Source organism: Mesoplodon densirostris, chromosome 1, assembly GCF_025265405.1.
Source record: "Mesoplodon densirostris isolate mMesDen1 chromosome 1, mMesDen1 primary haplotype, whole genome shotgun sequence".
NCBI classification, from domain to species: Eukaryota; Metazoa; Chordata; class Mammalia; order Artiodactyla; family Ziphiidae; genus Mesoplodon; species Mesoplodon densirostris.
This window is the reverse complement of record NC_082661.1, coordinates 123,541,560-124,118,275: the sequence shown is the minus strand read 5'-3', so window position 1 is coordinate 124,118,275 and position 576,716 is coordinate 123,541,560. Positions and strand designations below refer to the sequence as shown.

The 576,716-nt window shown below is 37.9% G+C and overlaps 4 protein-coding genes, 1 long non-coding RNA gene and 1 other non-coding gene across 16 annotated transcripts; 2 read left to right on the top strand and 4 right to left on the bottom strand.

Moving 5' to 3' along the window:
• Positions 1–94,264: 94,264 nt before the first annotated feature.
• On the bottom strand, positions 94,265–188,084 carry REEP3 (receptor accessory protein 3). 3 transcript variants are annotated; one of them, XM_060108965.1, is made up of 8 exons: positions 187,899–188,022; positions 143,388–143,460; positions 118,034–118,110; positions 116,134–116,254; positions 115,847–115,960; positions 106,339–106,486; positions 97,792–97,946; positions 94,265–97,094 (listed from the first exon to the last, which is right to left on the bottom strand). In XM_060108965.1, the coding sequence occupies exons 1-8, from the start codon at positions 187,928–187,930 to the stop codon at positions 97,038–97,040; spliced, it is 777 nt and encodes a 258-aa protein (XP_059964948.1). In that variant the 5' UTR covers positions 187,931–188,022; the 3' UTR covers positions 94,265–97,037. The 3 variants fall into 3 exon arrangements, with proteins under 3 accessions (XP_059964948.1, XP_059964957.1, XP_059964959.1); XM_060108974.1 differs by having other exon boundaries at positions 97,801–97,946; XM_060108976.1 differs by lacking the exon at positions 143,388–143,460 and having other exon boundaries at positions 187,899–188,084.
• On the top strand, positions 187,636–528,424 carry JMJD1C (jumonji domain containing 1C). 8 transcript variants are annotated; one of them, XM_060108942.1, is made up of 26 exons: positions 187,636–187,737; positions 330,526–330,690; positions 453,624–453,737; positions 479,633–479,738; positions 482,284–482,408; positions 483,713–483,856; positions 483,954–484,140; positions 484,256–485,940; positions 487,982–488,154; positions 488,419–490,628; positions 496,080–496,281; positions 499,428–499,642; positions 500,568–500,720; positions 503,260–503,349; positions 504,325–504,452; positions 504,642–504,855; positions 505,367–505,581; positions 506,300–506,578; positions 509,398–509,566; positions 510,286–510,376; positions 510,858–510,988; positions 511,382–511,504; positions 514,771–514,910; positions 516,464–516,640; positions 527,321–527,452; positions 527,710–528,421. In XM_060108942.1, the coding sequence occupies exons 4-26, from the start codon at positions 479,732–479,734 to the stop codon at positions 527,797–527,799; spliced, it is 7,080 nt and encodes a 2,359-aa protein (XP_059964925.1). In that variant the 5' UTR covers positions 187,636–187,737; positions 330,526–330,690; positions 453,624–453,737; positions 479,633–479,731; the 3' UTR covers positions 527,800–528,421. The 8 variants fall into 8 exon arrangements, with proteins under 8 accessions (XP_059964925.1, XP_059964935.1, XP_059964883.1 ...); XM_060108952.1 differs by lacking the exon at positions 187,636–187,737 and adding an exon at positions 247,111–247,168; XM_060108900.1 differs by lacking the exon at positions 187,636–187,737 and adding an exon at positions 251,487–251,654 and having other exon boundaries at positions 504,702–504,855; positions 527,710–528,424.
• On the top strand, positions 195,571–195,643 carry TRNAV-UAC (transfer RNA valine (anticodon UAC)). The gene has a single exon. It is a non-coding gene; the product is annotated as a tRNA-Val (tRNA).
• On the bottom strand, positions 339,319–340,041 carry LOC132496541 (carboxy-terminal domain RNA polymerase II polypeptide A small phosphatase 2-like). Its single transcript, XM_060108977.1, has one exon. It carries the CDS (start codon positions 340,018–340,020, stop codon positions 339,319–339,321), a length of 702 nt encoding a protein of 233 aa, XP_059964960.1. The 5' UTR covers positions 340,021–340,041.
• On the bottom strand, positions 525,588–535,083 carry LOC132496557 (uncharacterized). The gene is made up of 3 exons (XR_009533457.1): positions 535,001–535,083; positions 532,636–532,728; positions 525,588–525,953 (listed from the first exon to the last, which is right to left on the bottom strand). It is a non-coding gene; the product is annotated as an uncharacterized LOC132496557 (long non-coding RNA).
• A 3,953-nt stretch (positions 535,084–539,036) lies between these two features.
• Positions 539,037–572,575, bottom strand: NRBF2 (nuclear receptor binding factor 2). 2 transcript variants are annotated; one of them, XM_060090437.1, is made up of 4 exons: positions 572,363–572,575; positions 546,699–546,783; positions 541,846–541,886; positions 539,040–540,513 (listed from the first exon to the last, which is right to left on the bottom strand). In XM_060090437.1, the coding sequence occupies exons 1-4, from the start codon at positions 572,390–572,392 to the stop codon at positions 539,803–539,805; spliced, it is 867 nt and encodes a 288-aa protein (XP_059946420.1). In that variant the 5' UTR covers positions 572,393–572,575; the 3' UTR covers positions 539,040–539,802. The 2 variants fall into 2 exon arrangements, with proteins under 2 accessions (XP_059946430.1, XP_059946420.1); XM_060090447.1 differs by lacking the exon at positions 546,699–546,783 and having other exon boundaries at positions 539,037–540,513.
• Between the last annotated feature and the right edge of the window lie 4,141 nt (positions 572,576–576,716).

The following is a 576,716-nucleotide window of genomic DNA, read 5'->3' as shown; positions in this document are numbered from 1 at the left end:
AGGCACATGATACATATTGGATTTTCCTTTAAATAAGTCTGAAGGTCTTCCTTGGTGGCGAAGTAGTTAAGAATCCACCTGTCAATGCAGGGGACACAGGTTAAAGCCCTGGCCCAGGAAGATCCCACATGCCACAGAGCAACTAAGCCCATGCGCCACAACTACTGAGCCTGAGTGCTAGAGCCCATGAGCCACAACTATTGAGCCCACATGCCACAACTACTAAAGCCTGCATGCCTAGAGCCTGTGCTCCGCAACAAGAGAAGCCACCACAATGAGAAGCCCTCACACCACAATAAAGAATAGTCTGCTTGCCTCAACTGGAGAAAGCCCGCACGCAGCAAGGAAGACTCAACGCAGCCAAAAATAAATAAATAAATAAATACATTTGTTTAAAAATAAATTTATTTTAAAAATAAATAAATAAAAATAAGTCTGAAAAAATGAGATAGGAATTTTGTGTTGCTTCCATCCTCTGAAAGGAAAATTGTTACTGTCCTTAATGAAACAGAACTTGGATCCCCCAATATTGGCAATGGAGAGAGACTCTTAAAATGGGAAGAGACAGCTAGACTGTGTTCTCAGCCAGTCAGTGTCAAATAAGAAGCAGCAAAAATGTGTCAGAATCTCCACACTGGTAAGTGTAATTTGAAAGTTTGTGTCATATTATAGTGTAATATTATATTGGGTGGGAGAAGGCAGTGTGGGAGAACACATGATTTGTTTTCATAAATAATAGAAACTACAGAAAAAGACTGACCACATATTCTTATCTGATGAAATTTGAATTTTGAAAGGTTAAGAAAGTCGACACGATTTTCCCAAGATTTACCTTCCCCTTGGAGATCTCTCAGTAATTACTGCAGGTACTACCGTCATGTCCTGAGCCACTCCTTAAACACTGGAGCCCAAATATGGACACATATCACTTTCATGGGCATCAACAAGCTTGGACCACCAAAACAAAACTTCACTAATGACAAAAGGATAACAAAATGGAATTACTCATGGAGCTTAATTAAAGCTTTATTTTACATAAGCTTACATTACATTACATTACAGCTTACATTACATAAGCATTGCTGGGACTTCCCTGGTGGCGCAGTGGTTAAGAATCCACCTGCCAATGCAGGGGACACGGGTTTGAGCCCCGGCCTGGGAAGATCCCACATGCTGCAGACCAACTAAGCCTGTGCACCACAACTACTGAAGCCCAAGCACCTAGAGCCTGTGCTCCGCAACAAGAGAAGCCACCGCAGTGAGAGGCCTGCGCACCGCAACGAAGAGTAGCCCCTGCTCGCTGCAACTAGAGAAAGCCCACATGCAGCAACAAAGACCCAACACAGCCAAAAATAAATAAATAAAAATTTAAAAACAAAGCAAAACAAAATAAGCATTGCTTTCTATAAATCACAGATCCCATCTCATCCTGAGAGTAGGAGAGATGTTTTATTTAGAAGTATGCACATGCCTCAAAATGTGCCCACAGACCAAAGTTCCAGAGCCATGAAAAATATGCAAAGAAAGGTAGCCAAAAATTCTATAATCCAAATGTAAATGGGATCCAAAACAAATTAATATCTGAAAGAATCTGACAAAATTTGAAAATAAGTATATTTAGTAATTCACTGAGGAATACATTTCATCTTATGAGCAAGAATTTGTGAAGCAAAAACCAAAAAAAAAAAAAAAAGGAAAAGCAAAATGAAAGAAAAGTTATATAAGAATCCATTTAAAATCTTAAATGCAGAAAAAAAAATCTTAGAAGCAGAAATAGAGTCATTGAAATTAAAAATGCAGTAATCAGGAAAACTCTAGTCCAGACACACTAAACAAAAAAAATTAGTAAATTGGGGCTTCCCTGGTGGCGCAGTGGTTGAGAGTCCGCCTGCCGGTGCAGGGGACACAGGTTCGTGCCCCAGTCCAGGACAATCCCACGTGCCGCGGAGTAGCTGGGCCCATGAGCCATGGCCGCTGGGCCTGTGTGTCCGGAGCCTGTGCTCCCCAACGGGAGAGGCCACAACAGTGAGAGGCCCGCGTATCGCAAAAAAAAAAAAAAAAAAAAAAAATTAGTAAATTGGAAGATACAGTGAAAAACTTATCCAAAACACAGCACAGAGAGACAAAGACATTAAAGTTATGAATTTTGGGGCTTCCCTGGTGGCGCAGTGGTTGAGAGTCTGCCTGCTAATGCAGGGGACGCGGGTTTGAGCCCTGGTCTGGGAAGATCCCACATGCCACGGAGCAACTGGACCCGTGAGCCACAACTACTGAGCCTGTGCATCTGGAGCCTGTGCTCCGCAACAGGAGAGGCCACGACACTGAGAGGCCTACACACTGCGATGAAGAGTGGACCCCACTCGCCACAACTAGAGAAAGCCCTCACACAGAAACGAAGACCCAACACAGCCAAAGATAATAAATAAAATGTGACACCGAAAGTTATGAATTTTATGTAGTTAAGAAAAATGAGAGGTAAACTGAAGGACTTTGACATATGTAAGATAGGAGCTTCACTAGGAAAAACTGGAGGTTATTTAAGAGAAGCAATATTTAACCAGGTAATAGGTGAAATTTTTCCAAAATTGAAGAAAGATATCAGTCATCAAAGTAAAACTTTAATCCAAATACCAAGCAGGATAAACAAAGATAAACCTATACCAAGACATATTACAATTTAACTAGAAACATCAAGGATAAAGAGAAAAATATTAAAAGCCTCTAAAATTTTCCATAAGGGAATGACAACTAGCCTAATTTTTTATCAGCAATACATATTGCTCTAGAAATCTGTATCTGGGTAAAATATCATACAAGAGTAAGGGCAAGGGCTTCCCTGGTGGCGCAGTGGTTAAGAATCCGCCTGCCAGTGCAGGGGACACGGGTTTGAGCCCTGGTCGGGGAAGATCCCACATGCCGCGGAGCAACTAAGCCTGTGCACCACAACTACTGAGCCTGTGCTCTAGAGCCTGTGATCTGCAACAAACAGAAGCCACTGCCAAGAGAAGCCCGAGCACGGCAACGAAGAGTAGCCGCCGCTCACCGCAACTAAAAGAAAGCCTGCGCACAGCAACGAGGACCCAACACAGCCAAAAATAAAATAAGTAAATAAATTAATTTATATTAAAAAAAAAAGAGTAAGGGCAAAAAAAAACTTTCAGAAAAATGCTAAGAGTTTAATAGCCACAGGATCTCATGAAAACAATAATTAAAGAGTAAATTTTAGTAAGAATAAAACTGAAGAGGAATGAAAGTATAGAATTAAGAAAAAGCAATAAGCAGAAAAATTACAAAATGACACATGAATATGACAATAATATCTCATTTGTGTGTTAAAAAAAGGAACAAATAACACACTTGCAACAATAACAAGATGGGGTGGTATTGATTAATATGTGGCTAAAATGTGTTAAGATCCATGTTATATTCAGGAAGGGGACAGAAATAGTGAACAACTTTATACCTGGTTAGAGAAGGAGACAATTAAATATGTATGCTTTTAAATTAATTATTAGGGGCTCCCCTGGTGGTGCAGTGGTTGAGAGTCCGCCTGCCAATGCAGGGGACACGAGTTCATGCCCCGGTGCGGGAAGATCCCACATGCTGCGGAGCGGCTAGACCCATGAGCCATGGCCACTGAGCCTGCAAGTCCGGAGCCTGTGCTCCGCAACAGGAGAGGCCACAGCAGTGAGAGGCCCGAGTACCGCCAAAAAAAAAAAAATTAATTAATTAATTAATTATTAGTACTAAAATTAGAAAAAAGTCCATAGTTTATAAAACAACAAAGAGGGGAAAAAGGAATATAAAAAGCTTTATTAATTCAATGTAATAATGATAGTAGCAAACACATATAGTTCTTACTATGTGTCAGACATTGTAATTGAGTAAAGGAGGGGAAAAAAAGCAATAAAAGGGATACTATACAGAAAACACAAAATAATATGCTAGAAATGATTCTAAATTTATCCATAATCAAATTATAATAATAATTGTAATTATGAGTAATATATTATCCTATTTTTACAAATAGAAAAAATATATTCTTATATGCTACTTATAAGAGACACATTTTAAACAAAACCAGGGACTTCCCCAGTGGTCCAGTGGTAAAGAATCCACCTTCAGGGGAAGAGGGTTCCATCCCTGGTTGGGGAACTACAATCCCACGCGCCTCAACTAGAGAGCCCATGTGCCACAAACTACAAAGCCCACGCGCTCTGGAGCCTGCATGCCACAACTAGAGAGAGAAAACCTGCACGCCACAACTAGAGAGAGAAAACCTGCACGCCACAACTAGAGAGAAGCCCGAGCCCCGCAACTAGAAAGAAGTCCACGTGCGGCAACGAAGATACCTCAGGCCACAACTAAGACCCGACGCAGCCAAAAATAAAGTAAAATAAAAACAAAACCCCACTAAAACGTTGAAAATGAAAGCCTGGAAAAATGTATAATGTGCAAATACTAATCAAAAGAGAGCTAGTATAGGGACTTCCGTGGTGGTCCAGTGGTTAAGACTCCATGCTCCCAATACAGGGCGCCCGAGTTCGATACCCAATCAGGGAACTAGATCCCCACAAGACACAACTAAAAGGTCCCTGCATGTGGCAACGGAAATCCTGCATGCCGCAACTAAGACCCGGTGCAGCCAAGCAAATAAATAAATATTTTTTTAAAAAAACCAAACAAACGAAAAAAACAACTAATACTAAACTTTCTTTGGGTTATTTGTATGGAAATATGTTAATATAAATGTTTCCGACATTACATGAAATTTCTAAAAATCTTATATGTTCTGGTATAATATTATAAGTCATAATTCTAGTTATTACTTTAAAATGTGTATCTCAGAAATAACTAAATTTCCTTATCAATTGCTTTATTATGAACTTTCATCAAATCTTTAACCGTGGTCATTTTTAAGTCTTTTGTCATTTACAGATAGTTCTGGGTATACTCTGATGCTTTTGCAAAAATGTTCCTATAAAAGGGTTTCATCTTCAAGGAATTCATGGAAAAGACTGACAAGTACAGGTTTCTGGTAACTGACTATACTGCTGAACTGAATGAATAAGCATTTCAGAACTCTAATGGAAAACTGATGAATTCATAAAAGTGCTAACAAAAGATCAAGATGAAAAAAAAATTAATTACATGGGACTGAGTGAACTGATGAGGATGATTATAATTTTTGTGACTTTGTTTGAATAAAAAAAAATCCCACAAGGACTCAGAGGCAAAAAATATACAAATCAATTTTCACTGCAAAGTAAAGGAGCTGTTACAGTGGAGGATTCCTGGACTGAATGTCAATATTATGACATAGTGTGAGTGTGTTTCGTGTTTGGTAATTGCAATCACTGTTGCTTATGTTGCGGTCATCCATTTACAATGCTTGGTGTCAGTTTATTTATCTCTTGTAAAAATAAAATACAGTGTGTGGGTGTGAAAAAAAAAGGTTACTAGGCTTTTAGTCATTTTTAAATTGACTCATTTTACAAAAAGATGTCTGTCTCTCAGATACACCATCAGGGTTATAGGGACAGAGCTTTTTTTGGTCTTTTTCTTTTAACTGTATAGTTCATCAATTATCTGAAGTGTGTTAAATGGTGCCTGGAACACTGAAGGTGCTCAATAAATGATAAATGAATGTATGAATAAATGAATATACTTACAATATGTCTTACTGATTGGTGAAGCAAACAACAAAATGTGTTTATGATTCTAGACTGTATGCAGGTTGGATTGTACTGTGCACGGGAAGAGTCTCTACACTCATTTTCTTTTAATAGCAAGCATTCATCACCAATTCAATCTACACATAATAAAGTTCTGTAGTAGTCGGCAATACAGTAAAATATTTATTATAATACAAAAAAAGAAAACTTCTAGAGCAAAATTAATATCAAATGGATTTTAAGCAAATATATTAATAGGAATTACGAAGGAAATGCACAGACTTAGAGGGAAAATCCTTTAAGAAAGCACAATAATCATAAATGTGTATATAGCCTTTAAATATCTAAAAGGAGAAATTTACAGTTTCACAGTTGATTTGGGATTTTATCTCAAGCAGACAAATAAATGAGAAAAGATATAGACTATTTTAGCAACAAACACATATATATACTGAGACTGAGTGTTCCCTCAAGGACAAAGGGGGTACTAAATATCATGGTATTTTATCCCCTAACAGCCCTGGAGATTACATCATTAATGTAGCTCAACCCTTACAAAAAAGTGATGAGCTTGGAAATGCATATACAACCCTAATGTCTGAACTCTATGTTTATAATTTCCAGTTATGCCATAGATCCTGGGGGTTTCGAGTTAACATAAGGGCTTCCTCACATGGTATAGGGTTTTTCCAGCTTAAGGGCTTTCTGAGTGGCCTTGGGATGACCTATCCCAAACGACATAAAAGAAGACCAGAAAAAAGAACATAGGAAAAATGCTCAATCACACTAACAATCATGAAAGTGCATATATAATTTACAAGATAACTAACAAAAATTACTTAATCCATAAATACCAAATGTTGCTTAGGATTTGGATTCGCTGATGGTAGTAGAAAATGACATGAGTGAGAAATCTGGCAGCATCTAGTAAAGATCTAAATGATGCATATCCTTCAAGCTGGCAATACCTATATAGTTCTTTTAGGTATATATACTATAGTACATAAGGAAGCTAGTATAATGATGATGATTTCAGCAATAGCAAAAGAAATCACTTAAATGTCCAATAGAGGAAATTTTAAAATAAAGTATATTATATTCAAACATGAAATATTATAAAGTGGCTAAAAGGAAAATTAGAATTTCATGTATCAACATGGATAAATCTCAGAAAACACAATGAGCAATGTAAGTTGCAGAATGATATGTATGCTAAAATACCACTTCTATAAAGCTTGAAAAAATACTCTATATTCTTTATGGATACATACATATATGGCAATAGTATTGCTATGATTTGAAAGTCTATGTCCCTCTAAAATTCATATGTTGAAATCTTAATGCTCAATGCAATGATGTTAGGAGGTGGGGCCTTCGGGCGGTGATTAGGTCATGAGGGTGGAGCCCTCATGAATTAGCCTAATGCCTTTATAAGGGGACAAGAGAGCTCCTTTGTCCCCTTCCACTATGTGAGGATAACGAGAACTCTGCAACCCTGAAGAGGGCCCTCACTTGACCATGCTGGCACTTTGATCTCAGTCTACCAGCCTCCAGAACTGTGGGTAACAAATTTCTGTTGTTAAAAAGTCACCCAACACACCATTGTAAAGCAATTATACTCCAATAAAGATGTAAAAAAATAAAAAATAAAACGAAGAGGAATACCTAAAAAAAAAAAAAAGTCACCCAGGGCTTCCCTGGTGGCACAGTGGTTGAGAGTCCGCCTGCCGATGCAGGGAACGTGGGTTCATGCCCCAGTCCGGGAAGATCCCACATGCCGCGGAGCGGCTGGGCCCATGAGCCATGGCCGCTGAGCCTGCGTGTCCAGAGCCTGTGCTCCACAACAGGAGAGGCCACAACAGTGAGAGGCCCGCGTACCGCAAAAAAAAAAAAAAAAAAAAAAAATTCCATTTGAGCTGCACAGGACACTGGACTTAGCTTTTGCATGTCCAAAAACGGGACCCCTCTTACAGCTAAATGTTAGCGAAGGGCTATGGGATCTATCAGAAATGTCAGTCACGGCAAGAAAGGGAGATTTAGCAGAGTGTCATTGAAAGCCATTGTGAGAGAGAAAGTTTGTTTCTCATTTCTGTCTCCCAGAGTTTAGCCCTGGCCTGAACTCATTCCATGAGGCAGTTATACAAACAGGGCAAAATGTTACTGTTTATTAAAGCTTGATGATGGTTCGGTCTGTAGCAGCCTTCAAGATGGCCCCAGTCATCAACGGTGACTGCCTCCCACTATTCATACCCTTTCATAGTCCCCTGCCACAGGGTACCAAGGCTGGTTTGTGTGACCAATAACATCTGGTAGAAGTTAAGTTACTTCTGAGATTAGGTTCTAAAAAAAGACCGTGGCTTCCCTCCCTCTTCCTCCCTCCCACCCTCCCTCCCATCTCCCCCTCCCCCAGCCCTTGCTCTGGGAGAAGCAAGTCCTATGAAGAGTTCTACTTGTAGAAGAACTGAGCCTCTGGCCAACAGCCAGCCGGAAACTGAAACCTGCCAACAGCATGAGTGAGCTGGGAAGCAGATTTTCCAGCCCCAGCTGGGCTTGAGATTTCTGCAACCCCAGACTAGTTTGTCTACACTTCCTAAGAGACCCTGAACCACCCAGGTAAGCCACTCCCTGACTCCTGATCCGCATAAACTCTGTGAGATAACAGATGTTTGCTGTTTAAGCTACTACATTTTGAGGCAACTTGTTATACAGCAATAGATAATTAATACAGTGGGTTCATAAATTTTTATTACTTATGTTCTTCTGAATGTCTAAAACATTTCTTAACAATTTAAATATATACCATAAAGATTTTTCCCATGTTTAGCATCTTGAAGCTAAAGTAAAGGAATCTTTTAGGGCTGAGCACATTCAAAGTATTTAGACACTGTCTCTAACTTGGATGAAAATTCTTATGGTCCCCCAAGAGCATTCTCATAAAAGAAACCATGCTTTGGAAGTGAGAAATGTCATGAAATGAGTTACTCTGAAATAAAACTATTAAAAATAGTCTACAGAATCAATAGTCGATGGTAAAGGAACCAAACGTGCCACCTGGGAGTGCAGGTTAATATTTACACATATATAGAAGGAAGGTGCCAAAGGAAGAGGGACAAAAAAAGCAACATTACTGCAATGCTCCTTACTGACACTAGATGGCAATAAAGTTTTATCGTGCAATTATATTTCAATTACACTGTTTAACCAGGGTAAAAATACTTTTGATGTGTGTAACTCAAAAAAACAAGGAAATTATTTCTTAATTATTACTCAGTTAATACTATTTTTGAATTATTATTTCCAAATGGGAATTAAGAGTTACTTGTATTGATTTCTGACCTAAATCCATTTTTGAAAGCAGTTTAAATGTATTTATTATTCACTTCATAAAAATAATAGCTTAATAATATTAATAATGGTACTATTAGCATTCATTCAGCTCTTTCTCAGCATACCTGAAATTTGGGAGAATTTAGGCAGAATTTATGCAGAACTGAATCATAATTTACTTTTGAAAGATTGGTGCTTATAAATCAAACTAGGAAAGTTCTCCAATAATTAACACAATAACACATTTCTCATTCTTTTCCTTCAAATTATTACCTACTTTAAGAGACTGTGTAGCATAATAATTAAAAGCACAGACCCTGGAACCAGATTGTGTAGGTTTAAATTCTATCTCTACTTTGGATTGTATATCTCAGTATCTACCTCATAAATGAGTAACAAATGAATTAGTATACATAAAGCACTAGGAATAATACTTGACACTTAGAAATGCTATTTAAATATTAACTATTTTTATTATTCCACATAAGCTCCCTGTACCTGTGGTACAAAGTGCTATGGAAAGATAGTAAAAACTGAAGCATGAAATCTAGGTCAATTTCTCAATGCTACACAATTGACAGAATCAAAGTCCACAGATAAACTAGACCAACATTTGGAATTGCACTTTACTATTGACATAGAAGGTATGCTTCCAAAGAAAAGGAATAAACTAGGACTTAAAACATAAACCTTCTAAATCCTGAGCCAATGAACTTCCCACTGCACCATGACAAATAATTCTTATTTATGGACTGAAGAAATGATAGATGAAATTTTGAAATATTAACAGACACTTTCATCCACCTACATTATTATAGTTATAACCATCCTCCACCTCATGAGATGTTCTGCTTTAATTGCCTCAGAGAATGACACAGAAGAATCCAGAAAACAGAATATTTTAAAAACTTAGGCCAGGCATTAAGGCAAAAAGATTTAGAAGCGGACTTCCCTGGTGGCTCAGTGGTTAAGAATCCACCTGCCAATGCAGGGGACACGGGTTCAAGCCCTGGTCCGGGAAGATCCCACATGCCGCGGAGCAACTAAGCCCGTGCACCTCAACTACTGAGTCTGCACTCTAGAGCCCGCGTGCCACAACTACTGAAGCCTGCGTGCCACAACTACTGAAGCCCACACACCTAGAGCCCGTGCTGCGCAACAAGAGAAGCCACCGCAATGAGAAGCCCGCACACCGCAATGAAGAGTAGCCCCCACTCACTGCAACTAGAGAAAGCCCGCATGCAGCAACAACAAAAAAAAGACCCAATGCATCCAAAAATAAAAAATTAAAAGATTTAGAAGGAAACCTGACATGTTAAGACAAAGCTTCCTGCGCTGTCAATACTCAAAAAGATTTGTCTGATGAGGAAGAATAGGGAGATTTGAAAGAAAAGCCAAGACACTAGTGTGCCCCTGAGAAGGGACCCTGAGTCTGATCCTACTCCCATCCTAATCTGAGCCCTCTGTTTGAGGTCAGAGGGCGGAATAATAAAATGCCTAGCTTTGTTTAAGGATTCTAGAGCAGAAGATTCTGCCCCTTCTCCATATGAAACCTGAGGGCTGTAGGACTCTAAATTCCTGTGTTCAGCATGTATAGGAGTAATGGAAAATCTGTATGCCATGTCTTGGCAGATGGTCCCATAAAAGTCCCACATAGTTCCCAAAGCCACAGAGTGGTGTGGTGGCAGTAGAATGATGGCAGAAATATAAGACAAGCACAGAAGCAGAGTTTCTCATAGTGCAGCTGGTAAGGAAGCATTAGAATGTTAGCAACACACAGAGAGCTACAAGAGCCAGTCATAGAGAAGCAGTAGACTGAAAGAGGCTTGGCCATCAGAAACAAGGAGGACATAGCAGGAACTACCTTGGAAAATGGGTGTATATTCTGGAAAGTGGGTGTATTAAGATATTGGTTCAGCTGTTTTCACAGAGACTAAAATAACAGAGCCTTAAACAAGATGGAACACTCATTTCTGTCACATAGAAGTTCAAGGTAGTAGTAGTCTAGGGGGCTAGAGCTGGTCTGTGCTACCAGGTCATCAAAGAACCCAGGTTCCTTCTATCTTGTTGCTCTGCAACCCACCAGAATATTGCCCTTCTGCCATCACAGAAACAAAGCTGGCTCGCTATCATCATATCTTCATTCCATCCTGGGAGAAAGAGTAAAAGGGATGTGGAAAGCTGAGGGCCAGCAGATGCCATTTAAGGGCATGACCATACCTAGCTTTAGGAGAGCCTGGGAAATGCAGTCACTGCATGGGTAGCCATACCCAGATAAAAATAAGGTGGTTCTTTGACTAAAGAAACAGAAAATGTATATCTGTGAATAAGTGGTGATCTCTGTCATGCTTAGTAGCTCTTGAAAGTTGGTGGGGGGCTCGGGGGGGGCGGATATATTCAGAGGGCAAGATTATACACTTTCCAATGCCTTGATGCTACGTAATCCCCTTGAATCTTAGAAGCAACCCTGGGCAGGTAAGGGAGGCCTGAAATTTAACAAAATTAAGTTTCTCCCACTCACTGAAATGGAGACATAAAATAGAAATTAAATTCAGCTATTGAAAAAAAATGAAGAAAGTTACATTTTTATACACTTTAATTTGTGGACTGACATAACAGCTACTCTTAATTCATATTACTTGAATATGCCTGGGAAACATAAAGCTATAGTTCTTTATAAAACCTTTACAAGTTTTGATTTTGCAATTATTGTGATATAGTAACAATAACAATGAAAACATTGTTATATGTTTTTAAATCTTCACTGTTCAAAATAATTCTACCAAATTTATTTATTCATTTTATCTCCAAATTCCTACGCAGTTTATTCCTAAACTCCTTTCCACAGCTGGCTAAAACAGGTGTGGGCACGTAATCAAAAGCAGTCGTTTGTAGACTGGCCAGTGCATTTTAGATGGCTTTAAACAAAGGCTCTGCCCACATAGAGAATGATGATAAACAAGCCAGTCAGTTTGTCCCTTTTGGGCATCCAACCCAGAAATAGATTGGAGAGAGTATGATAGAGCTATTTAGAGAAGCAAAGAAGTCACAGAATCAGGCTATGAGCCATCAGCAAAGGTCTTAAGGCACCATCAGTTAAATAGATGTGTGATGTGAAATAGAAATCACCATCAGTACTTGGGCTGCAGACTCACAAAATAATTGATGTGCTCCCCTACATTTTCTACCCTTTCTTGCAGTTAGGTTGGAGCCATGTGTCTAGTTCTGGACAGTGAAAGTTGAGCAGAAGTGTCAGGAATCACCTCTAGGTCAAGAAGGAATTGTGAGACCCAGGAGGGGTCTCTCCAGCTTTTCCATCCCTTGTACAATGACTTTGGAAGCCACATGTTAATATGGCAGCACCACAGGATGATGGGCCTGGGGTCTCTGTGTGGAAGGAAATCCCTACTGACTACATCACTTTGTGTGTACAAGAAAGATATTTCTGTTGTGTAAAGCCCCTGAGACTTGAGAGTTGGTCTATTGTGGCAGCTAGTGGTTAGTTATCCAGACTAGCACAGCAACCAAATGTTACAGTGCTTCCCATACTATAATTATTGTAGTGACAATGATTACACAGTTGCAACTTGTTGTTAAAAAGAACCAGTAAGTCTGGAACAATTGTTTACAGCTGGTGTTTGTCCTGACCGTGGCAGAGTCCATTCTGATCATACCCATGCCATCTCATTTGGTAAATATTTCACATATTGCCCTGCTTATAGAGAAATCCTATTTACTTATGTCCTTCAATTTATACTAAAAGTGAAAGCTTAAAAGTGTAAAATGTATTTGTAAATTATGTCAGAAGTTATAAATTAATGGATCAAATCCAAAAGACCTATTATATACATTAGACAAAAAGATAAAAAAGCTTAAATACAAGGGAAGAAAATGAGACAAACTCTAAAAGAAATGAGAAATAATGAAGTCTTTAAGTTATAGGTTACTAAGACCAAGGGAAAAAAACTGAAAAGAGAATTATTATCTATCCATGAAAAAGGAAATATCTTTATATTTAGGTACCACTTCAGTTATTTTACTTGGTAAAGTTATGGCATTTCAAGAAAAGAAATAATTTTATCTTGTTTCCCAATAAATTACCTGTCTGAATGATACTTGCATATCAGTTGAATAAATTTAGAACAATTGAATGTATTTCATATACATTCCTGAAATTAAAATTTGCATTTCTTATACAGTTAAAATAGCAAAAGATGTAATCTAGCCACTTAAGTGAATGTTCTAAAGGATTAAATCCCATTTTCATTTGATTCTCTCTCTCTCTCTGAAGATAAAAAGACTATGCATAATAGTTTATTTAGTATTAAGAGAACTAAACTTCTCTCATTTATTTGTCTTTGCAGACTTATTACAATTATTATAGTTTTATAGATCACATATGTATCCAAATGACAGAAAAATTGACTAAAATGCATATTACCTTATATTATACCAACCTTAACATATTCAATTATATATTAAAATATGTTCATTTAATATGCTAATAATAACATAAAAGTCTGCCATTACAAAAAAAAAGTCTGCCATTATTACAGAATGCAAAATACAATTCTGAAGTTTAAACATATACTCCATCATAGCATGATTTCCCCAAAGTCTAATAACATGAAATCAATTTTTTTTTAACATCGAGGTAGATCGTAGAAATTATTTTTAACCACTAAAAAAACAGAATAATTAGCTCCCAGGCCAAGAACTGCTTGGGAGCCTGAATATGGATAAAGTTGTCTTCCTGAAACTTACCCTCCAGTGGAACTTTACTATATTGAAAAATATGATTGAACAACCTATTAAGGTTCTACCATTCAGATCTATAGTACTTTTCTGCAGCTTACAACACACTTTTAAACACAAAGCCTCTCTGGACAGTTCTGTGAGATATCACAGAAATTCTTACCTTAAGGTCCATGAACATGGCAAACTGACCCTCTTCAAGTTGAATTTACTCCACAGTCCTATTTGTCTATTTTGTGAGACCCACAAGATTTTTTTTTAATTAGTTACCAATATTTAAAAGTTTAGAACTTTCACATTAAAATAAAGAATTGGCTGCCCCAGTGGCTCACATTCCCAAGTGGCAATAATTGGTTTGAGGTGAGTCCCTTTTTTGAGGACTCTTTCTCTCCAATTCATGACAATCCCCACCACTCTCTATTACTCCCCCAAACTGAGAATACAGGGTCAGTTGCCATTTATCAAGTTCTGCTGGGTCTCCTTTTATAACATGGACTTTCTGGTCCATGGGTCTGAGGGAAAAGGAGCGTGGTCACCTCAGTCACCCAAGGACCAGTGAGGATGGATTACTTATAGTTAAGGCTTGGGACCTTTGTTGGAAATCCATGCAGCGGAATTTGGAAATAATTTAGAAGGTTAAATATGAAAAAGATCTTTCCATATCATCTCCAACTCTTCATTGTACAGAAGAGGAAACTGAGATTCCAGAAGGCTAAGTGACTTCTACCGTGTCATACAGTGAGCTTGCAGAAAAGCCCAGCCCAGAGCCCAGATCTCTTAACTCCAGGCTCCTTCCACTGGGAAAGGAAAGGAGAGGAGAGGGGAGGAGAGGAGAGGAGAGGAGAGGAGAGGAGAGGGGAGGAGAGGGGAGGGGAGGGGAGGGGAGGGGAGAAAAAGAAGCAGGAAAAAGAAACAACTACTGTACAGAGGAAGGAGAGTAGGGACAAGATCTCCCTTCCCCCTCCCCCAGGCTGTGGCAATCAGCCAACTGCAGCTTGCTGCATATTTAATTTAAACCTTAGTCTGCCCTGGCAAGGACAAAGTACAATCTGTTTTATGTAAAAAGTCTTCCCTGAGGAAAGCCTGGGCCTCCAGCTGCGAAACTGATTGATGTTCTTCAAGCCCCCAGGAACCTCTGCTGGGGTGCAAGGCTGTGGTTTCCAAAAGAAGAGTTTGTAAAAGGGAAGCACTGAAAACAAATTTTTTTTCGCTTTATTGTGTTTCTCGCAATCTGGGAGAATTAGACTGAAACAGGGTGGGGAACATAAAAATAAAGACTCTGTTTTAAAAGCAGATTTCAGAGTTCCACACGGGAGGGAAGGAGCTAGGGATGACAGTGGGCTGAGGGGGAGAGAGCAGCTTATTTGCATAGCAAGCACTCTGCTTTTACCTAGACTGCCCATTCTAATCACTAAAGATACCAAAATGTTGTAGAGACAATTTAGACACACTTGGCAGAAGACTGAAAGCATGGATGTTTTTATTTGGAGTGTTTGTGAAACGTTCTAACAGAGATTAAAATCCATCTTATTTTGAAAATGTTGTGGTATTCCCGATTCTCCCTTTAGGAGACCCTGATCTGAAGTGACACTTCTTGTGAAACCAAGGTCAGTTATGAAATACAGTTTTTAAGTTGCCTTCTGAGTGTTGCTGGATTGGTCACATCATGTGAATCTCCTGCCGGGTTTTTGTTCCATCCCTTGTGATGTCTACACTCACTTGGGGCCCAATGCACAGGCGGCAACACTGAAGTGTACCCCCGAGTCCCAGAGCTGACCAAGGTTAACCCCGGAGGCCTGCCCTTCCGTCTGGCCCCTAGGACCAACCGGGGCCGACTATGTGTCAGGCTGGGAGAAGGGCACGGATCGGGGTACACAGGTCTGCCTTCACCTTCTGGCTCAGGGGGCGGAACTTCAGCTTAGAGCCAGAACAAAGCCACAGCCAGGTCAGAGCTAAGGAGCTTGGGCCCGTCTTGGGATGGAGCCAGGACCCAGAAACCATTGCCATGAGCCACCAGCTGGCTCTGGTCCCAGGAACATGTGCAGCTGCCGCGCAGGCCAGATTGGGCCTGTAGACTGTCGCTGTGCCAACAGCTTCATTAGGCCTCCCAGTCTCTGCTCCCGGCAGGCTCACACCCAATGGCCTGTGTACTTTGGCATCAGCCTACCTTTAGGTGTGTCCTGAGGTGACTGAATAAACATTTAGAAAAGCCACATCACCTGCTAGTTCTTATCGCTCTGGACATTACATTGTTGTTCTAAAAATCTATAGAGGTCAAGGTGTATAGGTTCAAACCTCTGAAGTTTGTTGGCCTGAAGAAAATGAAAGTGCCAACGATTTTCCTTAACTCTGTGTGGTCTAATTTAAGTGCCTGTCATTAGTACTCTAACTAGAGCAACCCAGGCTCCATGACTGTGGAAATAGAAATCCCGCCCCCTATGTCCAAATGTTGGGGGCAAATCAATGAATGGCCACATTCACAGCTTACTGATACCTTGGGCATAAAGCTTCAGTAATAAAGTTAACATCAATACAATCATATCAAGAAAAGGTAAAAAAAAAAAGGAAATCTTTATTTTAAAAAATATTACACTGTTCCTTTTCTATACTAGATCATCTTCTGTATCAATGGCTATTCTCCAAGTCAACGGGTCCCACTGACCATCTGGGAACTTTTTCTGAAAGATAAGCTTCATCTCTTCCTAATTTTGTTCCCTCCCAAACTTACTTAGCCCTCTCCAGCTTGGTTACAAATTCCAGCATTTTAACCAGCTGCACCTAGTCCATCTTTAGATTCTCTTATCACCAGGGAAAAGCCTGTACAGCTTCTCAGTAAATTTTGGCCTTCAGGCAGCTTCCTAATGAGAATAAAGGGCAGCATCCCATAGTGGGGCCAGCAGGATCAGTCCCGTGGAGAGCGGCCCAATAGGGCTTAAGCTATAAAGACAAATAAGACAAGCTCTCAGTGCTCGGGAAACTCATAATCTAAGGGCGGCCACTGCTATGTTGCTTAACAAGGTGATAAGCTACAGTGTGAACTGAGCGCTATGGGAACACAAAGGCAGCGATGATTAATTATACTGCGTATGGGGATTAAAGATCTGGGAATGTTTCCCAGAGAGAGTAGCAGTTGAGCTGAAACTTAAAGGATGAACAAGCTTTGATGAGGAGGAAATTTAGTGGGCAGAGTGCACAGCAAGATGCATTCCAGGAAAAGGCATGGTGCAGAAGTCTTCCCAGCACTGAGAAGTGTTGATATAGGAAATGTTTGGAGCGAAGAAGGTCGTCTGGTACGGTTGGAGTTTATGATATAATGTAGGGGTGACACAAAGACTGACGAGTTAGGTTAGGCCAGATGGTGATTGTCTTGAAAAACAAACTCCTTGGACTTTATCCTGAAGGGACCAGTGAAGCACGTGAAGGATTTTGAATGACTGGCTAGGTCAGGAGTTAAGGTTAGTGTGTGTCACAAGCAAAATGGTCTAGAACTGACTCTGGGAGGTCACTTTAGGTAGCCTGGCCAGACCAACTAGAGCAGGGGCCTCCCCCTTCTCCCCATGGTATGGGCTGCCCCAAACCCATTGGACTGGTGGTTTCTTCCCCACCCCCAGTCAGGTAAGCCACAGGCCTCCCTGCAGGCCTCCAGTCTCCAGAGCTGCAAAACTGGCTTTCCTGGACAGCTGAAAATATCTAACACCTAACTCAGATTGCTTGGTGCCCCAGAATCTGTTTGTATCCCCACAGTGAGATAAGTTGTTCTCTTACTTTCTCTGTCTGGAAAGCAACAAGGAAGTAGGTCCTTTGCCTGGAACATAAACCTTAATAGATGGAGGAGAGGCTGAGATCGCAGACTTCTGCTCTTCCTGTGGACACTTGCTCAGTAAATTTCTCCAAGAAAGCCTGTTTCTAAATCCACACCATAGGGTGTTACAAAATGCTTTCTGACCTTGGTGTTTTTGACCATGGTGAGCCATAAAGGCACCCACGTTGCACCGAAATGGGACCCCCTAGGAATGGAATAAGACATTTCCCCATTGTCAGTTAAGATTCTTCAAGTTGTAATAGAAAATTCAACTGAAATTGGCTTTAAAATTGAAGGGGTTATTTTTTTTTTCTTGGTACGCGGGCCTCTCACTGTTGTGGCCTCTTCCGTTGTGGAGCACAGGCTCTGGACGTGCAGGCTCAGCGGCCATGGCTCACGGGCCCAGCCGCTCCGCGGCATGTGGGATCTTCCCAGACCGGGGCATGAACCCGTGTCCCCTGCATCGGCAGGCAGACTCTCAACCACTGCGCCACCAGGGAAGCCCTGAAGGGGATTTTTGATTCACATAACTGTTGGGGGTGGATATAGAGAAGCTAATCCAGGGTCTCAATGTGTTATCAGTGGCCTATTTCTTTCTGTCTCTGCTCTGCCTTCTCTAGTGTCAGCCTCATTCTAAGACTGACTCCCTAACAGTTGTAGGAAGGCTGCCAGTCACAATCAAGTCTTGAACATTCACATCCCATGTTGAGAGGGGCTTGCAGATCAGCATTCCAAGCCAGTGTCCTGAAATTCATCTTAATTAGATACACTCATGTCACATATTTATGCTCACATCAATTCAGGTTTTCATTTACAAATATTTGTTGAATATCTACTACTTGCTAGCCACTCTTCTAGATTCCAGGACATGGAAATAACACTGAATGACTGATTGACTTAAGCCAGTTGGTACCTACCACCAGAGCTAAGAGTATGTTCTGTTTCCCCCAAAGCACACGGACAGTATAGGGGTGGAAGTGAATGCTTGGATAAAGACCTCTGTGCTATTAGGAAAGGGGTAGGAGAGAATGGATATTACTTAGGCAGCCAAAAACCTCTTGCTACTGAAAGTGTGGTCCATGGACTGGCATTACTGGTATCACCTGGGAGCTTACTGTAAATGCAGAATCTCAGATATTACCCCAGTTCTGCTGGCTCAGAATCTGCACTTTTACAAGGTCCCCAGGTGATCATATGAACATAAAACTCTGAGAATCACTCATCTACAGGACAGATAAAAACATTGTTATAATTGGAGCTGTAGGGGAAAGAAGTTGGAGAACAAACGAAATGGTCTCTGTAGCAGACACAAGTTGGGATCACTGCCAGCTCATAACAATTCTCCCTGTGAGAATTATACAGCTAGCTCCTCTGTTAGAGATGATTCATCCAAGGGGAGATACACCTGCCAAGGTGGGCCAATTAATGGATCATTCTTCTGGACATTTCAAACGTGAACGGTGAGAACAGGATATAGAAAGCTGTTGGAGCAGAGTTGCAGGTTGACAGAGCCCTAGCACGTCCAGAAGTAACTCATCGGGGGACCCACAAAGTGCTCTGAGGCTTGGTTATTTGGCAACTCCTTTGATTCATCCATTGCCTAAAATATCCTCTTTTTAGCTTAAGTTAGCTAAAAGGGGTATCTCTTGCTTCTCATTGAAACAATTTTTTTGAAACAATTTTAACTCATATTGCTTTGACTTTATCAGTATAGTTATGTACCAAGGATGAGAGTTTTTGTTCTGCCTTGAGGGAAAGGCCAAAGTCAATTCATTTCACCATATAGCGTCTGAGATGCATAAATTGCTTTTCTCTTAGCTTCCAAACTTGACTCCTAACACAAGCTATGAACACTGAATTTCATTCACAATTGACATAAGCATAAAAAGCCATTTTTACAGTTTTTTTTAAAATTCTACATATTCTGAAAATGCTCATGGGTTCCATAACAAATGTCCAGTTTTTGGTTTACTTTCTGTATATAAATGAGTGTATCTTTCCAGAAGGATCAATCCATTGTCCTCTTTCATCTGACCATCTATTGTTAACTTTTTCAGTTGCAGCTGCCTTTTATAAATATATCTACCAAATGATTGAATTGTTGTTATACCAATTTTTCTTCTTTTACATGCAAAATGTTTTTAATCAAATGTCGGCTAATAGCTAGGCTGTTTGGAAATTAACAATCCTAATAGATGAGAACAACAATATAGACATTTAAAGCTTAATTACTCCTTCAGGCTCATTGTGAGAAAATCAAGGCTTTTTTTTATTTGTCTGATTCTGTATTCCTTGGAATATTTCATCTTATTCTACAATATTCTCTTTTTCTTCTTCTTCTTTTTTTTTTTTTTTTAAAGCTAACCCTAATACAACAAAACAACGAGGAGGTCAAATCTTACAAGGAACAAACATGACATCACATAGGGAAGTGAGTCACTGTGCATCAGACTGGGAACTGAGTCAGGACTAAACTGACTCACATCTTTCTGGGCCAAGAACCAATTCTAGTTATATCATGTTGGAAAATGACTCATATATTACCTTTATTAGCTCCCCTCAACATCAAATCAACTGCAAATTGGAGTTGATCTTATGAAACTCAAGTGGCCCTGTTTGAGCCATTGCTCTCTGCTGGTACACAGAGGGGTTTTGTGTATGAAACTAACTTCCTCTTTGGCTGCAGGAACTCATAAGCCTAGCTTCATCAACAGGGTGCTGCACTTATCTGAGCTGACCACATCTAAACATAATCTTTGTGGTTTCTATATAGTAAGGACATTTTTTGGATAATCTATTGGTGGATTGAAAATCTGTTATCATGCATGTGTTTTTTTTTTAATGTTGTAGAAAATAATCTGAAAAAGCAACTATTTTGTCAGTAGAAAGTCAAAGTCCAGCTCTAGCTAACAGCACTCTTTTCTGCCTTGTACTTACCTCTGCAACTAAACTGAATACAATAGAAAGTTGCATTGATAAAGTATTCCAGTTAAAATTGGAAAGGAAGGTAGGGAAAATTAGAGCTCCTAAATCACGAGACAGTTCCCAAAGCATCTTAAATAAGTACCTTATGAACACCTGGAAGTCTACAACAAATTCTTTTTTGATGTATGCATTGTTTTTAGCAGAATCCTCTAACTGGCTAATATAGCCACAAACATACAGAAATTTCACATACACATTCAGAAGTTCTGACAACACTGCTGCCACTCTTCCATTTGACAATTGGCTAGGACAGAACATCAGCTGCCCCCTTTAGAGAGGACACAAAGTTCTCTCCAATAATCACCACTTCTCCACAGTCCCCACTATTCCCTTTTGTCTTAAACAGGTTCATTTTTCATTACTTCCTTAATCCCTGGTAGGCATTTGAGTTTGGAGCCCCTGATAACTAGATTTCTAACTTTTTTTTCTTACCACTAAATATAATACAAAGAAATAGAACATTTTAAAAGAGTGTAAACATTAAAAACTTATTCACATTGCAGATTGGCCAATCTTAGTTTTGATTTTTCAATCAGATCTTTCTTATTATTAAACATGTATTGAGCATCTTATTTCTGCAAGACAATGTGCTAGATACTACACATAAAAGTATAAGATGCTGGCCTTGCCTTCAAATTGCTTGTGATGTAATTGGACAAGTCATAGAAGCATGTTCTTTATTTAAACTTCTATCTTTAAAAGCCTTAAAATGAGGCTCAGAGACTATATAACAACCAAAACTGCAGACACTAGAGCTTATCTTTCTGCATCTAGGGACCTTCACCTTTCAATCAAAAACATTGCAATACCTAATATTTGAGTAGCACTATATTATGAGATATAAAATTCTATAGGGCAAAGTCTTTATCCTCAAGAAATCTAGGGACTTCCATGGTGGTTCAGTGGTTAGGACTCTGTGCTCTCACTTCCAGGGCCCGGGTCTGATCCCTGGTTGGGGAACTAAGATCCTGCAAGCCACGTGGCATGCCCCCCCCCCGCAAAAAAAAAAGGTAAAAAAAAAAGAAAGAAATCTACATTCTATTAGGATTGTAAAGACATTAACCAAATAATTCAAATATTTGGCAACATGTGGTGACACATGGAGCAAAAACCCACCATAGCAGTCAGAGATCACTTCCTGTGCAGATGTTCGCAGAAGGCCTGATCCCACATCTGAAACTTGAGCAACTCTCCTGCAGACAGTATCCTTGACTTAATTGTTCTAACCCTAACCCAAGGCTGTGGGCCAGCTGAAGACAAGTTGAGGTTTTCCCCAGAAAACCTGCTTAATTCTGATTAGTGACCACAGGGAAAGTTTAAGCAAGGAAGTAGTGGCAGGTGTGGGAGGGAAGAGAAAGATAAATAGAAAGTCCCAAAGAGAAGGGAGCTTAAGCAGGTACTCTAAGAACCAGGCTCTAGATAATTTCCAGATTCCGTAGTCCCTGCCCCCTTGGATTCATAAACCTACACGAAGATTTTTGCCACTATTGGGGTTCGAGAGAGCTCAGCTAGGGTCAGATGGTGACCTTCAGGAGGGCATCCTGAGCTTATTCACTATATGATCTTTTCTCCTCTCCCTTCCCTTTGTGTTAACCCAGCCCCTATCCTACTCTGATCTGTATTGCAGGCAAAGAGGGGTTGTTCTCCACAGTTTGCTATCACAGAGCTCCCGTGTCACTGGCTGCCCTTAGTGACTGGCCAGTGGGAGACACTGGCATGAGACCATGGAGGAGATGGGGAATGGGGGAAACCTGAGGCCGCAGCTCCCTCCACCTTGGACAGCTTCTCAGGTGACTGATGGGTCTCCTCTCTGGCTTTAGCTCCTGCGGGACAGGGCTGTCATGGTTCCAGCCACTGCTAGGTGACCCTGGCACCCGGGGCTTTACCTGTAACTCTGCCTCCTTCACTTCTGTCTCTGTTGATAAACCTGTTTTGCTCCCAGCTTCTCCTGTGTAAACAATTTCTGTATTGAATTTCTTCTCTTATAAATACTTAAAGTGGTATCTGATTTCCTTGCCAGATCCTGACTGATACATATATATGTAAAGGATTGATACAGTAAGGTGGTAACTTGCCAAGTAGTGCAGTTACAATATTCAAGAGTAGAACACAATTCCTAAGACTTCCCTGCCCACTCCCAATAGGCAGGAATTGCATAAGTGACTGTTCAAAGAGAAGATGTATCTCACTGAGCTTCAGGAAAAACTGGGCCACCAGCTGAGTAGGAGCAATTGTAATATGAATCCATCACCCTTACAGTGTATTATGAGCACCAAGTACTCCACAGTTCTCCTATCATTGGCTCATCATCCATGAGAAACCAAGGGTATGTAATGGGTGTGCAGTTTAGCCCACAAACTTGGGTGTGCCAAGAGCTCTTGCAATTCTTGAGTTTATTTAAATTAACAGAAGATTTAAAGAGGTAGTGAGAGAAGATAAAAGCAGAAATGTTTCTGTTTTTTTTAAAAAAAGAGGAAGACATAGATGAAAGTCAGAAAGAGAAGGGGTGAAAGGAGCTAGCCTGTGGGGTCTTGTGGCCTGAACATCAATGCACTCAATCCCCTTCATGGAACAAGGGACATAAAGGGAATGAACAAGTGGCCAAATGAGGAAACTGGAAAAGTGATTGTTCCTCCTTAATTAGGTCACCCTCCTGCCTTCACAGTGTAGTCAAAATGCCCACATTTTGGAAAAACAGATATTCTCAGACGAATAAAAATTCAAAACTGCATTTCACAGTAAAGAATGATTCACAGATTGATGATGTCCTCTTTATAAATCAAAATATAAAAAGTTTCTCTCCTTTAACATACAAAGTAAAGGACGGTTTACATACTAAATTTCTTCTATCTCTTAGATATAATTATAATATCTCTTAGATTATAATTTATGAAAAATTATACAAATTATGCATACACACTCTTTTGCATGTATTAAATGTATCTATATATACAAAAATTATATAAATTATACAACTATACAATTTCTAAGTCATCAAACCAAATCTTCTATGTCTCATCTTCTAGAGCCTGTTGTTTTTTAGAACACACACATAAACCCTCCAAACACTTCACGATATTTTTAAATAAATTCAATTTATTAATAGAAATCAGGCTGAGATTCTTTATATTCCATATTCACCTGCATTGTTCCATTAAAAATGTAATAAAAATGCAGGCACATGCTGCACATACTAAATTAGAAAAAACAGCTGTGCTTTTTACATTGTCCTGCCCTAGATGAAAGGCACCCAAGACAATCTGAGCAGCTGGCATCCCCTACATGGTGTGCTCATCACCACAAGTAAATAAAGTCAGTAAATTACTGGCAGAGCACAGGGGGCCACAATGAGTCTAGGAAATAACCCTTTCATCCAACTCTCTGCACACTGCCTATTGCCTGGGCAAAAAGCAAATAATGAGGATCAACGGAGAATTAATATTTTAGTCAAAGAGGAATGGAGATGAATGCATAGTATAAATTATTAACCAGCACTTGTACTCTATCCCCTTGGCACAATGCGAATGAGGCTTCTAAAGAAACAGGATACACATCTTGTGCTTCCCTAGCAATACTTTCTTCAACCAATGAATAGTATTCATAAAGATGCACACTTCAGAGACATTCAGGAGGGAAATTTATACTTGAATTTCTCTACCTTTCTGTAACAGAATGTAAGCAAAACATAAATATTTCTGTTTATATAAACATATATGTGTGTTACATTATTCATCTATAAATATTACTCCGCTGTAGCAGGGAAACAAGCCTCGGGTTGGGAAGCAAGACCCATCAGTTCTAGCTCTCTCTTGGCTTTGACAAGCAGTGACACCTTAACCTCTCTGGGCCTCAGTTTTCACAACTGTACAATAAGGGGTTGGATCACAGATGACCTTAAAGGACCTTTTTAACTTTACTGTTCTGATAAGGGCTTTGTAATAAGCAAATAGTAGTAAGAACTAGGAGATAGTTGCAACCAGAGCTCCAGCATAAAAATTTGAAATAAATATAAAAATTGTTCACTTCTTTAATCCAATAAAACATATACTGGCACAGGAGAAAATATATATGTATATATAAAATGATATACACATGTATATGTAGCTGTTCCTTAATGAAAAAAAAACAGAATATGGAATAGTTAACCAATAATTGTACACTTAAGTGGAGTTCTGTACTTGCTTACCAGTAGCTTATCATGAAAGTTACACAAGAAATTATTACATAATTAGCCTTCAAATTTTGAGAAATAATAATACTTGAAATATTGAGCAATCATAGACTTGAATTTTCCTGGATATGTAATTCTACTAAACAAAAGACAAGGCAGCATTCACTATATGCTATAGGACACCCTAAAATGAATGACTTGGAACGTGTTTGCCAACAGCCCACCACAGGAGACAGAAGAACATATATCACTTTCAATAACACAAATCAGGGGCTTCCCTGGTGGCACAGTGGTTGAGAGTCCGCCTGCCGATGCAGGGGACACGGGTTCGTCCCCCGGTCCGGGAAGATCCCACATGCCGCGGAGTGGCTGGGCCCGTGAGCCATGACCGCTGAGCCTGTGCGTCCAGAGCCTGTACTCCGCAAAGGGAGAGGCCACAACAGTGAGAGGCCCGCGTACCGCACCCCCCCAAAAAATAATAATACAAATCAGGCCTGGATTAGGTTACTTATAGGAAGATGTTCATAAGCTAAAGAGAACACAGAACCAGGGGAGAGGGAAACCATGGGGAGAGAGATCATTCTGATCATTTAGGATTTTTTTCAACAATTAAGGAGAAGCCTCCCAATCACTGCTGTGACACAGGAGGAGTAGATGTCAGAGCTTAGAGAAATTTGGAGACCATCTATTCCTATCCTCCCGTTTTATAGACATAGAAGTTAAGGGCAGAAAGGGTATATCCCTTGCCCCATATTAAGTATTCAGCAGAGTTAGACTAGACATGAAGTCTTTTAACTTACAGTCTGGTCTGCCTTCCCTCACTGCTTCCCTTTTCTCTGTGTGGGTCCAAAACAAATTCTTCCCTGACTGACTTATGGCAAATGGTCCTCCTGGGATGAATAGAATATACTGTTGTTACCTCTCTGTCCCTGATAAGTTCCTCCCAAGTCAAAGTTTTTCCCAAGCTAACTAATGCTTTGGTTGGTCAGAATTCTTTTTAAGCCATCATTCTAAATATCATCTCCCAGCTGAGAGATCTGGGAACCAAGCTATTCATACCCACTGACTTCACTGTGTTACTCCCAGAGTGGAAGAGCCAGCATGGCCTGTGTGATGTAGGTCAGTGACTCACTGACAAAGCATCACACAAGGGAACAGGATCTCTCTGAAGATCCTGTTTGATGTTAGGTGGGCTATAAATCTCTCTGAATCTTAGTTTTCTTATCTGTGACATAGGGGCAAATATTCATTTAAATTTCCGAGACTGTGAAGATAAAAAATTGTTAATATTTTTTAAAAATTTGTTTTTCATAGATCTATATTTGATTGTTCAAGCAGGAATCAGATCTTAAAATTTTATTTTAGCTTATTTCCCCATTTCAAAAGAGAAAAAAGGGACCAGAAGGATTTTGATTTGTTCTTACATCACTCAGCTAGATGGTTCTAGAGTTTAGGCTAAAAACTCAGCCTTTTGATATGCAATTCAGTGCTTTGGGCTCTATGCCATATAGTTCACCCTATTCAAAGTGCTTTATAAATATGAAGATATAGAACATGTGAAATAATATACTCATATTGAGGCTTGGTAGGACACAAGATGGCAATCTCCTACACAGTCAAAACAGGCTTTCTCTCCCTCCCCCAAGTTATTTGTTTATCTTATAAATTATGTGGTAGGCCTTACCATATAATTTCATATACGAAGACAGATTGGGAGTCATCTCCTACAACCTAACAATTTCGAGATGATAAAGCTGAGTCATGATGAGAGAGGCAGCGAGCAGAGGAGGGTCTGACTGTATGAAAATAGTGCTTTACGAGGCTGGAGTTTCACAGACCACAGGGAAAGCTCTAGTCCTTCCTCTCCCATTCCACCTTCAACAAGGGCAGTTAGTAGACCTCTCTCTTGCCCACTTCCACATATATCACTCAAACTTCAGGTTACTTTTTGGTGATTTAATTCAGGCTCCTAATCATGTGACAATACCTAGATCAAAATGACAGGGTTGGAGAAATAGATCCAAACCTTCAAGGTTCGAACTCTCCACTGGGACTGGTCATCATTTGGAACTTACCTGCAGGATGCTCCTCCCTAAATCACTCAGCTATAATATTCTCCCGAGGAATAAATGCTACTCTACTAGTCCCCATTATGCTCTGCAGAAAAATGGTTTAAAACAGTGTAACTCGAATGGATTCTGGAGAAAACATCACCCAGAGCCCTGCTACTGGAAGAAGGTGGGAAGAGGGCAGGACAGTGGCTAGCTGTCCATGGAGTATCTAGAAATACTAGGCTTTTATCGGATAGAAGCACCTTGGAGGAATTAAACTATTTCCGCGTGTTAGGTTGGGGTCAGAGGCCAGAGCTGCCTTTTACACCACTCTTCTCTGGAGAAAACAACAGCAACATTTCAAAATAAGAAAAGAAGGATTCTTCTCAAAGACAGGAGTCATTTCACAGACTTGAAATCAGACCGCACTGAAGCTTCATCTAAAGAAATAATGGTTTTTCCTGACATTTTAAACAGCACAATTTAATGGCTCAGTGTTTCATTTGACATTTAAGAAGTCATCCATCTCCAAGAAGCTTATTGGCAAATCTTCTCAGTTCCCAGAATTAGCAAATGGAGTGTGCATGTGAACACATTCTACAATAGCCCAAAAGACTCTTGAAAAAGGAAGCCCAGGACACTGAGAACTAGCTATTACCTACACTGGGCTGGATCTGCCCCTAACCTCAGGGCCTGCCAGCCCACCTTCTGTAAACCACTGATTTCTGTTAGTCAGCCTCCTCATGACAAGAAGGAAGAAAAATCATAGTCTTAGCTTAGTAAACTATTGTAGTTAAGAAGATGGCTGAACTAGATAAAGAGAAAGAATTATTCAGTGCACACAACAGAGAAGCAGGTATTCAGGAGTGAGACTGCTTTGGCTGGAGATGGGGCTACTCTATAGGTTACAAGCCGTGTGACCTTGGACACATGACTTAACCTCTCTGTGACTTCGTGTTCTCATTTCTAAAATTAGGATAGTAATTAACTATCTCACTGGGTTGTTAAGATGAGTAAATGGGTTAATGTTTGTAATGTTCTTGGAACAACCTGGAAGAGCAAAAGCTGTGTAATTGTTAGAAAATAATAAATGGCATGTAGGTAACAACTTTTTTCAGATCTTTTTTTTTTTTTTTTGTGGTACGCAGGCCCCCCACCGCTGTGGCCTCTCCCGTTGCTCCAGACGCGCAGGCTCAGCGGCCATGGCTCACGGGCCCAGCCACTCCACGGCACACGGGATCCTCCCGGACCGGGGCACGAACCCATGTCCCCTGCATTAGCAGGCAGACTCTCAACCACTGAGCCACCAGGGAAGTCCCTCAGATCATTTTTTTACTGATTCTCACTGTATGTGACCCAAGCGTAAGCCAATCAAAGCATCACATTCCTCCTGGCCTCTGTGATTGCTACATGGCATATCGTCCGCATAGGGTATGAAGACCAGTAGGTTATGAGTCTACTTCTGGGATTCCTGGTTCTTTCCTACTGAGCTTGAATCTGAGAGGATATAGAGTCTGGAACTGCTGCCACCATCGTTCAAATTTTTTTTTTTTTTTTTTTTGCGGTACGTGGGCCTCTCACTGTTGTGGCCTCTCCTGTTGTGGAGCACAGGCTCCGGATGCACAGGCTCAGCAGCCATGGCTCACGGGCCCAGCCGCTCCGCGGCATGTGGGATCTTCCCGGACCAGGGCACGAACCTGTGTCCCCTGCATCGGCAGGCGGACTCTCAACCACTGCGCACCAGGGAAGCCCCATCGTTCAAATTTGAAGCAAGAATCTATCTGAGAATAACAGTGAAGCAGATCCATGATAGAGAAAATGGGTTCCATTGACATTATTTGACCTGCTAGATCATGGGATGCCTGAATTCAAACCTCCCCCATATTTCTTATTTACATGAGCCAATAATTTCCCCCATTTTCTTAAATTAGTTTAGGCTTGTTTTTTGTTGTTGTTAATCGCTTGCAACAGAGGTTAAACCAAATTGATACAACTTACAATATATCTCAGGGTCCAAAGTAGGTATCATGAAAAAAAAAATTATAGCCTCATCAGCATTTAAAATGTCAAGTTCCGGCTTTGTGATTTTTACCAGGTCACAACTTTTCCTGGTCTGTTTTCTCATCTGAAAATCCAGAAATTAAACCAAATAATCTTTAACCATCCAACTCTAAAATTTTATGACCATGCCTTAAATTAAGGTCTTCTTGGCTACCTTCAAGACTGCTTTTAAGTTCAGTTTTTCCATTCACTACAAAGCCAAGAAGAATAATTCCCCAAAAATGGTTTATTTGTTTTTTGGCTATTGGGCATTTTTAAGGCAGAGAGTGGAAGGGAATGGAACAGAGTCAATCTAGTGATGACTTACATGATTTTTCAACAGCTTTGCCTCATTTCATACATCATAATTGGAATTATGTACCTACTTTCATGTAGGAAAGACACAGGTTAGATTAAAAACACTTTTAAGGAAACTTGTTAGTTCAGAAGCTAGTAGAAAGTTATGGAAGTTCTCTGTAGTTAGCAATAGATAGGGAAGCATCTAGCCATCATCTGCCACTATATCCATTCCTCGTCTCCCTTGCAGAACAAATTCTATGCTATCCCTGAATGATTGCTACTTCATATAAGCATTTGTATAAATGGGGAGGAAAAAGTAAAGAAATGCAAAATATATTTACAGAATGAAAGATAGTATGATAAATCCTGTTAACTAGAGAACACTTGGCAACTGCTCAGAACATAATCAATTGGAACAGGAGGGGAAAGGATCATTTCTGAGCAAGTTAGACAGATGTTTCTTCATCCAAGAACTAAAGATCACATGCATGATTCATAAGAAAGATCTTCAAACTATTCAACTTAATTTTAGATGTAATTCTAATGAGTTGATATCCTCATTTCTCAGGCCACCACAAAGTAGAGACAGTCACTTAGTAAGGGAGTAAGGGAGTTGAAATGGACTCACCTCGCAGCCAACAGAAAGAGAGGAGGCAGAAAACCATAAAACGCCAACATAACTTAAAATGAGAACCACAGCAGGCCAAGGCGATTTACATACACCTCAGTAACACTCGCTGGAGCGTATTTATTTTTACTTAACAAACACAGAAGTACTGCTTACTATGTGACAGGCACTGTTCTACGTCTTCTACCAATATTACCCCATGTAATCATTATAATAAACCTGTAAAGTACTGAGAGGTTAAATAACTTGCCCAAGGCCACACAATTCATTACTGGCAGAACCAGGCTTCAACCCAGGCAATTTCGCTCCAGGCCCATTCACTTCACCAGCACACCACACTGCCACAGCTGCAACCACCGTACAGCAAGCTTCATCACTCTTCAGTATTCACGACGACTGCCATCAATAAATGTAGAATAGATAACCAACATATTCTGTGAAATAAAGCCAAAAAGTGAAAAATTCAGTGTAAAATATTTTATTCCAAAGTAACATACCAATATGATTAATCATACGATTGTAATAATAATATTTGGCCTTTAAAAATAAAAACTTGAGGTATCTAGGAAGTCCATTACCCTGACCCTCCTCATTCCCTGTTAATGACAGATGAGTAAAATTGCAACATTATAGTCCAAATTCTTTACATTTAAGCAACAAACATTATCTTGAACCTCTATAATGAAATTTGCTTACCCTACAAAGCCTCTAAACACAAAGGCAAAAACCTACAGCCAAAAGAAAGAAATTAAGTTGCAGTCACAGAAAAAGCTGCTGGGGGTTTAAAATTCAGTCCCTACCTGGTAATGGGATTTAGGAACATCAGAAGTTTTTTCCCAGATAAAATATTAAACCTATCATATACAGTAATTAATTTCAATACTTAGAGTTAGGCTATGAGAATGGAGATATGATACAGAATAAGAAAAAGTTTGGGTCCTAGTCATCTCTTTCTTTATGGAACAAATAACTTCTTGGAATTCTCTGGAACATTTTTGTTCACCTTGTCATATTTACCACCTCTTTTACCCTTGTATTAAATTTCACTCCTAAGCCACTAATTGTAGGGTTGGCTTTATTCAATATTTTAGGAGTAGCACTGTGTGTGTGTGTATGTGTGTGTGTGTGTGTGTGTGTGTGAGAGAGAGAGAGAGAGAGACAGAGACAGACAGACAGACAGAGATAGAGAGAGGGAGTTTACAATGTGTGTGGTCAAAGCAAGAACTATTTACTTCTTTAAAAGAAGTATCAATAATGTGCATGCCAAGACGGCAGCCAAAGGAAGAGGAAGCCCAGTACTGTCTATAGAAACAAGCCAGAGAAAGTAGAGCCAAAAATAATCTGGCTGAAAGAAGGAAAGACAACAGAAACAATGAAGCTGATGAGTGTCCAATGCTGAGAACATTTAACCTTTCATAATTATCACATGTGGATTTCCTGTAAATTCTTCAAGACTCAAATTCGACCTACATTCACACACACGCGTAAATTGAGGACCTGATTATAATATAAAAGTTCTGATTGTTTCCTTAAATTCACCTCTCCTTACTTTAGCAGTTATTTTTAATTTACCTGAGAAGGTTTATACTTTCTCTATTTGTTATGTTAAATTTATATTTCCTACTATTCTCAGTCAATATTTTTGGTGTTGACTTTCATAAGCCCATAGTTTTTCTTGAGCAAGTGACTACTGCAGAACTTTGAAATTTTAACCTCAGGTGCACAGGACTGAGTTAATTATATCTTTTATTTCATGGCACCTTAGAACGGTCCATGCAAGACCCTTCTTTACACCACCACACCTTTTCTTCCGTGATCTCCATGCCCAATACCTGCCCCAGCTGTGACACCTGATGTATTTAATATATGTATATTTATGTATATATATATATATATATTATGTATATATATATATGTATTTAAAAGCTTACTGATATTCTGTGTTAAAAATATATGTTTTTAATTTACGTAAAATTTTAATTACGTAAATGGTATTATTCTACAGAACTGATCATTCCTATATTTTTTCACTATATACTGTATATTCAGTTCTATCTGCATTGCAGTATATACATCTAGTCTGGTGCTTATAATAGTAACATCCCATGGTAATCATGCAACACAAATTACTTATTCATTCTCCTGTTATGGTTCCCTAGGTTACTTCCAGCTCCCCCCACTACTATGAATAATGTTGGAATCAACGTTCTCATACATCAGTCCTCAGTTTAAAAAAAAAACACAGACTGTTTCAGAGTTCCAACACTTTGATTTCATAGCCAAGGACACTACACTGAAAGAGGTTAAGAATGTTGTAGCCTGCATCCAAAGAAGAGAATTCAAGTTACAGAAAAGCAGTTGGTCGCAAGGGCAGGATGGAGACTTCAGCTCTCAGACAGCCTGCTCTGGTACGCTTAACATACAGCAATCCGCCAAATCCTAGGAGGGTGCATTCCAAGACCCCCAGTAAATGCCTGAAACTGCAGAGAGTTTGGAACCCTAGATATACCATGCTTTCTTCCTATACATACATACCTACAACAAAGTTTAATTTAAAAATTAAGCACAGTAAGATATTAACAATAACGAATAATAAAATAGAACAATTATAACAACATACTACAATAAAAGTTCCGTGAACATGGCCTCTCTCATAAAGTATCTTATTGTACTGTACTCACCCTTCTTGTGATCATGTGAGAAGATAAAGTGTCTCTGTGATGAGATGAAGTGAAGTGAATGACGTAGGCATTGTGACATAGCATTAAGCTACTACTGACCTTCTGATGCTACATCAGGAGTATCATCTGCTTCTGGTGATCCTGGATCATCGAGCCATGATGATGTCGACAGCTGGATGTCAGGAGCAAACAATGAAGATCCCAGGCTGGACAAAGCAAGACAACAGATTTCATCATGCTACTCAAAACAGCACACAAGGGACTTCCCTGGTGGTGCAGTGGTTAAGAATCCACCTGTCAATGCAGGGGACACGGGTTCGAGCCCTGGTCCAGGAAGATCCCACATTCCGAGGAGCAACAAAGCCAGAGCGCCACAACTACTGAAGCCCACAAGACTAGAGTCTGTGCTCCGCAACAAGAGAAGCCAGCGCAATGAGAAGCCTGCGCACCGCAGCAAAGGGTAGCCCCCGCTGTCTGCAACTAGAGAAAGCCTGCGTGCAGCAACAAAGACGCAATGAAGCCAAAAATAAATAAATGAATAACAATAATAAAAAAAAAAACAGCACATAACTTAAAACTTATGCATTGTTTATTTTTGGAATTTTCCATTTAATATTTTCTGACTATGGTTGATAGAGCTGATTGAAACCATGGAAAGCAAAGCTGCAAATAGAGGAGGACTACTATATTTACCAGGTGTATAAGATACACTCTTTAAAAATTAAATATCTTTCATCACACAGGTATTGAAAATGGGTGTTGATGTGGTTTGTTGTTAAACATATAATGCTGTATCCTAAAAATCATTAAGTTGAGAATATGTTACTATATTCTACTAACTGATAAAAAGAATAAAATCACAAGCTAAGAAGAAATATATAGGCATTGGTGCACAATGGTACATCGCAGGCTACAGTCATGTAATTTATTTCGAACTATAATTTTGAGAAATAACCCAAACTCTACCTCTGACCAGCTGTGTGGTTTGTCATTTTCGTTAAGAAAACTTCCAAAGGGATGTGAGTCTGGTATCTTTGGGGGAAATGTTCTGTGCTTCTGAGCTCCACCACCTGGGAATGGTCTCATTTGTCATTTTGCATCTTATACACTAGCCCCCCTACAGAACATGTGAACAGTCATTTTTGGAATCATTGGTGGGAGGCCGGGGTGATAGAATGCAAATAGCTACATCTCCCTATAAGCCTCTGTTTCCTCATCTAAAAACAAGGGAGAGTCTGGTATGTAACAGACAATGAATAAAAGGTATCATTTTTCTTTATCCTATTTTTAGCGAAATTCCATGCATTCCACTACACATGATAACAAATGTGCTTTCAGTCTTCTGTTATGACATAAAAGTGAAATATAGAAGCCTTTATTTTCTGGGTTATACTGCTTCTTACCTTGCTGATCACTCTTAAAATTCGTGTAGTAATGTGCATGATATGTGCAGAAGAGGCTTTACCATGAAGGTGGAAAAAGCCACGAATGATGGAGGTTGTGGAGTGTCCAGGTGGGGAAGGGAAGGCAGACTCTGCTTGGAAACACTACTACATGTGTTTCCGGTAAATTGCCTGAAGAGATCTTAGGAGAAAGGGACTGGAATCTCTAAATCTTCACTAACTTATTGTGTTATTTTTTTCTACTCTGAATACTTAATTTTATATTTATCATTAATTTTATACTTTATTTTTTAACTTTTTATTTTATATTGGTGTATAGTTGATTAACAATGTTGTGATAGTTTCAGTTGTACAGCTGAGTGATTCAGTTATACATATACATGTATATATTCTTTTTCAAATTCATTTCCCATTTAGCTTGTTACATATTGAACAGAGTTCCTTGTGTTATACAGTAGGCCCTTGTTGATTATCCATTTTAAATATAGCAGTGTGTACATGTCAATCCCAAACTCCCTAACTATCCCTGCCCCCCACCCTTTCCCCCATATACTTAATTTTATATTTATAATTCTGTGTCCTTTTCTAAAAGTGTTCATTCACAAATGAATTACTTTAGACTCCACAAAACCTGGATTTGCCCTTGAATGTATGTGTAACATTGTAATTTAAGAATATGAGGGCTTCCCTGGTGGCGCAGTGGTTGGGAGTCTGCCTGCCGATGCAGGGGACACGGGTTCGTGCCCCAGTCTGGGAGGATCCCACATGCCGCGGAGCGGCTGGGCCCGTGAGCCATGGCCGCTGAGCCTGCGCGTCCGGAGCCTGTGCTCCGCAATGGGAGAGGCCATGGCAGTGAGAGGCCCACGTACCGCAAAAAAATATGTATATATATGAGAAAAGCAGGCAGATAAATCTCAATTCACGTAAAAGAGTTTTCTGGAGCAGAAGGGATCCCCTGAGTTGAATCTTTGGGCAAGTTACTGTTCTTCTGTCTAGACTTGGCTTTCTTGTCTTAAAACATGCAGATTTAACGGGCTCCAAAACCCCTTCCAACCTAGAAAATCCTGACTTCATGCCTGTCTTACTATACTTTCAATAATATTTTCCAATAAATAATATTTTAAAGGAAGTCCAAAGTGAATCCTCATTTTTAAGATTGTAAGTCTTCAGTACTGTGAATAATCACATCCACCCTCCCACTAGGTATTTATTTTGTAAATGTAAATGAATGAATGAAGTTCTTAAAATAAAGCACACTAGTTACAGCATGTCACTATAGAACTAGTTTGCTTTATAAGGGCAGGAACATTTCTTCTGTTGGCTCTAGTTCAAACTGACCAAGATAAACCTACATGCCGATCTTCATTTATATCACTACTCGAAATAACCCATTCTGAAAGAGGAAGAGGCATTTTTACAGCCTCAGTGAGACCAACTAAAATCTCCATGTAAACCAAGTTGTTTTAGAAAGTATGAACAAAATAGATCTGACATTTATGAGAAATCAATGATAGTTGTTTCTCTTCTGAGCTTAGTTAGCTGACAAGCTCTGAAAGACTTTAAAGGGGAAAAAATGATAACCTAGCTTAGTCCTCAAATGCAAGGACACAAAAAATAAGGGGTTGGAAACATTCCTTTCCAGTGGTAAATTCCAAAACACACTGCTGTTTATGGGGCACAAGAGGCAGGTTGTTGGAAATATGGCAAAACAGGTATGATGAAGTCAGGATTTTCTAAATTGGAAGGGACCTTATGGAGCCACTCAAATTTACATGTTTTAAGATTAAAAACTTGAGGCCCAGACAGAGTGTGACCTGCCCAAAGCCACATACCCAGATAAGGCAAAACTGAGGCCAGTCCCTGTGACCACAAAGCTTATACAGTTTCACCCCCACTAACCTGAGACTGCAGAATCCCTTGAGTGCTTTAATACTTCAGTGCCCAACTAGGAGCTTATGGTACAAAGCATGAAGCAATGTTTGCTCTAACCAGTGTTAAATTTTATGATAAAGTTACAATAATTAAGAGAGTGGGTATTGGTGCAAAGATAGACAGAGACCTGTGGGACACATTGGGGTGCCTAGGAATTAGACCCACACATATATGGAATCTTGATGCATGAAAGTGGTGGATTTGTAAATTAGAGGGTAACAATGGCCAATTAATAGTGCTTGAACAAATGGTTATCCATATGAAAAAAAAAAACTGGATCACTGCTTCTTTTTAAAAAATACTTTTTTATTTATTTAGAAATGAGCAATTTTTGAAAATTGAAGTATAGTCGATTTACAAACTGCTTCAAACTATGCACACAGACACATACACAAAACAATTCCAGGTCCATGAAATGTAAACAAAAATAAAACTTTAAAATGTTTAGAAGAAAAATAAGAGAATGGGTTTGTGACATTGGGATAGGGAAGGATTTCTTAAACAAATCACGAAGTCACAAACAATAAAGGAAAAGATTTATTAGTTCAACCACATTTTAAAATGTATCAAAATACATAATATTTATATATATATTTGTGAAAATTTATTGGACTATTCTTTAAGATTTGTGCACTCTGTGTCTATTATACTTTAGTTTTTTTTTTTACGTTTACCAAAAATAGGACACTATAATAAAAGTGAAGAGGCAGGCCACACTCTGGGTAGATATTTACAACATCTATAGTCAACAAAAGATTATTATTCAGAATATATAAATCTAGGGGAAAAGATGAATACTTAAATAGAAAAATGTGAAAAAGGTATGAACAGTCAAGTCATAGAATAGGAATCCTGAATGGACAGTAAACATGAAAAGATGTTCAGTCTCACTGGTTACAAGCAAATGAAAATGAAGATCATAATGAGAAAACATTTTGCTTACTTTTTTTTTTTTTTTTTTTTTTTGCGGTACGGTGGCCTCTCACTGTTGTGGCCTCTCCCGTTGCATAGCACAGGCTCTGGACGTGCAGGCTCAGTGGCCATGGCTCACGGGCCCAGCCGCTCCATGGCATGTGGGATCTTCCCGGAACCGGGGCACGAACCCACGTCCCCTGCATCGGCAGGTGGACTCTCAACCACTGCGCCACCAGGGAAGCCCTTGCTTACATTTAATTAACAAACTTTAATAAGTCTACTAGGACCAAGTATTGGTGAGGATGTAGAGCACCAGAAACTTTTATATGTTGCTGGTGGGAGTAAAAATTAGTGAAAATTACTTAGGACATTTTTGAAATATCCATTAAATTATGCACAAACACCATAATCCAGCAATCCCTCTCTAAGTAAATACCAAAGAGAAACTCTTTTATACATTCACAGGGAGACATGTACCAAAGACACTCACAGAAGCATGGTTTATAACAACAAAAAAGTAAACAACTGAAAAGTCTAAACAACAAAAGACCAGATAAATAAGTGATAGTATACTCAAGCAATAGAATACTGTGTGGCTGTGAAAATAAATGAACTAGAGCTAAATGTATCAACATGAATAAATTTCACAAAAATAATGTTAAATGGAGAAGGGGAATTTGCAGAAGGATGCTTACAGTATGATTTCCTCCCCTTATTTTCACTGAGATGTTACCAAAGCCTTTTGGGGAGATCACATCTTGAATCCTGAGAAACAGTGGGCTCACCACAATTGGGACATTTGGCAGGGTGTAGTATGGGCCAGGTACTGGACCTCAGGCAGGAATATGGTCTGTATTTGCTGCTTCTAATCTCACTTTGGCTAAACTCCAGCTCACAGGAACAGGTCCAAGCAGAACCTATATATGGGGTAAACGAGTATCCTCAACTGACCCAAGAAGGAAGAGAAGAGATGGAATTTCATCTGTATGTGGCCCAAGAAAGCCAAGTACAGATAAGCACAGGGCCATGCTCACCCAGCAGTTTTTAGGTCAAAAAGACAGTGACAGATATGCCTCTGAGTCACACTGATCCAGTCTGGACTTTAAGCTTGATGTACAGTTGTCATCCTGGAAACTCCCTTCACCACCAACCTGGGGAGTCCCTTCACTGGTCGCCTGAGTAGCATATCCTGTTTCTTGTATCCTGTATCTTCCTCTTCTTCATTCACTTACTTCTTTTTGTGCTACATATCATCCCACAACTTCCTAAGAAATTATTTTTGGGAGATAAACATTTTGAGTCTGAAAATATCTTGCCCTGATACTTGATTAATACATAGTTTGGTTGGGTATAAAATTCGAGTTTAGAAATCATTTCTTTCAGAATTTTGAAGGCATTTCTCCACTGTCTCCTAGTTTCCAGTGGTGTTGCTTAGTGTAAATCTCTTTCAGTTCATTGTGCTGAGGCTTCTTTATGCCTTTTTAATTTGGAAAACTCTTTATGTTTCAGTTCTGAGAAACGTGCTTCAATCACCTTGTTGATAATTTCCTCCCCTCCATTTCCTCTCTTACTTCTACTTCTTTTATTCAGATTTTGGAACTTGACTCCTGGTTATTTTTCTCATGTATTCATTCTCTCTCTCGGTTTTTGTTTGTTTGTTTGTTTGTTTTTAGTCTACTTTCTGGGATAATTCCTAACTTTATTTTACACTTCTGAAGTTTTTATTTCTATTATCATGTTTTAAATTCCCATGAGCTTTTTTTTTCTCTTAATGTTGCCTTTTTATATAGTTCTATTTTTATTTCATAGACACAATATGTTCTCCTAACTCTCACAGGATAATGCTAGTTTTCTTGAAATTATCTTTACTCTGCATAGCTGTCATTTCTTCCAAGATGCTTTTTCTCCCATGTGTTTTAGTTTCTAGTTTTTATGTTAGACACTTTTTTTGGATGTCTGGTAATCCTTGGTTGTCTGTTCATGTTTAAAGGTGAGAGGTAAAAGCGGATTGGAAGTTCTGAGCATTTGGGTGTAGCTTCCTTATAAGTAGGGACTGAGCTTCCATGTAGGGTGATATGGTTGGACCTTCTGTGGGGAGACTTCTGATGCAGTATCTTTAGGTTTTTCCTCCTTCACTCATCAGATTTCTCAGAGACAATGGTTTCATTCTTTTGTCTGCAGGGGAAGGCATGGCTGCCAGTATTTGGGTAGCTTAGTGGGAGAAGAGAGCTAGTGGGGTTCAGCAATCAAAACATACATTTCTTTTAATATCTTTATTGGAATATAATTACTTTACAACGTTGTATTAGTTTCTGCTGTACAACAAAGTGAATCAGCTATACATATACATATATCCCCATATCCCCTCCCTCTTGAGCCTCCCTCCCACCCTCCCTATCCCACCCCTCTAGGTCATCACAAATATCTGAGCTGACCTCCCTGTGCTACGCAGCAGCTTCCCACTAGCCATCCATTTTACCTTTGGTAGTGTATATACGTCAGTGCTACTCTCTCACTTTGTCCCAGCTTCCACTTCCCCCTCTGTGTCCTCAAGTCCATTCTCTACATCTGCATCTTTATTCCTGCCCTGCCACTAGGTTCATCAGTACTGTTTTTTTTAGATTCCATATATGTGCATTAGCATCCGGTATTTGTTTTTCTCTTTCTGACTTACTTCACTCTGTATGACAGACTCTAGGTCCATCCACCTCATTACAAATAACTCAATTTTGTTTCTTTTTATGGCTGAGTAATATTCCATTGGAAACATACATTTATTTAATCAATCCTCTTCTTTCAGGTATGGTATCTGTACTGTTAACCAACTATATCTGGTTTTCTCCAGTTCAGAAACTGTTATCTCCAGAGAATAAGAATTCACACTGCTGTTGTGGTGGTAACGGGAAACCTCAGGATCTGAATGCTTCTTAACAATCCTCTTTAGCTTTTTTTTTTTTTTTTTTTTTTTTGTGGTACACAGGACTCTCACTGTTGTGGCCTCTCTCGTTGTGGAGCACAGGCTCCGGACGCGCAGGCTCAGCGGCCATGACTCACGGGCCCAGCTGCTCCACAGCATGTGGGATCTTCCCAGACCGGGGCACGAACTCATGACCCCTGCATCGGCAGGCGGACTCTCAACCACTGCGCCACCAGGGAAGCCCCCTCTTTAGCTTTTAATCAGTCCTCTTTAGTTTAGCCCCTGCTTCCCCTCACCCTACCCTACCCCCACTCCACACCACTTCACACATCCCTAATGCCACCAGTTTTGAGGTTTTTCAGAATTATGTGGTGTAAATCCAATTGGTCCTCATCTTTTCCAGTATCAGTTTAAGATTTGGCTTTTCCAGGTTTACTAAGTCAATTCCCACTCATGCATCTGCTTTTCAGCTTCTTAAAAATAATAATAATAATAATAATGATGCCACTGCAGGGGATTCCCCTTGGCATGCGAAACAAAATACTAACCAAACCTGGACCTAAAAAGAAGAGCTCAACTAGGAATTGTCTGTTATGTTTGATTTGTAGGTAGGTTCTCACTGTTCACTTGGGAGAGACAATCATATTCTCCTTGTCATTGTAGGTTTATGCCCTTAATTAGAAATTCCTTTATGTGTAGTTCAGGAGGGATTGAAATTTTATGTGTATATTCAAGCCACCATTTTTACCCAGGAGTTTATATCATAATATAATGACTGTTTAATTCCTTATGTCTTTTATCTATCTCAAGTATCACATAATTAATTAATGAAAAGTTTGAGAAACTACATTAAAGGCATGAAGTTTAGAGAATAGGCATCATTCTGCCTCTCTGTACATAGATATCTTTAAAATTTCATCTAAGTTAAGAGAAGGCAGAATTATAGAGCTTGAAACCATAAAATCCAGCCCTTTCCCCCTTATTTTCAAGAAGGGCAGACTATCCAGGGAGTTGATGTGATTTGTTCCTAAATGTTAGTAACAGACCTAGAATTATCTGTAAAATCTCCTGATGATGGGTCAAAGTTCTTTTGCTAAGCATCCAGAGAACTCAGTCTAGTGGGTTTTTTTTTTTTATAGTAGATTAAACTATTTCCCCCAATATTCAGTTTTTCTGTTTACTGTTTTTCCTGCTGGTAACATTCAAATCATTCCAATTTCTTACAGCTTCCACCAATTACATCATAATCAAAAGGATCTAAATTTACACACATTGCTTAAAACAATCAATCAACCAGATATTTTTATGTTAAAAAAAAATCTTTTCTTAAGCAAGGGACAAAATGGGAAAATCTTAATCAGTTTCTCATGGTTGGTTAATCCAGACTAACTCAGGCCTTCTCTTTCACGCAGTCACTTAACTAATAACATACATCTATCAGATACAGTTTGCCAAGAAAGACCTGAGTATTTCACCTGGTTTGGGGTATTGGTGTTAAGTCACACAATTTCATTGTTCCTACAGATGTCTTCAATTTTATACTCAGACTTCCATTCTCATGGGTGATGTTTTACAACATCTCCTCTGCTTTTCCACATCACCTTGGGAACACACCATCTTAGGGATTCAGGAAGCATACACCCAAAAATGGATTCAATTGTGAAAGTTCATTCCATTTAAGCAATGTTGCTTCCCTGTCTTTTCTCCTTTGCAAACTAATGTGCACAATAGCTTATAAGGTAACAACACATTCATTTTAACACTTCAAGAACTGAGGACTCATCGGGTTTTTCAAATCAAAGAAAATAATCAGTTTTCATGTCCCAAAGTTTTAAAGTTCTGCCAGTTAACTCTATGAGAATGCCTCATACACATTCTAAAAAACTGAGCTACTGGGAAAGTATTTCCGAATAAATGAATCTTCCAGATTATTTTCTCTTATTATCCTTTTTTTCCACAGAAAGTTTTAAAAATCCACTTACTCACTTTCACTTCAAGAATTTAAGCAGAATTTGTACATGCTTAAGTAAAAAGGAAATAGGACAAGCATTTTAAAACTTAGCAGCAGCAACACTGTCTGCAAACACACACCATTCTCTATTGATTGTGTTAATGGATCTTAAATATTAGGTAATTTGAAGTTAAATATAACACGAGAACCTGAAACCGGAATGCAAAATGATTCACAGATCCTTGATTTGTGATTTTAAATATAAGCATGAGAGAATATTTGGTGGGGTTTTATTTTTACCTGTGCCCGGTCCAGAATGGTCCTGCGGCCGTGAAGACAGGAGGGTAAATGGTTGGAGAGCAGTTGCCTGCCATTAAATTTATCTGCTTCTCAAAATCATTAGGAACAGCTGAGAGTGCTGCAAAACAGCCTTGTGCTTTCTCTTAGTTCAAAGTCTCTCAGGTTCAGCCTAACCTCCCCAATCTCCATCTTTCTCCTGGGAATGGAGAACAATATTCCTTTCATGAGAGCTTTATGTACATTTTGAAGAAAAACAAAAACCAGGGGACAAACAGATGTGTACCTACACAGACTTGCTCCTGCCTGTGTTTTTACTCTTCTGGACCTCCATATTCCTGTAAGGGGTTAAACCAGAAATAATAGCTAATCATTATGATGCATTTTCTATATCCTAGGCTCTTTATATATGCTGTCTCATTTAATCTTTGCAAACACTACAACATGGAGACCATTGTTATCCCTATTTTATCCATGAAAAAAAATCGATGCTTTGAGAAATTAAGTAACTCTTCCCAAGGTCATTCAGTCAGCAGATGGTGAGCTAGAGTCAAATCCTGACAGCTTAACTCCTGAGTCATCACACTTATCCCACGCTTGACAGAGAAACAATCACCTCATAGCAATTGCTAGAACAGCTTCCCCCAGTATCAGTGGCCTACTTTTCATTAAACTATAAAGGTGTTTACTATTTTACTGCTGGGCACCATGTCAAGACTAATTTGGATCTTCTATGAAAAAATTATCTTGTGAAAAGTAACTTTAGTGTATAAATCATAAAGATATGAGTATTTTCCTTTATTTTGAGTAATTTTCTTTTTAAATCAACTTGATTGAGGTATAGTTTTTATGCAACAATATGTACCATGTTCTGTGTATTGGCTGGTGATTTTTGATGAATGTATGTACCGTGTATACTCAACCCAGACAAGCTGTACAATATTTCCATCATCTCAAGAAATTCCCTTGTACTCTTTTGCAGTCAATCCCCCTGTAACCCCCAGTCAGCCTCAGGAAACCACTGATCTGCTTTTTACCATTATAGATTAGTTTTGAGGGAAGTTGTTATTTCAGATAAATGGAATCACACAGTATGTACTCTTTTGTGTCTATTAGTTTGGCATGTTTTTGAGATCCACCCTTTTTTTTAAATATGTATTTATCAGTAGTTAATTCCTTTTTATTGATGAATAGTATTCCATTGAATGAAGATATACAAAATTTTTCCATCCATTTACTTGCTGATAAACATCTGGATGTTCATATTTGGGCCATCATGAATAAAGTTGGTAGGGACATTCATGTGTAAGACTTGGACTGGGATTTCCTGGATCATATGATAAATGTATGAGTGTTCCAGTTGCTCCACATCCTTACCAACACTTGGTATTATATCTTTATAATTTTAGCCATTCTACTGGGTGAGTAGTGATATCTTGTTTAAATTTACATTTTCTTGATGACTAATAATAATAATAGCACTGAGCATCTTTTCTTGTTCTTATTGGCCAAACACATAACTGTTCTTTGTTTGTTTGTTTCTTCTTCTTCTTTTTAAAGTATTCTGCAAAGGTAGCAAACACCAGTAATATTTTCTTTACAAATTAAAGAAAACCAAAGGAATGTTACCCCTATACTTTGTATCTCTCTCTGAGGTTGCAAATGATTTTTCCAGTTGTGATCTGCTTTATGACACACAGGGCTTTTCTTCTAGGTTTGGGCAGCTTCGTGTCTCTGAAGCCCTGGTGCTCCAGCAATGCTCAAAATGTTTGAATTGAAATGAACTGTATTAAAGTAACTGTGCTCAAACTTTAGATGGAGCAGAAGAAACTGCATTGGTTGTGGGAAGGAGGGGGTTCTATTTTACCAAGTTTTGTTTACAATTATCCATTCTGATAAAAATATCATCTTGTATGCATTACATTGTCCTCCATTTCATCATTAACTATTTAATATCCTTACACACAATGACAACACAGACTAATAGATTATATTTGCTTCAAAATAAAGTCAGTTACAATCAATCAGCTTATGTTTTGTTTTGTTTTGTTTTTTATTAAGGTAACACTGGTTTATCACATTATATAAGTTTCACGTGTACCACATTATAATTAGACTTCTGTATACACTATGGCTTGCTCATCACCAAAAGTTTAGTTCCCATCCATCGCCATGCAGTTGACCCCTTTTACCCATTTTGCCCTCCCTCCACCCCCCTTCCCCTCTGGTAACCACTAATCTCTTCTCTGTATCTATGTGTTTGTTTCACTTTCCTTTGCTTGTTTCTTAAAATATTTCACATATAAGTGACATCATACAGTATTTGTCTTTCTCCATTTGACTTATTTCACTTAGCATAATACCCTCAAGGTCCATCCATGTTGTCACAGTATACCACATCTTTATCTATTCATCCATCAATGGACAGTTATGTTGGTTTCATATCTTGGCTATTGTGAATAATGCTGTGATGAACATAGGGGCGCATGTATCTTTTTGAATTCAGTGTTTTCATATTCTTTGGATAAGCTTCTGTTAGGTAAAAATATTCTACTTTAACTTTTCATGCCAGCTTCTATTGGACTCATTTCTCATTTCACAAATTGTTTGACCTTCTGTGAATAATGCAGGATGGCCTAAAGTAGAGTATTTGTCTGTGGCTTACTAGTTTTCCTTAGCCTTCTCAACTCCCAGATGCTCAGTGAGTTCAGGCTGCTTCTAGCCTCTTGACTATAGACCTCATTTTTATCCAACCCCCTTAACCACAAAGCCCACCCAGAAGATAAAATTTAATGTGATAGATTAATTCAAAAATCTTATGGTCTATTATTTTTATCTGTCATCCTTACTGGATAACATTTGGTTTTGTTCTGTTTTGTTTTGTTTTTAATGATAGTAATAGATCTCTTATCTCAAAGGAGTAGATTGAAATTTAACAGGCCCTGTGGTAGAACAAGATGATGGATAGGAAAGTTATTGATTTGAGACACCTTTTTTCCATGTTTCAAATAAAACGTGGTTGCCCCATGATATGCCAGGTTCAAACTTTCCACATAACCTCTTGTTTTTAAAAAACAATAATCAACCCCAGGGAAGATACATACTTTGGTTTACTCCATGTGAAATTTTAGTAACCTAAAAAGAAGTGTGAAGGACAAACCTACAGAGGTACTTTATACATCTACCAAGGTGGGCCAGTCATGATGCCATAACCTAACAATGCATAGGATTTCATGTCATCTACAATTTTCTAAAAAAAAACCAAAATTCATGTGAAATTGTTAGAGAAAACCTATATAAACTTTTGCCAAGAAGGAAACATAATCTATAACCAATGTTATAACCAATGCTTCTTTTAACTATCCATTTTTATGTTATAAACGCATGTTCTTACAGTAAGAGCAACAACATCCATTACAAAGGGTACTAGGATGAGAACCAAGAAAACCCAGAGCCTTTGTCTCACTTCTGTCACTCACTAACTTTGCAACTCTGGACAAATTATTCACTCTCCACGTACAAAACTGGAATTGTAATAAGTGTTTCTCCCTCCTAAGAATAACAGGAAGATAAATGTCTGCAACAGTGCCTTGAGTTGCAACATAAACATGAGGCATTAATATTTTAGGAAAGAAAGCCTAGAAATAAATACCATATTGTCCTAACATTTTTATTATTTTAATTGGTCCAAATGTTATGGTCTCTGTGGGACTTTTACTTGGCTCTGTGCAAGAGATAGGCAAAAAAGAAAAAAGCCATGTGAAAACAGAGAAATAAGAAGAGGAAACAAATGAGACAACTTTGATTAATGTATTATGCTAAAAATTACTGTGAGAAATGAAAGGGCGATTCTAAATCAGTTAGCTACAAGACATGAAATCCCCTTCCTGAGCTATTTCAAGCCAAAGCCCTATGAGAGAGGATGAAGCTAAACAAAGAACACATGTCATTAGAAAAATGAAGTAACAGAAAGCTCAAGTAGCTAAATGATCTCCATGATTACAAATAAAAAAGGCATATTAGCTAATAAGAGGAACCCATCATCAAGAAAGAGTATACAAATCTCCCCAAGGGTCAGGATGTTCTCCCCTTATTCTTTTTCAGCGTTAAAGGCTAAGCATCAGAAGTTTCTGGCCCTTGATCTGAATCTGAAATCCCGTGGGGCCTGGTCCTGCAGCTATTTAGCCTGAAGCTTAGCCACAGACTCTCAACAGCAGCTTCACCTTCTATCACTGAGGAAGCCCACCTCCAAAGGCACCAACATCAATCTTCAGCTTTCATACCTAGTTGGTGAAAACACACTTAGCACATTTTAGGGTTATCAACAGTAGCTATTGTTTATTTTCATATTTAAAAATATTAGAAGATTCAGTACCTTTAGTCTGAAAGAGGTAAATGCTAAAATGATACAAAAGTTAATGAGTGGTATGGATAAAAAATGACTTTGTCTTTAACTTGATAGGATAAGAGAGGCTGTGTTGAAACTGGAGCAAGGTGTACTTAGGACAAACAGAAGGAAGTTCTACTTTGAACAATGGGATTCATAGGCAGAAGATATACCGCATATCACACAAATAGAATTTTCTGACTGTCTAAATTATCAGTTTCTTGAGGGCTCGGTCTTAATCACTGTTGTTTCCCTAGCAACGTGGCACAGTGCCAGGCACGTGGAAGGTGCTTAATAAATCTTAAATAGCCCTTACTAAGCCCACTTCTGTCTTGAAGAGTCTGTAGTCTGGGACCCAGATACTAAGATTTCTTCTAGCATTGAAAGACTGCGCAATTACTTTCAAGTTCCAAGGGTAGCTGGAGGAAAGGAGAGGAACAAATAAGCAGCACCTACTTTAGTGACTTCTGCTGTATTTCTTTTCTATTTCCATAACACTAATACTTCACCTCTCACTCTTTTTTTTTTTTTTTTTTGCGGTATGCAGGCCTCTCACTGTTGTGGCCTCTCCCGTTGCGGAGCACAGGCTCTGGACGCGCAGGCTTAGTGGCCATGGTTCACGGGCCCAGCCGCTCCGCGGCATGTGGGATCTTCCCAGACCGGGACACGAACCCGTGTCTCCTGCATCGGCAGGTGGACTCTCAACCACTGCGCCACAAGGGAAGCCCTCTCTCTCACTCTTTATGATATAGAGAATCTAGTAAATAGCAGTCCTTAGAGGAGGCAATGTACAATTTTGAGTGGGCATCTCAGACATTATTTTCTTAATTTCTGAAGACAATGAAAGTTGGTCTTTAGCTTATGTTATTTAACCAACAATGCTAACTATAAACACCACTCTTACCCAAAATAATTACCTAAAATAATTTTCATATTAGAGATATTATTCATGATTCCAACCCAAGGATACAACATAGCAAAGACTTAAATAATTTGGGGATAACCTGAGACAGTTTAAAATAACAAAACAGACCTACATGTTCAGAAAATAGCTCAAATATATATTATGTATACACACAGAGAAATACATATATATATTTACATACACATATATAAACAAATAACAAGGTCATAATTTAAATTGTGATGAGAATGCCATAGACAGGTAAATAAAACCAACTCTAGTAGTAGCAATAGCTAATAGAACCTAAGCCAGTGGTTCTCAAAGAGTGGTCACTGGACCAGCAGCAGCACCATTACCTGAGACCCTGTTACAAATGCAGATTCTCAGACCCCACCCCAGACCTACTGATTCAGAAATTTGTGGGCTAGAGCCCAACAATCTGTGCTTTAACAAGCCCTTCAATTATCAAACCAACACATTGTACACCTTAAATTTACACAATGTTATGTTTCAGTTATATCTCAATTAAACAAAAAAAAAAGTGAGTCCTCCAAATGATTCTGATGCACTACAGTTTGGGAACAACTGCCCAAATCTATACATATTACTATGTTTATTTAATCAATGAGGGAATGTGGACTCCTACATAACCCAGCTAATGGAGCCTGGGACAACAGTCTTGTGACTCTGAATGCTGTGGGCAGTGTTAGAAGAAAAAAATCAGTTTAAGAACCCGAAAATCTCTGATTCCTAAAACGGATGCTTTTTTAGCTGAGGTAGAAAAAAAATCAGTTAAAACTTCTTAGGCTTCAGGGACTTCATCTGTGACACAGGGGTAATACTAATAATGTACTAACCTCAAAGAGGTTTTGGTGAGAAATAAATTAGATAATGTATGTAACCCTAATTTTAGGCAGTAAGTAGTCATGACATTTGCTCATCATTATTTTCTATAGCCTTTTGATCTATGAAGAAATGTATTCTCTGTTGCTATTCCACATTTCTAGCTACAGGATATATATGAACTTTTAAACATGATCTACTTCTAATTTTGGTTTCATGATATGTTTTTCCTCCAAGTTATAAAATTACATGAGCTACCACTCTACTCAAGACAGAAATTACTATGACCCACATTTTTGTATAGAGAAAAGAGATAGTACTGTGGAAATTTTCTAGAAAAGAATCAAGTGATTTCAATTTTACAAAAAAAAAAACTTCTCTAAAATTAAATTGATGCATATCTTTTATTTATTTATTTTTTTGGCGGTATGCGGGTCTCTCACTGTTGTGGCCTCTCACTGTTGTGGCCTCTCCCGTTGCAGAGCACAGGCTCCGGACGCACAGGCTCAGCGGCCATGGCTCACAGGCCCAGCCACTCCACGGCATGTGGGATGTGGGATCTTCCCGGACCGGGGCACGAACCCGTGTCCCCTGCATCGGCAGGCGGACTCTCAACCACTGCGTCACCAGGGAAGCCCTAAAACTGGCATTTTTGATGTATTACTTATTGCATCCCAAGGGCCCTTTATATAATAATCTCATAAACTATGTATGTGTTCACTTTTTAAAAATAATTTCAGTTTTGTTATATGGTATTATAATGCCATTATAAGTAACTCTGAAATTACAAACATATATATTGATTAAAAAAAGGAAACAATTTAGGGCTTCCCTGGTGGCGCAGTGGTTGAGAGTCCGCCTGCCGATGCAGGGGATACGGGTTCGTGCCCCGGTCTGGGAGGATCCCATATGCCGCGGAGCGGCTGGGCCCGTGAGCCATGGCCGCTGAGCCTGCGCATCCGGAGCCTGTGCTCCGCAACGGGAGAGGCCACAACAGTGAGAGGCCCGCATACCGCAAAAAAAAAAAAAAAAAAAAGGAAACAATTTAAAAACCTATATTCCTACCAAACAGCTTTTAACATTTTTGTTTTCTTCTTTCCAGAATTTTTTATATGCACACAACACACTCATACATATTTTAACAAACAGGAGCATTTGATTTGAACACTTATAAGTATATTGTGAAAATATTTCCAGGTAATCATTTCTACTTCATCAGTTCAAATGACTCAATTGTATTCCATTGGATGGAAGGATTGGATGGATGAATAAGGTATTAACCAATCACTTATCATTAGACATTCAGATTTTTCTGGTTATTTCATTTTTATAAACAATGATTCAGTGAACACTGAATACTTATGTAATTATCCTCTCAGAATATATTTTTAGAAGCAGAGTTCCTGGATTAAGGAGAAGCACATTTTTAAGGCTTTTGATCCATATCCCAAATGGCCCTTATAGAAAGATTATACTAACTTTTACCCTCACCAGTAGCATATGAGTGCCAGTTTTTCAACATCCTCCCCTTTGAAAAAAAATTTTTGTTCTAATATATCAAAAGTATGTCAAAATATGTCAAAATAGTGCTTCCCTGGTGGTGCAGTGGTTAAGAGTCTGCCTGCCAATGCAGGGGACACGGATTCGAGCCCTAGCCTGGGAAGATCCCACATGCCATGGAGCAACTATGCCCATGCGCCACAACTACTGAGCCTGCACTCTAGAGCCCGTGAGCCACAACTACTGACCCACGTGCCATAGTTACTGAAGGCTGCGAGCCTAGAGCCCATGCTCTGCACCAAGAGAAGCCACCACAATGAGAAGCCCGCACACGGCAAAGAAGAGCAGCCCCTGCTCGCCGCAACTAGCAGAAAGCCCGCATGCAGCAACAAAGACCCAGTGCAGCCAAAGATAAAATAAAATAAAAAGTCAAAATAATGTTTCATTGTTATTTTAATTTGCACTTATTTGATTCTTAGTGAAATTGATCAACTTTTCATATGAGTAGCAAACACTGTGAAGCCGTCCCATATCTCTCTGTATCCACTTCTACAGCCTCTGGTTGCTTATTCCACTGCTAAGAGTGTTTCTTTGGTTACCTAGCAGTGGAAAGCTGGGCCAGGCAAGTGGGAGGTGTCAGAGAATTAATACTCCCAGGAGCAGCCTCAACCAAGTTGAGGGATAAATACTTCAGTTGCACCCCTTAGGTGGGATAACTCTGGAGAATCTTCCACACTCTCTCCCAGAGTTCCCCAACAGGACTGAGCCCCAGTTGCCCAAAGAGGAAATGGCTTGATAACTCACCCTTTGTTGGCTTCCTTCCCTTCCCTGTCTCATTTCTCCACTTCCTATCAGTGTTTTCTAGGATCATCTCTTGAATTAACTACTTGAATTCGTATCTCGGGGTCTTCTTCTGGGCTGGGAACCCAACCTAGACAATATGAGCCTTTTCTCCTCTGATTTAGTCAATGATCTGATCATTCATGCATTTTCCCCATTTTGATATTGGAGCCAGAATTATCTACTTTAAATATTAAGAAGGAAGGGATATTTACAACAGGCAACCATGGTTTGAGAGATCACAAACCAGGAGCTTAATAAATAATTTCAGTTACCACCAAATTGTCTTAATAAACACGTTAAGATTTAAAGTATTGCAAGTTATTAATAATAACTATTATATTCAAAGTAATTATCCTCTCTTTATATGGAGCTAAAGATTTTCTTAGTGATATAAGTGAACTTAAATGAAGGTAAAAGGAAAAAACTAGCAAACTATGGTAAGGAGAATATTTTAGGCAAGGTGTACTAAATGTGTTGATTGAGTGCTATAAGAAAAACTACATTCAACAATGTAAATATGCTCAAAATATATTGGCATCATTTTTAGGGAGAGACTAGGATTCAGTGAGAAGTCTGCTGAGAACTTTTAGAATGGAGAAACATTTTGGGTCAAATGACATTTTGTAGTATCTGAAATCAATATGTTGTTAATTAAAATACCAATCTCCCAAGAAGACTCTGACAGTAAACAAGGTTAAACTAAACTGGATCAGAGCCCAGAAGTCAGCCAGACTAGGAGTGCATACAAGTAGGCCAAAAAAAAAAAAAAAAAAAAAACCCCACAAAAACCCAAACCAAATAAAAAGCAAACTAATCATTTGGAATGGGGAGGAAAGGGCTGGGATGGGGTACAGAAAACAAAATAAAATGGCCAGTTTTGCATCCTGCTCTGGGGACAGGAATCAGACAAAATCTCTCCAGCAGAATCTATGTAGAGGCCATTCTTCCAGCTGCACAATTTAAGCATTTGCAAAGGTAAAACAAGGACAGTCCAGACAACCTAAATTGCCTTGTATGGACAATGAAAGTTTTTAAAGAGGATACATAGAATACAAATCCACAACAGTCAAATTTAAATGCCTCTTCAGAACTGTGACTGCCCGGATATTTCATGCTACCCTCAGCAGAGTTAAATTTTAAAAATGTGTGACTCAGTCATTTTAATGTGTTTTATTGGGACAGATTGTAACGTTTTTCTGAATTTACAAGATACATTAAGGCTATACATCTACATAATAGCAAAGACCCAGAAGAAATATAGAAAATTCGGTTCAGATTGAAGTCAGTGCAAACGATGGCAGTGCAAATGAGCTCAAATCTGAATGCTTGAAATATATCAAAAGATAAATGCTCGGGAATTCCCTGGCGGTCCAGGAGTTAGCACTCAGCACTTTCACTGCTGTGGGCCCAGGTTTGATCCCTGGTCAGGGAACTGAGATTCTGCCAGCTGCACAGCGCAGCCAAAAAAAAAAAAAAAAAGATACACGCTCAACAATCCATCAGCTCTGTACCAGTCAGATTCAAAGAGCTGAGGAGATTCCCCTGAACACTCTATCTTAAACTAAAGATTTATCTACTTAAATATGTTTATTAGGTGCTCATCCAACCATTATCACAAAATAAAGACAACTTATTACATTGCCAGCCTCAATATGTACTTAATTCTCTAAGGCAGTCAGCAGCCATCAACTAAGGGTGGCCTTGGGCAAACTCTGTTCCAGCGCAATGCAACTTCGGATTAGTCAGAACAGACTTGTTTTTTCTGTGATTACAAACCACCCCCAAATCTCAGTGGATGAACCCAACACAAGTTTATTTCAACACACTCTCCATGTGAATCAAAGACTGTGCTCCACCTAGCCACTGAAGGGCTTGTGGAGATGAAGACTCCGCCAGCTTATAGCTGCACCATCTGGACCACATGGCCAGAAAGAAGTGGTGGAAGGAGAGGGAGACCCTGGAGAATCCCATGTATGTTACTTCTGCTCATATTCATTAGCCAGAGTTAATCCCATGGCTCCGTCCAACCACAAGGAACTTGAGAAATGCTATGTCAGTTGTGCCTGGAAGGGAAAGAGAGCTGGATATTGGAGTAGTTTCTACCCCACCCCTCAACGATCTGGAACTTAGGGTGATTACCTTGTGCAATATAAGGATAGAAACAGACATTGAAAGGCAAAGCTAAGGACACGTAGCAAAAAGCATGAGTCATGGCTCAGAGGTCTTAAGCCAAGTTCAAGGGTCAGAGAGGAAGGAGATTCAGAGCTCTAAGCAAAGGAGGGAGCAAACATCAAAATCCTGAGAATGTATTCAAGTGGCAAAAGCCAACCTGTCATAAATCTATTTTAGTTGATTTTGTTTTGACACAAAGTAACATTTTTCTCAGGGCATCTTAAACATGTCACTTGATATCTGACATCACCCCATCTACATTTCTCAAAGTATGGTCCTTGCATCATCAGGAAGAGATAAATCTGAGGGGCTTCACAGAAATACAGATTCCTAGGACCTACCCAAAACCTTATACATTAAAATTCCTGAAGATTTTAGGTCCAGCAATCTGCTTTTAAACAAGTATCCACTAGGTAATTCGAATGCATTCTAAACTTTGGGAATCGCTGTTTTAGACTTCTGCCAGGATCCAGAGCAGGTCTGAGATCTGGGTTGGGTTTGAGCCCTGGGAGAAAGCCTCCACTTGTCGTAGTTTCTCTAGTTACTCCACTAGGGTGGAGTCTGCCCTAGTACCAGAAAGCTTTTGGTAAGGTCAAGACTGTGCCTTTAAGCTACACGGAAACTTTCCTGGGTGAGGAAAATTCAGGAGCATGGAAAATAAGTTGATTCTGAGTTGCTGCTGAATTTGGTTTGAGAAAGACTGGTTCAACGCAGAGCAGTTTCAAGGAGAAAAGAATTTGTAGGTAGGTTTGCCAATGGATTGACAATGGTGAGGATGGTGAAGAACCCAGAGATTCTGTTGTTGAGGTTTTGGAGTGTCAGGCGGAACAGATGAGGGCCTTGGGATTTCCAAGCACATGCTACAAGTGTTGTTCCTTAAACAGGCTGTGCTGGGCAGGCAGGGGAGAGGAGGTGAATCCTGAACCCTCTTTGCTGAGAATGTGGGAGTGGGTGCAAAATGCTGTCATAGTTATTAGAAACTGTGAGATACTAGAAAAAAAAATGTGTGTGTGTGTGTATATATATATATATATTGGTCTCTGCTCCTGGTTACTGACACAGGAACCTAAAACCCTTGTAATTTCCTAAGTCATAAAAGCACTAGGAGTATCTTTTGTTCAAATATTTGGTCTGTGACCCTGGTTCCTGACACAAAGTTCCTATATCCCTTGAAATTTCCTGATTGACAACCTTGTCTTTTGTTCTAAGAAGGCGACTCTTGGTAGGCTCCTGGATAGGGACTAGTCACCCGACAGACCAAGCCATGATTAGCTTTGAATTTTTGACCCAACCCCCATTCACAAGAAAGGGGAGAGGGGCTGGAAATGGAGTTAATGATCTATCATGCCTACACAGTGAAGCCTCCATAAAAATCCCCAAAGTACAGGGTTTGGATAGCTTATAGGTTGGTGAACACGGGGAGGTGCCGGGAGAGTGGTATGCCTGGAGAGAGCATGGAAGCTCCCAGACCCTTCCCATACACCTTGCCCTATGCATTTCTTACTTCCGGGTGTCATCTGTATCCTTAGTCAAACCCTTTTATAATAAACTGGTAAACAAACTGTTTTCCTGAATTCTATGAGCCACTGCAGCAAATCTGTTGAACCCAAGGAGGAGGTCGTGGTAATCTCCAACTTACAGCCAATTGGTCAGAAGCACAGGTGACAACCAAAACAAACTGGCATCTGCAGTGTGCAGGTGGGGTGGAGGGGTAGGAGGTGAGGCAGTTAAGGACTGAGCCCTCAACCAGTAGGATCTGACCCTATCAACGGGTAGATGGTGTTAGAATTGAGTTAAATCGTGGGACACGCAGCTGATTCGGTGTTTCGTAGAACTGTTTGGTGTGGGGGAAAAACCCCATACAGCTGGTGTCAGAAGTGGTGTGAATATGGTTAGTAGCGTGAGAGTAAAGGAGAAGCACATAAGGACTGGGTTTTGCCTAACACAGAAACTTTCCCTAAAATCAAGAGAAAAATACACACTGGGTAATTATAAAATAGAGCTACTTACACGCGTTATGGGAGGGATGAGTGCAAGCAAAATGAACACACCAGAAAGCTTTGAAACTTCCACAACCTAAAATTAATGGTAAATCATGGGTTAAAATTCCCTGCTCTGAGATTTTGAGAGGAAATTCTAGTATCCAAACAAAATGGAACTATGGATCTTGGAATGAAAAATAAGGATATTAGAATAAAGAAAGGTGATGTAGAATGTGTATGGAGGGAGTATCTCCAAAATGCCATGCGTCTTATAACAAATTTGTTTTACTGTCTCAGAAGAAATCGTTTTGCTTAAATGGAGGTATTTGTTCCTGCAGAATGGACAAGCTCTCTGCCAGCTCTTCAAACCTATGATCAGGGAGTGAGCTGTCTCTGGAAGTATAACATCATGGTCTACATGGTATGGGGCCTAGGGTCTAGGAGTGGGTAAGAAGTTCAGACCATGATGTAACAAGCAGAAACAAGGACTTTCCTGGTGGTCCAGTGGTTAAGACTCCACCCTTCCACTGTAGGGTGCACGGGTTCAATCCCTGGTCGGGGAACTAGGATCCTGCATGCCCCGCAGTGTGGCCAAAAGAAGGAAGAAGCAGAGACGAGATACTGAGCACAGTGGCTTTTGGTAAATAAAATGAAAGAATGGTGTACCAAATGCCAACAAACAATGATATTCCTCAAGGTGATCAATATCGGAAGCTATTAATATGCACCCCTCCCAAGTCTCAGTTGCTTAACAATAAAAATTTATTTTTTTCCAGTTTGATTGAGGTATAATTGACAAATAAAATTGTAAGATATTTGAAGTGTACATCATGGTGATTTGATATGCATACACATTGTGAAAGGATTCCCACAATCTGGTTAAAATTTTTCTTTCTTGGGCCTCCCTGGTGGCGCAGTGGTTGAGAGTCCACCTGCCGATGCAGGGGATACGGGTTCGTGCCCCGATCTGGGAGGATCCCATATGCCGCGGAGCGGCTGGGCCCGTGAGCCATGGCCGCTGGGCCTGCGCATCCGGAGCCTGTGCTCCGCAACGGGAGAGGCCACGACAGTGAGAGGCCCGCATACCGCAAAAAAAAAAAAAAAAAAAAAATTTTTCTTTCTTTCTTTCTTACATCCCTGCCCAATACAGATTGGGCAGCTCTCCTTAGGCTCTCCTCCAGACAGAGACTCAGGAATGTAGGGTACATCTATATTACAGCTCTGCTATTTCTTAGTGCCTCCATGGACTCCTCTGCTTGATCATTACTCAACCATTAAGTAAAGAGAGGGAGCAAGGAGGGTCAACCAGGATGTTTTAAAGATAAATCTGGAAGTACTGTTTATTACTTCCTTTCACATTCCATTGGCCAGAACACCAACTGAACTGCAAGCAAAACTGGGAGGTGAGTCTTCTTATTTACCCAGGAAGAAGAAAGGAGGTCGGTGAGTATCTAGCCAATTTCTGCCACTCAATGACTACTAATCCATAATCTGCCTCTATCTTAATTAAAATCATACAACTTCCTAAACTTTTTAAAGCATGTTTTACAGGGTAGCTCCTAAGATATTTTATTTAAAACTGCAGGGGGACTTCCCTGGTGGTCCAGTGGGTAAGACTCCACTCTCAGAATGCAGGGGGCCTGGGTTCAGTCCCTGGTTGGGAAGCTAGATCCCACATGCTGCAATTAAAAGCTAGCTCAGCCTAAATAAATAAATATTTAATAAATAAATAAATAAATAAAACTGCAGTAAATATTTGAATGTCTTTATTGGAATAGCTAAGATTCTCAATAAAATTTTAGAAATGCAGGGCTCTCTGGTAGTGTGTGAATTAAAAAACAAGTATTCAAAGTTCAGGTTGGCTAAGTTTAGCCATTTGGCCCTGGAGCTTGGAGGAGAGCTAAGCCCTCATTCTTATGATATGACTTGGTGTGAGTCCATTTTTGAAAAAGGTATATGATAGAGAAAAATATGAAGAATGTTTGGGCTTTAAATTACAAATCTTATTTATGAACTTCTAACACTACATTTATAATCCCAGATCCATTCTAATACTGTATCTCCCTGCACATTTATAGTGGACCCAGTAGAAAATTCGTTTACAGCTGGTTTTGAACATTTCTGAAGTATCCCCTCCACATACATATATATCATCATTGTGCTTTTTCTTCACATTCTTATTTTTCAACCCAAGATTCATCTGCATTTTGTTTAGCTATCAGCATTTCCTCTAAATATTCTAGAGCAAGAAATTTTGACCCATGATTCACCATTAATTTTTGTGAGTTGTGAACATTTCAAAACTTTCTGGTAAATCCATTTTGCTTTCAACTCTCTCCCTCCCTCTTTCTCCTCCCTCCTGTAGACTATGTAATAACTATTTTATAATTACCCGGCATGCACTTTTTTCTTTATTTAAAAAGATTTGCAATAGTTATGACAGCATTTAAAGATTATACTAAGGGAGGCTATCTAAATATGAAAGATGAATAAGTATATCTTGGGCAAAATAACTTACAGATATGAAAAAGAAAATTAGAGGATGTATATGTTTGTGGTTGAGAAAGCATGTCTGTCCAAATGTATGGGAGAGGATTGGTATGGAGAAAGGATGACTGTACAGAAGGGTATTGTCTAGTTTTTACATAAGCAACTGAGAATTCTGGGGTGACCCTCAACCTCTTTGGCTGACAAATTATCCCTGACTAGATGCCTGGAGCTGGAAACAATTGATGCCAGGTGGGTACAAGAAAAAGTTGATTTCATTTAGTTTACCACCTCATTTATTTGGGGCATGAGGCAAGAGCGACAAAAAAACATATGTATCAGCCTCAAATGATCATTGTTTTTCATTTCTTTGCAAAGCTGTCTGTGGATATTGGCATTGAAAACATCAAAATCTAAGTAAGACCAGGCTTTACACAAAAAAAATTAATGTAAACCATAGATTAGAACCATCACAGAATGCATTCATTTTGCATTTCTTCCAGGTTATCCATTTTATTGGCATAGAGTTGCTTGTAGTAGTCTCTTAGGATGCCTTGTATTTCTGCGGTGTCCACTGCAACTTCTCCTTTTTCATTTCTGATTTTATTGATTTGAGTCCTCTCCCTCTTCTTCTTGATGAGTCTGGCTAAAGGTTTATCAATTTTATCTTCTCAAAGAACCAGCTTTTAGTCTTATTGATCTTTGCTATTGTTTTCTTTGTTTCTATTTCAGTTATTTCTTCTCTGATTTTATGATTTCTTTCCTTCTACTAACTTTGGGTTTTGTTTGTTCTTCTTTCTCTAGTTCCTTTAGGTGTAAGATTAGATTGTTTATTTGAGATTTTTCCTGTTTCTTGAGGTAGGATTGTATTGCTATAAACTTCCCTCATAGAACTGCTTTTGCTGCATCCTATAGATTTTTGGTCACTGTGTTTTCATTGTCATTTGTTTCTAGGTATTTTTTGATTTCCTGTTTGATTTCTTCAGTGATCTCTTGGTTATTAGGTAGTATATTATTTAGCCTTCATGTGTTTGTATTTTTTACAGATTTTTTTCCTGTAATTGATATCTAGTCTCATAGCGTTTTGGTAGGAAAAGATACTTCACAGGATTTCAATTTTCTTAAATTTACCAAGGCTTGATTTGTGACCCAAGATATGATCTATTCTGAAGAATGTTCCATGAGCACTTGAGAAGAAAGTGTATTCTGCTGTTTTGGGATGGAATGTCCTATAAATATCAATTAAGTCCATCTTGTTTAATGTATCATTTAAAGCTTGTGTTTCCTTATTTATTTTCATTTTGGATGATCTGTCCATTGGTGAAAGTGGGGTGTTAAAGTCCCCTACTATGATTGTGTTACTGTCGATTTCCCCTTTTATGGCTGTTAGCATTTGCCTTATGTATTGAGGTGTTCCTATGTTGGGTGTATAAATATTTACAATTGTTATATCTTCTTCTTGGATTGATCCCTTGATCATTATGTAGTGTCCTTCCTTGTCTCTTGTAACATTCTTTATTTTAAAGTCTACTTTATCTGATATGAGTGTTGCTACTCCAGCTTTCTTTTGATTTCCATTTGCATGGAATATCTTTTTCCATCCCCTCACTTTCAGTCTGTATGTGCCCCTAGGTCTGAAGTGGGTCTCTTGTAGACAGCATATAGATGGGTCTTGTTTTTGTATCCATTCAGCAAGCCTGTGTCTTTTGGTTGGAGCATCTAATCCATTCACGTTTAAGGTAATTATCGATATGTATGTTCCTATTACCATTTTCCTCATTGTTTTGGGTTGTTTTTGTAGATCCTTTTCTTCTCTTGTGTTTCCCACTTAGAGAAGTTCCTTTAGCATTTGTTGTAGAGCTGGTTTGGTGGTGCTGAATTCTCTTAGCTTTTGCTTGTCTGTAAAGCTTTTGATTTCTCTGTTGAATCTGAATGAGATCCTTGCCGGGTTGAGTAATCTTGGTTGTAGGTTCTTCCATTTCATCACTTTAAATATATCATGCCACTCCCTTCTGGTTTGTAGAGTTTCTGCTGAGAAATCAGCTGTTAACCTTATGGGAGTTCCCTTGTATGTTATTTGTTGTTTTACCCTTGTTGCTTTTGATAATTTTTCTTTGTCTTTAATTTTTGTCAATTTGATTACTGTATGTCTCGGCATGTCTCTCCTTGGGTTTATCCTGCCTGGGATTCTCTGCATTTCCTGGACTTGGGTGGCTATTTCCTTTCCCATGTTAGGGAAGTTTTTGACTATAATCTCTTCAAATATTTTCTCAGGTCCTTTCTGTCTCTCTTGTCCTTCTGGGACCCCTATAATGCGAATGTTGTTGCGTTTAATGTTGTCCCAGAGGTCTCTTAGGCTGTCTTCATTTTTTTTCAAGGCTGTCTTCATTTATTTTCATTCTTTTTTCTTTATTCTGTTCTGTGGCAGTGATTTCCACCATTCTGTCTTCCAGGTCACTTATCTGTTCTTCTGCCTCAGTTATTCTGCTATTGATTCCTTCTAGTGTAGTTTTCATTTCAATTATTGTATTGTTCATCTGTGTTTGTTTTTGTTTGTTCTTTAATTCTTCTAGGTCTTTGTTAAACATTTCTTGCATCTTCTCGAACTTTGCCTCCATTCTTTTTCCAAGGTCCTGGATTATCTTCACTATCACTATTCTGAATTCTTTTTCTGGAAGGCTGCCTATCTCCACTTCATTTAGTTGTTTTTCTGGGGTTTTATCTTGTGCCTTCATATCTGATACATAGTCCTCTACCTTTTCATTTTGTCTATCTTTCTGTGAATGTGGTTTTTGTTCCACAGGCTGCAGGATTGTAGTTGCTTCTTCTGTCTGGCCTCTGGTGGATGAGGCTATCTAAGCAGCTTGTGCAAGCTTCCTGATGGGAGAGACTGGAGGTGGTTAGAGCTGGCTGTTGCTCTGGTGAGCAGAGCTCAGTAAAACTTTAATCCACTTGTCTGTTGATGGGTGGGGCTGAGTTCCCTCCCTGTTGGTTGTTTGGCCTGAGGTGACCCAGCACTCAAGCCTACAGGCTCTTTGGTGGGGTTAATGATGGACTCTGGAAGGGCACACACAAAGGAGTACCTCCCAGAACTTCTGCTGCCAGTGTCCTTGTCCCCGTGGTGAGCCACAGCCGCCCCCTGCCTCTGCAGGAGACCCTCCAACACTAGCAGGTCGGTCTGGTTCAATCTCCTATGGGGTCACTGCTCCTTCCCTCTGGGTCCTCATGGGCACACTACTTTGTTTGTGCCCTCCAAGGGTGGAGTCTCTGTTTCCCCCAGTCCTATGGAAGTCCTGCAATCAAATCGCGCTAGCCTTCAAAGTCTGATCCTCTGGGAATTCTTCCTCCCGTTGCTGGACCCCCAGGTTGGGAAGCCTGACATGGGGCTCAGAACCTTCACTGCAGTGGGTGGACTTCTGTGGTATAATTGTTCTCCAATTTGTGAGTCACCCACCCAGTGGTTATGGGATTTGATTTTATTGTGATTGCGCCCCTCTTACTGTCTCACTGCAGCTTTTCCTTTGTCTTTGGATGTGGGGTATCTTTTTTGGTGAGTTCCAGTGTCTTCCTGTTGATGATTGTTCAGCAGTTAGTTGTGATTCCAGTGCTCTCGCAAGAGGGAGTGAGTGCACATCCTTCTACTCTGCCATCTTGAACCAATCTCTGTCGGCTGCATGTTTTTCCTCCTCAAAGTCTATTGCTGTAGGGGGCTGTGTGCAGAGGACTTCCACCTAACACGTCAGATTAGAGTTTCCAGGGCAGAACCACTGTGTGGACACCTCAGCTCAGCGCACCAGACACTGTGATTCAAGATGGTGACGGCAGTCCATAACATCTTATAGTAAAGTGAAAAACAGTCCTACCATCTGTAGTTAATAGTTTTGTTAATTATGAAGCTTTGGTCAATAACAATCTTTCATATAAAGCATCTATTTTTCCCTCTGTAATGGTTTTTCATTTTACGTTTTCATCAAACCTATTGTATTAATAGTAATTTAAAAGCAGATTTTTCTCCTAAAATCGGCTCACTTTATGCATCATCTTTATGCAGTAATGGAACCCTCCTAGGCTGGAAGTGCTGCCGACAAGTCATAATGTGGACCTTGACCTCTGGCCAACTTTTGGAGGGTGACCAAATCAAGACAGAAAAATCTAATATTGCCAAAGACCAGATAGGAATTTCTTGGCAAAGTCAGATGAGAAAACAGAGTTCATGAACTCCAAGGGCTGACATTTTTAACCACTGTCTTTATTCCTTGTTTTGGGAACCTCTTTTGAATTAAAAAAAAAATGTAGAAAATTCTGGAATTTTGCTTCATTTTTCCATGACCAATGTAATGGAATTGTGGAAAGAGCTATGTACTAGAGTTAGAGTCTTAAGACTCTTTACAAAAAAAAAAAAAAAAAAACTTTATATAATGGAACATTTCAATGAATCCTTTGACCCATCACTCAGTTTCAAGAATCTTAAACTCATAACCTATCTTATTTCAAATACATCCCACTGAATTCCTTCCTTCCATATAATTTTGAAGCAAATCCCAGACATCATACCATTTCATCCATAAATACTTCAGTATGTATCTCTAAAAGATGTCTTTAAAAAAATGATAACCACAATACCATTATCATGCCTAAAACATTTGATAATAATTATTTAATACTATCAAATATACAGTGTTCAACATGACAACTGCCTCATAAATAGAATAATTTTTAATAGTTTGAATCAAGATCTAAATAGATTTCACTCATTACGATCCCCTACATGTTTCTTAGGTCTTTTAAATTTTTTTCTAGGCTTTCCTTCTATCCCTCTTTTTTTTTCTCTTTGGTTTATAATTCATTTGTTGAAGAAATCAGGTCATTTGTCCTGTAGACACAGATTGGATTTTGCTGATTGTAACCTTATGGTATTGTTTAACATGTTCTTCAATTCTCTGTTTATAAATTGGTAGTTGAATCTAACAGGTTCTCCCATGACTAACGGAAACTTAGCAGAGGCCTCCTGCTAAGTTTCTAAGATAGTTCCAAGCTTTTAATCTGGTACAACTGATAGAGTGGTAGGAAATCGATGAAATTCACTAAGGGGATAAGAGGATAAGGAGTCATGTGATGGAATAGAAACTGTAGGGATGGGATGAAGAATTTAGTTTTTGTATGTTGAGTTTGTGATGCCTTTGGGATAGCCAGATAGAAATGTTTGGCAGACACCTGGAAATATGGTCTAAAGCTCAGAAAAACCTTGCCTGTCTGGACAGGTAAATTTAAGATTCACCAGCATATAACACTGAAGTCCTGCAGGTGGGATGAAGTCCCTGAAAGAGGGTAGAATAAGAAGAGAAAGGGCACTAAGATGACTCTGTCACCATATTTAAAGGGTCTGCAAAGGAAGAGGAATCTACACGGGATACTGAGAAGGAACAGAGAAGTATGAAATAGCATGGAAGCCAAAGGAGGAGAGAGCTTCTGAATACACAGAGACGTCCAGGAAAATAACAACTGAAAAGTAGCCAGTGGGATTTTCAACTAGGCAGTCACTAGGGATCTCATCAAAGGCGTTTCATTGGATTGGTGAGGGTAGGAGCTATCTTTCAGTGGATGCAGAGTGAATGAGAGGTGGGAAAATAGAGACAAACAAAATTACTCTTTTCAAAATGTTTGGTAGGGTCTGGCAGCATGAAAACTCATTATTATAAATTGTGTCTCATATGTAACATAGAATCAACCAACCAATAAATATTAACTGTGAGCTTATTATGTGTATGCCATTGTGCCAAAGTACTACTAGTGTAAAAAAGATATTCATGACATACTTCATGCTATAAAGGCTACAACTGTGAAGGAGAAAGTATGCAAATTTATAAATGCATGTTTAAAAAGAAAGCTCTTCAGAAACCCTAAGAAATCAGATTAAATAAGGCATTTAAAAAACATGTTGGGCTTTATTGTCCCTTTAAAATTGTGCAAAGAATCCACTTGCATGTTTCTAAAAAACAAGAAAAATATATGTTGTTAAAAAAAGAAATATAAAATAAATGTGATGCATGAAACAAAAACAGTTCTGTGAGTCAATATAGATTTCTTTTGAATAAGAATACAGCACAAGATTCTTGTATCTAGTCATTAAAAGGTCAGGTTCAGTTCCTCTGAATAAAGAAAAGATAATCACATTATCTCACCTGCCACAGGCAGGCTAATGCATGTATATGGATTCAGTACAGTGTCTGTGAAGTATTATAATAAGCAAATTCCTTATTAGCAGTTCAACAAAGTCAGCAGTGGCTGTCATCATTACGACTTTCAGTGAGGAGGCCACCTCCTCAGTCCTTTTTCCCCTTGCACTGACTTTCAATGAAGACTTTTCACGTTTAACAAAAGTACCCTCATGGTTCTAGAAGTGATTTTTCACCATCCTGCTTTTGATCAGCTTTCTAATCAGAGTTTACTTCAGATTCAAGTGGAGAATAAAACTGACCATGAAAAAGACCATTGGCTTACATGAGTGTTCCCGCTCATTGGCATCCTGAACTGTGGAAGAAGCCTTCTTTTGCTGCCTCTCATGGGAGCACTTTGAAATCCAGGAACCATGTCTCAATACGGGTAAATAAGAATGAAATGATGGGCAGCACAGAGCTAAAAACAAACAAAAAAAACTGCATCAACATAAGAGGAGTCAGAATTTGATGGCATCACCTCCTTCTCTAAGGAGGGAATGTTTCAATTTACATTTAATCCTATTATCTACAGTAAGGTTACAAATAAGAGGTCAAGGATGACAAAGAAGCAGAAAGACTTACGCAACACTGGTTACACCTGTCTTTTCCTTTCCTTCCTAAGACTCAGTCCTGGCCTTGAATTATATAGCGTGGATATAATGGATACTGTCCCATGCTTGAGTGCTATGGCTCCCACTGAGAGGGTTCCCTATGTGTTTTGGCACACTTGGAGGAGTGTTAGGGGAGCCTTTTCCTTGTTTCCCATTCCTTAAGGAAAAGAGACCTCACTGGACGGTTCTAAGATTGGCCTCTACCAGTGGCCCAGGGCCAGTGGCTCTACACACAGAGAGTGGGTCAACTTGGGCAGCAAGGTGGGCCCTAAATAAGACTTTCAAATATATTCGTGCAAAGAACTGCAGATTCATCTGTGCATTATATAATAACCTTCTTTCCTCTAGTGCCTGAGACCAGATGGCTATGTAAATAAATAAATTACAACCAAGTCTGTTCCAATGTTATGACTGTAGAATTTGAGATAATTTCTTTAATCAGCCATCCAAAGAGTTGAGTCTCTTTTGTGTCCTGACATAGAAGTAGTTATCTTTCATCATGACTTTCAGAGTCCTTTGGTGATAAGAGATTTTCAGTATCAGTGAGTATAAATTTAAGTTTTATTACTGAATTTTCTGGAGAGAAGTTAATGAAAATCTCTGAGTCCCATTTATTTCACTGTGGAAATAAATGCTGACATTTAAGAATTGTTGCAGAATTTGGGAGAAAAAATATAAAGCTATATCATTGTTTTAATTTTAATATAGAGATTTCAAAATAAGCCAGCTTATTAGAATTCAAAAGGGAACTTCAAAACTCAAATCCCCAGCCCACAACTTTTTCTCCAGACAGCCAGATGCTCATCTTCCTTTCACATTAAAAAATATCAAGTACTTAGATAGGAAACTGTTCTACTTCTATAATTATTAAGGAGTCAAAGATGAATATAGCCATGAAACAAACTATAATGGCTCTCTTAAGATTGCTGATGAAAAAAAATTCTGTGAGCCCAAATGATACTATTAGAATAAGGAAATATTATTTTTGAATTAACAATTGATGGTCCATTAAACCTTTGTATTATTGAATTAGTTGGCTCTTGAGAAAGCAGTTGAGCAATGATCAGAAACTGTAGTGCACTAAACAATGATCTATTCTAGATCAGCAGTTGTAAACTCCGGCTATACATTAAAATCATGGAGAGGGGAACATTTAAAAAATATTGACACCCAGGCCCCACCCCAGAGATTCTGATATATTTGGTCTACTGGGGTTCCTAATATCATATATTTTCAAAACTACTCCCACCCCTCATTCCCTATTCAGGTATTTCTATGTGCAATCAGGTTAAAAACTCCTGATCTAGATTACTTGTCTAGCTGTTTATGATACTGAACTATTGTTTATAATTGATATAAGCAATAAAGAATGACAGGTACATTTGTAAAATATTTCCTTTATGATAATTTTTTCTAAATCACCATTCTCTGAACTTATTGGTTTAGAAAATTACAATTACTTAGCAAACATAAAATATCATCTACATAGTGTTTACAACAAGTAAGAAATATAGGTATATGTATGGATGAGATATAGATGAGCCACAAGATGACCTTTTCATTTTTCATTGAAGTTGTTTGTAAGTGCCTTGGAATGAAATCATAGAATTTTCTATCCAAATACCACATTAAGGATCAAAGTTAGGTGGCTTCTCAAGGTTCATCTCACTTATGATAGATGCTGGTTAGAACACATGTCCCTAGATTCTCATCCTAATGTTCTTTCAGATATTTCCTTGATTTTATTTTTTAGAAAGTAAACATTACTTTTGGGGAATAATAAAAGAAACCAAAATCAATTATCAGAAATTTAAATAAACATTAGAGGCAGTTTAGGTAAACCACAGCCTAAGCCTTATTTTAACATTTACCACCTGAGAGACCTAAACACTTCTGAACCTCAACTTCCTCATCAGGAAAGTAAGGACATGATAATATAATAGCATGAGGTAGAAAACAGATAAAGGCAAGTTTCTCTCCTGCTCACATAGCATTAGTTGTTTTCCAACCCTAAGACTTAAGTAAAGGAGGGTGAAACCAGACATCTCTGTTAAATGTATTAATAAACAATAAAGTCAGGTACTGAGCCTGCACGTCTGGAGCCTGTGCTCCGCAACAAGAGAGGCCGCGATAGTGAGAGGCCTGCGCACCACGATGAAGAGTGGCCCCTGCTTGCCACAACTAGAGAAAGCCCTCGCACAGAAACGAAGACCCAACACAGCCAAAAATTAATCAATCAATTAATTAATTAATTAATTTTAAAAAAAGAAAGGAAAACACCTATAACAATCCACATGGCTCAACTGTGAAGGGCATTTGCATAATCATAACATGTAAACACGAAACACAGATCCATCCAGAGTTATGATACAATATTGGAAGGATGGGAGGATGGGAAGTAGGGATGGGGTGAAAGAGGGGTTGGAAAAGAGGGTTAGCAATGGGAGGTCAATACTAGTGCTCAAAACAGAAACATCAAGAAGTAGCAATATCTGGACTTCCCTGGTGGCATAGTGGTTAAGAATCCGCCTGCCAATGCTAGGGGACACGGGTTCGAACACTGGTCCAGGAAGATCCCACATCCTCGGAGCAACTAAGCCCGTGTGCCACAACTACTGAAGCCTCTGTGCACCGCAACAGAGTAGCTTCCACTCGCCGCAACTAGAGAAAGCCCGTGTGCAGCAACAAAGACCCAATGCGGCCAAAAAATAAATAAATAAAAATAATGTCAGGGACTTCCCTGGTGGCGCAGTGGTTGAGAATCTGTCTGCCAATGGAGGGGACACGGGTTCGATCCCTGGTCCAGGAAGATCCCACATGCCATGGAGCAACTAGGCCCATGAGCCACGACTACTGAAGCCACATACCTAGAGCCTGCACACCACAACGAAGACTAGCCCCTGCTCACTGCAAACAGAGAAAGCCCACGCATAGCGAGGAAGACCCAACACAGCCAAAAATAAATAAAAAACAAACAACAAACAAACAAAAAATACAATAAAGTCAAACCATATACATATCTGATGAGAGGTTAGTATCCAAAATATATAAGGAAATTATACAACTCAATTGCCAAAAAATATTCGGTTAAAAAATGGGCAGAGGACCTGAATGGACATTTTTCCAAATAAGACATGCAAATGGCCAACAGGTACATGAAACAAGTGCTCAGCATCACTAATCAGCAGGAAAATGCAAATCAAAGCCATAATGAAATATCACCTCACATCTGTCAGAATGGCTATTATCAAAAAGACGAAAAGATAACAAATGCTGAGGAGAATGTGGAGAAAAGTAAGCCCTGGTGCATCGTTGGTGGGAATGTAAATTGGTGCAGCCACTATGGAAGACAGCATGGAGGTTCCTCAAAATATTAAAAATAGAACTGCCAGGACTTCCCTGGTGGTCCAGTGGTTAAGAATCTGAGCTCCCAGTGTAGGGGGCCCGGGTCCCATCCCTCGTCAAGGAACTAGATCCTGCATGCTGCAACTAAAAGCCCACATGCTGCAACTAAAGATCCCACATGCTGCAACTAAAGATCCCGCATGCTGCAGTGAAGATCCTGCCTGCCGCAACTAAGAACTGGTGCAGCCAAATTAAAAAAAAGAAAAAGAAAAATAGAACTACCTTGTGATTCAACAATCCCTCTTCTGGGTATATATCAAAATAAGAGAAAATCATTATCTCAAAGAGGTATCTGCACTCCTGTGATCATTGCAGCATTATTTACAACAGCCAAGACATGAAAACAACTTACCTGATGGATGAATGGATAAAGAAAATGTGGTCTATATAGACAGTGGAATATTATTCAACCATTAAAAAAGAAGACAATCCTGCCATTTGCAACAACGTGGATGGACCTTGAGGGCACTATGCAAACAGAAACAAGTCAGAGAAAGACTAGTACTGTATGATCTCACTTATATGTGGATTCTAAAAGCATCGAACTCAGAAACAGAGTAGAATGGTGGTTGCCAGAGGCTGAGGGATGGGAAAAATATGGAGATGTTGGTCAAAGGGTACAAACTTTCAGTTTGAATAATTGCCAGGGATCTAATGTATAGAATGATGACTATAGGCTTTCCTGGTGGCGCAGTGGTTGAGAGTCCGCCTGCAGATGCAGGAGACACAGGTTCGTGCCCCGGTCCGGGAAGATCCCACATGCCGCGGAGCGGCTGGGCCCGTGAGCCATGGCCGCTGAGCCTGCACGTCCGGATCCTGTGCTCCGCAACGGGAGAGACCACAAAAGTGAGAGGCCCGCGTACTGCAAAAAAAAAAAAGAAAGAAAAAAAAAAGAAAAAAAAGAATGATGACTATAATTAATGATATGTATCATATATTTGAAAATTGCTTTGAGAGTGAAGATTTAATGTTCTCACCATAACAACAAAAAAATGTTAAGTATGTGAGGTAAAGCATGTGTTAAATAACCTTATTGTGGTAAACACTTCTCAATATATATGTGTATCAACTCATCACATTGTACACTTTAAACTTATGCAATGTTATAATGTCAATTATATCTCAATAAAGCTGAGGGAAAAAACAAACAATAAAGTTCTTTACAATGGCCCATTCTCTACATCTGATCTTTCACATACATTTCAATGGCTGGCATGCTGTAATAGGGTATTAAATAAGATAATATATGCGAATCATATAGAGCAATGCTTAGCATATGGCATGCACTCAACAACAGCACATTAGTTGCAATGATTATGCATTACTTAGTGTTGCTCAATGAAGCAGACAGAATTTTTTTTTTTGAGGGGAATGTAAATTGTGTTTGCATCCTAAATAGTTTGTATTTTGTGAAACATGCTTCCATGGAGTCCAAACCACATCATGTGCATAATTAGTAATATTATAAATCAATCAGGCAGTCGGCATATATGTGTGCAAAATTGCCAAGGAAGAGGACAACAACTTTATCCTCAAAAAATGTATAACTTAGTGAAGAGGAAGGGAAAGAAGATGAGCCCTGCCAGCCAAGTGAAGTACCAGGCTGATCAACTCATTGAGCTGGTATTTGATGCTAGTCTCCTCCATGCTACCCACTCTATCGCTCAGACATGAACTAGGCAGCATTTGGAGAATCCGGAGAAATAGCATCTATAGGTTTATTTGACACATCAGGTCCATTTACGCTGTATCTCTGAGGAAGGGGAATTAATTTAACCAAGAAAATAAATATTTTGATGCCCTTACCCATCAAATAAACTGATTTTCTGCCAAATGAGTGTGCTCATGGGCCAAGAGTGGACATTACAATCAGGAAACCAGCAAAGGACAAGATGACACTGGGCTCATTTTATAGGCTTTGTGTTTGATTAATAACACTGTCAGAGATTTAAAAAGAAAATAATTGTACTAAAATGATGTCATCTACTTACAGAAAAAAAACTACACTATAACATACCTGGAGTAATATCAAGGTTACAGATGACAAAACAGATACAGTATTCCTGCTTAAAAAAGAAAATTCATCATCTTATTCTTTCCTTAATTACCTTACTTTTGTGATCAAAGTTTGAAGCTATTCTATTTCATGTTTGTGAAAATTTTCTGCAAATGGTTGTAATTGCTTACAACTTCATTTGAGGTGGATGAAACTTTCAAATAAAAAAGTGGGGTAAAGGGACAATAAACAAGTCAGAGAATTCCCTGGTGGTCCAGTAGTTAGGACTCTGTGCTTTCACTGCTGAAGGAGCAGGTTCATCCCTGGTTGGGGAACTAGGATCCCACAAACCACACAGCATGGCCAAAAAAAGAAAAAAGGTCAAAAACCCTATAAAAAACAGAGATTATTAATGAAATACAATGAAGAAAGTAAACATGGACTTTGAGAGAGAATAATGGCGGGACCTGCTCTAGATGGGTGCATCAGGGAAGTACGTTTTGAAAATGTGACACCTTAGCCGAAACCTAAGTGATGAGGAGCAAGTCTCATTGAAAACCAAGGAAAGAGTTATTTATGCAGAAAGAACTATACATGCCAAGATCCTAATGCAGAAAATAGCTTTAGTAACTGACAGATGACTAGCATGAAGGAGCAAGGGAGACAGTGGCAAGAAAACTGAGGAATAGCAGAGGTATGTCACATTTAGAGCCCTTGGCCGTGGTAAGGCGTTTGAATTTTTTTCCTAATGACAGACATCAGAGGTGTTTAAGCAGAAGATGATACTTTCTCATGTGTTTAGTGTGTGTGTGTGTATATACTTGATTTCATCTTTAACTAAGAAAAATCCAGGTTTCCTACAATAAGTGTCAAATATCAGAGGGTTATCAACATTGGTGTGACTCAAATGTAAATAAGATTTCTTTCTTGGACTTCCCTGGTGGTGCAGTGGTTAAGAATCCGCCTGCCAGTGCAGGGGACACGGGTTCGAGCCCTGGTCCGGGAAGATCCCACATGCTGCGGAGCAGCTAAGCCTGTGCACCACAACTGCTGAGCCTGCGCTCTAGAGCCCTCGCGCTACAACTACTTAAGCCCACAACAAGGGAAGCAGCCACTGCAATGAGAAGCCCGTGCACCACAATGAAGAGTAGCCCCTGCTCCCCGCAACTTGAGAAAGCCCGCGTGCAGCAACGAAGACCCAACACAGCCAAAATTAAATAAATAAATTAATATTTTAAAGAAAAAGATTTCTTTCTTGCCTGATTTAATCCTTAACTATTTGTGGAATCCCAAAGTCAGGCAGATGCTACACTATCAAAGGAGAATAGAGATGTAGCACAGAGGCTGCCACTAGAACAATCTAGGAAAAAGGCATTTGGACCTAGGTCTTTTCCAGACTGGCCTGGAAACATACATCTAGACTGAGGTGACACCATTAAAGCTTGGTGCCACATTGGAAAGCCACTCCATGGCTCCAAACCTTATGAAGTCACTCTTCCAAGGATCTTTCATTATTGGCACAGAAGGCTGTAGAGTCACAGAAACATATTACCTCAGGATTAGAAAGAAACTTAGAGCAGGGTTTTTCAAACAAAGATCACCTGGAGCTCTTGTTAAAATGGAGATTGTGATTAAAGTGGGACATGAAATTTTGTACTTCTAACAAGCTCCCAAGTGGACATTTACACTGTGAGTACAAAATCAAGCTATTATGTTCCGCCCCTCTTTGTCACATCCCCTCCACTGTCCAACCCTGAGTCCTTTAGGTTAAGCTCCATGAGCTTGTATCTCCTTGTGGATCTCACTAGGGATCCTCCATTGTATCAAATAGATATTGAGGGCGTAGTGGGCGCCCAATACATTTTTTGGTCAATGAACCGGTGAGTGGATGATGAACACCCCTAAGAAATATTTATCAGCCTCTGATGAAAACCTTCCAATCTTAGGATTATCAACAAAGGAAGCATTTTTAGAGGACAGTTTTGACCGTTGGAAATTCCTTATGTATAGTAGCCAGCATCTGTTTCTCTATGATTGAGATCATTGGTCCTAGATCTGTCCTTTGGAGAAACACACAGCAGCCTTCTCTTTAGACACAATTGGGACTGGTAGTGGCTAAGTTAACAATAAAAAATCATTTGAAGCAAAGGGTCATGTTTTCAAAAGATACATCCATTAAACATTTTATTTTAACTTAAAACATAAGCATGTGCATTCATTTACCAATCTTCTAAGTAAATGCAAGGCTGGGAACACAGATCCTTTGATGATCTTTATCAGTTTATATTGTCTGTCAGCATAAACCACACCTATAATAACACATCAAACACATGTGAAACATTGCTGGAATGAGAGGAAAGTGCATTGAGGGGGAGAAATAAAAACCCGGCTTGGACCAGTGTGCAAAATATGGCTCACTTCTAGCAAAATCATTGTATTGGATGAGATAGAGCGAAAGCTGCAGAGAGCAAAAAACACCTGGAAGCAGTGGCCACCCAGGCCTGTAGTGGAGCTCTCTCTTTACATATATTAAGTCAAGGTGATCTGTTGCCTGTATTAGTGAGGAAAGCACTCACGATATTTTCAGACGGTCCTACCCATATCATAAGTACTAATCAAAATATAAAGATAATCCCAAAGCTCCTAAAAATCAGGTCAATATAAAGTACTGGTCAGTTTTCCTTTCATTTAATAAGACATTTCAAGATGTACCAATTCATGGAATGCTCAGACACTTCTTAGATTTCCATTTTGAAACTCAAGTTTCATTATATTCGCTAATAAATTAACCTGTCCTAAAATGGCTCTTTTCCTTGAATTTTTAGATTATGTTTTCCTTTTATAATTCTTCAAAAGGAGTTCATCTACCCAAACACTCAGCTTAAAACTTAAAGTCTGAAAAGGTATTTTTGAGTATGTATCTGTTCTTAAAAATATAGTGATATATTTTATTTAACAGGTAGCACCAACCCCAAAATACCTCACATGAAGAGTTTAACGATGGCTTATATTTGTACAGTACAGTGTGCTTTCACATTCATTAGCTTGCTTAAGTCTTAAAGCAACTGTAGGAGGTCGGTGGTATCGTTTCCGTTTTGAAAAGACAAAATGAAACTCAGAGGTGGTCAGTGTATTGTAATATATATAGGGCACCCGGTGGGAAAGTGGAAAAACTAGGGCTGGCAGGAACCTGGTCTTTTCAGTCTTTTGGCCTTTTTAAAATCTCCCAGTTGTATCAACCAAGGCCAAAGAGCAATAAATGGGGTTTCTGCCCTTTTCACCACATGGCTCTGTGATGCCCAAATGTTTTGACAAGTTCAAATAATGTTATTATTTATTTGAGTAAAGACTCTTCCTCCTTCCAAAAGCGTGTTAAAGCGCTCCGAGATTAAACTAAAATCAAATTACTTGAGAAGTCTTTTTTTTTTAATATTTTGTTTTAGAATTTTATAATATATTGGGAAGTAGTTCGAGATAATATTCACAATGTTTTGGGTTTTTTTGTTTTGTTTTGTTTTGTTTTTTGCGGTACGTGGGCTTCTCACTGCTGTGGCCTCTCCCGTTGCGGAGCACAGGCTCCGGACTTGCAGGCTCAGCGGCCATGGCTCACGGGCCCAGCCGCTCCATGGCATGTGGGATCTTCCCCGACCGGGGCATGAACCCGTGTCCCCTGCATCTGCAGTCGGACTCTCAACCACTGCGCCACCAGGGAAGCCCCTATTCACAGTGTTTTGAAACTAGGATGGAAAAACCCCTGATGCTGATTTAGCTTTGGGGATTGGCATCACTGAAGCATGTCATTGTTACTGGCTTATGGTAAATAATCATCTCTTCATTTTGTTATAGCGGAATATACATTAAATTTAAAAGGCAATTTAGCTGAAGAAGTAGGAGAGGGGTAAGAATAACCATAGGATGGAAGTCTCAGAGCAGGGAGGATGAATAGGTAGGAAATTAGGGGGGAAAAATTGTACCATCTCAGATTTCAGAGAAATGGAATTTAGAAAGATGTAATATAAGCAAAGGGCAACAGAATTGTGTGGCTATTTTGAATGATAACTAGAAAAATTCCTACTGGGACTAACTCTGCACAGAATCCATTCCCACCTGCATAATCCAAGAAAGACTAATTACTCAGAGTGACTTCAATCAAAAGGGTAAGAGTAAATAAATGAGGAGCCACTGTGTCTTTAGCATTATATGGAGCCTGGTTATGGTACCGGCATCATCAAATTGTGAACACTGGATGCTTCTTACTCCAAGATCCAAGTCTTGATGTTTTCTATTCTAAGCTGAAGGAGAGACTGATTTCTGTCGAAGACTGAAAAAGATGACCACAAATTCTTTGAGATCCTCTCATCAAGACGTGGTGTCCGTTTCTCCACCCCTTAACTCTGGGCTGCCTTTGCTGGTGCTTTGGCCAACAGAATGTGGCCGAAGTGCTACTTCCAAGGCTAGGCCTGAACGGAGGTGCCCCAGCAGCCAGCCAGCACCAGCCGCCAAGGGAGTGAATAAGGCCACCCTGGACCTCCCTGCCCAGCCAGCCTGTGCTGAATGAAGCCACGTGAGCAAGGCTTGCCCATATAAATGTTATAAATAATAAATCGTTGTTAAGCCAAAAAAAAATTTTTTTTAAAGGGCAATTAAAAAGTAAACTAGGGGCTTCCCTGGTGGCCCAGTGGTTGAGAGTCTGCCTGCCGATGCAGGGGACACGGGTTCGTGCCCCGGTCTGGGAAGATCCCACATGCCGCGGAGCAACTAGGCCCGTGAGCCAAAATTACTGAGCCTGCGCGTCTGGAGCCTGTGCTCCGCAACAAGAGAGGTCGCGATAGTGAGAGGCCCGCGCACCACGATGAAGAGTGGCCCCCGCTCGCCACAACTAGAGAAAGCCCTTGCACAGAAACGAAGACCCAACACAGCCATAAATAAATAAATAAATAAAGCAAACTGTCAACAAGTAAAAATAAACACTATTAAAAAAAAAGTAAACTATACTACACGTTTTACTTAGGTCAGTGGATAAATAAGGACCACAAACGGGGGAAAAAAAGTAATTTCAGCAACACTGAATCGTATTCTGATTTGGATCGGTCTTCGGTAACAACTTTAATGACATTTCTTAACACTCAAATTGGGAAATTCAAAAATCAGAAGGAAAAATGTAAGAGCAAACCTATGACTCATTTAGTGTAAATTTGGTTTACATTTATTCCACCTAAGGGAAGTTCCATTATTAATATGGTCAAAAGAGCTGGTCCTAGCTTCAGACCTTTTCTGTTTATAAAGCATATTCCTCATATTTTTAGTTATAAGAAAACTATAACCCCTAATTGTATATATAATCCTTGGAGAGAGAATTCAACCATCAATTCAACCATCTTATCTCACTCAAAATAAAGAGTGAGATAAGAAAGGCCTGAGAAATTCATATTTTACCAGAAGCTCTTAGGTTCCTCTCTCAGTTACTATACATGTCATTTTCTCTGTAATGTGGACATACTTGTTGAGCTTTTCATGACTCATATAACTTTCTTTTTGGTCAAGATGACCTTCTGGCCCTGCAGCCCCCAAAACAATAAGCATAAAGTCATATGCCCTTAAATCTTTTTTAAAAAGAACACACGGTTCATGTTTGACGAAAGATCTACATCTACCATCATTTTCATGTTGTTTCTTTGTTTATCGTACACACTCAGAGCTTGTCTTTCTTTTTTTACTCATAATGCTACATATTGATTCCTACCCCGACTCACACCCATCATTCTACCAGTGGTTTCTATCTCCTGGGGGATTAAGGTTTGGCTTGTTTAAAAGGTTAATGCCCTGCAAAACATATCCATACATATCTTCTCACCAAACACCATTGACTGTAGGGCAACAAAAAACTAAGATGAATATTGTAATACGTAAACTGTAATTAAACCTACTTCAATGTTCTAAGATCACAGGTTTTCCTTATAGCGATCTGAACTAAACAGAATGAGTCTACGCCCATTTCCAAATCTAAATGAGAGTGCAAGGAAAAAGATGATGTAGATATTGGTGGCACATTATTCAGGGCCCTTTGGTTAAAACTGGGAAGGAGGTGGGCTCTCTCTGGTACTCACACCTCAGATGCTCAGTGACATGGTGCTGTCTGCTGGCTTCCTGGGATACTGCACTGCTTGTTGAATAGAAAATGGAAAGGAGAGAACTCCAAGAGTGAGAATGAGGTCCCCAGTTAGAAGACTCTTGGTTTGTTCAAGTAGAGATGACTTTGTTGAGAGTTGTGGTGGTCATGGTGGTCATGGTGGAGATGGAAAAAAGTGGAAGAACTTGAGATAGATTTTTGGAGGAGAATTGATAAAATGTACTGATGAATTAGATTTAGGGGCTGAGGAAAAGGAGAATTCAAGGACATTCTTTAGGTTATTTGCCTGAGCTGCTGGGTGGATGGTGGTGGTGGGTAGCATTTATTAAGATGGGAGAAACAGGCTTTGAGTATTAGAGGGGTGGAAATTAAGAGTTCTGTTTTAGACATGACATATTTAAGATACCTATTAGCTTTCCAACTGGAGATTAGAGTTGGAACTTGGGTCTGGGGAGTCACATATTTTGAGCATGTGGCCCTCTTAGCACCCAAAGCCTTTGACACAAGATGTACCCATGGTAAGATGGATCTGGCAGAGTTGAAATATCAGGAGAGAACCCTTTCTCACACATGAGTGCTTGAAGTATAGACACCACAGTTGATATATCCCATTGCTGGCTGAGCCTACTTGCCCTTAAATCACACAACACTTGACTTGGAATTCTGAGGGTGGGTCAGCCCGGTTTCAGAGGGAGGAGGAGGCAACTAGGTGGATCGTTCAGGTTTCTCTGATTGAGGCTCTGAGTTTAAATGACCTTGGAGGATTTGGATTTTCCATATTGAACCTCTTTCAGCTATCATGGCATTTCTCTTCCTCTGGAGGAAGGTGAGGAGAGCTGTCAGGCCTCTCTCACTGCACGTGTTGGATTCATGACAATTTAAATGACTGGAATTCACACATAAGACAACAACTTCTCCAAGATCATCCCCAGTGAGCCTCACCTCCTTGTATCTATGTCTTTGGGTAGTCTCCTCCTACACTGGATCAGGGCTGAGGAACGCTCAGAGTTACCGATAGGTGAAGATGAGTGACTTCTAAAGCTAGGTCATAATGGCATTGAAGTTTCCACCGTGTTCTCTTGGGTTGTTCACTCTGGGGGAAGCCAGTTGCCAAACTCTGAGAACACTCAAGTGGCCCTGGAGAGCTCACAGGGAAAGGAGCTGAGGTCTCCCTCCAACAGCAAGCACCACCTTACCAGTCACTTGGAACTGGATCCTCCATCCTCAGTCAAGCCTTCATAAGGCTTCAGCATCTCACTACAACCTCTTGAGAGTTACCCCAAGGCAGAACCACCTATCTAAACTGTTCCAGAATCCCTGACCTATAGAGAAACTGTGAAAGATAATACACAATTATTATGTTAAGTTTTGGGGTGGTTTGTTATGCAGCAATAGGTAACATCCATTTCGTCCTTTAAAAAGATAGCACTGTCGTTATGAGCAACATTATGACTAGAACTTGCTATTTTGTGATGTTAAAAACATGGAAAATAGGGCTTCCCTGGTGGCGCAGTGGTTGAGAGTCTGCCTGCCGATGCAGGGGACACGGGTTCGTGACCCGGTCCGCAAAGATCCCACATGCCGCGGAGCAGCTGGGCCCATGAGCCATGGCCGCTGAGCCTGCGCGTCCGGAGCCTGTGCTCCGCAACGGGAGAGGCCGCCACAGTGAGAGGCCCGCGTACCGCAAAAACACAAGCAAACAAACAAAAAAAAAACCATGGAAAATAAATTCACCCGTAAATTTTCCAGAAGAGAAAAAGCCAAACAATCAACACACAGACTCTCCTAAATTCCAAGCTCCATGCTAAGAACCAACACAGCAGAAGTTGTGATTATTCGTGGATAAAGAATAACCTAAATTTGTTAAATTGTGGTGTTTTAGGAACTCAGCCTGCATGACAAAAAAGGCACAAAAATATTTTGGATCTTTTGTTTTTATGTCACAAACAGTTCCAAAGTTCAGAGGAAGGAACTCTGGTGTTTCCTTTACACCAAAGCAAACTAAGCTGTGCTATTTTATTTATCTGAGAATAGGAAGTTAGGCGATTTTGAATTCTGAATATTGGTCAGAATTATTCACAACAAATACTTCCTAGGATGTCCCTTCTAATTAAAACCTGCCAGAAAGTAAATGTTTTTGTTTTTCTGGAAACTTGTCCACCTTTAACAGGAATCTGAGCCAATAGAATTTATTACATCTTAAACTCATTTTCTGTGCAAACATCCCCCAAACTTAAAATGTTACACTGTTCTGTACTGTCCTGGCTCTGCTGTTAACAGCTAGGTGTCCTTTCTTACTCACAACATAGTGTTTCAATGGCTAAATGCTGACACTCCCCTACCATTTTAATCAGTTTCTAGTTTCTTTTGCATCCATTATCTTATTTGAATCTTAAAACTACTCTGTAGGTGGGCAGCTCATTCCATTTAACAGATAAGAAAACAGGCCCAGAGAGGTTACCCATCAGCCTCATTTCGTTGAACAATTTACCAAATTACTTTACCTCTCTGAGAAATGAGTGGGTTGGACTGCTTTCTGAAGTCTCTTCCAGTCCTAAAATTCTTTTATTCCAAGCAATTTTGGTGTGACCAAGTCCGTATGTGAGATACAGAAAGCACAGACATGGAGTTAGATGATCTGGATCATTGTTCTAAGATTTGCTGCCCTTGAATACTTGAAGGAATCATTTAAACTTCCCGAATCTCAGTGGCCTTGTACATAAAAGGAGGGTTAACAAGATACACCTGATAGAATGGCCAAATGAAATAAAATATGTAAGTCACTCATTGGCTCTGGGAACTTGATCTAGTTACTCTCCCCCTGTCCCAGGTTCCCATGCATAAAATATGGAGAAGGGGCAGGAAGCAGGCTCACTTTTGGTAAAATACAGTGGGTGCTGTGATACGTCCCCAAGCCCCGCTTCGTGACTGCAGCACTCATTCCCCAGCCACCTGGGGCTTGTTGGCTAACAGTTCACATCTTAGTCCCTCTAGAAAATTGCTTGCAGCTGAAAGCAACTGCCCTACCCAAGGACATGTCCTCTTTGCAGGAAGCAGCTCATATCCAATGACTATCATTTCAGGGCTGTAAAGGACAGGTCCTCTTCCCTCAGTTTGGTAAAAATATGAAGTGCTATCCCAACTCCAGAGCTCCTTATGAGATTGGCTGAGCCCGTTGCTCTCTACATATCGCAGTCCAGCCTCTCTATCTGCCCAGTCTTGTTTCCTTCAATCCCTTGCAGATGCTGTTCCTGAGAGCACTCGCCCCCCAGAAACTTCTTGCATGCAAATTTCTATCTTAGAGCCTGTTTTCCGGGAATCCAACCATCCTGTTGTAACATGATGATAATGAGATAACAGATAAGAAAGTGCTTTGAAAACTGTAAAGTTATCAGCAGCCTTGGATACAATTTACCATAGCATAATGAGGATTAGCTAGAAAATACTGAACTGATGTGTATTTTTTTTTATTCCTCCCACAAATTGTGTTCCTCTGCAGCCTTTCTACCATTATGGCCCCAGGGAAGGGAAAGGGCAAAGGTCACCTTGCCCAGAAGTAGGATATGATGTAAGAACAGAGCCTTCCAGCCAAGAAGGGAAATTCAGGGATAGTTTCAGTTTAGGGAGGGGAGAGATGAAAGGAGAGATTAGGAAAAGGAAGTTGGATGCTGGTGCCCACACTTTACCCCTTGTGTGGTGGAATCTGTGTGGGGAGGTGATAGAAACATCCAGATAGAGTCAGGCTAGACTGAGAACCGTAGGGCTAGTGGCTGCCTCCTCTGGGAATAGGCAGCGGGAAGCTGTAAGACAGAGGGAACTCCATTAGCTTTGTGTGGCTTAGAAGCAGTGGTCTAGCATCCGCAGAAAGAGCCCCATCATGCCCTGCCCATGGCTGGTAGAAAACCGGCAATGCAGAAAGTCAGGCATGACCTCCCTCTGCTTCATCCATAGGAGGACAAGACCCTGAGGATAGGGATAAGCTAGCAGAAGCCTGAGTTGGGAAGAAGAGGAAAGAACTCTGTAAGACCATCAAAACACAAAAACCTGCTGAAAATATGACAAGCTGACTTCAGGGAGAAATCTTGATGAGATAATGCCAGCCAGGAAAAGGATTAAAAGATTGCATGGTAGTCATGGGGGCAGAAGAAAAATCATTGCCTGCCACAGCGTAGAAATAAATGTTTTCTTTATAAAAATCATTATTAAAAACATAAATTTATAAATAAATGTAAAGTGACATATGTTTTGGTTTGTGGTCTGCTTATGTTTTATATTTTAGAGACGTTTACTTCACATCCTATTCCCTTTTTAACAGCATTAATGCTTTGGCCTTGCTATGTTCCAGTATGTAATGCATTCCTTATTTCTAGCTCTGATAGCTTTAGTTTTCTGGAAACTCTGTCTGTCATATTTTGCCATCTGTTGTATCTGATGGGAAGCTTAGTAGAACCCAGCATTAGTGATATCTAAGTTATAACTTGTTGACATTTCCATTGTAAGCTCTAATTTTTAATTGTTTATGCATAATTATGGTTTTATCTTACATTGGGCTGAAAGATGATAGAATTTCAGATAGCCTTTGTGAATGCTGACTTAGATTCTTATGTACATCACAAATTTTTTCTAAGAGCAGGGGAAAAATTGTAATCTGCTTTTGTAACTAAAAAATCTTGTTTCTTAAGTAAGCTGGTAGTTAATGTGAATCAGATTGTGTTTTGTTTTAAAAATATATACTTTTGATAACTTAGATTTTAAAAATAATTACTTACGGGCTTCCCTGGTGGCGCAGTGGTTGAGAGTCCGCCTGCCGGTGCAGGGGACACGGGTTCGTGCCCCGGTCTGGGAGGATCCCACATGCCACGGAGCGGCTGGGCCCGTGAGCCATGGCCGCTGAGCCTGCGCGTCCGGAGCCTGTGCTCCGCAGCGGGAGAGGCCACAGCAGTAAGAGGCCCGCGTACCGCAAAAAAAAAAAAAAAAAAAAAAAAATTACTTACGTACAGTTTGAATCATTTAAATAAATTTGGAATACTAGTTGAGAATGTTATGCTTTGCTTTCTATAATTTATACCCTTTAATTGAAGGTTTAAGAGAATAGTGTAATGTGTGCAATGAAACATGACCAACATGCAGATTTTTTCTAATTGAATGAAGTAAAATAATTAGAGTGCTTATCTAATGAACCATAAGTGGTTCTCTAATACATCTTTAGACAAGAGATGTCTTTCATTTATAAATGTGTTAATATTTTCTCAAGGAACAAGGACTTCCAGTCATTAAATAAAGACTAAATAGTTAAATGTCCCAATATCCAGAATTATACCTTTCTAAGATCATTTCTGTGCGATGTTATTTGCACCCTAAAAGCTTTATCTAGTTCAAATTAAGCTTTATCTAGGTTCAAATTAAGTTTCAGAAAAGTTAGGATAGTATTGATTCTGTTTCTCTAATAGACCTGATGCAAGGGTTTTCATAATACTAATATGGATTCAATTTGGTTTCATTGTTTCTTGAATTTTAGACTTTTAAAACTTAATTACACGGGCTTCCCTGGTGGCACAGTGGTTGAGAGTCTGCCTGCCGATGCAGGGGACACGGGTTCGTGCCCCGGACTGGGAAGATCCCACATGCCGCGGAGTGGCTGGGCCCGTGAGCCATGGCCGCTGAGCCTGCGCGTCCGCAGCCTGTGCTCCGCAATGGGAGAGGCCACAACAGTGAGAGGCCCGTGTACCGTAAAATTAAAACAACAACAACAACAAAAAAGTAATTACACAAGCTTTCACTATTTAGTAGCTTTTTTGTGTGTGTAGATATATTGGTGCAGCTTTAATAAGGCTTAATGATTTTTAAAGATCAGTTTTCTCTGCTATTGCTTTCAAAGTCTAGTCTTGACCAAGTGATTTTTTTTTTTAAACACACAGCAATTTCATCAACTACTATGGACAGTCCATACTTGACAGGTTGGGAAAAAATATTAATTTGTGATGCTAATATGTCAATTTATTGATAATAAAAAAGTAAAAATGTTATACTGATATCTATAGATTCATAAAATATTTTTTTTGTCAAGTCCTTAATATAGGGCAAATTTTGTATCTAGTTTTAGGCCATGATGTGGAAAGCAGCATATTATAATTGCCTTAAATTATCTCTCCCAATGTAATAGAACAAATGTTAATAGTTGCATTATGATTTTTAGACTAAGTTATTTATTGTTTATTTATTATTAAGCTATTTTATTCAAAACAAAGCAGGAAAATATATTGAACAGGGGTTATGTTTACAGAGGGCTTTTATAACGTGTTATATTTCTGAAATGTAAACGTACATTTTCAATGCATACTTAAGTAACAGTACAATAAAACAAAGATATAAAAAATTGCAGTAAAGTTTATGTTTTCAAATTGAACAATTTGAGTGGTCTTAACATGTATTTTTGGTTGAATATAAATTTCTATGTAGTAATTCTTGAAGTATAATTTTTATTTAATATATGCCTCTGAGAATTAAAAAAAATGCATAGATAAAATGTGGTCAGAATGTACTCCAAAATGTTCACAGAAGTTTTCTCAAGGTAATTATTTTTATTTCCTTTTTTATACTTTTATATTTTCCAAATTTTCTATAATGAGTGTATTAATTTTTGAGTCAGAAAAAAGAAAAAACAATAAATGCTAACAAAGAGATTGAGAGGAATGACCATCTGATTCTATTGGTAAAATAATCTTTAATAAGAAGACTGAAAAGCAGGCCAGGGGAGACAGTGGAACCTGACATGCCATGGTATAAGGTTGGGAGAGCTCGTGAAAGATTTGGATCTGAAAGATCAGTCTAGGTACAGTGTGAAGAATGAATTAGAAGGGAATAAGTGACAGGTGCAAAGTCCATTTAGTAGGCAGTTACAAGAACTTGAAGTAAAAATTATGGAGTCTTTGCTTATACTGAGACACAAATCTTGTGTTCCTTCTCAAATCCTCTCTTTTTTCTCTCTATCTAGATCAGAGCCTCATCTGTGCCAAGCTGCTGCTCTACTTTTGAAGTTGATTGAAGTATCATACCTTGGGCATGGGATCTGCCCTCCTGAGAGCCAGCACATGACAGAGGACAAACCCAGAAGCTGGGGGGCATTTAGTTCTCTGCTGAGTAAACCTTCACCAATGGCAAATGGAGCCAGGAGTGATGGCGGCAGGTACACTCCCCTCCCCTCTGTCATGGGCTAGTCCGAGATGTAGTTCCTCCATAAGCCTTCCAGAGAAGTCCCGTGCCTGCTGAGTGATTTTTGGTGGTATCATTACACAACAGTAACCAGGGTGGTAATATAGTGCATCTCACCAAGTCACATCTTCCCTTGCCTCATTCCCTCTTTCCCCTCACTCTACCATTCTGGGCAGGTCCCTCCTAGCTAGAATACTTCATGCTCTGCTTTCTACAGTAGCTGGGCTTAGCCAGGCTTAGCAGGGCTTTACCAACATCATGACAGGGGGAGTGAGTGGAGAGGTGAACAAAAATTCAAGGGTGCAAGGGTCAGGAGTGTATTTAAGCTGACTCCTAGGTTTCTAACTTGGACAATCAAGTGGCCAGCACTAGCACAATTCCTAACATATATTAAGACTTCAGTCAATATTTATTGAAGGAATGGATGTATGAATGATGGTACTATTACTAAGGTAAAGACTACAGGAGGTATGTTTATTAACGTATCATATGCAGAATAAGCTCAAGGAGATTTTAACAAAATATTAGCAGGGAATGTTTTCAGTCCTTTCTTAAGAGGGCCTGATGCAGATATGTATGAATGAGTGATCAAGGTCTTGGAAAGAGTGATGACATGTTGAGCCTAGAAAGGTATTGACAGACTGTCTGCACTTCAAATAGCTCTTGTTCTTGTTGAATCTGAATGTGAACCTAGTCTGTTTTGTCCATGATTCACAGAGCAACCAGGCACAGTTAACACAGTGCTAAGTCCTGAACCTCTATTTCTGAGCTATTTTCATGAAAACCGTAGAAAAACAGAGCAAAAGAGCCTTCCAGAGATTATCCGGCCCAGTTCCCGTGGTTCGGGGATGATCTGGCAAACAGGTTTAGGAAAAGCACTGATATTTGTTTTTCTATAGAACTGACTGACACTCAACTCCCAAATAACAATATTATGTTATAGAAAAGCTGGCCAAGAAAAGCTTACAAAACTAAAAAGTAAGGGACATCTTTTATTCAACTATAATAGAGTGGGTGACCCCCTGAAGGTACAATTTCTTTTTTGCAAAGTTTGGGATATTTTTGGCCTAAATGGAATTTATGGCTAAGCATAAATGCTAGAGTAGAAATGGCTGTAAAATAATTATTGTTTTTGGTGCTGAAACTAAAAGTACTGGCCTAAAACCATAATGAAAACTCCAGTGCCAGTCAGAGTGGAGCAGTATCTTATGTTATAAAGTCATTGAGAAATGGGAAAATCAAGTACAGTCAAACATTTGACATATGTTCTCTTAAAAAATACTCATACATAGCTAACGATATTTCAGGCACTGTTCTAAGAATTTACAAATATTATTTATTTAATCCTTATAACAATCCTATTCAGGAGGCACGATTATTGGCCCTTTTCACAGATGAGGAAACTGAGGCGCTGAAAGGGTAAGTAATTTGCCCAAGGTCACACACTAGTGTGGTGGATTCAGGATTCAAACTCATTTCCCGACTGCCTTGCATTTGAGCTCCATGCTGTTCAGACAAATCAGCTTGTCTTTAAACACCCAGCACAGCACATTGATCATATGATTAAGAGCATAGAGGAACTGAGAGGAACTGAGGAGAGTACAGATTCATGTCTCCCATTTCATGTTTATTTCGGTACATACACTTGCTGTGTAAAATGGTAAACAGAATTAACCACACTATTTACATTGTATTTTTCCTCTCTCTCTCTCCATCCCTCCCCCTACTGGGTGAGTGTAGTTTGATTCACATATTTATATGCATGTTGGATTAAACTCCATTTGAAGGGTTAGGTTGCATCATGGAGGAGGAAGCATTGAGGAATAAGCTCATGAGGTTGGAGAAGCATGAAATGTTTTTACGCTTATACTAATTGAGGGACACCTTATTTCCCCACTGCTGTTTCAGGTGTGAAACTTTTTATTCATCCATTTAACAAGCATTTTATTTGGTGCCTTTTACAAGAGAAGCACTGTTTTAGATTGGAGATTATCTGACTGTCTCGATACTATGAATAGGATCGATAAAGTCCCTATCCGCACAGATCATACATTCTTAGAGGTAACACAAACAATAATCAAGTAAACAGGCAAACATTTAAGAGATTTGGTAAGACATATGAAGGAAAATAAGCTAGGTTAATTGGTTAGAGAATATCTATGGCTATGTTGCATCTATACTAGATGAGATGATCAGGGGGTCCTCTCTTAGGTGACATTTGAGCTGAGACCTGAATGAGATAAGGGGAAGTCATACAAAGATTTGGGGTTGAAGGCAGGGGGAACCAGCAAATGCAAAGATCTTGAAGCAGGAATCTGCTTGACATTTTTTGAGGAACAGTGAGAAGGCTGGGCTGGTGTGACTGGAGAGGGAATGAGCAAGGAGAAAGTGACAGAGGATGAGGTGAGAGAGCTAGACAGGAGCCAAGTCATACGGGCCATTGTTAGGACTGTGGGTTTTATCCTAAGTGTGAGGGGAGACAATTAGAGGATTTTGAGCGGGAAGAGTGAGCACATTTCATTTATATTTTATTTTTATTTTATTTATTTATTTTTTTTTATTTTTTTTGTGGTACGCGGGCCTCTCACTGTTGTGGCCTCTCCCGTTGCGGAGCACAGGCTCCGGACGCGCAGGCTCAGCGGCCATGGCTCACGGGCCCAGCCGCTCCGCGGCATGTGGGATCTTCCCGGACCGGGGGACGAACCCGTGTCCCCTGCATCGGCAGGCAGACTCTCAACCACTGTGCCACCAGGGAAGCCCCTTCATTTATATTTTAAAAGGACTGGCTGCTGTGTGGAGAATGAAGTGTAGGGTGGAGGAGTGGAAGCAGGGAGAATAATTAGGAGCTGCCTGCAGTAGATTTGCTAAGAAATGATATTTGGGCAAAGCTGCTAGTGTAGGGGGTAGTGAGAATGGATGCGGTTTGTGATATATCTATATCCATATTCACATCTGTAAATTAGGGCTGACAGGAGTGGCTGATAGATTGGATGTGGAATGGGAGGGAGAGGAATCTAGGGTGATGGGATGGGGCGAGAGCTGTATTATTATTTGGAAAATATTTCTCAGGGAAGATGATGACAGAAGACTACATGGGAGACATTTTGAGGTACAGTGGGATTAGAGCCCTGACCACAAGGGCCACCATTCTCCTCCTGTCTTGAAGGACTTTCTTGGTAACATGACATGAGGCCCACAAGAGGGCACACTTCTCTCATCCAGTCAGCATCATGGATGCCTTCTGTTCCAGTCTCTTCCTCTGCTTAAAAGTCAGATCAGTCACGGCCAGAGGAAGAAAATTCTACCTTTTTTGCAGGTAGTGGAAAAACTAACTTAAAGGAGGGCTCCAACTGCCATTGCCCACAAGTCTAATTTCAGTGATAAACAGAGCCTATTCTCATTAACAGTAATAATAACAATTATGGAGTTCTTCCTATGCATTGCACTTTGTGTTAAGCAGTTGATTTGCACTATCTCATTAACCCTAAATCCTTACACCACCTGTATACTATAGGTACAAGTTACATTTTAGGGATGGTGAAACCGAGGCGCCAGGCACCCTGTGGTAGAGTAACTTGCCACAAAGCAATGGAAGAGCTATTATTTGAACATTGTACCCTGAGCACTTAACATCCTGTATGCTTCTGATTATTCTCAGTGAAGCCCAGAAATCTTTGGGAAAGGAAACGCTGAAACTTACTCAGTTTCAGCTGGTGACTAAGGTTGGACCAAAGGGCCTATTTAAGTACTTCGCTCCAAATGGGGGAGATTCGCTGTAGGTTGAAGGCTGTGAATAGATATTTTATTTTGGTGGAGACTATGTGATGACTAAGGCTGTCAGATGGAAAAGGGCCAACATCTTTTAACATCATTTTCCTGTTGGTTGTGATTTTTTTTTCCTTTAGGATATTTCCTCCTCTGGTTTTGTAAACTGACAAAACATTTGTGCAATGACCTGGGGTATTATGACAGCCTTAGATCAAAATCTAAGGACAATTTGGATGAAGGACAACTTTTAAAAAAGAACACGGTCTGCCCTCGCCTTGGTTAAACAAATCGAATGGAAACGATTTGTTCAGACTGGAGCATCCAACAGACGCAAGCTCTCTGAAACAGCCCTGACGCTTTGGCAAACACCGTTGCTTAGCGAGACGTCAAAACCCCCGCGCGCAAACAAATGCAGGAGGGGCTCATCCGCCAGCACTAAGCGAAGCTCAGGTTTTGGAGAAAATCTACAGGGCACGTGGAGCTCCTCCCTCTCCTGGTTAGGGGTGGCGTGAGGTCGCGGTGGGGGGAAGAGGAGAATGGGCTCCCCGGCTAGCCTCATCTGGGATGACGCCGCTCGCCGTTCAGGGAAGGTGCAAGGCGGGCAGGGGCTAGTCGCCCCGCAGGAGAAAACCTCTGCGTCTCAGTGCAGGGCCAGGGGCAAGAAGGAGGGGGAACCCCGCCCTCAGTCCCCAGCAGGATCAGCGCGCCCCTCCCCCCAGGAAACGTGCCCGCCGGTCCCTCCCTCCTTCACCACCTCCTGGGGACTTGGGTTGTAAAAGCCCACGCAGCGGGTCGAACTTGGTGACCGGGCGGGGCGAGGCACTGGCAGGGCCCCAGCACCCCTAACACCCGCCGCCCCTCTCCGTGTCCCGGCTCCAGCCTCCCTCCATCAGACCAACACCCCTCCCCCAAACCCCCAGTACAACAACCCCAAACCGCGGCCTTAGCTACCCTCCCCAAACTCCAACCCCCCCACCCCGCCCCGCCCGCCGGCCGGCCCTGCTTGCGCCCCCGGGGCCATCTCCCTAGTCTGGACCCCTGTGTCTGGGCTACAGGGAGGAGCTGCAGCCGCGGTAGCCCCGCCCTTCGGGTGCTTGGACTACCCCAGCCCCTTGAACAGCTGGGTGCGGGAGTTAGCGTTCCAGATGTGGCTCCTGGGCGGCCAGATGTGCGCGCTCCCCTTCCCCGCGCCTGGCGGCCGGCGAGTCTGGGCGGACGCCTGGGAGGGGCTGGGAGTTTTCCCTCAGAGCTGACTTAAAACCTCAGGCCCCGCGGCTCCCCGCCTTAGCCTCCAAACGCTCCCGGAAGCACTGCCAAAAGAAAAAGTTTCCAACCCAGCCCCTGCCCTGTTGCCGTGCAGCCCTCGGAGCTTCTCAAACCACCAGGGAGAGTAGAGTATCTCTACGGGATTCCCCAAAGAAAAACCCTTATGTTTTGGCCGCGCAATCCTGGTCCGGGCCGTGGGACTCCAGGTGCACAGCGAGCAAACCCCAGCTGCGGAGGAAGAAGATGCAGTTGGCTTGAATTGGGGGCTTGCCCTAAAGCGCTCTTTGACCGGTTATGGATTCCATTTTTGATGTTGGAGGTCGTATTCCACCTGGTACGAGCAGTTCAGAGCGGGAGAAAAGCCAAGTGAACCTGGTGACTCAACCCCTTGGAATGTGCCTGGAATAATAAGGGGGACTTGAAAGGTTTTTATGGCCGAGGGGGTAGCTGGTGGAGACTAGACTCCTGCGCCTGCAGTTGGCCGGCGGCCGAGGGGGGCAGTATTGCCTTTTGCAGTGCTGCAACGCCTGCACACAGGACAAAAATAGTCGGAGCATCTGGTTTAAATCAACCAAAAAGCATTTCTATCCGCTTAACCCACTGTCCTACGGAACCGACAGAACAGGACAAGCCAGATATAATCCTGGTACTCTTTTAACACTCCAGTAATAGTTAAACCCAATCACATTTTACCCCTGGGATTTCTAAGTGTCCTAATGTACAACTGTCGATATTTTATAGATGTTGCAAATTAAACTTCCTTTTCTGAGGTTGTGTGTGGGCATGTGCTCAAGCATTCACATTTGCAAGCAACACTCTGAATATGTTGCCTTTTTTTCTTTTTGGGTAATTGCCGTTGTTGAACCGTGCAGCCCTAGAATAGTAAAAAGAAAAAAGTATCTGAGGTCAACAAACGGGTTGCTTACGCTACTAAATATATAGCCGCATTTTCCTCCCTTAACTCCCTACTCAGAATTCCAAAGGCGAGTTGGAACAAAAGGAAAACGTGTCTGAGTGTAAAGAGAGGACTAGTGCCAAGAATTACAGTCACAGGGTAAATAACCTTGTTTTCTCTTTCATCAGTGGCCGCTACCAAACCCCGTTCTTGGAATGTGGCCAACAGTCTGTCTGGAGCAGGGTGCTGCTAATTAGAGAGAGACCATAAACCTCTCTGTCAAAGAGGGCATATGACCTTCCCTTCAAGTCTAAACAATAAAGCTGGAGAACTGCAGACTGCACTCTCCACGCTGGCTGCCCTGCGGATTCCCTAAATAGGAACAGGATGAAGGCCAGGCTTAAGAGGTTACCATAGCTCTGCTCTCACACTTTGAGGAATCGGTCACTCCACTTCCCAGTATAACTTGTTTCAATTACACTCTACGATCTATTTAGAGGAGAGCAGCTTGCAGAGAGAACTCATTGTCTAATCTAAATGAGGAAGCAATTATTACTTGCTGCAGTCTAATGTGCTTTGAGGCTGTCAGGTCAAATATCAACCAGATCTCATGTAACTTTACTTCGCACCTTGGAAAATATACCATTTTGATGACAATTATTTATCCCTGCTTTTCTGAAACGCTTTTTTCCCCCCTTTCTATTAAGGGTTTTTTTTTTCCCCCTCCTCAGATTTCAACAGTCTTTTCTAATTTTAGAATTTGTTATTCCAAGGTAAAGACCACAACCTCTTCTGTACACTGCTTAATGTTAAATACTTCAAACACTATTTTTGGCTTTTTTAATGGACATCTTCTCAGAATATAGCAAAATAGAATTCCCCAAGTCTTCCTTTCATGTCTAATTTACCTCCCTGGGAGCGCCCTGCAGGCTTTAATTTTATACAACATGTTGTAAACTATAAATAATACAGTTCCACTTTCCTAGAACATATGGAAACTGTTGCCTGCTATATATCCCAACTGTAGTTGCTTTCAGCTTAAAGATTGAATGCAGTTCATCTCCTGTGTAAAAAGGCATTTGGCTCTTTTCTGTGTTTTGTTAGTTAAAACCCAGTATGGAACAACACACGAAAATTCTTCTTGTTGTGAACAGAGCACATAAAAGGCTTTACAAGGTGTGGTTTGAAGAGAGAAGCCATGGAGCGAATGCTGGTGGGAAGGTGAGGAAGGAAGGAAGGAAGGCACTTCCTGAGTGGGTACTCCTCCCGGTTGAGCGACATCCTCTCTTCAAATCTCTCCCTGTTTTTCTTAGCCAATAATTGATAGTAAATTTGGTCTTTATTTTTCCTATTCATTTAAAAAGCATCCTTTCTCTCCTTACTGAAGTGACCCTAAGAAGCAAATCTATTACCTACAGATCACTCAAAAACTTCACTCCATTTTAATCTTCTAATAATCTGAAATTTTTGTGTAATGAATAAACAGTAAGAATCATTTCTATGTTAGCTGTTTAAGTATTCTGTGATTGCAAAGATAACCAAGTGTAATGGAATTAACAACACAAGAATTGGAAACTACAATTATTGTGGTTGGGGGTTTGATCACTGTTGAGTGTCAGTGTCTCTACCTGTAAAATAGTGATACTTCCCAAAGTGTGGTAACAAACCAATATACAAATCTTAGTTATCACAACCTAACCCAAGGGGCATCACAAGCCTTATAAGGTATAATTCTCCCTCTCCCAAATAAAGTGTGTGCTGCAACATTCCTTTTCATTGTAAGATAAACTAATAAAATTCAAGATTTGGAATTTTTACATATTGAATTAGTCAAACAACTTTATATTTTAGGGTAAATAGAGTTTCCTTTGGAACTCAATTTTAAGGATATTATGATGGTTAATATAGATATACATATATATATATATCAGCCAGATACTCTAACCTGGCTTCATCGACTCTTCTCACTCACCTTTTCTAAATTCCAGCATTAAACAATGCTTAGGGGACTTCCCTGGTGGTGCAGTGGTTAAGAATCCGCCTGCCAGTGCAGGGGACACAGGTTCAAGCCTGGGTCTGGGAAGAGCCCACATACCACAGAGCAACTAAGCCCATGTGCCACAACTACTGAGCCTGCGCTCTAGAGCCCACGAGCCACAACTACTGAAGCCCGGGCTCCTACAGCCCGTGCTCTGCAACGAGAAGCCACTGCAATGAGAAGCCCGTGCACCGCAACCAAGAGTAGCCCCTGCTCGCCGCAACTAGAGAAAGCCCATGCACAGCAACGAAGACCCAAACAGCCGAATAAAAAAACAAAAAAACAAAAAACCAAATGCTTAGAAGAGAAAAACTTCTCTTCCAAGGCTGATGTGCAAAACCATCTGCTCTTTTTCTTTTTTTTAATAAATTGACTTATTTATTCATTTATTTAATCTTTGGCTGCATTGGGTCTTCACTGCTCTTCACAACCTTCTCTTTTTGTATTTCCCGAAAATACAGTTGAAAAGATAAGAAACCGTGACAGTTCTATGGAACTCAAGGTTAAAAGTCACCTTGAAAAATTTGTAAGGCTACAAAAAATGTAGTAAAGTTTCAAGAAACTCTGCCTTAAATAACATTTATGCCCTGAGTACTCCAGGTGAAAGATGATGATGGCTTAAAATAGGGAAAATGAAGGGGAGGTGAGTTTAATGGTCAAATTCGGTATGTATTTTGGAGAGAGCCGAAAGGACTTACTAATATATCAGATGTAACAGGTAAGGGAAAGAAGAGAACCAAGAATTAAAAAAAAAAAAAAAAAAAAAAAACCCAAACCAAAACCTGCTTTGAGAGAAACCAAATAAATTATTCAATAACCTAGGAGAAATCAAAGCATAAATAATACTCAATCTGAACATTTGGTAACAATGAATTTGTTATTTTTATTTTTTTATTTTTTGCTGTACGCGGGCCTCTCACTGTTGTGGCCTCTCTCGTTGCGGAACACAGGCTTCGGACACGCAGGCTCAGCGGCCATGGCTCACGGGCCCAGCCGCTCCGCGGCATGTGGGATCTTCCCGGACCGGGGCATGAACCCGTGTATCCTGCATCGGCAGGCGGACTCTCAACCACTGCGCCACCAGGGAAGCCCCCAGAATTGTTATTTTTAAAGCAAGAATTATTTTCCTTAAATTAATTATGTTATCCTACTACTTGGACATAGGTATTGTGCAGAGCTACCATACACAGTAGACACTCAAGGAATATTTTCGAATGAAAAAATTATTTGATTTGCACATAGTGCCAAAATACCATATTTTCCTTTTTTTCCCTCTTTCTCCCTGTCCTTAATCTGGGACTGCCAGGTAAACTAAGAGTAAATGGGGTGATTTTCCTGCTTTTTTGAGCACAGTCTCTTAGTATCCTATACTTATGGACAGTTATCAATCTTGTGTGTTAAAATTTCAGTTCAAAGCATCGTCTTATAAAAATCAATTTTAAAAATGTTACTAAAACCAGACGATAAGGAGAGAGTTTCAAGAATAGAATACTGATGGGTAGGTAAAAGGCAGAATGTTTTCCAGGGAACAATGAATCAGTCTCTGACATGATTTTTGTTCCATGAATTTCTTTCTGAAGAACAGTGAACCACTAAAAGGGAGAATAAAACACTGAATAAAATGCTGCAGTTCATATATTCATTGTATTCTTTTGAATATTTATTTAAATTTCTAACTTCTTTGGATCAACACAAGGATATGTATCCTAATAAAAGCAAAAATATAACTCCATTTGGAAATACTTTAAAACATTATATATCATAATGAAGTCACACGAAGAAACTTTTTTAAACACAGGCTTTCTCTTTAAAGTTTAAATGCGAGGCAGACAGACATCTGACTTTAAAACAGATGGAACCCCAGAACATTTCCAGGATACATAAAATTGAATTTTGTGTTATATTTTATGTCTGAGACAGCTAACAATATAAATTGATGGCTAGGGTTTCTGTACTGGTTGTTTTTTCCTATCTTCTTTTTCTAACATTCAATTTAACAGTTGTTTCTTTTGTAATCCTATGGATGAGCATTCCAGAATGTATGATTTTTTTCAGTTATACATGTATATATTTTTTCAGATTATTTTCCACTATAGGTTATTACTAGATATTGAATATAGTTCCCTGTGCTATACAGTAAATTCTTGTTATTTATTTATTTATTTAAATTTATTTTATTATTTATTTATTTTTGGCTGTGTTGTTGCTGTGCACGGGCTTTCTCTAGTTGTGGTGAGCGGGGGCTACTCTTCATTGTGGTGCACGGGCTTCTCATCATGGTGGCTTCACTTGTTACAGAGCACGGGTTCTAGGCACAGGCTTCAGTAGTTGTGGCACATGGGCTCAGTAGTTGTGGCGAACGGGCTTAGTTGCTCCGTGGCACGTGGGATCTTCCCAGACCAGGGCTTGAACCTGTGTCCCCTGCATTGGGAGGTGGATTCTTAACCACTGTGCCACCAGGGAAGGCCCTCTGTTTTATGTATAGTAGTTTGTATCTGTTAATCCCATACTCCTAATGTATACCCCACCCCTTTCCCCTTTGGTAACCATAAGTTTGTTTTCTATGTCTCTGAGTCTGTTTCTGTTTTGTATATAGATTCATTTGTATTATTTTTTAGATCTCATATATGAGTGATATCATATAGTATTTGTCTTTCTTGGACTTAACTTCACTTAGTGTGATATTCTCTAGGTCCACCCATGTTGTTGCAAATGGCGATATTTCAAAGAATGTATATGATTTTTTTTTTTTTTTTTGCCGTACGCGGGCCTCTCACTGCTGTGGCCTCTCCCGTTGCGGAGCACAGGCCCCGGACGCGCAGGCTCAGCGGCCATGGCTCACGGGCCCAGCCGCTCCGCGGCATATGGGATCCTCCCAGACCGGGGCACGAACCCGTATCCCCTGCATCGGCAGGCGGACTCTCAACCACTGCGCCACCAGGGAGGCCCGTATATGATTTTTATAATTTGCTCTATGATTTGTATCTTAAGTGTGTACCTATGGTGTCTACTATTTAATCCAGAGACACTCAGTAATAAATAATATCATTTCATGGAACCTAACATATATATTCTGACACAGGAAAAAAATACAAGTTACCACTAATAAAATGAGTTTATTTTATATTAAAGTTTTCAAAAACCACATTTGTAAAATTACTGGCATACTAGGCCTAAAGATAGCCTTTACAAAGGGATTAAAAATTGCAAAACTGCTGTCTCTTAACTACTAAAGTACATAGATTTAAAAGGTGTTAGAAGAGAAAATGTTAATTCATGGTCAATGTTTAAAGAGTTAAAATACATTATATCTGTAGAAAACTACTAGAAGATTAAATCTTAAAAACATTAAGAGAATAAACACTGTACTTTCCTTTCAGAAAGCTTTACTCTTAAGTGATGTTTACTGAGAAACATACACTGCATACCACAATTATGATCTTTTCAAAATTTACCTAACTGCTTTGCAAATGGATCAACTTAAAAAGAAAAAAACCATAGGAAATTGCTTCTCAATACATATTAACTTCTTATTTTTCCTGATAAAAGAAAATAAAAATAAAAATTTAGTTCATTCCAATTAAAAATACAAATTACTAATATTTAACAGTTGTATTATTTCTAATAACACAAAAGTTCAAGCATTCCAGAGTACAAACTGTGTTACTTAAAAAGAAAGAAAGAAAAACATTTATCTAACCAATGTTTTACAGAAATTTGGAATATTTACATATCATATAACACTGTAGAAATCTTTGGTGGTGACATATGGATTAAGTTCCCTGAAAACACTTTAATAATTTTGTTCCATCAATCTGTGTAGTCAAGTATTTATAATTGGTAATGCTGGAACCATCATTTTCTACCCAATTCCACATACATATAGGGAAGTGTGTGGAGGGAATCTTATGCAGGATCTATGGGGGTTTACATAATGAATTCCTTAGCAATAAGGCTTATTTCTGGCCCATTTTTATACCAGAAAAAATATGGTGAACTAAAGAATAGATCAATTGGTACTTCCAAATAAACTCTGAAAATAGTTAATATTATGAACAAGTTGAATGATTATATAATAAAATAAAACACCAGCTACAATTTCTGGATAAACTTTAACAGCTACCCAAACAGTGCCCTAAAGGCTTGTGCAGCATCCAATGACCATCAGCCAAGTGGTAAGCAATGGGGGAAGGAAGGCACTGTGCTCTAGGGATTAACATACCTCTTTTAAAAGCATTAGACTTAAAAGCAGAAAAACAAAAAATGACCTGTTCCACCTTAAAAGAAACAAAAATTTACGATTATACAAAATTCAAAAGAAAGCATGCTAAAACACACATAAAAGAAGCAAATTTAAGAAATGTAAGAAAAGGAAAGAAAGGAAATGATAGACCAGCAAAATGACACTGACTGTATATAAGGATATAACAAACACATCAGAGGAAGCATTGTCAAGTGTAAAGAGATACAATTAAACAGAAGGACTTGCATTATCTCTTTGAAACTAGTGTTGTCCTCCATTAAACGTTTTGATTCTAGAAGTGTAGAGGGATAAATAATTCCTCCAACTTAGGACAGTATTCATGAGTTTACTATAATTAAAGAATAGGTTTAATACTGAAATTAGACTTGAAAACAAATACTGTGGTGCAAATCAGCCCCCAAAGGTAATGTTTTTGATACAAAGTCACTTACTTACATGACCTTGTCAGGCAATTTGAGATGACACTGCCTTTGTGTAGGAAAGATAAGCATGGCACAGGTAGCATTTATACTGGGAAGTCTAGTACTAGGCAAAATAAATAAAACTCTCTTCCAAGAGTTTATAACCAGAATTCATAGAAATTTTGAACACAAAGAGTCTTTCCAGAAACGAAGAGGCTAAAAATTAGTCAAGGTAAAATAGATGAAGATATTCATGGAATTAAACTTTGGGGGAAAATGAGTTGAATGAAGTTTTAGTTGGTGGTACTTCTCAAGAATGTGAGATAATCTAGAAGACATTTTAAGACTTGTATCAGGAGAAATGTATGAATTATATTAAGGTACTCCTGAGTAAACATTCTGCTCTCCACCAACACTCTGAGTAGGTCCTGAATATACATTACTAGCTGGCTTCATTTCTTAGAAGGTAGAAAGGTCAAAGGTCTTACAAATCTCTCCACTGCTTTTTCTTTTGGACAAACAGAAAAATCAAGTAAATTATCTGAACAAGTATAATCATACAAATTTGATTACTGATCACTAAAACCATCATCAGATATATATTTACTTAGAGTTCATAATGCATAGTTACCTATGCCACCTAAAAAACCTCAAAGTTCAGTAACTCAAATTCTCTTGGATTAAAAAAAATGATATTTTTCTAAAATCTATTCTAATAACTTCTAATATGTAAGATGAACAACATTTGTAATTTGCATCGGCAGGTATCCTCAGGAAATTATCTCCGCTAGAAGTGAAGTGATTCAAATGGTTCTAGTCAATGCCAGATTTATAAATCAGCAGCTCGTATCAGTGCCAAGCTTTTGAATGGATTGGCTGTTGGTTAATTTCATGAATTAGAAGATACCTCAGTGCTATACTGGGCTCTGACTCCATTTCACAAAAGCTACCACTTTTAAAAGCTGAAAACATAACCAGTGTTAACAAAAACATGCTAAGTTCAACTACACTATAGAGCTAAATATGGGAAGCTGGTGAATTTTAAAATAACTTCTTATCTGTAAAGAAGGTAAGTAAAAATAGTTAAAATTAAAAAATAAGCTCTGGTTTTTATTATTAAAATTAAATGAATATAACTAATGAAACCCACAGGAAAAGAGATGATGTAATTCAAGGCATAAGTTTGACATGCCAGAATATGACAAATAACAATAAACACAGTGTTAATAAAACTTAAAATAAATGTACAGTTGTAAAATAAGTAAACAATTTTCAAGTGTGCAAAACTAGTCAGGAATGAAAGTGCTATGTAGTTACCTGGTTTTCAAACATTTGCCTTGAAAACTTTCAGTTGATGGTGGAAAAACTAGAAAGTATTAACAAAGTAAAAATTTGAAGAATATAAAGTGTACTTTATCTTACATTATACCCTTGTTCTATCACTGCTGGATCAGAGGCCTATTTAATTACTATCCTCATGTGATAGAGAGGATAGTAACAGAAATACAGGTAAACACAATACAATATCACAAAGTCTGGTGTATCATGAACCATAAAAAGACTCTTTTCAAGTATACTGTGGGTTTGTGTTTCACTTTACATCACAGGCACTCAGTGTTCTGAAGAATGTGACAATAGATAACACAGTATTCTATTATTTCTGATATATCTATCAATTTTTGCATAACTACCTTTAGTAGTCAAGATTTGGAAGTAATTGTTAAAGAAATAAAAACTATTTAAATAGATGAAATTTAATAGATGAAACCCTATCACCACCACAATTTAAAGAATTATTTTAATGTATAAATCCTGAATATATGATGTTAGAAAATAAGTTGATGTACTAGCATAATTTGTCTTGGGATACTTGACATGTACATGACTAAAAATAAACTTGTGGTCTCTTCTTCACTTTGTATTTCAGTGACCCATACCGCACCTGAAGAGAGAAATGTGTTATTATTATGACTTAGGTTTTGAAATAAGACAGGACTTAATAGCTCATAATCACAGTAATAATTTTTTTAACTTTTCTGATATAAAGAATCAATTATTCGCTAAGTGTGTACTCAAAAGACAGCACTACCTATATACTCCAAAATGTAGTTGGCATTATGTTGCATATATGCACAGATTATTATCACTAATAAAAAATGAAAACTGTTATTAAAACTGTTATTAACTGTTATTATTTATGCTTTGCTGTGTACATGTCAATGAACATTGCTCACAATAATCTGAGGTCATTCGCTGAAATCCTCCACTGCTTTCTGGGCACAAAGACAATATATTATTATGGATAGACTTTTACTATTTAATCCTTATTTAGAGTTGGTTCAAAACAAAACTACATACTTCTGTTAGCTGCTTTCTTTTTGCATATACGTAGGGCTGGCACTGGGTACTCACATCAACCGTATGATTTTGCTATGTGAGAATACCATTTTCTACTTATAGTGGAAGACTAGGAATTTGCCATTTTCTAAATTTCCAGAGATCCTAATCCATCTGATCTGAATAAAGAATTTTAAATATAGCCAGTGCTCTATTATTCCAATCCTTCATTTATGGATACCCTAAATGCTAATGCAGCAGGAAATCCCTTAATAGTAATCACTGGGAAAACAACTCTATACCTGACTAACCTCTTTTCGGCCTTTCACGGTTTTCACAGATTTCATGCTTTGTGATCTTCGTAGCCCTTTGTGTGTTAACATCTCATCATCTGAATATGGCCCATCCGCTTCTTCATCTGTTTTCTCATCTCCATCTCTCAGTGGAATTCCATCACCTAGATGAGTTGTCAAAACCAATATGTTTTGGTAAAAGGATGCCAGTCAGCACCGCCTCTTCACCCTGTCTATTGGCGGTTCTCTGCATGGTCTGCATTTGCCAGCTTGCTCTTCTCCCTGTCTCATCTGGAAGGCGTTCCCTGCCCTTTACCATCAGTCTTTGCCCCTTGCACTATTCTAGAGGAGGCTCATAACTCATTTCTTCCAGGAAGTTTTCCCTGGCCATTCCTATTTTTACTATGCATTTTTCAGAATAATTAAAAATACTTTTTTAGTAGGTTAACACGGCTGTCTTGTTCAAAAATCAAAGAATATAAATAGATACACAGTGAAAAGTCTCTTCCTGCCCTTTCTCCTTTTTGTGAACTCTTTTTAAAAAAAAATTTTATTTATTTATTTGGCTGCACCAGGTCTTAGTTGCAGCATGCAGGATCTTTAGTTGTGGCATGTGGGATCTAGTTCCCTGACCAGGGATCGAAACCGGGCCCCCTGCATTGGTAGAAAAGTCTTAACCACTGGACCACCTGGGAAGTCCCCTTTTTGTGAATTCTAAGGAACCTAACCAACAGTGTTTTGGTCTGTTATTTGTACCTTTGACTTTAATTAGGAACTCAGGGTCCTTCTCACCCCCTAACGTGTCAAACCTTTTGTCAAGACCAGAAATGGTAGAGTGAACTTAAGGAGTCATATAAGACCCAAAGGGGATAGAACATTGGGCAAGATAATTCACTGGGGGCAGGTGATGGAGAAGTTAAACCAACACTGTTGCAGCTGCTAAGATAAAACCCAGCCAGCCAGGCTACAGTAATTAGAAACACCACAGGCTATGATGACTGACGTTAGTCAAAGAAAATAGCCAGCATCAGGAGGGTCAGTAAGAGATGGATCATGTGGGTGTGCAAACAGGCTGCTATGTGTAGCAACGAAGACTTAACGTTGGCCAATATGCAAACATCCAGGCAGTTAGGCTGGTTACTGTCAGGAAATCCGAGAGCACCCTGAGAGGCTGGGATTCAGGGACAAGAACACTCCCATTCCTGAAGCAGTGGCTCTCAAACTTTATTAGAGTTTATTAGCACAAACTTATTAGCACATATTAGAGTCACCTGGAGAATTTACTGATACACACATTGCTGGGCCTGGTGTGGGGCTGAGAATCTACATTCCTAGCAAGTTCCCAGGTGATGCTTATGCTACTGGTCCCAGGCCCACACTTTGAGAACTACTGCCTGGATGGCGCAAGAGAGGGTCTCAAGTCTACGGCAACTGGAGTACTAGGTAGGTTATAAAGACAGGGGTGAGGGACTTCCCTGGTGGTCCAGTGGTTAAGACTCTGTGTTTTCACTGCCGAGGGCCCGGGTTCCATCCCTGGCTTGGGAACTAAGATCCCATAAGCCGCAGGGAGTGGCCAAAAAAAAAGACAGGGGTGAGGTTACAAGGTCCCATTATATTTCAAATTCTCCTTCAATAAAGGTAAGGAGCATAGGTACCTTCTTCAGATGAGAAAAAAGTAGCAGGTTTTCCAGGCTCAGGAGGGGGCAAGAGATGGACTTCTTGCATGTGAAGAAAAGTATACTGAATAATTGTTTATTAATCTGCTCTCATAGGACATGAATAACTTGAGCATCACTAAGCAAACTATGAAGGGTTATAATTAAGCTTCTTCGTCTCTGATGGGAACATACTGTATAGCACAGGGAACTCTACCTAATGCACTGTGGTAACCTAAATGGGAGGGAAGTCCAAAAGGGAGGGGATATCTATATGTGTATAGCTGATTCATTTTGATTTTGTTGTGCAGTGGAGGCTAACATAACATTGTAAAGCAACCATACTCCAATAAAAATTAATTAAAAAAAAGCTTCCTGGTCTCATAATAAGATAAACATCTTTAATTATATATTAAGGAAGTACAATTTTATGCTGCCAGACTAGAAATCAGGAAGGATTTGGAAGTAGAATCCGTCATTACATAGGTCAAGATCCTTTGCTTTCCTGCAGCAGTCGGAGGAAGTTTGTTCTAGGTAGACATGACAGCATGTGCAAAGGCCCTGGGGCAATGGGAAGCATAACTGTGTGGAAGAGCTGTGAGGAGGTCAGTGTGGCCAGGGGAGGGAATGGGGTCAGTAGTCCTGGAAAAACCCTCTTGGTGCAATATTAAGTGGAAAAAAATGTATGTATAGAAACAAAGCGTTGAAAAACATAAAAATGAAACCATTGTATCTGTTGGAAGTGGGCTTTTAAGTGATTTAAAATTTCTTAATTTTTCCTTTTTTAAAAAAAGTTGCGGGCCTCCCTGGTGGCGCAGTGGTTGAGAGTCCGCCTGCCGATGCAGGGGATACGGGTTCGTGCCCCGGTCCGGGAGGATCCCATATGCCGCGGAGCGGCTGGGCCCGTGAGCCATGGCCGCTGAGCCTGCGCGTCCGGAGCCTGTGCTCCGCAACGGGAGAGGCCACAACAGTGAGAGGCCCGCGTACCACAAAAAAAAAAAAAAAAAAAAGTTGCCACATTTTTATTTAAAAAATTGTATTACTTCTATAAATGGGGAATATAAACCAGAAAAAATATTTTTAGATTGCCATTTGTAGATTTTTCCCTATTGCTGTTGCTTATGTAATACCCCTAATCCCAATATAATAAAACTAAGGTAAAACATAGAATAAGGAATCAAGGAAAGAATCCGAAAGGAAGCAACTGTGATCAAAAAGTTCTCTAAGGCCACACATAAAGCATAAGGCTACACTTCAATAAACACGGCCCTTGCTATTTCAACTGCCTCTCACTTTATGTGATTAGGAATTGGAATTGCATTCAAGATGATAATTATATATACATCTTATTCTTTGTTTCCTAATTTCAACTAAAAAAAATCTTAGGTTTCTAAATATTGTTTCAGGAAAAGTGATGGATTGATTTGTTATTCCACAAGTATTGATATTTTTAAAATATTACTATGTGTGAGGCAGTGTACTAAATTATGGGGGATACTATGTTGAAAAACACACAACTGTCTTCTTCTATCCTAAGAAATATATAGTCATAGTCCAGTAGAGGAGACAGAGTCTAGTGCGCATGACAATACTGTAATAAATGCTGTAAATAGAAGACAAGGACAAGGTGTTACAGGAGTACACAGTAGGGGAAGTGGGAGGTAAGAGAGGACTTCTTGTAGGAGGTAGTGGCCAAGCCGAATCCTGAAAGACTCATGATTCTATACACCGAGCACATGAAGGAGTGGGATGCCAAGTCTGGGGAGCTAATATACCACACGCTATTGAGCTTGGGCTTCCGAGAACAAGGGGGAGGGGGCATTGAAGCATTTTAATCAGAGGGTGACATGATTAGATTTTGTTTCTCTAAAAGAGTCTTCTTGTACTTTGGAGAATGAATCAGAAGTGGATGAGACTGGAAGCAGGGAGGTTACTGCAGTACAACAGGCCAGAAATGATAAAGAGTCCAGGGACTGAGGAGACAGTAGCCAAATTTGGGATCTGTTAGGAGATGAAGTCGACAAGCTTAATTTAGCAAGTTATTAAACTAAACTGCATCAAAAAGAGAGGAGTCAAGTCAAATATGTTCAATAAAATATTCATTTTCTATTCCACTTAAAAACCTGAAAATGAGTACGTATGAAAATTCTGCTGTGAGTGGTGGAAATAGTATTAATCAAAGTTGTCGGAGGATTTTAAAGACTTCAGAGGAAGGGGAGACCCGAGATTAACGAGAAAAGCCTGAATCTGGATTCCCTATCTGAACAGGAGCCTGGCAAGTTGGCTGAATGGTTTGCAGGTCTTCCAAGCCCAGGCAAGGGGAAGCTGGTGGGGTGCTGCTAGCGCCGACAAAGGTGATGCCAAGGTCGGCTGCTTTCCGCCATCAGTCTAGACTGGGCAAAATCCTCAGAATGGGGCTGTCCATGCACATTCCTGAGGAGGAGTGACTGAGGACCTAAGAATGAGGAGTCTGTGTTGCCGGGGGCCCTGAGGCCTAAGGCTGCAGCTGTTTGACCACCTTTGGCCCAGAGCTCTGTTACCATTTTAGGAAAAGTAGCAGATGCTTTTGCAAACTGACCTGGTTTTATTCATAGCTCGTACGTCTTAGAATTGGTATATTTTAAGTCCCCCCCTCCCCCCTTTATAATAATAATAGCCAATACTGATCCAGTACTTAGCATGGACCAGGCACTGTTCTAAGCAGTTTCCATGTATTAATGTATTAATGTAAGTGCAGAATCATGGAAAGTTGACTTGGAAGGGGCCTTAGTTATCATGGTGGAAGGGGCCCTGGATCCATGTGAGGAGAAATGAGTACTTGGTCACTTAACAGCTGTTAAGACCTTGAGTGAGTCTTGCCTCTCTGGGTCTCAGTTTTCCTATCTGGTAAGGTGTTGAGGCAGATGGGAGATGAATACGTTTCTATGTGAACGCCAACTCTGAGCCAGTTGAGCTGTCTGGGGCACTGTGTTGAGAGGGATTCTGAGCCAGTGTGGGAAGTGCCACAATCCATTAGCAATGGCTGCCATGGGCACAGGAGCAGAGAGGAGGCATGTCACTTATTTGCCATCTTTGACTAAAGCATCTCTAAGGTCACCCTTGCCAAATTGTTTGAATTCATTGTTCTAGCCCAAGTGTCTCACTAAGTGCAGTCTCTTTATAAAGTAAAAAAAGAGTAAGAATTAGGTTAGGAACCTTGGATACTTCATTTCTGTCACTGAGTAGGTGGTCTTTGACAAGTAATTTAATCTCCTTAAGTCTCAGTTTATTCATCTACAAAATAAGGATAAAAATATTTAACCTGCATAGTCATCTTAAGGATTAAATAAATATGTAAAGCATCAAAAACAAGACAAAACAGAAATCTCTTTATGTGCTGGTATATTGAAACTGAATATTGAACCACTTTTAACTAATATGGGAGCAGCAGGTTCTTTGCAGAAAAAATATTTCCACTTATCAGAATGTGGTGTTCTTTCTAAGGAAGTGAACGTCATGTTCAAGGTGTCTATTTTCATACAAAAAAGCATTTGGAGGAAGCTCTTTTTCCCATAGTGACAACATGCGGACTTGAGTAACTTCATCAAAGCAAGACTTCTCTCAATCAGCTAACCTCAAACCACTCAGAGCAAGCCATTAGTAGTTTTCAAAAGGGAACCACTTTTCCAAATATTTGAATTTGCTTGTGTTCTGAGCTAACTGTACTGATTACATGAACTATTAGTAAACAGACTTTGCAATATAAATATACTTCCCACACTAAAAAACGTACCAACTTGCTTTTCTTGACGAAGTTTGGAAGTAAATAAAATAGAAAAAAATTCATGATATAAAAAAATGAATACCTTAATTGTTTTCAAAACAAGAAGTAGGTTTGTTTTATTTCTGATTTTAAGGGTAACAGGTTGATTAAAAAAAAATCACTAAAACCCCACAACTCAGAGGTAAATGCTGTTAACATTTTAGTTAGCAGCATTTAGAATCTCTTCCAGACTCTCCTCTGTGTACATATATCTAAAAAATAACTTGACGTATATTAATCCATTTCATCATCTATCTATTGTGCCTCTATGGTATAGGATCATAACACACACATTGTTTCACTGTTACTGTTCCCCCTGCCCCCAATCTGGATATGTTTTCATGTCAGTAAGTAGAAACTGACATTATTATTTTTCATGGCTAATAGCTACCTTTTTGCTTAACCATTTCTCTTAGGAATTTGGTTTGTTCCAATATTTTGTTACTATAAACAACAACAAGATGAACATTCATACATCTTTGTACCTATATCTTTGAACACTTGTCTGATTATTTCCTTACGACATGTTCTTAGAAGTTTCTTGCTGAGTTAAAAATAATACATTTTGATAATTCTTGCCAGACTGTCATCCAAAATGATTATTCTACTTTAAACTCTCATAAAAAGTGTATGAGGGCTTCCCTGGTGGCGCAGTGGTTGAGAGTCCGCCTGCCGATGCAGGGGACACGGGTTCGTGCCCCGGTCCGGGAAGATCCCACATGCCGCGGAGCAGCTAGGCCCGTGAGCCACGGCCGCTGAGCCTGCGCGTCCGGAGCCTGTGCTCCGCAACAGGAGAGGCCGCAACAGTGAGAGGCCCGCGTACCGCAAAATAAATAAATAAATAAATAAATAAATAGTGTATGAGAGTGTTTGTTTCCCAACTTTCTTGATCTTTTAATTTCATGGTTTAAAATTTAACAGAACTAATTAACACCTCACTATCCTAAAATATTTTAGTCACACCATTTTAAAGTTAATAGATGGATACCATAAAAATAGTGTCATGGATTTTCAAATTTATAATCCTGGTTTTATTTAAATAATTGGAATACAATTCTTAACCAATTCTAAGGTATAATTATGAATAAACTGCTGATAAAGGGCTCAGATTACTGGTCCAAATCAGCAAAATATATAGCAGTCCCCATAAACAAAATCAGTATACCTAATTTTTAAAATGCTTATTAAGAAAATGCCTATTAGGGACTACTTTTACATTACTAAAGTATTAAGGATGATGGTTCAAGGTTCAAAGTTTCCTCACTCTTAAAGGCATTAGTACTTTAATCAATGGCCAATACTTATTACTACCTCTTAGATAATAGCCACCAGCTTTTTAAAGTTATTCATTCTGGGGAGAACTTAGAAGAAAGTTCACTATTTTTCCTTTATAAGAAGGGACTGTTCTTTTCTTTCTTTCTTTTCTTAAATTAATTAATTCATTTATTTTTGGCTGCGTTGGGTCTTCATTGATGCATGCAGGCTTTCCCTAGTTGTGGTGAGCGGGGGCTACTCTTCATTGTGGTGCGCGGGCTTCTCATTGCAGTGGCTGCTCTTGTTGCGAAGCACGGGCTCTAGGAGCACGGGCTTCAGTAGTTGTGGCACACGGGCTCAGTAGTTGTGGCTCACAGGCTCTAGAGCGCAGGCCCTGTAGTTGTGGCACATGGGCTTAGTTGCTCTGTGGCATGTGGGATCTTCCCGGACCAGGGATCGAACACGTGTCCCCTGCATTGGCAGGCAGATTCTCAACCACTGTGCCACCAGGGAAGTCCCTCTTTTTTTTTTTTTTAACATTTTTATTGGAGTATAATTGCTTTACAACGGTGTGTTAGTTGCTGCTGTGTAACAAAGTGAATCAGCTATACGTATATACATATCCCCATATCCCCTCCCTCTTGCGTCTCCCTCCTGCCCTCCCAGGTGGTCACAAAGCACCAAGCTGATCTCCCTGTGCTATGCAGCTGCTTCCCACTAGCTATCTATTTTACATTTGGTAGTGTATATATGTCAATGCTACTCTCTCACTGCGGGACTGCTCTTTTCAAATTGGTTTTAATTATAAAGGATGATTTTCAGTCTCCCTCAGAAGAAAACTTCTACTTAAAAAAAAAAAAAAAAGATCAAGTAGTCCTGTACCTTATGGACCTCCTAATACTTTAATAAGAAATATCCTGGGGCCTCCCTGGTGGCGCAAGTGGTTGAGAGTCCGCCTGCCGATGCAGGGGATACGGGTTCGTGCCCCGGTCTGGGAGGATCCCATATGCCGCGGAGTGGCTGGGCCCGTGAGCCATGGCCGCTGAGCCTGCGCGTCCGGAGCCTGCGCGTCCGGAGCCTGTGCTCCGCAACGGGGGAGGCCACAACAGTGAGAGGCCCGCATACCGCAAAAAAAAAAAAAAGAAATATCCTGAAGATCTTAGTTCTCAGTTGGGCCTTGAACTACAACTTTCTTATATGCAAAAAAAAAATGACTAAGGGACTATGTCTTTTTGTTTATGTGTATGTTTCTAAGATCACAAAAATTTACTAAAATTTTAGAACGTATCAACTATGACATGCTTATAATTTACATTAGAACAAGTTAGTTCTTAGTCTACAGGTCATGATTTCAACACATTTTTCCATTGGAGTAATCCTATTTTCAAACCTGTCATCTTTTGTCACCTGCTTAAAGCTTTTTATCTTATAAGTCAATATCCTTCTTTGTTCACAGCACTTATATTAAGGAGGGTTTAATTATAAAACTCAGATGCCACTACATAGTTTGAGTAGCAAGTTAGAGATCACAGGTCAGAACTAGCACTGGTGGTAGAGGGTAACCACATCCACTGCTTCTAAAAATTCATGGCAGCACAAGCCGCTACTGCTACTTTTCTTACCTGGATTATCTCCAGAGTCAACAAAAAGCAAGCACTAACCTTATTTAGAGAAAATTTAGAGGAGGAGACCTACATACAGTTAAGTGTGAAGCTCAAGAATATAAGCTTAAAAATAAATGTTGTTTACCCAAATTCAGGTAGCGACCAAGTATTATTTTAGTACCCATCTTGACTCAAGATCCCAATTATGAAAGAACAATACATTAAAACAAAACAAGCACACCTGGTGATTCACCGGAGGCTGATTTACTTTTCTTTTTTGTTTCTGGGAGAGGTTGGTATGGTCTCTGTCCCACAGGCTCATCACCTTGGATAGCTGTTAGATCATGCATACTGAAACTTCGGAAACGTTCAGTTATTGCTCCTTGGCTCTATTTAACAGAGAAGTGATAGATCCAAGAAAAGAAATGCACTTTAAAATACTTAATATGTTTCCATTTAACTTTCCTCCAACATTTTATCATGAAGCTTATTCATTTTAAAATGAAACATTCAGAAAAGTTGAAAGAATTCTACAGTGGATACCCGTATATCATTTATATTTTGCTCTAACTGCTTTACCATATATTTACCATCTCTCCATCCATCAATCAATTTTTAATGCATTTCAAAGCAAGTTGTAGACATCAGTACATTCCACTCCCAAACATTTCAGCTTTATATTTAATTCAAGAATGTAAAAAAATGTTTAATGAGCTTATCCTCTCTGTAAACATCATCCATAATATTTCTCTCTCCTAAAAGTAGCACTTTGAGGGCTTCCCTGGTGGCGCAGTGGTTGAGAGTCCGCCTGCCGATGCAGGGGACACGGGTTTGTGCCCCGGTCCGGGAAGATCCCACATGCCGCGGAGCGGCTGGGCCCGTGAGCCATGGCCGCTGGGCCTGTGCGTCCGGAGCCTGTGCTCCGCAACGGGAGAGGCCACAGCATTGAGAAGCCCGCGTACCACAAAAAAAAAAAAAAAAAAAAAAGTAGCACTTTGAGGCTTACGTTTATGATTCAGAAGAACTTTTTAAAGTAAAAGAGATGCTGTCTTAAAGCTAAGTCAGGAATGGTAATGGCTCTACCTAGAACACAGTAAAAAAAATTTAAGAGCCAAAGAATCTTGAGTATGAAACGATATTCAGTTAATGAATTCACCATCTGGCAAAGCATATCTACTAATACACACAATTTGACTTTAAGTCATTTTAAAGCCTTAACAATATGGTAGACATTAGGTACAAGTGGGTATTTAAATTTAACTAAAATTAAATAAGTTTAAAAATTCAGCTCCTTAATTGCACTAGCTACATTTCAAATGCTCAATAGCCACATGTGGCTAGTGGCTATTGTATTGGACAGTGCAGCTACAGGACATTCCCATTACTGCAGAAAGTTCAATGCTTTTCATCATTGCACAGCTTTGAAAGGGACATTTCTGAACTTCTCAGACATAACTACATTTCCCCCCAAAGTATAAAGTTTTGTAAAGAGAAAAAAATAATTTCTAAATTTACCCACTTGAAAATTTGCATAGCATACAGATGACTCATTTCTTATTTATAGCTGGATTAAAAATATTCTAAATGTTTTTTTTACACTTATTATTTCTTCTTCTCACACATGTGAATTTATGATTGCCTCTAGTTATAATGTAACTGTAGAAACTCATCCATAATGGTTCATCTCTAAATTTCAAAGCCTAGGGCACCACAAACATTCGAACATTACTGCTAACATGTATTTTACACTGAAGAAAAAGGTCTTGTTTCATGAGTCTTGATTTAGCTACTCCGAGTGAGTGATATCCTATTATGTCAAACCCAAACACCATTTTCATTCCCCACTTAAGCTTTGTAATTTCTACCATATTTTTTGAATTATAAAGAAGAATTATTAAAGGGTCTATATCCTCAATAAAAATAATTGGATTCCACACATCTTTAAACATTCTTGACAAGGTTTAATTCATTATACTCTCTTTTTATCAGATACCATTTGCTTCTTAAATAGAGGATAACAGGGCTTCCCTGGTGGCGTAGTGGTTGAGAGTCCGCCTGCCGATGCAGCGGGACACGGGTTCGTGCCCCGGTCCAGGAAGATCCCACATGCCACGGAGCGGCTGGGTCCACGAGCCATGACCGCTGAGCCTGTGCGTCCGGAGCCTGTGCTCCGCAACGGGAGAGGCCACAACAGTGAGAGGCCGCGTACAGCCAAAAAAAAAAGAAGATGACAGAAGACTTCAGACACACACTAAAAGGAAGTGACCAGTGCTCATCTGAAACAGATGCCTTGTTTTCTCAGAACTGTCATTTTCTCTATTCCTATCTTTGTACTTCTGTGCCCTCTCTCAGCAATTCTTGACTTTTTTTCCTATTGCCAAATGAATGATAATATACGTCCATGATACCCTCTACTGTAACTCCCAAACCCTCACACTCAAGAAAGTACATCTCAGCATGCAAATGAGTCAAAGTGCCATTGAATCAGTCTAGCTTTATAGCACCCACAAACTTTGGTATCTTTAATGATTATAATCAACTAATTACTTCGGGCATATCTCACAAATGAACTCACAAATTAATGTTAGTTCTATTGTTGTATTTTATATATTTTGCCTCCAGAGCAAGATTTAAAGAAACTAGAGAGGGACAAATCTTCGGCTTCTTCTGTTCTCTGAGTGCACGTGGTATGGGACTGATATTGAGTATGTAATAAGTAAACTAAATACTCTTTTTATGCCTCTTCTTTTTCATTACTCTTGACTGCTGGTAAGTTCTCCATAGGTTGCAGCATGTTTTAATGTAAACGCTGGAGTTTATATAGAGAGTTTCAGCACCAAACTATAGGTACAGTAATGGGTATCTATCTACATGGGTAGATTACACCATCCACTAGGCGTTTGCTTCAGGTTTACATTAAAGGTGAGCAAGGACCAACCCTGAGGTATCTGGGTGATCTCTATACAGTATGGATTTTAATGTAGCTCTTGAGTAACCAACCCTCTAGCCCCAAGTATTATCAATCCCCCAAAAAGGCCAGGTGCTGTAGACAAAAGCAAAAAGGGGCTGTACCCTCCTTGAAGACCCACGGCACTTCAACAGCCATTATCACTTTGAAAAATCATTTTTTTCCACTGTATATTTTCTAATGGGTCCAGAATAGAAATAATATGGGGAGAGAACTATTGCACTATTATGAACTTCAAAAATATTACATAAATTATAAGTATCCAACGTGACCACTTTAAAGGAGAGGTGTCATTATAAAATAATTGCAGCTAAAGGCAGACCTATTCCCTCTAATTTTTATATATTCAGCACAAAAAGTCCATTAATAAGGGAATTATGTTTGCAATAAAATGTTAAGTGGAAATATCTACCCTCCACCTCAGAATTCTAAATCATGCAAAATATGGGCACAAGTATGCAGTATGGTTATAGTTAGGGAAAAATATTAAAAAATGAAAACAGTGTGATGTTTAGGCAGATGAGCGATTTTTTTCAAAAATTTCTTCATATTATAAAATTAGTCATAGATGGTATAGTAAAATTTTAATTGTAACATAGTATACTATAAGAATTTCTGATCCATTTCTTGATCATTTCTCCAATATCTAAATTCCTTACTCCCATAATTAAAATAAAAATTGTTTCTACATTTTGAGGGCATAAACAGGGAATTATAGTCACTTGTCAATAACAATACAAAAGATATTGAGATTTTCTTTAAATTAATAATGCCTTTTCAGAAACCATGGAGGACAGAAAGCACTGGGATGACATATTCAAAGTTTTGAGAGAAAAAAAGTTTCAAATGTGTATTCACTATCCAGCAAAACTGTCCTTTAAAGAACAAATTCAGCCAAAGATATTTAAAAACTAAGAATTTGTCACTAGCAGCCCTCCCCTATAACAAATACTAAAGGAAGTCATTCCAGCTGAAAGGAAAGGACGCTGGACAGTAAATATAATAGAACCCATGTGAACAAATAAAGAGCACTGTAAGGGCGTCCCTGGTGGCGCAGTGGTTGAGAGTCTGCCTGCTGATGTAGGTGACACGGGTTTGTGCCCCGGTCCAGGAAGATCCCACATGCCGTGGAGCGGCTGGGCCCGTGAGCCATGGCCGCTGAGCCTGCGCGTCCGGAGCCTGTGCTCCACAACGGGAGAGGCCACAACAGTGAGAGGCCCGTGTACCGCAAAAAAACAAAAATAAAAAAAAAAAAAAAAAAAAAATGAAGACAGGTTCTAGTCTGAGGAGGAAAATACGTGTGGAAAGAGCAGTTTTAGTCAGTAAGTTGGAAGGGCGTTACCATGCACAAGGTAATTCTATATCCCAGTATTTTAGATCCTATTCTCTACAGAATTGTATGTACACTGTCTTTTAAAATTGGTCCTAAAAATCAAAGAGAAGGTAACAGAAAGATTATGATGAGAAAGCAAAAGTCAAAGTAATTAAAAAGCATTCTGAAGAATATTTCACATCATTAGCAGAAGTGTTCCTGTGTTCAGGTAACTCTGAGTTCTCGGGGTTTGAATTTGTATGAGCCCAGAACATCCATTTAAGAAACTAAGAACACTGTAAGGGCTGACTGGGTGGGAGGGCTGGGACCAAATCTAACACATTCAAGCTCTGGAAAGAATCTTTCAGCTGAGAAGCAGCTTCCCGAGCTGGCCTCATACAGAGCTCACTTACATCCAAGGGCACTAGAGAATCTGAATGTCTGCTCAAGTATCCAAGTCTATAGTTGGCATCTGTGAAAAGGGACCCTGCATGTATGACTAATTCTAACTTCTTTATACCCAAACGATTCTGCCTTTGTTTAAATACTTCATATTCTGGTTATATATTACATTAAAGTTACTATATTTTGTGTTAAATAAGGGGAATTTACCGTGCTTATCAGCATCTTTGTATAAAACCTCAACCTATCCTCTTCACATTTTTAAATTAAGAATTCAAAAACATAATCAGCAATGCTTTATAATCTTACAAGCATACAAACAATCTTTTTTTTTAATTTTTTTATTTTTGCGGTACGCGGGCCTTTCACTGTTGTGGCCTCTCCCGTTGCAGAGCACAGGCTCCGGACGCGCAAGCTCAGCGGCCATGGCTCACGGTCCCAGCCACTCCGCGGCATGTGGGATCTTCCCGGACCGGGGCACGAACCCATGTCTCCTAGCATCGCCAGGCAGACTCTCAACCACTGCGCCACCAGGGAAGCCCCAAACAATCTTTTATGGAACAATTTTTATGATACTGTTCAATAATGAATAGCCATGAAGCTCTATTTCTTGTTGATCTTTGACATACTACAGTATAACTGCAGATAGGATCAGTCCCCAGTTTTTAGGGAAATGGCTTTACCCTATGGACATTTAACACAATCTGATCAAGCCTAGAATGGAATTGATTGCATTTGCATTAAGTGAAAAATATATTTTAGTGGTTTTAAGATTAAAGCAATATATATTTATTGAAGAATGTTTGTAACAGAGAAAATATAAAAAAGAAAGATTATTTGTAACCCATCACCCAAACTACCTATACATATTTATGTATTCTTTTAGCCTTTTCTGACTCATCATACTTTTAGAGCAGGGTTTCTCGACTTCAGCACCAATGCTATTTTGGGCTAGATAATTTTGTGTGTGTGTGTGGGGATGCCGTCCTGTGCTTTGTAGGATATTAAGCAGCATCCTTGTCCTCTACCTGAGATGCCACTGGCAGCACACCCCTCTAACTTGTGACATCCCACAACATCTCCAGACATGGCCAAATGTCCCTTGGAGGGCAAAACTACCCCCAGTTGAGAACCACTGTTTTAGAGCATAAGGGGTTTTAGAAGTCAGTTTTTACCCCTGCATTTTACGGGTAAGAAAATAAATACTTAGATCAGTGCAGATGACTGCCCAAATCTCACTGCTAATTAGTGGCAGAATCAGGGCTAAAAAATGCTGACAACTCAACTGCTATAGAATTCAACTTTCATTATAATACTGTGCTTTCCTAGATTGCAGAGAAAAAAATATGATCTTTCTTCTCCATTGTCTAAAGAAGGGCTCCCTTTTTAAATGGATGATACTAAGCAGCTGAATCTCCTTAAATCCTTTCACAAACAGAAAGCCATTAAAACAGACAGCAAGGGCTTCCCTGGTGGCGCAGTGGTTGAGTCCGCCTGCTGATGCAGGGGACACGGGTTCGTACCCCAGTCTGGGAAGATCCCACACGCCACGGAGCGGCTAGGCCCGTGAACCATGGCCGTTGAGCCTGCGCGTCCGGAGCCTGTGCTCCGCAACGGGAGAGGCCACAACAGTGAGAGGCCCGCGTACCGCAAAAAAGAAAACAAACAAAAAAACCAAACAGACAGCAAGATGTCAGGATTTCTGACCTAATCATCATCATTTACAGTCAATAAGATTTCAGAAATTTTAACTTTAATATTCTCATTTCTGTGATAATTGATTTTTTTAATAATATCTGCCAAAGAATTCACCAAGAAGAGGCTGCCAAAGAAAATCCCAAGAGATGGTTAATACGACTAAACGTACTTTTCTTTATCTGTCCTTCGTCCGGCAGGAGTATTGCTCATCTGTACAAAGGCCACCGGCATTTATCGTGTGAAAGCTATGGGATGTTGAACATCCTCAGTAAAATCCCTGAAGCTCCTTCATATGCTTGTGCTTTGCTCAGCCAAAATAAACTTGTACACTGACCTTGGTAACAGATGCCTGGTAATGAGGTCACAGAACTGAGTAACATTTTCAGAAAATTGCTTTACGGTGTAATAAATGTTCTGATTAGATTCCTATTTTCATCTTTAACATGCTCAGGCGGTTCAACCTGGGAAAACTAGTCAGGGGTACTGCTGATCTTTAAAGGTCACACTGAGAGTCCAATATTTTTAGCCTGAAAGGTATTTTTAACAAACCATATATTGCAAAAAAAAATGTTTAATAATTCTCAAGTCTTTCTATTAGCTTTCTTGCAGTTTCTCCTTAAACTTGACCTATTTCCTATTTCAGTTTCAATTTACTCTTCGGTATGAAGCGTCTGGTTCAGTGATTCTTCCATCACACTGCCTTTCTTTGACATCTCCAGAGATGAAACTAATTTCCCCTGCTTTAAAATAGGCACAGTAAAACTTGAGGCAAATAGTGTTAACATTATGCTATGTTCAGCATATTTAACGACTATTTCTAATGAATAAAATCCAGTATGGTTGATGCCAGCATTCCTGTGCTCATGAGGTGAATGGTGAGGGTTGCCTCATACAGTGAGCTTGATAACAAAAGGATCACGAGATCACAAACAAAAGAGAGCATTCCAAAGTGAATTCAAATTACAGGATGTGTGCTTGTTTGTTCTGCAGTGGTAACTTAGATGACTTTTATGATCTGTTTCCTGCCTTTGAAGTGGGGAGGTAGTTTTGATTTGTTAAATGTATAAATAAAAACAAACATCGAACAACAAAGAAGCCAGAGAAACATAGGTATAGAATTACTTTTATAGCCTTTCTACAGCAAAGTGTTTCTGTGAGACAATGCTTATTTTTATTTTATTTTTTATTTATTTTTTTTGTCTGCACCGTGAGGCTTGTGGGATCGTAGTTCCCCAACCAGGGATTGAACCCTGGCTCTCGGCAGTGAAAGCGTGGAGTCCTAACCACTGCACCGCCAGGGAATTACCAGATAATGCTTATTTTCATAGTGGAGGGCAAGGGGTAGGCTCTAAGCAACCAAAGATGAGGTAAAATTTTCAGTTAGTGAGTACAGACATTCAGCTTGACAGTAGTAGCCTGTGAGGATAAGGACTGTATCTATTTTGTTCATTGCTGCATTCCAAGCACCTACCGTATGGTAGGCATTAAATACATACATAGAGACTTCCCTGGAAGTCCAATGGATAAGACTCTGGCTCCCAATGCAGGGGGCCTGGGTTCGATCCTTGGTCAGGGAACTAGATCCCACATGCTGCAACTAAGACCAGGCGTAGCCAAAACAAACAAACAAACAAACAAATAATAAAAACATATATACATATAGATGTTAAATACATTAAATACATACATGTTGAATAAATATATTAGATGTTAAATACTGATGGCAGCAAAGTATGTATAAAATAAAAATAAATGAGAAGGGAACCAGGATAAGATAATCTAGTTGGGGTTTCTGATTCCTCACACAGAGTTTGGAAGTAGTAAGTCAAAATAAAATAAATATCCTACAAAATAGTGACAATATGTAGGGAGGTGTCTCACAGAGTATGTAGGATTATAAACTATATTTAAGTGTTAAAGTGAAGAGAGCAGGGACTTCCCTAGTGGTTCAGTGGTTAAGAATCCACCTGCCAAAGCAGCGGACGTGGGTTCGCACCCTGGTCCAGGAAGATCCCACATGCCTGGGGGCAACTAGGCCCGTGCACCACAGCTACTGAGCCTGCGCACTATAGCCTGCGAGCCACAACTACTGAAGCTGGTGCGCCTAGAGCCCGTGCTCCACGACAAGAGAAGCCACCGCGATGAGAAGTCCACGTACCGCAAAGAAGAGCAGCCCCCGCTCTCCCACCACAACTAGAGAAAGCCCGCGCACAGCAACGAAGACCCAAATGAAGCCAAATAAAGAAAAAAAAAAAAAAAGTAAAGAGGGCAAATAGGATTTGTGTGCTTCTATGTTTCCTAAAACAATGTTCTAAAATGTCTATATTTTCTAAGCAATTTTTGACATCAAAAGTTAATTTTTAGTTTTTTGCCATAGAATCACGTTGAATGTTGCTTTTAAGTATGGAAAACTCAGAAAGCATCTTCTTTGGGGTGTAAATAAATACATGTACTTCATTTGTAAAGTTAAATAATGCTAAATTTTGTAACAAAAGAAAGCAAGAAGCCCTTAGTCCCCTTCTCTCCATCCCCCTGCAGGCAACCACTTTAAAACCTCTACTTTCATATACAGAAGACGACGACTTTAGTTCTCTTCCACCTCATTTTCTCCTCCTCGCCATCCTCCCAATTGAGAAGTTAAGTAAATCACCGATGGTTACTTAGAATGTCACACTCAGCACTTTCTGGATCTGAAACCTATTTTCCTTCCATATACTACACACCAAAACCAATTATGCTATGGTATTTAAAATAAACCACACTAATTACTACATGCAAAGAAATCCAAAAGCCATAATGCGAATTTTCACAGAAGGCATTCCTTTGATAATTTGGCTTGCAAAACACAACACATGACATTAGTAATTGGCTAAGTAAAATCTTAAGTTTTAAGAACAGAAAATTTTCATGCCTTATTTTGAATAATCAGTTACCTCAAACTGGTTGAAGTATGGGTGCAGAAGTAAGCCAGAAATCCTACCAAGATATTGCCATGGAGAGAGAGAGGGAAAAAACACCAAAGACAGAGAAAGAAAGAATGGTCATCTTCACTAAAGGTGATTTACTCAAAACTACTTTAAGGTTATAAAGTAGGAAAATTATGACAAAATGACATTTTCCAGTATGCTTTACTTACTAACTAGCTCTCATTTTGTCATCAATTAAGAGTTTCAAAATATCCAACAATTATAGAAAACACATGTTAAAATGCCTTTAAAATAATCTACTTTTTTTTTCTAGTATTACAGAAATAAACAAGGTAAATTTGTGCCAAAATTTTATAATGATCTGAAGTAAAAAGCCACCCTACATTATTCATTGACAATGTGACACTGGATTAAAAAAAAAAAAAGGTAAATAAAGAATTACCTTCACTGCTGCAGTGACAGCAGCAGTAGCTGCTAAATTTAAACCTTGCCGCCCAAAGTTTACCATAGTCTCATAGCCTCGTTCCTTTGCTTGTACAATATAATCATCAATCTCCTAGAAAAAAAATCAAAACCATAAATATTAATTTTATTTAAAAAGAGTGTCAAGAAGCTGAAAACTGGGACTTCTCCCCCTTAACATAATAGTTTCACTCATTTTATAGCATACAGCATGTGATGATATACATTTCTAACAAGTGATTTGTGGAAATAATCTGTATATCTTACCCTTTCCTTTGAAGAAAGTAGTGGATGAAGGAATTTTCTATATATTAAACTTGCTCCTTTGGTATAGGGAGAGAGCAGCCATATGACAAAAGCAATCTTAAGCTCATAGTACAGGGGGAACCTAACGAGAAAAAATTAGAAAAAAACGCCAGTGAAAATAAAGTGCACACCATGAGGAAATTGCAAAAAAAACTTTTTACAAAGTTCAGTCACTGGGTTAAGTTTTCACATGTAAAAAGTTGTGATCAGGAAAACAACCATGTTTGAATTGACAAAATCTCATTAACTATACAGATCAGAGCAACCTGACCCCCAGAGTGATTCACACATTCTAGTACAAGATTGCTCTGTTTAGACAAGCACAGCCAAGCTGCCCAACTGACTGTGGCAGTTCAGAGAGGGCCTTAATAGCATTTATAACCACGATAGTAAGGTACACCCACCCTGTCTGCAGAGCGTAGCTGTCATGGCATTACCTGGACACACCTCCAAGCATCAGGAGTCACCTTTATAAGCACCAAGTGTACAGTGTTACCCCATATACACATCTCCTTCCCTTAGAGCTCCCAGAAAACGTCCCCTCCAATTTCATTTGGCCAGAACTGCAGCACTTGACAGACCTAAACTGTTCACTTGAAAGGAGAATGGAATTGCCATTGTGGTAACCTGGGAATTAGGGTAATATACCCATGCCCCTTCCCACTTGATTTTTCAGTGCCTTCTCGGTAGGCTGAATACACTTCCTCAAGCAATGACCATGGCTTTAGCCATGTGACCTGCTTTGGGCAACAGAATGTGAGTGTGACATATGTCACATGCAAGGAGACGCTTTAAATGCCCTTTGACTCCCTCACCTCAACACCCCCAACCTCCTGCTTTCAACCTTTGCTTTTTGCCACAAGAACAGCTGCTTCTTCATCCTTGGTCCTTGAACAAGAAGACACTTAAAACTGAGCTGAGGCCAGCAAAGTTGCAGTCAACCATTTGTCCTCATATAGCTTGAGCAAGAAATGAATGTTTGTTTTTCTAACCCATTGTGCTTTTAGGGAAAGCAAAAGTTAACAGCAAAAGTTAACTAATACATCACGAGGGGACCAGCACCTTGTGGTACATGAAGTACTAAGATACATGATAAAAAAAAAAATCTGGGCTCTTCTGATGAGACAGGTGGGCAGGGGGCAGTGAGGAATGACTCTTGTGTAGTCTACAAAGGGTCTCTGCACAGTGCAGTTACAGAGGAGTTTCTGGACTATCATTGCTCGTGGTAAGCTTTTTCTATGTTGTTTACTTTTTTTTTATTTTTATTTTTTGCGGTACGCGGGCCTCTCACTGTTGTGGCCTCTCCCGTTGCAGAGCACAGGCTCTGGACGCGCAGGCTCAGCGGCCATGACTCACGGGCCCAGCCGCTCCGCGGCATGTGGGATCTTCCCGGACCGGGGCACGAACCCGTGTCCCCTGCATCAGCAGGCGGACTCACAACCACTGGGCCACCAGGGAAGCCCTGTATATGAGACTTTTAAGGATGGGGAGGGAGTGCTAAAACCAGATGCTGTGGGATTCAAAAGAGGAGTCGTTTAGGAAGTAATCAAGAAAAAATAGTCTGAAGTCATCAGTGTGGAAAAAAGATAATGACAACCAAGTTTTCTCTATTCCAAGGTAGTGGGAGGTGTGTGGGAGATGGGCAGGGAGTGGCATGTGGGGAGAAGGATGAGCTGCCTTCACCTGGGGGATTTCCAAAGGAAAGTAATGTTCTTGTGGGGAACCCAGATGAAGAAAATGATACAATGGATAATTAGGTAGACTGATCAAATTCACTCAGTTAACAGCCAGAGCAGGATAAGAACTCAGGACACCTGAATAAGAGTCTATAGTCTGGCCTTTTGTCATCACTAGAACTTACCAAGCAACTGTCTGATCTGCTACTGTTTCAGTCACAGTATAGAGAGCAAAGACAATCCAGTACATCATCCATCGAACCTGGAAACAATAAAAATACATATGAAATAATAGACCAAAGTTATCTGCAACTCTGAAAAACTGTATATATCATATATAGTATGTAGGATTAAATGCAGAAGGTGATGGTTTAATTCTCAACAGGTTTTATGCCTGAGTTCCTCACATCACTACATCAGTAGTCTTGGGATAGAAGAATCAAAGAATAACAAATCTCTAGGCTTGATACAATATAATGTAGGAACCGAAATGAGAGAATTGAAAAAATAGGACATGTTTTTCTTAACTGGAGGAAAATTCTTTAAAAGATCTTATCTACATGCTCCCTTATGAAGATTACTAGCTATTTAATTATTATACAAATCATATAGTATATGATATGACCACATTTAATCTTTATTAGGCTTTTAAATTTTGCATTCCTTATTTCTCAATATATAGAAACAATTCAGAAACCAAAGAACAATCCTGGGTTTGTTACATCCATGATGCTAGTCACCCACTTTGAAAGTCTAAGGTTGGTGTCTTCTTCCTCTTGCTCTAAATATAAGCCTGTAATCTTTTTTTTTTTTTTTTTTTTTTTTGCGGTACGCGGGCCTCTCACCGCTGCGGTCTCTCCCGCTGCGGAGCAGAGGCTGCAGATGCGCAGGCTCAGCGGCCACGGCCCACGGGCCCAGCCGCTCCGCGGCATGCGGGATCCTCCCGGACTGGGGCACGAACCCGTGTCCCCTGCATCGGCAGGCAGACTCCCAACCACCGCACCACCAGGGAAGCCCAGCCTGTAATCTTTCACATATCCTTTTCCTTCTACTCCAATACCACAAGAGTAGTTGCAATAGACCAAATGTTTGTGTCCCTTCAAAATTCATAGGCTGAAATCCTAACCCTGAATGTGTACTAGAAGGTGGGGCCTTTGGGAGGTTTTCAGGTCATGAAGGTAGTGTCCTCATGAATGTGAATAGTATCCTTATAAAAGAGACTCCAGAGAGCTCTCTCTGCTCTTCTACCATGTGAGGACACAGCAAGAAGATGGCCATCATAAACTGGGAAGTGGGCCCTCACCAGACATGGGGTCTGCTGGCACTTTGATCTTGGACTTCTCAGCCTCCTAAACTGTGAGAATACATTTCTGTTGTTTATAAACCACCTAGACTATGGTATTTTTGTTATAGCAGCCTAAAAGAACTAAGACAGTAGTTCAGGATATATTTTTTTTTTTTTTTTTTTGCGGTATGCGGGCCTCTCACTGTTGTGGCCTCCCCCGTTGCGGAGCACAGGCTCCGGACGCGCAGGCTCCGGACGCGCAGGCTCAGCGGCCATGGCTCACGGGCCCAGCCGCTCCGCGGCATATGGGATCCTCCCAGACCGGGGCACGAACCCGTATCCCCTGCATCGGCAGGCGGACTCTCAACCACTTGCGCCACCAGGGAGGCCCCAGGATATTTTTATCTCTTGCCTGGAATAGAGCATCTTAAAAGGTCCTCAAGACTCTGGTATCTCTGTACCAATCCTTTTCATGGAATGCTGCCATATTAATTTTATCTTGAACTCATTCTCACAAATGAGTGAGAATATACCTTTCCACCTTCCTAAGCACAGAGACTCTTATCTCTCATGTAGGTTGGATTTTCTTTCAGGGTTAAAATCTCTGCTTTTCAACCTAGGTGTCCATCGATAGATGAATGGATAAAGAAGATGTGGTACATATATACAAAGGAATATTACTCAGCCATAAAAAGAAACAAAATTGAGTTATTTGTAGTGAGGTGGATGGACTTAGAGTCTGTCGTACAGAGTGAAGTAAGTCAGAAAGAGAAAAATACCATATGCTAACACATATATATGGAATCTAAAAAAAAAAAAAGGTTCTGAAGAACCTAGGGGCAGGACAGGAATAAAGATGCAAACGTAGAGAATGGACTTGAGGACACGGGGAGGGGGAAGGGTAAGCTGGGACAAAGTTAGAGAGTGGCACTGACATATATACACTACCAAATGTACAGTAGATAGCTAGTGGGAAGAGCCGCATAGCACAGGGAGATCAGCTTGGTGCTTTGTGACCACCTAGAGGGGTGGGATAGGGAGGGAGGGAGGGAGGGAGACGCAAGAGGGAGGGGATATGCGTATATATGTATACGTATAGCTGATTCACTGTGTTATACAGCAGAAACTAACATAACATTGTAAAGCAATTATACTACAATAAAGATGTAAAAAACAACCCTCCACTTTCTCAATAATATAATAATGGCTAACAATAATACACAAAACCATGACAAGTATAGGCCAGGGACTGTACTAAGTGCATCACATATATTAATTCACTTATCCCCACAACAACATTATGAAGTAGAAAACATAATTATATGATTATAAGAAAACGGTGGCAGAGAGAGGTAAAATGACTTATTCAAGCTGCCTGACTCTGGAATTGGTGCTATTAACCAATTTTGCCATGTACAGAAAGAAATGTGAGGAATTGCTGAATGCGAGGTCCAAGAATAACCACTACTTCCCTTGTTCTCATCCCAATAAGATGACAAAAAAACAAAAATTAGGTCTCTATAATTAGCTAGAAAATTGACCTATTTAGTTTTAATACAGATGCTTGTTTGGGTATTCCATAAACAATAAGGAACTATAACTCAGGTAGCTTAAACAGTTTTCTATGTACATGGAGAAATCAGTAATAGCCATGAATAACTTTTGAAGCAATGTGTTGTGACACATGCATAATAATTTACCCAAGAGCTCAGAAAATTGCCTGAAGAAAATAGTACGGCACGTTATCTCTATTTAAAATACAACGAAATTGATTTATAAGATTATCATCTCAAATTAAAAAAGAAAGTTAGACCAAATATTCTCTTTAGTTTTTCACTTTTCATGAGTTATCTTAAATCCCTCACTGCTGCCAGTTCCAAGCTTTTGTCCCAATATGGGGATTTTCTTCCAGGGCTAAAATCCTATGTGTTTTTTCTCCCCGCCCCTTTCTATTTAAAGGAAAGTGAGGCTCTCACATGAGTTTGTTCATTTAGCTTTTCCAAAGCAAACAGTAATTTAGTACTTTTACTGTTCAACTGTATTCACAAGGTTATCCCCTCAAAAAGAAATGAAGAAAAAAAGCCCCTGCAAACAAAACAATGCACTTTCATTGAGCTAGAAGGGACCTTGGTGGCGATCAAGTTTTTTGAACTAAATAAGCCTTTATTGAAAAAAATTGTAAAACAATTACAAAAAAAAAAAAACAGCTCTGGTTGGTCCTCCCATTCTACCCACCGTCGGACTCTTGAGGAAACTCCAAGAAACCCTACTGCTCCATGGGGCAGAGTTTGAAAATAAGTAACCTGGCAAACTACTCTCATTTTACTGAGGGCCAAAGTAAGCACGTTGTGCAAGGTCACCAAGCTGGGAAATGGGCGCAGGAGGGCACAGTCTACTTTGAAGCCTGAACCAGGCAGATTTTCAAACAAGCAGCTGCCATCAGACCAATCTTTTCAACTCTCTCTTCCGTCTCCGGTACTCAGCTTGGGGATTTCAGTGTAAACTTTACCACCTTCTTTCCTGGGAAAGTAGTGGCTTGAGTGAAATGGTCTCCCTCATAGGAACTTTAGGAAACCTTCAGAAAAATAAATGATTTAAGTCAACGCTTGTTATTTTTCATTATTTTATATTTTCATTATTTTACTATTTTACAACCGTCATTATGGATGTGATCTTCCAAATGGATAACAATGATAAAAAATACCCTACAAATAGTCATAATTTACCTGTTAATAGGGTTGAGTAGAGGTGAAAGGAACTGCACAGATAGCTAATGTTTGGTGATACTCCCTGAAAGACTACTTCTCAAATAGACTAGAGCTGCTACAGTCCCACAGGTTTCAAAAGCACCCTGGCTTCGGTAAAATCAAGTGTTAATTCAGTTTTCAAATTCATTTTAAACCCCACCAAATAAATAAGTACTTTCACGTATATAATGTTTATCTCCAAAAGGAAAAAAATTTATTTAGGTTGTGAGAATACGCAATAATGCCAAAAATAAAAAAAGGGAGAAAAGAAGAAAAAGAAGGCTCTATCTTTTTAGTTAAAAAACAACAACAAACTATATACTCAATAGGGTATTCCTAGACATTTTCCTGAGGTATAGGCTACAATTTTATATAAGCAAAACTCCATGGTTCTAATTTATCTTTATTGAATATATTCTTTGACAATCTGCTCTCATAAACTTATGGATTTTTTTGTTGTCCTCATCAGAAAGATGGACCTTAAATATAGTTGAGTTGTGGTAATAATTAAATGAATTCAATGAGTGTGTGTTATTCATGGGAACAAGCACAAAGAAAGTTAACCTTGAAAAGATACTGCTTTCTTTTTTCTGTTAATGGTTGGGATTTTATACCAAATGATTACTCAGCAAAGGTTTCATTAAAACTATACCTCGGGCTTCCCTGGTGGCGCAGTGGTTGGGAGTCCGCCTGCCGATGCAGGGGACACGGGTTCGTGCCCAGGTCCGGGAGGACCCCGCACGCCGCGGAGCGGCTGGGCCCGTGAGCCATGGCCGCTGAGCCTGCGCGTCCGGAGCCTGTGCTCCGCAGCGGGAGAGGCCACAACAGTGAGAGGCCCGCGTACCGCAAAAACAAAAAAACAAAAAAACAAAAAAACAACTATACCTCAAGGCTGCTCAGTCTACTGTTTAAGGTTTAGCCCAAAGGAAATAACAGAAAGAAGTCAAGGAGAGAAAGAAAAGAAGGAAGGAAGAAAGGAAGGAAGGAGGGAAGGAGGGAGGGAAGGAAGGAAGGAAGAAAGAAAAAAAAGCAAGTCACAAATTTAGAATTATAAATATGTGGAGATAAAATATTCTTTAGATCGACAGAAAACATCAGTAACAAAATGCAATACTAAAACAAAAAACTAGTAGGAAAACAATCACACTGATAATCTTATGATTGTATGTAACCAAATATAATAGAAATGTGTCATTAAAATCCTACGCAAATAAAAGAGTGTAACTTAACAGGTAACTGTAATAAACCACAGTCTACCTTTAAAATTACTGGGAAAAAAATTGATGTTCTTAAGATAGTGGGAACAAATGCTATTTCTTTCCAGTTCAGAAACAATTGGTAAAATCAACAAAACTGTTGTTTAGATATCTTCATGAGAACAATGAATAATAAGCAAGCTACTCAATTTTTGCTTAAAATTCTCTTTGATTCCAGGGAATTGAATTATCCAGCAAGGTGGAGCTTATATCTATAAACACTAAGATGGACACACACACACATCCTACTTTTGATTAATCTTTCATATCAAACATAATTTAGACTATTCCTAAGGACTCAGGTGGGCTCATTATATATAACACTCATTGACACAACTGTAGCAAACCCTGCCTACTTCACATCATGGGAATAGAAACAGGGATATAACAGCTTCTGTCCTCAAGGAGTTAACATTTTACTGGGGAGAAAAACAGGTAAATAACAGTGATTTTAAAAATGTTCTTCTGTTTTTACTACATTAGATGCCCTAGTTCCCAGTATGAGTCAAGAGCACAAGAGTTTGAGGAAAGCTTATTAAAGGGACTATTTATAAAGTTGTGGGTGAGGTTCAGGAAAACCAACAAAGGATAGCAGTTCACCCTTGAGCTAGAGACAGCAGGAACTGACGTTATCCCCTTGGTGTGAAGAAGGGAGGACAGGGAAATGTTTCATGGGATCCAGACAGGGTAACCGTAGGGGACAGCTGTAGCCTCAGGTAGACAGTCACAGCCAACCTGTGGTGGCAGGGAGGAAGCAGGGAGACCAGTACTCTGACTTCACCCTCACCCTGCCTTCTGATCTTCGGCAGGAGCCTCTCATGAGCCAAACCCAAAGGGAAGTCACACATAATGCAGCCTGTAAGGATCGGCCTCCTGGGCCCTAAGTGAGGCAGAGCAAGGTGGAGTGTGGGGAAGAAACTCCCCTGCAGGGGCAGGTGGTGGGTGCCAGCGCTATTCAGCCTGTCAGCTCTTGGAAACATATCAGGAATCAAAGTCATTTCTCACCCCTTCCACAGACACCTCCCCAGTGCAGATGACCCTCATCTCCTGTCTGGATTATCCTTATAGTGTCCTAACTGATCACTCTGCTTTTTGGGGTCTTTTGCACACTTCACCGAGTGTCTCCTTAATGAGCAGGTCATTCCTTGGCTCAAACCCCTCCGATGGCCCCCCTCAGAATTCTTACCTCAGCCTACAAGGCCCTGTGGACCTGGCACCTCAGCTGCCTCTCTGGCCTCATCTTCTCCTCTTCCTCCTTCCCCTGTTCTGCTCCAGTCACATTGACCCTTTACTGTCCTTCCTGTGTACGGTAATATTCCTGCCTCAGGGCCTTAGTACATGCTATTTCCTTGTTGAAATGCTCTTCCCTCAGTTATCCACGTGGACAGCTTTCTCACTTGCTTCAGGTCTCTGCTCAAATATTTATCCGAGAGGCCTTTCCTGACCACTTGTTTAAAATAACAGTGTTGTTCTAACTCCCTTATCATGACTTATTTTTCTCTTTAGCACATATCACATATCATAGACACATCTAACAAATATTCAATTTTTTTTCTGCCTTTCCTTACTAGAATGTAAACTCCAAGAGGACAAAGACTTTCATTTTTTTTACTACTAAATCCTCTGTGCCTGCAGAGAAGGTGCTCAATAAACATATGAATTGTTGCATGAATATGGGGCTGCACAGAGCTTAGTGTGCTCCTTTACGTCAGGACTGCAAAAGGCTGGACAGTAGACAAGAGGCAAAGACATGACAATTAAATATAGAGGAGTCTTTTAAGAGACCTGGTTTAAAAAGAAAAAAAGGGGAAATAAAAAATAGCATGAGGCAAAAGGAAAGCATGTGTACAGTCTCAAGGACTGAACATTTTACTGGAGAGATAATGAGATTCAAATTATGAGAAAGCAGGAATACTTAATGGAACAAGATCTTGAATGAGATAGACAAGAATAATATTAGAAAGAAGAGTGGGATCAAGAAAGAAGCAGGGGGACTTCCCTGGTGTCACCGTGGGTAAGACTCCACACTCCCAATGCAGGGGACCCAGGTTTGATCCCTGGTCAGGGAACTAGATCCCACATGCATGCTGCAACTAAGCGTTCGCATGCCACAACTAAGAAGCCCACGTGCCACAACTAAGACCCAGCGCAACCAACCAACCAACCAACCAAATAAATAAATAAATGTTTAAAAAAATAAAAAGAAAGAAAGAATCAGGGATGCATCTTTCTCTGGGATAGAAGGAAAAGAAAAGAAGAGTGGCCATGTTGGGAAGAAGGCTGAAGTGGTTCATAGTTGAGGCCCTCTATCTTTACTCTGCAGTAGGAGGGTAGGTCATCTTTTAAGGCTGGGGATGGGTGGGAAGGAGAGTGGACTTGAAAAGAGTAGTAAAGGTTTTTACAAGTTGTCTATATGGATGGAAAAAGACCTGCCTAGTGTAGAGATGGAAGAGGTTATGTGACCAAGAATGCTCTCCACTGCTCTGGGTATCAGAGCTAGGGGGCTGCAAAGAAAGGTCTAGAATGGTGAAACAAGACAGGTGTGGAGGTGACAGCTTGCTGTCCATAAAAAGACAGAATAACGGAGTGGCGGCTGGGGAGTGGCCCAGCCAGGGCCGGTGCTTCTCAGCCTAACCTCTGAGGGAGGAAGGGCCATGTGTCCTGGTCTCGCCGACAGAATCTTAGCTGAGGCTTTTGAGAAGGGCTGGGTCTCCCCCACAGGCTCTCTCCCTTCCTGCGGCTGGGAGGGCAGAGGGCAGAGCAACCTTGGAATCTATTTGTTCAAGATGGGCAGGGCCCTAGTTCTTCTTACACGGTTGCTTGAGAAGCATTTCTTGCTGAAGTCAACACTAACCTGGACCGTCACGTGAGAGAGAAAAACATTACTGTATTCCCTCAGCCGTTGTTTTTTTTTTTTGCATTTTGTAATTATAGCAGCTTAGCCTACCCTAATATAAAAGGCTATCCTCTAATCTCTATGGAGAGTGAGAGAGCAAGGCCATAGTAGCCATGGTTCCAGAACTAGGTGGACATTGGTCACAGTGCCATTGGCTGTCATCTGGGACATAGCTAATGCCCTGGTTGGCAGTGATGGGTGCTACTTCCACAGTGATCTTGGAAATGGAGAAGAGGACTATCCTTTTAAGAAACTCTGGCTGAGATATCCCCAGGGGACTCTCAGAAGTACTGGGGAAGAAATTGGAGGATACGCAAGATTGATATTCTCATGCAGCAGATTGGGGCAGAGTCAGAGAAATACTATTTCAAATTACTATTGTGATCCTTTGGCAAGTGTGGCTTCTATCTGGGTGAATTTGTTGTCATCTGTATTGTCAGTATATGTGACTTAAGGCAATCCCCTGCTACATTCAGTAGGCCAAGGAATCAGATAAATAAGCTTGTTAGAAATATGCATAAAGTTTAAAGTCATTATATTCTGAGTGGTAGGCCAAGATATCCAAAAAATAAAATGCATAGAAGTCGGTGGGAAGACTACATGAAAAAAGTTGTTCAATGGTCTATTTTGCCTACTTTGCTTTGTTTTCTTTCCCAGTACACCTAATGCCTACTACAGTACCTGGTACAAAATAAACGCTCAAAAATACTTATTTAAAGAATTAGTGACCTGGGCTAACTTATAAGCAAGAATATAATTTCCATTTTCCCTAAGTATTTGGTAATAAAGTTCTTTTCAAGTGGTCACAATGAAATGGCAATCACTTATCAATTTTGGGACACTTTACCACTATATGTTTCATGACTAGAGAAATGTGATGAATGTTTTAATTAAAAATAAAATATTTATAAATAAAAGATTACTCAAATAGAATGTTAAAATCATTTAAATATCAAAATGAATTTATTTTCTAAGAAAATATACTCCTGTAATTAGGCAAGTTCTTCTGAAAATTATGGAGTCAACTGTGATATAAGACCATAGTATCTAAAATTACTTTCTGGTTTACATAGTGCACGGATCAGATTATCCTACTTAACAAGCCAGCACTTGCTTTATTACTCAAAATCCATAAGGCTTTTATAAAGACTTAGCATTTCGGAAACCCAGACAGTCATGTGATAGTGTTCTTGCTTTACTCTCTGAAAGGAATTAGGATAGTTTAAGCCTGAGTGAATACTGTAAAATGAATGTACTCATAGGCTAAATTTACTATCAAAAGACCATGCTCCATTTAATAGGTATGCATTTACCTACCCCTGATGCCAAAAGAAAAGTAGGCCTCATTTCATGGGTTTTAATCATTTTTCAACATAACAAGTTTTTATGATTTAACATTCTTAGACAAAATTTTTAATGAAATTGATTTAGATCCCAGGACAAACAAATAAAGCAAACAAAAAGTGAACTGTGACTGTAAAATAATCCTCATGATTTCCATCACAGAAGTTGAGACCAATGCACAGGCATATTTATAAATGGGAATATCATGTTCTGGTGGGAAGCTCGTTGCTATAGATTTGCAAGAGTTATGGAATAGTGGTTAGGCCACATATTAATTAAAAAGTATTTTTCTTAAATTGTATCTTTATATAAGTTATTCTTGCTATGCTATGAGCATTGTGATATTACGACAGCAATGATATTAACAATGATGTACGTTAAATCAGCAGTCACCAACCTTTTTGGCACCAGAGACCGGTTTTGTGGAAGGCAATTTTTCCACAGACGGGGGTGGGGGATGGTTCAGGCAGTAAAGCGAGCGATGGGGAGCAATGGGGAGCGTTGGGGAGCGATGGGGAGCGGCAGATGAAGCTTCGCTCGCTCACCGGCCGCTCACCTCCTGCTGTGCGGCCGGGTTCCTAACAGGCCGTGGACCAGTACCGGTCTGCTGCCCGGGGGTTGGGGACCCTTGTTATATGTTAAAAGATATAACTGTACTAAATGATACTTGCACAATGAAAGAAAAAGGTGATATATTAATTTGACAAATAATACTCAGGGCCTATTACAAACAAAACCCATTGACATAAAATAGTCATAAACCTAGATGTCAAGGCATTCCTACCCCCAAGAAGTTTTCATGGGAGGGATGAGTAAAAGAAGACATATAAAAGGATAATGATAAGGGATCACCAGCACTTGTGTGTTGGATCGAGCATATAACTACTAATATTTTTTATATATTATATATTCATTTGCCTTGAATGAATGAAATTTCTTCATTTCCAAAGGAAAGCCTTCCCTAACTGCCTCTACCCCCCTCCAAAGGTCATACATAATTTTTGTGCATGCTACTTTCTCTTTGTGGCGTATTTGTGAAACGGTCTGTATAACATCTGCCTCTGCTTTTTGCCCCTAACAACCAATAGGGACTGAAATTGTCTTGTTCATCATCATGTTCCCAGGACCTAGCACCCCTGTGCCTAGTAAAGCAAACACAGGGGGAGTCTTTTACTTAACATTTTCTTAATTTTAAGATCTGAATTGATGTAAGATTCAAACAAGTAACTCTGGACTGCAAACAGCAATTTATATAACATACAGCATAGTCTATTTTGTCAAAGTTGTTTTCAAAGTTTTCAGAGATTAAACAACTTTCCAATGTCTCTTAATTTCAGATTCTTTGAATCATAAAGCAATTAATGCTGGTTTTTCAGAAAAAATGAAAAATTACACATGCCTAATGATTTCAATTATAACCACACTAAGTAAATCCAGGGCATAAAATGCTAAAATATGCTTCACTGGAAAAAAATATCCTTACTGAGTCTGAAAAGAAATAAACACTGCTGAATTTCAGACCACCCAAAGAGAACTTTATTTTCTGACCATTATTAGTTATTCCCTCAAGTCAGTTCACCCAAAACACTCATTCTATACCACATTTCAGAGACCACAGACAGATCTTCTAATAGAGATTTCTTTAGAAACAGTATCGAGTTGAAAAGATTTCTCCTGTTTCACTAACATTATGCAATAATTTGGTTACTTCATAATGATTTTTCCCCATTAAAAACAAAGGAACAAAATGTGAGAAATCAAATAGAAAAACTCCCTCTTTTATCCAACCCAGATGGCTCAATTATGGGATTTTTCCCAGAGCTGTGCTAAGTTAGAAGCATGCTTGAAAATAAGCTAGTTGAATTTCAATCCACAGTGAGTAGAGACCTTGGTTGAAACAGTTTTTTTTTTTTTTTTCCCTTTAAAAAGAGGGAGCATGTGTTGGAGGTGAATATGTTAGACTAGGATTGATTTGGACTTCCTTGACTTTGGGGTACTTCTTCCCCCACTGCCCCACTGTCTTCACTTTATAGCTTTCCAGGACTTGGATGTTTGGGAGTCGGTTATACTTTCAGATGCTGAACTTGCAGCAACATGGTTTATGCAGTTTCCAGACGTCACTGCCAAAGACCTCACAGAATATCCTGTTATTCTGAGGAAGAAAGCCTCACATTATACAGATGTATCTGGTGTTAAAATCAATTAAAATGGGGCAGATTGTAACTAGAAATGGATACTCTTTCACAAGATTGCCTTGGTCTTCCTCAATGTTCTTGAATCACAGAAGCCCCATGTATCTCATCCCTGACCTCAGTAGTTTGAGAAACTTGAGAGAAGGAAAAAGTGCAAAAATGTTTAAAAACTAGATGATAATTAATTTAAAAGGGGTGTTGAAAAGAAAATGTAAAAAGCAGGAATTGCTTACAGGAACTGTTCCCGAGAGCAGAATTTAGGAAGGAATGACCTCTTAGTTCAAAGTAACTCTCTGCAATTTCCCTGGTGGTGCAGTAGTTGAGAGTCCGCCTGCCAATGCAGGGGACACGGGTTCGTGCCCCGGTTCGGGAGGATCCCGCGTGCCACGGAGCGGCTGGACCCGTGAGCCATGGCCGCTGAGCCTGCGTGTCCGGAGCCTGTGCTCCGCAACGGGAGAGGCCACGGCAGTGAGAGGCCCGCGTACCGCAAAAAAATAAAAAAATAAATAAAATAAAATTACTCAACTCAATCTACTTCTGTGACTTTTCAAGACCTTTTGATGAATTTTTCCATTTTACCTGCAGAGTTTGGATCTGTGGTTTAAAAAAAAAAAGGAATCAGTCTATATTTATCCTGACAGAGAAGAGATAGACAAAATTTCATATATTTGTATAATTCAATATATTTTAAATTTTTACAGTTTTTCAAAAGAACTTCATCTTTTTACAATCTATTACATTTCTGAAGTAACATCTCTCTCATGAGCTTTTAAAATTACATGAGGTTTTCAGAAAGATTTTATTTTTCTTACTTAGCTAAAATCTTCAGGAACAGCTCTAGCTTTCATATTTTTAGGAGGACCTTTCACAGTGTGATGGCAATCTGGCTGACAATCTGATTATTACAGCTGTAGTTGGTGAAGCACTATATTACTAAAATTACGTAATGGGAAGATGATGTACATATCTGAACATTCCAAAGGTAGATCCTAGTGTTGTGTAAAAGAGGAAACTTCTCTGCTTAAATAATGTAAACTTTAGCTGAAAAGGAAAAATAAAGAATAGGTATATCTTACATTATTAGAAAACATTCCATTTTTATTTTATTTACTTATTTTTTAAAATTAATTTTTATTGGGGTATAGTTGCTTTACAATGTTGTGTTAGCTTCTACTGCACAGCAAAATGAATAGCCATACATATACACATATCCCCTCCACTTAGGACACTACAGTGCATTAAATAGAGTTCCCTGTGCTATATAGTATGTTCCCGTCAGTTGTCTATTTTATACATAGTATCAATAGTGTATATGTGTCAATCCCAATCTCCCAATTCCTCTCACCCCACCCCTTTCCCCCTTCATATCCATACATTTGTTTTTTACATCTGTGTCTCTATTTCTGCTTGGCAGTTAAGGTCATCTATACCATTTTTCTAGATTCTACATATATGTGTTAATACACGATATTTGTTTTTCTCTTTCTGACTTACTTCACTCTGTATGACACTCTCTAGGTCCAAAAAAAATTTATTCTAAAATTTTAGAAAGAACTATGTTATGCATTCATTTAAAGCCCTCCGTTATACAGTCTTAATTTTCTGTCACTTAAGTTTAGCATTGCTCGCTTAAACCCTTTCTTGTTTATTTTGTCAATCCTTTTTCTACTCTTCTCCATACCTTAAGCTATTTCAAGTGTTTATCTGACTAGACTCATTGAAGGGAACAACTCTTAGATATTGTAATTCTCTTGGTTTTGTTTTTATTTTTATTTCTGCTTTTTTTATTGCTTTATTCATCCTACTTTCTTTACAGATTCCTTTAATTCTGATATTCTTCTTGCTTTGTGAGTTGAATGTTTCATTATTCTTCCCTCCTGTTCAAAATAAAGGTGTTTAAAGCTATTACATTGAAGAACATAAATTGTAATATGTATTACTGTCATTTTTATTTTTGAATTCGTCTAGTACTGCACTTTTGAACTTCTCTTGTACTCATTATTTCTCCCCTTTGGAACTTATTGGGGGTTTTCTTCAATGTAGTGAGGTAATGGTTTCTGAACAGATATGGGGGAGGCAGAACACTGGCTGCCTCTGAACACAGTTCTCCTGCAGAGAAGGTGGTGGCAGTTGAGTTTTTTGGTTGCTGTAGCTTTTATGATTTTAAGCTGTTCCATCACTAGGGATTAGGGTGGAGGTGGCTAGGTCTCGCTCCAATTTACTGCTTAACAACATTTCCTTTAATGGAAACAACGGTTTCTGTCCCTGTTTTTAAAAATCTATTGCCATTGGCACTACAGTTAGTAAAATTCTTCCTAGATATTAGCAAAAGCCTGACTTAGCCTGTTAGATTTAAATGTTACCATGAGGATTTTTTTCTTTCCGTAGGTTTTGCAAAGCATTTGCATTGGAAGCTAGAAAAGGACAAGACAGCTGTGGTTGGCTAGCTCCATCTTAGTGTGAAAATTGTTGGAATGCTTTCAATTTACTTCCTAAAGGTCAAGGGGTACTCTAAATCATATTTTTAAATTTTAGCTGCTTTTTTTTTTTTGGCCAACCAGGGATTGAACCCAGGCCCCCAGCAGTGGAAGCACAGTCCTAACCACTGGCCTGCCAGGGAATTCCCCACATTTAAAAATTTTAGAAGGAACTGTGTTAGGCTTTCATTTAACACCCCCAATTATATAACCTTAATTCAAATTTAACACTTGTTTCCTAAAGTGGATCCACTGTAATGATCCTAAGATGATCATGAAGAAATTGTTTTTAGAAGACATGAGGAAGAGTATAAGTTACTTGATAATTATAACAGCATCAATTACTGCAAGCAGTGAAGTTACATACTAACATGGACTATGTATAAAATAAGTAAACCCAACAGAAAAAAATTAAGTTTACAAAGCATACTCATCACCCACTTTAAGTAAATGTAAGTTGATTTAATGGTAGTTCATTAAAGAATAATGAAGTATCCCAAGTGAATTTTTTAACTGTCTCAAGTAGAAACTGTGATTTTATCACAACTTGATTTGTGAACAACTATAACTCAAAACAAGATATACACATATTCATTGCATGTCAGCTAAAATTGAATTTTAAAATTGTCAAGGATTGAAAAAATGATAATATGTATTACTACTTTAAACCTATCTCCTATGTGAACACTTTTTAAAAACCAATGTTAATGGTAAAACAAGTCTTATTTGATATTACAGTATAAATCAACCACAAGTATACCACTCACAAAGTCAATTTGGAAATATGGGTAAAGATAGTACAATGAATACACACATTTAATTGCATTCCCCACCACAAATCTCTTTAAAGCAACAGTAAAGTGATTTTTCACTTAAAACACTTAAGTCCAGAAAAATATAGAAGAGAAGAGAGCATCAACATTTTTGGACACAAGAAGGAAATGGCTGAGTAGTAACTGACTCAGGAGACCTGAGAAAACTGAACAATAAGTGGACAGTGGGAAAAGCTGAGAAGCAGCCCAACTTTACACTGCAGAGCTTCCAAAAGGCTCAAAAATTGGTAACACAATTCTTGGAAAAAAAGGCAAAAGAAGGATGGCTGTAAGGATACCTGTAAGGAGCAGGTAGGCCCCTAGATGTCCTCCCACTTCAGCTGTATGGTGATGCCCCTCCCTCCCCTAGCAGGACCCTGAGGCTTATTCTCTGGAAAGGGTGAATCAGAGGATCGCTGGATTTGCAAATCTCTGGCACAGTTGAGAGTAGGGCTAATAGGGATTAAGTAAAAGTTTATAAAATATTGAGGGTCCCCAACCCTTATTTTCCCACCAGAATGCCAGCAACCAAGTACCTTTCAGAATGGAAGAGTCTTCTCTGAAGAATCTGCCTGGCACAAAAGAAAACACCTAGAGATATAGACATCGATAATTTTTTAAGGAAATGATTGTTATGGGTTGAGATGTGTCCCCCAGAAAGATATGTTGAAGTCTGTTATAGACTGAATTCTGTCCCCCTAAAATTCACATGTTGAAGCCCTAACCCTCAGAGTAACTGTATTTGGAGACAGGAACTTTAAGGAGGTAATTAAGATCACATGAGGTCATAAGAATGCAGCCCTAATTCAATAGAACTAGTGTCCTTATAAGAAAAGTAAGAGACACCAGAGATCTCTCTCTCCATACATGCACAGAGGAAAGGTCATATGAGGACACAGAGAGAAGGTCTATAAGCTTCCTTGAGGCGTCACCAAAAACCAACCCTGATGGCACCTTAATCTTGGATTTGCAGCCTACAGAACTGTGAGAAAACAAATTCATGTTGTTGAAGTTATTCGGTGTGTAGCATTTAGTTATGGTAGCCTGAGAAGACTAATACAAAGTTCTAACCCTCAGAATGTGACCTCATTTGGAAATAGGGTCACTGAAGATACAGTTAGTTAGGATGAGGTCATAGTGGGGTATGGTAGTCCCTTAACCCAATATGACTGGTGTCCTTAAAAGAGGAAGAAGAGAGACTCAGAGACAAAGACACAGGAGGGGAGAACATCATATGATAATAGAGGCAGAGACTGAAGTGGAGCAGCTGAAAGATAAGGAACACAAAGGATTGTTGGCAACCACCAGAAGCTAGAAACAGGCAAGAAAGGATTCTCAACAGGTTTCAGAGGGAATGTGGCCCTGTCCACATCTAGTCACCAGAACGGTGAGACAATACATTTCTATTGTTTTAAGACACTCAGTTTGTGGCACTTCCTTATGGCAGTCCTAGGAACAAATTTAATTGCCTAGTCAGATCACCCTGTAGTGAAGATCACATACAGCAAGCCTCTTCATGGGTATAGGACTTCGAATCAGCTTTTCATTATAATACTCAAATATGAGCAGAGAACCAAGGGTCATCCAACATCTGAGAAAATCATATGTGAAAAACAGAGATTGAAACAAAAAAAAAAAAACAGAATTCAAAGGAGAGAGACTGTAGAAAGAACATGTCTAAAAAGAAATCATTCATATCCTCAGACAAAAAGGAAGTTATTTTAAACAAAATAAGAATAGGGCGCTATTGAAAAAGGGAACATTCAGAGAATAAAAGGAGCTCTTAGAAATTAAACACAGAAGATAAAATTGAGAAACTCTACCATAAAATAGAGCAAAAAAGAAAAAGATAGGAAAGAGAAGAAAAAAAGATCAAAAAATTAGAGAATTAGTCCAAATGGCTTTCTAACTGAATAAAAGGAATCCCAGATAGAACAAACAGTGAAAATGAAGTGGAGAAAATCATAAAGAAATAATTTTAACCAAATTTCCCAAAGCCGAAAAACAAAGGATTCCCAGATTAAAAGAGACTACTGAGGGTTTAACAAAATTGATTATAATTGGCTCACACTGAGCCATGTCATCACGAAATTTTAAAACAATGGGGACATAGAAAAGATCCCACAAGCAGGTAAGAATCAGAATGCCTTCAGACGTCTGCACAGCAACACAAGAAGCTAAAAGACAAAATTCTGAAGGAAATTATGAAGGAAAATTATTTCCAGCTTATCATCTCAAAAAAAATTTACCTCTCAAAAAGCCTTCTCGGGAAGAAGGCATTGCATCAAAATGAGGAAGTAAAATAAGAAAGAGGAAAACAGGAGATCAAGAAATCTAAGGATCAAAGACAAGAGCCAGTCCAGAGGGCTTCCCTGGTGGCTCAGTGGTTGAGAATCTGCCTGCCAATGCAGGGGACATGGGTTCGAGCCCTGGTCTGGGAAGATCCCACATGCCGCGGAGCAACTAGGCCCGTGAGCCACAACTACTGAGCCTGAGCGTCTGGAGCTTGTGCTCCAAACAAGAGAGGCCACGACAGTGAGAGGCCCACGCACCGTGATGAAGAGTGGCCTCCACTCGCCGCAACTAGAGAAAGCCCGCGCACAGAAATGTAGACCCAACACAGCCAAAAACAAACAAACAAACAAATAAACAAAAATAAAATTAAAAAAGAGCCAGTCCAGAATATCTAACGGATGAGAATGCACTGAGAAGAAATTCACACAACTGTCACAGAGTTTGGGTCTAAATTTGCATTGAGAACAGAGGATACCAAAGAAGTGAACAAAACGAAACAAAAAAAACAAGACAATACCAGGCAGAAAAAGAATGGTCACGGTAGGATACTATAGGGACCAGATGCAAACAGTGTTTACATCGTGAAAAAAAATCTTATGTAACAGGTACCGATTCAAATGCTTTGTGTTCATTAACTCATATAATCTTCACAACCACCTGAGGAGGTAAGTACTACTACTGTTCTCATCTTCCAGATAAGAAAATTGAGGCAAAAAATTAACTTGTTCAGGGACTTCCCTGGTGGTCTAGTGGTTAAGAATCTGCCTTCCAATGCAGGGGATGTGGGTTCAATCCCTGGTCAGGGAACTGAGATCCTACATGACGCCGATCAACTAAGCCTGCACGCTCTAGAGCCCGCGTGCCACAACTATTGAGCCTGTGTGCTCTGGAGCCTGCTCGCCACAACTAGAGAGAAGCCCGTGTGCTGCAATGAAGATCCTGCATACCGCAACTAAGACCCGATACAGCCAAATAAATAAATAAATAAATAAATAAATAAATAAAAACTTGTTTAAAGATACAGCTAGTAAGGGATAGGGCCAAGATGATAAGACAAGCAGCCTGGTTCTAGATGGTTCTTTATATTCTATTGCTTCTTTCTAACTTAGCCTCAGTAATGTAAAGACTGAATACTGATCCAACCCAAATTACAAACTAATGACACTGGGAGGCTACAGGGAAATTATGCAAGTATAGTGACATTGGGTAACTACTAAATCATCTTTAATAGAAGGAAGTCAACTGATGAGATCCCTCTGAAAAATTAAGAAGCAGCAATATGAGCATGTATTTAGATGTGGAAATAAATACTAAAGGATCCGGATAAACGAACTGAAAGTAGTTGCCTCTAGAGTTAGAAATAGGGATGAGGAGGGTGGGGAACTGTTGTTTTTCATAATAAGCCTTGGACAACTGTTTGATTTAAAAATTATAAATAAGTACAGCTTTGATAAAAGCAAAAACTAAATTAAAAGTAGATCAGAAAAGAATATAAACAGATAGGAATGTGGCCTGACAAAACTAATTTTCAAACAATTAAAAAAAAATCCCCCTTTAATCAGTGAGTTAATCTTTACACTTCCCAAATTATTAAAACCTTTCAATCAAATGAGTATTTTTAATCCAAAATATGAAAAGATGCCTGGGGAGCACTTTTGACAATAAAGAAAAGTTCTTTACTATGTTTTTTCACTATGTTTTTTTCCCTTATAACTAGTAGACAAACTTCTATCTAGTAGACAGAATTAGTAGACAACTTCAGATTTTACCAACTGACAAGAACTGCAGAACTAGCATGTAGCGTATTTGTTCACTTTCATATCACCTAAATATTCAGTCACAAATTAGGTCACTTTCAAAAGCCAAGTCAACAGTGTTTGAGAGGGCCTTTAAAAAAGTAATCTCCCAGAGTTTTCCCTGTTCTTTGTTCTGGCTCATAGTAAATCTCAGGACCAAATGTCTGATTTTGATTTGTAAGTGCTTTTAGCTAGTCTTTTTCATTGCCACTTTCTCCAACATTCTTAGAGTAAGAACACTGTTTTCCTAGAAAAGTGACAGCAATTATACACAACTTGGAAGTAAACACTCTATTTTCAAGTCATGAGATGGTATAAGCTTGAAAAAATTTGCAAAACCATTCTAATTCTTCAGTGAGTTTACATTTCAATTACTGCAAGACTGAAAGACTTTAAGTAGGCCATATCAGCCACACTATACAGGAAATTATATGCTAGGAAAGCTCCGTTTTAAAAATAGGCAAAGGAAGAAAGGAAGGTTGCCAAAATACACAGCACTTTCCATTTGTTTTGATTTGAATACAGCATCTGTTTTATCAGGTGCAATCAACTATTTGCAGGCTTAAGGGGAATGGTAGTAGTTAGGGTCTGAGGAAGTAAATTAATAAAAAATGTTTGCTTTCAGAAAATAATTTTGAAGTAGATATCAGTAGAATTTAGGTAACAACCAAACATGACAAAGTAACTGGGTTTAGGGATAAGTCAGATTGGACTGTGTTCTCCTTAACCCAGTAGAATCAAAGCTGAGAAACTAGACTAATCCACTTAAACGTACATGCTCTTGAAACACTATTTAATATTTCTTATATACTTAGAAGTCAATTCTTCTTTCTTTTTTTATTCACTCATTAAAAAAATATTGAGTAGCTACTATGTAACATGGACTGTTCTAGGTACAGGAATATAGCAATTAACAAAGCAACAGAACTCTCTATGGAGCTTATCTGGTGGGGAAGACAAACAAACACATATAAAAAATACAATACAGATAGTATAAAAGACTATTAAAAATATAACGGGAATTTTAAGAAGGTTAATTTTACTAAGAAACTACCATATGCAAAGCAAATTTGGATGGGATTACCATACAAGAGAACTTTGTGAGAACAGAGTTTTTATAAAACTTCTATAAGTCAGAGGTAAAATTGGATGACTAAGTTTAGGTGAGACTCAGCAAGAAAATGATATTCAAAATTTTTGACGGCCAAAAAAAAAAAAAAAAAATACACCAGACCACCCAGAAAAATATTTGCTACCTTTAGTAAAACACTTAAAAAAAATTTTTTTTTGTCAGAAGTAAATTTAAGTTCGAAATATTTAAAGAACTGCCAAGACTATAGAGAACCTTCAAAAACTTCTCATTTCGTCTTTAACTATTTTGATCACGGTTGATTTAGATGCTTATGGGTCCTGCCCTAGTACTGGTTAAGCTGCCTCATTGCTCTTCTTAGAAAATATCCATATAATTGTGGCCCCTGAAGACCTACCTTACAATTAATCAGGGGCATATTCACTGGCTGGTTGTGAAAGCTCTTTCAACTTTTTCGTGAAGATAGAATCCTCATTTATTTTTCTAATCTGGTACCATTCCTGCCTTAATGATCCATGTGACTCTGGGCAAGTTAATTCATTTCACTGAGCCTATAATATTCTAATATTCCTTACTACTTTATAGAGTAAGGGCCAGTGAGATATTGCAGTACACAGAATAATGTCCCCCACCCCAAAGATGCCCATGTCTTAAGCCCTGGAACCTATGAATATGTCAGGTTGTGTGTTAAAGTAGAAATCAGGCTGCAGCTGGAATTCAGGTTTGCTAATCAGCTGACCCTCAGACTGGGAGAGGAGCCTGGATTACTCAGGTGAATCCAGTGTAGTCACGAGAGTCTGTATAAGTGGAAGAGGAAGGCAGAAGGGAGAACCAGAGAGTTGGCAGCTTGAGAAGGTCTCAGTCAATTGTTCCTGGCTTTGAAGATGGAGGAATACAGTCGTAAGCCAAGGAGTGTGCGCAGCCCGTAGAAGCTAGCAAAGATAAGGAAACTAATTTTCCCCTGTAGCCTCACCAAGGAATGTAGCTGTGGATCCATTTCAGATTTTTGACCTCAGAGACTGTAAGAGAATACACTTGTGTTGGTTTAAGCCAGTAAGTGTGTGGTAATTGTTATAGTAGCAATTGGAAACAATAATATACAAAAGTATTTTGAAATTGGTAGGAAATTATATAAATGTAAGATGTTATCTTTCTAGTATTATATCTGCTTAGTCTCTTCAGCAAACTTGATGGCAGACAACTCAGTCACCAGGAGGTCTCTAGAGCTGTATCAAATTTCCTTGTCAAAAGCAGATTCCTGCCTTTCCTGTTTCGGTGCCTATTTTTGCGTTTGCTCTAGCTCTCCTTTAATTTGTGAAGCAGAGTTGATTACCATGTAATAATCAAACCAATGCCAGCCACCTGCCTTTCTAGTTGCCTAGTTTCTCTTCAATTACTCATGATTCTGATATTCCCAAAGGGATGGTTAAGAAAACTTTTTCCAATAATAGCATTTAAGTCTCAGCAGTTACATCTTGGGGTTGAATCCCTTACTGAGGATAGCTTTGAATAGGGGAACACCTGGACATCCTTAGAAGCTTTAGCTCCTTGATGTTCTTTCCAAGATAATTAAGACTTTCAGATACCCTGGTTAATAGTGTTCAAAAATGCTAAAAACTTCCTTAAAAAATGGAAAAGAACAGGCTATAGACAAAAAAGGCTTTTAAATGACCCTAAAAGTGATATAATAATGCTCCAGGGCTGGAATAGGAAAGAGATCCTAGAAAACTTAATGATATAAGGTTAGAAAAAAAAATTCCCTTGTTGATTTTGCTCCATAGCAGTGTCAACAACAAATTGGCCCTTGCCATTGGTACTTGCCAACAACAACAACAAAAACTTTTTCCGGAGTTGTAATACTGTAGCAAAATTATGTATAGATAATTCTTAACTTTGTTTATGAGTTATTCTGTAAAAGCTGTGTAAGGCAATAGGTGAAGTATATCTCCAAATAAGCATATATGCAGATATGTATGTATATCAGTACATGTCAAGTCTATAGTTTTTCCATCAGTTTGAATAAGAATGTTAACAGATTCTCTTCCATAGGTCACATTATCTTTAACTTATGAAGCAGAATTAAAATTTCAGGGTTAGGGGGCTTCCCTGGTGGCGCAGCGGTTAAGAATCTGCCTGCCAATGCAGGGAACACAAGTTCAAGCCCTGGTCCAGGAAGATCCCACATGCCGCGGAGCAACTAAGCCTGTGTGCCACAACTACTGAGCCTGCGCTCTAGAGCCTGAGAGCCACAACTACTGAAGCCCGTGTGCCACAACTACTGAAGCCCGCGCGCCTAGAGCCCGTGCTCCGCAACAAGAGAAGCCACCGCAATGAGAAGCCCTCACACCACAACGAAGAGTAGCCCCTGCTCTCAGCAACTAGAGAAAACCTGTGTGCAGCAGCGAAGACCCAATGCAGCCAAAAATTAAATAAATGAATAAATAAATTTAAAAAAAATTTCAGGGTTAGACCATTCTTATTAATCCCAAATTTATAAAATAATCTAGTAATAAAAATTTATAGACCAATCTAGTAATAAAAATTGAGTGTTGCATTAAGGGATAAAACTCACCAATCCATGTTTTTATGTCCTTAAAAGTTAACATTAATAAAGTTAAATTGACACATAGTAAGAAATAGACTAATATTTTTATAATGGTTCTTAGACCAATACCTAAATAACACCATATTTTCTGCCGTTTTAGCATTAACACATAACGGGTCTGTTTCTTTTTATTATAATTTGTTATGAATACCTTTACATTTCTTCTTGCTAACTTACCTTTTATTTTAGGGGATGGTATTTGTGTACCTGCTGATAATACCCTTATATTATTAGAGCTTCATTTTCAACTTGTACCTAACTTTTTTTCCCCAAAAAAACATTGCACATTGGGAAGGAAGATAGGAGAATACCTCAAGCAGAAACAGGTACACAAAGACACACAGAGGCTTACCAGTTATTGTTTACCTTGGGTGTATAATACTTTATAGGTAAGATGGACCCAGAGTTGAGAAACATATCACCATGTACTTCAACTATATAATTAATTAGGTTCAGAAAAAGGACCTCATTTAATAACAGTATCATAAACATTTCAAATAAGGAGCATTGTATTGGCCAGTACAATTATTAAGTACTAGCCAGTTGTATACTCCCAGCTCATATTTTCATGGTGTTTGGAAATGAAGAGCAACTCTTATTTTTATCTTTCAAAAGAGAATTCCAATTAAATTCAAATATGACACTGTAAGGCAAAGTGTTGTCTATGGACTAGTGCAAGGCTGTGAATTGTTACTGTTTTGCTTTAAATACAAAATTGTCAGTAATTTCAGGTCTACTGAATCTAATAATAAAAGAAAGTTGGGGTTGTATTTCGTATGTTCTTGGGGTTTCGTTTCATTTTTCTAGTAATTACTTTTTATTTTATTTTAAAAAGTATTTGTCTATGACTTAATGGAAATTATTTAAAAAGAAAACAAAAAATCCCAAACTGGTCCTATACCACAGGTAGCTTGAGAAGCACTCTTAACTGAAGAAACTTGCTTGTTTCTAAAAACTAAAGTATGCCAGTACCATAAAACAAAATTTGAAGAATTTATTTTTGATATATATTAATACATGGCCTTTCAGGCCGTTAACAATTACTTTAAATTACTAGGACTTAATGTGGTTCCATCTCTTAAGACTGCACCAATCTTAGATCCAAGAGATAAATATATATATTAAAAGGACAGAAAAATTTCAGAGCTCAACTGAATAACCTCTCTACCTCTGCTAGGTATATTCCACCATTCTAATTAATTTGTATATACTTTACTTCAAAATTGGTTTTATACAGAAGATAAAAAGTGAATATAAATGTTCAATAGGATGGGTTAGCTATAAAGGTTTCAGAGCCTCCCCCTACTCAAAAAACAAGAACAAACTACCCTGAACAAATAGAATAAAGAATATGTTCTCTGGTCATTTGATAAGCTGGATGACAAGGCTACCATCCAAGATCCCTTGTAAAGAACCATGGCTATATATCCAAGAGAACTGAAATTACGTACTCAAACAAAGCCTTGTACACAAATGTTTATAGCAGCATTATTCGTAATACTAAAAAGCTGGAAACAATGCAGATGTATGTCAGTGGATAAATGGAGAAACAAAATGTTCTATATGCATACAGTTTTACTCAGCCATAAAAAGGAATGAAATAATGATACATGATATAATGTGGATGTATCTTGAAAACATTATCCTAGGTAGAAAGAAGCCAGACACAAAAGGTCACATATTATATGATTCAGTTTATATGAAATACCTAGAATCCATACAAACAAAGCAGATAGGTGGTTGCTAGGGGCTGGGGGGCAGGGGCAGTGTGACAAGTAACTGCTTAACGGGTATGTTGTTTTATTTTGGAGTGATGAAAAATCTTTCGGAAGTAGATAGAAGTAGTGTTTGCACAAGATTGTGAATGTAGTGAATGCCACCAATTGTTCACTATGAAATGGTTAGTTTTATGTTACCTGAATGTCACCTCAATTAAAAAAAGAACCACAGCGACTGATGTGTAGTTCTCAGTGTTGACTGCTTACCCCTGTTGATTAACCACTCATAAGCTATGCTTTTGCTATTCTCTGAAAATTCCCTTCATCACAAATAGTAAACTTATGCCAGGATTTATAGGTGGGGAAGCTCATTTACCATTGAACATTATGGCGAAAATTGGGAGGGAGAACTTACAAAAATGTGTAAATAAATGAATGAGTAATAAAGAAAGGAAGAAAATTTTTTAAATTACTGAAATTAAAAAAAAACACTTAAGGAATGGGGAAGAGGAAAGTAAAAGAGGAAAGAAACATTGATGACTGAAGAGGAAATCATTACAAATATAGTATGATTCAAGAAGAAAAAAGGTTGTAATTGTCAGTAGTCATGAGGTATCTATGTAATTAAATCAATTAGAAAGGGACAAAACAACTATGAAGGAAGAAAAAAGGTTTTGGGACCAGAGAGATATTCTTGGTGTACCTATCAATTTACAAGACTAAAAAACAGACAATTTCCCAACCTCTTATTTTACTGGGACTTAAAGTCTAAATGAATAAGAGATCCAATTACTCATTTGGGGATCATATTTATTTAAATGCCAAGTGACAGCAAACTATTTTTGAAACTCCACTTTGCAATTGTATTCAAAATTAGTTTAAAAAAAGACTAACTTTATTACATTTATATCACATTTTTAACCCAAAACATTATTCCAGCTGTTTCTAAAATAATGGCAGTTTTTCTAGTACTGTATATGATGGATACATTCAACTAGAATTGATCACTCACGAAACTATACTTACATATTCCTTCACATTTTTTGTTTTCACAGCTTTGTATGAATAATATGCAGGATAAAGCATTCCAAACACCAACCTAAAAGTAAAAAGTACAAGAGGACTAATCAAACATAATAATGCTTTTAACAGCTCATGAAAATTTCACCTAATAGAAAAGTAGAAAGTACATGGAGAACACATGACAGTGTAAATGTGTATGAAAACTCTGTGTATAAATCCACTCAGAAAAGCAAACTAAAAATACAATTTTTGTTAAACAAAAAGATGGTTTCAATATTCTAGGTAGTTTCATGGGAAGAAAAGATTTATTTTTAAAAACTGCCATTTAAAATCTTTTTTACTAATTACAAAAAATATTCTGTAGATCCTTGAACATTTGGAAAATGTACAAAATTGCCAAAAGAATAAAATTTGCCCCAATGCTACCAGTCAGAAATAACCACAGGCAACACTTTACTGTATGCAAATCCTACTTTTTATCCATGTGTAGTATACCTAAAACATAACATGCATGCACACACACACATAATTTGGGATAATGGAAAAAGTGGCCCTTCACTGCATTGGTTTGAGACGCACTGATTTCTAATTATGACAGTGCTGTGAAATAATACTTGATACATTTATTACAATATATCTTAAGTTAAAAAATTTTTAATTGGAGTACAGTTGATTTACAATGTTGTGTTAACTTCAGGTGTACAGAGAAGTGAATCAGTTATACATATATCCACTCTTTTTTAGATTCTTTTCCCATAGAGGTCATTTCAGAGTATTGAGTAGAATTCCCTGTGCTATACACTAGGTCCTTATTAGTTATCCATTTTATATATAGTAGTGTGTATATGTCATTCCCAATCTCTCATTTTATTCCTCCCCCCTTACCCCCTGGTAACCATAAGTTTGTTTTCTACATTTGTAACTCTCTTTCTGTTTTGTAGATAAGTTCATTTGTACTTTGTTTTTAGATTCCACATGTACGTGATATCACATATTTGGCTTTCTCTGTCTGACTTACTTTACTCAGTACGACAATCTCTAGGTCCATCCATGTTGCTGCAAATGGCATTATTTCTTTCTTTTTTATGGCTCAGTAATATTCCATTGTGTTTATATATCTATATATCTATATATATATATACACACACACCACATCTCTATCCATTCTAAAGTAACTCTTAAAGCATTTATAAAATGACAATCACTAATAGGACTTAATTTAATGCTCTCTGTTACAATTATTTCACCAAATTCCAGATCCAAGAGGGTGTGTGTGTGTGTGTCAGATACAGAAATGGCATGACACAGTATATATGGTTTACAATTGGCATTTTCACATAACATCATGGAATTTTTTGTCTTCAAATATTAGTCTACAGTATTAATACCTTCATTACATTCCACATTGAGATTCACATAATTTACTTAAACAGTCCCATATTTATAGGCTTTTGGTTAATTTCCAGATTTTTGCTATTGCACATAATACTGTGAAAAACATTTCTATGCACACTGATATACACTTCCTGGTTGTGATATTGCTGCTTCAAAGAGTACACAAATTTCTACTTATTACCAAAAATGCCCTCGAGAGAAGTTGTTCCACTTTGCATTCCTATACATTGCCAATCGTGTGTATCATCATTTAAAAAAAGTTTGCCAGCTAAACAGGAGAAAAATAATTGCCTTATGTGTTCTAATGTGCATTTCTGAGCACTATAAGTATGAGTTTTTCTCAAGTGTTCACTGGTTTTTTGATACATGAGTGTATGATATTCTGTTGTCTACTTTTCTTTCTTTAATCTATTTTTAAAAAGAGTATTTTAGCATAGTTTTATTTTTACAGAAAAGTTGGGAAGATGGTATAGATAATTCCCAATACCCTACACTGAGTAACTCCAATCAATAACATCTTGCATCAGTATGGTACATTTATCATAATTAATAAATCATTAACTAAAGTCCAAACTTTATTCAGATGTCTTTAGTTTTTACCTAGCATCCTTTTTCTGTCCCAGGATCCCAATCCAGGGTAGCATATTATATTTAGTTGTCTTGCCTCCTTAGGTCCTCTTGGCTGTAAGTTTCTCAGACTTTGCTTGGGAAATGATCTTGATGGTTTTTTTATACCATGTGTTTTTTGTTTTGTTTTAATTAATTAATTAGGTTGCTCTGGGCTTTAGTTGCAGCTTACAGGCTCCTTAGTTGCAGCAGATGGGCTCCTTTTAGTTGGGGCTCGCTGGCTCCTTAGTTGTGGCATGCAAACTTTTAGTTGAGGTGTGAGTGTGGGATCTAGTTTCCCAACCAGGGATCGAACCCGGGCCCGCTGCATTGGGAGTGCAGAGTCTTAACCGCTGTGTCATCAGGGAAGTCCCTGATGTTGAGTTTTGAGGAATATGGGACAACTATGCTGTAGGAGGCCACTCGACCGGCATTTGTCTGATGTTTTTCTCATGATTAGACTGAGGTGTGGGTTTGGGGGAGGAAGATCATGGAGGCTAAGTTCCATCTCATCATATTAAGGGCACATACTATTAGTATGGCTTATCACTGTTGATGTTAACCTTGACCACCAGGCTGAGGTAGTGTGTGTTAGATTTGGTAACTTTAAGGTTACTCCCACCACCTCCATGCTGTAGTCTTTGGAAGGAAGTCACTATGCACAGGCCATGCTTGAGTGGGGAGTTGCCCTCTACCTCCTTGAGAGTGGAGTAGCTATATAAATTATTTGGAATTCTTCTGCACGGGAGATTTGTCTATTCTTCCCCAGTTATTTATTTATTCAATAATGTATTTATGTCAATATGGACTCGTAGGTTTATTTTACACTTTGGATTTTAATCCAATAATACTTTATTTTGTTGCTCAAAAGCTTTGAACATTGGGACATCTTTCGGTTAGTTCTTGTGACCCTCTGACATACCTCCATAATTGTGAGGGATTTTTTCTTTTTTTTTTTAGCAATTTGTTACTTTCTGGCACTACACATAATGCGCCAGGCTCATACTGTGTACTTCCGGTCGCATTCCTAGAATCAGCCACTCCTCCAAGCAGCCTCGGTTCCTTTTATTGGATGATGGTATTTAAGACCCAGATCTGGGTGCTAGGTGTGCTCACTGTTACTACAGTGTTGTTGATTTGAGGCCGTTCTTTGTCTGTTTTGTATGTTAGCCAATATTTTTCTAGGTTATTGTTATCTTTCAATTTTGTTTATGAAGTTTGCTGAAATACATACTGTATTATGTTTGCTAGGGCTGTCATAATGAAATATCACAATCTGGATGCTTTAAACAACAGATACTTATTTTCTCATAGTTCTGGAGGCTGGAAGTCCAAGATCAAGGTGTTGGCAAATTTGGTTTCTTCCTGAGGCCTTCCTCCTTGGATTGCAGATGGTCACATTCTCACTGTGTCCTCACGTGGTCATACCTTGGTCCATGTGTGTGTCCTAATCTCTTCTTCTTGTAAGAACACCAATCACATTGGATTCAGGCCCACCCTAAATACCTCATTTTAATTTAATTGCCTCTTTAAAGATCTTATCTCCAAATACAGTCACATTCTGAGATACTGCGGGTTAGGACTTCAACACACAAGTTTTGCGAGGGGGACATAATTCAGCCCTTAACACATACTGTATATTTAAGAACTTTTACATTAAATAAATGTTTCCATTTATTAAATAAGCATTCTTACACTGAGAGCAAGTAAATATTTATATCTCTATATAAGAGATAAAGAGAGATTTTTTAGTTTACTTACAGATTATTTGGGGGAGGGGGAGGGGCTATAAATCCCTCGTGACTTTCTTATCCTTCACAAAGCTGAACCCTGGGTTTGGGGCTCGTGTAACCAGGTTAGAGGAACACCAAGTCTTCTCTTGTTGGGGGTTTTATCCTCACCACCTGGAAGTCACTTGATTAACATTCTCTGCCTTACCTAACGATACTACCCTGTGAATGCTCTTTCACCAGAAGCCAATACCCAGACTCTGGATATGAGATTTTTAGCTGTGCCACAGAGCCTAGGGCTTTTCAGTTTAACACAGGTACCCCACAAGGCACAGAGGCTTTCCACCTTAGTGACTTTTAAGAAAGTGATTTACCTTAGGACCTGAGGTGTAAACAAGAATACAACTCTCAGGTCTGCTATGTGTTCATCCTCACTGCAGACCTAAGGTATAATCCCAAAGTTAGCCACCACAGTTATAGTTTACATATTCAAGTTACCCATTTCCACCCACTTCGTATTTCCCTTGAGAATTTGGACACAATCAACATATTATCTTCCATATTCCCATGCAATCAAGTACCGCTGGATTTAAATTCAACATGAGATTCTCCATCACTCTCAGTGTATGGATCTTTGATGCCTCCTTCCCCTGCTACATCGTCCATCCAATCTGTAACTCAGTCCTGTTGGTTCTTCCTTGGTGAGCATCCACACATCCATCCTCTTTTATTTTCAAATCAGTGGCCAATGATACATTTAGGCTCTTGCCATCTCATCTGACTTACTGAATGGTTTCCCAACTCAGCCTCTGGTTCCAATGTCAGATCAATCTTCCTAATATTGATCTACTCTACTACCTAATATCTACTCTACCTTCCTAATATTGAGCTGCTCTACTACCTTGCTTAAAGACTTCAGTAGCTGGCCTCTTCACCCCTTTGCCAACAAGCCCATGGAGGGGTTCATCAGGATGTATTTTGAAAACCACTGCCTTATATAAACCGTCTGTTTCAACATGGTTTCCTCAATATGCCTCCTGTATGATATTTCTACTTCAGTCCTGCAGTGTGTGCTTTTGCCTGCAATGCCTCCTTCCCTCTTTATCCTCCCTCCTCTTCTTCCGTTTTTTCTTACTTAATTAATTCACTTTTTTCCTTCAAGATCCCACCCTCCTCCATAGACTTCTAAATTACTTTTATTGTGAATTGTAGAATTTGTCAGGATTAGTCATTTTGTCTTTAGCATATTCTGTTTTATTTTTTTAATATTTATTTATTTTTGGCTGCATTGGGTCTTCGTTGCTGCACACGGGCTTTCTCTAGTTGCAGCAAGCAGGGGCTACTCTTCGTTGTGGTGCATGGACCTCTCATTGCAGTGGCTTCTCTTGTTGCAGAGCACGGGCTCTAGGCACGTGGGCTTCAGTAGTTGTGGCACGCGGGTTCAGTAGTTGTGGCTTGCTGGCTCTAAAGCGCAGGCTCAGAGGTTGTGGCACACGGGCTTAGCTGCTCCATGGCATGAGGGATCTTCCTGGACCAGGGCTCAAACCCATGTCCCCTGCATTGGCAGGCGGACTCTTAACCACTGTGCTACCGGGGAAGTCCCTAGCATACCCTATTTTAGATCATTTGAATTTTTAATGTATATATAACTGACTTCCAAAATAGATAATTTTCTCACATATAGTAAGGTTTGGTGCTAGTTGATGCTATACATACAGGTGTTTTGCTTTTATTTTTTAACCTCTGTATTGAATAGAAACAGTCAAATGAACAAACACAACGTCCCTAACACCTAACTTTTGTTAAGAGTAGAAAACAATAATGTATTTCATTTGGAACGTTGGAAAGATTAAATGTCTTCGTGAATAGTGGGACAATTTTTAAGGACCACCACTGTTAATATTATAATTTATTATGGCTCCAACGTGAATATTACTGGATAATTTATTACTAACATCTGTAATATTTTCTAGGTTATTTTGGGGTTCATTTTCTTTAATATTGGCTTCTACTGGAGATGTTTGCAACCTGGGAGGTCAGGCATAAAGCCAAAGCATGAGCACACACTGTATAAAATCAAATAAAGTTTATTTTAGAAGGCCACCTACAAGATAAACTTACGGTTTATAAAGGGAGTATTTTCTACAAATAAAATTGACCTATAAATTTGAATATCATTTCAGTTATAGAGGTAGGAAGAAATAGCTACTCATTTACTCTTAGTCTTATTTCTGCCTACAGATGGGAGAACTTTGCCAAAATACTCATAATACCCTTCCCTCTCACTAAGGTAAAGTTGCCTATACAAACACTGGCTGTATTGAAAAACACTATTTAAAAAAGGAAATAAAATTTATGGGAATGCAGTAGTGAAGACGGTTCTTATATCATTTTTCATATATGGAAAATACTTGAAATACCTATTTTCTGGACAGACGGTACGACACAACCCATCCTTCACCAAAATTGTTTTAGAGAATTATATCATGTTCAAAGGCAAGTCTAAGAAGCAACGAGTAAAAGTGCTTTCAATACTAGAATTAATGTCATTAAAGCATAAAAGTTAAACATCATTTCATAAAAAATTGATTAACGCTTCTTCTGATTAAGATCTTAAAAAGAACTTATTGTAGAATTTTTGTAAGAGATAGAAAAGTATAAAAAAGACAATAAAAATCACAAGTAATTCCATTATTGAATAAACCATCTTTCTTTTTGGTAAAGATTATTCCAAATATATATTTATGTATATTTGGTATAATTTTTATCAAACCTTTCACAAGTCTGATATCACTCAAATTCTTTGAAAACCTTAAAAATGCATCAATAATAGTTAAATAACAACACTGATCAAGAAGTAATTTACATTTAAACAAATTACAAAGCACTAATTCCAAGGATTTAAACTTCCTTTTTTATCTATTATTCTTGTCATTCTTTTATTAAAAAACATTATGAAAAATGAAGTTATACACAAATAGTATAGTATTAATAAAATAAATCCCCCTATCCCTATCACGTAGTTTTAAGAATCTTTAACAGTGATCCAGTCTTAGCATTTTGGTATTATCTTTTCAAGTTTTTTCTATAATCTTTTAAAAACATTATTTTAAGACATAACATTTTAAAGACTATTTTAAAAACATGTTCTAATAAATATGTTATAAAATACTAAAAACAATCAATTGACATCTGAGAGCATATAGATTTTTGTCCTGCCCTTCTACTAAATGTTATTATGAACATTTTCTTATATCTTTAAATATTCTTTAAGAACATCATTTAACAACTATATAGTATAATATTCCTTCATATGAATGAAAATCATACGTTCCTGTATGTGTACTATTTTAATTAATGCTATGATGAACAATCTTCCTCTGATTACTAATAACAGAAATTATTTATCAACATTTTATACTAAGCAGGATGTTAAGCACTTTCTGTATATGACTTCATTTAATTCTCACAATAACACCTAGAGATATGTGCTATTTTCATACCTATTTTACCAATGAAAAGACTGAGCCTTGGGGCTTCTCTGGTGGCGCAGTGGTTAAGAATCCGCCTGCCAACACTGGGGACACTGGTTCGGGCCCTGGTCCGGGAGGATCCCACATGCCGCGGAGCAACTGGGCCCATGCACCACAACTGCTGAGCCTGCGCTCTGGAGCCCACGAACCACAACTACTGAAGCCTGCGCGCCTGGAGCCCGGGCTCCACAGCGGGAGGGGCCACCGCGATAAGAGGCCCGCGCACCGCAGTGAAGAGTGGCCTCCGCTCGCCGCAACTAGAGAGGGCCCGCGCGCAGCAGTGAAGACCCAACGCAGCCAAAAATAAATAAATAAAAAATAAATAAATACATTAAAAAAAAAAAAGACTGAGCCTTACAGAAGTTAAGCAATTAATCCGGTGTCCATACAGCTTATAACTTTATTGGCTAGATTCAAAGCCGGGCACTCTCACTCCAAAATCCACACTTAAAAATCACTATTTTCCAATGACATTATTCTAGAAGGGGAATAGCTAAGTCAAACGGGCTGAGATTTTGAAGATCTTTGATATATATTGCCAAACTGCTCTTCAGAAAAGTAATATCACCTTATATTCTTACAAGGAAGGTATAAAATACCCATTTAAGGACTATTTTCTTTAATAAGATAAAAAAAAGTCAAACAGGTGAAATAGAGTAGGAGAGTCAGTAGGCATTTTTTCCAACAGATGAACTGTGTTTTTAAGGTAATATGTGGATTAGAACAATCATGCAGTGTATAAATTGCTATGAAGAGAGAAAAACATCCCAAAATATTATAGTTAATGATATTAACATTTAATTTCAGAACTATTTTAATTCCCCCTAAATTATCTTTAGATTACAAGTTCCTGTTCTAATAATAGAAAAGAATTTACATTGTAGTTTGTTAAAAGGAAGCATTACAAACAGCTTATTGCTGATAATAAACTATATAATGCTAATACGTAACGTGACCATGCTCATTGGCGCCTGGTGTTACTCATTCAGCAAATTCTCCTCATTCCACTGCATTCAGAATCATGCTCCAAAACAAAACAAAAAAAGATAATTATGGTGTTCTATTACATTAAAGGACAAACTCAATGAGATGAGAGATTAACTAAAATGGGATAACTAATATTAAAGAAACAAAGCATAGGATGAAAAGTCAGAATGATGAAAGACAGACGTACCAGACTCGTTAGGATTAGTCACAATGAACATAGATACCATGTACACTCTCAAAGAGCAACGTAAAATACAATACTCTCCAGGCCCTCATCAAAGAGTATAAACAAACAACCTGTCTGTAATCCAGTTTACACTAAAGACCGAGACCAGTGAAATGTACATAAAATAGCCTGGCGTAAGGATGGCAAACATGCAGAGGTTTCTCTGCTACTCATTCCTGTGACCAAGAGAGAAATTGCTAGTCATTCACTGCAATCTTTTCTGCTGACCCTGGTCTCCGAATCCTTGTCAACACAGCACCAACATAAGCTCACAACAAAGGATGGAAGCTAAGTGGACTTATTTGCCTTTTTTTTTTTTTTTGCCATCCTTGTTCTAAACCTTTATTTCTGTAGGCAGTGTCACTCTAAATTTGGATCAAGCTCGACTACCAGATTATATTCCTAAACATGATACCTATCTTCTTTGGGGGAAAATTCACTTTAACTGAGTTGTTTTTTAATATTACATTCTTGTTTTTTCTTGAAGTATATTATAAGAAACTGCCACGTGAAACCCATGGCTATAAATACTAGGGGAATAGTATTAAGGGCATTGTCTATTATATTGGTATCCCTATATATGAAATTACATGTGTGAGACTTACTTTGGAATTCAGTACAATGCAATGCTTAGCTTTCTTTGAGAAAATGATGCCCTTCCTTCTGATAAGAATTATATTATTCCTTCCCCCTGCCCGCCCCCACTAATTGCCAGGAAGCTCATAGGCAAAATCTGTTGTTCAATATGATGGGCCTTAAGTTTGGCATATTTATATAGTACTTGTATTCACCAGATTTTTATTTTATATTTTGATTGCTGTTTTTTCCTAGTCTTAATTCTCTTATTTTTCTTTACATTCTAACATACACATTTGGCAAATGATTTCTCAAATAATTTGAAAGAACGTAACAGAGCGTAAACAAATAGTTAAAATGCACTGGGCACTGCAATTAAGCACAGAATTCAGCTCTACGGTGCCAGAGAACCAAGAAACGCATTTTTTTAGTGTAGGTAGCTGTGACTGAGAACCACTGTTGGTTCCCCAGGTTAGCCACACATGAAAATATTTTGGAGAGCTTCTTTTTAAATACTGTTTTTGTTGTTGTTGCTTAAAACTTTTAACATAGGTAATCTAAAAAATAGAATAAAGTAGAAAATGCAAAGTAAAAGTCTTCTCCCATTTTGAAACAATCTATTTCCCCACAGAAGCACAGAAACAATTTCTTGTATATCTTACAATCAACTAATTTAAATATATAAAACACATTAATAGCAAAACAGTAAATACTCAAACTCCTCATTTCCTAATTATTTTATTCCTAACTACTTTGACTACATTTTGCTATGCTCTTGAAGTTATTTACACTTATTCTATCTGTATGGTGGAAATACTAAGTATTCTGTGTGTGTCTCCTCCCAGCTCCACATTTGGTGACATCACACTGGTAGCTTGAAATAGGCTATTATTGTAGGGAGTATTTACATCATGGAAATTAGCAAATGATATGAATCAGTCCCTTTGCCCCAGTTATTAAGCATTCCCAGCACACCACTGCCTATATGTGTTTTAGCCAAGGGAAACTATAGTATGTTTCTATTAGGAGAACAACGAAATACTATATGTAGAAAGAATTCACAGAATTTAGTGAAATCAAAAAGGCCGGCTATTCTAGCAATCAAGTTTATAAAAGGCTTCATGCAAGATGAAGAGAAAGAGGGCAAACTTTTTTGCCCTTTATCATAATTCAATTCTGTTTGAAGATTAGGTCTCTAATATTAACACAGACTCTGGTGAATTTTTAAAATAAAAGCAGAATCTTAAATATTAGGGAATCGGACTTCCCTGGTGGTGCAGTTGTTAAGAGTCCATCTGCCAATGCAAGGGACACGGGTTCGAGCCCTGGTCCGGGAAGATCCTACATCCCGGGGAGCAACTAACTCCATGCCCCACAACTACTGAGCCTGTGCTCTAGAGCCTGCGAGCCACAACTACTGAGCCCACATGCCACAACTACTGAAGACTGCACGTCTAGAGCCCGTGCTCCACAACAGGAGAAGCCACCACAATGAGAAGCCCACACACCTCAAAGAACAGTAGCCCCTGCTCTCCGCAACTAGAGAAAGCCTGCGCGCAGCAACGAAGACCCAGCGCAGCCAATAAATAAATAAATAAATAAAATATTAGGGAATCCTAGAAATCCTATTGTATAACAGTAGTTTTCTGAATTTTTTCAAAGCAGTATTTTCCCCCCAGAGGAAATCTTTCTTTTATATATATATATATATATATATATATATATATATTTAAATTTTGAATACCTTAGGATTAGGGTAAGGTGGAAATTAAGTATCAATATCTGATAATTATTTTCCAGATGCTATAAAATCATTTATCAACAGTCTGTCTTTTCCCTTGTGATTGAAATATGACATCTTTATCGTATACAGAATTCCTCTAACTATATATAGGTCTATAGCTGGACTTACTATTCTATTCCTTTGTTTCAGCTCTCTTTTTTTTTTTGAGAAATATTTATTTATTTATTTATTTATTTTTGTGCTGAAATTTTTTTTTTTTTTTTACAAATTTAATCCGTTATACATATACATATGTTTCCATATCCCCTCCCTTTTGCGTCTCCCTCCCACCCTCCCTATCCCACCCCTCCAGGCGGTCACAAAGCACCGAGCTGATCTCCCTGTGCTATGCGGCTGCTTCCCACTAGCTATCTACCTTACATTTGGTAGTGTATATATGTCCATGCCGCTGTTTCACTTTGTCACAGCTTACCCTTCCCCCTCCCCATATCCTCAAGTCCATTCTCTAGTAGGTCTGTGTCTTTATTCCAGAGGAAATCTTTCTTAGGGTCATCAAAAAATAAGAGATGAATGCAAATAAATAATAGACAAATGCAATTAAGTTGTCCTTAGAGAATTTACCTTCGATGATTGTAGAATCCTCTGAGGAATCCTAAACCCTTGAGAACTACTTGAAAAGCATCCTCTATAAATGGTTTAGAAGCTTGCAAATCTGTCTGTATATAGGAATCAACTGGGAATGAGAATCTTTGGAAGTGGGGCCCAAGAATTTGAATTTCTGAATTCTGCATCTTCAACAAACTAAGGTGTGACAACATTAGGTTACTTTAGTCTTGGATTAAAACTGATTAAGCAAATGTTGTCCCTATGCTAAGCTCTAACTGTATTTTTAGAAGTAATGTGACTATAGGTTACCTTGACTTTTGTCAAACTCTGTCTTAAATTCTAAAATAAATGTAAGAGATCATAAGGGAAAAGAGTTGTACAGAGTAAAGTGGCAAAAATTAATAAATCTTTGAAAATAACAAATTTTTGTCTGTTTAAGGCTAAATGATTACAATTTGTACAAGGTCTGGTGATAACCCATGTATCTGTGTATATTCTTTCTAAATGAATCATTATGCCACTGTTTAAGCAGCCATCATGTAGCAAAAGTTCATACATGATTACTGAAAATAATATGTAACTTTTGTCTTATACAGATTTCAAGAAAAGATTTGTTGTTAAGAATTCTCTAGTAGAGAATTCCCATTTAGTAAAACAAGTTAAGTGGCTTTAAAGAAAAGTATGAAAATTACAATCACGAGGAAAAAGTCAAACCCATGAGGAAAAACCCAAATCCTGAATTCTTTAACCAGTGATACAGGTTTAAAACTGCCAAGGAGACAAAAACACAGTAAAAAATTCCTTTGAAAGATTTTATACATGTTTTAATTATAGTCATCAAGAGCTATAAAGCTTGGAATTTTCATGTTGTCAGAGCTAAACTTCTAATTTTACTTCAGAGCTTCTAATTTCTACTCTAAAAGTAAAGCTAAAGATAAAACTAAGGGGAAAGAAATCAATTCACAGTAAATCAGACTAGTATTTCATCATCCTCTTACTCTTTCCCCTAGCCACCACCTCACCCCCCAACCACCAAGGCCTACTATGTGGTAGGCCCAGACCAAAGAAAAATGTTTAAAAATAATGGTCAACTCGGGGCTTCCCTGGTGGCTCAGTGGTTGAGAATCTGCCTGCTAATGCAGGGGACACGGGTTCGAGCCCTGGACTGGGGGGATCCCACATGCCACGGAGCAACTAGGCCTGTGAGCCACAACTACTGAGCCTGCACGTCTGGAGCCTGTGCTCCGCAACAAGAGAGGCTGCGATAGTGAGAGGCCCACGCATCGCGATGAAGAGTGGCCCCCGCTTGCCACAACTAGAGAAAGCCCTCGCACAGAAACGAAGACCCAACACAGCAAAAATAAATAAATAAATTAATTAATAAACTCCTATCCCCAACATCTAAAAAATAATAATAATAATGCTCAACTCAATGCAGAATATGCTATAGAACCACCAACTTTTGAGGCCTTCAAGGAACTAGGCATCCTGTGGACAGGGTTCTATAGAATGTCATACATGACTAAAAGAAGACAAAGGTTGCCAAAATCTACAGCATTCCCCAGTTTACCAGGTGTAATTTTTCCATTCTGATTGTCACTACAAATAAGAAATTCATACATGGGGTAGATATTATTGCTCTATCTCTACAGATAAGGCTCAGAGACTAACAATTTTATGAATTAGGCACCCACTAAGTGTCGAAGGCAAAACAAAATAAACATAGAACTTCTAATTTCAAAACCTGTGCTCTTTGCTCTGTACCAAAAGAACTTTGTAATTTATACAATGTGTAACTCATAGCAAACATCTCCAATATTAGTAGTTGAATGAAGTCAACATTCAGAAGTTATCTAAGTAACTGTGACCCATCATATATAAAAAAAAGATATCTGAGACCCATTTTCTAAAATTTTTTTTATTGAAGTATAGTTGATTTATGGTGTGTTAGTTTCTGGTGTACAGCAAAGTAATTCAATTTTTTAATATACATATATTATATACATATTTTTCCATATTCTTTTCAATTATGGTTTATTACAGGATACTGAATATAGTTCCCTGTGTTATATAGTAGGACCTTGTTTATCTACTTTATATACAGTAGTTTGTATTTGTTAATCCCAAACTCCTAATTTATCTCCCTGCCCCAATTCCTTTGGTAACCATAGATTTGTTTTCTATGTCTGTGAGTCTGTTTCTGTTTTGTAAATAAGTTCATTTGTGTCATATTTTAGATTCCACATATGTGATAACATATTTGTCTTTCTCTGACTTACTACACTCAGTATGATAATCTGTAGGTTCATCCACGCTGCTGCAAATGGCATTATGTCATTCTTTTTTATGGCTGAGTAGTATTCCATTGCATATACGTACCACATCTTCTTTACCCATTCCTCTGTCCATGGACATGTAAGTTGCTTCCATGTCTTGACTATTGAAAATACTGCTGCCATGAACAAAGGGGTGCATGTATCTTTCTGAATTATAGTTTTGTCTGGATATATGCCCAGGAGTAAGATTGCTGGATCATATGGTAATTCTATTTTTAGTTTTCTAAGGAACCTCCACACTGTTCTCCATAGTGACTGCACCAGTTTACACTCCCACCCACAGTGTAGGAGGGCTCCCTTTTCTCCACACTCTCTCCAGCATTTATTATTTGTAGACATTTTAATGATGGCCATTCTGACCAGTGTGAGGTAATACCTCATTGTAGTTTTCTTTTTTCCCCCCAGTACGCGGGCCTCTCACTGTTGTGGCCTCTCCCGTTACGAAGCACAGGCTCCGGACGCGCAGGCTCAGCGGCCATGGCTCACAGGCCCAGCCACTCCGCGGCATGTGGGATCCTCCCGGACCGGGGCACGAACCCGTGTCCCCTGCATCGGCAGGCAGACTCTCAAACACTGCGCCACCAGGGAAGCCCCTCATTGTAGTTTTGATTTGCACTTCTCTAATAGTGATGTTGAGCATCTTTTCATGTGCTGTTGGGCATCTGTATGCCTTCTTTGGAGAAATATGAGACCCATTTTTTGATTGTGTACAAAGTCTACATAGAGGAGTATTGACATGTTTAATCAACATTCACATGCTCTCTGTTCCTATCAAACTGGTTAGGTGGCTATACTTGGTGGGATTAAGAATTACTCATATCATCTGACCAACCCCTGACTCCTCAACAACTCTTAACTCAGAGGAACTGTTTTCTTTATTTAGCCCCTTAAGCACAGGATCTGTTAAAACCCAAACTCAGCTTTAGCCCCATCGACATTAAAGATAAGGAGAGTTCAGTTGTAATCTAAAGTTTAAAAAAGCTGCTGGTGAAGAAAAATCACATACAAACCACTTCTAAATATGTTGAGAAAACTTCCTCTCTTAAAGTACATGCCTCTACACAAACAAATAGATGAGTAAGAAAAGCCATAAATACGGGTTCTAGCCTGATCTCGAAGTGAAATTCCCTGAATTGAACTCAGATCTAAAATTGCTGCCAAGTCCTCCCGCTGCGCATTCATATCTACTGTGCAGTCCATACTACGATCCTCTGTAGTCCGCTCACAAATGAGCATAACAACTCTTTATTGGGCTCCAACCAATCTAAAGTGAATTTAATATTTTGCTTTCAAATAATCTGTTAATTCCTCTCCATTATACAGAAACAGATATCACTGATGGCATACTTTGCGCCAGGCACTGTATGTTCTAGCTCTAAGGATACAACACTGAACTCCCCATTGCTTTATTTGTTTATTTATTTATTTATTTGGTTGCACTGGGTGTTGGTTGCACTGGGTGTTAGTTCCAGCAGGTAGGCTCCTTAGTTGCAGCTTGCGGGCTCCTTAGTTGCTACTTAGTTGTGGCATGCGAACTCTTAGTTGCGGCATCCGTGTGGGATCTAGTTCCCTGACCATGGATCAAACCTGGGCCCCCGCATTGGGAGTGCAGAGACTTATCCACTTCGCCACCAGGGAAGTCCCCCCCACCCCATTGCTTTTTTCTTTTTTTTTGCGGTATGCGGGCCTCTCACTGTTGTGGCCTCTTCCGTTGCGGAGCACAGGCTCCAGACGCGCAGGCTCAGCGGCCATGGCTCACGGGCCCAGCCGCTCCGCGGCATGTGGGATCTTCCCGAACCGGGGCATGAACCCGTGTCCCCTGCATCGGCAGGCGGACTCTCAACCACTGCGCCACCAGGGAAGCCCTGTGATAACTTTTAAGACCTACTTTTAAGACCTACTCTCTTAACAATTTTCAAATATGCAGCACAGTGTTATATAACTATATCACTATGCTGTGTATTACATCCTATGACTTACTTATCTTATAACTGTAAGTTCTATACCTTCCAACCCCCTTTACCCATCACTATCACTGTATGGATCTTTGACGCCTCCTCCCCCTGCTACAACATGCATCCATCTGTAACCCAGTTCTGCTGGTTTTTCCTTGGTGAGCATCCGCACGTTCATCCTCCTCTTTTATTTTCAAACCAGTGGCTGATGATTTAGGTTCATGCCATCTCAATCGATTTACTGAGTAGTTTCCCAGCAGAGCCTCTGGCTCCACTGTCAGATCAATCTTCCTAATACACCTGCTGTACTACCTTGCTTAAAGACTTCAAGGTCTCTTCGCCCTCTTGCCAATCAGCCTGTGCAGGGGCTCATCAGAGCGTAATTTGAAAACCACTGCCTTATATAAACCATCTGTTCCAACATGGTTTCCCCAGTATGCCTCCTGTACTTCTACTTGTCTTGGAGTGTGTGCTTCTTGCAATGCCTCCCTCCCTCGTCTTTCTTCTTTTCCACATGGATCATTTAGCTTCCTCCCCTTGCTTATGGGTAACTGCCATTCCAACAGTGAGAAACATTTACTTAGTTGTTCGATTCTAGTATACATGCATAGTGATTTCAGAACTGTTAACCCATACCTTCATGGGATACAACTTTATCAAGTAGAGTACAGAGCTATATACAGTTCTTTTTTACTTCAGTCATACAGCTCCCAGTCATTCCCAAAGTTACTTAAATAGGCCCCCTTTTTCCTATACTCCCTTCATCAAGGTTGTTTAATATGTCTGTAATATAGTTAGATTGTGCTGTCACGTTCTGCACTCCATCCTGTATCCCTCAACCTCATAAATGCTTTTTTAAAATTTGCGTATATTAAGGTTCACTCTTGGGCTTCCCTGGTGGGGCAGTGGTTAAGAATCCGCCTGCCAATGCAGGGGACAGGGGTTCAAGCCCTGGTCCAGGAAGATCCCACATGCCATGGAGCAACGAAGCCTGTGTGCCACAACTACTGAGCCCATGTGCCACAACTACTGAATCCCACGCACCTAAAGCCCGTGCTCTGCAACAAGAGAAGCCACCACAATGAGAAGCCTGCACACCACAATGAAGACCCAATGCAGCTAAAAATAAATAAATAAAAAAGTTTCACTCTTGGTGCTGTAAAATTGTATGGGTTTTGACAAGTGCATAATGTCATATATCCACCATTATAGAATCATACAGATACTGCCCTATAAAAACCCTTGCGATTTACCTAACACCTCCAACCCCTTGCAACCACTGCTGTTTAAAAATCTCTATAGTTTTGCCTTTTCCAGAATGTCATACAAATGGAATTATGTAGTGTTTAGTTTTTCAGACTTGCCTCTTTCATTTAGTAATATGCATTTAAGTTTCATCCATGTCTTTGTGTGGCCTGATAGCTCATTCCTTTTAATCACTGTACAGTGTTTGTACGGATGTACCAGTTTGTTTACCCTAGTAAAGGACATCTTGGTTGCTTCCAGCACTTGGTCTGATATGAACGTTCTATGAACATTTGCATGCAGGTTTTTGTGCGGACTTCAGTTTTCAATTCAGTTGCATAAATATATAGAAGCACGATTGCTAGATCTTATGGTAAGACTATGTTCAGGTTTGTAACAGTCAAACTGCCTTCCAAAGTGGCTGTACCATTTTGCATTCCCATCAGCAGTTCTTACTGTTTTGTATCCTCTCCAGCAAATGATATTGTCAGGTTTTGATTTTAGATATTTAAAGGTACCAATAGGTGTGTAGTGGTATCTCACTGTTTTAATTTGCATTTCCTAATAATGACATGTGGGATGTAGTGCATCTTTCCATATGTGCATTTGCCATCTATATATTCTCCTGGGGTGGTATCTATTCAGTTCTTCTGCCTATTTATTGGGGTTGTTATTGTTGAGTTTTAAGAGTTCCTTGCATATATTTTTCTCTTAGTCTGTGGGTTGTCTTTTCATTCTTTTAACAGCATCCTTCACAGAGTAGAAGATTTTTGTCCGATTTATGCATTTTTTTTCTTTCATGGACCATGCTTTTGGCATTGTACCTAAAAATTCATCACCAAATCCAAGGTCATCTAAAGTTTCTCATATATATATATATATATATATATATTTTTTTTTTTTTTTAGGAGTTTTCATTTTGGTCTTTGATCCATTTTAAGGTCATTTTGGTGAAAGATGTAGTCTTTGTTTAGCTTCATTTTTTTTTTTTTTTGCACAAGGACATCTAATTGTTCAGTACCATTTGTTGAAGCAACTTACTTTTAAAAGGTTTAGGAAAGTCAAGGGTAAAAAAAAGCTGTTGTTATTGTAGTATGTGTGTATGTGTATACAGAGAGAGAGAGAGAAATCAACTGTGACAAATTGTTAACAATAGTTGCTTCTAGGTGAGGGGTAAATAGTGTTCATTATACTCTTAAATTTTCTGTAATGTTAACATTGTTCAATAAAAAGCAGTGAAGTACTTCTACAAAGAAGGTAGGAAAGAATGAAACCCATTTTAGAAGTATTTTCATTAAATTCTTTGTTTCTCAAAAGGTTAAGTTTCATTTATATAAAAGACTGCAATTATGTAGAAAACTGGAACATCTAACAACTGGATTAGCTACCATACTCCTAGTGAAAAGAGTAAAAGATAAACAGTAGGAACTAAAGACAAAAATACTGAAAATATTTTATGCTAAATTCCTACCATAACTATGGATTCACCCATTTCTTCTTGTAGTTCAGTACGCTTTTGCTTAAATACATCCTCTTGAAAATATGTAATGAGATTTGTTTTGTTATGCTGTCTAAAATCTGTCTTTAACAAGAATTGTCAGTCCATTTATGTTTACTGCTATTCTGATACATTTAGGTTTAAATGTAACATCTTATTCTGTACTTTGTATTTGTCCTTCCTGTTCCATTTCTCTCTTTCTCTCTCTCTGTTTTTCCTTCTACAGAATGAATGAGACCTAGTTCTTTGGTCCTCTGGTTTCTAGCTTTATGCTACTAGACTGCCTATATTGGATAGACCCTTGGTGTTGTTTCCTGTCTCATCATGCCCCATGAAAACAGGAAAACCAAAAACTTAAGGTCATTAGGTTTCAGGAAATGCCTGTAAGTGAAAGCTAATTTTAGTGCTCGCTTTACCTTGCTAGGCTTTTGGCCTCTGAGCAAACTGTACTTCCTAGTCAGTTCAGTGATATATTTAAAAAAAATAACCTAGAAGGCATTTATTTTGATTCTTTGAGGAGATCACCTTCGAACATTTCCAATCCCCAGCCATTACATATAATGGTAGTATTTTCTTTACATAATCTTGAATGGTTATAAAGTTTTTGATTGATCATGTTGTCAACCCGTATTTTATTTTCATTTTATTTATAAGAATACGCATGGTCTAAATAGCTTTCATCAATGGTATATTTTAAAATGTTATTAAATAAATATTTTATCTAGCGTTTTTCTTGTTCTCAATGGGAGGGCCCATCACAATTACATTTTTGTCCACCAGACCACTGAAAATGACACTCTAAATTGCTCTCTAAATTTTCAGAGGCTTTGTTCTAAAAAGGACAATCAGAACAGCCTATAAGAAGAAAGGAAATCAGTCTCTTACGAGGCACTTCTGGGGCCAGATGACATAAGTTGAGATATGGGAGTTGCCTATATCTGATGTGAATTATGTAAATCAGTCACCTAAACTACTGCTTATACATGAGAGTTCCTAACATTATTTGATGCTTATGGTAAAAGATCTTTTCTTAAAATTGTAATCTTAAGTTCAGAAGTAGATTTTTTTTTCCTTAAAGTGTAGAGCCATTCAAGTTTCAGGCCAAATTTGAACAATGTCAATTTCTATTCAATCCTAAAAATTTAATAGTATAAAATAAAACACTAGGAAGCTCTAATTCTTCCCCCTAAGATATATAAAGAGGATGGAAATGTGGTTCAGCATTACATAATGTTGCCACCCACTCTAGAAACAGAAAATGAGTGCCTAGCAACAGGAAAGGGTCATCTCAGGAGACTGCTGATTGCTCATTGGAGCATTCTAAACACAGATGCTTTTCTATCCTTATCACTTCCAGTCCCTGTTAAACACATGCTGGTTACCTTGGATCCCAGTGCCATCTGATGAGAACCTTCCTCTTATGACAACCAATACCTGCCACTCAGGATAGCTTCTACCTTTAGGTTACATCTTTAAAAATAATACTAATAAAATTTGAAACATTAATAGAAAATAAGCATTTTGTGTGCATTTTCTTCCCCAGTAATCATATTTCTTTCAAGATATGTTAGTGTCCCTGTTGGCATTTTTCTGACTGCACCCTCTATACCCACAAGTTTTTTTTTTAAATTGTTAATTAATTTATTTATTTTCGGCGGCATCGGGTTTTCATTGCTGTGCGCGGGCTTTCTCTAGTTGCGGCAAGCGAGGGCTACTCTTCGTTGCAGTGCACGGGCTTCTCATTGCAGTGGCTTCTCTTGCTGCGGAGCACAGGCTCTATCTAGGGCATGCAGGCTTTAGTAGTTGTGGCTCACGGGCTTAGTTGCTCTGTGGCACATGGTATCTTCCCGGACCAGGGCTCGAACTCGTGTCCCCTGCATTGGCAGGCAGATTCTCAACCCCTGCGCCACCAGGGAAGTCCTATACCCACAAGTTTTAGCAGCAAGGCAGAATCATCTATTTCTTAATAAAAAGGTTATGCATGTGTGTGCTTAATATTACTTATGCTTATGGTAGGAGAGCTTTTCTCAAAGCAGTAATCTCATGTTCAGGAATTTGTTTAGATTTTTCTTAAACATATAGCCATTCAAATTTTAGATTAAATTTGAATAATCTCAATTCCTATTCAATCCTAAAGATTTACTAGTGCACAACTAGTACAAATAAAGATCCAGGAAGCTCTAGTTCTTTTCACAAAGATAAACAAAGGAGACAGAAATGTGGTTCAGCATCACATAATGTTGCCACCACTCCAGAAAGAGAAGTGAAAGCACCTTTTCCTAGGTTTCTTGGCTATTTGCATGTGTCTCCCTCCCTCTCTTTGGTATAAGTTCCCTTGTCCATTTTTCTTTGTACATTCTGACTATAAGCCAATTTTCACTTTCATATGTTATAAATGTTTTCCTCCCACTCTGCCTTTTTTCACTCTCTTAATGATGTCTTTTGATGAAGAGAAGTATTTTAGTCTGTTTCAATTTATCATTATTAGACATCTCCTTTATGATGAATGCTTTTTGTGCCCTGTTTAAGATTGGTTTTCCTTATTTCAAAGTCATAAAGATATTTTTCTATATTACCTTCTAGAAACCTGCATTAACTTTTTATCTGTAATCAGACTGGAAATGATATTTTCGAGTTAGGGGCCGAGTTGGGGGCCATGATTGTATGGATATATGGATATCCAGTTGACATGGAACCACTACTGTAGATAACAACCTTTCCTCACTGCTCTGCAGTACTACCTTTGTCATAAAACAAATATCCGTAATAGATGTATGGGACTCTTTCGAGACCCTAAGCTCGTTCACTGGCCTATTTGTCTATCCTTTCTCCAATAACACATTGTCTTAATTGCTGTACCTTTATAATAAATCTTTATCTGATTAACTCATCCTACTATTAATATCTGATCAAATGTGTCATCCCACTTGGTTCTTCTATTCTTTGCTCTTCTGTTTGAAGATTGTCTTGGCTATTCTTAGTACCTTGCATTTTCATATACATTTTAGAAATAACCTGTCGACTTTCTTCTTTCCTCTAGATATACTTACTCCCTAGGTAAACTCATCCAGTTTCATCACTTTGGATATCCACAATCCTCTGCATTTAACAATCATTAAAATAAAGCCAGAATCTGATGACTATTACCAATCTGGTCCAAGTCACCACCCATCCCTCACTGGTTTATTAAAATAGCCGACTATTTTAATAAGCTTCCATCCTTGCCCCTTTAGTTGATTCTCCAAGGTAGAGAGATCTTTCAAAATAAAATCTAGATCTTCCCGGTAACGCAGTGGTTAAGAATCCGCCTGCCAATGTAGGGGACACGGGTTCGAGCCCTGGTTTGGGAAGATCCCACATGCCGCAGAGCAATTAAGCCCGTGTGCCACAACTACTGAGCCTGTGCTTTAGAGCCTGTGAGCCACAACTACTGAGTCCGCGAGCTGCAACTACTGAAGCCTGCGCGCCTAGAGCCCATGCTCCGCAACAAGAGAAGCCACTGCAATGAGAAGCCTGCACACCGCAACCAAGAGTAGCCCCTGCTCACTGCAACTAGAGAAAGCTCACACGCAGCAACAAAGACCCAACGCAGTCAAAAATAAATAAACAAACAAATAAAATAAAATAAAATAAAATCTGATAATGTTGCTCCTCTGATCAAAACTCATCTCATTCAAGAGTAAATTCTGGGCTTCCCTGGTGGCGCAGTGGTTGAGAATCTGCCTGCTAATGCAGGGGACACGGGTTCGAGCCCTGGTCTGGGAAGATCCCACATGCCGCAAAGCAACTGGGTCTGTGAGCCACAATTACTGAGCCTGCGCGTCTGGAGCCTGTGCTCTGCAACAAGAGAGGCCGTGATAGTGAGAGGCCCGCGCACCGCGATGAGGAGTGGCCCCCGCTCGCCACAACTAGAGAAAGCCCTCGCACAGAAACGAAGACCCGACACAGCCATAAATAAATAAATAAATAAATTAAAAAAAAAAAAAAAAGAGTAAATTCCAATGTTGTTAACAATGGCCTACACAGCTGGCCACACTATTGCTCTGTCCCAGCCATCCTGACCTCCCGGTGCTGGGCAGGGCCCCGCCTTTGGGCTTGTACTTGGTCAATTCCCTTCCTGGGAAGCTCTTCCCCAGTCTCTGCATGGCTAATGCCTTCACCTCCTTCAAGTCTTTGCTCAAATGTCAACTTCTCCCTGAGGCCTTCCCTGACCACCATATTTAAAACTGCAAGTCACCCCTGAGACTAGATGAACACTCTAAACAAAATGCTATCCTAAACAAAATGCTTTACCTTTTAACAGGAACACAATAAGTATGACCCATAATAATTGATCAATTTAAAATGCAACGTTTTGTTATTTTCACATGGCCAACTCTGTCTTCCTTGTGTTTGTTAAATATAAGACAGCCCTTAAGATTAATCTCACATGATAACGGCCGCAGAGTAGCAGACGCCAGCCTCTTCTGCTGGCCATCCATCTCATAGTTCTTTTCTTTCTAATTTGTAATTTTTTTTTTTTTTTTGCGGTACGCGGGCCTCTCACTGTTGTGGCCTCTCCCGTTGCGGAGCACAAGCTCCGGCCCAGCCACTCCGCGGCATGTGGGATCTTCCCGGACCGGGGCACGAACCCGTGTCCCCTGCATCGGCAGGCGGACTCTCAACCACTGCGCCACCAGGGAAGCCCCCCTAATTTGTAATTTTTAACGTGTGGAGAAAGGACTAGGTAAATCAAATGGTCTTTGCTTTAATGGCATTTAACTAAACCCCAGTGCATACATGTGCAAGAAGAATTGGGAAGTTTCCTCCGAATCTTAAGAAAGTAGAGGGGAATTCCCTGGGTCCCGTGGTTAGGCGTTGCTGCTGGGGGGCGCGGTCGGGGAACTAGGATCCTGCAAGCCTCGCAGGGCACCGCCCGCCCCCCGCCAAAAAAGGTACTGTTTCCCTTATAGCAGTTTCACCAAATGTTACTTTTGAAATTTACTCTGATAGTATGAAATTTCTTCCTCCTCCTCACATCCAGTCACCAAGTTTCGTCCTAGACCTCTCTCATGCCGACATGTCTGTCCCCACAGCCCTGACACTTACCACGGCCTTAATTCCGACCCTTCTTATTTTTCATGGGGACTATCTGTCCTCCTCACTGTCTTCGGGCCCCCTAGTCATATCGTTGATCCCTGAACAATGCAGGGAGGGGTTGGGGTGTGGACTCTCCGTGCGATCAAAAAGTCCCTCCGAGGGGCTCCCCTGGTGGCACAGCGGTTGAGAGTCCGCCTGCCGATGCAGGGGACACGGGTTCATGCCCTGGTCTGGGAAGATCCCACATGCCGCGGAGCGGCTGGTCCCGTGAGCCATGGCCGCTGAGCCTTTGCGTCCGGAGCCTGTGCTCCACAACGGGAGAGGCCACAACAGTGAGAGGCCCGCGTACCGGAAAAAAAAAAAAAAAAGTCCCTCCTATAACTTGGTCGCCCACCGACCGTATACCCGGTTCCTCCATACCAGCTGTTCCCATATCCCCAGATTCAACCAACCCTGCATCACATAGTGCTGTATTATTTACTGTTGAAAAAAATCCATTTGTAAGTGGACCCACGCAACTCAAACCCACCTTGTTCAAGGGTAAACTGTACTTAAAAGCTTTCAGCTGTTTCTCCTTGCTTTCTCAATAAGGAAACAACTCATCAGGCTGTGCAAGACCTCATTGATCTAACTCTTCTGACCTCTCTAGTCTAAGCTTTTGCATCTCTGCTCCAGTGATATTGAACTCCTTGCTTTTTTCTAAGAGAGTCAAGTTATTTTGTTTCTGTGTGGTGGCATATTTTTCCTCTCTGATTGAGGCCTCTTCTCAAGGAGGATAACTTCAAAGAGGGAGTTGAAGGCCATTTTTCTCTTAGATTTCCTTGCCTCCTCTGTAGGTGAGGAATCCCTCCCCTCTGTTCTCACAGCATCTTAAACATACTTCATGTGACGCTACTAGCAGTGTGACATTGGGCAAGTCATTAACCTTCCTGCGCCTGTGTGCTTTTCTGTAATGCAACGGTAATAGGGACTACCTTGTTCTGAGCATTAAATGAGTTCAGCCATATAACAATGCTAGGCACATGGTACACAGTCCATAAATATTAGCTACTACGATTGTCCAACAATATTATGTTCACTGACTTTCCATCTGCTGTCTGTATGTTGGCTGTTCAGTTAGGACAAAAACGGTACCAAGTTTAGCTCCGCCTCCCCAAGGTCTAGAACACTCTCTGAAACATAGCAGGTGCTCAATATATATTGACAGAAAGAACAAAATAAAAAATAAACTCCTTTAGTGTACATAGCAAGGCAGGACTGAATCATTTATAGGCACAATCTAATATATGAATATAGCCTAAGCTGAGGCCAGAAAATGAAAAAGTGATGAAGTACTAAAGAAATTGAAATTGATAAAGTACTAAATATTCAACCTGACAGTTCTATAATTTTCTTTCATGGCCTTAAAAAATTGCAATGGCCATTTAGGATTAGAAAGTTATGACAGCCGTAGCATTTTCTTTCAGTGGGTTAAATGTTATCATCACTTAGTTAAACATATGTGTCAGCAATTTAAAATTCTCCATTTGACGCACAAAGGTATCTTTTAATCATAATCTATTAAATCATAAAGTCAAAAAAGCAGTAACAGAAGTCTAAGTTCCTTCAGTAGCAGAAGTCTCAATGTCAACATACATACAAAAATGACCATATTTCCCAATGTTATATTAACTTGGATTTGTGGTTGTTTTCCTCATGTCTGACTCATTCCAATTTTGTGGAGAGCATCTGCTCTCAACTTACTTAAAATGTATTTGCTTCATTAAATTTTCTTTTCATGGAATGTTTTTGTTATTGGTTGGTGGTCAAAGATTTACCTTTTACATTTTTTTCCATATTTTTTTAGTTTCCAGAGCAACACACTGAACTATACTTTAAATACCATAAAGCTTTCCTCAGGGAAGAGGCACAAAAGAAAAGTTGGAGAAATTTCAGCATGTTTTAAAAACACATATACACATATCAGTTACAAGACTCACAAGATGAAACTCCTCCAAATATTGTTTGCTAGAAATAGTATCATAACAAATTGTGTGCCCATATTTGTCACTCAGAAAAAGTCCCTTCTAGAAAATATATTCTCTTCTTCACCCAAATGTTTAAACCTGATAAGTAAGATTGCTTCCTGAGAGATTTATTCTTTAACAATCAAGACAAGCTTTTCAGTAAGCTGAAAGTTAGCTACTTTTACTAGTAGGAATAATGATCACCTAAAAACTGACAAATGACCTACTCTCCTTTTAACTTAGAGTAAGTTTTACTTTCTTATTGACCAAATAAAGGCAACTTAACCAAATCATCCTAGAACTTGAGTCAGTTTATGAGAAAAAGAGAGAGAGGAAAAAAAAGGTAGGATTTGCATACAAGGAAAAAATTGTCAGTTAAATACTTAAAGATGACACCTGCAAATTTGTTTTTCCATCATTACATTTAAGACTTTAGGTCTACTAGTACTGGGAAAAAAAACTGCAATGCACCAGAAACCTTCTAATGCATGAAACAGCTTTAAAAATTATTCCAAACAAAAGAAGCTTGCTATATGATCGTAACATTAGAAAGATTAAGGAAAGCTGATGTTCTTTTTCATGTAGAACAGAATTGAGAGATATAACAAAATGTTTTTTTTTAAAGCCACTAAGTTTTGGGGGTGGTTTGTTATGCAGCAACAGATAACTGAAAGCAGCAAGGAACTCCAGGTGGCCTTAGTGGCAGTGAGCACAGACTTGGAAGTCAGAGGAGAATCAGTACTGCCTGATGCATGTCTGGGGGGACACTGGTGGGCATAATGAAGCACAGAGGAAGGCGGCATCAACAGCACAAGGAACAGTCACAGCAAGAGGACTGCAGGGCTGCAGGCAGTGACTCTGCCTGTATATGTAGCATCCTGTACCCTTGAATGCGCCCAGAGAGATGGAAGTGAGGAGCTGAGGTCTTAACCTAAGTTAGATGAGTTAGGGTTAGTAATCTATTAGACTCGGGGGTCAAACTGTTAAAGTGACCTTACTTAAGGTCCACGAGTTGGTGGACAGCGTTATTTACAATAGCCAAGATACAGAATAAATGTTCATGAGCCATAAAAAAAAGATCAGATCTTGCCATATGTGACAACATGGATGGACCTTGAAGGTATTATTATGCTAAGGGAAATATGACAAATACTGTATGATTTCACTCATGTCGAATATGAAAAACAAAAAACCAAAATAAATGAACAAATGAAATAAAAAACAGACATGTAGATATAGAGCACAGTGTAGTGGTTACCGGCAGGGAAGGGAGGGGAGGGCGAAATGGGTAAAGGGTATCAACTGTATGGTGACTAATGGAAACTAAATTTTTGGTGGTGAGCATGCTGTAGTGTAGACAGAAGTAGAAATATAATGTTGTACACATGAAACAGAAAATGTTATAAATCAACGTTATTTCAATTAAAAAAGTAATGAATTTTTAGTAGAAATGATTTATATTTATTATAGAAACATTATCAAAAAGAACAAAGTAGAAATCTAAGACTCACCCCCAGTTCTACTGACCAGAAATAATCAGTGATAACGTCTGATAATCCTAACATCTTTCTGTACTATTAGTAGAGAAAGAAGAGTGACAGAAAAAGTATATACAAGTAGAATCTTAAAATATATGGGATTTAAAATAAAAATTTTAAATTACATTTCGCTTAAATTTAACAGACAATAGGTAAAACTGAAGGAATAAAATCTTAAACGTTACAAATGTCAGGGTCTACACTAATCCTTTAAGGATTATGAAAGGCTAGTGCTTCAACCCTAAATAGCACCCGTCTTTCTGCTACGAAGAATTAAATCTGCCCTGATGTTTCCTCCCATCTCCCCCCCCACCAGATTCTCATTACCTATTTTTTTTAACCAAGACATATAACACATTCTCATATACGATATTAACGCTGTGGAAACTTTTAAAAGGCATGGAATGATTTTGATGAGTCTATGTTTAAAAATAAACATAAAGCCTCATACTGACAAATTTTACAAATGATCTTTTTAAGGCAGCATAGATGTGTACTGGTGCAAATGTGCTACTCGGCCAACCTGACAAATGTGATATTTTGCTGTTTGCTAGACTTTGTTCACATACTAGCTGGAAATATGAAATGCATTTCCAAGTGAATTTCATGAAGCACAATAGAGAATGCTGTAATAAAATCCAGATATTCCTTCCACTACATTCCTTTCCTCTAATACTTCTGTAATTCAATCTGAAAAGACCAAGTTTGTCTAGAAAGATTACTTCTTTATAGGCCACTAATGTTGCTTATTGCTTAGCTTCAGACATTTTCTAGGTACTCAAACTGCCTTAAGAATCATCAAATCACTGAAAACCAAATTAAGGATATTGTACAATTTTTGTTTCCTTGTTTTAAAATGGTAACAATATTTAGCAGCTCAATTCTGTGATAGTTTCCTGACACTATTTCTCAAGAAAATCACCACCAGGTTTTCTATCTCATAACCTCTACTGTAATGGTTTTCAAACCTGGTTGCACATTGCAATCACTCAGGTAGCTTTAAAAAATAAGGATGTCCAGCCCCAGGCCAGATCCATTAAGTTAGAATCTTTGGGAATGGGCTCCGGGAAAGGTGTTTTAAAAGCTTTTAAACATAGTATAGGGCTTGGTAAGCTCTTATTTTAAATGAAGAATCTAAATCATCTCTATGAAAATAGATACTCAATTTATCATGTGTTCAGTTATAGTGAAAATAATTTTTAGATCTTTAAGAGGTGAAAGTTATCACTATCAATCATATTTCTCAAATTAAATGATGGCATCAGTTTTCAACATCCATAAAGCTATAGAACTGCTTTTCTGGTTCAAAACTGTAATTTTAAAGTACCCCATGATACAAAACTCCTTTTTAAAGGGTGAATGTTAGGAAATTTTGTCCCTTTATTGACAAGTTTTATGATTAGTTTGAGGGATTAAATGCTAGCAAAACGTAAGACTCTGACAAAACAATAATGAAACAAGAATCTGGCTAGGAGTAAAAGGAATAACTGGTCACTAATTTCAGAGCCCATTTGTAGGCTAAGATGCTTTTGTTTTTAAAAAATTTTTTGTTGTTTATCTCAGCTTCTAAACCTTTTCTTGTTTATATTAGAAGTTCCATTTTATCTGATGAGTTTCCAAACATCTTTTTTAAAAAAATTATTTTATTCAAGTTTAGTTGATATACAATGTTGTGTTGATTTCTACTATACAGCAAAGTGATTCAATATACACATATATAATTCTTTTTCATATTCTCTTCCATTATGGTTTATCACAGGATACTGAATAGTTTCCTGTGCTGTACAGTCGGACCTTGTTGTTTTCCAGTCATCTTTAATAAGAAATGTTCCATAATAACCCAATTCCTTTATCCCACGAGTATATGCTTGGGCTTTGGGCAGTACTCCTCTTGTAGAAGCTGACTGATGATTCATTTTCTAATTTCCTCTTCTTAAGCCATTCTTAGGAAATCCTCCAAGATTCCTCAATCAAATAGGCTAACATTCTTCACGTTTAAAAAAAAAAAAGTGTTAGACTAGCTGGCAATCTTATTGATGTTTCTGGGTGACTGCTGGGGTAGTACAGGAATATGGATAACTTTTAAAGTTAAATATAGTAAAGTTATTTACTTTGCATTCTCAAGCTAGAAATCTCCACAGACATAATCTGCACATCTACTAGCTAATGTCTCATAACCATGTTCCTGAGGTGCTGCAAGGCTTTGAATGTCCTCCTGTAATGACCAAGTGAGCACAGCATGTGGAATGACCAGGGAGCAAGGGGACAGCCTAGCAGGCCAAATAAATCCTGGCCATCAGTGGGTGACAGATGTCTCAGCCAGATCACCCCCATAGCAACACTGACCACACAGAAAGCACACAACTAAATTTAATATTTTCTGTTTCCCTCCCCTTCTATAAGTGATGCTCAGGGTGCATAAGGATTCAGAGCTACACATTAGTATAAAATGTTAATATTAGGTGTTATCTTCCATTGATAGGTTCAAACCCACCCCAGATTCTAGAACTAATGTCATCTCCTTTGTAATAGTGGGGAATTGCTCTAAAACACATAACCTAAAAGCTAAATTATTCTTGTGTAGGTATTAGGGAATTTCAAGCAATGTAACATTTTTTGACAGCAACATTTTTTTGTAAACGATCAAAATGGACAAGCAACATCATTAAGAACACAAAGCAGTGGTTGTTAAGAAATTATTCTACATTTCAACAACAACACTATCTCTTAGGTCTTAATCTAGAAGTAGCTATGTGAAGGCACATTGATTTATACAGTTTTTTTGACACTGAATTACTTTTTATAGCAATATCCCATATACCAAATGGACAGACAAGGAAAATACTGTTATCTTAAAGTAAGTGGGAATAAAAGAGAAAGCTCCTAAGTGGCCATCTATGTACTTACTTCTAGAACCTTGAAAATCCTTTGGATAAATAAGAAACTTGACATCTTCACTGGACTCATACCAGCTTTGAAGGGAAAAAAAAAAAGGGACTAGAAACAGCCTGCCTGGCTGTTTCACAGAGGTTCTGGCCTTCTGTTCACATATTCTTCATGACAGGTGCAGTTCCTTCCCTCCCTCCATCTGGGGCCTGGCTTAGCACTTAAACTGGCCTCTACACCAGCAAGAAGCATATGGGCTGGGACTGGGGCGATATCTCCTTTCTGTTGGTATCTGCTCTGTGTTGTCTTAAGCTTGTCCCTTCAGTTACTGTAGATACCTTGGTCCTGACTCACTATATGTGTTAAGTTTTTTTTTTTTTTTTTTTTGGCTGTGCCACACGTCTTGCCCTGACCAGGGATTGAACCCGCGTCCTCGGCAGTGAAATTGTGGAGTCCTAACCACTGGACCACCAGGGAATTCCCTTAAGCATTTTTAAAATGTAATAGTTGCTATAAAGAAAATATCTGACATACACTTCTAAGTCGGGGAGCATAATGAAGTGAATCAGTCATCCAACTTCAAAGTAGAACACCACCAACACCATTGTCCCAGCACCCCTTCCTCTGTCAGGGTACTCTCTGAGTTAACCACTATTCTAAAATTCATGTTTATTGTTCTCTCTTTTTTGAAAAATATGTTCCATATATGTATATATCTCTAAATTATGTATTGTTTAGTTTTACCTATGCTGGAGCCTTTAAAATGGTATCACACTAAATGCAATCATATCAGGCTGTTTTTTTTTTTTTTTCAAAAAACACACTTTAATTGTCCTAACAGTCATCCATACTGATGCTTGTAAGTGGTATCTCATTCAGTTTTACTGCTGTGTAATATTCCATTATGTAAACAGACCAGCATTTATTCACCCATTCTCTTGTCCACGTAAATTAGTATTCTTGGTAGATTTTTGCTTTAAGACTTTCCTATAAATATCCTTGCAAATGTCTCCTGGTGCACGTGCCAAATTCTGCCTAGTTGTGGAATTGCTGGGTTATAGGTTACGAGAATGATTAACACTATGAGTTAGGGCCAAATTGTTTTCCAAAGCAGCTACAGCATCTTACTCTCTGAGTGGCATTGCAAAAAAGGATCCTGTTGTTCTACCCATCCTTGCCAACACTTGGTATTTTCAGACTTCTTAATTTTTGCAAGCTAGAAGGTGTGAAATGGAATTTCAATGTGGTCTTAATTTACATTTTCCTGAAAACTAATGAGTTTTGTGCATCTTTTTCCATGTCTAGTTGCCACTGGTTCATTTGTACATTCTTCTTTTAGATGGTCTATTTTCTTATTGATTTTAAAGAATTCTTACACCTTCTGACTATCATACTTTGTTAGTTACATATGTTACGAAACTGTGCAGTTTTTGCCCTCATTGGGCCACAATTCTAGTACTGGCTTCTTCCATCATAACTTCCTTCCCTGCCCTCGAGCTATTGAGGAATTGAGAAAATAGCAGTATGAGTTTCTAAATGGAGTTTTAAAAATTCTATATCCTGAGAAGGATATTTAATATAATTAGATATTTCTTTTTCACATAGATTGCCAGACAAATTTATTGCCAATGTAGTGAAAATCAATTACCATTGTTGAGAATGTAAAGTGAAACTTGATAGGGGTGGTGATACATGAGTGTACTATTTGACAAAACTCACTGAAATTATTATATGTAAATTCTATCCCCAAAATGCTGATTTAAAATTAATTTAAAATTAATAAAATAACAGGTGTAAATTATAACACAGGGAGGTGGTATAGCACATTGGTTAAGGTCTGGTTCTAGAACCAACGTGCCACTTAGCTCTGCCACTTAGTATGTTACCACCTTGGGCAAGTTATTTCATATCTTTAACCCTTGCATTTCTCATTGGCAAAGTGGGGATAACAGCAGTACCTATATTGTTATATTATAAATGTTACAGTTTTCACATTTGGACAGGTAATCCACTGATAATTTATTTTTGAGCTTGCTGTGAAGTAAGGCTGTAGTCTCATTCTTTTTTCTGAGAGATAACCAAGTTGTCACAACACTATTTAATTATCCGTCCTTGCCCACTCATTTTGAATACTACTTCTGTCATATCAGATTTCCTTATATGCCTCATTTAGTTTCTGGATTCTTGATTGTTTCCTTAAGTCTGCACCAATGCAGTCCTACACTGTCTCAATCACTACAACATTATAATTAATCTTGATATATAACAGGACAAGTTTCCCTTCCCTGTTCTTTGCTGCTATCTTATTGATTCCTGAGCTTTTGTTCTTTCCTATGAACTACAGACAGTCTATCAAGTTTCATGAAACAAAAACAAAAAATCCTGTTGGAATTCCAGAGAATTCATAGATCTATTTGGGAAGAATTGATAATCATCAACTAATATTGATCCATTAATATGAGCTATCCATTTATTTAGAACTTCTTTTATCTTTCAATCACATTTTATAACTTTATAGGTTTTTTCCCAGTGTTATTACAGTCTTTTAACAGAAAAGTGTAATCTGTTTACATTTATTGTACTGATATTTTTGAACCCATTTCTGTTTTTTTTTTTTGCGGTACGCGGGCCTCTCACTGTTGTGGCCTCTTTCGTTGTGAAGCACAGGCTCCGGACGCGCAGGCTCAGTGGCCATGGCTCATGGGCCCAGCCACTCCGCGGCATGTGGGATCTTCCCGGACCGGGGCACGAACCCGCGTCCCCTGCATCGGCAGGTGGACTCTCAACCACTGCGCCACCAGGGAAGCCCCCTCTACTATCTTTTTTTGTCCATATGTCTCCCACACTTTATCCCCTTTATTTTGGTCTTTTATATCCCTTTAGCCTCTTTTTTTCTCTGTTGGTGTGGAGACTATAGATTATATTTATACCCTTTTAAATTACTGTATCTCTGCACATGACAGAGACCATTCCATTCTCTCCTCACCTTTACTGAGAGTGAAGGGAAAAAGAGTAAAACTAGACAAAAAGGTGAGGAAAGCATAAAAGAGAGGACAAGAGCCAGTGATGACATACTTTGAAGTGGGGGACCAAAACTGAATTCTTCAAAGGAAGAAACTGAATGCTTTCCTTCCTCGTGCAGTTCCTCCTCTCATCACATATTTAGATAGGCAGTGCCATTTTTAGGTTACAGGTTATATGATTTTCAGCATTTCCTTTATACTTCTCAGTCATTCAAGGTAACCCAGGTCTCTTTTTATTATAACTATTACTCTTAAAATGGTTTACCAGCTATGTTGAACTCATCTTACTTTTAGGTGAGTTATTTTAGTTAAAGCACTATAAGAATTTGTCACCAGCAAACATTTAAGGTAATTGGGTACAGAGTTACTGGAAGACAGTACATTTAATTTCTTTAAAAAAAACTATTTATTGGGCCTCCCTGGTGGCGCAGTGGTTGAGAGTCCGCCTGCCGATGCAGGGGATACGGGTTCGTGCCCCGGTCTGGGAGGATCCCATATGCCGCGGAGCGGCTGGGCCCGTGAGCCATGGCCGCTGGGCCTGCGCATCCGGAGCCTGTGCTCCGCAACGGGAGAGGCCACAACAGTGAGAGGCCCACATACCGCAAAAAGAAAAAAAAAAAAAAAAACTATTTATTTTTGAGGTATAGTTGATGGATAATATTATATAAGATTCAGGTGTACGACACAGTGATTTACAGTTTTCAAAGGTTATACCACATTCACAATTATAAAATATTGGCTATATTCTCTGTTGTACAATATTCCTTGCAGTTTACTTATTTTATACATAGTTTGTATCTCTTAATCCCCTACCCATGGACAATACAGTTTATTTCTTAAACTTAGAGAAGACCGATTGAAATAAAGTAGTATGTGCATCACGTTTATTTACCATATAAAACAAGATGTAGAGTTCAGAAGTTCCTAAAAAATATTTAATCATAATAACAATGCATAAACTTTGTTGGGGGGGGGGGAAGGGTTTATTTCTAACTTGCATATTTGAAACTTTTACTTCGCAAGGAGAAGACCAGATATCCTTTCACAATATCTTTACACAAAGCTTTCAGACCACGTTTCTCATATAGTTTTATTTAACACTTTAATATTTTTAGATTGTTTAAGATTTATACACTAGCAAGTCTCTTTTATATGGACCGAGAGGTATACCTTTAGAGAACACTTTGTCCTATACATTCATGATCCATTAAACACCTTAAAACCATTATCATTTATATTGGCAAAATTAGCCTAGGTTTACAAAGTGAAAACTGAAAGGCCCCATATTTCAGAAAATCAGAAATAGAAACTAAGGTTGATGAAAATTAATGATTAAGAACTATAATGCAAATAAACAAACATCAAATGAACAACTGGGAAGTTTGTTCAGCAACAGTGAGATTGGTCAGTGTTCCCACAGAAAACACAGGCACAAAGCAGTGAAGCACTGATCATGGCCCTAATGACACCCATCAGGCAAATATCACTAAGTTTGTTCTCTTCCCATATTCTTTAAGTCACCACTCGTGGGTATCTACTGCTCATTGTTCTTGAGGGGCTCTGAAATGTTAAAGAAAAAGAATCAGTTGATCCACTTTTAATGTTTTATAGTTCTAGCGTGTAAGTCTTTCACCTCCTTGGTCAGGTTTATTCCTAGGTATTTTATTATTTTTTTGGTGCGATTTTAAAAGGTACTGTTTTTTTACATTCCCTTTCTGACGTTTCATTGTTAGTACAACAAAATGCAACCGATTTCTGAATGTTAATCTTGTATCCTACTACTTTGCTGAATTCATTTATTACATTTAGTAGTTTTTGTGTGGAGTCCTTAGGGTTTTCTATATATAGTATCATGTCATCTGCATATAGTGACAATTTTACCCCTTCCCTTCCAATTAAAAAAAAAAATTTATTTGGCTGCACCGGGTCTTAGTTGCGGCATGCAGGATCTAGTTCCCTGACCGGGGACGGAACCTGGGCCCCCTGCATTGGGAGCATGGAGTCTTATCCACTGGACCACCAGGGAAATCCCTTTTATTTGTTTTTCTAGTCTGACTGCTGTGGCTAGGACTTCCAACACTATGTTGAATAGAAGTGGCGAGAGCAGGCATCCTTATCTTGTTCCAGATATTAGTGGGAAGGCTTTCAGCTTCTCACCATTGAGTATTATACTGGCTGTGGGTTTGTCATAAATGGCTTTTATTATGTTGAGATATGTTCTCTCTTATACCCACTTTGGTAAAAGTTTTTATCATGAATGGATGCTGAATTTTGTCAAGTGCTTTTTCTGCATCTATTGAGATGACCATGTGGTTTTTGACTTTTCTTTTGTTAATGTGGTGTTATTACTTTGATTGATTTGCGTATGTTGAACCATCCTTGTGAACTTGGGATGGTGAATCCCACTTGGTCATGGTATATATTCTTTTTTATGTGTTATCGGATTCAGTTTGCTAATATTTTCTTGAGGATTTCTGAATCTATATTCATCAAGGATATTGGCCTGTAATTTTCTTTTTTGGTGGTATTTTTGGTTTTGGTATCAGTGTGATGGTGTCTTCATAGAATAAAGTCAGTTTATCCACTTCACAGTTTTGGTGAAAGCGCATTCCAAATTTTGGGAGCCATTAAAATTGATCACACTTTGACAATGAAAAAGTGTCACATTAGTAGAAGCTTTAGCATATAATTTATTCAGTGCTGTACATAATCACGCTGTTTTTTTAATGCCAAACAATGCTGTTTATTAATTATTCTTGATATTGTTGTAATACAAGGTTAATGTATTCATTTAAATATCTAAGTAGTTTTATTAAATACAAAATGCTTCACAGTACTTCATCTACGATTCTCCATAGGAAGCATACAAGTAATATAATCAAGATCTTTAACTAGCTTTCTACTCTCCCTTTCATGCCTCCAGTGATGGAGAACACACTGCTCTCATGAGACTGTCGGTCTCAATGTTGAACAACTCCAGGTGTTAGAAAGTTTCCCCTAACACTGAATAAAATTATCTTCCCTATAACATCTACCTATTGCTCTAGCCTTGCATTTCACAGTTAAGATAGAAAAATCAGTATTCCTTCTCCTATGAGACAACTCAAATTATATTAAGACAGCTATTTTGTTAGTTTTTTCCCCTACTTTTCTAATCCAATCCCTCAAATTATTCCTTGCCATATACTAGTTTTCCTCAAGATATATAAGAGATTGTTGTGTCCCCCTAAAAAAAATATGGTGACCTTATTTGGAGATTGGGTCTTTACAGAGGTAATCTAGTTAAAATGAGGTAATTAGGGTGAGCTCTAATCCAGTATGACTTGTATCCTTATAAAAATGGGAAATTTGGACACAGAGACAGGCACAAAGGGAGAATGCCAGGTGAAGATGAAAGCAGAGATCAGGGTGATGATTTACAAGCCAAGGAACGCAAAGAAGGCCAAAAAAAACACCAGACTAGGAGAGAGACATGCAACAGATTCTCCCTCACAGACTGCAGAAGGAAGAACCCTGTTGACACAATAATTTTCTTTTGTTTAAGCTATCCAGTTGGTGGTACTTTGTTGTAGCAGCCCTAGAAAACTAATACATTACTCAGAAATGTGACATGACAAAAGGTTAAGGAAATTTTCCACAGCCAAATTGCTTGGTTTTCTTTATGGGTGAGAATAATTCTTCCCTAAAATGGACATATCATTATTGAAAATATTAATGCTCTCAGCAATGATATATTTGAATACATTCTGAAATTATACTCTGAATTTCTGGCCAGTACAAGTCTATTATGTTTAGATTTTTCCTATGACTTTCGTTTTCACGATTTTTCTTTGGTAGCTCTGCTTTTGCAGAGTTGATGACCCTATTAATAGTAAAGAAAGCAACATACTTGTAACCTTTGGCTCTGTATTCAAATCCTAATCTAGGACCAGGAAAACTGTAACTTGTAAACCACATTTCATTCATAAATTTAGAAAAGAAGGACTATAAGAGTGATATGCAGAATATGTGATTTTAAAAATTATTTTCAAAGTGTACTGTAACAGCGATTTTCATCAATGTGGGGAAATTCTCTGTAAATACTGAAATAGAAATTAATTTTGAAATAAGTAATAAAAAATTATGACAGATTGATCAGCAACAGTACTTTATATAGAAAATTCTTAAGCCATATCCTAAGATGCTTATGAATTTCCATATATTATTATGGCCTATAATTTCTCCCATAGAAGCAGCAAAGAGTAAACAACAAAGCCATTTTCAGATGGGGATGCTGAGCAGACTGTATCTGGTAGAGGACCACTCCAAGAGAGCCAGGCAACACCTGGAGACACTTTTGGCTCTTAAACCTGTGCGGGTGCTACTGGCATCTTGTGAAGAGAGGCTGGGGATGCTGCTACACTGTCTACAATGCACAGGACAGCCCCCACAAGAAAGAATTATCCAGTCTGAAATGTTGATAGTGCTAGGTTAAGACATATTTAAAGGATCTTCAAATGAAATAAAAAATACTTTGAATATTGATATGAATAGCTGTATAATATTCTACCATTAGCCAGTCTGCTCTTCCAATAATCTCTAGCCATGGGTAAATAATTTCATGCCAACTGCTACTGCTGTCTCCGTCCACAGTATCTTAGTGAGCACGCCAGCTCACCAGATCTTTAGTCATGGGGTCTCTGTAATGCCAACATGACTGAAGCTAGTAAATTTACTTTAGTAATAGAGGTAAATACGCTTAAATCCTTAACAGACAGTTTTGTAAAAATAAAGACACATAACAATAATTTTTATCTTTAACCTTTCATTTAACTTCAAAAAATGCTATGAAAGGGGTAGTTTAGGGCAAATGCATAATCAATGACATGGAAATAAGCTCATGTTCTGCTAACAGAGACTCAGCAGTAATCTTTTTCCAGGGGATGACCAAAACAGTAATATCGTATTTATTTAAGACATTTAAGTTACCCACTTATGCTATTATTATGGTAATGTACTGTTTAAACATTTAAATCTATACGGAAAGAAGAGAATATAAAAATCTCTACCCTAAGAGGGTTAAAAAGTCTAGTGGAAAAAGAAATAGCTAATATAGCAGCAGTGACAAAAAATGGACAAAAGCAAATTGTTTCTGAAATGAAGGCTAATAAAGGAATCTTGTTGGAAGTTCTGGCCTATACAATGAAAACAAGACCCAATAGTTTAGGATGTGTTTCCTGTCTTAATGAAGCAAAAATAACCTCTTTCAGGACATTCACAACAAATTACATGTTTAAGATTTTTAACTTGTCCAATTTCCTTGAAAAAAATCATTGCTCCTATTTTCCTTATTTCCCATGCTCTAATAGCAGTAAGTATCCTATTCTTAGACAAAACTCATGAACATCTACGTGATGGAGCTCATCAAAACTGGTAAATAAAGTTAAAATCTATCTTAACCTAATTGAAAGAAACTCTTTTAGCCATCATTGAGATTTTACAACCATTTAAAAATACTTACAGCACATATGAAGGAAGAAAAATATCACTAGTAAATTGTGACTGCACTCAAAGTTCCCAAGGATTTGAAAATTACTCAAGATCTTTTTCATTAATCCTGTCATAATCTTAACCAACACATACACGAAGGGTAGAAACAGGTTGCTTTTGTAACAATACACTTCAGAGATGATGCTGGCTTGGACTAAGGTAATGTAAGTAAAGGTGGTGAGAACTGGGTGGATGCTGGGTATATTTTGAAGGTAGAGTCAACAAGATTTACTGTAGTATTTAATGCAGGGAACAAGAGAAAAAGAAGAATCAAGGATGATGCCAAGGTTTTTGGCTTGAACTACCGAAGGACTGAGTTGTCATTAATTGAGCTGGGGCAGGCTGCCAAAGTCAGATCAAAAAGGAAATTCAGGAGTTCAGTTTTGGATATCTTAAGTTCAAGATTACTTCTAGATGTTTCCAAGTAGAGTTAAGTAAGCATTTAAAAATGTATATGATCATGAGTTCAGCAGAGGTCTGGGTTGCAGATATAAATTAGCAAGAGTCCTCATAGGCGTGTAGATAGAAGAGAAAAACGGTTTAAGAACTGAGCCCCTGGACACGTCAACTTTAGTAATTCAGGGCATGTGGAGGAGTGTGGCAAGGGAGACTGGGCAGGGAGTGGCCAGTGAGTTATGAAGAAAACAAGAAAAGCAAGGTTTCTGGGAATCCAAGTGACGAAAGTACTACAAGGAGAGAATGAGCAATTGTATCAAAAGCTGCTAAGTCAGATGAGGACCAGTTTGGCCATGTGGAGGTCACTGCTGACTTACAGAAGGGTAATTTTAGTGGAGTGGTTGGTGGCAAAGCCTAAACGGTAGGGGTTCGAGAGTGACCCAAAGGAGAGGAAGTGGAGAAAGTGTATATAGACTATTCTTTTGAGGAGTTTTTTGCTTTAAAGAGAGGGAGAGAAATGGGTAAATGAGATGAAAAGTATAGTAGCCTGAAAGAGTTTTTTTTTTTTTTTTTAAGATGGGAGCAATAATAGCATGTTTGCATGCTGACAAGAAAGATCTAGCAGAGAGGGAAAACAGACGAAGTTGGAAAGAAAGGGGAAAACTGATGGAGTTTGGTTTTTTAGGTATGTTAATTTAGACTCTAAAGATACCCATTAACTATAATGGAAGAGGATCAATTAAAGAAAGAAGACTGAGGTTTTACTAGTACTGCCAGATAATAAAATTATGGTAAAAGGAAAATTAAAATGTGTTTAAGATGTAAACAGGGAAATGCAGATTTATGGAATTTAAAAGGAATTCTCCAAATTTATCTAATTCTATATGAGAAAGTAGTGCTAATCAAATATCTGGAGTAAATACTTTAGAAGTGAAAAAGAAATCACAAAGTAAAAAATGAACAAGTTGAACTGTGAACTGCATTTAAACTATAAACTCTCTATATAAGTAAAAGTAAAATATCTAAAGAGAAGTACAGTTAGATTGAGAAACATACTTGCATCAAATAGGATTTAAGGTTTATTTCTTTATTATGTAAGGAGCTCAGACAAACAAGTAAATTATCAGCTAACCAAGAGATAAATGGATAAAGTGCATCAAGATTATTTGCACAATATGTGATATAATTAATAAATATTAGAACAAATATTAAACCTTGCAAATAAGAAACAAAATGCAAAAGAAAACAGTGAGATCTGTTATATTCATTAGGAAAGTATAAAAAAAATTAAAGCCTCCTAGTCTGGCTCCACTGTCATAAAGACAGTACTCATACATTGTTGGTGGCAGTGAAAAATACTAATATCCTTCTGGACAGCAATTTGGAAACTGGTATCAATGGTCACAAAAATATTTATAGCCTTTGACTCAGAAATACTCCTTGGATATTATCCTAAGGAAATACTAAAAAGTATATATAAATAATGTCCATTGCAGCACTATAATTACATTGTAGCATTACCTATGATAATGAGATATTATAAATGATCTAAAAGGAAAATTAAAAAATAGAAGAATGGCTATGAAAATTATGAATACTGGCCTGATCAAATAGAGGGTATAAGATTTCAGAGCAACATAGAAAATGCTTACCATATAACAATTAATGGCAGTGTAAAAAATATTTTACTATACTCTTAATTACAAGTATGTCACCTACACAAAGAGACAGAAAGAAAAATGTAAATTGAAAATAGTTTAAACATTCAGTATGCCAGGACTATAGCAAAATACGTTCCTCCTTGTTCTAGTAACAACTACTAACAGTTACTGAATACTTACCATCTACCTGATGATGGAGAATGGACATTATTGTATGCGAGCACATTTAATCTTATGGGGTAGGCTATAGCCAATACTAAATGGCAGAGCTGATATTTGAATTCAGTCAATCAGTCTTTAGTCCTGATCTTTACCACGATCTATGCTGTATACACAAATTAAGAAAAGGTAGAAAAATGGGGTTTCCCTCAACCTCTAAGAATCATGTTTTAAAATGTAAGGTTATGGGTATCACATATTGTATCACATATAATATCATTTGGTAGTCTCAGATTACTATCCCCTAATAATTGCTAACTAACCTTTCCATTTTGCCTGTAAAATTAAGGTAAGTTGATTTTAAAGAGACTGGAAAAAAAAAGAAAATCCTCTAATAGCATCACAGAATGCTACAGTTGTACAAAAGAGTTTGGAGGGTCTTCACTGGCAGTCCAGTGGTTAAGACTTGGCCTTCTGATGCAGAGATGTGGGTTCGATCGCAGCCAAAAAACCAAAACATAAAACATAAGCAATACTGTAACAAATTCAATAAAAACTTTAAAAATTGTCCACGTCAAAAAAATATTAAAAAGAAAAAGATTTTGGAGATTACCAGATCCCTCTACCTCTACAGAGTAAGAAACGGAGGTCTACTATCAGTGACAGGTTGACTCAAGGTCATTCAGCTGGTTAATACAACCAAAGCTACTTCTAAATTCCAGGTTCCCAATGATAACAATAATGAGAATCATAGTCCAATGATACTTCTTGCTATACCATCTTACTCCTCTCCCTTGTTAAAAAAAAAAATCTATGTACATATTACGTTTTAAGTGCACAACAAATGCCAAGCACCACATTTGGTGTGTTTTAGTTAAACTAATTTAATCTTCACAACAGTTTTAAGGAGGTAAATATTATAACCATTTTAAGACAAGAACAATGAAGCTCAGGTTTAGTATGTTGCCCAGGACCATGCAGCTATTAACTGCCATCCAGGTCTGATAACCAAGTCACTGCTCTTCCCAGAAATGGTCTGCCACAGGGCTTGGGGAGAAAGTGCTCACGCACACAGGGAGCTCTGGTTAAAGAGGGTCCTTATGTTCCTTGCACATGCCACCAGAGGTTCATGTTGAGAGAACTGTCTGATCTTTCTTCAGGCTCAGGACTAGCTGGCTGTTCCAGTAGATGAGAAAGAATGTAGTAAATCTATCTGCTGGTGTGAAAAGGGTTTCCAAGTTTGTGTAAACCCTGGGGGTCGATCCTTTGTGCTGTTATGTGCGATCAAGGGAGCAGAAAACATTCAGTGCTTAGAGAGTAGGGGCAAAATATCATGATGCTTATATTCCCTGACAAGTGTGCTTTTTTTTTTTTTTTGCGGTACGGGGGCCTCTCACTGTTGTGGCCTCTCCCGTTGCAGAGCACAGGCTCCGGACGCGCAGGCTCAGCGGCCATGGCTCACGGGCCCAGCCGCTCCGCAGCATGTGGGATCTTCCCGGACCGGGGCATGAACCCGTGTCCCCTGCATCGGCAGGCAGACCCTCAACCACTGCACCACCAGGGAAGCCCCAAGTGTACTTTTTTAATATGCTAATTGTTCAAGGGCTCATGAAATACATTTCCAGACACCTGATAAATACATTCCCATGACCTTTTCTCCCTATTCGGCTCCCTTTCCTTTGCCTCACACTTTCAATTCTGTAGGTTCTAGTACTGCGGGCTTTAATCCTCTCTCTCCAGTTAGGGAACCCCTTAAGTGGTCTCCCCATTTTCAGAGTCTCTCCATTCACAACCATCTCACACAAGGAGAGAATCTTCTAAAGCAAGGCCATTACTGCCTAATAATGGCTATCAGTTCTTCATGAAATTCCTTGAAAACAGGCCCCAGCCTACCTTTCCAGCTTGCTCTCTCCTCAGTCTCTTAAGTCCTAGGTAACTAATCTGGGCTTTCCCTCCTCTGTTCTTTGGCTCACAGTGATCCCTTTATCTGGAATCCTCTCCATTTTCATCTCTGGCTGTCGAATTTCGGTCTGTCCTTTAAGGCCCATCTCAAATGTAATCTCCCTTGCCTTTTCTGATTCTCCAACCAGATATATTCCCTTCCTTGTCTGAACTCTACAGCTCTGGGTGTAACTCTGAGAAGACTTGACCTGTACTGCAGGTATCGGTGTATTCCAACTGGCAGTTCCATTAAGATCAGTTATGTGTTAATAACCTTTGTGTTCTAGATAGCACCTAGAAAAGACACTCATACTCATAGTTAATGATCAAAAACAAAAATCTGATTTTCAGTAATGAAAACTAAAAGTGCTTCACAATTTTCTGTCAGCTAAAGAACTGGTTAAAGGAACCCAGAGAATTAAAAAAAAAAAAAGTCTTAATGGGATACTTGATTTCCTAGGTGCTGACACAACAATTGATAGACATCTTCTAGGTCGGGAAAGGTATGTCTGTGTGATGAAAATGTAGACTCAAAGAAGGCCGCAAAAGGCTAAAAAAAAAAATATCTTAAGACATCTTTGCTATGCTTTCATTTCTTGAGTTTTAGTTTTGTACAGATGAACACGGGACACTCTGAAGCTTTAAAGCTAAAAACTATACCGAGGAAGAAAAAACTGATTAAGACAATCAAATAACACATTTTGAATACTACTGTAAATCACGTTAAACAGGGCTACCAAGCGATTAATTCACTCTCCAAAAAACACAAACAAACAAAAAAACCTAACAAAAATTAGCTCCTTTTCCCCATTGAGAAATAAATTAAAAATCTGGTAATGTTACTTTTCCCACATTATAAAGCTAATCAGAGAAGCCTACCACCTCATAAAAACATTTCATAAAGGTACAGAGATAATACTACTCCTACAGAGATCATGATTAATGAATCCACGGGCCCCTGGCTGTAACTACGTCATTGTTTACTTCGTGACTTTTGTTTTCGAGGAGGGGGTTAAGTCAGGGAGGATGGGAGGAAATTAAACTGAAGCCCAACAAATACCTTTACAGAGTAAACACCACAACTCAACTAATTTTTTTCTTATGGGCCTGTAGCATTTGTTGGTAAAAACACAATGAACCGATAATTTGAACAAAGGCAACAGGCACCTGCAGCCTCTCAATCCCTTTGCAAATATTTCCACTAAGATAGGGCCAAATTCTGGGATCTGGACGAACAGGCGAGTGTCACCATTCAATAATGAGCTCCTTTCTCGATAAGCTGTAAACCTCGAGGCACCTGAGACCCTTCCCAAGGATCTGAGCTGGGAGCGGTCTCGGATTTTTAGACAAATCTCTCCTCCTACCACACGTGATCAGCCACCCTGGGAGACCCGCAACGCACGATACAAAGGCTCGGCGCTGCCACGGCATCCTCAGGAGGATCGCGGAACCTCCCGCGCTCAGTTTCTGAGGAGCTTGCGCAGGGCGCCGCCGCCAGGCGCGCCGCTCCCGGGCCCGCAGGGCGGTGCCGCGCAGCGCGGGGAGCGGGAGCGGGGAGCGCGCGCCGCCTGCCCTGCGCGCCTGCCCACCCAGCGCTGGGGAGCAGGGCAGACGAGCCGCACGCAGCCCGGCCGCGCCGCAGCCGCAGCCGCCGGGCCCTCGGCCGACGCAGGGAGCCCCGCAGCGACGTGGACTAGGGTGAGGAGGCCGAGGGCTCCCAGACCCCGGGCAGGCCCGAGGCCGGGCCAGCCCACCCCGCCCAGGCCCCGGCCTTGCCTTCTCCTCCTGGCTCCTAGCCCCCCCGACCCTTCCCCCGGGTCTCGCGTGGGGGGTTTGGGGGCGCCGTGAGCGGCACTTACACCACGGCTCTGGAGATGATCCAGGACACCATCTTCCCGGGGGCTTGCACCCCACCTCGGGGGCGGGTGGGCGCTGAGCGTGGCGGACCAGGCCGCCAACCGCAGGCCGCGCGCTCGCCGGCTCCTCGCGCTCCCCGGGGCCGCGCTGGCGCCCTCGGGAGCTGGGCCCCGTGTCTGCGCGCGGCTGCCCGAGCTGCGCTGCGGTCGGTCCCCCGCCCGTCCCCGCCCGTCCCCGCCCGCCGGCGGAGCCGCCGCCGAGCCAGCCAGCCCCGCCCCTGCGCTCCGCTGATAGGCGGCGGCGGCGGCGGCGCGTTGGCCGAGGCCAGGTCTGGGTTGCCGGGCTCCGGGGGCTGGGCTAGCGGGACCCCGGCCCGCGCCGGATGGCGTGGTGGCTCGGATATCTGGGCTCTCACTTCCCTCTTCCTGCCCCTTCTGTCCCTGGGAAGTCCACCTGGCGTGGGGGGGGGGAGCGTGGGGGGAGGGAGGCGGAGGCTGAGGCTGAGGAAGGGGACGTGTGGATAGGGGTTGTCAGTGCCTGTGTGAAAAGCAAAATAGTAGCAGGAACTCTGTGTCCGATAGAATCCTCTAGACCAGGCCCTAGATTCTGGAGAGGAGAGATTTTGAGATGTGTTTAGCCACATCCGGTGTTCTCACTGAGGCCCTGGACGTCCTCAAAGTACCGCATTTTAAGGCAAACGTCGGGAGGATCTTTGCACAGGCCTGTGTGTACCAGGAGTCTTCTGGTGCGTGGTGCAGTGCAGGGAGGGGCAGAAGGAGGAAAGCATTGGATTTCAAGTTTGCAGTAGTGGGTGTATAGATACCACTGTTCTGGGCCTCTTAAGGCAACTTTCCATCACAACATCGGCAAAGCCTATTTTACAAAGACACCTCTGACCTGCTAGATATTCAAAGTAAAAGTTGGGCCTAGGATTCCTGACCTGTCATGCTATTTACAGCTGTCTATTTTTGGGGATGTTGGATTACTGCTTACACCTTACAGCTCTTTCAGGTATCATAATTTCAGGAGACAGAATTTAAACTCTAATTTTTTTGGTGGCAGTACCTAGTCGAGAAAGTGATCTTAAATTTAATTCTCATCTTTTTTTTTTCTGTTAAGACAATAATAAAAGATAATTCTAGTATTCAGATGGTACGAAGAATAAAGGATGAAATGGGCGCTTCAAGCCTTTAATTGAAAGTTGAAAGCCCCAGGAAATATAACAGCTTATTTTGTGACCATACTGTAATTTATTCTTTTTGTTCCTCAGTTTCCCCATAGTAAAAAGAGGCTGATAATACTACAGCTTACCTCCTGCCTTCCAGGGGTGATATAAAGCATGCTAAATACATGTTTAGAAAATACATGTTTCTACCACTTGCTTGGGAGAAACTCAAAAGCAAATATAAGATTGTCTTGAATTCTTTTAAGGTCCCAGATTCAATACATTTAATAATATTTTCATTATTTAAGGAATGAAATCAGAAACTGCTTTCTACTCTTGGGTTAAGTTCTTTTTGCTTATTTACCCATATTTAAAAAGTATATTTTAATTTCAGGGATCTCACTAATGAAAATTTGCATTTGTTCGGAATCTTATTTTTGGCCATTATTCAACATTATTTGGGGATCACGTGTGCCACATAGGCACCAGTTTTCTGGAAAATTCTCTTGCTCAGTAAAACTCAAAGTTACTTGAATGGCACTCAGATTTCTCCATGAACAGGTCCTGAAATGTTTTTTACAGCCTTAATTTTTACCGCCCTCCCAGCCTCTAAAGTACCCTTTCCCTACCATTTTTCTCTGAACCAAGCTGTATTTTCACCCTCAGTGCCTATGCCTGGACTTCATTTTTTCTTTAATGATTTGCGTCCCATTCTCTTACCTGTCAGAGTCTTTTGCAGTGTGCTCTGCCATGAAGATGTCCTTGATTTTCATAGTTATTCATAATTTTCTCTAGGCCCCCATAATTTATTACTTGAATATCTATTTAATACCTGTGTCATTCTGCTTTATATAATGGTTATGTTTTACCTATGCCTAATCTACTGGATGGTAAAATGTTTAAGGATAGGTATGGTATATTAGTTATTTGTGTTTTCCTAGTGTCTAGAATAGGGAAATTGCCCAGTAAAAGTTCAAATAATGTTTTTTAGTACAGTCACTCTCTTAAGTATGAAAACTATGAAATTTCAGCCTTGAACAGTGGAAGTCTCTTAAAGATGTTTTTCTTGCCTTCTTATTTTGGAGGGGTCATCATTCTGAATATTATTTCACTGCATCGTAATACACTAGTGCTTTCAGCGGTTGTTGAGATATATAGGACTGCTGACTGCTCTCTGAAATGTCTGTAGGCTGCTGTGTGTTAAATTTCATCCTGTATGCTTGTTATATCTTCAACCTCCTCCACATTCATGTCACTTTTTGCTGCTCTCAATCTGCAACAGCCCACTTCTTAACATCTCAATATGCCGTGTGTTGGAAACCACCTACCCTGTGCTACAGACAATTTGTGGAGTCAACCTTTTACAACTCAGAGCCTAGGTAGTGTTTATTCCCGTTTTGTACACTGGAAACTGAGGTTTAGAGAGCTCACTGAATGGCCAAATAAATAGGTGATAGTATTGGAACTCTAATCCACGCTTCCCAAGTGCTCTTTACATTATACTGTGATAGTTGAATTGTGTTTAAGGCAGTGGGTCCAGATGGGGGTTCCCTCTAGGGGGAAGTTGGGAGGCATTTTTGGGGGGTTGTTGGAGTGTTTGGGGCTAACCACTAGCATTTGATGGGTGGGGGCCAGGGATGCTATATATATATATGTATATATATATATATATATATATATATATATACACACATATATATATATATATATATATATACACATATATATATATATATACTCTTTGTAAATGCATGGGCTGTCCTGGACAAAGAATGTTCCCATGTCCTGCAAGGTTTAGGAATATCCTGCCTGACATTTGTGTAATACGTGTAATTATATGAACCTGGAACCTCCATTTTACATATAAACCATGGTTTTAACTGAGACTGAATTTTCCAGTGTCTGTTTCCATGCAACTGTTGTGCGAAAGAAAGATTTGATTCGTTCACAACAAGAGTTGTTTACAGTTTGGAAAATTGAATCACAAACTACTTTGCGTTCATAGCTGTCATGGTTAGCTACTAATTACTCTTGTATGTCTTCTAGTTCAGTTTTGTTTCAAGATTAATATATTGAAATACATATTATCTTATTTTAAATGATTTTCATTTCGCTTTTCCATTCATATTTTATTTAGGATTCGTGCGTTTGTTTGAAGTCTGTAGGGAGATTGTTTTTAATTTCATTTCAGGGTGATAAAGCAGAAGATGGAAAATATTTTATGAAAGGGGGACATCAAGCCTGATACAGTTGAGAACTCTTAGCCTAAACAAAGAGTAATTTCATTTGAGGAGAAGTCTCACATGGGAAGTACCCAGATTTTAGTAGTGGGTGTATAGTTGAGATTTAGTAGTAGGTGGCCATTAGGTAAGTGCTTCATGGTGTAAGACAAGGCTCTGGAGACAGTGGGAGAAAAGGAAATACATTACCTGCTGCCTTTTAAAGTGTGGTCTCTTTTGGCATACTTGAGATCATTTCTTGTTTACAAGATGGAAAATTGTTTATTTAAATACTAAACTTAATTGATTTTTAAAAAACATATATTACTAGTATTCATTTGAGCACTTCCGTCATTGTATTCTACAAAGAGTTTTCTTTGGGTATTGAGTTTAATCATGGCGGGATGCAGCACATTTAGGGCAAAGGACATCAGGAGACCTATTTTAATTGCCAGTAATGTGATGTGCGGCAGGTCGATCTGTTTCCTGTTAAATGGGGATGATAATGTTATGATGATCAAATGCAAGGGGTTTTAAAAACTAAGGCTAATTAGACTATTAAAAAGAATTGGTTTCTCTTCTGCATTTTCACTTAAAATTCCTGGGAGATATGTGGATTATGTGTCTTCTACATGTTAAAGGAGTTTATTTATTAGGAAAAAAAAGAGAGTGGGAAAGTATCTAGGAGAGCAGATAGAGAATTACAGGGTACAGAGATAGTATCTAATCTATATAATTAATGAGTATGCTATTGAAACTAAATACTAGGTCACCTTCACGTTTCTGTTGGAGGAGTATTTTCAAGTGCTTGAAAATATTTTTATTTACAGTAAGGCTAAAATGACTAAATGAGTCTACCTTTCATAGTTGTTTAGAAAATAGTGTGAGGGAGAGGATCTTAAAGAGAATGACTTAAAAGACAAAACCTGTTGTTTTTCCATCTGCTGCCAGATGAATGTTTTTTGTCTTAGCCAGTTTGCTTTATGGTATTATGGTTACAACAGAGGTCAAATTTGGCAGATGACATTGAAATCAAATTATAAAGAAATAATATTGAAAATAAAGTAATTGGATTGCATTAGAATAGAAAGATTAGATTCTTTTTTTTAACATCTTTATTGGAGTATAATTGCTTTACAATGGTGTGTCAGTTTCTGCTTTATAGCAAAGTGAATCAGCTATACATATACATATACATATATCCCCATATCTCCTCCCTCTTGTGTCTTCCCCCCACCTCCCTATCCCACCCCTCTAGGTGGTCACAGAGCACTGAGCTGATCTCCCTGTGCTATATGGCTGCTTCCCACTAGCTATCCATTTTACATTTAGTAGTATATGTAAGTCCATGCCACTCTCTCACTTTGTCCCAGCCTACCCTTCCCCCTCCCCGTGTCCTCAAGTCCATTCTCTACGTCTGGGTCTTTATTCCTGTCCTGCCCCTAGGTGAAAGATTAGATTGTGAATTAAGTATTTGATAGTTACTAGCTAACATTCCATGAAGAAAGCAAAATATGTCTGTGATGGCTGGATCTAGGGAACACATATCTGAGGTTCTTATACATTTGAGGTAGCAGCTTTGCTTACAATGATTAAGGATTTAGACATATTTGAGGCACTTTTACTACTCATTTAAATCATAGTTCCCAGTTTTGAAATCAAGGTAGATCTATGATTTCGGGTATTGTTCAGGTGCATATGGGGGTTGTTATGATGTCATTTACAGAGAGCTGAAATATTTGATAATTCTGTTATGTCTAGTAAGCAGAACTTTAAACAATTTTTGTTGATGTTTTTGAGTGGTAGTTGAAAGCACCCGGAATAAGATTCAAAAGGGTGAACAATGAAAAGTTAGTCTGTTAGTCTTTTATCACCTGTCTCCAGCTATCCAGTTCCTTTAGAGGCGTATCTCTGTTGCCAGGTTTTGTTTTGTTTTTTGGCCAAGAGTAAGGTCTAGAAAGAGACTCAATTGTATATAGGTATTTAGTCTAAGATAAAGGTAGAATATTACATCAGTTGGGACATGATGGATTTATTTAGTAAATGATTTTATGACAGCCAGCTAGCCATATAATAAAATCTGAAGAAAAAGTAGTTCTGCATGGATAAGAACTGTAAATGTAAAAACTAAAAGTACCATGAAAGTATAAAAAGAAAACATGTGAAGGTAATAAAATCATGATAATAATGGAAAGGCCTCTCAAAGCATGCCATAAATCAGAAACCAAAAAGGCAAATTTCATAGACTTGATTGCATAAGAATTTAAAACCCCTATGCCTTCAAAAAACAATATAGGGCTTCCCTGGTGGCGCAGTGGTTGGGAGTCCGCCTGCCGATGCAGGGGATGGGGGTTCACGCACCGGTCCGGGAGGATCCCGCTTGCTGTGGAGCGGGTGGCTCCGTGAGCCATGGCCGATGGGCCTGCGCGTCCGGAGCCTGTGCTCCGCGACGGGAGAGGCCGCGGCGGTGAGAGGCCCGCGTACCGCAAAAAAAAATAAAAAATAAAAATAAATAAAAAATAAGAAAACAATATAAATAAGATTTCAAGACAAATGACAAATTGGGGAAAAACATTCATAAAACCCAACAAAGGTTAATATTTTTAATATACAAAGCACTCATAAAAAAAAGCATTAATTCGGGCTTCCCTGGTGGCGCAGTGGTTGAGAGTCCGCCTGCCGATGCAGGGCACACGGGTTCGTGCCCCAGTCCGGGAAGATCCCACATGCCGCGGAGCAGCTGGGCCCATGAGCCATGGCCACTGAGCCTGCGCGTCCGGAGCCTGTGCTCCGCAACGGGAGAGGCCACAACAGTGAGAGGCCCGCGTACCGCAAAAAAAAAAAAAAAAGAAAAGAAAAGAAAAAGCATTAATTAAAAATGTGTCTCAAAACTCAGAATCTCTGATTTCCAGTCTGGCATGTAAGAAGCAGCTTAGGAGTTGCCACTCTAACAAGTAAAAAGCTGAACAAACTAAAAAATCAACACTTCTTAGATGCTTCAGAGAAGTAAGGTCATAGGTCATAGGCTAAACTGCTGTCTCCCAAATTAGAGAAACAGGCAGATATGGAGAATCACAACTCACTGGAGTGGAAACCTCTGCAAGAACCAGTGCCAGGGTAGGAAAACCTAAACTGTAATTGAATCTGGAGGCTCAGTGTGGACAACTCCGAGAGTTAAAAACTGCAAGAGAATCCAGCCATAGGAGCTCTACCCGATCTTCACAGTTAGTATTGAAGAAAAATTCCCGCTGCTGGAAGCAGGGGAACGAAAAAGAAACCATTTTGAAATATACCAGTGCATTCTGCTCTTCTCAACAAAGTATGCCTTCGGGAGAAACTATTTCACCAGAGCCTAACCTAACTGGCAGAAGGGAAATAACCCACACCAGCCAGCTCTAGCCTTCCACTGGGGGAAGGGAAAAACCCAATTTGAGCCCCTCTAGCCATACACGTAGGGGAAGGGAAATACATAACTCCTGCCCCCTCCAGCCATCCTGTCCCATCTAAGGGAGGTGGGGACTGAGAAGCATTGGTGAAGTTTACAGTCCAGAGGTTTAGGGTCACTGGAAGACTGAGACCTAATCATAGGACTATAGAATGCTATAGAATGCTCCCCCTTCCCCACCATACCACTACTTAACCACAGTTCATTTTACCCAGTGCTTCATGTCTGCCTTTCAACAAAAAATTACAAGGCATCTAAAAGGCAAAAAATCCGTTTGAAGCGACTGAGCAGTCATCAGAACCAGAGTCAGATGTGGAAGGAATGTTGGAATTATCAGACCAGGAATTTAAAGAAGAACTATGATTAATATACTAAGGGTTTTAATGGGGAAACTAGGCAACATGCAAGCATAGATGGACAGCGTAAGCAGAGAGGTAGAAATTCTAAGAAAGGATAAAAAAGGAATGTCCCTTCTCACCATTGCTTTTCAGCATCATACTGGAAGTCCAACTTAATGCAATAAGATAAGAAAAGGGAAAAAAATATACTGAATGGGAAGAAATAAAACTGTCTTTGCAGTGTTATTTCTACATTATTGTCTGTGTAAAACATCAGAAGTAATTGACAGAAATATTCTTGGATTATAAGTGATTATAGCAAAGTTGCAGGATACAAGGTTAATATACAAAAGTTAATTGCTTTCCTATATGCTATCTGTGAACAAGTAGAATTTGAAATTGAAAGCACAATATCATTTACTTTAGTGTCCCCCGAGATGAAAAACTTAGGTATAAACCGAACAAAATTAAGATGTATTTGAGGAAAACGATACAACTCTGATTAATTCCCTGGCAGTCCAGTGGTTAGGACTCTGCACTTACACTGCTGGGGGCCCGGGTTCGATCCCTGGTCAGGGAACTAAGATCCTGCAAGCCACACAGGGTGGCAAAAAAACAAAAACAAAAACAAAACTCTGAACGAAATCAAAGACTAAGTGGAGAGATATTCCACGTTTATGGTTAGGAAGACTCAATACTGTCAAGATGTCAGTTCTTCCCAACTTGATCTGTAGGTTCAGTGCAATCCAAATCAAAATTCCAGCAGGTAATTTTGTAGATATTGACAAACTGATTCTAAAGTTTGTATGCTGAGGCGAAAGACTCAGTAGTCAACTCAGTATTGAAGAAAAATAAAGTCAGAACTGACACTACCCGACTTCAAGACTTGCTATAAAGCTACATTAATCAAGACAGTATGGTATTGGTGAAAGAATAGACAAGTACATTAGTGGAATAGAATAGAGCCCAGAAATAAAAGCATATAAATATAGTCAACTGAACTTTGACACAAAGAAGCAAAGGGAATACATTGGAGCAGAGATATTCTTGTCAACGAATAGTGCTGGTACAACTGGACATCCACATGCAAAGATGAATCTAGACATAGACCTTATGGCCTTCCATAAAAATTAACTAAAAGTGTATCATAGACCTAAATGTAAAATGCAAAACTCTGAAACTTCTAGAAGATAACATAGGGGAAAACTTAAGTGGCCTTGACTATGGCAATGATTTTTTTAGGTATAACACCAAAGGCATTATCCATGAAATAAATAATTGATAAGCTGGACTTCATTAAAATTAAAAGCTTTGAAGATGAATAGGCAGAGGACAGAGGATTTTTAGGGCAGTGAAACTATGCTGTATGTTGTTACAGTGGTATAAATATGTCGTTGTACTTTTGTCCAAATCTATTCAATATACAGTAGAGTGGATTCTAATGTAATCTGTGGACTTTGGGTGATAATGATACGTCAGTGTAGGTTCATCAGTTCTAACAAATGTAACGCTCCGGTGGGGATGTTAAATAGTGGGAAGGTTGTTATGTATGTGGGGACAGAAGGTATATGGGAACTCTTTGTCCTTTCCCCTCAATTTTTGTGAACCGAAAACTGCTCTAGAAAATGAAGCTTATTAATGAAAAAAAAATCTTGGTAGAAAAAAATGCACAAATATCAACACATAATTTATAAAAGTGGTGCAAATGGCCAGGACAAACTGTAATCCTAACTGATTTACGAATATACTTGGTCCAAGTTCAGAACTGGGTCTTGTTCAAGAAGCATAGTTCAACCCCAAAAGTTATTAAAAAGGAGTTCCATTTTTTCTTCAAAGGGCATTAAAGGGAATTTAATTCATAAACCAGATTATTCTTGCAAGGTCTTTTCTCCTCCCCATTTCTCTTACTGCCCTGGGGCTTCTTACAGGTCACACACACTCTAAAGCTTTTTCCTCAGATCCCAGCTAACAAGATCACTTCCCCCCAACATTTCTTACTTGTTGCCTTTATTATGTTGGTCAACTTAGTATCAGCAAGTCATTCCTTTTTAAGAAAGAAGGAAGTGGAAGGAGGAGGGCTGTGGACATTCAGATGTTAATCAAATTTTCCATGTCATACTAAGAAAATGTTTTCAGTTTCCCTGATTATTAGGAAAATCCAGATAAAAATTTTCTTTCTTATTGCCAAAGTGTCAGATAAGAGTATTATTGCTTAACTGTTGATGAGAGTGTGTGGTACTCCTAAGTCCCTACTGAAATTATTTTGGGAGAAATAGTACATGTTTATATGTATGTTATATTTACATATTTGTAGGTGACAGGCCTTTGATTAAGTCCCTCTTCTAAGAATTTATCCCAGACCTTTTAGTTCAGTCTGTGTGAGTATGGGCCCATCAAGTATGTGTTTAAAAGGTTTATTTTCATCCTCTTTCTGTTACGTTTTCAAAAGTGACTCCAATCTATATATCTCAGAATTGTTTGTGCAACCTGTGTTCAAAACCTATGATGGTTCTTAAAAGAATAGATTCCAGTTTCTATTCCAGACCAACTAAATCAGAATTTCTGGGTATGGCCTAGGGATCTTTTTAAACAAGCTCAACATAATTAGGTATAAAATTAACTATATGGTTAAATAATTAGAGCCATGCTTTCGGGCTCTCAAGTTTGTGAACTTCTGCTCTGATCAAGCTCCAATCCCATCCACCCTAACCCTGGAAGGACTTCAGTGGAATACTTGTCAATCTTAATTCTTAATTCTTTCTCCTTACCACTCCTTACCTTACCTTGAAATTCCTTTATATAATTTACCACCCTCCTTTTTTTTTTTTTTTTTTTTGTGATATGCGGGCCTCTCACTGCTGTGGCCTCTCCCGTTGCGGAGCACAGGCTCCGGACGCGCAGGCCCAGCGGCCATGGCTCACGGGCCCAGCCACTCCGCGGCATGTGGGATCCTCCCAGACCGGGGCACGAACCCGTGTTCCCCACACCGGCAGGCGGACTCCCAACCACTGTGCCACCAGGGAAGCCCCCACCCTCCTTTTTTTTAAAAAAAAATTTTTTTTCCTTGTTCTAAGAAATCATGTACCCCTTGCTAAAAATCACTCGAAGAAGCTCTTCATCTTTCTTTCACAACTCCTTCCAGATACTCTGTGGTCTTTCTTCCTTCTCTCTTTCCCTAACACCTTCCCTTCTTTTACTGCATCCTATTTTTGAGACTTATCCTGTTGTTACTTGTGACTGTAGTTCATAGATTTCCACCACTATGTAATATTCATCATATGTAGTATATACAATATATTTTTCATTCCAAATAAGGATATTTTGGATGTTTGAAAAACTTTTTTTGCTCCAGCTGCTTATGTTAAGGTTTATCTAAGGCGTGTGATATGTAAAACATAACATTTAAAACATCATAAATATCATATTTTAAAAATTATAGATATGTTTATGCTTGTTATCCTTCCTACTAGGTTTTAAGCTTCTTGAAAGCAGGAATTGTGTCTAACACATCTCATCGTGTGTTACCAACCTTACATATAATAATAAATATTTGCTTAATTGAGTTGAATTTTGTTCTTTACTGTTCATGCAGCACCCTCTTAAAAACCCAGTTTTCTATAAGTCTCAAATTTCACAAGAGAGAACTATTGATAAGCAAAATACTTAGCCATGTTGTAATACGTGAAAATTGCATTAAAAATTTCATCAACTTGATCAAAATAAATATGAATTAGCAGGATAATAAATGTCAAGAATTCTTAGTTCTTATTTGACAATATTAAACTGGTACATTCTTGAAGTCTTTTAAAATATTAAGCTATCACTTTAGTTTCTCTTTCTAGAGATGGAATAATAACCTCTAGTTAATTGTATAATATTTAACTAGTGTTTACAAGCAACTTTCATTTCTCCAGTCTAGAATAATAGGAATAATGTAGTTAAAAATTCTAACAGAAAAAGAGAAAACTGGTTATATTTTTAAACATTAAGGACTGTTTAGCTTTATGATTAATTTTATTATAGGACTTGTACTATTCTTTTAATTTTTATTTTATATTGGAGCATAGTTGATTAAGAATGTTGTGTTAGTTTCAGGTGTACAGCAGTGGCCTTGTACTATTATATTAAAAAAAAAAAACTGTTGCTAATAGGGTCATATTGGTACTATGATGAAAAGTTTCTTGAAGGCAGCACTCTCATGCTTTTTATTCACCTGTCCTGGGCCTGGCACATTGGCTTCAGTTCCCGATAAGCACTGTACCAAGGAGCCTGGTTTTATGATCCCAGCTCTAGCTCGTTAAATGATTAGACCTGAGCAAGTCAGTTTACCTCACTGGACTTCTGTTTCCTCATCTGCAAAATAAAGGTAAAACTTCAGACTGCTTGTTGTTGTTGTTTTTCTTAACATCTTTATTGGAGTATAATTGCTTTACAATGGTGTGTTAGTTTCTGCTTTATAACAAAGTGAATCAGCTATGCGTATACTTACATCCCCATATCCCCTCCCTCTTGCATCTCCCTCCCACCCTCCCTATCCCACCCCTCTAGGTGGTCACAAAGCACCAAGCTGATCTCCCTGTGCTATGCAGCTGCTTCCCACTAGCTATCTGTTTTACATTTGGTAGGGTATATATGTCAATTCCACTCTCTCACTTCATCCCAGCTTACCTTTCCCCCTCCCTGTGTCCTCAGTTACATTCTCTACATCTGTGTCTTTATTCCTGTCCTGCCCCTAGGTTCTTCAGAACCTTTTTTTTTTTTTTTTTAGATTCCATATATATGTGTTAGCATATGGTATTTGTTTTTATTTTTCTGACCTACTTCACTCTGTGTGACAGACTCTAGGTCCATCCACCTCACTACAAATAACTCAATTTTGTTTCTTTTTATGGCTGAGTAATATTCCACTGTATATATGTGCCACATCTTCTTTATCCATTCATCTGTCGATGGACACTTAGGTTGCTTCCATGTCCTGGCTAGTGTTGTGGTCAGAAAAGATACTTGATACAATTTCAATTTTCTTAAATTTACCAAGGCTTGATTTGTGACCCAAGATATGGTCTGTCATGGAGAATGTTCCATGAGCACTTGAGAAGAAAGTGTATTCTGTTGTTTTTGGATGGAATGTCCTATAAACATCAATTAAGTCCATCTTGTTTAATGTATCATTTAAAGCTTGTGTTTCCTTATTTATTTTCATTTTGGGTGATCTGTCCATTGGTGAAAGTGGAGTGTTAAAAGTCTCCTACTATGATTGTGTTACTGTTGAATTCCCTTTTTATGGCTGTTAGCATTTGCCTTATGTCTTGAGGTGCTCCTATGTTGGGTGCATAAATATTTACAATTGCTATATCTTCTTGCATTGATCCCTTGATCATTATGTAGTGTCCTTTGTCTCTTGTGATAGTCTTTATTTTAAAGTCTATTTTTTCTGATAAGAGAATTGCTACTCCAGCTTTCTTTTGATTTCCATTTGCATGCAATATCTTTTTCCATCCCCTCACTCTCAGTCTGTATGATTCCATTGCTGTCTGAAGAAGGGGGCAGGAGGTCTTTGTTCCTGCTAGTGTTGGAGGGTCTCCTGCAGAGGCGGGGGGTGGCTGTGGCTCACTGCAGGGACAAGGACCCTGGCAGCAGAAGTTCTGGGAAGTACTCACTGGCGTGAGCCCTCCTGGAGTCCGCCATTAGCCCCACCAAAGAGCTAGACTACTTGTTTTTATAGGGTTATTAAGGTAATCCTTTAGACTGCTTGTCTTCATAGGATTATTAAGAGAATTAAACAAGATGTATGAAATCCCTTTATAAGCTGAACACTGTAATGGGGATATGAGATATTATTTTTAGGTTAGTAAAAATCCAGCACAAATATTCAAGACCACCTTTTTTTTTTTTTTTTTTTTTTGCGGTATGCGGGCCTCTCACTGTTGTGGCCTCTCCCGTTGCGGAGCACAGGCTCCGGACGCGCAGGCCCAGCGGCCATGGCTCACGGGCCCAGCCACTCCGCGGCATGTGGGATCTTCCCGGACTGAGGCACGAACCTGTGTCCCCTGCATCGGCAGGCGGACTCTCAACCACTGCGCCACCCGGGAAGCCCCAAGACCACCTTTTAACACTGAATTTGGGAGAAGCATACTGTCATGTATGGGAAAAAGAATATTTGCAGATAACCACAGCCCAGGATAATGTGCCAGGCAAAAACGTTTATTGATTTTGAAGAAGTTCATAGGAAAGGGAGAGATTGCTCTGTTTGGGGGAAAGGACTCAGATGCTTCGAAAGATGATACTTTGGTAGGGTCTTATACTAGTAGAAAAGAGAGAAGAGAACACAGGCAGGGAGTCTTGAAAGTTCAGTGCAATGCTGGAAATCAAGTAGAAATACTGTATTAGAGAAGCAGAGCCTGGAGTGTATGTCTGTCAGTGCCATACTATCTATAGGCTATGAGGAACCCTTCTAAGGACTTTAAACAGGGGAGTATTGTTCGATGGGCCTTTGTGATCCTTCATAAGGATGAGGGATGGATTTGAGGAAATACTGGAGGCAGGGTGATCAGTCCCAAGGCTATTATGTTAATCTGGGGGGAAAATGATCAGGGATTTAACCAAAGGCTCTTAATTTGGGGTCTACAAATTAGGTGTTCCTGGATAGAATTCAGGAGGCCATGAACTTAGAAGGTGAAAAATTGCACTTTTCCCCACTACACCTTTCCTGAAAGTTAGCATATCCTTCAGCTATGAATGTAGGAAACAAACGACAGGAATATTTGTAGTACTTTTAATTTTTGTCAATAGAAATCACAAATATTTTCATATCCCATTAAAATTATTGCAGGTGTCCTGAAATATTACTTACACCACACGTCGTTACTCTGAAACTATGGTAGTTATTAGGTCTGCTATGAGGTCTTATTATTGAATGAGTTGATAAAGAAGCACATATAATGTTACCAAATCACATTTTCTTTTACTGTTTTGATAACTGTATTTCAATACAGTTGTTTTTTTGGTAATCCCATACTTAAGAAATTTTTTAAAGAACGAAAACATTATTTTGATTCCAAGTTTGATTAGACTACTAAAGGGGCTTATGACACAAACAGATTAAGAACTCTTGGTAGACTGAGGCAGTGGCTCTTCCAGAATGTACTGGTACTTTACCATTTTTGGCAAGTCACATTAACAAGTTTGAGTCACTTTACTTCTCTAGAATAAAGTGGTTGAACTAAATGATCCATGAGATCTCTTCCAGCTCTAAAATTCTGCTCTTGACTTGCTCCCCTCCAAACCAACATTTCCATAGCCTGTCCCATCTCACTAAACTACATTACTCTCCAATCAGTACATCAAGTGAAAAATGTAGGAGTTATCCTTGATTTCTTTTTTTCTCACCTGTTCTGTCTTCTCCAAGTTCTCTCAGTTCTACTTCCTAACCTTCTGAATCTCTGTACCTTTCTCTCTCTACCACCTCTCTCAGCTGGACTACTGCAAGCCCTCTAATGGATCTTCCTATTTCTGTTCTTCACCTGCCATAGTCTGTAACCTGCATAGCAACCAGAGGGGCCATTTTAGTACACAAATGATAGGACTTTGTAAAGCTTAAAACCCCCTCCAATGGCTTTCCTTGCACTTGGATTAAAAACCCTGGGTGAGCTGGCCCCTGCTTGTCTTTCCAACTTCATCTGCTGTCACTCTCCTCCTGGCCCCCTAAGCTTCAGCCACACTGGCCTTTTTTCTATTCCTATAAACACGTCATCCTACTTTCTGTCTTAAGGTCTTTGTATTTATTGTTCGCTACTCCAAAATGAGCAACTTTCCCCTCCATATTGGATTCTTAATGCCATTCAGATTTCAGGGAGCCCCCTTCATTGATCACCCAATCTAACATAGTCACCTAATCACTCCTAGATCATCCTGTTCCGGTCCTCTGCAGTAGTACTCACCACTGCTGCTGTTCTTGTTTTCTGTGTCTCCTCTACTTAGAACGTAAAGTCTGTTAGAGCAGGAACATTGTCCTATTTCGCACTTGTTATATTCCCAGTACCTAAAAATAGATGTTTATTGAAATATTTTGTATTATTTCAAATACATTAAGTCTTAGTCCATGAATATTTGGGACTACACTAATTACTAAGAGAATATTCAAACTAGTTGCATTTTAAAACTCACAGGGGCTAGTGTTAGCTTGAAGAGTGAAAAAAGAGTGAAAAAAGAGCAAGTAAAATGGGGAATGAGAAAGAGTTCATAGTTATTGACGATTTGATAATGTCATTATATAGGAAATAAAAATAACTTCTAAAGATTCCAAGGAAGTGAATCATAAGTAGTTTCATTCAGAGAGTTGGGGATGGGGCGGTTGTGAGTCAGCTGTATAACATCCTTTAGGACTTTCATTGGTTAACTCTAGCCAAAAAAGTACAAAAGTAAATAATGACTTTATACCTTGGGTATGATTTTTTTTAATTAAATTAAATTTATTTATTTTTTATACAGCAGGTTCTTATTAGTTATCTGTTTTATACATATTAGTGTATATATTGTCAATCCCAATCTTCCAATTCATATTACAGTTTTTTTTTTTTGCCGCACCACGTGGCTTGCGGGATCTTAGTTCCCCAAACAGGGATATAACCCAGGCCCTAGGCAGTGAAAGCACAGAGTCCTAACCACTGGACCACCAGGAAATTACAGATATTAAAATTTTTGTTCACAAGCTGCCCATAGCATTTTATGGAGTGTGTGCCAACCAAAATCAGCTATAATATTACGGTCATTTTAGAATGTCATGGTAGAATATGGCCTGTAGCAGCTCAAGTGGAACTAGCAAGGAAGCAGAAAAGGGAAAAGAGAGCACTTATGAGACACAAGCATGTGAACTCTGGTGGAGTTAGGTACTATTAGTCCATCAGTATGATCCAGATCCCAGAGATGGGGGCCAGGATAGAGACCCAGTGATCATACCCTAAGCAGCTGCCAGGAGGTGGTCAGTAGTTGAAGAAGCAGAGCTAGGCAATTGGACAGAGGGTAAGTCAGTCAGCAAGTGATGAGGAGAATCAGAAAACAATTGGAGGAAATCAGGTAAATTAAAGAATTTTCCAGGGCTTCCCTGGTGGCGCAGTGGTTGAGAGTCCGCCTGCCGATGCAGGGGACACGGGTTCGTGCCCCGGTCCGGGAAGATCCCACATGCCGCGGAGCGGCTGGGCCCATGAGCCATGGCCGCTGAGCCTGCGCGTCCGGAGCCTGTGCTCCGCAACGGGAGAGGCCCGCGTACCGCAAAAAAAAAAAAAAAAAAAGAATTGTCCAGGATTCATAGCAAAGAATAAAAGTTGAGTCAACTTCAGCTGCCTTTATTCAGCTCATCCTAGTGATTGAGAGCTAATCTCAAAGTTTCCTAGGCCTGCCAATGGTAATAAAAAGCAACTGGTGGGTTATGAGTGTGAGATTTGGAGGGAGGAAGAGACTGGAGTAAGGGTGGAGCAGACATATTTCTGGGGTAGAAGCGTTGTTAGGCAAAGAATCAGACGTTGTTAGATACATCTTAGATCGTTGAGGTCATTTAGTCCATTGTTTCCCCAGATTTTCACACAACATATCTCTTAAATTGTTTTCTCATTTTGAATCCCATATTACAAAAATATTTTTCCTCAAAACCTTTGATTATTAATGATTTGCCTCCCCATTTTTTTTTTACCAAAGACTGTAATTAGAGCAGCATATGGTATCCATACTGAATTGATGTTAAGTTCAACTAAAGGAAAAAAAAACAAACTACAATTTTAGCTACCTTGTATGGCATTTACAGTTAAATGGTTTAATTGGTTGTTTCATGTAGATTTTTCAAATATTAAAAATGACCTATGGCTTTTAGAGGTTGAGAGCTTTGGAGCTTGGCCATTGAAGCCCTAAATTTATTTCTCAGGCCCTTTGACTTCAATTCTTTGTCACCTAAGAGCTATGTCATTTTGCATAGGGTACTTAGCTCTAAGACTTAGTTTCCCCATTTGCAAAATGAGTATAATAATAGTATCTACTTCAGGAAGTTATTTTGAGGATCACGTGAGATAATGCTTTTAAGCACTGGCATATTGCCTGATACATAGTACAGCTTCAATAATTATTAGCCGTTATTCTATTTTTATAATTGTTATTGCTATTTGGAGCTATGCAGCTCATATTCCTGGGATTGTAGATTTTGGTTTCAAAGTTTGATCTTTTTATCCCCAGGAATTGATTCCCTCTCCTTTAACCCCAGGAAAGATGGAATTGAGAAAAGAATTTATTATATTGGCAGCTGTGACTGGAGGGGGAATGAAGAGCTGGCAGGTTTGTAAAACCTCTAGCCTTTGCAAAACAACAGCTGTGCTCCATTCACTGAGCACAGAACGAGGGGAAACAAGCCTCAGCTTCAAAAGTAGGTGGATTATGGAGGTGCCGTAATGAGCTGCTGCTGATGTTTTAGAGGTCATCTTATGTTGAAGTAAGGAGACAGAAGGGGTGAGATTTGCATATTGGCGAAATTTGTAAAAATGATGCTCACCTTAAGTGTTTTTCATGCACTCCATTTTATTGCAACACATTTCATAATTGGAATCTATGAAAATGAATGTACATAAAGTAAAGTATATTTCCTTGGTAACTGTTGGCATGTTATTTTAACATGGGAAGAGAAATGTTTCCCTTAGAAGTTGTATTTCAGTCTTACTCATTTTAGAAAAGATTATTAAATGGTGAATTAGGCTAGATTTTAAATACTGAAATGAAGTCTTTCCCCTCTCTTTACCTCCTTCCCTCTCTCCCTCTCTTTTCCTCCCCATAGCACCATGAGTTTGTTCTCAGGTGGTGATTTTGCTGGAGAATTAATAAAATAATCACCTGGCAGAAATAGTGGTACTATTCTTAATAAAACGATTTTTTTTATTGTGAAAAGAATCTTATATTTAACACCTTTTAAGAGTAAGTACAGGGAGAAAGAACTGAAAAATCTAACATGGTAATATGTTTTTTTAACTTTAAAATCAAAGCGCAATTAACATCAGTACCTTTGGTTTAGTCCTGCAATGAATCAATTTTTGTCTTCTGTAATACCTGTGTAGCTGGTGTAAAACTTACTGATGCAGATTGTACGATTAAATTGCATGCCTTTCTGATTTTTAAAACTAAAATATTATAAACTCTCCTCATAGTATCCAATAAGGTGGCATTGAAGGGAGCTGATAATATGAGCATTCGTGTAACCTGATTAAGGTACAAGGTCCAGCAGGTCCAGGAACTCAGACCTGCATTCAGGCTCTGGCCCTACCTCTTACTGACTGGGATTCTTGGGCAAGTTACTCAGTTTTTGAATCTTCTGGTCTTCATCAGTAAAATGGGAATTATGAAATCTATCTCATAGGGATGTAATAGTTCATATGTGCTATAATTCTAAACTGCTGTTCAGAGGGGGAAAACGTTATTTATTTTAAAAATGCAGTATGTTGATTAGGTTTGGTGGTTCTCTACCAAGTCACCTTTGACAGTTAAATATTCATTTGTTATGGACAGTTCTAACACGTGAATTATATGACTGTCCTCTTACTGGGTTACTCATACTTACCCCTAGTTAAACCATAAAATGTGCCTAATTAAAGGCTGATCTACTTAATGGGAATATGTTTAAATAGACTAGGTACAAAGTAAATTACTAAATATTAAGTAGTAGAGTTTATTGGGGTGATAGCATTATCCCAATCTTTTTTCTTTTTAATCAGAGCAAATTTTAAAAAACTTAGATACAAGGGACGTATAGTGTTATATCAGTTTCAGTTGTACAGCATGATTCCATATTTGTATATCTTGTGAAATGGCCACCACAATAAGTTAACATCCACCATGACACATTTTTACAGTTTTTTTTCTTATGACGAGAACTTTTCAAACTTACTTTCTTAGCAGCTTTCAAATGTACATACATTACAGTATTAAGTATAGTCACCATGCTGTACATTACATACCCATGACATTTATTTATCTTTTTTAAGTTGAGGTATAATTGACATACAAAATTGTGCTAGTTTCAGGTGTACAATATAATGGTTTGATATTTGTATATATTGTAAAATTATCACAATAAATCTAGTTAACATTCATCAGCATACATGGTTACAGAACTTTTCTTTCGTGATGAGAACTTTTAAGATTTTTTTCTCTTAGGAACTTTAAAATATACAATACAGTATTAACTAGCGTTGTCATGCTGTGCATTACATCCCTGTGACATTTATTTTATAACTGGAAGTTTGTACCTTTTGACTTCCTTCTTCCATTTCACCCACCCTCCACTCCCACACCCTCCTGCCTCTGTTCTCTTTATCTGTGAGCTTGTTTTTTTAAAAAAAATAGATTTCACATATAAATGAGATCATATGGTATTTGTCTTTTTCTGTCATGTTTATTTCACTTGGTGTATGCCCTTAAGGTCCATCCATGTTGTTGCAAATGGAAAGATTTCTTTTCTTGTCTTTTTTTTTATTTTATTATTATTTTTTTAATTATTATTATTTTTTTGTGGTATGCGGGCTTCTCACTTTCGCGGCCTCTCTCCCATTGCGGAGCACAGGCTCCGGACGCACAGGCCCAGCGGCCATGGCTCACGGGCCCAGCTGCTCCGCAGCATGTGGGATCCTCCCGGACCGGGGCACGAACCCGTGTCCCCTGCATCGGCAGGCGGACTCTCAACCACTGCGCCACCAGGGAAGCCCTTGTCTTTTTTTTTTAAACGGCTGAGTGATATTCCATTTTACATACACACACGCACACACACACACACCTCACAATTTCTTTATCCACTTACCCATCGATGGACACTTGGGTGATTTCTGTATTTTGGCTATTGTATGTCATGCCGCAGCAAATGCGAGGATGTGCACATTATTTTTAGTGAGTTTTTTCATTTTCTTCAGATAAATAACCAGAAGTGGAATTGCTGGATCATATGGTAGTTCTGTTTTCAATTTTGTAGGGACCCTCCATGTTGTTTTCCATAGTGACTGCACCAGTTTACATTCCTATCAACAGTGCACAAGGGTTCCCTTTTCTCCACATCATTGCCATCACTTGGTATTTCTTGTCCTTCTGATAATAGCTATGTTAATAGGTGTGAGATGGTATCTCATTGTGGCTTTGATTTGCATTTCCCTGATGACTAGTGAAGTTGAGCATCTTTTCATGTTGGCCTTCTGTATATCTTTTGAAAAAATGTTGATTTAGATCCTTTGCCCATTTTTTAATGGTATTATTTTTTGCAAATGGTATTTGTTGGCATGAGTTCTTTATATATTTTGGATATTTACCCCTTATCAGATATGTGATTTTCATTTTGTTGATGGTTTCCTTTGCTGTGCAGAAGCTTTCTAGTTTGATGTAGTCCCACTTGCAGGTTTTTGCTTTTGTTGCCTTTGCTTTTGAGGTCATATTACTTTATTGTCTGTGTTTTCTACTAGGAGTTTTATGGTTTCAGATCTTTCGAGTCTTTAATCTATTTCAAGTTATTTTTGTATATGGTGTAAGACAGTGGTCCAATTTCATTCTTTTGCATGTGGCTATCCAGTTTTCCCAACACCGTTTATTGAAGAGAGTGTCCTTTCCCCATTGTATATTTTTGGCATAATTAATTGTCATAAATTAATTTGTGATAAATTAATTGACCATATATGCTTGGTTTTATTTCTAGGCTCTCTATTCTGTTCCATTGATCTCTGTGTCTGTTTTTATGACAATACCATACTGTTTCGATTACTTTGAAATTAGGGAGTGTGATGCCTCCAGCTTTGCTCTTCTTTCTTAAGATTGCTTTGGCTATATGGGGTCTTATTTGGTTCCATACGAATTTTAGGACTTTATTTTATTTCTGTGAAAAATGCCATTGGAATTTTGATAGGGATTCCATTGAATCTGTAGATTGCTTTGGGTAATATGGACATTTAACAATATTAATTCTTCCACTCTCTGAGCACAAAGTATCTTTCCATTTATTTGTATCTTACTCAGTTTCTTTCATTAATGTTTTATAGTTTTCAGTGTACAGGTCTTTCACCTCCTTGATTAAATTTGTTCCTGGGTATTTTATTCTTTTTGGTGCAGTTGTAAATGAGATTGTTTTCTTAATTTCTCTTTCTGATAATTTGTTGTCATTGTTTAGAAATGCAACAGATTTCTGTATGTCGATTTTGTCCTGCAACTGTACTGGATTTGTTTGTTAGTTCTAACAGTCTTCTAGTGGAGTCTTTTTCTGTTTATAATATCATGTCATCTGCAAATAGTGACAGTTTAACTTTTCCTTTCCAATTTGGATGTCTTCTATTTCTTTTTCTTGCCTAATTGCTCTTGCTAAGACTCCCAATACTACATTGAATAAAAGTCCCCTTCAATCTTGTATCTATTTATCAATTTCCTTTTTAAGTACTTTAATGAAATATAGTTGAGAAGTTTGAATTTATTTTTAATTGATTTTACTCTGAATTTGTTTTTAATTGATTCAGTTTTTTCCTTAGTATTTTAATGTGCAACCTGCCTTTCAGCCATGGCTGAAAAGATATTCTTCAGTATTTTCTGAGTTGTTTTTCCATGATATCTTTGCTATAGAGACTATTATAAATTTGTCTTTTTCAATTGACAAGAAGTCCATAATCTACATTAGTGCATCGAGCTTCAATCAGTCTTGCCTATAAATTTTACCCAAGTTTAGAAGTTCTGTTGTCTGATTTTTGTAGATTAAAACTAAAAAATTAATAGCTTAAGACTTTTAAAGAATTTGAATAATACTGTGTCTCTTTTTTTATCTGTTTTATTCAGGTATTGTATGATAGCTTGGCAACTGCTTTTTCCAGGAGTGTGTTGTTGTGTGGGTTTTTTTTTTTTAATCACTTTATTGTTCATAGTTATCTGCGCTTAATACTTTAAAATAATATGACTCCTATTAAGAAAGCATATTGTGCTAGTGCTTCATTATTGAACAGATAGCTAAAACAAACACAGGTTTTGAATTAATGTCAATGTATGATAAATTTCCAGTTTCTTAAGATCTCTAACAAATGACTTGAAGTTATTTAGTTCTACACTGTTAACTAGGGATGTTCTTTGATATACTTAATCTTTATTTTAATAAGAGTCAGTGTCTCACTCTTTTCCATACAGAATGTCTGTTTTCTTTTGGTTTTTTTTATCGAAGTATAGTTGATTTACAGTGTTGTGCCTGTCTCTGCTGTACAGCAAAGTGACTCTTTTATACACATATATACATTCTTTTTTAAAAATTCTTTTCCATCATGGTTTATCCCAGGAGATTGGATATAGTTCCCTGTGCTATACAGTAGGACCTTGTTGTTTACCATTTTAAATGTAATAGTTTGCATCTACCAACCCCAAATTCCCAGTCCATCCCTCTCCCTCCCACTCGTCCACCTTGGCAACCACAAGTCTGATGTGTCTGTAAGTCTGTTTCTGTTTTGTAGATGGATTCATTTGTGCCATACTTGAGATTCCACATATAAGTGATATCATATCTTTCTGACTTACTTCACTTAGTATGATAATCTCTAGTTGCATCCACGTTGCTGCAGATGGCATATTTCACTCTTTTCTATGGCTGAGTAATATTCCTTTGTATATATGTACCACATCTTCTTTATCCATTCCTCTTTTGATGGACATTTAGGTTATTTCCATGTCTTGGCTGTTGTGAATAGTGCTACTATGAACACAGGGGTAAATGCATCTTTTTGAATTATAGTTTTGTCCTGGTATATGCCTGGGAGTGGGATTGCTGGATCATATGGTAATTCTATTTTTAGTTTTCTGAGGAACCTCTGAACTATTTTCCATAGTGGCTGCACCAACTTACATTCCCACCAACAGTGTAGGAGGGTTCCCTTTTCTCCACACCCTCTCCAGCATTCCTTATTTGTAGACTTTTTTAATGATGGCCTAGCATGTCTATTTTGTTATAAGGCATTATTAATTAATCAAACAAAGAATTGAAGCTTACTTATTTATAATAATTTAGAATTTTTAGCCTGGGAGGATGTGAAAATTGTGAGGAGCAGACAAAGGGTCCAAACAAGTGTATCAATTTGTTTGTTGAGCCAGGCAGTCCCACACTTTAAACTTCACTGACTCCCCAGGACATCACCCTGATGTTTATGGTGATGACCTTAGCTAATTAAGGAAAGGCAAAATTAAACAAAATTTACATTCTTTAGGAAGGCTAAAAAATGTTACATATTTTGGAAGTGGAAGATTTGGAAGTAAAAGATTTCTTTTGCTAGTGGTTAGAATAAAACTAATTTTAATGCTAATCAGATAAGGGAACTTTTTCAAATATTTGAAGCTCTCTGAAGCCCCCTGCTTCTTGTGGATGAGAGATTAAAGACAGTGGAGTGGTCATTATTGTGATGATACAGCTTGTTGATGAGCCATCTCTTATACAGACTACATGGTTGGCCCCATCCTCAAACTACTGCTCTTGGTCTCCTTTCTCTCTCTTTTTTTTTATTAGATGAGTGACTTGCTATATTTTCAGAGTCATTTTATTTACTTACTTGAGGTATAACTGCCAGTATCTGACTCTTCTGAATTCCACTACCTCTATAGTGTGTGCTTGTGATGTTTTTATCGTGAAGACCATATCACTCACTCTTTTTTTTTTTTTTTTTTTTTTTACAGCACAGAAATTGGCGAACACTGTAAAGCACCACCTCCCCACTTCCACCCCAGAAGCTAGTTCTTTTTCTTTTTTTTAAATTTATTAAGTTATTTATTTTTTATTTTTTGCTTTATAACAAATTAAATCAGTTATACATATACATATGTTCCCATATCCCCTCCATATCACTCACTCTTTCGTACCTATCTCTCTCTCTTCACAATGTGCCCCTTCTAATCCCAGTATTTACAATGTACTTTTTTTTTTTTTTTTTTGCTGTACAAGGGCCTCTCACTGTTGTGGCCTCTCCCGCTGCGGAGCACAGGCCCCGGACGCGCAGGCCCAGCGGCCATGGCTCACGGGCCCAGCCGCTCCGCGGCATGCGGGATCCTCCCGAACCGGGGCACAAACCCGCGTCCCCTGCATCGGCAGGCGGACTCTCAACCACTGCGCCACCAGGGAAGCCCCTACAATGTACTTTTAAAGGTCATTAGGCAATATAGCTTAATGATTAAAAGTGAGGATTTTAAGATGAGTGACACAGTTTAGATTCTGTCCTCATCACTTGCTGACTCTGTGTGACCTTTGGTCAGATACTTTGCACTCTAGGGGTGATAAGGCCTCTGCTATGGGTTTGTCAGTAATTAAATCAGCTACTGTTTGTGTAATATGCTTAGTATAGGGCCTGGCAAACAATAGTTACTATTTTTTTTTATTATTGTCAAACTCAGTGACAACTTAACACCATTACTTGACTGTCCAGTTTCCTCAACTAGTTTGTAAACTTGTTGAGCAAAGGAAGACGGTGTCGTTTTTTATGTGTATCTGTCACTCTTCCTATCCTGATACTTCGTATACAAAGATATCATTCTTGTATTATTTGTTTCAGGTTTTTGAGACGTTGATGGCCCAGGAGTTAGTAATTTTTATAATTTTGTTTAGGCACAAAATTAGAATTTCACATGCTAGGGAGCCTTGTGTGTAGGAGTGAGTCACTCACCTAGTGGAGAAGAGCACTTTACCTAGGATATGTGACGACTTTCTGCTCTTCTTCCCAACAAGTATATACAACACTGCTATGTTTACTTTATTTCATTATATAGGCAAAGTTAGGTGCCATTATTTTACTTCCAAATTTGGGGAATTGCAAATGGCTGGGAGATAACCTTTACACATCTTAAGGCCCACTGTGCTCAGTAAATATTTACTAACTGATATTTCTCCAAGGTGAAGAACAACTTGACTGTACCTTCATAGAGAACAACTCATAGTGATTGGTTGCTTTGACATTTAACAAAGGTTTCTGGATTACTTTCTCTTTGTTTTCTGAAGGCTTCAGTTTTTTGAATCCATATCATGTGAAAGTTACATTTAGAATCAATTAAAAAAATTTTTTTTCTCTGAGCTTTTATCCTGAGCTTTTTCTAAAGTATGCTGCTTACTTACTCTTTTCTAGGTACTTAGGGCTTTTTACTTAGGTTGTTAACTCCAGTAATGTTCTCCTAGTTTACAAAGAAAACTTGTACAGCTTTAGAGCAGAAAATTGACTTATTTCATTTATAGCGATTTAACTTTTTAAAACCATCCATTTATAGACTTTAAAAATGACAGCTTTGTTAAGATAAAATTCACATTTCATGTAATTTACCCTTATATTAAAGTATCCAGTTCCGTGGTTTTTAGCATATGTACAGACCTGTTCAGCTTTCATCACAATTAGTTTTAAATCATCCTAATCATACCCCAAAGAAAATCCATATATTTTAGCAGTCACTTCTTATTCATATAAATGGAATCATACAATATGTGGTCTTTTTTTTTTTTGGAATATGGATATGTAGTCTTTTTTGACTGACTGCTTTCATTTAGCAAAATATTTTCAAAGTTCAATCATTTGTACCACGTATCAGTACTTAATTCATTTTTATTGTTGAATAAAATTCTATTGTATGGCTAGACAACATTTTATTTAATCCATTCATCAATTGATGGACATTTGGATTGTTTCTACTTTTTAGCCATTATCAATAATGCTCCTATAAAAATACATGTACAGCTTTTTGCATGGAAATATGTTTGCATTTCTCTTGAGATTTTTTTTAATGAAATAAATTCTAAAGGAAAAAAATTATGTACTATTTTTAGAAAAACCTTTTGTAGATATTTAAAAATTCTATCTCTTTTATTCCCATATATTAGTTAGCTTTTGCTAGATTTGCTGTGCTAACAAATAACTTCAAAATCTCAGTAGTTTACAACAATATGGGTTTGTTTTCTGCTCATGTTACATGTTAGTTGCAGTTGGCTGGGGCTCTTCTTTGCCCATCTTCTCATTCCAGGATTCAAGCTGAAGGAACAAACTCTATTTAGGACATACCATTTTTATAACTGAAGGAAAAAGAAACAAAACTGGTAAAACATGCATGTAAAGCATTTGCTCAGAACTGGCATACATCACATTTCTGCTCACATTATATTGGCTTAGTTAGGCAAGTCATATAGCAAACCTAATAATCAGTCAGGGAAGTATAATCTGACTGTAGTAGGCAATGCAAGTCACATGGCATTAGGTGGGGATAAATAGCCTTCATACGTGTAAGGAGGCACAGATGATTTGAAACAGAAATTCAGGTTATCACACCTCAGAAGGAAATAATAAAACTTAGGGAGGAAAGATGAGAAAGATGGAGGTGAAGCTGGTGTAGCTCCATGTCTTTTGAATTCAAGGGAATATCCCAGAACTTCACAAGTAAAGGGAATTTCTAGCACTAAGGTCATGGGATAACCAACTTCAACCAGTAGTATCTAAAAGTGAGCCAGAGACCCATGCAAGAGCATGAGAGTGGAGGTGAGGCAGAGATCCCATTACGAGTGTTACAAGATAACTTACCAGAGGATAATAGAAGACTCACTCCTGGGTGCAGTCTTTTGACCAGTCCCATTCCCCTCATGACATATAGAGGTCCTCCTCTCCAGGCACCTCTTCATTACCATATTACTTGGGAAATTGAGCCAGGAAGAAAATTGAACCAAGCTTGTTTTCATTCTATCAACCCACTTTTTTTTTTTGATATCCCTTTCTCTCTACAGGAGGTATCAGAAGAACTTTTATTGTCTGTTGGATGTCATGTACTTCAGATAGGGATTTCTCAGCCTTGAAAATTCTGAGATGTGGCTTACTGGGGTGAGAGTGGAGAGGAGTCTCAAGTCAGGCCAGTCCTTACATAAATACATTCTTTGCCTCCCAGCCCCACTCTCTGTTTCTATAGGAGTTCTCAAGGTGTGGTCCTGGGACCAACAGCTTTACTAACATCTTGTGGGAATTTGCTAGAAATTCTCAGGCCCCATGCTAGACCTGCTCTGCTGGGGCCTGGCAGTCTGTATGTTAACAAGTGATTCTGATGCTCACTGACTTGACAACCACTGTATTTTATGCTGCTTGCCTTCCCCCGCCCCCCTCTTCTTTAAAAAATCTATTTGTCCCTCTCAACCCGTTCCCTCCTCACCTATATACTTCTCATGTTCCAGGCCTTAGAACATTTTTTCAAAGTTTTTTTCATTTTGGAAAATTTGGGTATATACAAATATACAAAAGTAGAGAATTGTAAGGAATCCTGATGTACTAAACAACTAATTTCAACAATTGTGAATGCATGGCCAAGGTTGATTGATCATTATCCTCACTGATGCCCACCCTGCCTAAGATTATTCTGAAGCAAATCATCAGTTAATCTGTGACTGTATTAGTAAATTTCTCTAGAAAACAGGGCCAGCTGGTTCCCCTTCCTTCCTTCCTTCCTTCCTTTCTCCCTCCCTCCCATCCTTTTCTTCCAAAAGAACCAAAACAAAATCTCTTAATATCAACTAGACAGTCTTTATATTTCCCCAGTTATCTTATATAATTTTCTCTCTTCAAAAAATAGTTTGTTTGCTTGAATTGAGACCAAAATAAGGACTGTATAGTGTTCTGTCTCTTAAATTTTTTAATCTGTAAGTCTCTCCCCCCCATCCCTTTGTCCATTTTTGTTGAAGAAATTAAGTTTTTTATTCTGTAGAGTTTCCGTCAGTCTTGATTTTGCTAATTGCATACCTGTTGTGTCATTTAACTTGTTCCTCTGCCCCTGCATTTCCTACAGATTTACAGTTAGATTTAAAGATTTGAGCAAGTTCAGGTTTGAGGTTTTTGGCACAGCTATATCATAAATTTTATCGTGTATGTCCATTAAGGGGCACATAATGTCTGTTGGTAGCCATTGATGGTCACTGTATAGATCCATTAATTCACTAGGAATTGCTAAGTGGTGATATTACTTTTTTTAAAATCCATTCTTTCTCATATTTAACAATATTTTTTAAGTAGAGAAATTTTCCTTGTCAACTATTTGTTACCCCAAAATAAAGTTTAAAAAGGAAAGGAAGTATAAATGCTCAATTATTTCCCTTTATTTATCAGTTTTCAGACTAATGTGTTGGTTCCTTAGGATCCTCCAAAGATGTTGAGTGAATTAATTTTAGTGTCCTTTGATGAATTCGAATTTGATGATTTAAAAATATTTAATGTTTTAGTCCATTACTCTACTTGTAGATATTCAAATTGGTGAAAGGCTCTTCAAGTTGGCTCTTACGTCCTCTTGACATGACCTTAGTCATCCTTGATTGCTTCCTTGCTTTTTGGTGTGATAAGACATTCCAGGATCATCTTGTAAATGTCCTGACCCAGACCTGGAATCAGCCATTTGCTCTAAGAACGTTGGTATTTAGAGGCTACAATCTGAGTGCTTGGGGTACTCATTGCTACTTGGTTTTTCAGTGAACAGATCCAGGAAGTAAGTTTTTGTTTTTGTTTTTGAATACCTAGGTACTGTGTTTGGCACTTGGAGAAATAGATATAAAACACGGTCCCTGCTTTGTAGATAATTAAAGCATGGTGTTATAAATACTAGAATATGTTGGGCTTTTGGTATAGAAGCTCATAGGAGGCCACCTTACATAGAAGGAAGATGGGCATCAAGGAAGGCTTCCTCGAGGCGATGGCACTTGATCTCAGCTTTGAGGAATAAAGTGAAGTGAAGGTACTCTTGGGAATTGTCTCTTTAGGTCATGTATGTGGTATGCCTTTGTCTTTGTACCAGGATGAGCCTCAGTTTCCTCATCTTTAAATTTATGACACTTATCAACATATATTTTGCTTCTCTTCAGGCTTGCTCTGTCAGTAATAATACCACAGGAAACATCATTGTGTGTATACTCTTGTGCATTTGACCATGTACTTTGATAGGGCAAGATTCCTAGAAAGGAAATTGCTGTGTTCAAGAGTAGGTACATTTTAAACTTTGTTATAGATACTGCCAAATTGTCATCAGAAAAGGTTGTAACAATTTACAACTTTTACCAATGGGAGGCTAGTGACTGTTCTTCACATCCACGATAGTGTGTCTTTTAAAACTAAATTATTTTCTTTATTTAGTATCATATTTTTTAAAACTAAATTATTTTCATTTATTTATTATCATATTGTGTTGATTCCTTCCCAGAATATCAGGAAGTTAATTTAAATATGTTTACCTCTTGCAAGTATGGTGTTAAGATTACGTTTAAAATTTAAGATATTTTCAGCACTAGAAACTTATTTTATAATGGAGCTTTGTAGTTCTTTACTGTGGATTAATCATTGTCTGTATTTTGAAAAGTATCAGTAATTCAAAGTCAGCATACCAAGAAATCATATACCCTGCTTCTGACCAGCTGCAGGAAGAAAAGACCTTCTGATGTCACACTTCTCTCTCTCTCTCTTTTTTTTTTTTTTTGAAATGTGATCTGGAGATGTGGATTAGAAAGAAAACATTCCTAAGGTAGTTTGTGAGCCTTCTAATTTTATCAGACTTTTTCTACTTTTCTGACTTTATTACCTCCATTTATAGTAGCCACTTGTGTGGTCTGTGAAAATGGATAAACCATAAATTAATTTACGTGTGAAAGCAGAACATTTATGCTCTCTCCTTTATGTGCTGTTGAACTTATTATTTTAATAATTTGTACTTGCTGAAATTATGTTTTGTTCCTGTCTACTTAAAAATAGCCTGTGATTCTTACGTAGGTGTCAATCTACATTTTAATATTATCTACTTAAATTTTCCTGCTATAAATGTATAATTTTATCAGGTTAGCATACCCAGAGAATTTTCTTAAATTATGAACGGTGTTGAAAAAAGAAGATAAGGGAAAGAATAAATAAAGAAAAGCAGGGAGAGAAATTGAAAGAGAAATCCAGACAATTTTAAATCATGTTCCTTTTTCCTCCCTTTAAACAGAAAGCTAACCACTTATCTGACACTTCTCTTGAAGATGCAGCTGTTATCTAGACTCATATCTTAGTCAGAACCTCACAGTTAAAACAAAGGGAAGACCTTAAGTTAATATTGGGGTGATTCAGGCAATACTGTGGTGAGTTATTTTCAGTTGTTTAGATCTCCCCTACCTCAGCATTTTGGACTTACCACTTTGAGCTTGGTGTATAAAAGTGTAATTTGTTTTGCTTTTTCTTACACTTTTAATGATTACTTTTGTTTACTAATTACCTTTAAAAATGGTCTTTTAAATCGGTATTGTAGATTAAAACTTCCTTTCTTGTGATTAACTTCTTCATCAGACTTTGTTCATATTAGAAGGAACCTTTTTATTTGGAACTAAAGCTTGCCTTTCAAAGAAAAAGTAATGATTACTCTGTTATTTAAAAAGAAAATCTCTATAAGGTCAAGGAATTTCTGCTAAGTTGGATTTTTGTTTTTTCTTTTTTAGTTTAGAATGAATTCTTCTTTGTGGTGACACATAGCTGTTTCTGAAGCTGGCAAGAAAACTTCCTTTTGGGACTCTCTTGGAAGTGTTGTGGCAGCTCTCTGATTTGGCTGCTTAGAAAGCTCTCTGCAAGTTGCCTTATTTGTCTGGAAAGATTCTGGAGCCCAAGGTTTCTCCACTGAGGAGGGTTGTAGCTCTAAGCTGCTGTCAGAACAGCCATGAAAGATTCTGTGATGACAGTGCAAAATAGAGCAATACCAAGGCATAAATTTAAATTTTGTGCTCCAAACCAAATTTTCAGACCCAGTAAAAAAAGGGGCTCTTTCTAGTACAGATAGGCTTTGGCAGTATTTATATTCCTATCTATCTTCCTAGGATAACAAGAGAAAGAAGAGGAAAGAAAGGAAGCCTCTCCTTTTCTTACTAGACAGTCCACAACCAAGTTGAGTACCGTAAGAGAATCACAATGCAAGAAGAAGGAGGGTCAAGAGTGTTGGTGCAGATTCCTTATTGAAAAATGAAGTTGTAGGTCTTTGTATAATGTCTTAGTGAATACTAATTACCTCATATTAAAAGATTACATATAAATGTTAAAGTGTATATCATGAAATTATTTTGAATCAGATTAAGTGGAATGGAGAAAAGAGTCGGTAATTAAAAATAGTTGTGGGGGGGGGAAGAAGAGCAGTAGTAGTAAAACAAGATGAGAAAGGTAAGAGAAAAAGATGGAAGTGGAGGAATTAAGGCAAAGAACGATTCTAATTTTAATCCTCTAATGACTCAGTTCCCTGCCAACACGTCCACCCTCAGCTCTCACCACTCCATTTCTCCTGTCCCCAAATCCCCCCTGCTCCATTAAGTGTTCCAAGCTTCAGTCATACTGTACTGAATTTCTCTCAGTTCGTTAAGTATGGCACGTTCTCTCAAGATTTCCGTTTTTTATATTTGCCAGAAACCCTTTACCTTCCCCCATTCTTTGTCTGTCTGTCATTCATTCTTCAGGCTTCATCAGATCTATTATTGCTTCCTGATCTCTGCTTCAACCCCAAACCTGGATTAGTTAGTTGCCCCTTCTGTGTGCTGCCATCTCTCTAGTCATCCATCTATTTAATATCTTCTCATAGATTTCTCACTTAATATCAAAGGTCTGTTTGTCTACTATGCTGTAAACTTCGGGAGAGCTGAGACCATGTCTTTCCCGTTCACTTTTGGATCCTCGTAGTAGACAATAGTGCCTGGCATGTGGTAGGGCCTTGACAAGTATTTGTTGAATAAATTAATAGATTTAGTTTTTTTGTTAAATTGAGAAAAACATTAATTCATTCATATTACACTTTTGCTTAACAGTTACTCTGTGCTAGGCATCATGTCAATTGCTGTGCGAGATTCAAAGGTCTCCAGTCCCTGCTTTCAAAGTGCTCTGGTCCACTTGTGGAAATAAAACATGGATAGTGATGTTTTCCTGAATATGAGTTCTCCTAATTTGAAATATGAGGAAATTTGGATATGTTTGTAATACTTTTTTGTCAATTGTGAGAATTTTATTTCTAGGATAAGATGTCACTCCTCTTCTCACTGTTCTACATTGAGCTGTCACAGGTTCAGAAGAAGAAAGAAGATGTTGGCCTTGAGAAGGGGTGATGGGATATCTTTTCTCTGATTTTCTCTTCTTTTTTTTCTGCTACTATTTTTTTCTGTTTGAATAAAGATTTATGAGGCAAAATGGAGGTTGGAAGAAAAATTTGCATTCTCTGATGACAGCCTCAATCAAGGGGACTTTGAAAGAACAGGTATAGAAAAGGGAGAGCACAGAAAGTATTTCAGGAAGAACCACAGGTACTTTCCTCTGTGTTTTAAGAGTCTTCATGCTAACATTTTCCTTTTAACAACAACAAAAACAATAAATACCTAAAATTTACTGAGCCCTGACTCTGTGCTTGTCACTGTGCTAGTTGTTTTATGTGAATTATTTCATTTAATCCTCATGAAGCTAGTGATTTTATTATCCCTTTTGTGGTTGTACCTCTATTCCTGGATTTCAGTTTTTAAAATTTGTGCAGCAAAGAAGAGATAATTCTGAGAAGTTCTTTTTGAAAGAACCCATTATGTCAAATGCTAACTCATCCCTCCAGTGGATGAGGGGAGAGGAGAACAGAGCAGCATGAACCCTCACTTGCCCTAGTGTCATGAGGATTCTCTGTCATGAGGATTCTCTGGGCCTTACAGTAAGGGAACCAGGAAAACTGAGGAAACGCTTTTCCTTCCTTTTTTTCTCAAATTTCCCCTGTGAGACTGGCTACTGTAGGAAATATGTCCTTATTATCTCTGAATCAAAGGTCAATGGAAACTAAATATACAGTATTCACTATAGTCAATTTTAGATGATAGTTGGAATGGATATTTTCCTTATCTACTTTTGTGATTTTTTAAGAGAGTATAAAAATGTTTGTCATAGCTTTTATTGGTTTGATCAAGATCTTATATTTTTAACCCTCTTTATTTTTTTTGAAAAATCCTAAGTTCTTCAACTACAGATTCTCCTATCACAAAGGCCATAATTGAAGTTCAAATAAACTCTGTGTTTGTCCTGAGGAGAGAGGGACTAAATGCTAGGAGAAAGGTATTGTTCATCTGGGAAAGTTACATACACTAAAAGTTATATATTCAAAAATCGTTCAATGAGGATAGCAGTATTATCTCAAAAGATAAGAGTTCCATCGCTTCGGTGTTTTGAAACAATGTTTCTTAGAGTCCTTTGTAGGGAAGCACATTGCGGGTAGTGAGTGTGAATTGTTGGCTTTGGAGACTTGAGATCCAATCCTGATTCTGTTACTTACTAGCAGTGTGATTTAGTCATATTGTTCTTTCTTAGCCTCAGTTTCTTCCCCTTAAAAATTGGAGATTATAGTACCTCATAAATATATTGTTAGGACTAAAGGAGGTAGTTTGTGCTTATCACAGGCTTCATAGATCTCAAGTGTTGCCAGGTGTGAGGTATTCTTTTGTTGAAGCGCTGTGCTGGTAATTGGCAACATAACAGTGTGTCTGGTTTAAAGGGAGATATGATTAAAAATTTCAGTCCTTATGCCTAAGGGGCAAATTTAAAATGAGACATTGTTTAAAAAAATGTATTAATGAATGACATCCTTTTGTTTTGTGCAGAGAATCAAGTGAGTGTAAAATAAGACACCCGTGGCAGTCTTATTTGCAAGTATTATCAAGATACTAAAATGTATTGTGGGCAGGCAGTTAATTCACCTTTATTTGTGAAGTTTTCAAGGAAAGAGCCAAAAAAAAGGCGGGGAAGTGGAAACCTGGTTGTTATTATAACCCCTTGTTTGTTAGAAGTAAAAGAACTTTTCTCACAATCTAGAGCAATTGGGGGCGATTTTGTTCCCGCAAAGAATTAATGTGTTTCAAAATGTCAGTAGTGCTCAAGCTACCCCTGATTTAGACTTAGGGATCAGCTTATTTGGGAGCTAACATTACGTTATGTTTTGTGGTGAATACTTTGTAGAAATGACTGGATTGTTTTAATATTTTATGCTTCATCTGTACCTGAAAATAGTATTTTATCCTCTTTAAATTGATATTTTCATGGGGGAATTAAACTAATAGATTTCTTAAATGATTACTTCATTGTCTTTGTGATGAATAATAAAGAATCTAGTTGACCCTTTTTTTTTTTCTTCGGTACGCGGGCCTCTCACTGTTGCGGCCTCTCCTGTTGTGGAGCACAGGCTCCGGACGCGCAGGCTCATCGGCCATGGCTCACGGGCCTAGCCGCTCCGCAGCATATGAGATCTTCCCGGACCGGGGCACGAACCCGTGTCCCCTGCATCGGCAGGCAGACTCTCAACCACTGCGCCACCAGGGAAGCCCTAGTTGACCCATTTTTAAAGACTATTTGGATTGATTTATAGTTCTTTTACATAAGATTTTATGGTTATTACAGTTTAAGATGAGTTCCTTTATAAAGATAGTTATTTAGACTAGAGATGTTGAGATTTTACAAAATGATCATACCTGGATTAGATCAACACTATATGGTAATTAGGAATTTGATTTTTAAAAAATTAGGAAACATTTTACTGGTTTTAAAGAATAAATGAATGGGCCATTACTGGCCTTTCTTGGAAATAGCTAATATTTATTGAGTGATTCCTTTGTGAAACTCTGTTCTAAACATGCAACATTATATTCACTCATATGATCCTCACAGCAATTTCTTTACATAGGAACTATTATTATTTCTATTGTACAGATGAGGAAACTGAGGCACAGAGAGATCATGTTACTTGCCCAGGGTCGCACAGCTAGTAAATGTTGGAGCTGGGATTAGAATTCAGTTTACTTGGAGTTTGCTCTCTTAACCACTATGTTACTTTATACTGACTCTCAATAAAGAAGTTAAACTATTTTCTGATTAATTACATCTCTCTAGACTAGATGAATATATATAGCTAAAAGTAAATTGAAAGATACATAATTTTAAAATATTCTTGTGGCATTGGCATGTACTGTGTAACATAAGTTCATATGCTTAGATTAGGATGTGAAAGAATGGAAATCTGAGTTTATCTCCATCTCCATGCAGCTTCTGGTGTGCAGTCTTTCGTCCCAAGGAAACCTACTATTCTCTCTCTGATTTAGATTTTTCTTCTACACATAACTTCCTTCCAACTTCTGTTTGTCTCTTCCTCCTCTCATGTGTTTTACTACTTTGGTTGGGGGGTTTTGTTTGTCCCCTGATTTTTACCTTCTTTCCATCCCCCAAATGATCTTAATAAACTAGAGATTAATTTATTTCTAAAAGTAATATTTCTGTTACTAAGTGAGGTCATGGAAGAGGTCCAAAAGCATGCTGGGTGGCAGGAGAAGACATCAAAAATATACAGTTAACAAACCATAAATGGATGATCTGTAATTGACTGTGGTTTATTTCAGAAATATCTTTTGTTAAATGAAGCTTCTAAGTGAACTCTCAAAGCCACAGAATTAAGAAGTCTATTTGTTTAGTTTGAGTACTGCTCATATTTTTATAAATAAGTAAGTAAATAAATAAATAAATTCAGTTAATTTAAAAAGGAAATAAGTGTCTGCTATTTTAAAACATAAATATCCAGTAGATGTGTTAGTTGTAATTAATACGATCCTGGTCATATTCTAGCAGTATAATGCCCAAGTGAAAGTTTCTCAAATCCAACTTTAAAATTAAGGTATCTTTAGTTTTTTTGAAATCTGAAAACATGAATTATCTGAAATAACATTAAAACAATTCTATAGTATTTACCAACTATTAGTTTAGGAAAAGACTTCACATTATTTCTGACTATACCTGTAATCAAGGAAATCCTATCTAGTTCCCGAGGAAAAACACTTAGTTAATTTCTCAGTGAGTATATTGAATCTTCATAAAATATATGAAGATTCAGTGTACAGTAATGTTTAAAATAATTCTATCAGCATATAAATAGCATTTGGAAAATTTGTAAATACGAGCCTTAGTTGTTCTGGTGAGTCTACAGTGTATTTATATCAGTTTCTCTAGCATACACATGAGTTATAGACTAGATGATGAAAATGCTTACAGCCCCCCTTCCCTTCTGATAATTAATTTCCTGTATTACAGGATGAGAGTAGGGAAAGAACTGCTGTTGAGACTCACAAAAAACATTTTCTGGTATACTGGTAGCTAGGGTCCTGGGCTTTCTTATTTGCCATCCATCAATTTTTTATTAAGTGATGTATCACGAAGGTAGCCAAAAAAGCTTTGAACTGGAGTCCTCTCTAACAGAAAGGGTACCTCTATCTATAGGCATACAGACTAGCTGTGATGAATCATTATTAGTCTATAATAATATTTTAAAATTGTTAATAGCAATAAAACTTGTTAATAACAATTGTTAATTGTTAATAATAAGCAGTGAGTGGAGCTTGAGTGCATCCACCTGTAATCATTGTGTTCACAGTTTTCAGTGTTCCCAGTCTAGAGTGCCAGGCCTTAGAATGGTCCTGGCTGTAAGACTACATTTTAGGCTGTTTCTGAAGGATTCATTACTACCCCTGTGGAATATATCTTGCAGACCCCCAAAGGTCTGAAATTGCTTCAGAAGATGGGCTGTATATGTCTTCTGCTTCTCGATTAAATCTGGATTGTTCTTAACTGGATCAGAACCTTTTATACTAGCCATAGAACAATGCTGTTTGATTGGACAGCCTCTAGAATAAAACTCACTGTGCTTTAAAAAATACTGTTTTTTAAGGTGATTTTTTAAATTGCCAAAGTAACAGATATTCATTCTTTTATAGTAGTTTTCCAAAATCCTGTATTTGGAAAATCCAGAGAAGTAGGAAGCACTTCAAACCAACCAACCAAGCAACCAACCAACCAACTTCTGGTAATTCTACTACCCAAAGGAAGCCACTGATACTATTTAGTCCTCTCAAAAATCTCTTCCCACTTTTTGGTTACTGAGATCCTCATAGTCTTATTCTCCCAAAGTAGAAACCTGGGGCTCATCTTTGATTAGTTACATTTAGTAAATAAATCCTGCTAGTTCTGTGTCTACTGTGGCTCTTGATTTTGTCCAGTCCCTCAACTCCTGACTTACTCCTTTTCACAGTGCTTGTCTTAGATGTTAAACTAGTCTTCTCTACCTGGTTTTTCTGTTTCTATTGTCTTTCCTCTTTTATTCTTTACAATATTAGTAGATTTATTTCTCTAAGAACCAAGTCTGATCCTGTCACTTAGCTTAAAAACATTTTGTGACTCTGAATACTTTAAAGTGTGGACAACATATTATAGCATATATAAAGTGTTAGAAGATTATGAAACATTTCACAGTGGCCTCATCCATAGCAGTCCCTCAGTAGGCACTTTATATGTGACTTATATCACGTAACTTGCTTATGCCTTAAACACAACGCGTATTTCCAAACACCAGTGTCATGTTTTATGCTATTTTTTTCTGCCTTGAAATACCTTTTTCTTTTTACCTTACGTCCCACAAAAATGCTTCTTAACTTTAAAAATATAACTTAGACATCATCTTCCCTGGGAAGCATTTCTATTTATTTTTATTCATTTTTTAAAATTAAATTTAATTTAAAAAAATTTGTTTTATTGCAGTATAGTTGATTTACAGTGTTGTGTTAGTTTCTGGTGTACAGCAAAAGTGATTCAGTTATACATATATATAATAGTTTGCATTTGCTTATCCCAAACTCCCAATTCATCCCTCCCCCAGCCCCCAAGCCACGGCAACCACAAGTCTGTTCTCTATGTCTGTGAGTCTGTTTCTGTTTCGTAGATAAGTTCATTTGTCTCATATTTTTAGATTCCACAGGTAAGTGATATCATGTGGTATTTATCTTTCTGTTTCTGATTTCACTTAGTATGATAATCTCTAGGTCCATCCATGTTGCTGCAAATGGCATTATTTCATTCTTTTTTATGGCTGAGCAGTATTCCATTATATATTCCATTTTATACACACACGCACACACACACACACACACTCCACATCTTCTTTATTCATTCATCTTTTGATGGACATTTAGGTTGTTTCCATCTCTTGGCTGTTGTAAATAGTGCTGCTATGAACATAGGGGTACATGTATCCTTTCAAATTATAATTTTGTCCAGATACATGCCCTGGAGTGGGATTGCTGGATCATATGGTAGTTCTATTTTTAGTTTTCTGAGGAACTGAGATACTGTTTTCCATAGTGGCTGCACCAACTTATATTCCCACCAACAGTGCAGGAGGGTTCGCTTTTCTCCACCCCCTCTCCAGCATTTGTTGTTTGTAGACTTCTTAATGATGGCCATTCTGACTGCTGTGAGGTGGTACTTTATAGTAGTTTTGATTTGGTCCCATATGTTTATTTTTGTTTTTATTTCTATTGCCTTGGGAGACTGACCTAAGAAAACATTGGTATAATTTATGTCAGAGAGTGTTCTGCCTGTGTTCTCTTCTAGGAGTTTTATCGTGTCATGTCTTATATTTAAGTCTTTAAGCCATTTTGAGTTTGTTTTGCCTGTGGTGTGAGGGTGTGTTCTAACTTCATTGACTGACATGTGGCTGTCTAGCTTTCCCAACACCACTGGCTGAAGAGACGCTCTTTTTCTCCACTGTATATTCCTCCCTCCTTTGTCGAAGATTGACCATATGGGTGTGTGTTTATTTCTGGGCTCTCTATTCTGTTCCACTGATCCATATGGCTGTTTTTGTATGAGTATGGAACTGTTTTGATTACTGTAGCTTTGTAGTATTGCCTGAAGTCTGGAAGGGTTATGCCTCCTGCTTTGTTCTTTTTCCTCAGGATTGCTTTGGCAGTTCTGGGTCTTTTGCTGTTCCATATAAAAGTTCTGTGAAAAATGTCATGGGTAATTTGATAGGGATCACATGAAATCTGCAGATGGCTTTGGATAGTATGGCCATTTTAACACTATTAATTATTTCAATCCTGGAGCATGATAACTTTCCATTTCTTTGAATCATCTTCAGTTTCCTTTATTAATATTTTATAGTTCTCAGCATATATATCTTTCATCTCCTTCGTCAGGTTTATTCCTAAGTATTTGTGTTTTTTGATGCGATTTTAAAACGGTTTGGTTTTTTACTTTTCTGATATTTCATTGTTAGTGTAAAGAAATGCAACTGATTTCTGTATGTTAATCTTGTATCCTGCTACCTTGCTAAATTCATTTATCTGTTCTAGTAGTTTTTTTGCAGTCTTTAGGGTTTCCTATATATACTATCATGTCATCTGCACGTAACAACAATTTTCCCTCTTCTTTTCCAGTTTGGATACCTTTTATTTCTTGTCTGATTGCTGTGGCTATGACTTTTAAAACTGTGTTGAATAGAAGTGGTGAGAGTGGACATCCTTGTCTTATTCCAGATTTTAGTGGGAAGGCTTTCAGCTTCTCACCGTTGAGTATTATATTGGCCATACATTTGTCATGAATAGCTTTTATTATGTTGAGATATGTTCCCTCTATACCCACTTTGGTAAGATTTTTTCTCATGAATGGATGTTGAATTTATCAAATGCTTTTTCTGCATCTGTTGAGATGATAATGTGATTTTTATCCTTTCTTTTGTTGATGTGCTGTATCACACTGATAGATTTGTGTTGAATCATCATTATGACCCTGGGATGAATCCAACTTGGTTGTGGTGTATAATCTTTTTTATATGTTGTTGGATTTGGTTTGCTAATATTTTGTTGAGGATTTTTGCATCTATATTCATCAAAGATATTGGCCTGTAAGTTTCTTTTGTGGTAGTGCCTTTGGTTTTGGTATCAGGGTGATGGTGGCTTCATAGAATGTCTTTGGGAGTGTTCCCTCCTCTTCAATCTTTTGGAAAAGTTTTGGAAGTATCAGTATAAGTTCATCTTTGTATGTTTGGTAGAATTCCTCTGGGAAGCATTTTTAAACTGTTCCAGATATAATTACTTACTCTGGTGTTCCAGAGGGAACTAATTATACTGCTTTAAAACACTTCCCATGTTGTATTATACTTAGTTATATATATCATGTACATTTCTGCTTCTCTAGTTAGTTAAGGGAGGTATAGATACCCTGTAATTTGGAATCACAAGATGATTTTTAACTGTCAGAAGGTAATCATAGGGAAGCAGATTTTATTTCTCACCTGTGACTTTCTCTATTGCTTATTTTATTATGTTGCCTTTACAGTTCTTCTACCTGCAGTACACCTAGAGTATTCACGTTGATTCTCTATGTGCAGTCAGCCCTCTGTAGCTACAGGTTCCACGTCCATGGATTCAACCAACTGCGGATCGAAAATATTCAGAAAAAAAATACCAGAGTGTTCCAAAAAGCAAAATTTGAATATGCTGCACTGCAACTATTTACATAGAATTTACATTGTATTAGGTATTATAAGTAATCCAGAGATGACTTAAAATATGTGGGAGGACATGTATAGGTTATATGCAAATACGATGACATTTTCTATGAGGGATTTGACTTGAGTATCTATGGATTTTGGTACCTGTGGGGTTCTGGAATCAGTCCCCCATGGATACAAAGGGATGACTGTTCATCCATGCTCTGTGCCGAAGATATCCAAAAGATTTTGAAGAAGATTTTAGGGGAGTGAGGAGGAATGTTGTTTTGGAATAAAAAAAGTCTAAGACACCCTCCCCCTAAAATTTTGCTTTGGGTTTCTTGGTGCTACCTTCACTGCTATCATTGTTCAGAATTGTCAGTTTGTGAAAGTGGCCCTGTTAAAATTACACAGTACATCTTTTCAGTGTTAATAGTTCACAGTACTTCACAGTGAACTATTAGCATTTAGGAATCAGTCCAAAGAATTCTGAATATATTATCACTATGTTTATTACTATAGAATTGAGAAAGATAACACAATTTAGAAGTTAGTGAGAAAGACAAAAAGAAGTTGATATGAGTAAATAGGTATCATAGCTTTTGAAGGTGCTAGATCGCCAGTTCATTTTCTGAGAAACTGTAAATGGAACGAGTCAAGAATTTACACTGTTTTTCATGTGTAAACTGCATGTCAGGGTATCTAAATAGTTATTTAGGGAAAGTCCTTTTTAGGAGAATTCCAGATAATAAATGCAGATGGAATGATAGGATTAGCATATCACTTTTGGGCAGCCCTTAAGTAAATAATGGAGAATGATCATTGGGTGAATCAGGCTGGCAACACTTGAATACAATCGGAACATTACTTTAAGTGGGATAACCAGATATTACGTGTGTTCTAATGTGATGGATTAGGAAAGTACATGTATCACCTCTGGAGTATGCTTGTCAAAAATTTGAAAATGAATCACGTCTCTAGATCTTACTACAGTTTACTGGAAATATGGGGAATGGAGGAATAAGTTAACACTGTAAGGAAATAGTCAACTAAATCTAGGATGTGAGAAATTCTACAGGACAAATGACTTGTTACAGATTAAATGAGATTTGAAGAGATATACCCATCAGATAAAGTGTGTGGTTCTTGTTTCATTCCTGGTTTAGACAAATCAGTAGTAAAAGTTTCATTTTTGAGATGATTGAAATTTGAACATGTACTATGTATTAGAGGATATTAAGGAATTATTGCTAATTTTGTCAGATGAGATAATAGAATTATAGTGTCAATTTAAAGAAAAGTCTTTAACTGATAGTGATACATTCTTGACTAGTACAGGTGAAAAGATATGATGTCTGTGATTTGCTCTAACCCCAAGCCCCAAGCCCCTCTTCCCCCAAAGAAAAAGAGAGAGAGTAATGGTAGGATAGGAGAAATGAGATTGTTAACTTGCATGGCCATTCATTCTACAATTATCTCCTTACTTACATATATGTTTGAAAAATTTCAGAACCAAAGGTTTTAAAAAATTAACCTAAAATACGTGTATCATAAAGATTTCTAGCAGCCAACATAGAAAGAAAACTACGTCAGTAACATAATTCATAGTGTCTGTACAATAAAAACAAAGCAACTTTGGGAAAAAGCACAATTCTTCCAAACATTTATTAAGACCAAAAAGAAGTTTTGCTTGACAGTGTTCTTGAGGACACTATGTAAGGTAGTGTGAAAAGCATTTTAAACCACATCCCTCCAGTAAATAGAATCAATTTTTTGTAGCATTCCTCAAAATGGCCAGTGAAATCCCATCCATGATTAATTCCAGTGAAACCAGCTTTATGGGGAGCCAATATGATACATTCTAGGAACCTCACTCCCCAGTAGAATTCATTAGAGGTCTCATTCCCATCTCTACCACTCCTCCCCTCCATTTCTGTAATGACTTCTTCCCCTAACCCTGTTTCAGATTAGTTAATATAACAGATAAATTTCCTTATGGCTGTTACTGTTGGCCAAAGAAATGTAATTGAATTTTATTTTCTATGGTTTGTTTCCAAAACAAGTATTTTTTAAAATGTAAATGTAATTGAATTTTATTTTCTATGGTTTGTTTCCAAAACAAGTATTTTTTAAAATGTAAAAATGTTGTCTTAAAATAAACATTTAAAATACCATAGTCGGTGCTCACTCCCTCTTGCAAGAGTACCGGAATCACGACTAACTGCTGAACAGACATCAACAGGAAGATGCTGAAACTCACCTAAAAAGATACCCCACATCCAAAGACAAAGGAGAAGCCACAATGAGATGGTAGGATGGGCGCAATCACAATAAAATCAAATCCCATAACTGCTGGGTGGGTGACTCACAAACTGGAGAACACTTATACCACAGAAGTCCACCCACTGGAGTGAAGGTTCTGAGCCCCACGTCAGGCTTCCCAACCTGGGGGTCCGGCAACTGGAGGAGGAATTCCTAGAGAATCAGACTTTGAAGGCTAGTGGGATTTGACTGCAGGACTTTGACAGGACTGGGGGAAACAGACTCCACTCTTGGAGGGCACACAAAGTAGTGTGTGCATTGGGACCCAGGGGAAGGAGCAGTGACCCCAGAGGAGACTGAACCAGACCTACCTGTTAGTGTTGGAGGGTCTCCTGCAGAGGTGGGGGGTGGCTGTGGCTCACCGTGAGGACAAGGACACTTGCAGCAGAAGTTCTGGGAAGTACTCCTTGGTGTGAACCCTCCTAGAGTCCAACATTAGCCCCACCAAAGAGCCTGAGTAGGCTCCAGTGTTGGGTCACCTCAGGCCAAACAGCCAACAGGGAGGGAACCCAGCCCAACCCATCATCAGACAAGTGGATTAAAGTGTTACTGAGCTCTGCTCACCAGAGCAACAGCCAGCTCTACCCACCACCAGTCCCTCCCATCAGGAAACTTCTGCAACCTCTTAGATAGTCTCATCCACCAGATGGCAGACAGCAGAAGCAAGAAGAACTACAATCCTGCAGCCTGCGGAACGAAAACCACATTCACAGAAAGATAGACAAGATGAAAAGGCAGAGGGCTATGTACCAGATGAAGGAACAAGATAAAACCCCAGAAAAACAACTAAATGAAGTGGAGATAGGAAACCTTCCAGAAAAAGAATTCTGAATAATGATAGTGAAGATGATCCAGGACCTTGGAAAAAGAATGGAGGCAAAGATTGAGAAGATGCAAGAAATGTTTAACAAAGACGTAGAAGAATTAAAGAACACAAGAAGTGTTTAACAAAGACGTAGAAGAATTAAAGAACAAACACCTCAAAGAATTAAAGAACAAACAAACAGGGATGAACAATACAATAACTGAAATGAAAAATACACTAGAAGGAATCAACAGCAGAATAACTGTGGCAGAAGAATGGATAAGTGACCTGGAAGACAGACGGGTGGAATTCACTGCCACAGAACAGAATAAAGAAAAGAGAATGAAAAGAAAAGAAGACAGCCTGAGAGACCTCTGGGACAACATTAAATGCAACAACATTCACATTATAGGGGTCCCAGAAGGAGAAGAGAGAGAGAAAGGACCTGAGAAAATATTTGAAGAGATTATAGTCGAAAACTTCCCTAACATGGGAAAGGAAATAGCCACCGAAGTCCAGGAAGTGCGGAGAGTCCCAGGAAGGATAAAATCAAGGAGAGACACGCCGAGACACATGGTAATCAAATTGACAAAAATTAAAGACAAAGAAAAATTATTGAAAGCAACAAGGGAAAAACATCAAGTAACATATAAGGGAAGTCCCATAAGGTTAACAGCTGATTTCTCAGCAGAAACTCTACAAACCAGAAGGGAGTGGCATGATATATTTAAAGTGATGAAAGGGAAGAACCTACAACCAAGATTACTCTACCCAACAAGGATCTCATTCAGATTTGACGGAGAAATCAAAGGCTTTACAGACAAGCAAAAGCTAAGAGAATTCAGCACCACCAAAGCAGCTCTACGGCAAATGCTAAAGGAACTTCTCTAAGTGGCAAATACAAGAAGAGAAAAGGACCAACAAAAACAAACCCATAACAACTAAGAACATGGTAATAGGTACATACATATCAATAATTACCTTAAATGTGAATGGATTAAATGCTCCAACCAAAAGACACAGGCTCGCTGAATGGATGCAAAAACAAGACCCATATATATGCTGTCCACAAGAGACCCACTTCAGACCTAGAGACACATACAGAGTGAAAGTGAGGGGATGGAAAAAGATACTCCATTCAATTGGAAATCAAAAGAAAGCTGGAGTAGCAATACTCATATCAGGTAAAATAGACTTTAAAATAAAGAATATTATAAGAGACAAGGAAGGACACTACATAATGATCAAGGGATCAATCCAAGAAGAAGATATAACAATTATAAATATATATACGCCCAATATAGGAGCACGTCAATACATAAGGCAACTGCTAACAGCTATAAAAGAGGAAATCGACAGTAACACAATAATAGTGGGGGACTTTAACACCTCACTTACACCAATGGACAGATCATCCAATCAGAAAATTAATAAGGAAACATAAGCTTTAAATGACACAATAGACCAGATAGATTTAATTGATATTTATAGGACATTCCATTCAAAAACAGCAGATTACACTTTCTTCTCAAGTGCACACGGAACTTCTCTGGGATAGATCACATCTTGGGGCACAAATCAAGCCTCAGGAAATTTAAGAAAATTGAAATCATATCAAGTGTCTTTTCTGACCACAATGCTATGAGATTAGAAATAAATTACGGGGGAAAAAATGTAAAAAACACAAACACATGGAGGCTAAACAGTACATTAGTAAATAACCAAGAGATCACTGAAGAAATCAAAGAGGAAATCAAAACATACCTAGAGACAAATGCCAATGAAAACACGATGATCCAAAACCTGTGGGATGCAGCAATAGCAGTGCTAAGAGGGGAGTTTATAGCAATACAAGCCTACCTCAAGAAACAGGAAAAATCTCAAATAAACAATCTAATGTTACACCTAAAGGAAGTAGAGAAAGAAGAACAAACAAAACCCAACATTAGTAGAAGGAAAGAAGTCATAAAGATCAGAGCAGAAATAAATGAAATAGAAACAAAGAAAAGAATAGCAAAGATCAATAAAACTAAAAGCTGGTTCTTTGAGAAGATAAACAAAATTCGTAAACCTTTAGCCAGACTCATCAAGAAAAATAGGGAGAGGACTGAAATCACTAAAATCAGAAATGAAAAAGGAGACGTTATAACAGACACCGCAGAAATACAAAGCATCCTAAGAGGCTACTACAAGCAGCTCTATGCCAGTAAAATGGACAACCTGGAAGAAATGGACAAATTCTTAGAAAGGTATAACCTTCCAAGACTGAACCAGGAAGAAATATAAAATATGAACAGACCAATCACAAGTAGTGAAATCAAAACTGATTAAAAATCTTCCAATAAACAAAAGTCCAGGACCAGATAGCTTCACAGGTGAATTCTATCAAACATTTAGAGAAGAACTAAGCCTCCTTGTCAAACTCTTCTAAAGAATTGCAGAGGAAGGAACACTCCCAAACTCATTCTATGAGGCCACCATCACCCTGATACCAAAAGCAGACAAAGATACTACAAAAAAAGAAAATTTCAGACCAACATCACTGATGAATATAGATGCAAAAATCCTCAACAAAATACTAGCAAACAGAATCCAACAACATATTAAAAGGATCATACACCATGATCAAGTGGGATTTATCCCAGGGATGCAAGGATTCTTCAATATATGCAAATCAATCAATGTTATACGACATATTAACGAATTGAAGAATAAAAACCATATGATCATCTCAATCAATGCAGCAAAAGCTTTTGACAAAATTCAACACCCATTTATGATAAAAACTCTCCAGAAAGTGGGCATAGAAGGAACCTACCTCAACATAATAAAGGCCATATACGACAAATCCACAGCAAACATCACTCTCAATGGTGAAAAACTGAAAGCATTTCCTGTAAGATCAGGAACAACACAAGGATGTCCACTCTCACCAACATAGTTTTGGGAGTCCTAGCCACAGCAATCAGAGAAGAAAAAGAAATAAAAGGAATACAAATTGGAAAAGAAGAAGTAAAGCTGTCACTGTTTGCAGATGACATGATATACTATACATAGAGAATCCTCAAGATGCCACCAGAAAACTACTAGAGCTAATCAATGAATTTGGTAAAGTTGCAGGATACAAAATTAATGCACAGAAATCTCTTGTATTCCTATACACTAATGATGAAAAATCTGAAAGAGAAGTTAAGGAAACACTCCCATTTACCATTGCAACAAAAAAAGAATAAAATACCTGGGAATAAACCTACCTAGGGAGACAAAAGACCTGTATGCAGGAAACTATAAGGCACTGATGAAAGAAATTAAAGATGATAGAAACGGAGAGATATACCATGTTGTTGGATTGGAAGAATCAGTATTGTGAAAATGACTATACTACCCAAAGCAATCTACAGATTCAGTGCAATCCTTATCAAATTACCAATGGCATTTTTTAGAGAACTAGAACAAAAAATCTTAAAATTTGTATGGAGACACAAAAGACCCCGAATAGCCAAAGCAGTCTTGAGGGAAAAAAGTGGAGCAGAGGAATCAGACTCCCTAACTTCAGACTATACTACAAAGCTACAGTAATCAAGACAATATGGTACTGGCACAAAAGCAGAAATATAGATCAATGGAACAGGATAGAAAGCCCAGAGAGAAACCCACGCACCTACGGTCAACTAATCTATGACCAAGGAGGTAAGAGTATACAATGGAGAAAAGACAGTCTCTTCAATAAGTTGTGCTGGGAAAACTGGACAGCTACATGTAAAAGAATGAAATTAGAACACTCCCTAACACCATACACAAAAATAAACTCAAAATGGATTAGAGACCTAAATATAAGACCGGACACTACAAAACTCTTAGAGGAAAACATACGAAGAACTCTCTTTGACATAAAGCATAGCAAGATCTTTTTTGATCCACCTCCTAGAGTAATGGAAATAAAAACAAAAATAAACAAATGGGACCTAATGAATCTTGAAAGCTTTTGCCAAGCAAAGGAAACTACAAACAAGACAAAAGACAACTCTCAGAATGGGAGAAAATATTTGCAAATGAATCAGTGGACAAAGGATTAATCTCCAAAATATATGAACAGCTCATGCAGCTCAATATTAAAGAAACAAACAACCCAATCCCAAAGTGGGCTGAAGACCTAAATAGACATTTCTCCAAAGAAGACATACAGATGGCCAAGAAGCACATGAAAAACTGCTCAACATGACTAATTATTAGAGAAATGCAAGTCAAGACTACAATGAGGAATCACCTCACACCAGTTAAATTGGGCATCATCAGAAAATCTACGAACAAAAAGTGCTGGAGAGGGTGTGGAGAAAAGGGAGCCCTGTTGCACTGTTGGTGGGAATGTAAATTGATACAGTCACTGTGGAGAACAGTATGGCGGTTCCTTAAAAAACTAAAAATAGAATTACTATATGACCCAGCAATCCCACTACTGGGCATGTACCCAGAGAAAACCATAATTCAAAAAGACACATGCACCCCAATGTTCATTGCTGCACTATTTACAATATCCAGGTCATGGAAGCAACCTAAATATGCCCATTGACAGATGAATGGATAAAGAAGATGTGGTACATATATACAATGGAATATTACTGAGCCATAAAAAGGAACAAAATCGGGTCATTTGTAGAGATGTTGATGGATCTAGAGACTGTCACACAGAGTGAAGTAAGTCAGAAAGAGAAAAACAAATATCACATATTAACGCATATATGTGGAACCTAGAGAAATGGTACAGATGAACCATTTTGCAGGGCAGAAATTGAGACACAGATGTAGAGCACAAACGTATGGACACCAAGTGGGGAAAGTGGCAGTGGGAGTGGTGGTGGTGGTGGGATGAATTGGGCGATTGGGATTGTCATGTATACACTGATGTGTATAAAGTGGATAACTAAATACGGACATGCTGTATAAAAAAACAAATACAATTCTAAAAAAATATTGTTTATGACATAGAGCTAGAAAACATCTTAAGTCACCTAATATTTTTCCTTGACTTTAAAGAAGACCATAAATTATTTTATTTTTGAAAATTCTGAAGGGTATTTCACAATTTCCTTCAGTAACCCATTTTAGTATCTAAACATACCATTTTAAACTTAAAAAAAATCAAACTCTTCTATTTTAGCAACTTGAGACTTAGGTCAATTACCCCTAGGCTAATAAAAATGCTAATCTTTAAAAATTTTTAAAACAAAGGGTGATAAAGAATAACTGTCTCAAAGCTGGTCTGAGATATAATTTTTATATAACAAAATTTACAATATTTTAGGAAGAAATCAGCATTTCTGATAAAATGTATTATAATCAAATTATGTTCAATCTAATGGAATTAAACATTTTGAGAAACTAGCTTCTCTATTGATTATCAGGCAAAAGTTCGATAGTTTAACAAAATATTCTTTTTTTGTATTAGTGTAAGTAGTCTGTTTTTGTTGTTGCTGTTGTTTTTACTGGATGTCTCTAATTGGAATGAATATTTGAGTTGACTTGTTTTAGGTCTCTTGTGGTAATTTTGAAATAAAACTTCATTCGTGCTCATAATTTAAAAAAAATACCATAGTCATCTACTTCCTTAGAGCTTTTTTTTTCCTTAGAGCTTTTGCTATTAACTCCTCTCCCTCTCCCCAACGACTCTAAGTTTCAGAGTAACTAGATGGACTGTATGAAGCTTCCTGTAGACAGTTCTCCATAAACATTGTTTTTTGTGGAGCTTTTCCCAGGTATTGGGCAGGAGTGAATTGAGATTTTATTTGCTGGCAACTTGCTGAAATACAGGTCCTCTGTGTTACTGATTAAATCTGAACCATTATTCAGTGAAGCTTGTGTTAAGGTTCACATTCTTTGGTGAAAGTTGAAGTGCCTAACAAGAATAGGAGATTTCCTGTAATTTGAGATGAGCCATTATTAAAGCCAAGATTCTCCATAAAATAATTTTAATTACTGGATTACTTTTCTATTGCTGTGTAATTTGCCACAGTTAGCATCTTAAAACAACACAGACTTACCATCTCACAGTTTCCATGGATCAGGAGTCTGGGCATAGTTTAAGCTGAGTCCTCTGCTCAGGGACTCACAGGCTGCAAATCAAAAGTGTTGGCTAGGGCTGAGATGTCATTGAGACTGGATCTTCTTCCAAGTTCACATGGTTGTTGCCTGGATTCATTTCCTTCCAACTGTAAAACACAGGTTGACTTGGCATTTTCAAGGCTGGTAAGAAAGTCTCTGACGTCTAGACCCTTGTTTAAAGGGCTCACCTTATCAGGTAGGCCCACCTGGGCAAAATCTCCTTTTTGATTAATTTAAAGCCACCAATTAGGGACCTAAATTGCATCTGCAAAGTATTTTCACCTTTGCCATTTAAAACAACATAATTATGGGAGTAATATCCCATCACCTTTGCCATATTTCATTGGTCAGGAACAAGTTGCGAGTCCTACCCACACTCAGGGAGGGATGATTGTACAAGAGCATGAAGCTTATTTTGTTTGTTATTATGCAGACAATATTAATGGAACTTGAAGTAGAAGAGAAAAATAGTCACCCATAATCCTGCCAGCCGATGACTAAAAATGTTTTCCTTTGGCTGTGTGCATGCATAAATTTTATAAAGAACCTATAGAGCAAAGATCCAATTTTCTGTTGCTCTCTACTTAGGAAAGGCATTTGTTTTGTTATTTACCTAATATTTATACTTGCCACTTTTAAAGAATGAAATTGTTTTAGGTGACTGTATCTATATTACTGGTTGTCTTAGGTTAATCAAGGTATAATTCACAAACAGTAAAAATCATTGTTCTATGTGTATAGTTTTGTGTTTTGATAAGCACATGTATTTATGTAACCACCATCACAGTAAAGACATAAAATATAATCTTGTGCCCATTGGTAGACAAGCCCTCCCCCCCTGCATCCCAGACCTTGACAATTACTGGTGTATTTTCTGTCCCTGTAGTTTTGCATTTTCAAGAATGTTGTATAAATGGTATCATATACTTCAGAGCCTTTTGGGCTTTTCCTTTCACTTAGTACAATGCATTTGAGGTTGTGTAGTAAAGGAATAGCATTCCTTTTACATAGTAAAAAATATATATTTTGTCTTTTGTCCCTGGTTCCTGGTCTAGAACCCCTAAAAACCCTTGAAAGGAACATTTTCTGTTATTCATAATAAGCCTTTTCCAACCATGTCTGACTTGATGAACTCTTGGTGGGTCCCTAGATAGCTTCAGAATGGTGGCTGGTTGCCAGAGGAACCAACAATGTGATTAGAGGTTGGAACTTTCAGCTCCATCCTTGGACCTCCAAGGAGGGAGAGGGTTTGGAGATTGAGTTCAGTCACCAGTGGCCTATGATTTAAGTAATTATGCCTATTTAGTAGAACCTACATAAAGACCCTGAAACAGTGGGGTTCGGAGGGCATCAGATTTGGGGAACACATCCACTCGCTAAGAGGGTGGCACACTCCAAACTCTGTGGAGACAGAAACTCCTGTGCTCAAGAACCATCTGGACCTTGCCCTATGTGCCTTTTTATATGACTGTTCACTTGTATCCTTTATAATAAACTGGTAATAGTAAAATTTTCTCTGGAGTTTTGTGAGCCATTCTAGCAAATTAATGTACCTGAAAGGGGGTGGGGTTTATGGGAGCCCCCCCCGCCTCGACCTTGTAGCCAAGTTGAACAGAAGGATGGGTAACCTGGGGACCCAGTACTTGCAACTGGCATCTGGAGTGGATGTCTTGTGAGACTGAGCCCAAAAGCCTGAGGAGTCTAATACTGACTGAGTAGTTAATGTCAGAATTGAAGTGAATTGTAGGACACCTAATTGGTGTCTGGAGAGCTGGAGAATTAGTTGGTGTGAGGAAAAAATGCACACATGTGGTGTCAGAAGTGTTTTGAGTAAAAGTGGCTCAGTTGTACCCAAAGCTGACTAAGGTTTGGCCTTGCCCAGCTCCTGGGAGGTAACCTTTAAGCCCTTGGAATGTCCTGCTTAATAAGGGTGTCTTTGTTTACTTGGGGGCATTTGGCCACCCCGGATTGCCTATCCTGACAGTGTGGCTGATAATTCCGTGGAGGCCTTGGGCTGTGTGGTATCAGTTTGACCTATAGAGGAGCTGAGACTAAAGTCAGCCATGCAGATGGTTAGCCCTACCTGTGTTTCAGACCTCGGATAAAAATGCTGGACACTGAGCCTCCAGTGAACTTACTTGATTGCTTATACTCCACGCACGTTATCACAAGTTCTTGTTGGGGGAAATAAGCGCTGTGTACACAACTCCACTGGGAGGGGACAGCTGGAAGCTTGGTGTCTCCTGGACCCTGCCCTATGTCCCTCTTCCCCTTATTGATTTTACTTTGTATCCTTTTGCTATATTAAACTGCAACCCTGAGTAAAATGGCTCTTCTGAGTTTTATAAGTCTAGTGAATCATTGAACATGAGCATGGACTTGGGGACTCCTGAACTGCGGAAGTTCATTCATATTATTTCATGTATATGAAATATTGAATTATTTCAGTGTTGAGTAGCATTCCAAAGTTTGTTCATTCCCCAGCTGAGCCGATTGCATCTCGCTTTTGGCAATTACAAATAAAACTTCTATAAACATCTGAGAACAGGTTTTTGTGTGAACATACGTTTTGATTTTACTTGGGTATAAATACCTAAAAGTGGGATTGCTGGGTTATATGAAAAGTTTAACTTTATGAGAAACTACCAAGCTGTTTCGCGAAGTGGCTCTACCATTCTGTACTCCTCCTAGCTACTACTGTATGAGAGTTCTAATTGCTCCTCATCCTCCTCAGTATTTGATAGTGCCAGTTTTCTTTTTCTTTTAATTTTAGCCATCTTAATAGGTATGTAATGGTATCGCATTATCGTTTTTCTTTCCATTTCACTAATAACTAGTGATGTTGAGTATCTTCATGTACTTATTTGCCATTTGTATATCTTACTTGTTAAAGTATCTGTTCAAATTTTTTGCCCATTGAAAAATTTTAAAAATTATTGAGTTTTGAGAGTTCTCTAAATTTTCTGGATACCAATCCTTTATCACATATGTGTTTTGCAAATATTTTCTCCTAGTCTGTGACCTTTGGAGAGGAATTTTTAATTCCAACAGTGTTTAATTTTTAATTTTATGGGTTTTATGAATTTTAAGAAATCTTTGTCTAACTCAATGTCATGAGAATTTTCTGTGTTTTCTTCTAAAAGTTTTTTAGCTTTTCAAATATTTTACATTTAAGTTTTTGATTTATTTTGAATTAATTTTAGTGTATGGTATGAGAGCTGGATCAAGGTTCTTTTTTTGGTGTATGAATGTCTAATCGTTCTAGCACTGTTTGTTGAAGGGATTATCCTTTCTCCATTGAATTACTTTTTTACGTTTGTCTATCAATTGACTATATATGTATGAGTCAGTTTCTGGACTCTCCATTTTGTTCTGTTCATCTATCTGTTTACTCTTTTGCTTATGTCATGCTGAGTTGATTAATGAAGCTTTACAGTATAGTCCTGAGGTAAGATACTATGAGTCTTTTAGTTTTTTATTTTCAAAATTGTTGCTAAAAAAAATGTTTTGGTTGTTCGGGTTTCTTTTTTTCTTTTTTTAAAATTTATTTTTATTTGTTTACTTTTGGTTGCATTGGGTCTTCGTTGCTGTGCGCGGGCTTTCTCTCTAGTTGCAGCGAGCGGGGGTTACGTTGTGGTGCGCGGGCTTCTCTTGCGGTGGCTTCTCTTGTTGTGGAGCACGGGCTCTAGGCACGCAGGCTTCAGTAGTTGTGGCTCGCAGGCTCTAGAGTGCGGGCTCAGTAGTTGTGGCACACGGGCTTAGTTGCTCCGCGGCATGTGGGATCTTCCTGGACCAGGGCTTGAACTTGTGTCCCCTGCATTGGCAGGTGGATTCTTAACCACTGCACCACCAGGGAAGCCCCTGTTCCAGTTTCTTTACTTTAACTTACTGATTTTAGAATCAACTCGTTGATTGCCAGCATCAAAAAATTTGCTGGTATTTTATTTGAGATTACTTTGAATTTGTAGATCAACTTGGGGCTAATTGAGTCTTCTAATACATGTTTATGGTATATCTCTTCACTTATTTAGGTCTTCTTTCATTTATCAGTACTTTGTAGTTTTCAGCATGGAGAGCTTATACATATTTTATTACATTTATACATATTTTTATTTGTTTGGGTGCTATTGTAAATGGTGCTGGTTTTAAATTTAGATTTCTAACTTTTTGTTTCTAGTGTATGGAGACATAATTGATGTTTGCATATTGATCTTGTATCCTGCAACCTTGCTAAACTCATTTATTAAAGTTCTAGAAGCTTTTTTGAAGGTTCTTTATGATTTTTTATATAGACAATCATGCCATTTGCAAATAGAGGCAGGCTTATTTCTTCTCTTTCCAATCTGTATGCCTTTTATTTCTTTTCTCTTATTGCACTTTCTAGGACTTTGAGTTTGTTGTTATTGAATAGGAATGGTGACAGCTGATGTCCTTTCCTTGTTCTGAGTCTTTGGGGGAAAACATTTAGTCTTTTACTGTTAAATATGATGTTGGCAGTAATTTTTTAGTAGATGCATTTTATCAGGTTGTTTAAGTGCCCTTCTCTTCCTGATTGGCTGAGAATTTTGTCAGGAATGAGGGTTGGATTTTCTCAAATGTGTATTTTTTGCATTTGTTGATGCGATCATATTTTTCTTCTTTAGTCTGTTGATCTGTTAGATTATACTGATTGATCTTTTAATGTTGAATCAACCTGATTTCCTGGAATAAACCTGCATTGGTTGTGGTGTGTTATCCTTTTTATAAATTACTGAATTTGATTTGCTAATATTTTGTTGAGGATTTTTGAGTGTATGAGGGATAATGAGTTTTCTTTTCTCCTAATTTCTTTGTCTGATTTTGGTATCCAGGGTAATGCTTACCTCATAAAATGAATTTGAGACTTTCCCTCCTGTTCTATTTGTGTAGATTTTTTTCCCACTTTTTTTTTTTTCCTGTTTAGTTTCAGCTTTGGTAATTTCTTTTGACCTGTCTTCAAGGTTATTGATTCTTTCCTCAGCTGTGTTAAGCCTGATGAGCCAGCCAAAGGCTTTTAAAATTTGTTACTGCAGTTCTCGTTTTCAGCATTTCAATTTCAAAAATAGATGTTTTTGTATAATTTATAGAACAGGTAATGGTAACCCAACATGCAGGCACTGCCTTGGTGATCAGGGAAGTCACCCCCATGGCTAGGCTTATAAATTTTGATTGAATGCCAGCTATCATTGGCAAGGTAATAGAGATTTAAGTATACAGTATTTATGCCAGGAACTAGGCATGACTCATTCCATTAAGCTGTTAACATGGGGGGTTGAATCAGTCTTGCTTGAAGTTGATGAGGTTTTATGTTTTTTTGTTGTTGTTGCTCTGGTTACCTTCAGTGTATCGTTGACTGTAAATACTTCTATCATCACCTCATGCTTAAGGTGAGAGTTGATTTGCTGGAAAGTTTAACTCAATATTCTTACTCCGCCTCTATGTTTAAGCCTTACTTGTATATCTGAGAGTCAGAGAGGCTCTCTCTGTACTCTTTTGTTCCTTCTCTACTAGTAGAGTGCTGTTTCTTATTACTGGGAGCTCATTTGCCTTGTGGTAGGCTAGGGCCCTGGGAACTCTAGCTTCGTGGCGGTGGGCATCGGGCCTTATTTTTTTGTCCCAGATCAGCGTTAGTTTTAGACAGGCTCTGTTTCCTTCTCTTCTCAGTAATCCTGCTTTTCCCCTGATAATAGTAGACCTTTATTGTTTGGGGCCAGGATGATTTCCTGTCCCTCTCTCAGGGGTAGATATTAGCCTCTAATTTGAGGGACTTATAAAAATTTGAATCATAAAACTACCAGAAGAAAATACAGAAGAATACCTATGTATTTCCTAAGCATGGCTTAAGGTCAAAACAAAGATTTAGCATATTTGTGTAAAAACTTAAAACTAGTGAATATCAAAAACAAAGTGCAAGTGGGGAAAGAAACATCCATGAAAATTTAGCCGTGAAAAGCAAATGAAACAATTGATTTTAAGATAATTTTTGTAATTAGAATAGTTGAAAAATGGATTTTTAGCCATTATAAACAAAGAAGAATATAAAGGCATGCAAGGCAGAGGTTTCTAATATAAAGGTTACTTGCAATGCAGAGTATCTCAAAAATTCCTCCATTTGGAGTTAGTTCTGCTAGGTTATTTTAATATGATAGTTTTAAGAGCAAATTTGGAGAGAAGAGGAAAGAAACGATTCTACAAGGGTGTTTAAAAACTGTTGTTTAATTGGGAAGTCTTTTGGTCTGTATTATTAAGTTTGTATGTGTTAAATGATTGATATGTATATCTTCTGTGAGAGCTTTGAGATAGAAACTTTCTGGCTAAAAACATTTGTTTTCCTAAGCAAAATTACTTTTGTCAATCCTTTAACATTTTTCAGGTTTGAACCTAGCATGTATCAGGAGAGTGTACTTTGCTGCTTGCTGGATTATTCAGAAGCTTTAGAAGCAAATTTTTAGGAACTTTATTGATTATATTAGCCTCTACTTTTTATGTATGATTCCTAGAGAAGCAGAGGGGTTTGCCCAAAGTATACAGTAGTTAGCAGTAGAAGTAACTTAGACTTTGGTGGCTCTTGCTCTTTCATTAAATTACATTATGTGATTGATAATTTTAAGTTTGCTGTATTTGAGATATACATCTTAAAATACCCGTTTGTAAATGGCTCTATGGCATGGAGATTGACCAGTTTTAACCTAAGTGTTTTTGCATACTTTGTGCAAAGAGAAGTTGGCTAGTTTTCTGAATATTTCTCTTGGTCATTTAATCTTAGATAATATCAAAATGTGCCCTGAAGTAGCAGAATGTTTTGGGGATGTTGATTTGAATTCTAAGTTTGTAGTTAAAGTTTTTTCCAGGTCTCTTTTTTATGTGTGTCAATTTTGATTTTTGAAGAAAAAATCTAGGGGCCTCCAAATACTGAGCTTCTGTGAACATAGGCCTTGGAATTGGAACACTATTTTATACACGCTTTAATTGAATAAATAAATTATATATAATAGTGAAGCACACGTGGAGCCAGAAGACAATGCTTTCCTTTATATAGAGTAATTTATTTTTATTGGATATTTATGTTTTGTAGTATGTTATAAATCTCATTATATGTAATCATGTGGCTTTTTCTAGAATATGCCAAAGAAAAGAATGACTAAAGATTTCCCATATTTCACTGCTAGGTCTTGTTTTGTTTTGGTTTTGTTTCTTTGAAGCCAGATGTCATTAATTTAAGAAATGTGCCTCAGAGCTGTGTGTACTTGACTGTGACGTTTCATCTGTGGGGAGGAACTTCAGTGAAGTAAGCATGCTGAGATTTTGAGTCAGTATTACTTTATTTATTTATTTATTTGGCTGCGTTGGGTCTTCGTTGCTGTGCGCGGGCTTTCTCTAGTTGCGGTGGGCGGGGGCTTCTCTTGTTGCGGAGCACGGGCTCTAGGCCTGCCGGCTTCAGTAGTTGTGGTGCAAGGGCTTAGCTGCTCCGCGGCATGTGGGATATTCCCGGGCCACTTTTTAGTTTAGGTTTTACTTTGACTTTCCCTCATTTGTAGCTTTAAATACAAGTATAGGCGCTCTTTTTTTTTTTCTTCTGTACGCGGGCCTCTCACTGTTGTGGCCTCTCCCGTTGCGGAGCACAGGCTCCGGATGCGCAGGCTCAGCGGCCATAGCTCACCGGCCCAGCCGCTCCGCGGCATGTGGGATCTTCGCGGACCGGGTCACGAACCCGTGTCCCCTGAATCGGCAGGCGGACCCTCAACCACTGCGCCACCAGGGAAGCCCTAGACGCTCTTTTACTTAATTAACTTTCATGGATATAAACAGAGCCATTCTTTGGGATTTTTAGCTTTGCCACTACTGACACGTGGTAATAGTGAAGGCTTGTGAGAATAATACATAATCCTTTAGGAACCTGACCTGTTGATAAATGAAGGAGCTAATGTAACAATTGAAGATGCAAAATGCAACTGCCATCTAACATATGAATATTTTAATGGTAGTTAATAGTGGAAGCATTTGTGTGAGGGGTGACAAACAAGAAGTCCTATGGGACACCCCGGGAAGACTCTTGCTGTATGCTCAATGGCAACTTTTCATTTATTCTTTTTCTTATAGTTGCTCATTCTATAATGAGGAATTTTCAGTGCTATTATGTTCATTCTTTCTAAATTAAAAAAAATTATCATTGAAAATCAGATTTGAAGTCTCATTTTTAATAGAAAAATGTTGAAAAGAAGTGGTAGGTTCCTGCACATCCAGAATTTAAATTGGAAACTAGGTAACAAATATGGAGGCCCAGTAGAGATTTCTTTATTTCTCCTTCCTTCCTTTCTTTTCACCTTCTTTTCATCTTTCTCCCTCTTGCTCCTTCCACGTGGCATCAAGAAGACAGTCAGAAAGTTATGTTTGTATGTTACCTCCATCAAAGACATTATTTGAGACTGTTCTCTTTGGAATACTAAGAATAGACTGGTGTTTTGCATATATACTTATAGGATCATTTTGGGGTTTGCATTAAATTGGTAATTTGGTAACAGTGAAAGTTTTTCTTGTGAAAAATCTTTCTCTGTATCTCTTCTTTAGAAATTATCCTCAGGAACCACCTGGCTTTTCTGGTGAAGCTCAAGTTTTATGAAGGCTTTACATTGTACTTCCATGATGAAATGAGATAATGTATGTAAGACATTGTTTTAAAGGCGATGAATAACCCTATAGAAAGAACGTGAACTCTTGTTTATGACCCTCAGTTAAGAGATTCTAAGTTCCTCTTAGTTGGGTTGGATTTAGAAAAAGGTACATTTTTTTGCGATGTTCATTCGTTAATTCAGTAACATGTACTGAGTATCTATTCTGCTCAGGTCTTAGTGGATGCTAGGAGTATCGTTATGAACAAGATAAATTGTCCTTGCTTTTATGGAGCTTACAGTCTGCCAAGGGAGACAAATATAAAACAGTCTTTTACACAATAAATGTTATAAATACAATTGTGATAAGTACTAAGACAAATGGGAAAAGTTTTGAAAATCCATAATTGGGGATTTGATAGTCTTGGAATCAGATGGCTTCCTTAAGGAAGTGACATTTGAGTTACTTTATCATTAGCCTAAGTGTGGTTGAGGAATTCAGTTTAAATAAGTGCTTAGGGAAATACTTAGATAAGTATTAGTTAAGATTTAATAATAAGCATGATAAACTTATATTCCATTCTATTCTTGGTCTTCCATTTGCAGAATTCAGTTGAAACTCTTGGCTTTCTTCATTTTAACATTGGCTTCCACAGTTCCTAGATTTACTCATATAGTCTGAACTCATAACCCAATCCAGTCTTTACATTTGGCAGTAAATAAAAGCCTCCAAGTTATAATAGGTTTGAAAATTATTTGTTAAAATTCACTAAACTTACCTTGTATTACATTCCAGGAATACTTTCTTAAATATTAAACAAACCAAGGCATTTCTATTGTCTATCTTTCCAGATAGACTGAACTTCTTAAGGACAGAGGCCCTATCTCCAGAACCTTGCAGGATGTGAGACACATAGTAAGTGTGAAATAAACAAATCAATTATGAATAATCTGTGTTAAATAAGGAGGAAACAACTTGGCAACTGACCTTCCTGTTTCTTTTAAGTTACTTTTTACCATAATACAGAGGCTTTGAATCATAAGGTCTGGTCTTGAATTCCAGTTCCTTAATGTGTATTCCTAGGCAAATAACTAATTAAACTTCTGTAAACCTCATCTTCTTCATCTTTAAAATAAAGATTTATTTACCTGCGATTACATGTGTAAAGTACTTCGCATAGTGTCTGGCACATAGTAAGTGTTTCACAAATGGTGGCTAATATTATTACAAGATACAGATCTTCCTTGGCTTACGATGGGGTTACCTCTAGATAAACCCATCAGAAGTTGAAAATATCCTAAGTTGAAAATGCATTTAATACATCTAATCTTCAGAACATCATAGCTTAGCCTTGCCTACCTTCAGCATGCTTAGTATACTTACATTAGCCTACAGTTGGGCAAAATCATGTAACACATAGCATATTTTATAATAAAGTGCTGCATATCTCATGTAATTGATTGAATCATTTACTGAAGTGGAAAACAGAATGGTTGTAAGTGTATATCAGCTGTTAACCATTGTGATTGCATGGCTTGACTAGGAGCTGCAGCTTGCTGCCATTGCCCAGCATCAAGAGGGAGTATCGTACTACCCTTACTAGCCTGGGAAAAGATTAAAATTCAGAATTCAAAGTAAGGTTTCTACTGAATGCATATTGTTTTCACATTGTCCTAAAGTTGAAAAATTTTATGTCGATCCATCCTTAAGTTGGGGACTGTCTGTACATGCACTAAACTTTTTTACCTATTTGTTTTATCTGTGATGTTTAAAATATATACCTATAGTGATGCAGGATACTGTTATGTGTTAGAGCAGATAATTGGCCCTTTCTATAGTTAAACCAAGTGAAAAAGTAAAAAATTAATAACTAGTTGGTTGTTTATGAAACTAAATTTGATGAACTACTAATTATTGATAATTGGGTAATGGTGGCACTTATCATTGTAATGAATACATTATCTTCCTTTATAAGTCAGGTTTTTTAATAAACCAAGTAGGTTTTATAAATAAATTTTTGTAGACTTTTAAAAAACAAAACAATCCCCCATTTTATCTTGTATATAGATTAAGATAATTGGATGTACGAAATTTGCCTGAATTGATGTGTGTGTGTGTGTGTGGATATATTTAATGTACGTATTTGGATTTGGGGATGGAAAGAGTAGAAGATCTAGTCTATATATCTAAATTTTCAGCTTCTGTAAACTTAGTTATTTTAAGTACTTCTGTGTCACTGTCTTCATCTATATAGTGAAGTACTATAACTTACAACTATAGTATTATAACTTCTTTTCTTTACAGTTACTAATTCTGGCATTTTCTGAGGATCTTTATGAAAGTAAGGGATGTAAGGGAACTAACTGAACAAACAAATATTTTAAGGTTTCAAGTCTGACTTTAAATTTATTTTTATTCCATGTTATTTACAGTTATGAGTTGCTGGCAAAAATAATGTAACTGCAGTTGACTATTGAACAACTCGGGGGTTAGGGGCGCTGATCCCCAGTGCAGTAGAAGATCTGAGTATGACTTTACAGTCGCTCTCAGTGTCAGAGGTTCTGCATCTGTGGATTCAACCAGCTGGATGGGGTAGTACTACAGTAGTACTTAAAGGGATAAAAACCTGCATGTAAGTGGACCCACGGTTCAATCCCATGTTGTTCAAGGGTCAACTGTACTCCCTGAAACAAAGCAAAAAAATGCCAGCAAACAAACAAAAATCCTTTAAGGCCGTTTTATTTTACATTTTAAAAAATGCACTTCAAGTTTCTCCAAAAGCAAAACATCCACACATTAGTGATTTGTTGTTGTTGTCATTGAACCCTAGGTACTGGTTGTAGTCAAGGGATTCCTAGACTGCTATCTGGAATATAGTTCTAAGAATATAAGATGTTTGAAAATGTTATGAAGATATATGGCCTTCTGAAAAATTTTTGTTTTTGGATTTGAAATGTTTTGATTGATTTGGTTGATAAACATGCTTTTCAGAGCACTTGAAAAGACAGCATTCTACATATAGAGAGGGTTCCTAGGGTCCATTTAGAGGAGCTTGCCTACAAAATTAAAATCAGCTGGCAGTTTTATGTAAGGCAACAGGACAACCTATACTCTAAAAATATAATTTAGTGAATGGTATTTATGTGATAATATGTGCATATTATATGTGCATCTCTTTTCTCAAACGACTATATTTTCTCACTTGCTCCCAGACTATCACTGAGATTAGGAAGCAGGCAATTTCATTTGTAGCAATTGTGTCATGCCAGAGATCACAAAGCAAGTCATTGATAAATTGGTATCTGAATTTAGATCTTCTTACTTTGTTTTTTTCTTGCCACATGTTAGATTATTTTCACCAGGTTATTTTACTGGCTCCTTAATCCACGTTGAGACTTTAGAAATCTTAGTCTGTAGTTCTCAAGGTGATTTGCTAAGTATTATACAGTATGTACTAAAAGAGTGGACTTGGAAATAAGATGGCACAAGTAAAATTAAATTTTTCTCTCAACTTGCAAGTATGCATTTCTAGATATGGTTTTCCTTTGTTATCTATTACAGTTCTACATTTGGTCTTTAGAGTAGCAAAATTAGACAATGATGATTAAAATCTGTCTTGCAATTTTGGTTTTTAACCTGTTAGCTGCGGCCATGTATTTTCCATTTCAAACAGCTCAGCTTGGGTGTTGTAAGAAAGCAGATAAAAGCCTTATGTCTATTTTAAATATTCAAATTTCTAGTGTAAATTCCTTTAAAAAGGTAACTTTTTTTTTTGTGGAGGCTTAGAAAAATCTTTAAGAAACCGAAATTTAGAAAAAGTTTTTATTGGACTAGAAGAATTTTGGGAATTTATGTAATCACTAGTGGCCATGAAAAAAACCCACAACTGGGATTTTGAAAACTACTTTTTAAAAAACACTATACTGTATGTCTGAAATCGAACTTCTTATCGACATCTATAGAGGTTTGATTTAGAAGAATTGAAGGGTTAGGTCAAAGAAGGAGTAATTGTTCAAAGTTGGAGATCTGTACGTGTATGGGGTACAAAGTCCTGTTGTGATTGGATGGGAAGAAAATATAATTTATTTTCCTGAACTATGATTGGCTAAAATCCTTTTCTTTCCACGGTATTTTCTAACAACTGAATCCGGAGCCTTTCCCTGTTTTTATTATCTCATCAGTGAGCTTGGCGTATGTACTAGTACTAAAAGTACTCAAATTGGTGCAGAGACTGTGAATTTTAAGAATGTTAACAAAAAGCCCTCAACCGGATGTTTGGCTTTCTTACAATAAAGCAGTAGCGAGGTGTAAATCTCTCAATAGCTCAAACCTGTAATGAGTATCTCCCCAAAACAGGAAGAATGAAAGGATGACAGTGTTATCTTCATTTTCATTTAAAGTCGTGGACTGTGTTTCTGTCGTGACCGAGTTCTGTGGTCTTAGTTTTCAGTTGAAAGTGTTGCTCTGCTTTGCTGCTGGGACTACGGGACTGTTAATTCAGGCAAAATTCAGCCAAACTCAGACTGCAGGAGCCATGTGTTCTGAAAAACATCACTCTGGAGATGCGGCTTTTAACCTTGAGTTTGTTTTGTGACCCAGAGTGGAACCAGCACACTTCACTTTCACCTCACCCCCAGCTCCCCCACTTCTCAGGGAGCGACGAGTAGAGAGGTGGACGTCAAACACTACGTTTCTGAAGGACTGCACTCCCTTCTCCCGCCCCACTCTCTATTTTTTTATCCTGGCTGGTCCCGCAGACGCTGCTGCAGCGTCGGGCACTACTTTCCGTCTGCGGTGGTTCCTCCGACCCTCTCCCGCGGCTCCCTCCCCCAGCCCGCGCCGGCGGAAGGAGACGCGCGGCGCTCTTTCAATCACGCTAGTGGATGGGGAGGCGGAGTAGTACTGGCCGCGGCGCGGTGGCAGTAGCGGCCGGCGCTGCCTCGGGGCCTGAGACGGCCGTGTGGAAATTTCTGTCCGTTTGTTTCTTTTATTTGAGGAACTGCAGCCAGAGGCTGCAAGTCGGGGAGTCCAGGGGAGTGCTGAGGACTGTGAGAGACCGAGGTCGCTGTGCCCTTCTGGGCAGAGCGTCCGGTGCGTCCCCGAGCCTGCGCTCGCTCGCGGGGCTGCCGCCTTCCCTAGGTCAGCTGTCCTCGGCATGGGCGGCCGGTAGGAGCGGGGTTTCGGTGATTTCCTGGCAGCTGAGGAGGCAGCGGCCACTTCGGCAGCGACGGCTATGGCGGTGGAGATGCGGCCGGAGCTGGTGGGGAAGCGGTTCCTGTGCCTGGCGGTCGGTGAAGAGGCGCAGCCGGAGCGCGGGGAGAGCGGACGCTGCTGGCGGGGCTGGCGAGCGGGAGTTATCCGAGCGGTGTCACATAGGGACAGCCGCAATCCCGACCTGGCGGTAAGAGAGCGAACTCCCCTCAGTCTCTCGCCCGCGGCCGCAGCCCCACCCCTGGTCTCGGCAGCCGCACCTTGTGGGGTTACCTCTGGCACCTGGCTCAGCCCGGCCAACTGGCGGTCACGCCCCTCTCCTGCGCTGTGGGCGGGTTTGCCCACGTGCCCTGCCAGGATAGCCTCCTCCCCGCGAGGAGCTTCCCCAGCGGGGGCGGTGACCCCCTCGGGACTCCGCGGCGCCCGCCCGAGCCCTTTGGCCGCTATCCGGGAGGGATGCGGCCGCGGAGACCTTACGGAAAGGCGGGGTTGCCAGCCGGCTGCTGCGCGGGCGGGTGGGGGTGGGGGCGGACCCCTCGCTTGTGGCGGTAGGGGGCCAGCTTCACCTGCCACTCTGTGCGAAAGTCTTAACAGTGCAGGCGCTGGAGACTGAAAACTTATCCCGTAAGGTTGCTGAAGGGGAGGGAGAAAAGGAAAGAGACAGCTCTGGTTTTCCAGTCTGTCCTGGGATTCTTGTGTGTTTTCGAGGCAAAGGCCCTGGCAGTGGCGGGGGCCCTGATTCAACCTTTTCCTACAGTAGATGCTTGGATTTCTAACAGAAAACGATGAAAATGAAAACTTTTGGTTTGGAGGGCCATGGAAATTAATATCTCCCTCCCTCTCTCCCTTCTTTCCTTCCGTTTGTTTTTTCCATAGTGTTGTGTTTTTTTGGTTAGAAGGGAATAGTGCTTTAACGTCATCCATTCCTGGGTTTTATATGATTTTAAATGAAGCAAGAAATATTGTAAGTCAAAACGTTTAAGACTCTGCAGAACCTTAAAGTGTCTTTTTCTTTGCTTGCTTTTCCTTACTTGTGACACTGCCAGTGTTTTCTTTCACTAGTGTAGGAGTGTGCAAGATTCTGAGACGGGATATGCTGTTAGTGTTCCAATAACGTTTTCACTGGGGGACATGTTGGAGTTAAGGAGCCAAGGAGAGGCAAGACACTGACTAGGCTTTGAAAGGTTGATTTATGAATACATAATCCATGAAATTTATTGGTAATACTGTGGGGTATTTAATTTTTCAGTGGATATTTAAAATTTGGGAACCTTCTTTTTGTTTATATGCAGGTTTACAATTCCGAATTTACGTGTACATATGTATCTTAATACTTTCGTTGGAGTTTTTGCCTGTTTTTGTTAACCCCGGTTTCATGAACGTAGTCAGTGATATGGTTTCTTGCGGAGTGTATTAATGTCAACTTGATACTGCAAAATATGTTTGCAGAATAGAGGTAATTTTGGAGATTCTGGTTGGTTATTCTCGTTGAAAAGAAGAAAAAGAGAATCTTCCTTTAAAAAAAAAAAAACCCAAACATTTTTTAATGGTTCTACAAATTGTGGCAATTCAATAAGTTTGTGTAAAAAGCATGTTCTGATTTTATTTTTCCTCCTTTTACTCTGATATGTAATTGTCTTGGCTTTATGTGGAAGATAGATTATGGGTCAGGGTTTTTAAATTGTTTCAAAACAAACATAGAATGATATTTTGTGTTTTCCTAAAAATTTTGTGTTTTGTTTTAATAGATACATGAAAATTGGGAAGTATAGTGTTAAATTACGAATGTCATTGGCGACAGTCAAGTTATCGAAGTTAAATATATTAAAAATTTTTTTTGTATGGGAATTTAAATGATATAAGGAGGGGGGTTTACACATACCATGTTTGAAAAGGCAAGATAATAAATTGGGTATTTAAAAATGAAAAGTACACGTGGATGGAGGGAATCAACTGGAAAGAACAGGAAGGAGTTTCCTCAGATGATGCAAACGTTTTGCATCTTGATTGTTGATTACACGGGTGCGTACATATGTCAAAACTCACTGAATTGTGCACTTAATATCTGTGCATTTCCTATATGCAAATTTTACCTCAGAAATGTGTTTTGAACTATAATTATGTGAACCTTCGACAGTTTTCCTTTAACAGTCTTTACTTAAAAAATTTATGTTGTTACAGTGTAATCTGAGTTTTTTCGCCTGGAACCTACAGATGTGGCGTTACTCTCAAACTTTCTTATATTTCTTTTTTCTTTTTCTTTTTTTTTTTCGCTGTACGCGGGCCTCTGACTGCTGCGGCCTCTCCTGTTGCAGAGCACAGGCTCCGGACGCGCAGGCTCAGCGGCCATGGCTCACAGGCCCAGCCGCTCCGCGGCATGTGGGATCTTCCCGGACCGGGTCACGAACCCGTGTCCCCTGCATCGGCAGGCGGACTCTCAACCACTGCGCCACCAGGGAAGCCCCCATATTTCTTTTTTTGCATTCATATTTTCTAAGTTAAACTTGGGACAGTTTAGCATCACCAAAATGCAATTCGCGTTGTAGACTTTTGTTACTGCAGAATAAATGAAGCCCAAAGGAGCTTTTTAAAAATTATTTATTTATTTATTTATTTATTTTACTGTGTTGGGTCTTTGTTGCTGCTCGTGGGCTTTCTGTAGTTGTGGTGAGCGGGGGCTACTCTTTGTTGCGGTGCGTGGGCTCCTCATTGTCGTAGCTTCTCTTGTTGCGGAGCTTGGGCTCTAGGAACGCAGGCTTCAGTAGTTGTGGCATGTGAGCTCAGTAGTTGTGGCTCGCAGGCTCTAGAGCTCAGGCTCAGTAGTTGTGGCGCACAGGCTTAGTTGCTCCGCGGCATGTGGGATCTTCCCGGGCCAGGGCTCGAACCCGTGTCCCCTCCATTGGCAGGCAGATTCTTTTTTATTTATTTGTTTGTTTGTTTGTTTGTGGCTGTGTTGGGTCTTCATTTCTGTGCGAGGGCTTTCTCTAGTTGTGGCAAGCGGGGGCCACTCCTCATCGCGGTGCGCGGGCCTCTCACTATCGCGGCCTCTCCCGCTGCGGAGCACAGGCTCCAGACGCGCAGGCTCAGTAGTTGTGGCTCACGGGCCCAGTTGCTTTGCGGCATGTGGGATCTTCCCAGACCAGGGCTCGAACCCGTGTCCCCAGCATTAGCAGGCAGATTCCCAACCACTGCACCACCAGGGAAGCCCGGCAGGCAGATTCTTAACCACTGTGCCACCAGGGAAGCCCCCCAAAGGAGCTTGATCAATTACTTTTGTGTATTTTTTTGTTGTTGTTGTTACAAATATATGTAATTTAAAAACTGCAAGTTCGGGCTTCCCTGGTGGTGCAGTGGTTGAGGGTCCGCCTGCCGATGCAGGGGACACGGGTTCGTGCCCCGGTCTGGGAGGGTCCCACATGCCACGGAGCGGCTGGGCCCGTGAGCCATGGCCGCTGGGCCTGCGTGTCCGGAGCCTGTGCTCCACAACGGGAGAGGCCACAACAGTGAGAGGCCCGCGTACCACAAAAAAACAAAAACAAAAAAACTGCAAGTTCATTAGGAATCTCAGATATGTATGTATTTATGGCACATGATTTGGAAGGATAATTATCAGAACTTGAAAGTAGTTTAGGGGATGCTTGGTCTCAAAAGTTAGTCAGTTATTCTTATTTTTGGTCTTATGTATGAGGAATTTCCACATGCATTAATTTCCTATACTACTGTTAACTAATTATCACAACCTTGGTGATTTAAACAATACGAATTGATTATTATAATGGTCTGGAGATGATAAGTCTAACTTCTGGGTCTCCATGGGCTAAAATCAAGGTATGATTAGAATTGTGTTCTTTTCTGGAGGCTCTAGGTCTCATTTTTAGAAGCAGCCCACCTTGATTGGCTCGTGGTCCTCTTCTTCCTTAAAAACCGGCAGATTGTGTCTGTTTTTCTGTAGTCACATCTCCCTCTTGCCTCTCCTGCTTCCCCTTACACTTTTAAGTGCCCTTGTGATCATACTGGGCCCACACAGATAATCCAGGATAATCTCCCCATCTGTTAATTAACAACCTTAATATCATCTGAACCCTAATTCTCCTTTGGCGTGGAGTTTAACATAGTTACAGGTTTCATGTATTAGGCCATGAGCATCTTTGAGGTGGCATTATTCTGCCCACCACACCATGGTAGCAAAAATATTCTTTTACAGTATGACCATGATTTGATACAAATAAATTAAGGCTAAAATTATTGTACTTTTTCCTGCTGCGAGTTTTAGCGATATCACTATGTGATCTCTTAAGTAAATGAGCTTAACTTGTAGAAGTTTTACTCATCTGTGCTTGTATAATTTCACCTATTTTGTTGGTGACTTTTAAAAAATGGCTTGAAAAATCTTCTCGGGTATCTTGGAATTACATTAACCAACAAAAGACTTTATCTGAACCCTTTTAATTCAGGAGGACCAAGTTGTTGATTAAATGGAAATACTTAAAATACATTGTGAGCCCTCAGCATGTTTTCTTTTTTGTAGCTCCATTGTTTAGAAAGGTTCTTGATTTGTTATACATGTTGAATGTTTATTACTGCCCTAATTTTTGAGGAACTTTCTAGAAGATTGATAGTATTATGGAAGGAAAGCTGACAGTTGAGACAAGTACTGTTGCATAATATTCAACCTTGAATAATATTGTCATGCTAATTATATAGTAAAAATTGATTTACTCTTTGCTCATTTTACTTCCCTTGCACAACTTAACAGCCCTTTATTTATTTACTTATTTATTTATCCATCCATTCAGTCACTTACCCACCTACCTTCCCTTGAAGCTTAATGTGATTGCATCATTGTTTCAAGCTAATCCTATCCAAAGTGTGAGTATTTTTTAAAAATTTTGCAGGTTTTCATAAAACATTCCAGGTTACCGTGACATTTTGCAATGTCATTGAAAACATTTTTAATCTGGTTAGAGACCTCCCCACTGGGATTCCTCATTTTGAATGCAATCATCTATTTTCCTTTCCCACAAAAGTTTCCACTTTTCCAAACTCCTCTTTTTTTCTTTTATCTTGGACTTTAGTCTTCCAGATTAAAATCTAAGAGTGTGATGTTTGTGTTTGAGTCTGCTTCTTGAGAATAAAATTCCCAGAATTTTGCACTCGACTTTGCGCTGTGTTGCATAAGAGGTTAGGTATTTGCTGAGTGAATGAGAAGTTGAAGTACATTATACCTGATAGATCTTCATACCAAGGACCCAGTCCTGTTTCAAGTGAAATAGAAACTGCTCTGGATCTCCTGAGAATGGACACATAACAGATTCACACTTGGGATCTCTGGATCTTGGGTCAGTTATTCTTTTTCCCTGTAGAATAATATTTCCATCATTTCTGTTTTTACACAAGAATCCTTTTGAGTCAATCTCCTTTATATTAATATATTGCTTGAAACAATTACAGAGTCAGGGAAGAAGTAAAGTCATAATAAAGGAAGGAAAATATTAACTGAAGTATTAAAAAATTCAGGAAGAGATGCTAAGAACTGAATTACATCTTGATTGCAACATAAAAGAAGAACACAGATACAACAACAAAGGCAACACACACAAATAAAAACTTCTGTTTCTTGGTGAAAGAAGCTAACTCTTTTTTAATGTCAGTAGAGAAATGTGAAGATATTTTGTGTACATTGAAAAAAAGTGGTTTACTTATAATCATGGAACATTTTTCTGTAGCGCTTATAAAACTTACTCCTGGCTACCATTAATACTAAATTTGATAACTTGAAGAGTTCTTTGGGGACTCATTATTGGATAGAAAGGAGCAAATGCACACAGTTTCTGAATGCTCATACCAAGTTGCTTTATGAGTGATGTAATATAATTTTAAATCTTTTTCACAAGAACAGTGTTCTCAGCAAATGTTTTATTTGAAGTACAATGAATCAATGTGAAGTTACTTGAAAAGTAGTTGTTATCTAATAGTCTCTTGTCAAAAACTCAGATTGAAAGTTTCTTGCAGAGAAATGAAAAGTATGGCAATTATTGTTATCTATTTTTTAACTTGAAAATTACTCTTGTCTAATAAAAAGCATTCTACAATTAAAAAAAAAAAGTACCAGGTTTTAGGACTTCCCTGGTGGCCCAGTGGTTGGGACTTTGCCTTGCAATGCAGGGGGTGCAGATTCGATCCCTGGTTGGGGAGCTGGGATCCCATATGCCTCATGGCCAAAGGACCAAGAACCTGGAATGGAGGCAATGTTGTAACAAATTCAATAAAGACTTAAAAATGGCCCACATCAAAAAAAAAAAAAAAAACTTAAAAAAAATGTTATCAGGTTTTTTCAGTACCCAAAAGGAACAAAAAATCATAGTATTGTGTTTCATAGACCAAACATGTAAATTTGTTTGTATTTGGGGGAATTTTCTAATGCTCACTTAGTGAGGAGTAGCTAACCTTGTAATACAGATTTTAAGCTGTTCTAAACTGTGTACTACCTGTAGATTAAAGTTACTTTGCAGATCTTATATGTCCTAAATGTAAGTATCTTAAATATGAAAACTATGTTTTTCTGCTAAGCTGTCTCTTCATTTAAGTTTCATATTGAGTTGGTAGTATTTGATTCTTTAAGTTTTGTTAGGATAATTCTTTAGGTAAATCTAAAATGTATATCGTGGTGTTGTAATATTGCTAATAGTAATTTCTGGTCTAGGCACACAGTGTTGAATGAATGAACGAATGATTTTTACTTCATTGCTCAGTAAGTTAACCATAGGGAAAATTGGTTTAGCTGGTAGGTAGAAAAACTTTTATGTCTGATTTGAGTACATACAGGTCCCCCCCCCCTTGAATTTATATTGTGATTGGTCCTAGAGACTTATGTACAGGAAAATAAGTATGCACAGTAAACTAGCTGTGGTGGCACGTAACTTGTGCGTTTGTAACCACTAGCTGGTTTTAAAAGTAGATAGCCACCCAGTAAATGGTGTGAAGTGTATGTTTCTGTGTAAAATTAAATAAAGGAGGTGTTTTGTTTTTTCCCTTTTGACCTGTCATAGATATATTCTGGCATGTATTTTGATGCCATTAATTTAAAAAAGAGAATGTGGGCTTCCCTGGTGGTGCAGTGGTTGAGAGTCCACCTGCCGATGCAGGGGACATGGGTTCATGCCCCGGTCCGGGAAGATCCCACATGCCGCGGAGCGGCTGGGCCCGTGAGCCATGGCCTCTGAGCCTGCGTGTCTGGAGCCTGTGCTCTGCAACGGGAGAGGCCACAACAGTGAGAGGCCCACATACCGAAAAAAAAAAAAAATAGGGAATGTTTTCATTCATTAAGGTAATTGGACTAAAGACATTTTAGTGTGAGAATTCTTCATATAGGGAAGACGTTGCATTTGAAAGTAAAAATGTCTGGATATTTCCACGTAATCAAAAGTATGTAGGCTATTTTCCTGTGTTTATAGGTTTAATGTGTTACTTTTGACAATTGTAAGTTATGAGTAAAGAATGTTTTCAACTCTCAAACTCATATTTTGTTTCTCCTTTACATATTTAGTATAGTACCTAGCATTAGGTGTTTAGTAAATGTTCATTGAATGGCAAATAAATGAATGAATATCATCAATTTCTTGTATACTTTAATGCATACCAACCATCTCAATTATCAGTGACTATTTACTCTTAATTTTAACCTCTTTTTTTGTTGTGTGGAATTGTATACCTTAGTGGTTACTTCCCCATATTCATTGTCTGTTGTGTGGTTTGACTAAAGGGTGGGCCTGGGTATTCCTAAGCCAATCAGGGAATTGAACTCCTCTGGTTACACTGATGGGTATAGGCCCTAAATAAGTCCAGTCAGCATGAAGGCAAGGGGTATTGTGTGGGTGTGAGTCTGGAATTGCCACAGCCATTTTCCTACTTTAAGGTAAACCAGTTTGAGGACAAAGTTGATGTATAGAGGCTAACAGAATTGAAAAGGCAACAGAAAAAATATGGCTGATCAAGTTGTTTTCTGAAGCCTAAATACAACTACTGGATTTTTCACTTGCAAGATTTTTCATATGGAAGAATAAATTGACTTTATATCTATTTTTCTTGGTGTTTCTTTTCTTTGGAACCAAAAGCATGTTAACTGATATACATGGTAATATTTCTTTGCCTTTTTTTTTTTTTTGAAGGCATATGAAAGATAGGCATTTTCTTGACACTCTTGTTTGTTATTTAAGGTTAAAGCAGATTTTTGCTTTATAATTTTGAATAATTTCAGTAGTGATTTTCAAGAATGGTGATATGTTCTGCTTTATTGTGTCCAGATATATCCCAGAGCTTTGAAAAATTAATGTATATGAAACATAAATACCTTATTTTCTAAATAATTAAAAATAAGAAATACCATTTGAATTTTTATGTCAGGAAGTATGCCATAAACCCCTTATTGTTAAAGAGAAATTTCAGCAAATAGATATCATTAATATTTCAGAAATTAAAAAAGAAATGGCAACCTTTTCTTTTTTTAGGCTGTAAACCATAAATACTGTATTTTTCTACTCTTGTCACTGTTGGCCTGATTTTTTTTTTTTTTTTTTTTTTTTTTTTTTTTTTTTTTTTGCGGTACGCGGGCCTGTCACTGCTGCAGCCTCTCCCGTTGCGGAGCACAGGCTCAGCGGCCATGGCCCACGGTCCCAGCCGCTCCGCGGCATGTGGGATCCTCCCAGACCGGGACACGAACCCGTGTCCCCTGAAGCGGCAGGCGGACTCTCAACCACTGCGCCACCGGGGAAGCCCTGGCCTGATTTTTAATGGTGGCAGTTTGGTAGTAACAAATACTGCTGATTTCATTTGTTTCAAAGTTTGACAGTGATTACATTTCTGCCTAATGCCCCGATAAACATTTTTTTCTATGTGCATTTTTAATAAACTTGTGTTTTATTTGATATAAAATTCTTAATCTGACAAATCTGTAAGGGTTATATAATTTATCCTTTAAGATTATTGCTTACTAAATATTGAAATGTTCTAAGATGTTGAAACAGTCTCTGAAATTATCTAATTGGGTGGAATCTTTTCATGTAGAATTTATGGTTTGTTTTATATTTTGGCTATTTTATGGAATTATATTAGTAAACCCTTTGAAAATATTACTTTATTTTCTTCTTATAATATAGAACCTATTGATTTGATTATAGAATACATGGTTAATGAGTAGAAAACAGCTTTATTATTCATTTACTGTTTGGTTGGACTTGGTGCTAAAATTCTAAGGTTACAACATGGTCTAGTCCAGTTTCCTGGATGCAACCAGTAGGAACTGTGAGTCATACAGGATTTGAGCAGGGTAGATAAATGCTTAGACCTTTGAATTAAAAAGTGTGAATATAGTGATACCTGCCTATTGGGGTTTATTGGCTAGTACACTCCTTTGGAATGAATAAAAATTTTGGATTACATATTTCTTAATAGATTGCAGATTTCAGGTACAGTATTTCATCTATATTTGTTCAAACCAGTGCAACAAAATAGATCTTAGTAAACATATTTTGAAATTAGTTTGAATAAATAGGAATTAAGTATAAGTATATATAATAATACATAACTGATCACTTAAAAGAAACATTTCTTAAAAGTACACTTAACATTGTACTTGATTTATAGTTTGGGCCTCAGTTTTCTCATTTATCCCATTCAGTGAATGGAATTGGTCTAGAGTTCAGAGTTTTTACTATTCTGTAGTTGTAGAATTGTGATGTTAATAGTTTTTTTGTTTTTTGTTTTTAACCTGTAATGTCTTAGAATAGTGTGTTTTAAGCAAAAATAAATTTTAGGTCTGTCCCAAAAGCTCTTAATTATGAGTTAATGAAACATTTCATTATGACATGTCTGTTGTGTTTTGTTATTACAAAGACCACAATTCTATGTAAAGAATGTGATTTCTGTTCAGTGTTTATTTTGGATGATCAAAATGAGATCATAGGATTTGGATTTTTATGATTGAATAAATTGAGGTAGAATAAAAAAAATATCTGAAGCCTTCAATATTGGATCTTAAAATAGTTTAGCATATATATTTATGCACTTGGAAGTTTTGATCAGTTACATTTAATTCTTGGTGAAAATACCCTATGGTTCAAATCGATTAAAAGGAGTCAAAAATTGCTTCTCCAAAGGGATATAGTAATTCACACATTCAAAGTTAAAAAAAGAAAAAGAAAAAGAAAAAAAGCCTCATCCATTGCTATGATATATATTCTCCCTGAACCTTTCTTTCTTGATTTTTTGCAGCCCCATGATTCAAGTCCTCTTGGAGCTTCTTTTTTTAGTGACTACAGTTCCTCCCATCTTCTTAATTTAGTATTAGAAAGTCAGTCCTTTGCTCACTGTTTCTTTTTGTTTTATTTTTCAAATCTTGTTATTCCCTTTGGAGAATTTACTTGTACTTCTTTGCCTCATGACTCACTAATCTGCAACTTAAGCACTGACCTTCATTTGGAATCCACCATCTCTTCATTCTTCTTTGGTGTCTGTATATGAATGTCCCACATTTGAGTCTGATAAATGTTATTAAAATGTAGTTTATTATCTTCATGTGAAAAAGCTCACCTTTTGAGATTTATCTTGAAGTCTCATACGGGCTTGAAGATGCCTCATCCTTCACCTTTTCACCACCTACAATGTATGTATTTAGTGAGTTAACACAATTTCTTTCTTCAAATTACAATCTCTTCTACTCCTCACTCCCACCTCCCCTTTTATTCCAATTTGTGCTACCACTGAGTCCACACCTTCTTTGCCCTAGGCATGTTTTAAGTGATCTTTTTACTTTAAAGTTTATTCCTTTTTCAGTCCATTCTATTCGTTGTGGACAAATTACTTATCCTGTGTTTCCCTTTAGCTCACTTTAGTGGTTTTTCCTTCACTTATTCGCTAAGTCCAAACTTTATTCTCTAATGCTTAGATGTGCTCAGTGTCTCTATCCTTTGAAATTTAAAATTAACTAATCCCCTATATAAACTGTTGTGGTGTTTAGCGAAAGTCTTTCATTGAAGTTTTTAAAATATTATAACCCACTGTTAATGAAATCATAAAACGCATTTCATGCTTCTTTTCGAATTTCATTTGCGGATAAAAAGTTTCTGATGTCGAACATTTCTCTTGTTAAAAATGGTATTACTTGGTATTGCATGGACTGAGTCCAATGAGAAAACAGATTCTTAATGAGTCAAATGATGTATAAAGTGTTAGTTATTCCATTTCTGTTCATGAAAGACAAAATCCAATTTAACAACATTTTAGACACTATTAAGGAATCTGGAAATATGACTTTTCTTTGATTTTAAGGTAGACATTTTCCACATTTTAATGTTTCTGAAATTAAGGCATAGTTTACATACAGTCCATGTCAAAAGCAACTTGTTTACCAATGTCTGTTAAATGTCTGTTAGTATTTGCTATGTTGCTATATATTGCTATATATAAAAGAGTGTATTTTAAACATAGATTTCTTGTCTCATGCCAGAGAATGTAGAAACAGTAGAACATGAAGTAGAAACTAAGTCAGCATTCCTGGAATAGATTTTAGAATTTTTCAAAGATAGGAGAGGTCTGTGTGAGTAATTCATGTCTTGTGAAAGACTGTCACTTAGGAGCCGAAAAATCTGATTCATCTGTCAAAATTACTGAGTTTAAGTAAGACTCAGAAAACATCTTTAGAATCAGAGGAATATTGAAGAAGGAATGCATGTTTATGTTAATGTATGGATAAAGTTATGCATTGCCATTTAATGCAGAATGGCTTTATGTATATTTAATATAAGATTTATTTCTTCACTAAATTGTTTTTCCTTAGATTGAATCTTAGCATCAAGGCAATACGGTACTAGGGAAGGTATTGAAACTGTGAAACAACTTAAAATTGGTAAACTGTTCCAATGTGTTGAATAGCACGATACTATTATTTTGGTCTGTCTTTATCTTCAAAACCACATTGATGAAATTATATAGATTAGGTTTCAGAGTGTTTCACCTATTCCCTAAAATGTTCTATTGCCTTAACTTTCAAAATCTCTTATTATATTTTAATACCAAAGTGAATCATTTTAAGGGAAACCATTTAACTTTACATTGTTCATCTTAATAAAGGGAATTAATAATGAATATGAATATAGACTATTTGTGTCCTGTCACTTCATAATGGCTTTGAAATATATAAACATATGTACATGTTTATGGAAATAGTGATTAGTTCCCCTTGAACTAAAAGTTATAGCAGTAAAAAAAAATATAGGTTAAAAGTGCAAAAAGGAAAAAGGTAAATAAGCTTGTAAAGAGAGCTAACATAATATTGTGTTAAATTTGCTTCAGAATTTCTTAGTGTCCAGAGCAAGATGAGAATTGTGATGAATTACAATGTCATTGCTCTTCAGAGTGATTTTCACTAAGCCTTACTGGGTTTTTGGAGCTTTCTGAGGTCTGTTAGAAAAGTGAATGAATGGCCAGAGAGTATAGGAGAAAAGGAAGAAATCCTAGGGTACTGAATTCTGGTCCTTGACCCATTCATTTGGAACAGCTTTGATCGTATCAGTTTTATTTGATAATGATTTCTCAGGTCAAAAAAATTGGTTATGTATCAATAATTCTTTTTTCAGGGAGAAGGAAGTGTGCCATTTTTAAAGAGAAACTTTTCCTGACAAAAAATTATTTAATTGGGCTTCCCTGGTGGTGCAGTGGTTGAGAGACCGCCTGCCGATGCAGGGGACACGGGTTCGTGCCCCGGTCCAGGAAGATCCCACATGCCGCAGAACGGCTGGGCCCGTGAGCCATGGCCGCTGAGCCTGCGCGTCCAGAGCCTGTGCTCCGCAACGGGAGAGGCCACAACAGTGAGAGGCCCGCGTACCGCAAAACAAACAAACAAACAAAACTTTAATTGATGACTTGTACATGGAAAATTAAGTAGTGTACATTGTTAAACACAATGATTATTATTAAAACAAACAACTTTCTTAGTAATTAAAGATTAAAGATGTAATTATAAAGTGACTCCTGATGAGGATATTCCTGCAAAAGATTAATTTGGTCCAGGTATGTAATTTTTAGTGATCAGTGGAACATGTAGGAGAAGAAGCAGATATGAATGTCTAAAGGCAGTGATTCTCAACCTTTTTTATATTCGTTGCAGTCTCACAGTGGAAAGGGTTAAGCTTTAATGTGTGTGAAAATCTTGGAGGGAGCTCCATATTTTAAATGCTAGTTTCTAAACCTCATACCTAGATATTTTGATCTGCATTTTACTGAAATCTGCATTTTATTAAAATTACTTTTATTAGGTACCAAAGCCACGTAAAAAGATACATCTAGAGTAATTTCACTCCCACCCCTGTCCCCCTCAGCTCAGTTTACTCTGCAACTCTTTTATTTTTATTTATTTATTTATTTTTCTGTCACTCTTTTAAAATAACCATTTTTATTAATTCAAGTGTCTTTGCAGGGTTAACTTACAAAGATAGGAGCAAGTGTACATGGTTTCATTCCTCCCACTTATATGTGATCAACCTGAGCATCACTAAAAGAAAAACACACATTATGAATCTACTGGCAAGATATGGTAGGAAGTACACCAATGAAGTATTTGTACTAAAAATAAAACCAATGAAATATTTGTACTAAAAATTATTGAACTTGAGTATAATCAAGCTTCTACATTCAACCACTAATTTGCAGGACATATGAGGGTAGAGGAACATGTTAAACACCACCATGAAGATGCAGTCAACTAGACCCAGGATGTGGGAAATTCTAGAACTAGAGCTGTGCTGTTGAATATTGTGGCAAGTTAAATTGATTAAAATTGAATATCAGTTCCTCATTCACTGTAGCCAATTTCAGGTTCTCAGTTGCTACATCTAGCTAGTGACTATGGTTTTAGACAGCACAAATAAGAAAATTTCCATCATTGCAGAAAGATCTATTGGATGCCACTATTCTAGAATAAGCTTTAAAAGAATAGTCAACTTATCATACAGACTAGTAGAAGGGGAAAAAATGGAATGATAAAAATAAAAGAAGGCAGGAAGAGAGACAAACATAACAAAGGTGAGACAAACAGAAAACACAAAATAAGAGATTTAATTTAAACCCAGATATATCAGTAATTACATTAAATGTAATTGACTAAACGTTTCTATTAAAAGGAAGGTTATAAAACTGGGAGGAGAGAACCCACAAAACACACTTACTGGGACTTCCCTGGTAGCACAGTGGTTAGGAATCTACCTGCCAGTGCAGAGGACACGGGTTCGATCCCTGGTCCGGGAGGGTCCCACATGCTGCGGAGCACCTGAGCCCATGCACCACAACTACTGAGCCTGCACTCTAGAGCCCACGAGCCACAACTACTGAGCCCATGTGCCGCAACTCCTGAAGCTTGTGTGCAAATGGCCCGTGCTCCGCAACAAGAGAAGCCACCGCAAAGAGAAGCCTGCACACCGCAATGAAGAGTAGCCCCTGTTCGCTGCAACTAGAGAAAGCCCACGCGAAGCAATGAAGACCCAACGCAGCGGGAAAAAAAAACAAAAACCCACACTTATTTGCTGTTTATAACAAATCTATCTAAAACATAAGAATACTTACAGGTGGCTGTAAAAAGATGGGGAAAAAACTTCCATGCAAATACTAATTAAAGATAGTTGACATGGCTATGCTAAAGACAGTGTTTAAGAAAAGAAGCGTTATTTGGGATAAAGAGGCTTTGTTTACCATGGTAAGAGTTTATTCAGCAAGAAGGTCTAATTTCAGTTTTCTAAGTACCTGTGACATGACTTAAAATACATAAAGCTGGAATTGATAGAATTACTAGAGAAAATAGACAAATTTATAACCATAGTGCGAAGTTAAATAGCTGATAGAACTAGCAATAAAATAACAGTAATAAATAGAATATTTAGAATAATAAGTACTTGGCTTTGGCCATCTCACAAGGTAGTTGTGTGAATGAGATAATATATTTAATAAATACACGGTCATTCAATATGAGTAGGTATTTAACATGAATAAATACTGAAATACTTTTATTCAAAAAATATTTGAGCACCTTCTCATGACTGGTACTGTTTAAGACGTGTTTTGTAAGGTGTGCAGCCTTAATCAAATGTAAGATGTTGTCAGGTACAGTTACCAATTTTAAGTACTTAATGAATGATAAGCAGTAATATCTGTATGGATTCATAGAAGTGAGTGATACAGATTTGAAGGATGCATTTGTTGAGGAAACAGGATATTTTGGGCCCTGAAGAGTGACTGGCATAATATATTGGGTTGGCCAATAAGTTCCTTCGGTTTTAAAGTAAAAATAGAAGACACATTTTTCATTTTCAGCAAGAACTTTATTGAACAACGTATTCACCATTTTGTTCCACTACTTTCTGCCATTTTTCAGACAACTTCATAATTTCATCTACTCAAAACTTTTTTATCTTTTTGAGCAAAGAACTGGTCCAGGTGCCTTTTACAGTCTTCCAGGGAATTGAAATTTTTTCCATTAAGAGAATTTTGTAAAGACGGAAATAAATGGAAATCCGGGGCTTCCCTGGTGGTGCAGTGGTTGAGAGTCCGCCTGCCGATGCAGGGGACGCGGGTTCGTGCCCCAGTCCGGGAGGATCCCACGTGCCGTGGAGCGGCTGGGCCCATGAGCCATGCCCGTGAGCCATGGCTGTTGAGCCTGTGCGTCTGGAGCCTGTGCTCTGCAACGAGAGAGGCCACAGCAGTGGGAGGCCCGCGTACCGCAAATAAATAAATAAATAAATTAATTAATTAATTTAAAAAAAATGGAAATCCGAAGGTACAATGTCCGGTGAATGAAGAGGATGACTCAGAACTTCCTAGCCAAGCTGTAACAGTTTTTGCCTGGTCATCAAAGAAACATATGGTCTTGTGTTACCCTGATGAAAGATTATGTATTTTCTGTTGACTAATTCTGTACGCTTTTCGTTGAGTGCTACTTTCAGTTGGTCTAATTGGGAGCAGTACTTGTTGGAAATAATCGTTTGGTTTTCCGGAAGGAGCTCATAATAGAGAACTCCCTTCCAATCCCACCATATACATAACATAACCTTCTTTGGATGAAGACTGGCCTTTGGTTTGGTTGCTGGTGGTTCATTTTGCTTGCCCCACAATCTCTTCCACTCCCCATTATTGTACAGTATCCACTTTTCATCGCTGGTCACAATTTGTTTTAAAAACAGTACGTTTTTGTTATGTTTCAGTAGAGAATTGCATGCAGATACACAGTCAAGAAGGTTTTTTTCACTTAACTTATGTGGAACCCAAACATCAAAGCAATTAACATAGTCAAGCTGGTGCAAATGATTTTCAGTGCTTGATTTGGATATTTTGAGTATGTTGGCTGTCTCCCACATGGTATAACGTTGATTGTTCTCAGTTAATGTCTCGATTTGATCGCTATCAACTTCAACTTGTCTACCCACCCGTGGAGCATTGTCCAGAGAGAAATCTCCAGCATGAAACTTCGCAAACCGCTTTTGACACGTTCGATCAGTCACAGCACCTTCTCCATACACTGCACAAATCTTTTTTTGCGTTTCAGTTGCATTTTTACCTTTCTTGAAATAATAAAGCATAATATGCCAAAAATGCTTTTTTCTTCCATCTTCAATATTAAAATGGCTATACAAAAATTCACCAATGTACAAAGTGAGAGAGTGGCATGGACATATATACACTACCAAACGTAAGGTAGATAGCTAGTGGGAAGCAGCCGCATAGCACAGGGAGATCAGCTCGTGCTTTGTGACCACCTAGAGGGGTGGGATAGGGAGGGTGGGAGGGAGGGAGACGCAAGAGGGAAGAGATATGGGGGTATATGTATATGTATAGCTGATTCACTTTGTTATAAAGCAGAAACTAACATACTGTTATAAAGCAGTTATACTCCAAGAAAGATGTTAAAAAAAATTCACCAATTTTGATTTTTTAAAATTCATGCTGATACGACAGCTGTCATGGTACAGTCTACAAAATTGTTTTGAATGAAGTTAAAGACACCTAAGCACTACTAGAGCCATCTTAACGAGGAAACTGAACAAACATTATGGCCAACCCAATAATAATATTAGAAGAGGTATAAAATGGTTTTGGTAGAAAGAATGGCATGAGGAAAAGCAAACCACTTGGTTTCAGAGAGGGTTCATATTGGAATAACAATAAGAAAAATAATGTGAAAATTAGGGCCAAATTGTAATATCAGATTGAGAAATTTGTGGTATGTCTAGAGTGGTTGGCTGAAATGAATATCCTAGTACTTGTGTCATTTCCCAATTTTATGAATACAGTTGTCTCTAGGTATCCATGGGGGCTTGGTTTCAGGGCCCACTCAGATACCAAAATCCAAGGGTGCTCAAGTCCCTTTCTTAAAATGGCATAGTACAGTTGGCCCTTCGAATCTGAATATGTAGAGCTATAACTATATTTTTGAAGGTAGAATGAAGGGCCTTTAATTTTGGTCGCTGAAACAGCAGACTAATTTCCATACAGATTGTACCGTTTACAGCTGCAGTTTATAGAAGCACCAGTTTTCCCACACGAGTCTCAACACTATTGGATATTGTCAGTCATAATTTTTGCCTAGTTCGCCCAAAAAAAAGGTACCTCGCTTTAATTCCTGTTTATGTGTTTTTGAGTCTCATGTATTTATTGGCCTTATTAAAAAATATATAAATAGCTTGCTCATATTTTGACCTCTTTTTAAAATTATTTATGTATTTTACATTTGGCTGCATTGGGTTTTCATTGTTGCATGTGGGCTTTCTCTAGTTGCAGCGAGCGGGGGCTACTCTTCATTGCGGTGTGCAGGCTTCTCATTGAGGTGGCTTCATGATGTGGCTTCTCTTGTTGCGGAGCATGGGCTCTAGGTGCACGGGCTTCAGTAGCTGTGGCTCAAAGGCTCTAGAGCACAGGCTCAGTAGTTGTGGCGCACAACTACTTGCTCCGCGGCATGTGAGATCTTTCTGGACCAGAGCTCGAACCCGTGTCTCCTGCATTGGCAGGCGGATTCTTAACCACTGCGCCACCAGGGAAGCCCTGGCATTGGGATTTTGATAGAGGTTATATTGAATCTGTAGCTCTCTTTGAGTAGAATTAATATTATAACAATATTAAGTTTTCTAATCTATGAATACAATATTTCTTTCCATTTGTGTTTTTAATTTTTTTCAGCAACATTTTGTTGTTCTCAGTGTAGAAGTATTTTGCCTCCCTGGTTATGTTAATTCCTAAGTAATAACTATTTTTAATGCTATTGTAAATGGAATTTTCTTAATTTCCTTTTCAGGTTGCTTATTGTTAGTGTGTAGAAATGCAGCTGATTTTCATGTGTTGATTTTTTTTTTTTTTTTTTTTTTTTTTTTTTTTTTTTTTTGCGGTATGCGGGCCTCTCACTGCTGTGGCCTCTCCCGTTGCAGAGCACAGGCTCCGGACGCGCAGGCCCAGCGGCCATGGCTCACGGGCCCAGCCGCTCCGCGGCACATGGGATCCTCCCAGACCGGGGCACGAACCCGTGTCCCCTGCATCGGCAGGCGGACTCTTAACCACTGCGCCACCAGGGAGGCCCTATGTGTTGATTTTGTATACTGCAACTGCTCAATTTTTTTCTAACAGTTATTTTCCCCTGTGTCTGTGAAATTTGTAGAATTTTCTGCATATAAGATCATGTCATCTGCAAATAGATATTCTTTCCCATGTGGATGTCTTTTTAGTTTCTTGTCTAATTTTCTGTTTAGAACTTCCAACACCATATTTAATAGGAATGGCAAGAGCAAGCATCTTTGTCTTGTTCTTAATCTTAAAACGTTTGTAGTTTTTTACTGTTGAATATGATGTTAACTGTGGAATTTTCATATATGGCCTTTATTATATTGAGGTAGTTCTTTCTATTCCTAGCTTGTTGTGCACTTTGTATCATGAAATGGTGTAGAATTTTGTCAAATGCTTTTTCTGTATCAATTGAGATGATCATTTTTCCCCCCTTTCATTCTTTTAATGTGGTATATTACATTGATTGATTTTTGTATGTTGAACCATCTTTGCATTCCAGGAGTAATTCCCACTTGGTTATGTATATTACTATTTTTAGTGTATTTAATTAAAAAAATTTGTGTAACTCCTTTCATTTTCTCCCCTTCTCACACATATATTCTAGTATAATTTTGCTTGGAATTGTATACGTTTTTATAGACAAATTCAGGAAGAAAGAATACCTTTCCACTGAGTCTGAATTTCAAATAGCATGGAATATCCCTCCAGCTATTAAAGTTTTTTTTTTTTTAAGTTCTACAGTTATTTTCCAAATTTAGGTCATGTGGTTTTTTTTAGGTTTATTCTTAGACACTTTATATTTTGATTTTTAAATGCGTGTGGACATACCCTGAATCATTAATACATACCTTTATAAGTCACTGATTTCTTTGCCCAGACATGATTTTTGGACTAAAAATAATGTTCCTATTCTTTTCCCTGTGTATATTTTTAGCTCATGTAATTGCTTTCTAGTTCTTTTCACTAATGGGCTTAACAAAGTTACAGTAAAGGCTAGTGTCATAAAGAAAAAGTGAAATGATAATGTTACTAGAGTCTTAAATCTTTTGCTTAAATTCTCAGTAGGCTGTTGAAGATGTTATTTCTTTAACCTGTCTTTCATTTTATAATTGTAATTGGTGGAAATATAAAGTTTATTTTATAGAGCTTTACTTTTAGGTTAAGTATGTAGCAGTTTATCTTCAGATAAAATTGTAACAGATTACTGTATTCACAAATACAGATAAAAATAAAGATATTTTGGTGGCAATTACTATACAAAAGAGTACATATCAGAATTCTTAATTTTAAAGTGTATTTAAATTACTTCCTAAGGTATCAATTCTTTTTAAACACTACTGTTTCAAAATGCTATATTTATGACATAAAATTAAAATCTACTAAAAACGGTGTGTGTGTGTGTGTGTATGTATGTGTATACACACACACACACACACCCGGTCTAAAGTGTTCTTTTTTATCTCTTCTGCAATAGACTCCATTCTCAATTGATTTCTCACCTGTGTTAACCTTTTAGAGAACTGTCCTATTTTTACTTCTCAAGAACAGTACTGTAGTGAAGGTTAAAATTTGGAGAATAGGAAACTGACCTTATGTATGCTGTCATTTTTTTAATGTGCTTTCTTCAGCTTTTGATATTTTGAACCTTGGTAGAGCTCAGGAAATAGTAGATCAAAATTATCCATTTTAAACAACAAATGGCTGTACTTTCTGGATTCTTGACTGAGTCAGTTACCTGTGAAATTTTAAAACGTATGAGGAAAATGTTCAGTTTTACTAAATTCCAAAAATGCAAAAAGGGTTGAAGGGATAACAGGTGCATTAGGTACTAATTTTTTGTCTAGTCTTTCTTTTTTGTTATTTTTGTTTGTTTGTTTGTTTGTTTTGTTCGGTACACGGGCCTCTCACTGTTGTGGCCTCTCCTGTTGCAGAGCACAGGCTCCGGACGCTCAGGCTCAGCAGCCATGGCTCACGGGCCCAGCCGCTCTGCGGCATGTGGGATCTTCCCGGACCGGGGCATGAACCCGTGTCCCCTGCATCGGCAGGCGGACTCTCAACCACTGCGCCACCAGGGAAGCCCTCTTTTTTGTTATTTTTTACATAGGAGAGAAAAAATAATCCAGGTTTTGGCAAAACTTTTACTTAAACTTTGTTCTGAGGAAGGTTTTTTTTTTTTAAATTAATTTATTTTTGGCTGCATTCGTTTTTCGTTGCTGCGCATGGACTTTCTCTGGTTGTGGCGAGCGGGAGCTAGTCTTTTTTGTAGTACATGGGCTTATTGCGGTGGCTTCTCTTGTTGCGGAGCACAGGCTCTAGGCGCGCGGGCTTCAGTAGTTGTGGCATGTGGGCTCAGTAGTTGTGGCTTGTGAGCTCTAGAGTGCGGGCTCAGTAGTTGTGGTGCACGGTCTTAGTTGCTCTGTGGCATTGTGGGATTTTCCCAGACTAGGGATGGAACCCGTGTCCCCTGCACTGGCAGGCAGATTCTTAACCACTGCGCCACCAGGGAAAGCCCTGTTTTGTTTTTTAAAGCAGTTATGACTCTGGCAAAATTAACAATCAATGGACATATTTAAAAATCTTGAACTCTTTGATCTTAGTATCTTATCTTCTAAATGAAAATGATCTTTTTTTCTATTGTAATAAAACAGTAAGTTTTTTTAAGATTAGTTTTTTTTTCCCTTCCACCTTCTCCCATACTTCAGAGTTATGGATAGTGTACTTATACTGCTGAATCTTTTTAGTTATAATATTAATGGCACAGAGCCATAGAAAGTAAGATTTAATCTCTTCAGAGCATAAGCTATTACCTTTATTATTTCTGTCCTTTTAAGTAATGTGGAATATTATGATTCATGTTAGAGTTAGAAGGAAAATGTACAAGCTCAATGAAATTCGACTGCTCACCTAGTAGTACAAAGGAAATGAAAGAGGTCGGAAATACGTTGATTTTGATTACAGGAAAAAAAGGGGGGGTGTAATCTAAATCCAGTACTATTTTGTACCCTTTAAAATTATATTTATTTATTTTTTCTTCCTCTGTTCTACAGTCTTCTAGATACTGTAGGCTGTTTTCTGGTGAAAAAGAGGAGGTTTCTAAGAAGCTTTTTTTTTTTTTTTTTTGAGAAGCTTTTTAGAAGTAATGTGGGAACATGAGGAAGAACTGAGTTGAGGTCAGGGAAGCTATAAACCTTTGAGTGCTTTTGTGATGTGCTGTGCTCTGTGGGAGGCACTCAAAAAGGTCAAGCTTGAGAAACTTGCTTCTTAAGAATGTGACCATTAACACTTAGCGTACCCTATTTTTGTTGAGTCTATTGGGAAGATTTTTATTTAAAAGTTGATTGTATCTTGTGTTTATTTATAAAATGCTTATATTTTGTTCCTAGAGTTATACCAATTCCTTACAAATAACCAAAACACAAATATAGCAATAACAGAAAAACTTCGTTGCAAATGAAGAAATTTCACAGTAATTAGAAGGAAATTGGAATCTCTACTTTGTAAAGAAAGTAGTCTCTGTTGTATCTTTGACATATAAGTTGTTTGGTATTATTCTCACTCTCTTGACTTCTGTTACCTCTTTTTTTTTTTTTTTTTTTTTTTTTGTGGTACGCGGGCCTCTCACCGCTGTAGCCTCTCCCGTTGCGGAGCACAGGCTCCAGACGTGCAGGCTCAGTGACCATGGCTCACAGGCCTAGCCGCCCCATGGCATGTGGGATCCTTCCGGACCGGGGCACGAACCCATGTCCCCTGCATCGGCAGGCGGAATCTCAACCGCTGCGCCACCAGGGAAGCCCTTCTGTTACCTCTTGAATCCACTCTACCAGCTTTTTGCCCCGTTACTCTAGGGAAACTGCTGTGGTCAAAGTCACAAATGACCTGCTCCTTTCTAAATCAAATGTCATTTCTCACTTCTCACTCCTCATCTTACTTTGACCTATCGGCAGTATTCAATATGGCTAATTACCCTCTCTTCCATTAACTATTTTGTTCACTTTGCTTCTAGGATATTATGCTCACCTGATTTTTCTCCTACCTCTCTTGCCTCTCCTTTGAAGTTTCCTGTGCTAATTTTCCTTGTTTCTACCGCCTGTTAAGTGGTCAGTTCTTGAACCTCTTTTCTATCTAAACTTTTGTCCTTGGAAGATATACCAGCTATATGCTGATGATTTCCACATTTATATCCTTAGTTTGGACCTTTCCCCCAAACCCCACACTCATAGACTCATATTGAGGCACTCCCTTCATGTCTCCATTTGGGTGCCTAATGGGCATCTCAAATGTAACATGTCCACAACTGAGCTCCTGTTACTATCCCCCTAAGCCTGCATTGCTCTGTGTTTTCACCATCCAGTGAATGGCAACTCCATCTTTCCAGTTCAGTTCCTTTGAAGTCATCCTTGACAACTTACTCTCGCATCCCATATCCAGAGTATCTGCAGAATATTTTTGGTGCTGCCTTCAGAATACATCCGGAATTCCAGTACGTCTCACCTCTTCCATTATTATCACTCTAGTACAGGCCATCATGATCTTTTGCCTAGATTTGCCAGTAGTTTCTAACTAGTTATGAGTAATAAGTAGGTGCCTAACTAGCTTTCTATTTCTTCTTACCCATAAAAGTACCTACAGCAGGTAGTCAGATTATGTCACTCCCATAATCGAATGCTTCCAAAGTCAACCACACCAATTTAGAGTTAAGAGCCGAAGGCCTTAAGTGGCCTGAGAGGCTCTACATTATGTTGTTCCTCATCAGGCCACTTTGACCTCATCATCTATTACTCTCTGATTTATGTATTCTTTTCCAGCCACATCATTGGCCTCTTTGCTGTTCCTTGAATATTCCAGGTGTTATCCTCCTTTGTGGCCTTTGTACTTGTTTCTCTGCCCAGAATGCTCTTCCCCAAGATATCCACATGACTCGCTCCCCCAGGTAGGTCTCTTCCAGTGTCAGTATGCTTGCTCATTGTGGTCTTCTCTGGCCACCTTATCTAAAATTGACTCCCTCCCTCCCTTCCTCCCTCCCACCCTCCCTCCCTCCCTCCCTCTCTTCCTTCCTTCCTTTCTTCTTCCTTTAACATTTTCTGTTTGCTATCCTGCTCTACTTACCTTGTCTGTAATTTCATTTGACTAAACATTTTACTTATTTTTCTGCATTAGAATTAAGCTTCATGAAATGGGTTTTTGCCTATTTTGGTAACTGCTGTTTTCCCATCACCTAGAACATCGCTTAGCAGCTAATGGGGATTCAAAAAATATTTGTTTAGTTAAAATACAATGAAATGTCTTAGAATATTCTGAAATTTAGCTCTGATTCTTGGAGTTATATTACTTTATAATGAAAAACCTAATAAAGTCAGTAAAAGAGATCTTTCTAATATGCAAATATGAAATCAGAACAGTCTCTGTGTCAATTTTTGTTAGGTGTTGCCTCAGTAAATTTATTGAATGAATACACACCAAGTATTATGTGGTTAGCGTTGTAGGCAAATTGAAAATTTAAGAAATAAACCCACTCTCAAGGAATTTATATTTCTAGTGGAGGGGGATGACTAACATTCAACTGTTGATTTATACTATAGTATACAGTTGTGGTATAATAACAAATATATATGTGGTTTATGTCACTGGTTCCTGGCACTGAGCTTCTAAATTCCTTGGAATTTCCTGAGTGATAAAGGTGATGGGAGCGTCTTTTGTTCTAGTGAGGTGACTCCTCATAAGTCCCTAGATAGCTTTAGGTTGGAAGCTGGTCACTGAAAATACTAAGCTTTGATTAGAAGCTTGGAACTTTCAGCCCCAACCCCCAGCTTTTGGGGAGGTGAGAGGGGTTGAAGTTTGAGGTAATCACCAATGGCCACAATCATGCTTTTATAATGAAACCTCCATTAAAAACTCCTAAGCTGGAATTTGGAGATCTTCTGGGTTGGCCAATACATCAAGGTGCTGGGAAGGTGATACACCCAGGGCAAGTATGAAAAACTCCGTCTCCCACTCACCTTGCCCTATTAATCTCTTCCATCTGGCTGTTCATCAATTGTATCCATAAACCAGATGTAAGTAGGCTTTCCAGAGTTCTGTGAGTAGTTCTAGGAAATTATTGAACCTGATAAAGGGGGTCATGGGAATCCCTGATTTATAGTTGGTCAGACAGAAGTACCGGTATGTCATATATTTGACTGGTGACTGAAGTGATGGCAGTCTTGTGTGACGGAAACATTCAACCTGTGGAGTTTGATGCTAACTCCCTATAGTTAGTGTCAGAATCTAGTTGAATTGTAGGATACCCACTTGGTATTGGATTGTTGAAGAAGTCATTTTGGAAAATATACCACCTAATTGATGTCAGGAGGGAAAAAGCCAGTCAACAATTAAGGATTAATTATGTGGTGATGTTAAGTGCTATAGAAATTAAGAGATGGAGCATTATGAGAGTGTGCTACTATTATACTTTTTATGATAGAAAGGCTTCATGGAGGAGCTGGATTATAGAAAGGGTAGTCACTGAGTGAAGAGACTACATTCCAGAGAGGGGAATAATATGAATATTGCCTTGGGGACAAGAAAAAGTTTGGCATGGAAATAGAAATACTTCACAAATTTTTATGCCATTTTTTTCTTTTAAGCCTACCCTTCATTTTCTAGTTGGTTATATTTTAAACTACAGAGCGTCTAATATTTCATGCACACTAACATATACCTAACATTCTAATGAGTCGTTAGAAGTTACAGGGAATATAATGAACCAAGTCTTTTTTTTTTTTTAAGAAATTTTAAATTTAATGGCCCCTTGGAGTCAAGTAAAAATCCAAAAGAACAAATATGTATGGAGAATACACACACACATACCCAAAACTGTCTGTATTTTGCATGTGCATGTAATGTAATTAACTGTGACGTAAGTTAATTGGTATCCTAGGTTTATTAAGAATGGCATATCCAATTGTTATATGCCCAATTTGAGGATAGAATTAGGAGGAACTTTTATGGCCAGTCCAAACATTATTTACTTTTTTCTCCCTGGCAATCTAGGACTCTTTGTTTCTGAACTCGTTGATTCAGATTTTTAACTGATAATGGGAAAACCTAGCTTTGTACTAGATCAGCCTCCGTGAATCTTTGGGCAGTAGTTTTGGTTGCTTGTCCGCATCATTTTGCCAAGTATGACTGTTTCTTGTTGATCTCACCAGTTATCATTGTGTATGAGTATCATCTTAGTTATATATATATATAGCCCCAGAATAGTGCTTAGCAAATAATAGGTGCTACATACATATTCTTAAATGTATAAAATATTGGGTAAAATTTATTTGCTTACCTCTCCCATGCTTCAAGAACACCAACAGTGTAACGTGAGAAGAGGAATGAGAGAAAGAGAACAACAGAGGTATTCATTGAAGGTGACTAAATCCATAAAATAACTGAGGCCAAAGAACTGGAAGAGATTCAGTAATGAGAATAAAGTTGAGTGTAGTGATTCAAAAGGGGCAAAAGTCAGAGTTTTCTCCACTATCACCGTACATTGGAGTTAACTTTTTGAGTCACCAGCTGGCTGCTGTGTGATTTTATTGAAAATAGGGTGATGCTTGGAACAGGAAAACTGAAAAGAGAGCTTTTAAGTGAAACTTAAGAATAGAGATAAGAGAGAATGCAAAATGAGAAGACTGAGGGTAGAACTTAAAATTAAGCCAATAGGAAGGGAAGAATGATTGGTTCATAGTGGTAATATTTCTACTTACATAGCCTTTGCTCTGTACCAGCCATTATCTTAATGTTAAACAGTTTACATGTATTGACATTTTATCCTCATAGAAACTTTTTGAGTTAATCACTGCTGTTAGTACCATTTTACAAATGTGGCAACTGGGGAGTATATAGGCTTAGGAAATTGCACATACATATTGTAAGTGATGACTAGTGTTTGAACCCAGGTCCTGTGACTGCAGAATCCACATTTTTCGTGTTATGCTGCCTCTCAGGCACAGCTCTTCCAACGAGGTACTTCCTAACTGTAGGCACTTTTCCTTCTATCTGGACGAGTTAGGTGACTTGGGGAAGGTCTTATTCATAATTACTACCTGTGTGTGTCTGTGTGTGTCTCTGTGAAAAATTATTTGACTTTTCTTGGTTTTCTCATGTATATAAGAGGGAATATATTACCTAAAAGGGTTATTACAGGGATTAAACTACGTAAAGCACTTATCATAGTGCCTTTTATGTTCCCTTTACTAAACCTGATTGTTCAGGTAACTGTTTGGGGGACTGCTGTAGACAGTGTAGTAAAGGACTGTAATTAAAGGCTCAGTCTTCAAGGAAGATATCTGGAATCAAAAGATCTAGGAAAAGAGTGGTAAAAATCTGGTGGTTCTTTTCTTTCTGAGAGTTAGTTGGTCACTGGGTTACTAAATGGTAGTCTGTACAAACTGTGTGAAAGCTGCATCTACTGTTGTTTGGTGGATACTCAGAAAATGCATTTTAATTTTAATAATAAAGTAGAAACTTTTACAGAAAAAATGTAAGTTGAATCATATGAGGTATTACAAAGGCAAATGTGATTGCTTGGATGATTATTTGTCTGCTTATACTTTGTTACTGGTTTAAATAACTGCTTTAATTAGTAGTAGACATCTTTAAGATCTTATCGATAAATTCTGATACTTTATCTGTAATGTGCCCACATTTCCGTTTGTCTGTACTGTGTAGATTAATATTGCTTTCTTATTTCACTGTCACCTTAAGTGAAATCATTGCATTTCATTCCCTTCCTTTACTTATGTCTAGCTGGAAGTAGTACCATCCTTCTTGTGATTTGTGAAAAAATAACAAACTTGTTATTTATGTTTAATTTGGCTACTCCTTAAGTATTTTTAATGCTCTTTAACACCCCCATCTCCCCCATTGTTTCTCTAAAAGCCTGAAATTTCAGTAGTATATTGAGGTTGCTTCTTTTTCCTATTTCTTTTTTTTTTCTTATTGAAGTATAGTTGATTTACAATATAGTGTTAGTTTCAGAATTATATTTCATTGTAGGTTATTACAAGCTGTTGGGTATAATTGCCTGTGCTATACAGTAAATCCTTCTTGCTTATCTATTTTATGTATAGCAGTTTGTATCTGTTTATCCCATACTCCTAATTTAGTCCTCCCCCCTCCCTCTCCCTCTCCCCCTCCCTCTCCCTCTTCCCCTCCCCTTTGGTAATCATAAGTTTGTTTTCCCTGTCTGTGAGTCTGTTTCTGTTTTGTATATATGTTTTAGAGTCCACATATAAGTGATATCATACAGTATTTGTTTTTCTTTGGGTGACATTGCACTAAGCATAATGTTCTTTAGGTTCACCATGTTGCTACACATGGCAATATTTCATTCCTTTTTATGGCTGATTAATATTCTATTGTTTATATATACCAAATTTTCTTAATTCTGTCATCTGTTGATGGGCAGATGTGTTATTGCCATGTTTTGGCTATTGTACATAGTGCTGCTGTGAACATTGGGGTGCATATATCTTTTCAAATTACAGTTTTCATTTTTCCCATATTTATACCTAGGAGTGGAAGTGCTGGATTACATAGTAATTTTATTTTTAGTTTTTTTAAGGGACTTCCATACTATTTGCCATAGTGACTGCACCAATTTACATTCCCACCAACAATGTAGTAGTTCCCTTTTCTGCACATCCTCTCCTGCATTTATTATTGGTAGACTTTTTGATGATAGTCATTCTGACCAGTGTGAGGTGATACTTCATTGTGGTTTTGATCTGCATTTCTCTAATAATTAGCAGTGTTTAACATCTTTTCACGTACCCGTTAGCCATCTGTATGTCTTCTTTCGAAAAATGTCTATTTAGGTCTTCTGCCCATTTTCTGATTAAGTTGTTTGATTTTTTTTGATACTGAGTTGTATGAGCTTTCTTGTATATTTTGGATAGTAACATCTTGTCAGTCACATCATTTGCAAATATTTTCTCCCATTCTGTAGGTTGTTTTTTTTTGTTTTGTTGATGGTTTCCTTTGCTGTGCAAACACTTTTAAGTTTGATTAAGTCCCATTTGTTTATTTTTGCTTTTATTTTTTTTTGCCTTGGGAGACTGATGTAAGAAGATACTGCCATGATTTATGTCACAGAATGTTTCACGTGTGTTTTTTTTTTTTTTTTTGCGGTACGCAGGCCTCTCACTGTTGTGGCCTCTCCCGTTGTGGAGCACAGGCTCTGGACGTGCAGGCTCAGCGGCCATGGCTCGCAGGCCCAGCCGCTCTGTGGCATGCGGGATCTTCCTGGACCGGGGCACAAACCCGTGTCCCCTGCTTCGGCAGGCGGGCTCTCAACCACTGCGCCACCAGGGAAGCCCCACGTGTGTTCTTTTATATGAGTTTTATGGTGTTGTGTCTTAGATTTAGATCTTTAAACCATTTTGAGTTTATTTTTGTATGGTGTGAGGGAATACACTAATTTCATTGTTTTACATGTAGCTGTACAGATTTCCCAACACCCTTTGTTGAAGAGACTGTCTTTTCTCCATTGTATATTCTTGCCTCCTTTGTTGAAGATTAATTGACCGTAGGTATGTGGGTTTATTTCTGGGCTCTCTGTTCTGTTCCATTGATATGTGTGTCTGTTTTTTGTGTGGATACCATGCTGTTTTGATTACTATAGCTTTTTAGTGTAGTCCAAAGTCTGAGAGGGTTATCCCTCCAGCTTTGTTCTTTTTTCTCAGAATTGCTCTGGCAATTCTGGGTCTTCTGTGGTTCCACATAAAACTTAAGAAGATTTGTTCTAGTTCTGTGAGAAATGTCATGGGTAGTTTGATTGGGATTGCATTAAATCTTTAGATGCTTTGGGTAGTATGACCATTTTAACAGTATTAATTCTTCCAATCCAAGAGCAAAGGATATCTTTATGTTTCTTTGAATCATCTTTAATTTCCTTTATCAGTGTTTTATAGTTTTTAGAGTATACGTCTTTCACCTCCTTGGTTAAGTTTATTCCTAGTTTTTTTTTTTTCTTTGACAATTTTATTATTTATTTATTTTTTGTTTGTTTGTTTGGCCATATCTTGCAGCTTGCAGGATCTTAGTTCCCTGACCAGGGATTGAACCCATGCCCCCTGCAGTAGAAGCACGGAGTCCTAACCACTGGATGCCAGGGAATTCCCTGATGTGATTTTAAATGGAGTTGCTTTTTTTTTTTACTTTCTATTTCTGATATTTCATTACTAGTGTGTAGAAATACAATAGATTTCTGTATATTAATCTTGTATTTTGCTACCTTGCTAAAATCATTTATGCTAATAGTTTTTGTGTGGAAACTTTAGGGTTCTCAGTATAGAAGATCATGTCATCTGCAAATCGTGACAGTTTTACCTCTTCCCTTCCAGTTTGGATACCTTTTATTTCTTTTTCTTGTCTGACTGCTGTGGCTGGGACTACCAAAAGTATGTTGAATAGAAGTGGTGAGAGTGGGCATCCTTGTCTTGTTCCTAAATTTAGCAGGAAGGCTTTCAGCTTTTCACTGTTGAGTGTTGTGCTGGCTTGTCATAAATGGCTTTTATTGGGACTTCTCTGGTGGTGCAGTGGTTAAGAATCCGCCTGCCAATGCAAGGGACATGGGTTCAATCCCTGTTCTGGGAAGATCCCACATGCCATGGAGCAGCTAAGCCCTGCACCGCAAGTACTGAGCCTGCTCTCTGGAGCCCGCTAGCCACAACTACTGAAGTCCACATGCCTAGAGCCCATGCTCCGCAACAAGAGAAGCCACTGCAACAAGAAGCCCGCACGCTGCAACGAAGAGTAGCCTCCTCTCACCACAACTAGAGAAAGCCTGCGTGCAGCAATGAAGACCCAAAGCAGCCAAAGAAATAATAAATAAATGGTTTTTATTATGTTGAGATGTGTTCCCTATATACCACTTAGAGTTTTTATCACGAATGAATGTTGAATTTAGTCAAATGCTTTTTTTTGCGTCTTTTGAGATGATCATTTGGTTTTTGTCTTTCCTTTGGTTAATGTGCTGTATTAGATTGATCGATTTGCCTATGTTGAACCATCCTTGTGACGTGTCCATCGACATTTAAAATAATTATTGACAGATATGTACTTATCACCATTCTAATCCTTGTTTTACAGGTTTTTGTGATAGTTCTTTGTTCATTTCTTTTTTTGTTTTTCGTTTTGTGGTTTGATGATTTTCTTTTGTAGTGTGCTTAAGTTCCTTTCTTTTTGGTTTCTGTGAATCTGTTGTATGTTATTGATTTGTGGTTACTTGGAGTTCACGTATATTGACCCATAACTGTATCTGCTTTAAACTGATAGTCATTCAGATTCAAACACATTAAAAAAAAAAATCTACATTTTTTTACTCCCCTCCCCCACATTTTGTGATTTTGAAGTCCTCTTTTACATCTTCATGTTTATCCTTTTACTGTTCATTGTAGGTATGATTGTTTTTACAATTTTTTACTTGTTTTTTAATCAGTGTACTGCCTTTTTTTTTTCCTGGCTGCATTGGGTCTTCATTGCTACGCATGGGCTTTCTCTAGTTGTGGCGAGTGGGGGCTACTCTTTGTTGCGGTGCACGGGCTTCTCATTGCTGTGACTTCTCTTGCTGTGGAGCACGGGCTCAGCAGCTGCAAGGCATGTGGGATCTTCCTGGACCAGGGGATCAAACCCACGTCCCCTGCATTGGCGGGTGGGTTCTTAACCACTGCGGCACCAGGGAAGTCCCTGTACTGCCTTATTTAACTGATGGTCAAACCTTAGTGTACATTTGCCTTTCCTATTGTGATTTTTTTCTCTCCTATAGATTCTTTGCCTCTTTTCCATTTAGAGAAGACCCTTTAACATTTCTTTTAGGGTAGGTTGCTGAATTCTTTTAGTTTTTGCTTGTCTGAAAAATTCTTTCTCTTTCTATTCTAGATGATAATCTTGCCAGGTAGAATATCCTAGGTTGCATGTTTTTCCCTTTCAGGACTTTGAATACATCATGCTGTTCCCTTCTGGCCTGCAGAGTTTCTGCAGAAAAATCAGCTGATAGCCTTGTAGTGGTTTCCTTGTAAAAGACTCTTGGTTTTTTCTCTTGCTGGCTTTAGAATCCTTTCTTTTGCCATTTTAAGTACAGTATGTCTTGGTGTGAGTCTGTTTGGGTTCATTGGGACCCTCTTTGTTTTCTGTACCTGTATATCTGTTTTCTTCTTTAGATTTAGGATGTTTTCAGCAGTATTTTTTTTTTTTTATTTCAGTTTTTCCTAATTTTTTAAAAATTCTTTTCTTTTTTTTTTTTTAAACCCCACATTTGTTTATTTATTTATTTTTTTGGCTGTCTTGGGTCTTCGTTTCTGTGTGAGGGCTTTCTCCAGTTGTGGCAAGCGGGGGCCACTCTTCATCGCGGTGCGCGGGCCTCTCACCATCGCGGCCTCTCTTGTTGCGGAGCACAGGCTCCAGACGCGCAGGCTCAGCAGTTGTGGCTCATGGGCCTAGTTGCTCCGCGGCATGTGGGATCTTCCCAGACCAGGGCTCGAACCCGTGTCCCCTTCATTAGCAGGCAGATTCTCAACCACTGCGCCACCAGGGAAGCCCTCAGCCGTAATTTATTAAAATACTTTTTTTTTTTTTTTTTTTTTTTTTTTTGTGGTACGCGGACCTCTCACTGTTGTGGCCTCTTCCGTTGCGGAGCACAGGCTCCGGATGCACAGGCTCAGCAGCCATGGCTCACGGGCCCAGCGGCTCTGTGGCATGTGGGATCCTCCCAGACCGGGGCATGAACCCGTGTCCCCTGCATCGGCAGGCAGACTCCCAACCACTGTGCCACCAGGGAAGCCCTAAAATACATTTTTGATCCTCTTCTCTCACTTTTCTCTTTCTGTATCCCCTATTATGTGTTGGTTTGCACATTTTATATTATCCCATAGATGTCATATGTTGCTTTCACTTTTTCCCCTTCTCTTTCTGTCTGCTGTTCTGATTGGATGTTTCCATTATTCTGTTTCCCAGATCACGTATTCATTCTTTGCTTCGATTTTGTCAGCATTTCATTGCTCTTGGATTGCTTTTTATCTCAGATATTGAATCACCTGTTTTTGATTGGTTCATCTTTATAGTTTTTAGTTCCTTGTTACATTGATTTGCATTCGTATCAATAATCTTTAATTATCAGTTTTATTACCACCGTTTGAAGTAGGAGTCTGATAGACTGGTGAGTTCTGTTTCATTATTTGTTCTTTCAGGGGATTTCTCTTGCTTTTTAAATCAGGAGTAGTTCCTCTGCCTTTTCATCTTACTTAACTTTCTCTGTCTCTATAAATCTAGGAGAAGCAGTTATCTATTGTGGTCTTGAGGGGGTGTTTTTATGTGGGAGTGTCCCTGTGTAGACTGTGTCCAGTATTTTTGGTGTACATGTTTCCTCAGGATGTGTTGGCCATTATTACTTTGATAGGGTGTTTGGTTGGTGTCAGAGGATCTAAAGCCTGTTCAGGGTATGAGGTGGGACTTCTCTGTTCCCTGGCTGTTGTGGCCCCTGTCCAGGTGGTTTATTTTCCCAAGTTGTCAGAGTAGAAGCCCTGAGGTTTGGGCTTGATAAGTTTCTGTTCCCCTTCATTGCATGCCCTGTCCCACAGGAGGGGATTGCTGAAGCAGGTGCATCCCATGCACTCACAGAGGACTAGTGTGCCACCTGTGTAGGAGTCTCCAGCTTGACACAGGCACAGCCCCAAATCACATCTCTTCTCCTGTCATATTCGTCCCAGATCTGCTGCAGGGTTGTGGCATGGAGTGTGTGGAGCTGGAGGTGGAGCATTTACTATGCTGGGGCTGGGGCTTGAGGTGTTGTGGCTGCAAGAATGGAGGTGGCCACACTAATGCCAGAGATCTGGGCTGCCTCTGTGACAGTCTTTTCCCAGGACCTGTCTGCCCTAGGTCCAGTACCAAGCTGTGGGCTGGAGTGGGAGGGGCCATAGTATCTGCAGAGCTGGGATAGGAACCATAGCATGTTCCTGGGGTGCTGACTGAGTGCTGACAATGGCTGCTGCTGTTGTCCTACCCAGACCACACCCAAGCGGGGCACCCCCCTCCATCTGTCTCTGTACTATAGCTAAATAGACATTTTGCCCAGGACCCAGGCAGCCCAGATCTCGTGCCAAGCTGTTGTGTGGAGTGAGCAGGGCTGGGACATTTGCCCCATGGGGAACAGGGAGTGTGGTGAGACAGCAGACAACTGTGAAGAGCTCTCTTCGCCCTGATTGTTAGCAAGCCAGCACATACACACTTCTCGAAAGTAGAGTCTGTGCTTCTCCAGCCCTTCTGTCTGTCACAGGGGTTCTCCCAGCACCCACGGGGGCCTGTCTCCTCATTGCAGGACCCTGAGGCTGGGACGCCCGTCTGTGGCTTCACCCTCTTGCTCCCCAGGATGAGGGTCTGCCTTGCAGACCTTCTCTTCCTTTCAGATCCCTTTCAAGGGTGGGAGTCCCGACACTATCCTTTTTTTCTGTCCTACCCAGTTACGTGGAAATCTTTCTTCCAGCTTTGTTTGTGTAGGAGTTCTGCCAGTTTCTGGTCAGTTTTTTGTGAGAATTGTTCCACATATAGATGTATTTTTGATGTGTTTCTCCGGGGAGGTGAGCTTCATGTCCTCCTACTCCGCCATTTTCATCCCTCTCTATTTCCTCTTTCATAAATAATAGTATCTCACAAAGCTGTGTTTTCATAGAGGAACATAAAAGTATTCAGGAGTTACAGATAAAAATATCTAAAAGTTTTGGCTTTGAATCTAGAACTTAAGATTTTTACCAGATTGGGTGTCTGTTTAGAGAGTACTTAAGCATTTTGACACCACTCTTCAAGTCATTCTCACTCTGTATTAGAGAGTCACTAAGAAGGGCTTTGTGAGTCAGTAAAATATTCCAAAACTTAGAACTCCATATGAATCCTCAGGAATTAGAAATTTCTCCTCCTCCAGGTTTTTTTGTTCTCCATTTTTTTGGACATTTACGGTTTATTTTTTATCCTGTAAACTCTCCATATTAAAGTTTGATTTTGTCTCTCTTCTATTTATTTGATTTAGTCAGTTATTCCCTCCCAGTATTCATGTTTTCAATCTATTAAAAATGTTTCTTTTCTCAAAAAAATTTAATAATAAATCAAAGGTAGCAGCTATTAAGTAGGGATTTTGTCCATTTTAGTGAATGAAAGTGAACCTGACCAAAATAGCAATGTGTTATATATTGGCGCTTATAAAGAAACAACAAATATATTAATATATGAAAGGCACTGTGGTAGATAATAAGTGTAAACTATAAATGTTGAATGATTAAAGATACTGGTCAGGAAATGATTTATACCCCTTGCAAATACTTGAATCAAATGTTCGGAAGTAAATTTTTTTTATTTTTTTAATAAATTTTATTTATTTATTTTTGGCTGCGTTGGTTCTTCGTTGCTGCGTGAGGCCTTCTCGTTGCAGTAGCTTCTCTTGTTGCAGAGCATGGGCTCTAGGCGCGTGGGCTTCAGTAGTTGTGGCTCGTGGGCTCTAGAGCGCAGGCTCAGTAGTTGTGGCACACGGGCTTAGCTGCTCTGTGGCATGAGGGATCTTCCCGGACCAGGGCTCAAACCTGTGTCCCCTGCATTGGCAGGCAGATTCTTAACCACTGTGCCACCAGGGAAGCCCGGAAGTAAATATTTTTGTCCAGGCTGAGTGTGTCACAGAGGATATGAGATTTTAATTGATATTTCAAAGATTATGGTATTGGTATAGGGAGCAGTGTGAGCAGAATGTTTTAGGCAAAAGGGATTATGAGAGCCAGAGGCAAAGGTAAGAGAGAGGAAGGACTTTTTAATACTAGAAGTAGATTAGTTGGTCTCTGTGAAGAGGTAGTATAGCTTTGAAGATTTGAACGATGAATTTATGGAGTTTCTTGAATGCTAGCCTAAGGAATTTAGACTGTTAGAAAAAGGGAACTCTCAAGGGATTGCACAGATGTCTACAGTTATTATAGTGTGTGTTTTAGGGAAAGGAATCTGGAGATGTTGAGTTTTAAAAGGGGATCAGAAAAGAAAATAGAAAGCCTTAGTTGTTACACTGCAGTTCAGATTGCTTAAGCAGAAATAATCAACAGTCTTTTTGACAGCATTCAGTTTGCAGTCTCTGGGCATGGTTTACATGGACTTAAATGGGCATGTATGACTAGGTTACAGTATTTTCCCTCTCTTATATTGTTCATTTCTTAGAAATGCAAATGCTTCATATGCTGCTTTTCCCAGTCTTTTCTCAGTGTGAACACAAATATGTGTACACACATTTCTATTTTGTATTGTCTTGTATTGCATTTGAATTGGGTGAACATTTGTTTTTCAGTCCTTCGGGTTTACCTTTCTCATCCCTTTTCCTACTATTCTTAAATAATCCTCTTTAAGATACAGTTAAGAAAATTTTCAGTGAAAAAAGATGAAAATTTTTTGGTTTGTGCTTTTTTTTGATCTAAGAATGTTTAGCAGCTTTGTTGAGCTATACCTGAGATACAATAAACTGTACATATTTAAATGACATATATAAAGATACACGATTCCAAGATAAAACTAATGTAATCAAGAAAATAAACACATCTTGTTTCATATACATCTGTATGTACTCATACACACACAGAGTGGAATATTATTATTCAGCCTTAAAAACAAATGAAATTTTGCCATTTGCAGCAATGTGGATGGACCTAGAGAATATTATGCTTAGTGAAATAAGTCAGACAAAGATTAATACTGTATATCATTTATATGTGAAATCTTAAAAATAAAAGGAATGTATATAGCACAACAGAAATAGACTCACAGATTTAGAAAACAAACTATTGATTAACAGTGAGGAGAGAGATAGGGAGAGGGACAAGATAAGGTTATGGAATTAAAAGATACAAACTTCTGGGCTTCCCTGGTGGCGTACTGGTTGAGAGTCCGCCTGCCGATGCAGGGGACACGGGTTCGTGCCCCGGTCCGGGAAGATCCCACATGCCGCAGAACGGCTGGGCCCGTGAGCCATGGCCGCTGAGCCTGTGAGTCCGGAGCCTGTGCCCCACAACGGGAGAGGCCACAACGGTGAGAGGCCCGTGTACCGCAAAAAAAAAATAAATAAAAAAATAAAAAATAAAAAAATAAAAGATACAAACTTCTATGTATAAAATAGATAAGTAACAGGGGTATAGTACAATACGGAATTATAGCCATTATCTTGTAATAACTTTTAATGGGAGTGTAATCTGTAAAAATACTGAATCACTGTGCTGTACACCCGAAACTAATATAATATTGTTATGTTAACTATACTTCAATTAAAAAAAAAGAAAAAAAAACACCTCATAATCCCCAAAATTTCTCTGGAATCTCTTTGTAAATCTCCACTCCCACTCTGCAATCTCAGGAAACTACTTACTGCTTTTTGTCACTATAGACAAGTTTGCATTTTCCAGAATTTTGCTCAAATATAATCATATAGTATATGTTCTGTTTTGTCTGGCTTCTTTTCTTAGCATAATTATTTTGAGATACATCCATATTGTTATGTGGATCATTAGTTCATTTAAAGTTGCTATGGAAATATGCTTTCATTTTTCTTGGAAAAAACTCCCTAGCATTAGAATGTCTGGGTCGTATGGTAGTTATATGTTTAACTCTTTAAGACAGTGCCAGACTTTTCTATGTACCAACACCATTAACTATCTTATTCTAAGTGTGATTTGAGATTTTCTGAGCCATCTTGATTACTCAAAGCTGGGCTTCCTACCGTGAAAGAGGTGATTTCATTCCGGGTTACTCTTCTGGGATACAGCCTTTTAGAGTTCTAACTCACTTAAGGGGTAACCATGGTCCTTACTTTTCATGGGCCCTAGATTTGGACTTCATTAGATACAGCCGGGGGAGGGCATCAAGTAAGTATATTGCTTGGCTTTTCAACCTTAGGACAAAAGTAACTGACAGTGCTTTATTTATCTCTGTGTTTTTCACCTCTTCAAGTTCTTGGCTTAATTTTTCCTTTTTATCTTGTGACCCTTGGCTTTTAAAAACCTAAACTTGAAATATATTTTATCTAGATTTTTAATTGTCACAGCAATGGTAATGATGGTGGTATGAATTATATAGGAAGCAGAAACTCCTACATGGTGTTGATATTTTGATTATTTGTTTGCATATGTGTCCTTCAGGTAGAGGTAGCTTGTATTGTTTGTAACACAGCTCCTGGTAGTGTCTGATACATTAGTACATAGAAAATATTGAGTGGCTTTAGCAAGGCTTTAAAACATATTATGTAGACAGACGTTCCCTTGAGCCATCAAAGAAAAATGAGAGTAAAAGACAAATGATTTTCTTTCTTGTAAAACCTTCAGTACAGATCTTAATAAATTTGTATGTTATGCTCTTGGCAGTGGAAGATCATGGAGAGATTTGTGAACAACGTTTAGAGCTTTTTAAGTGTTGTTAATGGGAGATTAATTGGAAAACAGTGTGCAGTATAGATTAGATATTTTGTCAGGATGCATGTTACAGGTATCCTTTAGTATGGTAATTTTGTGTGGTCGGCAAACCAGTAACATCAGCATTACCTGGAAACTTGTTACCTTTCTGTGATGATATTCTTGTAAAATATTTAATGTAGTCTCAATCTTAGGCTTTCTTTGGAGTTAAATTGTAAATCTGTATAAAGCAATGAAGGTTATTAGAGCAAAATAACAATCATAATAGTTGAGTTCATTGAAAAATAAAAACTTGTCTGTATTACACAGGAAAGTGATGTGGTTCTTATTTGACAATAACCTGGCTTATTTCAGTTGACTAACTGAAGTATTGGATTGTTTAAGACCCACCTTTTTTTAGTGATAGTCTGGGTAGAAGTAAGTTCTCTATTTTTCATTGTTTGGAAGGAAGTAATTTACGTCTATAGTATGATGGAAGTTCCTTAGTATATGGTGTAATCACAGGTAAAGTTTTATGATCCATCTATTTTCTAGTAGCTTTAGCATATTTTTATATGAGAGAAGATCCTATACCACATAAAAATGTTGACATTAAGTTTTTTTAAAAAAGCTTCCAATAGTCACTTGATCATTTAAACATCGGTCACTAATTTTCTGAGAGCCTTTTGACAAAGTGTTTCAATCTGAGATTTAAAACTGTCCATTCATTATTGGGCAGGCTTATATAAAAAGGCACGTTCTTTATATTTATCATCATTTGTAGATTTAGTATGTTTATCAAAATTTTGGCAGCAGTTTGAGTAATTAATACTAGTGTGGTACTTTGAAAGGAAAAGTAACTTTTAAATTTGGCTTTAATATTTCTGCTCTTAAAAAACTGAAGACCCGGGCTTCCCTGGTGGCGCAGTGGTTGAGAGTCCGCCTGCCGATGCAGGGGACACGGGTTCGTGCCCTGGTCCGGGAAGATCCCACATGCCGTGGAGCGGCTGGGCTCGTGAGCCATGGCCGCTGAGCCTGCACGTCCGGAGCCTTTGCTCCGCAACGGGAGAGGCCACAACAGTGAGAGGCCCCCGTACCGCAAAACAAAAACAAAAACAAAAACTGAAGACCCAGTAAAGGAGTACCTCATCTATATATGTGCACTGAGCATGCTTCTTATGACATTTAACTCTTATTCTTTGGTGATCTGTTGTGTTTCATTACTCGTTTAAATGATCAAATTCCCAAAGTTGTAGCATATAGAATGTGTTTAAGATGACTTGGGTCAAAAGTTTTTCAGAGTAGGTGACATCAGTCTCTATGATCATAGAAAAATCTGAATGTTTCTGTGACAAATTTAGTTTCAACATTATATCTTTTTATAAACTCAGTCATCTACTAATGTGAATTTGTTGCAAAATGAATCACTCAATTAAGTGACCTATTACAATTTTCATATTTATAAAAAAATCATAGCTATAAATATTTATTGTTATGTTACAATTATCCCTAAAATTTCATTTGGACATATAGCACCTCTGTGGAGTGTGAAATTAAAAAATCAATTATGTATTTTTTACCAAATTGAATGTAGAGTGTTTTGTTTTTTTTTTTTTTGCGGTACGCGGGCCTCTCACTGTTGTGGCCGCTCCCGTTGCGGAGCACAGGCCCCGGACGCGCAGGCCCAGCGGCCACGGCTCACGGGCCCAGCCACTCCGCGGCATGTGGAATCCTCCCGGACCGGGGCACGAACCCGTGTCCCCTGCATCAGCAGGCGGACTCTCAACCACTGTGCCACAGGGAAGCCCCGAATGTAGAGTTTTATATACATATTTCATGAATATAATAAACATTTTAGAATAAAATGCAAATAGAGTTTTACAATAATTTTAAATGTATGAAATCTGTGATAAGAAAGGGGTAGACTTTGCTACAAGTTATTATTACAAAGCTAAGGTTATGTTTCATTACTTATGTAAAATAGTGTTCTGTGTTTAGCTTCTTATAGGGCTAGGAGAATTGTGTAGTTCTATTGATTGGTTTCATGCATTGGAAATCTGACCTTTAACAGATGTTTGAGAAATTGCCAGCACAGCATGATCAGCCAAGTAGACAGTTTTCCCCCTGTTACTTGACAGGCCTTTAGTGGTTTAGTAACAGGCCAAGGAAATTTTAAACTTTTTTTCATAATATCAAAAGCTTTCTAAAATATTAAGAACACATTGGAAAATATTGACAGAATGAGGTATGTTATTTTTCTCCAATCATGGATTACAGTTCAGGTAATTTAAAAATGTGTTCATTTATTTCAGGAAAAAAACAAAACAAGAAAATCCTATCTGTTGAGTGAATAAAATTTTACTTTTTTTATTTAAAAATTTGCCTATGAAATTAATTGTCATTAAGGATTAAAGCATGTTTCTTTTGCCTTGGTCATATTATTCCTTGTGCAGTTTAAACATTGCACATTTCTCTTATTTTAGTGTTCTTATTTGATTGTTAGTATCTTTCAAAAAATATAGAATTTTTAAATAGAGATTAAATGTGTCACTGAATAGTTATCATATCTGGAACTCCTAACTAGGAGCAGGATGCTGCATAAATGTGTGTTAAGCCTGTTGTCTGAAGGACAGCCTTTTTTAGAGTGTGTAAGAGATCCAGCTGTGTAGTGTGGGGGTTTGGCATGAACACTCTAAGCTCTGTTTTCTTCAGTTACATCCTTTGAGTGTGTAGGAAGGGGGAAAAGGAATACTATAATGTTTGGGAATCAAGTGTTGAATTGATAGTACCAGCAGTTGCCAGAGTGGATCTTTTCCTTGCAGGTGCTGCTGTTCCATAGGGCATTATAGTTGTTTTTTGTTGTGTCAGATTTGGAAAAAAGATTTTATTTTAAGGAAAGTTGAAGAAATATAATCTTACATGTAGTTCTATTTTTTGGTTTTGTAACAATTGTGTATGCCTTAAGATTATATACTGAACTAGTTCTTTAAAATAAAGGATTACAATTTGTGATGAGTTGGTATACACTTACATTTCACCTTAAAAAAATAAAAAGGCTTGGGCTTCCCTGGTGGCGCAGTGGTTGAGAGTCCGCCTGCCGATGCAGGGGACACGGGTTCGTGCCCCGGTCTGGGAGGATCCCGCGTGCCGCGGAGCGGCTGGGCCCGTGAGCCGTGGCCGCTGGGCCTGCGCGTCCGGAGCCTGCGCTCCGCAGCGGGAGAGGCCACAGCAGTGAGAGGCCCGCGTACCGCAAAAAAAATAAATAAATAAATAAATAAAATAAAATAAAAAATAAATAAAAAATAAAAAGGCTTTTTAAAAAGTCATCAGGTATTCTAAGAATAACTATGCTAAACCAAAACTTTAAAAAACAAAACATCTGTGCTATAGTTTTTCTGAATCCACATGAACCAAACTTAATGGCCAATACCAATTGAACTGCAAGTGAAAGCCAATTTTTTATGTTTGTATATAAAAGCTTTAAAGAAAACAAAATAGATAATTATTTCTCCAGTAATGTTATCAAATTACAGTAACTTTTCATATTGGTGCTTTCTGATAAAAGTCACATGAAATTTTATTAGGTGGGGAAAGTTATTAGTAAGCTGGTAGCTTTAAAAAATATGTATATGGATAGGACACTAAAACTTATAAGTAAAATTCTAATGAAGCTTATCTTCATTATGCCTGTGATATTATACATACTGGTACTAAAGTTTTGGTGAAGTCACTTTATATGTAGAAAAATTACGTTTTTAAGTGAGATATGGTAAGTAACCATGTTCTTATTCATATCCATACTGCTACATTTACTCATTTTCAAAACCATTGAAATGGAGTTGTGTCTTAAAAAGAGGGGATTAGGTTGCAGTGTGGGCAGCAGCAGGAGAAAATGCATCTAATCAAATTCACTCCTAAAGCCTTTTGGGGAAAACTAAGCTGTTGTTTTTCAATTCATCCAACACAGCTGGCTTTTTTTCTTTCAATGTCGGAATAATTTTTTTTTTTTGTATATTTGATAAAGTGTTTTTTCTTTTCATTTGTATCCTTCTTGTATCTCTAAATACTAGAATCACACTCATCTTTTGGGGAGGGTGGTCATATTATAAGAGCCATGCAGAAGCTGTGAGGAAGGTTTGAGCACCTAACCTTAGGTGATCTGGTTAGCCTTGAGATCTTTAAACTGAAAATTCTAAATCAGAAAATACAACACACAGTCATGTGCTTTTTAAAATAATTAATTAATTAATTAATTAATTAATTATGGCTGCATTGGGTCTTTGTTGCCGTGCGCAGGCTTTCTTCTTAGTTGCAGCGAGTGGGGGCTCCTCTTTGTTGTGGTGCGCAGGCCTCTCATTTAAGGTGGCTTCTCTTGTTGCGGATCATGGGCTTTAGGTGCACAGGCTTCAGTAGTTGTGGCATGCGGGCTCTAGAGTGCAGGCTCAGTAGTTGTGGTGCACGGGCTTAGCTGCTCCGCAGCATGTGGGATCTTCGCGGACCAGGGCTCGAACCTGTGTCCCCTGCATTGGCAGGCGGATTTTTAACCACTGCACCACCAGGGAAGCCCCCATGTGCTTCTTAAAATTAAAACAAAGAACTCTTCAATAAGAAAGTTCAGTAGATAAGGTTTTCTTAATTACTAATAATTTTAGAACATACAGTATTCAGCGTACATTTTAAGAAGTCTAAATATCTTTGTAAAAGTGTGAACTTTTCAGTCTTTCAGTATTTATTGATCACTCTTTACTCAGGTTCTCTCTCAGATTTGGATAGAATCAGTCAATCTTTTATTTTTCTTCATTGATCTGGGATTTATCGGTTTTAATTTTGAAATTCTCTAATTTTCATCACAGATATTTGTGACTGTCTTCTAATTCACCTTTTAATCTGACTTGAGGGACAAAAGTTAAATGCTTGCAAAAGTTAAAAGAATTGCTTTATTTAGATTTCTTTATTTAGATTATCTCTCTGTCTCATATGCGTACACACAGACACATACACACACACAGCACATATACAGAGCCTCTGCCATTATCTTACCTCCTGATTTCTTTCTTTGTCTCCTAGCAAAACAACAAAAAAAATAGTTCAACCTAAGGCAGCTGTGAAGGGCCTTTTTCCCACCAGAAAGGAGTTTAACCAACTATTTTACTCAATTAGTCTAAGTATTTGCTTCTTCCCAATAGTTGCCACTGTTTACATAAAAATTTCCTGTAATATGAGGTTGTATCTATTCTGTTACTCTCTCCTCAGGAAAACCATTCTTAAAAATCTATACATATTAAGCTAGAATATGTCATATTTTTAAGATGTTATTAAACAGAGGTAAGTTTACTTCATCGCTAAATTATATATTTAAGATGTCAAAACACAAATAAAATAATCTACTTCGGTATTTAGCACCAGACCTGTTACAGTCCAAATAATTCTGTGACATCAGAATATTGAAGAGTGCTTGTCTTTGACCTATTTTCGCATTATCTCTTTAAGATAAATACATAAACACATGTATTGAAAGATGAGAGTAAGTATTTGGAAATGATATGTCTTTTAGTCTGTCTGATTAAAATGGTTTAAGTCTTAAGATAGCTCTGAACTAGTCAGTCTTTCAATAATTATTTAGCAACTATTTTGTGATTATTTTGATGTTTCTGCTCTGTGTTGTGGTCTTATCCTTATTTCTTTTAATTAAACCATGTTGTACAGAATATATTCTGTTCTTCTTACTGAACCCAGCTTGGGTCTGCTCACCTGCTGTTCAGCAAGCCAATCCACTGACACTGGGTCATGGTAAAGGAAAGTTCAGTGTTTATTCCAGGGCAGCAAGCAAGCAGAAACAAGCAGCTCATGCTCAAAAGACCTGAACTCCCCAATGGCTTTCAGGGAAGGGTCTTTTAAGGCAACATTTAGAATGAGGGTTGCAGCCTGTGGACTTTCTTCCGATTGGTTTATGGTGAGATAGCAGGGTGTTGTTTTGGGAATCTTAACCATCAACCTTCTGGTTCTAACCAGTCTGGGTCAAATTGTTTTGTATATCCCTTGAGGAGGAACTAAGATTCTGTTTTACCTCTGAACTGTTGTTTCAGCTATCATCATTTTTCTTGCTTGACAGCTTTTCCTTTGTTTCTTCATTTGTCTCTTTCCTAATTAGTAACTGCTTGAGACTGCTCTTTGGAACTCCGGGAACGCCTAGAAGACTAAGACCTTTTTTTTTTTTTTTTTTTTTTTTTTTTTTACAAACAAGAAACAGGGATCACGGAGGGGCTTTTGTACCTGGGGGGGGACCCTGAAGGGTCCTGCTTGGTTTCATTTCCCCTTTTTCTTTGATACTCCTCAATCCTGAGGGGAGCAGGGGCAGGAGAAGAAAGGGGATAAAGTTTTGGATAGAGAGGTTAATCATAATCTCGGCAGGGAAACTCAGGTTTTGGAAGACTCAGTTTCATTCTTTGATCTTTAAAAAAATACATTTTTATCTATTCATATGACTACCACCAAGATCAAAATACAGAATAGAATGTCTCCAAGACATTATACTTACCTTAGTACCCCTTCCTGATGCTGAAACTCAGCCTTTGCCAGGCAAAGGGGGGACACAGTGGGCTATTGCCCTCAAAACTTTGTGTCCCAACCTGGGGGATTTGGTGATGAGTTTTATAGCAATGGTTCAAGGGGTGGGGTGGCTGATAAGGATCAGGGTATGTGCAGGGCCTGCATTCATTCCTTTAATCTGGCCTCAGGTGGTCTCCTGGTGAGCTTCTGTCATTCTCACGGTTATCAAAAGTAGTTAACATCTTCCATTTGTTGGGCGTTTTAGTTTTACAGAAGAGCTCAAAGATACTGTTATGTGTATCCCTTGAGGTGGAACCAGGACCCTGCCCCAAGGCTGCACTATTGTTTCTTGACTGCTTCTCCCTTGTTTTTGCATCTTTAGCAACTGTTTGAACCTGCCCTTTGGAACTCAGGGAAGGTCATGGAGGCTGAAGCCTATTCCCTACAAACAAGAAATGGGGGCCACAGAAAGGCTTCCATGCCTCGGAGCCCCACAGGGTCCTGCTTGGTTTCACTCCCAGTTTATACTGCTTCTCTATTCCGCTTATCCGATTTCTATCCCAATAGATAGTGTTTTGGTGATATATTAATGCAGCCCTGGGAAACTAATTCATTCATTAATGTTATTGCATCTACCAGAAATTATTCTTTTTATTGCCATGAAATATTTCATTGCGCGAATACATCACTATTGAGCTCTACTCCAAATACAGGTATTTGGGTTGTTCCCAGGTTTTTTGGCTTTTGTATAAAGTTGTATTCACTTGGAAGTTTTGGCTATTCTCATGGGTGTGTAATAGTATCTAACTGTAATTTTAATTTGAATTTCATTGGTGAGTAATTTGTTGAGTACCTTTTCATATGCTTATTGGCTGTTTGGATATATATCCTCTTTTTTGAAGTCCCTGATCAAGTCTTATGCAACTGGATTGTCTTTTTCTTTTTGATTAGTAGGAGGTCTTTATGGATGTATATGAGTCATTGACAGCAGGATTTGGGACTAGAGTGAGACAAGTGAGGTACTTAGGGTACAAATGTAAAGAGGCATTCACTCTTGGGGTTGAGTTCCCTCTGCTGCTGGATTGCTTTTCCCCTAAAGCATTCCTGTGGTTCAAAGCATTCCTGTGGTTCACTTTCTAATTCAAGACTCTATTCAAATGTTGCCTCATTAGAAAGGCTGTGATATCTAAAATAGCACCCCAATCCTCTGTCATTCTATCATCCTAGATACCTCTGTTTTTCTTCATAGCACTTATCACCAACTGACATATACTTACGTGTATACTTTTTATTTTTGGTTTATTGCCCTCCAAAAGAAAATATGCTCTGTAAGAGTTGGGGCTTTCTATTTTTCCCCTGCTGTTTTACCAACTTACTAGAGCAGTGTTTGGCCTCAATAAATATTTATTAAATATTAATAAAATAATGAAGTTGAGAGGAGCAAGTATCTGAATAAAAGGTGAGTTCCATTTTAGACATGTTAAATATGTATATGGGATTGATACAGATAAGAGATTGAACTAGGTCAGGGATCAGCAAACATTTCCTTTAAAGGACCAAATAGTAAACATTTTATGCTTTGTGGACCTTATGGACTGTGTCACAGCCAGTCAACTCTGATATCAAAGTGAGAAAGCATCCGTGGACAATGCATACATTAATGAGGGTGGCTGCGTTTCAATAAAAACTTACAAACAAAAACAGGTGATTGGGGACGTCCCTGGTGGTGCAGTGGTTAGGAATCTGCCTGATAATACAGGGGAAAACGGGTTCGAGCCCTGGTTTGGGAAGATCCCACATGCCGCAGAGCAACCAAGCCAGTGCGCCACAACGACTGAGCCTGCGTGCCACAACTGCTGAAGCCTGCACGCCTAAAGCCCGTGCTCCACAATAAGAGAAACCACCACAGTGAGAAGCTTGCACACCACAACGAAGAGTAGCTCCTGCTCACTGCAACTAGAGAAAGCCCTTGTGCAGCAATGAAGACCCAATGCAGCCAAAAATATAAAACAAACAAACAAATAAATAAATAAAACAGGTGATTGGCTTATGGGCTGTATTTGCTGACCCTTGGAATACGTAATAGAGACCTATGAATGTGAGATGTAGGAGCTTCATCTTGATTCACAAGGTAGTCATGCATATTTTACGTTATTAAAGTGAGATGATGAAAGGAACTGTTCTAAGAAAATTAGTCTGGTGGTATTAGGTAAGCTGGAGAAAAAATGTGATGGGAGGTGTTACTGACCTCAGGTTCAGCTGCTCGCAAGCCAGTACTTGAGCGAAAAGCATTGGTTGGAAAGGAAAGGTTGCTTTATTCAGGAGGCTCACAGCCTGGGGAGATGGCAAACTCACGTCCAAAAACCAACTCTGAAGATTCAGCTCAACAATGAAAGTTTTTAAAGGAAGAATCACGGGTTGGGGTGGGGGCGTGCAGGGAGGTGGGGATCAGAGTCTTAGTTGTCTTCCACTGTGTGCAGACTTTTTTCTGATTAGTTGGTGGTGAGGTAACAGGGTGGTGTTCCAGGAATCTTGTACTCAGTCTGAAGTTACTATCCTCCACCTGGGTGGGGGCCTTAGTTCCTGCAGAAGAGCTCAAAGGTATCATTATGTATATTCCTTGAGGAGGAATCAAGACTCTGCTTTATTGCTGCACTAGTTTCTTTACTGCTCCTCCTTTGTTTCTGCATTGCCTCTCTTCCCTGATTAGCAATTGTTTGAATCTGCCCTCACGGAAGGTCAAGGAGGCTGAATGAAGACTATTTCCTACTGACAGGAAATTGGGACAAGGAAAGGATTTGTACCCAGGAGGGCCCTACAGGGTCTTGCTCTGTTTCAGAGGCAGGGAAAACAGTTACGAAACAGGCTTATATAAAGCTTACTTTATGTGAGGCACTGTACTTCCTTTGCCTCTCTCTCTTTTTTTTTTTTTTTTATCAGATTATGTTCCTGAATTCCATGTCTTGGTTTATTCTCTTGTATTGGTGGAATATATCCTACAGTAATTTCTTTAAAAAGACTGCCTATTTGGACATTTTTTAATGGCTTGTTCATCTCAAAGTATTTGTATTCCACCCTCAAACTTGACTCACATCTGACTGGATATAAAATTCTGGATTAGAGAGTTCTGAAAGCATTGATATAATATCTTCCACATTCTGATGTTGCTTTTGACAAGTCATATCATTCTGCTTTTTTTTTTTTTATTTGTGGTGTGTGGGCCTCTCACTGTTGTGGCCTCTCCCGTTGCGGAGCACAGGCTTCGGACGCGCAGGCTCAGCGGCCATGGCTCACGGGCCCAGCCGCTCCGCGGCATGTGGGATCTTCCCGGACCAGGGCACGAACCCGTGTCCCCTGCATCGGCAGGCGGACCCTCAACCACTGCGCCACCAGGGAAGCCCCATTCTGCTTTTTTATTCTTTTACAAGAAAGAAGTGTGTAGAATCTTCTCTTTTGTTTGTGCTTGGGAATTTCACAGTAACATTTCTAGATGTACATGCCTTTTCATCTGTGTGCGTAGCTCTTCAAGAGTTGCTTTTCAATATGGGAATTTGGGAGTTTCAGTTCTGAGAAATTTTCTTGAATTGTTTCCTTAATTCCCTCTTTTCTGAATTATTTTTTTCTTTTATGGAACTTTTGTGTTGGGATATGGGACCATACTGGTCCTCTTTCTACCATATCTTTTCCTTGCCTATGTTCTTTTTGTTCTATGAGTAGGAAAAATTTTCAACTTTATAGTCTAAACTTTTTGTTGTGTTTTTCATTTCTGCTCTCTTCATTTATTTTCCTTAAACTTTTTTGTTCTCTGAGTGGTTATTTTTTTTTTTTTTTTTTTTTTTTTGCTGTACGCGGGCCTCTCACTGCTGTGGCCTCTCCCGTTGCGGAGCACAGGCTCCGGACACACAGGCTCCGCGGCCATGGCTCGCGGGCCCAGCCGCTCCGCGGCATGTGGGATCTTCCGGGATCGGGGCACGAACCCGTGTCCCCTGCATCGGCAGGCGGACTCTCAACCACTGCGCCACCAGGGAAGCCCCCGAGTGGTTATTTTTAAATAACCATTTAAAATTGTTATTTCTCTCTGTGTTTTAATTATGTTATGTTGTTTCTATTATATTATTGAGACTATTAATATTAGTTTTTGTGTGATTTTTTCCTTCTTTGTTTTCTTCTCCCTTCAGAGTCTTGTTTTCTTCTAGTCACTTTTTTCTCTGTGTAATTTAGTCTCTAGGTTTTATATTCGATGTTTTCCCCGCATGAAATACTTGATGATTCTTTTTGACTACTCATACTTAATAGCATAACAATTAAAAAGCACTTTGGGAACTCTGAGCATGTGGGCAGGGTTTGTTGACCGTAGTCCTGCCTGTTTGGATATCAGGCCACGTCCTTGGGGAATACCTAATGTCTGTGTATTTGGGTGTCTTTTATCTTAAACTGGTCAGGTTTCCCATAGAAGTAAACCAGTCTTTTCCCTGGCTCTCAAAAGTTAAACACTTTGAGGTAAAAAAAGAGTGGGAGTGGGAGGGATGGGGTTGGTTTTCAACATATTTCATTATGTATACTGTAACTTCATCGTCCTATTTCAGTAATAATCTCATATTATTTTATAAATAATACAAAGTAATATGGTCCTTGATCCAGAGACCCCCTGATAACCTTTTTCTAAAAACTCTTTTTCTGCCAAAGTGGGAGAGGAGACGGTTGCTAAGCTAGAGCCAGGGAGAGATCTGTGGGTCTGACTGTTGCTTAAATAGACTAATGTAATTCTTCCTATTAGCCCTACTTTACCCTCAACCAATTTTTGACCCTTTGGGGGCTTCTCTGCTGTAAATTGGAGTGTTTATCAGCTTTCCCAAATTCTGGCTTTAGCTTAAGCTAAGCCTCTTTTATTTCATGAAGTCAGCTATCACTTCTATTGCTGTTGTTTTAATATTAGTTGATTCTACCCATTTTCCAATCTTGAAATTGTCTTGAAACTTCATGTTATCATCCAGCATGTTAATTATTATTCTTAAATTTGAATCCTATTGAGTCATCTGTCTTGATTAAAGTATGAGGATAGAGCACTGTGGATTACTTTTGAAGACATTCAATTTTACTCTAGTTCTTGGTAAATAATGTAAATTATGGTGATTAATCCAGCTATGAGTACCTGGTTGTGCTGTATTATTTATTAATGATCTTATATTTTTTAATTTTATTCCTAAAAATATTTTCAGTATCTTTCTATGCAATATTTTAATAAACATCTAGTGTTACACTGGCCTACCTAAAAAGAAGAAGTTTACTGATAAAAAGTTGAGGATCACTTATAGCGAAAAAAAAATATGCTCCAGGAGTAACCTTTTTATTTTTTTAGTGCGTACAAGCCATCTTCAAACAATAGTTTTTGTACTTTGGATACAGATTGACATTAATGGATTGTCAAAAATGTTTTAAACTCAAAGGGTACATGCTTTTTTGATACATAATTCTCTTAAATTTTTTTCTTTTCAGTATCAGTACATTTTAGAAATTGCTTTCTTACGATGTTTTACAGATTATACACATTAGGGGTGCATGCCTAATACAGGCTCTGTAGACAAAAACTAATTTAAAAAGTGGCTAGGTATTCTCTTACTGTCTTCTTTACTCATTTCAACTTCATTTACTTTTTAACTATGTTTCTTCTACCTTTTCCAGTTTTCTACTCAATTCTCCTTGGTGGAGAAGATGGATGCAAAAGAGAAGGTGTGAGTAGTTCTTTATTCTCTCTGCATCTGTTAACATTACATCATCTTTTCCATGCAATATTCTTGTTTCTTCCTAGTTCATCCTCTTACTTTTATGCAGCCAATGGACCTGTTTGGTTTTCCTTTGTTTTTTTAATAAAATTTAGCCTATTCTAACTTATATTATTATTATAAAGTTTATGATATTAATTTATAAACACTCTTAGTTACATTTCCCTCCTTCCATTATTTATATATGTCCTTCTAAAATCTGGCATCTGAAAACCATATGTAGTCATACTGTTTCACTCACTCATCACCTTCATTAATTCAATCCACTGAAATTATTTAAGTTCCTAAAATGTATCAGGCCCTGAGAAATAAAATATTGGTAAGTTACTACTTTTACTAGTAGAGTTCGTATTTTCCTAGGGAATATCTTCTACCATTTCTCATTAGAATTATCCACATCTGTATAATTAAAAACTAACTTTTGCTCTTTGGTCTCATCCACATTGTTGAATAATACTTACTTTTGGAGCTGTATGGTACTATAATAGTAGACTCAAGTTTGAGTTCTGGCTCTGCCAAATGCTGACTGTGTAATGTTGGATAACTCACTTAATCTTTCTGGGTCTTAGTTTTTTTTTTTTTTTTTTTTTGTGGTATGTGGGCTTCTCACTGTTGTGGCCTCTCCCATTGCAGAGCACAGGCTCTGGATGCACAGGCTCAGTGGCCATGGCTCACGGGCCCAGCCGCTCCGCGGCATGTGGGATCCTCCCGGACCAGGGCATGAATCCGTGTCCCCTGCATCGGCAGGTGGACTCTCAACCACTGCGCCACCAGGGAAGCCCCATCTTTCTGGGTCTTAGAGTTCTCACTTGTAAAATGTACCTAATATCTACTTGATAGGGTTGAACTGAGAGAATTTAGATGTTAAAAGTTAATTGAGGGCCTCCCTGGTGGCGCAGTGGTTAAGAGTCCGCCTGCCGATGCAGGGGATACGGGTTCGTGACCCGGTCTGGGAGGATCCCATATGCCGCGGAGCGGCTGGGCCCGTGAGCCATGGCCGCTGGGCCTGCACATCCGGAGCCTGTGCTCCGCAACGGGAGAGGCCACAACAGTGAGAGGCCCGCATACCGCAAAAAGAAAAAAAAAAAAAAAAAAAAGTTAATTGAGAAAATGTACATACATATATAAACTTCTTAAGTTTAAAAAGCTTTATGATGGTATTATTTTTATAAGGATTGCTATCTAGATATTTATTGCAATCCTTTTGAAATATGATTGTAAATCTCCTTGGGAGCAAGAATTATGTTGTACCGATCCTTATCCATTGCAACTGGTAAATAGCAATGACTTACAGTTTCAAATTGGATTGCCTAAATTTGTTGGTTATTTCTTTTCACCCATTTCATTGTTGATATTTCTTTTTATCTGTATGTACTGCCTCTGTGTCACTTTAAAATTTAATGTTAAGAAAAAATTCTCCATATGGCCAATTTCTGTTATATACTTATAAGTATTATTACTTCTGTTTATTCTCCTTCCCAAATTGCCATATTATCACGCTTACGTTTGTGGATTTCTGGATATCTGGCATCTGTGCTGCTCAGTAATCCTTCTTCTTTACCTGTTTTTGAAAGATAAATAGACATGTTGCTGTGTTCCAATAACAAATTCCTTTCTTTTCATATGGAGAGATCATTTTTAAATTTTATGTTAAAATATTAAATAAACGTTAAAAGTTAATGTGTTTAACCACTGGATTATAAAAAAGCCAAGGTTAAAAATATTAGTGTGTCTGTGTCCTCCCCTCCCCCTTCTCACTCTCTTGTTTTTGAATGAGATTGGCCAATTTCTCTGATGGTTCTTTTTAAAATTAAATTCACTGTTTTTCTCAATAACTTCATTTTACATATCCTTTCTCTTTCTGATATTTCAGTGCAGTGCAATCGTGATCATGGTGACAAATCTCTAGCCAAACATTTTCTTTTTAGTCTTTATGAAGTACATCATACTTTAAGGTCAAGGACAAAAAGAAGAAGCCAACATGTGTCAGTTACTTTGTTGAATTCTTTTCTTACATTATCACGTTTAGTCCTTAAAACAGCCATCTAAAGTATTCATTATTACCTCTGTTTTGCTAATTTGAAAACTGAAGCTCAAAGAAATTTTACCATTCAAGGTCTCAGTGTTCTTGCTGCCAAAGAATATACTCTCTGTGCTATAATATGTGACCTGAAAAGTAATGATGCAGAACATTGAACATCATTCCGTATCTTCCATGGAATCACTTACATAAATTCATCATCCAAATTAAAGTTCTTCGGTATCTTTCTTAGATTATAAATAATAATTCTCAGTACTCTTTATTCATTGTTGGTCTTGCTACATTATACTTACCTAGAATGTACGTTGGATGCATATTTCTGAACTTTTAAAAAGTTCATACAGCTTGGATAGGTAATGTACATTTGGAAGTAGTAGGACAACTTGTATTACCCTGGGCCAATCTGTTGGGTTTCCTCGTGACACTTGTATTTCCAGCTCTTTGACATTTGACTTGTTTTCTTAAAGAGTGAAAGCATGGCTCCAGAGATTAGTCTGTCCATCTCCCTTTCTCTTGACATTTCTTTAGGTTTCAGACATTGTATTTCACTCCTGTTTTTATTTTATTTTATTTTTTTAAATTTTATTTTATTTTATTTTATTTTTGCTGTATGCAGGCCTCTCACTGTTGTGGCCTCTCCCGTTGTGGAGCACAGGCTCCAGATGCGCAGGCTCAGCGGCCATGGCTCACAGGCCCAGCCACTCCGTGGCATGTGGGATCTTCCCAGACTGGGGCACGAACCCGCGTCCCCTGCATTGGCAGGCAGACTCCCAACCACTGCACCACCAGGGAAGCCCCATTCCTGTTTTTAATCATTGCAATAAAACTTTATCTTCTGCTTCTTTTCTACCATGAGATCAGAATGGGCCTGGTATGTTTTAGGAACAGGAAGAAAATCATAGTACCAATCTGTAGAGTAAGGTACTAGTAGTTGTAGCAGGTTGAGAAGAGTGCAGAAACTAGATCTTTAGGGTTTTTGTCAACTAGCATAAGTTTAGACTTTATTCTTGTCTCACGAGAAGCTAATAGAGGGCTTTAAAGTAAGGGGAATATTTGCTATCTTTTTTGAGGTTTTAATATCTTATTCTAGAACAAATGAAAAACCCTAAAGTATACCCATTAAGCTGCTAAAATGTAAATTGAGTGATGAGATGACTACAGAAGTCTAATTTATAGTGTGGTCACTGTGTGATTATAGGTACAGAGATTCTTCCCAGCTTACAACTGGGGCTCTTGGAAGCTATTTCATACTTTGGAGCAACATGATGGGGAATTAAGCCCTGAAATCTTGGAGTTATCATGTCTACTTTTTCCATCCTGATGGGAATAGGTAATTAAGGTATTCCTAAAAACATTATTTTCAGATGAGTTTTATTTTTATTTTTTATTTTTTTTATTTATTTTTTTTTTTTGCGGTATGCGGGCCTCTCACTGTTGTGGCCTCCCCCGTTGCGGAGCACAGGCTCCGGACGCGCAGGCTCCGGACGCACAGGCTCAGCGGCCATGGCTCACGGGCCCAGCCGCTCCGCGACATATGGGATCCTCCCAGACCGGGGCACGAACCCGTATCCCCTGCATTGGCAGGCGGACTCTCAACCACTTGCGCCACCAGGGAGGCCCCAGATGAGTTTTATACATTAAGTCATAATGTTATTCATTTGCTCAATACAAAGGAATAAACTATTTTTTAAAGACAGGAGGGAAGGAAAATATATTTTAAAAAGAATGTAAAAAGTGTTTTTTGTAAATCTATCCAATTATTTTGTTCTCATTGTTTATTTTAGATGCTTCCTGGTGGTCTAGTGGTTAGGATTTGATGCTCTTATTGTTTATTTTAGTGGTAATCCATTACTAGGTTTTTAATTAAGGATTCTAGTTTTTAGTAGTATATTAAAATCAATTGGTTTTATTTTCATTTGTTTCTTGAGAGACTGTCCATCTATTTGTAGATGTTATTGTTAGGAGGACGATAGCCTTTTCTCTGTTGGGGAGGGGGGAAGAAGCTAATTTTAGAGGATAGTACTTTTTTTTTCCTAGTATTTATGTATGTATTTATTTATTTTGCCTGCTCCGGGTCTTAGCTGCGGCACTCCGGTCTTCGTTGTGGCATGTAAGCTCTTTTAGTTGTGGCATACAAACTTCTTAGTTGCATCCTGCACGTGGGATCTAGTTCCCGGACCTGGGATTGAACCCCGGCCCCCTGCATTGGGAGCGCAAAGTCCTACCCACTGTACCATCAGGGAAGTCACAGAGGATAGTACTTTTATATTGTCTTCTGTTTTTGTTGTTGTGATGGTAGTTTTACCTGAGTAAGTAAATTATTTGAATTTACTACTTAAAAAAAAAGATACGATTATGTAAATATGTGAATATATAGAGTATGTCATGATAGATTTTCTCATTAGTAACTTCGAATATTATTTCTTCTTCCAGAAATTTGCAGATCGTAAGCAACCTATAAACCTTAGAGATTTAATACATTTACTCTATTCTCACTTCCGTAGAAGTGAGTTCTACAGATTGAATTTCTAAACGCTACTATACTAGAGAGGTTTAGCCTTTTTTTTTTTTTCTTTTTTTTTCTTTTTGCGGTATGTGGGCCTCTCACTGTTGTGGCCTCTCCCGTTGCGGAGCACAGGCTCCGGATGCGCAGGCCCAGCGGCCATGGCTCACGGGCCCAGCCGCTCCGCGGCATATGGGATCCTCCCAGACCGGGGCACGAACCCGCATCCCCTGCATCGGCAGGCGGACTCCCAACCACTTGCGCCACCAGGGAGGCCCGAGGTTTAGCCTTTTTTACTTGGAATCTTCCTCAGCCACTATAAGTCTGTGTTTTAGAATTTAAAAGTTTCATCTAATAAAAAATAATCCTTAGTCTCCTGTAATAATTCTTATTTTAATCATCAGAGTATTCAGTGATGTGAACTCTGCTTGTTAGGCGCAGCATATTTGTTTTGTTTTCTAAAAGGTGCATTAAATTTAGAAGATTGACTTATAACTTAAATTCCATTTGTTGATGAATTGTTTTCATAACTAATATATCTATGTTAAAAAGCATATTAAATGAAAAGTTTTAGTATCAATTATCAGAGTTTTCACTGTGTACCTAAATGTATTTATGATTTATGGCCCTATGATCATGTAGCATCATTCTCTATTTTAAGAATGAAGCTTGCTTCTGATGTTTTTACATTTAATATAATGGATTTAGAAATATCCTGCAAATATGTAGAAAGTTGTTTTCTGTAAGAAATTTCCCAATTTAACTTTTAGATAAGTTCATTTATTGAAATCTTGAAGCTAAGGAAAAACAGGAAAATTTGATAACAAAAGGATATATTTTTCCAAGATAAAGAAGTATGTTTACATAATGTTGAGTATTATAAAAATATTTTATTCATTATTACTACCAATTTTCCAAACTTGAAAATACTCTACATCTTGACTTAATAAAATTTACATCATCGCTGCTTTTTTTTTTTTTTGCAGTACGCGGGCCTCTCACTGTTGTGGCCTCTCCCGCTGCGGAGCACAGGCTTTGGACGCACAGGCTCAGTGGCCATGGCCCACGGGCCTAGCCGCTCCACAGCATGTGGGATCTTCCCAGATCGGGGCACGAACCCGTGTCCCCTGCATCAGCAGGCGGACTCTCAACCACTGCGCCACCAGGGAAGCCCCATCGATGCATTTTTTTAAAAATAAGTGAATGATATTTATTTATGGCTGAGTTGGGCCTTCATTGCTGCGCAGGGGCTTTCTCTAGTTGCGGTGAGCAGGGGCTACTCTTGGTTGCAGTTCATGGGCTTCATGGTGCTGTGGCTTCTCTTGTTGCAGAGCATGGGCTCTAGGCGTGCGGGCTTAAGTAGTTGTGGTGCACAGACTTGGTTGCGCTGCGGCATGTGGAATCTTCCCAGACCAGAGATCGAACCCATGTGCCCTGCATTGGCAGGCAGATTCTTAACCACTGTGCCACCAGGGAAGTCCCCATCAGTGCATTTTTAATGGTTACTTTACAAAATGTTCTTGTGTTACATACACAGTATTGTTACATAAGGGAGACAGATTACATAGAAATCCTTGTTTTGATCACTTGTATTTATATTTCATTGGGCAAGTTACTTAATTCTCTAACACTGCTTCCTCAATTAGAATAAGTTTAACAGTATTTACATAACTTATAGTGATGTGCTAATGATGAAATGAGAGAATTCATGAAACAGTCAGCACTGATTTTGGGAAATAGTAGGTACTCCACACTGGTTTTGTTTTGTTTTGTTTTGTTTAAGACAATATGACATTTGTTTTAATGCCTCCGTTCTGATAAATGTTGACTAGGCTGATTTTTTAAAAAATCTTTTCATTTTGGCAGACTTTCATAACATCCCTTTCACATCCCTCCCACTCATACCACTATATAGTAATTTAAGCCATTCTTAGCTATGCTGTCTCAATGTGCATTTAGCCAGTAAGAGTAGGAAATGGTTTAAAGGAAGGATAACTTAGATGAAGGGTAAGATAAGAACAATTACTTAAAGGTAATTTTCTTCCATTAACTTTTTTTAAATTAATTTTTATTGAAGTATAGTTGCTTTATAGTGTTGTATTAGTTTCTTGCTGTACAGCAAAGTGAATCAGTCATACGTATACATATATCTACTCTTTTTAAAATTTCCTTCCCATTTAGGTCATACCTGTTTTATACGTAGTAGTGTATATATGTCAGCCCCAATCTCCCAATTCATCCCACCCCGCCTTTCCTCTTCCATTAACTTTTTTATTTTTAAAAAACCTTCAGTGTTATTTTAAAAGTGGTATTTATGTTCATTCTTGGAAAATTTAGGAAACATACATCAGTGCACCACTGTTGGATAATTTTCATTAGCATTTTTGCAAATTGCTTTTCTAGCTTTACATATTTTATAGTGCAATTGTAGTATAATAGAACAACAATGAAAAGTTGTAGGCCCTGGGTTGGGGGTTGATCGATTGGTCCAGCTTGAGTATGTCAGAGTGAGCTGGAAATGTAGGAGGTAGTGTTCCAGGAGTGAAGTGTTTGAAATCGAGGATATGGAGAAAGTATATAACCAGGGAGAGGGGAGGGGCGTGGTTGAGGTAGGATGGATGATCAAGGAGGGAGTATGGTCTGTGCAGTGGGGAATAGAGAGAGACCTAGTCCAACTCTAAGCCCAGTAGTACAAGGAATCTGGGAAGGAAAACAGTCATAATTTGAGAGGTTACCAGCAAAAAACAGTGTTTTTGAAGAAGAGCCATACTTCATTTAGAGGAACAGGGCAAAGGATACAAAATTCAGAGAAGAGGTTGAGGATATGCTGGATTTTTTCTGGTATTATTCCAGAGATCATTGTGGTAGGTTTTCAGGAGTTATGTTTTAGAATGCTGTAGGGCAGAATTAATGTTCAAGAGTAACCAAGGAGGGCTCCCCTGGTGGCGCATTGGTTAAGAATCCTCCTGCCAGGAATAAAGACACAGACCTACTAGAGCATGGACTTGAGGATATGGGGAGGGGGAAGGGTAAGCTGTGACAAAGTGAAAGAGCGGCATGGACATATATACACTACCAAACGTAAGGTAGATAGCTAGTGGGAAGCAGCTGCATCGCACAGGGAGATCAGCTCGGTTCTTTTTTTTTTTTTTCTTTTTTTTTTTTTTTCTTTTTGCGGTATGTGGGCCTCTCACCGTTGTGGCCTCTCCCGCTGCGGGGCACAGGCTCCGGACGCGCAGGCCCGGCGGCCATGGCTCACGGGCCCAGCCGCTCCGCGGCGCGTGGGATCCTCCCAGACCGGGGCACGAACCCGCACCCCCTGCATCGGCAGGCGGACTCCCAACCACTGCGCCACCAGGGAGGCCCTCAGCTCGGTTCTTTGTGACCGCCTGGAGGGGTGGGATAGGGAGGGTGGGAGGGAGACGCAAAAGGGAGGGGATATGGGAACATATGTATATGTACAACTGATTAAATTTGTAAAATAAAAAAAAAAAATTATACTTGAAAAAAAAAAAAAAAGAATCCTCCTGCCAATGCAAGGGACACGGGGTTCGAGCCCTGGTCTGGGAAGATCCCACATGCTGCAGAGCAACTAAGCCCGTGCACCACAACTGCTGAGCCTGCGTTCTAGAACCCACGAGCCACAACTACTGAGCCCACGTGCTGCAGCTACTAAAGCCGTGTGCCTAGAGCCCATGCTCTGCAAGAAGAGAAGCCACAGCAATGAGAAGCCTGCTCATCACAACAAAGAGTAGCCCCCGCTGGCCACAACTAGAGAAAGCCTGCGTGCGACAATGAAGACCCAATGCAGCCAAAAATAAAAATAAACAATTAAATAATTAAAAAAAAATAACCAAGTGAAGTATTTTGTGTTCATATTTTCCTTTGCTAGAATTGGAGCTCTCTTTTTATATTGGCATTATTTCAGAGATACTTGTAATTGGTGGTGCTACATTTCAGTCTCAGCAATAGGAGATGATGCAACAAAGGATTTTATGTTTTGACAAAAGAAGGAGTGGCAAGAAAGTTTTTGGTTGGGGATTGGGAGCTGGGGAGAGACCCTGTGTATTGAATAGCTAAAACAGTTCAGTGGATAGGCAGTTTTTTGTTGTTGTTTTTTTGTGTGTGTGGTACGCGGGCCTCTCACTATTGTGGCCTCTCCCGTTGCGGAGCACAGGCTCCGGACGCGCAGGCTCAGCGGCCATCGCTCATGGGCCCAGCTGCTCCGCGGCATGTGGGATCTTCCCGGACCCGGGCACGAACCCGTGTCCCCTGCATCGGCAGGCGGACTCTCAACCACTGTGCCACCAGGGAAGCCCTGGATAGGCAGTTTTAATTAAAAAGTTAACAAGGCTGGTTCATACAAATCTCCCTGCTAAGAATGGTATCAGTATGAAGTATAATAGAAGGCATCCTAGACGCTTCATCAGTGTTTCTATTTTCAGTTTTAGTCACAACCCTTAGTATGTGAAGAACCTTTGGATACCTCTGTGATAATAGTTTTGTCATATGTTAAAATAATATTCATCTTTTTTTCTTCATGGGATTATAGTGAAAGTAGAATGACACGATGTATTTGAAGACTTCTGTTGTATCGCAGTTACATGTAATAGGCACTTATAGAGTTTTCACTGAGTGTAAAACACAATGAATCAGTAAATAATGATTCAGCCACTATCTATAATCAAAAGATCAATAATAAAATTTCTAATTTTGTCTAAAAGGTTTACCTTGAAGCTTCATTACTTTGATGACTAAAGTAAATGTTGGGTTAACTTTTGAAAACAGTCTGGCCTAAATTTTTTTTCTTACTGTATATTAATTTTTTAGTAGGATTATTGAAATACTTTAATGCGGTAATATTTATCTATTTTAAGTATACATTTTAACATAACTGTTCCCTCATGTCCCTTTGCCTTAAGTCCCCACTCCTGACTCCTGATCTCTCTTCTGTCAAAATAGTTTTGACTTCCCTAGAATTTAACATAAACAGATTCACACAATATATAGACTTTTGCGTCTGCCTTCTTTTTTTAGCTTTTTTCCCCCCTTTATTTTGTTCATCCATTGACCATGTTATAGACACATATTTAAGTTGATTCTGCTTTTTGACATTTATGGATAATGCTTTTCTGGACATGTGGATACAAATCTTTGTGTTGAGTATCTTTAGTAGATGCCTTGGAGTAGAATTGCTGGTGTGTATGGCAATTATGTAACATAATTATATAATTATTTTAATAGCCAAATTTTGGGGCATAGCACCTGGGGAATTAGATTGCTTACTTACGTTTGTGTTTGAGCAGACAAAATCTTCTATTGAAGATTTTGGTTGTGCCCCTTAATCTACTTCCTTGATAGTCATTCATTCAAACACATGCTGTGGTTAAAGAGGAGCTCAACCCTACCTTCTTCTTGATAGATTTTTAAATTTTAGCTATGCTGTCACATAAAGTATCTCCTCTCCAGGTTGCAGCAAAGCTCCCCAGTCTTTATCAAAAGACAACTGCAGTAAAAATTAGGGTAGATTGCTTAGTATACTCCATCTTCCAGATAGTCTAAACCTGCACTGTTCAGTAAGATAGCCCTAGCCGCATGTGACTATACAATGTAGCTTGTGTGAACTGAGATCTGATGTAAGTGTAAAATACACACAAACATTGAGGACTTAGTATAAATAAGCCTAAAATATTGCATGAATTGTTTTTGTTGATTGCACATTAAATGATATTTTCATATATATATATTTGAAAATATATTTGTAGAATTCACCTGTTTTTCTTCACTTTGTAAATGTGTCTAACAAAATTTAAAATTATATAGTTGGATCACATTTGTAGTTCGTGTTGATTCTCTAGAATAGCACAGCTCTAAACTTACCTTCAGATGAATCTACAGATTAATTATTTATACTCCGTTGTTTTAGCCTGTCATAGAAAGTGATACTAAAGTGTACATAGGCCACTTGTAGGACTCCAAATTAAATGACTGCATTTATTGTATCAGTGGTAACAATGCAATTATGGACATGTTTTGTTTGTTTGTTTTTTTTGTTTTTTTCTGTACGCGGGCCTCTCACTGTTGCGGCCTCTCCCATTGTGGAGCACAGGCTCTGGACGCGCAGGCTCAGTGGCCATGGCCCACAGGCCTAGCCGCTCCGCGGCATGTGAGATCTTCCCGGACCGGGGCACGAACCCGTGTCCCCTGCATTGGCAGGCGGACTCTCAACCACTGCGCCACCAGGGAAGCCCTATGGACATGTTTTTATATCACATAGTGAATACTGGCTTATTTAACTCATTATGTTTTGCTTGGCTCCTAGAAAGCTTTAGCTCCTCTGACAACCATAAATGCCATTAGGTAACCAACATTTGTGTACTCAGTCATACCTCTGGATTTATTGTGAAACACGTACAATCTAGAATATGTACAGATATCCTCATATCTTACAGTCTAAGAAAATATATAATTTCTCTTTCATTTTGAATGCAGTTCAGTTTGATGTATCTTTTGGGGAACATATTTTTTTTTCTATGTAGCACATGTTTGGGAACCTTTCCCTATAGAGAAAATAAGTAATTGTGGGAAAAGTTTATAGGATAGCCTGCCATATTCTCACATAATATGGGAATTACTTATTTTTTTAACAGAATAGACTTGGTTGATCGTGTCACATATGAAATCCATAATTACAGAAACCATTATATTTATTAATTTATTTTTTGATTGTATATTACATATCCTTTCATTTATAACTCCTCACATGATAGCTTACTATCATTTTGAAAATATATTAGTAAAATTCATGTTTCTCTTCAGTTTTAAAATTCAGCTAACAGACATTTTTAAATTATTAAGGATTTTGTAGTTTTTAAGAAAAAGATTTAAAAAGAAAACTGCATCAATTGAAATTAATTAAAATCTTTAGATTTATTTATAAATAAGTTTCATTAAAATGCTAAGTGAAGTGAACACATATAAATGTTTGAGTCATAATTTAGTGTTTTAGTGTGCAACCAAATAATTCTGGATACAAAGACTGTTAAAGGTAACCCTGTCACCCTGAAAATGAAGGAAAAGATACATTGTACTACAGAATGAGGTAGAGCTGGTCTGTCTAATATGGTTTCCACCAACTACATGTGGCTGTTGAGCCCTTGAAATGTGGCTACTCCCAGTTGAAATGTGCTATAAATATAATATACAAACTAGATTTTAAAGATTTAGTATGAGTAAAAGAATGTAAAAATCGCAACTTAAAATATTGCTTACTTGTTGAAATTATAACCTTTAGATATATTAGCTTAAAATGTGTTTTAAAATTTCACCTGTCTTGTTTTTCCTTTTTTTATGTGGCTACTAGAAAGTTTAAATTTTCATTAGTTAAAATACAATTCTAAAAAATATTCAAGCAATGCAAAAGAAGGCAGAGAAAGAGGAACAGAACAAAAAACAGAGGTGACAAACAGAAAACTAGTAGTGAATTGATAGATTCAACCATATTAATAAGTACAATAAATACTAATGACTTAAGCAGTCCAATTAAAAGACAGAGAATGTCAGAATGGATAAAACAGAAGTAAGATCCAAGCATATACGGTCCACCAGAAATTGACTTTAGATACAAAGACACAGATAGGTTGAAAGTAATGAACAGAAAAAGATAAACCATGTGTAGAGTAGCCATATGAGAGTTGATGTGGCTAAGGTACTCCTCAAGAAAGTATTAATAATCAGAAAAAAAGTGGGACAGTTCTGACATAACAGTGACAAATATATGTGTACCTAATAACATAGCTTGAAAATACATAAGCAGAATTTTACAGAATGACAGAGATTTTGTCTAGAAAATTTCACATAGTTGGAGATTTTAACACCCTTCCATCAGCAGTTGGTAGAACAACTACATAAAAAGCTAGCAAAGACATGAAAGATCCGAAAAGCTATCAATCACCTTGATTTAATTAATACATATGGAACACCTAAATAAATTTTAAAGTATGGATATAATACAAGAGTATATTCTTGGAACGTAGTGGAATTAAATTAGAAATCAATAACAGTATGATGTCTGGGGAAAACACCTCAAATGTTTAATATTAAACAATACACTTCTGGAAAATTGGTAGGTCAGAGAAGAAATCACAAGGGAAATTAGAAGTCATTTTGAACCGAATGATAATGAAAATATAGCACATCAGAATGTTAGTGCCTGAGAATGAATGTTGGTTTAGAGAGAAATTTATAAGTTTAAATACTTACATAAGAAAAGAAGGAAAGTAAAATCAGTGACCTAAGATTCCAACTTAAGAGAGAAAAAGAAGAGCAAATAAAACCCAAACTAAGAACAAGACAGGAAATAAAGATAAGGGTAGATTATTAAAATAGAAAATAAAAGGGAAAAAGTGAATAAACTGAGAATTTCTACCCTATCAGATTGTCCTTCATTCCCTTGTCTTCCCATATTGACAACATATCCATTTGGTGAACTTGTGGAGGAATATGCACTCTCAGACATTGTCTATTGGAATACAAAATGATGCAACCTCCTATACTAGGGAATTTAGAAATTTCTAGCTGAATTCATATTCATTTACTCTTTTTTTTTTTTAGAAGATGTTGGGGGTAGGAGTTTATTTATTAATTTATTTTTGCTGTGTTGGGTCTTCGCTTCTGTGCGAGGGCTTTCTCTACTTGTGGCAAGTGGGGCCACTCTTCATCGTGGTGCGTGGGCCTCTCACTGTCGCGGCCTCTCTTGTTGCGGAGCATGGGCTGCAGACGCACAGGCTCAGTAGTTGTGGCTCATGGGCCCAGTTGCTCTGCAGCGTGTGGGATCCTCCCAGACCAGGGCTCGAACCCGTGTCCCCTGCATTAGCAGGCAGATTCTCAACCACTGCGCCACCAGGGAAGCCCCTCATTTACTCTTTGATCCAGTAAATCTTATTTCTAGGAATATATCCCAAACATAGATTGGCATAAATACAAAATGACATGTGCACAAGGCTGAAGTCATAGCAGCCCCATTTATAATAACAAAAGACTGAAAGAACCCATCAATAGGGTTGTGACTGAGTAAAACGTTCATCTACCCAATGAAATATTTTATAGGACACAAGCAAATAAGCAATATCTTCTGTGACATGATGGCCAGTATACATATTATGAAATAAAAATAATAAGATATAGAAAAATTCATAAAGTATGTTATTTAACTAAATATATATATAGTATATGTGCATTTCTGTTTGATTTTTTTTTAACCTAGGGATTAACCAAAAACTAATCCATCATAGGGAACAAGGATGGAAGGAATAGCTAGAGTTCTGTGAATATATATATATTTTTAGGTATGACTTTGAAACCATGTAAATGTTTTATGTAATTTTAAAACAAGTTTGAATCATTAAAAAATAAAGATCCTAAAAGTGAAAGCAAAATGAAGCAAAGAAGCATAAGTGGTATAATCATAGGAAGGAATTATTTTAAGTGACTTTATAACACAGTAACTTGATTGTACATGCCTAATAGGTTATACCCTAAGGACAAAAGAGCAACATAAAAACAATGTTTTCATTAATCACAGTGTTGGTATTCTTATTCCTAGATTGTTGTATATGTATTGTGCAACAAAGTAAATGGATTTGTGTTGGTGTCATTGTTTAACAGGTTCTTCAATATGGGAGAAATGAGATAGGAATATAAGATTGATGCTGTTTTAAAAAAAATGTAGAATTTTATTTGGAAGTATCAAGACATACTAACTCTGACCAGTATATCTGACCAGCTCAGGAGTAATGAGCACTCCTAGAACCCAGATTGTTGTCTCTGAATGCTATTTCTTATTGAGAAGTATATATAGATATATGGTTGATTTCAGGTCTGAGGCAGGAGTTGGACAAGATGACCCTGGGGTATTTTGTTATTCTGGAAGCAAGGAAGCTATCAGAGACTACTAAGGTCATGTCTAGAAGACTCAGAAACTAATTGAAGAGGCTCTCACTGGCCAGAGATGGGAAATTTGAAAGCAATAGGAATAAAAACTGCAGTGATTTGAAGCATTACTACATTTATTTAAATCCAAGAGTTTTTTTTTTTTTTTTTTTTTTTTGTTGCGGTATGCGGGCCTCTCACTGTTGTGGCTTCTTCCGTTGCGGAGCACAGGCTCCGGATGCGCAGGCTCAGCGGCCACGGCTCACGGGCCTAGCCGCTCCGCAGCATGTGGGGTCTTCCCGGACCGGGGCACGAACCCATGTCCCCTGCATCGGCAGGCAGACTCTCAACCACTGCGCCACCACGGAAGCCCCAAGAGTTTTTAATAATGATCCCTCCCCTAAAAACCTCTCATTATTTACCATTCTGGGATGTTAGGATACTAACTCATTACAGTCTGTTTTCCATGGCCTTCCATATCTCTGAGTTCTATATCCGTGGAGTCAAGCAACCATGAATTGAAAATACTTGGGAGGAAGGGGGTGGATTTTAGGAAGTGAAACTTGAAATTGCTCAGCACTGATAACTATTTACATAGCATTTACGTTGTATGTACAGTTATTTACATGGCATTTACAATGTATTAGGTATTATACATAATCTAAAAATGATTTAACATACATGGGGGAGCATAGGTTATACATAAATACTGCGCCATTTTAAATAAAGGACTTAAACATCGTGGATTTTGGTGTCCATGAATGCGAGTTGCGGCGGGGGGGGGTAGTCCTGGAACCAGTCCCCTGCAGATATTGTGAGGGGCAACTGTATTTGAAAAACTCATAAAAATCGAGCATTTACTTTCCCTTTCCTAAACAAACTACCTCTTGGATACTGAAGATTTGATGAGGGGAATTTTCACTTATTAGACATATTCCAGATAGTAAATGAAGGAATGGTAAAATTTGTGTATCACTATTACGCAACTGTCAGTGAAGTAGTGGATATAGGCAATATTTGTCATTGGCTGCTATTACCACAGAAAGATATATGGTAATACATATATGCGTCAATGAAGAACACGGTACAGTGTGTGAGGTTGTCTTCTCTATCAGTTCAGAATTTAAGACTCTAGATTCAACAATTACAGAAAATACAGGGACAGAGGAACATGTTTAAAAATGCCATAGAAGTGTATAATCAGCAAAATACAGGTAACTGAAGACTGGAACGAATGACTTGACTTCTTTAACAAGAAAGTTGCAGGAGGAAAAGAGATGGTAGAACCTATATAAATAAAAAGATGTAAGAATCATGTCAACCAGTTGCAATTTGTGGAAGTTATTTGGGTCTTAATTTGAACAAACTGAAAAGGAAAAAAAAAGACTATCCTGGGAAACTTGAATGATGACTGATAATGAATAATTCTGCAGAATTAACAATGTTTTTTTTAGTATAAAGAAGATTGGCCATGAGGTGAAAATTGTTGAAGCTAGATGATGGACACATGGGAATCCATTGTTATTTCTCTATATAATGAAAAGTTAAGGGCTTCCCTGGTGGCGCAGTGGTTGAGAATCTGCCTGCTAATGCAGGGGACAGGGGTTCGAGCCCTGGTCTGGGGAGATCCCACATGCGTGGAGCAACTAGGCCCGTGAGCCACAACTACTGAGCCTGTGCGTCTGGAGCCTGTGCTCTGCAACAAGAGAGGCCGCTATAGTGAGAGGCCCACGCACCGTGATGAAGAGTGGCCCCCGCTTGCCACAACTAGAGAAAGCCCTCGCACAGAAACGAAGACCCAACACAGCCACCAATAAATAAATAAACAAATGAGGGGTTTTTTTTAAAAAAAGTTAAAACTAAAATAGAACAATTAGATTTTTCAAGATATCTTTTCTTGTATCCAAAAATCTGCCAGTAATCTAATCTAGCATACTAAATAGTTGAAGAATTATTTATGAATTTAAGTGTTTGTGCCTTTCACTCTCGTGGTGGAGAACCATAGATTAAAAGATGAGATCAGTTAAATAGTGGTGATTTTCATTTGAAGGGCTGTGTGGATATTTATTAAATTCAAGCATTATAGTTGACCTAATCAGAATTAAGAGAGCAAAACAATTTTTGTTGATAGGGTTTGATAGAAGGAAAAATTCATTCCGTGAGTTTGATTGTTGAAAAAACGTGTAATTTAAATCCAGTCTTGTAAAATCTTTCTTCAGCTGAAAAAAACGGAAATACAGTTAAGTGTACCATCTGTTGGTTTCCTTTTTTTGGCTGAACAAAGGGAAAGTCCTTAGGTGTAGCACAAGGCATACCTAATAACTCTGTGCTCCAGTGACCCCTTGTGCCTATGATGAAAAGGTATCGTTAGTTTCTCTTTAAAAAATTGGGGTATCCCCTTCTATGAGCTCCTGGAAACAAAACATTTGCAAGTTTATAAATAAGTTCCATATCTTAAATTTTCTGGGACCTGACATTCTTGTCCTTTTCATTTTAGGGCATGCTCTTCTCTTTCAGCTGAAGTTGCTACATTACCAGTTATATGGCATTTGGGGAGTGTGTGTGTGTTTAATTTCAGGTTGTTAGTGTTTGCATAGCTCTTTCCTCACCCTCACTTCTACTTCCACATTTGCCTTTTCAAAGCAAAAAATGGGAAGTGTGGAGTTGGGTATGTCAGAGGACTTACATTCTTTCTTTCTGTTTCTCAAGGAAAAAGGATCCTGGGATCAACCCATACCATGATAATGTACAATTGCAGAAATTTCTGGCCCATCAGAATATATGATTGCCATCCCATTATTTTATTCTTTACCCCAAAAGGCATATGAAGCTTTATAGTAGAATACCAATAAGTATAATACTATTACATCATTCCTTTGGGAGAAGGCAGTGGCATAATTTTCCATCATGCTCATTCCTCCTTCTTTACCTTTTCATTTAAATTTTCTACTTATTTTTTTTTTTATTTTAATTAGAGTAAAATTTACTTCTTTTGGTGAACAGTTCTTTGAGTTAGGACAATGGCATTGTAGGGTAACCTTTACCACAATCAACATGTATAACAGTTGAATCAGTCTCCCATAGAATTTTCTTTTGTTACCACTCCTTTGTAGTCAAACCTTCAAATCCTCCACCCCCTTTAACCCTGGACAATTAATAATCAATTCTCAGTCCTTGTTTTGTCTTTTCCCGAACGTCATGTGTATAGAACCATATAATAGATAACCTTTTGAGTCAGGCTTCTTTCAGTTATCCTAATGCATTTGAGATTTATCCATATTGTTGCATGTATCAGTAGTTTCTTCCTCTTTATTGCTGAGAAATATTTCATTATATGGATATACCATAGTTTGTTCATCCATTCCCTGTTTGTGTTGTTTGTAGCTTTTGTCTATTAAAAGTAAAACTGCTCTAAACATTCATATACAGGCTTTTGTATAAGTTTTATTTCACAAGGCTGAAATTTTAGCCATACTGTTAGGTATGCAGTAATATCTCATTGTGCTTTTTATTTGCGTTTCTCCAATGACTAACGATTTTGAGTATCTTTTCATTAGCTTATTTGCCACCTGTATATCTTCTTCAGTGAAGTATCTGTTCAAATCTTTTCCTATGTTTTTCGATTGCTTTGTTTTCATTCTGCTGAATTTTGGCAGTTCTTTATATATCCTGGATACAAGTCTTTTGTCAGATAAACAATTTATAAATGTTTTTGTCCTGTCTGTGGCTTTTCATTTTCTTAACATTGTCTTTCCCAGAGCAAAAACTTTAAATTTTGATGACATCTAAGTAATTACATTTTTTCTTTTATGTTTTGTGCTTTTGAAGTCATTTCTAAGAATTATTTTCCACAAAGACTTTTTTTCCAAAAAGTTTTAGGTTTTACGTTTAACTTTATAACCTGTTTTGGCCTACGTTTGGTATATGGTGTGAAGTATGGATTGAAGGGTTTTGGGGGGTTTTGTTTTGTTTAGTTTGCATGGGGGTGTCCAGTTATCCCAGCATCATTTGTTGAAAAGGTTATCTCCTTTGAATTGCATTTGTACATTTGTCAAAAATCAGTTGTCAGTTCTATATGGATCTGTTTCTGGACTTTATTCTCTTACAATCGTTTGTGTGTCTTTTGTCACTACCACACTGTCTTGATTAATGTAGCTTTGTAGTGCGTCTTGAAACCAATTAGTGTGAGTCATCCAACTTTTTTCTTCTTTCTTGAAGTTGTTTGGTCTATTTTATAACTTTTTGCCTCTCATATAAATTTAAGAGTCTGCAAAAACCCTGCTGGGATTTTTATTGGAATTGCATTGAGTTAATAGATCAATTGGGGGGAAATTTTACTTCTTTTTAAGAATATTGAGTCTTTAAAGTAACAAACACAGTGTATCTGTCCTTTTATTTAGACCTTCATTTTTTAAAATGCGAGTTTTGTAATTTTCTCATACACGTCCTAAACTTATTTTGATCAATTTCTGCTACTTTTTATTATCTTAAGATACTGCTAACTCCTTTGATGTGAATCAGGAGTGTATGGCGTTATATATTCTCTTCCCGCCCAAGACTCCAGAAACCAAGGTGCCTCTCTCAGGTTTCTGGGCTCTGGTGCTTAGTCTCAGCTTCAGTCAGAGATCAGTCTCTGTCAAACTGGATTGCTGGCCCACCATGATAGAAAGAGTCCATTATTTATTTATGGTTGAATTCTGTTAGGGATAAAGGTATATTTTGTCAGAATGCACATACAGTCTCAAAGGTGCAAGTTATTTGTTTTTTTTGAGAGGAGGGATATTCCTCATGTTTATTTTCTCATAAATTTAAAAATTCATACTTTTATCTGCCAGATGGAGCTATCCTTTATAGTTGAAGTAAGGTAAAGTCTTAATGGTAACTATGTGCTTTTTAGACATGACTCAGCAAATTCATAATAAAACCTGTTGCTAGCCACAGTATCCTTGAGGCAGAAAGAAAAGTACAATCATAAATTTATTGCTAGGGCTTCCCTGGTGGCACAGTGCTTGAGAGTCCGCCTGCCGATGCAGGGGACATGGGTTCATGCCCCGGTCCGGGAAGATCCCACATGCCGCGGAGCGGCTGGGCCCGTGAGCCATGGCCGCTGGGCCTGCGCATCCGGAGCCTGTGCTCCGCAGCGGGAGAGGCCACAACAGTGAGAAGCCTGCGTACGGCCAAAAAAAAAAAAAAAAATTTATTGCTAAAAAATTAATTGTAGGGGGGGCCTCCAAAAGTACAACAAATTGGCTTTACATTTTTTACATAGATCCACTAATAGATTTTCTAGCCCTTTGAGGTAGATGGCCTAAAACTAGGTTCCTGGAAATAAGCAAAGGTATATTCCATATTTTGATCATTGCTTGGTAGGTTATCCTCTTTATGTTTACAGAAAACACCACACAGGGCTCTCTAGTCTTGAAAATACATGAAAGATAATTTGGCAGCCCAGGAAATTTAAATGGTTTCAGACTCAATTTAAGATCAAAGGGTCTGAGGCCAAGGAAGTCCAGATGATCTCCACAAAGTAAGTGTCAAGGATCTGTGGTGATAATTGTGTCTTGGAATACAGCATATATGGGTGAGACACCTAATAATAATTGTGCAATGACCCTTTGTAATGACACCTGCTATCCTTTAATACAGGTATCAGCCAAGTATATGATAGGGATGAAACATAATAAGGTCATTCTCCTATGCCTAGAGTAATTCTTGTATCTAAAATGTTTAGCAAGGATAGTAAGCCCTAGTTTTCAATTCAAAAAGTAAAAATAGGGGCTTCCCTGGTGGTGCAGTGGTTGGGAGTCCGCCTGCTGATGCGGGGGACGCGGGTTTGTGCCCCGGTCCGGGAGGATCCTGCATGCTGCAGAGTGGCTGGGCCTGTGCATCTGGAGCCTGTGCTCCACAGTGGGAGGGGCCGCAGCGGTGAGAGGCCCGCGTACTGCAAAAATAAATAAATAAATAAAAATAAAACAATAAAAATAAAAAGACTTGGAATCTTACGGTTTTCTTTCTGCAATAGAAAAAATAAATATCTACCTTAAAATGAGTGCACAATTTTAGTATGAGTGTACTTATTCTGATAGTGAATATTCTGATACCATTATTTAAGAATTCTGTTAGTTTTAGTTATAATTTCAGATGACTTAACTGCTTAAGGTGCTGTTGATGTCTCAAAAGTTAGGTGGCTGAAATTTCTTTCCCCAGTGCTCTTCATAACACTCTTTACTGGCACTGTCTTGAGACCTTAGGTTGGTAGGAAAAGTCTTGTATAATTGTCCAAATACAAATTCTGATATTGAATACTGTGTTAGTTAACTGGAAGTGTAGAAGTATTAAAGAAGGACTGATTAACTTTAAGTAATACACTAGTAGTGAATTTTGACAGTGACTAAAGACAGTTGTTTCATTCTGATGGTCTAACTTTTTTTTTTAAATCATTGAGTAATGTTTTATTGTATGGATGTACCACAACTTGTTTATCTGTTCACCTATTGAAAGACATTTTGGTTACTTCCAAATTTTGGCAATTATGAATAAAACTGGTGTATGAATGTTATAGAATATGTGTTAAATACATTAGCCATTTGCATGAGAGTTTTCTAAAATACATTTCTGCATCATCTTAGATGATTCTGGATATAAATTTAGACTTTTTCTGCATCACTCATTAAACAGATATTTATTACAAACTAGTAGTAGAGGGGACAAACATTAAATATACACAGACATTTCATTTGTGTCAAATGATACAAAGTATATGGTGCTATGAAAGTAAATGATAGAGGGTTTTTAAAAAAATGTTTTGCGTATATTTTTCAATTAAATGCCCATTTAATATAAATTATAATACAGTGATACTATTTTCTGACCAATTTTGAGTCCTAGGGTAAAAGATTTTCTAAAGTCTTCATGAAACTTTTTTATAGTTTTTAGAATGCTATGGAATCATGTCTTCAGATGCTCTCTCCCTGTTTTGCTTTTATAATCTACTTTAGACTTGGAAACTAGATAATGTAGTTTATTATTATTATTATCTTTATACTAGTGTCAGTAAGGTCTGACACAAGACGAGAGAGTTTACCTTTGGGTAAAGTGCATTTGCCTGTAGGGAATGGAATTTGTAACATCTTTCTTGGCTCGTTAGGAGCCTTTTAGCTCGTGTTTTAGTTCTGTTGTATTTTAGATGGATAGCAGTGCTATTGTCCTACATAAAAATAATATATTTAGAATATATTTAGAATAATATATTTAGAACACAGTACATTTTTGCTCAGATATATTTGTTTCTGCCTTTCAAGGTACACTTTCCTCTATTACTTAGTTTTCTTCATTGATAAAATAAGTAGCATGTTTCTCGATCCCAATTAATTAAATATTTTATTAACATACATATGAACAGTTAGATCGAGAAACAGAAGTGTATTTTAATTTTATGACTCACTTACCAATGCCCCAGTGCTGAGTTCTTTATAAATAGTATAAAGAAAGGACATTCACCACTGCTTTACATTGTTATAGCAAGTCTTTATTTCTATGGTAACTTTCTTAAAAACCTATTTCAGAAGGTAAATGGAGGAAATTAACAGTACAAAAAAAAAATAAAAGCAGAAGTAGTTTTCAGTACTGTGAAAATAAGGAATAAAAGTACTTGATTTTTTTATCAAAGAAATATATTTTACCTCTGGCCAACTCTTTGAGAAGTTACTTAACTGGAAAACCAAATCTGAAAAGAAGAGTATCAGTGATGATTTTGAGCTGCCTCAGCTACTGCCTATTACACTGTCTTCTGGAGCCCAGTTAAAGAAAGACCACATGGTTATAGACAACAACATAGTATAGTCTCTGTTATAGATAGGGGGAGGAAAGACCCAGTTTTTTATTAAGTTCTTTTACAAGAAGGAAGGAACAAAGCATCTTGTAGCTGCAAGAGAAAGCTATGAAAGGGGTCACTGGATTTGGAGTTGGTAGCAGTAATAGCGGCAGAAAAGTTTTGAGAATGGCTTGCCAGTTGGGTGATTGAAAGTAGAAGACTGCTAGCATAAATTTTCAAAACCGTGGAGCTCTAGGACTGAGCTTAAGAGGCTAATAATCAATTGCTAAGGAAAAAAAATCAAAAGCTAACATACTTACTAGACGATTGATACTCATGTTGTGTTGTAAGATTTCCAACCTACTTTTAAAAGTACTCCTAGAATTGGAATGATATATTATGGGAGCTTCTGCATTTGACCTCTTTTCTATAAAAACATTAATAGTTAATACAATTTCTAATCATGTCTCAAAAGACCAAAACCAGAATTTAAGTCTTCTCTAAACAAATTATGTTGGGGATTTATTAACAAGCATTTGTAGTATTCAGGACTTTGCATTTAACTTAGGTTTTTCTTTGTTATATATTTAGTTGCTCTCCCTCTCCTTTAAACTCTTGAGTTACATCCTAATGCCTTCAGTTTTGTAAACTATTCCCAGGAATCCCTTTTAACCCATAGAAGAGCTCTCTTCATTAATTCATTCCTGTGCTTTAAAAGCATCCCCAGGGCTTCCCTGGTGGCGCAGTGGTTGAGAGTCCGCCTGCCGATGCAGGGGACACGGGTTCGTGCCCTGGTCCGGGAAGATCCCACATGTTGTGGAGCGGCTAGGCCCGTGAGCCATGGCCACTGGGCCTGCGCGTTCAGAGCCTGTGCTCCTCAACGGGAGAGGCCACAACAGTGAGAGGCCCACGTACTGCAAAAAAAAAAAAAAAGCATCCCCAGAGTTTGTGCTCCTGGAAAGCTTTTTCCTCCTTGTTTGGTAAAGCTCCTTCTCTCTCTTCCTCATCATCTTTTATATTGTCTAGAAACTACTGTGGTCTCTAAAATGCCTCCTTATGCTAAAAAAGAGCTGAACTGATGGTTTTTGTCCTTTTTAGCCGTTTTCAGTTGTGTATCATTTGAATAATTGTCCAAAAGTCATAAATTGCTTAACTTCTCTTTGCCTAGTTTTCTCTTTTGTAAAACCTTACCCAACACATTGTAAGCCCTCAAATTTTAGCTGCTGCTATCATTACTAATGTTATAGACTTGGTGTTTGTGTCCCCCCAAATTCATATGTCCTAACTCCCAATGTGAAGGTATTTGGAGGTGGGGTCTTTGGGAGATAATTAGGGTTAGGTGAAGTCATGAGGCTGGGACTCTCATGGTTGGATTAGTGCCCTGATAAGAAGAGACCATCTGTGCTCCCACAAAGAAGAGGTCATGTGAGCACACAGTGAGAAGGCAGCTTGTCTACAACCAAGGAGAGAGTCCTCCTCATAAACAGACCTTGCTCTATTCAGTCTTCCAGCCTCTGGAACTGTGAGAAAATAAGTTTTTGTTGTTTATGGTATTTTGTTAAGGCAGCACAAGCAGACTAAGACAGTCATCATCATCAATGATATTATGTTAAATACTATGCATAATTTATCCAAAAGATAGTAGTATATATACTGAATTATATAATGTAATAAGGAACTTTGAAGATGATGGGAATATAATTCTTTTTCATTAGATGTAAAGAAGGTAATTGTAACTTAAGCATCTTTGAATAGTTTGCATTTCTTGATGCATCTTGTTGTTCACCAAGTAGTAAGACTATTAGGTAAGTAATTCATAGAGAAGAGGAGTAAGCAATATAGATATTGAAAGCACGCTTAGTCTCTTTTATTAAACAATATAGATACTGAAAGCAAGCTTGGTCTCTTTTATTTTACTATTTGCTACCTTTGTTTGACCCTTTTTCTCATTTTGCCCCCTAGGGCTCTAACTTGCAGACTCATTGTGGAAAATCTTAGGGCCATTTTAAGTGTGTGGTTCTTCTACCTTTACGCCACAAAGGAGTCAGCTACCCAGACATCCCTCTCTATTCAAGTGATTTATCACTTGCTGTGTGCATCACCTTGTAGGGACTATGCTGCTGTGTAACTGTGAAGCCTCTTAGAAGCTATTTTATTGTTTTCATTGACTCCATCCATCATTTACTAGGTGTTTGACCTTAGGCAACTAATTTCTCTGTATCTCAGTTTCTGCTTTTGAAAAAGTTGATCCTAATAGTGCCTACTTACAGGGTATATGTAATGATTAAATGGCTTAATATATGGACATAGCAGGCACTATTGAAGTGTTAGCTGTTTTTGTTGTTACTGGTATTGCTTTTATTTCCATTATCAATAATACTGGTTAACTCTGATAGAGGTTTGAATGCCCCTTGGGAAATGAATGATTATCTGTGATCCCCAGACTATTTTAGAATTTTTAGAACCTAGATTTATATATCACAATGTGTATTGTAATTTTACTTGTGATTGTCATTACAGTAATATACTGTTTTGGTGTGAATATGTATTGGACTCCTCTGTAGAATTGTCCTTATGATTTTATTTTAGTTCACCATAGCAAATTTAATATAACTACACAGAATATAATACTTGTTTATTAAAATGTTGGATTTTATCATACCTACCAGGATGGCTGTAATAAGAAAAAGAGAGAGGAAATAGCAGAAGCCACTTAACATTGTTTCAAAATGCTTATACCTTGGATTATGTCAGACTATTTCTCAGGTTTAATTCTAAATTTACAGTTCATTATTTTATAAGATCAACCTATTTCTTTAAAGTAATTCTTAGATTTATTGATTATTGCTCAACATACCCTTTGTTTAAGCTTGGACTAGTTCATGAGTGCCTATTAATTTTGACCCTTTTTAATGTTAATAAAAGTGTAAACTTTTGAAGTAACCTAAAATTATGGTTACATTTGTTTACGTTTTTTGTAAAGTAAAATTAAAAAGAGACCTAGCTTTCTTATTTTATATAATTTACATGAAATTATTTTCTGTAATGTCTTTTTTGTCTTAACTAATAAATGAAGTCACCAAATGATTTTAATTTTGTTTTCACAATTTCTTCCAATAATCTAGAAAACTTATTTTAAATACGACTCTAGACCAGTAATAATAGAAACATTACTTTGTTGATTTATCGTATTCCTCTATTTCATTACTTACTTTTATATAAAATATCTGCTTACAAAATATCTTTTGAAATAAATACGCTTTATTCATTAGAGAGGAAGGTAAACTAACCTAATCTGCTATAATTACCATTTTAATTTGATAATTTAATTTTTAACATGTATGAATTAATAAGCCATAGTTAAACATTTCTGATTTTGTAAAGGCATAGGGCATTTTTTAATGTTTTGAGTAAAACATTTACTGTATTACACTTTAAACCCCATTAATTTACTATCTAGTTACCTACCTCCTTGAGTATTTGGGCAGAGATGACCAGGTTTTGGCCCCCCCTTGATTTCTTTTTTTGTTTGTTTGTTTATAAAAGCTATTTTAAAAGGTTATGTATGTTATTTATATATATTCTTTTTCATATTCTTTTCCATTATGGTTTATCACAGGATATTGAATATAGTTCTTTGTGCTATATAGTAGGACGTTATTGTTTATCCATCCTATATATAATATTCAGTTTGCATCTGCTAATCTCCCTCCTCTCCCTCCCCCTTGATTTCTTATTACCAAATTATTTATATAAATTTGTAGACAGGTAAATCGTGTGAAAAAACTAGTTTGTTTTCCCCCCTACTGCTATTTTATAGAAAAATATTAAGTACCCCATAATAGAAGATTTTATGGACAAAGAAATTGGGAAAAATCTCACAGTATAAACTCTCTTATTATTAATAATGCATAATGAACACTGGCATGTTAAAAGACTTGAGAAGACCTCTGGTAAAATTAGACATTTGTTACTTTAACTGATTAGTTCATGAACTTTGTGCATGACTTATTTGGCTTCCCTAATGCTTATTTATATACAAAGACATGATGATTCTATAATATAGATTATATTTTGAGAAATGTTAGTGTAGTCTAACGCTTTTATTTTTAACATTAAAGATTCTTAGAGTCTAAGTAGTTTTAGCCTGTGGTGGCTGGTTGATTTTGGCAGGATCAAGCCTGGGAACTCTTCATAGTTCTCACATGACATTATGTAGATCCCCACCCTTCCTTTGCAGTAAATAAAAAGATGAGGCCTGCATTGCACTAAATTGATATAACATCAACATTATTATTATTATTATTATTGAAACCATGGTAAAAATAACTAAATTTGTCTTACATCATTTGATTTTACAGCAGAAACAGTTGTGTGACTTTAATTTTCTTTATAAATGTCATTGAATAGAGTATATTGTGAAAGAATAGGGGCTTTTCCTAGTTACTGGTCATTGTTTTATTTGTAGAAAAATAAGAGATACACACACACACACAACTGTCTAACTATTTATCTACCTACCTACCTGTCTGTCTACAGTCAAATCTCAAATCCTTCACTGTTCTTGATAGTACGGAGGTAAATTGGCTGCATAGCAAAGAAGTAGCAGAATGTCTAGTTTTAGTTTCCTTTTGTCCCCAAGGTCCTAGCAGATTGCCTAAAACTGCCTATGACGCTGTCCATGCAAGATAAACTATGAGTTTAGAAAGTTCACTTCAAGCTGAAAGTTTTAATTTTATATCAAGGGCTTTGCATTTGGAAGAATTTACATTGAATATGTCCTTTTAGATAAAGAGATGTATATAAACCTTGGTTCTTTAGGTTCTTCGCTGAAATATTTTGTCAACAAGACCATATTACTGTCCATGAGGGGAAAGCAAAGATAGTGCTAAGGTTTTCCTGAGCCTTATCTCAGCTTCAGTTTCCTGGAGTTTCCCAAAACCCATTTATACCCCAATTGAGTAATTGAGAATCTTGAAAGATTTAAAGTAGTGGAGAAAGTGGTATAGTTTGAAATATTTGCATTTGTACCTCAGCTCAACCCCTAAGGATGCATTTTTAGAAGAAGCCAACAGAGCTTCTTCTGTGCCTTCATGTGGATAACGATGAACAGAGATTAAATCCTTGAACAATGTATTTCTCTTTCCCAATTCTAATAGGTAAGCATATCTAACTAGCTTCCTAATGGGCAGGAGCACAGATATCTCAAAATCAAACATATGTTTTAGCAGTTTGCCTCCATGTTTAAAAGTCGACTGCAAGAGACAGGAGATACGTAATATTTGTTAAGCACTTTGTATGTATGCAGCACTGCAGTGAACACTAAAACAGTTCTGCCCTCAGTGAGCTTGTACCCATTATTTGATTATATACTAATTTAAACTGGGGGAAAAAACTGCTTGTAAATGTTCAAATGTTTGAATCGAAGTGGGGGTTCTAAACATCCTCTAAGAACTTGAACAAGGCCAGAAGAACAAACAGAATTTAAATAAGTGGAAACTGAAACACTTCAGGTGTAAGGGAGCAAAAGATGGGTGGAAAAAAAAAAAAGAAGACGGCCTCCAGCATAACTCATAATGTAATAGGGAGGACAGCTCTATGAATGAAAAGGATGACAGTGGGGAAAGAAGAGTTGAATGATTGGATGACTTAGCATAGAAGCGTCAGCTTCAGTTTTCCAAATACAACACACTTGTCTTTTTCCTGTTTTGGTGGAAAAGCTTTCGGTCTTTGATCATTATGATTCAGCTGTGAGATTTTCATTATTATCTTCATTAAGTTAAGGTAGTTTCCTTCTATTCCTAGTTTGACTATTTTTATAATGACAGGGTGTTGAGTTTGTCAAATGCTTTTTCTTTGTCAGTTAAGATGGTCATGTAGTTTTCTTCATTCTGTTAATGTGGTATATTACATTGATGGATTTTTCATATGTTGAACCATCGTTGCACTGCCTCCTGTCTTTGTAATTAAAGTTTTATTGGAACAAAGCCAAACTCATTTCTTTACATATTGTCTGTGGCTACTTTGATACTACAAAGTCAGAAATTAGTTATGACAGAGGCCATATGGTTTGCAAAGCCTAAAATATTTACTATTTGATCCTCAGAAAACATTTCCTGACTTCTGCTTCTAGAATCATCAGTATCAACATAGTTCTTTAGTATGTCTTTAGTAGATATTCGCTGGTCTGTACTGACCAATATTGTGTAAATCGCTTTTCTTAATAAACTTACAGTTTATCTTCCTGCCATACAATAAGTAAGGGTTATAATTTGGTTAAGGAGATGTTAGATAATGATTTTTAAGAGAAGTACTAATTTGAATAATGAATTTGTTAATGGCTTTTCTAATTTAACTTCATGGCTTATATTTTAAAATATCACACTCTGCGTTGTTTATGGAGTTTATGTTTTCTTTTCCATAGGTGTATGTGGAATTTGATCATCTTGAGTGGGATAAACGAGAGTGGGTTAAAGTTTATGAAGATTTTTCAACCTTCTTGGTGGAATACCACTTAATCTGGGCCAGAAGGAACAACCCTAGCCAGACTCAGGGATCAAAGAGCAAACAGATTCAGTGGCCTGCATTGGTAAGATCTATATTCCTATTTCATTAAGCATTTTCAGTTGTTTGTTTTAAAAGAATAAGAGCTAAATATAAGTTTAGATTTATCTTAGTGACTATAGGTTAATATTCCTGAGGAGGCTCGGAAGTATCTGGCAGATATTTCAAAATACTGCTTTCATTTTGTTAAAGAATTCTGTGTGTCTTTTTGTTAGTATTCTTTCAGCATATTTAGTCCATAAATAGTTTATTCTGTTCAGCTAGGGGAAACATGAATTGACAACTGCTGAGAGATACTTGATTGATTTGTATGCAGTGTGAAAGAACTGTGTTGAATGAGACTTTGTAGGTGAACGATAAGAGGGTACTTTTTATAAATCATTCAGTAGCATATAATTTTCCTTAGTTCGTTAAATTTTGTCAAAATTGAGTGAGTCATTGTGGATAATAGCAGATATTTAATGTGAAATTCCAGTTGACCCTTGAACAACATGGGTTTGAACTGTGGGGTCCACTTATACATGGATTTTTTTCAATAAATATATACCCCTGTACTGTACTATTTACAGCTGGTTGAATCTGCAGATGGGGGACTGCAGATATGGAGGGCCAACTATAAAATTATATACACGTATTTTCAACTGCACGGAGGGTCAGGTCATAACCCCCATGTTGTTTAAGGGTCAACTTTGGATGTTAAGGTAATAAGTAAAATTATTTCATATCAGGAGGTATTCCATTTAAGAAAATAGTAGATTTCAATAAATTCTCAATTAGTTTGCAGAGTTTTATAAAAGAAACATACTAACAACAATATCATTAATTCTGTGGGAAAAAAGCCACATCTCTTTAACCATTGTTATCCCTGTTTTCTGGCAGGGTATTCAGCATTTAATATTTATTCAGTTTGTTTGAATGAAATAATTTTCTTACATTAATATCAAAGAAATATGTTAAAGCCATTGAAACGTTATTTCAGGTATTTGGTATATATATTATCAGGGTAGGTATTTCAGATTTTTTCAACACAAATTAACTACTTACAAGGATAGTTTTACTTGCTGATAATTGTAGTGCTTACACATTTTCTCTTTTAGTTACTTAACCCTTTAAAAGTCTGAGGAGTTAAGTGGTTAAAAAGCAAAGACAGAGAGGGAAGGAGAGAGATGATGAAATGAATTAATAGCATTTTAAAAAGAAAATATGGAAAGATGAAAGGTGATACTTACGAGTTATAGTTTTGATAGGATAGTTTGAATACTCTAGGAAAATAAAGAAGATAATTTTATCCATGATAGATTTAAAAAAAATATTTGTTGAATGAATACGTTGGATCGTTAATATGAAGTTTTTTAAAACCATGACTAGCATGCTTTTTGATTCTCTAAACCTTAACTCAAAAATTGGAAAAAATCTGTAATTATCACATATATGTGAATTTTGTATGAAAAGTCTCAAAAGCAGGAAGCAGTAATATCAATAATACCAAAAAGTATGCCTTAGTATCATAGTTAAAGAATAAACAGAACTTTAGAAAAATCTTTGCCCTTTATTAGAGAGAGTTAAAATCAAGGTGAATTCCTAATGTATATTTGTAAATTACTGATTTTGGAGAAAATTTCTATTAGGAAATACTGTTTAATAATTTTTATCATAATTTTAGAGATTTGTTTCTGTTGAAAATCTTTTAACCTCACAAAACTACTTGAATAAGCACCAAACTTCTTTTTAAAATTCAACTTTTTTTTTTATATAAAAACAAGTACATATTATTAAAAACTTGGAAAGTGCTAAATGGTATAAACTAGAAGATCATAATCATTCTATTTTGGCTTCCAAGGAATATCTAACTTACTTTGACATATTTTCTTATAAAATATATTTCTCTGCCTTTTTTTTTCAAGCACAGAATTAAATAATTTTTTTGAATTGTGCAATGTGCTTAACATAGAATTTTCCATTTTACTTATGTTTAAGTGTGAAGTTCGGTGGCATTAAGTACATTCACATTGTTGTACAATCTACAGAAATTATTCCATCTTACAAAACTGAAACTCTGTACCAAATAAACATCAACTCCCCATTCCCCCCTTTTCCCAGCCCCTAGCGGCCACCATTTTACTTTCTGTCTCCATGATTTTGACTACTCTGTCCCTATATAAGTGGAATCATACAGTATCGTCTTTTTGTGACTGGCTTATTTCACTTAGCACACTGTCTGCAGTGTTCATCCATATTGTAGCCTGTGTTAGAATTTCCTTCCTTTATATTATAAGGCTGAATGATATTCCATTGTATGTATGTACCACATCATGTTCAGTCGTTTGTCTGTTGGTGTACACTTGTGTTGCTTCCACCTCTTAGCTATTGTGAAGAATACTGCTGTGCTCTTGGGGGTACATATATCTCTTTGAGACCATGCTTTCACTTCTTTGGAGTAAATATTCAGAAGTGTAATTGTTGGGTTATATGATAATTCTATCTCTTAATTTTTTTGCGGATACTGTCAGAGCAGCCATACTATTTTACATTCTAGCCAACACTTGCTTTTTTTTTTCAGTTTTTTGATAATAGTCATCCTAATGGATATGAGGTGCTATCTCCTTGTTGTTGTGATTTGCATTTCCCTAATGATTAGTGATGTTGAGCATCTTTTCATGTGCTTATTGGCCATTTGTATATCTTCTCTGGAAAAATGATTCTTCAAAGTCTTTGACCATTTTTGAATTGGGTTGTTTGTTTTTATGTTGAGTTTTAGGAGTTCTCTGTAGTATTCTGGATATTAATCCGTTATCAGATTTGATCTGCAAAACATTTTCTATCATTCTGTGGGTTGTCTTTTTACTTTGGTGATAATGTCTTTCCATGCACAAAATTTAAAATTTTTCAGTAAGTTAAATTTGTCTATTTTTTCTTTTATTATCTTTGCCTTTGGTGTCATATCCAAGAAATCACTGCCAAATCCAGTGTCATGAAGTTTTTGTCATATGTTTTCTTCTGAGAGTTTGATTCTTTTAGGCCTTACGTGTATGCTGTTGATCCATCTTGAGTTAATTTTTGTATAGGGCATTATATAGTGCTCAACTCCATTCCTCTGTATGTGAATATCCAGTTTCCCAGCACCATTTGTTAAAAAGACTGTCCTTTCTCCACTGAATGTTCTTGACACTATTGTCAAAACTTCTTTTACTGTATATGTAAGATTTTATTTCTGGGCTCTTTATTCTGTTCCGTTGGTCTCTATGTCTCTCTTTTTTTTTTTTTTTTTTTTTTTTTTTAACAGAATAGGCAATTACTTTTTTTTTTTTTTTTTTTTTTTTTTAATTTATTTATTTTATTTTTGGCTGTGTTGGGTCTTCGTTTCTGTGCGAGGGCTTTCTCTAGTTGCGGGGAGCGGGGGCCATTCTTCATCGCGGTGCGCAGGCCTCTCACTGTCGCGGCCTCTCTTGTTGCGGAGCACAGGCTCCAGATGCGCAGGCTCAGTAGCTGTGGCTCACGGGCTTAGTTGCTCCGCGGCATGTGGGATCTTCCTAGACCAGGGCTCGAACCTGTGTCCCCTGCATTAGCAGGCAGATTCTCAACCACTGTGCCACCAGGGAAGCCCTCTATGTCTCTCTTTATGCCAGTACCACACTGTTTTGATTTCTGAAGCTTTGTAGGTAGTTTTGAAATCAGGAAGTATAAGCACCTCAACTTTTTTTATTTTCAAGATCGTTTTGGCTGTTTGGTGTCCCTTGAGAATTCCATATGAGTTTCAGGATGGATCTTTCTATTTCTGCAAGAAACATGGGGATTTTTTTTTTTTTTTTTTTTTTTTTTTTTTTTTTGCGGTACACGGGCCTCTCACTGTTGTGGCCTCTCCCGCTGCGGAGCACAGGCTCCGGACGCACAGGCTCAGCGGCCATGGCTCACGGGCCTAGCCGCTCCGCGGCATGTGGGATCTTCCCGGACCGGGGCACGAACCCGTGTCCCCTGCACCAGCAGGCGGACTTTCAACCACTGCGCCACCAGGGAAGCCCAAAACATGGGGATTTTTATAGGAATTGCATTGAATGTGTAGATCACTTTGGATAGTATTGATCTCTTAACAATAGTAAGCCTTCCAGTCCATGAACACATATCTTTCCATTTATTTATGTCTCTTTTAAATTTTGTTAGCAGTGTTTTATAGTTTCCAGTGTACCAGTGTTTCACCTCTGTGGTTAATTCCTAGGTAATTAATTCTTTTCTATACTATTGTATATGGAATTGTTTTGTTAATTTTATTTTCAGATTGTTCATTATTATAGTATAGAAATGCAGTTGACTTCCATGTGCTGATTTTATATCCTTCTGCTTAGCTAACATCCTACTCAGTTGTGAAAAAACTGGAAGCTTTTCCGGAAGAGAAGGATGACACTTAGACAAGGGGAAGAAAAGGCATCTAAATTGAAAAAGAAGTAGTAAAATTATTTGTTTGCAGATGGTATGACCTTGTGTGGTCACACACACACATACACACACAGATATACACACATTAAAGCTAATAAGGGAATTCAGAAAAGCAGCAGGATACAAAATCTGTGCTTTCTTTTAATCATAGTTTTAGCTGAAGCTGCATTAAAATTTTAGATCCTGGGTTTTTTTTTTACTTAATGCTTTATCCTATACATTTGTCCTCAATTTTTTTTTTTCCCCATTCACGGATGGGTTTTTTAAACCCACTTTTATTCATTAATTGTAAGTAGTACAAATATTCCAAAAATATAAACAGACACTTAATGGCGTCCTACATTTCAAGTTTTTGAATACAACAAGTTTATCAAACCATGAACCGGTAAGCAAGGTAGTCAGAACCCCACAGCCCAGTCACAGTGGGAAGCAGATCTCCCCCACCCTCCGAACGGTATCTTGAAGGGGGTTACGTGGCACGACATGGAACATGTAAAATCTGAGATATTACAAGCAAAGAAGCTCACGGTGTGCAAAGAGGAGGGTCTGCTCCAGGGGCAAGCCCCACAGCAGTAAAGGAATGGGGCAGGGGGCCAGACCCCTGCCTTCCCTCCCCTGCTTGAATGCAAATATTTACCAGTATTAAAATAAAAGGACAAAACTAAAAACCCCATTTTACAAAAAAGGCGACTGAGGGACAGTAGTGGCAAGTAACTGACTGAAGACCTGAAGGGGAAAACAGGTTTACTTTCCACAGACGCTTGACCTGTCTGGGACATGGGATACAGGACAGCCTTACAGGGGGGGGTTGCCTTACTGAATGAGGCCTCATGAACAGGGTAGGGGTAGCAAAACAGAATGGGATCCATTTCCCGGGGAATGACTGCCTTTAGACTTCCCATGCTTTTAGCACAGAGAAGTTTCTGGGCCACTGTTAACAGAAGTGAATTTATAAAATGGGCAAAATCTTTGGGAGGCAGGAGGGAATTAAACAGAAGGTCCCAGGTTAACTGAAGGCAAATTTACTCAACCTCGCTATAGTAAGGGACCCATGGACCTACAGAGTGTCCCCTCTACAATGTGCAGAGTGGAAACTCTTACCTGACCCTTTCCAAACCGGTCCTGTGTCCAAAGCTCCCCCTATGAGAGGGACACGAACATCAGGCTTTTGATTTAGAAGCCCAATCAGAGAGACACACTATGTCCCTGAAGAGGCACCTTAAAGAACTGAACCTGGCAGGTGGGCAGATTCCTGGCACAGCGTGAACTGGGGTCGACCAGGCCTGGTGGCCTATTGCTTCCCGAAGACCAGCCTCAAACAGGAAGGGCTGGTAGGAAACCCCGGAAGAGATCCTGGGGTGAACTGGCTCCCTCTCAATCTTGCCTTCCTCCAAAACTGAGTCTGGCCTGATTCCTCTAAGGAGCAAGTCTTGCAGTCATCTCTTGCCCCTAACACACTGTGAAACTGGAGACCAGAAGGTGCATAATGACTTCAGGCTGGCTCTGGTCCACACCGATGGACCCTGCTTAGACCTATTTGGCTGAGCTGCCTCTCCAGCAAAGGGAGGAGAGGGTGAGTGGGGGTGTGGCATTTCCGGTGAGGAACTGCATGGGGGCAGGGCAGGGTTCTGGCGAGAACGAGGCCTCTGGAGCCGGGCTTCATGCAGAAGCAGCGGGGACACTCCCACCAAGCCATCCTGGGCTTGGTCTTGGACTTGGTCACGAGTCCCTTGGAACACTTGGACAAGTCTGATAGGAAAGCAGGTGGCGCCAGCTCTTCTTTGACCTGGAGGCAAGGAGACCCAAAGCAGGGCAGAAAGGGGCCTCGGAACTGGATCAGCTTAGAGCCTCTTATTGCTTATTTAGTCATAAAAGCATAGCTGGACCCCATGGCATATTTGGCCAAAGGGCTAACCCTTAGGATGGGGCTTGGGAGAGAGGCCCCTCCTGCAATATTAGGATAGAGGCCTAGGCCAGGGCCTTAGAATCAGAAGCTCCCATTTTCCTTCAGGAGGTGTCGCTCCTGGCCAGCCCTGGAGCCCTCTTCCCCTACCTGCATGAAGCAGGATCCCACAGGCACCAGGGAATGATGCCTGGGAAATGATCACATGGGCTTTGGGGACCCTTTTCTACTCATGTGACACCAAAGGGAAAGACAAAGCCTCACAACCTTGGGACAAGGAGGGGAGGTGGCATCACAATGCTAGAGAAGGATGCTAGGTGGTCAGAACACCAAGCTGCTGCTCCACCACCTGGTCCCAGCTAGCTCCTCAGACTGCCCTAGTGTGTGGCCAGTCTGAAAAGGATAATGGGGGTAAGTCCTGAGTGGGCGGTGTTCTTGCACCTGAAGCAAATTACAAATGCTTTGTGACATCTGCCTCCAGAGAAAACAGAGAGGGGGATAGGAACCCCCTCCCACCCGAGGGAGGGAGCGGAGGCCATGGCTAAGGCAGTGATGCTGAAGTGGGGCTGCCTCTGGGGGATCCCTTGTGCTCCCAATTACAGCAGCACTTCCCCTTTTGTTTTCCATTCTGGGGAAACTTCCTTTTTGTGACTTATTTTTTAAAGCATTCACTATTAAGAAACTTTGAAAGCAAAGAGACACGCAAAACGCAGGTGTGTGAAGAGCTCACTCACACCTGTTACCATTGGCAGGAGGCGTGTGCATTACGTTGGCAAACTAAACGGTGAGAACACCCAGCCCCTCAGCCCAGGAAATGCAGGAGTGCCTGAGACCCTGGAGAGAAAAGGCAACAGCCAGGAAGGATGAAGACACCTGGCCCTGGGGGAAGACACGAGAGAAAAGAGCCCTGCCCAAGAAACAGGTGGGTGGGACCCAGAGCGCCCTTCCCAGACTTAGGGACAAAGTCCTTGCGGCAGCACCAGCAGAGAATGCCTGAAGAGCAGGACTTAGGGACACATCCTGAGCCCAGCTGGCCTACAAGCCAAAGGGACACACACACTCATGCCCTTGGGATTTTCCTCTTCCCTGCACCTCCAGGGCCTCCCACGCTCACCTCAGGCCCAGGACTGCAGCTCTGTCAGAAACAAAACATCCCCAACACTCCACATTTTGAAAGATAATTTTAAAACAGAGTCAAAATAACAGAAATCAGTTATCTGTCCTCTTCCAGGGAGAAGACCTCCTTCCCCACAGGTTCAAGACTATGGCTAGGGCTTCCCTGGTGGCACAGCGGTTGAGAGTCTGCCTGCCGATGCAGAGGACACGGGTTTGTGCCCCGGTCCAGGAATATCCCACATGCCGCGGAGCGGCTGGGCCCGTGAGCCATGGCCGCTGAGCCTGCGTGTCCGGAGCCTGTGCTCCACAGTGGGAGAGGCCACAACAGTGAGAGGCCCGCGTACCACAAAAAAAAAAAAAAAAAGACTATGGCTAGGTGGTGAGGAAGGCAGGCCCAGCACCCAAGCCTTGGGGAGACACAGAAAGGGCCCGAGCCAGGCACTCGGCCAGAGGCTAGTGCAGCCCTTGGGCCACAGGACCTGATGGCCACTGGGGCTACCAGTTCTGGATACAAGCTTTCATCTTCCCAGAAATGTCATTTTTCTGTCTGCAGCAGTCGGCTAGAGCAAGGCTTCAGGAAGATGTGTGCCTGGGGCACCCGAAGGCAGCCTCTGACCCTACCTTTCTCCATGGCATAAGCCTTACAACACTGAGGAAAGACCATAGGTTTGGCGACGGAGCCTTCAATGGTCTTCATCCCTATAGAGCTCGGTGGCTCTCGGGGACAGGAGAGGAGACAGACTAACTTGGGGAGAGTCTTGATCATCCGCTTTCTCCCCCAGCCTGAAACACTTATATCCCGGGACCACAGTTCAAGGCAAGACACACTCATACACACACACACACACACAAATACACGCACTTACTCACATCTCAGGAACCCAACTCAGGGAGCAGGCAGCTCTGGGTATCGCTGGTCTGATATCTGCCCACTCAGCATCTAACCTGTCCTAAAGCTCTTTCCGATCACTTCTAGTTCCAGGTCTCATTTGGTGAGATGCTCCAGATTCCGCTCTGTCAGGCTGATCATAAAGGCACAGTGTAGGAAAGTCCCCAACTGGGATGGCCATTGCTTGGCAGCAGGGAAGGCTGAGGGGCCCGCAGCTGCCCAAGGCTGGTGTAGACATCCTCTGCCGCGCTCAGCTCCTCAAAGACTGGGATCAGGTTCAGCAACTCAGTGTCTGCCATGTCGTCAAACCAAGACTACACGGGCACTGCATTCTCCGGGTGGAAGATGTAAGAAACAGGCGAGTTGTCCAGAATGAGGGTTTTCCTCAGGTCCCTTCCCAGGCGGCTGAGGTCCTTGACATAGCAGCCTTGGTGAAACACACAGGACTCACGTAACAGACGGGCCCGGAATACCCCACACCTGTCCAGCAGATCCGTCACAGGGTCAGCATACTTAGCTAGGCTGGCAGTGAAGAGAACACATTCAAAGAGTTCCCCCATTTGTCTCAGGAACTCATCCACGTAAGGCCTCTTGAGCACGTACACCTGGTGAGTGGTCCCTTCAATCTCTACAGGCACTATGAAGTCAGCGTTGTTGATTGGCTTAAAGGAACTATGCACAAGGGTTTCATCCAAGTCAGTGACCACGCAGATTCTTCCTTGATCTTCCTCTGTCACCTCCGGGAGCAGACAGGTCCCTGGAATCTGATAAAACTGGTACTGGAGACACTGGAGCAGATCCGACTTAGCAATGGTGTTGGCTTCCTCCTTGTATGCGGAGAGCTCAGTGGAGGATCTTGACTGGCCAACATGCTGGGCGCGAAAACAGCAGAAAAGGGCCTTGAAGATGTTACGTCCACGAGGCTTCTTAGGAGAGGACTTGGAGACCAGGCCTTGCTTGGTGAGCACCAGGGCGTCTTCCCTCCGCGCCTGGTTGATGATGGAGCCGTGTTCCATCTAACAATCCCGCGGGCCTGGGCTGGCTGGGTGGGAGGACGCGCGGGCGCACAGGCTGGGTTGGGCTGGGCTGGGGGGCCTGGGCGGGGGCCCGCTCCGGCTCCAGCTCTGGCTCCCGAGACTCCGACTCCCACTGCTGTTCACATCCCTGCTCTTGTTCCTCCCCTGGGCTGGGAAGGGAGGCGGCCTGTACGGAGAGCAGGAGGCCCGGGCAACGGCTCCCCCGGTTGCCCCCGGCCCCGATCCCCCGGCGGCAGCTCTGGGCTCCTCAGTTTGGGTCCAACATGGAGCTGTCCTCAATTTTTAAAGGCTGCATAATATTTGATCCTATAATGATACATTTCCCTAAGGTTTGGTATTGTAGTTGTTTCTATTTTTTTGTGATTATAAACAGCTGTAATAAATATCATTATAAATATGTAAATCTTTGTCTGAATCTGATTATTATTTTTTGAATCTGATTATTTTTAAAATTTAGATTCACGGTAGTAGAATCACAAGGGTATGAACTTGAAAACAAGAAAAATCTAAAAATATGCTAATACTCTCCACAAATTATTTGAAAGTTGTACTTACTACTATTGTCCCCAGTGTATGAGTGTTTTCATCTCACCCTGACCCTAACCCCCCAACTCCCCCCAACCCTGCCTGTAAACATTGATTACTTATTTTCAGAACATCTTGTAAAGCCCAAACAAACATTGGAAAAGGAGGATTTTTACAGCTTAAGAAGTTTAAGAAGTGCAGAATTGAATGTTATTATTTTTATATCTGCTAATTTGATATTTTAAAATACTATTTTATTGGGTTTTTTTGTTGGGTTTTTTTTTTGTTTTTTTTTTTGCGGTACGTGAGCCTCTCACTGCTGTGGCCTCTCCCGTTGTGGGGCACAGGCTCCGGACGCGCAGGCTCAGCGGCCATGGCTCACAGGCCTAGCCGCTCCGCGGCATGTGGGATCCTCCTGGACTGGGGCACGAACCCGTCTCCCCTGCATCGGCAGGCAGACTCTCAACCACTGCGCCACCAGGGAAGCCCTATTTTATTGTTTTAATTTGCATTTCTTTAATGGGATGAGTACTTTTTCATATTTATTAGGAACTTGTATTTTTGTGAACTGTTTTTTTCAATTACTTATTAGGGTTTTGTGTTTTTCTAATATTATGAACTTTTAAAATATTATTACAGATACTGTAATTCTTTGTCATATTTGTTTCATGGTTTGCTCAGCTAGTTTTATGAGAGAAAGTCTTTTTGAATTGTATGTTTATATTTAAAGAAAGTCTATCTAATGTGATATCTTCCTTAATTCAGATAGTCAGGAAGTGTCTTCCTTTCTTCCTGTTTCCTTTCTTTGTTTGTTTCAGGGGGGTGTAAAAATTAATAGAACAAACAATTAAAATCAGAATGCATGGTATACTCTAGAAAATAATCATTTTAACTTTCATAAGACTTTGCAAACATTCATTTATGTGTAATACATGTGACTAAGAGTCTGTTGTTTATCTGTTCACTAAAATGAGGCTTATTTAAGGAAATCTACAAGCAGCAGTTATGAAACTCAGAATTTTTAAATTCATATAGCATAATGAAATACTATACATACAAATTTGAGTTATTTTAGGTATATATATGAGGTAGTAATAGGCTGAAACACAGTAGAAAGTTAGTCTTGTTTTTAATTCTCTACAGATTTTTGTAGAGAATTAAGTGTTTGTAATTCTGTGCACCTGATAGTTGCTTTCCTGTTCCTTTGTACTTAAACATATGTTTGTATTATCTTCTTTCCAGTTGTTTCACACCTCGTGTGGTATCTGTTAAATATTACATGTTGGTTATGTTATCTAGTCTCCTTCTTACTCTAAGAAATCAGTGGAAACCAGCAATATACCTGCTGGTTTTTGGAATCATGACAGGACAAAAAAAAATCCTTTTATCTCATTAACCTATTCTAAAGTTTACTTTAAAAGTTTAAAAATAAATAAAACTTCAATAAAATGTGGGATAGTATAATACCCAGGTTACTTCTCTGGAATTGTCTCCTCATCTTTCTTCCCAGGATATCAATAGCAGAACATGTATTGGAGCACCACATATGTAACATGCTGAAGTGGTGTTTTTTTTTTTTTTTTTTTTTGGCTTGGTCCTGTAGGATCATGGTACCACCTGAGGCCATTTTGATGATGGAGGCCAAGGTAACTTACATTTTTATGTAAGTTACTTAATATGTTGTTAAATTTTATTTTTTAATGAAGCAAAATACTCATAAAATCACATTTATCTGCACCAGGGAAAGAAAGTGTTGCATTCATAATTGAAATCAACGAATTGCCTACCTAACTGGGTTAGGGCCCTGGCTCCATCTCCTTTAGGAAAACCTTCTGTGGGGAGTGGGGCTTTGACCCTAACCCAGCTGGGCTGTAACACTGCTGCATTTTCTAAGGGGCTGAATTTTCTACTACTTTTCTGCTGGCCCAGCCTTCCAGATCACTCCATCCAGAATTAATTTTACCATCTTGTGCTCCTGTAGAACATTGTTTTTGTACCTTTATTTTAACAACTAGTACATTCTGCTTTGTATTATACCTATTTGTTTACATGTCTGTCTTTCTCTACTAGATTGTAAGTTCTTTGAGGACAGGATCATGTCTTAGTCATCTCTAACACCCTAGGACTCTAGCACAGTGCCTTACCCATCTTAGACAGTGAGGAAATGCTTATTTTTTATTGTTTATTTTTTTGCGGTACACGGGCCTCTCACTGTTTTGGCCTCTCCCGTTGCGGAGCACAGGCTCCGGACGCTCAGGCTCAGCGGCCACGGCTCACGGGCCTAGCCGCTCCGCGGCATGTGGGATCTTCCCGGACTGGGGCATGAACCCTTGTCCCCTGCGTGGGCAGGCGGACTCTCAACCACTGCGCCACCAGGGAAGCCCAAGGAAATGCTTATTTTAAAGTGATAGATTTACTCTATCCCAGCTAGTGAAAAAGAACCCCACTGGGAGTTATAGCAAGTTTCTGGGCTATTACTTTATGCTAAGATCAAAGGACAAGAGAGCATCATCAGCCAGTTGTGGTAAAAATGTGTTAAGTTACCAATTTTACATGACAAGTAGTCAAAAACAAACAATAAAAATATTTATAATAGATGCCCTTTTTCTAATCAAATACAAATGTGATTCCTTAAGTTGTCATGGGGGGAAATGAACTTATATCTTCATTGTCAACTAAATATGCCAATCTGCAGTAATTTATCTGAATTTCTGGAATGAGTTTTAGGAAGCTCTGACTTCTTCCCAATGCAACTTTTCCTTCGCTAGATAAGTTATTCTGGTTTGACCAGGATATCAGATCATAAGCATGTGAACCTTCATCAATATATTTCCTTTAGGCTTTTTGCCTAGTGAAAATACTTTTTAGTTGCTCTCTGTTCTGAAAGAAACCCTCTCAAAGTAGAACAGAATTCACCTCTCTTTGGGACAAACTTACATTTATGTCTCTTACATTGCCAAACTTGGTTAGATTATGACTTCAACCAAATTTTACTGAAATATGAAGATATGCCACATTCCAGATATGAAATGAGCTTTCACATAAATTCATTTACAGAGTTTTTACATATCGATAATTGAGTTTTCAGAATTAGAATTTAAGTTTTACAGTTCTTTGTACTTCAGTAAATAATGAAATGGTAGTAAAGATAATAAACCTTCAGGATTATTATTTCTCAGTAAGGTAAAGCACTTTAAGAGATCAAATTATATATAGTAAAGTATTAATTTTTTTAAATGACAAAGTCTAATACGGGAAAGGATTCCAGTGAATGAGCATGTCTTTCATTTTTTGTGAGTCATAAAATGACATTATTTGGGGGGAAAGTATTATTTTGTAAGGACCATAAAGAAGTTTCTACTCTGATTCATTAATTCTACTCTTAGGAAATTATCCTTATAAAATAACTCTTAAAAAAGTAAAAATTATAGTCAGTTCAGCCAGTGTTTATCAGATACCTAATATGAGCCAGATAGTCCTGCAGATAGAAAAATTAAAGGTATAATGTTACATGCAGGAAGTTGTTCATTAAGTCCTATTAAAGAAGAAAGAAAGAAACAACTTTGATGTCTGAAAATTTGTGAATGGTGTTGAATTAATTTTCTGAGAGATTATGCAGCTTTAAAAATTATCATTATGAATACTTTAGAGAAACATGGACAAATAAAATTTAAGTAAAACACAAATCTTGATTATAGTGGTGTTAAAATTATGTACTTAGAAAGTATTATAAAGTAATTCAAATTATTCTTTTAGAATGGAAGGCATATGCCTGATTATAATGTCTTTTCAATAAAAACAACTATTATTTCCGAAGATATTGGAAATTCTAATGTAATTAGTTTGTCTGGCAGTTTTTATTTTGGAAATAGTTTTCTTCAAATGAATTAGTTTAGTAGTTTGTTTTAGGCTACTGTTGATATACTTTGACATATGCTTTTTATGTTAATACAGCATTTTTAATATCTATTAATAGTACAAGGAATTAAGACTTTCTAATAAAAATGACAATTGAAACAATGACCAAGTAAAATATAATAAAGATTATTTAAGATTTGTTTTTAATTCAGTCTGAATTACTGTTTACTCATAGATTTACATGGCATGATATGACCTTAGAGATCTTCTAGTCATAGATTCAGAGAATGTAATTGCTGAAAAAGACAACAGAAAGAAGCCTAGCAGTCATCTAGGAAGGCAATGTAATATATTAAGAACATAAGCCTTGATGTTGGATTTCCTGGTTCAAATCTCTACTCTGCCCTTTACTCTTAATATCAAGATGAAATTAAATTATTTATTCTCCCTATGTCTCACTGTCTTCATAATAGTAGTACCTACCATGTAGAGTTGTAAAAGTTAAGCAACAAAATATATAAATAAAAACCTCAGAACAGCGAGGTCCTGCTGTATAACAGGGAACTATATTCAATATCCTGTGATAAACCATAATGGAAAAGAATACTAAAAAGAAAAAAGAATGTCTATATGTATATAACTGAGTCAGTTTGCTGCATAGCAGAGATTGGCACAACATTGTAAATCAACTCTACTTCAATTAAAAATTAAATTAAAAAAAAAGACTTCTGTATAGCACAGCAATGAGTTTAACCAACTGTACAGTTTTTAGGTGTAATCCTCACAAGACTGCCTCTCTTACAAGTTTGAGGGTTTCCCAGACCTATTCTTCAGTTTGATAATTCACTACAAGGACTCATAAAGCTCACTGAAAACTGGGGTACTTGTGCCTGTGATTTATTTCAGAGCCAGGATGCAAATTAAAATCAACCAAGGGAAGAGATGCCTAGGGCACAACGTACAGGAGGGTCTACACATGGACCATGAAATTCATAGATAGCATTATCTTCTTCTGGCCACAAAGTGTGACAATTGCAGAGTATTGCCAACCAGAGAAGCTCCCTCGAGCCTTTGCTGGCCATAGTTTTCATTGGAGCCCAAGCACATACTGTCTGCATATCTGAGCTTTAGTTTCTATTTCTTTCTGGAGATCAGACTAATACCTTTAGTTATCACTTACTCTGGAAGTTGAAACTGATATTGAAATATCCAAAGTCCCCATCATAAATTAATTGTTGGACAGTCCAGTGGCCAAAGCCCTGAAGCAAACAAAGACACTTATCACAGGGGCCTAAAGATCACCTCCCAGTAGCTGAAATCCAGGCCAGACCTCTCTTTGGGAAGGTAGGGTTGCTTCTTCACTAGACAGGCCACCCCCATAGCCTTTAGCCTATGCTGTCTTACGGCAAAATAGTCATATTTGTCTAGACATCTGCATTTAGTATAGCATTTATATGACAGTCACAGTAATAGTAACAGTATGAACATACCCTACATTTGGAAGTGCCAGTGTAGAGTAGGGATAGATTTAAAGAAACTGCTAATCTGATTTATAAAGCCATTACATATGTTTTCATATTCTTGTAGTAATTTATTATTTATTTCCTCTCATGATCTACCACTATTTGTACCTTATGATAAACTTGTACAGAACTATTTAGTATAGAAATTAGCTGATGGTTAGCTAAATCTAGTTATTCCCCAGACCATTCTTTTTCTATAAGTGTTACCTTCTGAGAAGGCTCAATTTTCTGATACATTTAATTATCAGTATTATTATAAGACTTACATAAGGTAATTGAATCTTACAGTGACAGTGTTATGTCATATCATAGTATGGTCATGAGGCAGTTCAGTTTCACTAAAGAACAATCAGTCAGTATTACAGAGGAATTTGCTATGCTCCTAACAGAATTGAATCTTGCCCATATATCAGATATTATTATGGACAGGCTTAGTTAACAATTGGCCCTTACTCATTTTTTTCTGGATTCTAAGTCAGTTTAGAACAAAATCAATCACCCTGTCTTAGTTCACAAGCTTGTACTAAGACTGTTTTCCATTGTGTGGTGTTAAGAAGTAAGGCCCACTTCTCTACTACAGGGAGTACACAAGGAGTATTGAGAATTATATTAATTATATTAATATTATAACTATATTATAGGATATGTCTTATTTTGATCAGTCATAGGGGCAAGGGCAGTCATAGTGCATTGGTATAAATTACAGGTGCCCCAGAAAAACTTCCATAGGTTTAGAGGTATTTAGGAATCCCATGGGTGTGCTACGTGAACCTTAGCAGCTAAGATGGAGGGCCATTTTCCCAAGGCTATTTTGACCTCAACCTGTCAAAAGGACCTTTTGGGTCAGAGTACAAGTCCTTTCCCAGTGCTGGTGCCTAGCATTATTTGTTGAGTCTGCCTGACCCATTTCACTAAAACCTCATTATTTTCATAGGCTGATTGCCATCCCTTGCCTTCCTCCTGGAAGAGACATCCCTCTAATCTCCTTATTCTAGTTAGTAAACCTTTTTCTTCCTAAGCTTGGCCAGGTGTCAGGGTCTGCCCCAATATCTCCCTGACTTTCTTTTTAACTGTTACAGGTAACAAGAATCAAGAGATTATATAGTTAGCTCATTTAAAAATTTTTACATTTCTTTATGTATCCAGTGAGCCAGATCTCTACAAGTTGGATCCATCATTTCTAAATTTCACTGGTAACTTTCACCTCTGCTAACTGATCATTGTACAGCTACAGTTCCATACCATGGGCAGCCAGAGGGCCACCCGGGAGTCAAAAGGTTTGTCCTCCACCATCCTCTCATTCTTTTCCCAAACTACATATTTGAGGTGGTTAGCATTTGTTGCACAAATCCCACTTCTGACACCAACTCACTAAGCTCAGCCAATTGTACAGTTTGAGCAAACAGTCTCCGCAAGACAGCCCTTCTGACACCATTGCAAGTTCAGGGCTTTTGAAAACCACCCTCATGGTTCAGTTAATTAACTGAAGGGACTCACAGAACTCACTGAAAACTGTTATGCTCAAGCCCATAGTTTGTTACAGAGAAAAGATACAAATTGAAATCAATCAAAGGTACAGACTCCCATAGGAGTCTAGACGTGGAGCTCCTGATCATCTTCTTTTTGTGGAGTCATGGACAGTGTTATCTCTTCCTGGCCACAATGTATGACAGTATGCATAGATTATTGTCAAACAGGAAAAGCTAAGTCAAGCCTTTGATTTTGATTGTTTTTACTGGGGCTTGATCACAAACTGTTCACATGGCTGACTTTTAGTCTCTAGCCCCTCCCAGACTGTCAGACTAATATCTTTAGTTATCACTTCCTTTGGAGGTCACAGGTGATAATGTATGGCTCAGAGCCCCATCATAGGTCACAGTGAATTATTCTTTGGATACAATTTATTAAAAATCTTTATATCCTAAAATTATTTTGGAATCTTTTTCTTGATTATTTGACCTTTCTATTATAAGTATTTCCCATATCTCTTTGTCTTTTTTGTTATGCTTGGAATTGCTGGGGATTTTTATTTTGTTGCTGTTATAATTCATAGCAGCCAAAAGCAGCTAGTCATATAAAATAAAGGTAGAGATTGTTGGTTCCATTTTCTTCTTGTCCAGAAATATGGTTGCCTGTCTACTATGTGTTCTCATTTGAGAAATTATTTTCAGTTCTTGTGGGGAAAAACTCTGCTTTGGTGTTGAGTTTTAAATGCTTGCCTCTTTACAAAAGTAGCTTCTCTTTCACTGTATAAATACTTTTTTGTTTTAATTTATAAATGGTTACAAGTAACTTAAAATGCAGCAGCATTATATATATGTCACATGATAATTTCATTCATTCAGTAAATATTTTTTAACATTTACTATGTGCTAAGCATTATGTAAGTACTGTAAATCCAACAAGTATGGTCCTTGCTGTCTGACACATAATTATTTAAATGGAACTGTGAAGAGTTCTATGAAAAACACAGATCTCCCTTGATACTGTTGTATATTTATACTTCCATTTGAAAAAATATGATGTAAGTTTTCTTACATGTAATAATATAAGTAATATAACATCATTAGGTTTTTGAGGGCTTACCAAGTTCCAGGCATTTTTCCCAGTGCTTTTGTATCATCCCTTTGAGACTGATATTTTTATTATCCCTGTTTTACAGATAGGCAAACTTGAGACATGGTATAGTTAAGTAAGTTACTGAGGAAAGAAGTAACTGTATTGAAAAGTTTGAATAATTATGTAAGATTAAAAGTGATAATCTTTTCTCATTCTCTTTCATGTATTTCCCATAGGTATCCCTAGTTAACAGATCGTTATATGTCCTTTTAGAATTCCCCACTTTTGCTCCCTTCTCGGTAAATATGCAAATATTCCCCAAAAGTCTTGTTTTAAAACTAAATAGATAACTTACTATGCATGTACTGCTTTATGAATTAAGCGTGATTTTGATATATTGAGGTTGTAAAGTTGAAATGGATATGTGAACCATGAAAGATAGGCAAACCATTGTAGCATCTTGTAAACTGGGTAAACCCAAAGATAACTGTGCTAATTTTGGGGCTCCCCTAGGGATTTCAAAGAATATAAGAATGATTTCCAAAGTCTTTTCTATTCTTCAGGAGGATTTGAAGGTAAGGTGTATCAAAGTAATTCACTTTCACAGTGAAGAAAAGAAGGGCTAACCTTTTTGGGTGAAAAAATAATTACAGATTAAGAAATGTTTTTATCATTTTGAATGTCTGTCTCCTACTTTTAATTGAGTAATGCCAGGAAATCTCTGGTATTCTCTCCCCACCCCACCCAGTATTCCGATATATAGTGTGTTTGCGGACAGAGTTTATCTTTTATAATCTATGAAGTAGTGGTCAATAATATATATGTAGTGGTGGTAGATATGGATTTGGATGAAGTCTTTTGCAGTCCTTTTCTTACTATGATGCAGCACTGCCATGTACTGATATATAGATTGTGTAACCCTAATACTGTTATAATTTTAAATTTAAAATAAATGCTATTTAAGCTTAGTTTTTCCTCTCCTCATTGGAGTACAAGGAGTCCATTTAAATATAGCATATCTGAAGAACATTTGAGTAATTTTGGAACACCAGATGAATTTTATTTTGGAAAAACAGTGATGCATGTATTCTGCTATTTCATCTTAATTATGGTGTTATGGAGCTTTAAATCAGCTTGTCTTAAAACTTCATCATTGTGTAGTCCAAATAAAGCTGGATCTGCTTGACTCCTGACTTGGTACCCCTCTCATCATTACATATTATCTAAAATTAACGCACGTGAGCAAACAGTGTCTTTTTTGAATAAGTACCTAGAGAAGACAACACAGAACACAGAACAAAACTTCTACAAAATCTTTGAGTCTTTCTCTTAAACCAAGAGCTACTCTCATACAACTGTCCCTCAAAAAAGTTTTTTACCTATTGCTCAACCTTTGACCTTTCTTTGTTCATCCACAAACTTCCTGAATCTTTCTCTTTCAAGAGAAGCTTTATACCCTTTCTTATGTAAATAAATTTCTCAGGTAAATAAAAAACCTCTGTTTCAGGGTTTTTATAAATGGTATGAAGGCATTAGGGAATCCTTGTGATAATGGAACAGTTCTGTATAATGGTTGTGGTGGTGGTTACATGAATCTTGCACATAGGATAAAATTGAATAGATTGCGTGCACACACACAACTATGAGTGCGTGTAAAACTGGTGAAATGAGGTTTGTAGTTTGTACCAATATCAGTTTCCTGGTTTTGACATTATACTATAGTTCTATAAGATGTTACTGTTAAAAGAAACTAGGTGACTTTTCTGCAATGTCCTGTGAAGGTGTAATTATTGCAAAATAAAAAGAAAAAAAAAAGTAGGTCATAACACATGTGAGAGAAATTTGAGAAACACTTGCTTTTTACATTTTTTTAAAACAAAGTCTCCATTCTCCTCAACAAAGTGCTGTTAGGCATTTATTTATTTATTTATTTATTTTTATTTATTTTGTTTTTGCGGTATGCGGGGCTCTCACTGTTGTGGCCTCTTCCGTTGCAGAGCACAGGCTCCGGATGCGCAGGCTCAGCGGCCATGGCTCACGGGCCCAGCCGCTCCGTGGCATGTGGGATCTTCCCGGACTGGGGCACGAACCCGTGTCCCCTGCATTGGCAGGCGGACTCTCAACCACTGCGCCACCAGGGAAGCCCCAGGCATTTATTTTTTAATTAAAGTAGATTAAATTTTTAAAAAGTAATATAAAGGTTATTGATTAACACAAATAGCCAAAAGATTAGGAAATGATAAAAATTGTAGAATAAACTAAAGAAATTGAAAATTCAAATAGAAAATACTCTGAACAATAAAGGTAAAAGAAAGTAAATGTAAAAGTTAACTAAAATAGTAAACTTATTTTCAGAAATAGAAGAAAGTGAAAAAATATACAAGTTCATATAAAAGTCCCTGTTTAGCATGTTCATCTCAATTGTAATGAATAAAATAAAAACATAGCATCATTAATTTCAGAGATCTAAAAAATGATATAAAAATGAAAAAATGGTTAAAATAAAGAAATGGTTAATATAAGGAGGATCCAGCTAGTTGGACACAGTAAATAATATAATACAATTAGAAATTTAAAAATTAGAGAAAAAATGTCAAAACAATGAAAAAACATGAACAGTTTGAGGTCAAGGAAATTAAACATGTAAAATTTCATTGGCGTTACAGAAAAAAAGACATCCAGTGACCACCTTTCTCTTATCTCTCACTTAGTAATATGAGGGAAGTTCAAGTTCATTGATGGGACAGTGAATTCATAATGACCTTCTTTAAATCATTTATTGAATTTGTGGCTAACTTGTACTTATGTTTACAGTTAAGTGCCTGATTACTATAAAAATGATAATTTGGTAATGGTTTTAAAAAGATGTCCAAATGTTCTTTGGTTCTCAAAAAGTGTCAATCAGTTATTAGGAATACATTTTCCAAATGAAAATCTGATTTTCACCTGCTTTGCTTAGAATCCTTCAGTGTCTTCTCATCTTAAGAAAAAGACCAAACATCCATTTATAAGACTTTGCATGATTTTGCCCTTTTTGCCATATGAACCACCCACACATCCCCACCCCCTGTTGCCCCATTGTTCTTCATAGCCCATCCCTGTAATTTTCTTTGAATTCTTAAAAAATACCATATTTTCTCCTGCCTTGGCACATTCTGTTCTCTCAGCTTAGAACACTTTCCCAGTTAATTTATACCTCAAATATTGCTTCATTTCTTCGTGGAGGGCCTCTCTAAACTCATGGTCTAAATTGAGGAAAGTACTTAGTAAATTTTCCTAATTTCATTTATCACAGTTATAATTTTACATATTTTATGTGATTATTTGATGAATGTCAGCCTGCTGGTAGATTGTATACCCCATGGAGGTAGGACCGTGCTTGTTTTTATTCAGCATTTCAATCCCTCTCCTTCGTTAGTGAAACACTAAATTAGACTTACACTTCATCACACTCTCCTCTTTATGTTTGACTGTTTTATTGCTTTGTCTCTGTGCTGTATTTCCTCTGACCTGTCTTCTAGTTTACTTACTCTTTTCAGTGGTATTTAATAAGCTTTTATTCATCCATTGCTTTTTCAAAATTTTTCAATGAATCTATTTTCTTATACCTAGAAGTTTTTTTGATTCTTTTCCAATTCTGCTTGCCCTTTTTATTAAAAAATTAAAAATTCTGTTTTCTATACATATTTCTAAAGTTGTCTTTAATTTCTTTAAACATACATTACTTGTAATTATTCTGTTAACCTGTGTCTGTTAATTCTCACGTCTTAAAGTTTTTCCTGTTTTGCTGTCTCTGCTGGTTCTCAGCGATGCTACCTTGTGTTTAGTTAATTTTTAACTCTCCACTCCCCCTTTCCAGGCGAAGATGGTTGGGGGATTTTTGTGAGAATATTGTTAGGCCTAGAATGAAGGTAGATTTCTCCGGAGAGGATTCGCTATTCAGTCTGCCATATATCTGGGGTGACACCATCATGATGGTCTTAGATCACTTTAAATTCAAAGCTTAAAGTTTTTTGTATTACTAAGGTAGTGTGAATGAATCCATGTGAGGGCTGATTTGTGGTTACAACTTCAAAGGAATTTTTAAAAATTATATTTGCTCGCTACCAACCCAGCTTTCTTTGCAGATCCAAGAAAGTGGAAAGAATCGGGTAGGTTTACTCTTATCTCAAGGTGTGATTTGTTAGCCCTTTGTGGTTCCAGGTTACTGTGGGTGAGTCACATACCTCCCACAATGCTATATTCTCTCTATACCTAACTGCTTATGCTTAGCACTTCTAAAAAATACCATATAGTTTAACGTCTCTGTTCTTTTGTTCATGCTTTTTCCTTACCTATAAAGTCTTTTCACCTATTTCTGCTTATTAAATCCCTACAAATCCAGAGTAACTCATGTACCGCCTTCATTTTAAGAATTCCGTTGATTGCAATCAGAGAATCCTCTTTGTAAGTACATATAAGACTTTTATAAAAACATTCAACATTTCTGTGAGTCCTTGCATTCTAGTCATTGCTGTATGTGCTTGCCTTCCCTACTTTTCTTTGAGCACTTTGAGGGTAAGAATTGATGATGCTTTATTTTTATTTTTGATTTCTCTTTCCCCAAGAGATTCCCTTAGAGGTATCTCTATCCCCAAGGTACTAGAGCATAGTATCTTGAACATCATTCACATATAGTATGTGACAACACAAAAACATTATTGATAACTTTTTACTTCACACCAGGCACTTTTAAAAGTATCATCTAGGGCCTCCCTGGTGGCGCAGTGGTTGAGAGTCCGCCTGCCGATGCAGGGGATACGGGTTCATGCCCCGGTCTGGGAAGATCCCACATGCCGCGGAGCGGCTGGGCCCGTGAGCCATGGCCGCTGAGCCTGCGCGTCCGGAGCATGTGCTCCGCAACAGGAGAGGCCACAACAGTGAGAGGCCCGCGTACGGCAAAAAAAATAAAAAAATTAAAAAAAAATAAAAGTATCATCTAATAAAATCTTTACAACATTCTTATCATCTACATTTTGCAGGTGAGGTAACTGAAGCTTATGAGGCAAGCAACTTGTCTGTGGATCTACAGCTTGCGATTGGCAGACCTGGGACTAAAGCATAGGCTATCCTCACCCGAGGTCCTTATATTTAACCTTGTAAACTATTTGTAGAAATGTATCATACTTATGGATTATATAAAGCATCTTGTTAGTCATGTTGTGAACTCTGGACTAGTCTTAAACAACTAGTACATCTCCATAGTCTCATGGTGTGAGGAGATGACACAAATTCTCATCGCTGACCCAATGGCACCTGCTTTAGCATATGTCTCTTGATGAAATACCGAGACTTTTTTTGGTACCTTGATGACACTTGAACGTTTTCTTAACGTTATCATTGGTAAGCAGTCTTTGGGTTGCTTTGCTTTAAAAATGGATTATACTTAGTAGGCTTTGGGTCTTAATTTTCTTTTTGATAAACCTTTAAATAGTTGTTTTTAGTACAGTGAGTTCAGAATAAATGCCTTGGGTTCATATTAACAAATACAGTTTTCTTATGAAAGTTTTTTTTCTTTTTTAAACAAAAAGATATAAATTTGAAGGTGACAAGAATCCAGGCTACATTATAGCTTAGAGAATAAAATGTTTTCTGCTTCCATCCCGTTTGAATATGCAAGCAGAAAAAGAATTGCATGGCACAGTTTCTGGGTTTTTAATGTTCTTAGGACTTTCTTATGCTGCTTTATACCAGGAGGAGTTGAGAAATGGTTATGTTATTGTCCATTTATGGAATGTATTTTCTCTATTCAGTTGTATGTTTTTAGCCCCTCCACCTAAATAGCTACTATGCTGAAAATGGAGGTTCTTGACTTAAATTAGGTAACTTGTTCATTTGCATATTAATTATGGGCAGGTTAAGCTTAAGCCTTAGAGTTGCCATACTTTAAAGACGCCATTTGGGATCTCACTGAGGTTAATGTTTTACTGGAGATAGGCAAGCAACCTCAGCTAACTCCCAGTAAGTCTCGTTTCTCATTTACAGTTGTGTAAATCATTAACATTTTCTTAATATAGTTTCACATCAGCACTGCTGACAACCTTGAAACCTAAATCTGTGAGTGTGTGTATAACACTTAAATGTAGGACTTTTACTTAGCCTTATATCTGGCATTTTGTCTTTGTTCTTACTTTAAAGGTAATAATAATTTAAAATAACTTAATATTATCTCATTAGGTGAAAACAAGATGTAGTGTTATAAATATAGTTTTATACTATTTTTTTTCAAAATAAGTATAAGATAGGTGAGAAAAATCAATACATATGTTTGTATCTACTTATATGCACTTAAAGGAACTCTACAGTAATCCTGGTTACCTTCATGTGTATGTTTCAGATGGGGGTATTTGTTTGGAGTATAGATACAGGAAAGGAGAGAAAGGGATGGAATTTCCTCTGAATATTGTCTTATGTATTTTGAGAACCATTGGAATGTATGGTCTATTAAAAAATTCTTTCAATCTGTTTACTCATTGACCTCTATGCCTTTCCATAACTGCAGTTAAGGAAACTCATTTCCTTTGTTTCTGATTAAATGTTCATATATGAAAAAAAAAGAATCAGATTAGATTGTAAAATGTATCTATATAATATATATTTGTATAAAAGTTTGTTTTTCATTTTTTACCTTTATTCCATACTGTGGAATAGTAAAAGTTTGTTGAAAATGGCACCCTTCAGGGGCCAACTTTACTTTTTTTTTCTTTTTTGAGGTACGCGGGCCTCTCACTGTTGTGGCCTCTCCCGTTGCGGAGCACAGGCTCCGGACGCGCAGGCTCAGCGGCCACAGCTCACGGGCCCAGCCGCTCCACGGCATGTGGGATCTTCCCAGACCGGGGCACGAACCCGTGTCCCCTGCATCGGCAGGCGGACTCTCAACCACTGTGCCACCAGGGAAGCCCCCCAACTTTACTTTTAACGTGAAAATATAGTTGGTATGCCGTATCATGTAGGAGCACCTAGATCCAGACATTTTTAAACTTCTTCTTTTTCCCAAAACTGAAGTTCTCATTAGCCAATGAAATTTTTTTTTCAATACTTTAAAAAATTCATCTATTCTTTTTGTTTGTTTGTTTGTTTGTTTTGGCTATGTTGGGTCTTTGTTGCTGCGTGCAGGCTTTCTCTATTTGAGGCGAGCGAGGGCTACTCTTCATTGCGGTGTGCAGGCTTCTCACTGCAGGGGATTATCTTGTTGCGGAGCACAGGCTCTAGGCACGCGGGCTTCAGTAGTTGTGACACGCGGGCTCAGTAGTTGTAGCTCGCGGGCTCTAGAGCTCAGGCTCAGTAGTTGTGGTGCACGGCCTTAGTTGCTCTGCAGCATGTGGGATCTTCCTGGACCAGGGCTTGAACCCGTGTCCCCTGCATTGGCAGGCGGATTCTTAACCACTGCGCCACCAGGGAAACCCTGAATTTTAAATTAGTTTTTAAAATGACATTTTAATTGTACCAAATTATGGTATGAAGGAGAAGGGGTAATACACTGTGACACTGACTGGTACTCTAAGGTAGTTTAAAATAGTAGCAAAGTAGGAGGAAATACAAACAGACTATTGTTTATCATAGGCTAAGTGCCTTCTCTTAATTGATTTTTCTTTTGGACTTATTTTAGTTGTTTTTTTTTCTTCCCAGCTACTCAGAGAAATTTTATAAGTGGTATCTAATCCTACTTTTAAAAATTGCTTTTATTTCCTGATTATAAAAGTTACAAATGTTCATTCCAGGATTTTTGACAGACACAGAGAGTTGTAAGGACTAAAATATAGAAGTCATCCTTAATATTTGGCCAGAAATAACCACTGTTAAGAATTGGATCCACTTTCTTTCAGGCTGCCGGTACTTTTCTTCTGTCTTCTTTATGTAAAACATCAATAGCTTTACTTTTATAAGTGCTTAAGTACAATTTCTGAAAAAATTAGTTTTTGAAAAAAACATGTATACAGTAACATTCATTTATCCTCACGTACAGTTCGTGAGTTTTGGTAAATTTATAGGCTCATGCAAGCGCCACCACAGTCGGGATACAGAATGGTTCCCTCATGCTCAGAAATTTGTGCTGCCCCTTTGTACTCCTGACCACTGGCAACCACTGAAATGTTCTTTGTTTATAGTTTTCACACTTTTCAGAATGTCGTATACTATAAATGTATTCACGCCGTATGTAACCTTTTGAAGCTGGCTTCTTTCATTTAGGATAATGCTTGGAGATTCATCCATGTTATTCCATGTATCAGTAGTTTGTTGCTTTTATTAATGAGGAGTATTCCATTGTAACATAGTTTGTTGATGCATTTACTCATTGAAAGATAAATTCGGTTGTTTCTAGTTTGGGGTGATAATGAATAATGGTCCTAAAAACATTCATCTACATGTTTTTGTATTAATATAAACTTTACTTCACTTAGGCAGATACCTGAGAGGAAGACTGCTGGGTCATTATAGTAAGATGGTATTTGATTTCTTAAATAACTGCCAAACTGTTGTCCAGAGTAGTTGAAATGTTTTGAGAGTTCCAGTTGCTCTTTATCTTCACTTGATATTGTCAAGTTGGTTTTTGGTTTATTTTAGACATCCTATTAAGTGTGTAATGGTACATCATTGTGGTTTAATTTGTTTTTCCCTTATAGTAATGGGTGTTGAGCTTTATTCATGACCTATTTACTATCTGTTTTCATTAGAGAAGTCACTGATCAAATCATTTGCCCATTTAAATTTTTTTTTAATTTTGAGGGTTGTTTTTTTTAAAAACTTTGAATATAAGTCCTTTTTCAGATATGTGATGTGCAAATATTTTCTACCAGTGTGTAGCAACAGTTTTTTAAAATTGAAGTATAGTTGATTTCCAGTGTTGTGTTAGTTTCACGGGTACAGCAAAGTGATTCAGTTATATTTATATATACATATTTTCAGATTATTTTCCGTTATAGGTTATTTCAAGATATTGAATATAGTTACCTCTGCAAGTAGAGCAAAGATGTGAAGTGTATATATATTGACAAAATCTTTATTCTTATATGTTATCTAAGTTAAAATTTGTAACTTGTAAATATATATTCCTGGTCTCTACTCCAATCATGAAATCAGCCTAGAATGTATTTTCTTCATTCCTCTACTACCTTCTCATCCTATGTATACAAGACTTACTTCTTAATACGTTTAGTTGTCATTTTTTCTAATCATTCTCACTTTTCTTAATTTTATGTTTAATTTTGAGAAAAGATTTAGAGAAAAATGTAAGGATAAAGCTGGTACATAGTTCTGCCTACAGTACGAAATTTCCTGAGATATCTGTACTTCCTTTAGTGCAATTGGCCTGCTTCACCATATATAATATATATATATATGTATTTTATATATATATATAAAATAAAAATACAGCAGGGTTTGGCAAACTTTTTCAGTACAGGGACAGATAATAAATATTTTAGGTTGCTGGCCACATGATTTCTGTCAAAACTCTAGGCAACATGTAAAGGAATGAATAGTGACTGTGATACAATAAAACTTTATTTATAAAACAGTCCTTGGACATAGATGCCTGGGTCCAGCCCCCAAAGGTTCTGATTTAAGAGATCTGAAATGAGAACTGAACATCAAGGTAAAAGCTGCACAGGTGACTCTAATGTGCAGTTAGGTTTGAGAACCACTTATTTAAAAGAAACTGTAATACGGAATTAAGTTAAACAGATAACTTGAGAAATTAAAAGTGATAGAAATGTTTCTATCAATTCAGTTTGATCAAATGTAGTTAAGCCAAATGGATCTTTTGGGGGAAATTCAATATAAATTTGAAAGCTCTGTGTCTTTCCTTTAGCCTAATTGGCAGACATGACAGTTTCTTTCTGTGCCTTAAGTCTTGTCTTCTTATTCAGGAAAACACAAAATTACAGCAGGTTTTCATAGGATCCAGCTAACAGTAGACAGTTGCATTACTGGATCAGACCATCCCTGTTCTAGGTTAATTATCAGACCAAAGCAAAAATTGATTTAAGACATGGTAGTGACCTTAAATATAAGGTCATAGAAAAATATCTAGGAAGGTCAGAAAATACTGTGTTCCTTGAACTATTTAGTTGGTATCCCATGTAATACAAATGAACAGAAAAACATAATATTTTTCTTTTAAAAAATTTAATATATATTTCATTTAAAAAATAAAAACACTGATTACATTTGATAATCTGCCTGTGAAATATATGGCAGACCCCAAAATGTCACATGCATTTATATTAGTTTTTTATTATGCTGAAAATTATCTTCTTTGCTGAAGATAAAACGCTTTTTTGAGAACTGCCTCCTTTTACCTTCAGTATCAGAGAACCCTAATGGCTTTCTTTTGTACTGCAGCATCCTACGTAATTCTTTCCCCCAGTCTTCATGACAAGATCAACAATGCACACCTACTGAATATAGTGCTAAACTGTGAATAGCCGGTAAAGTTGGAGTAATGTGAGTGGTGCACATGTAAGTTTTAGTTTTTCTCTGGAGTGAAGCCTCAGCCATATAAAGAGAAGCAGCAATGAGAGATGAAGAGAATCGTTACGGTCCTTAACAACTTCCTAGGTAGTATAACCTTGTGAGACCCTAATCTCTTTTTGCTTTTTAGATTCTGAGATACCTGTGTAATCTTATAATTATTTTATCCTCAAGCTGTTTTTCTGTTATTTGTAATCAAAAGTACTCTGTATTGTTTGCATTTCGAAATTTGTGATGTTATTAGCATTTCTGCTATGCAAACACATTACCATTCCCCAAGTGACTAGCCAGAAGAAACAAACTGGTTCTTAAGACGCCTGAATCAAACACACAAAAAAGGTCACAGTACTTCAAAATGAAGGTGACTGATATTACAGTCTTTTGAGTTCAAAAGATCAAGAGAATTGAATGATTTTAAATTAGCCCAATTTTTTAAGACTCAGATCAGAGTTATCTCCTATCCAGGTTAGGTCAGGTCTCCTTATTTTGTACCCCAGTGGCACTCTTGGCATCTCTTTAATATTGCAGCTGTCTCAGAATATGGAAATTATTTTTATTTTTTCTGTAGCCTCTTTAAAAAAACAACCAGTTGTTTATTCAGATTTCACCAGTTTTACATGTGCTCTGTGTGTGTATGTGTTGTATGCAGTTCCATCACTGTTTAGATTTATGTGACCATCACCACAGTCAAGATACAGAACAGTTGCATCACAAGGATCCCTCAGGCTACCCTTTTGTAGCCGTGGCCACCTCACTCCCCAGCCGCTGACCACCACTAATCTTTTTCCATCTCTATACGTTTATTATTTCAAAAATATTGTCTAAATGGAATCATACTGTATCCATCTCAAAGTGATGGGCTTTTTCACTAAGCACAGTTTCTTTAAGTTTCCTTCAAGTTTTTGTGGGCATCAGTAAATTTCTGTTTATGGCTGAGTAACATTTCCAAGGCAAGGATGTACCACAGTTTGTTTAATCATTCACCTGTTGAAGAACATTTGGGTTATTTCCAGTTTTTTGCTATTACGAATAAAGCTGCTGTGAACATTCATCAACAGGTTTTTGTATTAACATCAGTTATCTTTTTTTTCTGGGACAAATGCCTGAAAGTTTATTTTGCTGGGTCATATGGCAAGTACATGTTTAGATGTTTAGTTTTGTAAGAAACTGCCATTTTCTTTTCCAGAGTTGGGCATACCAGTTTACATTTTCATCAGTAATGTTTGAAAGATCCAGTTTCTCTTTGTCCTTGCCAGCATTTGGGGTCATCACTATTTGTTTATATTAGTCATTCTGGTATGTGTGAAATAATATCTTGCTGTGGTTTTAGTGTATATTTCTCTAATGGCTAATGGTGTTGAACATTTCATGTGCCATTTCACTTGCCATCTGTATATCCTCTATGGTAAAATGCCTGACCATGACTTTTGTCCATTTTGCAGTTGGATTGTGTTTGGTGGGGGTTTTTTGTTTGTTTTGTTGTTAACTGCCATATGCTTTTTTTCTTCATTCTTCCACCTGGAAGTGATTGTATATGCTGTGAGATAGTTCTGAAATTTCTCTTTCCTTTATATTTGGGTAGTCAGTTGTCTCAGCAAGGAGTCAGTCCTTTTTCTGTCAATCTTTAATGCCTGCTTTTGTCATTTGTTTCCATGTATGTTTAGCTTATTTGGAGGGTTTCTCTTTTCTATCCTTTCCCCCCCATATTCCTATTCTAGTATCAAGCAGTGTAATTAATAAGGCTTTATTTATTTGAGTTGGTTTTTTTGTTGTTCTTCGTCTTCTTTGGGTTTTTTGGTTTCCTTTTTAAAATTTTTAATTTCCTTTTTTTTTTCATGTGTGTATTACAATGGCTTTATACTATGACTTGAAATCTGGTGGGGCAAGCCAAGCCAACCATGTTGTTGTTCTTCAGGAGTATAGTGCTACTTCTTGTCCTTTTGCTCTCCCATATTTATTTATTTGTTTGTTTAGTTTTGGCTGCGTTGGGTCTTCATTGCTGTGCGCGGGCTTTCTCTAGTTGCAGTGAGCGGGGGCTACTCTTTGTTGTGGTGCACAGACTTCTCATTGCGGTGGCTTCTCTTGTTGCAGAGCACACGCTATGGGTGCACGGGCTTCAGTAGTTGTGGCACACGGGCTCAGTAGTTGTGGCTTGCGGGCTCTAGGCATGCAGGCTCAGTAGTTGTGGCGCACGAGCTTAGTTGTTCCACGGCATGTGGGATCTTCCTGCACCAGGGATCGAACCTGTGTCCCCTGCGTTGTGGGGGGACAACTGCATTTGTCCCCCTGAACCTGTGTCCCCAGGCGGATTCTTAACCACTGTGCCACCAGGGAAGTCCCTCCCATATATATTTAGAATCTTGTCAGATGGAGAAGGTAATTTGAATCAACTCTACTGTTGAAAGCCACTGGAAAAGCTAAATCACAATTAAAATAAATAATCTTTGAAGACATCAGACAGTCTCCAAAACTGTGGAGAATTATAGGGCTAAAGCTCTGGGGGGAAAAAAACAAAGCTAATATATTGAGACTGATATTTGGACTTTCTTTTCCCCTAATGGTGTACAGAAAAGGCCACCAAGAGTCTGAGAAGCTAAGCAGTTGTTTTGTCACACTTAATGGTCTAGGGAGGTAAAAGTTTCAGTTCGTGACCTCCAAGGAGAGAGCTCTTTGTTTTTATCCTCAAGGGGCTAGACTCTAAATCAGTGTTTCTCAATTTCAGCACTGTTGACACTTTGGATGAGATAATTCTTTGTTGTGGGAAGCTGTCCTGTGCATTGAAGGGTGTTTAGCCACATCCCTTTTCTGTATTCAGTAGATATCTGTAACAACCCCTACCCGTATATTGTGATGATTGAAAATGTTTCCATATATTGCCAACCGTCCCCGGTGAACAAAATTACCCCCATTTAAGAAACACTAAATGGTGTACCGGAATAGACCAGACTTTATAGGAATTGAAGCCCAGTTTTCAATCGTCTCCATCACTGGATTAAGATTATCTGAGATTTACTAGTATCCTTTGCTTTAAACTGCCTGTTAAAAGCAAACGTTAGTTTACCCCTGAAAAAATAACATTATCAAAAGCCTCAAATTGTTGCTTCACTTTCTCACATATAGTACCTGACAAAACCAATTAGAAGATCTATGTACAGCCCAAAAGGGTACAGGGACACCTGATAAAAAAACAAGTAAAACAGTGTACAGTAGAAACAGATGAACAAAGTATCCACATAATGGAATAATTGAGATTCCAACTATAAAACAAATATATATTCAGGAAAATTAAAAACAAAATTGAATCAAAGGGACTTAAGAAATACCACGGTTAGCAGCAGATTAACTGTCAAATTCCACAATAATCACTGTGGATGTTTTTATTACAATTACATAAGTTTAGGAAGTATTAACACCTTTATTGACATTCCATTTAAGTTTGTAATGTTTTCTGCATGTATGTAGGTATTCTTCAATGTCTTGCAATGATTTTTAAAATTTTTTTAAAATCTGTTTTTCTGGGCTTCCCTGGTGGCGCAGTGGTTGGGAGTCCGCCTGCCGATGCAGGGGATACGGGTTCGTGCCCCGGTCTGGGAAGATCCCACATGCCGCGGAGAGGCTGGGCCCGTGAGCCATGGCCGCTGGGCCTGTGCGTCCGGAGCCTGTGCTCCGCAATGGGGGAGGCCACAACAGTGAGAGGCCCGCGTACAGCAAAAAAAAAAAAAAAAAAAAAAAAAAAAAAAAATCTGTTTTTCTTGTTTTACTTCATTCATTGGACTGTCATTGAAGTGGTGAATAGATGTGATTGTAGACTTATTTGTCCGTATTAAAGTTTGTCTCTGCTGGTTAAAGAAGTTTTCCTGTTTTGTCCAATTCTTTTTATCATGAATAGATACTGAATTTTGTGGAATACTGCATCTGATGATGATCATGTTTTTCTCTACCTTTGTACTATATTGAAAAACATTTATAAAGCTTTTTAATGGTAATCATCCCCTAGATTTTTTTAGTTAAACCAAATTAGTTCTGAAGTATTTGTATCTTTTATATATTGCTAACCTTGGATTGCAGATAAGTTTTTTCAGGATTTTTTACAGCTGTATTCCTGAGTGAGATTGGCCTGCGATTTTTTTTGTTATACATTGTTTTCTTTTTGTCTGAAGGTTATGCAGAACTTTTAAGATAAGCTATGAGATATTCTCCCCTTTTATTCTGGATGGTGTTTTTAAGATTGGAATTGAATTTCTTGAACGTATGGTAGAACTTAACTATAAAGCTTCTTTCAGTCTGGTGTCTTCTTTGGGGGCAGATGATTACCCACTAATTCAATTATTATTATTTTTTTTTTTGCGGTACGCGGGCCTCTCACTGTTGTGGCCTCTCCCGTTGCGGAGTGCAGGCTCCCGATGCTCAGGCTCAGCGGCCATGGCTCACGGGCCCAGCCGCTCCGCGGCATGTGGGATCTTCCCAGACCGGGGCACGAACCCGTGTCCCCTGCATCGGCAGGCGGACTCTCAACCACTGCGCCACCAGGGAAGCCCTCAATTATTTTTAACATGTGGGAATATGAAGTTTTCATTTTATCTTTGGTAAGTGGTGTTTCTCTAGAGATGAGTTCATTTTATCTATTTTTAAAATGTGTTTGCTTCAGACTGTTAATAAAATTCTTTTTTCCTTTGAATGTTTTTAAGACCTAAAGTCTGTAATAGGCATTTTATTTCAAAATGTTGTTCATGTGACTTCTCCCTCTCCCCCACCAATTTACTTTGTCAGAGGTTTGTCAGTGTTATTAGTCTTCCTAAAGAACCAACTTCTTGGCTTTATTTATGCTCTCCATTGTAATTTTTTTCCTCTTTCATTTTATTTTTAATGTTTTGTTATTTCTTTTCTTTTCTGTAAATATTTATTTGTTTATTTTTGGCTGCATTGGGTCTTCGTTGCTGTGCACGGGCTTTCTGTAGTTGTGGCGAGCGGGCGCTACTCTTCATTGCAGTGCACGGGCTTCTTACTGTGGTGGCTTCTCTTGTTGCGGAGCACAGGCTCTAGGCGCGCAGGCTTTAGTAGTTGTGGCACGTGGGCTCAGTAGTCGTGGCTCGTGGGCTCTGGAGCACAGGCTCAGTATTGTGGCACATGGGCTTAGTTGTTCCACGGCACGTGGGATCTTTCCAGACCAGGGCTCGAGCCAGTGTCCTGTGCATTGGCAGGCGGATTCTTAACCACTGTGCCACCAAGGAAGTCCCTATTTCTTTCCTTATATGAGTTTATTATTTTCTTTGTTCTTGGATCTTACACTGAATGTTGAGCTTATTAATTTGTGGTATTTCTGAAGTTTACTCTAAGTAATGCTTGAATCTATGCCCACAAGTTTGGTACATATTTTCATTATTAGTGTAAAATATTTTTTGAGTTCCATTACAATTTTTCTTTGATCCATGAATACAAATAGAAATGAGTTCTTAACATTTTTTATCTATGCATTTTTCAGTTAAACTTTTTCTAACTGACTACTAAATTAATGTTATTATGGTCAGAGGAAATGGCCCTTATAATATTGATAAGTACATTGAAATATAAGTATTTCAAAACTTGTCGAGGCCTTAGCATATGGTCAGGTTTTATAAGTGTTTTATGTATTCTTGGGGATAAAATGTGTATTTTTATAATTAGGCACAGTATCTTACATACACCCATTAAATCCAGCTCATTAATTCTCTTGTTCTAATCTTTATCTCAACAGGCATTTTATGGTTTATTTGATTCATCAATTTTTAAAAATGATATATTGCAGTCTTGCACTATGATTGTGAATTGATTATCAAGTTCTCCTTGTTTTACTGTCAGTTTCTTAAATAAAAATTTGAAGCTAAGGTTATCACTTGAACAAGGTTAGAATTGTTACTGAAGTTATTTCTAACATCTTTTTCATTCTACATTTTCAGTTTTATCTTCTGCCCTCTTTCGGATTGATTTTTTTCCCCTCCTTTTGTTGTTCTGGTTTCATTATTTTTCCTTCTTCTTTGGGCAGTCTGTTTTAGATTTAATTCCACATTTCCCATTGACTATGCCCAGTATTCCTTTTGGTAATTTTCACTTCCTATTTGAAGTAATTTTCCATATTCCAGCCAGTTATTCTTTAGAATTTCCTTTAGTGACTTTTGTGAGGAATATCATCAGTTTTTATTGTTTTACTGTTTCTTTATTTCATCTCATTTTCACAGATTACTGTTTTTAGAATTGGAGGTTGATGATTATTTTTCTATTAGCACATAGGGGATGTCACTCCACTGAACTTAAGGGTGCAGCTAGATGGTTTTTCTTTACTTTTTGGATATTTTTATGAACTCCTCTTTAATTTTTCTAAACATTTACTCAGTTTCACTGTTGTATTTCAGATTGGATTTTGTTTTATCCATTATATTTAAAGTTGTTTGGTCTTTCCACATCTAAGGCTTAGTGCTTTAAGAACACTTACATTAAATTCTTGGCTGTGATCGCACCACCAGGGAAGTCCCTGCCTGTTTTATATATATATATTTTTTGCGGTACACGGGCCTGTCACCGCTGCGGCCTCTCCAGCTGCGGAGCACAGGCTCCGGATGCGCAGGCCCAGCAGCCATGGCTCACGGGCCCAGCCGCTCTGCGGCACGCGGGATCCTCCCAGACCGGGACACGAACCCATGTCCCCTACATCAGGACGCGGACTCTAAAACACTGTGCCACCAGGGAAGCCCTGTTGTATGTTTTGAGTCTAAAATTCTCTTAACTCTTTGCCATTTAAATTCTGATGCTGTGTGTGTGTGTGTGTGTGTGTGTGTGTGTGTGTGTGTGTGTGTTGAGATTCACTTATGATGCTTTGTTTTATTATGTTTTTGGGTGTTTTAAAAAAATTAGTAGCTGCTCATTTTTCTTGGATATTTATCTTTGGGAATTCATTGATACTTCTGAATTGAATCAGTATTTGTTTTTTCCAATTGGGACTTTAATATGAAACCTTAAAGTGTTTGGACCATATATATAGTTCATATAAAGTCATTACAAAATTCTGCATGAACATGGTTGTGATTTAAATTCTTGAAGAAAAACCCCAAAAAGGAGTAATTGAAAGAATACTGAACCTGGGTATAAAACAGTGCAACAATTAGATTAGAGCTGATTTTCAGCAGAAAACTATGAAGGCTCAAAGGAAATGGAATGAGAGCTTTAATGTACTAAAAGAAAAATATTGCCAGTAAAGAATTGTATATCCAGTGCAAATACCTTCAGAAATGAAGCAAAGTAAATAAATTTCAGATATAGTAAAACAGATCTGCCACTGAGAGAACCAATCAAGTAAGGGCTTTAGGCTGAAGGAAAATGAAAGCAGATAAAAGCAGATAAGCACAGGAAGGAATGAAGAATGCCAGAGGAGTTGTAGGTAAATATATTTTATAAAATATAAATTTTAGGTAAATAAAAATATTAAATATAAGTAAATTTTTAAATATTACATTTTAAAAACAATATTTACTGTGGTCTGTAGAGTTTGAATTACACAAACAAAACATATGATAATGATAGCACAATAGGTAACAGGTTAGGATAATAGAATTAAACTGCTGTAAGTTCTATTATTTGTGAAATTATTAAAATGTGCCTATTAATGTAGGTAATAATTATTAAGGACGTTTATTGTAATCTGTAGAGTAACCACCAAAATAATTACTTTGAAATGTATAACTAAAAATTGAATAAAGTAGAAAAATGGAATAATAAAATTTGATTAATCCAAAATGCATTTGAAAACAAGAAACAGAGCAGATGCAATAAATAGATAACAAATAATCAGATGGTAGACATAAACCCATCTATATATACCAGTCATTGCATTAACTTGAAATGGACTAAGTAATTCAATTAAAATTCAGTGATAGGCAGACTAAATAAAAAACAAAACCCAACTATGTGGTGTTTATAAGAGGCATACTCTAAATATAAAAAAGTTTGAAAATAATAAAATGGAAAAAGGTAAACTACACAAAGTCTTCACTAAAATAAAGTTGATTTAACTTTATGGATATTATATAAATACTCAAGAATTATTACTAGAGATTTAGAGAAATATTGTATAATGATAAAATGGTCAATTTAATAAGATAGAACAACACTAAATTTGTATGCATTAAGATTAGCTTCAAAGCAGTTAATGCAGAATTATAAAAACTAAAAGGATATAGATAGAAATCCATAGTAACTTTAACTTCACTTCTATAAACTGATGGTATAAAGGGACAAAAAATAATAATAATATAGTCATTGAAGACCTTTTTTAATTAACTTGACCTTAAAATACATAATACTTAAAATACATAGAATATTCTCTACCCTACTCCCCCAAAATGTAGAATATACATTATTGTCATTTAGGAAGGTAGTTTATATGCTGGACCATGAAGCAGATCTTACAAATTATCTCACAAATCTTATAGAATTAAATTAATACAGAGTAAGTTTTACGGTCACAGTGAAATTAAACTAGAAATTGGTATAGGAGATGACTGGAAAATCCCCCAAATATTTTAAAATTGAGCGACACATTTTACAATAATCTCTGGTTCAAATAAAAAATCACAATTTACCTTAGAAAATACTTCAAAGTGAATAAAATGAAAATACATTTTACAAGTAGTAGACAATTAAAACAATCTTAGGGGGAAATTTTAGCTCTCAATATGTATATTGGGAAAGAAGGTTGAAAACCACTTTCTGTTGCAAGATGCTTGAAAAACAAACAGCAGATTAATAAGCCCAATGAAGGTAGAATGAAGGATATAATAACAATAGAAGTAAAACAGGAAACGAATGTACAAAATAAAAAATATAAAGGCCCCAAATTGGTTGGTGCTGTAGACAATGCAGATATTCAGAAGGCATTAGCAGGCTATGATGTACAACTTAATGACAATGTATTTGAAAATTTAAGTGAAGTGGGTAAAATTTTTTTAAAATCAGATATTAATAAAATATATACAAAATTAAAGTAGAAAATTTGAATACTCCTTTATGAAGAAATTTAGCCCACAAAACTTTCCATTTGATAATTCAGACCCAGCTGGCTATATGGGTGAATTTCCCTACATGTTTAAGAAGTAATATCATAAACTCTTATGAGAATGGAAAAACTGGAAAAATCCTTTCCAACTCCTTTTATGAGCCAGCATCATACTGATAACAAAACCTGAGTAGGGGGCTTCCCTGGTGGCGCAGTGATTGGGAGTCCGCCTGCTGATGCAGGGGATGCAGGTTCGTGCCCTGGTCTGGGAGGATCCCACATGCCATGGAGTGGCTGGGGCCGTGGGCCATGGCCGCTGAGGCTGTGCATCCAGAGCCTGTGCTGCACAACGGGAGAGGCCACAGTGGTGAGGGCCCGCGTACCGCAAAAACAAAAAACAACAACAACAAAAAAAACCTGAGTAGGATGTTATAAGAAAGGAAAATTGCAGACCAATAGATGGCATGCACATGGATGCAAAAAACATGAAAAGAACATTAGCTAATAGAATCCAGTGATATTTTTTAAAATATAATGCAACATGTACAGATGGGTTTATTTCAGGAATTCAAAGCTGGTTTAACGTTTGAAAACACTAGTGTAATTAACAGAAGAATGGAGAAAAACTAATCAGTAGAAATAGAAAATTTTTTTCTTAAAACTCACTGCCTGTGTATGATTTTTTAAAAAATTTAGCAACTCAGGAATAAAGGGAACTTGCTTATTCTGATAAAGAGTATCTACACAAAATCTTCAACTGTTAACATATTTAATAGTGAAATAGTGAATGCTTTTTTCACTGACACTGGGAACAAGACAACAATGCCCAATGTCATCATTTTTTTCAATTTTTTTTTTTTTTTTTTTTACTGTATAGGCTGTTAGAGATTATGTGATTGATATGTTCGAAGTTACAGTGCTAATATGAGTAGCACAGTAAGTCTGCTGTTACATAAAGTGGATTGATATTGTGTAGTATGGTGGGTACTGATATGCTTATGAGCATTAATAGAAAAACAACTTATTAATAACATTATAACTTTACATTTTATATATTTGAATTTTCAAAGAAGCCATTAGTGTGTTCTTTTTTTTTTTTACATCTTTATTGGAGTATAATTGCTTAACAATGGTGTGTTAGTTTCTGCTTTATAACAAAATGAATCAGTTATACATATACATATGTTTCCATATCCCCTCCCTCTTGCGTCTCCCTCCCACCCTCCCTTTCCCACCCCTCCAGGTGGTCACAAAGCAGCGAGCTGATCTCCCTGTGCTATGCGGCTGCTTCCCACTACCTATCTACCTTACGCTTGGTAGTGTATATATGTCCATGCCTCTCTTTCGTTTTGTCACAGCTTACCCTCCCCCGCCACATATCCTCAAGTCCGTTCTCTAGTAGGTCTGTGTCTTTATTCCTGTCTTACCCCAGTGTTCTTCATGACATTTTTTTTTCTTAAATTCCATATATATGTATCAGCATACAGTATTTGTCTTTTTCTTTCTGACTTACTTCACTCTGTATGACAGACTCTAGGTCCATCCACCTCATTACAAATAGCTCAATTTCGTTTCTTTTTATGGCTGAGTAATATTCCATTGTATATATGTGCCACATCTTCTTTATCCATTCATCCGATGATGGACACTTAGGTTGTTTCCATCTCCGGGCTATTGTAAATAGGGCTGCTATGAACATTTTGGTACATGACTCTTTTTGAATTATGGTTTTCTCAGGGTATATGCCCAGTAGTGGGATTGCTGGGTCATATGGTAATTCTATTTGTAGGTTTTTAAGGAACCTCCATAGTGGCTGTACCAATTCACATTCCCACCAGCAGTGCAAGAGTGTTCCCTTTTTCCACACCCTCTCTAGCATTTATTGTTTCTAGATTTTTTAAATTAGTTTCTGCTTTATAACAAAGTGAATCAGTCATACATATACATCTGTTCCCACATCCCTTCCCTTATGCATCTCCCTCCCTCCCACCCTCCCCATCCCACCCCTCCAGGCGGTCACAAACCACCGAGCTGATCTCCCTGTGCTCTGCGGCTGCTTTCCACTATGTATCTACCTTACGTTTGGTAGTATATATATATGTCCATGCCTCTCTCGCTTTGTCACAGCTTACCCTTCCCCCTCCCCATATCCTCAAGTCCATTCTCAAGTGGGTCTGTGTCTTTATTCCTGTTTTACCCCTAGGTTCTTCATGACATTTTTTTTTAATTCCATATATATGTGTTAGCATACGGTATTTGTCTTTCTCTTTCTGACTTACTTCACTCTGTATGACAGACTCTAGGTCTATCCACCTCATTACAAATAGCGCAGTTTCGTTTCTTTTTATGGTTGAGTAATATTCCATTGTATATATGTGCCACATCTTCTTTATCCATTCATCTGATGATGGACACTTAGGTTGTTTCCATCTCCGGGCTATTGTGAATAGAGGCAATGAACATTTTGGTACATGTCTCTTTCTGAATTATGGTTTTCTCAGGGTATATGCCTAGTAGTGGGATTGCTGGGTCATATGGTAGTTCTATTTGTAGTTTTTTAAGGAACCTCCATACTGTTCTCCATAGTGGCTGTACCAATTCACATTCCCACCAGCAGTGCAAGAGTGTTCCCTTTTCTCCACACCCTCTCCAGCATTTATTGTTTCTAGATTTTTTGATGATGGCTATTCTGACTGGTGTGAGATGATATCTCATTGTAGTTTTGATTTGCATTTCTCTAATGAGTAAAGATGTTGAGCATTCTTTCATGTGTTTGTTGGCCGTCTGTATATCTTCTGTGGAGAAATGTCTATTTAGGTCTTCTGCCCATTTTTGGATTGGGTTGTTTGTTTTTTTGTTATTGAGTTGCATGAGCTGCTTATAAATTTTGGAGATTAATCCTTTGTCAGTTGCTTCATTTGCAAATATTTTCTCCCATTCTGAGGGTTGTCTTTTGGTCTTGTTTATGGTTTCCTTTGCTGTGCAAAAGCTTTTAAGTTTCATTAGGTCCCATGTGTTTATTTTTGTCTTTATTTCCATTTCTCTAGGAGGTGGGTCAAAAAGGATCTTGCTGTGATTTATGTCATAGAGTGTTCTGCCTATGTTTTCCTCTAAGAGTTTGATAGTGTCTGGCCTTACGTTTAGGTCTTTAATCCATTTTGAGCTTATTTTTGTGTATGGAGTTAGGGAGTGATCTAATCTCATACTTTTACATGTCCCTGTCCAGTTTTCCCAGCACCACTTATTGAAGAGACTGTCCTTTCTCCACTGTACATTCCTGCCTCCTTTATCAAAGATAAGGTGACCATACGTCCGTGGGTTTATCTCTGGGCTTTCTATCCTGTTCCATTGATCTATCTTTCTGTTTTTGTGCCAGTACCATACAGTCTTGATTACTGTAGCTTTGTTGTATAGTCTGAAGTCCGGGAGCCTGATTCTTCCAGCTCCATTTTTCGTTCTCAAGATTGCTTTGGCTATTCCGGGTCTTTTGTGCTTCCATACAAATTGTGAAAATTTTTGTTCTAGTTCTGTGAAAAATGCCAGTGGTAGTTTGATAGGGATTGCATTGAATCTGTAGACTGCTTTGGGTAGTAGAGTCATTTTCACAATGTTGATTCTTCCAATCCAAGAACATGGTACATCTCTCCATCTATTTGTATCATCTTTAATTTCTTTCATCAGTGTCTTATAATTTTCTGCATACAGGTCTTTTGTCTCCTTAGGTAGGTTTATTCCTAGATATTTTATTCTTTTTGTTGCATTGGTAAATGGGAGTGTTTTCTTGATTTCACTTTCAGATTTTTCATCATTAGTATATAGGAATGCCAGAGATTTCTGTCCATTAATTTTGTATCCTGCTACTTTACCAAATTCATTGATTAGCTCTAGTACATTTTTGGTAGCGTCTTTAGGATTCTCTAGGTATAGTATCATGTCATCTGCAAACAGTGACAGCTTTACTTCTTTTCCGATTTGGATTCCTTTTATTTCCTTTTCTTCTCTGATTGCTGTGGCTAAAACTTCCAAAACTAGGTTGAATAAGAGTGGTGAGAGTGGGCAACCTTGTCTCGTTCTGATCTTAGTGGAAATGGTTTCAGTTTTTCACCATCGAGGACGATGTTGGCTGTGGGTTTGTCATATATGGCCTTTATTATGTTGAGGAAAGTTCCCTCTATGCCTACTTTCTGCAGGGTTTTTTATCATAAATGGGTGTTGAATTTTGTCGAAAGCTTTCTCTGCATCTATTGAGATGATCATATGGTTTTTCTCCTTCAATTTGTTAATATGGTGTATCACGTTGATTGATTTGCGTATATTGAAGAATCCTTGCATTCCTGGAATAAACCCCACTTGATCATGGTGTATGATCCTTTTAATGTGCTGTTGGATTCTGTTTGCTAGTATTTTGTTGAGGATTTTTGCATCTATGTTCATCAGTGATATTGACCTGTAGTTTTCTTTCTTTGTGACATCCTTGTCTGGTTTTGGTATCAAGGTGATGGTGGCCTCGTAGAATGAGTTTGGGAGTGTTCCTCCCTCTGCTATATTTTGGAAGAGTTTGAGAAGGATAGGTGTTAGCTCTTCTCTAAATGCTTGATAGAATTCACCTGTGAAGCCGTCTGGTCCTGGGCTTTTGTTTGTTGGAAGATTTTTTATCACAGTTTCAATTTCAGTGCTTGTGATTGGTCTGTTCATATTTTCTATTTCTTCCTGATTCAGTCTTGGCAGGTTGTGCATTTCTAAGAATTTGTCCATTTCTTCCAGGTTGTCCATTTTATTTGCATAGAGTTGCTTGTAGTAATCTCTCATGATCTTTTGTATTTCTGCAGTGTCAGTTATTACTTCTCCTTTTTCATTTCTAATTCTATTGATTTGAGTCTTCTCCCTTTTTTTCTTGATGAGTGTGGCTAATGGTTTGTCTATTTTGTTTATCTTCTCAAAGAACCAGCTTTTAGTTTTATTGATCTTTGCTATTGTTTCCTTCATTTCGTTTTCATTTATTTCTGATCGGATTTTTATGATTTCTTTTCTTCTGCTAACTTTGGGATGTTTTTGTTCTTCTTTCTCTAATTGCTTTAGGTGCAAGGTTAGGTTGTTTATTCAAGATGTTTCCTGTTTCTTAAGGTGGGATTGTATTGCTATAGACTTCCCTCTTAGAACTGCTTTTGCTGCATCCCATAGGTTTTGGGTCGTCGTGTCTCCATTGTCATTTGTTTCTAGGTATTTTTTAGTTTCCTCTTTGATTTCTTCAGTGATCACTTCGTTATTAAGTAGTGTATTGTTTTGCCTCCATGTGTGTGTATTTTTTACAGATCTTTTCCTGTAATTGATATCTAGTCTCACAGCGTTGTGGTTCGTAAAGATACTTGATACAATTTCAATTTTCTTAAATTTACCAAGGCTTGATTTGTGACCCAAGATATGATCTATCCTGGAGAATGTTCCATGAGCACTTGAGAAAAATGTGTATTCTGTTGTTTTTGGATGGAATGTCCTATAAATATCAATTAAGTCCATGTTGTTTAATGTATCATTTAAAGCTTGTGTTTCCTTATTTATTTTCATTTTGGATGATCTGTCCGTTGGTGAAAGTGGGGTATTTAAGTCCCCTACTATGAATGTGTTACTGTCAATTTCCCCTTTTATGGCTGTTAGTATTTGCCTTATGTATTGAGGTGCTCCTATGTTGGGTGCATAAATATTTACAATTGTTATATCTTTTTTCTTGGATCGATCCCTTGATCATTATGTAGTGTCCTTCCTTGTCTCTTGTAACATTCTTTATTCTAAAGTCTATTTTGTCTGATATGAGAATTGCTACTCCAGCTTTTTTTTTGGTTTCCATTTGCATGGAATATCTTTTTCCATCCCCTTACTTTCAGTCTGTATGTGTCTCTAGGTCTGAAGTAGGTCTGTTTTATACAGCATATATATGGGTCTTGTTTTTGTATCCATTCTGCCAATATGTGTCTTTTGGTGGGAGCATTTAGTCCATTTACATTTAAGGTAATTATCGATATGTATGTTCCTATTCCCATTTTCTTAATTGTTTTGGGTTTGTTATTGTAGGTCTTTTCCTTCTGTTGTGTTTCTTGCCTAGAGAAGTTCCTTTAGCATTTGTTGTAAAGCTGGTTTCGTGGTGCTGAGCTCTCTCAGCTTTTGCTTGTCTGTAAACGTTTTAATTTCTCCATCAAATCTGAATGAGATCCTTGGTGGGTAGAGTAATCTTGGTTGCAGGTTTTTCTCCTTCATCACTTTAAATATGTCCTGCCAGTCCCTTCTGGCTTGCAGAGTTTCTGCTGAAAGATCAGCTGTTAATCTTATGGGGATTCCCTTGTGTGTTATTTGTTGTTTTTCCCTTGCTGCTTTTAATATGTTTTCTTTGTATTTAATTTTTGACAGTTTGATTAATATGTGTCTTGGCGTATTTCTCCTTGGATTTATCCTGTATGGGACTCTCTATGCCTCCTGGACTTCACTGACTATTTCCTTTCCCATATTAGGGAAGTTTTCAACTATAATCTCTTCAAATATTTTCTCAGTCCCTTTCTTTTTCTCTTCTTCTTCTGGAACCCCTATAATTCGAATGTTGGTGTGTTTAATTTTGTCCCAGAGTTCTCTGAGACTGTCCTCAGTTCTTTTCATTCTTTTTTCTTTCTTCTGCTCTGCAATAGTTATTTCCACTATTTTATCTTCCACGTCACTTATCCGTTCTTCTGCCTCAGTTATTCTGCTATTGATCCCATGTAGAGTATTTTTCATTTCATTTATTGTGTTTTTAATCGTTGCTTGATTCATCTTTAGTTCTTCTAGGTCCTTGTTAACTGTTTCTTGCATTTTGTCTATTCTATTTCCAAGATTTTGGATCATCTTTACTGTCATTATACTGAATTCTTTTTCAGGTAGACTGCCTATTTCCTCTTCATTTGTTAGATCTGGTGGGTTTTTATCTTGCTCCTTCACCTGCTGTGTGTTTTTCTGTCTTCTCATTTTGCTTATCTTATTGTGTTTGGGGTCTCCTTTTTGCAGGCTGCAGGTTTGTAGTTCCCGTTGTTTTTGGTGTCTGTCCCCAGCGGCTAAGGTTGGTTCAGTGGGTTATGTAGGCTTCCTGGTAGAGGGGACTAGTGCCTGTGTTCTGGTGGATGACGCTTGATCTTGTCTTTCTGGTGGGCAGGTCCACGTCTGGTGGTGTGTTTTGGGGTGTCTGTGGACTTTTTATGATTTTAGGTAAACTCTGCTAATGGGTGGCGTTGTGTTCCTGTCTTGCTAGTTGTTTGGCATAGGGTGTCCAGCACTGTCGCTTGCTGGTCGCTGAGTGAAGCTGGGTGCTGGTGTTGAGATGGAGATCTCTGGAAGATTTTCGCCGTTTGATATTATGTGGAGCTGGGAGGTCTCTTGTGGACCAGTGTCCTGAAGTTGTCTCTCCCACCTCAGAGGCACAGCACTGACTCCTGGCTCCTCAGTTTGGGATGATTCTTTGTGTATTCATGCATTCCACAGATGCAGGGTACATCAAGTTGATTGTGGAGCTTTAATCCGCTGCTTCTGAGGCTGCCTGGAGAGATTTCCCTTTCTCTTCTTTGTTCTCACAGCTCCTGGGTCTCAGCTTTGGATTTGGCCCCGCCTTTCCGTGTAGGTCGCCGGAGGGCGTCTGTTCTTCGCTCAGACAGGACAGGGTTAAAGGAGCAGCTGCTTTGAGGACTCTGGCTCAGTCAGGCCGGAGTTGGGGGGCACGGAGTGCGGAGCGAGCCTGCAGCGGCAGAGGCCAGCTTGACGTTGCACCAGCCCGAGGTGCGCTCTGCGTTCTCCCAGGGAAGCCGTCCCTGGATCCCGGGACCCCGGCAGTGACGGGCTGCACAGGCTCCCCGGAAGGGTGGCATGGACAGTGACCTGCGCTCGCACACAGGCCTCGTGGTGGCGGCAGCAGCCCCAGCGTCCCACTCCCGTCTCTGGCGTCCGCGCTCCATTATGTGTATTCTTAAGTAAGCTCTGTTTTATCATTATTTCAAAGATTACAAGCATTTTTAAATTATAAAATTTACTTTCATGTAAAGTGAAATACTAAATGGAGAGTTTAAAAGGGGACCTGAAAAAGTTTAAATTCTTCTGCCTCATTAAAGAAATTAGGAAACTATCCTCCTCTTATCTTTCCTGTGCACTCCTCTGCTTTGTTGCTCTTCTTGCATGAGAAAGTTATCATAGGTGTAGGGTAATTATTCTTAGGGACTTTGAACAGGTAAAGAGGGTGCCAAAATCACAGTAGTTAAATATGCCCAGGTGCACCTTTCTCTTTGGAACATTAGGGTAGGAGTTTCTCTTAATAGCTTCTCTTACCAATTGATTTTAAGAATTACTCATTTAAAAGCTCCTATACAAATTAGGACATACACATATTAGATTTATATGACTTCTCCCTCTCTCCCTCCCTCCCTTCCGTGGGTGTGGTTGGGGGCTGAAGTATGTTCCTACCAAAGTGCCTCCAGAAAGCAGAGAGGTATTTGGGGGTTTTGTTTGTTTGTTTGTTGTTTTTTTTCCCCTCGCCCTAGAGAAATAAACCTAAATAACAGGAGAGATGATACCATGGGCCTGACAGAGAAGTGTAAAATAAGTTACAGTGGAATCACCAGCACCACTGTGCTTTGTGTACTATTCAGACAGACTAAAAGCATATGGTAGGAACTCTTGACCCAACTTCCAAGAAGAAGAAGTTAAGAATGGAAGTATTAGAGTGGTAGCAGAGGATGAGGCCTAATTAGCTGTCCTTTCCCCTTATTCCAGCTTGCTGCAAAAAAGACAAATCTTTTCATTTGACCACCGTATCTTTAGCTATAAATACAACAGTTTTCTCAGACAAACAGACAATAATGGTATTCTCCTATGCTAAAGTAGAAACATATAGTAGAGAAAATAGTTCATCTTCTTGAAATATGAGGGAACTGGAAAATATGGTGGATAAATTTTATGTGTTTAGAGGTTTCGAATAGCAAGCAGAACTTTAAGCAACTAAATTTAATTTTCTTCTGTGTACCAAATAGGCACCTGTTCATTGTAGATCTTCTTACCAGTGTTCTTTGTTACAATAATGAAACCAACTAAGACCAACTAAGACAGTTTTAAGCAGAAAAAGCACTTGAATAAAGAACTTAGGCTTACAGGATCCCCAGCAAGACATGAGAACCATTCTTGGAGGCTATGCAAGAATCAGTATAGCATGCAAAATCAAACCACAAGAATTGTTCTGTGTTAGACAGAGTCACTATAGCAATACCATTGATGCTTACAGTAGCCATATATCTTGGTTTTCCTTGGTAATTATTAATAGTTCATTTCACTCTCAGACGTGTCCTGTTTTATTGTTTTTTTTTTTTTTTTTTTTTTTTGCGGTACGTGGGCCTCTCACTGTTGTGGCCTCTCCCATTGCGGAGCACAGGCTCCGGACGCGCAGGCTCAGCGGCCATGGCTCACGGGCCTAGCCGCTCCGCGGCATGTGGGATCTTCCCAGACCGGGGCACGAACCCGTGTCCCCTGCATCGGCAGGCGGACTCTCAACCACTGCGCCACCAGGGAAGCCCCGTGTCCTGTTTTAGACAGTAAATTACATGGGCACCCTTCTGATTTTGCAATATCACTGCCTCTGGAAAGCAGATAAAGATGCTCCTAATACCAGCACACTTTTCAGCATCGAGTTCACTTGTCCCTTCCTTCTTCCTGCTGGCTTCAGATTCAAAATCTGGGACAGATTTGTCTGATAGCACTCAGCTGCTAAGGAGTCTGGAAATGTATCTGCATTTTATAATTTCTATAAGTGAGAGACTGCCTGGAATCTAGGGTTATCCCCAAATATAAGAATTGCATAAGCTGGGGAGTTAAAAGAATAACAGATATTGAGTGCATTATGTTTTAGTGAGTCTTCCATTTTATTCTTTTCCTTCAGTATATACAGTACCATCCTATTCCTGTCGGGCTGCCTAGATTTATTAGGCAGTCATTAAAGTAATTTATGTAACTGATCAGAGACTAATAATGAAAGTATAGACTAGTTTTTTGTTCTTTTACATTTGCTTTTTTCCTTTAAGCAAGGAGACTCTATTGAGATGAAGGAAATACATTTGCCCATTCTCAAATCTTCAGTATGTAAAAAATAACTACTTCAAAAGATAGAGGATTAAGCTTAGTAAAAAGATGGGGACTTCCCTGATGGGGCAGTGGTTAAGAATCCACCTGCCAGTGCAGGGGACCGAGGTTCAATCCCTGGTCCAGGCAGATCCCACATGCCGCGGAGCAACTAAGGCTGTGCACCACAACTGCTGAGCCTGTGCTCTAGAGCTCGCAAGCCACAACTACTGAGCCCAAGTGCCACAACTACTGAAGCCCACTCACCCTAGAGCCCGCATGCTGCAACTGCTGGGCCCACGTGCCGCAACTACTGAAGCCCACACACCTAGAGCCTGTACTCTGCAACAAGAGAAGGCACCACAATGAGAAGCCCACACACCACAATGAAGATTAGCCTGCGCTCTCTGCAGCTAGAGAAAGCCTGAGTGCAGCAATGAAGACCCAACGCAGCCAAAAAAGTAAATAAATAAAAGTAAATAAATAAAAAGCTGGCAAGTTGAAAGATATTTGACTCTTCAAAATTTTGAAGTTTATGCAGTCCATGTAGTATGTGTAGTCAGCCATTGAGCTTCACTAAATGGTGTCACTCCATCTGGGTCTCTCTTGGTGGTACATACTTAAAATTATTTGAATAACCTTTAAAAAAAAAAAAAAGCTTGAAATCCAGATCATATTCAGATCTGTTCTGAAGAGCTCCAGATAAACTCTTCAGAAATAGTATTTCTGTTGTTGTTATCTTTGGTCTTGAATTTTTGCCTTATAGAAAGAACATTAGTTGTTAGCTAACATGGATTTTAGCCTCAGCCATCTTTTATAAGCCTTACGAGTTTATAAACGTTTTTGTTTTACTTGTCCCAATTTTATCTTAAAGTTGCTATGAGTAAGTAAGATAATGAGTGTGGAGGGGTTTTTTGTTTGTTTTATTTTGTTTTTTCAGATTATCAGATACTTTGTAAATGTGAAGTGTTCCTTTAGTCTGCTAATAAGACCTATAGAATATCACTAAGTGTACCTTCCTTCTGGGAGAATAAGGCACATGCGCCTGGCCCATCTGGTTGTTGTTCCTTATGTGGCTGTGAAGAATGAGGGAATCCACATGAAGACACCTCAGGGAACAGTATTGCCACTATAAGGGGATTGCTATAAAGAGCAATGGTGGATTTCTGACTTTACAAAGCATCTTACTGTGAAGCATTTGGAAATTGAGAGGGTTAGGGCCTAATGCAGTGGACACTAATTAGAAATTAGCTTTTCCTGGCCAAGATCCTCTTTATTTGCATTCTTCTGTTCTGATATTCTTCTTGCGTGGGGTTCTCAAGTTCTCCTAATACACGATTTGTGTGAAACCAAGGAGCCATGATAACACCTTGAGGATGGCATTGAAACATGGTGAGTGCTGAGAACCTTTATAATAGTTGTCCTTTGTATTCTAAACATTTTCAGATTGAATTTTTCATTCTTCTTCTTTACCTGTGCCTTAGATTTTATTAAGGTATCCTAGGAAATAGCTCTTGGGATGGAGATGTGGAAACCAATGGAAAATTAATTAATGTATGATTAGTACTGAAACCTGAGTGTGTAGTTTTGAAAATAATATTGCTTTCTTTATTTTATATAGCACATTACGCAGGATTTAGTCCTTGACTCTTTATCTCCTTATTTATCAGGATATCCATTTATCCATAAATATATGGATAATTAAAAGAAAGCCTCCTAAAAACCTTGGACATTCTTTCCAGCTTTCTCAAGACTTATTTCCTAGTTTCATAGGCACATTATTCCAAAGCTTGCTCTCTGTCTTCCTAACGTGCTTCTACTCTTCTCTCCCCCAGGAAACTTGTTCTTTCCTCCAAATTTCTTATCTGGGAAGAACAATAATTCAGAACTCTCAAATTCCTAGGTGAGGTTTGAAATATAACCAAATTAAACATAACTAAGATTTAAAAATTTTAGAGACATATATAATAGTATAGTATCTTATCAGATCTTAAAAATGAAGTTGAAAGCCATAATACAGCACCCTGTAACTTGGTAAGTATATAGTTATATAAACCCAGATGCCTAGATTTTATTTCACCTTTCTATGATTAATAAATATGTTAAGATGGTTTCTGATATTTCTGTTGGAACTCTTTTAAAAAACAAGTATGATGGTTCAAATTGCATACCACAGTGAAAATGCCAGCTTTTAAGAAGAATTGGAATTGGAATCCAGTTTCCTTTTAACTGAATATTAAGTGGAATATTTAGCTATATACAGAACAAAGATCCTTCTTCCATTGCATTGTTCCCACTCTAGATTATCACCTGTTTTGAATACTGTATCCAGGTTGGTTATGTTACAGATTTTATTATCAAGGTCAAAGCTACCTAGAATGACAGTTTCTGATATCAGCATTCGGAGGTACTTTGTAGACTGCTGTGTCTGACCTTATCCCCTGTGAGGTAGTGTCTCCATTTTTCTAGGTCTGTTCTTTTTTGTGAAGGAGTGGAACTTCCTAGCTAGGGAACAAGATTTAAAAACAAAAAAAAATCACAATGTAAAATAAAATTGCCTGAAGATACTCTTAGCATATGTAATTATAGATTTTATTAGCCTGTGTTCATTACTGTTTTAATTCAAAGAACATAAGATTAGTACAACTTGATTTATTAAAGTGAAGGCCAAGTTAGATGTATTTTCCTAAATATAAGATGAATAGTCTCAATTCAAACAAACAAACAACTTGTTTGAACACAAATTTATATCAGGAAGGAATAGCAAAGACCATGTTGTGTTTCTCCTTTATTGATCAAAACTTTTGATGCCAATAAACCAGATTTAATAGTACTGGAAAAGTGGTACGTGCCAAAGGGTAATAGAATATGTCTATTACCTTTGGGTCAGCATTTAATGTATTCTGTGACAGTAGTCTTGTATCAGTACAGTCTTTTGAAGGTTATTTAAGGGTGCCATGAGTCATTTAAGTTCCTTCTTTGCATTTTATCAGTACACAAAATAGTCTCTGCTTTTAATGCATTTTATTTCTTTAGTTGTCTTGAGAAAAAGCTTTGTGATTTCATTTTGGCGTTTGGCTTTGGGAAACCATGTATCCTTTATAAATTAATTTTGCTGAAAAAAGTCAAGTAGTTAAATATCCAAAATTGAACTGAGAAATCACATCAAGGTGAAGTGATCCTTGTATTTCATTTGCAGGGATTGAAAAAAATCAAGACAAAATAGCAAGTGTTCAAATGAAGAGATTGTTAAGAGGCATTCCTCATTTTTGTAGCAGGATAATTGTGTGGTTAATGCTTTTAGGTTTTGCCTCATAATTGTCAGTGGATCATAACTGGATGGGAAAGATTTGCAGGGCAGTCAGTGAGCTCACCACAGGATGGTAGTAGCATTTTTACTCAGATTTTTTCTTTGGGAGAAATTTCTAGTAGCAATATTTTACCTCTCATATGCAAGAACGGGAGTATGCATGTTGTGTCTTACCTTTAAAAAATCTGATTCCTTATTTTTAAAAACTCATACCTTTTAAGGTCAATAGTTTTTCACCGTCTATAGATAGAAAATGTTAAGAATCCTAAATCTTGTGAAATGCAATTAAAATATAACATGTTTCTACATATTGTCTATTTAAATTTCTTAAATATAACCAAAATCAATGCCTCAGAGCATTTAGCAAAGTTAAAGTACATAAACTGTATTAAACATTTTGATATGATTCTATTTATTAGATATTTATTAGATTGTTAGATGCTAATAAGCACTGTTATGTACTTGGAATAGAAAGATGCAAAGATATTTATCAATGTTCTCAAGAAATATACAGTCTAGGAGGGAAAACATTTAGTTTTAAATGAAAATTATTGCCATATTTATGCATTTATATATATGTATGTTGACTTTCAATTTTGTAAACAAAATTATATCTAATATGAATCAGCTATGACATTAAGCCCTCACTGTTAAAACTTTGGAAATAAGGCCAACACTTCACACGTGTCCACAAATATAATATTATTTAAGTCATCTACGAAAATGTCTGTATATCTATTTGCAATAACATTGGGCCAGAATCTTTTTTTCCTAAAAATGTTTTGCCTTTCTTTTGTCCGTGCTGCGTGGCTTGTGGAATCTTAGTTCCCCGACCAGGGATTGAACCCGGGCCCTCGGCAGTGAAAGTGCGGAATCCTAACCATTGGATTGCCAGGGAATTCCTGGAATATTTTGGTTTTTTATTATGAAAAATTTCAAATATATACAAAATCGAGTTACCAACCTACTGCCAATTTTTTTTACTAGTACCCTCAAATCGTTCTGTTTGTTGATGATTGCCTAGATATCTTGGCATTTTAAACTTTCTCTGATTAAATTTATATGCAGTGATTACTCAATACAAAGTACAACTCTGAAAATCTGTATTCCCCCTAAAATTCTTTATTTTTCTCTGAAGCAGTTACCACCACCTGACATGTTTGTTTCTTGCCATTTCCTCTCCACACATACAGCCATGCATATTAGGACTGTGCTCTCCATAGGCAGGGATTTTGTTAATATACTGTTGTATCTGCTTTGCCAATACCAGTGCCTGGGACATACCAGGCTCTCCAGAAACATTTGTTGAATGAATGAATTTGTCTAAATCTGAATCTTCCTTTCCACTGGGCTTCTCTGTTTATATCTTGCCATCGGTGTAAAATAATTCTGTGGTTTTGATGTGTATAAATCTGGTCTCCATCACCACTGGAAGCTCCTTGGGGTGTGGGCCCTATTTTGTACTATCTCCCCCACAGAGTCTTAGCATGTTCTTGATTCAGATAGGACCTGAATTTGAGTTTGGGCTCAGCCATTTACTTAGTTTTGTGAAATATGGTAAATTTACTGAACCTTCATTTCTCCATCTATTACATGCTAAAATGACATTGTTATGAGGATAAACTACATAGTGTTGAGTTCATACAAGATAGGTTATTTGAAAATTGGGAGGATGCATAACATGGTCCGTGGTATGTAATAAGCTTAATAAAATTTAGCCATTGTCATTATTTACGTGATGAAAGTATTGTTTACTTTTTTTTGTTTTTTTCTTGTTTTTTGGCTGTGTTGAGTCTTCGTTGCTGCACACCGGCTTTCTCTAGTTGCAGCGAGTGGGGGCTGTTCTTTGTTGTGGTGCACAGGCTTCTCATTGCGGTGGCTTCTCTTGTTGCAGAGACAGACTCTAGGCACACAGGCTTCAGTAATTGCAGCATGCAGGCTCAATAGTTGCGGCACGTGGGTCCTGGAGCGCACGGGCTTCAGTATTTGCAGCACGTGAGCTCAGTAGTTGCGGTGCACAGGCTCTAGGGCGCACAAGCTTCGGTAGTTGTGGTATGCGGGCTCAGTAGTTGTGGCTCGCAGGCTCTAGAGCGCAGGCTCAGTAGCTGTGGTACATGGGCTTAGTTGCTCCGCAGCATGTGGGATCTTCCTGGACCAGGGATCGAACTCATGTCTCCTGCATTGGCAGGCAGATTCTTAATCACTGTGCCACCAGGGAAGTCCAAAAGTGTTGTTTAATGTTTGATTTGTTTCTATTATTATTCGTAGTAATTTTCAAAAAGAAAAAGAAAAAACAGGTGTCTGTACCTCTCGTCTCATTTTATATCACATCTAAGTATGCCAAGAGTATATGAGAGATTGTTCTTAGTTTTCTGTTACTAACCTTTCTTATGGTGCTCTTATCAGTCTAATTCCTGTTTTCTGAGTGAGTAACATTGTTTACCAACTTGTGCTTCCAGACATAATCAGTGTTATCTCTAGGCTTAATTAGTTTGTTGTAGCCATCAAGCTTTCCCTGGGTTTTGGATTAGGCACCTACCCTTATGACTATGAATGAAATTTCTTTGACTTTTCTCTCCTACATACTCTCTCAGCCCAGTCCTAGGTTTTACCCAGGCAGCCATTTCTGTCCCATTCTCTCCTTTCTATTCCTTGCCCAGTATTATCTAATTTTCATGTATATGTGAAATTTTCATACATAGGTTTTTCAGAACCCTTCTTCTCCACTAGATATCTCATACCAGTATTTATGACTGGTTATGGAAACATTTAATATAATCTTTTCTCCCAGCTGTGCTGTGACAAACTTTGACATTTTTAACAGTTCCAATAAATATAAAATGTCAGGAAACACTAATCTATTCTGACTTTAAATCCTTGTGATTTGTAGTTTAAAATCTAGCAAATTTAAAATCTTCATACTAAGTAGTGGTAGTTCTCTCCCCCTGTGTTATTTTCCCTGTCATGCTCCCAGAATCCTGCAAGTTGGCAAATACCTCCTAAGTAAGAGCTTGGAGGGAGGTTCATTTTTGTAGAAATTATAATTTTCCAGAGAAAAAAATACTCCAATTTGAGGGTCCTTCACTAAAACAACCTGCAGTTTACCTAATTGTCTCAGTGAAGCTGACGTATACTCACGTTTGAATCAGATTTTTCATTCCTTTTTTATATAAATTAATAGCCAAGGAATGCTCAGCATTTGAGGAGAATCTCCCAACATGAGAGAGAAAAGTCATATAGGAAAAAAACTGACACCTAAGAAATTGCAAGGAACCGTTTTGAAAACATTAGAGAGAAAAATCCTCTAATATGCTCAGAGATGAGAAAATATTTCATCATTAAAAAGAATGTACTGGTGCAGATTCCTGAAAAGATGTTCATTTAGCATGACTATTGGCTCCTTCACCCAGAATCAGTTTCAGTAGAGGGAAAATTGAAGGATCAGAACATATAGAGGGAAACTCCTAAGGTGCTGGAAAAGGGACTATTTTAAAATGCTGTGTGGGATGGGAGCTTTATTTGGGGGCTGTGTAGGCATCCTGCTTTGGCTATGGGAAGGAAAAATAGGAAAAGAACTGTTGGAGTTCTGCTCTTGATTCTCGCTTTTGAACCAAAGTTGCCTAATTTCTCCATGGCTGCAATGTCTCAGAATTCTGGTCCAGGTATCCTTAGGAGGTCAAATCAGGATTGTGCCCTTTGCTTCTTAGGGGATGACAAATATGAAGTACTGCTTCACAACCACATAACCAGCAGATTCCTAGTACTGATGAATTATAGTCTAAGATCTCCCTTTCATGATATTTTTTTCCTGTGAACAAAGAGTGAAAACTACCTTTCCAAGAAATTGTTTTTTGAGAAAAGAACTTACATTGAGTGTAGTTTTCTGCTGCTGCCTGGAACTCTCCACCTTAGGTGTTTTCTGCCTCAGTATTCTGAGCCCACTAGGGTTGATAGAGACTGTGGTCTGGCATTCTTCCATATACATTCCTTGAGTGACTTTTCTTAGAAGAAAATGAGCCCACAGGCCAGAATTAATGACATTCCAAAGAAAAGAAAAATAATGTACTGATCACAGACTCTGTTTATAACAGAAATACAAAAATAGACAAATGAAGAATGTGAAATTATTCTAATATATATGCTTAAAGATTTCAAGAAAGAAAGATATTAACAGTACAGAACAAGAAAATATAAAAGAGAAAAACAATAAAAAACAATAGCTGAAATGAATACAAAAATAGGATAAATAACGGAGTGAATTTGTTGGAAGAACAAAACAGTTAATTGGAAGATTAGAGTGTGGTGATCTCACAGTAAAAAGGAGGAAAAGATAACAAAACAGAATATAGAAAAGAAAAATTGAGAGATATTGAAGACATAAATGAAGGTACCAACATTCAGATGAAAAAATGTCAGGAAAGGAGAAAAAAAGTAGAGGAGAAAATATTTGAAGGAATAAAGAGGATTCGTTTTCCTGAATTAGAGAGAGAGGGAGGGAAGGAAGGATGACTATTTTCAGATAAAAAGGACCCACAAAAAAGTCAAGGGAGAGATAAGGAAAATCCCACAACACACATTAAAGTTAAATGTAAAACTACCAAAGGGAAAGAAAAATCTAAAACTTTCTTAGAGATGGGAAAAGAAAGAAGTCCCAATAAGTGAAGAATTAGATTACATCACATTTTTTCAACAGCAGCTCTGAATATGAATAGAAAACACATTCCTATTCTCAAAAGTTTGAAAAGAACTTAGAATTTTTCATCTAGCCAACTGTCATTCAAATATAAAGACATAATAAAAAATATCAGTATTCATATTAGTCTCAAAAGGTCTGCTATATAAATTATCACATTAAAAAAGCTTTAGATGAGGCTTCCCTGGTTGCGCAGTGGTTAAGAATCCACCTGCCAATCCAGGGGACATGGATTCGAGCCCTGGTCTGGGAAGATCCCACATGCCGTGGAGCAACTAAGCCCATGCACCACAACTACTGAGCCTGCACTCTAGAGCCCGTGAGCCACAACTACTGAGCCTGCGCGCCTAGAGCCCGTGCTCCGCAACAAGAGAAGCCACCACAATGAGAAGCCTGCTCACCACAACAAAGAGTAGCCCCCGCTCACCACAACTAGAGAAAGCCTGTATGCAGCAACGAAGACCCTATGCAGCCAAAAATAAATAAAATAAAAAAGTTTCAGATGAAACATTGAAATGAACAGACAAAAATTTAAAACTGTGAAAGAGATATATAAAGTAAAGGTAATAAAATACCTTGGTAAAGTTTTTTGTTTCTTCCTTAACAAAAATGTAGCTAAGACTAAAGAATAGAGAAAATATGTCCATACTAATTCAGAATTAAAAGTCTAGGTCAACACTTTTCAAACTATATTGAAGGAACTTTTTTAAAAAAATTTTCAGTGTTTCAGACCTAACTTTTATACATTTAAAGAAATCATAAATATTGATGTCCCAGCAATGTCAAAGTGGTATAAAAATTTTTAGACATATATTCTCAGCTCCTGTACTTTGTAGACAAGTAAGAGACACTTCAATTAGGCAAACTATTGATAGAAACAGATGCAATAATGGCAGAAATGAAGGAAATGGCAGACAAAGATATTAAAACAGTATTATAAATATGCTCAGTGTGTACAAGGATTTATGGAAAACACAAATACAGGAGAAATATAAGGTACAAATGAATATTTAGTGATGAAAAATACAGTAACCGAAATGAAAAATTCACTGGATGGGCTTAACGACATATTAGATGCAGTGAAAGAAAAGATCAATGACCGTAAGGTAAATAGTAACTATGCAAAATGAGGCTCAAAGAGAAAAAACTGGGGGGGTGGGGGGGGAGAGACCCAGTAAAGTGTTGGTGGCTTGTGGATTTCATCCATAATTGGAGTTCCAGCAAAGAGGCAGCCAACAAAAATACTTGAAATTATGTTCAGAAACTTTCAGTATTTGGAAGAACATTATAAATAGGCAAATTCAAGAAGCTCAAAGAATCACAAACAAGATAAACACACCACAAAGAAAACAGTTACATACCAAGGTACATCGTAATCAAATCCCTGATAAAGAGAAAATGCTTAAAGCAGCAAGTGAATACACATAACCTTCAGGTGAACAAATGTGAGATTGACAGCAGACTTCTTTCCGGACAGGGTTCAGTCCAAAAGGCAATGGAATGGCATCTTTAAAGTACTGAAAGAAAACTCAACTTAGAATTATTTGTGCAGAAAGCAGAACCTTCTGAGTAAAGAGAAATAAGGCTTTCCTAAGCAAACAGACACTGAGTGAATTTATCACTAGCAGACATGAATTACAAGAAGTGTTAAGGGCCTTTTGGCAGAAGAACAATGATAACACAAGAAAACATGAATCTACACAAAAGGAATGAAGCCTGCCATAAATGATTAATTTGTTGGAAAACATGAGATTTTAAAAAGCTTTTCAGGTGTGTGTTTTTTGGTTTTTGGTTTGGGGGGGTAGGGTGTTTAGTTTCTTTAAAATGGCCATTGAATTTTTTTGTTCACTAAATTTATTTTTAAAATCATAAAACGTTTCTTACAAAAGAGAATTACATTATGCACACTGCTCTGAATAAATGCCAGGGATATATGGACTCTCGTTCCTATTTAGGTTATTACAGAATATTGATCAGAGTTCCCAGTGCTATATATATAATAGCTCCAGCCATTGACTGTTTACAGCAAAAATCTCTTAGTTTACTAACAGATAAAATTAAGGTGTATATTAACATTAGTACAGAGGACAGGAGGGTGGAATGGAAGTATACTGTTGAAAGAATTCTACATTATAGATGAAGTGGTATATTATTTGAAGGTAGACTATAATATGTTAATGATACTTATTGTAAAACCTAGAGCAGTCACTGGAAATAGTGATTAGATGTACTAAATAAGTCATTAGTGAAGATAAAAACACATACTAAAAGAAATAATCCCAAGAGGGGGAAAAGACAGCAAATGGAAAAGTACAAATCAAATAGCTAGATGGTAGATTTAAACCAAAACAAATCAATATTTACAAAAATATAATCTGCTCAAACACCCCAATTAAATGGCAAAAACTGTTAAATGGGAGCTAAAGCAAATCCCAGCTGTATGCCGTCTAGGGGCAAACCACATTAAGTATAAAAGACACTCATAGGTTATGAAGTGAAAGTATGGAGGAAAAAAGGCTCTACAAGTACCAATTAAAGCAAAAGTAGAGTGGGTATGTTAATATCAGGAAAAGTGCACTTCAGAACAAGAAATAGGTAGACTACAGACTCAGCGTTTTTATAGCTATAAATTAGGGATCAATAACTGATACCTGAAAAACCTGCCAATATATGGAGATTAAATGTGCTTCTAAATCAGTGAGTCAAAAAGCCAAGTCACAGGAAATTAAGAAAATATTTTTAATTGAGTGAAAATGAAAACAATAAGATCTGTGAGATGCAGCTAAAACAGTGCTTAGTTGGAAGTTTATAGCTTGAAATGCTTATATGAGAAAGGAAGAAAGTATCAAAATCAATGATCTAAGAGCCTTGAGAATCTAAACAAAGAAGAGAAAATTAAATCCACAGTAGGGGGACTTCCCTGGTGGTCCAGTGGTTAAGAATCTGCCTTCCAATGCAGGGGATGCGGGTTTGATCCCTGGTCGGGGAACTAAGATCCCACATGCCATGGGGCAACTAAGCCCACACGCTGCAACCACTGAGCCTGCACACTGCAACAAAGAGCCCACGTGCTGCAGTGAACGATCCCGCATGCTGCAACGAAGATCCTGCATGCTGCAACTAAGACCCGACACAACCAAATAAACAAACAAACAAACTTGAAAAATAGATTAAAAAAAACAAATCCACAGTAGGAAAGGAAATAAAGGCATAGGCAGAAATCAATGAACTTAAATAAAAAATAGAGTATCAAAAAAATCAAAAGCTGATTCTTTGAAAAGATCAATAAAATTGATAAGCCTCAAGCCTGATTAAGAAGGTAGAATAGGAGATTGGTTGAAGATGGTGGAGTAGAAGGAGGTGTGCTCACTCTCTTGCGAGAGCATCGAAATCACAACTAACTGCTGAACAGTCATTGACAGGAAGACCCTGGAACTCACCAAAAAAGATACCCCACATCCAAAGACAAAAGAGAAGCCACAATGAGACGGTAAGAGGGGTGCAGTCACAGTAACATCAAATACCATAACTGCTGGGTGGATGACTCACAAACAGGAGAACACTTATACCACAGAAGTCCACCCACTGGAGTGAAGGTTCTGAGCCCCACGTCAGGCTTCCCAACCTGGGGGTCCGGCAACTATAGGAGGAATTCCCAGAGAATCATACTTTGAAGGCTACAGGGATTTGATTGCAGGACTTCTACAGCACTGAGAGAAGCAGGAACTCCACTCTTGGAGGGCACACACAAAGTACTGTGCACATCGGGACCCAGGGGAAGGAGCAGTGACCCCATAGGAGACTGAAACAGAACTACCTGCTAGAGTTGGAGGGTCTCCTTCAGAGGCAGGGGCTGGCTGTGGCTCACCATGAGGACAAGGACACTGGAAGCATAAGTTCTGGGAGGTATTCCTTGGTGGGAGCCCTATCAGAGTCTGCCATTAGCCCCACCAAAGAGCCAGGTAGGCTCCAGTGTTGGGTCACCTCAGGTCAAACAACCAACAGGGAGGGAACCCAGACCCACCCATCAGCAGACAAGCAAATTAAAGTTTTACTGAGCTCTGCCCACCAGAGCAACACCCAGCTCTATTCACCACCAGTCCCTCCCATCAGGATACTTGCAAAAGCCTCTTAGATACCCTTACCCACCAGAGGGCAGACAGCAGAAGCAAGAAGAACTACAATCCTTCAGCCTGTGGAACAGAAACCACATTCACAGAAAGATAAGATGAAAAGACAGAGGGATATGTACCAGATGAAGGAACAAAATAAAACCCAAGAAAAACAACTACATGAAGTGGAGATAAGCAACCTTTCAGAAAAAAAATTCAAAATAATGATAGTGAAGATGATGCAGGACCTCGGAAAAAGAATGGAAGCAAAGATGGAGAAGATGTATGAAATGTTTAACAAAGTCCCAGAAGAATTAAAGAACATACACCTAGAAGAATTAAAGAACAAACAAACAGAGATGAACAGTACAATAACTGAAATGAAAAATACACTGGAAGGAATCAACAGCAGAATAACTGAGGCAGAAGAACGGATAAGTGACCTGGAAGACAGAATGGTGGAATTCACTGCTCCGGAACAGAATAAAGAAAAAAGAATAAAGAAATGAAGACAGCCAAAGAGACCTCTGGGACAACATTAAATGCAACAACATTCGCATTATAGGGGTCCCAGAAGGAGAAGAGAGAGAGAAAGGACCCGAGAAAATATTTGCAGAGACTATAGTTGAAAAATTCCCTGACATGGGAAAGGAAATAGCCACCCAAGTCCAGGAAGCACAGTGAGTCCCAGGAAGGATAAACCCAAGGAGAAACATGCGGAGACACATAGTAATCAAATTGACAAATATTAAAGGCAAAGAAAAATTATTGAAAGCAACAACGGAAAAAAGACAACATACAAGGGAACTCCCATAAGGTCAGCAGCTGATTTCTCAGCAGAAACTACAAGCCAGAAGGGAGTGGCGTGATATATTTAAAGTGATGAAAGGGAAGAACCTACAACCAGGATTACTCTACCTGACAAGGATCTCATTCAGATTCGACAGAGAAATCAAAAGCTTTAAAGACAAGCAAAAGCTAAGAGAATTCAGCACCACCAAACCAGCTCTACAACAAATGCTAAGGGAACTTCTCTAAGTGGGAAACACAAGAGAAGAAAAGGACCGACTAAAACAAACCCAAAACAATTAAGAAAATGGTGATAGGAACATACATATCAATAATTACCTTAAACGTGAATGGATTAAATGCTGCAACCAAAAGACACAGGCTCGCTGAATGGATACAAAATCAAGACCCATATATATGCTGTCTACAAGAGACCCACTTCAGACCTAGGGACACATTCAGAGTGAAAGTGAGGGGATGGAAAAAGATATTCCATGGAAATGGAAATCAAAAGAAAGCTGGAGTAGCAATACTCATATCAGATAAAATAGACTTTAAAATAAAGAATGTTACAAGAGACAAGGAAGGACACTACATAATGATCAACGATCAATCCAAGAAGAAGATATAACAAAAGTATATACGCACCCAACATAGGAGCACGTCAATACATAAGGCAACTGCTAACAGCTATGAAAGAGGAAGTCTACAGTAACACTGTAATACTGGGGGACTTTAACACCTCACTTACATCAATGGACAGATGATCCAGACAGAAAATTAATAAGGAAACACAAACTTTAAACGACCCAATAGACCAGATAGATTCAATTGTTATTTATAGGACATTCCATCCCAAAACAGCAGATTAAACTTTCTTCTCAAGCGCATATGGAACATTCTCCAGGATGGATCACATCATGGGTCACAAATCAAGCCTCGGTAAATTTAAGAAAATTGAAATCATATCAAGCATCTTTTCTGACCACAACGCTATGAGATTAGAAATAAATTACAGGGGATAAAATGTAAAAGTCAGAAACACATGGAGGCTAAACAATGCATTACTAAATAACCAAGAGATTGCTGAGGAAATCAAAGAGGAAATCAAAAATACCTAGAGACAAATAACCACAAAAATACGACGATGCAAAACCTATGTGATGCAGCAAAAGCAGTTCTAAGAGGGAAGTTTATAGCAATACAAGCCTACCTGAAGAAACAGGAAAAAATCTCAAACAATCTAACCTTACACCTAAAGGAACTAGAGAAAGAAGAAGGAAGAAAACCCAAAGTTAGCAGAAGGAAAGAGATCATAAAGATCAGAGCAGAAATAAATGAAGTAGAAACAAAGAAAACAATAACAAAGATCTGTAAAAGTAACAGCTGGTTCATTGAGAAGATAAACAAAATTGATGAACCATAAGCCAGACACATCAAGAAAAAGAGGGAGAGGACTCAAAACACTAAAATTAGAAATGAAAAAGGAGAAGTTACAACAGACAACCACAGAAATACAAAGCATCCTAAGAGACTACTACAAGCAACTATGCCAATAAAATGGACAGCCTGCAAGAAATGGACAAATTCTTAGAAAGGTATATACCCTTCCAATACTGAACCAGGGAGAAACAGAGAATATGAACAGAGCAATCACAAGTAATGGAATTGAAAGTGTAATTAAAAATCTTCCAACAAACAAAAGTCCAGGACCAGATGGCTTCACAGGTGAATTCTATCAAACATTCAGAGAAGAGCTAACACCCATCCTTCTCAAACTCTTCCAAAAAATTGAAGAGGAAGGAACACTCCCAAACTCCTTCTATGAGGCCACCCTCACCCTGATACCAAAACCAGACAAAGTACTACAAAAAAGAAAATTACAGACCAATATCACTGATGAATATAGAATGGAAAATCCTCAACAAAATATACTAGCAAACAGAATCCAACAACACATTAGAAGGATCATACAGCATGATCAAGTGGGATTTATCCCAGGGATGCAAGGATTCTTCAGAGTACACAAATCAATCAATGTGATACACCGTATTAACAAATTGAAGAAGAAAAACCAAATGATCATCTCAGTAGATGCAGAGAAAGCTTTTGACAAAATTCAACACCCAGTTATGATAAAAAAAATTCTCTAGAAAGTGGGCATAGAGGGAACCTACCTCAACATAATAAAGGCCATATATGACAAACCCACAGCAAACATTATTCTCAGTGGTGAAAAACTGAAAGCATTTCTTCTAAGATCAGGCACAAGACAAGGATGTCCACTCTCACCAGTATTATTCAACATAGTTTTGCAAGTCCTAGCCACAGCAATCAGAGAAGAAAAAGAAGTAAAAGGAATCCAAATTGGAAAAGAAGTAAAACTCACTGTTTGCAGATGACATGATACTATACCTAGAGAATCCTAAAGATGCCACCAGAAAACTACTAGAGCTAATCAATGAATGTGGTAAAGTTGCAGGATACAAAGTTAATGCACAGAAATCTCTTGCATTCCTATACACTAATGATGAAAATCTGAAAGAGAAAATAAGGAAACACTCCCACTTACCTTTGCAACAAAAAGAATAATATACCTTGGAATAATCCTACCTAGGGAGACAAAAGACCTGTATGCAGAAAACTATAGGTCACTGATGAAAGAAATTAAAGATGATAGCAACAGATGGAGAGAGAAACCATGTTCTTGGATTGGAAGAATCAATATTGTGAAAATGACTATACTACCCAAAGCAATCTACAGATTCAGTGCAATCCCTGTCAAATTACCAATGGCATTTTTTAGAAAACTAGAACAAAAAATCTTAAAATTTGTATGGAGACACAAAAGACCCTGAGTAGCCAAAGCAATCTTGAGGGAAAAAAACGGAGCTGGAGGAATCAGACTCCCTGACTTCAGACTATACTACAAAGCTGCAGTAATCAAGAGAGTATGGTACTGGCACAGAAACAGAAATATAGATCAATGGAACAAGATAGAACGCTCAGAGATAAACCCACACACGTATGGTCACCTTATCTTTGATAAAGGATGCAAGAATATACAATGGAGAAAGGACAGTCTCCTCATTAAGTGATGCTGGGAAAACTGGACCACTGTGTGCAAAAGAATGAAATTAGAACACTCCCTAACACCATACACAAAAATAAGCTCAAAATGGATTAAAGACCTATACGTAAGGCCAGACACTATAAAAGTCTTAGAGGAAAACATAGGAAGAACATTCTTTGACATAAATCACAGCAAGAACCTTTTTGACCCACCTCCTAGAGAAATGGAAATAAAAACAAAAATAAACAAGTGGGACCTAATGAAACTTAAAAGCTTTGCACAGCAAAGGCAATGATATGCAAGACGAAAGGACAACCCTCAGAATGGGAGAAAATATTAGCAAAAGAAGCAGCTGACAAAGGAGTAATCTCCAGAATTTACAAGCAGCTCATGCAGCTCAATATCAAAGAATAGACATTTCTCTAAAGACTACATACAGATTGCCAAGAAGCACATGAAAAGCTGCTCAACATCACTAATTATCAGAGAAATGCAAATCAAAATTACAGTGAGGTATCATCTCACACCAGTTAGAATGGACATCATCAGAAAATCTACAAACAAGAAATGCTGGAGGGGCTTCCCTAGTGGCGCAGTGGTTGGGAGTTCGCCTGCCGATGCGGGAGACGCGGGTGCGTGCCCCGGTCCAGGAGGGTCCTGTGTGCTACGGAGTGGCTGGGCCCATGGGCCATGACTGCTGGGCCTGCGCGTCCAGAGCCTGTGCTCCGCAGCAGGAGAGGCTGAGGCGGTGAGAGGCCCGCGTACCAAAAAAAAAAAAAAAAAAAAGAAGTGCTGGAGAGGGTGTGGAGAAAAGGGTACCCTCTTGCACTGTTGGTGGGAATGTAAATTGATACAGCCACTGTGGCAAACAGTATGAAGTTTCCTTAAAAATCTAAAAGAATTACCATATGACCCAGCAATCCCACTACTGGGCATATACCCAAAGAAAACCATAATTCAAAAAGACACATGCACCCCAATGTTCATTGCAGCACTATTTACAATAGCTAGGTCATGGAAGCAACCTAAATGCCCCTTGACAGATGAATGGATAAAGATGTGGCACATGTATACAATGGAGTATACTCAAACATGAAAAGGAACACAAATGGGTCATTTTTAGAGATGTGGGTGTATCTAATGAGTGTTATACAGATTGAAGTAAGTCAGAGAGAAACAAATATCGTATATTAATGCATATATGTGGAATGGAGAAAAGTGGTACACATGAACTGGTTTGCAGGGCAGAAATAGAGACACAGATGTAGAGAACAAATGTATTGACACCAAGGGGGGAAAGTGGGGGGGGGTGTAGTGATGGGATGAATTGGGAGATTCGCATTCACATATATACACTAATATGTATTAAATGGATAAATAATAAGACTCTGCTGTATAAAAAAATAAAATCCACAAAAATGGTAGATATATATATTATATACAAGGAGTGAAAAAAGAATATCACTAGAGATCTACATCATTAGAAGGATTAAGAGAATATAATAAATAACTTTATGCTAAAAAATTTGATTACTTTCTTGAAATGGGCAAATTTCTTGAAGACAAAAACTCAAAAGCTCACTCAAGTAGAAGGAGATTACTTGAATTAGCTCTATGTGTATTAAACAAATTTAATATTTCATTTGTTTCTTGTTGGCTGTGTTGGGTCTTCATTGCTGTTTGTGGGCTTTCTCTAGTTGCGGCAAGCGAGGGCTACTCTTCGTGGCAGTGCACGGGCTTCTCATTGTGGTGGCTTGTCTTGTTATGGAGCTCGGCCTCTAGTCGTGCAGTCTTCAGTAATTGTGGCACATGGGCTTAGTTTCTCTTTGGCATGTGAGATCTTCCCAGACAAGGGGTCGAACCCTTGTCCACTGCATTGGCAGGCGGATTCTTTACCGCTGCGCCACCAGCAAAGTCCCAAAGTTTAATTTATAATGAGAGACTTTTGCACAAAGTAAACTGTTTTCAGTAGATGGTCTCACTGGTGAATTATATCAAACGTATTTAAGAAAAAAATAATACCAGACCTACGCATACTCTTTCAGAAAATAGATAATTTTATGAGTCCAGCATTACCCAGATACAAAAACCAAAGACATTGTAAGAAAACAAAATCACACACCCATGTAATATCCAAATTCACTCCCATTTTTATATATCAGGGCTAATCGACTAGAAAATGTAATTAAATAGGAGATACCATTTATATTAATGTAGATGATCAGAGACAAGTTCTTTAGAATATATTTAACCAAAAATGTGCAAGACCTCTATAAAAGAAATCATAAAGCTTTCAGAATTTTTATACAATGTTTCCAGGAACATTTAGTATAATAATGTCAATTCTGCACCAAATTCATTTATAGATATAATTTAAATTTGGTCGAAAAAGTAATGGGTTTTTTTTTTTCTGACAGTTGATAAAGTAACTGTAAATTTTATTTCTAACAATGAACACTAAAAATGAGATACTTTTTGCAAGAAGATCCAGGTGTAGATGGTCATTGTTTTCTATCAAATAAGAGGACATGTGTGAAGCTTGAGTAATTAAAACAGTGTGACATTTGACATAGGAATAGACAAATTGATTGGTACAGTAAAATAGCTATCTCCCCCCAAAACAGAACTGAGCATGCTGTGGAATTTTGGTTTGTCACAGAGGTAAAACGTTAGATCAGTTGGAAAAGGAGGGGAGTGTTCTATATTCAGCTGGGGAAAAAATGATACCCTATGGAAAAAGCTGAAATTGAATCTTTCCCAAATAGGTACAGTCGTTGGATGGGTTCACAAGGACCTGATGAGTACACATTTCAGTTTCATAAACAGAAATTTAAAACTGCAAATATAGTGGTGAATATGTAGGCTATGAAGTAGGGAACATGTTTTAAAACAAGACTTAGTATTCCTTGTTTAATAAAGATTGATAAACCTGTCTTTTAAGGTTAATTTTTTTAATCTAAAGATATCTTTAAGTAATTGATTATATGACGTAATTTCTGTAAATTAATGAGTAATGCACAAGAAGGCTCATGAGGGATGGGGAAGGAGGGGAGATAAATAAATGAGCAGACATTGCATAAAAATGAAAATACTGAATAATAATCACATTGAGAGGTATTCATCTTTAGTGATCAGGAAGATGCACATTAAGAGATAAACTATTTTACAAAACATTTTTAGCAGAAATATTTAAATGTGACAATCATAGGTGTTTGAGGGCTTCCCTGGTGGCGCAGTGGTTGAGAGTCCGCCTGCCAATGCAGGGGACATGAGTTCATGCCCCGGTCTGGGAGGATCCTGCGTGCCGCGGAGCGGCTGGGCCCATGAGCCATGGCCGCTGAGCCTGTGCGTCCGGAGCCTGTGCTCCCCAACGGAAGAGGCCACAACAGTGAGCGGCCCGCGTACCACAAAAAAAAAAAAAAAAAAAAAAAAAAATAGGTGTTTGAAAGAATGCACATCCTTGGGGTCTCTTTAACTTTCCTGGTGGGCGTGTAAAATGATGGAACAATTTTATAAAATAGTTTGGTATTCTAAAATTGACTCTTCATACAGCTTTTGTAAATGAGTCCTTGTGTTTGTTACATTAAAAATGACATAACATTTAATAAATGTTTATAGTTAACTTTATGAGCCAAAGATAAGGCACACTACCAAAATCTGATTTTTGTTTTAATATTGTCAAAAGAGCTCATTTCCAGAAGCAAACCTAGCCCCACGCACACTCCCCAACCCTATGGTCCTAAAGAATTTTATATTCATTTTTTCTTTAGTCTCTACTTAATCTGTTATATTTCTTTTTAAAATGCATTGTGCTCAGAGGCCTTAAATAACTTTTTTCTTTGTTATATACTGAACAAGTGGTAAAATGAGTATTCAAACACTGTGTCAGTTTTAGCGCCAGAAGTTTCTTTGTACTCATTGTGGGTTCCAAACTACCATAACAGTATACTTATGCTGATAGGAAGAGAGAGGGAGATGGATTTAAAAGCGCTTAGAAAACATTCATCATTTTTATCATACTCACTTTAGGAGAAAGTATTCTTGGCTTTCCTTTCTATAGTCTTGAGTTTCTAGGTTTTCGATTTTATAAGTCATTCTGAAATGTTATGAGGCAGAAAAGTTGGTGTGGGAAAAGTATTACAATTTTTTTTAAAAACATTTTTGACATGACAAAATATACATGGGGCAAAATCCATGTAGAGTCTAGTTGCCTTAGTAACTATAGCTAAGGAATGACTAGTGCCTAGAGAGAATATAAAGATCAGTTGTCATTTCCAATTGGATCAAAATTTTTTGGCTATCAACATTCCAGAGACAATACAGGAGAGACTGCAATTCCTGTGAGATTAATAATAAAGATGATGATGATGGTAAAAATTTTGAAGTCGAGGTCAGGTAACATCAGGTATGCCAGGTACGATTCTAAGTGCATTCATTCATTCATTCATTCAACAGATGCTCATTCATTACTACTTCCTGTGTTTAAGGCATCTGTGTTCTAGATGTTGGGGATTCAGTGTTGAAAGAAAAATAAAAGCTTTCAACCCTCATGAAGCTTGCATTCTAGTAGGGAGGCAGATAACAAGCGTAAAAGTATATGTATTACATGTGAGATGGTCTAATGTGCTATGGAGAAAGGAAAAGAAAGGAAACAGGTGTTATCAAGTGGAGTTTTTTCTTGTTTTTTGTTTTTGTTGTTGTTTTTTTGCAGTATGCGGGCCTCTCACTGTTGTGGCCTCTCCCGTTGTGGAGCACAGGTTCCGGACGCGCAGGCTCAGAGGACATGGCTCACGGGCCCAGCCTCTCCGCGGCATGTGGGATCCTCCCAGACCGGGGCACGAACCCGTGTCCCCTGCATCAGCAGGTGGACTCTCAACCACTGCGCCACCAGGGAAGCCCCCTGTTGTTTGTTTTTAATTAATTTGCTTATTAGATAGCTATGGGAGAGGAACTAGCAATTGGGAAATAGCCTACGAATCCTAAATTTGGTTAGGTGCTATATTTATTTTTATTTTTGTATTTTTTTAAAATAAATTACTCTTTAAAATAAAAATAAAAACAAAAAAAAGTCATTCACCTGTTTGTTCTCTGATCTATGAACTTGTTTTTGTTTTTAGATTCCACATGTAAGAGAGATCACATGATATTTTTCTTTGTCTGACTTACTTCACTTAGCTTAATGCCCTTGAGGTTTATCATGTTGCAAATGGCAAGAATTTATTATTTTTTTATAGTGGAATAATATTTCTTTATCCGTCAGTAAACACTTAGGTTGTTTCCATATCTTGGCTATTGTACATAATGCTGCAATGAACGTAGGGGAGCACATATCTTTTCAAATTAGTGTTTTCATTTTCTTCAGTTAAATACCCAGAAGTGGAATTGCTGGATCATATGGTAGTTCTGTTTTTAATATTTTGAGACCCTCCATACTGTTTTCCATAGTGACTGCACTAATTTACATTCCCACCAACAGTGCAGAAGGGTTCCCTTTCTCCACATTCTCACCAACACTTGTTATTTCTTGTCTTTCTGATACTAGCCGTTCTAACAGGTATGGGGTGATACCTCATTGTGGTTTTGATTTATTTGCATTTCCCTGATTAGTGATGTTGAGCATCTTTTCATATGCCTGTTGGCCATCTGCATGTCTTCTTTGGCAAAATGTCTATTCAGATCCTCTGCTCATTTTTTTAAATCTATTTTTTGCTACTGAGTTGTATGAGTTCTTTATATAGTTTGGGTACCAGCCCCTTATCACCTGTATGATTTGCAGTTATTTTCTTCCATTCAGTAGGTTGTCTTTTTCATTTTATTGATGATTTCCTTTGCTGTGAAGAAGCTGTTTAGTTTGATGTAGTCCCACTTGTATCATTTTTGCTTTTGTTACTTTTGCTCTTTGTGTCAGTTTTCGAAAATCATCACCAAGACCTACATTAAGGAGCTTACTGCCTATGATTTTTCCTAGGAGTTTTATGGTTTCAGGTCTTATGTTCAGGTCTTTTTAATCCATTTTGAGTTAATTTTTTTGTATGGTATAAGGTAGCTTTCCAGTTTCATTCTTTAGCATGTGCCTGTCCACTTTTCCCAGCACCATTTATTTAATAGACTTCCCTTTCCTCATTGTAAATTCTTGGCTACCTTGTTATAAACTAATTGACCATGTATGCATGAGTTTATTTCTGGGCTTTGTATTATGTTTATTATGTTCCATTGATCTATTTGTTTTTTATGCCAATACCATATGCTGTTTTAATTGCTGTAGCTTTTTTCTTCTTTCTCCATATTGCTTTGGCTATTCAGGGTCTTTTGTGATTCTGTACAGATTTTAGGATTGTTTGTTCTATTTCTGTGAAAAATACCATTGGAATTCTGATAGAAATTGCATTGAATCTGGATATTGCTTTGGGTAATGTGTACATTTTTAACAATATTAATTTTTACAACCCAAGAGCATAGAACATCTTTCCTTTTACGTTTGTGTGTTTTTCATTTTCTTTAATTAATGTTTTGTAGTTTTCAATATACAGATCTTATACTTCCTTCGTTAAGTTTATTCTTTTTGATTCAGTTGTAAATAGGATTGTTTAATTTCTTTTTCTGATGGTTCATTATTAGTGTAAAGGAACACAAACAGGTTTTTGTGTCTTGATTTTGTATCTTTCAATTTTACTGAATTCATTTATTAGTTCTAACAGTTTTTTCATGGAGGCCTTAGGGTATAAGGACTATATATAATATAATGTCATCTGCAAATAGTAACAGTTTTACTTCTCCTTTTCCAGTTTGGATGCCTTTTATTTCTTTTCCTTGCCTAATTGTTCTCGCAATTAGCCCTTGCCTAAAAGCTAGGACTTCCAATACTATGTTGAATAAAAGTGGCATGTGTGGGCATCTTCATCTTGTTCCTAATCTGTTAAGAATAGCTCTCAGGTTTTCACCGTTGAATATTATGTTAGCTATTGACTTGTCACATATGGCCTTTATTATGTTGAGATATATTCCCTTTATACCTGCTTAGTGCAGAGTTTTTATCATAAATGGATGTTGAATTTTGTCAAATGCTTTTACTGCATCTCTTGAGATAATCATATGACTTTTGTCCTTCATTTTTAACATGGTGTGTTACATCGGCTGATTTGTGGATGTTTAAACATCCTTGCATCCATTGAATAAATCCCACTTGATCATGGGGTATGATCCTTTTAATGTATTGTTGGATTTAGTTTGTTAATATTTTGTTGACGAATTTTGCACCTGTGTTCGTCAGGGATATTAGTGTGTAATTGTGTGTGTGTGTGTGTGTGTGTGTGTGTGTGTGTGAGAGAGAGAGAGAGAGAGAGAGAGAGTGAGTGTGATCCTTGTCTGGTTTCAGTATCAGGGTAATGCTAGCCCCCTAAAATGGGTTTGGAAGAATTCCCCTCTCTTCTGTTTTTTGGAAGAGTTTGAGAAGGATTGGTATTAATTTTCTTTAAATGTTTGGTAAAATACACCAGTGCAGCCCTCTGGTCCTGGACTTTAGTAATGGGGGAGAATTTTTTTAAAGGAAGTGACTATTTATAGCAGAAGAATTAAGTATAAGGAGAATGAGAGAAGAGAGAAAATCTGGGAATTGAGAGTAGTATTACACATCATACAAGGCATTTATAAGACCCTTTTTTTTTTTTTTTTTTTTTTTTTTTTTGTGGTACATGGGCTTCTCACTGTTGTGGCCTTTCCCGTTGTGGAGCACGGGCTCTGGATGCGCAGGCCCAGCGGCCATGGCTCACGGGCCCAGCCGCTCCGCGGCATGTGGGATCTTCCCGGACCGGGGCATGAACCCATCTCCCCTGCATCGGCAGGCAGACTCTCAGCCACTGCGCCACCAGGGAAACCCTATAAGCCTCTTAATGGTAAATTTTCTAGTTTATGTTTCCACTTCTTACAACTTTTAAAATATATATCTTATGAACTTCGTCTTTTTCTTTTTAAAATCTTGTACTTTTCACGTATCTATTTCATTTCTTGTTAGAAGATATTTTTATTTAGAATTTTCATAGTTTTTTTTTTTAAGAATCTTTTAGCTCACATTAGATTAACTATATTCACATTTCTTACAATTTTGATATTACCAGGTACAGAAATAGTTTAACATTTAGAGTACCTGGAGTAAATCAGTGAGAGATTGGGAGTATTCATCTTTCTGAGCAATTTTGCTTGCTTTTTATTTTGTCGAAGAATTAAACTTAACATGGCTTTTAGTAGATGTATGGCTTAATAGTTCAGGTTTGTTCTGAAAATGGAAAGAAAAATGATGTACTAAAAGCATAGTAAGGGACTTCCCTGGCAGTCCAGTGGTTAAGACTCCGAGCTTACAATGCTGGAGGCGCAGGTTCTATCCCTGGTTGGCAAACTAAGATCCCACATGCTGCACAGCGCAGCCAAAAAAATAAAATAAATAAAAGCATAGTAAATAAGGAGAATAACCTAACGTTCCCCTACGTTCATGCTGTGCAGCTTTAACACTTTGCATATCTTCTATGTTTGAAAGAAAAGTGCTCCTCATGTACGTCTCCCTTTCTAGCTCTTCTTCTCAGTAGGCAATCACTGTCTAAATTTGTTGTTTCTTATTCTCATATGTGCTTCTATACTGTTATACATATAGGCATTCATAAACAATATGTGGTATTGTTCTGCATGTTTTAAACTTGACATGATGTATATATAATATGCTTTTTATCTCATTTAACTTTGTTAAATGAGTGCAGATTAATTTTTATTAGTGTAATATGCTCTTTTCAGTGAACTTTGTTTTTGTGGTTTAGTAGTTTTAGTTCATTTATTTTAAATGATGTATGGTATTCAGTTATATGATTCTGTCAAATATATTTATCCATACTCCTATGAATAACTTCTAGGTTGTTTCTTATTTTTTTCTATTAAAAGCAATGTTTTAGTGAATGTTTTTGTACATATCTCCATGGGGTAGGTACAGTGACACCTTTTTGAGGGTGTATTTTTAGAACTAGAAATACTGCATTTAGGAGACACTTACTCACTTTATTAGATATTGCCTAATTGCTCTCCAGGGCCATTGTCTCCATATATTTTCCCATCAGCTTTTTGAGAGTTCCTGTTTTTTCATGTCTTTATCAACATTTAGTATATCAGTCTTTGTAATTGCATCTAATCTCATAAAATAGTATCTCAATGTTGTTTTCATTTGTTCTTCTTTGATAACCAGGAAAATTGAGCATCTTTTCATATATTTCTTGACCCTTTTGGCTTCTTTTTTCAGTCCCTTGTGCAATATTTGTAGTCCATTTTTCAATAGAAGCTTGTCTCTTTTAAAAGATTGTTTTGTAGCACTTCTTTATATATTCTAGATACTAATCATTTACTGGTTATATATTACATACATTGTCTCCCAATAGCTCACTTTTTCACATGTGTTAGTAAGTTTTAATGAGTAAAAAATTTATATTTTAGAGAAGTCAAGCATTTTGAAGTTAAATAAGACAACTTCTATTTTGGGTTCCCATTGCCTTAGGCCTTGCTTACCTTTCTCAAAGGCCAAACAGATCAAAATCAGGGACACTACCCTATTACCTATTGGAGGCGTTGTAATTGGAAATCTCTAACGTTTTACCAGTAAGTGATATTAGCTCTAGATTTTGCATAGATACCATTTATTAGGTTAAAGAATTTCTTCCTTCTTATATAGCTTAAAGAATGTTTTTTTCCTTGCTCATAAATGATTATTGAATTTCATCAAGTGCTTTTTCTTCATATATTTTCTCCTGTAATACGTTCTCTTTTTTTTTTTAATATGGTTAATATGGTGAATTACATTCATAGAACAACCTTTGAATTCTTGGGGGAAGCCCACTTTGAGAATTTGTAGATGAATTTAACAGAAAAGTTTTTTATTTATCTGAATTATGATGTTGCTAGTTCAGGAAATATAAACCTATTTTTTGAATTATAAAATAAATGCACTATAAAAATGATATATAAAATGTGTTTACATAAAATTTTATTTTACTTAAATTTACATAATAAATTACTTACTCTTTAGCTGCCACCGAGGTTAAAAAGTAGAACATTGTAAGTGTTCCTCAGTGTTCCCCTTCCCAGTTGCCCTTCCTCCTCCTTCCCTATCCCAAAACAGGTAACCAGTGTCCTGGCTTTGCTTTTTTTTTTTATAGCTGTATAACGGAAGTATGTATCCATAAACAGTTACCGTTTACTTTTCAAAAACTGAGTAACAAAAACAGACTTAACTCTGTATGGACAGTGTATTATTGCCACCGTTGGTTGAAGGCTTCTTGTAGAAAAGGTAGAAAATACAAGTAGAACAGTTTCTGGGTCATTGTGTGGCTTCACAGTTTCTTTGGGGGGAGGTCATAAAGACTCATTCATAAAGTGAATAGTGATGAGTGATGGTGAATCCTCTTTACTGCCGTTGAGGCATCTAGCAGACCTTTATTGTACACTAGATACCAGATGCCTCACCAAAGTACAGTTAGAGGGAATGGGCTACTGTCTCCTTCGTAATTCTAAATTCACTGTGGTTTACCTCATGTTCTCAGGAGTAAGTCAAAGCAGAACAGTTCTGAAGTATGAAATGCATGTTCTCAGTTGATATATATGAAGCACAGCAGAGAGCATGAGTTTCATTACCACATGATCAAAACAAGCCAGTTATATATTAGACTTAAATTCAGGGGTTCTGTCCTCAGGCTACAAAAAAAATTACAGAGGCAGAGAAGAGCTTATTGATAATAGACTTCAATATACCTATTTCTCAAATCACAGTGTTATATTGTAGATTGGTTACCCTTTAGGTCTGTTACAGAGCTGTAACCCTTGGACTCTTCCTTTACTGTATTCATAGAGGTTGCTTTCTTCCCTGTTATGTTATGTGTTGACTCATTTGTTTCCTGTATCCTTGTCTTTCTCTTTCTTTACTCTGTCATTTTGGTGGAGCATATCTTGAATAGCTCCTTGAGATAGGGTGTTTGAAAGATATATTTTTTGGTCTTCCTTGATAATAGCTTGGACATTTAATTCTAGCTTAGAAATAATTTTTTTTTCACTATTTTGAAGATGCACCATTATATTTAAAAGCTTCCAGGGTAGCTGTTGAGAAGCCTTGAGGACATTCTGTTTCCTGGATTGTATGTCACCTTTTTTTCCTGGAACCTTGTGGAATCTTTATAGTTTATCCCCAAAGATTCTGAAATTTTGCTGTGATGTTTCTGTGTGTGAGTCTCCTTTCATCCATTGGGTTTAAGGCCCTTTTAATCTGGCAGCTTACTCCTCAACCCTAAGACATTTTCTTTGTTTTGTTTGCTTTGTTTTCCACCCTTTGATTATAACTTTGCCTACATTTTTTTCTGTTCTCTCCTAAAATGGATATTGGTTCTTCATTTGTCTTCTGGTTCTCTAATTTTCTCTCCTATTTTCTGTTTCTCTCTGTTTTTGTTCTACTTTCAGTTTCTAATTTCCTAGTAAGTAAATTGCCTCAACTTTCCTTTTAAGATTTTTACTGACTTCTTTATAGAATCTTGTTTATGTTTCATGGGTGAAATATCTTATTCTGAGAATATAAATTTTGTTGTCATTTCTCAGATTGGTTACTTTCCTCAGGGAAGACATCAGCCTCCTATCTATCAGGTAAGGATCTGTCTGTAAGGATTCTGGGTACCAAACAGGGAAGAAGCCTGACTGCTCTTAGATATTAGTATATATACAGTCACTTAATTTTCCTATTTTCATTTGAATGTGATGATGAAAGCTTCTTACCGTTTTACTCCTATCCTTCTGAAGTATTTTTCATTTGAAAGAATTTCTCTGATTTAGTTTTTAGTAGGGTTTCAGAAGGGACTAAAATTAAACGCATGTATATAACTTGCCATCTTAACCCCAGAAACTTAAACGTACTTTTTAATTGTCCTACTTTAAAAAAAAATTTATTTTGGCTGCACTGGGTCTTAGTTGCAGCATGTGGGATCTTCATTGTGGCATGCAGGCTCTTGGTTGCGGCATGCATGCGGGATCCGGTTCCCCAGCCAGGTATGAAACCTGGGCCCCCTGCGTTGGGAGCACGGAGTCTTACCCACTGGACCACCAGGGAAGTCCCTATGGATTTATTTATTTATTTATAATTTATTTGTTTATTTTTTGGCTGTGTTGGGTCTTCATTGCTGCATGCGGGCTTTCTCTAGTTGCGGTGAGCAGGGGTGCTGTTCATTGTGGTATGCAGACTTCTCATTGCAGTGGCTTCTCTTGTTGTGGAGCACAGGCTCTAGGCACACAGACTTCAGTAGCTGTGGCACGTGAGTTCCGTAGTTGTGGCTTGCAGGCTCCAGAGCACAGGCTCAGTAGTTGTGGCACAAGGGCTTAGTTGTTCCGCGACATGTGGGATCTTCCTGGACCAGGGATTGAATCCACGTCCCCTGCATTGGCAGGCAGATTCTTAACCACTGTGCCACCAGGGAAGTCCCCCTACTTATTTTTAAATGTATGTTATTTATGATGCAGTATTGAAATATCCTGAAATAGGTAATATCAACGTGTTCCATGCATGCTTTTTTAAATAAATCATTGAGTAACAAGTATTAACTATTTTTGTGAATGTCAACATTCACGCTTCTTTTTTGGAATAGGAACTAGATGAAAAGAAAGGACATATAAGGAAAATTCAAATGAATCTTCCAAATTATTTACTGTGAATGGCAACCACTTTAAAATATTGAAATAAAGAAATTTTGTGAAGTGTAAGTTCCATTAACTTGGGGATGTGTAAGCCAAGAAAAAAGAAAAGGAAAATGATTGGCCAGACTTAATCATGACCCTAAAAAACATGTTAGAAAGTACTTGTGTTTCATATATTTTGTGGGTGGTTTTACTACTGTATCTGTTTATTGTGGTGTTTACTTGAATGTTTGGAAAACAAAAAAAGTCTCTCTGTTATCTCGATAATACATCTGGCATTATTATTAGGTTATAGATGGTTAAAATTCTTTTGCAGGCTTAATGGTGGGGATACGTAAAGTCACTGCACTTGAATACATATTTTCTAAATATTTTGGACTCTTAAGATTATAAGAATCATGGAATAGGTAAGTCGGGGTATACTTTTTAAAAAGAGTATTCTAGTTTCATCTCACACACAGCCAGTCCCTACAAAGTTTGGGGATGTAAACTGCAGAAAACGATCCAAAAGATATTCTGAAAGTCCAGGGAAAATTTCGTCATTAATGTGTCACATTATTTTTTTATTATGTATTTTACTATTTACTGTTGAGACACCCTAACAGTTTTTATTTACCACTATATTTTTCTCTCTCTCTCTCTTTTTTTTTTTTTTTGCGGTACGCGGGCCTCTCACTGTTGCGGCCTCTCCCGTTGTGGAGCACAGGCTCCGGACGCGCAGGCCCAGCGGCCATGGCTCATGGGCCCAGCCGCTCCGCGGCATGTGGGATCTTCCCAGACCAAGGCACAAACCCGTGTTCCCTGCATCGGCAGGTGGACTCTGAACCACTGCGCCACCAGGGAAGCCCTCTTTTTTTTTTTTAAACTAGGTATTTTATTCACGTAATCATATTTCTTCTATTCAGACTCATTTAGGATAATGAGATTGAAGAATGGTCAATAAAATTTTAATAATTATGAAATAAGCAAACCAATTATATTGGGTATACTGCTAGCTAACTCACCCACTGTGTTTTTTTCTCACTTCTCATTGTCTCTCTTTTTTTTTGTTTTATTTCAAATTTTATTTTATTTATTTTTTTATACAGCAGGTTCTTATTAGTCATCAGTTTTATACACATCAGTGTATACGTGTCAATCCCAGTCACCCAGTTCATCACACCACCATCCCCACCCCCACCATGGCTTTCCCTGCTTGGTGTCCATGTGTTTGTTCTCTACATTTGTGTCCCAACTTCTGCCCTGCAAACCGGTTCATATGGACCATTTTTCTAGGTTCCACATATATGTGTTAATATATGATATTTATTTTTCTCTTTCTGACTTACTTCACTCTGTATGATAGTCTCTAGATCCATCCACATCTCAAAGATGACCCAGTTTCATTCCTTTTTACAGCTGAGTAATATTCCATTGTATATATGTACTACAACTTCTTTATCCATTTGTCTGTTGATGGGCATTTAGGTTGCTTCCATGACCTGCCTGTTGTAAATAGTGCTGCAATGAGCATTGGTGTGCATGTGTCTTTTTGAATTATGGTTTTCTCTGGGTATATGTCCAGTAGGGGCATTGCTGGATCATATGGTAATTCCATTTTTAGTTTTATAAGGAACCTCCATACTGTTCTCCAACAGTGCAAGAGGGTTCCCTTTTCTCCACACCCTCTCCAGCATTTGTTGTTTGTAGATTTTCTGATGATGCCCATTCTAACTTGTGTGAGGTGATACATCATTGTACTTTTGATTTGCATTTCTCTAATAATTAGTGATGTTGAGCAGCTTTTCATGTGCTTCTTGGCCACCTGTATGTCTTCTTTGGAGAAATGTCTATTTAGGTCTTCTGCCCGTTTTTGGATTGGGTTGTTTGTTTCTTTATTATTGAGTTGCATGAGCTGTTTATATATTTTGGAGAATAATCCTTTATCTGTTGATACGTTTGCAAATATTTTCTCTCATTCCGAGGATTGTCTTTTCGTCTTGTTTATGGATGATGTGCAAAAGCTTTCAAGTTTCATTAGGTCCCATTTGTTTATTTTTGTTTTTATTTCCATTACTCTAGGAGGTGGATCAAAAAAAATCTTGTTGTGCTTTATGTCAACGAGTGTTCTTCCTATGTTTTCCTCTAAGAGTTTTATAGTGTCTGGTCTTATATTTAAGTCTCAAATCCATTTTGAGTTTATTTTTGTGTATGGTGTTAGGGAGTGTTCTAATTTCATTCTTTTATATGTAGCTGTCCAGTTTTCCCAGCACCACTTATTGAAGAGACTGTCTTTTCTCCATTGTATATCCTTGACTCCTTTGTTATAGATTAGTTGACCATAGGTGTGTGGGTTTATCTTTGGGCTTTCTATCTTGTTCCATTGATCTATATTTCTGTTTTTGTGCCAGTACCATGTTGTCTTGATTACTGTAGCTTTGTAGTATAGTCTGAAGTTAGGGAGTCTGATTCCTCTGCTCCATTGTTTTCCCTAAAGACTGCTTTAGCTATTTGGGGACTTTTGTGACTCCATACAAATTTTAAGAGTTTTTGCTCTAATTCTGTAAAAAATGGCATTGGTAATTTGATTGGGATTGCACTGAATTTGTAGATTGCTCTGGGTAGTATAGTCATTTTCATAATATTGATTCTTCTAATCCAAGAACATGGTATATCTCTCCATCTGTTGGTATCATCTTTAATTTCTTTCATCAGTGTCTTATAGTTATCTGCATACAGGTCTTTTGTCTCCCTAGGTAGGTATATTCCTAGGTATTTTATTCTTTTTGTTTCAATGATAAATGGGAGTGTTTCCATAATTTCTCTTTCATATTTTTCATCATTAGTGTATAGGAATGCAAGAGATTTCTGTGCATTAATTTTGTATCCAGCAACTTTACCAAATTCATTGATTAGCTCTAGTAGTTTTCTGGTGGCATTTTTAGTATTCTGTAGGTATAGTATCATGTCATCTGCAAGCAGTGACAGTTTTAGTTCTTCTTTTCCAATTTGTATTCCTTTTATTTCTTTTTCCTTTCTGATTGCAGTGGCTAGGACTTCCAAAACTCTGTTGAATAATAGTGGTGAGAGTGGACATCCTTGTCTTCTTCCTGATCTTAGAGGAAATGCTTTCAGTTTTTCACCATTGAGAATGATGTTTGCTGTGGGTTTGTCGTATATGGCCTTTATTATGTTGAGGTAGGTTCCCTCTATGCCCACCTTCTGGAGAGTTTTTATCATAACTGGGTGTTGAATTTTGTCACAAGCTTTTCCTGCATCTATTGAGATGATCATATGGTTTTTCTTCTTCAATTTGTCAATATGGTGTATCACATTGATTGATTTGCATATATTGAAGAATCCTTGCATCCCTGGGATAAATCCCACTTGATCATGGTGTATGATCCTTTTAATGTGCCGTTGGATTGTGTTTGCTAGTATTTTGTTGAGGATTTTCCATTCTGTATTCATCAGTGATATTGGTCTGTAATTTTCTTTTTTTGTAGTATCTTTGTCTGGTTTTGGTATCAGGGTGATGGTGGCCTCATAGAATGAGTTTGAGTGTTCCTTCCTCTGCAAATTTTTGGAAGAGTTTGAGAAGGATGGGGGCTAGCTCTTCTCTAAATGTTTGATAGAATTCACCTGTGAAGCCATGTGGTCCTGGACTTTTGTTGGAAGATTTTTAATCACAGTTTCAGTTTCATTCCTTATGATTGGTGTGTTCATATTTTCTATTTCTTCCTGGTTCAGTCTTGGAAGGTTATACCTTTCTAAGAATTTGTCCATTTCTTCCAGGTTGTCCATTTTATTGGCATAGAGTTGCTTGTAGTAGTCTCTTAGGATGCATTGTATTTCTGCAGTGTCTGTTGTAACTTCTCCTATTTCATTTCTAATTTTAGTGATTTGAGTCCTCTCCCTCTTTTTCTTGATGAGTCTGGCTAATGGTTTATCAATTTTGTTTATCTTCTCAAAGAACCAGCTTTTAGTTTTATTGATCTTTGCTATTGTTTTCTTTGTTTCTCTTTCATTTATTTCTGCTCTAATCTTTATGATTTCTTTCCTTCTGCTAACTTTGGGTTTTCTTTCTTCTTCTGTCTCTAGTTCTTTTAGGTGTAAGGTTAGATTGTTTATTTGAGATTTTTCTTGGTTCTTTTTTTTTTAACAAATTTAATCAGTTATACATATACATATGTTCCCATATCCCCTCCCTTTTGCGTCTCCCTCCCACCCTCCCTATCCCACCCCTCCAGGCGGTCACAAAGCACCGAGCTGATCTCCCTGTGCTATGCGGCTGCTTCCCACTAGCTATCTACCTTACGTTTGGTAGTGTATATATGTCCATGCCGCTCTTTCACTTTGTCACAGCTTACCCTTCCCCCTCCCCATATCCTCAAGTCCATTCTCTAGTAGGTCTGTGTCTTTATTCCTGTCTTACCCCTATGTTCTTCATGACATTTTTTTTTCTTAAATTCCATATATATGTGTCAGCATACAGTATTTGTCTTTCTCTTTCTGACTTACTTCACTCTGTATGACAGACTCTAGGTCCATCCACCTCATTACAAATAGCTCAATTTCATTTCTTTTTATGGCTGAGTAATATTCCATTGTATATATGTGCCACATCTTCTTTACCCATTCATCTGATGATGGACACTTAGGTTGTTTCCATCTCCGGGCTATTGTAAATAGGGCTGCTATGAACATTTTGGTACATGTCTCTTTTTGAATTATGGTTTTCTCAGGGTATATGCCCAGTAGTGGGATTGCTGGGTCATATGGTAGTTCTATTTGTAGTTTTTTAAGGAACCTCCATACCGTTCTCCATAGTGGCTGTACCAATTCACATTCCCACCAGCAGTGCAAGAGTGTTCCTTTTTTTCCACACCCTCTCCAGCATTTATTGTTTCTAGATTTTTTGATGATGGCCATTCTGACTGGTGTGAGATGATATCTCATTGTAGTTTTGATTTGCATTTCTCTAATGAGCAAAGATATTGAGCATCCTTTCATGTGTTTGTTGGCAGTCTGTATATCTTCTGTGGAGAAATGTCTGTTTAGGTCTTCTGCCCATTTTTGGATTGGTTTTTTTTTTTGTTATTGAGCTGCTTATAAATTTTGGAGATTAATCCTTTGTCAGTTGCTTCATTTACAAATATTTTCTCCCATTCTGAGGGTTGTCTTTTGGTCTTGTTTATGGTTTCCTTTGCTGTGCAAAAGCTTTTAAGTTTCATTAGGTCCCATGTGTTTATTTTTGTCTTTCTTTCCATTTCTCTAGGAGGTGGGTCAAAAAGGATCTTGCTGTGATTTATGTCATAGAGTGTTCTGCCTATGTTTTCCTCTAAGAGTTTGATAGTGTCTGGCCTTACGTTTAGGTCTTTAATCCATTTTGAGCTTATTTTTGTGTTTGGTGTTAGGGAGTGATCTAATCTCATACTTTTACATGTCCCTATCCAGTTTTCCCAGCACCACTTATTGAAGAGGCTGTCCTTTCTCCACTGTACAATCCTGCCTCCTTTATCAAAGATACGTTGACCATATGTGCGTGGGCTTCCTATCCTGTTTCATTGATCTATCTTTCTGTTTTTGTGCCAGTACCACACTGCCTTGATTACTGTAGCTTTGTAGTATAGTCTGAAGTCAGGGAGCCTGATTCCTCCAGCTCCATTTTTCGTTCTCAAGATTGCTTTGGCTATTCGGGGTCTTTTGTGTTTCCATACAAATTGTGAAATTTTTTGCTCTAGTTCTGTGAAAAATGCCAGTGGTAGTTTGATAGGTTTTGCATTGAATCTGTAGATTGCTTTGGGTAGTAGAGTCATTTTCACAATGTTGATTCTTCCAATCCAAGAACATGGTACATCTCTCCATCTATTTGTATCATCTTTAATTTCTTTCATCAGTGTCTTATAATTTTCTGCATACAGGTCTTTTGTCTCCTTAGGTAGGTTTATTCCTAGATATTTTATTCTTTTTGTTGCAATGGTAAATGGGAGTGTTTTCTTGATTTCACTTTCAGATTTTTCATCATTAGTATATAGGAATGCCAGAGATTTCTGTCCATTAATTTTGTATCCTGCAACTTTACCAAATTCATTGATTAGCTCTAGTAGTTTTCTGGTAGCATCTTTAGGATTCTCTATGTATAGTATCATGTCATCTGCAAACAGTGACAGCTTTACTTCTTCTTTTCCAATTTGGATTCCTTTTATTTCCTTTTCTTCTCTGATTGCTGTGGCTAAAACTTCCAAAACTAGGTTGAATAAGAGTGGTGAGAGTGGGCAACCTTGTCTTGTTCCTGATCTTAGTGGAAATGGTTTCAGTTTTTCACCATCGAGGACGATGTTGGCTGTGGGTTTGTCATATATGGCCTTTATTATGTTGAGGAAAGTTCCCTCTATGCCTACTTTCTGCAGGGTTTTTTATCATAAATGGGTGTTGAATTTTGTCGAAAGCTTTCTCTGCATCTATTGAGATGATCATATGGTTTTTCTCCTTCAATTTGTTAATATGGTGTATCACGTTGATTGATTTGCGTATATTGAAGAATCCTTGCATTCCTGGAATAAACCCCACTTGATCATGGTGTATGATCCTTTTAATGTGCTGTTGGATTCTGTTTGCTAGGATTTTGTTGAGGATTTTTGCATCTATGTTCATCAGTGATATTGGCCTGTAGTTTTCTTTCTTTGTGACATCCTTGTCTGGTTTTGGTATCAAGGTGATGGTGGCCTCGTAGAATGAGTTTGGGAGTGTTCCTCCCTCTGCTATATTTTGGAAGAGTTTGAGAAGGATAGGTGTTAGCTCTTCTCTAAATGCTTGATAGAATTCACCTGTGAAGCCATCTGGTCCTGGGCTTTTGTTTGTTGGAAGATTTTTTATCACAGTTTCAATTTCAGTGCTTGTGATTGGTCTGTTCATATTTTCTATTTCTTCCTGATTCAGTCTTGGCAGGTTGTGCATTTCTAAGAATTTGTCCATTTCTTCCAGGTTGTCCATTTTATTTGCATAGAGTTGCTTGTAGTAATCTCTCATGATCTTTTGTATTTCTGCAGTGTCAGTTATTACTTCTCCTTTTTCATTTCTAATTCTATTGATTTGAGTCTTCTCCCTTTTTTTCTTGATTAGTCTGGCTAATGGTTTGTCTATTTTGTTTATCTTCTCAAAGAACCAGCTTTTAGTTTTATTGATCTTTGCTATTGTTTCCTTCATTTCGTTTTCATTTATTTCTGATCGGATTTTTATGATTTCTTTTCTTCTGCTAACTTTGGGATGTTTTTGTTCTTCTTTCTCTAATTGCTTTAGGTGCAAGGTTAGGTTGTTTATTCAAGATGTTTCCTGTTTCTTAAGGTGGGATTGTATTGCTATAAACTTCCCTCTTAGAACTGCTTTTGCTGCATCCCATAGGTTTTGGGTCGTCGTGTCTCCATTGTCATTTGTTTCTAGGTATTTTTTAATTTCCCCTTAGATTTCTTCAGTGATCACTTTGTTATTAAGTAGTGTATTGTTTAGCCTCCATGTGTTTGTATTTTTTACAGCTCTTTTCCTGTAATTGATATCTAGTCTCATAGCACTGTGGTCGGAAAAGATACTTGATACAATTTCAATTTTCTTAAATTTACCAAGGCTTGATTTGTGACCCAAGATATGATCTATCCTGGAGAATGTTCCATGAGCACTTGAGAAAAATGTGTATTCTGTTGTTTTTGGATGGAATGTCCTATAAATATCAATTAAGTCCATGTTGTTTAATGTATCATTTAAAGCTTGTGTTTCCTTATTTATTTTCATTTTGGATGATCTGTCCATTGGTGAAAGTGGGGTGTTAAAGTCCCCTACTATGATTGGGTTAATGTCGATTTCTCCTTTTATGGCTGTTAGTATTTCCCTTATGTATTGAGGTGCTCCTATGTTTGGTGCATAAATATTTAAAATTGTTATATCTTCTTCTTGGATCGATCCCTTGATCATTATGTAGTGTCCTTCTTTGTCTGTTCTAGTAGTCTTTATTTTAAAGTCTATTTTGTCTGATATGAGAATAGCTACTCCAGCTTTCTTTTGGTTTCCATTTGCATGGAATATCTTTTTCCATCCCCTTACTTTCAGTCTGTATATGTCTCTAGGTCTGAAGTGGGTCTCTTGTAGACAGCATATAGATGGGTCTTGTTTTTGTATCCATTCAGCCAATCTGTGTCTTTTCGTGGGAGCATTTAATCCATTTACATTTAAGGTAATTATCAATATGTATGTTCCTATTCCCATTTTCTTAATTGTTTTGGGTTCGTTATTGTAGGTCTTTTCCTTCTGTTGTGTTTCTTGCCTAGAGGAGTTCCTTTAGCATTTGTTGTAAAGCTGGTTTGGTGGTGCTGAACTCTCTCAGCTTTTGCTTGTCTGTAAACGTTTTAATTTCTCCATCAAATCTGAATGAGATCCTTGCTGGGTAGAGTAATCTTGGTTGCAGGTTTTTCTCCTTCATCACTTTAATTATGTCCTGCCAGTCCCTTCTGGCTTGTAGAGTTTCTGCTGAGAGATCAGCTGTTATCCTGATGGGGATTCCCTTGTGTGTTATTTGTTGTTTTTCCCTTGCTGCTTTTAATATGATTTCTTTGTGTTTAATTTTTGACAGTTTGATTAATGTGTCTTGGCGTATTTCTCCTTGGATTTATTCTGTATGGGACCCCCTGTGCCTCCTGGACTTGATTAACTATTTCCTTTCCCATATTAGGGAAGTTTTCAACTATAATCTCTTCAAATATTTTCTCAGTCCCTTTCTTTTTCTCTTCTTCTTCTGGAACCCCTATAATTCGAATGTTGGTGCGTTTAATGTTGTCCCAGAGGTCTCTGAGACTGTCCTCTGTTCTTTTCATTCTTTTTTCTTTATTTTGCTCTGCAGCAGTTATTTCCACTATTTTATCTTCCACCTCACTTATCCGTTCTTCTGCTTCAATTATTCTGCTATTGATCCCATGTAGAGTATTTTTTATTTCATTTATTGTGTTTTTAATCGATGCTTGATTCATCTTTAGTTCTTCTAGGTCCTTGTTAACTGTTTCTTGCATTTTGTCTATTCTATTTCCAAGATTTTGGATCTGGGAAATAGAATCTTGGATCATCTTTACCATCATTATTCTGAATTCTTTTTCAGGTAGACTGCCTATTACCTCTTCATTTGTTAGGTCTGGTGGGTTTTTATCTTGCTCCTTCTCCTGCTGTGTGTTTTTCTGTCTTCTCATTTTGCTTATGTTACTGTGTTTGGGGTCTCCTTTTTGCAGGCTGCAGGTTCGTAGTTCCCATTGTTTTTGGTATCTGACCCCAGTGGCTAAGGTTGGTTTAGTGGGTTGTGTAGGCTTCCTGGTGGAGGGGACTAGTGCCTGTGTTCTGGTGGGTGAGGCTGGATCTTGTCTTTCTGGTGGGCAGGTCCAGGTCTGCTGGTGTGTTTTGGGGTGTCTGCGGACTTTTTATGATTTGAGGCAGCCTCTCTGCTAATGGGTGGCGTTGTGTTCCTGTCTTGCTAGTTGTTTGGCATAGGGTGTCCAGCACTGTCGCTTGCTGGTCGTTGAGTGAAGCTGGGTGCTGGTGTTGAGATGGAGATCTCTGGAAGATTTTCGCCGTTTGATATTATGTGGAGCTGGGAGGTCTCTTGTGGGCCAGTGTCCTGAAGTTGTCTCTCCCACCTCAGAGGCACAGCACTGACTCCTGGCTCCTCAATTTGGGATGATTTGTTGTCCATTCATGTATTCCACAGATGCAGGGTACATCAAGTTGATTGTGGAGCTTTAATCCCCTGCTTCTGAGGCTGCCTGGAGAGGTTTCCCTTTCTCTTCTTTGTTCTCACAGCTCCTGGGTCTCAGCTTTGGATTTGGCCCCGCCTCTGCGTGTAGGTCTCTGGAGGGCGTCTGTTCTTCGCTCAGACAGGACAGGGTTAAAGGAGCAGCCTCTTCGGGGACTCTGGCTCACTCAGGCCGGGCGGGAGGGAGGGGCACGGAGTGCGGGGCGAGCCTGCAGCGGCAGAGGTCGGCGTGACGTTGCACCAGCCCGAGGCGCGCCGTGCGTTCTCCCAGGGAAGCCGTCCCTGGATCCCGGGACCCCTGCAGTGGCGGGCTGCACAGGCTCCCGGAAGGGCGGTGTGGACAGTGACCTGCGCTCGCACACAGGCTTCTTGGCGGCGGCAGCAGCAGCCCCAGCGTCCCACGCCCGTCACTGGGCTCCGCGCTTTCAGTCGTGACTCGCGCCCGTCTGTGGAGCCCCTTTAAGCAGCCTCTTAATCCCCTCTCCTCGCGCACCAGGAAACCAAGAGGGAAGAAAAAGTCTCTTGCCTCTTCGGCAGCTCCAGAGTTTTCCCGGACTCCCTGCCGGCTAGCTGTGGCTCATTAGCCCCCTTCCGGCCGAGTTCTCGCCGCCAGCCCCAGTCCTCTCCCTGCGCTCTGACCGAAGCCCGAGCCTCAGCTTCCAGCGCCGCAGGGGCGAGCAGACAAACCTCTCGGGCTGGTGAGTGCCGCTCGGCACCGATCCTCTGTGCGGGAATCTCTCCGCTTTGCCCTACCCAGGTATGTGGGGAGTTTCTTGCCTTTTGGGAGGTCTGGGGTCTTCTGCCAGCATTCAGTAGGTGTTCTGTAGGAGTTGTTCCACGTGTAGCTGTATTTCTGGTGTATCTGTGGGGAGGACGGTAATGTCCGCGTCTTACTCTTCCGCCATCTTTCCTCTTGGCCCCGAGATTTTTCTTGGTTCTTAAGGTAGCCTTGTATAAGTAAACTTCCCTCTTAGAACTGCTTTTGCTGCATCTCATAGGTTTTGGATCATCGTGTTTTCATTGTCATTTGTCTCTAGGTATTTTTTCTATTCCTCTTTGATTTCTTCAGTGAACTCTTGGTTATTTAGTAACGTATTGTTTAGCCTCCATGTGTTTGTGTTTTTTACGTTTTTTTCCCTGTAATTGATTTCTAATCTCATAGCATTGTGGTCAGAAAAGATGCTTGATATGATTTCAATTTTCTTAAATTTCCGGAGGCTTTATTTTTGCCCCAAGATGTGATCTATCCTGGAGAATGTTCCATCTACACTTGAGAAGAAAGTGTATTCTCCTTTTTTTGGATGGAATGTCCTATAAATGTCAATTAAATCTATCTGGTCTGTTGTGTCATTTAAAGCTTCCATTTCCTTATTTATTTTCATTTTGGATGATCTGTCCATTGTTGTAAGTGAGGTGTTAAAGTCCCCCACTATTACTGTGTTACTGTCAATTTCCTGTTTTATAGCTATTAACAGTTGCCTTATGTATTGACATGCTCCTATGTTGGGTACATATATATTTATAATTGTTATATCTTCTTCTTGGATTGATCCCTTGATCATTATGTAGTGTCCTTCTTTGTCTCTTTAACATTCTTTATTTTGAAGTCTATTTTATCTGATATGAGTATTGCTCCTCCAACTTTCTTTTGATTTCCATTTGCATGGAATATCTTTTTCCATCCCTTCACTTTCCGTCTGTATGTGTCCCTAGGTCTGAAGTGGGTCTCTTGTAGAAAGCATATATATAGGTTTTGATTTTGTATCCACTCAGCAAGCCTGTGTCTTTTGTTTGGAGCATTTAATCCATTCACATTTAAGGTAATTATCGATATGTATGCTCCTATGACCATTTTCTTAATTTTGGTTTTTTTTTTTTTTTTTGTAGGTCCTTTTCTTCTCTTGTGTTTCTCAGTTAGAGAAGTTCCTTTAGCATTTGTTGTAGACCTGGTTTGGTGGTGCTGAATTCTCTTAGCTTTTGCTTGTCTGTAAAGCTTTTGATTTCTCCATCAAATCTGAATGAGATCCTTTCCAGGTAGAGGAATCTTGGTTGTAGGTTCTTCTCTTTCATCAATTTTTAGAGTTTCTGCTGAGAAATCTCTGTTAACCTTATGGGAGTTCCCTTGTATGTTATTTGTTGTTTTTCCTTTGCTGCTTTCAATAATTTTTCTTTGTCTTTAGTTTTTGCCAATTTGATTACTGTGTGTCTTGGTGTGTTTCTTCCTGGGTTTTTCCTGTATGGGACTTGCTGCGCTTCCTGGACTTGGGTGGCTATTTCCTTTCCCATGTTAGGGAAGTTTTCGACTGTAATCTCTTCAAATATGTTTTCTGGTCCTTTTTCTCTCTCTTCACCTTCTGGGACCCCTATAATGTGAATGTTGTTGTGTTTAATGTTGTCCCAGAGGTCTCTTAGGCTGTCTTCATTTCTTTTCATTCTCTTTTGTTTGTTCTGTTCCATGGCAGTGAATTCCACCTGTCTTCCAGGTCACTTATCCGTTCTTCTGCCACAGTTATTCTGCTGTTGATTCCTTCTAGTGTATTTTTCATTTCACTTATTGTATTGTCCACCTCTGTTTGCTTGTTTTTAAATTCTTCTATGTGTTTGTTAAACATTTCTTGCATCTTCTCGATCTTGCCTCCATTCTTTTTCAGAGGTCTTGGATCATCTTCACTATCATTATTCTGAATTCTTTTTCTGGAAGGTTGCCTATCTCCACTTCATTTAGTTGTTTTTCTGGGGTTTTATTTTGTTCCTTCATCTGGTACATATCCCTCTGCCTTTTCATATTGTCTATCTTTCTGTGAATGTGGTTTTTGTTCCACAGGCTGCAGGATTGTAGTTCTTCTTGTTTCTGCTGTCTGCCCTCTGGTGGATGAGACTATCTAACTATTTGTTATCTCTTGAATTAAATGTATAACATATGTAGTGTCCTTCACCTGAAAATGTGTTGCTTTGCATATCAAAGTTCAGCTACTCAGATAGCCTTAGTCTACTTGCAGAAAAATAAAAGGCAAGAGGAAGCAAACTGTTGTCTGACTAAGTCCTTTTTTCTTTCTACCACATAACATTCTACCGAGAAAACCCTACTTTGGTGGAGGCTAGAATTGTTTAGTGTGAATTTTACTCAGGATATGATGACTCAACCTGAGATTTTGCTCAGAAGACAAAATCCTGTGGTGACAGCATATACATTGCTCACTTTTTTTTTTTTCTATGTGGGTTCCCTGAAGTTTCAGTAGAACTTTTTTTGTGAAGTATGTTAAGTGATGAAACACCTGCTGTATTAGTTTGCTAGGGCTGCCATAACAGAGTACCAGAGATTGAGTGACTTAATCAATAGAAATTAATTTTTACAGTTCTGGAGGCTAGAAGTCCAAGATAAAGTTGTTAGCAGAGTTGCTTCCTTCTGAGGTTTGTGAGAGAAGGATGTGTTCCCAGCTTTACTCCTTGACTTATAGATGGCTGTCTTCTCCCTGTGTCTTCACATCATCTCCCCTCTTCATTTGTGTGCAGATTTCCTCTTATGACCACCACTCATACTGGATTATATCCCATCCTAAGGACCTCATTTTAACTTAATTACCTGTGTAAAAATCCTGTCTCCAAATATGGTCACATTCAGATGTACTGGGAATTAGGACTCCAACGTAAGAATTTTTAGCGGGGATACAATTCAGCCCATACCATATGCTATTACAAAAATTTGTCTTTAAAATAGAGGATTTATCTGCATATGAAATGAAATAGTTTATTGAAATGCACTTAATATTATTATAAACAATGAGAACTTAGTTTCCCTATTATCAGAAACATGACTTTGAAAGGGAAGCAGTAATGAAATATCAGCACTAGTCCAGGGACAGCTAACCAATCATCCAGTTAGAGGCAAATTGAGGATCACTTTTTTGTTATAAAAACCCTGACCATAAACTAGATTTCACTTTTCAAATGCTGAAATAGATGATGTTCACACTTATCTTTACCCATATCCGTTTGTCTATAGGTAACCCTAGTCATTCTTTAGTTGGGTATGCTAAGCATCTAATGTTAATTTGTTAATTGGAGTATAGAAAAAGCTATTATTTGAGAATTTGGATAGAGTTTTCTTAACATGTTTGAATGTTAACTTTGGCTGTAGATTAACCTTTTTTTTTTTTTTTTTTTGCCTGTTTTAAGTGAATAGCTAGGTCAATATAAAAATGTCTTTAAAAGACATCTATTTGAGGGGCTTCCCTGGTAGCACAGTGGTTGGGAGTCCGCCTGCCGATGCAGGGGACATGGGTTCATGCCCCAGTCCGGGAAGATCCCACATGCCGCAGAGCGGCTGGGCCCGTGAGCCATGGCTGCTGAGCCTGTGCGTCCGGAGCCTGTGCTCCGCAGCGGGAGAGGCCGCAGTGGTGAAAGGCCCGAGTACTGCAAAAAAAAAAAAAAAAATGACATCTATTTGAAAATAAAATAAAAGTTATTTCTGTCTCTATACCATTTTTATATATATGTATATGTTTCACAGTGAAGTACAGTTTCAGGTCCTATCAAATATCCTCTGCCAATAGACTTTCCATATAGATTAAAAGTGAGTAAAAGTATCTGCTCTCTGTGATCTGAGTTTTTTTACCTTAACCCAGTCTAGTGCTCAGTGTTTTTGCTATACAGACTGTTATCATAGTTGGTATTCTTATGGCAGATGATACGAACAATAAAAGTTGCTTTTGCAGTATAGACAAAAGAATCTTACCCTTAGAATTATTCCTGCCAACCTAAGGAGTAAGAGTTTACTTGTTAACATGGATACTCAAGTAAAGCATGATACTTTTATTTATACTTAAGTACTTTTCCATTTTGAAGTTTAATACGCAGCTGTGTGGTTGTTTTTGTTTTTGTTTTTGTGTTTTAAATTCCTGGCTCTGAATCCTAAATCCTCATTCCCTCAGATGTAGCCAGCAATCTGGGCATGCCTATGTCTGAAAAGAGACAGCCTTATGCCCAAACTTCTGTTACCAACTCCTTCTGATATCCAGTATGAGTTATTTTGATTGCATTCCCGATAATGGCAGAGGCAGTAGCTAACTATTATTCATATTTGATGATTTCCAAAAGTTTGAAGTTTTTGTCAATGTGGCTTTTTTGTCCCTTTTGAGTTCATAGCAATTAAGAGATTTTATTTATACCACCTATATGAAGGATAGTCTAATAGAAAGATGCTGCCAGGAATACAAAGATGAGTAAGGCAAGTTTCTTGTTCAGACAAGTACATTAATTACTGTAATTCAAGGTAGAGTAAGATTAGTGCCATAAGAGTGTATTGTTTCTCATATCAGTATGTACCAGAAACAGTGGCTTCTCAGCAATATCCTTGCTCTTCCGTCTGAAACTGTTCTGTTGATATTAGAAAAACTCTTAGTAAAACATTAGAGTATTTTATAATATAATCTAATAATAAACAGAATCTTGGTAGTTTTTTTTATTTTTGCGGTATGCGGGCCTCTCCCTGCTGTGGCCTCTCCCGTTGCGGAGCACAGGCTCCGGACGCGCAGGCTCAGCGGCCATGGCTCACGGGCCCAGCCGTTCCACGGCATGTAGGATCTTCCCGGACCGGGGCACGAACCCGTGTCCCCTGCATCGGCAGGTGGACTCTGAACCACTGCGCCACCAGGGAAGCCCAGAATCTTGGTAATTTTTGACTCAATAAAGTCACATAACAGGTTCTTATTGACTGCTTTTTTGTGTACAGCATTGTTTTCTACTGTGAAAAATCATGAAGAAATATATATTTTTTAAAGAACCTGCTTTTAAATAGTTTATATATTATAACTCTTAGACGCATAAAATGAAATGTCTTATGTACTTCCAAAGCAGCATAACAGTATGGGCAAATAACATGATATGAATCAAATGTGCAAGCCGTAGCTGAGAATGTGATTTAGCATTGGGATTGATAAAAAGCATGAGCAAAGTATAATCAGAGAGCCCTTCATGAAAGAAATTTTTAATTATACTTTGGTATAGGTAAGAAGCTTGGGTTTTACTCTATAAAAAATTTCTTGAGAGTGTATCTCAAACTATGTTCTGTAGAAAACCTAGTGTTGTAAAAAATAGTCTCTCGTTCATAAGTTAGAGGAATATGTATCTCTCCCCTCTGGATGATTCACAGTAAAGTCAGGTTAATGGATAAAGAATCTTAGGCCCAGAGATTTTTAAATCATCAGACTAAGAGTTGGTCAGTTAGTGATTGAAGAAATTATATTAAAATATGCTCAGTGAATGTTACAACATAAAATTTTTTCCCTGTGGCTTTCTTTGAGTTTTAATAAAGTTGCTACATATGTTTGTAAAGTCTAGGAGGAAGATGGATCTTTATCATTCTAGTTGCTAAGGGGTAGTAATTTTTGAATGTGACTTAAATCGAGAGGCTGTAATTGTGGCTACTAATTCCAAATGAGACTTGACCAGACAAATGGCATTACTAAGTGCAGCTAATTCTAGAGATTTCACTAACTGTTGTCTGGGTCTAGGACTAGAAGTCAGACTGCAACAATAACAACTTGATAAACATTTAAATAATGAGTTAGGGAGTTCCCTGGCAGTCCAGTGGTTAGGACTCTGCGCTTTCACTGCCGAGGGCATGCAGAGGGCACGGGTTCAACCCCCGGTCAGGGAACTAAAATTCTGTAAGCCACGCAGCACAGCCAAAACAAATGAAATAATGAATTCAAGTTTTGATTACTCATATGTGATTTATAATTGAAGTAAAAATGTAGTTACAATATGTTGTAAAGATTGCTTTTCACTTTTTCTCCACTCTTAGCTATCTGTGAAGATAAACATACAACTTGCTGGCTCTTTAAAGAGGTTCTCAAGCAAGAGAAAGCTATAATGGGATATCATCTTTCAAATACCGGGTTAACAAAGATCAATATTTTTGATAACATCTTTTTGAAAAGAGTGTGGGGAAACTGCTACTCTTTCATTGCTGGTATGAGTATGTTTAGGTATAAACTTGATGGAGTACAGTTCTAATTATATACTCAACTCAGACATTTTTAATCTAGGAATTTGTCCTACAGTCTACATGCATTTGTGGGAAATGACTTAAGTACAAGGCTTATTCTTGTGTGTAATAGCATGGAAACAGCATAAATAGCTATTAAATCAGTTATGATATATCTGTACAGTGGAATAGAATGTAGCCATGCATTAAAAAGAATGATGTAGCTCTTTATATACTGACAGGGAATGGATTCGTTTCAGAATAGAGCAAAGTTTTTTTCAAGTGAAGTTACAAAGTATATGGAATTTTTTTTTTTTTAAAACTGTTTTGTACGGGGTCTCTATATTATGTGTACATATATGCATGCTTGAATATGCATACAATACCTCTGGAAAAAAATAAGAATTTGTTCGAACTTGTTGCCTCTGGGCTAAAAAATCAGATGTGCTTACTGGAATAAAAGGGTAACTGGTGTTTCTCTGCATATATTTTAATTTTGTACCTGTGTTTCTGAGAGACAGTGATTCTCAAGCATTTTCCCTTGTTGCCTTTCCTGTAGTATATGCTTTAGTAGGTACTGAGGAAATCTGCTGAGGCCTTTAAGTGGAATGTGCAGTGTTTATAGATAGTTCTTTCTTAATTATTTTTCTCTTAGCTCTCAACTTTCACCCTGAAAGCAATGTTAATTTCTTTTAGATGATCTGCCTTTAAGATTCAGAGAAGGAAATAGTTAGCAAAGATATTTGTTCATGTAAAAAAGATGGTTTTATAAAAGTATCCTTCCTTTGACAGATCATTTTCCTTTTTTCAATTTCTCCAAACTATAATATTTCCTAAAGTGGCAAATTTGAAAGATTTGCGAAATTCTTTTTATGTCTAGACAGAGGTAGCCTTCCTTTCCCTTTGGTACACATACAATAAATACATCATTGGTAGTTTTATTGTGCCTTTGATGACTATGCTGGCTTACTGTTTTAGAGGGTAGTTTGTGGCTCTGAAACCAAACATGTAGTGCTATATGTGAGATAGAGTCCCTAACGTTGGCCTCATGAGTACTATAATTAACAGCTCTTTGAGCAGACTGAATTAACATATTACCTTAGATATTCGGTTGGATGTTATGTTCACTGAAGTGTGATAACTGCTTAATGGAGTAGCCATTTAAGTAATATGTTTGTTTTAATGTATTATACTTCTTTGTTTCTTTGGAAAATGCAGATTATCAGCAATTCTAATTACATATACCCATTAACTCTGACATTCCACTTCTAGGAATTTATCTTACAGTCTACATGTATTTGTTAGAAATAACTTAAATAAAGGATTATCATCATATTATAAGTGATATAATTTGAAGACTTACTCATCTACAAAAAACTGAATCAAAAAGACTGGGTTCCATGAGAAGCTTTCTCTTTATTTCTTGCAGAGATGATTTTGCTGACAGTCTTGAAATTTGAAAATAGGATAAGGGGGGAATTCCCTGGCTAGGACTCTGCGCTTTTACTGCCGAGGACCTGGGTTCAATTCTTGGTTGCGGAACCAAGAATCCTGCAAGCCATGCAGTGCAGCCAGAGGAAGGAAGGAAAGGAAGGAGGGAGGGAGGAAGGAAGGGAAGGAGGGAGGGAGGAAGGAAGGAAAGAAAGAAAGAAGATAGGATAAGGGCATTCATGTAGAGCTTCTTGGAATTCACAGAAATTGATACTATTTGGTTATCTGCGATTGTTTTATTTTTACATTTTTGCTGAAGGGAAGATTATAAATTAATACTATTTTGTACAAAAACTATGGGTAGCAATAATAGGGTGCATATTTATTCATAGGGCATTCGAAACAGAGGTGAGCTCTGTTCTGTTGTGAAGTATCCATTTTAGAACGGACTTGCCAATATACTCTAATAGGAAATCCAGTTTTAGTGTTTAAAGATACAATAATTCAAATAGCATCTTGATTTCTAAACGTTTTGCACAATTGCTAGAATGGTTCTTAACACTATAGACTGTTCGTAATGTTTACTAAACATAATTTTTTTAAAATAAATTTATTTATTTATTTTTTGCTGCACTGGGTCTCTGTTGCTGCGTGTGGGCTTTCTCTAGGCGAGCAAGTGGGAGCTACTTTTCATTGCGGTGCGCGGGCTTCTCATTGCGGTAGCTTATCTTGTGGAGCATGGGCTCTAGGCACGCAGGCTTCAGTAGTTGTGGCACGTGGGCTCAGTAGTTGTGGCTCGCGGGCTCTAGAGTGCAGGCTCAGTCGTTGGGACGCACGGCTTAGTTGCTCCGTGGCATGTGGGATCTTCCCGGACCAAGGGTCAAACCCGTGCCCCCTGCATTGGCAGGCGGATTCTTAACCACTGTGCCACCAGGGAAGTCCCACAAATGTACTTATTTCACATAATATATACAGTTTTTTTTTTCAAAATTACTAATATGGCTTTAACTTTTCTGAGAGGATAACTGTGCCTTGTTCATAGCTAAAATTCTAGTTCTAACCAACCAAACTGTTTTTCCCACTAAATTCAGGAATGACTTAAAAACCCAGTGATACTTACATTTTTATATCAGAGGCAGATAATTCATAAATGAGAAAGTTGAGTAAGCTTCATTCAGGCATGAGTTACAGTGCTGTTGGCTTTGATTTCAATGTTAATGAATCAACAATATATATTAAATATGGTGTCTTTAAGCAGAAACACACATAAAAGAAAGTTATATATTGATAAGTTGATGAAAATGTTGTTATCAAAGGCTCCAGGAATCTACTTTTGTATTTCCACTAATAGCACTGGCTCAGTATTTGGTAATTCAGGTTTGTGGTGACTGTATAGAATATAACTACTGCAAATAACAACAGTCAACTCTAGTTACAGCTGTACTTATTGACTAAAATATTTAACAGTTTGTCCTCTGACACATTGGAAGTAAATTGTAGGTTTTTTGCATGTAAGGAAGCTTGTTCATGAAATTTTCAAAATTAAGTTTACATTTTGTGAAAGCTACCTCTTTCTTGATCAGTAGGCTAACTAGTGAGCCTGTATGGAATCCGAGCAAGAAAGGAACCCATAAGGAAAGAACTCATGAACTTGAAGCACTTAATTTCATATTCAGGTTTTCAGTTCAATACTTACGGCGTCCCTCAGAATTTTTTGAAATACTAAACTTTTAGAAGATTTCTTACTGTTCTAGGAAGAATCCCTAACAGCAAATTTCCCTGTTAGTCTTGGTGATCTCGAGATGGTTGTGGCACTGTCTTATATAGTAACCTCATAAAAAACTGCATGCTGGCTTTAACAGTATAGTTCTGTTTTTGTTTTTTTTTTTTTTGGGCGGTACGCGGACCTCTCACTGCTGTGGCCTCCCCATTGCAGAGCACAGGCTCCAGACGCGCAGGCTCAGCAACCATGGCTCACAGGCCTAGTCGCTCCACGGCATGTGGGATCTTCCCGGACCGGAGCACGAACCCATGTCCCCTGCGTTGGCAGGCAGACTTTCAACCACTGCGCCACCAGGGAAGCCCTAGTTCTGTATTTTCAATAGCACCTTTTAAAAATTAATTTCCTAAGAGCTGTTGAAAGGTGTTTTCCCTAGGGACTATCAGTTTTAGAACTTATTTACAAATATTTAATGATTGTCTTTGTTTCACAAATTCTATGTTAGATACTATGGAAAATACAGAGATGAATATGAAAAGATCTTTGACCTAGAGCTCAAGGTTTTGTGGAGATAAATACATGTATAAATAAATAATCGATTAGGGACTTCGCTGACTGTCCAGTGGTTAAGACTCCGCACTTTCACTGCAGGGGGCACGGGTTCAATGCCTGGTTGGGGAGCAAAGATACCGCATGCCGTGTGGCCAAAAAATAAATAATCGATTAAAGCTGTTTTATTGTGTTGGTTATACGGGGTAGGAAAACAACATGGTTATATGAAGTAGGAAAATATTAATTTTGACTGGGAATATCTGAAAAGTCATAGAAAAATCTGTGTTTGAACTATGCCTTGAAAGGACTGAGTGAATTTTAATGGATGGATATGGGGAAATATCTTGAGCTAAATCAGAGGAGAATAAATGAGAAAGAACAGAGAATGTTTCAGCATATAAGATATGCGTAATTAGGGAAAGGAAGTAGTGGAAAATGAGGCAGAAAGGGAAGTTCATCTGCAAGGTGAAGAAGATTGGACACCTTTCTATATGTAATATCAAAGTGATTTGAGCAAGGGAATGATTCAGTCAAATTTGTTTTAGGATCATTTTGGAAGAGTCACATTAAATGCCAGAAGGCTAATTAAGAAATCGAAATGAACTGAATTAGTACAGTGAGAAAGGTCAGAACAAAAAGGTACCTATATGGGGTAGTTTTCTGCATGTAAACAGTATTTAAAGCCAATAAGATGCTCAGTTAGAGTTTAAGTGATAGATTTAATCTTGAGCCACATCCACATGTAAGGGATGAGAAGAAGTGGAGCCATCTGGGAAGGCTGAAATGGTATCAGAGAGGTAGGAGAAAAAGCATCAGAATATGCTATTTTCAGTCAAGGGAGGAGTAAGTTTCTAAAACTTTAGTACGAAATACTTCTGAGTTAAGTAGGGTTGAGAATTGAAACAAGACTGGTACCACAGTGTTCATTGCAGCAGTGTTTACAATAGCCAGGATGTGGAAGCAACCTAAGTTTCCTTCGATAGATGAATGGATAAAGATGATGTGGTACATATATACAATGAAATATTATTCAGCCTTAAAAAGAAACAAAATTGAGTTATTTGTAGTGAGGTGGATGGACCTAGAGTCTGTCATACAGAGTGAAGTAAGTCAGAAAGAGATAAACAGATACCATATGCTAACACATATATATGAAATCTAAAAAAAAAAGTGGTTCTGAAAAACCTAAGGACAGGACAGGAATAAAGACGCAGATGTAGAGTATGGACTTGAGGACACAGGGAGGGGGAAGGGTAAGCTGGGACGAAGTGAGAGAGTGGAATGGACTTATATATACTACCAAATGTAAAATAGATGGCTAGTGGGAAGCAGCCGCATAGCACAGGGAGATCAGCTCCATGCTTTGTGACCACCTGGAGGGGTGGGATAGGGAGGGTGGGAGGGAGATGCAAGGGGGAGAGGATATGGGGATATATGTATACGTATAGCTGATTCACTTTGTTATACAGCAGAAACTAACACAACGTTGTAAAGCAATTATACTCCAATAAAGATGTTAAAAAAAAAACCAACAAGAAAGAAAAGAGACTGGAATTAAGCAGTAAGCGGGCCATTACCTTGAGAGAGCAATTTCAAGAGAGTGCAGAAATAAAAAGGTAGATTATGTTGGATTGTAAAACTAGGGTGAATTGAAGATTTTATCTCGAGGCCCTATTTTAATGAAAAGGAGTGCATTGATTATGTAAAGTGTTTTCCAGAAAGCAGGACAAACTAATGTTAAGTATTGTCATCTGTGTTATAGTACCTGAGAGGGTGGTAACAGTGACCGTAAGTGGTAACTAGAAGAAACAGGAGAGGTCTTCACTTCAGAATATGGCTAGGAAAGTAGTGATTATTGTTTGTCCACCCCACAGGACTGAAAGCTCTGTGAGAGCAGGAGATGTTTGGTTCTACACTATACTTTACCCCCAGATATTTGTTGGTTGATTCAGTGGCTGGGTGGATGAATATAATAGGGTGGCCAGGTTTTATTTCACTTAGGTTTGCTGGCAAGGAGAGCATTTCAGTAAAAGGTCAAGGGAGTCCTTTATTCTTTGGTATTGGTTCTAAAATAACAGTAGCAGAAGTGATTATTCTTGGTTAGGGGGATTGGAGTGTGTGATCATGCTGGAAAAAATACTTGGCAAGTTGGAGGTGGATTTTGGCTCTGAGGAAGAGATTAAGAATTGTAGGTGGTCTTATATCATGTTAATAATGATGGACTGTGAAGCAGGTTTGGCATTAGAATATTTATAGAACATTAGTATGATGTGATGACATTTGTCCTGTCTTAATTACTCCCATAGACTTAAATAGATCCTAGTGTTCACTTAGTCTGTGGGAATGACCACTAGGATGACTTTAAAACAATTTTTTTTAAAAACAAGCTTGTGGGAATGGAATTAAAATATAGAGTGGAAATATAAATATTTTACGTCTGTATGTATTTCCCTTCTATCCCCCTCTCCCTCCCCCACAAAAATAGAAAGAGTAAAGAAACAGAAATGTTGAGTTAAAAGCTTAGTCTTTTAAGTAGACTTTGTTATAGAGAAAAGGGTAGCAAAAGTACTGTAAAAGTTATAATTCTGATCAGGTTTTTCTTACTAACTAACTAATAGTATTTGGAAATGGTCCCACAGATTAATAACTGATATATGTATATATATACACACACACATATATATATATAGTATTCCTTTTCAAGATTAGTTATCTCCCCCAAAAAAGAAAACTTCACATTGATTCTCTACCTTGTCAAAATTATTTTCATGAGCTCATTAATTAAATTCCCATAGCCAGTCTTCATTTATTTGTATTTGTCTTTTGATTGCAAAATGAATTCCAATATAAATTATTTTATATTAATAGCAAAATTGCAAGAATTTTGTAACATTGTAAACGTTAATCTTTTTCCATAAGCATCTCAGGGGAATCATACATATTAGAGAAGGACAAGTCATATTGACTCTTGGTCTATAGTACAACCCCAGGAGCTTTTTCTTAACCAGTTTTACATGTTTCCTGGTGTTTTCAGAAATTTCAGAAATTTTTATAAGTTTCTCAAGTTCCCCAGCAGTCTAGTTTGTGCCTCTAGACCTTTCTTTGAGGGTATTTTCCTGCTGTTGGCCTGCAGTTGATTTTACTGCTTCCTAGAACATTCATGTAATTTATATATTTTCAAAGTATTATCTCTTTATCTGAAAAAGGCTACATTGTACATATTGATTTCTTTGTATCTTTCATTAATCTTTCCTCTTAGATATTTTTTCCGTGATTTTAATACATTATTTATAATTTTAAAAATTTTGTAAGTAGCAGAGACAGTCATCTTAGAATTTTTGCTCTGTAATCAGGTTTTTGAATAATGAATGATATTTCTAAAAATGCCATAATTTAAAAATATTTGTGACATCTGTGCATTTATATTCGTATAATAACTTATTATAATAAATACAATTGTAGTGAAAGCTTTGTTTTTAAAAAAGTGTTTTTTTTTAAAGAGTCCACCAGTAACCCATTAACTTTAATATCAACTGCTGTAATACTTACTTTAGAAATAAGGAATTTGTACAGTCCCTTGGAGCTTTATTGCAACAGGATTTAACTTATAAGTACATACTTATAAATACATTTAAACTATAAATAAATATGTAAATACCATCCATCAAACAGTACTAGTCATTATTCATGAAAAACAAGTCACTGCTCATTGTCTTAATTTATAAGACTGCAGATCACTGTTGCCATCGCTAAAAAGAGAAAAGAAATATTCCCAACGTTTTTTACTATCCATCAGTCATTTTTTGCTGTTTTAATTAACATTTCCAGCCATGAGTTTACATTCATGCTTTTTTACTTCAGATCATAATAATTTTTATCATGTGCCTAGCAAAATGAATAATTATAAATTAAATTACTAGTTTTCCAAGAGAGAAAATTTTTAGTTTTCTCTTATGAAATTCTTATAAGAATAAACCATAGAAAAACCTTTTTACACGACTACCAAAAGAATTTACTGAGGAGAAGTACAGTGATTTAAACTTCACTAGTTCTGAGTTTACTGGTGCTGTGTGAGAAATTACCATGATAAAGTTGTACCTTTCATTTGTGCTAATTGGAAGAATAAAGTTTCCCAGAGTCTGTGCAACAGAAAGAACCACAGATTATATTAAAATACTGGAATTACAAAGTTATTAAATCAGTTTAAATATATATAACAACAAATAAGGAGATTAAGAGAATGAGAAGACAGGCCATAGTCTAGGAGAAGAGTATTTGCATAAGACATATCTGATTAAAGACTGTGTTTTTGAACCCAAGTTCATGTGCCCTATGCACATGAAACTTCAGAGTTTGGAGCAGAGGAAGGTTTATTGCAGGGCAAAACAAGGAGAACGGGCTGCTCAAGCTCAAAGGACCTGATGAACTCCCCTATGGCTTTCAGAGAAGAGTTTTTAAAGGCAACATTTGGGTTGAGGGCTCCTGGGTGTGTGATTTTTTTTGATTGATTGGTGGTGAAGTAACACGGTGATGTTTCAGGAATCTTAGTCATCAGCCTTCTTGTTCCAACCAGTCTGGGGTCTACATGCTTGCTGTCAACATGTAGTCACCATCCTCCATTTGGGCAGGGATCTTAGTTCCTGCAGAACTACTCCAAGATATGCATCAGATTGTAATGTATATCCCTTGAGGAGGAACTAGGACTCTGTTTCATTGCTGAACTATTGTTTCTTGACTGCTTTTCCTTTGTTCTGCGTTCCCTCACTTCCTTAATCAGTAACTGCTTTAATCTGTTCTTTGGAACTCAGGAAGGCCTAGGAGACTAAAGCCTTATTCTACAAACAGAAAACGGAGAGCACAGAAAGGCTTTTGTACCCAGGAGGGCCCCACAGGGTCTTGCTCAGTTTCAGTACCACCCTTTTCTTTGATACTCCTCAATCCTGAGGGTAACAGGTGAGGGGCAAGAGAGGCAGTGAAGATAGAGAGAGAGGTTAACCATAAGCTCAGCAGGGGAACTCAGTGTTAGGGGGACTCAGTTTCAACTTTTGTCCAAAATATACAAAGAACTCCTAAAGCTCAACAATAAGAAAACAAACAACTGGTTAAAAAATGAGCAAAAGACATCTCACCAGAGAAGACTTACAAGGCAGATATGCATGTGAAAAGATGTTCAATATCAGATGTCATTAGAGAATTGCAAATTTAGACAAGGAGATAACCACTACACACCTAGTAGAATGGAAAAAATCCAAAATTCTAATATTGGAAGTATTGGTAAGTATTAATACTTCCTTCTAATAAGTAATATTGGAAGATTAGGAAAATGCTGGCAAGAATATGGAGCAACGGGAACTCTTATTCGTTGCTGGTGGGAATGCATAATGATACAGCCACTTTGGAATACTGTTTGGCAGTTTCTTACAAAACTGAGCATATTCTTATAATACAATCCAGCAATCGTGCTCCTTGGTATTTTACAAATGAGTTGAAAACTTATGTTCATACAAAAACCTGCACATAGGTGTTTATAGCAGCTTTATTTATAGTAATCAAAACTTGGAAGCAACCAAGATGTCCTTCAAAGGGTGAATGGATAAACTGGCACACCCAGACAATGGAATGTTATTCATCACTAAAAAGAAATGAGCTATGAAGCCATGAAAAGACATGGAAGAATTTTCAGTGCATATTACTAAGTGAAAGAAGCCAATCTGAAGAGGCCATGTACTGTATGACTCCAACTATATTACACTCGAGTAGGCAAAACTTTGGAGACCGTAAAAAAATCAGTGGGGTGGGGAGGAGGGGAGGGATGAATATGCAGAGCACAAAGAATTTTTAGGGCAGCAAAACTGTTCTGTGTGATACTCTAATGATGGTTACATGTCATACATTTGTCCAAACCCATAGAATGTACAACACCAAGAGTGAACCCTAATGTAAACGTTGGACTTTGGTGATGATGATGTGTCAGTTGTGGGTTCATTGATGATAACAAAACAAATGTATCGCTGTTTCAGAATGCTCATGATAGGGGAGGTTGTGCATGTGTGGAATAGGGGCTATATGGGAACTCTGAATTTTCCACTCAATTTTGCTGTGAACCTACAAGTGCTTTAAGAAATAAAGTCTATTTAAAACTTTTAAAATAAAGAAGGGGAATGATATGAGGTTGGCTAGTACACTCAGGATAGGGTGCAGTTGGGGTAAAAAGATTGTGACACTCACTTCTGAGTCTTACCAAGTTCTTTTGTCTATTTATGCCACACAGCTTTCACTGCTAATAACATAACTATAAGAACCAGAATTGAATGTGAGCCAGGGAACTCAGTGGAGGGAAGGGGCCAGGTAGACTCAATACTTGCCTACTTTTGCAGGAGTATCTAAGCCTGGCTGCAAGTATAATTCATCAAAAACTTGCTGAGCAGCTGTTGTTCCTTTCATCTTTTACGTTTTTGGCAAAAGACACATAAGACCATAATGGGTGTCACCAGTGAATGCCCATTTTAGAGGTGACATAGCTATCAATATGTAGGTGACATGATCTGAGCTTAATGAATAGATTACATTACTTGATGTTTCCATGTATTCTCTTTCTGTATATTCTCTGTGTCTAATGTGCCACACAGGATGCTTGCACTCTTTACTAATCATATCTTAGGAATTCATACATCCCATTTTTTCCTGTTATCTAGAACAGAATTAGATGTTATCCAAAAAATACAACATGCACACATTTTCAGCACTTTATTATGCCATATAGTCCTACCCATAAAGAAAATTCTTAAGTAACAATGATTTTACCTGGTAATACTCTTTTTTAAATTAATTTTTATTAAAGTATAGTTGCTTTACAATGTTGTGTTGGTTTTTACTGTACAGCAAAATGAATCAGCTATACGTATATATATATATCCCCTATTTTTTGGATTTCCTTCCCATTTAGGTCACCACAGAGCATTGAGTAGAGTTCCCTGTGCTATACAGTAGGTACTCATTAGTTATCTATTTTATACATACTGTCAGTAGTGTATATATGTCACTCCCAGTCTCCCAATTCCTCCCACCCCCACCCCCTTTCCCCCTTGGTATCCATACATTTGTTCTCTATGTCTGTGTCTCTGCTTCTGCTTTGCAAATAAGATCATCTATACCATTTTTCTATATTCCACATTTATGTGTTAATATACAATATTTGTTTTTCTCTTTCTGACTTACTTCACTCTGTATGACAGTCTCTAGGTCCATAGCTGGTAATACTCTTGATAAACATTGAACACTCTTGCTGTTCATGTTGTAGCATCCTACATAAACGAATACCCTCTGCAAACGAAGCAACTGACAGAGGATTTATCTCCAAAATTTGCAAGCAGCTCATGCCATTCAGTATCAAAAAAAACCAAACAACTCAATCCAAAAATGGGCAGAAGACCTAAATAGACATTTCTCCAAAGAAGATATACAGATTGCCAACAAACATATGAAAGGATGCTCAACACCACTAATCATTTGAGAAATGCAAATCAAAACTACAATGAGGTATCTCCTCACATCAGTCAGAATGGTCATCATCAAAAAATTTACAAACAATAAATGCTGGAGAGGGTGTGGAGAAAAGGGAACCCTCTTGCACTGTTGGGGGGAATGTAAATTGATACAGCCACTATGGAGAACAGTATGGAGGTTCCTTAAAAAACTAAAAATAGAACTACCATATGACTCAGCAATCCCACTACTGGGCATATACCCTGAGAAAACCATAATTCAAAGAGAGTCATGTACCACATTGTTCATTGCAGCTCTGTTTACAATAGCCAGGACATGGAAGCAACCTAAGTGTCCAACGACAGATGAATGGATAAAGAAGATGTGGCACATATATACAATGGAATATTACTCAGCCATAAAAAGAAATGAAGTTGAGTTATTTGTAGTGAGGGGGATGGACCTAGAGACTGTCATACAGAGTGAAGTAAGTCAGAAAGAGAAAAACAAATACCGTATGCTAACCTATATACATGGAATCTAAAAAAAAAAAAAAAGGTTCTGAAGAGACGTAGAGAATGGACTTGAGGATACGGGGAGGGGGAAGGGTAAGCTGGGACGAAGTGAGTGAGTAGCATTGACATATAAACACTACCAGATGTAAAATAGATAGCTAGTGGGAAGCAGCTGCATAGCACAGGGAGATCAGCTCAGTGCTTTGTGTCCACCTGGAGGGGTGGGATAGGGAGGGTGGGAGGGAGACTCGAGAGGGAGGAGATACCGGGATATATGTATATGTATAGCTGATTCACTTTGTTATAAAGCAGAAACTAACACACCATTGTAAAGCAAGTATACTCCAGTAAAGATGTTAAAAAAAAAAAATCAGTAAGTAGATTACCAAATACGTTTTTACTAAAAAAAAAAAAAAAAAAAAAAAAATGAATACCCTCTGCATGTAGGAATGCTTTCCTTCTGAGATATTACTACTTTATAAGGCAGCTCATCCCATTACTGCATAGCTAAAATTGTTATAAAGCTTTTCCTAACATTGACCCCAAATCTAGCTGTACACAACTTCCGTATATTAACCTAGTTTATCTTCTAGGTGCTGTTTCTTAGATCTTTTGGGTCAGGGACTCCTATGAAAATCTGAAAGAAGCTATCAAGAACCCTTTTCCCAGGGGAAAAAAAATTCTCACATTCATAAATTTTTTTTTTTTTTTTGCGGTATGCGGGCCTCTCACTGTTGTGGCCTCTCCCGTTGCGGAGCACAGGCTCCGGACGCGCAGGCTCAGCGGCCATGGCTCACGGGCCCAGCCGCTCCGCGGCATATGGGATCCTCCCAGACCGGGGCACGAACCCGTATCCCCTGCATCGGCAGGCGGACTCTCAACCACTTGCGCCACCAGGGAGGCCCCATAAATTTTTAATAAATAATTTCAAGGATTTTCTGGACTCCTTGAAGGCTTTTTTTTAAAGACCCAGGTTGAGATCCTCTGCTCTAGGGCAAGATATGTCAAGTTTTTCCTATATATTAAAGTATAATAAAGACTTAGGCTAAACATTCCCAGTTCCTTTAAGCAGTCCTAACATGACTTGATTTTAGACAGACCTTTGCTATACACGTCACCTACTTTTATTTATATTTTAACGTCTATATCTTTCTGAATGGTATGCCTTTAATTTTCATTTGAAATCATCTCAATCTATTGGGACTTTTATTCATATATTTGGAACACTCTATAATAGCAGTTGTAGCATTCACATCACACAAAACATTCTTGCCTTATACGCAGTTTCTGTTTAGCTTCATCTTTGCATCATCCAAAATCTCTGGGACAATGCTTAACACATTGTAGGTATTCCAGTGAATATTTGTAGAATGAATAAAACTTCCTAATGCTTTTTTTGCATCAAAAGCTGCCAAGCAAGTTTTACCGCATGTTATACTAATGCATGCCTGTGAGGGATGGGGTAGGAGTGTGTGTTGCACCATACTTAAGTAGTAGCTTTTTGGAACCTAAACTGGGGATTTAACATTACTCATTTTAAATTTCTTTGTACAAAAGCAGTTAGTTCCTTTATTATCTAGATAAGATGACAAGGAAAACAAAATAGTGGTAACTCTTACTTTCTGTATGTAATATGCACAGTGGATATATACCACATCATAGGGGCTGCACAAACGTTTGCTAACTGGATCAATAATTAATGGTCATGAACTTGTAATAACTAAAGTATGTAATTTAAGAGCTTGATTCACTATTAGTGAATGTTTTATGCTTCATATATCTTTTTTTATATTGAAGTATAGTTGATTTACAATGTTGTGTTAATTTCTGCTACACAGCAAAGTGATTTAGCCATACATACACATTCTTTTTTATATTCTTTTCCATTATGGTTCATCAAAGAACACTGAATGTAGTTCCCTGTGCTATACAGTAGGACCTTGTTGTCCATCCATTCCATACATACCACAAGTCTCTTCTCTATGTCTGTGAGTCTGTTTCGTAGATAGGTTCATTTGTGTCATATTTTAGGTTCTACATATAAGTGATATCATTCTAAAGACGAGCACCTTTAATTATAACTTCATGTATGCTTTATAGATGTCAGGATAAGACACTTAACCTTAGTGTCCCCCATTTTTCCCCCATCCCCCAAATTGCTGTAATTGATCATACATGATAGGAGACTGTAATGTAATTTTGGGCCTTCACCTCCTTGGGTCACAGTCTTAAGCCAACTCATTCTTGGTTCATAGTTCATGTGACCTGGGAAATTTTTTTGCTGCTTCAGAGGCAATTTTAATCAGCTTGGAAATCTTTTTTGTTGATGATTAACTATACTTTTGACTCTTCATATCTTCTCTTGAGGAACTTCCTCTGTGTTCCTCCTACTGAGTAGAAGGTAAGGAACAGCAGTGATTGGAATTCTCATCTTTTTTAAGCATCAAGAGAAAACTACCTTTGTGGTTATATTTACTATTTTGGCTCTGTTCCCTCTTTCCATTTAATCTAGGGATGCAGCATTGCCACTTTCTGAGCCTGCTGCTTTAACTGCATGATATTTTTAGGAATCCAAGGCATCTTTAAATAGGTATCTCTCTGCATAATACAAAAGAGCTTATCTTCCACTAGCCCTAGGCTATTTGAATTTGAGAACCTGGTGTGTGAAATTGATTGCTACATGATTCTCACATCTCCACATTGAGAATGAGCAGCTTTCCAGTGTAAGCTGTTGATAAGCTATTTAAAGACCCTGTGCTTCCTGAGAGAGTAGGAGGTTGAGTTAGCAAAGTGACAAGGAGACTGATTTGTCAAGACAATATCTAAGACCTGAACTGGGGCACTCTGTCCTGAGATATGATAACTCTAGATGTTTTCAACCAACATCCATGGATCCTTGAAGCAGTGGTTCTCAAAGCCGACTGAATCTCAGATTTAAGTCAGATAGCATTTAAAAACAGGATTCCTAGGCCGGTTCAGTATTCTTTTATTTGATGGTCAGTGAGGTACAGCCACAAGAGGAGACACAGGAGAGGCACATGAAAACAAAGTTTGTTATACTCAGAGGTCCTAGAGAGAGAAAGTCACTATGCCACAAAGGAGTAGGCTCAACCAAGCAGGTGGGGAGCCAAGAGAGAACACAAGGACCTGTAGGCTAGTGTTCTTGGGGGTGTCAGGTTGGATTACCCAAGTAAAAGTAAAAGAGCCAAGAAGATTTCATTGGTGCCTTTGAATGTTATTAGGTCATGGTCAGAGGAGGGCAGGAAAGGGAACTTGTGGCAGAGGCCAACCTTATCAACCTGGTGTACCTGGTCACCTGGGCCAGGGTGCTTATAGCCTATTTGTGGAGATGTTGAGACAGTGGGGAAAATATTTTAAAAATGAAGTTTAAATATTTACAATGAAGTGCCCCATCCTGAGTTTTTGATTCAGTAGATCATCAGGATTAAAGCTTAGAAATATATATTCTTAGAAGATTCTCCAGATGACCTTGGAAACCCCTGAAATTGTGGTGCAAAATTTTATGTGTCATGTTTCTGGGGAGCTATAGCTTTCATCAGACTCTGGGAGTACACTGACCCCAAAGAGGTTAAGAACACTTGCTATGAGCCACTGGTTCTCAAACTTCAGGGTGCTCCAGAATTATCCAAGGACTTGTTAAAACACAGATTTCTAGGCCCTACCTCTCAGAAATTCTGATTCTGGTAGGGGTGAAGCCTGAGAATTTGCATTTTAAACTAGTTACTTGATACTGTTGATGCAGCTGGACAGAGGTCTATCCTTTGAGAACCACTGTTTTAGGACTTGGCTAACAACACTGTGCCTTCAGCATTAAGCTCTGGAAGTAAAGTAAACCTTTCAGGATTCTTTACCAATTAATGTAGTAATAAACTTAATGAAGCTTATCAAAGCTCAGTCTAGTTCACTACTCTAAGAGAACGGTAAAGAAAACTCCCTCCTTGCTGGCAAAGCAAGTGGCAGTGGAAAGTACACAGGCATTTTTAGTTGACCCATTGATAAATCTGTTTCATAAGCAATTGCTTCTTTCTTAAAAATTTTTTATTGAAGTATAGTTGATATACAATATTATATGTTACAACACAGATTTTAAAGGTTATACTCCATTTATAGTTATTATAAAATATTGGCTGTATTTCCTGTGTTGTACAATATATCCTTGTAGCTTATTTTATACATAACGGTTTGTATCTTTAATCCCCTCCCCCTTCCCTCTCCGCACTGATAACCACTAGTTTGTTCTCTATATCTGTGAGTTTGCTTCTTTTTTGTTACATTCAGTAGTTTGTTGTGTTTTAGCAGTTGCTTCCTTATGTAGCATTTCTTCCCATCAGAGTAGAAAAATTCATAGTTCCATGACCATTTAAATGATTTGATTTTTTTTTTAAGCTAAATCATGTAACCTTTTGAGTATGCTCATGTTATCCAAGGCCAAGTACAATACAGCTCGAAGTTTGACCTAAATGTGTTGGGAAGAAGGAAAGATGATCCTAAGGATTCCTGAAATCAGGAAAAATTGTTCTACTTTAAAAAGCTCCTAAAAACAGGTGGTCAGTGGTCAATGCAGAGAAGTTTTCAGATCCCTAAGGAGAAAACAACTGTTTGAAAAGCTATAAAACACAACTAAATCCACAGGAGTCCCAAAGAAGTTTATTTGTCCAGACTGCTTACAGGCTGTCTGAAACTTTGAAGGAAACTAAGATCCTGGAAGAAATCTATTATCCATGAAGAGTCTAATTGTGAAACTTTCCTCTCTCTCTGCAGAGATAAACTTAAGCAAGGCTTCTGGGCATCACTAATGGGCCTTAGCTTTTTCCCTCCCCACTTAGCCTTAGGACTTCTGTTGCCTCATCCCCTTAGAGGGAGATGTCCCCAATGAAACAGGAACTGACCTAAATTAAGAAAACGGAGCTTTCCAGGGGAGGGATTTCGTTTAAAGGAAGTGTAGCAAAATTATATTAGTGGTTATTGACCTGAAATTAGGTTATGGGTATTCATTTTCTCTGGGGGTTTTTGTTTTGTTTTGTTTTTGTGGGTTTTTTCCCAATATAAACTTTCAGTTGTCCTGTAATATGTTAGAAGGGAAGGAAAGTTCATTTTGAATGAATCATAATTTGTTAGTAATTCAAAGAAAACACTTTAGTGCCAAAGTCTTTATGTGAAATTCTCTCTTCCATTGTAGCCTTTTTTTTTTTTTTTTTTTTTTTTTGCTGTACGCGGGCCTCTCACTGCTGTGGCCTCTCCCGTTGCGGAGCACAGGCTCCGGACACACAGGCTCCGCGGCCATGGCTCGCGGGCCCAGCCGCTCCGCGGCATGTGGGATCCTCCGGGATCGGAGCACGAACCCGTGTCCCCTGCATCGGCAGGCGGACTCTCAACCACTGCGCCACCAGGGAGGCCCCCATTGTAGCCTTTTAACTTGGCATTGTAGTTAGTACTTTGTTATTTCAGGCCTGTCACAATGTTGGCATAAGTTACAATACTTAACGAAATATGCTTGAAACTTTGATAACTTTGGTATTAGCATATTTTGTATCTAACTACTTAGCATATGGATCATTATCACCTAAAATGTATTAATTTTTAAAATAACCAAAATAGCTACTCTGTTATACTTAATGGAAGTTGTGAATCCTCCTTGTTAGTTGAAAAATTCCACTTCCAGACTGTTGCTAACATCAACAGAGTTTTTGACAAAAAAGGAGATAATGGGGAAATAATTGTAGAGGCTTTGTTGACTTGTGCCGCACAAGTAACAGATGTTTGCCAGACAGAAATGAACAAAACCAATAAAGAAATAGATATCCTATTCAAGTTTCCAAGAGTACAAGCAGTGAAATGATTAATAAAAATTGGAAAAAATATTTTAAAATATTTTATTTAGCTTAACTTTGAATTTCTTCTGTGATCTTGTGATTATTAGCATTTTAACACATGCTTTGCATTTATGGTTGAGTAGAATTAATTTTGTAATATTTTTTATTCTCACAAAGTTACATTTATTTTTTGTGTGTGTGTGTGTGTGGTACGCGGGCCTCTCACTGTTGTGGCCTCTCCCGTTGCGGAGCACAGGCTCTGGACGCACAGGCCCAGCGGCCATGGCTCACGGGCCCAGCCGCTCTGCGGCATGTGGGATCTTCCTGGACCGGGGCACGAACCCCTGTCCCCTGCATCGGCAGGCGGACTCTCAACCACTGCGCCACCAGGGAAGCCCTACATTTACTTTTTCAACGTAAGGAATGAAGGATCTGTGGATTACAGAAATTCTGTGCCACAAAAGTCCCCCATGTAGTTATTTCTGCCAAGCAGAACAAGTCTTGGTTAATTTATTCTGAAATGGGAGATGTTACTTTTTACTTTTAATTCTGCCACCTTATGTCAGTAATACATGAACATTCAGCAGTACTCTTTTCATTCTTCCTTATATGCAAAAGCAGTAGTAGCAGTATTTATGAAAAGTTTGGTTTAATTTTATTTATCTTTGCTTTGCTCTTAAACATTAAATTGCTTAATGAATACAGTATTAGAATCTTAGAATTGGAAAAAAATCTTTGATATTTCATAAACAACCCCTTGCCAAAGCCAGAAATGGGATCCTTCAGTGACAAGCTTGCCAAGTTAGTTTTCATCCAGATTCTTCTTGATTGCTTCTGGTTATTGGAAGCTCACTACTTCATGAGTAAGTCTTCCTTGGTTTGATAGTGTTTAATTATTAAAAATTTGTACATTCTTTGTGCTGAGCTGGAATTGGCCTTTGTGGAAATTTTACTTACCAGCTTCTTCCTTTTCAAATTACCCAACCCTTTAAATAATTGTACATAGTTAATTATTGTTTGCTCTCCTCTTCTCCATTCCTTCAAATGATCCTAATAATTCATGATTTTTAAGTGTCGACACATCTCAGTTTGTAATTGTTCCTCTTCTATTATGATGTCCCAAATTGAACAAGATATTCAGAGGTGGTATGACCAGTGCAAAATCTAAGGGGACCAGTACCTCCCTTGGTCTGGGTACTTTGTGTCAAAATTTGATTTGTCACTGCTCTGTCCTCTCTTTTTAAAAAATACATGACTTTGGGCTTCCCTGGTGGCGCAGTGGTTGAGAGTCCGCCTGCCGATGCAGGGGACACGGGTTCGTGCCCTGGTCCGGGAAAATCCCACATGCCTCGGAGCGGCTGGGCCCTTGAGCCATGGCCGCTGAGCCTGCGCGTCCGGAGCCTGTGCTCCGCAACGGGAGAGGCCACAACAGTGAGAGGCCCGTATACTGCAAACAAACAAACAAACAAAAAAACATAACTTCTTTTGGCTTAGTGTCTTGAAATCCTCCAGGATTCTTTCATATGAATTTCTAGGAAGCTAGATCTCCCTTACATTCTACCTATGTAGTTGATTTTTTCAACCTAAAAATAGAACCTAACCTTTTGATTATTAACTTTGGGAGTAATCTAGTTCTTAATTACATTTTTTGTGAGATATATTTTGGAATCATTCTGTCGTTTATTAATTTGCAAATAAAGACAGCCTTCAAGTGATAGTGTGTAAGACCAAAGATGAAGAGATGCTATGTTATAGGTTAAAAGCAGTGCTATTATTCAGTACTGTTTAACTAGGTACAAATGTTCCAAGAACTGTCATCTAGCCCATATTTCATTGACTTACGTATTGCAAGTTTTCTTGGTAAAAGTAACCTTTGTTTTTATTAAAAGACAGATTACTCTCAATGAGTATATTTGGCTCTTAGTAACTATCACTGTGTGGGTTTTTTTTGTTTGTTTGTTTTTTCATGATTCTAATTATGCATCTTAGAGTTTTGCTGGAGTTCATTTACTAGCATGTAGTTTTTTTCTAAATTGCCCCTTTCCTCCTTTATAAATAGTAATAGATACCTCTCTCTAATATCTTGATAATGTCATGGTTTTTTTCAAAGATTGCCAGTAATGGCTCTGAGTTTGTATCTATCAATTTAATATTCTAACATGTAATTTATTTGAACCCTCTAAACTTGGAATTTTGGTTGTTTAACAAAAGCATGAAGATTTTCCTATTATTTTTGTAATAGTAGAGAAGTGAAGAAGGCCTAAATATCCAACACTGAGAAAAGGTGTAATAAACTTAATGTTCATTTGCTTGATTAAGTATTTATTAGATAGCTATTTTAAATGATGGCAATGTAATAACATGAAAAGAGTACTAAGTGGGGAATTCCCTGGTGGTCCAGTGCTTAGGACTCTGTGCTTTCACTGCAGGGGCCTGGGTTCAGTCCCTGGTTGGGGAATTAAGATCCTGCAAGCCTACGTGGCACAGCCAAAAAAAAAAAAAAAGAATACTAAGTGAAATGAGCAACTTATAAATTATATGTGCCTTAAAACTTGGTAACAAATATACATACTTGTGGAAAAAGCAATTACATGCTTAACTGGCTGAGTTCATGGTTAGAACCATGGGATTCTTTTCTTCACCCATTTCTTTTGTTTTCCAAATTATTCTCTAAGTAATTATGTTATTTATAGGGAAAACTAGTTGTTTCTTGAAACAAAGCAAAAAGGATCCTATATCTGTTTTTTATGGTTTAGTTTATTTTTAATCCCTAGTTTACACTTTCTACATTAAAAAATATTCTTGATAGAAATAATAGTGACAAAATAGGAATTAAATTAAACTTGCTTTTTCTTTTAACTCTTAGTGTTTTATTGTCTTCTCAAATGGTGTTTTTCAGAATATAGCTTTAGAAACTCCTTTATGTTGAATGGTTTACCTAATCCTGTTTGTTTCTTCTTTCTGATAGGTGACATGTGTCAGTAAAGCATATTAAAAATAGATAAGTTTATTATGTTCTACCTCTTTTCCTTGGTAGTATATAATTTTGCATTTTCTTCTAGACTAGTTTCAGTTTCCTCCATTTTAAGTTCAAAGTTTAAAGTTTTATTCAGCAGATAGCAAAACACTTTGCTCTCTGCTGCCTCATAGCAACAAGCATGAAAACAATATGGTTGTTTCACACCATCTTACAATGTAAAAATCATTCATTCAGCTATGAATTAGGAAATCCAGTTTCTAGTCCCAGGGTTTCTACAAAGAAGTACTTTGATGAAAAAAATCACTTAATCTCTCTGAATGTCCGTTTCTTCCTCTGTAAAAATGAGATTAATCTCTAAAGTTCCATTTCTATTTTAACAGCTATCTTTCTTGTATTAAATTTTCTCATTCTCATTTTACCCCCTCGGATTTGAAAATCCACCTTTATTTTACACTAAATTCCCGTACTTACTTGATGCTATTTTGGGACTTTTTAAAGTATCCATTGATTATTATTTATGTATGTTCTAGTTTCCCATTGTTGTATTAATTAGAGCATTGAAATTTGTTGTATCTTTTAGGGCTAGTTTCCTATCATTGATTTGTATTCTTCTTTTCTTTCTTTCCAGAACTTTTCTGATTATATTTGCTTTTCCATAAATTTGATTTGTCTACTTCCAAAAAATCGTATTGGTATTTTTATCAAAGTCATATTAAAGTTATGGAATAATTTATTTAAAAATTACATATTATTGACAGAGGTTTAAAGGGAAAATATCAAGTATTCAGAATATTATAATATGAGCAAGGGAGCCAAAGTAAATCATCAAGCATGATTACTGTATTAATGAATTTTGAGGTAACTACTTCTGAAGTTGTGATAGTATTTCTAGTGGTTTTGAAAGAAGCGTGAATAACTTATGAAAGAAGATTAAATATTTAATTCTTGTCATATTTGGCTTTATGTGGTGACAGGGTACAAGTATGGCTGTGTCCTAGTAACAGTATAAAATACAGGTTAGAAGATGAAAATTTAGGTCTAAAAATATAGTTTGGAATTATTTGTGGAAAGAAAAATTGGTTATCTCAATGGCATACACCTGTGAAGTTATAGAGAAAGAAAAGTACAGGCAGCCCTCCCTATTTGCGGGTTCTGCATCTGAGGATGCAATCAACCGTGGAAAATTTCAGAAGAAAAAATTCCAGAAAATTCTCAAAAACAAAACTTGAATTTGCCTTGCACCTGGCAACTATCTACATATTATTTATATTGTATTAAGTATTATAAATAATCTAGAGATGATTTAAAGTTTATGGGAAGATGTGGGTAGGTTATATGCAAATCCTATGCTATTTTATATAAGGGACTTGAGCCTTCAAGGATTTTGATGTCCTCCTGGGCCCTGGAACCAATCCCTCACAGATACAGAGGGATGACTATAAGTGAAACCTCATAATATTGGGAGGAAGAAAGACTGATCAGGGAGGTTCTGAAAGAGAAGTCCTAGATATGACAAACTGATAAAACTACTCTGGAGTTAGAGTATGTGCTTTATTAGTACTCAGAAAGACTAGAAGGAAAAAATAAAAGAAAGGACACTGAATTCAGCCATAATGCTTATTCAGACACAGAGACTATTTGTGTAGTGTTTTTGTGTTATCAACAGTGATTTTTCTTAGCTGTATATCATAGAACCTATGATGTGATATTTACCAAGTTAAAAAATGAACACATTCTGTTGTTGCACAACTTTCCTCTTATGACTGGGGCATTTATCAAGGATATAGGTAAGAAAGGAGGGAAAAGTGCACTAATTCAAGACATCCTATGCATATTGGTTGAATGAACGTCCTGCATGCTTAAGGGAGAGAAGAGAGTTTAAAAATCAAGATTATGTCTGTATCATCTGGAAATCCTCTTGGAACTTCATGGTCTATTGAAGGTATGAAACTGCTACACAACCTTTGCAGTGCCTGGAAGATCTACATGGATTTATTAATGTGAAGAAGTTAATCATTTGGGCATTACCATGATGTGAGAGTTACACGTTTGATTATATATTTTCATAGATTTATAGGGCAGTAGGGCATATTGAAAAGTATTTTCCTGAATCTAGTCAGCCTTCAAATAAGGCCATATCAAATCCAAATCCTCTTTTAACTACTATTGTTTCTCTTGTTTTCCTATCTTTATGTCTAAAAAAAATACTTAAAATGCTAATAAGCCACTGAAACTTAGAGGTTTTTGGCTTTTTGTAAAGTCTGTATACTTGGAGAAATCCACTTGTTTGTCTAGGCTTCCATATCTATAAAGATGAGGGATTTATTTCTTTCATAGCCCAAGATAAATGGGACTAAAATGCTAGTTTAACTCTTAATTACATGTAAAAAGGTTCTACAGTTATTGGAAGGAACAGATTTTCTTCAGATAGCCATACAGTGTTGCTTTCCTTTTAAGCCTCTGTTTACTTTCTCACCTCTGTTGACTTATTCAGCTTGTAACCTAGAAACCAGCTGAAAAGGAAGGAAGTCAGAGATGTGTATTTCTGGGCAGTAACTGGAGTAGTTTCCTCTTCCTCTAGCCTGGTTTAGCTGCCAGAAAAGACCTTTTACCCAACCAAAAAAAAGAAAGAAAAAAAAATTTTAACAGTAGCTTTTCAACTTCCTTCCTTAATTCATTAAGGAAGGTATAAGCCATAAGAAGAACCAGTTTAAAGGACTGAAATGCTGCTTGCCTCAAATTGGTGTTTTTCGCCGTCTGAAAGGTGATATTTAATACTATCCCTTATGAGTTGTAAGAACAAGAGAGAATTAAGGAGACTTGTAAAAGCTGAGCAACTTAACGCTTGCTACCAAGTGGTTTCTCTGTATTGTTACTTCACTATTTTTATTTGGGTTAGAAATTTGCCAGCGTACCAGACCAAACTCACATTCATATATTTATAAAAATATTTATTAAGGTCAATTTAAATATTAAAAAGATATTTATGGTTTTCAACTAGTTGCACTTGTACCCTTTATTTGCATTAAGAATCAACTATGTAGTATTTGTATCAATGGAAAAGCATCTAACTTTAATGCAACTCTGATGTAGTATGAAATAAAAGTGAATGGTTTTTCAGCATTGACATTAATTATTTTGATTTTATAAAAATTATTGAATTATGTATCACTAGCAATATATAAATATTGTGGCATTTGGATTGTTAGCTAAGTGTAGGTCTTAATGCTGTTTGATTCTGTAGGGAACTAATAGTACTTGAGGAACAAAGACATGTTTTTAAGTTAATAACAACACATATAGTCAAACTTGAATTTATGTGAGATTGTAAGATGAATCTTGTGAAATATTTAACTCATTTTCTAATGTACAGTAAATTGTAGAAAAGTAGTATGATATGCATTTAAAATTTGATAGTTTATAATGTAATAACCTGAATCAAACATTTGAGTTTCTTTTTTGTTTGTGGCTCAGAATAAGGCTGCCATATTACTCCAGTTGTTTTTCTGGAAACTTACATTACATTGAATTCTTTTAATTCCATATATGTTTTATGTTCACGTCTTAAGTAATTAATTATGAATGAATTATTGGGATGTGTATTTTATATTTTGGCTGCGTTGGGTCTTCGTTGCTGCGTGCTGGCTTTCTCTGGTTGCAGCAAGCAGGGGCTACTCTTCGTTGCTGTGCATGGGCTTCTCATTGCAGTGGCTTCTATTGTTGCGGAGCTCGGGTCTAGGGTGAGTGGGCTTCAGTAGTTGTGGCTTGAGGGCTCTAGAGCGCAGGCTTAGTAGTTGTGGCGCACGGGCTTAGTTGCTCCGTGGCATGTGGGATCTTCCCGGACCAGGGTTCGAACCCATGTCCCCTGCATTGGCAGGTGGATTCTTAACCACTGTGCCACCAGGGAAGTGCCTTTACTAACATTCTTTGAATAATCATTACCCCTCTCTTTCATCCTTAAAACAGGATTGATTGAGATTTTAAGTGCAATCCATAATAGACTAAATTTAAAATATCTGCTTTTCAGTAGTTAACCTGATGTTTTCTTTGAAATGGAATTGATACATCTGGAATAGATTTAAAGGGACAGGGCATTGGCTGGTGGCTGGAAGTTTTTCTTTTAACATAATTTGATAAAATGGTTGTGTGTGTGGTATTTTTAAAAATCAGTGTAATGTTTTAAATTTATTGAAATTGAGATACCTGACATTGGGGCAAATTTATAATAAAAGACCATTCACAAACATCATTAAAAAATAGGTGAATGAAGATGGTGTTTCAGAGACACTAGTCTGCCACCTTCTTGGTTTGCCGGCTTTCCGAATAAAGTCGTATTCGTTGCCTCAAAAAAAAAAAAAAGGTGAATGTTTTCTTGCACTTGCTGATATCTGACATTCTTCGTATTCATTGTGTTTATTATACATACAGCACACATCTCAATTCAGACTAATCACATGTCAGGTGCTCAGTAGCCATGTGTGGCCATTATAGGTTTTTATAACTGTAAACTATTTAAATTATTTTTATAAACAATGAAAATGTTTCAGGGATATTTTTTAATCTGCCAGAATAAATATTACCGGTTCGTTTTTCCTTTGAGTAAAGTGTCAGTGAGATTGTTGGTTATGTCATTTGATTTAACTTAGATTATTACTCCAGAAATGTTAAACTGTTTTCTTGCCTGCGTTTTTCAAAATATCAGTATATTTTTAAGGAGAAATGATTAAACTAAAAATAAATTCTTTACTTGAAAACACACTTGAAAGTCTTTTTGATGGTTTAAAGTTATGCTTTATTTTTTCCAGCTTGAGAGATATTTACACATTACTTGTTTTCTGCACTTTCTCCCCTTGGTAAATCTGGAAAGCAAAAACTTTGTATTTGCATTTGCTTTATGAAGGAGACAGTAAACTTGAGCTCTCAGTCTCGCCACTAGTCTGTCTTTGTCTGTTGTTAAAATTATGAGCCAGTCTCTATGGCGCAGCCAAATGAGTAATCACCAGTAATGTGACTCGTGCTGGAAGTGACTCCATCAGCACCTGTGACGGAGGATTAGTTACAGTTTACAGAGCACCGCCTCTTCCCTTCTCTCAGTGTGCCCTAAGCCAAGTAGTCGTTCTCATTTGGGTGTCTGCACTGTTGGAAGCTACTGCAGTGTGTTTCCACGCAGACAGAGTACAGTGGGAAAAGGCTTTCTCTAGCTGATGGATGGCTGTTCTCTCTATTTGGAGTATCTTACTGGTTATGTAAGCGACCTCGGGAGAAATTATCCTGACCCAGATCGGAGGATGCAGTAGTGCTTCAGCTGCAGGATTTCTTAGTCGTTAACACCACAGTGCTGATGACAAAGAGCGAGTTGTAATCCTCATCACTGCCAGGACCGAGCCAGAGCAGACAGAAAATCGTCATTTGCTCGTCGGAGACTTGTTAGGTTACAGCCTCTGCTTCGTTCTGTGGTCTTGGCTTTTCTTACTATACAATGACGACGCCGCAAGTAAGCTTAGAAATGCTTGGTTTGAAAGACATTTGCCTGTGATTTTTTAAGACTTAAGAAGTATTTAGGCTAGATTAAAAAAAAATACTGCTCAAGAACAAAATGGAAATGTCAGCAATACTTCTTGACCTTTAAAGCCTTGTCGTGGATATATGAGATTTAAAGATACTTTAAAATTCTCAAGAACAAAGTACGGTTTGTATTTTTCTGCTTCCTTTTTCTTTTGTCTTAATTTACATTTGGTTTTGCTTCTCAGCCTTAGGAATTAAGGTCACTGTCTTTTATAGATCCAGCCTTAGTGTCCTTAGTTTTAAGAATTTTTAACGATTTCATTTGTTTAGGAAGAGATTTATTGTGTGTGTAGTAATTTCATAACACTGTAAAGATTAAAAAAAGAGCTCAGTTGTTTAAAGTATTATAGCAGAAATGTTTTAGATTAGGGTTTTAGAATATAATGTGTTAAGGGAAGTAGGGGTGTTTGTTTTGTGAGGGTTTTCTACTGTGGTGTATTCTTTTCCCCACCCCCAACTTGTTTTCTAACAGTATCGTGTTTTTCAATAGACCTGCTTGGGTGGGAATTTGGACTTTGTTCTTTCGAGTCACTCCAGTCTTTTTTTTTTTTTTTTAAGACTAAACCTTTACTTCTGAAATGTATCCTAGATTGTTTTCTGCTTTAGTATTCCTTTAGGGAGATTTATATCAGATTTTTGTAGTTAATGAACCTGATTTTTTTCACTCGGAAAAGGAATTGTTAAATGTTAACTGGAGATTGTTAGAAACTCAGACTGTAGACATAAACTCCATGAATTTCCAATTAAATGTTAAATTCTGAGCTTTAACATGGTTTGTTTGAGCAGCTGAGTTATGTTTGAGAACTGTAGCTGATTTATTTTAAAAATGTTTTTTCGAGGAGGGCTCATCTGTTCGCCTCTTCCTCATGTGAATGGAATGTGGTGCAGCATGGAGCCCCAAACAGGATACAGTTGTTCTAAGCATTCTTCCTATAGCGTGGTAGGCCCTACTAGAAATGCAGGCTCTCAACTAAGTATTTATTTTGGCTTTATACTATTTTTAAAGTACAGTTAACAAAGACAAAGGACCTTAAAAGAACTCCCAATCCATTAATAAAATTGAAAAAGTGTTTTGTTTAATTGGTCATTTTAATTTGGATTTTCAAAGTCTTTTTTCAGCATTAGAATAGTAGTCTTTTTATGATTAGGGCCATATTCTACTGTGACTTTCATCAGATGGTAGCTCCTTGCTTCCCCTTAGGCTGTGGAAGTTCCTCATAGAATGGTATATCTTTAGAGTCTTGAATTACTTAGCTATGCATGAGTTCTAGTTTCTTTACATTCCAGTGCACCTAGACCCACGAAATACTTACTACATAAAAATCTGTAGGATCCATTCTCTTTTATTTAAATATTTTTTTATTTTTAAGCTAATAATGTCTTTGAAATGGATGTGTTTGACTTGGATACAAAAGTTAATAATGGTTACATCATTGACTTGCCACTTTAGGGAATCAGGATGTATTTTAACTCCTAGTTTTATATGTTGTTTGTCTTTAATTTTTCCATAAAGTACAAACAGTCGCATATTTTTAGGGTTGCTTGTTTAATACATATTAAAACATTTCTTTAACAAGTACTATAAAAGTATTTATCGGCACTTGGTGGGAACATATTTGTAATTTAAAAGTAATTGCACATTTTAAAATACGCAGGTCGTGGCCCTGTTTGCTAATATTTAAGAAGCATGGTATACTTTTGACTTTCATTTGTACATGGTTATTATAAGTATTCATGTATCAGAAATAGACCATTATAAACCAGTCTTTTAACATTTCTGATAGCTAAGTTCTACCAGTGGCTTTCAATTAGATACCCTAAAATGAGAAATTCTTTATTTTAGCCTAGAAACTAAACCTTTGTTTTTTCTAACTCAGTAATTTAAATTATAATAAATTGGCCTGTTGAAATTTACCCTTAGAACTCTGACCTACCTTAAAAAGCTGAGTTCTGAGAGGTTCTCTTCACAAGAATGTTTTTCATATTATAAAATGACTAGTTCTCAGAGGAAATGCAAACCACCTGTATTATTTGCGTAAGAAAGAGGCACTCAAGACTGGAGAAGTTTACTTTTTTTCCAGATCCTACTTAATTGAATTGTATCTTTAGCCACTTAGATAATACCTTCTGTAGACCTTTTTGTTAACCTTCCCAAGTTGATCTGACTTGGTACTGTTGAAAAGAAATAGAGCATTTGGTAAAGTTCAAGGATTAAAAGTTCTTCTGAGAAGGTGCCAGTGTTTTCTAGTTTACTAAAAACTAAACAAAGATATAATATGAAAATGTTACATATTACACTAAGGAATTTAGTTATGGTAAATGGAAAATGTTAGATGGCAACAGAAGCAGGAGATAGGTAAATAATGGGGGAATGTCTGTTTTGAAAATGTAATTTCTCACCCAAATAAAAATACTTTTGATACATATGTAGTACTTAAAAGGTTAGCCCTAGGACATGGGAGGGAGGATATTACTGTGATTAGGTTTTCTAATCATAAATACTGAAAATAAGTGGAGGTGTAAGAGAATTTTTTTCATGTTAATTTGTGAAAGAAGATATCATTTATTAGTTCATGGTGTGGATAGTGTAGAAATAAGGCATGTTTAAAATATTTATTCCTCTGTTTTTAGCTTTTTCAAAACACAGACTCCTCAATGAATCGAATTGAAACCTTTAAAAAGAATTTCTTAAATAGAGAAATTAACTGCTTAAGGGCCATTCTGAATTAAAAATCTTGAAGAGTTTTTCCCCGGAGTGTTTATTAGTTGTGATTAATAAGATGTTAGATTTATTTAAGACATAAATAAGAGAAGGGGGAAATACAGTGGCTTTGGATCTCCTGGGGATTTTAACTGTCTGTGCCGAAAGCTTTGGTTTGCATCCAAATGGTCGCAGAAGTTGCCTGTAGCAAGAAAGATTTCCCCATGTTATATAGATAGTTTAGCAACTTAGTTCCTTGTTTATTTCATTTTCCAAACTTAGATTCTTTTATAGTAAAGCCACTATATGTCTTTAAGATGGTGGAATATTGTTTTCATTTTTTAAGTTTTAAAGCAGTATCATGGATATAATGTTCTTGTCTTTTATTCAGACTGCTTCTATTCGAAAGTGATTGTGATAGTCATAAGAAAAATGCATATATAGTACCTTTATTTCCTTCCTTCCTCTTCCTCTCCTGCCTCGCTCACTCCCACCCCCACCCCAAGATATGAGTAAATTTCTTTATGTAAAAGTTGAGTCTCCTTTAAAACAATCAAATGACCATTGATTTGCTTCCCCCGCCCGTGTTTTGTTTTGTTTTTTAATAGTGGAAATCTGGAGAGACTTTACTGAAAGGTCAGTTTTGTGTAATACTTCTTACCTCCCTCTTCTTTTCCTACACCCTTCCCCCATGCTGCTCTTACTGAAGCAGCTGGATTTTTATTTGTGCTTGGGGCAGGGGCGGGGATGAGTAGTACACGGGGTGGAGTTAAAAGACCAGATGCATCCTGATCATTTAAAATCCTTCTTGATGTGAATGAGCTAGGAAAAAAATTACACATGTAAATCATAACTACTCTGTTTTATAAAGAATAATACAATATTTTAAAGAGTTGGGGTAATATGCTCTCCTACCCAGTTTACTTTTTTAGAAGCAATTTCTCTTTTTTTATATTAGAAATTTTTATACACATGTATATTTGATTATATCCCTCTTTTAAAATAAACTGGGAGTTATACTGGAATTTTTTCATATCATTTCTTAAAATCTTCATTTCTTTTAAATAAATAGAAAGTACTCTATTGTATGGATAAAAGCATCACTTTAGATTATAATATGAAAACTGATATCAATTGGTATCCTAAAACCATTATGATAATGACTTTAATACATTGTATTTATATATACCCCTTCACATTTTGAGGATAAAATCCAGAAAATAACCATTAGAATTTTTTTTTTTCTCTTACCAGACTTTCAAACCCCTGGTTGAAAAAAGTATACCCAGTTCAATCACTGCAGTAGAATTCCTTGTAGATAAACAACTGGATTTTTTAACTGAAGATAGTGCCTTTCAGCCCTACCAGGTAAGAAATTTTAGGTTGCTTTTAAAATTAACTATTCACTAAACTTCACTGATATTCAGATATTCTTTAGAATATTCAATTCTAGCTAATATCAAGGTGTATAAGAAACCCAGTGCATCTGATAAATTTTGATTATAGAATAAATGATTCATTTATCCAGTCAAGAAATATATGCGGAGAACTTACTATGAGCCAGCCAGCATCCTGTCGCATGCACAAGTGAGCAAAATAAAAGTCCCTGCCATTCTAAATAATGTTCACTGTTAAAAACTAACTGGTTAGATATTAGTATAAATTATCTTTGTCTCCAGCTCTAAAGGTTAAGAATTGAGTCAATTAATGTAATTAAACGAGATTAGTGTTTACTATATACATTCATATCAGTTTAGCATAATAGCAGTTCATTTTCTTTTTAAGTGGGAATTTTCCTTTAGGTTGTCATTAATTGAATTGTTCAGTTTCTAAATTTTAATTCCCAATTGTTGCGATTTAAATACAAATACACTTAATTGGAAAAAACGTTCTCTAGTAGGTTTTTAGATTTAAATCATGTAAAGGAACTCATATCAAAAGTAGTAAGCTAAATGTTTTTTAAAATCTCTAGTTAAGTTCTATCAGTTAATTTTTTAAGGTTGAAGTAAAAATGCGCAGAAGTTGGTTTTCTTTGTATATTTGGATTTTAGGTTGAATTAAATCAGTATATTTTATAGTTTTTTTTTTACTTAAATGTTTAAGATAATATAATAAGTGCCTTGAAAGAAAGTATGAGTGAACTAGTTTGACTTTCTTTTTTTTAATAGAGCTGAAAGTCAGTACTCCTATTTCATTTCAGAATAGTTACTGTTTTTCAAAAGTAAAATATAGAGGCATTGTTTCCATGGAAAGAACAAGAGCTTGAGTTAATGAGCAATGGTTTGTTGTGTGTGAAGTTATAATACTTAGGGAATTAGTAGTGATGTGCCGCTTTTATTAGATCTACCAAAAGTAGATGATAGTTCTGTCGATTAAATGTTATTTCTTACTTTGAAGTCTACATGGGTATGTTTTTGTCTTTTCACATTATTTTTCATAGTTCATTAAATGGCCTCATTTTTGTACTGTTAGCTTTTGCTCTTTGTTTGCATTATTTACAGCTAAAAATTCATAGCAGTTCCAGTTTAATATTGGAGGTGTTAGAGCTTTTCCCTCGGGTTTTATTTTGTTTTGGTTTTAGTTGTAAATGCCATTTAGCTTGCTATAGCCTTATTTGTCTCATTTCTAACAGTCTTTTAGTGGGAATGAGACTAAGTGAGTATAGGTAAAAATCAAAGGAACCTTCCACCTCAGTATTTTAATTCCGTGGCTGCTGATTAGCACTGTAGAAGCTTGGATTTGATTTAGAGAACTGAAATCATTATGTAGAAATTACTTTTAAAAATAAACTCTTGCCAGGTGGCCTAAAACTCTACAACATGTTTATTAAAATTATAGTGATTGAAAGAATTAGAAATAAAGGCTTAAGAGCTAAAGTCTTATTTGACTTGGTGATGTGTATGATTGTCTTTGTTAGCTATTTATATTTTCCCTGCTAGTATAGGTAAGTTGACCTCTGGCCTAGAAGGATACGATCTTCTAAAGGTGATGTGATTCACTTGACATTTTAACCATTTGTGCTTCACAAATAATGTGAATTCTCAGTTCTAAGAGATCAGAAGGAATTACACTAACAGCACTTGGTTTAGGATCCAGCATACCTTAATTTTAGTGTTTCTTAAGAGTTTGAGAAGTAATAAATGGTATACAATAAAGCTTTTTTCTATGTATTTTAATTTTTATATTTAATGTTTTTTTAACCAGGTTAAAAATATAAAAATAGTTTCTCCAGTATGTAAATTATAGACAGCTACTGTAATATTTTGAATGAAAATTTACTCCAGAGACTGAAGATGGCTTAGTCTAGGTTTTCAAAGTTATTTAAATGAATTTATAAAATATAGACATACTCTACATAAAGAAAATACTTTTAGAGTTCATGTAATTAGAGTGGCTTTATCCCACAATGCTTTTCTCTAACCAGTTGTCCAAACAGTACCTTAAATTCCTTGGCATGTTAAACATGGCAGCTGTTCCTGGCATAGATTTTGTAAATAGTGCCTTGATAAATCTTAACCTTAGGGTAACCATATGTAAGTCGAAGGGCGTTTGGGGAAAATTGAACAAGTTTTTAAAATGGTCGCCCTGTTTTTTCTCATTTCTTTAAATTTCATGAGGCAGTTTCTTCTGAATCTGGGTGTTAATTGTCCTTTGTAGACTTCTTATGTGGGATGGGGAAAAAAGTCTTCTTTGGAAATGGCCTTTCTGTATAGAGTACACCTAAGTTTTGTTTGAAAAATTCCCACAAGTGATGCTTCATTGTGAATCTGTTTAAATAGTTTTATAGTGGGAATTCCCATTCACCATCTTTCTCCTTGAGTGCTCAGCATTTTATTCTGTAGTAATATGCTCCCTTTAGTTACCTTTATAGTGGTGCAGCCCTATTTTTTAATATATCACAATAACATATATTGTAAGGTAATGGTTAGGAAACAGATGACTCAGAATTAATACAGATCCCTTCACTTTTAGGTTACTGGTTTGCACTTATCTCTCTGAATGACTTCAGTGTATTGAGTATCAGATGGCATGTATTAAGTTAGTTGATTTGTTCTTTTTTAAAAATATCTATCTGCACTGGGTCTTAGTTGCGGCTCGTGAGATCTTTTAGTTGTGGCATGCGGGATCTAGTTCCCTGACCAGGGATCGAACCCAGACCCCCTGCATTGGGAGCATGGAGTCTTAATCGCTGGACCAAAAGAAGTCGCGATTTGGTCATTTTTTTAAGTTACGTGCGGTGCGGTTGGTGGATCAGGGTGCAACCATCATAGATTATAATTTTCAGTATTTTGGAAAGCAAGTTAAATGAGGAGAGAAATCAAATCAACATTTTATAGACAATATAATGAATGCATATTAATACATTGCTGATGCAGCGTACCATGGTATTGTTAATTCTGTTTTTTCCTTCCTTTTGCACACAAATGAGTTTCTGCTTCCTCCTTTCAGATTTCCTGATCATGCCTGGCTGCAATTAACTTTCTTTGAAGTAAAGGGGGAAGGGAAAAAGAGAGGAAGTAGGAGGGAGCTCTTCAGATTCTATGTGTCTCAGCTGGCTGGGAAGGAGGAGGAAAAAACAAATTATTTGTTCTTAAAGATGCTTTTTATAGTTATCGGGATTTTTTTTTTAATTACTATGATTTCTGTGGTATGGTTGCTTTACTTTGGAGGATGAGTACAGAAGTTTTAAAAAGCTTTCCACTAAAATTTGAAGTTTTGATCAAGTTCATGTAAAAAAGTTTGATAATGAAATATGAACATTGAACTTTTAGCATGATTTTGAAATCATCTTGTCCTGGATTTTGGCTTCTGGCCATGCACACACCTGCAGTTTTCAGGTTGGTTACCTCATAGAGGATGTAGAAGAGATTATTTCTTACCTGAAAATCTTACATGACTCATATCAATGAATCTGGGTTGGTCTGGCTTGTTAGTCCACTGTTTTCTAGGGATCACAATCCTTTTTGCTTTTAAATGTAATAAAGGGATAATACAAAGGGCACTAGTTGAAAACCATTAAAGGTTTGAAGCAGAATGTGCTGGCTTAAAATTATACCCAATGTCTATCTTATTGTATATTAAAATTCCCTGTATTGGGTTGGCCAAAAAGTTTGGGTTTTTCTGTTTTCTTACGGAAAACCCAAACGAACCTTTTGGCCAATGCAGTAGTAAAGAGGTATTTTCCCTAGAATAAGGTAGAATCATCCTAGACCTGAAGGAATTATCCTATTTGAAATTCTTGGTCATTATAATGTGCTAAAAGTTAAGAGATAAGACTACTAATACTTCAGTTTCTATCATCGCAAAATACGGACATTGAACTACTTTACTAAGTCCTTGATATAGTACTATTGTGCTGTGAATTGCTGGTTGAAGGGAATGCATGGAGCAAACCTGAGTATTTTCTTAGTTCCTAGACTAAAGATTGATTAAGGACTTGAACAGAGAAGAGTCTTATATTATTTAATGAAAGTGTCTGAACTGTGTCAGTTCTGTTTATCATTGCTATATGCTCCTTCAATGAGAAAGTTGTTTTTTCAGTTGGAGTCTGTTTTGAACCACATCCCATCATTGATTATATAAATTTATTGTCTGCAGTTTGAGAGTATTCCTAAGTTAGTTGTTGCTCAACACATCTGGTTTACTAAAAATAGTTTAAGGGGTGGAGTGTAGCAGAGACATGTATTTTTTTTCCTTCTAAATTTTTTTATTTGGAATTGCTTCACTACCAGAATGAGATGAGTTTGAGTGAGGTGAAATTTAGCCTCCAGTCAGCCTATATGAACAATCAACTAGTTGTTTGGTTGTTACCTGCTCAATGTTATATTTTGTTGAGTGAAGTATTTGACATAAGTGAGCCACTGAAAAGTTTGAAAATCTTGTTGGTAGTAATTTGGTTTATAAGCAGATTTATTCCCCAGAGAACTATGATGATATTGCTAATAGTTTAGAGAGGAAGTAAACAGAACTTCATTGTTAGTATTGCTTTGGTGGGTAGAGAAAAGACAACTTTTTCGCCCCTTTCTTTACTCTCGTTTCAATTTGTAGTATAGATATATCACTTTAGAGCATTTTTAAACTAACATTCCTGTAGAGGAAATGAGAATTTGACCTGGTACAGGATTTATGTAGTTAGGTAAATGTTTCTGTCCCAGAATTACTCTCAGATTTGTTCTTTCTGGTGTCAAATTACTGCTCCCTCATTAATTTTACTAAAAGAAAAAAATAAATTGACTTTCAGAAACTGCCTAGAAAACTGTTGTTTTATTTTTATGATAGAAATTGGTGGGTTTTTTATTTGTTGTTTTGTAATGATAACTGAACTTGGTATTGAGAGATAGGTAATTATAAGAAATAACGAAAGTACACCTCCTATTAGGATATGGGAGTGGAGTGTGCTCACACCCCACCCTCAAGAATGAGAGCATCTGCTCCTGAGTTGAGGTGGGGAGAGACGGGCTCAGAACAGAAGTTCCACTTACTGTTAACTCACTTGATTTTTTTTTTTTTTTCCCAGAAAGGAGTGTTTAAATGGCAGTTTTATGCTCAGACTCTACTTCCCTTTGACTTACCCTTGAAATTTTTTAATGTCTGGTGTTAGAAACATCCCAACTGACTTCATTCATTTAGCAGTTATTTAAATTATGTGGTTTCCCTATTCATAGCATCCTGCTTAGGTGCTTGATGGTTTTCAGAATTGATAAAGGGACTTCCTTGGTGGTCCAGTGGTTAAGGCTCTGTGCTTCCACTGCAGCGGACACAGGCTCAGTGCCTGGTCAGGGAACTAAGATCCTGCATGGGAACTAAGATTCCACAGGCTGCACTGTGTGGCCAAAAAAAATAAATTAAAAAAATAAAAGTATAAGTCATAGTCCTTATTACTTTCCAAAGAGTTTATAATCCGTGATAACAACTTAGATTTTTTTAAATTTCCTTGAAATAGATTTGATTTAAGGAGCCAAAAATGCATAGTAAAGACTTAAGGAATACAAAAGAAAGAAGCCAGCAGAGATTGAAATGGTATAAAGAAGTATCATGAAGAGGGTAAAACTTGAATGGGATTCTTCTGAATGGAGATGGAAGTGAAAGACAGGGAGAGTGAGGCAGACATTTAGCAGAAAGGATTGCGTGATCAATGATGAGGTAGATTTAGGGGTCAGTAGAATATCAGTCTAGCTAGAGAAGAGAGTTTGGTTTTGAATATAGACATCATACCAGAGAAGTAAGTATTGTGGGGTCAGATAAAAGAGGAAAAGGATTGCTAGGTACAGTTACTAAGTGACTTTTATCTTGTAGGCCCTATGAATCATTGGAAGCTTTGAAGCAAGAGAATAACAAAAAAAAAATTTTCTCCATAACAGTGACATCTGGTTATTGTACTGTATCAGAAGGAGCTAATTGATGGCATCTTTTGTCTTAGAGAATCAGCCTAGCTATGAATTTTGAAGTCAATTCATGCAGATATGGTTTCAAATCCTAGCTTTGCCGTTTGCTAGCTATGTGACATTGGGAAAGTCTAAAGCATGCTCAATAATTGGTTTCCTCATCTATAAGATAAATATACTGTCCATCTCAGAGTTAGAAAGATTAAGTGAATGACACATTTAAGAGCTTATTACTACATAGAAACTGCTCAATAGAAGGTCACTGCTATTTAGACATGCTCTAAATCTCCCTTTTTATAGATGGTGTCTTAAACGTTTGTGGTAGATATTTGAAACTCCTTTCTCTTCTTACCATATGCAACCATTGGACATTTCTCTGCCACCATCTGCGCCTCTTTTAACAATCTGTTTTATTTGTCTTCTCTGGAACTCTCACCATCCCTTCTGCAGCTGGTGCTAGATAAACTTTTTCGGTGTTGGTACAAGCCATGGTCACTGTGTAACAGAACATGTCTTTGTAGTAGTATTTCTTCTTCCCTCTCCCCCTTTTTAAAAAGTATATTTAGATAAGATTCCTCAGTGAATTCTTAAACTCCTGTTTTAAGAAAATGATATTAGAAAAGATGCAGAACCCTATTTTGGGATTACTCTCCACAACACATCCTTACCTTTTTTCCCCGCAGGGAAAGTCATAAGCTCTACTTGCTGTGATAGTTATTTTCATCTCAAAAAGTATAAGTGATATGCAGCAAATTACAGAATTGTTTTTCTTTGTTTGGCTCTGGAGGGAGGCCATGAGGATATAGTACTACAGTTTGGAAGTCCTCTTAGCATTGAATAAGAGTTGGTCTAAATGACCTTTGAAGTTCCTTTCCAACATTTAAAGCCATAATTCTGTGAACTTGCTCAATGTGGGAAAACAAATATTTCTGACGAACATTAACCTGATCAAGTTAGTCCCTGGCTAATGATTTTAGTCTCAGGGATAAAAGACATTCAACCTAAATCTAGGTTTATCTCAAAAGAGAGAACTGTTAAGCCAGGCAGTGCCAGATGCAAATCAAAATTATGCAAAACTGGAATAACAGGATTGTTTGGATTAGTAGTACCTACTGAGAGCTTTCTTTCTATTCTATATTTTTCTGTATCTGTTTCTGAATTATATTTTGACAGAGTTGAGCACGTTCTCAGTTAGTCCATGAGTTTTTGTGTGCATTTCACTTTGCCTTCATATTAGCATTTGATTGAAATTAGAGGTGCCTTGTTGCCATAATGTCAGTAAAAATGAGAACTGTGAGATTGTAGGATATACACTGTGCCAAGAGTATTAAAAAATACAGGATCATAGCTATAGCTGTGAACTGATTGCTGGTGGAATATTGGCTTGGTAGGATCAGCATCTGTGGGCAGGCATTGGCCTGGGGGGTGGTCTAGGAGATGAGGCCAGAGCAGGAAGCTGCTATTGTGTAGTACTTGGCTTTATTCCATTTCTAGTCAAAAGTGACAGCTTGCAGTAGTGGAGCCAAGCTGAAGCCTAGAAAGTAGAATGGACTACAAGAAAAGCAGAACCAGAAGCTAAAACAGAATCACTGTTACTTCCTTATTTAAGTAGGCTTTTTAAAAATTTTAAATTGGTACATCATGTTTTAATATTCAGTAATTTTGCTCAGTAATTTTGCTCTGCATCCTGTTTAAATACTTTTATCTCCCCCCTGCCTGCATGATTCTTTATTGCCATAATTTCAAAAAAAGTTGTGAAATGTGCTTAAGGTCCCACAAATCAGGTATGCCGATGTGTATTGTCTACTGCTATTAAAAAGGGAGTTCTTCATTTTTAAAAATTGGTTGCAAAACTTGGTGTGTTGAAAATATATTCATGAAGTTCAGGAACATGTTATTTTGACTGAAATTTGGCTCACGTATGAGCTGTTCTGCAATATTCAGATTAAAAACATTTATAAGTCACAGTCTGCGATAGTTCTCTCCTGGTCACAAATCTGCTATGATCATATGCTGAAAAATCTGCCAGTCCCTTTTTAATTTTTTGTGGCTGCTGTTATGAATTTAAAGTATGTGAAATTATGCTTGTAGACATCAGATTCCAAAGATTCTAAGCCATCACTTAGTTATCATTGAGAAAGATTTCTGCCAATTTCTTTCTGCCAATCAAAATAGATTGATACTATTTACTTACTCCTTTTGCCCAACCGGGAATTCTTACTAAAGCACAGCCATTTTATTTGAAAATCCCAAAATCAAAATTTTATTTCTCAGTGTGCTATTAATATTTTACATTTATAAGGTTCAACATTTTCCAAAATATTTCCATGTGCATTATTTTAGTTAATTCTTATGTTTACCTTATGAGGAAAACAGATTATATTATTATCTTAATTACATATAATGCTTTCAGGGTACATATATGAATTTATTTAATTCACACAAGTCTTTGAGAATTCTAACTTACAATGGCTAGGTGGCAGAAATGGAAACCCATTTAAACTAGATTTAATTTTTAAAAGGGGGTGGTGGGCCTATTAAAAAGATAAAACAGGAAATGTCATGGACATCCACTGCAGAAAAGTACAGCTGAACCTTACTTGGAATGGAATTAGGAACTAGAAGGTCAGGAACTCAAGTTACATATTTCTTCTCCCCCCCTTCCTCAGTCTTCTTTCTGCAGACAGGTTTCTTCTGCTTAATCATAGGTTTTGCTTCTCATAATACTAGTTTCCATGTGACTTTTGTGTGTCAGTGTCAATTCGCGCACCAGCTCTCCCTCCTTTGCAGGACCTTTTAAGTCTAATATTTGTGTTTCTTGGTAAATTAGGGGTGGGAGTGTAGGAGGATGAAAGGCTGAAAAGAGAAGAAGGAAGAAATATGAGGAAGGGAGAGAATATGTGATAGCAATTTTTACAGGCAAAGAAAGCGAGGTTTAGGGAAGTGGTGATTTGGCATCTAGGTTCACACAGCTAGTGGTAGCCTAAACAGAACTTGAACCAAAACTTTAGATTCCAAGATGTTTTTTCTACTATGCCACCCCTGCCTTTGTGAGCTGTCAAACAGGAAACATCTCTTATTTGCACATCATTCTTTTGTTTGGCACTTTGCTATTTTTCTTAGGGTTGACATCTTTCCTAAATATAGGATTAAATTTTTCCTTAATTTTATTGCCTGCACAATCTCCCTAGACTTTTCAAATACTGGCATCAAGCTATACCCCAAATCTGTGCATCATTTTCAGACTCACTTGTTCCCTAGGCAAGAATCCAAACAGATTAAGATGTTTTGCCCTCTCCCACTTTTCTCAGCTGCCTAGTTTTCTCTGTTTTGCTCAAAGATTTGTTCAAAGTTAAAATTGAAAAGCAGTACTTTAAAACAAAGCCCTTTTAGCCTCTTGTTAAAAGGACTGTCTCTAAAATCCAAGTCTTTCTAGGCTTCAGACTAAAGGCAAAACAGCACTAGCCCTTAATCAATAAAATAACGTTTGGGGGCTCTTTATTCATATGTTTGAGGGCCTGCTGTGTTGTATTCAGGCATACAAATACACTACTCAGAGAGTTTATAATCTAATGGTGGAAGCACATGGAAAAATACAAATGTAAATATAGGCAAAAGATAGTAAGTAGCGGACACCAGAGAGGTATAAAGAATCTACCCTGGTTGTGGGAGAAATAGAGGATGCCCCTGTCCTTAGAATAGGTGACCCCCAAGTTGTCTCAGGATGAATACGAATTAGCTAAGCCACTAAGACAGCAGGGCTGGCTAAGTGCATGAGATGCAGTGAATAAGCAGAATGGGTGTTGGATGGTCCACTTGCATAAACTCTGCCATACCTACCTTTCCTGTGAAGGTGGAATGGTGACTAGTCAGAGACATTTGAACAGTTTTTTAGTTGAGTCAACCATGTGATTGACTTCAACCCTCATTGTCCATTTGGAGTAGAGGAATAACGGGCATTTGTTTAAAAGAAGGTAACAGTAAAACCATTTTAACCATTTAAGTGTACAATTCAGTGGCATTAAGTACATTCACAGTGTTGTACAGCCATCACCACTGTCCATTTTCAGAACTTTTTCATCATCCCAAATAGAAACTCTTCATTCATTAAACAATAACTCCCCATTTCCCAGTATCCTATTCTTCCCAGCCCCTGGTAGCTTCTCTGTTCTTGGTCTATACTTTCTTTGCCTATTCTAAATACCTCATATAAATGGAATCCTACAATATTTGTCCTTTTTGGGACTGACTTATTTCACTTAATAGTATGTCTTTAAGATACACCTATGTAGCATGTGTCAGCAGTTCATTCCTTTTTATGGCTGAATAATATTCCATTGTATGTATTTGCCACATTTTGTTTATCCATTCATATGTTGATGGACATTTGGGTTGTTTCCACCTCTTAACTGTTGTGAATAATGCTGCTGTGAACAATGGTGTACAAATGTTTGAGTCCCACCTTTCACTTCTTACGGGTATATATATACCTAAGAATGGGATTGCTAGAGCATATGGAAATTTATGATTTACTTTTTGAGGAACAGCCGAACAGTTTTCCACAGGCTCTGCACCATTTACATCCCCACCGACAGGGTTCCAGTTTCTCTATATCTGTGAGAACACTTGTTATTTTTCATTTCGTTAATAGTAGCTATTCATTGCCTATGCTTTTAGTATCATATCTGAGAAATTATTACCAACTCCAACATCATGAAAAATGTCCCCTAAGAGTTTTGTAGTTTTAATTCTTACGTTTAACTCACTGACCCATTTTAAATTAATGTTTTAGATAGTATAAGGTAAAAATCCAATTTAATTCTTTTGTTTGTGGATATCCAAGTTTCCAAGCCCCATTTGTCCTTTCCGCATTGAATAGTCTTGTCACCCTTGTTGGAAATCAGTTGACCATTTACTCTAAAGTTTACTTCTGGGCTCTATTCTATTCCTCTATGGTATATGTCTATTTTGATTACTTGAGGTATCTGTCTTTTCCACTTTTCTACAACTGCATAATTTGTCTAAATGATGGTTAACCCTAAAGATAAATCATTTTAAAATATACTGTTCTGCTTAACTGTTGACATTTTCTGAAGCACTTGTCAGTGTTTGGAGTATAATTCCTGTCATTAAATTATTAGGCATAGACCTGCCTTTTAGAGAAGCTATGTTTTTAAGATGCAAGGGAAAAAGATCAGTGATTGTTGAAATGTAACAGTCATTCATTTACTGATTTGTGCCAGTTACTTTGCTAGCTACTGGGGATTTAAAGACAGATAAAATACTTGGTTCTCTTTCAGGCCAGGGGGAGAGATTTAAATATAATTATGGCAACGTGCTAAAAGTTCTAAAGTAGAGGTATGTTTATAGTGTTCTGTACTGTGGAATCAACTGATGTAGTAATACCAGCGATTTGCCTGTTTCTCTTTTTTTGGTTTTACTTTTTCTTAGAAGGCAAGGGTTTAGAAGGTGGGAAAGAGATAAGGAAAGCTAATAATGTTTCACAATAGGGTACGGTATTAGGATTCTCCAGGGAAACAAAACCATAGGGTGTGTGTGTATACAAGTATGTGTGTAGAGAGCAAGGGGATGGGGGAGGAGTTTTAAGGAATTGACTTATGCACTTGTGGTGGCTAGGGATTCTGAAATACACAGGACACACCCACAGTGGAAATTCTGGCAGGAGTTAATGTTGACTCTGAAGGCAGAATGCTTTCCTCTTTGGAGGACCTCATTCTTTTTTCTTAAGGCCTTCACTTGATAGAATGAAGCCCATGCACACTGTGGAGGGTAATCTGCTTTACTCAAAGTCTTCTGATTGAAAAACACCTTCACAGCAACATCTAGACTGATGTTTGACCAAACATCTGGGCACCATAGTCTACCCAAATTGATAAGTAAAATTAACGGTCACAGGTACTATTTGGTTCTTTGTATTATAGTGAATTGTAGGATGGTGGGCATTTCTGGCTTTCCAACAGTTAAATGCCTTTAGCACCTCTTCCTAGTTATTATGTTAATGGGAAAAAACATCTCCACACAGTTCCAGTGCCCTCCGCCACTTTATTTAGAGCTACTGGAATATAAATTAAGACACTTAGAAAAGTGGAAGGCTTTCAAGCAATCTTGTCAAGTCAACTTAGAAGTGGTCAGCAAGCAGTGGCCTGCCGGATCCTCTGAGCACCCTAAAGGTGAAGAGGCATCATTCCTTTCTCAGTGTTACAAAGCTCTGCCTCCTCTTGAGTCTTGATACTGTGAGGTTTTTGTCCTGGCTGATCATAATCCTCTACCAATTCAGTCTCATTCCAGATCAAATTCTTATATCACTCACACATTCTCGGAGATCTTTAGACCTAGTTATTTGATAAAGGTTATTAATTTTAAATGGTTAATATCTTTCCATCGTATTTGTACTTATATAGGGATACCTATATATTGCAAATCTATAAGTATGTAAAATAGTAAGGCATTTAAAAATTATATTTATCCAGTGCTTCTCTAGATGTTCTTTGCCTGGAAGTCAGGTACTCTACATAGAAGTGACATGTTATTGTTTCCCGTTAATAACCCTTCTCCCCTCTGCCATTTATAGAGTAGCCATTTGGGGAAATAGAAAATTCTGTATAACGTGGATGAGTAAGGCCTGGATATATAAGACCTCCTCATGTAGAGTCTTCAAGCTTAAAGTTCTTTAAGACATTATACAGTATGTGGTCTTCCAAAAATGCAGTATCTGAAGGACCTCAGAAGGATGAGGTTTTATCTTGTTTCTCCCACATTCACTCCTATTTTCAAGGAATTAAGTTCCATCATATATTAACAATTCATTCCAACGCTTAACAAAGCCCATTGTTGAGAAATTTTCTTAAAGTTTATTGCATTTATGTTATATCAGTTAGACACACTTGTATCAGTTGGAAGCGTCTAACTGGCATGTTGTTAATGTTGCAAAGGATTGTGATGCCCTATTCTGGCCAAGGGTGTGTAGTTAATTAATGATGTTCCCTACCAGCACTGTAAAGGAGCAGGCTGAACTACTAATTAGTTTTTATTGATCTTGATCACTACAAGGTATCTCTTTCCCATTCTGTCTTGTTCCACATTATAGGTATAAATACACCTTTGTACTTAAATTTTTTATGAGTTCAGTTTGAATGATGGCACAGCTTGGTAGCTCTGCCTTTTGCCCCAAACTCCAAGGACTTAACAGTGTCTGATTAGTGCAAATATTATTAAAATCAAAAATAGTTTACAAATTAATCAAATGAAAAAATATAGAGAGAAGAATGAAAATCAGCACACAACAGTTTAAAATATAAGTTGCCAAATTTATTGATATTCTGTTTTAAGATATCTAGTCATATACGTAAGTACACATATATAAAATTTATATTCTTAGGGAATTTTGGCTCTTTGAAGGGAGGCAGAAGTTTACATCTATTAAAATATCAGAATTTGGTAGTAGAACAGGCCAACTTGGACTCAGATCCCAGCTCTGCTGCTTACTGTCTGAAATATTAAGCAAGACATATAAGCACTTAACAATTTTTTTATTTTTTCATCTTTAAAGTTAGCTATGTAATACCTGTTTCGTGATAGCGTTGCCATTGTCTATGAGATAATGTGTAGGAAAAAACTTTGTACCCTATAAAATTTTTGTAATAAATAGAATAAATATGATAGGAGTTCAGAAAATAAATAGGTCTGGTTGGGTAAATCTCAGTTCATGATACATGTAGCTTCATGAAGCCTATTCGAAGTGATTGTTTTTTAAACCTTCAGCACAAAATAGTTGTCATTCACAGACCTTACCACCTCACCAGTGGTCACATAATTGGCAGTGGTCACATAATTGGTGAATTTCCTACATTCTCCTAGTTTTCTCTTCATTTTATTTCCAGCCAAGATATCTCTCCTGTGATACATTATTTCAGTCATTCTTAACCACCACCTTAACTCTCTTATGACTTTGTCTTTCTGTTACATCTACCGCTTAATTTCTTATCTTGGAATAGTCCTATTTATTTTCTCCACTTTTACCCCATGAAAATGTGCTGCCCGTTATTGGTGGCCACTAGCCATATGTGGCTATTTAAATTTAAATTAAGCAAAAGTAAATTAATTAATTAATTCATTCATTTATTTATTCCTCTCCCCCTCCCTCTCTCTCTCTCTCTCTCTCCCCCCTTCCCCCCTCTCTCCCCCCCTTCCCCCTCTCTCCCCCCTTCCCCCTCTCTCCCCCTCCCTCCCTCCCTCCCTCCCTCTCTCTCTCTCTCTCTCTCTCTCTCTTTCTCCCTCCCCCTCTCCCTCCCCCTCCCCCCCGGGGGAGATGGACACACACACCCCGCCCCCAACCGTGGCCCCTGCATTGGGAGCATGGAGTCATCACCATTAGACTGGCAGGGAAGTCCCAAGCAAAAGTAAATTTAAAAATTCAGTTCCACTCCCACAAAACTAATGTTAATGTTGTTAAGATCACTAATAACCTCTTAAATATCAAACATATTATTCCATTCCTATCCTACTGGACCATTGCATTTAACACTGAGGATCACTGTCTTGGATATTCTTTTATTCTTAACTGCTTCTGTGACATCTCTTTTCAGGTTTCCCTGAAAAGGTTTCTGCAGTTTTAATGGTGGGTGGTTTTCCACAGTCTTCCTTTTTGGTGTCTTCTCTTTTCACTACTCATCCTAAGCAGTGTCATATTTCCAGTTGCTTTCACTATCATTTAAAAACCCTGTCTTCTGAATCTGTAACTCTAGTCCAGACTTCCTTGCTACACTGTCATTCATTTAACACCTTTATTTAGCATCTTCTATGTGCCTGGCATTGTTTAGACAAAAATTCGTGTCCCCTTGGAGCTTAAATTCTAGAAGAAGCACAGTAGGTAATAAATATAGTAATAAGTAAGTGGTACAGTATGATAGATGGTTTAATTACTGCTAGGCCAAAAGGAAAAGTAAAGCAAAGTAAGAGCAATTAGGCTTGGAGAAGGGAGAGGCAGGCTAGAGTACTGTGGTCCCTGTGGATGTCATTGAGAAGGTGAAACCCATATTTTCTACTGCCGACTGTGTTAAAGTTTCAGCACTCAAACCTTGTCTTTCTTCCTAATCATTCTGTATCCTGGCTAATGGTGTAACTGTATCTACCCCGTTTTGTTACTCAATCAACAGCCAAGAGTGTTTTAGGTTCCTCTCTTGCCCTTGTTGACCTCCAAAAATAGCTTAACATTGCATATGTCCATCCCATCCTCCTCCTCTCTATTGTAAGGCTTCCATCCTCATTTGGCTAGACTATTAGAGAGCTCTCCAAGTACGGTCTTTCTGCTCACCTACTCCCTTGTCCTCAGTCTATGTCATTGTACTTAGAGTTCTCCACATAGGCCATACTGTTTCATCTATCTATGTCTGTGTCTGCACATGCATTTCACCCTGTCTTAAAAGCCCTTCTTTTCTGTTCTACCATAGCCTGGTAGGTGCCCTTGCGTTTTTGAAGTTTCAACTCAAGAATCTATGTACCCATCCATGCTTTCCTCAAGTCCCAACTCAGATATCCTTTTCTGTGATACCTTTCCTGATATACCGAACTAGATTATCTTTCCCCACCTTCTTTTTCTCACCTCTGTATTATATGTAAAACTCTGTATAATCTGTATTGCAGTGATTTGTGTATTAGTCCCTGTTCCTACAGGCTGTAAGATCCTCAAGGGCAGAAACTCTTATATGTATTGCCAGTCTCCTAGCATAGTAATTTTATACTTAGTATTCAGAAATCTTGTTGAATGAAATATATTTCTAATATGTTTAACTCAAAGGAGGAGCTCTTAGCCCCACACTTAGAGACTGTTTCAAACATAATTCCAACAAATTATCTAATCTGGTTTCCTCTACCATAGCAAATGAAAGGTCGAAATTAGAATTTTAAAAAGTATGATGATGGTAGATTGGGAGCTTGATAGCACAGGAGGTTACAAAAGAAACTAAAACGTAGTCACAACTCAAATTTTGACTTTCTGGGACAGTTTGGTGTAGAGGCAATAATCCTTTATATCAATCGATAATTATGACTATCATAACAGTAATCAATAATGATATCTGTGAGTATTGACAGAAAGCTACAATTGTGTTTAATATATTATTTAATGAAGGAACTCTAGAAATATTTTCAGAATTAGTAGGATTTTGATAAATTTTCTTATTTCTGTAAGTTATTTTAAAAACTTGCTCTCTTTTGGATATAAACTGTAATAAGCATTTGGCATGTCTCATTCAGTATATTTTCTCTTTTTTCTAATTAGATTTTCTAAGTAAGTTAAACTTACCCTTTTAGGAATAGCAAAGCAGTGATTGGAAATCTTGGTAAAGTACATTATGCATACTATCTTCCTTCCTAGGTAATTAAGATGTTCTTGTATTTTGATACTTTTGAGTTGTAGTTTTAACTCCCTCCTTTTCTCTGAATAACTTAACACATTTGTCATGTATTTGCATTTGCTCTAGACTCAATGAGAGGAACAGATACTTAACTTGGGGTCATATGATAAAAAACTGAGTCACTTGGAAGATCCAAGTCTGTCAAGTTACAGGACTTGTTGATTATTTCAACTTGGACTAGATTGTATTAATTCTTTCTGAGAAAAGAAAAGTATGGTATAATAGTTCTCAAGTTTATAGGTGTATCATTTCCATAGCAGTATATTGGAAATAGTGAAAATCAGCCCCAGAACGTGTATGGCATGGTATTAATTTTGAAATTATATCACTTGCATTTTATATTTTAAAAATAAATGTTCACTCTGTATGATCAGAATAGTCATTGACTAGGGATTACTTTTAGTAGATTACTTTCCAAAAAACTATTATGCAAGCATATAATTTTATTTCCTTCTTAGGTTGAGCTCCTTCTCTCCCTCTTCACAAGGTAGGGTGAGACTGCCACAGGTGGAGGGCTCATCAAGAGCAAGGAAGTTGCTTTTTTGTTGTTTTATTTTCTTAAACTTGGGCTGTTCTGAAAGAATATTTTCAGTTGCTCCTTTGGAAAACATTAACAGTTCCCAGGCCTTCCTGAGTTTGTTCATTTTGTAAGTTTGAGGAAACTGCAGTTAGTAAATTGTGGTTGGCAGATGCTGTAAGCAGGTGACTCAATAGGTTGAACTCATGATGACTCAACTGTGTAAAAACCATGCTTTTAAATAGCTTGAAAGAAAAATTGCCTTCCAGACTTTTGAACTGCCATGAAAAGTTCAAAACTATTATTAAAGATACCACGAAGAATATTAACATGTGGCTTTAGAAGGAAACACATTTCCCTTCAAGTGGTTTTAAAAGTTTTACTTAATTGTTGTTCTGATTTTTGCTCTGTGGTAATTCTGACAAGCAAGGACACTTAGCAAGTTGTAGTTCAAAATGCAGAAATATTACAAGTCTGCATAAAGTGTATTCAGGAGAATATTTTTAAAAGGTCAGTTTCATTCAGTTGGGAGATTAGCAGAGAAACCCAAATGGTTGTTGTTTTTAATTAAGAGTAATCTAGTTAGCTTTTTCTTTAACCTTGGTATAACTGAACAAATAAAAAGAATGCAACATAAGCAGTCGCTTTCTTATGAATTGATGTAATAGGATGTTTATATTAATATAGTATATCCCATTCCAAAATCCCATCTGAGATCTGATAAGTTACTTATATCTGATAAATTACAGAGTTTTTGTTGTTTATAATGTCCATTCCAAATTTTGGAATACTGTATTCCTGTGAACTGACTATCTTAGCAAACATCATTTTCCATATTTAACAATAAAATAATTTGGTTGTTTGGGTTTCCTTTCACTTTCTGTGGGCATGTCACTAATATCATAAGTAAAATATTGAAAACCCAGTAGAGAGTATTCAGATTTTTAATTCTGCCAGTGCATAGGTTGGAAAAAGGTTTCGTGGGAAGGGCTTTGACATTATGCAGACACTTGGTAATTTACCTTCCAGCCATGTGATTTGGAGTCAAATTACTTAATCTTTGAATGTTTCTTCATCTATAATATGGAGAGAATAATATCAGACTAGCAAAGGATTTGTTAGGATTAGGTGGGGTTAACATTTGTGAAGTGTTAACCTCTTCTGTCAATTAAAGTTTAAGTTTTTTTATTGTTTACACTGTCAAGTAAATATGCTTTGATAAAATGGATACTTTTTAAAGGCTGAAAATAGATTCATTTCATTAATCATATGCAGTCAATTTAGGATATATTTAAGCTATGTTGAAACGGGGAGGATACCGCTCATCTGAATTAACCAAAATCAACCAGGAATTATGAAATTATATATACACAGGACTTAATTATCTATTGCTTTTAATTATGTACAAAATTGTAATATGTTTGTCTTTAAAAAGATTGCATATGTGGAGAAGTTTTAAAATTAATCTTTTCTGTTTCTATGTCATTAGCTTCTTTCTGTGTCACTAAGTTTGTGCTTATGTAATCATTTTACCTGACTGTTGTAGTCTATTGTATGAGTATATGATCAACTAAAAAAACTTTTTTCTATTTTAAAACACAGAGAGACCTTTCTTGTACATGCATTAATTTGTTTTGTTATTCATTTATTTGCTTAGATTACTCAAAAGTTCAATGTTGGGTAGAAGAAGAGTATGTATTTTAAGATATTAAAACTATGAAAAACCTAATGTACAATGAGAAAGATTTTGAGAAAAATAGCTTTGGAGTAGATTGTTCAAAGCTTATGCAAAATTTTAATGAGAGTACTACCACAAACAGTAATAATCCTATAAAAATAGACTTTAAAAAGACATTTCTAATAAAGTTAGGCAAATATAGTTCTTTATCTTTAAGAGAAAGGGGGACGTTTGCTTGATATTAAGAATATGTAAGGAAGAGTTGAGATTGCTGGATTATGGAGTCAAAAGCAAAATAAAAGAAAATTGGGGCAGTCTAATCAATATGAACTTCTAAGTCAGCACGCAGTTAGATTAAACAAAGAATAAAGTGGAATGGATGGCTATCATGTCTAGTGCTGTGTTCAGCTTTATTTTTATACTTAGTATTCAGCTGCTCATACTAGGTAGTGCAAAAATAAATAAATAAATGGTATATGAACCAACAGTACTTCTGTGTTACACTGATATCATTCACCTATTTTCTACAAGTTCTTGTGAGCTAAAATTGCAGAAACATTCATTGTTTAAAAGAATAGGATGTATAGTCAAACTGCCTTTCAGAAAAGGTTTTTTCCTCTCCCATGAATGATGTCATAAATTTTTTAACTTTTCCAATCTGATTAACAGAAAAACTGGAATACATTTAAATTTGGTGGTTCTTGAAGAATGGTGAGACAGAGCTTTTTTTTTCCTCCAGAGTTTTAGTTTAGTGTGGATAAAGATAAGAGTGTCCAGTACTCTTGACTCTAAAATATTGATGTTTGGTTTATCTATAGGGAATCAGATCCTAAATAAATTATAATAATTTAAAATTCTACCTACAACTTAAAATAGCAATAATGAAAAATCTGGAAATTTTTAGGTTTTATCATATAATGTGTTGTGAAGAATCAAGTCACCAAAATTGACAGTACAAGATTTAGAATTATGTTAGGAACATTTAGAGACAACATAGCATTAATCTTATGTAATAGAGAATATCAGGTAAAATATTTGAAATATAGTGATCATTTCTCCCAGTAATATTTGGAGACAATTTTGTGGCAGGATGTGGTGGTGCGTTTTCTTCCTCTTCAACCCTAATCGGTTTCTTTTTCAGAGTGTCACAAGGTCAGCCCTTGGAGGAAGTAGAGAAGCAAAGAAATTACTCTCTATTTGTCTCCCTGTTTGGATCCCCCCTCCCCTGTTTTTTTGTTTGTTTGTTTTGTTTGTTTGCTTTTTAAATGAATATCTGTTTTCCTTAAGAGATAGTATAAATGAGATTATGTTAAATTACCTTATCATGGAGAAAACACTCAGTTTTCAGTCTTAACTTCAGATACAAGAACCATAGGATTAATGTTGGAACATTGTCTTCAGAAAATTTCTTCTTTTTCAATGCATGTTCCTATTTTTACCCTACTATGGAGTCCAGAGAAGTGGATAGTACCAACCTCTGTATATGAGTATAATTCTCATTGACCCAAAGGAGTAAATCTTATCTTTCAAAGTGGGTAATTTTTCTACACTAAAATCAAGTCATTATTATATTTGGAGAGCTAAACATGGTACAGGAATGTATCAGGGAAATTGATGAAAAGCCTTAAAAATGAAAGCCTGTGAAAGCCTTAAAAATGATTTATCTTAAAATATTTTTTCTCTAATAATGAAAAGGATTTGGTAATTGGTGTATTTTCCTATGCTTATGAATATGCAGCCATTTATGGAAATAAAGAGTTTGCTGTCCATTTGCCAATGAATTGCATTGCATTGATTAGAAGTTTTTGATCTTGCTTTGTAATAGTATTTTATTTGTTCTTTCAAATCATGGGTAGGCAGTGAAAATCAAACCCGCCTCCCATTTTTTATAAGGCCTTTTACATTTTTATACAGTTGAAAAAAACTCAAAAGAAGAATAATGTCATGACACCTGAACAATCTGTGAAATTCGGATTTCATATAATGCCAATAAACAAACTTTATTGGAACACAACCATGCTCATTCATTTATATATTGTTTATGGTATTGTTTGGCTGCTTTTGGCACTACAGTAGCAGAGTTGAGCCGTTGTGACAGAGATGTTATGACCTGCAAAGCCTAATGTTTTTACTCTTCGGCCTTTTAGAGGAAAAGTTTGCCAACTCTTGCTTTAAATCTTGAAAATATATGGAAGCCCTCACTCTGGTGGTTGCATTTAATTAAACTGCAGATGGTTTAGACAACTGTGCTTTTTGAAGACCTCTGTGGTAACTCTCAGACTTAATAAGTTTCCTATCTTAGTAAAGCCTTATTAACAAAGTGGGTTCTTTTATAAGTTATACAAGAATTGGCATAATAGCAATTGGCGTCACTCTTGACCTATATGGACCTAACATTCATGTTTTTCACTGTTGGCTAGCAACCCCAGGGATTTAAAGGACAGGCAGTCGTTTGTAGTTTTGCTGAAGCATGAATTTAAATTATGACTGTGCCAGAGTGGTGTGGCAAAGCATGTTCAGTCACCCAACCTGACATTTCAAGATACAGATAGTTTCTTTTATGATAACTCTTAAAAAAATAAAATCAACTGTGATTTTTATAGGGGAATTTATGTAATATAATTGCATTTAAATTGTCACCACAGAGGTCAAGGGCTTTATTGCAGGAGGAAAAAAATTCTAAGACATACTCAGTATCAGTTTGAAAGCAGGCATTAGGTCATTCTCCATCAGATATTGTCCAAAGGGAGAGAAACTGCTCCAATTTTATATTTCTTGTATCCTAAAAGTCATCAGTTAAGACTTTAGAGCAAGTCTCTTAAAATTATTAAGCCAGTCAACTCAGTCATCTTGATAGAAACTAACAACTGGTATATTTTTACCTATTTCATGCCTCTGCTGGCTTTTCAGTCAGTATTTAAATCCGGAAGATGTGTAACAAAGAAAATATTTGTTGAAATAGTAAGGAGCACTTGATTATGGTAAGACAGATTGTTCTTTATTATCTTAGAAAATGTGTTACATATACTTTGAGCACTGTAATAATATTGCTATTTATTAAACCTAGTCAGGCATATCTGAATATTTTAGTACTAAGATCTTATTTTTTATGTTGTTGTACTTGTTACTGTTTCCCTTTGAACTGGGATGAAGTAGAGAATTGCTTGAAAATTAGGTTAGTACAGTAATCTGTCACAGTACAGATTCCAACATGATTTCAACTTTTATATTGATATTTTGAGGAATGCTGCTTTTTGATTTCATCATATTCTTCTGTACATACGAGAAAAAGTCTGTATTTTGATCATCTCAGATGATCAGTTTTTAATTCAGGGTGGTGTTTAACCTAGAAACACAGCATTTGGGAATTTGTAGGTCATGACTAAGTCACGTTGCCAAAGTGATTTGTCCTCTCTTTTATGCTTTCTGATTATAAGATTGCATGAGTTTAACATCCTAAGTCTTTTCTGTTTGATGAGTGTTATAGACTATTTTGATATGCGGAATCTCACATAGCCAATGTGAGGTTGTAGAACGATAACTTCCACCTAATATTGATGTCTTTTGACCCATTCTGACTTTCACCTCTTCCATATAACGTAAAGAAAGGTGTCAAATTTTGAAAGGCAGTGACAGTAAATAGTCTATTATTTATGCCTCTTCATTGTACTAGTTCAAGAGAAGCAGAGAATAGATGAAAAGAGACTGAGCTTTAGAGTCACAGAACTAAATTCAAATGCTAGGTCTCTCCATCACATCCTGACTTTAACCATGGACCTCTCTGTGTATAGCATGTAAAGGGGTATAATAATCTCAGCTTTATAAAAATTGATAGTACGGAAAGCACCCAATGTGATATCTGTCATAGTAAATGCACAGTCATGTTAGCTATTTTTCTTTATTATTCTTTACATTAAGGTTCCACTAATGTTCAATTAAAGCTAATCTTTGTCTTTGCAAAAGGTGGAAAAGCACAGCACACAAGTGAACAATAAATACAGTCCAGAACTTCACTTAAGGCATTGTTTAGCACTTTTCCATGTTTTCTATGTTTCTCGTACAACAGATCTTGCTGAACTGATTTTTTCCCCATTAGTCGTTTGCTGGAGGTTATAACTAGCAGTGTAACTAATACATTGGATGGAGTTTATGGAGAAGAGAAGATTCACAGAGAGTGCTTATTCCTTCACTACATGGGTGATTTGGGGGGAGGGATTAATGAATACATATAATTTTAGTTATACAATATGAAATTGGGGGGGGGATTATACTACAGTTAATGAAAAGTACAGTGCAGGGCCTCCCTGGTGGCGCAAGTGGTTGAGAGTCCGCCTGCCGATGCAGGGGATACGGGTTCGTGCCCCGGTCTGGGAGGATCCCATATGCCGCGGAGCGGCTGGGCCCGTGAGCCATGGCCGCTGAGCCTGCGCGTCCGGAGCCTGTGCTCCGCAACGGGGGAGGCCACAGCAGTGAGAGGCCCGCATACCGCAAAAAAAAAAAAAAAAAAAAGTACAGTGCAGGTAAATTGTTTTTAATCTCATATAAGCTCAAGGCATTGTTTGTTAGTTGCATTCTGTGAAAGATAGTAAGCATTCATAACTAGTTTTTAATTAACAGATGCTCTTCTCTGTGAGTCTGCCTTACAGCCTTGTATCTGATTGTTTACACTTTTACAACATTATTCAGGTAAATAAATAGGGGAAAAAACCTCATTTGGGTACCTGCTAACAACTCTTACAGGATTTGATCGTTTAGCCTTTTGTGAGCCTCTTTAAAATGGGAACGATGACCACAACTCAACAGAAATAACTCTAACTTACAAAGCACTATATGTAGAGGAAGACTTCAGCAACAATATGATTATCATAATCAGGCATTGTATTGGGATAATTTTCATGGGTTTTAATTAATTTTGTGTAATGCATGTCATTCAGTACCATGGTTAATTTAGAATTGAATGTGTTAAGAAGACTAGTTTCTGTAAATTTTTAAAAATCTTATTATAAAAACATACTCATTAATATGAAAAGATATATTATTAACCCTGCTTTATAGATGAGGAAATTGATACATAGAAATTTGAACTTACGTAAGGTTATTTCAGTGAGTAGACTGATACTATCAGCTTTTAATGGTATGCTTTTTTTCCCTAGAAATGAGCAGGTCATTGGTGAGAAGATACTTGTTGTCTAATGATCTTGGAAACGTAGCTCATTATTTTAACCTGTTAAATAAATAAAATATAAATGTTGAGCAAATTTTACATCTCAGTAGCTTTAGTTATAAAATTTCAATACAGGGAACTGGTTTTATAAATCATACCTGTACTTGTCTACAACATATTGGCAGTGCTGCTTTTACTCCTCCCCATGCCCACCCCGAATATAAAGGCTTGGGAGCAATACACTATAGTAAATTTGATATAAGTCAGCTTGTGACACCCATGTGATTGTAGATTGTACTTTTCTAGACAAGTACCCATCTTCTTCGAGCCAGTTAAATGTCTAGAATAAGAGTAAGAAGAACAACTGATAAAGGTGGGTGTTGAGACTAGAGAAGACTCAGGTTGTGGAAACGTAAAACCAGAATTCAAATGTTTGAAGGACTGTCAGGTAAGAAAGTGATTAGGCTTGTGTTTGACTCCAAGGGGTTAAGCTTGGACCTGTGTATGGAAGTTAAAGTGAGAAAGATTTTAAAAGAACTTGGCATCTGTCAGAACTGTCTGGAAATGGTAATGGTTTTCCTTGGGAAATAGAAAGTTTCCTGTGTTTTGTCTGTCATGGACTAGACTGTCACCTGATGTGCATCAAGAGGGTTAGAGTCTGACCATGTATTTTCTGTTACTCAAATAATGAGATTAAGTGTTCAGTGTATTATTAAAGTGGAGTGGAGAAAAGGGATTGCTAGGAAGTTTCTTTACGAAAAGGAAGACATGTATGCATGGGCCCAAAATGACAGATTTTAACTCCTTTCTGTATAACACTTTTCCACTCTAGTATTTCCTTCTGCTGTAAAGCAGCATTTCTTTGTATTTTCCAACGAGAACATAGTTGATAAGTTTAAAGGCCTTTACTTCTGTTTGTTGTTCACTAAGTATAAACGAAATATCAGTGTTTACCGCAATATTATTCCAAGAATACAGAGTAGTTCCTTAAAGCAGTGATGAGATGAGAAGGAAAGTGCTTTACTTGGATAAACTTTAGAAAAGAATGAAGTATGACCTGCTTGATTTAGGGATTCTTTGTACTCTTCAGCCGCTTTTTGGCTTTTCTGTATTGCCAAATTATTTTTGTTCACCAGATAAAATTCCCTTCATGTAGCTCCTTTCTATTCACTGGTTTCCATGATCTGCTAGTCCACTTTTAAAAGGGCCGCCAAATTGACAGTGCTGCTTTATTGTTCTTCCCAGCTCTACTCTAGGGCTCCTGCCGCTGATCTCAAATGCAGGAGCAGCAGAGGTGCTTTGAGAGAGAACAGAATGTCAAAGAGTCCAGCGGGGGACCAACAGATTGTGGGAAACCATGTGACTGTGTGATTCACATCTCCAAGGAGAGAGAACCGGTTGTTTCTGGGTCTAGATCCACCCTGTTATGAGGATAATACCATCAATAATGTAATTTAAATTGCCTGGATGCTTTGACACTGGCTTGAAAAAATAAAACTTTTAGCAGTGAAGTTACTGGTCAGATGAGTTTGAGTAGAACTGAATTTGATGACATTTAAATCAATTTAAATCAAAAGACAGTGGATAATGACTTGTAGTTTAAAACTAATGTTTTAGGTATTATGGGGAGAGGGTAACTCATCTATGTATATATATATATATATATATATAGTCACTAAAATATTCAACTTGATTTGTTTGCTACCAGCCTTAGATGACCTGAAGCTATTTGGTTTGTATATTGCTTCTAACAGTGAAACCCTTTAAAAGGTGATTTGTATAAGGCTTGCAGTTGGGAAACTTGTATAAGGCTTTCAGTTAGAAAACAAACAGTTCAAACAAAACAGTTTGAAATGAGTAAATTTCAAATTTTGTCTTAAGGCATTTTTGTCTTATCATGGATTAATTTCTTAGGTTCCGTTGTTATGTTACTGCTAATGAACTATAACTTATGAATTTGCGTTTTTGTGTACATTTAGATCAAGGAATTTTCTTCAGTCCTTAGAACGTTCAGCAGGGAATGATGGTAACATTAATGTTAGGACAGTGTAACGTAGACCTTTCTTTTAATCTATAATTCTAGGACGACATAGACAGCCTAAACCCAGTGCTCAGGGACAACCCGCAACTTCAGGAAGAAGTGAAAGTCTGGGTAAAGGAACAAAAGGTTCAGGAGATTTTTATGCAAGGTAACTGTTTTGAAGTTATGCATTAATATATATATTTTTGGAACTGGGCAGTTTCTCATGTTTGGTTTTGGTTGTTCAGTTATATGCAATACAAATAGAAGACCCAGTCTAATATTTTGAGTTATATATAGGCCAGGGAAAATAATAGCAAAATCAGAATAATTTCAATAGGAAATTGGTAACTTAACCAGTTATTGAGCTAATTTCACCATTAATTTGAGCTGAATGCCTGAAATGAAATTATAACCACACAGGTGTTTTGTTAATAGGAAAATTTCCATACTGCAGAATGCTTTAGGTGTGTCCTTCCTGGAGAAGGAAGCATTGTTTGCTGTGGAGGGTTGCCCAAAGCCACAGTTGATTTCCTTTGAAGAATGCTGTTGGTATCTGATAAAAGTGGCCTAATTCAGTTTGCCTTCCTCAGCAATGACCACAATACTAGTCTTAGTTTTGTTTCCTTTTTTTTAGTAAGTTACAGGTTTGTCTTCAAACCAGTGAGATTTTATGGTTCTTAGTGATTTCTTTTCCTGTCAGTAAAATCATATATTGAAAATGTAAGCTTTTTGTGAAATTGAACTGAAACCGCAACAATATGACATGGATACATGGAATATTGATATTTGGTTGAATGTTTCTAAAAGGAATTTTGTTAAATTCCCATGTTTATCTGAACCTCAACTTCCGTGCCATTTAATTTAAGCATGAGTAGAGATAATCTCAGTTGTGGCTGCCTTTCTTTGTATGGGTTTTTATAGCAGCAGATCATCTACTTATTAAATTCTCCTTAGGCTAAATATTTTTTAAACTTTTAATATGGAGAATTTGAAACATACAGAGAAATTGGCACATGGAAGTTCACCGAAATATTCTATCTCCTGGTTCCAACAACTGTAAAATAAAACCTTGGTAGGTTCTGCCCCACCCGTACTCTCATTTATTTCTGTCAATTTTCAGACATTGCTGTGTTCTATTTTTAAACAAAGCCACCATACCATTATTATGCTGAAAAATTAATAGTTCCTTAATACCAAATACTGAATACTCAGGTTCAAGTTTCCATTTGTCTCATAAATGTCTTCATTGATTTTTCACAGGATTATTATTTTATTTATTTATTTTTAATCTGGGATCCAGAAAATGTCCACAGATTGATTAGTGGATATGACCCGTCTATCTCTTTTTTTTTCTTCCTTTCAATTTATTTATTGAAGAAGCCAGACTAATATTTTTTTAAAGTAACTTTTTTTTCCTTGTCATATTCTTAGAGGTGAAATCATTAAGGCAGTAATCCTTTCCATCCTAAGCAGAATTACGTGAGACTGACTCCAGATTGTGTGTGGTGGTAGAACAAGGCAGTTAAGATGGTGTGCTGACGGGTATTGAAAATTGGTCATATTTGGAGTTAATCTATAAGCTATTTCTTTTCTTTTTTTTTTTTCTTTTTTTTTTTTTTCTTTTTGCGGTATGCGGGCCTCTCACTGTTGTGGCCTCTCCCGTTGCGGAACACAGGCTCCGGATGCGCAGGCCCAGCGGCCATGGCTCACGGGCCCAGCCGCTCCGCGGCATATGGGATCCTCCCAGACCGGGGCACGAACCCGTATCCCCTGCATCGGCAGGCGGACTCTTAACCACTGCGCCACCAGGGAGGCCCTATAAGCTATTTCTATATTACATTCAGAAAAAATAATTTGGAGTCTTTTTCTTCTGTAGTTAAAAATTCTAAGACTATATATAGTTTGTATAATAGATTACAGGTATGAATGTGTTTGATTCACAGGTAATATGGAATACTTTCTACAGATGTGTTAGATTTATATTTTAGACTGATATCAGCATAGATGTTTTTTAAACTGTCAAACATTAAATCATTGATTGATATGTTAAATGTCTTAACTGTAGAAGAAAAGGCATCAATCTAGGACTCAGAAAAATAAATTCAGTTCTAGCTCTTTCACTTAAAAATTTATTTAACCTATCAATCTCACTTTCTTAATTTTTATAAACAGGGAAATATCTGAGAGTTTTTGAATAAGATTCAAAAGATTGAATAAGCATCTGCAAATTGTGAAAGCATTTTGTAAATTGTTAATGTATAATACTATCATATTAATAAGGTGCACCAGATCCCCCCACAGTTCTTATTAAACTTTCAAGTATTTGATACCATTTTAGTACCTGTTAATTGAAGAAATTTTCATCTCCATTCTCTTTTAAGACATATTTAAATATATACCGATATATATCTTTTATTATTTAATCATTACCTATTTTCTGAAGGATATCTGTATACATATATAGATATCATTTTAAAAAACGAGTTTAATCCAAAATTACACCAATATGGCATTTTAGTATTGTATTTATAAATTCAGTTAACAGTCTCTGCATGTTTTAAGACTTTGGCAGCTTTTCCTGTCACTGGAATCAAAATTTGTAGTTGCTTATGGTAAAGTTTTGGCAACTAGAAGGTTCATACATCAAGTTCCAAATTACTTTCCCATTTCATCCATGAACTCAATCATGTATGATGTTTGTTTTTTTTAAGGTCCTTATTCCTTGAATGGATACAGAGTGAGAGTATATAGACAAGACTCTGCCACCCAGTGGTTTACTGGCATAATTACTCATCATGATCTCTTCACTCGCACCATGATCGTTATGAATGATCAGGTAAATAGTCCAGTTTTTGAAAAGAGTTGGTTACAATTCACATATGCCTCTCCTCCGCCCCCGCCCCCCTCCCCCACAATGGATCAACAGGTTGACACCAAATAATTTTCATCTCTAGGTGCAGTCATGTAATCCTAATAAGTTCAAATGTGTCTGATGTTACATAGAGGTCACTTGAGGTCACAGCGAGATAGTGATGCCAAATTTATTTCAACACTGATAAAATCAGTCCCTGAAATGGAGGCATCAAACTCTTATTTGTTTAGTCTTTTTTTTTTTATCAGTAGGTCAGCTAAAACTTTCTTAAAGTCTCAGTTTTTCTGCCTCTCCAGTAATAAAAATATTTCCCAAATGGTTTCTTTTCACGAATGAAAACTTTAATGTACACTGAAGTTCTTTTTACATCAAATTCCAGAGTTGGGATGCTCCCTTAAGTTTTATAGCGAATATGGTGAATGTTAAGGATATGAATTTCATAGGGAGTTTTAAGTTAACAGTCTGTCAAATTCTTAATTTCAAATCTTTTAAAGCTGTACTGTATTTACCCCAGAAAATAGATATTTACACCTTCCTACCTGAGTGGATTGTGGAGGGTGTCTGAATAAATGAGAACCCCCTCTATAAACAATGCAGATGCTTTGGTTAAAATTCTAGTCAAAATGCTAAATAAACTATATCATTTAATTTTATTTAATTTTTTTCCTTAAAAGCTAACAAACTTTGACCTCTCAGTGAAGCACAAAATTGCCTTTAGTTTTTAAAATAGTTCTTTCTTTAACCTGTCTTTAAAACTATTATTCATTTATATGATTTTTGTCCTTTTCTGCTTCCCATGCTCTACTTTCTTCTTCTTTTTTTTTTTTGGCCACACCATGCAGCTTTCAGGATCTTAGTTCCCCAACCAGGGATTGAACCCAGGCCCCAGCAGTGAAAGCACCAAGTCCCAACCACTGGACCGCCAGGGAATTCCTGTCATGCTCTACCTTCTTGTTTTATTTTACAGCTGTTTTTGAAAATTACTTTTTATTTTTGAAATACATTTTATGACTTGGCAGTATACTCTTGAATAACTCTAATCCTTGTTTTGCAAGGTATACTTGCAATAGATGTATTTGCTTTTTAATTTTTAGTTAACATGTGAAACAGTAGCCTTATCTTTAATGGTTAAAGTTGATTTATTGTAAGTCTGACAGTATCTCAAACTGATTTCTAAACATCTCTGCTCAGTAAAGAAATTGTACCTAATATCACATTGGCTAGCTGATTGGATTTAATTTTTGTTCTTGTTTTGTGTCATGGATTAGGTACTAGAACCACAGAATGTCGATCCTTCTATGGTTCAAATGACCTTTCTAGATGATGTTGTTCACTCTTTGTTAAAAGGTGAAAATATTGGCATTACATCACGGCGAAGGTCTCGTGCCAGTCAAAATAACAACACTGTTCACGTATGTATGTTGTTAGTGATGGATTATGGTAAAATATTTTCCCTTAAATTACTTAGGATCCGGTAGTGAACAATCATTGTTAATTGGTTATTTTTAGGGTCATTATACACGTGCCCAAGCAAATAGTCCCAGACCAGCAATGAACTCCCAAGCTGCTGTACCAAAACAGAATTCACACCAGCAACAAAGAAATATTCGTCCAAATAAGAGGAAGGGCTCAGATAGCAGTATACCAGATGAAGAGAAGATGAAGGAGGAAAAATATGATTATATAGCACGAGGAGGTAGGACCTACCTTTTTTAAAGGGCATGAGAACATATAAAACAAAAATACATTTAAAATATGCTTATTTAATATTAATTTGAAAGATAAAACTGTTCTTTTTTTAAATCTTATAGAAAATCCTAAAGGTAAAAACAAACAGGTGATGAACAAAAGAAGGAAACCTGAGGAGGATGAAAAGAAACTAAATATGAAAAGACTGCGAACCGACAATGTTTCAGACTTTTCTGAGAGCAGTGACTCAGAAAATTCAAATAAGAGAATAATAAATAATTCCTCAGAGCAGAAGCCAGAGAATGAGTTGAAAAATAAAAACACTTCAAAGATAAATGGAGAAGAAGGAAAATCCCAGAATAATGAGAAGGCAGGAGAAGAGACACTAATAGATAGCCAGCCTCCCTGGGATCAAATACAGGAAGATAAAAAACATGAAGAAACAGAGAAACAGAAGTCTGTTGACTCTCAGATTCAAGAAAAAATGATTATCCGTTCATCAGAACAGGCCACACTTTCTGATCATAATTCTAATGATTTACTTCTTCAGGAACGCAATATGGAGAAAACACACACAGTGGAATTATTACCAAAGGAGAAGTTTGTATCCAGACCACCCACACCAAAATGTGTTATTGATATTACGAATGACACTAATACGGAAAAGGTGGCTCAGGAAAACTCAAGTACCTTTGGCCTTCAGACACTTCAGAAAATGGATCCTAACATTTGTGATTCAAAACATTCAGTCACAAATACAAAATACTTGGAAACAGCAAACCAAGATTCTGACCAGAGCTGGGTCAGTGATGTAGTTAAAGTAGATTTAACCCAATCAAATGTTAGGAATGCTTCTTCAGGAAATGAAAACCTGAATATGGAAAAAGAGAAAAATCAGTATGTCTCTTACATATCTTCTCTTAGTGCAGTTTCTGTCACAGAAGATAAGCTGCATAAGCGAAGTCCACCCCCAGAAACTATAAAATCTAAACTTAATACTTCAGTAGATGCTCATAAGACAAAATCCAATCCCTCACCTGAAGTTGTTAAACCTAAAATTAACCATTCCCCTGATTCTGTAAAGTCTAAGCCCACTTTTGCAAACAGCCAAACTGCTGGTGAAAGAAGACTGGCAAATAAGATAGAACATGAGTTATCAAGATGCAGCTTTCATCCGGTTCCTACTAGAGGCAGTACATTAGAAACTACAAAAAGCCCTCTTATCATTGATAAAAATGAGCATTTCACAGTTTACAGAGATCCTGCACTTGTCGGGTCAGATACAGGAGCTAATCACATTTCACCTTTCTTAAGCCAGCATCCTTTTCCTCTTCATTCTTCATCCCATAGAACGTGTTTAAATCCAGGTACCCATCACCCTGCCTTAAGTCCTGCACCCCACTTACTGGCTGGATCATCCAGTCAAACTCCATTACCTACCATTAACACTCATCCTCTGACTAGTGGTCCACACCATTCTGTTCATCACCCTCATTTACTTCCTGCTGTGTTACCTGGAGTGCCTACTGCCTCCTTACTTGGTGGCCACCCACGACTGGAGACTGCTCATGCCAGCAGCTTAAGCCACTTAGCACTAGCGCACCAGCAACAGCAACAGTTGTTACAGCACCAGTCACCTCATCTTCTTGGACAAGCCCACCCATCTGCTTCATATAATCAGCTGGGACTTTATCCAATTATTTGGCAATATCCAAATGGAACACATGCATACTCAGGACTTGGTCTGCCTTCTTCTAAGTGGGTTCACCCAGAAAATGCAGTTAATGCTGAATCTTCGTTAAGGAGGGTAAGTTAAGCTGTGGTTTACCTCATGTCATATATTTATTAATCAACATATGTACAAGTGCTTTTTTCAATATCCCATTAATTTTTTAGATTTCTTATTATAAAATATGCTAGAATTTTTGAAACAGTTATTTTTTTAATTATGATGAAACGTTTGATGCTTAGTAACTTTGGAACTGTAAAGCTAAAATTTCAGAAAAGCCTATTTTTTTTAAAAAACAATTTAAAGAAGTAAACCTCTTAAGTTATTTCTTATATACTTAGTCTTCATAACTAATTATGGTATATATCCATAATTATTTTGCTCAGGTAAATTCCTAGAAGTGAAACTTCTGGATATAAAATTTATGTAAAATTGTAAGGCTCTTGATATGTATAATCAAGTTATTCTTAAAAGACAAATTGTTATATTTCCCAGTTAGATACATTATATTGATGTATACTACAAGCTTTGATTCTCTAAGCCCCTAGTTCTCTTAAGGGTGCCGAGGCTGGAGAATCCTGATATTTGGGAGTGAAGATGGGGCTGAGAGTCTCTCTGCCTGACAAAGTATTGCTGAAGGTGGGGGACAGGGCTCTTTCTTCTTCCTTCATGCGCTGTGTGGTTTTTCTAGCCAGATTAATTTTCCATGCTAAGAAATGGTTGTTGAGGGCATTACCAGCCCCATTCTGAAAACTGGGGGATTGGGTGTCACTGTTAAACTCTAGGAGGCAACTTAATCCTTGGCGTGGACCAGGATGCTCTTCAGGTATTCCCCAGAATCTTTCAAAACACATTTTATTTATTTATTTTTATTGTGGTAAAAGCCACAACATTAAATTTATTTAACCATTCTAAAGTGTACAGTTTAGTAGTGTTAAGTATATTCACATTGTTGTTCAACAGATATCTGGAACTCTTTCATCTTGCAAAACTAAAACTCTGCCCATGAAATACTAATTCCCCTTCCCCCTGAGTTCTTGGCGCCCACCTTTCTACTTTCTGTCTCTATGATCGTCTGCTTTAGATACTTCATTTGAGTGGACTCATACGGTATTTCATGTAGCATAATGTCCTCGAAGTTCATCCATGTTGTAGCATGTAACAGGATTTCCTTTTTTAAGCTGAGTAATATTCTGTTATATGTATATAGGTATATACAGGTACCCTTGTAATCTGTATAACTTCAGATTTCTGGATCTTGTAGAATTGAGACCTTATTTTATTTTATATTTTATATATATATATATATATATATATATATATATTTTTTTTTTTTTTTTTTTTTTTTTTTTTTTCTTTTTCAGTACGCGAGCCTCTCACTCTTGTGGCCTCTCCCGTTGCGGAGCACAGGCTCCAGGTGTGCAGGTCAGCGGCCATGGCTCACGGGCCCAGCCGCTCCGCGGCATGTGGGATCTTCCCGTACTGGGGCACAAACCTGTGTCCTCTGCATTGGCAGACGGACTCTCAACCACTGCGCCACCAGGGAAGCCCGGGAAAAATTATTTTTGACGAGAAAAATTGGCAAATAAACTTGATGAAATCTGGTGAAATGTATTTTAGCAACATGTTTTCTGTTTTTTTATATTAGCAGCATATAGTCTTTTGGTGTTAGAATCTTAGGAAATCTTAAAAGCTAGGTTCTCTGTACATCATTTGTAAGTTAAAGGCAATGATTTCAAGATCTGCAATCAGTAAATAAATTTCTGGAAATAACTTTTTTTTTTTGGCAACACCGCACAGCATGCAGGATATTAGTTCCCCAACCAGGGATCAAACCCATGCCCCCTGCAGTGGAAGTGCAGAGTCCTAACCACTAGACTGCCAGGGAATTCCCTGGAAATAACTATTTTAATGCTGATTGATTTTTTTCATCATATGGAAAAATCCATATAACTCTTGTTAGTTACTTATTTGGATATTTCTCATAAAATACTTAATAAATATACTGCTATATTAGTATGTCACATACTTCATAAATATACTGTTAAAGTCCTGCTGTGATACTGTGTTTAGTTTTTTCTAGTAACTGAAGGATGATTTTTAAAAATTTTTTTGATAGAATTCTCCCAGTCCTTGGTTACATCAGCCTACCCCTGTGACCTCAGCAGATGGTATTGGATTACTTAGTCACATTCCTGTCAGACCTTCCAGTGCAGAGCCTCATCGGCCTCTTAAAATTACAGCACATTCCAGTCCACCATTGACAAAATGTTTAGTAGATCATCATAAAGAGTAAGTTCACCAATGCTTAAAATTTGTTTTTTATAGTTTTTCTTAATTCAGTTTATAAATAGATAATTTTAACAAATGTCTTAAAACTGGGCTGAATAATAAGTACTATTCTTCTGTTTTTATATTCCTTTAATTTTCTTAATAATATTATAGCACATGCAAAGTCGTGTTTCACTTTTATGATAGAATAGTAACGCATAGAAGCTATATTTGTATTATACAAGAAAAAGTGTTTACAGAAACCTTCATGTATTTTCTTTGCAGAGAATTGGAGAGGAAAGCTTTTATTGAACCATTGCGTTCTGTTGCATCCACATCAGCCAAAAATGACCTGGATCTAAATAGGTCACAGACAGGAAAAGATGGTCACTTGCATAGGCATTTTGTGGATCCTGTATTGAATCAATTACAGAGACCACCCCAGGAGACTACAGAGAGATTAAACAAATATAAGGAGGAACACCGTCGAATTCTTCAAGAAAGTATTGATGTTGCTCCCTTTACAACTAAAATCAAGGGGCTTGAGGGTGAGAGAGATAATTATTCCAGAGTAGCATCATCATCTTCTAGCCCTAAAAGCCATGTCATCAAACAAGACAAAGATGTAGAATGTTCAGTATCAGATCTTTATAAGATGAAGCATTCAGTGCCTCAGAGTTTGCCTCAAAGTAACTATTTCACTACATTGTCTAATAGTGTAGTCAATGAACCACCGAGGTCATACCCATCCAAAGAGGTTTCAAATATTTACACTGAAAAACAGAGTAATACCCTTGGAGCAGCAACAGCTAACCCTCAGACTCTGACTTCGTTTATATCATCTCTTTCAAAGCCTCCACCTTTGATTAAACACCAACCGGAAAGTGAAGGTTTAGTAGGCAAGGTACCAGAACATCTGCCCCATCAAATTGCTTCTCACTCAGTAACAACTTTCAGAAATGATTGTAGGAGTCCTACTCATTTGACAGTTTCTTCTACAAATACACTCCGGAGTATGCCTGCTTTACATAGAGCACCCGTATTTCACCCACCAATCCATCATAGCCTGGAGAGAAAGGAAAGCAGCTATAGTAGCCTTTCCCCTCCAACATTAACTCCAGTGATGCCTGTAAATGCTGGTGGGAAGGTTCAAGAATCACAAAAGCCTCCAACTCTGATTCCTGAGCCTAAAGACACTCAGGCAAATTTTAAGAGTTCTTCTGAACAGAGTTTGACAGAAATGTGGAAATCTAATAATAACCTCAGCAAAGAGAAAGCTGAATGGCATGTGGAGAAAAGCAGCGGAAAGTCACAGGCTGCTATGGCATCTGTCATTGTACGTCCACCTTCTAGTGCAAAACTTGATAGCATGCCAGCAATGCAGTTAGCTTCCAAAGATCGAGTTAGTGAAAGATCTTCAATTGGGGCAAATCAAACAGATTGCTTCAAATCAGCAGAAGCTGGAGAGAGTGGAAGAATCATTCTGCCAAGTGTGAATTCAGACAGTGCTCACATAAAATCCGAAAAAAACTATCAGGCTGTCTCACAGGGCAGTGTTCCCAGTTCAGTCATGTCTGCTGTAAATACAATGTGTAATACCAAAACGGATATATTCACATCTGCTGCCACTACCACCAGTGTTTCCAGCTGGGGTGGTTCAGAAATAATTTACTCTTTATCAAATACCATTTTGGCCTCTAAATCTTTAGAATGTACCTCTTCAAAAAGTGTCAGTCATTCAGTGGCTCAAACACAAGAATGCAGGGTCAGCACGACAGCTCCAGTTACACCAGCCAGTAGTAAGACAGGAAGTGCTGTTCAATCCAGCTCTGGGTTCTCAGGCACAACTGATTTTATCCATTTAAAAAAGCACAAGGCAGCACTGGCTGCAGCTCAGTATAAAAGTAGTAATGTCAGTGAGGCTGAGCCTAATGCTGTGAAAAATCAGACATCTTCAGCCTCCCCTCTCTTGGATAGCACCGTAGTCTGTAGTACAATTAACAAAGCAAACTCTGTAGGAAATGGGCAAGCATCCCAGACAAGTCAACCAAACTACCATACTAAACTGAAAAAGGCCTGGCTTACAAGACATTCAGAAGAAGATAAAAATACTAATAAAATGGAAAATTCAGGGAATTCTGTATCAGAAATTATTAAGCCATGTTCTGTCAATTTAATAGCCTCTACATCGAATGATCTACAAAATAGTGTAGATAGTAAGATCATAGTTGATAAATTTGTAAAAGATGATAAAGTCAATAGGAGAAAAGCCAAACGAACTTATGAATCTGGCTCTGAAAGTGGAGATTCAGACGAAAGTGAAAGCAAATCAGAGCAAAGGACTAAAAGGCAACCTAAGCCAACTTACAAAAAGAAGCAAAATGATCTTCAGAAGAGAAAAGGTGAAATAGAAGAAGATTTAAAACCCAATGGGGTTCTCAGCAGGAGTGCCAAAGAAAAAAGTAAATTGAAGTTGCAGAGCAACAGTAATAGTGGTAAGTAAATTAATTACTTTTTTATCTCAAGTAAAATGGGCTGTAAGTTCTTGCAATAATGGTGGTGTTCTCTAAAAATTAGAGAGCTTAAAGGCATCTTTGACTTCATTTGTATGCCCTGGTGTAATGTATGTGCTCATTGACTTCATTTCTACATTCTTCATTTCTATGAGTACCCTATAAGAGGAAATGAGAGAAGACCTATCAATATTTTTCCATTTTCAAGAGACTTGTAGAAATATGTTTTTACATAGCACTCAGGTTGGCAAAACCCCAGTGTGTAATTTAGTAGTTATTCAGAATTTTGACCATTTCTAAAAATTGTCAAAAGGCAGTTATAGCTATACACTAAAAGTGGATTTCTAATGCAGGCATACCTTTTATTGTGCTTTCCAGATATTGCCTTTTTTTAAAAAAAAAAACAAATTGAAGGTTTGCGGCAACGCTGTGTCGGGAAAGTCTGTCGGCACCATTTTTCCAACAACATTTGCTCACTTCATGTTTCTGTCATATTTTGGTAATTCAGACTTTTCCATCATTACTGTATAATACTTGTTTCGGTGATCTGTAATCAGTGGCCTTTGATGTTACTATTGAAAAAAGATTACAACTCATACTACTGAAAAAAGATTACAACTCACTGAAGGCTGAGATGTTGGTTAGCCTTTTTCAGCAATAAACTATTTTTAAATTAAAGTACATACATAGTTTTTTAGACATAATGCTGTTGCACACTTAATAGACTGCATTATAGTGTAAACCTAACTTTTATGTGCACTGGGAAACAAGAAAATTTGTGTACTTTATGGTGGTGGTCTGAAACTGAACCCACACTATCTCCAAGGTATGCCTGTATTAGGTATTTACCTGTAACAAGATAATAGTTGAAAAAAAATTCCTATTCACAAAAACTTCCTTTAAGTCCCACTTTTAGAAGAGAACTACTTCAAAGTAGTGTGGATGTAGCCCACATCTCACCCTTTGTCATCTGGAGAAAAATTGAAAACTTAAAAAAAAAAAAAGAAAACAATGAAATTACCTTCTATTTAACTAATAATGCTACTCATTCAAGCAGTCCTTAACAGTGGGTAAAAGTTAAATAAAAACGGGATTGGTGGTTTTGTTTGGTCATTTCTATATTCAAGAAGAACTTCCATAATAAGTAAAAGTTTCAAAACTGATAATATTTATATTTCATTTGTGACTACAACAGGGCAGAATAAGTGATACTTGCCAGTAATATTCACTATAAAGTATTTCTGTATGTTTTTACTCTAGAAGTAGTTTTTCTCAGTTTGCTTATTTTTTTTTAGGTATGTTGCACAAGGCAGAAAGCAGTTAATAGTTCACTATATCCATGTATTCATCCATATACAATATATGAAATATCTGTGACAATGTGGACATTCAAGAAGTACTGTAACAAGCATTTGGATGCTTGAAGGCTCTTATTTGGGCCTTTTTACTGAATGAGGTTTTTCCCACATGCCTGTGTGGAAACCAGAGGCAAAGTGAAGGAGAGAAAAACAGGAGGATGGAATCGTAGAAAAGGACAGTCAGAAAGTGAAAGAACAAAGGAAAATAAGCTCAACTAGAGACAGGCTGACAGACTGAAATGCAAACATAGTAAGAAGAAAGAAAGAGAGGGAGATTGACAACGAAGGATACAGGATACGTGCCATTTATTTGAGTGTTGGATTGCATGCTGTGTTGTAATGTGTTCTGCTTACTTCCCCAGTGAATTCAAGAAGCTTAGTGTGGTCAACAATTGTTTCTCTTTTGTTTCACAAAACATTTCTTTTGGTGTCTGAGTATTCAAATACTGGAGTTAAACTTACAGAAAACAGAAATAGGACTCTTCCAGCTTTTAACACTTAGAATATTCTTGAGAAGTTAAATTTATAAAATTAACTCTTAATGAAGTACATATTCTGATTTCGTTTTGAGACTGTGTATGTACATGTTCCCAAGTAAGTTTTAAGACAAAGACTGGAATCAGCACTTCCCCCTCCAAGTTGTAATGCTTAGTCAAATCTCCCCTACATAGTAAATAACATTTAGCATCAGACAGGCTATTTTAAGTCCCATTTATTCCCAAGTCCAAAGTAATACTAAGTGACTGTTAAATGCCATCTATTAATTATGGGCAGAGTTGATTTGCTTTTGTTCTGGGCTATCTAGAAAAGTTCTTTAAATTGGGAGTTCATAAATTCTAAACCTCAGTGGATTATCTCCCTCATGGATTAAATATGATCTTTATCCTTTTAATGTTCATTGGGGTTGTCATCAGTCATAGTCAATCGAAAAGAGTTACGTCTGCGCTTAGAGAATGTAATATGATTGCATAGACTATTATACGTGTATAATTATTACACAAATACGCATATCATAGTTTTTAGTACATTCTAAAGCCAGGTACAATAGAATTTGCTTTATCTGCTGTTTTAGAAAATCTTTATATCTGCTGCCTTTTGTTACTGATAATTAAAAGTTGGATGCTTTTCTGCGACTAATTTTTTACATCATTTTATGTACTGAAATTTCCCATCAGATTTAAATGTAAGTCCTGTGACGCACAAAATCAGTGGTTTAACTGTTAGCAGAGTTCATTTCTATATCTCAAAAATATTTTTTTTTTTTTTTTTTTTTTTTTTTTTGCGGTATGCGGGCCTCTCACTGTTGTGGCCTCCCCCGTTGCGGAGCACAGGCTCCGGACGCGCAGGCTCAGCGGCCATGGCTCACGGGCCCAGCCGCTCCGCGGCATATGGGATCCTCCCAGACCGGGGCACGAACCCGTATCCCCTGCATCGGCAGGCGGACTCTCAACCACTTGCGCCACCAGGGAGGCCCTCTCAAAAATATTTTTAAGGTGAAGGCATATCAGAGGTTAAAGGTTAGCATGTATTTTTCTCTTATTTTCTTCCTCAGTTTTCTGTTGCTAGAGCAGCTGCTTTGAGGATTTACTGATAGAGAACTAAGGTTGAAAATGTTCTTCTGGTATAAAGGAAGAAGAAATATCCATTGAGTTAGGTATTTTTTGTTGACTAAGTATCTAAATCTCAAACTTTTACATTTTAGATGTTACCAATAAATTATATATATAGAATTGAAAAATGGAGTTTTATTTTATTTATTGTACAAATAATATTACAGTAAAATTCATAAAAGGAGTTAGGCATAGTCATGTTTGGCCTATTCTAGAAGCAAAACACATTATATCAAAAACAGTCTACATGACCTGGACCTTCATATCTTTATAATTTATTCATTCATTTAAAAAAAAGGTCTAAGTGTCCATTTCATGTCACAGAACTGAGAGTTGCTTTGAAATGCCTGGTTCTTTCTTTATAAAACTATTTAAATTGTTCACGATAGTATGGTTATCCATACTCTTTGAACTGTTCCATTGTCTGGAATGTAAAAGCATATTGGTTAATGGTCGTTTTCTAGTCTAAATAGAAAGATTTCATTTAGTTTATTCTAGTGTAATAAAAAAATAAATAAATGATTGGAAGTAATATAACAAAGATTTATCAGCAGTGTACTACTGTTGTTCATTCTGACTTCAAGAAGCTCTGAATTTTTTATACAGTCCATAGGAGAAATCTGTCTTATACACAATGGAGGAAATAACAAACATTTTACACAAGGCTTCTGGAAACATTTTTATTCCATAAGTGGTATGTGTGCCCACATACGTGTTTCTCTAGTGGATTAAGCCAAATGGCTCCTTGCCCTAAATTAGAGAAAGAAGAGGGGAGGGCCTCCCTGGTGGCGCAAGTGGTTGAGAGTCCGCCTGCCGATGCAGGGGATACGGGTTCGTGCCCCGGTCTGGGAGGATCCCATATGCCGCGGAGCGGCTGGGCCCGTGAGCCATGGCCGCTGAGCCTGCGCATCCGGAGCCTGCGCGTCCGGAGCCTGTGCTCCGCAACGGGGGAGGCCACAACAGTGAGAGGCCCGCATACCGCAAAAAAAAAAAAAATAAAAAAAATAAAAAAAATAAAAAAAAATAAAAAAGAAGAGGGGAGAACATGTAATTGTAAAAGAACCAGGCAGCAGTCATAGGAGTGCTTAATAACTGGAACCTATTTCAAATGGGCCACCCTGGAATTTAAACACAGCACTTCCTATGTTAAGATGTATGTGATCTTGCTGTAATTGTACTACGTATGCTATCAACAGGTAAGTTGATAGTGAGAGCTCAGAACAAGAGTTCTGCTGTATCTTCTGCAAGAATTATATAATCTCAGGAGAGCACTTGAACTGCCTCTGATCGGCAAAATGGGTATGATTAGTAAACACAATGGTAGGAAATACAATTTATTCATTCAACATGATAGAAATAACAAACTGTAAATCTCAGGTCTGGTATATAGCTACATAAATATGGGCAGTGTAAGTACGCTGATAGGTGTCAACAAATACTTGCTTGTCCCAACGTGCTTTTAAGTGAATATATTTTTTTAAAATTGAGTAGGCTACATTTAACTTATATACAATATAATGTTTTGAGTTCTTGCTGCTCTATAGATGACTGATTACTTGAGCCCGTGTTATTACAACAATTAAGTTCAAGTTAATGAACGTGATGGAGCAATGATGCAGAGTATAGTAAATAAATTAATTTTTTTCCTGCAAGTAAAATTGTATAGTGCGTTTGAATTTTGTTTTTCTTTACACTTCTCTGATGCCTTTTTTCTTTATACCATCAATAAAGACAGGCAGGTTAATATTGGCTTTTTTCTTTTACATCCTTCAAACCCTTTGATTTTTCTAAAAGATACTGCTATCAAATATTGATACCAAATGGAGGGCATTATAATAAGGGAGAGATATTAGGAGAAAAATCTTAGCTCCTCTTCCCACAAACATAGTGTGATAAAATCGAAATTTGTCTTGATCCACATTTACCTTTGGAGAATCAGATTAAGTATTTCAAAACAATATAAATATATTGAAACTAGCCTGTAGTTTCTAGAAGTATTAACTTTTGGTCTTTAGGTCCTTCCTGTGCATCTTAAAAGAGCCTCCTCCTACATACAACAAATTTCTGTGTAGAAGAGCTGCATTTTTATCTATAGATTTACATAGAAAATGAATGATTATCATGTTTGCTACTATACAAATATGAATATTGAGTATGTGAAGATTTCAGTCAGCTGGAAAATTTACTTAAGTCTGCATTTCCATTATACTGACATTAAGAGTTCATTTGGTTAGTAGAATAGTAAATAGAAATGCTGCTATGGACTTTTTAGTTATTAATGAGTACCTTGAACTATAATCTCTTTTCTACAATCTTAATATATGATCATAGTTGTATAATTGACTTGAACTGGGGTTTTTTTGCCTTTATTCTCAGTGATCTTTAATTGATTTGAATATTATCTCAAGGAGTTTACCTTTCTAAAAAGTTATAATCTTGCTAATACTTTCCTACTGCTTTTACAGCTGGCATCCCTCGTTCAGTATTAAAAGACTGGCGTAAAGTCAAGAAGCTGAAGCAAACTGGGGAATCCTTTTTACAGGATGACTCCTGCTGTGAGATAGGGCCTAATTTGCAAAAGTGCAGAGAATGTAGACTTATTCGGAGTAAGAAGGGAGAAGAACCAACTCACTCACCAGTGTTTTGTAGATTTTACTACTTTAGACGGTAAGTTGAAAATAGGTAATTGGGGGAAAATATGGTAATAGGATATTGGAAATTGTACTGTCATTCTGAGGGGTTTTTGGAGGTGGGAATGAGGCTTTGAGCCTCTGTGTTTCTGAAGCATTATAAAAAGCATTATAAAAAGACACTAAACTTTTTGTGTGCCAAATTTAACAATAGTTAACTGTTAGACTAAATTCATATTCACACTGCTACTTGTTTTCATATGACCTTTCTCTTCTGAGAGATTTATTATTCCTTAATGAGAAAATGTTAGCATTTTTTCTAAGTTATAGGAAACAGCAGTTTAAGTATTTTTTTTTATTTATATAAAACAAAACAATGTCACATTTATATCTGTGCATTAGCCACAATAAAAGTCTATAAATCTGGGTAAACAATCTAGACATTAAACTAAAGTCGGTATGTTACATTACAGATACCCATACTTTGGGTTTTGTTTTTGTTTAAATTTATTTATTTTTGGCTGCATTGGGTCTTTGTTGCTGCGTGCCAGCCTTCTCTAGTTGTGATGAGCAGGGGTTACTCTTCATTGCAGTGTGCGGGCCTCTCATTGCGGTGGCTTCTCTTGTTGTGGAGCACAGGCTCTAGGCGTGCGGCTTAAGTAGTTGTGGCTCACGGGCTCTAGAGCACAGGCTCAATAGTTGTGGCACACGGGCTTAGTTGCTCTGCAGCACGTGGGATCTTCCCGGACCAGGGCTTGAACCTGTGTCCCTTGCATTGGCAGGTGGATTCTTAATCACTGCGCCACCAGGGAAGCCCATTTTGGGGTTTTTTAAATTTTGTTTTTATTTTAATTTTTATTGGAGTATAGATACCCACACTTTTGTTTTGTTAAACATATGTAGCTATAAAAATATAAGTTATAAAATGACAAGAAGGATTTGTTAGTAGCACGTCACATTTCACAGGTTTTGTGGTAAATATAAAAACAACTTAATAGTTGTTATGGGCTTCTCCGGTGGCACAGTGGTTAAGAATCCACCTGCCAATGCAGGGGACACAGGTTCGAGCCCTTGTCCAGGAAGATCCTACATGCCGCACAGCAGCTAAGCCCATGCGCCACAACTACTGAACCCGTGCTCTACAGCCCACGAGCCACAACTACTGAGCCCGCGCGCCTAAAGCCCGTGCTCCACAACAAGAGAAGCCACTGCAACGAGAAGCCTGCGCACCACAACAAGGAGTAGCCCCCGCTCACCACAACTAGAGAAAGCCTGCGCGCAGCAACGAAGACCCAACACAGCCAAAAATAAATGAATAAAATAAATTTTTTAAAAGTTGTTATTAACATATACTACTGTAATATTAATATTACTAAATAATACTTTAATACGAAAAATTTATAGACTTATAAGAGTTTAAAGAATAGCTGGGTAACCCAGCCAGTAGAAACTAGTTAATTTCTCAGATTCTAGAATCAGTCATTCCTGGATTTTGGTTCCAGCTCTGTCCTTAGTTCCTGTGTGACTTTATTAACTGTAGTAGGACTACAGCTAAGCCTGTCTCATCTGCATAATATGAATGATAGTGGTACCTACCTCACAGAGATTTCATGATGATGAAATGAGAATAAAGTACACAGAGTTCTTAGCATAGTACCAAGCATGTATGGAATGCACCTATGATGTTGCCTGCAGTTATTTTCCTATTCATCATCATCTTCTTCCTAAGAAGTTACGAGGCACTTTGCTGTGGCAAATAAATGTACTATGCTGGTGGCCCAGTAGAGACCCCAAAAATATGTATTGGCAGAAGCAGAACATTTCTTCTTTACTTCATGGTTTTTCTAGCCAACAATCCCCAAAGGACAGACAGCTTCAAAGAATAGTTATAGAAGGTAGTCCACATGGAAGTACAGAAAAGGTGGAAAAGGAATCAGAAGGAAAGTAGATTTGAAGAGATAAGAAAACCTTTGGAAAAGTTTTAAGGAAGGAAAGGTAGACATAACACAAAGCTGAAATAAGATGATGGGTTGTCATGAAAGGAGAAAGTTTTTTTTAAGAAAAAGAGGGAAAGGTAATAAAGGTATAGGAAGAATTGGTAAAAGGAATGTTGTTGGTATTGTCCATTTGAAAAATACAGGCTGATTTCTAATGTGCTTCTGATATCCCCTCTTTGAGAGTAAAGAGTGAGTTCAAAAGACAGTTGAGAAATAACCGTCAGCCTGTAGGAGAATGGCAATTTTTCCTTCCATTTACCTTAAACTCTCTGAATTGAGTGGTTACATAAATTGGATATCAGAAGTAAGAGAAGGAAGTAAGCACAGTAATTGAGTTCCTAATATACTATTAAGAATTTCAATCTTGTTCCTCCAAATCATGTTAATGAAGTGTCATTTTAATTAGTGAGGAAGATGGGATTTTTTTGTTTTTTATTTATTTTTGGCTGCATTGGGTCTTCGTTGCTATGCGCAGGCTTTCTCTAGTTGCAGCGAGCGGGGGCTACTCTTTGTTGCGTTGTGCAGGCTTCTCATTGCGGTGGCTTCTCTTGTCACGGAGCGCAGGCTCTAGGCGCGCGGGCTTCAGTAGTTGTGGCACACAGGCTTCATTGCTCCGCGGCATGTGGGATCATCCTGGACCAGGGCTTGAACCAGTGTCTCCTGCATTGGCATGCAGATTCTTAACCACTGCGCCACCAGGGAAGCCCAAGAAAATGTATTTTTTAATTTAGCTTTTTTTTTTTTAAATCTCAGTGAGTCTTAGGTGATTTACGGTATTTTCAACTTTAGAGAGTGCTGGCTTAGATTATGTATAAAATAACTGCATTGCTCAAGGCAGCATTCGGCCAACATTTTAACTCTTTTCCTCATGAAACACTTGGACAGTTTTCATTTGACTGGAGTTAAATAGTTAAGTATAAGTGATAGGTTATTTCAAGAAATAAGATTTTACCTAAAATTGGTGCCACTGCATTGCCATTTGTGTAGCACTATGGGAGTCAAAAGTTGGTTAAAGTTTATTAATAAAGTTTGTATGTATAAAGAACCACTCTATTTTCATGTTTTTTAATTGTAAATTTATATATTTATAATGTAATATAAAAATATAAATTAATTATACATTTACAACTTTTAAAACCTGGACTTCTGTCTTGTTATCTAATGCTTTTATGTTTTAATGTTTCAGATTGTCTTTTAGTAAAAATGGAGTGGTTAGAATAGATGGCTTCTCTTCTCCTGACCAATATGATGATGAAGCTCTGAGTCTATGGACACATGAAAATTATGAAGATGATGAAGTAGACATAGAAACTTCAAAATACATCTTGGATATAATAGGTGATAAGTTCTGTCAGTTAGTAACATCTGAAAAAACAGCTTTGTCCTGGGTGAAAAAGGATGGTAAGGAAGTTAAATACTTAGAACATGCAACTATACACATTTTATTTTAAGAATTTCTCTTTGGAATATGTTTTATCTGTGGGAGAAGTCCTTAATCTTACCTAGGCTTGTTTACTTTTAATTTTGATAATGACACTTTTATGTGCAAATGTACCTATATGTAATTAAGGTAACATATTTTCCAACTGAGGTTGAATTGGATTAGCAGTTTGTGAAATTACAATAGCATTTTGGTATTTCTGCCATTATGACATAACTGAACACGGTAAAGACACTTTGGATGTGAAATTGGGAAACTTCAGCATTTGCCATATAAAGACATAATCCATCCCAAATATTTAAGGTTTTTATCTCATGTGGTTCATCACAGTCTTTGGAGTTAGATAGACTTACATTTGTATCTCAACTTTATTCCTTGTTAACTGTATGAAATGGGAATGATAACTACATCATAGGTTTGTTTTTAAAGTAGTTATGTGATATTTACTAAGTAAAGCACCTAACATACTAGGTGCTCAAAATGTTAGCTTCTATTCCTTCCCATCCCTTAAGTCAGTAGTTCGTCCCCCGGGGGACATTTTGCAATGACTCAAGACGTTTTTGGTTGCATAACTGAAAGGTGTTGGGGGTATAGAGAATTAGCATCTACAGGTGGAGCCCCAGATGCCACTGTGCAGGGTAGTTGCCCACAAAAGAGAATTATTCATCCAAATATCAAGGGCGCCAGGATTGAGAAACCCTCCATTAGATGTAAGTCTTCTGAAGAGAATTACTAGTTACATCAAGAAATCTGCTATTGACTGTTAATTAATAAATCCTTCAAAGTTTTTGGTTTGCCTGTAAATTTTTGTTTTTGTGCATTTCAGTGAAAATTGTATGGAAAAGAGCATGTTTGCCTTTAAATTTTTATTTCCCTGTATTTCAGCCAAAATTGCCTGGAAAAGAGCAGTGAGAGGAGTCCGGGAGATGTGTGATGCATGTGAAGCAACATTGTTTAACATTCATTGGGTTTGTCAAAAATGTGGATTTGTGGTCTGCTTAGATTGTTACAAGGCAAAGGAAAGGAAGAGTTCTAGAGGTTAGTTATAACTTCATGTAAGTTGAAATTTTTTTTAGGACCGCTCATCTAGAAAATTAGATGAATTAGATGAGTTTTTTCCCTACCTTCCTTAATTATGAATATATTACATTAAGGAAGTTTTATGAAGCTTATGTTTAAAAAAGGAGGAGTTAACCACAGTTTATTAAAATAGCCAGATTTTCTACAATAAAACTGCATCTACATCTTTTTTAGCCTGATTAGTAGATCCACTCTCTCATTTCAGTCAGATTAATGCAGCCCAAATTTAGGTTAGGCTTTGCTGCTTTCAGATTCCACTGTGTCACAGCCTGCAGTGTCTTATAGAACCTGTTAATTAATTAATTTATTGTTGCTGTGTTGGATCTTCGTTTCTGTGTGAGGGCTTTCTCTAGTTGTGGCAAGTGGGGGCCACTCTTCATCGCGGTGTGTGGGCCTCTCACTATCGCGGCCTCTCTTGTTGCGGAGCGCAGGCTCAGTAGTTGTGGCTCACGGGCCTAGTAGCTCTGCGGCATGTAGGATCCTCCCAGACCAGGGCTCGAACCCGTGTCCCCTGCATTAGCAGGCAGACTTTCAACCACTGCGCCACCAGGGAAGCCCCAGAACTTATTAGTTATACAGTCAAGCACATAAGTCACAATTGCATACTTACTAGGGTGAATTGATTTTTCTAAACATTGGTCCATAAAGTTTAAATCCAAATGTTCAAGAATATGCTACCACTAGCACCATTTATCCACTAGTTAGAAAATGAGGAAGTCTTTATTATATATGAAAACAGCCTTTGAAATGATTATTTCTAATTTCTAGAGAAGTAAAATGGCACAAAACAGTGTTCTGCATGTTAATACATTTGGAAGATAATAATTTAAAAAGAAAGTAACTAACTATACCTTTTGTCATGGTACAAGTGTTTTAGAAGAAGTTCATCCAAGGCAGTTAAGGAAGTAGCTACTTAAATACTGGTAACCTGAAGGTTTTGGGGGTAAAGTCTTAATGAGAGGATTCAAACTGTGGAAGTATTAGAAGTAAAATCATGTTTAGTGATAAGACTATTTATTCATTATTTAAAAACGGTGAATGTCATTTTCATTCCAGACAGCTCTTTTTCAAAGTAGTATGTCAGATAGATGAACCATGATTTAGCCATCAGTATCTTTTCCACTGATAGGATTACTAAAACCTGGCCCTTTCTAACCCTTTTTCTTATACACCCAGCGTTTACCAAAGAGACTTGAGCAAGTGGGAGAGCATCTATAGCTAGTTGTTTCTGTGATATGCAAAAGATACATGAGTAGAATGTAAAACCATAATAAGGAATGCATTTTAGGCAGTTAAATATCTTCAAAACCCTAAAAATCTATTTGGATATTTTTGGTTGATAGAAGAACTAGCTGCAGTGTTATAAAACTTCATTCCTTTTTTACTGGTTCCATGTTACTTTCATTTTCCCTTTGCCAAATTAAAAACTTAATTTTAATGTTATATTTTGTTATATGCATATATAAGCATGACTTTTTTAAACAAGATAGGGTATGCATAATAAACATAATAGTTGTGTTGCTGTCAGTTATCATAGTACTATTTTTAAAATGTAGTCTGTCAGTCACCATATTGTTTTTTTAAGTATAACCTATATGCCTTGAGTTGTATTCTATGTTATATATATATATATTATTTCACTAATAAATATTGTAATAAGCTCACATTGACTAGGTTATAGCTTTATATAGTGGTAACTAAACCTAGTGTCTAAAATATAACTAGTTAGAGAACATTTACAAGTTACTATGTAGGTTTTGTAGGGAAAGTCAGAACACTTTTAACGAAAACCAGTTTTAGGCTAGATTTGAATTTTATTTCCTCTGAAACTTTTCATGAAATAGTTCTAGATTTTTTTATGCTGAATTTAATGAGCTTTTTGATACTTACTGAAGCTCTTACAGCCACATCATAGATAAGTAGTTATCTATATCATTAAATTTATAGAAGATGTCCTTGAGATCAAGGTATTGAATATTTTTCCTTTGTATGGTATGCCTCATGCTATGCCTTAATACATCGACTCTTCCAGGTATGGAGCCTTATTGCAGTAATAGCAATTAAATACTGTCTTATCAAGTTGAGGCTTTTCACATGTCTTGTGACAGTTTGTGTCTTTGACCCATTAGAAAAAAATGAGTTGGCAGTAGCCTCAAACTTATGAGTCTAATGTGCTAAGATCAGGCAAAAGCCCTGTTTGGCACAAATAGCTAAGAGTAAAAAATTAGCTACAGGGAAGATTGAGGTGACTGATAACATTAATGAGACTAAAGAATGGTCATTTTAGAAAAGGCTAGTAACATTGTATCTGTTTTGTATCATGTTTTTATAAAATTCTCAGAAGAGTGGAACTGCCTTTTTTTTTTTTTAAGAAGCAAACATATGAAGCCTACCATTGACATTTTACATAATTGCTAAACTCTTTATATGTAAACCATCAATTTTATAATTCTAAAACCATGACTAATATAAAAGTATGTATGTTACTATCTTACAGATAAAGAACTGTATGCTTGGATGAAGTGTGTGAAGGGACAGCCTCATGATCACAAACATTTAATGCCAACTCAAATTATACCTGGTTCTGGTAAGTATAAATATACATTATTTTTTGGCTGCATTGGGTCTTTGTTGCTGTGTGCAGGCTTTCTCTAGTTGTGGGAGTGGGGGCTACTCTTGGTTACAGTGCACAGGCTTCTCATTGCAGTGGCTTCTCGTTGCACAGCAAAGGCTCTAGGCACGCAAGCTTCAGTACTTGTGGCACTAGGGCTCAGTAGTTGTGGCTCACGGGCTCTAGAGTGCAGGCTCAGTAGTTGTGGCGCTCGGGCTTAGTTGTTCCGCGACATGTGGGATCTTCCCAGGCCAGGGCTCGAATCCGTGTCCCCTGCACTGGTGGGCGGATTCTTAACCACTGAGCCACCAGTGAAGCCCTAAATATACATTATTGACTTAGTAGTGTAACAGGTCTGTTGTTCCAGATTACTTAGAAGTATGTCAATAGTAGTAGAAAGAAGTGGTAAGGTTTATATAATCTTGAATTGTTCTTGCTCTGTTCTTAGAATCCTCTGTGTAATAAAGTTAGCAGGATAAGCCCAGACCCAGTGATGAAGAAAGCCTTAGAGGAACCATTTTAGCAGGGGAAAACTGGGAATTCTCTGGCAGTCCAGTGGTTAGGGCTCCACGCTCCCACTGCAGGGGGCACAGGTTTGATCCCTAGACGGGGAACTAAAATCCCACAAGCCACACCGCGCAGCCAGAAAAAGGGGGGTCGTGGGGCGGGGAGACTAGAGTGTAATGAAGAAGCATATTAGATGTATTTATTACAGGTTATTCTACTTTTTTTTGTTTTTTTGAGCATAATGATTTTTGATCATAGAGGTAAAAGAAAAGAATAGAGAACATGAATTTGGTTGAATGATCAAACCTGAAATAGATGGAAGGGATGAAGGAAAAAATGGAAGAAAAGTTGAGAAGGCACAGAAAACCTCCACAAGAAAAACAAAAAATTATTATAATCTTAACAACTAGTGATGATCTTTTTATTAACCATTTTATTTTGTAGTTTTGACAGATCTTCTAGATGCGATGCACACTCTTAGAGAAAAATATGGTATTAAATCCCATTGTCATTGTACTAACAAACAGAATATACAAGTTGGAAATTTTTCTGCTATGAATGGTGTGTCTCAAGTGAGTAAAAATCTCTATTCAAATAAAATTCATGGTTAAATTAATCAGCTTTGATATTTGAAATCCAATTTAGGATTTGTGTTTTATAAATTACGTTTCCTGTGTTACTGTATAAATGTAACCTCTATTTTTAACTCTGAATAATTGAAGAAATAATATTTTAAAAATTCAACTGTTCTACCTTTGTAGGTTTTACAGAATGTTCTTAATCACAGTAATAAAATTTCTCTGTGCATGCCTGAGTCTCAGCAGCAAAATACCCCTCAGAAGCCAGAGAGTAATGGCAACAGCAGCCCAGAGAGTGATGTAAGCACAGACAGCAAGTTAACTCCTCCAGAATCCCAGTCACCACTGCACTGGTTAGCAGATCTTGCAGAGCAAAAGGCCAGAGAGGAAAAAAAAGGTAAACCTAATTTATTATCTAATAGAGAATTGTAATCAACTGTGTAGTATTATACATTAACGTTCTACTGTTCGCTTAGAACAGTTTACTTTTGTCTTTTGCTCTCATTGTGGCTTAGGTTTTAACATTTGTCTTTTCTTACTAGGAACTCGACTTCCTGTGATCTTATCAAAGTTAGTTACAGAATCATCTGTAGATGAGCGTATCAGTAAAGCCACCAGAGCGATAGATTTGTAACTTACCTACACTTTCTCCCCGTCTTAGCTATAGCATTTTTCCTTTGAGACAGGTACAAACTCACCTACATGTCTAAAACACTGAGGAAGGCCTTTTCATATTCAAACTATTTGACTCCTGAAGGATCTAACCCATCCTCTGGTGTGTGTTCAGGTGAATAAATGACTAGTGCTACAGTTTTCATCTCTCACTGTAAAATGTAGGATGCCAGCTTTGTCTGTACTTTAGCAGCATGTTTAATTTTATTTGAATTTTGTAAAATGTTTTATTTCAGAAAACAAAGAATTTGCCCTTGAAAAGCAAATTAAAGAAGAGAGAGAACAAGACAACCCTGATTCTCCCAATAGCAGAACATCACCTCCTGTGTCCCAGAATAATGAACAAGGCTCAACATTACGAGATTTGCTGACCACAACAGCTGGCAAGCTACGTGTGGGTTCTACAGATGCTGGCATTGCCTTTGCACCAGTTTATTCAATGGGAACCCCCGTGAGTGAGATGCCAGATTTTTGGATTTCATATGGGCCTTAAATTTAGATTTGGGGTCTTGGCTGTGAACTACACAATAAATAGATGCACATGAAATCAAATAAACCAAATTACTAAGCATGTTCCTATTTGCATTATAATTCTCATAACTTAAAAGCCAGAGATTTTGTTCTTTTCCCAGGTGAAAAGGGTTGCAGAGGGGCACTTTGATTCCAAAAGAGTCCTAACATACTCCTTCAGAATTTGAAAACCGTGTATCTAGTTGGGGGAAGGGAGGGGGGGCAGGGAATGACATGGATGTGAATGTTTTGTTACTTAAAATATTTAGACATCAATTTTTGCTTTAATTATTCACCAAAAAAATTTTATAAAGTAAAAACAGAAAAATTGCATAGGTAGACACAAATTTTTAGTGGCTTTTAAAAGTATTTGGGAGAGTGTACCTATTTGTTCCCTCGGCCCCAATCCTAAAACAATATAAAAGGAAGACCACACTTCTGGTTTCTGCAGATCTGGCAGTTTCTCACATGGAGACCACCCTACTTCTGCTTCCCACTCTCAAGAATAGTGTAGGGACTAGAGATCCATATCCATTGACATGATTCTTGAAGCCAGATATATTGTTTGTGTTGGTTGCTTGCTATGTAATAGTAAATAAAAGCAAAAGTTTCCAAATGTAATCATTTCCCCTGAAAATATAATTTTTTTTCCTTATTAGAGTGGTAAAAGTGGAAGGACTATGCCAAACATTCTTGATGACATAATTGCTTCGGTTGTTGAAAACAAAATTCCACCAAATAAAGCCTCTAAGATAAATGTAAAACCAGAGCTCAAAGAAGAACCTAAAGAAAACAGAAAACCTGCCATGGATGAAAACAATAAATTGTACAGTGATATACCACATTCTTGGATCTGTGAGAAGCATATTCTGTGGCTTAAGGATTATAAAAATATTAATAATTGGAAGCTCTTCAAAGAGTGTTGGAAACATGGACAAGTGAGTATTTTAAGCTGATTTAGTATGCTCTGAGTGGAACTAAAGCTGGTTGAATAGGAAAAATGGTTTTCTCCTTAGAATTAGAAAGGGGAAAGATAATACTTGACACATTTGGGTTGGAAGATATCAAAAACACCCAAAAAGTTACCAGAATGATTGTTTCTGAATTCTTATTTTTTGGCCAGATTTATGTGAATTAACAGGGAAGCACTGATTATTTGATGTTATAATTTCAATTTGTTAGCAGAGTTTTAATAAAGCCATATATTCACAAAGTTTGGTATCACCTTCCTTTTTTTACATTTGTATTTTAGTTCAGTTAACAGATTCATTTCTGCTATCACAGTGTTAATAGTAAAAGCAGTTTTCTTGAACTGATGAGAAGTGTAGGTGTTTTTGCCTTTAATATTTACCTATAGAACATTTATTTATAAGTTCATCAAATCTCGAATGACAAACTCCATTATTTAATTTGGCTCAAATAAAAATGATTTTCTATTTGACCAGAGTTTTGATATAATAATGTTTGATACACATTTCAGATGGTAATTTACTACATTAGTGCACAAATCAGGATTTTGCATGACTTAGTATTATCTTCAGTTTTTTTCTTGCATTCTGGAAAACATCATTGCTATTTTACTTCATTTTTTTCATTCAACAGAGAGTTATTGAGCACCTAATAAAACCTAGTCTTTGTATTGGTCATTAAGGATATAAAAATGAGTACATCATGTAAAAATGAGTAAGAACCATTTTAGTACAATGGTTCTTAATCTTTTTAGGTCTCTAGTCCTTTGTAAAATCCAATGACAGCTTGGTTCCTCACCCTAGGAAAAATACACACCCATGCATTGCATATACACGGTATTTAGCATATATTTTTTTGGTTGGCTCTCCCTTGAAGCCCTGATGCCATTGCTGCGTCACAATTTAGACGACTTAAATTTGTGTAGGCTTAAACAGTCTCATAAATAAATACTTTTATAAATACGTTACATGTTCTCAGAACTTTAAGGTACTGTGGAAACCTAAAAGAGTGAATGAATAAGCTAGAGTACTAATTCAAAAGGGCAAGTATGAATTGATATATCAGGGGTTAAGTGAAGGTTTTATAGATGGACAAGAGGTTGGAAATAAAAAGGATCGGGTGTTTGGGGAACTGTTCAGTAGCTTTGTTTACCTGACATAAGTTAAGAGTTCTGTGGGGGTAATGATGGGGAAATGAGGTGGTTACAGTTATGATTATGAGGGGCCTTGATATCTTGCTAAAGAGTTTGAACTTGATCCTGTAGATGACAGTTTTAATTGAAGAATCAAAGTACTCAGATTGACTTTTTAAATTGAAGTATAGTTGATGTACAATATTATGTAAGTTACAGATGTACAATATAGTGATCCACATTTTTTAAAGGTTATACCCTATTTATAGTTACTATAAAATATTGGCTATATTCCCTGTGTTGTACAGATCAACATTTTAAAATAACTGACAGCAAAGCAGATTGGAAGTTGAATTGGAGGGGAATAAGCGGCAAGGAGTCAAATTAGGAAGGCGTTCAGTATTTCAGGAAGATGATAATGATGATAGTAGCCTAAGAATTCTGCTTTAGAATATTCTGCTTTATTAATTAACGTGCCTCTATAATTTTTTTAAAATTTTACTTTTCCCAAGCTGCTGGTTACCAAAATAAGGAGTGGCACAGGGCTGGATGGGAGTATTACTGGGTAGGCATAATAAGGGCTAGGAGTTAATATGTGAATTGTCAGCAATAGTTAATTATCTAATAGCTGAACCTGTTTTAATAGTTGGATATATTATTAGCCTATTGAAAGGAAGTTTAATGTTGCAGTTACCCAAGTGGTTAACCAAACTTCTTAGGGTGGTTTTTGCTGTTGTTTTTTTTTCTTTTCTTTTGAGATACCTTTTTGTGATAACAACCCTAGCTTGAGGTTATTCTGCACTTATCATTCCTCAAACTTTATTATCTTGTGAGTTTTAAGAGTACTTAAAAATAACATCTTTTACAAGAGACTCTTACGTCACAACTTTCTGTGTTCTCTTTTACTTTTCATTTATAATAAAGGAATTAAAAAAAAGAAACCTAAGAATAATGCATCAGATTGCCTTTAGAGGTCTTTTTTTACATTAGCATTGGAGTTTTAAAACCACACATCTTCAATTGTTGGTTTTTGGGTTAGAGGGCCTTGAGGAAATTTGAATTCATGTGATTTCAAAGGAGAGATTCACTTTCAGGGAATTGGTCATTCGACTTGAAATTTATTGTTGTGCTTGGTTGTTTAATATTTTTAATATTTTTATTTGTCATGGTCCTTCTAGAGGTAAAGAATGTGTGTGTTTTAAGTGATATAAAATCAGAATGTATATAAATTATGTTTTAATCCCAAGGACTCTGTATTTTATTTAAAATTTTTATTTACATATATTGCATATGTACAGATATATAAGGTTATGTTCTGTCTATAAAAAGGAGTCTATAAATAAAACATATATTGTGTAGAAATTTTTAGTATAGCCTTTCAGACTCTTTCTTGAAAAACACTACATATTTTTTGTTTTCAAAATGACAGTGTACTCTGCCATGTACATGGCATTCTCTTACCACCTTTTCTCTTTGAAAATATATTGTGAACATCTTTCCAGGTCAGGGACTATTTTTGAAAGCCTCTTTTATTCTCACAATTTGTCATTAGTCCTAAAATTCAACATGTTAACCGTCTGTTGTATGAGTGTGTAAAATCAAATTTTGGAAATGTCCATATGCCTTTTAACTTTTATCTATCTGTTTGTTTATAAGCCTGCAGTGGTTTCTGGTGTGCATAAGAAAATGAGCATTAGCTTGTGGAAGGCGGACTCAATTAGTCTTGATTTTGGAGACCACCAGGCTGATCTCCTGAACTGCAAAGACAGCATTATTTCAAATGCCAATGTTAAGGAATTCTGGGATGGTTTTGAAGAAGTTTCAAGTATGTTTTTTGTTTCTTTGTTTTACTGTTTTCTTAAACATTTCCCCAAAAAATGATAAATTGTTTAATCTTTGAAATGTCTGTATTACTTTGTTGTCTAGTAAAAAGGAACAAGTACTTGGAAGTAGGAGACTGGGTCCTATTCCTGGCTCTACCCCTCATTTTCTTTAACCATAAAGAAGTCATTTAGGAATTCCGTGGCGGTCCAGTGGTTAGGACTCAGCACTTTCACTGCCGAGGCCCTGGTTCATTCCCTGGTCAGGGAACTAAGATCCCACAAGCAGGCCACATGGTGCAGCCAAAAAAAAAAAAAAAAAAAAAAAAGTCATTTATACTGTTTCCATATGTCATATTCAATATATTAATATTCCTGGGGAATATTTTTGGCAACCCCCAAAACATTTGAAACTTGAATAACATACTTGGTGTAAAACATTTTGAAAAAGTAAAAGCAAAAATGTAAGACTAATTTTAATAACAATTGTAAAGAGACTTTTTTAAAAGAATTTTATGGTGATATTACAGATATTTGTGTTCATAAGGAACAAACATCTTAAAACTACATGAATACATAAGAAATAAAAGTCCATAAGCAAGCATTCTTTACCTACTGTACAATAATAGAGGTATTCATTCATTTCACATTTCTTCCTTCCTCTAAACATTAATAAAAATAAAAAGACAGATTATCTTTTTAATAATCAATTGCATTCTTATAGAACGGCAAAAAACGAAAGGTGGAGAAACAGTTGTTTTAAAACTGAAAGATTGCCCTTCAGGAGAAGACTTCAAGACTATGATGCCAGCAAGGTATGTATGTCTTTTTATACTTGTTATTTTGACTCTTGGCTTTTGAGGTTGAGCTGAGATTATCCCCAGAAGTGGGATAATGAACTACAAATGTGAGCTTTAGGCAGCATCCTCCTCAATTAAAAATAAGTAATAAAAAAAGAAAGAACTGAATCTCTGTAGTCTGAGCAGGGGGAAGTCTTCGTTAGGGCAGTAAAGAAGAGAATGCTGTCAAAGAAGAGGAGGCCCCATTTGGGACCTCTCTTCTCTTTGGTGCTTTCAATTTGCTGTGTTTAGGGAAAGAGAATTGCGGTTTTAGTCAGTATCACTTCTATTCTTTGCTTATCCGTGTATTATGCATTCACTTAAACTTTGAATGAAGTCAAGGAAAGTGTTAACTGTTAAAGGCCTTAAGGAAAGTTTAACAACTTGAACATTTATATATTTGAAAGCACTTAAGAATGTAAACCTTTATTCAAAAGAAGTCAATGTTATTCTTCAGATATGAAGATCTTTTAAAAAGCCTGCCATTGCCAGAATATTGTAATCCAGAAGGAAAATTCAATTTGGCCTCTCATTTGCCAGGATTTTTTGTACGCCCTGATCTAGGACCCAGGTTGTGCAGTGCTTATGGTAAGTATATACTTGCATTTCTATCAACTTGGAGTATATGGAAGTTTAACTTCCTTCCAAAGATAAATTATCTAATCATTTTTAGATTCTGCTAAATCCATTCCTTTAATAATCCATTGAAATCTTTTTCTGAGTCAAGCAGTGTATATTAGGTATTAATAGCCAATATATAGTTAAGTACCTGCTCATTCCTTATAAAATATAGTTACATTTTCTATTAATTTGATTTTTACGGTACATTTCATGGATTGTGATATTTTGTGGGCAGGTTTTGGAATAAGGAGACTAAAACTCAAATTACAATTAACAGATTTTCCTCAGAGAGCTGATTTTGGAAGGAATATCTAGGATATATAAAGTGTTATGCTAAATAAAATTTTATTTTATACACAGGTGTAGCTTCTGCTAAAGATCATGATATAGGAACAACAAATCTACATGTTGAAGTTTCTGATGTTGTAAATATTCTAGTCTATGTTGGCATAGCAAAAGGAAATGGCATTCTCTCAAAAGCAGGTAAAGAAACTTAAAGAATAGTGGTCTTCGGAATAAGAGTTGAATAACCACACACAATAATATTATCCAGAATGTCAGCCTCTGAGTTAACATCAAAGATTCCCAAAACAATTGCAGTGGATATTGGGATATTCTAATATTTATTTGGAGGTGTGACTAATTTACCTGGCTATTTTTTTTAACACAAAAGGAATTTTAATTTTAAAAGTGAATTTTTAAAATTTGCTCATTTCCTGTTATTAAATATTGGGTTTATGAAAATAAACTGGTAAGCTCCTCACTTATAAACATTTAGTGACGAATAGAAACTAGGTCCTTGAGCTCTGAAGATGTTTAAGGCATGTTTGTGTCTAAAGCATTCTTTTTTCCCCTCTAGTACTAGAGAGAAGGGGCCTTTTCTCCCAAGTAGAAATAACTGTTCAATCCAGTGTATAGGTTTTAGGGTCTGTCCTCTGGGTTTCTTTCTAAAACCTTGTTCCATCTATCATTCCCTTCTTTATAGACATAGGTCCTTCACCTTTCTTTTTCCACTGGCTTCTTTTCTCAGAGTAGGAGCAAACTTCAGACTTTTCCTCCTTCCTTAAAAAGCCTTCTTCAGACCATGTCTTCCTTGCCACCATCCTATTGCTCCTGCCCTCATAACACATTATTTGCTGTGTCTATCACCTCCCTTTCATATTTCAACTCAATGCGGGTTGGCCCCTGCCTGCCGCCCCACTGAGACTACTGTACTGTTGCTATTGCTGTGGCTTTCACTGATAGTCATAGTTCAACACAGTGGTTTCTTTGTGGTTTTCTTGTTATTTGTACCCTCTGTAGTAAACGACACCTCTTCTTCAAATAGTTTCCTTGGCTTCAGTAACACTACTCCCCTCATTCTTCATATGGTGGAGTTTCAGACTTTTCTAGAGTTATAGACTTTATCCTCTCCCTTTTCTGGTTTACGTGCACTTCCTGTGAAATTCTATACATGATTTCCGACCAGTTAGCTCAACAATTCTGTCTGGAGCCCAGAATATATCTGCAGTTTAGTGGCTAGGTGCTCAGGACCTGGGGGTTTATTATAATAGTCACTCAGTTTTTGTGTCTATTTGACAGCTTCTATAATACACAGCCTAAGTTCCTCCAAAACTGTAGAAACTCGTAGTTTCTCAGCTTCTTTAACTGACTCTGTGGATTGTAACTGATAAAAACTCTTGTCTCCCCTGCTCCCAAGGATTTGAGAGTCAGGCACACTTGAGTTGTAGTCTCAGCTCTAGGGCAGAAATGTGTGTGACCTTTGGTATCAGTTTACTCCTCCTTTCAAAGCCTACGGCGCCACAGTTGCCCCTTCATATCTGCGGGTTCCGCACCTGTGGGGTCGACCAGTCAAAGATAGAAAAGACACAGCAAACAGAAAATACTCCAGTAAGTTTCAAAAAGCAAAACTTGAATTTGCTGTGTGCTGGCTTTCAAAAAGCAAAAGGAGTTTGCTGTAGCCAGCAACTGTTTACATAGCACTCACATTGTATTTACAATTATTTACCTAGCATTTACATTGTATGAGGTATTATAGCACTTAGTCTACAATACAGAGGTCACATCTGCTTTTCTCCCCTACTTTTCTTTCATGTCCTTAAATGCTAGAACTTCCTTATTCATCTTTGTTTCTGCTCATCTCCCATCCCTCATTCATAGCATAATGTTTGATCTTTCAAGAAAAGTCATCAGCTTTTAATTCTTGGACTTTAATTCTTGGACTGTCTTTCTTTAAAGTTTTTGCCAATTTTTGTAGATGGTCACAAAAAAGGAATGTTTTAGTGTTATAATAATGCTTAAAACACATCAAGAAAACCGACCTACATAAAGCACATGCTTTTTCGTCTGCATACAATGGCTCTCCTACCTCCTTGTCTCCCTAGCAGATTCCTGTATTCATCCCTCAAAATGTAGCTCAGACTGTCACCTCCCCCTAGAGGTCTTCATTTAAAGAATAAACTTTCTCTCCTCCAGCAACCATTTTCTTCCTTGTGATTTGACTGTCACAAATAAGGAAATATCTGATATATTCTTTCTAGCAGCCTTTTTAGAATTCACAGAGCAATAACAATTTTCTTTTTATCTTTTTCATTAAAACATAACATTCGAGGACTGACCCACTCTTTGTGTACCCTTTGTACTCTCATGATTGTGCTTAACCACTATGTGATATTCTTGTTTATTTTCCTACACTTATTAATACCATCTTTTATTCTGTGAAGTCTTAACTGGGTCTTTCTTAACTCTAATTCCTAAGATTCTAGGACAGTGCTTGGCATATTGTAAACATCTAATGTTTGACTTCAAGAAATCTTTGCAGCTAACTTTAAAGATAAAAAAGATACCACTGTCATAAATATGGGAACATTTGTTATGTTCTTTGTATTAGGCAACAGATTTCCTTTTCTCTTAAAACATTTCTTTAAAATGTTCATTGTGGGGTGGGGGTGGGATGAATTGGGAGATTGGGATGGACATCTATACACTAATACGTATACAATGGATAACGAATAAGAACCTGCTGTATTAAAAATGAAATAAAATTCAAAAAGAAAAAAACTAAAATGTTCATTGTAGTGAAATCAGGGATTTGTCCTTCACTCAGAGGTAACTACAGTTAACATTTTTTCTGTGCATATATATGTGCAGTTTTTAATTTGTCAATAGTTCAGAAGAATGGCTTGATGCCTCCTCAGTCATAGCACCTGAAGCTTTTGCATTTGATTACAGATTAACCAATAATAGTAAATGAGATCTCTCAGAAATTAGTCGGAAGACATTTTGCTCTGCCATTCATTAGTCATGGCAATGAATAAATCCCTTCTCCTCACTGAACCGTTTTGCTCAGCTGTAGAGGTTATGATCCTTGCCTACCATAATAGTGGTCATGATAGTCCTTTGTAAGTTATGAAATGCTGTGAGTACAAAACATTGTTATGACCACACCCTTGGGACAGGAGGAAAGTTGATTATGTTTGAGTTAAAAGTCCTTGCATTTTTATCTCCCATCCCTTGGTTTACAGAAAACAAATGAACTGGGAAAGTTACTGTTGATTCTGTTCCCAGTTACCCCGGGCCATTGTTCTCTGCTCTTATAGTTCTAACAGTTTTCATGTAGAACTGGGTTTTATCTCCTCTTTAAGAGTCCCAATCTAGTCAGGCACTATGCTACTATGATAGATCAATTGTAGGAGACTTGGCTTTCTGGTAGTCTTTACTGACCAGTTTGAATATATTCTGTGTTTCAGGAATACTTAAGAAATTTGAAGAAGAAGATTTAGATGACATCTTAAGAAAACGATTGAAGGACTCAAGTGAAATACCTGGTGCTCTGTGGCATATTTATGCTGGGAAAGATGTTGACAAGATAAGGGAATTTCTTCAGAAGGTATAATTTAGGTTACAGACAGTTTTATCTCTTCACCTTGCGCAGAGACTTAAATTTTAATGTAACTTCATGGGCATTCAGCAGTATAAGATGATTAATTTTTACTTAGGAGGATGGAATTTGTTGTTGAAAATCAAAAGCTCCTTTCTCTTGAGGAATTTGAATGGCAGCTTCTTCTCAGTTAGTAGTACTCCTTCATCCCCTTAAAGAACCTGTTAATGAGTCAGATGTTACCCTTGATGAAAAGTAGTGATTGGAATTATAGAACATAAAATCTGTCGTAGAAACACGTAAAGGCAGAATTTTAATTGTATTGGTATTTTTGGCTGTTGACCTAGACAGTAATTCTGCTCTCTCGTATCTGATTGCTCTGTGATACTTATTTGAATAGACTGAAATTGAGTCATCGTATACTTGTTAAAAAAAGTGACACATTAATCTGAAATTGGTTCAAACCCTTTTCTCAGATATTTTCTGAATTTTGTAATTATAGGGATTTCTTTTAATGGACCATAATTGCTGTTTTTCTTATTATACTTCATCTTCTTTCTGAATGGACTTAAGGTCTGTCTTTGGTCAGTGTGAAGCGAGGGAGCTATGGCCCTGTAACTACTATTTTATCCCAGAACTACCTACCAGTCTTTTGATTTAAAATGTTATAAATTATGCTTTTTAAAGCAGAACATTTCACTGGTTCATCAGAGGGTCCCTTGAAAGTGATTTGTCAAGGGATAGAAGGTTAGCAATATAAAGGTTTTATCTGTGTACCTACCTTAAAAAGCAGCAAAAAGAAATGTTTATGGGGACTTCCCTGGTGGTCCAGTGGTTAAGACTCCACACTCCCAATGCAGGGGGCCAATGATTCAGTACCTGGCCAGGGAACTGGATCCCGCATGCCGCAACTAAGAGATGCTGCAACGAAGATCCCGAGTGCCACAACTAAGACCCCACGCAGCTGGATGAATGAATGAATGAATGAATGTTTATGATGTCCACACATACAAATGGTTTGGCTTTTGGAAAAAAGCTACTAAACTAAGCTTTTCCCCGTCTTTGTGCTATACTCTTAAAATAATTGTAAGGAACCAAATGGATGAAAGCTTCATAGTGGAGAGAATTCCCTGTCACACCAGTGGTTAGGGCTCTGTGCTTCCGACTGCAGGGGGCATGGGTTTGCTCCCTCGTCAGGGAACTAAGACCCCACATGTTGCACGGTGCAGCCAAAAAAAAAAAAAAAAAGACTGAAAAAGAAATAAATAATAGTTAATAAAACTATATTTTTTTTAAAAAAACAGAACTTCGTAGTGGAAGGAGGAGGTAAGAAGGGAGTATGATTTACTTTATTAACAGCATATCAGTGTACAATATTGTTTATGTCCTTTGGCTTTTCCAATTGTAGAATATCATTTTCTTTAACTTAAGCTCAGTCATCGTTCCAGAAGATTCTGAGAACAGACTGTTATTGTAAAGAAAATTGAAATTTAACTGAACAGGATTTACCATTTTCTTTACTTAAATTGGGGTATATATTTTCATTTTAATCTATATTTCAGATTTCAAAAGAACAAGGCCTTGAAGTTCTACCAGAACATGATCCAATTCGTGACCAGAGTTGGTATGTGAACAAAAAGCTTCGCCAAAGACTGCTTGAGGAATATGGAGTCAAAGCCTGCACTCTTATTCAGTTCCTTGGTGATGCCATTGTCTTACCAGCAGGAGCACTTCATCAGGTAGGAGCACTTCATCAGGTATATAAAAGGTTGCTTCTAACACACTTGTTACTGAAAGAACCAGAAAGAAATTGTTCTGAGTATAAATATAAATGAAAGAAGATGTAAGGAAGAGAATGACCTACACCAGTATGCCTTCATTAAGAAATTACTGACACAGCTTTTCAGTGCTTCATGAGATCTGAGGTAATTAAATGCTTTGAGACCTTTAATTGTATAAACATGAGCCAGATTTCCATTTTTGTATTGCTCCTGTTTGGTGGACTGAAATCTAATTTCAAAGACTTTTTAGGAAAAAAAGAGTTACTGTACATATTCAGTTCTCAATAGTTGAGACTTAACAGTGGGGGGGGGAATATCAGGACTTAGAGATGATACATTTTCTAAGGCACCAAATATGAGTAGAATGAGTTATTAGGTAGACCATTCCATAAGTCAGGCTTTCACTGTACTTCCTGCCTCTTTTTAGTTCGCTGACGTAGCAAGAGCATGTCGAAAGAAAGGTGCTACGTAATTTTTATAGCTACTGATTCACAAAACTTTAAAACTGAAATACACATCTAGTCTTTGTTTCTGTGGCTTGACTGTGTGGCACCTAGAAGAATGGCATAGAATAGATGGTGATATGGAGGGTTTGGATTAAAAGCATACAGTGGGTTCCTATAAGTAGACTGAAGCTACCACAGAGCAGTTTAGCACTCATAGTAACAGACTGCAAAGGAAACCCGAGAATCCAGAAAACTAGTTTGCTTCAGAGTTGGTTCCCCACCTTTGCCACCACCTGGTTATTGAGATGTATCTGATGTGTGTACTTTTACCAAGCAAAGTTTCCTACATTTTATATAACTATATGCAATTATTGCCTGTGTAATATTTGTGACACTATTATAATAGCCACAAATATTTCTTAAGTGAGAATAGTTGCTTAGTTTTTAAGATGTCAAGTTCAGGGTTAGATTTATCATTCTTAGATCTCAAACAGCATTATTTATTTGTTTGTTTATTTATTTAGTTTTTGCTTTATAACAAAGTGAATCAGTCATACATATACATCTGTTCCCATATCCCTTCCCTCTTGCATCTCCCTCCCTCCCACCCTCCCTATCCCACCCCTCCAGGCGGTCAAAGCATCGAGCTGATCTCCCTGTGCTATGCGGATGCTTCCCACTAGCTATCTACCTTACATTTGGTAGTGTATATATGTCCATGCCTCTCTCTCGCTTTGTCCCAGCTTACCCTTCCCCCTCCCCATATCCTCAAGTCCATTCTCAAGTAGGTCTGTGTCTTTATTCCTGTTTTACCCCTAGGTTCTTCATGACATTTTTTTTCTTAAATTCCATATATATGTGTTAGCATACAGTATTTGTCTTTCTCTTTCTGACTTACTTCACTCTGTATGACAGACTGGGTCTATCCACCTCATTACAAATAGCTCAATTTTGTTTCTTTTTATGGCTGAGTAATATTCCATTGTATATATGTGCCACATCTTCTTTATCCATTCATCCGATGATGGACACTTAGGTTGTTTCCATCTCCGGGCTATTGTGAATAGAGCTGCAATGAACATTTTGGTACATGTCTCTTTTTGAATTATGGTTTTCTCAGGGTATATGCCTAGTAGTGGGATTGCTGGGTCATATGGTAGTTCTATTTGTAGTTTCTTAAGGAACCTCCATACTGTTCTCCATAGTGGCTGTATCAATTTACATTCCCACCAACAGTGCAAGAGTGTTCCCTTTTCTCCACACCCTCTCCAGCATTTATTGTTTCTAGATTTTTTGATGATGGCCATTCTGACTGGTGTGAGATGATATCTCATTGTAGTTTTGATTTGCATTTCTCTAATGATCAATGATGTTGAGCATTCTTTCATGTGTTTGTTGGCAGTCTGTATATCTTCTTTGGAAAAATGTCTATTTAGGTCTTCTGCCCATTTTTGGATTGGGTTGTTTGTTTTTTTGCTATTGAGCTGCATGAGCTGCTTATAAATTTTGGGATTAATCCTTTGTCAGTTGCTTCATTTGCAAATATTTTCTCCCATTCTGAGGGTTGTCTTTTGGTCTTGTTTATGGTTTCCTTTGCTGTGCAAAAGCTTTGAAGTCTCATTAGGTCCCATTTGTTTATCTTTGTTTTATTTCCATTTCTCTAGGAGGTGGGTCCAAAAGGATCTTGCTGTGATTTATGTCATAGAGTGTTCTGCCTGTTTTCCTCTAAGAGTTTGATAGTTTCTGGCCTTACATTTAGGTCTTTAATCCATTTTGAGCTTATTTTTGTGTATGGTGTTAGGGAGTGATCTAATCTCATACTTTTACATGTCCCTGTCCAGTTTTCCCAGCACCACTTATTGAAGAGGCTGTCCTTTCTCCACTGTACATTCCTGCCTCCTTTATCAAAGATAAGTTGACCATATGTGCGTGGGCTTCCTATCCTGTTTCATTGATCTATCTTTCTGTTTTTGTGCCAGTACCACACTGCCTTGATTACTGTAGCTTTGTAGTATAGTCCGAAGTCAGGGAGCCTGATTCCTCCAGCTCCGTTTTTCGTTCTCAAGATTGCTTTGGCTATTCGGGGTCTTTTGTTTTTCCAAACAAATTTTGAAATTTTTTGTTCTAGTTCTGTGAAAAATGCCAGTGCTAGTTTGATAGGGATTGCATTGAATCTGTAGATTGCTTCAGGTAGTGCAGTCATTTTCACAATATTGATTCTTCCAATCCAGGAACATGGTATCTCTCTCCATCTATTTGTATCATCTTTAATTTCTTTCATCAGTGTCTTATAATTTTCTGCATACAGGTCTTTTGTCTCCTTAGGTTGGTTTATTCCTAGATATTTTATTCTTTTTGTTGTGATGGTAAATGGGAGTGTTTTCTTGATTTCACTTTCAGATTTTTCATCATTAGTGTATAGGAATGCCAGAGATTTCTGTGCATTAATTTTGTATCCTGCTACTTTACCAGATGATTAGCTCTAGTAGTTTTCTGGTAGCATCTTTAGGATTCTCTATGTATCGTATCATGTCATCTGCAAACAGTGACAGCTTTACTTCTTCTTTTCCCATTTGGATTCCTTTTATTTCCTTTTCTTCTCTGATTGCTGTGGCTAAAACTTCCAAAACTATGTTGAATAAGAGTGGTGAGAGCGGGCAGCCTTGTCTTGTTCCTGATCTTAGTGGAAATGGTTTCAGTTTTTCACCATTGAGGACGATGTTGGCTGTGGGTTTGTCACATATGGCCTTTATTATGTTGAGGAAAGTTCTCTTTATGCCTACTTTCTGCAGGGTTTTTATCATAAATGGGTGTTGAATTCTGTCGAAAGCTTTCTCTGCATCTATTGAGATGATCATATGGTTTTTCTCCTTCAATTTGTTAATATGGTGTATCACGTTGATTGATTTGCGTATATTGAAGAATCCTTGCATTCCTGGAATAAACCCCACTTGATCATGGTGTATGATCCTTTTAATGTGCTGTTGGATTCTGTCAAACAGCATTTATTGTAAAATATAATTAAGTGTATTAATTAAATGAATGTATTATGTTAAATTGTTTTATTTTCTCATGGACTTATGTCATCATTTCAGAGATGTGTCATTTATGATTCATGTTTAACTGGGATTCACCCCCACATACTATTCTTTGGCCTTCTGGCCTCTTGTCAGAAAATAGCTAATCTGTATTCAAATGTAAAATGCCCTCAAAGGAGCAGTCTTGTTTTATTTTTCTAACTAGGTGTAATTATTTGATAAAACAGGTTCCCTTGAAAATCCTTACTCACATACTCAGTTTATCCAGTATCCATTTTCTTAAAAGTCATACTGGACACTGCATTTTTTAGGTATCATTTGCATGTAATAAATGTACTTTTTAGTGTACAGTTCTGTAAGTTTTGACAAATATGTAGTTAGGCAACAACACAATCAAAATAAAGAACATTGCCATCACTTCAAAAACTTCCCTTACTCCCCCCCCCACTCCCCACATACTTTTCTTTTTAATTTTTATTGGAGTAGAGTTGATTTATAATATTGTATTAGTTTCAGGTGTACAGCAAAGTGAATCAGTTACACATATACATATATCCACTCTTTTTTTAGATTCTTTTCCCATACAGGCCATTACAGAGTATTGAGCAGAGTTCCCTGTGCTATACAATAGGTCCTTATTAGTCATCTATTTTATATGTAGTAGTGTGTATGTGTCAATCCCAGTCTTCCAGTTTATCCCTCCCCTCCCTTTCCCCCGGTAACCATAAGTTTGTTTTCTACATCAGCAACCCTATTTTTGTTTCGTACATAAGTTCATTTGTACCATTTTCCTAGACTCCACATATAAGCGGTATCATATATTTGTCTTTCTCTTACTTCACTCAGTATGACAATCTCTAGGTCCATCCATGTTGCTGCAAATGGCATTATTTCGTTCCTTTTTATGGCTGAGTAATATTCCACTGTGTGTGTGTGTGTGTATATATATACATATATATATATATATATATATATATATATATATATATATATATATATATACACACCACATCTTCTTTATCCATTCCTCTGTCGATGGGCAGTTAGGTTGCTACATGTCCTGGCTATTGTAAGTAGTGCTGCAGTGAACATTGGGGTGCATGTATCTTTTCAAATTAGTTTTCTCTAGATATATGCCCAGGAATGGGATTGCTAGATCATATGGTAGTTCTATTTCTAGTTTCTTAAGGAACCTGCATACTGTTCTCCATAGCAGCTATACCAATTTACATTCCCACCAACAGTGTAGGAGGGTTCCCTTTTTTCCACACCCTCTCCAGCGTTTGTTTGTAGATCTTTTGATGATGGGTATTCTGACTGGTGTGACCTCATTGTGCTTTTGATTTGCATTTCTCTAATAACTAGTGATGGTGAGCATCTTTTCATGTGCCTTTTGGCCATCTGTATGTCTTCTTTGGAAAAATGTCTATTTAGATCTTCTGCCCATTTTTTGATTGGGTTGTTTGGGGTTTTTTTGATATTGAGCTGTATGAGCTGTTTGTATACTTTGGAGATTAATCCCTTGCTGGTCGCTTCATTGGCAAATATTTTCTCCCATTCTGAGGGTTGTCTTTTCATTTTGTTGGTTTTCTTTGCTGTGCAAAAGCTTTTTAATTAGGTTCCATTTATTTTTATTTTCATTAACCTAGGAGGTGGATCAAAAAAGATCTTGCTGCTATTCATGTCAGAGAGTGTTCTGCCTGTTTTCCTCTAAGAGTTTTATAGTATCTGGTCTTACATTTAGGTCTTCAGAGTTTATTTTTGTGTGTGGTGTTAGGGTGTGTTCTAATTTCATTCTTTTACATGTAGCTGTCCAATTTTCCCAACACCATTTATTAAAGAGAGTGTCTTTTCTCCCTTGGACACTCTTGCCTCCTTTGTCATAGTTTAGATATGTGTGGGTTTATCTCTGGACTTTCCATCCTGTTCCACTGATCTACCCCCCACTTTTTAGTCACCCTCTTCTCCTACCTGACATTCCTACAACCACTTATCTATTTTCTTTCCCTATAGTCCTTCCTTTATATGAATGTCATATGACTGGAATTATACAATATGTAGCCTTTGAGTCTGACTTTTCTTATTCTGTATAATGTAGTTGAGTTTCATCCATGTTAGTGGTTGTTTCTTTTTATTACTGGGTAGTTTTTCATTGTTGTTTTCAGTTTGGGGCAATAATAAATCCACTATAAGCCACATTTACGTACAGGTTTTTTTATGAATATAGGTTTTCATTTCAGTTGGGTAAATACCGAGTAGTGGGACCACCTGGTCACATGATAAGTGTGTAAGTAACTTTATAAGATACTGCCAGGCTGGTGGTTGTACCATGTTCCATTCCCCAAAGCAGTATATGTGAGTTCCATCTCTTCTGCTTACTGTCAGTTTTGTTTTTAAGCATTTGAATCTCACTATGGCTTTAATTTACATTTTCTTAATAACTAAATATGTTGAACATCTTTTCTCGTATTTATTTGCCATCTGTAAATCTGTTTTGGTAAATGTGTTCAAATATTTGTCCATTTTTTCAACATGGATAGGCTGGGATACATTAAAATTAAGAATTTCTGTTCATTAAAAAAAAGCACTATTAAGAGAGTGAAAACGTAACCCAAGAGTGGGAGAAGTATTTGCAATACATTTATATATACATTTTTGTAATTGGGTTCTTTTTTTCTTACTATGTTGAATGTATTTATCTACTCTAAGTCCTTTATCTGATATGTGCTTTTGCACATATATTCTCCCAACCTGTGGGTTGTCCTTCCATTTTCTTAATGGTGTCTTCCAAAGAGCAGTTCTTAAATTTTGATGTTCAGTTGATCAGTTTTTTTTAATGTATCTGAAAAATTCTGCCTAGCCCAAGATCAAAAAGACTTTCTCTTAAATTTTCTTCTAGAAGTTTTATAGTTGAAGTCTTACATATAGGTCTGTTATCCATTTTTAGGTTAATTTTTGTATATAGTGCAGAGTGTGGACTGAAGTTCAGTTTTTTTGCATATGGACATGCAGTTGTTCCAGTACTGTTTGTCAAGAAAACAATTTTAAAATACTTTCTTTTGAATATGTAATGCATTCATATGATTAGTACACAATGGTTCACAGTGAAAATTAAGTCATTTTTCTCACCTTTGCCCTCAGTTCCTCTACTCCAGAGGCATCACTGTTACCACAGAGAGAGTCTCTGCATGGAAATGTCTCTACTGCCTGTACTTTCTTGGGGGAAGAGAGGGAAGAGAATAGCCTTTTTTCCTCAAAATAGTGGGCAAAGTAATACTGTTAAAAAGCTTAGTTCACAAGTCACTCTGCTTTAGCCTCACTTAAACAGTATGTACTTGTATCCTATTCTGTACTCACACACACACTCCTACTTAAGATGCTATACTTAAATAGACTGAAACAGCATCTAGACTGGCAAATTCTATTCTGATCTCTGCCACTAAATTGTTGAGTGTTCCAAAGTAAAAAACTTCTCTGCTGCATATTTTGGCACAGAATTGCAAGAATTTCTACCTTCCTTCCCTTATGTGATATGATAATGACAGCACAGTTATTTGTACTCTGTTTAAAGGGTGTTGTCCATGACCCACAAGTGGTGGTAATGTGGTTTTGAGAGAGAATTAAAGGAAGTATGAACTCTGTTAACAATGTTAACTTGGATTTAAGACGCATTATTATTTACAATTTACGTAGTCCTCTAATAGAGGTCCTGAAAACTTTTCATTGATGGCTTCAACACTTCCAGTAAACCACAAGTAGCCCTTTAAGTAATCCCAGAGTCTCAGTGCTTCTCTCACACTTTAGCATACATCAGAATTCCTGGAGGACTTGATATAACACAGATTGCTAGACCCCATGCCCAGAGTTTCTGATTCAGCGGGTCTGAGGAGGGACCTGAAATTCTACATTTTAACAAGTTCCCAGGTGACGCCGACGTTACTGTTCAGGAACCACGCTTTGAGAACCACACAGATAGATAGGAAGCCCTTGAAAAATCCAAGGCATGTAACAAAAAACTTTCGTCCAAGTGATAGTGCAGGACTCAACTGGCCAACAGTGCTAGGGAAGAATAACATACCTTTCTTTGATTTGTCAGCAGTGAGCACTTCGAGAAGCCTGGGGCGGGAGGAGAGACGGACACGGGACAGCTCTGTGCAGCGGCATTCAGATGTATATCTCGGCAAGCTGAGGGACAATATCATAGCCACAGCCCTCTTTATTTTCTAAGAACTACTCTAGAACTGCAGGCTTAAAAATCTTCTGTTGGCAAACGTGGCTGAGTCTGTGAAACCCTGTGTATACCCTTAGATAAAGCAGGTGAATCTTGACCTCCAGGTTTACTTTCTCAGCTCTAGTGTCCTGAGATTTAGAGTAGCTTTTAGTTTTAAACAGCAACAGTTTTTTAAAATTAACACAAAATCTTTACTGATAATCTTGTCCTCAACTACTTAACTATATTTGGTCATTCAAAGTAAGTTAATAATATTGCTAAGTTGTAAATTCTCTACATTCTTATGACTAAAAGGACTCAGACAAAATCACAGTGTCAAGATAATAACTTTCCTACTCTGAAAACAAGTTACATTTTATTAACATGACCTATTTATGATTACAACTGATCTTGAAGGCAAGTATGAATAAGACAGTCTGCCAAGGAAGTGAAATGTAAATGACTCAAAGGTGGCACAAAAAGGGGCAAGTGGAATGGGAAGTTCAAATATGTTCCACCTTGAAACTGAACCTTGCCTTTTCAAACTAACCCTTAAGTCTAAGCAGTCTATATCAAGTTGAGGTCATTAGGAAACAAAATAACATCTTGTAACCACTAATGAAAGTCACTGTTCTAAAAGTGATTTTAAAACAACCATAAGAATCAACTTTTTCAGAGCTCTGGAATCTAATTCAGAACTTACATCGGCCAGGGGACTGCTTAATGAAGAAGAGGACATCTGAGTTTTGGCCTTCAAGGAAATCTCTGACAGGTCACTGGCTGACCACCTGAGATAACCGAACAGAGCCATCCATGAGCACGCCAGAAGAGGAACAGTCTTTGCAAAATTAGTTTGGAAAGGTCACAAAACAAATGGATGACTACAATCCCTATCAGTCAACAGCAGCAGACTCTGAGGCAGGGGAGAACCTGATTCTAGTTACCACATTATAATGTTTAGATGTCCAGTTTTCAACAAAAAGTCACAAAGCATACACAGAAACAGGAAAGTAGGGCCCATTCATAGGGAAAAAATACCTCAACAGAAACTGTCCCTGAGGAAAGCCAGACATCAGACTTACTAGACAGACTTCTAAGTCAGTTATCTTAAATATGCTCAAAGGGCTAAAGGACTATGGAAAAAAGAAATAAAACCAGGCAAATGATGTTTGAATGCAATTAGAATATCAGTGAAGAGAAATTATTTTTTTTTTTTAAGTTACATATGCTAAAAGTTACATGCTAGAACTTGAGAAGGACTTAATCCCCACAGCATGTTCAGATGAATGTAAGGTGAGACGGGGCATTTGGAGCCTGTGTATGCTGGTATGACTGAGTTCATGTAGGACTGTAAAGCATCTGTTAGACAAGATATCACAGGAGCTGGGTTCCTGTTGACTTGCCATTTATTGGCTGATTTATTTTGGAACAGGCGTTGAACTGCTTATCCATAGTTTCCTGCTCTGTGAAATAGAGCATCTGTTCTACAGACACATAATGAAGATCCAATGAGACTGTACAGCAGTGCTGAAAATGTGAGGCATCCACTATGTTCATCCTCCACAGGAATCAACAACCTAATGATTAAAGGAAGAAAATGTTTAATATATATGCTACTGAGTTATCAGTAAAGGCACAGTGCTTCAGTTAAAGAATAAAGACATCTGCAGCTGTTCAGGTGGTCACTATGCCCAGAGGAGCAATTCCAGCCTCTTTGGAATTTCATCACTCTATCATCAGATGTTTTCCACAGTCTCTATTCCCCACTTGTTATCTCCCTCTGCTCACTTCTCCCAACGAAATTTACTTTCATACTTTAAAAATTAGAATAAATGTAAATGTTTAGTTTTTCAGTTATTTCTCCTTTCCCAGGAATTTTATGATATCTTTTAATATCACTTGAGGACAGCAAAGAAACAAAATCCAGATTGGATAAGCTTGGTCCTTTCTCTCTCATTATCCTGAGTGTTGATAGAAAGCAGTTTTAAGAAATTGTGAAGTGCAGAGTTAGTTTGTACATGCTGAACAAATAACAGGTAAGATACTGACTGGCTTCTTGTGAATACCATTTAGTCACAAGAGGGAGAACTAGCAGAAAAACAGTTGTACTGATGCCACAAGAGACTGATGAAGGGTATCTTGGTTGATTTGAAAGAAAAGGCATAAAAGAAAAAAAGGCACAAACAGAATCCTCAGAGAACTCTAAAACTGCTGTGGCCAGTAGATCTGTCTGGAACTAGTTTTCATCACAGTTCCTCATAAACAATCAAACTAAGTTTCATTTCCTTTAATCTACTCTCTGGTGTAAAAGTTAACAGTGAAATGACCAAAAATGCAGAAAGTCAAAGGAGCAACAACAGACATCCGGATTGACTGCGCTGATTGGTGAAACAGATACCTTCCAGTTAGCGTTTTGTTGTTGTTATTGTTTTAAGTAACACCCCAAAATCCACCTTGACAAAATTGATTATTAGGATCTGATTATCAGTCTCTCTGAAGGATTCCTGGAAGAGTTCTTTTCTTTGCATCGTTTAAAAATATTCCATTTACGGGCTTCCCTGGTGGTGCAGTGGTTGAGAGTCCGCCTGCCGATGCAGGGGACACGGGTTCGTGCCCCAGTCCGGGAAGATCCCACATGCCGCGGAGCGGCTGCACTCGTGAGCCATGGCCGCTGAGCCTGCGCGTCCGGAGCCTGTGCTCCACAACGGGAGAGGCCACCACAGTGAGAGGCCCGCGTACCGCCCAAAAAAAAAAAAATTCCATTTACATGAAGCTTTTCAGTGATAAACTTTCTCATAAAGTGTGGTGTTCCACTTTGAAATGCATTTGATGTTCTGGAGAAAGTAAGTTCTCTGGTGAATCGTCTCATGTCAGCAGACAACTTTGCTTCTCTTTATTCCCACCTCCTAAAACTTATATTTTTCTGTTTCTGTTTGGGGAATAGGTACAGAATTTTCACAGCTGTATTCAGGTAACTGAAGACTTTGTGTCTCCAGAACATCTAGTACAGTCATTTCATTTAACACAAGAACTGAGACTTTTGAAGGAAGAAATCAATTATGATGATAAGCTACAGGTAAGAGATGAGTTTTCTAACTAGCTCCTGTTCTCCAGGCTTTTTATATTCAGAATTATAAAACATGCGTAACAGCTTAGGCCATCATTGCCTAGTTTGTCACATTAGGATAACAACCAAAGATTAACACCAGTATTAAATTATATGACTAATTTTAACTTTCGGCTTAACAGTTTTGTTTTTTTAATTCTGGTGCAGTTTTCATTTGTTAATTTATCTCCTGCTGAAGTGATCAGAAATACCAACATCTCTTTCAGGTTAAAAATATCTTGTATCACGCAGTCAAGGAAATGGTGAGAGCTTTGAAGATACATGAAGATCAAGTAGAGGCTATGGAAGAAAATTAGGTGTGGTCCAGTTTGATGTTTTTAGGCCATTGAACTGGAATTACTTAGTCTTGAACAATGATATGTATGTACACTGACTTAAGCTTCATAAAACCATCAGTGCCAAGAAATTCTCTTTGTAGTAATTACTTGTTACTGACACCACAGCAGTATAGCATACATCACAGCTCCTGTGATTCAGTGATATTAAAACAAGCTAAATTTTAAAGCAGCAATTCATAGCTGTTTTTGTATTATAGTGTATATGATGTTTGTGAAAATGCCAGATTTAAAATGATGTATTTATTTTTGGAAAAAAATACAAAATTCTATGCTATATTGTTGATCAAGTGTAAATGTGACTATGTACAGTTTACTAAAATAACTGATATTTTTCACTACATTGAGACAGTTACTGTGAGAATAGGACACAAAACACCAGCTATTGCCTGCATTTGGGAAATTGCTGAATCGCACAGCATACATGTCATAATTAGAAAATTACTGCCAAATGATTGTAAAATTTGTAAAATATAAGGTATATAAAGTAGATACTAAATACAGACACTTCAATATTTTGTTGAAGCTATTGACTGTACAATTAAACATTTTCAAAAGGTGTAATTTATTTAAAATTGTCTCATTTTGGTAAAATTTATGTGAACTTTTAAAGCTAAATATTAAACTTAATATGCTATGTAAATATATACATATATACATTTAATGATGTATTTTTTTAAAACAAACATTGGCTTGCTTTTATTTGTTAAAGTGCAAGTGTTACATATGGCTTTGTAAAGTTGAGAGGGGTTTTACATTTTCCATTAAAAGGACTTTACCAAAAATTGGCTAGTCTAAGAGTTCTCCCTCTTGCTATGCCTATTACTGGGGGCTTTGTCATCATCAAGGTGACTACCAGGATTTTCTTGTGATACAGTGTCCTCTCCCGGAACATTTCCCTCTTGTCTTTGATTCTTGTAAGCTTTTTAAGCTTTCTTCAGATGTTATAGGTCATCACAAGTAAGTGCCTCCACTTTCTTGTCCTATGGCCCAGCTAATGAATACAGGTAACTCCAACATTTGTTATTTGTGAATAAATACATTTAGTTGAAAGAGGAACTCACTCATACATTAAAGTCAAGATCGTGAGAGTACGTGGTCACAGCAATAGCAAATAAGTGCTCTTCGCTGCAGAGATGCTGTCGCAGGGAGAAGAGAAGGAGAGAGTGGGGGCAGGTGGCAGAGAAGAGCCTGCAGTCAGCCAGCCTGGGTTGAATATGAGTTCTGTTACTTACTGTGTGACCTTGGTAAGCTGCTTTAATTTGGAGTCTTGGCTTTAACAGCTGACGCCCCTTACCAGTTGGTTGCTTGAGGCTCACATAGTCCTACCCTAACCTTACCTTTTGAATTTTACTGGAAATATGTAGCCCTCCACTGACACCTGCAGGATGTTGAAGGGATGGCCTTTTCTTATCTATCTATCTGAAAGCACATAGCTTAAAAGAAAAAACTGGTAGCCTAAGTTGTGACCTTGTAAGCTGCTTGGTTTTTATCCTGTTGCTTATGTCCACCATTTTTTAGTTCCAGGTAGGCTGTTATGCCACCCTTTACTCCAGGCAAGGTTCAGCCAGGAATGTGAGCAATTAATTACATTTCACATTAATACTCTACCTGGCACAAGGGTTAATGGGATGGATAATTACTACTTGGCCAGTGGTTTTAAAGGGGGGGGGGTGGCAGGGCTGATGAGTATGTGCATCTTTTGTAAGATACTGACTTTTTAGTACCATTTTTCCACAAGTGCCTCAACTCATTAAATGGTATGTTTTGCTTAAACGTTTTTGTATATTCCATCGGATTTAATTTTGATGTGAAATTAATTTCAAGCCCAGAGTAGACCATCTCCTTCTGGTCCCGTAAAGTCTGCCAGGGGCCCAAAGTCTTTTGTGGTTTTCTTCCAAAATGTTTTTGCTTCTCTTGCTGTTGTTTGAGCCACTTTTAAACCATCCTGCAACCCCTATAGAATAGCTGAAGCTAAGGCAGATCAAGCCTGGCAGTGTGGCTTTCAGAGAAAACCCATCTGATGAGAGTATGCTATCTATCGTCTGAATCCCATGCTAGTGACCTAATTCTTGGTAAGGGGTTGTGGGGGGTGGAGTGGAAAGAGAGGACCATAATGCTTGCGTCAATCATTAAAGACATCCTTTGACTTTTTATAAGGCTGGGGAGCTGTTATTGATCCAATTTCTGATGGACAAATTCCTCTGACCATTTACTTTGTCCCCTCCATCCTTCTGGTTGGCTCAGACGCTCCTCACATATGAAAGCATCAGAATATGGCCATTTCTTCCAGACAGTGAAGTAGTATTAAATGTGTAGAATAATTTGTAAAACTTCAAGGTCAAGGAGATTTTATAAAGGGAAACTTGTGCTGAATATTTGGGTCCCTCCTATTAAATTTATTCTAATGTCATTTGAACCTGAATATGAATTCCTTTTCCTGATTAATGAATTACTACATGCATGGCAGAATTTCTCTTCCGCCATGCATTTTGGGATTGTAGCACCCACAGAAATCATCGTCTAGTTCTCTGTTACTTCCCTTTGGTAGATAGGGTATGGGTTTAACGTTATCTAGGTAAGAATAGTGAGCCTCAAGAAAAGTGTACTCGTGTACACATACTATAGATACAGCATGTTCTATTTCTAGATGCCAATCTGTCAAAGCACAGACCAGATCAGGATTTTCAGCCATAGAAGAGGGGAAAGAAGATGACAATTAAAATCCTACAGCTATTCAGTATACAAAACACAATGAATTGGGGTGTGTAACAAGATATATGCCACCAGCCCTGTCACCAACATTCAGACTCAAACCTTTCCAAAGTCCAAAATTTATGACATTCCTGGCTATCCAATCATGAGGTTAACCTTGATGGTTATGTCTTGAAACTATATAGAAGGTACAGGAACTGAGTAGTAGTAAAGTCCTTCGGTTATCACAGTAATCAATCTGGCTCTTTGAGTGAAAGCAAAGTGACTTTCAAACAAAAATGAAATGTTAGTAAGCTGTGGGTCACTGGCTGCATACAAAGTGGCTTCCCTTTCTTGATTGGGGAAATTTCTACAGCTGACTTAAGCTGTTCAGTCAGTTCTCTGTATATGAGCCAACCAGCTGCAGCTAAGACTGGAGGATTGTCTGTGTTTTCTGTGCTTTCTCTATAAAAAGGATCTCAGCCCTGGGGTCAGTGGTGGGTATTGCGAGGATCTGTGTTGTACGTGTAGGTCAGAGCTGGACTCCATTTTGCAAGGTGGTATACTCTGAGGGACACATTAGGAGTTCAACACTGTTTTCATGCCCCCTAGATCTTGAATCTAGATTTGACAAGTGAAAAGATATGGATAGCTGGGTCAGTGAACAAATGGAAACGAGTAAGTGCAAACTGAGATGGGAACTGACTCCTTTCCCAGGACAGCTCGTCTAGTCCTCTGCCAGCATAGTGAGGATGATAACTGACTCACAGGTCCTATCAAACTATTGTAGAACACAGGACAAAAAGCAAAGAATCAAGGTAAGTCATACAGGTTTAATAAGTGGAAGAAGTTCATGATAAAGGGCATGCAGGGATCACTGCCCCCGGCCACACATGCCTCACAAAGCATGAGAGTTATAATACGTGGGGACATTTTAGGATAGAATTTATTATGTTTGGCACTGGTAATATGATAAATTATTCCACTAGGAACCTCAGGATTGTGCCATCAATGCTAAATACTATGTAACAAGTACAGTGGATCATTGCACAACACAGGCTTAGGGGCTCTGACGCCCGCACAGTCGAAAAGCCACATATAACTTTCTAGTCAGCCCTCTATCCAGTTTTGTGTCCAAGGATTCAAGCAATGTGGATCATGTATGTTGTACTATAGAATTTACTGGAAAAAGTCCACGTAAGTAGTCACACAGTTCAAACCACTGTTCAAGGGTCAACTAAGGTGTAAAACACATGGAAAGGGTGAATACATATTGCCTGGGGTTAAGGAAGGCTTCAGAGAGGTGGCAGTATTTGTACAATCCTTCAAGGAACAGAAAAAATGGGACACAGCGAATGTTGGGGACATATTAATTTGCCTTCGGCCCTTTTCCATAGACACATTAGCTGTTTGAGACTTCGAACATACTTTCAACAGTGACTTACAAAATCATTTACTCTTAAACTCTTGTTCTAGAGGAGGAGAGGGGTAGGAGCTGCTTCTGGGACTGCCATTATGAAAGGTGAAGGATTCGGTTCAATAGATACCTTCCAGGATATGTTATAGACAAGGAAGTGTAGTCTCATCTCCACCATATTCTTCAGTTACAGTAGATTATTTTCATATCAAACACCTGGAGACACTATGATCACTTGAGGTACTTTTCTTAGTCAACTGAAATTTTAGCCAACCTAACATTTATTATGTCCAGTCGTTCCTTTGGAAATTGGTAACCATATGTGGCATATAGGGGAAGTTTTCACCAAAATTTTCTAATAACTATAACTTATTCTTTTTGCAGAAACAAATGTTGTCAACACTTTGTTAGCAAACGTTTTCCAGATAGGGGAAAAGCCAGCCTACAACCTTTTCCAGCCTATAACCTTTTAGGAAAGGAGACAGAATCCCATTATACTTAATTCCTAAAAATCACAGCACCGTGCAAAAAGTCCAATAAAACCCACGGGACTTAAAGCAGGGGAAAATGGGGTTTGCGCATAACATTGAAAACCTTTATCAGAAACATTTTTTAAAAGGCAGTAGTGGTTTTACACAGGTTAAATAGTTAAGAAACAGATTAACACTACAAGTGTGGCACTTTACCTTGAAGAAGACTGGAGGTTTGCTTTGGAAGTGGGCGTCCGAAGGGTTGCAGCTTGTGACTGAGATATTGTGAAGTGGTGGAAGGAGGGTTATCTGAAATTAGAGGGAAAGCTGTAACACCAGATCTGGACGGGTATGGCTTAATACCACCGGGATAGTTCAGGTGCCATACTTAAGTTTTCCCTGCAGTCAAAATTGCCTCTTAGGCAAACAAAGTTCACATTATGCTCAAATTGTTCCCTATATATTAATCACGCTTGGGTATATCTGCCTTTTCAAAACAGCTGAACTGACTGTACAACAAAAGATTATTCAGATCAAAGCTTTCTAAAGCCAATGAACCCATAGGATTTCAGCAAGTTCTAGGACTAGTATTAAAAAGTTGGAACATCCATTTAATTGATTATCAATGACTTAGTCGTCCTGTCACACTCTCTCCCAGAGGAGAAATGAAAGTAGAAATTAAGCCCATTTAAATTGAGCCTGGTGACAAATGATTATGTATTCTAAAAAAAATGTACAAGCTCCAGAAATTGTACAGTCATGGGAAATTGCTGTTCATCCTGGTTAGTGGATCTTTGAGGCACTACATAGGACATCCTGATCTACTGTACTCTGCTTTCACATATGGTACCTGAGTTAGGGAGTCCACATTTTGGTCTCAGCATTCCATTCACATCTTTCCAACCATTAGCAGTTCCACTACTGTCAACTAAACTTTGGGGAGAAGGGTTTATTAAAAGTTAGGGATGACCACTAAGTTGCCCTGAAACTTTGATTTTTAAAACCTCAGAAATTTAAAAAATTGCTTCATCTCTTTTTTCCTGATTTATCCAGATAGGTGAGTACCAACAAGTATAAAGAACTGAGGGTAAAAGTGGGTGACCACTCTATTGGTTTACCTCCCACAAATCTTCATGTATTTTTCCACTTTACGGAGCACAGATGACATGTTATATAAAAACTGGTATTATGTTAGTTGGGAAAAAATGTCATTCTAACACATTTAAACTAAATATTTCTAATAGCTTTATAATCCCACAAATAGATTTATTATCACATAACCATGGAGTGGCAATGCTGTTTTTCAGCTGGGTGGAAAAACTGAGCCAAAGTCCAAATCTCTGTCTTGAATTGTGATCCCATTCTTTTGCCAGTTTTGCAGTAAATGAGTTATGTTAAAAAAATTCAACAAATTCCTCGAGTACTATATTCAACCTTAAAGACCAAAAGAAAGCAAAGGTCCTTCTAGAATTTACCACAATACTCAAAAGTGTTGGGTATTTAAATAAATGAAAATTGGTTTGTGACCTTATTGCTGCCTCTACAGAACTTTTAGTTTTTACTCTTGAAACAGGAATTTTGTGGTAGTGGTTAGCATCTGTTTCAAATACCTGGGCCCCTCCCTGGACAGCCATTTCCTCATAAGAACAGGGAAATAATCTGATCTAAAGCCAATAAAAAAAACCTATTGGTGGCAACAGAGGCCCTGGGACTTCATTATACTCTCAGTACTGAGATTTCTTTAGAGAATTAACTTCCAGGGAAGATAGGCCTGAAAGTCATCTGGTTCCTCAAATCAAGAATTCCTTTTCTCAGACCACAACCTCCCTTTCTTCTTTCTAGAAGCTATCTTTTACCTCTGGGAACCCCCAATGAGGCAGGCATTAGTCCCTCAATCCTACCCTACTCACTAATCACCTAAACGTATTGTATCCCTTGTCTTCCTGGACTCTGTTAACCTTCAAGATATTTGTATCTTGACTCCTTCACCTCTTTTCCTTTTGTCATACCGAGAAAACACTACCCTTTTTTTCCCCAATTTAATGTCTACCATAGAGAAACAAACGAAGGACCACAAAAACTGGCCCAAGCCTTACCAAGACCCTTTTGGCTACTGAGCCAAATATTTTCCATTCCTCAAGACCAGGACCTGACCCTGGCCCCCTCACTTTCAGGAAATGGGGGGAAGGACAATCCATATGCACCTCCCCCAAATTTCCTCATGTGTGTCTTGCCATGATCTGATTCTGACCAAGCTTACTCAGTTCCTCCTCCCCATTTCTGACTCCATGCCTTTGTTCTTTATCTAGGAAGCCATTTCCCCATCCTCTGACCACATCACTACTTTCATGAAGGCTACGCTACTTATTTTATAGTTTTAGTGGCAGAAGGAAAGATGTATATTTATTAAGTATCTGGTGCCTGTATTTCACATGACACTGATTTAAATATTTTTGCCTATACATAGCTATAAAACCACTCTTGACTATGAGAATATTTACTAGAGACCAACTAAAGATTTTTTAACTCTGCAGCCCACCACAAACTCCTTCAAGTGAACAAGAACCAGAAAGTTTCTCACCGTCCACTAGATGGCACTGTTGGTCTGCGGTGACTCTTAGAAGGACAGGCTTCCAACTGGAACAAAATAGACAAATTCTTAAAACAGTCATGCCACTTGCTCTGGCAGAGGTCTCCAATGAGGCTACACTGGGATTATGACAAAATATGATACAGATCACTGTCTAGAATGATTCGATAAGTAACAGCTATTATTATTACTACAGTTCATGTCTGGACTCTTCAAATAGGTTATAAACACACCCTAGAGCAGACTGCCTCACACTAGTATTCATTTTTTTTTTTTTTAGTATTCTTTTAAAACAACAAAACTTTAATCATAACTCCTCACAGATGAAAAGGGATAATACAGAAAATGGACATTAGGGTTTTCTGCAAGTGCTTGTAAGGACGAGCTCAACCTCCATCAGGTGGTCTCCAACTTCTCCTTGGGAAGCAGAGTAGCTGGGGTGCAGTGGCACAGTATGCACCTGAAGAGAAATCGGAATGACTAGGCCCCTTGGCCACAGTAGGAAAACTAGACAAGTCAACTGGGACCGTGTGGCCCAATGAAAACCACAGGACTGCTGGTCAGACCTCGCTTCTCTTGCCTCTGCTCCCAATCTGGTATAAAACTTCATGTAACTCCTAACCTTCTGGGCCTCCATTTCTTTTCTTTTTTTTTTTATTTTTTATAAAATAATAGGTTTAAATTAAAGGTCCTAAAAATTACAGCATCCAAAACATATCAAAACAAAAGTGACCAGCCAAAGCAATCTTGAGAAAAAAAGAACAAAGCTGGAGGTATGCTCCCTGACTTCTGGACTACACTACAAAAAACTACAGTAATCGAAACAGTATGGTACTGGCACAAAAACAGACGCAGAGATCAATGCAACAAACTAGCTCAGAAATCAACCCATACACATATGGTACTGGCACAAAAACAGACAGAGATCAATGCAACAAAATAGCTCAGAAATCAACCCATACACATATGGCCAATTAATCTACAACAAAGGAGCGAGAATATACAATGGAGAAAAGACAGTCTCTTCATTCAGTGGTGCTGGGAAAACTGGACATGTAAAAGAATGAAATTAGAACATTTTCTCACACCATGTAAAAAAACTCAAAAGGGATAAAAGACCTAAATGTAAAACCAGAAATCATAAAATTTCTAGAAGAAAAGAGGCAGAAAACACTCTTCGACATAAATCATAGCAACCGGGTTTTTTTTTTGTTTTTTTTTTTGTTTTTTGGATCTGTCTCCTCAGGCAAAGGAAACAAAAAGCAAAAAGAAACAAATGAGACCTAATTGAATTTAAAAGCTTTTGCACAGCAAAGGAAACCACTGACACAACAAAAAGACAACCTACTGAATGGGAGAAAATACTTGCAAATGTTATGACCAATAAGGATTATTAATATCTGAAATATATAAACAGCTCAATATTTTTTTTAAAAAGGGACTGAAGACCTGAATGGACATTTTTCTAAAGAAGACAGATGGACTTCCCTGGTGGCGCAGTGGTTAAGAATCCGCCTGCCAATGCAGGGGACACGGGTTCGATCCCTGGTCTGGGAAGCTCCCACATGCCGCAGAGCAACTAAGCCCATGCGCCACAACTACTGAGCCTGAGCCCAAGTGCTGCAACTACTGAAGCCCGTGCACCTAGAGCCTGTGCTCCACAATAAGAGAAGCCACCGCAATGAGAAGCCTGCGCACAACGAAGACCCAACGCAGACAAAAAATAAATTAAAAAAAATAAAAATAAAGAAGACAGATGGCCAACAGACACATGAAAAGATGTTCAACACTGCTATTCAGAGAAATGCAAATCAAAACCAAATGTCACCTCATGCCTATCAGAATGGCTATAAAATGGAATATTACTCAGCCATAAAAAAGTAAATTTTCTGCCATTTGCACTAATATGGATGGACCAGTAGGGTACTATGCTTAGTGAAATACATCAGAGAAAGACAAATACTGTATGTTACCACTTAAAAAAATAAAACAAATGAATATAACAAAACCGAAACAGACTCACAGATAGAACAAACTACTGGTCACCACTGGGGAGAGGGAAGTGGGGAGGGGCAAGATAGGGACAGGGGATTAAGAGGTACAAACTACTAGGAATAAAATAAGCTACAAGGATATATTGTACAGCACAGGGAATACAGCCATTATTTTATAATAACTTTAAATGGAGTGTAATCTATAAAAATGCCAAATCACTATATTGTACACATGAAACTATACTGTAAATCAACTACACTTCAATTAAAAAACAAAAAAAGTGCTTAGAAAGTGTTAAAAGCTGAAAGATAATGTATGTAACACTTTGAATTGACTTACCTAGAGACAAAATATTTCCATTATTTCAATAACCCTGTGTTAAAACACTAGGGATAGACAATGGCTTGAAGAACTATTTTGAAAATATCTTCTTATTCCCCCTTAAGCATGGTTTCCAAAGTATGGATTTACATGTGGTTACCATGGCAGTATAGCTAAAACTGTTACTACATACTAATTTTCTGAAAGAAATGTTTGTTTTTGTCAACATTCTGTGAGAAGCTAAAAGAACTCAGGACTATGCTTTCTAATGCCCCAATAGTTTATCTGGGTTCAAAAGCAAGAGGCCATCACGGAGTAAGGAAGGACAAGAGTCTACTCCCCTTCCAGTACCTGCATCGTTCACTCTCCTTTAGCGGAAGCAAGCTTTCCTTAAACCCCTTTCAGGGCCTTAAGCTAGACAGAGAAGAGAGGAGAACATCTTAAAAACAAACCTCAGCTAGGAGATGAGGCATGAGCCCTGTGGAACAATTAAACAAGTGTTTTTGTTTTAAGGACCTACTCCATGGAGACACTGCTAGGCTGCTGCAAATGTACCAAGTCATCTGGTCAAAAGGCACATACGTTCTATTGACAGACTCAAATCCAAAACCTAAAAACAAGATCAAACAACAGGACTAAAGAGTGTGAATAAAAGCTTCGTCTAAGACAATGGAAAAGTAAAATTAGTCCATTTAACATGAATTTAGTCAGTGGAAATGCATAGAACAGGGTCCTGCAAAATACATGTCAAACTGCTAAAAGTAACAAGAGGGAAGGGTCGGGGGAGACAGCAGAGGAAGGACTGGGGGGTGCCGTACGAAGTGTTCACATCAGAACAAAGCTCAGTTTTAAAAGTGAAATGGCTATGCTAATAATAGTTTATTATTGGCACAATCTTTCAAATCTCAAGTTTCATAAGGAAGGTTAGGCAAGCAAAGTATTCTCAGAGTCTAGGATACTACAACACCGAGATGGACAATTAACAGAGATTAGAAACTCTTATGATATTTTAAGAAACTAGTTTAATTTGGGTTTCATCTGCACCAAGATGAGACACAGGAAAAAAGTGACTTCTGCATGGTCATCCATCTCATCGTACTTCTGCTAGTTTTATCACTGGACATGTGAGCCCAACCCTACCCCCTCAACCCAATTGTCCCCGATTCCCTCAGGACAGGCGGTATGCTGTTTGTCCATATTTTTGCCTCTCCCACAATAAACTAAGTCTATGCTTTAAACACACCGAGTGGCTTATACCCAAAAGTTTCACTTAGGTCTTTGCCTTCCCCTTCCCCTCCTGGAACATCACTGGAATCTGCAGAGAGGAGAGTGTTCATGTAGTGCTTTGCAGCCTCTGCTCTGAACAGCGGGCACGTGCCCCAGAACAGCCGCCGCCAGCCAGCCCGCCCGAGCACTTTCCGAGCACTTTCCGTGTGTGGCAGCCCAAGAAGGCTGGGAACACATTTAAACCTCACGAGCTCCCTTGTTCTCTTCCACCTTGGTTGTAGGGGTAACTGACTACAAAACGCTGAAGAAAACCTTTAACACACCAAAGTAATCGTCTGACAGAACGTCTTCAAATTCATATTCAAAACTTCCAACACAGAAGCCGTAGGAAACTTGCTCTTTATCTACCAACCACATTCAACGAAGGTATAAAATACAATTACTTTATTGATTTCTTACAATCAATACTGCCAACCAGCATTACTTCCACTCATGCATCATTAAAAACAAAAGGGTATTTCCTTGGTATTTTCAAATGATGCATTATACAATAAACAAAAAAAAGTTAGAACTTAAAATGCACCCTGATTAATTATGTAAACTGGTAATTTTTAAAAAAAGCATAACTAATAATTTGGTTCCTTTCTTCATAAAATGGAAATTTAAATATTTCTCCTGATAGTCTTGAGGTTATCATTATGTTACGAGTAGTGCAAAGTGTGGCACACAGTTTCTTCTAGAAAGGTGTGTCTTACACACCTTATTAAACAAAGGAAATGTGCATAAGAAGATGCATACAGTCAATGCATGAATAGAAAGCATGTTTCAAATACAAGGTAGCCCCTCAGGCAACCATTATTATTTAGGTTTTGCATTATCATTTATGGCATTATAGATTAATCACACATAACATACTTTTATACATTTTAACCCTGAAGAAAAATAATTGTTGCTTGAAAAAAATTATTCCAGGTAGCCATTTGGTTTGTATCAGGAGAAAGTGAACCTCCAAGAGTTTAGTATCTGCCAAGTCTGGAATCATTAGCTCAAGTCAGTAAATCTGATGCGCGACATACTTCACAGTGACTGTTTCCAAGTCTTGTCAATGCCTCTTCTCCGCAGGATGCTGGATGCAGCATCTCTGGGACACCCTTGCATGTGGTTTTCCCTTTTTTTTTTTTTTTTTTTTGCTGGATTAACTGTATTACCGTATTATTTCCTCTTTTTCACCTCTTCTATGGCCTTCCATTTTAATTATTCATAAGTCCTTTCAGAATATCTTCAGAGAGTTCCATGAGGGGAAGTTCTGGAGATGGAAAATCCAAGGGAGGAAGATTGGGTATTGGAATATCCTTGGCTTTCCCAGTATTTGATGCAAACCTCTGCCAGGTTGCAGAGGCTGTAGCAGTCTCTGCATGTGGTGGCAAGCTCCATAACTCTGACTTTTCTACAAAATCAGCATCTACATCAAGCTCCTTTTCTATCGGGCCTTTTAGAAGTCTGGCCTTTTCAGCCTTTAGCTGTTTATTTTCTCTCCTTAATCTTTCATTCTCAGCCACGAGGAATTCCACGTGCCTCTTCAAATCTGCAATTTTGGTTGCCTGCTCCTCTATAATTGTTTTATCATCTTTTGGGGCTTTGCTTCCAATGCACAGCTCTGTTGGCTCGCTCTTCTGCTGAAGTAAAAATAGTAGTGTGTCTGGATCCCTGTCAAAGACCCCCTGAATTTCAGGCAAGTGTTTCTCTGTGGAAGGGCTATAATTCTGAGAGAGTAGGGGGGTCTGGCTGTCTGCGTCCTCAGCAGAGGGTCTGTGAGATGCCTGAAGCTGGGCAGCGGCATCCTTGTCTGTGCTCTGCTGGGCTTTCAATCTTTCCTCCCGCTTTGCCCTCTTCCATCTCTCCTGGATGAGGAGAAGCTGTTTCATGTGACTATCCCTTTGCAGTTCCAGTGATAAATGAGCCTATTACACAGAAGGAAAGGTACAATTTAACATTTTAAGTCGCTTCAGTAATGTCTGGTAAATACTATTTCAGTATCTTCTTTTCTGAATAACCCAATAGCACTTAAAATTTTTTATTTATACTGTTTGCAATTCAATAGAACCTCAAACACTTTTCAAAGTAACTAAATCTTTCTAGGTAAGCTAACATTTTCATTCATAAACAAAATACCATTCAAGAAGTCAGAAGAAGTCCTATTCCAGTTCCAATCGACACGGTGGATCAGACCGTTTTTGAATGTGCCTTTCCCCTCTGCAATGCTATTTGTACTCAGTTTAAAATCAGAAAACTTTCCTATTTAGACTTTAATTCTACAACTAGCTAAAGTCTCGATGCAGGTCTACATTACATGGCTAACACAAGCAGCTCTGGACAGTCAAAGGGAAGTGCCCAGAATGGAACACAACTTTTAAGTTCTCTTCGTTCAGTCTGAGGAACTGGTATCTTTTCCCTGCCACTGATATCCCCTCAGATCTCCTTAATTCAATTGAACAAACATTTACCAAGTAACTCCTTGTGGACCTGCCACTTTTATAATCAGGAAATCACCTTTGGATAAAGATGTAGCTTTGTATAAAGGTATTTTAAAAACCTAGGCAGGCCCTCCCCAGACACAGAAGACAATTTAAAGCCACTGGTGAAACAGATTTAAAAGTACCAGAACTGCTTAGGAATTCAGGAAAAGACAGGTCTGGATTTAAATTATCTTTGACAAGCAAAGGTAAGGCCAACTGGTTTCCCCTGGGCCAGGCCTGCTTACTTACTGTGAGCTCATGGTCAAATGAGCTAATGATCAGGAAAGGCACTAACGGGTCTCTAAAGGACACACCTGGCAATCTAAGGTCTGTGAGAAACCCCTAGAAAAAAGGACAGCAGTTTCTGCATGCCATCAACAGCAGTTCACTTAGTTTTATTTTTTATTTTATACTGGAGTATAGTTGATTGACAAAGTTGTGTTAGTCTCGGGTGGATAGCAAAGTGATTCAGTCTATACATGAATCTATCCTTTTTCAGATTCTTTTCCCATTAGGTTATTACAGAGTACTGAGTAGAGTTCCCTGTGCTATACAGGTTTTTGTTGATTATCTATTTTATATATGTATAATATGTATATGCTAATTCCAACAGTTCATTTAGTTTTAATTTCCTTTCTGAAGTACTTATCTCTTCCCCATTTTATGTATCTTTGACTGCAGTGTTTTGGGAAGAGCACAATGTTTTATTTTATACACAATTCAAGTCTCCACAAGAAAATCCTCCTAACCCTTGTTGAAAATATTAAAGTGTCTTACCTGCTCAGACTGTGTCAGCTTCATAGCTTCAGAAAGATACGCTGGTTAAAAAAAAAGAGACACATTAATATATGTGTCGTCATTTTGTTATTAAAAGGTCAAGCAAAGAGTTTTAATACTCCTCATATGACAAAGAGACCTGGTCTTAGAAGCAATTCTGCTACATAGTTATCCTATTCCCGAAAAGGATTTAAAAAAAAAAAAGGATTCTTAACTTCTCCATAAAAGATATCAGTGGTAATCAAATGTACATATTCCATACTTCACCTTGGAGGGGCTGGTTCTTTTAAATCAATGTAGATTTCACAGTTACGGAAGTAAAGATGGCATAATCAGAAAAACAGTATTAGGTAGGATTAAAATTAAACAAGAACTTATCAAAATCCTATTACTCAAATTATGCTCACAAAAATATCAAGATATTGACTATCAATGACTTTTTACCCACATGAATACCTAAACTATCATTTTGGTCTCCTATAGAACTACTTTTATTGAATTGTTTCTGAGCTATACTATCAGCCTACTGTGAATCTGGTAGTTAAAAGCCCAAAGAACTCATTGACATATTTATAATAAGTAGCTGCAGGCAGTATTAGGACATTTATGAAAATGACAAAGGGTCAGTAACTCAATTAACTTCTCTCTCTAATCTTACGATCAGTTTCCTAGATGACTTAATTTGTTTGAATTTAAATAGTCACTGTAAAAATCCATAACTTTCCTCTCTAAGCTGACTGCTAGAACGCTTACGGCCATGTTCCCCTTCAAGAACTCATGATGCATTTTGTGAACTACTCCCAGTCCTCTCCCCCATTTTATCTTTCTATGGATTTTATATTTTGTTGTATTCCTCTGTAAGCCCTTTTATATCTTGCTGGAACAAGATGGGGTATAAATAACAAGTATTATTAATAATAGGTCGTGTCCAATTAATCTCCACTTTTTATCTCTTGCTCACTATAAACTTTTTGGCATCTCTCAAACATTAACTTCCTTCTTGCCTTTTCTCCAATACTACAGGCACTGCTTTCTGTCTAATCTTAATCCAAATATTTTAATGATTTTCTGAGTTCATCACTTAGAACTGTTGTCTGCCAGGTTCTATCACAGTCTTTAAGACAGACTAATTGGATGTTCCCTTCACATCAGAAAACAGAGTTGGTTATACGGCCTATGCTCCAGCCATACCTACATTTTTCCCTCAACTTTTTGTCTTATTAAGTCTGTATAACTGCATACAGACGACTTCTTTTCCTTTTGTTCATGTGTAAGTCTGTTGAGACATTCTATCTCTGAGACATTCTATCTCTTACTGTGATAGTGGGGATTTCCCTAGACATCCCTCCCATTATTCTGTGTACATTTGCCTCCCTGTCTGAAATACAGTTTGCTTTAAATCCAGTTTCTTAACACATAGAACAGTTTCACAAAACCAAGCTTAACCCAAATGCAGTGCCTCCCTTTGTAGAACCTTGAAACTATAACACGACAGAAGAAGATACCCAAGGACACTGAGTTCCCAAAGCTCAGAGAATTCAAAAAAGAGTCACACTGTCATTTAAATTATTTCCCAATCTCAAAATCTGGGTCTTAAAAGAAAAGTTATTAAAAAAAATTTTTTTTAATCTGACTGCATGGTAATGAGTTTATACCAGAGCCACAACAGGAACAAATGCCCAAGACAGAAATGTAGGCAGATAATACTTATCTCAGAAATATTTAGCAATGTGGTTAAACTGCTTTCTTCAATTATGATACAAGGCTAATATCTGAAGTAAATACTAAGTAAATGATGAGGAAAAGGAATTAAGAAAATCTGAAGAATCTATCACTTCTTAAAATAATAACATTTACTATCAAATACATATAAACAATGTACTCTGAGGTCTGCTCGTCTTCTGAAAAGTTCATTTTGAGTTCTAAACATTGTTAATGCCTATGATTAACTTCCCATTTAAGCTTTTGCTCTTTTTGCTGTCTGTGAAAGAAACGAAATCCACTTAGAAACTGGAATGCATTAAGACTGGTAAGGGAGGACTTCTCTGGTGGCGCAGGGGTTAAGAATCTGCCTGCCAATGCAGGGGACACGGGTTCAAGTCCTGGTCCAGGAGGATCCCACATGCCACGGAGCAACTAAGCCCGTGTGCCACAGCTACTGAGCCCGAGCACCACAAGTACTGAAGCCCACGTGCCTAGAGCCCATGCTCCGCAACAAGAGAAGCCACCGCGATGAGAAGCCCACGCACTGCAACAAAGAGTAGCCCCCTTTCGCTGCAACTAGAGAAAGACCATGTGCAGCAACAAAGACCCAACGCAGCCAAAAATAAAATAAATTTATTTTTAAAAAAAGACTGAGGGCCTCCCTGGTGGCGCAGTGGTTGAGAGTCCGCCTGCCGATGCAGGGGATACGGGTTCGTGCCCCGGTCTGGGAGGATCCCATATGCCGCGGAGCGGCTGGGCCCGTGAGCCATGGCCGCTGAGCCTGCGCGTCCGGAGCCTGTGCTCCGCAGCGGGAGAGGCCACAACAGTGAGAGGCCCGCGTACAGCAAAAAAAAAAAAGACTGATAAGGGAGAGTTATAGAAAACCACTTACAGCTGCTAATCAAGGGTTTAAAGCAATAGATTCTTCTAAACAATGCTGAATTCTTGGTAGTTTATGGCTTCTTAACTTTTTTTCAATATAGAGTGGTAAAAATGTGTACACCTCCTCCTCCCCACCTCCTGCCAGATGTAGACAGCTTTTTCCTTCTGGGTTGGGTATCTCAGTTTATCAAGTAACCTCTTTATTTCTACACATTTACAAAACACTATCAGAACACTACAAAGTGTAGAGGATATGAGTCCTTAGCTGTGTAGTCTCGGGTAAACTGTCTCAGAATCTCCTCTGATCTTTGACAGAGGCCCCTTCTTTTGCCCTTAAATTCTCTCATTTCAGGCTTTTATCCCACCAGTCTTTCTCACATGATGACCTTTCCCTGTTTTTTCTCTAAAATGATTTCCAAATACTAAGTTCCTTCCTCTCAGGACACATTTACATCCATACCTCCCAAAACACCTCTGTTCGAGCCTTAGATGTAAGTCAATTTAGAAAACACTGAGCTCATTCTAACCACATTAATTTTCAAACTAGTACTACATTCACAACTCTACTCTGAAACACAACACAAGGCTATTTTTAACCAAGTCTAAACTCCAAATCAAATCCGCTGGGTGGGATTAACTAATCACACTTAAAGTTGTATCTCCATCATTAGAGCTAATGGGATCCAACAGACTGCCTTTACCTCTTCTGCTCCTGAGAAAGTCACAGAATTTAGACACAGAGAAAGGGAGAGAGTTTAAAAGCCCAACATTAATTTTAAGTCTTCAAATAAAGACAGGGATGCAGGCTAGGAATGAAAGAAACTTCTCTCTCTTTTATGTATTCAGAATATCCTACCAATCAAGAGACACTGCTTTGGGAAAGCAAATGTTCTCCTTACTTGCTGCAAGTAATAAATGCTTCCTTCTCTGGGGGGAGAAGAATATCCTACCAATCAACACACAACCTAATGCTGATCAGTCTGTTATTTATGTGTAACCATGACCACTCTGGATTATTTAACTAAATGTATCATTTCACTGCAGCATTCATGGTTTTTTTTAAAAATAGTGTAGTACACTTTTTTTTATAGTGACTACAAATTGAACAATTTGATTCATAACAAAATATGGCTTATGAAAGATTTAAAGAGCACTAGCTGCCAAGTTTAATGCTGTCTAAAGCTCCCATAAAATTCACCATAAAAATCCACAAAGATTTATGGGATACATACAATGCGTTCAGCCCTACAGCTGAAGGGGTACACTTCAGTAGCAAAACTAACTCTTCAAAAATAAGACTTGAAATTTTCTCTGAAAATTACTGACTTGTAGGCAAAAATCACTGACATAGAAGGACTTATCGAAACCAGTATCCACTGTGCTGTATTTCAGCAGTGAGGCAACACAGGAGGGGCAGCCTCTGCTAGGAAAAAGCAGGACTTGGATCATGATACTGGCCTAGAGGGGAGGAAAGCGCCTTCCTCCAGCAGAAAAAGTATGGGGCTCGCTCTAAGACAGGCAGCCCCTCCACTGTAGGATGAAGCACTCCCGCCCCGAAGCTTTTAGGCTACTCAGCTAACAGAAACCAGTCTGTACAAACAAACCCTGAAGATCTATTTCTGAGTTCAACATATGCTAGCTTGTATGACTGGGATGAAATTAGGTGTTCGACAAGAATCCAGTAATTCTAAACTTCATACCTAAAAGAAGGTCAGCAGCAGCATGATACTATATGCATGAATGTATAGACGAAACATTCAGAAGGGAAGCTAAAGAAAGACCACAGGAAAGAGTTTCAATGGATTTTGTATTACCAGCATCTTAGAAAACAGAAACTCAGTGAAAATTAATTGGCTGGAATTAAATTAGTTATTACTTTCAAAACCCAAAAAGCCTAAATATTTGAAATCCAGACTCCTTCTCTATAACAACTAAGATGAACTGACAGACACTTCTTGGAATTACTTCTGTCTTTGGGGATCTTCAGGCTCAGAAAGTTGTGTCCAGGAATCATTTACAAATATGGCATATGCAGTCTTCTTGATTCAGAAAGACTGGGTTAGGAGGAGCTGGAAAATCTAACACACTCACTTGAAAAATAATCCAAGCTGCGTTCCAGTGGGTCAGTAGTATCAACCTGGTACATGCAGGGCAACAACACAACATTACTTGTGTGACTTTCATTCTAAATAACGTGTTGAGAGACACTGGAAAAAAGAAACTGCCCTGCAGTTTTAGACTCAGTACTTCTTAAAAAGAATACTCACCTGCAGCCTTTTTGTGACAAGCAATAGCCTCTTCGTATTTCCCTGCAGCTAATAAACGATCTGCTTGTCTGCTCTGTTGATGAGCCTAGAAGACAAACATTCCTGAGTTCCTCTTACTTAAAAAAAAAAAAAAACTTTTAAGAAGATATAATGCTGTTTGTTACCACACATCAAACCATTACAGCTGTATCTAAAACTGGGGAAACCTAATGGGTAGTAGCTGAAAGGACTGGCAACTTCTCTCAACTCTACTAATAAACAATCGAGGTTAAGACCAGGCACCAACTCCTTCAGGGAACATTCTTCAGAGATAAACCAAGGGTTATCATCAAATTGTTACTCAAAATGTATATTTTCTTGGTTTTTAACTCATTCTTCCTTTTCAACATTAAAGTTGCTACCTATGTTTTCAAGATGAAAAATTTGTACATTATACAGTTGAGGAATTAATGATACCAATATTTAATGTTATGGTGGAGATCTTTTCAGATACAACTCACCAAAACAACAAACTCAAAGTACTGAAAGCAAATGGATTAAATAAGTAGTCATTGGTCTCCTTACATTTGTGTTACATTTAAGAACTATTACAATTTTGTGTATGTGTTTCATCTCTTACATAAGGAGGTCCATAGACTCATAGTGGTCACATATCTTACATAAGGTTATACAGTTAGCAGGCAAGGAGAAGGCAATGGTCAGCTGAAGTCTTCTAACTAGTGTAATGTTTTCCTCACTAACAAACTCACAGATAATTTAGCAAAGCTGCTTAAAGTGAAAAAGCACTATACACCTATGTTCACAGCAGCATCATTCAGAATAATCAAAAGGTGGAAGCAACCTAAGCATCCATCAATAGATGAATGAACAAAATGTGGTACATACACACAATGTAAAATTACTCAGCCTGAAGAGGGAAGAAATTGACACATGCTACAGCATGAACTTTGAGGACTTTAAGCTTATAATGAGCCACTTGCAAAAAGACAAATACTGTATGATCCCACTTAACGAGGTATCTAAAGTAGTCAAACTCACAGAAACTGAAAGTAGAAAGGATGGTTGCCAGAGACTCGGGGGAGAAAAAAGTGGGGAGTGCTGTTCAATGGGTGTAGAGTTTCAGTTTTACAAGATGAAAAAGTTCTGGCGATCTGCTGCACAACAATGTGAATATTCTTAACACTACTGAACTGTACACTTAAAAATTATAGACGGCAAATCTGGGAGTTCCCTGCTGGTCTAGTGGTTGGGATTTGGCGCTTTCACTGCCATGGCCCAGGTTCAATCCCTGGTTGGGGAACTGAACTTCCCGCAAGCCACATGATGCGACCAAAAATTTTTTTTTTAATTAAAAATTAAAAAAAATTATAGACAGAAAATTTTATGTGTACTTTACCTCAGTTTTTTTTTAAAAAAAGCAAAAATCAAACCAGTGTGTCAGGTGTGAAATGACTTGTGTTGAACTTTTCAAAAGATGTACCACTGATGCCTCATAAAAAGACTTCAGAAAATCACTTTTGCAACTGAGATTAGAAAGATCTGCAAGTTTACAAATCAGGCTCAGTGTAAAACAGAGGTGAAGACAAAAGTAGGGAACAGTACACTTCTAGCAATGCATGCTGTTTACATTTTCCCCGTTTCTATTTTTGTAAGGAAGAGGCAAGCAACACTCTTAAAAGCAAGATTATTCCTTTCAGTTGTTTCAGAGGCTTATTATTCTTCAAATAGTAATTAAACAAACTTTTTCTCTAAGTCTCAATTTATTCCTAAAAATAATCATTGATAACCAGAAATGACTAAGGGCTTAAAATATAATTTTAACCATGGAGCCCTGGATTTGAACAAAAAACATGTTCTTAACACAGGAGTATTATATAGTATCCAGAAATGATACAGATCTTTTGGGGAGAGAATGTACATAATGAAGAAAGGTAAGTTATGATCAACATGATTCCTCTAAGGAATGTATTTTGAGCATATAGCTAAAGCAAGTGACAATCAACAAGGTTCTAGGCACAGGAAAAGAAAATAATGAAAGAATCTGCATATGCCTTTACCTTTCTAAGCTTTGAAAGAAGCCCTATTTAAGAGACAACCTCTGAAATCCCAAAGTACTTCCCAACTAGGACGGCACAGTACAGACATAGCCCTACCAAGAACCTGGGGCACTGGGCTCAAGTCCTCGTAATCCCACTAAACCAGCCAAGTTATCTCATCCTTCAGGGCCTGTTCCCTCACCTGTAAAATGATGGAGTTAGATCTGTGCTTCTCAAGTTTTAATGGAATCCAAATCACTGGGTAATCTGGTTAAAATGCACACTGATTCAGAAGGGCTTGAGATTCTACCGAGGTGAAGCTGAAGCTACTGGCTCCTGGACACACTTTGAGAAGCCGGGATGAGATGCTCTCTGAGGTTACCTTATTCTAACACTGCCTCTAGTCTCTCTGTCCAATGACATTAATCATTTTCTACCTGTACTATATTTACGAAGCTCCCTAGTTAAACTTCAAGCTCCACAATAGTAGAATAATTTTTTTTCTTTTTCATGTTCTTTTCCATTATGGTTTATTACAGGATATTGAATATAGTTCCCTGTGCTATACAGTAGGTCCTTGTTGGTTATCTATTTTATGTATACTAGTGTGTGTCTGCTAATCCCAAACTTCCCCACCCCCTTTCTCCTTTGGTAACCATAAATTTGTTTTCTATGTCCGTGAGTCTGTTTGTTTGGTTAATAGGTTCATCTATATCATATTTTAGATTCCACATATAAGTGATATCATATGGTATTTGTCTTCCTCTGACTTACTTCACTTAAGTATGATAATCTTGAGGTACATCCACATTGCTGCAAATGGCATTATTTCACTTTTTTATGGCTGAGTAATATTCCATGTGTATATAATACCACATCTTTATCCATTCATCTGTCGATGGACATGTAGGTTGTTTCCATATCTTGGCTAATGTGAATAGTGCTGCTATGAACATAGGGGTGCATATATCTTTTTGAATTGGAGTTTTGCCCAGATATATGCCCAGGAGTGGGATTGCTGGATCATACGTTAACTCTATTTTTAGTTCAAGGAACCTCCATACTGTTTTCCATAGTAGCTGCACCAACTTACATTCCTGCCAACAGTGCAGAAGGATTCCCTTTTCTCTACATCCTCTCTAGCATTTGTTATTTGTATACTTTTTAATGATGGCCCTTCTGACTGGTGTTAGGTGATACCTTATTATGGTTTTGATTTGCATTTTTCTAATAATTAGTGATGTTGAGCATCTTTTCATGTGCCTATTGGCCGTCTATATGTCTTCTTTGGAGAACTGTCTATTTGGGTCTTCTGCCCATTTTTTGATTGGGTTGTTTAGATTTTTGTTATTGAGTTGCATCAGCTGTTTAATTATTTTGGAAATTAAGCCCTTCTCAGTCGCATAGTTTGTAAGTATTTTCTCTCATTCTGTAGGCTGTCTTTTCGTCTTGTTTATGACTTCCTTTGTTACGCAAAAGCTTCTGTGTGATGAGGTCCCATTTGTTTATTTTTGCTTTTATTTCTATTGCCTTGGGAGACTGCCCTAGGAAAACATTGCCACTTCAGCAAATGTTTTGCCTATGTTCTCTTCTAGGAGTTTTGTGGTGTCACGTCTTATGTTTTAGTCTTAAAGCTATTTTGAGTTTATTTTTGTCTACGGTGTGAGAATAAACTTTTACTTGAACACCAAAGAAACAAAAAGTTCTCAAGTGGTAGGAACAGGACCTCATGGCTATTCCAACTCCCCAAAAACTTCCCCATGTAAAATCCAATCTCTGATCACTCTGCCAACTCAGGAGTTACATTTCGTTTTAAAACACACACCTAGGGGGCTTCCCTGGTGGCGCAGTGGTTGAGAGTCCGCCTGCCGATGCAGGGGACACGGGTTCGTGCCCCGGTCCGGGAAGATCCCACATGCCGCGGAGCGGCTGGGCCCGTGAGCCGTGGCCGCTGAGCCTGAGCGTCCGGAGCCTGTGCTCCGCAACGGGAGAGGCCACAACAGTGAGAGGCCCGCGTATAAAAAAGAAAAAAAAAAAAAAAAAAGTAAAACACACACCTACTTTAGGTTATCTGGCACCACAGCAATCAAATTCCCTATTAAAAAATACAGGTCCTACACCAAGTTCTTGTTAGACACCCAGCACATGCCAACTGCCTAGGTTCAAGTCTCAGCTTGAGCACTTATTAGACACCTGAACTTGGCTTTCTTAACTTCCTAAGTTTTCTCATCTTTAAAATGAGAATGTTGTGAAAATTAAATGAGTTAAAAGACAGTAAAAGCAGCAGAGGTTATCTACCACCATAAAGCTTACAATGTGATTGGGGAGATTAGACTAAACTGCATTCTTTTCCAACTAAAGATACTGTACGAAACTTATTTTTGTAGTAATTGTTATTTTTAAAACAATCTTTAAAGATCTCTAATATTAAAATTGATCTCTCTTTAAATACCGTTCTTGGCAGAATCACAGCATTAAAAGTATTAAATCCATATGCTTCTTTGGTGATTCAAAATAAAAGAGGAACAAGAAGCAACTGAAATGGGAACGTTGGTTGGGGATTCTAAAAGTTTGGGCACTGATATTTTATAATTCTGATAACATGTTTCTCTTCTGCCAATTACTTCAAGATGCACTAAAATTTTATGGGGAAGGTTTTATCTCAATACTTTGTTCAAAAATGATAAAAGACAACAAATGCTGGAGAGGGTGTGGAGAAAAGGGAACCCTCTTGCACTGTTGGTGGATATGTAAATTGATACAGCCACTATGGAGAACAGTACAGACGTTCCTTAAAAAACTAAAAATAGAATTACCGTATGACCCAGCAATCCCACCACTGGGCATATACCCAGAGAAAACAGTAATTCAAAAAGACACATGCACCCCAATGTTCACTGCAGCACTATTTACAATACCCAGGTCATGGAAGCAACCTAAATACCCATCGACAGATGAATGGATAAAGAAGATGTGGAATAAAGAAGATGTGGTACATACATGCAATGGAATATTAGCCATAAAAAGGAACAAAATTGGGTCACTTGTAGAGACGTGGATGGACCTAGAGACTGTCATACAGAGTGAAGTAAGTCAGAAAGAGAAAAACAAATATCGCATATTAACGCATATATGTGGAATCTAGAAAAACGGTACGGATGAACTGGTTTGCAGGGCATAAATAGAGACACAGACGTAGCGAACAAACGTATGGATGCCAAGGGGGCAAAGTGGGGGTGGGGGATGAATTGGGAGATTGGGAGTGACATATATACACTAATATGTATAAAACACATAACTAATAAGAACCTGCTGTATAGCACAGGGATCTCCACTTCGCTGTACAGTAGAAACTAACACAACACTGTAAAACAACTATATCTCAACAACAACAACAAAAAGATAAAAGACAATATAGGTCTTTATGAGTGATATTACTAACAATTCAAATAATGTTTAAGCCAAGAATGTATCTATTTTGGGCACTAACCCAAACAAATAAAGTAAATTTTATTTATTTTCTTTTAAAGTTTATCAGGAAACTTAGGACAGAAAAGGTAACTTAACACTCTTCATGAATTTTAACTCCAGGAGCACCTAAATATATAAGACAAATATTAAGAGACCTAAAGGAAGAAACAGACAGCAATGTAATGACAGGAGACTTTAATACCCCACTTACATCAATAGATAGATCATCCAGACCAAAAAAACAGTAGGGAAACACAGGCCCTAAATGACATATTAGACAAGATGGAACAAATATATACAGAACATTCCATCCAAAAGCAACAAAATACACATTCTTCAAGTGCTCATGGAACATTCTCCAGGATAGATCATATGTCAGACCACAAAACAAGTCTTAATAACGTGGCCTGGGTTCAATCCCTGGTTGGGGAACTAACCAACTGCAAAAACAAAAAACACACACACAGAAACCAAAAACGAAAAGATGTTTCAACTGGTAACACAGAAATACAAAGGATAATAAGAGACTATTATGAACAATTATATGCCAACAAATTGGGCAACCTAGAAGAAATAGATAAATTCCTAGAAACACAAAACTGTCTAAGACGAAATTATGAAAAAAAAGAAAATCTGAACAAACCAATCACAGACATATCTCGGAGATATTGCAAGCTCAGTTCCAGGCCACCGCAATAAAGTGAATACTGGAATAAAATGAGTCACACAAATTTTTTGCTTTCCCAATACATCTAAAAGTTATGTTGGGACTTCCCTGGTAGTCCAGTGGTTAAGACCCTGAGCTCCCAACACAGGGGGCCCATGTTCGATCCCTGGTCAGGGAACTAGATCCCACATGCTGCAACTAAGAGCTCGCATGCTGCAGCTAAAAAAGGTCCCACAAGCCTCAACTTAAAGATCCCACACGCAGAAACAAAGATCCCACGTGTCACAACTAAGACACAGCACAGCCAAATAAATAAATATTTTTTAAATAAATAAAGTTATGTTTACACTACACTGTTGTCTATTAAGTGTGCAATAACATTATGTCTAAAAATAACAACGTAGGGCTTCCCTGGTGGCGCAGTGGTTGAGAGTCCGCCTGCCAATGCAGGGGACAGGGGCTCGTGCCCCGGTCCGGGAAGATCCCACATGCCACGGAGCGGCTAGGCCCATGAGCCATGGCCGCTGAGCCTGCACGTCCTGAGCCAGTGCTCCGCAACGGGAGAGGCCACAACAGTGAGAGGCCCACGTACCGCAAAAAAAAAAAAACAATGTCCATTCCTTAATTTGAAAATAATGCAGTTGGAACAATGGTGCCAATAAGACACAGGGTAGTCATAAACCTTCAATTTGTAAAAAAAAAAAAAAAAGCAACATCTGCAAAATGCAATAAAGCAAAGCACAATAAAATGAGGTACACCTGTACTGGTATGGAGACTGAATTAGTAATCACAAACTTCACAACAAACAAAAACCCAGGACCAGACGGCTTCACTGGTGAATCCTACCAAAAATTCCAAGAATTAATACCAATCCTCCTCAAAGTCTTCCAAAAAATAGAAGAATAGGGAACACTTGCAAACTTATTTTACAAGGCCAGCATTACCCTGATACCAAACCAGAGAAGGACACCACATGGAAAAAGAAAAAGCTAGAGGCCAATATCCCTGATGAACACAGATACAAAAATCCTCAGCAAAACCCTAGCAAATCAAGTGGGATTTATTCCAAGGATACAAAGATGGTTCAACAAATCAAACTTATCCAAAAACCAATGTGATGCCACATTAACAAAATGAGGAATAAAAATCATATGGGCAAGGGGAGCAACCAAGATGGCGGAGTAGAAGGATGTGCTCTCACTCCCTCTTGCGAGAACACCAGAATTACAACTACCTGCTGGACAATCATCTACAGGAAGACACTGGAACTCACCAAAAAAGATACCCCACATCCAAAGACAAAGGAGAAGCCACAATGAGACGGTAGGAGGGGCGCAATCAGAGTAAAATCAAATCCCATAACTGGTGGGTGGGTGACTCACAGACTGGAGAACACTTATACCACAGAAGTCCACCCACTGGAGTGAAGGTTCTGAGCCCCACATCAGGCTTCCCAACCTGGGGTTCTGGCAACAGGAGGAGGAATTCCTAGAGAATCAGACTTTGAAGCCTAGTAGGAATTGACTGCAGGACTTTGACAGGACTGGGGGAAACAGATACTCCACTCTTGGAGGGCACACACAAAGTAGTGTGCACATCGGGACCCAGGGGAAGCAGCAGTGACCCCAGGGGAGACTGAACCAGACCTACCTGCTAGTGTTGGAGGGTCTCCTGCAGAGGTGGGGGGTGGCTGTGGCTCACAGTGGGGACAAGGACACTGGCAGCAGCAGTTCTGGGAAGTACTCCTTGGCAGGAGCCCTCTCAGAGTCTGTCATCAGTCCCACCAAAGAGCCCAGGTAGGCTCCAGTGTTGGGTTGCCTCAGGCCATACAACCAACAGGGAGGGAACCCAGCCCCACCCATCAACAGTCAAGTGGATTAAAGTTTTACTGAGCTCTGCGCACCAGAGGAACAGTCAGCTCTACCCACCACCAGTCCTCCCATCAAGCCTCTTAGATAGCCTCATCCACCAGAGGGCAGACAGCAGAAGAAAGAAGTACAATCCTGCAGTCTGTGGAACTAAAACCACATTCACAGAATGATAAACAAAATGAAAAGGCAGAAGGCTATATACCAGATGAAGGAACAAGATAAAACCCCAGAAAAACAACTAAAACAAGTGGAGATAGGCAACCTTCCAGAAAAAGAATTCAGAATAATGATAGTGAAGATGATCCAGGACCTCGGAAAAACAATGGAGGCAAAAATTTGAGAAGATGCAAGAAATGTTTAACAAAGACCTGGAAGAATTAAAGAAAAAACAAACAAAGATGAACAATACAATAACTGAAATGAAAACTACACTAAAAGGAATCAATAGCAGAATAACTGAGGCAGAAGAATGGATAAGTGACCTGCAAGACAGAATGGTGGAATTCACTGCCGTGGAACAGAATAAAGAAAAAAGAATGAAAAGAAATGAAGACAGCCTAAGAGACCTCTGGGACAACATTAAACGCAACAACATTTGCATTATAGGGGTCCCAGAAGGAGAAGAGAGAGAGAAAGGACCCGAGAAAATATATGAAGGATTATAGTCGAAAACTTCCCTAACATGGGAAAGGAAATAGCCACCCAAGTGCAGGAAGTGCAGCGAATCCCATACAGGATAAACCCAAGGAGAAACACGCCGAGACACACAGTAATAAAACTGGCAAAAATGAAAGGCAAAGAAAAATTATTGAAAGCAGCAAGGGAAAAATGACAAATAACATGCAAGGGAACTGCCATAAGGTTAACAGCTGATTTCTCAGCAGAAACTCTACAAGCCAGAAGGGAGTGGCATGGTAAACTTAAAGTGATGAAAGGAAAGAACCTACAACCAAGATTACTCTACCCAGCAAGAATCTCATTCAGATATGATGGAGAAATCAAAAGCTTTACAGACAAGCAAAAGCTAAGAGGATTCAGCACCACCAAACCAGCTCTACAACAAATGCTAAAGGAACTTCTCTAAGTGGGAAACACAAGAGAAGAAAAGGACCTACAAAACCAAACCCAAAGCAATTAAGAAAATGGTCATAGGAACACACATATCAATAATTACCTTAAACGTGAATGGATTAAATGCTCCAACCAAAAGACACAGGCTTGCTGAATGGATATAAAAACAAGACCCATATATATGCTGTCTACAAGAGATCCACTTCAGACCTAGGGACACATACAGACCGAAAGTGAAGGGATGGAGAAAGACATTCCATGCAAATGGAAATCAAAAGAAAGCTGGAGTAGCAACACTCATATCAGATAAAATAGACTTTAAAATAAAGAATGTTACCAGAGACAAGGAAGGACACTACATAATGATCAACGGATCAATCCAAGAAGAAGATATGACAATTATAAACATATATGCACCCAAAATAGGAGCACCTCAATACATAAGGCAACTGCTAACAGCTATAAAAGAGGAAATCAACAGTAACACAATAATAGTGGGGGACTTTAACACCTCATTTACACCAATGGACAGATCATCCAAAATAAAAATAAATAAAGAAACAGAAGCTTTAATGACACAATAGACCAGATAGACCTAATTGATATTTATAGGACATTCCAACCAAAAACAGCAGATTACACTTTCTTCTCAAGTGCGCACGGAACATTCTCCAGGATAGATCACATCTTGGGTCACAAATCAAGCCTCAGTAAATTTAAGAAAATTGAAATCATATCAAGCATCTTTTCCGACCACAACACTATGAGATTAGAAATGAATTACAAGGGAAAAAAAAGTAAAAAAAAACAAACACATGGAGGCTCAACAGTACGTTACTAAATAACCAAGAGATCACTGAAGAAATCAAAGAGGAAATCAAAAAATACCTAGAGAGAAATGACAATGAAAACATGATGATCTAAAACCTATGGGAGGGCTTCCCTGGTGGCACAGTGGTTGAGAGTCCGCCTGCCGATGCAGGGGACACGGGTTCGTGCCCCGATCCCGGAAGATCCCACATGCCGCGGAGCGGCTGGGCCCGCGAGCCATGGCCGCGGAGCCTGTGTGTCCGGAGCCTGTGCTCCGCAATGGGAGAGGCCACAGCAGTGAGAGGCCCGCGTACAGCAAAAAAAAAATTTAAAAAAAAAATAAATAAATAAATAAAACCTATGGGATGTAGCAAAAGCAGTTCTAAGAGGGAAGTTTATAGCTATACAAGCCTACATAAAGAAACAAGAAAAATCTCAAGTAAACAATCTAACCTTGCACCTAAAGGAACTAGAGAAAGAAGAACAAACAAAACCCAAAGTTAGCAGAAGGAAAGAAATCATAAAGAGCAGAAATAAATGAAATAGAAAGAAAACAATAGCAAAGACCAATAAAACTAAAAGCTGCTTCTTTGAAAGACAAACAAAACTGATAAACCATTAGCCAGACTCATCAAGAAAAAGAGGGAGAGGACTCAAATCAATAAAATTAGAAATGAAAAAGGAGAAGTTACAACAGACATCACAGAAATACAAAGCATCCTAAGAGACTACTACAAGCAACTGTATGCCATAAAATGGACAACCTAGAAGAAATGGACAAATTCTTAGAAAGGTATAACCTTCCAAGACTGAACCAGGAAGAAACACAAAATATGAACAGACCAATCACAAGTAATGAAACTGAAACTGTGATTAAAAATCTTCCAACAGTGCTTCCCTGGTGGCACAGTGGTTAAGAATCCCCCTGCCAATGCAGGGGACACGGGTTGGAGCCCTGGCCCGGAAGATCCCACATGCCACGGAGCAACTAAGCCAGCACGCCACAACTACTGAGTCTGCGCTCTAGAGCCCGCGAGCGACAACTACTGAGCCCACATGCCACAATTACTGAAGCCCACGTGCCTAGAGCCCATGTTCTGCACTGAGAGAAGCCACTGCAATGAGAAGCCTGTGCACCGTAACCAAGAGTAGCCCCCGCTTGCCACAGCTAGAGAAAGCTGTGCGGAGCAAAGAAGACCCAACACAGGGCCTCCCTGGTGGCGCAGGTGGTTGGGGGTCCGCCTGCCGATGCAGGGGATGCGGGTTCGTGCCCCGGTCTGGGAGGATCCCATGTGCCGCGGGGTGGCTGGGCCCGTGGGCCATGGCCGCTGAGCCTGTGCGTCCGGAGCCTGCGCGTCCGGAGCCTGTGCTCCGCGACGGGGGAGGCCACGGCAGTGGGGGGCCCGCATACCGCAAAAAAAAAAAAAAAAAAAAAAAAAAACAAAGAAGACCCAACACAGACAAAAATAAAATCAATAAAAAAAAAATCTTCCAACAAACAAAAGTCCAGGACTACACAGCTTCACAGGTGAATTCTACCAAACATTTACAAAAGCGCTAACACCCATCCTTCTCAAACTCTTCCAAAAAATTGCAGAGGAAGGAACACTCCCAAACTCATTCTATGACATCACCATCACCCTGATACCAAAACCAGACAAAGATACTACAAAAAAAAGAGAAAATTACAGACCAGTATCACTGATGAATATGGATGCAAAGATCCTCAACAAAATACTAGCAAACAGAATCCAACAACACATTAAAAGGGTCATACACCACGATCAAGTGGGATTTATCCCAGGTATGCAAGAATTCTTCAATATATGCAAATCAATCAATGTGATACACCATATTAACAAATTGAAGAAGAAAAACCATATGATCATCTCAATAGATGCAGAAAAAGCTTTTGACAAAATTCAACACCCATTTATACTAAAAACTCTCCAGAAAGTGGGCACAGAGGGAACCTACCTCAACATCATAAAGGCCATATACAAAAAACCCACAGCAGACATCATTCTCCATGGTGAAAAACTGAAAGCATTTCCTCTAAGGTCAGGAACAAGACAAGGATGTCCACTCTCACCACTATTATTCAACATAGTTTTGGAAGTCCTAGCCGTGGCAATCAGAGAAGAAAAAGAAATAAAAGGAATACAAATTGGAAAAGAAGAAGTAAAACTGTCAATGTTTGCAGATGACATGATACTATACATAGAGAATCCTAAAGATGCCACCAGAAAACTACAAGAGCTAATCAATGAATTTGGTAAAGTTGCGGGATACAAAATTAATGCACAGAAATCTCTTGCATTCCTATATACTAGTAATGAAAAATCTGAAAGAGAAATTAAGGAAACACTCCCATTTACCACTGCAACAAACAGAATAAAACACCTAGGAATAAGCCTACCGAGGGAGACCAAAGACCTGTATGCAGAAAACTATAAGACACTGATGAAAGAAATTAAAGATGATACCAACAGATGAAGAGATATACCATGTTCCTGGATTGGAAGAATCAATATTGTGAAAATGACTATACTACCCAAAGCAATCTACAGATTCAGTGCAATCCCTATCAAATTACCAATGGCATTTTTTATGGAACTAGAACAGAAAATCTTCAAATTTGTATGGAGACACAAAAGACCCCAGATAGTCAAAGCAATCTTGAGGGGAAAAAAACAAAGCTGGAGGAATCAGACGCCCTGTCTTCAGACTATACTACAAAGCTACAGTAATCAAGACAATATGGTACTGGCACAAAAACAGAAATACAGATCAATGGAACAAGATAGAAAGCCCAGAAATAAACCCACGCACCTATGGTCAACTAATCAGTGACAAAGGAGGCAAAGATATACAATGGAGAAAAGACAGTCTTTTCAATAAGTGGTGCTGGGAACACTGGACAGCTACATGTAAAAGAATGAAATTAGAACACTCCCTGACACCATACACAAAAAGAAACTCAAAATGGTTTAGAGACCTAAATCTAAGACTGGACACTATAAAACTCTTAGAGGAAAACATAGGAAGAACACTCTCTGACATAGGTCACAGCAAGATTTTTTTTGATCCACCTCCTAGAGTAATGGAAATAAAAACAAAAATAAACAAATGGGACCTAATAAAACTTCAAAGCTTTTGCACAACAAAGGAAACCATAAACAAGACAAAAAAGCAACCCTCAGAATGGGAGAAAATATTTGCAAACAAATCAACAAAGGATTAATCTCCAAAATATATAAACAACTCATTCAGCTCAATATTAAAGAAACAAACAACCCAATCCAAAAATGGGCAGAAGACCTAAATAGACATTTCTCCAAAGAAGACACAGAGATGGCCAAGAAGCACATGAAAAGCTGCTCAACATCACTAATTATTAGAGAAATGCAAATCAAAACTACAATGAATGGGCATCATCAGAAAATCTACAAACAACAAATGCTGGAGAGGGTATGGAGAAAAGGAAACCCTCTTGCACTGTTGGTGGCAATGTAAACTGATACAGCCACTATGGAGAACAGTATGGAGGTTCCTTAGAAAACTAAAAATAGAATTACTATATGATCCAGCAATCCAACTACTGGGCATATACCCAGAGAAAACCATAATTCAAAAAGACACATGCACCCCAACGTTCATTGCAGCACTATTTACAATAGCCAGGTCATGGGAGCAACCTAAATGCCCACTGACAGACAAATGGATAAAGAAGTTGTGGTACATATATACAATGGAATATTACTCAACCATAAAAAGGAACGAAATTGAGTCATCTGTTGAGACGTGGATGGATCTAGAGACTGTCATACAGTGTGAAGTTAAGTCAGAAAGAGAAAAACAAATATCAAAAACAAGTATACTAATGCATGTATGTGGAACCCAGAAAAATGGTACAGATGAACTGGTTTGCAAGGCAGAAGTTGAGACACAGATGTAGAGAATGTATGGACACCAAGCGGGGAAAACCACAGTGGGGTGGGGATGGTGGTGTGCTGAATTGGGCGATTGGGACTGACATGTATACACTGATGTGTATAAAATTGATGACTAATAAGAACCTACAGTATAAAAAAACAAACAAACAAAAAACACAACTAATACAAAACTTTCTTTGGGTTATTTGTATGGAAATATGTTAATATAAATGTTCAGACCTTACATAAAATTTCTAAAAATCTTATATGTTCTGGTATAATATTATAAGTCATAATTCTAGTTATTACTTTAAAATGTATATCTCAGAAATAACTAAATTTCCTTGTCAATTACATTATTAGGAACTTTCAATTAACCGTGGTCATTTTTCAGTCTTCTGTCATTTACAGACAGTTCTGGGTGTACTCTGATGCTTTTGCAAAAATGTTCCTATAAAAGGGTTTCATCTTCAAGGAATTCATGGAAAAGACTCTGACAAGTACAGGTTACAGGTAACTGACTATACTGTTGAACTGAATGAATAATCATTTTCAGAACTCTAATGGAAAACTGATGAATTCATAAAAGTGTTAACAAAGATCAAGATAAAAAAAATTAATTACATGGGACTGAGTGAACTGATGAGGATGATTATAATTTTTGTGACTTTCTGTTTGAATGAAAAAAAAAATCCCACAAGGACTCAGAGGCAAAAAATATATACATCAATTTTCACTGCAAAGTAAAGGAGCTGTTACAGTGGAGGATTACTGGACTGAATGTCAATATTATGACAGAGTATGAGTGTGTTTCGTGTTTGGTAATTGCAATCACTGTTGCTTTTGTTATGGTCATCCATTTACAATGCTTGGTGTCAGTTTATTTCTCTCTTGTAAAAATAAAATACAGTGTGTGTGTGTGTGTGTGTGTGTGTGTGTGTGTGTGTGTGTGTGAAGAAAACATTTAATGATCTTAATCTAGGAAACAGATTGATTCATTTCTCACCATGGGAATCCTAAGATATGAGCAATTATCTTTAATAGTTAAGGTGGGGAAATTACTTCTGTAATGTTTGGCACTTCTGTAAAACATGCATGCACACACACTCACACTCATTCACTCACACACTTTTGCAACATGATTTCTCCATTCCAGTGAATAACAAAGTGTAAACTTTTCTGAACTTTATTTATTTTGTTACTCAAAGGGTGATTCAGTTGTGTCAGAACATTTGTAGATCATACCAATATTTTATATTTTTCAACCAACTGATTACTAATCAGAAGGTAAAGAAAATGGATTTACTTTAAACTCATAAGACAGCAAGAAGTTCTAAAAGAATCATGCATAATTTTGGAAAGTTGATTCTCCTCCATCAACAAGAAACAGGAAATAACCAAACCAATATCTGTAGACACAGAAAATATACATATCAGAACCAAGGTACCAAGTTTGAAACATAGCTTATTCATGAATTGCTTAGCTTAGGTTCATTTCTTGAAAGAGTTAATTCAACAACCAAGTGGTTAAAAATCACCAGGTACTTGAACATTGAGGAAATTTGGCTCAGTAAATAATAAATAATGTAAATTTTTAAAAAATCATATGAGCATTTCAACAGGAGAAAAAGCATTTGACAAAATTCAACAACCACTCATGATGAAAACTCTCAACAAAATGGGTATAGAGGGAACACAACTCAACATTATAAAAGCCATATGTGACAGGCCTACGGCTAACATAATACTCAACAGTGAAAAGCTCAAAGCTTTTGCTCTAAGATCTGGAACAAGACAAGGATGCCCACTCTTGCTGCTTGTAGTCAGCATAGTATTGCAAGTGCTTCCTAGCCACAGCAATTAGGTGAGAAGAAATAAAAGGCATCCAAATAAAGAAGAAAGAAGTAAAACTGTTCACTATTTGCAGATAACAAGATATTATATACAGAAAGCCCTAAAGACTCCACCAAAAACCTGTTAGAATAAATGAATGTAGTATAAAGTTGCAAGATACAAAATCAATATACAGCAATCTGTTGCATTTCTATACCCTAATAAATTTTCAGAGAGAAGTTAAGAAAACAATCCCGTTTATAACTGCATCAAAAGGAATATTTAGGAGTAAATTTAACCAAAGAGGTTAAAGACCTGTACACAAACACTATTAAGTCACTGATGAAATGGATTCGAAGAAGTAATAGTTAAAATGTCCATACTAACTAAAGCAATAATACAGATTCAATGCAATCTCTATCAAAATTCCAATGGCACTTTTCACAGAAATGAACAATCCTAGGAGTTGCATAGAAACACAAGGCTCCCAAATAGCCAAAGCAATCTTCAGAAAGAACAAAGCTAGAGGCATCACGCTCTTTCTTTTCAAACTATCTTACAAAGCTATAGTCATCAAAACAGTATGATAGCATTAAAAGCACAAAGATCAATGGAACAGAACATAGAGCCCAGAAATAAACCCGTGCATAAATGTTTAATTAACAAATGCCAAACAAGCCAAGAATATACAACCAGCAAAGGACAGTCTCTTCAATAAATGATGTTGGGAAAACTGGATAGTCACATGCAAAAGAATGAAATTGGACTACTATCTTACACAACACACAAAAGTTAACTCAAAATGAATTAAAGAACATAAGACAGGGGCTTCCCTGGTGGCGCAGTGGTTGAGAGTCTGCCTGCCAATGCAGGGGACATGGGTTCGTGCCCCGGTCTGGGAAGATCCCACATGCCGCGGAGCGGCTGGGCCCGTGAGCCATGGCCACTGAGCCTGCAAGTCCAGAGCCTGTGCTCTGCAATGGGAGAGGCCACAGCAGTGAGAGGCCTGCGTACTGCAAAAAAAAAAAAAAAAAAAAGAACATAAGACCTGAAACCATAAAACACCTCAAAGAAAATATAGGCAGAAAGCTCTCTGATATAAGTCTTGGTGATAATTTTTTAATTGACACCAAAAGCAAAAGCAAAAACAAACAAGTGGCATTACATCAAACTGTAACGCTTATGCCAAGAAGAGGAAATCATCAACAAAATGAAAAGGCAACCTACCATATAGGAGAAAATATTTGCAAATCATATACCTGATAAGGGGTTAGTATCCAAAACAACAAAGAACTCACACAATAGCAAAAAAAGCAAAAAACCTGATTAAACAACAGGCAGAGGATCTGAATAGATGTTTTTTGTGTTTTCATTTTCTTCAGAAATATACCTAGGAGTGGAACTGCAGAATAGTACAGTAGTTTGTTTTTTTTTTGGCCGCACTGTGTGGCATGCAAACTTCCCGGACCAGGGATCGAACCTGCGCCCCCTGCAGTGGAAGCAGAGCCTTAACCCCTGGACCACCAGGGAAGTCCTGATATTTCTCTCTTTAATTTTTCAAGGGCCCTCTATACTGTTTTCCACAGTGCTTGTCTCCACATCCTCGCCAACACCTGTTACTTGTTATTTCCTATCTTTTTGATAACAGCCATTCTAACAGCTGAGAGATGATACCTCATTGTGGTTTTGATTTATTTGCATTTCCCTGATTAGTGATGTTGAGCATCTTTTCAAGTACCTGTTGGCCATTTGTATGTCTTCTTCGGAAAAATGTCTATTCAGATCCTCTGCCTGCTGTTTAATCAGATTTTTTGCTTTTTTTTTTTCTATTTAGTTGTGTGAGTTCTTTCTGTTGTTTTGGATACTAGTCCCTTATCAGGTACATGCTTTGCAAATATTTTCTCCCATTTGGTAGGTTGCCTTTTCATTTTGTTGATGATTTCCTCTGTTGGGCATAAGCTTTTTAGTTTGATGTAGCCCTGAAGGATTATACTGTCTCAATATCCTTTGTTGCTTCAGTTCTTATTTTCTTTGTTTTTCTATCAGCAATTGTGGTAGCAGCTTCTGATATGGGTCCCAATGACCCCTGCCTCCTGGTATTCACAACGTTATGTAATCTCCCCTCCTCAAATGTGGGTTGGAACTAGTGACTTGCATCTAAGAAACAGAATACAGCCAAGGTGATGGGGTGTCACTTCCATGATGAGGTTACAAAAGACTGTCACTTCCACCTTGGTACATTCTCTCTCCCTTGCTTACTTTAATGAAGCCAACAGTCATGCTGTCAGCTGCCCCAAGGAAAGACTCACACGGAAGGGAATGAGGTGGCCTGCCAACAGCCAGCAAGGAACTGAAATGCTCAATCCAAAACTGCTCAAGGAACGAAACCTTGCCATCACCCCTGTAAGTGAGCTTGGAAGCAGCTCCTGCCCCAGTAGAGCCTTCAAATGGAACTGCAACCCCAGCTGACCCTCAACTTGACTGTAGCCTTGTGAAAGACCCTGAAGCAAAGAACCCAGCTAAGTCATGTCTTTATTCCTAACACACAGAAACTGTGAGAAAACAAACGTGTGCTGTTTTAAGCTGCTAAATTTTGGAATTTACCTCAATAGGTAACTAATATTTTAATAGTATGCCATCTGTCTTTTATTGTAAGCTGCCTCAAACTTTACTTGGAAATAGATGTTTAAATACGGAAAGCAGTAAGTAACTGGCCAATCCTTACAGAGCTGTGATAACCTATCACTGAATATTGGCAGTATTAGCTTTTGTGATACCACAATCTCATATTAAAGCACTTTCTGGCATTTAGGGTTTACAATAAACTGCCTTAATTGTGTTTTGAGAATTCTTTGGAAATTCTCATGGAAATTTGTACCTCTGATACAGGTAGAATGGAGTAGCTGGCACTGGTTTACCCTCCAACTGTAAACAACTACAAAGCTGGGCGAAATATATAAAAACAACAGTTTACAGACACAGAACAAAAAGTAACAGAAGGCTAGGTTTTAAGAAAAGAGAAATGCACAAGGTAAAACCTGCATTCACCCTGGCTTTCTTTCTGAGTGCATTTTCAAAAATGGAGTGCAAGAAAATAAAGCCCAAGCAGAAGGCAGTATCTCACTGGGCAAAGGAGATGGAGATTGGAACGAAAAAGGCTAGATTTTAAGGAGTCCAGGGATGGAGGGAAGTGCAGTGAAGACACTCTAAAAATATGCATCAAGAATCCTCTCAGGGGCTTCCCTGGTGGCGCAGTGGTTGGGAGTCCGCCTGCCAATGCAGGGGATGCGGGTTCGTGCCGCCTGTGCTCCGCAATGGGAGAGGCCACAACGGTGAGAGGCCCGCGTAACTCAAAAAAAAAAAAAAAAAATCCTCTCAGGTCCTCACCTAACATATAAGCTGCACATTAACAGGGCGCAATTCCAGGAAGCCTAGCAGAACCTCTTAGCAGAGAATTCAGAAGTCACACAGTGTTGGGGAGACAGGTTGCAGTTTGGGCCTAGACAGAGTATAACTTTGGTGAATACCTGGGGCTTTGAGTTGAGACCTCAAAGTCTAGCCCTAGGACTAAGGACTACATTCTAGGCATTATGGGTAAAGCTGAAATAGACCCACCCTGATAAAAGGACTACATTCTAGGCATTATGGGTAAAGCTGAAATAGACCCACCCTGATAAAATCAAGCCTAGACTGGATCAAGGTGATCTGCTAGTATTTTAATTGCCAGCCAAAACTTAACATTTTTGGAGGAAGATAACAAATTCAGAATCTCTACAACACATCATCCACAATGTGTAATACACAATAAAGTTACTAGGCATGTCAAGCAGGAAAATGTCACTGATAACAAAGGGAAACAGACAACAGAAACAGACCCAGAGATTATCCATGTATTGGAATAGCAAGGAACTCAAAATAACTATGCTTAAGATGGTAAAGAGAGAAAGAGAACACAATAGATGAAAAGAAAACTAGAGAATGGGATAAAAGTTCTGTAAGAATAGGGACTTTGTCCTACTCACTGTCAAATCCTTGATGTCCAGAACAGTACCTGATAGACAGTAACTGCTCACAATGTTGGGTGGATCAATGAACAGTTAGTTGGATAGAAGGATGGGAGAGGTTATGCTGAGGGTTGGTAACAAAACCAAGGATTCTTAAATACCAAGAGAACATTACTGTATTTCACAGTAAATACCAGAATAAATCTCTGCATCAAAATCTAAGATAAACAACTATACATATGTATATACATCTATACAGAGCCACAGAAAACTAGTTACTGGTACATTTACTTCATTCACTATTTCATCCATCCAATCTTGAGGACATTTTAACCAGAAGTTTCCTACTCCTTGAGTAAAAATGAAAGCACAATACTACAAAATGTTCTAAAACCTTTATAAAAAGTACAAAAGCTTCAGATTTAGTAATGTCTTACTCCATGTGCCCTGTACAAATTCCTCCCTTGCTGAATCCTCGCCAGAAACAGCCAACACTTTCCACATGCCCCACCCCTCTCTGTGAAATGCTCTTCTTCCTAGGCAATCAATAAGATTCCCATGGAAGTTGCCATATTTTTATATTACCTCGTCCCCTAGACACCTAAAGATCCATTCCAACAGATTTTCAAACTCAGGACCAGAGGTTACATCAAGAAAGCTTTAAGTGGATATAACTAATGTGATACTCAGGAGTTAGCCAGGTGGAAAATGTAGATCTGGAGAGAGAGGGAGTAAAGTAATAAAGTTTGAAGAGGCAGAGTGGGAAAATCTGATTATCTTTGAGTCCCAGGTCCCACAAGTTCTTAGACCCACCTACATTGTAGTCCTGCCCTTCCTGCACCTTTCTTTTGATTCCAATAAATTATCCCTTTTGATTTAAGCTAATTTGAAGTGGGTTTCTATCACCTGCAACCAACGAAATCCTAAGTACAGCTAGATTACCAAGTGACTTCCCTCACCAAGAACTACATGCTCAACTGCCTCAAAACTACAGGTTCAATATTGTCTTCTTTCCCAAAGGAAAAGAGTATTAAGTTCTTTTACTTTCTATTTATTTATTTCTGTGTCCTTGGGGAAAACTGTATAGATGAAAAGAAAAGGAACACCATACCAAACACAATAAGGTGGCAGAGGAAAATCTAATGTACTTTTGAACCTTGTGGTGGTGCTTCAATGGAGAGCAAAGGAGAAAAGTCACTCATTCCCCATTTCCGAATCAACTGACTGTGAGTCTCCTAAAGGCAAGTAGTATCTCCTAACTGTAAGTACTGAATCATCTAAGTAACGTAATGCAACTGTATTTAGGATAACTGCTCAAGTGTTAGAGAGATCCAGGAAAACCTTTTTGATTTTAAGTCAATTTCTGTAAGATTCCACTTTAGCTTTTTTTTTTTACAACTGCCACCATCTGCTGTGAAGATAAATTACAAGATGCAACCCAGTAATGAGTCCTGAAATCAATCTATCGGTCACAACCAGCATTTAAAAAGCTCTAATAGTAAATATTAGAGTTCATCATATAGAGCACTATACACAAACACACACACACACACAAACACAGCATATGATGCTTCAGGTTTTTACTTTTTTGTCTTGTTTTTGGTGAAATTTATGAGGGTCCCTGCATTTTGCACAATCCCAGGAGGCACACCCACAGTGTAGCAAGCTCTGCAGTAATATACACTTAGGTATGTGTGTACTAGTTATCATATAAAAATTTCTCACTGTGGATCACAGTCAAAACAAATGGGCAAACACTGATCTAACGGAAAGATTAGATATTTGATTTCGAATCTTGCTTTCAAATCCAACTATCACCACTCACTCTGCAGTTCAAAGTTTTCATCTGTAAAATGGGGGAATATCTCATAGAGCTACAAAGAAAACAAAACAAATAATATATGTCAGTGCCTGATGCCAGCTCCAGCACTCTGTAATTACTGGATATGTCTTAATAGCCTAGCCTAGCCTGTGACAAGATGAAATTTTCCTTGACATTTTTCAGGGCAACAAGATTTTATTTTTATTGCCAATATAACTAACATGGAATAGTTACAAAGACCACCAATACGTACACGGCCATTCTTTGGACTGTATCTGCTTCCTTTCCTTAGATGAGAAGAGTTGAGCACTCTGAATAGCAGCTCAGTTTCTCAACAAACATGTACATTCTCAGCACTCTTAAAAGGGCCAGACACACAGAATATAATTGTGGTCACACAGTCACACGGACCCTGTCCTCAGAGTGTGCAGAGTAGGTAAGCAAAGCATGAGCAACACAGTCATGTGTAAATTAAAGTCTGACATCACTTCCCAAATAGGCTGCAAACAAAACAAAGAACTAGAAATTATCTCACACAAGTTTTGACATTTGCTACTAGCACTTGCATTGCCAAAATTAAATGTATGGAAAGAAAGGCCTAAATATACACTAAGTAATTTTATATGTTAGAATATTTCCATATTAAAAATTGACAAAAAGAAAAAAAACTGATGTAACAAAACTTATCCAGAGTCCAAAGACTAGCTATTCCCCCCCCACCAATGTAAATACGATTTATCCTATTTTTCTTTTGACCAACTTCAAAAACCAGAATATCTGTACTATATATTAAAATGACTATTTCAAACTGGTCTCTTCCATATCTTAAAAAATCACTGTGAGGCAATAAGCCTACAAGCCCTTACTGCAAACCTAACTTAGAGCACAGGTACTAAATACTGACACAGCATGTATATTTCAATATAGATAAGGGCCACACTGAAATGAAATTTATAAGTACATTAATACAGAAGCATTGCTAGAAAGAAGTCATGATATTAAAATAAGGTGTGGGGCTTCCCTGGTGGTGCAGTGGTTAAGAATCCGTCTGCCAATACAGGGGACACGGGTTCGAGCCCTGGTCCGGGAAGATTCCACATGCCGCGGAGCAACTAAGCCCATGCGCCACAACTACTGAGCCTGCGCTCTAGAGCCCACGAGCCCAACTACTGAAGCCCGTGCTCTGCAACAAGAGAAGCCACCACAAGGAGAAGCCCGCGCACCACAACAAAGAGTAGCCCCCACTTGGACGCAACTAGAGAAAGCCTGCACGCAACAAAGACCCAACGCAGCCAAAAATAAATACATAAAATAAATTTTAAAAAAAATAATAAATAAATAAATAAAATAAGGTGTGGTCCATAATGTATTTGAGTCACTGATCTAATTACTAAATTTGTCTAGGCTTATTTATCTGTAAAACTGGGAAGCAATTCTTACTAAATTCCAAGGATGCTCTGAGGACACATGATTATAAATCTAGGTACTATAATAAGTCCTTATGCAATCAATTTGGACTACAGTATGATGTCATTAGAAAAAGGTAGTATATGCTAATGGAATGTTCAAAAGCACTCAAAACCATAGCATTGAGAAGTATTTCTCATGCTGAGTCAACTGTACCCTGGATTGCACATCTGCTGACATAAAAGAATGTGATAGTCTTCAAAAAATTCAGTCTTCTAACGAAAACACTAGTCTGAAAAGATACAGTCAGCCCAATGTTCACAGCAGCATTATTTACAATTGCCAAGATATAGAAGCAACCTACGTGTCCATTAACAGATGAGTGGATAAAGACGTGGTGTGTGTGTATGTACATATAGATACATGTGCACACACACACAGCCACACACACCGGAATACTACTCAGCCATAAAAAAGCATGAAATTTTGCCCTTTGCAACAACATGGATGGACCTGGAGGGTATAATACTAAGTGAAATAACTCAGAGAAAGACAAATACTGTATAACATCACTTATATGTGAAATCAAAAAAAATAAAACCAGTGAATATAACAAAAAAACAGACTCACAGATATAGAGAACTAGTGGTTACCTGTGGGGAGAGGGAAGGGGGATGGGCAAGATAGGATAGGGGACTAAGGGGGTACAAACTATGTATGAAATAAATAAGCTACAACGAAATATAGTACAACAGAGGAGAAAAAAACCCAGTCTTCTAAAACTGAGTGACAACAAATTCAGAAGCCTGTCACTGGTACTCAGCAGCACAGTTAAAATGATTCAAGTAAATGTTAATCTGTTCCACTGTTACCTACCATCAAACAGCTATGCTAGAACTCAGATCTTTCAAATCTCAAATGGTTTAAGAATTCAAGATGCCAAATTTCTGATACATAAATTTTATGGCTGGATTGTGGAACTATGCTAGACTCCTTAACAAGACTATTGAAAATTATCCTCTATAAAAAGATAATACCATTGCCACCATTTAACTAATTTTTCCTAAACTGGTCATTCTACTGCTCCACTTACAACTGTCACCCAGTTCCAGTCTTTTCATAAGCTACCACACACTAGTGGGGCAGTTGGCTGGGGTTATGCTGCAGGAAGCAGCCAAATAAAGTGAAGTTAACTGGAACTGAACCAATAGTCATTTTGCGAGGACACTTGAACTTTGAAGCACTTTGTAAAGTGCTGGTTATTTCTAATAATATTCCTGTGAAGTTTCAGTATTGAGCCATCCATTATATTTCATTGCCAACTATATGTCACCTTAAAAACAAGAAGACTGGAAGACATTTCCCTGGCTTTAAAAAAAGAAAAAAATCACAAATCTAGTCCAATTCTTTTTAAGTGTAAACAATGGGGGCAGGGCATAACTTAATAAAACTGCACGGTACTCATAGCGGTTAACCTGGCACCAGTCATCTGGGAACAACAGCTTTAGGTCCTAGAATCTTAAACTTCTTAAGCTCACCAAGTCCAAACCTTATTTTACAAGTGAAATTTTTAAATTAAGAGTTTTGGTCTGATTATTATAATAGCTTAACTCTTACACTTCACTATGTACCAGGTACTGTTCTAGGCTCTTTACACCTATTTACTCTTTCAATCCTCACAACAAACCACAAAGAGTGAGGTCAACTAATTTGCCCAAGGTCACACAGTTATTAAGTGACAAAGTCAGAATTCAAATCCAAGCAGTTTAGGTCCCGAATCTATACTCTTAAACCACCAGGCTCTATTGCTTCTCTAGAGAATGGTTTAAATCCAGCCCCACACAAGGGTTCTCAGAGTTCCAACGTGAGAAACTAATAATTTTCCACACATCCTTTTTTTCCAATCCCATCATCGCAGTTGAACTGCAAAAAGTTCCTCTTGTCTGTCTGCAACTTTAAGTAATCTAACTTTTGTATCCAAAACAGACGCCTTCTCTGGGAACCAAAAGATGCCACGGCCAGGTGGAACGTAACTCGTGTTTCTCATTGTTGTTTTAATCGCTACACCTGAGGTGCCTAAAAATAAGTGAGCAGCAACGCTGTTTCTGAGAAAGGCAAACATCTACCATATTTTCATGATGCCTAATGAGCTGAAACTGAGCTAAAAACAGGGACGGCCCCGTCTTTTTTTCCCAGCTGTCTCTAATTTATTTGAGAAGGGGAAGTCTCAGTTTATGCATCTGAATACAGGTGAGAAATGGGTGAAGGGAAAAGGGGGTCAGACACGTTATGCTCCGTCTCTCCACAGTGAGGAGGCTCAGACTTCAGACCCTGTGTTGGAAGTTACAACCAGTATTACACACCATTTCTGCCCTGGCCGGCTTCAATGCCTCTCCAGGCTGCAGAGAGGTGGTTACGTGGCGCTTGGAGGCATTTCCTCCGGCCTGGAGAGGTGGCAGCCCCCGCTGGTGGGAGCCCCTCGCCCAGAGCCCTGAGGCAGGTGGCGCCTGGAGGAGGCGGGAAATGGGAGGCGGGAGCTTCCCAGGGATCCCCGAGGGGCCGTCTGCGGTGGCTTGGCCGGAGCCGCTGTAGGGCCGCGCCTTGCCTGCGCCCCCAGCCTTCAGGACCACCCGCGCCAAACCCACCCCCCAGCCTCGAGGGTCAGCTGCACGCCGAGACCGGGCTTCTGAGGCAAAGGAGCCCGAGGGCGGACGCAACCCTCTGTGGGCCACTCACCAGGTTGAGCGGTCCTTCCATTACTTCCATAGACCCCGGGGTAAGCGGCGGCCTGAGGAAGGGGAGCGACGGAGCTCAGGCACATGGAGGGTAACAGCTGGAGAGGGCGACGCAGTGGCGGCGACTGTGGCCCCACTCCGCGCCCCGGTAGCCAGCGGCGGGCGCAGAGGGAGCAACAACCGCACCACTTCCTCCTCCGGCGTGGCGCCGCGGGCCCGCCCCCCGCGCCGCGGCCACGCACGCGTCACGACGTCACACGCGACAGGTTCAAGGTGGGAGGGAGGACAGGGAGTGGGTGGGGCTCAGGGAAGGCGGGGCACGGACGTACACTTTCTCGCGGTCCATCTTTCCTCTCGCGAGGAGCATGTCTTCAGCTTCCGCATACGTCATGTGAGGAGGTACAGCCTTGTTGCTGGAATTTAAGTAGAAGTGGCTGATTTCTGCTATTGGTCTCTCCCATTTCCTTCCAGCGTAACTCTTCCCAGATTCACTCTGCTTTGCCACATCCTCCCTTGCTTTCAAGTCCCCACCTTTATTCTTCCACCTGATTTTTTTTTCCAGAAATGAGATTTGAGTAATGCTAAACCATGCACTGGACTAGACCCTACTGGAGGGAGACAAACAAATGATTCAGGGCTGCGCCCTCAAGTTGCTAACAAACTAATGAAGAAAATAATATGGGTCACAAATAACCATATATAATCCTTGATTCATTTAACAATTATGTGCTAAACCACTGTGGTGGGTTCTTTCTGTCAAGGAATTCACTGGTAAAAAAATAATTGTGATTTATGCTGTAAAGGAAACAGCTGTGATAGAGGCACATGAATTGTGCAACTTGAAGGAAATAAATTCTTTCAAAAGCCTTGTGAGCTTGGGAATTCCCTGGCAGTGCAGTGGTTAGGACTCCACGCTTTCACTGCGGAGGGCCCAAGTTCCATCTCTGGTGGGGGAACTAAGATCCTGCAAGCCGTGGCCGGGGGGGAGGGGGGGGAAAGCCCTGTGAGCTTGGAAGAGGACCTGAAGCTTTAGATGAGGACCCCCAAGCTTTAGGTGAGACCCCAGCCTTGGCCTACACCTTGATTGCAGCCTTGTGAGATCCTGAGCAGAGGACCCATCAAAGCCATTCCCAAATTCCTAACCCATGGAAATTGTGAGGTAATAAATGTGTGTTGCTTTAAGCCACTAAGTTTGTGACAATTTATTATATGGCAAAGAAAACTATTAAGACCCCTTCAAGGGGATGAAATCCAGAGGCAGAGCTTTCTTGATAAACTATAACCATGAGCAGTGAATCCATGTCACTGCAGTACTCCTACAGTGGCTGGCTGTGAAGTGGGCAGGTTTAATATCTCTAAGGGGAACTTCAGTGACAGCTGAAGGAAGGAGACTATGTGTTTGAGAGCAACTTCATCCAGATCAGCAAAAGGCAAGACCTGATAGATGTACACAACCATGTCCAAATGGTGACATGGCCATTGCATCTGCCATCCGTATTCTCTGCCACTTGCTGTCATGCTGTTGGCCTGACCAGCCACAGGCTATGAAGACTGTGCTGTTCGTGGCCAGATCATCAAAGGAAAAGGTTTCAGGCCTACAAAGACTTCAGAGCTATCCAAGCTGCTTCTCTTGAAGTATGGGGAACAGCAGCTATGCCTGAAGCTTGCCAGTGGCCGTTTTTTTCTACCTGCAGGTTTGTATCTTTTCAGACACATGGAAGACTCCTTAGCCTATTAGGAAAAGTCCATTTATTTCCTGAGACTATCAATAAAGGGTTGTAGAGATCTCCAGGCCATCCGAGCTGGGGACACAGGTGGACATGCCTATTACTGAAGCAGAGATGATAAAAACTCAGTAGTACATCTCTGCTGCAACTCAGCAAGATGGAGCCAGTGGGTTTGGGGGAACATTTAAAAGCTGCAAAGCTTTCAGTGCTCTCTGTGGCTCACCTGGAAAGTGAATTTCATGTAAAAGAACCCAATCCTCAATGGGCCACTGAAACAGGAGGGAAGGGGGCAGGGCACAACCTTTAAAAGAATGACATGGCCCGAGGACACGAGGTAAACTGATTAGAACCAAATAGGTCCAAGATGGCAGACTAGTCCACTTCCACTAGACCCTGAACCTCAGTATATGCTCATTGTAACACATCAGAAAGCTAAATGACACAGCCACAGGCGCCATGACAGTTCCAAGGCCAATCATAAGGTCAAAAAGTGAGTGGTGGCCCAATTCCTGGCAATCCCCACCCCTTCCCCAAAATAGCTGAAATACTCCTCCCACTCATTAGCCTATGAAATTACCCACCCCTATAAAAACTAACAACCCCATACCCTGGGGCCACTCTCATATTCTGAGATGGCCCACACTCTGTCTGTGGAGTGTGTTTCTCTCTAAATAAATCCACTTCTTACCTATCACTTTGTCTCCCTCTGAATTCTTTCTGTGCTGAGATATAAAGAACCTCAGTTTCATTAAGTCCTGAGACCAGGTGTGATCTCAGTTAAAATATGGTGGGTTCAAGTCCCAATCTGGGTTTTGGCTGGGTTCAAGTCCCAGCGCATGGGTTCAAGTCTCAGTCTGAGTTGCACAGTTTCACCACCACCTAGGGACTTGCCACATTGGAGAGGTTAGTGTGCTTTTCCAGAGTATACCTCAAGGCCCTATTTCAGACATTCCTTAGATAATTAGCTTCTCTAACTAAAACCAAGCAGGACCCTGTGGGGCTCCCAGGTACAAATCCTTTCCGTGTCCCCCATTTCTCTCTCTTTTTTTCTTTTTTTGGCTGTGCCATGTGGCTCCCAGGTACAAATCCTTTCCGTGTCCCCCATTTCTTTTTTTTTTTTTTTTTTTTTGCCACGCCATGTGGCATGCAGGATCTTACTTCCCCGACCAGGGATTGAACCCATGCCCCCTGCAGTGGAAGCACTGAGTCCTAACCACTGGACCTCCAGGGAATTCCCCCCCAACCCCAGTTTCTTGCTTGTAGGAAATAGGCATCATTCAGCCTCCTTGACCTTCCCTGAGTTCCAAAGGGCAGGTTCAAACAGTTGCTAATCAGGGAAGAGAGGGAATACAGAAACAAGGGAGGGGCCGTCAAGAAACAATAATGCAGCCTTAGGGCAGGGTCCTGCTTCCTCCTCAAGGAATATATAATATCTTTGAGCTCTTCTGCAGAGCTAAGGCCCCCACCCAGGTGGAGAATGGCAACTTCAGGCTGAGAGCAAGATTCCTGGAACACCACCCTGTTACCTCACCACCAACCAATCAGAAGAAAGGCACACACCCTGCAGCCCTCACCCCAAATTTTGCCTATAAAAACTTTTCCCCAAAAACTACCAGGGAGTTCAGGGTTTTTGAGTACAAGCCACCCATTATCCTTTTTTAAAAAAAAATACTTGTATTTATTTATTTTTGGCTGCATTGGGTCTTCGTTGCTGTGCACAGGCTTTCTCTAGTTGCAACAAGCAGGGGTTACTCTTTGTTGCAGTGCGAGGGCTTCTCATTGCGGTGGCTTCTCTTGTTGTGGAGCACGGGCTCTAGGCACACGGGCTTCAGGAGTTGTGGTGCATGGGCTCAGTAGCTGTGGCTTGCAGGCTCTAGAGCTCAGGCTCAGTAGTTGTGGTACACAGGCTTAGTTGCTCCCAGACCAGGGTTCAAACCTGTGTCCCCTGCATTGGCAGGCGGATTCTTAACCACAGCACCACCAGGGAAGTCCCCCACCCGTTCTCCTTGCTTGGCCCTGCAATAAACGTTTATCTACTCCAAACTGCAATGCTTATTTGGCCTCACTGTGCCTCAGGCACACAAACTTTGTTTGGTAGCATAATCTTATATGCATCTACTGCATCAGACTCTCCAATCTCTTCTTGAACACTTACTACCTCAAAGTGATCTGTTGTGATCCATGTTTTTTACATTAGAGAGTTCTTTCTTTGTTTGAACTGTAATCTGCCTTCCCATTGAGACAGGAAGGGGGCAAGGCACAACCTTTAAAAGAATGACAGCCATTGAGGACATGACATGAACTGGTTAGAAACAACTAGGTCCAAGATTATGGACAAGTGACTCCCAGTAGACCCATGAGCCTCATTATACATTCATTGTAATACATTAGCTAAATGACACACCCACCAGCACCATGACAGTTCTAAGGCTAACCTAAAAGGTCCAAAAGTGGGGTGTGGCCCAACTCCTGGAAATCCCCACCCCTTCCCCAAAATAGTTGGAATAATCTTCCCACTCATTAGCCTATGAAATTACCCATGCCTATAAAAACTGACAACCCGTACCCTGGGGCCTCTCATCTTCTGAGATGGCCCACACTCTGTCTATGGAGTGTGTATGTCCCTGA

Coding starts and splice junctions, on each gene's coding strand:
- REEP3 (XM_060108965.1), bottom strand. CDS start 187,930: ATGGTGTCCTGGATCATCTCCAGAGCCGTGGT. Junction 118,111..143,387: donor CAAAAAATGTGAAGGAATAT/GTAAGTATAGTT, acceptor TATTGTTTCCAG/GTTCGATGGATGATGTACTG. Junction 115,961..116,133: donor TACTTTCTTCAAAGGAAAGG/GTAAGATATACA, acceptor TTTTTTTTCTAG/GAGATTGATGATTATATTGT.
- JMJD1C (XM_060108893.1), top strand. CDS start 251,487: ATGGCGGTGGAGATGCGGCCGGAGCTGGTGGGGAAGCGGTTCCTGTGC. Junction 485,941..487,981: donor CTGAATCTTCGTTAAGGAGG/GTAAGTTAAGCT, acceptor TTTTTTTGATAG/AATTCTCCCAGTCCTTGGTT. Junction 505,582..506,299: donor TTTATTCAATGGGAACCCCC/GTGAGTGAGATG, acceptor TTTCCTTATTAG/AGTGGTAAAAGTGGAAGGAC.
- LOC132496541 (XM_060108977.1), bottom strand. CDS start 340,020: ATGGAACACGGCTCCATCATCAACCAGGCGCGGAGGGAAGACGCCCTG.
- NRBF2 (XM_060090437.1), bottom strand. CDS start 572,392: ATGGAAGTAATGGAAGGACCGCTCAACCTG. Junction 546,784..572,362: donor TGGAAGGACCGCTCAACCTG/GTGAGTGGCCCA, acceptor TTTGTCTTCTAG/GCTCATCAACAGAGCAGACA. Junction 540,514..541,845: donor AGCTGACACAGTCTGAGCAG/GTAAGACACTTT, acceptor TCTGTGTAATAG/GCTCATTTATCACTGGAACT.